We start from the raw sequence: 546,774 nt of genomic DNA on the forward strand, positions 1-546,774 counted from the left end.
GTTTTACATTATCACTCAATACACAGGTACTCATATATTTAGTAAATGAAACAAGTTTTATAAAACATTACCCGCATCACATGCTATGCACCCTGATACTTTTAATCTCTTCTGAAGGCTAGTTTCTACCCACTAATGGTTTCTTGACCTTCAATGCAAGTTGCATTTGAAAAACAGTAGTATAACCAGACGTCTTTTTCTGGAAACTAGCCCTGGATCCTCAGACAAGGTAACCAGGCCACCTGACTACAGTTGATTGCTCCAATAGCAGGGACCTGACTCAAGATAAGGCAATCATATCCCTCTCCCAGGAATTTGGAATTAGGACAGAGAGATTTCAATCTTTCTCTAGGAAGCTAATGTGGAAACATAGAACATCTTTAAAATAGAAAATCAGAAGCCTTCAACAGACATACTTTCCCACCATGTGGCCAAAAGAAATGTAGAAAGCCAGGCTGCAGGGAAAATGGGAAAAGAACAGGAAGGCTGAAAAAGATATACAGAAAGAAGAGACCAAAAGAGTTCTGACAGCTTTCCATTCCTAGTCATGGTATTTTCTGAAATGAATTGTATTCCTGCCTTTGAATTCCATGTAGTATTTCCAACTCTTTGGAGTTGGGAGGAGGGGCCTACCACACTAATGTAATCACCTATATGCCCATATAGAAGGGTCAATGCAAGAAATATATTTCAATCCTGAGTGCCAGAAAAGAATATTTTTTCCCTAGAGAAACTGACATGACTTTTTTAAATAAAGAAAGTAGACCATGAGATTGATCACATATCCCTTTCACCTTGACTTCAGGAAGATAGCACCCAAATTTGCAACTCAATTTTAATAACTTTGTCAAACTACAGTTTGCATATCTGCATCACAACTTTCTCCTGTTCTCTTTCATTTCCCCTCATTCCTACTTTTAACTTTTTGTTGTACTGACTATTATTTTAAACTGCTTCAAATATTTTGCACTTGCTGTTTCCTCTTTCTGTAAGGCTCTGCCCCTGTATCTCCTAAAGCCTGGTTCCTTCTCATCATTCAGATCTCAGCTCACTTGCCACCTCCTCAGAGAAGCCTTCCTTGATCTTCCTACCTAAAATAGCCCCACCCCACAGTCTATCACATCACCCTGCTTTGTTGTCTCAGAGCACTTAACACCATCTAAAACAAGCTCTTTATTTTCCTTGTTTCCTCACCAGAAGCTAAGCTCCAAGACAGTAGGGACCTGGACTCTTTGTTTATTGCTTGTTCCTAGTGCCTGGGAACAGTGCCTGGAACTTAGTAGCTAGTTAGTAAACATTATGGAATTAATAAATAAAAGAATTAATAGAAGAAAGGAAGGGCGGGAAGAAGGAAGAAGGAAGGGAGGGAGGGAGGCAGAGAGGGGAGGGGAGGGTTGAAGGAAAGAGATTTTGTTGAACATGGTAAGATATAGATGGATAGGTAAATAGGTGGATAGATAGACTGACAAATAGACAAATATTCATTTCCAGTGTGCAAATGTCACTAATATTTATAGAGAGGAACCAGAGGAACTATACAAGAAGGTAAAATATACTTGATTCCCTAAAATATATACAGAAAGATCCTAGGTTTCCTTGGGTAACTCTTGACATAATGCCTTAGACCATTTTTTTTAAGCATTCAAGTCGCTCAAGGCAGCTACATTAAATATTAGGGCTAGTAACCACAGCTGAAGTCATCAATTCTCAGTGACATAATGGATTGCAACACCATGACCACTAACGTGACAAATTCTTAACACTGCCAAGGAACTCAGTCTATTCTAGGGGCCATTACTATACAACAATCTGCTCTCATTCTATTCCTGTAATTATTAATGTCACCACTAGCAACAAGTGCTATATGTTATTTACTTAAACACTCCATGGTAACCTTATTGTTACAATGCAATATCAAACTGCTTGATATTTAAGGAAGAGAAGCCAGAATTGAAATTTGTCAATAAAACAAAACACAGAAGCAATTAGTACAGTTTGTCCCAGGATTTGCTGACCCTGTTGTAAAAATACCAGAATTTGTGGGGTGAGTGGAGGATTTCAGTTTTCTTAAGTCAAGAAGCAGTGGATTTATACATGTGATAAGGTTATTTCTGCTATTCAAAAAATTTTAAGAGACTCTATATAACAAAAAAAAACCCTATAATTTTTTCGTTCCGTAAAACAAAGTAAGAGATGCTTAGATTATTATGTGTTATATTAAGATTTCCCCCTTCCTTCCTTCCTTCCTTTCTTTCTCTCTCTCTCTCTGTTTCTTTCTTTCTTCTTTTTCTTTCTTTTCTTTGAGGGGTCTCACTCTGTCACCCAGGCTAGAGTGCAGTGGCACAATCTCAGCTCACTACAGCCTCAACCTCCTGGGCTCAAGTAATCCTCCCACCTCAGCCTCCCGAGTAGCTGGGACCACAGTCATGCACCACCACGCCTGGCTAATTTTTGTATTTGCTATAGAGACAGGGTTTCTTCATGTTGCCCAGGCTGGTCTTGAATGCCTGATCTCATGCAATCCACCCACCTCTGCCTCCCAAAGTGCTGGGATTACAGGCGTGAGCCACCATGTCTGGCAAGATTTCTTAAATGGGAACATATCTTTGAAAAGTATATAATACAAAGTGTAACTTTTTCCTAATGAGATCTTTCTCTGATTACTGATAGGCTCTACCAATTTATATGTCTTTCCATTTGTTCTCTTCCCCTACGTTGACAAAATAAAACTATACCTTATCCATAACAGCTCAAAAATGAAATAAACATTTGGCAATTAACTTGGAGTGTCTCATCAGTTTTGGATATCTGGACTAGCTTTCTTGTCAGATCATAATTAGAGTTCAAGTTAGTGCACGCCAAACATTCATGGATTGGAAGACTTATATTGTTAAGACAGCAGTGCTCCCCAGACTGATCCACAAGTTCATTACAATCCTTATCAAAATGTCAGTGGTCTTTTTTGCAGAAATTGACAATCCGATCTTAAAATGTATACAGAAATGAAAGGGACCCAGAACAGGCAAAACAATCTTAAAAACAGAAACAAAGTTGGAAGATTCACACTTCCTGATTTCAAAACTTACTACAGAGCTACAGTCATCAAGACTAGATCATTCAGCACTGTAAGACAGGGCAAGAAAAAAAAAGACTGGGTCATACCAGTATAAGAATAGACATAAAGATCAATGAAGTAGAATTCAGATTCCAGAAATAAACCCACTTACCTATGGTCAATTGGCAAAGATACCAAGACAATTCAATGAGGGAAAGAAGAGTCTTTTCAATAAACGGTGCTGGGAAAACTGGATATCCACATGCAAAGAAATAAATTTAGATTGTACCTCACATCAAATATAGAAGTTAACTCAAAGTAAGTCAAAGACCTGCATATAAGAGCTAAAACTATAAAACTGTTAGAAGAAACATAAGTATAAATTTTCATGACCTTGGATTAGGCAATGGTTTCTTAGATACAGAACCTAAAGCAAAAGCAACCAAAAGAAAAAACAGATACATTGAACTTCATCAAAATTAAAATTTTCATGTTTCAAAGAACACTATCAAGAGAGTTAGAAGATGATCCACAGAAAAGGAGAAAATATTTGCAAGTCATGTATCTGATAATGGTCTAGTATCTAAATTATATTTTTTAAAATACTCCTACAGTTTAGCAGTAAAAAAGACAACCCAATGTTAAAATGGGCAAAGGATCTGAATAGACATTTTTCCAAAGAAGATTTACCAATGGATGGCCAATAAGCACATGAAAAGATGCTCAACAACATTAATCATCAGAGAAATGCAAATCAAACCATAATGAGATACCAGCTGGCATACTGATATGTGCTAGCCCAGCTACTTGGGAGGCTGAGACAGAAGGATCGATCAAGCCCAGGAGTTGGAGTCCAGCCTGGACAACATAGCAAGACTCCCATCTCTAAAAATATAAATAAATAAAATTAAAACCATAATGAGATATCACATCACACCCACTAGGAGCGCTATAATAAAAAATCTGGACAATAACAAGTGTTGGTGAGAATGTGCAGAAATTGGAACCTTCATACATTGCTGATGGGAATGTAAAACAGTACAGCTGCTTTGGAAAACACTCTGGCAGTTCATTAAATGATTAAACATAGAGTTATTATATGACCGCTCCTGGGTATATGACAAAAAGAATAAAAAACATATGTCCACACAAAAACTTATACATGAATGTTCACAGCAGCATTATTCATAATAATCAAAAAGAGGAAATGACCCAATGTCCAACAAATAATGAATAAAATAAGCAAAGACAGTATATCCATACAATGGAATGTTATTTGGCCATAAAAAAAATGAAGTACTGACACATGCTACAATATGGATGCCCCTGACAACATTATGCTAAATGAAAGAAGCCAGATGCAAAGAGCCATATACGGTACGATTCCATTTATATGCAATGTCCACAACAGGCAAATTTATACATATAAAAAATAAATTAGCAGTTGCCAGGACAGGGAAAATGGGGAAGACTGCTAACAGTTACGTAGTTTCTTTTTGGGGTGATGAAAATATTCTAAAATTAGACTGTGTTGATGGCTGTACACCTTGTGAATATTCTAGAAGCCACTGAATCGTGCTCTTTAAAAAGGTAAATTCCGGTCAGGTGCAATGGCTCACACCTGTAATCCCAGAGCTTTGGGAGATCGAGGTGGGAGGATTGCTTGAGGCCAGGAGTTTCAGACCAGCCTGGGCAACATAGCAAGACTCCATCTCTACAAAAAAAATTTTAAATTAGCTGATGCACATGCAGATGATGGTGTGCATCTGTAGGCCCAGCTACCTGAGAGGCTGAGGTGGGAGGATCATTTGAGCTCAGGAGTTTGAGGCTGCAGTGAGCTATGATGGCGCCACTGCACTCCAGCCTGAGCAACAGAGCAAGATCCTGTCTCTCTAAAAAAAAAAAAAGGTGAAGTGTATAACTCAATTTAAAAAGTAAAAACAACTAAATAATGCTTCATATTTTACAGATTCTAAAACCACTTTTTTTTTCACTTTTTAACTTCTTAGAAATTGGGTTGCCTCTAACTGATTACATGTTACTATTGCTGTTAGCCAGGTAGCAATCCTGATATTGTGGCATAAAAACCTTTTGTTGGCACCTTCCTGAAGAACCAAGAAATTACCTACATTTATGTGCCTTCTTTTTAATAAAATACAGGTACTACTAACCCACCTAATAATATCACCAATTCCGTGCCAGGCACTGTCCCAAATGCTTTATGTATTTTAATTTAATTCTCACAATAACTCCGTGAGGTGGGTACTGATGAAGAAACAGAAGTACAGTCTACAGGATTGACTTGTCCAAGACAACATGGCTAGTATGTGTGAGTCCCATCCGGGCTGTCTGGTCCAGGGGCTGTGCTCCTGACCATTTGGCATCACTGCCTCCCTTACCTGTAACATGCTGTGAGTGCAAGTCAGCCTTAAACAGCCTTTAAGGTTCCCGGAGGCAAAGTGGGCCAAGAGAGTAACTAAAGCTAATAGTCTTGCGATGGTTTCATGATAAAAACACTATTCACTTGGAAGTTTGATTCATATGTCGAAACATTGTTTGGCTATGTCTAAGGAATTTCACGGTGGAGAACTTCGTTTACTGAGCACAGATAAAAGGGAGTAATCTTTTTCTGCTTTGCTTACACATGAGTAAAGGGAGCTGGAGCCTTAGTCTAGACCCTCATCATTTTTCCACCAGTTGACAGCAGAGACGGACCTCCCTGTCCTGTGAGAAGAGCTGAGTGAGGGGCAAGCCCAGACAGGCTCAAGCATGGGAATAGATGGACGAAGTCCCTTTTACTCATATGTGAAGGATATAGACACAGAGGGAAAGCCACCAGAAGTCATCCCAGGAAAGAATGCAGGGCCACATCTGGGGCAAACGTTCTACCACCCTGTCACTGACATCCAATGTTGATAATTTAATGCAAAGTAGATCATAGGAAGATTGGAAGGACTCCTGAGGTTTCGTGGTGTCTGGCATGCCCAGGCTTATGAGAGAAGATGGATTGTGCCACCTCCAAGAAACTGTAAGCAGAGGGAAAAGATAGTGAAGCCCTTCCTGTCCCCATACCGCCAAGGCTCTTAACACACCCAGTCCTGCTGAGTCCCCTCAGATACCAGATGCCTGTTCAGAATGGTCGGGGAAACCCAGCTGGAGCCTGACTGCTTCCAGTGGCCTTAGTTCCTTGAGGACAGAGTCGGGGTGAAGTCTGGACTCAGAGGCCTCCACTGCCTCTGCACAACCTCTTATGAAACCTTCAGTGGCATTTTCCAGCCATAGACAGTAGTGGCTCCTCCCCTCCAGCCTAGGCCTCTAAGCCAAACACAATCCTATCAGAAGAGAAATGATGGAAGCAAAGGAGACAGCGGAAGACACACTCTAATGAGGCAGGACGCTGGCTCTGAATTGTGTAACAGAAAGGGGTGGGCAGAGGAGCTACCTGGGATCACTATTGTTTAATTCTTTTATTCTTCTTAAATTTTTGTTTGGAAATAACTTCAAACTTTTATAGAAAAGTTACGAAAATTAAAATAGTTTTTAAAATGCCCATATATCCTTTGTTTTTTGTTTTGTTTTATTTTGAGATGGAGTCTCACTGTCGCCCAGGCTGGAGTGCAGTGGCGCGATCTTGGCTCACTGCAACCTCCGCCTCCCGGGTTCACGCCATTTTCCTGCCTCAGCCTCCCGAGTAGCTGGGACTACAGGCACCCGCCACTATGCCCAGCCAATTTTTTGTATTTTTAGTAGAGACGGGGGATCACCATGATGGCCAGGCTGGTCTCAAACTCCTGACTTCGTGATTCACCCGCCTCGGCCTCCCAAAGTGCTGGGATTACAGGTGTGAGCCACCACGCCCAGCCTGTTTTTTTGTTTTTTTAAATAGAGACAGAATCTTGCTCTGTCGTTCAGGCTGGAGTACAGCGGGATGATCATGGCTCACTGCAGCCTCAACCTCCTGGGTTCAAGCATGGAGTCCTGTTTTGTTGCCCATGCTGGTCTCAAACTCCTGGGCTAGAGTGAGCCTCCTACCTTGGCCTCCCAAAGCTGTGGGATTAAAAGTGTGAGCCACCCAGGTGGGAGCTAAACATGTGTACACATGGACATATACTGAGTGAAATAATAGATATTAGGGAATACAAAAGGTGGGAGGGGGTGAGGGTTGAAAAACCTATTGGGTACAATGTTCACTATTCAGGTGATGGATACACCAAAAGCCCAGACTTCAGCACCACACAATAAATGCATGTAAGAAACCTGCACTTGAGTCCCCTCAATATATTTGAATAAATAATTTAACTTTAAAAGAAAAAAATGTGAGCCACCGTGTCTGCCCCCATATGTCCTTCACCCAGATTCACCAATTAAGATTTTACATCAGCCGGGCACAGTGGCTCACGCCTGTAATCCCAGCACTTTGGGAGGCCGAGGTGGGCAGATCACAAGGTCAAGAGATCGAGACCATCCTGGCCAACATGGTGAAACCCCGTCTCTACTAAAAATTAGCTGGGTGTGGTGGTGCACACCTGTAGTCCCAGCTACTCAGGAGGCTGAGGCAGGAGAATCACTTGAACCTAGGAGGCAGAGGTTGCAGTGAGCCAAGATCGCACCACTGCACTCCAGCCTGGCCACAGAGCGAGACTCCATCTCAAAAAAAAAAAAAAAAAGATTTTACACCATTTGCTTTATTAATAGCACTCTCTCTCTATATGTGTGTGTGTGTGTGTGCATGTTTAATTAAAAAAAGATATACATCTACAGTTTTGTTCTGTACCATTTGTGGGTGAGTTACATACACTAAGGACTTCGACTTCTAAATACTCCAGTGCATATTTTCTAAAAACGAGAATATTCAATTACATAACCACAGTTCAGTTATCAACTTTAGTACATTTAACATTGATACAATAATCTCATCTACTCTCCATATCCCCATTTTGTCAGTTGACCCAAGAATGTCCTTTCTATTACATTTTCCTCACTCCACTACAGGACCCAATATAGGATCAGGAATTGCATTTAGCTGTCATGTCTCTTTAGCCTCCTTGAACCTGGACATTTTCCTGGCTTTTCTTTGTTTTTAATGACAGGGACATTTTTAAAGAATCCAGTCCCCTATCCCCTGCCTTTACTTAATATAACATCTTTCATTACGAGTTTGCCTGATGTTTCTCTGTAATGAGATTCAGGTTCTGCATCCTTGGCAACAATACTGTATCATGGGTGATCTCATGTCCTCACAGCATTTCATCTGGGTGCACAGTATGTCCACCTGCCCCTTTTTGGTGATGTTATTTTGAGCACATGATCAAGATGTTATGTGATTTCTCCACTGTATAATACTCCAATTGCTGTATATTTTTTCCTCCCTCACAACTTTTCCTGCACAACAATGAGCAGTCAGTGGAGAGACAATTTAGGACTATGCAAATATCCTGCTCCTCATCAAAATTTCCCCCTAGGGTTAGCCCTTAACAAGTTTTCTGACGATCCCTGGGGCTAAATGAGTGCCCCTGGCGCCACCTATGGGGCTTGCAGCACACTGCAACACGGGGAATGAACCTCGGACCTCTCTCACTCTGCCACTTGTCTGGAGTCCAGGAACTACTTCAGCCCTAGACATTTTGAAAGATCCTATAGAGACCTGAGTTGCAAGCCTGAGTTCTAGTCCAGACACCGCCAATGACTCATGAAGAATCTTGGACAAGTCTTCTTAAGACTCATGTTCCTAGTGAAATGTAGGGTTGGCTGACAGAGATCTGAGTTATACATTCAAGTAATACTTATTGAGCAACTACAGGCACTGTTCCAGGATCCAAGCAAGATTTCTGCTCTCAGGGAAGCTTACACCCTCTGTGACTCAGAGAGTGAGCAAGAACACAAGACGAAGAACAAGATAAACATACCTCATAGTAAGTGCTATGATGACGATGAAACAGGGCTGTGAGAGAGAGTGCCTGGGTCCACTTCAGATTGTGTGGTTAGGAAAAGCTCTCTGAGGAGGGGTGCGAGCTAAGATCTAAAGGGTGATTGGAGCCAACCCCGACCTTGAGAAGTTTTGGAGGTAGAGCCTTCCAAGCAGAGGGAAGAGTCAAGGATGACTAGGGGTTTTGTACTTCTTCCATATCTATGGCTCTTTGGGGGTGTGGGGGCAGGGTCAGGAGACTCCCACGTGTCCCTGAAGCAGAGCAAGAGAAGGATAAGAGAGAGGTGTGTTCTCCAGAATAACAGGGAGAAATTCTAGAGGTGTTGACAAATGAAGTGGCTTTTAAAAGATGAGTAAAGATTTTGAAAGGTAGATTATAGAACAGAGAAAGACATTCCACGTAGGAAAGAGGAAGAATGGGAGGCACACAGGAGTCATTGGCTATGGCAATTCTGAAATCCAAGTGGGCAAATATTTTGAGGGCCTCCTAGTCTGGTCGGGAATTATTCATTATTTTCTGATTCAGGTCCCTGGAAGTAGCTCCCTTGTCTGTTGTTCTCCTTATCCCTTGCTTCTGCCCTCAAAGAGGTTCTTCACATTTTAGTGTCCCTGCTGATGTGGGGCTTGTGGCATAAACCTCTTTGGGGGCTGAGCAGCCTTCTCAACTCTTAGGTGTGTTAAGAGCCTGAGCATTCTCTACCATACATTATTGAAAGCCCAAGAGCCATTTAATGTCTTCAACAGTTATTGTTTTCTGTTAGTCTAGGCTCATCATTCCCCTGGCAATAAAACACTCTAAAAACCTCATTATGGGCCGGGCACAGTGGCTCACACCTGTAATCCCAGCACTTTGGGAGGCCAAGGCAGGTGGATCACCTGAGGTCAGGAGTTCGAGACCAGCCTGGCCAACATGGTGAAAACCCATCTCTACTAAAAATAGAAAAATTAGCCGGGCATGCTGGCAGGCGCCTGTAATCCCAGCTACTCAGGAGGATGAGGCAGGAGAATCGCTTGCGCCCAGGAGGCAGAGGCTGCAGTGAACTGACAGCTTGCCACTGCACTCCAGCCTGGGCAACAGAGCAAGACTCCGTCTCAAAACAAACAAACAAACAAACACACCTCATTACGTGTCTATCTATTGGAATGCAGGCAGCATCACTGGCTGAAAGCTATACCTGCAATTATTTTTGAGAACTACAGTAGCTCTACCTTATCCACGGGGCATATGTGCCAAGATCTTCAGTGGATGCCTGAAATCATGGATGGTTCTGAATCCAACATACTGTATACTGTTGTTTCCCATACAGACATACCTATGATGAAGTTTAATACACAAATTAGGCACAGCCAGAAATTAACAGTAACTAATAATAAAATAGAAAAAAACATAACTTGTATACTGTAATACAAGTTATGTGAATGTGATCTCTCTCTCAAAAATCTTACCGTACTGTGCTTACCCTTCTTCTTATGATCTGTTGACCTAATAACCAAGAAGGCTACTAGGGACTAAGGGTGGGTAGTATATATAGTGGATACACCAGACAAAAGTGATGATTCATGTCCCTGGCAGGACAGGGTGGGATAGAGTGGGGTGGTAAGAGATCTCATCACACTACTCAGAATAGTGTGCAATTTAAACCTCATGAATTATTTCTGGAATTTTCTATTTAATATTTTCAGATTGCCATTGACCACAGGCAACTGAAATCACAGAAAGCAAAGCCAAGGGTAAGGGGAGTTCACATGCCCATGCCTTGCTCTCTCTCTCTCTCTCTCTCTCTCTATCCCTCTCCTCCTCCTCCCTCTGCACAGGCTTTGGTGGAAAAAAGCCACATCCTTAGAATTTTTTCACTGAATCTTATCCAGCTAAAAGATTTTACCAGGCACTATATTCTTAATTTGATATTTTCCCTGAAGTACCTTAATCCATTCAAAGGTTTTAACAATGAATATTATGCCCATATTTTTAATATGATCCTTACCTCAAGGCTGAATTTTAATGGGCCTTCAATTCTAAATTTTATCTTAGTCTTCAGCGTCAAGAAGCGATTACCTCTTCAAAACCCTAAGTCCTTGGATTTTTGTATACTATGTATTTTCTTTCACTCCTTAAAAACAGGGCAATTCTTTTCTGAACTCATGTCTTTCTTGAAATAGCTTGATAAACAGAATATCAACCAATGTAGGCTACCAATGTTGTTTTCCAATATCTTCCCCTCTATTGAAATTCATTAAGTACATGATGTGACTCCAAAGTTATCTCAGACTATAGTTTTACCAAATGTTTTTCCACTGCATAACCTGAATCACTATCCTTCTAGTCACCAATGTCGGTTTCCTTGCTACCTGCTTGCTAGGCCAGTGCCTTGGATCTTAGTGTTTTGTTATTGTTTGATTTTTTTTTCCCCAAAGAAACCCAAGCTTCTTTGTACTATAGGCCAGCCTATGCTGCAGTAATAAATAACACACAATTCTCACTGACTTACAACAAAAGTCCTCATTCATGCAAAATTTGCTGCAGATATGGAAAATATTGCAAAGCTTATATTATCCATGTATTAGCACAGCACACCAGACTGGTTCAGACTTAAGCATCTTCATATCAGTGCATGCTCTCAGAATCCCCTCAGTAAGGGAAGAGAGAAAATAAACAGAGAATCAAGCACTGGCTCTTATTCAACCTAGCAATGACCTACATCACTGCCACTCTCATTGGCCAATTCAAGTCTCATAAGCGCACCTGAAATAAGTAAGTGGCAGGCAGTAGTGCAATCTTCCCATGCACTCAGAAGGAGAGGAGCACTAGAACCATTGGAAGGTAACATTTACGTCTTCCCCTCTGCTGTTGTTAGGATCTTCTCTGTCTTGGGTGTCCTGCAGTTTCACTGCAATATGTTTCAAGTTTCTTTTTATTTTTCAAGTGTATTTTGTTCAACATCTTATAGCTATGAATTCATGTCATTCATCACTTTTGGACAGTTCTCAGCCATTATCTCTTCAAATGTTCTCAATGTCTCATGATGTTTTTAGTGTGTTTAAACCAAGACGCAAATAAGTTCTATATAGTGCAATTGGTTTATATGCTTTTTAAGGCTCTTTAAGGTTTCCCCTCCATCTCCCTTTTTTCCCTTTGTAATGTAAACCAAGTTGTTTGTTCCATCGGTCCTTGGAGACTGGATTTTGCTGACTGGATCCTTGTGAAGTCATTTAAGGTGTTCCTCTATTCTCTGCATTTCCTGTCAATTGGGAATTAATCTTTAAATTGGTAGATGTAGAGACTTGTTTAGGTTCAGATTCTATTTGTTTACAAACAAATGCACACAATGTCTGATCGTCTCTTTTTTGGTGATGTGAGCAGCCACAGATGGTCATTGCCTAGATTCATTCATTCATTGAGAGCTAAAAAATGATATTCTAAATCTATCAGTCCTTCTTCAATTACTGTGGAAAACTTTTTAAAAAGAAACTTCCCTCATCAATTATTTGGTTACCAGAGATTCAGTTTATGTAGGAGAAAGAGGATGAATCCTTTATTAAGCTAATTAATAAAATTTACTTTTTATGTTTTCATTGAGACAGGGTCTCTCTCTGTCACCCAGGATGTAGTACAGTGGCACAATCATGGCTCCCTGCAGCCTCAACCTCTTAGGCTCAAACGATCCGCCCACCTCAGCCTCCCAAAGTGCTAAGATTACAGGTGTGAGCCACCATGCCTAGCCCTAATTAATAAATTTCAAAAGTCACAGAGGCACTGCCTTGGCAGAATCTTTACCATAAAGCAACATTGTCAGTGGGCCACACCACAAATGGGAACCACTGGAACAAATGAGGAGTCCTAGATACAAACAACTGCTTCCTCCAGCATCAGGCCTTAGCCCTTAGGCTGGGGCAAGACCGAGGCTGTGGTGTTCCTGTTTACAAGCATGAAGGAGATACTTACTTTCTCCACGAATGTGGAGCTTGGCCTCCGCAGGTCTTACATCTCTGACATAGCTGGAAATCAAGGGTACATCAATTTCCAAAAAAGCTTAGGAATATCGTCCCAGCCCAGTGAGCAAATAAAGCACTGTTTTTGGAATACTGGTTACAATATAGTTAGTTGCTGTAAAAAACAAAACAAAAAGAAACAAAAAACACCCCAGACTGGGTGCCCACACCTATAATCACAGCACTTTGGGAAGCCAAGGCAGGAGGATTGCTTAAGCCCAGGAGTTCATGGCTGCAGTGAGTCATGATCATGCCACTGCACTCCAGCCTGGGTGACAGAGCAAGAGCTTGTCAAAAAAAAAAAAGGGAAAACAGATACTGGCAACAATTAGCAGTCTCTGCTACAACTGCAGAGCTGTCTCTAAGGATTGGTTACACCCTCTCATTTCTCAAAGCATATTCTGTACAAGGCCTTCAGGAGTGATGTCTATAGGACAAGGGGTCCCCCTCTCCAATCTGGGCATAACTCCAGGGCCCATGGATAAGAGTGCTTCCCAGAGAACAGGCATTCTTATTCTAGGAAGCCCTACATCAAACATGAAGCTGCACCTACAGTCTGTGGTAAATATAGCTTTTATTGCAAATTTTTGAAATTGTTTTTTATAATTTTGCTTTTTAAATTATTTGGCTAGGAGTAATTCATTTAATTTACATTGGGCTCAGGTTTCTTGGCAATTATCTTGTGTATATAGAATTTCTTATGAAGCGTGAAACTCTAACTTACAAATTGTTTTCAGGTATAACAGAATTTTTATGAAACTTTATGAAATTGTTATAAAATTAACAATTACAGGTTTAGCATGATATATAGACATTTAATTAGACATTTATGTATAATTTGCCATTTTTAATTTTATATTGTTTCAGGACTTTTTTTTCTTCTTGAGATGGAGTTTTGCTCTTGTTCCCCAGGCTGGAGGGCAATGGCGCAATCTCAGCTCATGCAACCTCCGCCTCCCGGGTTCAAGCGATTCTCCTGCCTCAGCCTTCCGAGTAGCTGGGATTACAGGCATGCACCACCAGGTGCGACTAATTTTGTATTTTTAGTAGAGACGGGGTTTCTCCATGTTGGCCAGGCTGGTCTTGAACTCCCGACCTCAGGTGTTCCGCCCGCCTCAGCCCCTCAAAGTGCTGGGATTACAGGCATTAGCCACTGCACTTGGCCAGGACTTTTTTTTTTTTTTTTTTTTGAGACAGGGTCTCACTCTGTTACCCAGGCTGGAGTGCAGTGGCACGATCATGGCTCACTTCAGCCTCAACCCCCAGGCTCAAAGTGATCCTCCCACTTCAGCCTCCTGAATAGCTGGGTCTACAGGTGTGTGCTACCACACCTGGCTAATTTTTTTTTTAAGAGACAGGGTCTTGCTATGTTGCCCAGGCTGGTATTGAACTCCTAGGCTCAAACAATCTTCCCACCTTGGCCTCCCAAAGTGCCAGGGTTATAGGTGTGAGCCACAGTGCCTGGACAGGACTTATTTTTATAGCCTTTGAAAAGATCTTAGACCCTGGATACTATGCCTCTACTCTCTAGTGGATAAAATAATCCATAGGCCAGGTGTGGAGGAAGAGGTCAAATGCTGCCCTACCTATGAGAGCAAAACTTGCTCCAGGGAGCTGGCCTGACTAGCAGCTTGCCATGGAACCCAAGGAGTGGGGAGTAGAAGGGCTGTGTCCCTAGAACCTAGAGAAGGACTAGTACTAATAAAATTAGTAAGGCAAGTCAGTGTGGTGGTACATGCCTGTATCTCAGCTACTCAGGAGGCTGAGGCAGGAAGATCACAGAGTAAGCAGGGAAACGGTTCACGTACTTGGGCCAGTCTGGAGAGGGGTGAGAGGTCAGAGAAAATTTTTCAGGTCTCATCTTAAGCATTAAAACTGATGATTATCCTTCCTTGAAACACAAACTCCCTTGGCTTCTCTGATACCACATCCCTCTAGTTTTCTTCCCACGTCCTGGCTGCTGAGATGGAGAATATGAGAGGAAGAATCTGTTAAGGGGGTGGCTAGTGTGTCAGGTAACACTGAGACTTCCAAGGGGAGGTGTCCAATAGACCACAGGATCGGTGAGTCTGGAGCTCAGAAGAGTGGGTCCATGACTTTTATCACCAAACATCAGTTAGAGTGTTGAGTTGCAAGTACCAGAAACCATTTCTGGCTGATGTAAGCAGAAAAAATGAATTTATTATAAGGTTTTTTATGTGGTTCACAGAATTGTCATGAAGGCTAGAGAATTATACTCAGAGCTGTGCAGCCAGGAACAATTCCTGAAATCATGTGCAAAATTGGTCTGCTGAAGAAACTAGCAATGACATCGAGCCCCACGTGCTTCACCTTGTACCGCTGCTGCTGCTACTGCTGCCATGGAAACCCCACCTGCCTGCAACCAACACTGTCACCAGAAAGGAGGCTCTGGGCTTTTTTTTTTTTTCCATAAATCACTACCACTAAGCCTGTAACCTGACTTCGACGGATGCCAGGAAATCAAGATTCTAGTATATTTAGCTTCTATAGGGAGGAATGAGCTGTGTCTCCCAAGACTCCTGAGGTGGGAAATTCACCAAAAATAGGAAAGGGGTTCAGACTTTATGCAGCCTAATTGAACGAAAAATATTCGTAACAATGTCCTTGACCCAGAAAAAAATGGCTAGAAACCACTAGCATGGAGGAAGCAGAGAGGACAGCTAGGGATAGGTAACCATCCTTATAAAGAACTATATAAAGAACATTCTTGAAGTGTTTAGCACTTGGAAGTGTTAGGCATTCATATGATGCCTTTTCCCTAACTCCACCACAGACTTGTTGCCTGTGTTTTGAGAAACAGGCTGTGTTAACACAGTAAGAAGCCAAGACATGCTGGCATGTTCCCGTAGTCTCAGCTACTCAGGAGACTGAGGTGGGAGTAGCACTGGAGCCCAGGAGTTTGACACCAGCCTGGGCAACACAGCAAGACCTTGTCTCTGAAGAAAACTAAAAATAATAAAAATAAGAAGCAGGCTGGGTGTGGTGGCTCACGCCTGTAACTCCAGCACCTTGGGAGGCTGAGGCGGGCAGATCACAAGGTCAAGAGATTGAGACCATCCTGGCCAACATGGCGAAACTCCACCTCTACTAAAAATACAAAAAATTAGCTGGGCGTGGTGGTGCGCACCTGTAGTCCCAGCTACTTGGGAGCCTGAGGCAGGAAGATCGCTTGAACCTGGAAGGCGGAGGTTGCAGTGAGCCGAGATCGCGCCACTGCACTCCAGCCTGGTGACAGGGTGAGACTCCGTCTCAAAAAACAAAACAAAAAATAATAATAAGAAGAAAAAGCAGAGAGGTGAGTTCTTTCCTAGAGAGAAAGGCTTCCCAGGCTATTCTTCCCCACCTTGAGTTCTTATGATGTAGAGATCTAGGGGCAAGAAGGCCATGTGATAGGTTCAACTATCTTCGCTGAAAAACACTCCAGGACGCAATTCTTGGTAAAGAAAAGTGCTGTTTTTTATTTGTTCTTGAATGTATAGGTTCTTTTAAGATCAGCTATACTTCCCTTTAAAATATCCTCCCTCATGCCCCAACCGCTTAGGATCCAATAGCCACTCCTAACAAGGGCCTAGGAGGAACTCATCCTACATAGCCAAGAAAGGGGTGCAGCTTGAGGAATGGGCATATGGCTCAGGAAGCAGCACCAGCTGATAAGAACTTTCCCCAAAGCAGCTCTGTTTAGCTTGTGAGTCTCCTTTCCCTGCCCTGGTCTGGACTCCCCCAGCTGTGTCCCACCCCTGGAATTCCCCTGTTCCTTATGTGGCCTGATCTTGAGAGTTAAAATCATAATTAACATCTTTACAGCTGGAGAGCTGAGAGATCACTGTTCTCAGCCATTCTCCCACCACAACTTTATAGATGAGGAAACCGTATCCAAGGTTACACAGCTCATAATGGAAAGAGCCAAAAATTTTGGTGTTCAGACTCTCAAATCAGATATCTTTCTAGTATATACCTCCTTACCTCCAAGAAAGCAACCAATAGCTGCCTCCAACTCCAGAAACAACTGGAGCAAGCAGGTGGTGGTGATCAGCACAGGTGGGAAAGGCCCTGATATAAGGAGTCATGCTGACTCCAGCTGAGCCCCAGCAAGGGAGCAGCCACCGCGCTCCCTAGTCTCCCTCCATCCGAATGTTATCAGCAGCAGGCACCCACCCTGCCAGGTTCTCCTCCTGGTTAGCAGCACTGACATGCATGGAAACACATCTTACCACAATCCCAGGCTCCTTCCCAACTGCAGCAGGCTCTAACTGGTGCAGGATCATGGTGAGGAGCTGCCCACCAGCCTGGTAATCCAGTTTAGCCAGACTGCGGCCTGGATGCTGTAAAACCTAATCCACACCCTTGGGCTGACTTAGATGGGGTCTCTTAGCAAACATGGCTAAAACCTCTGTGTTGTCTGGGAGAGACAGAGGGAAGGACTCACAGATGCTGTCCTCCCAGCAGGAGCTCATAAACATGGTTGGCATGAGGAGAACTGAGTTCAGGAAAAGGAAGGGACTCAGGAAATAGAGAGACAGACAGAGGAAGCAGGAGCAGCTGTGATTCTTCCTCCCTACCCAACTCCTGAAAAGAAGGGACCACAGACAGCCACAGACATTTCCCCCATCTAGGTTTCAAGGACAGCTCAGCCTGTGTGGGCTGAGAGGTAAGAGGAGAGAATCCAGAGACTTGTTTTTCTGGATTCTCTGAGAATCCAGAGACTTGTGGTGTCATAAAAGCTAAGGGAGGAGGTTGTTTCACTGAGGGTTGGTGGGTGGTGTGAAATGCTGCGGAGAGGTCAAGACAGCTGAGCACTGAAAGGTATTCATTCTATTTGGCAACTGGGCAGTCACTGGTGACTTTTATGAAAAAGTATAGAGGGCTGAAGAACAGCTGAGGAAGAATCAGTTTAAAAAGGATCTTTTTAAAAGTAACTTGGTTAACAAGGAAAATGTGTAAGGGGTAACAGACTCTGAGAAATGCTGTTTTAATCTTGCGGAGAACTTGTTTGCAGGCTGTGTGGAGGTAACCAGTGGAGACAGAGGCTGGAGACTCCAGGGAGTGGGAGCAGTGGACTAAGCGAGGGAGCAGTCTTGGAGGACATACAACAGGATTCAAGATATAGAGAATTAAACAGGAGCAAGAATGGAGGGGTTGGGGAGAGTTACAGACACAGATGAATGAGAGGGGAGAGAGGAACAGCAGGCAAGGAAGCTCTTGCTTTAGGGGCTGTCTTCTGTGAAGTAGACAGTGAGCTCAGTCATTTGTGGAGGACAAAGATGGAGGCATGGGTGGGGAAAAAAAAAGGGATCACAACAAGTTGAAGAATTTCCAGTCAATACTGAGAGCTCAACTGAGGCTGCCAACTGTGAATCTGTCATGCATAGCAGCCCAGGAGGTGGAAGCAGCAAATATGATGATGCCGAAAATGGAGAATGGCTGATAGTTTCAGCAAAATTGAAGGGGATACGCCTGGCGCAGTGGCTCACGCCTGTAATCCCAGCACTTTGGGAGGCCAAGGGAAGCAGATCGCTTGAGCCCAGGAGTGTTGATACCAGCTTGAGCAACATGGCGAAACTCCATCTCTACCTAAAGTAGAAAAATTAGCCAGGCATGGTGGCATGCACCTGTAGTCCCAGCTACTCAGGAGGCTGAGATGGGAGGATCACCTGAGCCAAGAAGGCAGAGGTTGCAATGAGCCGACATCATACCACTGCACTCCAGCCTGCATGGCAGAGTGAGACTCTGTCTCTCAAAAAATAAAAAAAAAAATAAAAAAAATAAAAAAAGTTGAAGGGCATGAGAAAGTTCAGGATGCTGATAAAAACATCAGTGTGTGATAGGCTCTGGGTTCATGCTGGGGAGAGGAAGAAGTCCAGGAGAAAGCTAAAAGACAAGGAGAGGAGAGAGAGGGCTGAGGTCATGGAAATGGACTAAAGGAGCAGGGCAATTTTGGCAGTACTGAGGGACGGAGAAGAAGCCCAGGAGCTGGTGATCCAGAAGGAGCAAAGGCTCAATTCAGGCGTTCAGAAAGGAAGACTATAAGTGACTCCATGGAGTGAGAGAGGGAGCGGAACAGAGCCCAGGAACAAACAAGGAGGCGCCTCCGTCTTAGCAGCCAGGCAAGGAGCTGTTGCTAGAAATGGGTACAGGGAGGGAGCCAGAGTCCGCTGGTGGGGGATGGCAGGGACTGCCATGGAACAGAGCCTATGGAGGGTATGGTTGCCACTCAGGTAGGGGTCCTAGAGGCAGGCAAGGTGTATAGTTAGCAATCGCTAGAAGTCGGGCAGGGCTAACCTAACCACGTTCTGTGGAAGAGTGCTCTGCAAGTTCATCCTGAACCAATTTTTTTTTTTTTTGAGACGGAGTCTCGTTCTGTTGCCCAGGCTGGAATGCAATGGCATGATCTCAGCTCACTGCAACCTCCACCTCCCGGATTCAAGCAATTCTCCTGCCTCAGCCTCCCAAGTAGCTGGGATTACAGGCATGTGCCATCACACCTGGCTGATATTTGTATTTTTAGTAGAGACAGGGTTTCACTATGTTGGCCAGGCTGGTCTCGAACTGCTGTCCTTAGGTGATCCACCCACCTCAGCCTCCCAAAGTGCTGGGATTACAGGCGTGAGCCACTGCGCCCAGCCAAAAAATAAAATAAAATTTAAAAATCCTGAACCAATTTTTAACTAAAATCCCCTTGCATCAACTGAACCCATTTTACTGTCTTATTTCTCAGCATACCCAAGAAGTCAATTTTTCCTCTAGGACTGCATGCTGTCCCATAAGAATCTAGAACTCACCGTATTTCCACTGCATGATGTTGTCAAGGACAAAAGGACTTGGCTGACTTCAAAACTGGGCCATTATGGGAATAAGTCAAAAGCAGGATCAGCCCAAATGTTAATGAAGAGCCTCTGCAGGCAGTCACTTGGCTAGCAGGATTTTTTTTTTTTAATTTCTAAGTCATGTTCTGGTTTTTGCATGCAAAAACAAAACAAAACCATGACTGAAAACACTGGTGGCTAGGTCTAAAGGAAAAGCCAGCGAGAGGCAGGTGTCTAAAGGGAGCCTCTCAGCATGCAGGCTCTCTTTGATGAGAAGGGAACATGTGTCTCTCTAGCACATTACTAAGACCCCCGCCGGCCCAGCAAGCTGATCCGTGAGCCCAGGAGGCCACACCCAAGCTGGGAGCCTCACTGATATAAGGAAAGCCAAGCTTTTAACAGGTATTTCTGCTTTAAATTTGTGGTCTCCAATTGCTCCTGAGGAAGGATCAGGTCTGAGCCTGTCACAACACTCACCAGTTGCCCAACACCAAGTACAACAAAGCTCACAGGGATGGTGGGAATGTGGGCTGCACAAAGGAAAGATGACCTAGAGCAGGAATTAGTGACATGAGAACAGAGGGTACTTTGCCAAGCCAACTGAACAGAGAAGGAGATTCAAAAATTGAAAGGAAAATGACCAGACCCCAAACCAGAAAGTCCTGTGAGTCTCAAAGGGCAGAAGCCTAAGTCCAAAGATTGCCGGACTAGTAAAGCATTCAAGACTCAGTTACCCCAAACTAGAAAACGGGATCACGGAAGCCCATCTGCTTAGAACGTGGCATGTGCTGCTGAAAGAATGGCAAGCCAAGGGGCATGGTTTGCTTTAAAGTGAAGATGATCTCTCAGGTTGGGTAGAGAAGGAAATGAGCAATACCATCAACTCACAGAGAAGAAATGTTTCCTAATTAAAAAAAAAAAAAAACTGCTCATTAGCAAAGGCCCTACAAACAAGAACATCCTTGAACTTCATCTCTTAGCAAAAATAAAGCCATGACCTCAGACTCCCCTGAAATTAGCCATGCAATGACAGGACCAGGGAGAGCTGTCTCAGTCCTGGCCACTGACATGTCAGGTTCATAGCTCCCCCAACAATATGAGCAATGGGTTCCTTCTCAACCAAGCCCTTGCTTGGGAGGTAGCCTGACCTCCAGTATCCTCACAAACACCCTGCGAGGGCCATGCAGATCCATTCAGGATGCAGCCTCGAGCTCCTGTTCCCATGGCTTCCAGAATGCTTCTCTCTGCATTCTAGGAGAACTAAGGCTCTGAGGTTGCTTCACGGTCACCAAAGGACACTGGCTTTTTGCTTCTTGATTTTTCCCCGTCCACCTTAGACAAACTTCCCCCAGGAATGTCTAGATCTGGCCCCTGTTGGTCCCTGAGGCCTTCTCTAACCTCCAACAAAAAGGGCTGCCAGAAAAGTGTTGGCTTTTTTGGGGCTGTAGACAGCCTGGAGGCGGGCTGGTCAGAAGACTCACTTCTGATCTTTGGCTCATGAACTTGGAGAGGTTGAGAACTAGAATCTTTAAGCAGGAGGAGAGGCCCAGAGGAGTGAGCTGGTTGTGGGTTACTCTCTCCACTCATGGAACTCTGGACCTAAAGCAGACAGCAGCTGTCTCACAGTATTCACAAGCAGAATTCGCGATCCATACCTCTGAATGAGGATGATGAAGGGTATGGCCACTGACAAGCACCAACAGTCACTTCTAGGAAGGCAGGTTCTCACCCTAAAGAAGTGTGATTAGCCCAGAGTAAGTAGCACAAAGGGCGGGCTCTGAAGTGGACATCTTACTAAGTCTGTAAGTGAAATCTGAACCAGAAAATTTAAGTGGTCTCTCCACAGCCACCCAGCTCAATCAAGAATGTCACACCATCCACAGCATTTTCACAGCAGCCACCTATGTCAACATCAGGAAAGTGACTATGCAAAACAAATACCCTGAAAACCGTTAGAACCCAAATAGGCACAAATTGAGACCTATGGCCTCTAGAAGCCTCCACTAGTCTGCACATGGCAGGTGCCTCTATCCAGACAGGACAAGCAAAGGCAAACAGTGACAGTCTTTGGCTGTGCTGGGCCAGGGATCACAGTCCTGCCATATGTCTAAACCTCTCTCCCTTCTTTTACCCACTTCTGAGCCCAGGAGGAGTTCAGATGTATACATGGCTCCTGAACCCTGGACACTAAAAGGTTAGATGGGTCTGCTTTCCCAGGCAGAAAAAAATTCACCAAGGAAAGTAGGTCCTCCCAAGCCTAACCAGGTGTGGTCTTGTCAAGTGGAGCCTATACATCTGATTACTCTGGTAATAATAAATACCTTCCTCTTTCCTGTTTATTACTGAAATCTTCTCTGTAGTGGATGTACTACGGCTCCCAAATAAATGCTGTAGATGCAAATGGCAAAGAAGAGCACTACACAGTTCAACAAGACTCATCTACCATCCACACTCTGAAGAGGATAAGCTGCAAGATGGGGAGGAATGGTCGACAGCATGGGACAACAGCTGCCAGCGTGCCCAGTCTCCTTTTGGCTCTCACACCTGAGAGATGCTGTTGGCCAGGCGAAATGACATTCTTTTTGCTCTTTCATTCTCCTGAAAGAAAAATATATATTTGGAATTAAAATAGCCAAATGTAGGATTTATTAACATGAAAAGGCTATGTCAAGATTGCAGTTCTGCCAAGTCAACGTATTTTATTCTACCCTAGGAATGCAGCAGTAAAACTCACTGAAGCCACTAAACATTGTATGCTAAGTACGGTAAACAACTGGGGATGGCTGGTCAGACCCTGGCACACAGTAGGCAGGCAAAATATTTCAGTGGAATTAAACAGCCCTGAATGGACATTTCTGGTCTACACAGGTGGGACCAGCCCAAAGATCAGAGGAGCTCTCTCTGCTGCAAGCAATACCTCTCCTTCCTTACCTACACCAAGGGGCTAAGAAAGATCCCTTCCTTTCTCTCTCAAACCCAAATAGAAACCAGGCACTAAGACCAGGTAATTCCCTTCTTAGGGGCATCACAATCACAGTGTAGTGTAACCAGCACCAAACTGGGAATCAGGACAACTGGTTTCTCAGCCCAGGTCTGCTGCTAAATGCTGGGTTACCCTGGGCAGGGACAGGTACCTTTCTGAATTTCAAGTCTCGTGAGTAACTGGCATTGATGAGCCCTGTACTGCCCTGCCTTCCCTGGGGGCTAAGGGGCTGGAAGTGAGGGTTCATTGTCACCACCATCTTTTTGCACCACCCGAACAGCTTCACCTTAGGTTGCTGCTTGGGTGCCCCTCTGCTTGCCTGATCACCGCCCACCTGCTGCTGGCTGGCAGTAATTCTTTACCATATGTCGTCGCCGCCTCTTGGGTTGGATGCCCTCCTGCATGTAGGGAGGCCACGGGAAGCCCTGGGGAGTGGAACATCCACTCTCACTAGACACCTCCTCGGAGTCTGAGTCCTCCTGCCTTGGCTGGGCAAACCGTTTCTCCGGGTAGATCTCCTTCAACCAGCCCTCAAAGAACACTTCCAGGCAGCGGCCAGCCTCTGCAACCTCGGAGTCAGGCTGATGGGGGAGGAGAGCAGTGATGGTATAGCCCGTTTTTACCAGTCCATCTCTTTCGGTTCCCTCAAGAGCTACACAGAGCACAAAGCCGAGCGGGGTGTCCTGAGGTGTCTGGAACTTGACATTTTTCTCCTAGGACTCAGGAAAACTAGTTTGGTAGCAGCTCTTATAGCAGAAGTGACCCCAACAGGTATCCACAGATGGCCACTCACTAGTACCTCCCCTTTTTCCTGAGTCCATGCTAAGGCCTGAGTGTGGGAGAGAGCTTTTAAACACTCACCACAGCAGGCCCCCAGAATCTGCTCCCCAGTCCTCATGGCAGCCCAGACCAAACCTAACCTCCCAACCCTACCCACCCATGACAGTCCTGGGGTTGCAGGGAAATAGGAGAGAGGGAAAACAGGCAAGACATACATAATTGAACTTAGCACAGTTCCAGAACATGAGGTGCACATCTGATACCACCTCCTCTGGGGTGGTATAGTGAGCCGGGTCCTTCTTTTGCAGCTTCCTCCGGATGATTGACAGGTCCATGGGCCTCTTGATAATCTGGTAATAATGCCGGGCCTTGGGGGAGGAGACATGAGGAGAAGGAGGCAAAGGGAGTGAGAGAAGAAATGGAGGTGTGGATAAGAAGGAAGAAGAAATGGAAAATGAGGTGAAATATAAGTGAAAGAATAGGAAGAGGAATGATGAGGAGCAGCAGGAAGAAAAGGATGGAGAAAGAAGACAAAGAGCAAGAGAAAAGGAGGAATGTGTCACCTGTCAAGTAGGATCTGATACAGTAGCAGTTGTGGTGGGGGAGGCTGGAATGGCCATGGCCCTACGGTCCCCTGGACTATCCATAAGTTAATATTGTCACTACTCCCAGTGGCCCTGTTCTGAGCCCAACCTGGGAACCACCACGCTCCTGCCCCATGGCCTGGGCCCTCTGAGCAGAAAAGACAGTAGCAGGCACAAAATTCAATAACTCAGAATTCTGTGAATCTAGAAAAACAGGGGTTAGGGGAGGCTGGGGTAGCAGTATAGGCACAAATCCACATGCAAGAAGAAGGTGAGAAAACAGCGTGGCCTTCCTTACCAGGGGGCTGACAGGTTCATGGAAGGGCAGGCTGAGGTTATTGCAGCACAAGGACAATACCAGCTTCTCACACTTCTGCAAAATCAGAATTGGCAACAGAGTCACTTTGTTCTGGTCTCACCTCAGTATGAACTAAAGATGTTGACCCTGATAACTCCCTGGCTCTGTCCCACAGGATGCCAGCTGCCATACTAAGGCGCAATTCAGGTTCCCAAGCCAGAGGAAAACTGCTAGGAGAAGGAAAATTATCCAAACACCCCTGGGCCAAGTTGTCAGGCATAGGACAAAGAAAGGTATCCAGAAAAGCCCCTCATCCCCTCTCAAAGGCCTCAGACCCTGTAGGCAGAAGGGGGCTGCCAAAGGCAGGGAACCTTGTTTCCAAAGACTCCTCCCTACCTTCTGGTCATACATGCTTAGGCCAGGAGATGCCCGCATTCCAGGCTGGTTATAGCGGGCATTCTCACAGTCGTACTCCATCTCGGGCTGGGTCAGGCTGCGGCACAAGGTACACACCCACTCTCCCCTGCAGGGGCAGGTGAGGCCATGTTAGGCCTCAGCACATTGCCCAGAGCACCCTTCCCTCTCCCTCTGCCCTATGGCGGGCATGAGAAACTGAGTCTCCAGCCTTGCCGTGTTAAGAAATGGCTTTCTAGCCACAGGCTTGGAAGAAATTCAATAACTCAGAATTTTGTGAATCTAGAAAAACAGGGGTTAGGGGAGGCTGGGGTAGTAGTATAGGCACAAATCCACATGCAAGAAGAAGGTGAGAAAAGAGGTAGAAATGAAGTCAACCAAATTTCAAGCATCCACCTGTCTGTGTGCAGAAGATACCCAGGCCCATTAACTCACAGACCTGCAATTCAAGCAGGTCCAGAAGAGGGGAGTAAGCCCGTCCTGGGAGCTCTGTGGGCCTGGCCTGGAATAATCATCCCTGGAAGGTAACCCTACTAGCCAGGTGATGGTCCTGGACTGGCATGACTCACCCTGGGAAGCTGAGCAAGGCTGGCACATGGCAGGAGAGGTGGAACACTTTGGGGCAGCGGTCACAGCACAGTAACTCTCCGCCATTGAGGCAAACAGCACAGAAGTCCTCATTCTCTACTGGGGCTGGGGGACCCTTCTTGGCTCCTGGGGTTCGAGGAATGAGTCTGTGTTCTTCAGGAGATGTGCCCTCCACTTCTGGTGGCCGCTGCCCAGCCAAAGAAGTGACAGTGACCTTTCTTCCCTCCAGACCTGGGGCCTGGGTGGCCTCAGACAGTCTGTCCTGGCTGACCTTGGGGAAGAAGTAAGTCTGGGCAGCCAGAGCACAGAACCAACAAGCTCTCGAGGGAGGGGAGGGAGAGACTGGCAGGCCCTGCATGCCTACATGAGAGCCACTTATTCCAGGACCCCAAGCCAGCAAGCCCCATGAATGCTGGGGCACCTCACTCCTAATATGCATCTCACAGGCCCCTTGCAGCAGGGGACAACATCTGGCCAAGCTGCAGCCCCATCAGAGACTCAGGAAAGGTCCCAGAGTCAGAATTCGGGCAGTAGCAAAAAGAATAAGCTCTTAGGCTGGGCCAGGGTTTAAGGCCAAGGCAAAGCAAAGTGGTACCTTAATGGACATGCTGGAGGACTCAGTGCCACACTCGATGATCAGCAGGAAGCTCCCATCCTGATCATTCTTCTGTGGCTTCAGTTTGAACACAGGCATCTCTCCTGAGGAGGCAGCACAGATCTTGAGTCGCTCCAGTCGCACATAGGGAATCTTATGCTCAGTATTGAAGGCTCTGCAGCAAGACAGACACCCCGGGGTCTTGGTGGGATCCTCCTCTGGTCCCAACCTCTAAGTCAGAAACATCCATGATCCCTGTGATGATTAATACTGAGTGTCAACTTGATTGGATTGAAGGATACAAAGTATTGATCCTGGGTGTGTCTGTGATGGCACCGCCAAAGGAGATTAACATTTGAGTCAGTGGGCTGCGAAAGGCAGGCCCACCCTTAATTGGGTGGGCACCATCTAATCAGCTGCTAGCAAATATAAAGCAGGCAGGAAAACATGAAAAGGAGAGACTGGCCTAGCCTCCTGGCTATATCTTTCTCCTGTGCTAGACGCGTCCTGCCCTTGAACATCGGACTCCAAGTTCTTCAGTTTTGAGACTCAGACTGGGTCTCCTTGCTCCTCAAGCTTGCAGACAACCTATCGTGGGACCCTGTGATCACGTAAATTAATACTTAATAAACTTCCATATATATATATATGTATATATATGTGTGTGTATATATATATGGAAGTATACACACACACACACACACACATATATATATATATATATATCCTACTTGTTCTGTGCCTCTAGAGAACCCTGACTAATACAATCCCCAGCTGAATTGCTACTCCAGATCCTCTTGGATTTGGACTCTGAATGTGGACTCTACAGGTCCACATTCTGTCCTCCTGGCCCACCTCTGCATGGCCAGGCCCTGTCAGCCACTGGGAAGCCCTATGGTGTAGTCCTGGTCAAAGACAGGAGCTCCCTGAAGTGCCAGGGCGGCACCCAGAGCGCATGCCTCGTGGTGCAGGAGCCAGGACATCCTCCCACAACCATCCCAGACATCCACTTGAAGGTTGAGGGGTTGAAGAAGGCAGTTGCAGGGAAATTTCTTCTACTTGTAGTTAATTCATCAAGGATGCTTCATCCCTGTGCCAGCATCTCAGGACGTGAAGTCATGGGTGGGAGGGAGATTAGCCAGGAGGCTGTTACCTGATGCTCTGGTTCTCTTTTGCATCCAGCTCTAGGGCTCCTTGTTCAAAATTCTCACACTCTAAGGCAAAAGACAAACAAATACCTGTGACACACATTTGTGGCAACAAACCCTGTCATGCATATCTTCCACTTATATCTGCTATTCATACCTTTGGCCACACACCTGTCATACGGTAGTTACCTACACTATAGTCATTCATAGTGGTGACAAGTCTGCCATGGATCTCCTTCTTGAGAGGAGGAAGCCCACCTTCTTTTAAAAAGATGAACACAAGTAACACTCAAGAGGCTGCCTATGGGTGAGTGTTGGGTCGGCACTGATGGGCCAGCTTCTCACCTTCAAGATGAGCTCAGAAATCACTTGTTCTCAGTACACCAGTGTTGCCTCCTCTGAGGAGTCTTTTTGTCCAGCCTCTGCCTTGTCAGCCAAGTGCTGGGATTCCAGCAGTGCTTGAGAATCCAGCTCACACTCCATGGAAAAGAGGCTCCCAGGGAGTTCTCCCCTGAGTATGCAGTCTATGGAGATGGGCAGGAGGCAGCGGTGGGGCAAAAGGATGAAACTAGCATCCATTCAGCACCAGGCACGGTCCTAGGCACTGTACATGGGCAAGCAAGGTCTAAAAAGTTTAACTGCATAAAATGCAGAGTTACATTATTGTGTGTAATAAGAACCAATGATTTTTCAGTTGGCCTTTCAGTCCGTGTGAAAAAAAAGGAGAAAAATTATTTATTTCGTTTTCATTTATTACACGTATAGGAAACAGACTAATCATTACAAATTAAACACGCATCATACATTGAACAAAAAAAGTCCCAAATGATCATCAGGAAGTCGCTTCCTGACTTCCCAACTAGCCCTCACCTTCCACAGAAGAACAAACTTAGCCTAGCCTGGTTGGAGAAGAGGCATGGGAAGCTGAGAAGCGAATCAGAACCAATCTCCAATGGTCCAAATTCCCTTCACTATGAGGCACAACACAAATCCACATTAGTGTCAGGTACCAGGAAAATCCTTACTACTCAGAGGAAGTTATCAAATGATTTCACTATAGTTATTGGTCCCAGTAGCCTATGCAGTAGGTGCGATTGGCCCCATTTAAAGAGAAAGAAATCAGTTGAGGGAGGTTAGGTATCTTACCCGGGATCATAGGGAGAGAGAACTGGTTTACTAAATTCCATCTATCGGACTCCAAAGTCAGACATGCTCTTTTCCCTATAACATTTTGTCAAGGCTAGCCCTCCTGGGCTGAGTTCTGTTTCCCCCTAGGTATAATGCAGACCCCCAGGAGTCTTTGCATGGGGAGTGTTACAAAAAGAGTAAGTCCTGGCCATGCGTAGATCAGCCATGGCCACAGTGAGGGAAGCAGAACAGGTGTCACTAAGACAGTTCCGGAGGAGAGAAGTAAATTCAGCCTCAGAGAGATGCACTGCTTCCCCAGCTTAGAGCTTGTCTGCTGGCCTCTCTTACCTAGAAGTGCTGAGTCCATCTGCTCAAGTCTGTGGCCAACATGAAGTGCAGGCTGCCTGAGTCTCACCTTTTGGGTTCTGGTACTGCTGCAGAGCTGTAGATGTGCTGACCACTGGCGCCAGTGGAGGTTTCTTCACAGAGAGGTTAATTGGCTCCTCCAGTTCTGAGGGGATGGCCAAGTCCTTGGGAGCATCCAGACCGGGGACTATGGGACCTTGTCCCAGTAAGTCAGTGAAGCGAGTGGAATCCTCACTTTCCATCTTTCAAAAGTGAAATGTCGACAAGAATCAAAGAACTCAGACATGGTTGTCATTAGTGGTCTCAGAACTGTTAAACTAAGGTCAGAATAAGGGTCCCAGTGGCCAATCTTTTGCCCATTGATGAACAAAGGAAGTTTGGATAGCATTTCCCCAGGACTTACCTTACACAGAGCATTCTCCAGGGAGGGATCAGCCCCATCTCCAGGGCACAGGCTCCCTGAAGTTCGGTCAGAACTGGAGCTGGACCCAGTTTCTGGCTGCATGTCAGAAACTGGAGGGATGCTCTGCAGAGGACAAGTTGCCAGACTCGGCACAGCCTGGGTGTGACCAGACATTAGGCTGGGCCCAGCCTGAGGGTGATCACTTGCCAGGCTTGCCATAGCCTGAGGGGAGTCACTTATCAGGTTGGGCATGGACTGGAATGTGCTATGCACAAGGCTGGGCACAGGCTGTAGGTGACTGGTTGTCAGGCTGGGCATGGCCTGGTTTTGAACACTTGTCAGGCTGGATACCATTTTGGGGGGAGCACTCAGCAGGCTTGGTACTGCCTGGGGGGCACCAGCTGTCAGGTTGCTCACACTCTGGATCTGCGGCTCTAGGGGCCTCTCCAACCTGGTGGATGACAACTCCATCTCCAGAGTGTTGGAAAAGCCCATGATGCTCACCGAGGTGGAGTGCTGCAGGAACACAGACAAGGGGTAGAGTCAGGCTGCTAGCTGGGAATGGAGGGAGGGAGAGGAGGGACCCAACCCACAACCCACAGGAACTCCCATGCTCCAATTCCACTCTGGCTTCAGAGTCTGGTAGCTGCCAGGAACTCAGGCAATGCATGAAGCCCTGTTCCTCTTCCTGAAACCAAGGAGGCTGCTAGGCTATGACACAGAGAGAGAGGCACAAGCGGAGGACTGTTGTGTGTGTGTGTGTGTGTGTGTGTGTGTCACAGCAAGAGTGAGAAGGAGAACTTATTGCCTGACCTGAGGCATACACACACACACACACACACACACACACAGTTAGCCATATCCCTCACCCCAGTCTTGTACCTAAGCAAAGGGTCAGGCTGTGGGACTGCCCTCTAACTTCAAATTCCCCTCTGACTATACCACCAGTGGCTTCTCTTCCCGTCAAGGGGTGCTATAGAATAGCTTCTGCTATACAAAAGTAGCAGTGGGTTGAGAAGGCTCAAACTCTTATCTGCCTCAGACCTTCTTTGAGAGAATGCCAAGGCTCAGAAAGTTCCAATCAGTCCTGGGGAACCTGGGTCAACTCCAGGGCCTTCTTATGGGGTTGTTTAGATCAACTCCAAGCACTGCTAGCATTTGATGTAGGCTTTAACCAAGATATTTGAAGGTCTTTTCTGGCCCTAGTATACCTGCCAAAGATATTCCAAACCAGAGGCAGAGAACATCAAAGCAGCTAAATCTTAATATCACCCAGTCCGTACAATCATTGGATAAGGCAGTAATGTTCTGACTCCAAAATTATTTTCTTACATCTGAGGAGAAGAGATGTAAAAGGTTTATAAAAAGAAGTTGAAGATACAGATTTCTGTACTGAATCCATTCCATTTTTCAGATTGAAGAGACAGATTTAGGGAAAAGGAGGGAGACTGGCTCTAAATATAATCTTCAGGAATGTGTAAGTTTCATATCCCTGCCCTTTAAAAAAAAAGACTAAATATATAACAATTTCACATCTTTTGAAAAACAAAGAGAAAATGGGAATTAGGCATATCTATCTAAGTTTCCAAAATCAGTGTCTTGAACCTGTCATTTCTTCCCCATTCACATTTTCACAGGAAAATAAATACTTCAAATACATTCTCAAGTTTCAGTATAAAGTTACTAAAGCGATTTTGCCATGAAGACTGTCCTCATCTCAGTGAAAGTCACTCCTAGTCATTCAGTTCTGCAAGTCAGATCCTATGAAGGAGGCATCAGTGAAGCATCCCTCCTGCCACACCCAAGCTAATACCAAGCCCCATCAATTCTCCCCCTTAAACATCTCTCAAATATACCCACTAATTCTTCCCTCTGCTGATGGTGCCCTAGCCTAACCTACTTTCACATCTCCCTAGACAACAGTAGTAGCCTCTTCAATGGAGAAATATTTTCAAAACACGGATCCGATCACATCATTTCTTCTCATAAAACCCCGCAGTGCACTCCATTCTTCTTAGAATAACTGCAAAAATCCTTAACAAGACTCCCGAGGCCCTGATGACCTGTCCTCTGTCCTCCTTTGTAGCCATAGCTCATTCAATAACCCGCTCCTCATTCTCTGAACTCTAGTCACTCATTTTTTCCAGTTCCTGAAACACACCAAGCTCTCCCTCCACCCACTATCCTCACCCCCTTCAGATGGACTGCTTTCTCTGCATGGAGAATTCTCCTACCCCTGCCCTGTTCCAGTTATCCTTCAGAACTCAGCTCGACTGACATTTTTTGCCAGAAAGCCTTCTTTCATTCTCTAGTCCAGACCAGGTTCCTGCTTTTATGCTCTCATATGCCTTGTACTTGTACTTTCAGCCTCATACCACAATCCGTGATATCATTTGATTAATGTATGTTTCCCCTACTAAAGTGTAAACTCCATTAGGGTATGGATTTTTATCTATTTTGCTTACCCACCGTATTCCTAGACCCAAGAGCAGTGTCTGGATGAATAAATGAATTAATGAGCTGTTTAAAAATTCAAAACAACACTAATACAGGACTGTTTATTCTACAAATCTTTAGCCAAATGAACAGCAGCTTAGGTCTACTGACAACTTAGTCTATGAGTCTCTCTAAAATGATGATTATTTTTATACAGCTAAAGTTTATTGAGAATTTATTATATGCAAGGCAATTTGCTAAATGTTTTACATACATTACTTTATTTAATCCTCACAATAACCATTAAAGGTTAAAAGAAACAATCCATGTGAACATTTAGAACAATATCTGGCATACTGTAGATGCTCAGTAAACCCCAGTTGTTTCTACTGCTGCTTCTATTATTTTTATTGTTATTATTGTTGCTGCAGACCTAGTTTTACACTTGACAAAGATGAGGCTCAGAAGGGCATCTTAAGTTTTTTCATGTTATTGTAAAACATAATTTTGTAGATTTCCATTTCTCTTTATTGTTTGTGTACTGTATATAGAAATACAATTGATTTTTGAATATTGACTTTGTATAGACCTTGCTAAAGTCACTCTGGGATTTTCCTTTGGATTTTCTGTGCACACAAATCATGTCCATCCATGAATAGTAAGTTTTGTTTTGTTTTTCTGAACAGGGTCTTGCTCTGTCACCCTGGCTGGAATGCAGTGGCACAACCACAGCTCACTGCAGCCTTGACCTCCCAAGCTCAAGCAAGCAATCCTCCCACCTCAGCCTCCAGAGTAGCTGGGACTACAGGCGCATAACACCACATTGGCTAACTTTTATTTTTTATTTTTGTAGAGACAAGGTCTTGCTATGTTGCCCAGGCTGGTCTTGAACTCCTAGGCTCAAGCCATCTTTCCACCTTAGATTCCCAAAGTGCTGGGATTACAGGCATGAACCACCACGCCCATCCTGAATGGTAAATCTATTTTTTTTTCTTTACATTTGTTTTTCTTGCCTCACTCCACTAGCTAAGACCTCCAGCACAATATTGAATAGAAGTAGTGATAGTAGCCATCCTAGTCTTATTTCTGAACTCAGAGGATCCTTTCAATATTTCATCACTAAGTAGATTTGATGTAGATTTTTTATAGATTTAGATCCAGATATTGGTTGGGCATGGTGGCTCACACCTGTAATCCCAGCACTTTGGGAGACCGAGGCGGGCAGATCGCTTGAGCCCAAGAGTTCAAAACCACCCTAGGCAATATGGCGAAACCCCGTCTCCACAAATGATAGAAAAATTAGCCAGGCATGGTGGCATGGGCCTGTGGTCCCAGATTCTCTGGAGGCTAAGGTGGGAGGATTGCTTGAGCCCGGAAGGTTGAGACTGCAGTGAGCCAAGATCGTGCCACTACACTCCAGCCTAGGCAACAGAGGAAGACCCTGTCTCAAAAAAAAAAAAAAAAGAGAGAATCCAGATCTTTGGTACCAAAGCTACAACTTAATTTTGACTTGTCTCCCTCCATACCTCTCTGGGCTTACTCCCCTTCACTATCTCTCATATTCTGTTCTATTTCTTTTCCTTCCCCCTCTACTCCTCTCTCCCCCCTCTCTCATGAGCTCCTTCTCTCTCTTCCTGTCCTGCTTTCTTTTACCATCTCTTTCTCTTCTTTCCCTACCTCTTTCCCTTATAATTTAACTGCTTTAGTAAGGCTTATATTTTCTGTTCTTAATTTTAAACACAGATGAGTTAAATATCTTTTATCTCTCCAAAGAAAAGTATGCTTTTTGTATTTTCTTTAGTAGTTTAATAGTGTTCAGTTTTTTAAAAAGCTTCCATTTCCTCCACAGTCTGAGTGCCAAGACAAGAAAGGTTGAAGAGAAGCAAGGTGGAAAGAATATTTAAACCAAATTGGGTAAGCTAGGAATGAAGCCCAGCTTAAGGGACCAAGGCCAAAAATCAATGGCTATCTCAAACATGCCCAGGCCTGCATTCCTTAACGTCTCCTTGTTGTCCTGGTTATGCACTACCATAGCTTTCTAATATTCTATATTTCCTTATCTATGAACAAGAATACCCAGTGACTATTTCATTCCGTTTTGCAATATATGACAGTCTAATCCTTTGCACTGGATTCTTTCTCCTTTCCCCTATTTGACATGTATGTTTAGTGCGGTTTTGGCGCTCATTTAATCTACCCATGCTGGACATTGAGAATTATACAGATGTCTCTTCTTAGTGAGATCCTTGTTACCAAGCATTAAGAGCACTAAAATCCACGTGAGACCACCCAAATAATAATGGTCAGGTGCCATACGTCACAAGATATGCACAAGATAAAATCCCCAAGGACAAAACTTCCCAGATTAGGGGTAGAGATCATATTCGTGGGAAATTGGCTCTCCTGTCCTAATTACCTATTGCATATGTGAGTTAACATAATGATAGGGGAGAGGAAGACATGCAGACTGAGCTGTGGAAAAATTGCGGAAACTCCATGGCAGTTTATTTTGAGGTGAACCTGATGAACCTGGTCCCGTAATGCCCAGAAGACAATACGAGGTCAGCAATACATCCCAAGATATTGCATACTTGACTGATTTATTTTCTTTTCACAGCCACAGCCAATCTCAAGGAGGCCAATGCTATCAGGAGAGGGGGTGAAGCTCTGGTAGTATTAACAAGAATGTGGAAAATTTCCACGGAGGAAGGGACTCGGAGAAAGTGCTGTGAGAAAGCCAGCCCAACCCCATTTTTACAGGCTATGCAGACACAATGGCATTTCTGAAACCTATATATGCTATGTGTTAGTTATTTTTATACTATATCAGCTCTCTAGAGTGAAGGGTTGTAAAATATTAAAACAAAAGGTACTTATTTCATGTACAAAAAGAAAAAGAAAATTTGAGAACCTCCATCCTAGTCTGTTGCTAGTGCTACAAGATGGGTGGGGGCAAGGGTAGGGCCAACCTTCAGAGCAAGGAAAGCAGGCTGAGTCTCCAGGGCCTGAGAGGAGAGGAAGCACTTCTCGAGAGCATGATGGGATTGGAAAAGGGCTTGAGAGCGTGGCCAGGTTGTCTGACACTTGGTGCCTCCCATGCAGAAGGGAGCTCACTTGTCAATGGAGATGATACCACCCGCCCTCTAGACCCCAGGATTGTTCAGAGGTCAAATGACAGGAGGTGAATGTGTATTTCTAGCTATAAAGTACGCAGAGGGTTATCACTGAGGTTTCTAGGCTGTCAACTATGTAACTGACACCTTGACTTCATCTTTACATACAAAACCTCTAGATTTCATGAAGGAAACGGTATATTTTGAGATTCACTACTGAAAATAAACTATTTTCTAGTTCAGAGAGGAAGAGTCAAAATGCCAAAACACATTCACTCTGATAATCAGCTCAGGCCGTCTTTGGGGGATGGAGAGAGACAACCCTGAGCCTACAGAGCCCCCTCTTACCTCCCTTAACTAGCATCTCCTCTCACTCCTCGTTTCCCTTCCCCCAAACTGTGTGTCCCCGTCCCTGTCCCTTTCCTCTTCTTGCCTCTTTTTTGTCTCATCTTTGTCTGCCACCTGTCTGACTTATCTGAAATTACCTCACCTATTAATTTAATGGATTCAGTTAACCTATTTAACCTACCTGTCTTTACCACCTGACTTGACAACTTGCCTGACCTACGACTTCCCTGAATTGTCTGACTTTCAACCTCCGCTACTAGTCACCTATGTGACCCTGCACCCATCTAACCTGAATTCTGCTTGACCGGTGCTCTGTTACCTGCTGCCCTCTCTCTCTCCTCACTCTTACCACCCAGATGTGTTTCTAGAGTTCAGTGTGTTGACATTATTATTCTAATGATCGCCACATGGTATTATCAAAATTCAGATAAAACATTGCTCTTTCATTTTAACAGGAAGGGAAATTGAGACACAGAGTGATTACCTAGATTTCCCAAGCTCATACAGGTCCAAGACTAGGAATCTGGGACCAGCCTTGAAAACAGGCTGGCTGGTCTTGATTCTGTGCCAGAAGCTAGAAAGCTAGTGCCCTAGTAAGAAATGATTGAGAAATCAATAAACAGACACTTAGTGCACATGCCCTGAGTTTAATATAAATTTCAGGTTCTTACAGCAAGATAATATTGCTGGGGATAAAGTAATGCAGATAGGGTGGTGTTCCACATAAATTAATTTTCCAGTTATCTGAAACATACCTCTTTCAATAACAAAATGTAATTGGCTTAAAAACATTATTTCAAATGGGAGTACTTCTAAAACACTTTACACACTCTTCTGTCTTATTAAGCAGAGCATAAGGAGGCTAAGGAGACCATTTCTTAGTGATATCAAGGAATTTGGATGAACCAATAAGTAATTCAGTGATGCTTTCAGGAACTTCTAAGAATGCAGGGCTTAGCTTGTTCTTTCAGTGAATGACCTCATACCATGGCACTTTTCCAAGTGATGTTTCTTGTCTTCTCCCTTGTTAGCTGCCCTTATAGAAATCTTGACTCCCTGCTTCTATTCTGCTTACTACTATAATGTAGCTAAACTAAAACTTTCCCAAGAAGACCATATATTTAAGCTTGCTAGATCAAGAACACCGGCTAGATACCCACATATGAGTTTATGATCTCCTACAGAATATAATGCATGGGTTTTGTGATGGCTGTTTTTGCTGCTGTTCCAAAGCTTTGCCTCGTCACTTCTAGTTTCAGATTTCTGTTCTGGTGGTTAAAGTAATCAGAAACCAACCACTGTGTAAATATGCAATAGAAAAAGGGACCAAAGATTTGGGAGTTGTGTCTTGGAAACACACTGAAGGCCTTCAGTCTAGCTAAGGAAACAAGAGAGAGTAAAACAGATTGGTGAATTAAATGCTCAAAATATGTGAATGCGCCGGGCATATCACCTGAGGTCAGGAGTTCGAGACCAGCCTGACCAACATGGCAAAACCCTGTCTCTACTAAAAATACAAAAATTAGCCGGGTCTGGTGGCATGCGCCTGTAGTCTCAGCTATTCAGGAGGCTGAGGCAGGAGAATTGCTTGAACCCAGGAGGCGGAGGTTGCAGTGAGCTGAGATCACGCCACTGCACTCCAACCTGGGTGGCAGAGTGAGACTTCATCTCGAAAAATAAATAAATAAATAAATAAAGTGAATGCTTCAATAGCTTCAAGATTAAGTAGACTGGTTTAACAGTAGCAGATCTTGAAACAGAATCAGATGGCTGAGGAAGGGACTAACTTTTCTAGTAAGCAGTTTCACATGTTGATTTTTCTTTTTTTTTTTTTTTTGAGATGGATTCTTACTCTGTGGGCCAGGCTGGAGTGCAGTCAGACGATCTCAGCTCACTGTAACCTCTCCACCTCCTAAGTCCAAGTGATTCTCCTGCCTCAGCCTCCCAAGTAGCTGGGATTATAGGTGTCCGCCACCATGCCCAGCTAATTTTTGTATTTTTACTAGAGATGGGGTTTCACCATATTGGCCAGGCTGCTGGTCTTGAAATCCTGACCTCCAGTGACCCACCTGCCTCGGCCTTCCAAAGTGTGGGATTATAGGTATAAGCCACTGAGCCTGGCCCTCACATGTTGATTTTTAATGGCAAAGTCGTTGCTCTTATTGACAATGAGTGTTCCTCCATCTCAAGAGAAAGCTCTTGTACTTATTAAGGCTGTCACTATGGATGTAACTATGCAGATATATGATAACTTAGTAAAGTCAAATGAGAAAAGGTTCATGGGTGGTGAAGAGAGAAGTGAAAAGTGCCCAGTGCCCTGATAATCCAGGGACGACAGAAAAAGCAAAGAGGATCTCAGAATCTGAGGTAGAAGAAAGAGGAAAGGCGTAAGTGGATTCTAGTAAGTCTGAAGTGAAAGCCTGATGAGTGGAACCCTCAAACCCCAAGGCTTGGAGACTCAGGAGAATTTTGTCAAAGGTATGTTGCCCAGGCCAGTGTAGGAAACTGACTTAAAAACGTTATTTTGAATACAAAATTAGCCAGGCATGGTGGAACATGCCTGTAATCCCAGCTACTCAGGAGGCTGAGACAGGAGAATCGCTTGAATCTGGGAGGCAGAGGTTGCGGTGAGCCGAGATCATGCCATCGCACTCCAGTCTGGGCAACAAGAGTGAAACTCCATCTCAAAAAAAAAAAAATTATTTTGAATAGGAGTACTTCTAAAACACTTTACACACTATTCTGTCTTATTAAACAGATAGGAGCAAGGAACTGTTTTCTCATGGGCCAGGAGACCTAGACAAAAATCTTAGGTTTGGATGGTGAATGAAATCAGGATAGAACTAAGGAGACAGGCTTCTTAGAGTGTGCTAAGTTCAGGAGCCAGACTTGTGGAGTCTTTGGCCTGACTCTTGAGTAGAAAGAGTGTACAATTCTGCAGATGCTGACCAGGATGCAGGCTGTGCCCTAAGAAAGCTTCACCAGGCCCCAGGAACATTCTGAGCAAATGCTGCTGTCAGGGCTAGGCTATGAGGAAAAGATTGTCCCTGAGGTTGAGGACCCACAATCTGATCCATAGCAGTAGCTCTGGAGACTATGGAAGCAGGATGCCTAGTATTTACTCACAGTTGCCAGGGTTTAATGAGTTTAAGCAAGTCATTGTCCAGCTCTGGGTTTTAATTTCCTCCTACACAGGTTAATGTAAATCTCACTGAGTTTTTATAAGACTCAAATTAAGAGATCGGGCATCAAAATGCTTCGATAATGGTATAAATACTATCTGCCTGGGTCATTATCCTTTACTCCTCTGTATCACTCTTAATAATCTGCATCACAGGAATGCCTACCGCTTCTGTATCATTTACTGGAAATACATCTCAGGCTCCTAAGCCATGAGCAGCATGCTGGTGGCCTGGAAGTCCTCTCTTGAAGATCTGGGGCTATGTTATGAGCAGCAGAAGAAAGGTCCCTCTTGCAGGTGAACTGGGACCCGGATAGGGCTTTCTGTGATGCCTACAGCTTTGACTCCATGAGAGCTTTTCATTTTTTTTAAGACAATCTCGCTCTGTTGCCCAAGTTGGAGTGCAGTGGCGCAATCTCGGCTCACTACAACTTCCGCCTCCCAGGCTCAAGCAATTCTCATGCCTTAACCTCCTGAGTAGCTGGGACCACAGGCATGCACCACCACGCCTGGCTAATTTTCTTGTGTTTTTTTTGTAGAGACTGGGTTTCACCATGTTGCCCAGGCTGGTCTCAAGCTGTTGAGCTCAAACAATCTGCCTGTCTTAGCCTCCCAAAGTGCTGGGATTATAGGCGCTAGCCACCACACCCGGCCAACAACTTTGAGGAAAGGATTGTGTGTATTTTTCGGCAGTTGACTGGTTCAGAAGCATGAAATGAATGCATCAAAATGTCTCCCAGTTTCACTTGAGATGTAAGGGTTGCTGTGGTAGGGTTGTAGCCATGGTCTTTCTTTCAGAGTGGCTGAACCAAGATTAGGAAGCTTAGGCAACAGCTGGTGCCAGACAAATACCAAAATTCATTCAAAAGGGGTTGCAGAGCTCAAGCCACTAGAAAATCCATTCTAGAACTTTCACATCTCATTTTCAGCCGCAATCTGTTTCCACCATCGGCTCACGTAGCACCAACTCCAACGTACTTGTACACAGATGTTCTGCTTCACCAAAAGTACTCTTTTGGTGATATACAGTCAGTGTGGAACTCACAGAAAGGTGCGTGGTGCCACAGGTTCTTCTGGTCCATGACCTTCAGATAGATTCTTTTGACTTTCCTGGCACTCACAGGCCAGCACAGGCTGGGAGTGGGATGGAGGACAAAACACCTTTACCAGATAAAACAACCAATACCAAACTAGGCTGGGTCCTAAGACCTCTCCCCAGCAAAGCCTCGGGCTACTTCAAGGATTGTAAAGACAGGAAAATCCAGCAGGTGAGAGGCCAAATGGAGTCCTATTTCTCCCACTGCAGTGCGGAAAGAGAAACAATTTAACCTAGTCATTGAACACAGAGCTGTCAAGGACCTGTGGTCTGGTCCTAACATTGCCCAGTGGGTTGGCTGCATAACTCTTAGGTGAGTCACTTAACCTCTCTGTGTCTCAGTTTCCACATCTTTCAAAGGGGAATAAGAAAGTGGCTTCCTCATAGTATTGCTAGGATAAAGAGATAAAATGAAATAATCCATGTAAAAACCTATGAAAAAATTAGAACGATACTATACAAAGTATTATCACTCAATGGTAAAAGGCTCAGAATGTTGTTTGCTATCCTTGAGCTTCACACCCTCCACCCTGCCCAACCGCAGCTCCAAGGCAACAAATTTCCTCAAAAAGAAAGCCCTTTTCCTTATTGCAGTAGTTTTGTGGACAACCAGTGGCTCTCACTGTCAGGGTTGATCTCTCTCTGCCAATCCAAAGCTTCCTCTAAGCCAGGATGACAAACTTGAGGGTCCTTTTTCTGGGAGTTCAAGCCATGAAAAGCCTATGAAACACATGAAGAATGCCAGGCCATCTGCCCCTCCAAACCTCTACAGGAGTCCCTTTTAATAAGGGGCAGAAGAAGCTCAAAATGAGAAGATAGAGTTCCTAGGACCTTTGCTAACCCCATTGCCAACTTGTGGCCACACAAAAGGGCAGCACCCCTTGCTGCTCAGGGAACCCTGTGGGCCATTCACACAAGCAGCACTGACTCCATGCATGTATGTCACTCAGCTCCTTTCCTCTGCTCTGGGTATAGGAACAGAACTGAACCTCATCAAATGAGAAGCAGCATTTTCTGCATGGCTTCCACTACAACTGAGCACTGGCAATGAAACCACCTTTGCAAAAATTATATCAATGAGCAAATTATGACAGTGAAAAAGATCTGATCTAACTTACCCACCCCCACCCCTTGCCTTTCCCTTAGTCATTCCTGGGCCTATTGTAGACTGGCCTTTTGAGATACCTTCTCAACTTTTCTGCATGTCTGACATCCATGGCTTCACCCAGATCCATCAATCCCACTCCTGTGGCCTCACCCAGAAGCAACTCAGCTCAAATGGACAGCTTTAACCCATGATTTCATCTCCATCCCAACCAATCAGCAGCAAGCACCCATTTCTAGCCACCCCCACCCCTTCTCCAAACTGCCTTTGAAAAATCCCAGCCTCACATCAACTAAACTCTTTCTCTACTGCAATGCCATGGTCTTCATTTGTGCAGCAGGCAAGAAGAACCCATCAGGCGGTTACAGCAACTCTCATGCTTGCTTCTGAACTACTGACATCTAGAGCTAGCTGCCTTCAGGTCATCTTCTAATGTGTATTCCACAAAAGAATAGCAATAATTCAAAACTTAACTTCTTCCCCTAAATATGCTCTTTTTCCCGTGCTCCCATTCCAGTGGGTCAAGACAGATCCACTGGGATGGGAGCATGGGAAAACACCTGGGTGTTAAGCCAAAGGGCTTTCTCTGCCTTACCTATCATCAATTAGACACTGAGGCCAAAACTCCTGTGATCTGATATCTCTTGAAATCTTTGCTTCCTCTCCATTCCTATTGCTATTGATTTCATTCAGCCTCCTGTTTCTCCTCTGTACTATTCTGGTCTCCCTTACCACAGCTAAAGTGATCTTTCAAACTTAATTCAAACCATATCCCTCCTTTCTGGAAGTCCTTCACTTACTCCTCACATCCCCCAAGACTGAATCCCAGTTCCAAAGCATAATTTACAAGGCCTTACAGCCCCACTGGTTTCAATCCATCCCATTCCCCAGTGCATCTCGTGATCCTATCAAGCCAAATTACAAATTATCTGAAGCCCCCCTAACTGCCCCAGGCTTTCTCTCACTTCTGAAGCTCCCTAGTTGCCATTCCTTTTGACTATTTGTTCTACCCCTCTACCCTTCACTAGCCTAACTTCTCCTTTTCCAAATTTCAGCTTAAAATAATGTCCCCTAAGAAGTCTTCTGTCAACAGTCCCCTCTCCCAGAGCTAGGTGCTCCAATGGGGTGTACCCCAACGACTATTATAGCACTTTACCACAATTTATTATTGTTGCTTAACTGTCTCTTCCACCAGACTGTACTCTCCAGCATGGGACTCACTATCTTATTCACCAATGTATGCCTGGCACCTAGTAGAATATGGGGCACATACTCAGATATAGATATAGATATAGATATAATTCATTTAATGCATATATATATGCATTACATATATGCATTAAATGATTAAATAAATGGATGAATGGTTAGGTGGCTGGCCCAAATACAAGAAGTTAAACATCTAAGAGCCACAAAGGGCCAATATACAGTACCTCAAGGGCCTCTATGCCAAGTCATTTTCAACAGGGTAGGACAGGCACAGACAAAAAGCCTCAAGAGTCACCAGCAATTTCCAAGCTGACATTTCATTTTTGCCATCCCTTCTTTTTTCTAAACTCTCCTCAAGTATCACTGAGACTGACTGTTCTAAGACATGCACTGCAATGGTACAGAGCTAGGGAAACTTGGTGAGGGGTAGGTACACTGAGCAACCAGCATAGCTGGGCTGCAGGGCCAGAGGGATGCTACAGGGTCAAGGGTACAGGCTGGGAGAGTTCAGAACACCTGACAAAGCTTCAAGTCCAGGGCTGGGTGGAGGCACTGGAGAGCTGAGGGCACCAGGCCAGAGAAGACAATAGCGTAAGTGAAACAGGGCCAAGGGACACTAGGAGGAATGGGTGGAGGACACGGCACAGCACTGAGGCTCCAGTTAGATGTATGACAGGGGTTGGGGGTGAAGGGGCAGAGGTGAGAATAGATAGTTGAGGATTTGTGGGGTTCTGGGTTATGTCCAGGGTAAGCGAACACTTTCAGTAAGCTAGTAGGTGGGTGGACAGAAAGGCCTCCAAGAGCTCATCTTCAAGAGATCTCTGTGTCTCAGCTGCTCATCTACCTCTGCAGAACATCCCTGCAGACCACTCACCCAACAAATTCCATTGATTCAAATCCTAAGGTATCCAACTCTGGGTTGTGGAGGCCACAAAAAATATTTTCCCCATCTTCATTGTGGACAGAAAAGTTCAAGCTTTGGATTCTAACTGATCTCATTTTAAATAAACCTAAGCTCTCTCGTCTACTAGCTGTAAGGCCCTGGACTTCAGTTTCCTTAGCTCTACAATGGGGATGCTCACTTCCACAAATGTTGGAGGTGAGGTGAGATAATGCTGGTGAAGCAGCACACATGGTTCCAAGCACAGAGTACATGTTCAATAAATTGGCTCTCTTTCCCTTCCTCCTTCCACTCTGCATGAAGCCCAGGAGGTCCCATTTTAAGTGTGCGTGGGGGAGTGGAAATGGGGAGAAGGAAGATCTAGGTTGCTGACTCCTACGGCAGAAGGCATGAATCAGGGCTGTGTAGCGTCCAGGGATGGAACAGGGACGCTCCTCCCCCCACCCTATCCTCCTCCTCCAAGTGCCTGGGGTCTTGGCTGGCAGTGGGTCCCATGCAGTTAGGGAAAACAGGCTCCTTCAGTACCTTTCTCACCACATTTGGAGAGGAGTGCTGGATGGTGCTGTCCACTGGGGGGACACTGAGAGGGGTTTCTTCCCCAGACGCCTGGGGCAAGGCAGCAGCAGTATTCTTGTCAAGAGGGAGAGCCGGCTTTGAGCCCTGAGATGCTGGGGGCTCATCTGTAGCCTGGAGAAGAAAATAAGAACTTGGGTGGGTTTTACTGCAGACAGTGTAGCGGCAGCAGCAGTGGCAGCAAAGGCTAGTGCTCACCCTGCCCTGTGCATCATCACCACTTGCACATTGTGGACTGCTTAAACGTTTTCCAAAAAGAAAAATACTCATCCCAACTCTTCCAAAGACTACATGCTAATGGGAATGTCTTAGGATGAAACCCAAACCAAGAATTCTGAGCTAATTTTGTGATATTCACTTGAGCAATCATAACCTAGTTTTGACTTACATTTTAGCTTGTGGCCCTCTATGAACCCTAGACCCTTCTCTGCCATCACACGGATTATTCTATATCTCCTCAAAAGAACTGGGCCTCAGGGGAAGACATTGAAGCATGATCTGAAGTTGTCAGTACTGAAGCATAAATGTGAGGCCTTATATTCTATAATAAAGTAAAAATCTGTAAAGCTGCTTTGAAGATATAGCTGTGATTACAGATTTAAAGGGGACACCACTATAGAAAAAGTGAGAGAAGGGTAGAGAGAAGAGGATAGAACAGGAGGTTCTGGGGGGAAAAAAAAGAAAATCAAGAGCTAAGAATGAAGATGTGAAATGTAGCAAAGATCCCAGGGGTACAAACTGCACCTCTTCAACTGTCTTTTAGCTGAGAAAAAAGAGGTGCACCATCCAATATCCTCCTATGGAAAGAAGACTTCTGTGGCATTACAGAAATGTCAGCAGACCTGAATCCAAGTCTTAGCTCTATCTCTCAATGTTGTATGATATGGAAACAAACTGCTAGCCTTCTCTAGCTCCCACTTATACACCTATAAAGCAGAGATGGTAATGCCTACCAAACAACATTGTCGGTAGGATAAATGATATGGTGCATATAAAACATACCCAGCTTAGTAGAAGTAAAAAAGTTTAAGTCTATATCTGTGCAGTATTATAAAAGTGCTGCCTGCCAGCATCTAACATGGACCCTCACTCTGCTCCTTAAGCTCTGCCCTCCCCCTGTCTCGGATTCAGAAGGTCCGGCAAGGGAGCTAGGGAGATGACAAGATAAGAGACAGCCTCTCTTCTGCTCTGGCACTGGCAGGAGTTCAGCACAGCTCAGAAGGTACCATCGGTGGGCAGGGTCCCTACTGTCACCCAGGAAGACAGGGCTAAGCCAAGCTACTCCAGAGTATACTGAGCCTAAATCTAATTTGGGACTGGGTACTATGCTCTCTGGAGCTTTTCTGAGGTAGGAGGTTGAGCCCAGCGTAGTTTTGAAATGTGAGGGCTGAGCTCAAAGCAGCCCTAAGGTGCAGAAACTGTATTCCTGTGCTGCCTTGTTTTTGGGGAGGCTGTGTTCCCTGAGTGATCCTAGGATGGGCAGAATATGCATGCCAAGCCACCCTGATGCTTACCTGCAGGGTCTCCTCCTGGCTCTGGGACTGGACAGGTGCTGGCTGCCTCACGATGTAGTTGATCTGCCCCACAATGGTTTGCTGAAGATGCTGAGGAGATTTGGTCTGACTCAGTTGCAGGCTGGGCTGTTGAGCCTGGAGAAGAAGCTCCAAGTCCTTCTGCATTTCCTCCAGCTCAAACTTGTGATGCATTATGTCCATGTTTTGAGAACAGGCAGGGCCAGGAGGGCTCTCGTGCTGACTAGAAGCCAGATGCTGGGATGGAGGTAGAGGTGGGTGTGGCTGCTGTGGGGGAGGGGGGAGGGGAGGTGGGGGACGGGGGAGGGGTGGTGGTGGAGGTGGTAGCTGCTGCTGTGGCTGCTGCTGAAAGTGACTGAGCTTCAGCTTCTGGTGGTGGCCAAACTGGACTTGGATAGAGGGTGTCTGTAAGGTGGGCTGGGCATGGGCTCCTTGCTGAACATCCTGTGGGGGGACAATGCACACAGGCTGGGAAGTCAGCTGCTGCCCCAGCCGCTGGGATGTGCTCTCCTGCTCCACAGGGGGCTGGGTTTCCAGCCAGGGCTGCAGCATCTTTGGTGGATGAGGGCTGCAGGCCAGCTCTTTCTCCCTGGGCAGCAGGGCAGAGCACTGCAGAGACCCCAGCTGCTGGGGCACCATCTCAGAGGGCTGCCTAAAGCTGTGGGCTGGGTGTATGCTGGGTGGGGGGACCTGGCCTTTGAGGGAAGGCGAGACTGGGGAGCAGTGGGAGCAGCACACAGATGAGGAGCACACTGCTGGAGACTGGAACTTGTTTGAGGGGTGGCTAAGAGCCTCTTGCTGAGCCACTGGAGACTGGTGGCTTTGATAAAAGGGTGATGACCCCTGTAAGCCTCCATAAGCAGAAGCATCTGCCCTGGACATTTGTCCACCTTCAGTAGTTATGCAGCCTGAAAATGCAGAATAGAGAGTTTTTCAAAAGTTTTTCAAGTTGCTCCCACCTTGCTACTTCCTGCTCCTGGGACAAAAGAACCTCATTCAACAATCCTGTACCAGCAACAGAGATTAAGAAACTCAACCCTTGATCTCCTAGACTCAGTCTAGAATGCTGCCAGTAATAGCACCTGTATGCACCTGCTTTGGGGGCCTAGGATATTTGAGAAATTAGTTCAGCTTTTACCAGATGCTCAGCCCTGACTCTGTTTCTGTCCCACTAGGGAAACCACAAGCTCTCTCAAATAGCACCCACTCATTTTTTTCCAACAGAACAGCCCAATCAGACTCCAACAAAAAGAATCAACTTTGAGGTTGGGAGGGAGTATGCTAGAAAGTAGCAAAGGGTAGAGAGTCATGCCTGGGACCAATGAACAAGTTCCCAGATACAGGTGTGGGGAACTGTGTGTTGAGCAAGTAGGATGGAAGAGAGTGGGGAAGCTCTAATACCAGGTGATATGGTTTGGAGCTGTGTCCCCACCCAAATCTCATGTTGAACTGTAATCCCCAGTGTTGGAGGTGGTGCCTGGTAGGAGGTGACTGGATCATGGGGGCAGATCCCTCATGAATAGTTTAGCACCATCCCTTTGGTGCTGTTCTTGTGATAGAGGTCTCGTGAGACCTGATTTTTTAAAAGTGTGTAACACCTCCCCCTTGCTCTGTTTCTTGCTGCTTTGTCCATGTGATGTGCGTCTTCACCTTCTGTCATGATTGTAAGTTTCCTGAGGCCTCCCCAGAAGCCGAGCAGATTCCAGGATCATGCTTCCTGTACATCCTGCAGAATCATGAGCCAATTAAACCCCTTTTCTTTATAAATTACCCAGTCTCAGGTATTTCTTCACAATAATGCGAGAATGGACTAATACACCAGGTCAGTGCCAGGCATCGGCACTGCCCCCTGAGGCCTCTAGGTCCCTTGTGCACAAGTAGATCTATGGCTAACTCAGTCTAATGATTCCTTCCTCTCATTATTTTGGTGAGACTTACTTAGAGGAAGTCTGAGCTCCTTAAGGAAAATGTGTTTTATTCACCATTGGTTCTTTGGTGCTCAGCATGGGGCCTAAACAAGAGTAGGTGGCCATCAAAGGTCTGCTGAGTTAAATCAAAGGAAAGAGGGAAGAAAAGAAATAAACCTACATATCATCTGTCACTTTGCCAAGTTCAACAAATTTTCAATAAGATTAACAGCCTCAAATGAAGGCAGCAGCTGGCCATCAGTTTAACAAACTCGTTAGGCTGTCAACACAGGCACAACTTCAAGCTGTCTGCATTCTGCCTAAAGACTGAATGCCAGCAAATGATTGCAGCAGGGAAGAAAAATGCACAAGGCCATGAATTATCTGCTTACATCTCAACTCGAAAGGATATGTCTGTGTAACACAAACATGCACACGCAGTCTCACTGTTGCTGAGATACCCCTGCTTGTGCCCACACATGTATACCTTTGTGTGACCACAGAGACACACATTCATCTGTACTGCCATACAGCATTCCGGAGAGCAGGGTGCCTGTCTTGTCTCCTGCTCAGCAATAAAACCAATGTAACAGGACATTTACACAGAATGGTAAACTCAGATTTCAACTCGTCCTGATACAAAGTCCTATATTGCCATTGTTATTTAATTCCTCATCCTCTCCTCTTCCCCCTCAAAAAAAAAAAAAAAAAAAAAAAGGTTTGCTGAATGAGTCCATGACCACTGGCAGTCCCAGGGAGTGCTTTCTGTTGGGCATATGCCGACCTACCCAGTAAGGTAAGCAATTAAGTCAAAGCCCACAGGGTGGGTAGGCCTGGGTGGGTGGGTCCAAGCTCACCAAGAGAAGCTAGCTGCTTGGTCCAGAAGTTAGGCTCCCAGGTGAATCTGATACTCCAAGGGGAGCCAGGATCTGTGTTACAACTTGTCTCCAGCAATCGCTGCATCTGAAACACAATCTGACAACAACACCGAAGGTCATTTATTTGGGCATCTTGCACCTAAATGACAACTCCCCTTCCCTTACTCTTTGGACAAGCTGAAAGGCTCAAAGTCATGGCCCTTTAACCTCTGGTAATCCTCCATATTCTCATTCTCTTGCACCTTAGCACCTGTCCATCCTCCCAGCTGATCCCTTTCCTCTTATCAAGGCTTCTGGAACCTACATTCTTTTTTTTTTTTTTTAATTGAGACGGAGTCTCACTCTGTTGCCCAGGCTGGAGTGCAGTGGCGCGATCTTAGCTCACTGCAAGCTTTGCCTCCCAGGTTCACGCCATTCTCCTGCCTCAGCCTCCTGAGTAGCTAGGACTACAGGTGCCCACCACCACGCCCAGCTAATTTTTTGTATTTTGTTTAGTAGAGACGGGGTTTCACTGTGTTAGCCAGGATGGTCTCAATCTCCTGACCTCGTGATCTGCCCACCTCGGCCTCCCAAAGTGCTGGAATTACAGGCATGAGCCACCGCGCCTGGCCTGGAACCCCTACATTCTTATCTTTTCAGGCCTTAAGTGATTTGTCATTCTCCCTCATGACATCGTTGACTGGCAGCTCCATTCATTCTACCATCACCTCAATTTAAAAGCCTAGTGGGGGCAGGCATTGTCTGAGCTCCCCATTGCTGTACTTCCACTTGCAGGTAAAGCACCCTTCTGTCCTACTCAATAGCCCTCTTCCTCTCCCAACACTTTCATCTATTTCTCATCACTAACTCTCCTATTTATCCAGGGCTTTGGCAAGTGTCCAACTTACCCTGCCATCCTCTAGTTAACTAATGTCCCAACGAACATCTTAGCCTCTTATTTCATTGATCTCTTGCATGGCAACCACCTTGTTTTCAGTTTAGTCACCATACCTAGACCCTATTAATCATTTACAACCATTCTACCTATGAGACCTTTAAACTCCAACAACCCACCCTGGTCATAACAAGTTCATGCTCTTTCAGAGTATGTTCAACCTCTCCAAGCCCTGCTCCTTCAGTCCACAGGACTTCCCAGCTTCCTTTCATTTACAGTAATGATATCACTAGTGTCCTAATTCCCTCCCCATCGCCAACTCCTACTCTTAGGTAATCCAGCCATACCAAAGCCATGTTATCTGGGGCCACTTCAGTGATTATTAATTTCAGCAGCACCCCTCAGCCCTTTCTCTTGTCACTTCTTTTCTTGTCATCTTTCTCTTCCACTGCACTCAATGACTATTTAAAATCTTTACTTTGGTGCTACTTACCAATGTTTTAACCCTCTTATTATCACCTCCTATTTCACAGAGAAAAAAAGACACCATAAAGGATAAATTACCCCAACTTGTATCCCTTCTACCCTCAAACTTAACTACAGCATTGTCCCCTTCCAGTCCTCCCATCTCAGACGAAGGGACTGTCCTTGTGTTTAAGGTCAACCAGTTCACTCTATATCCTTCCTCCTGCTTTCTCAGTGTACTTACCCCAGCACACACCCCTCCTCTCTATCTTCAACCTCTTCTCCCATATACATGTGTGCAAATGTTTTCCAAGCTTAAAAAAAAGTTTCCCCCAACTCTGCCATCTTCTCAGGCTATGTTTTTATTTTTCTTCTTTTCACTTCTGTCTCTACTTCGTCACCACCCATCCTCAGTCTCCTCATTCTAGCTTTTGACCCTTCTACTTCACTGGAGCTTCTTTCAGAAGATAGCCTGATTCCCAGATCCAGAGGCTGCTCGTCACTATTCATCTTCTTTCACCCATGCAGCATTGCCAAATGGACCACTTAAAATTGGAAACTGTTCATTTCTGTGTACCACACTCTGTTTTGCTTCTAACCTCTGACCATTGCTTCTCACCTCTGACCATTGCTTCTCACTCTCCTCCAGTCATCATCTTCCTCTGTCTATGCTGAAAATGACGGTATTCCCTGGGTTCCTGACTTTCTCTCTTCTTGCTCCACACACTCTTCCAAGGTGATACCACTGATTTCCTGGTGACTCCTACATCTCCTTCTCCAAAACCAACTTTTCTTCTGACTTCCACACCCATATATTAAAACAGCTTTTTAACGGTAGGTAGCTTGGAGTTGGTTTTGGATGCACTATAGGCACCTTAGATTCAAAGTATTCAAATATAAGCTCCATCGACTTCTCTCAAAATTCTTGCTCCCTCTCCTGGGTGCTGCCGTCCTCTCAAGCCTAATACTTCAAACTTATCTCCAACTCCTTTTCTCTCAGACCCCCATGTAAACCCCAGTAACTTTCTATGAGATGCCCAGCACACTGCTCATGTCCAGGGTAATGTCTGAATCAATTACCTATGACAAAGAACTACAGACTTTCCCAACTGAGCTACCTTTGGGAGGGCAGGACCATTTCAGCACCTGTGTCCTCTTTGCACTATGGGATTTGGTAAAAGATGGTGTTTACTTACTAACCCAAAAGCAGTGATTGAATTTGAAGGATGGATGGAGCTGCTATGTTATTCCTCCTTCCATCCCAAAAAGAAAAGGCACTTCCAAGGACTGCCTCATTGCCCCTGTGACAAAGGGGATGCTCTGATAAGCTTCAAGGACAGGCTGAGGAGTTGGGAGATTCCTCTTACCAGCTCTTTGCTGAAAAGAAAAGGGACACTGGTTTTGCTGCAGACAGCCCAGTTGATGAAATTCTGCACATGCTCAAACTGACGGTTGAGAACCATGATGCTCTGTAACTGCTGTTCCAGCTTCCGCTTTCTCTCATTAGTAATCCCCTGGGTACAGAGAGAAGACAGAGTCCTTTATCCTGTTACTGGACTGTAATCCACCTGCCTGGGAAGTCTGGTGGCTTGTGTGTGTCACTGATGGAATCAGATGAGACTACACCCCTGAGAGGACAGCAGGGCATAGTGTTGCCATGGGATGCTGGCTGATGGAAAAGGGGAGGGGGAGGTGGTGGGAGATTTTATAGTGCAAATATGGAATGGGTAATAAATGAAAGAGGAAATGAATAAATGTCTACATCTCTTGGGCATAAATTGGTGAGGAAGGTGGTTTGTTTCATGACTTTCTCTTCCAAGACTATAACCCTGAGCAGTTAAGGATGGAAGCTGCCTAAGAGACATAGCATCAAAAATCAGTTTGAACTGATTTTCTAGCCCTTAATAAGCCACCCTCCCAAAATTAGGCTGACATTTTAAAATACAGGGAGCAGCACAGAGCTATGGAAGCTGCATATCTGAATTATAGCCTAGGCTTCCCTAGGTCCTGGGACTAGCTTGATATATGGATGGTTTCTGAACCCAACCATCTGATCCATCTGTCTATACATACCTCTAATTCCTCTATTAGCCCATTGGCCTGTTTGTTCAGCTCATTCATCAGAACCATCTTGGCCATTTTGATCTGGTTTTCCACCTTCCTATGCTGATGCTTCACTTCAAATATCCTGCAAACACAATGGGACAAACCATGGTAAGCTTTCCTCATGGACTATATGAAGACGAAGAGACAGCAAACCTAAGAACCAACTTGGAGGCTGCCTACTGAGATCAGGGCCTAGCAGACACCAAATACAAAAAAAAGAGAGCCTTCCTCCACCATCCCACCTTTTGTACAAAGCCCCACTTGATCAAAGTTCAGCTTGGTTTTCTCTAGGTAAACCTCAAGTCTACACCAAGGTCAACCCAGTAGCCCACCAGTTGACACAGCACTAGAGGTAGGACCAAAAGAGAAAGTATGGGAATGATTTACTGTAATTTGTTGTCTTTAAAAGGAGGATGCTCCAATATATGTCGCCATGAGGTAAACAGAGGCAGAAAGTATACTAGTGGTTTCTGAGGGCCGGGGGGTGTTGGGGGAATGGAGAGTGACTAATAATGTTTATATTATTGGCATAATAACATATTATATAATAAACATATTATATAATAAATAATAAACATATTATATAATTATATAATAAACAATAATAAACATATATGTTTATTATAAACATTAATATAATGTTTATTATAAACATAATATAATGTTTATAATAAACATAATAATGTTTATATTGTGGCTTCTTTTTGGGGGGATGAAAATGTTTTAAACGTAGACAGTAATTATGTACAGTTGCACAATTCTGTGAATATACTAAAGGCCACTGAATTATACATTTAAAAAGAATAATTTTATGATATGTAGATTATATCTCAGTAAAGCTATTTTTAAAAATTTAAAAAGCATGGGCAATGAAGTCACCACAGACCTAGCATCTAAACCCAGCACAGTCACTGGCTAGTTGTGTGATCTCAGATGAGTTACCAAACCTCTATGAACCTCAGTCTCCTCATCAGTAAAATGGAGATAATCGCTAACTGAAAGAATGGCAAGAACTGAACAAAATAATGCATATATGATACCCAACCCAGTGCCTGCCACATGAGGTGCTCTCAGCACCTACCACTTCCTCTTCCTATGTAAAATACCAATGATTTCATGTGACTTGTAGATTTACAGAGAACACACAGGGAAAGGGGTGATAAAGCACAGATTGCCCCTGGTTTGTTCCACCCTCATAATAAGCAGCACTCTCTTCCCTAGTGTCTGCTTGGTACCCTTGTTCTCAAGCACCAACTTCTGGCTAGTTCATAAGGCATATGCTTTGACCCAGACTCACTCTGATCATCCTGACCTAGCTTGGTCTCAGCCACCAAGTGATGACTTAATGACCCCTCCCTGGCCCTGAGACCTCTAAGGCCAAGACATATGCCTTCTAGGACATATGCCCACATCTGCTTAACCACAGTTCCTCTTCACAGGCACTACATCTGACGGCCTGGTGTTGGAACCCCGGTGTGCGGGAACAGAGCATTTCCAGCACTGGCAAGGCACTAGCCTGTGCTACCTGTCCTCAATTTGCTTTGCAGATGTCTGTAGACTGGATTTCTTATGTGCCACCTGTGTAGTCACGCCTTCCAGAAGCATCCTCTGGTTTTGCAAAACTTCTTCAACATGTCTGCACCTAGGGGATGAGGCAGAGAAAAAGCTGAGAAGGGCTGAGTCCTACTTTGAGCATGCCAACCAAGCGGGAATCTCCACAGGGAACTGTCTCAGCCAGACCCATGGAAGCTGTGATGACTTCTAGGGAAAGTCTAAGGCACCACAGGCTCTTGGCCCATTAGGCCTTTTCCAGGGAAGTCCTACAACAGGAGCAGAGAAAAACTTCAGCCCAGGGGCTGTAGGTTGGCTTGGGCAGAGAGAAGATTTTGATGCACGGGGAATCCCAGAGCTCTCACAAGTAAGAAATCCAGAGCCCTCCCCAGCCCATTTCAGGCAGTCTGTCAGCCCCACCTGTGTTCTTTGTGTTCCACCATTAGGCAGCTATGGCAAGTGAGCATATCACATGTCTCACAGAATAGCTTGAGTACTTCCTGTGTGTGTAGAGGACAATACAAGGTGAAGTCTCCGGGACCACCATTCACTCCTGCCAGAGAAGACAGAGAAAGTGAGCTTCTCTTGCTCAGGTAGACAAACCTCTCAGTTAAGCTTTGCTGCACAGCCCTCAGCCTTCAGAGGACACTGCAGAAATACAGAGCTCGGGGGAAGTGGTATAAACAGGAGATAACTCTCCAGGGGCACAAGGAGGATTTTGGGCTGAGCTTGGCTGGATTTGCCCTGTTGTCCAGAGATAGCACACCATCAAGCCCAAGCATCCCACTACCTGCCAGAGGCTGAGGAAGGCGCTTGCTACTACTCCACATAGATCTCCTGCAAAATAATGAATCCTTCACAATTAACCTCAACCTGTTCATTAATCAGGATTCTGTTTTTAATGGAGCTGAAACCAGCTATCCAGCCTTGCCAGGCTCCAGGCTAGATCACATGGATCATGAACTCTGGTTCCTGTGGATCTGACAGATGTAAAACCCCTCTCACAATTCAAGGGCCTTGAGAAAAGACTTTCAAGAAGATTGTCATTTAAAACAGATGGTGGCCAGGCGCAGCGGCTCACGCCTGTAATCGCAGCACTCTGGGAGGCCAAGGTGGGTGGATCACCTGAGGTCAGGGGTTCAAGACCAGCCTGGCCAACATGGTGAAACCCCATCTCTACTAAAACTACAAACATTAGCTGGGCGTGGTGGCGCATGCCTGTAATCCCAGCTACTTGGGAGGCTGAAGCAGGAGAATCGCTTGAACCCAGGAGGTGGAGGTTGTAGTGAGCCGAGATCATGCCACTGCACCCCAGCCTGGGTGACAGAGTGAGACTCCATCTCAAAAAAAAATAAAAATAAAAATAAAATAAAACAGATGGTGCTGGATAGACAAAGAAACAAGCCCTAATCCAGACTAAGTTAATCAAGTAAATAAATTAGAAGGGTAGCATGATTACTCTAGAGGGGAAAGGCAGGGAGCTCAGCCAGCTTCCACAATAATTCAACACTTTCCTCCCTATACCATTTCATCCACACTCATCCACTCCCACCCCCAACAGGGAGGGACGAGAGTGAGTCACCCCTCTGACTCTGAAGGAGACTTCCTTTGGGAAAGGCTCTGAGACTGTCCCTACCTTCTCCCCCAGCAAGAAAACAAGATCGGAGAGCTATTCTCCAGGGATCTTAGGGTTCAGCCCTGCTTTAGGGCATGGGAGTGGGCAGGGAGAGGTGGGATTGGTACCTGGAGATCCCTTCTGGGCCCGAGGAAAGAATGGGCCCCCGGGGACAGGGCTGTGTCGGTGTTCCTCTGTGCAAGAGCTGCACAGCCAGCGATTGCAGTAGGTGCAGAGGATATGTGCTGCCCTCTTCTCCTTGCACTCAGAGCAGTTCTGGAAGCAGAGAGTTCTGGAGTTACTGATGTTATCCTCATTTGGGTCTGCCTCCACAAGTGGTAAATGCTCTAAAGACAGGGGTCCTGCAGGCCTATTCCTCCACCAGTTTGGAGTGTAATCTATTCTGCAGAGCTGTCTGGGAGTAACATGCCGGGGCTTGTGGAAGGAAGCATCCTTTGTGACCAAAAGAACAGTGGCTACTTCAGGTACGGTGGCTCACACCTGTAACCCCAGTACTTTGGGGGGCCAAGGCAAGAGGACTGCTTGAGCCCAGGAGTTTCAGACCAGCCTGGGCAACATAGTGAGACCCCATCTCTACAAAAAACACAAAAATCAGCTGGGAGTGGTGGCACATGCCTGTAGTCCCAGCTACTAGGGAGACTGAGGTGGGAAGATCACTTGAGCTCAGGAGGTCAAGGCTGCAGTGAGCCAAGATCGTACCACTACACTCCAGCCTGGGCAACAGAGGAAGACCCTGTCTCAAAAAAGGAGGAGGAAGAAGGAAAAGGAGAAGGAAGAAGACGGAGGAGGAGGAAGAGGAGGAGAGGAGGAGGGGAAGGAGCAGAAGGAAAAGGAGGAAGGGAAGGAGGGAGGAAGGGAAGGAGGGAGGGAGGGAGGGAGGAGGAGAAGGAGCAGCAGCAGCAGCTGTCTCAGGGGCTGTTCACACGAGTCCTGTGCTGAAGCTAAGGATACCCAGATGCGTAAGCCAAGGATCTGATCTCACGCTATCCACAGCACACAGGATGGTACACATTAACTGAGTAATGCTGTAATTAAAAGCATGCAACACATGCTAAGGAAGCAAAGGAAGCCTTCCTGGAACTCAGTCTAGGAGTGGCTAGGAAAGGTTTTACAAAAAGGAAACATCTGAGCTGGATACTGAATGACAAGTAGGTTCACCAGGCAGATAAGGGAGGAAAATGTTGTAACAGAGGGAAAGCACTGGCAAAAGCAGGAAATTCAATGCGCTTCAGAGAGGAGAAAGCCCACATATGGGAGTACACAGCAAGATGGTTAAATGCAACCAAGAAAGGGCAAGTATAGACCAGCGTTCAGAGATGTGCTCCCACACCTGGGCTCTGCCTGATCTGAGGGTACCTAGGCCTCTCCTAGTCCAAATGTTCATTCATTTCGTAAGCAAATATCTTGCCCGGGCTATTATAAAACATCAAGAGAAGGGGAGATTTGGAAAAGTTGGCCTATCTGTGTCTGAATCACAGAGGCCACCAAACTGATGTGAATTCTGAAAGTTTTACTAATTAAACTATGAATTCCTTGAATGTAGAGTATATGGGTCGATCTCCCTAATGTCCAGCACAGGGCCTGGCACATGTGAGACATTCAACACAAATCAGATACAGGAACAAGTAAGTAAATTAGTAAATTACTAATTTACTAATTTACCCTAGTGGAAAGAGGAACAGAAGGGCTGCCGGCCAATAAGTGATAAAAAATTTAGGAAATTCAGGAAAAAGGTGATAGTTGTTAAATACAGGCAAGATTAATAAACCCATTTAATCCAGGCTGGTACATGAATTTCAACTCAGGATGATTAAAAAAATAAAACAAAAGCCCAGTACTGGTATTTTTCAGCAAGAGCTGTAAGAGAGAGAAAAATAATTATATAGACAGTAAGCAACTCTTAATATACCTTAACTTACATTCACCTTCTGCTAAAGGGATTGACACAAAAAAAGTCAGTATTTTCACTTAATAGAAAACCCCCTCATTGTTTCCCCCAACTCATGCATTTTTATTTTCTTCTAGATGGATGGATGGATGATTAGGAAAACTGATGGAGAAGTAACAAATCAGATGATGGAGTGATGGATGGATAGAAGACTTATGGACAGGGGCCTCACAGATTTCTGAAAAAGATCAGCTGCTTCTTTCCTTGTCCTGACTTACCCTGGCCATCTTGGGTTGCTCAGTAGGAACACAATGCAGAAAAAAATGTTCAGTTACATCCCTGGTAAGATACACTCGTTCACACCCAGGACAGGAGATGAGCTCTGTGCAAGAAAGAAAGATAGCAGAGTCAGGGCAACATGGCTGATTATAACTAAGGCCTGGACATAAGGCTTTCTAATATACAACACCAAGATACGTGGCAATACCCATGTTTGCCAAAATGAACTACACTTGATGCCATAGCCTGCATTTAGTATGTGGGTACCCTGAACATGACCATCCCATTGGGGCCTTCCCTACAGACCATCTGGTCTCCTCACATTCTTGTCTTTACCTGGTCCTACCTTCCTCCCCACCCCATAAACCATGCTACTACAGGCCCAACCCTGCTTTGGTTCTGACAATCAGGTGCCTTCTTGCCGCTCCCATTCCTCATTCCACATCCCTGAGAGCACAGCTCCCATCACTAGCCAAGATCCAGAGTCAGTTTAGTCCGGGCACAGTTCCAGGTCATTAAGGTTACCACATAGCAGGATGGCTTGGAAGATCTCGAAGCTACAGCCTCCAGAAGGCTTTAGTCAGAGAAAGGCAAGGCCTCCCTGCCCGCTCATCTAGGTGGTATTTTTCTCTTAGTACAGCATATACCAGTCAGTCTGCCTCTGAGGCTCAGAGGTCTTTTGGAGGGCTCTCTCCCCATAGTCCAAGTTAGATGCATCATATATATATATATTTTACCTATGAACAGCTTGACCTACAATCTCTCCCCAGAGAAATACATCAGTCTCTAACATATTCTTCAGCATAGTGGGCTTCTGGACTATAAAAGCAGCAGAAGACTCCCACCCTGGAGACCACAGTGATTCTGCCGGCCCACCGCAAGGGCAGTCAACCTACTAGGAACAAGAAAATGAGCCTCTGGAGTGGGGCAAGGTACCTGTGTCCAGGGATGAGGGTGATCTGGAAAGGGGTTGGCTATGGCAGTGAATGCAGCAGTACCGCTACAATCTCCTCTGTCTCATCTCTTCAAAATACGAAAGAATGATATGATGGCAGTTGCTCCAGACTTATAGTCAGACAAATGTAAGTCCAAATACCAGGCTTACCAGCCAATGACCTTGGGCAAAACACTTAATCTCACTTAATTGCTCTGTACCCCAGTTTCTTCATATGTAAAATAGGGAAAATAAGAGTTGCTGTGCAGATTAAATTAGATAAAACTTCAGAAATCACGTGGTCCTCCATGAATGTCAACTTTGGAGTTCAAAAGATTCCTCATATCCTATTCACAGTAATGCAGTAAACTCAATCACCAACTCTCTCTGGTGACGAAAGTTAGTTTTAGTGGTAGATTCAAAAAATGGCCACAAATTCTTCCCCTTCCTGCATCCATACCCTTGCAATCCTACCATCAAAAGGTAAGACTCTCCACGAGCTTCAGGTCAGTGATGAGTTTTTAATTTTTAAAAGAGGTAGGACCCTTTGCCCTTTGAATCTAAGCTCACCTTGTGACTTTCTTTGGCCAACAGAATGCAGCAAAAGTGACAAGTTCTCCAAGCCTAGACCTCAGTGGCCTTATATAATTCTGCTCTTGTTCTTAGAACTCTAAGAGTGCCATGTGAAAAATCTAACCTGGCATTGAGACTGCTGGAAGATGAGAGATCATGCAGAGAGAGTTCTCAGTTGTCTCAGGCATCCCACCTGAGGCCATCATAGACCAGCCAGCCCCAACTAACCCACTAGCTGAACACAGATGCAAGAGTGAACACAGTCATAATTAGCTAAGCCCAAGCCAAACCAGAAGAATTACCCAGAGAATCCCAGCCCAAACAGCCAAACTGTAGAATCATAAAATAAATAAAGTTTAGTTGTTTTAACCACAAAGTTTAGAGGTGGCTTGTTATGCAGTAAAAGCTAACCGATACATCCCAGGAAAATAGAAATCCACAAAATCATGAAAAATAATAGTTTAATACTCCCTCACCCCACCAAAAAAAAAAAGAAAAGAAAAGAAAAGAAAAACTTTCTGAGTTTTTGCAGAGCCATGGGTGTTAATGACAGGACTGCATCTGGAATGTCCTGCATATTCTCCTGCCTGTCAAGAACAATGGCCAGAGGTGGAGAAGGATGCTCTCCACAGGTGACATCATCCAGGGGAATAAGGCTACTGTCCCTCCCTTCCACTTGGCTCACCCTGAGGCGACCTCCTCATCTACCGCAGGACAGAAATGCTGCTCTAATTGTTGAAAACGACTTCCACAAGACTTCCCTGGTACCAGATACCCAAACATCAGTCATTGTAACATGGCCTCACGAGCAGAATGAAAAAAGAGAAAGAACTGAATAGGTCAAACAAGGCCTCATCACACATCCTCTGCTCCCTTGGCCTTAAAGCCAAAGTCCTCAGCCTGGCATTCAATGCCCCTTGCAAATTGACCTTATCTCTCTCTAATCTCATCTTTAGCTTTGCCTGCCATACAACCTGTGTTTTTGCCATGCCCAACATCTCTGCTATCTCTTGAATACACCAAACTTTTGCATGACTCTGTGTCTGTGAAAAATGCTGTTTCCTCTTCCTGAAATACTCTTTCTTGCCCCTCTCCTTTTCAGATAAACTCCTATTCATCCTTTCATACCTGTTCAAATGTTCCACCTTTGAGCAGCAGGATTAATTTCCCCCAGGATGAGTTAACTAGTCCCTCTTCTGGGTTCCCACAGCACCCTGAACATCCTTCCAGTACAACGAATATCACATTGCATTTTAAATACCTGTTCATATGTCTGCACACAAAAATAAACCACAGTTGGTATTAAAGGATATTACCTGGTTTTTAGCAGATTGAACAATTATAGAGTAAGTCCTCACTTAACATCAGTGATAGGTTCTTGGAAACGGCAACTTTAAGTATGATGACATATAATGAAACCAGTTTTTTTCATCAACGTTATAACAAAAGGATGTTTACTTAAGGAACTGCTGTACATTGTTTTGCTTAAAATCACAGTTTTTAAGAATCTAGTTGATGATGGTAAATGAGGACTGCATTTCTGTTTTCTTTTTTTTTTTTTTTTTTGACGTGGAGTCTTGCTCTGTCACCCAGGGTGGACTGCAGCGGCACAATCTTGGCTCACGGCAACCTCCGCCTCCTGGGTTCAAGCAATTATCCTGCCTCAGCCTCCTGAGTAGCTGGGATTACAGGCACCTGCCACTACGCCTGGCTATTTTTGTATTTTTAGTAGAGACAGGGTTTCACCATGTTGGCCAGGCTGATCTCGAACTCCTGACCTCAAGTGATCCACCCACCTCAGCCTCCCAAAGTGCTGGGATTACAGGCATGAGCCACTGTGCCTGGCAGAGGACTGCATTTTTCGGGAGTTTGTGTGTTCCATGTGTACTCCTTGCACTCACAGCACTGAAAGTAGTAAGAAGCCACCTGGAAGTTTTCTGGAAAAAAAGCCAGTGCAGGTTTATAAGGAAAGCAGAGGTGTGGGGCTTGGGAAAAGTTTTTAATTAAAAAATATGAGTTCTAGGCCCAGGGCTGGCAGTATCTAACTATGTAACCTTGGGTAAGTCACCCCCTTTCACTCAACCTTACTTTCTACACCATTAAAATGAGGGAATAGGAATGCAGGGGAGTACAAATTATCCAACCCATTTACTCTGCGTACAGCAGCCAGACGTTTTTTTCTCCTGGAGGCCAGGCACGGTGGCTCATGCCTGTAATCCCAACTTTTTAGAATGCCAAGGCAGGAGGATCACCTGAGGTCAGGAGTTCGAGACCAGCTTGGCCAACATAGAAAAACCCAGTCTCTACTAAAAATACAAAAATTAGCCAGGCGTGGTGGTGGGCACCCTGTAATCCCAGCCTCGGGAGGCCAAGGCAGGAGAATTGCTTGAAGCTAGGAGGCGGAACTTGCAGTGAGCTGAGATTATGCCACTGCACTCCAGCCTGGGCGACAGAGTGAGACTCTGTCTCCAAAAAAATAAATAAATAAATAAATAAATAAAAATATTCTCTTGGGCAAGATAGGAAGGAACAGACAGCCAAATGGCACCCTGGCTATCAGCCTTGTCAGAAAGTCAGGGAACAAGCTCGTAGTTGAAAGGAATCCTGGATTTAAGAGATTAGCCCTCTAAGAGGGGTTGTGCAGCAAAGAGCAGAGATGGAGAACCATCACAGTGGTGCAGGCACTGTCCCAGGGAGGCTGTGGGCCCCAGAGTGGACCCAAACGACATGCACTCCCTTTGTGTCACAACACCTTTGTCCAGAAATTCTTCTCTTCCCTCACAAAGTTCCTAACCCCATCAAGCTGTGTCAACCTTGACTTTTTATTATTTTTAAAGAGATTCTCCATCTTTTAATGAGGATATCAAAACAAAGTTTTACTTTAGACAAGGAATATATCAACTCCTAGAGCTATGTATAATCAAACATCTACTTAACAATATTTAATATTAGGTTAGTTATAAATACATATTTAAATCACACTGCACATAAAATATTATTTAGATATCATGCTTTTTTCTATTTTATCCAGTTAATTATTATTCAAATGACAGCCCTACTCTTGTGTTTCACATACAAGAACACTGATTCTGAGAAATATAGAGACAGGGCCCCAAGTCCACATGATTATCCTCAGGAGATGTGGGGCTTCTGCCTCCAGAATAAGGAAGTCACAGACACCAGAGGTGTTCCTGAGAACTTAGGAGCCTAGGAGAGCAGCTCCGAAAACGGAGGACATTTAGTCCATCTGTCACAAGTGCAAACACTTCTGGTCCTTGAGAGGTGTGGGATAAATTTTCATCTGTACGCCACCACTCTCTGAACCAGGCACTTTACATGTGTAAAAAATTCCCCAGGCGAATACGACGTACAACCAAGTTTCAGACCCAGCACCTTAGAGAGAGCATCCCCTTCCCCTGTGGCTGAGCCTGATAGCTGTCTCCTGTATCATGCAGCTGAGAAAGGCAGGCTCACCCCGCTTTAAAAAGAGACTCTAAGAAGTTAAGAAAGATTCTGAATTCAGCTGTGATGGAGCTCCCCTCTGGCAGAGAAAAGGGCAGATTCCCAACAGACAGGTAGTGACCTGAGATCCCTGTATGCGGGGATTGGCACTGAGCTGGGAGGCAGACTCCCCGCTCAACGGCAGGACCCATGAGCAGGCCTAGAGTGCAGCCTGAGGTTTGGCACTGCCAAGACCGCTGCTGGGACCTAGAACATGTGCTGAGCCTAGGACTCAGTGAGGCAGCAAGGAAGTGGGGCCCACACTGGGTAGTCTACCTTTCAGACATGAACAGCAGGGCCAAGGCAACACGGACACCAGAGAGGTAGGGGAGGAGAGAAATCCCAAAGAGGTCTCAGAAAGGGGGTATCAGGTCAGCTTAGGCCACCAAGTGAGGACACACTCGTTGCATAAGCCTGAGGCCAATGCTAAGCAATCCTCTGAGGGTTAGGAAGCCTTCATTCCACAGCTCTTGTCCAGGGCTCCAGGCAACTTGAAGCTGGGGTCCGAGCTCTGATCCCAACAGAGCAATAGCATCCGCTGGAGGAGCCTGATGCTCCTCCGCTAGTTCCAACCCGTAGACCCAAAGCTGGACAGAGCTTCACTGTTGATCCAGCCAATTCCCCACCACACAGATGATGACATGGAGGCCCTGAGACAGGGAGGAGCTTAGCTAAAATCACATGGCCCTTGTATAACATAGGTGATACCGTGAACCACTAAGCAGTCCCTGATTACCTCTGTAGCCACAGGTAAGATGCTCTACCTCCCTATGCCTCTGTCAGACACTAAGCAATGAGAAAAAACACTCTAGTTGTATCCTCTGGCAGGCTGGACATCCTCACTAACAATTCTGCCCTCCCACCCCCGGGCAGCCCCAGTCTACTGAGCACCAGGAGCACCAGCTAAGGCCCCCACCACACAGCCCCTGAAGGCTTCCTCCAACCCACCACTCAGAGCAGCACCACCTTCAAGAAACATGTTGCACCCAATCCCCAAATACCCAGACCCTGCTAGAAAGACAAATTTTTGTCCAAGTCACCCCTAAAGTGACTGCTGCTTCTGCCCCAGCTGCCAGCAGGCTTATCTGTGGCCCTGCTGCCGTGATTAGAGCAACACTGGGAGAGAAGTCAGAGAAGCGACAGGTGAGACCACCACAGGTCCCAGAGGATGGTGCTTACCAAGCGCCCAGGAACACCCACCCTGCATGCTGCAGCCAGGCGGGCTGCAAGGCCTAAGCCTCGGGGAGTGGATACTGGATAGGGTAAGGGGAGCAGCCTGGATCCTCTCCTCCTTTCTCTGATGCATCCCCAGCCAGGGCTGCATTTCTCTAGCTCACCTGAGATACTCCTGCAAGAAAGAGCTTGGTTGACTCCTCCTGTTTCTGTTTATCTCGAAGCCTCTGCAGCAATTTTCCCAAACTGAACAGCAAGAGGGAGACCTCAAAGAGGCGACTCTCTTCCTAGCTGCATCTCCTTCCTAATCCTCTGGGTGCCTTGGAATAGAAGCTCAGAAGGAAGAAAACGACATTTTCAACTTTCAGGAACTAGCTCTGTCGCCCTCTGCACAGCTCGGGAGACAGCACTCTCAGCCTTTTAGGATTCCATCCAAAAATCCTTCAGCCCTCCATGTTCCCCAAAATGACAGTGCTCATGTGTGGCTGGAACCTGCCCCGATCCGGCAGCTCATTTAAATAGAGCTCATCACAACAACAGTGTTGGTGGTGAAGTGAGTAGCAGCAGGGCCCTGGGGACCCCCTGTTTATACGTAGGAAGAATGATGCAATCTGGGTATCAAAATAGCAATCCAGAATGGAATAACAGGCTCACGCAGCAGCGGTGCCTGCACAGCCAGAGCTCAAGTTGACACACTCTGTCAGCCCCACACTGCTGCAGCACGCAGATGCCAGGCACACACTCTCACCGCACCATTTTAAAAAACAGCAGGAGCCCAAGATATCCCTCCATGCCCCCGGCACTGAAGGAGGGTGTGGGGGGGCCTTCAACAGACATTGAAATCTGTCTCCTACATACTCACCTGCTCCTGCCACTTCACCTGAAGTCCTTATCCTGTGACGTCACAGTCAGTTGCCATAGTGACCAATTGTCCGTCACAAGCAGAGGATTAGGACTTCGGATGGAGAAGACACACATTTATGATGCACAAAGGTCCTGGGAGGTCTCCCTTGGCAGCTAACTCTACCCACCAGGAAGATCCAGTCACACACAAGCAGGGAGTGAAAAAGGGAAGGATGAACAGGGTTGACTGGAGGAGACATTAGGATGGGGCAAGACTACAAGTACAGCATAATTTCAAAAGCACAGAGCAACCAGATGAGGGGGAGTGGCAGGGATGTGCTTGGAAAGACCGGCAGGAGAGTAAGCTCCTGAAGGGACCTGAATGCTAAGCTCAGGAGCTTGACCTTCATCCTAAAATAAAAGGCAGCCCAAAAAGCTTCTGGAGAGTGACTGAGCTGGGCTTTATGATTATCCTGATGGACTGAACACAGGGAGGTCAGGGTAGTTGAGCATTAATGTGACCCTAAATGAGGGTAAAAATGGAAAAAAGCAAAAGAAGACTCATTTCAAAGAGAACTGACAGGACACAAGCAAATTAGGATGTTGGGGCTAGCGGCGGTGTGTGAAGAACAAGGAGTCAAGTGGAGGGGCTGTCATGAACAGAGGTAGGTAACAGGAGGAAGAAAAGAGCAGTGGCCAAATCTCATGTTATCTATACCTTCCTTTCTCTGGCATCCTTGCCCTCTTAATATCAGGCCTCATTCTGCCTTGCCTGGACCAGTGATGCCCAAATCTGGACAGCTTGTTAGAAATCCTGAATCTACCAAACCCAAATCTCTTGTGTGTGGGTGTGGGACTGGGAATCTGTATTTTTAGCAAGCATCACAAACAATTCTTAGGCATTCAGACCAGCACTGGTTCAAGGCCCAGCAATCAGGAACCAATGGCCTGGACAGCTGCAGTTGTCCAGCAGGTCTTCCTGTATCCAGTCCTGTCTCCTCCAATCATTCTTCTCACTGGGCCAACATGAATTTGTTTTTTTCTTGTTTGTTTGTCTTTGTTTGTTTTGAGACAGTGTTTCATTCTGTCACCCAGGCTGGAGTGTGGTGGCATGATCATGGCTCACTGCAGCCTCAACCTCCTGGGCTCAAGTGATCCTCCTGCCTCGGCCTCCCAAGCAGCTGGGACTACAGGTGTGCAACCAGCTAATTTATTTTTTATTTTCTATTTTTTGTAGAGACAGGGCCTTACTATGTGCCCAGGCTGGTCTTGAACTCCTCACCTCAGGAGATGTGACCATATTCCACTGATCAAAAACCTTCAATGGCTCCCCACTGTCCACAGAATAGCTTAATCAAGATCCTTCACAATTTGGCCCTAAATTTCCTTTCTGAACAGAATCCCCACTTCTCTCTTTCAAGCATCCCATACTCCAGCCAAAATTAACTCCCTCCTGTTTCTAATATTTGCCTTCCCCTCCCCTCCATGTGCCTCATCCTAACACTATTCCCTACCTGGGAGTCCCTTGCACATTTTTCTGACTCTGCCTGGTTCCTCCACAGCTATTCCTACTTGGTGTCACCTACAGATTCAAACCACCCAATTTCCCCAGACAGAACCTAAAACAGGGGTCAGAAAACCATAGACTGCCTGTTCTTGTAAATAAAGAATACAGTAATGCCCATTCATTTCCATATTGTCTATGGCTGCCTTCTGCTTTTCTGCTACAATGGTAGAGCTAAGTAGTTGTAACAGAGACTGTATGACCCACAAAGCCTAAAATATTTACTATCTAGCCTTGTGCAGAAAGTTTATGACATCTGGCCTAAAGCAACAGCTCCTTAAATTGTGCTAGCCTCACCCTTTGGAGTTTAATTCTGATTACGGGGATTTTGCATGTTCCAAGCCCAGATCCATCTTCGTGAACTCTAGTTCTGATAACTGGGTCACATCCGAGCTGGACCTTCAAGTTTGTGTAGGATGTTTCAAGCAAGAAAAGGCATTTCAGGAGGAAGGAACATCATAAATGGAGAATTATAGATATGAAAGTGTGAGGTCTCTTTGGAAAGTCTTGTAAGGCTACAACATATAGAGAAATGACAGGAGGTAAGGCTACAGCATTAGTTTGGGACCAGATTATGAAAAGACTTGGAGGCCATGCTAAGTGTCTGTTCTAAACTGCAAGCAATTGGAAGCCTTTAGAGAGCTAGAAGTGCAGTCCCAGAGTCAGAGGGAGTGATCAGGGTCAAAGCTAGAGGATTTGGCAGCATAATCACAGTAGCAATAAGTGAAGTGAGGTCAGGAAAAATATCACTGTAGGAAAGAATAGGGAATAAACTGAGGTCAGGCAGATATCCAGGGACTGTGAGGAAGAGCCAGACAGCCGGCCTGAGCCAAGAGTCAGAATCTGGCTATGAAAGCCAGGTGACTGGCTGGGGCTGGAGATGGACGCACGATCCACAGCCTTCAGAGCCCATGCTCCTAGGAACCACCTGGCTGTGAAACAGGCTTTCTGTGCCAAGAAAGTACCCACAGTATAATGCAAAAAGTACAGGTAGGATGAGTCTGGGCTCATTTCATCTGATAGACCCTCACTGACCGAGGTAGCACCTCTGTCTCTTTTCATCCCAAATCTTAAGAGTCAATCCAAAAACTGATGCACTGACACACTCCATGCAAAACCACTGATCCCTTTTCCAGCTGGGCCTGGAGACAGAGAGTCATTTGGGGAACCAAGGGCAGCATCCTATTCTGGGTCTGTAGTTTCTACTGGCCCTCAAGCCCAGGAAAGCCCTGGACTGTCAGGCAAAGGAGCTGGATTTTTTTCCTGGCTCTGCAAGTGACCGATTATGCGGTTTTCAGCAGGATCCTAGCCCTTCCTGGACTCCTGATGCCTCATCTATGCAGGAGGGATTGGAGATTAAGGGCCTTCCCTGCCTTTTGGCCTCCACAGCACTCAACCCTAACTGCTCCCCCTTAAATCAGAAAGTTCCAGCAGACAAGACGCCCTTCAAAGATCCCATCCATCAATCACAGCCATCTCGAGCTCCCTCCCTCAGCAAATCTGTTCTAGCTATAGCCTTCCAAGCAGCACTGGCAGCAGCAAGCACCTCCCCCAAAACACAGCCCGCCTCCTTTCCATTACCGGGGGAATTGCTCTCCCAGTAATGGGTCCTGTTCTGGGGTGCCAGTGCTACTCCCAGGGCCCTAGAGAGCCAATTAAGGCGAGGAAACTGTTCATGAACTAAAAAGCCACTCCACTGATAGGGCTCCAGGCTCCAGCTTCTGCACCTGCTGCACACCCAGCTCAGCAGCCTGCCCTTCACCTGGGAGACTTGAGTCACTGCCCACAACAGACCTCACAAGGCTGGACACACTGCAGCACCTGGAATGAGCAAAGAGTAGTCACCCACCTCCCAGGCTCCCACAGCTGAGATCTCACCTCTGGCCTCCCATTCCCACCCAAGACCATTAGAACCCCTGCAGCTGAGCTGCTCATTAAGATAAGTGTCATTTCCCTCTCTGACTCTAAGGTTGTAGCATCTTGCATCAGTTCCCTCTCTTTGGATATTCCTAAAGTCCCAAGGCCTGCCCACTGAGGGACCGTGATTGCTCCTCCTTTCAGCATTAGTAGTGTTCGGGGGATGCTGTCACTCTTCACTAGCTTCAAGAAGCATGGGGCTATGGTAGTTATTTGGTGTTCTTAAATCTCATTAAGTCTAGCCCTGAAAGCCAGAAAGGGCTTAGAATTGCCCAGTCAATTAGTGCTAGTGTCCAGGTGAGCTCTAGGGTCTCTAGGACTTCCAGCTGCATCCTCAACTTTGAAAATGGGAAAAATAAGATACTAAACAAGTAGATTCTGAAATCTGCATCTCAGTATCAAAGTCTTCCAGCCATGATTTGTCTTTTAATTGATTTGAAGAGAAACAATAAGTAATGTTCCTTTTCCTCACATGGGGAAGGAAATATCCAATCAATTCCCTCTTCCCTTTCCTAAAATGACAAATAAAACCACAGCAACTCTGAGAACCTTGAAGACAGAGCCAGCATATGGTAAGAGTCAGTTTCAGGGATGTTAGCTCCCTTCAGAGCTTGCTACATTTACTTAAAGTATCATTTTGGTACTCAGTGGCCAACTTTCCAGAGAGAATTTGACCTGGGACCATTCTTAATTAGCCAAAAAAGCAAATAGCCCCAAGTAGATATTCTCATTGGCTGAGAAAATCCAATTCCAATAGCTAGCATTTGTGTACCCAGCCATCCCACTGCATGGCTAGGCCACTGTATTCTCACCACACTCCTACCTTTGCTCTGGTCCCCATCACTAGCTTTTGAAGATCTTGCCCAGCTGGTCTCCTCAGTACCTGAGAGGTGACGCAGACCCATCTTCCTAGTTGCTGGGGAGAATCTCAGCTAGGCTGTGGCTGTATTTATTAAAGATTTGCACTTGATCCAGCAATTCAAATACTGAGTATACAATAGTCCCCCCCTTATTCATGGGGGATACGTTCCAAGATGCCTGAAACAGTGGATAGTACCAAACCCTATATATACTATATTTTTCCTATGCATACATACCTATAATAAAGTTTAATTTGTAAATTAGGCACAGTAGGAGATTAACAATAACTAATAATAAAATAGAACAACTATAAGAATATACTGTAATAAAAGCAACATGAATGCAGCCTCTACTGTCTCGCTCTCTCTCTCTTCCCCCTGCCCCCCACAAAATCTCTTAATATTTTCAGGCTGTGAGTAACTAAAAACTTGAAAAGCAAAACCTTGGATGCGGGGGGAGGGGACTACTGTATTTCCAAAGAAAATGAAATCAGCATGTCAGAGACATACCTGCACTCCCATGTTCGTTGCTGTATTATTCACAATAGCCAGGACAGGGAATCAACCTAAGTGTCTACTGATGAATGGATAAAGAAAATGTGATATATATACACAATACTATTCAACCACTAAAAAAAAGGAAAACCTGTCATTTGTGACAACATGGTTGTACTTACAGCACATTGTAAGTGAAATAAGCCAGGTATGGAAAGACAAATACTGTATAAGCTCACTCATGTAGAATCTAAAAAAACTGATCTCATAAAAGCGGAGAGTAAAAGAGCAGCTACCAGGGGCTAGAGTGGTTGGCAGGGGGCAAGGGTAGTTAGGGAGATGTTGGTGAAAGAATACAAAATCCAAGTTAGATAGCAGGAGTCAGTTCAAGAGATCCATTGTACAGCATGATAAGTATGGTTAATAATATATTGTATTCTTGAAAGATGCCAAGAGAGTAGATGTAAAGTGTTCTCACCACCAAAATGATAACTATGTGAGGTGTTGTATATGTTAACTGGCTAGATTTAGTCATTCTGCAACGTATCTATACTTCAAAACATCATGTTGTACACTGTAAATACATACAGTTTTACCTGTCAGTTAAAAATTTTTTTAATTAAAAAATATTTATATTTGCTGGCTCAGGCTGCAGGATTTGTTCTTTCTTCAAAGATTTTCCATGGACTCTCCTCATCAGTTTGGTATTCTAAGTGAGTGTGGACTCTCCCCCTGAGCAAAGTGCCACAATGTCAATCGCAAGCTTTGAAGACAGGTGAACCTGAATTTGACCTTACCAGGCAGTAGTTGTTAACCTTAGTCTATAAATATCCCAATCCTCATACTTTTCATCTATAAAATGGGAATACTAATACCTACTTTATAAGGCTGCTGTGAAGTTTACAAAAGATAATGTCTGTACAGTGTCTGCCAACCAGTAAGTGCTTGATAAATGCATTTTGTAACTCCCACTTGAAGAACAAAAAGGGACAGATCACAAGTGAAAAAAGCCTTCTACCTAGGCTTTATTGATTAAGTCATTTATTCTATAAATATTCACTTAAGACCTCCTCTCCTGTATCATGTTCTGTGTTGGGCTGCGGGGTTACAAACATGAAAGGCACCGTCTGGTTGAATGAGAAGATGCCTACCTCGTGACATCCCCTCAGTTCCAAGCCCCAGAGCAGGAGTACAGCCCTGGGGAGGCTCTGTTGAAGAATTAGAGTTGAAAACAAGCTGGACAGACCCTGAGCCCAGGCACAGCTCCTCTTCCATTCAACATAGCAACTGCTCGGCTCTGCCCAGCAAGTAGGAGAAACAGGTTTATAGAAATGAACTCAGCCCCATGCAGGGTGGCTCCATCTGGTTGGAGGCATTGAAGCTAGGAACCTGTTTATTCCTCAGCCTCTATCCGCCTCCCCTGCCATCCCTCTACCGGCTCCCACATTTTACTTTAAAAAAAAAACAAAACAGATTTCTGCCCAGATTCACAGAAAGAGGATAAACGTTCCAGAAAGCCTGTGTTCCTACTCTGCTGGACAAAGTGACTGCACTAAAAACTCTCTCCAAACATGGCTTCTCAAACTACAGACCAGAAATCTAAGTTCAGGTATTGGGTATTTCACTAGGCTAGCCAGAGACAGGTGACAGCTCTGCCTTTCATCAGACAGCTGATTTGGGAGCCATTCTTTTGACCCTTCAGAAAATATTCAGTGGCAACTGATATCTGCCAGTCCTAGTACGTGGAGAACTTACCTGAGTTACTGATCCTTTGCTTGAACTTTAAACAATCTTCTCTTCACTGTATTATTATCACCTGTTTATTTGGCTGTCATTAATTAGACTATGAGCTCTTTGAAGTCAAGGGCTCTGTCTTTTCATCTCTGTACCCTAAATGCCATACAGCCTGGTACATAGTAGTCAATAAATATCCATGGGGGAGAGACAGACATACAAACCAACAAATACCACACCACATCGGGTCCTAATAGTTCCAAGTAATAAAGAGGAAGTTAAGCCGGGCACGGTGGCTCATGCCTGTAATCCCAGCACTTTGGGAGGCCGAGGCGGGCAGATCAGGAGATCGAGACCACCCTGGCTAACACGGTGAAACCCTGTCTCTACTAAAAATACAAAAAATTAGCCGGGCATGGTGGTGGATGCCTGCAGTCCCAGCTACTCAGGAGGCTGAGGCAGGAGAATGGTGTTAGCCCGCGAGGTGGAGTTTGCAGTGAGCCGAGATCTCGCCACTGCACTCCAGCCTGGGTGACAGAGTGAGACTCCGTCTCAAAAAATAAAAAAAGAGGAAGTTTATTCAACTTTTTACCCATAAATGTAAATGTGGAAGGTAACCATGACCCAGCCAGACTGTAAGACCTACTAAAGAATATAAGAAGCTGGGCGCAGTGGCTCACTCCTGTAATTCTGGTACTTTGGGAGGCCGAGGTGGGCAGATCACCAGAGGTCAGGAGTTTGAGACCAGCCTGGCCAATATGGCGAAACCCCGTCTCTATTAAAAATACAAAAAAATTAGCCGGGCATGGTGGTGGGCACCTGTAATTCTAGCTACTCGGGAGGCTGAGAGAGAAGAATCGCTTGAACCCGGGAGGCAGAGGTTCCAGTGAGCCAAGATCGCGCCATTGCACTCCAGCCTGGGCAACAAGAGCAAAACTCCACCTCAGAAAAAAAAAAAAAAAAAAGAATATAAGATGCCACATATTATACATATTGTATGAGAAATTGACTCTCTTAATTTGGTTCCAAATTAAGCATGTTTCCATCCAACAGGCTTTTTCCCCCTATTTTACATCTTCTCAAGTTCTAAATAACAGCACTTTTTGTTTTTTTACCTTTCTTACCTTCTTTCTATAAACGAGGCATAGTACAGAAGGCTTTATGTATATGTCCTCATTTAATCTTCACAACAGTCCTATGAGTTAGTAACTATCACCATTAACCCCATTTTACAGGCAAAAAAAACCTCTTGGGCAGACAGATGAAGTAACTTGCCTAAATTACACAACTAGTAATGGCAGGCAGATCAGGAATGACACTCAGATGGCCAAATATACTGACACCAAAGCTTTTGTTTTTATTCTTCATCGCAATTAGAATAACTTGGGAACAAATACTATGATTCTGGTAATTGTCATACATATAGACAGAGATGGTGTCTCACTCCAGCCCAGGCTGGAGTGCAGTGGCACGATCTCAGCTCACTGCAACCTCCACTTCCTGGGTTCAAGTGGTTCTCCTGCCTGAGCCTCCCGAGTAGCTAGTGCCTGCCACCACACCCGCCAACTTTTTTTTGTATTTTTAGTAGAGACAGGGTTTCGCCATGTTAACCAGGCTGGTCTTCTCCTGACCTCAGGTGATTCACCTGCCTTGGCCTCTCAAAGTGCTGGGATTACAGGCATGAGCCACCACAGCACCCAGACCATTAATATGAATTTAATGTTCTCCTTTTAGAGTCAAACACAGCCTTGACACATGCATAATTCGTTCACATTAAAAACCTTAAATGAGATCAAAGACCTGAACTTAAGAGCTAAAACTATAAAACTCCTAGAAGAAAACAAAGTGGAAAATATTTATGACATTGGATTTGGCAATGATTTCTTGAATGTGACACCAAAAGCACAGACAACAACAACAAAAAACATAGATAAGTTGGACTTCATGAAAATTTAAAACTTTGTGCATCTCAGGACACTATCAACAGAATGAAGAAGCAACTCACAGAATGGGAGAAAATATTTGCAAATCATATATCTAATAAGAGATTGGTATCCAGAATGTGTAAGGAACTTCTACAGTTCAACAATAACAATGACAGCCCCATTAAAAAATGGGCAAACTGAAACTCTGTACCCATCAAATAACAACTCACCATTCCCCCAGCCCCTAGAAATCACCTTTCTAGTTTCCATCTCTATGAAGCTGACTACTCTAAACATCTCATGTAACCAGAATCATACAGTACTTGCCCTGTTATGACAGGCTTACCTCATTTAGCATAATGTGCTAAAGCTTCATCCATGTTGTAGCATGTGTCAGAACTTCCTTCCTCATTAAGGCTGAGTAATATTCCATTATATGTATATACTACATTTTGTTTATCCACTCATCTGTTGATTGACACTTGGGTTACTTCCACCTTTTGGCTACTGCAAATAATGGTGCCAGAAACGTGGGTGTACAAACATCTCTTCAAGTCCCTACTTTAAATTCTTTTACGCATATATCCAGAAGTGGAACTGCTGGATCATAGGATAATGTGATTTTTAATTTTCTGAGGAACTGCCATCTTTTCCACAGCAGCCACACTGTATTATATTCCCTCCAACAGTGCACAAATATTCCAATTTCTCTACATTCTTGTCAACATCTATTATTTTCTGGGATTTTTTTGGTTTGTTTGATAGCCATCCTAATGTACTTGAGGTGGTTTCTCATCATGGTTTTGATTTGCATTTCCCTAGTGATTAGTGATGTTGAGCATTTTTTCTTGGGCTTATTGGTTATTTGTACTTCATCTTTGGAGAAATGTATATTCAAGTCTTTTGCCCATTTTAAAATCAGGTTTTTTTTTTATTGTTGAGTTGTAGGAGTTCTTTATATATTCTAGATATTAACCCAACAATGCTGGAACTTTTTTTTTCATGGCTTAAAACATCAGAAGTTTATTACTTTCAATGATTCCATGGGTTGACTGAGTAGTTCTCTGCTTCAGTGATGTCATCTGGGATACTGAGATGGCCCAGTCCAAAACAGCCTCACTCACGGCTGGCAACTGGTACTGGCTGTCAGGCAGAAACCTCAGTTCTACTCTCCATGTGACTGCCTGGGCTTGCTCATAGCATGGAGATTGGATTCCAAGATGGCATATTCCTTTTCTTTTTTTTTTTTTTTTTTTTGAGATGGAGTCTCGCTCTGTTGCCCAGGCTGGAGTGCAGTGGTGCCATCTCGGCTCACTGCAATCTCCACCTCCCAGGTTCACACCATTGTCCTGCCTCAGCCTCCCGAGTAGCTGGGATTACAGGCGCATGCTGCCACGCCCAGCCAACTTTTTGTATTGTAGTAGAGACGGGGTTTCACCATGTTGCCCAGGCTGGTCTCGAACTCCTGAGCTCAGGTAATCCGCCCACCTTGGCCTCCCAAAGTGCTGGGATTACAGGCATGAGCCAGCGCACCCAGTCCCAAGATGGCATATTCCAACCAGCAAACTTAGACATTGCAGATCTCCTGAGGCCCAGCCTTTGAAGTTACACAGTAACATTTCTGCCACATTCCAGTGGTTAAAGTAAGTCATAGGAACAATACAGATTCAAGGGAAACAAATAGACTTCACCTCTTGGTGGGATGGGTGGCAGAAAAGAATTGTGGCTATTTTTAAATCCCTATAGTGATGAAGGGCACCATCATCAAAGCTGACAAAAGGTGCCACCACTGCTGCAGAGGCCCAATATCATTTGGTCCAAAGCATAGACTGCCTTATGTTGATGCATTGAGACTGCCATCTCCTATTGCTGCTAATACCAACAGTGCTATTTACCATTACTGAAGAATTATGGTAAAGTCACAGGCACCATCCTTCATACTGTCAATACTGCTGAAATCAATGGTACCCAATACCTTGCATCCTCATTGTCCAACATGATTTTAATAAAACTCCTTTAGGGCCAGGTGCAGTGGCTCACGCCTGTAATCCCAGCACTTTGGGAGGCCGAGGCAGGCAGGTCACTTGAGGTCAGGAGTTCAAAACCAGCCTGGCCAACATGGGGAAACCCTGTCTCTACTAAAAATACAAAAATTAGCTGGGTGTGGTGGCACCTGCTGTAGTCCCAGCTATTTGGGAGGTTGACGCAGGAGAATCACTTGAACCCAAGAGGCAGAGGCTGCAGTGAGCCAAGATCGCACCACTGCACTCCAGCCTGGGCGACAGAGTGAGACCCTGTCTCAAAAAAAAAAAAAAAAAAAAAAACTCCTTTTGGGATTTTATTCACAACCCCTAGTGGCAGCCACCTATCACTCAGGCCTCAGGTCTGTCCAAGGGCTGTGGGGCCAGGGTCAGAGATTGTTAAGTAACACTGCATTAAGCCTGAGGGACTAACAGTAATCAGCCCTCTCCTCTGCCCTTAGGCACTGGAATTGAACCAAACCTGACCATCTCATTTATTTCTTTTAAGTTTTATTTTAGGTTCAGGGGTACATATTTAGGTTTGTTATATAGGTACATTGTGTGTCATGGGGGTTTGGTGTACAGATTATTTCATCACCCAGGTAATAATCACAGTACCTGATGGGTAGTTTTTTGTTTTGTCTTGTTTTGTTTTTATTTTTATTTTTTTTTGAGACAGTCTCACTCTGTCACCCAGGCTGGCATGCAGTGGTGCGATCTTGGCTCACTGCAACTTCCACCTCCCGGGTTCAAGTGATTCTCATGCCTCAGCCTCCCGAGTAGCTGAGACTACAGGCACGCACCACCATGCCCGGCTAATTTTTGTATTTTTAGTAGAGATAGGGTTTCACCATGTTGCCCAGGCTGGTCTCAAACTCCTGACCTCAGATGATTCGCCTGCCTCGGCCTCCCAAAGTGCTGGGATTATAGGCGTGAGCCACCGCAACAGGCCTGATAGGTAGTTTTTTGACACTCAGTCTCCTTCCACCCTCCACCCTCAAGTAGGTCCCAGTATCTGCTGATGCCATCTTTGTGTCCACATGTACTCAATCTTTAGTTTCCACTTATAAGTGAGAACATTAAGTATTTGGTTTTCCATAATGCTGGAACTTTCAAGATATATTTATGATTCACCATATTTATAAATTTAACTCACTGGATTTTCAAGAGTTCTTTAAGTAATCAGGAATGCCTATTTGCTAGATAATTGGAGTACTTACAAAGAAAATAAATTACATTTTATTTTATAAAAGCCAATATTAACAAAATTTGTACCTAAGTTCGCATATTAATCAAAGGACCTTTAAATGGCATTGTTAAAATTTATGCCACTTATAAAGAGAGTAAGATTTGTTAATTAAAATTAAGATTAAGGGAAAACTAAGTTTATGTTTAAAAATCATATATTAATGTAAAAAAATCAAAATAGATCATATCTCTCCTGTACTCCAAACTCTCAGCAGACTCTGAGAGGCAAGGTAGCTTGCCCATGGGTTCAGAGGGCTTAAATATGTAGATAATCCAGACTACAGTTTTTAAAACTCTATTATCACAATGAAACACTAATTTTAAAAAATTATTGGACAGGACTCATGAAAATATGTGTGTGGACCTCAGCTTGAGAACACTTCACTAATTAAGAGTGTGGGCCGGATGCGATGGCTCACGCCTGTAATCCCAGCACTTTGAAGTCCCCATTTTTAACCAGTGCTATAATGCCTCACAGAGAGCCTAGATTTGTGCTTCAAATCACTTGGGAAATACTGCAGAGAACAAAACAAACAGAAAAGATCAACAACGGTATTTCTAAGTGTTGCCAACTTATTCGACTTTCTCACTGCATAATTTCATTCAATGGATATTCACTGTACCTCTGTGACATGTCCTGTGCTAGAATAATAAAATGAAGGGACCCGGTTCCCGTCTCCAGTGACTGCACAGTTCCCAATGAGACCGTTTCCTAGGAAACCTGACATTCTGGAGGAAGACACAGGCTCCTCCCTGCTGGGCAGCAGCTTAAATACTGAATAGTTCACTAGTCAGTGTGATTCTATTCAAAATCTGTTCCTGACTAACCCTAGGAGGCCAGCCATTCTCTCTCTGCCTTGGAGATTTAGTGAGTCAGAACACATCCTCTCCGTCTGGGGAGGCAGCCAAACTTTGAATCAAAACCTTCCCAGGCTTCTTAGTCTGCCACCAATTTAAGGAAATCCCAAACATGAAAAGTTCCAGCTTACAAAACAGATATATTAGGCATCAAGAGGATTCACTCTGTCTCACAGATTCCCCCAAAGATTGCTTTCAGCAATGAGTGTCCCTTGGGCATTTAAATTCTGATTCTTTCTACACCCAAAATTCAGTTCCTATGAAACAGGAAGAGACCTGTTATGTAGTGGGAGGTGAACTTGTGGTGCCTTTGTACTTACCATCTGCAACAGTCTCATGAGCCTTGGCAATCTGCCCTAGCTCCTGTATCAAGCCCTGGAAGCAGTCCTTACAGAGCAAATACTGGCAGGATAGGAGATGAGAGCCCATACCTGGCAGGTCCTGACGGCACAATGAGCAGGTCATTACCATGGCCTCCATCTGTCCACTCTTAGGGCAGTGTTTCTGGCCAGCTAGTGGCAGCCCCATAAAGCTCATGCCCATGTCCACAGCCATGCCTGTGCCCAGGACTGGGGCTTTTCCACTGATATCCTCAGGTGAGAAGCAGCGTGTAGAGCGAGCCAGCTCCACTCCCTGTAAGTGAAGCACAAAGTAGAGTGATCTACTTATTTTGAGCAGAAAAAAATCTTAGGCCAGAGGGGCCTTCGAGAACAAGGCCTCAAAAGTCCAGGCCATGTTCCTCTCCAGAGCTGGAGGCTCATGCCTCAGCCTCAGTTCCTCACCTGGGACCAAAAAGAGAGTCTAGCCATCTCTGCCGTGGAAAACAAAGCCTGGAGGTGTCTGCTGTTTGTCTGAAGGCGAACAAACCCTTCAAAAGTGTCCCATACCTGTGCCTCTCCTTATTGGTAGACAAGTTTGACCTAAGTTTCAATTTTGGAAAAAGGAAGAAAATTGCATTATTGACAAGTTTATGACAGGCACTTTACATACTGTATTTCAAAGGGGTTGAGACACTTTTACAAATTAAATAAAACCAAGAGGGACAGGCTGAGGAAACAGTCTTAGAGAGGCTGGGTCACACACAAAGACAGATGGCAAATGGAAGAGTCCAAATTCAAATCCAGGTCAGTCTGATTCTGGACTCCAGTCTCTCTTTTTTTTTTTTTTTTTGAGACAGGATCTCACTCTGTGGCCCAGGCTAGAGTGCAGTGGCACAATCACAGCTCACTGCAGCCTTGACCTCCCTAGGCTCAGGTGATCCTCCCACCTCATCCCACCTCAGCCTCACAGGTAACTTGGATGACAGGTGTATGCCACCACATGCGGCTAATTTTTTGTATTTTTAGTAGACAGAGTTTCACCATGTTGCCCAGGCTGGTCTCAAACTCCTGGGCTCAAGTGATCTGCCTGCCTTGGCCTCCCAAAGTGCTGGGATTACAAGCGTGAGCCACCACACCTGGCCCATACTTTTTTTTTTTTTTTAAAGACGGAGTCTTGCTCTGTTGCCCAGGCTGGAGTGCAGTGGCGCGATCTCTACTCACTGCAAGCTCCGCCTCCCAGGTTCACGCCATTCTTCTGCCTCAGCCTCCCAAGTAGCTGGGACTACAGGCGCCTACCACCGCCCCGGCTAATTTTTTTTTTGTATTTTTAGTAGAGACGGGATTTCACCGTGGTCTCGATCTCCTGACCTCGTGATCCACCCGCCTCGGCCTCCCAAAGTGCTGGGATTACAGGCATGAGCCACCGAGCCCGGCCCACACTCTTAATTAGTGAAATGTTCTCAAGCTGAGGTCCACACACATATTTTCATGAGTTCTGTCCACTAATTTTTTTAAATTAGTGTTTCATTGTGATAATAAAGTTTAAAAAAGTATAGCCTGGATTATTTACATATCTACCACAATATGATTTTGGGGGTAGCGTTAAGGGTCTAGGATTTAGTACACACTAGGCAGTATTACTTGTCTCAGGTTAATGAGCTGAGAGAGGGGCAGACTTAATACACAAATAATGTATTCTTGCCACCTGAAGTCTAAACAACATTGTGGCACAAAATGATGCATGTTTTACAGCACTTGGAACAGAGAAAGGAAGTGGGAAAACTGAGCCCTCATCATCGTGGCATATGTTTGCTGAACTTAGCTACAAGAGTGAGCACCACATTTAAGTCATAATGATAGTTTAGTTTAGAAAAACATCACATACATGTGAAATTAATATCATTAATTTGATGGCTTTGTAGTTTTTTACATTTGTAAACTATATTCAGTTTTATAGTTGTATAACAGCTAAAAGCCAAAGGAAGTTGTAGCTAGTTTTATATTTGTACCTATTTAAGAAACAAAATACAAATCATTTAATTCAAATCTGGGTCTCGGTAATTATGCAAGTTTGAGAAAAATTTCACTCCAGTCTGAAGTCTTTAGGAGCCAAGCCTTCAGGAAGGAGGAAGGGTGATGGGGCTGGGAGAGGCCAGGCTGCCTGGGGTCCAGAAAGATGCCACTACATAAAGCTATAGATAGACTTGCACTTCTAATTCCTTCTGGAAATCATTTAGCAGAAAACAGCCATAGCAGCAGCATGATTAGAGACGAGGACAGTCTCTATTAGAAGGTTCAAGTATGCCTGAGTTTATTTCACTGGGCCAGTAGTTCTCAAACTTTTTGGTCTTGGGAATCCCTTTACATATGTTTACTCATTGAAGACCCCAAAGAGAGTTCATTTATGTGAACTATTGCTATTTACCACATTAGAAGTTAAAGCCAAGACAATCTATTGCTATTTACCACATTAGAAGTTAAAGCTGAGAAAATTTTAAAACATTAATTTTCATAAAATAATAAACTTGTTATATGTTAACACGAATAACATACTTTTTGGAAAAAATAACTATTTCCTTTTTTCCATTTATTTATTTATTTATTTTTTGAGACAGAGTCTTGCTCTGTTGCCTAGGCTGGAGGGCAGTCGTACGAAGTTCACTGCAGCCTCAAACTTCTGAGCTCGACCAAACTTCTTGCTTCAGCCTCCTAGGCAGCTAGCACTATAGGCATGTGCCACCACACCCGACTATTTTATTTTCATTTTTATTTTTGTAGAGACCAGGTCTTGCTATGTAGCCCAAGCTGGTCTCAAATTCCTGGACTCAAGTGATCCTCCACTTTGGCTGCCCGAAGTGCTGGGATTATAGGCGTTGAGCCACTGCACCCAGCCTAAAAAAAAAAAATTAACTACTTTCAAAAAAATTAATTTAATGAGAAGAGTCACATTGTTTCTCATATGTGCCAAACTCTTTAACGTCTGGCTTAATAAAAGACGGCTGGACTCCCATACCTGTTTCTGCAGTCAATCTGTTATATGTTGTTTTGTTTATAGTATATGAGGAAAATCCAGTCTCACACAGACATACAGCTGGAAAAGACAGGAGTACTTTAATAGCCTTATCAGGTAATTGTGGATATTCTTTGATACCACACCAAAATTCAACAGTGGTAGTAGTTTCTTAAATGTTATTTATAAGGTAGACTCTGAACCAAACTTTTCTTATTCTGTTATATTAAAATCTGCTGATCTTGCTCTTTGAACTAGTCTTTTCCCCAGGCACAGTTTTTTAACACCAAGCATTGGTCATTTGGAAAATACCAGTTCAATGACTTATGCAGATGTTCCAAATAGCGACACATTTCATTACACAATAACAAAAAATCACATTCTTTAGAATCACCTCGAATCTCATCAGAAAATTCTTTAAGCATTGAGAAGCTGCCAAACTCATGGAGGCAGCAAAAACTACCAGAATTCTAACTTTTGCTTGAACGCTTGAATTTTATCATTGGCAACAAATACTGTCATTTCACTTTGAGAAAATATCTGACAAATTCCCAAGCCTGAATAACCACAGTTTGTCTGCCAGTTATTCTTTTTTTTTTTTTTTTTAGATGGAGTTTTGCCCTTGTTACCCAGGCTGGAGTACAATGGCGTGATCTTGGCTCACAGCAACCTCCACCTCCCAGGTTCAAGTGATTCTCCTGCCTCAGCCTCCCAAGCAGCTGGGATTACAAGCATGCACTACCACACCCAGCTAATTTTGTATTTTTAGTAGAGACAGGGTTTCTCCATGTTGGTCAGGGTGATCTCAAACTCCCGACCTCAGATGATCCACCTGCCTTGGCCTCCCAAAGTGCTGGGATTACAGGCATGAGCCACCGCACCCGGCCTGCCAGTTGTTCTTTCGTGTAATACTGATGTTTCATTTTTCATTTTTTTAATTATTATTTATTTATTTATTAATTTTTGAGACAGAGTCTTGCTCTGTTGTCAGGCTGGAGTGCAGTGGCGTGATCTTGATTCACTGCAACCTCCGACTCCCTGGTTCAAGCGATTCTCCTGCCTCAGCCTCTCAAGTAGCTGGGATTACAGGCATGCACCACCACGCCCAGCTAATTTTTGTATTTTTAGTAGAGACGGGGTTTCACCATGCTGGCCAGGATGATCTCAATCTCCAGACCTCGTGATCCACCCGCCTCAGCTTCCCAAAGATTACAGGCGTGAGCCACCACACCGTCCATGATGTTTCATTTTTCAAAAGGCTAGTTTAACTTGCAACTCAATAGCACAAGCACAGTTTCTCACTTTGATATGTAGCAGGAATACTTTTTCTTCACACAGAACATCAAAAAGAAATCTAAAAAAGTACTTAAGAATTTAAGGATTGAGATTTAATAAAAATTGTTACCACTTCATCATGGATGGACATTCTTAAGGTAAACTTCTTTTTTTTTTTTTAACCAGCAGATGCTTAGTGGTAAAGAATATAAGGTTTTGTTCCGGTTTGGTGCCCAAAACATCAGCAGTTTTACATAACATTGCTTTGGCACCATCAGTGCAAATGTCAACCCAGTGAAAAGATCAAATAACACGTTAGCTTTATTATTAAAATTGTTTGACCTGTGAACTCCCTGAAACGGTCTCAGGGACCCCCCACCCCATAGGGTCTACAGACCACACTTGGAGAACTACTGCATTAGACCTTGCATCACAATCCTGGGAATTCAGGGAGGTAGCATGGCTTTCCACCACCAGCAAGTACTACACAGGGTAAGAATATAAAGAAACAGGCATCTCATTTATGTCTTAGAAGAGCAATTGAAGTAACTCCATGAAAGTAAATGGTTAATTTAAAGGCACCGCCACACAATGAGTTTCTGATTTGAGAAGACGAAGGGTCAAATGACCCCATTTCTGCCCCCTTCCTATGGCTGCTTTCAACATAACTTAGTTCTTCCCTCTCCTTCTTATCTCCCCTGACCTAGAAGAGTGTAGGGGACAGAGTTTGGAAGATTGTACTTAAGCCAAGGTAGTAAATTCAAATGCCTACAGGGGCTGGGCAATCTATATGAACGAAGTGCTTTACTTAAAAGAATGTGGGTCTAATGTCTCCAAATCTTAGTTTTCCAAAACCCAGGAAATTATTTTTATTTACATTTTAAAATGTTAACAAAAAGTTAAATTTTAAAACATTGCCTTGCCACAAACCACCTCCTTTTAACATCTTACCACATCTATATCTAAGAAAAGGAAAATATTTACTGGAGTACCTTAACCTTGCTAAGGAATGATGGAACAAGTCATTCCACATCACATTGGGAATAAGAATTTCAAAGATTGTTTGCATGAAGGGTACAGAACAAATTATCATAAAAATAACACTCATTTTAGGGAGAAAACGTGAGGGAGAAATAGTAGGTAATGAGAGTACCTACTCTTTGCTAAGCTGTGTTATATGTGACATATTATTTGTTTGCTTGTTTAATGTATGTCTTAGACATAGTCTTAGGGAATGACTTTTGTTCACAACTGTACTTGCCCTTCACTTGCCTGGCACCTAGCGTAGGAACATAGTACACACTCAATTAATATTTATAAAAGGAATGAATGAATCTCATTATTTTTTCATTATACAGACAAGAAAACAGATTCAAAGAGAACATGCTATTTGTTCAATATAATTCAGTTAGTAAAAAGAGAACTAGGAGGCTGGGCGTGATGGTCATGCCTGTAATCCCAGTGCTTTGGGAGGTCGAGGTAGGAGGGCTGCTTGAGGCTAGCAGTTTGAGACCAGCCTGGGCAACATACAAGACCTTATCTTTAAAAACAACAACAACAAAAAAAAAACAGAACTAGGAAATGAACCCAACTTTCTGTGTTCTTTCCATTAATTTTATCCTCTGAAATTAAATTAAAACCCAAATATGTAACTCCTTTTTTCTGCTATTGTATAAGCTGTTCTCAAAGACTCCAGAATTTCTCTTTTCACGTTTTGTTACTCTGAGTTTAATGGCAACAAAGCTTTCCACCCTAGTTTCCAATAAAGCTTTAGGAATGTAATTGCCATGTAGTACAATCTATCCAACACAGGAAAGAAAGACTCCTAAAAATTCCTAATCTTCCAATTAGATTATTTTTACTTTGTGCTAAAGAAAACCCCGCCTGATCCTATGGATTTCCCCTAAATGCCATATATCAAAAACTACAGATAAAGGCAAACAAAAACCCCCAAGGCTAGGGAGGTTAAAATGAAACTGGAAACTGTACATATTGCTGGTGAATAAATTGGTATGATCCTTTTGGAAAAAATACATAGTAACATAAAATGAATCACAAAAATGTTCATACCATATAATCCAGCAGTCTCACTTCTGGGAATTTATCCTAGACAAGTTATTCAACAGGAGAAGAAAAAATTATATACAAATGCTCATTCCATCATCGTCTCTAACAGCAAAGAATACAATAAGAATTTTTTTAAAAAACAAAATACACAAGAAAGTGGCTTAATAAAAGATAGTACATGCTGAAAATAAATTCTTCTTCAGCTGTTAAAAATAATCATGAAGACTGGGTAGTGATACGAAAAACTGCCATGGTATTAAATAAAAAGAATACAAAAGGATTTGTATACTATGATCATTAACTTTGCAGACAGCTATGTCTCCATGTATACAAGGGTTGAAAGGTAATACTCAGAAAAGAAAATGGCATCACAGGGTGGAATGATTTGAGTTGCTTATACTTACATTTTTTTCAGAATTTTCTTTACTGTTGTGCTGTCTATTATGTATAATTTTTCAAGTCTTTCTGAAGTAAATTGGGATTTCTGAGTTTTTCTCTAATTCTCACTTGGAAAAAAAGCAGAAACACTGCTTCTTCCCATCTTGATTAACAGTGCTCTACTTAAAAAAGAAAACGAACATAATATTTCCAAATGTCCACATCTAAAGATGGAGAGCAAGAAAACAGAGCTGGATCCATTCAGGATGTAGCTGCTATCTGAAGGACTGATGTCGAATTCAGGAACCCAGTGAGGAGAGAAAGGAAGAGGGATCACCAGGGCCTTCTTCAGGGTGATGATGTGTTCCCAAGGCCACCTGGAGAGAGGCCTGGGGCAGCAAAAAATCAGCACACTTGCCTGCCTCACCAGGCTGCTGTCTGGTATCATCTCTTCCATTCATTTCTGAGGTATTTTCTGAGGCCCTCACACTCTGAGGAAGCCCAGATGCCTGAGATGTCACAAAGCCATGCTATACTTCAGAGGAGATGTCACAGAGAAGGACACCCCTCAGGAGTCATGGCCAAAGGTCATGTCCCATGTGCCTAGTTGGGAGGGACAGGTCCCCTAATGCCAAATATCTGGCTGCTACTCCACTTTGCAGACAGAAAACTCAGCTTTGTCTGCTCTCTCAGACCTCTGTCAACCTAGGAAAAGTGACACACACTGAACAAACCCCACATGAGCTGTGTGTTTAAGTCATGTGGTTGCCTTTTGAAGGAGAGGGAGCTGGATAGAAAACTGGATTGAGCCAGACAACTACCCAGGGTACTCCCTCTACAACCAGATCAAGCCATTGATGAGAAGAATGTTAGGTGAGCACAGAACCCAACGGGTAGTGCTGGGTCCACTCTGGGAGGCCTTCTGTTCAGCCGCGTGACCTGAGGGACAGAACGTAGCTCCTCTATAACCAAGGAACCTGGCAAACTATCCAGGAGGAGTGTCTTAGCACCCAGAACCCTACCTCAACCCCTTTCAGTGGTGGTCCTTATTGTAGGCCCCAGCTCTAATACCACTGATGGTTCCCTTTCATTCCCAAGGCCCTGCCCAGCTTACCTCCATTGACAGATCATCTTCCCAAGGTTAGGTTCCAGGTAACCCAGCTCATTTCTTGTGCACTTACTGGCCAGTTTTGATGTCAAATAGACGATGATGTCTTCTTTGATCTCCCCTCCTATTCTCAAGACCCCTCTTCCTGCTGGTCACATGCAGTATGTGATTAAGGTTGATGGAGGGATGAAGACCATAATGCTGTGAGGTCAGAGAGGGAATGGTCACTGAGGTAAAAGCAGGGGATCTGGAGAGAGAAGACTAAAGGCTAGGCCCAGGCTCTGTACCTGACCACCTATGCAGCGTCTGACAAGTCACCCAATTCTTCTGTGCTTCAGTTTTCACACACATAAAATGAGGCTGGTAGTGCTGTACCTTCAGGCAGATGTATTTTGTAAATTGCCAAGTGCTCTGAAAATGTTGGTTGTTATCCTTGTGGACTGAAGTGTTCTGGGAAGAAGCAGAATACAAAGTTGGCCTTAAAGGTTGAGGAAGATTCAGGACATGTGGTCAGGAAGAGGATGGGCACTCCGGGATGGGAAACAGCATGAGCAAAGGCAAAAATGCAAATGGGATATACCAGGCATGGCTGCAGTAGAAAGCTTGTGTAAGGGAGAGGCTGGGGTAAGGCTGGAAAGGCAAGTGGGCTATATTCTGTTGGTCATAAGGAGCTATTGAACTTTTTGATCAAGTAAAAGAATGAAAGTCATGTTTTCGGAATACTAACGTGGTGGAGGTGTGAAGGATATAGAAATTGGAGGAGGGTTAGAATGCAGGCAGAGTGAACAAAGGAAGGTGTTGTAAACTCCAGTTAAGAGATATGATGGGGGCCCGAATGAAGGCAGGGGCACCAAGGCTTAAACAGAGGAAGCACATTGGAGAGATACAGAAACAAAAGGATAGGGTGACAGTGTAGTAGAAGAAGAGAAGGCTTGGGGACAATTTTCATTATCTAGGTAGACAATGGTGCCACTCACCAAGATGGAGAATAAAGGAGAAGGCACCAGTGAGCAGTGCAGATTGAGTTCTTTGGATATGTTTACTTTGTCTGTAAAATGTCCAAGGAATACTAACCGGTAATTAAGTGACCATATGGGTGTGGAGCGCAGCAATAAGGATGTGAATTGAAGCCACCCAAGAAGACCATGTCCTGTGAAAAGATAAGGACAAGGACAGAAGGCTGAGGAACATCAACATTCAAATGGTGGACAACGCTGGATGGAAGAACCTGAAAAGAAGACTGATAAGTGACCAAAGAGTAGGAGGAAGGCAAGACTTTTTCTAGAAAAAGACGCCAACAGATTAAAGTACAACAGAAAGAACAAGTGATATGAAGAATAGGAAGAGTCCAATTTGGCAATTCGTTCATTAATGACATTAGTAAGAGCAATTTCACTGAAGTCACAGGCTGTGAGCTAGACTGCAATGAACAATGGATGGGAAGGTGCAAATGGGCAGGATTTGTAGACTACTCTTTTGGGGAGCTTGGCTGTAAGGGCAAGGACATGGGAGAATTTTGGATTTTTTTTTTTTTTTTTTTGAGACGGAGTCTCGTTCTGTCGCCCAGGCTGCAGTGCAGTGGCGCGATCTCGGTTCACTACAAGCTCTGCCTTCCGGGTTCACGCCACTCTCCTGCCTCAGCCTCCAGAGTAGCTGGGATTACAAGCGCCCGCCACCACGCCCATCTAATTTTTTGTATTTTTAGTAGAGACGGGGTTTCACCGTGTTAGCCAGGATGGTCTCGATCTCCTGACCTCGTGATCCGCCCGCCTCGGCCTTCCAAAGTGCTGGGATTACAGAAGTAAGCCACCACGCCCGGCCAGAATTTTGGATATTTTAGCTAAAATACATTTTAGCTGAAGGGGCCAAGACAAAGAAAAATGAATAAATACATGCTCACACATACACACAGAGAATAACTGAGAGGATGGGATTTAAAAAATTTATTTCATTTTTCCCATGGGATCTATTAATAGACTAGCGAGGGGATGGGATCTTGAACACTGGTTGAAGGAACCGACTTAAGAGCGAAGACATGCTGCTATTAGCGAAGACAGGGAGGTGAGGGTAAGTTCATTTATTCACTCAACAATCACTAGTTGAGTGTGGATTAAAAAAAACAGTCCTTGACCACATAAGGAATTAGGTCTAGTAGGGAAGACAAACGTAGGTCAATAAATTACATAAGGGTTATACTAGATTGTGTGGTGGTACAGGTGGGGAAGCGAGCAACTGTCTGCATTGTGTCCAGGAAAGGGTCACAGGCGTGTTATGTAGATTCTGGAGAAAATTCAAAAATAGCATTTATTTTTACTTATTTACTTTTGTATGTGGAGACGAGGGTCTCACTATGTTGCCCAGGCTGGTGTTGAACTACTATGGTGTTGAACCATAAAGCAACCAGGCATCTAAGTCCCTGAAGCAATTTAAGTTGCTCAAACTTGAGAGGACAACCAAATGATAGCAAAAGGGCAAAAGAGAAAGGAAGCTGCAGTGCCCACTCAGAAGTGTGAGAGCGGGAGAAGGCATTTCGGGAGCCGCCCGAGCTTCAGGAAACCGAGCGAGACACCAAGTGGGCACACTGAGGATTAAAGAGGGCCTCGCGGTTCCGCACTGCGGCCGGGAGACAAACCAGTAGCCACTATCACCAGCCCCGAGCAGACCACTAAGAACTGTGGAGGTGCGCGGGGCGGCTCAGGGCTGGCGCATTTGGTGAGGAGCTCAGACACCGAGGCCCTTAGGGTCGGCTTAGGCGGTTCCCTGACTAAGGCGCCAGAAAAGGGCCTGGCTCAAACAAGCACGGGCGGCGTGCAGTACAGCACACCTAGCCCCGATTCTTCAACAGTTGTCGCCCTCCGAGCCTAGCACAACGAGCCTCACCGAAACCGTACACCGCCAGCAGGACACTCCGTGAGAGGGGATCACCACCCTCAAAAAGAGGAAGCGACTAGCAGGCGCGCAATCCCGCGAGACCAAGAGGCCCCGCCCGAAGCCCGGCCTCTGTGACCGGAAGTGAGGCGTTTTGCCCCGCCCCCGTGGCCGATACCTCGCGAGACTTGGCGAAGGCCTTCCTTTTTCGTCTGGGCTGCCAACATGGTAGGTGTTTCGTTTCTTGCCTCCTCTTCCTTGCCGGCGGAGACTCCTAAGCTGTATTCCCATTGCCCCTAGTCATCCGCTCCCTACCATGGTCGGGGCTTCCAGGCTTCGCATGGCCGCCTGCAGGGCAGGGTGGCCGGCGCGGGCCCGGGGCGGGGCTCCCGGAGCCGTGTGTTAGGCCCGCGGTTCGGATCTCTAGGACACGCGGGCCCCTGCGCTACCGTGGTGAGACCTCACGGCCCTGAGCCGATCGGTACCCTCAACTTTCCCAAACGCTCCAGAAGTTAGGTCTTTGACCCACAGGCTTACAGGACCATCTCAGCTGGCAGGCATCGCCCCCTGCCCCTAATTCCTTAGGCCTTACCACCAAGCTTTTTCCACACAGCCATCCAGACTGAGGAAGACCCGGAAACTTAGGGGCCACGTGAGCCACGGCCACGGCCGCATAGGTAAGTGCCGGCTTCCCCTCGGGGTGGGCCTTGGGCTCTCTTCGGGTGCTTAGCTAGTCTGGAGATCGGTAGCCTATAAGTGGGTTAGAATAAGACCTTTTTGTGGTCAAGTTGGACAGCTGTTGATTTTTTTCTGAGGATCCTCTAGTATTCCAGTTCTAAGGAATTTCACATCAGTGGGGTAATAGGAATTGAGCAGGCACGGTATTGGGTTAGTTGAAGACATGGAGTACTGTGGGAATGCTGTGATGTGGAACCTGCAAAGATGTTTCACCCGGAATCATAAAGTAATAGCATTGCTGAAAACCGGCATCGGTAGGGTGGGAACAGCGTAAGCGGGACACAGAAGTCTGGGAAACACTCTGCTTTTGTGCGAGGAAGTATTGAGACGCATGAGAAGGCTGTGTGGTGCATGTAGCTTTTTTTTGTGTGTGTGAGACTGATCACTGTCGCCCAGGCTGGAGTGCAGTGGCGAAATCTCGGCTCACTGCAACCCCTGCCTGCCGGGCTGAAGCGATTCTCCTGCCTCAGCCTCCCGAGTAGCTGATATTACAGGTGTGCGCCACGACTCCCGGCTAATTCTTTTTCTATTTTTAGTAGAGTCGGGGGTTTCTCCGTGTTGGCCAGGCTGGTCTCGAACTCCTGACCTCAGGTGATCTACCCCCCTTGTCCTCCTAAAGTGCTGGGATTACAGGCATGAGCCATCACACGGGCCCCACGTAGCTTTGTATTCCTGCAGGCAAGCACCGGAAGCACCCCGGCGGCCGCGGTAATGCTGGTGGTCTGCATCACCACCGGATCAACTTCGACAAATAGTAAGTGTCCTTGGACTGCTTTTATTGACACAGCTTGGGAGGTAGGGGCAGAGAGAGGGCTGGCTTAAACAAAAAGTTTAGAAGCAAGCCTTGCCTATTGCTGTTTTTTACCAAGTTAACACTTGGTGTGAACTGAGAACCTGTCATCGAGGCTAGAGTCACGCTTGGGTATCGGCTATTGCCTGAGTGTGCTAGAGTCCTCGGAGAATAACTGCTGACCTTATTCACTGGCTGTGGGCCTTATGGCACAGTCAGTCACCAGGTTAGAGACATGCTTCACATTCACCTACCCACAAAGTAGTGGATGATAAATTTTGGCTATTCAGAAGACGTTTATTATAGGAGTATGTAGATTTTCCATAGAGTGCTGTTATGTGACTTGAATTTTAGTCTCGGCCCTGCCTCTGACATTGTCGGTGGTTTATCCTGGTTCCAGGAAATAAGACTAGCCTTTTCCTCATGATAGTCTTTGGTGGTTTTTAAAACAGTTGTTTAAGTCAACAGATGTATCATATGCCTGACACTGCTCTACACCAGTGAATAATTTACACTGTAATAGGGGGTGGTAACTATAAAGATGATAAACATAGCATCTTAATTGGAGTGTGTATGAAGGTGGTTGTTATCTCTTCCTAGCCACCCAGGCTACTTTGGGAAAGTTGGTATGAAGCATTACCACTTAAAGAGGAACCAGAGCTTCTGCCCAACTGTCAACCTTGACAAATTGTGGACTTTGGTCAGTGAACAGACACGGGTGAATGCTGCTAAAAACAAGACTGGGGCTGCTCCCATCATTGATGTGGTGCGATCGGTAAGTTAATTGGATGTTTTTCTATACTTCCATACCTTCCCTTACAAAACTCTGGCTTAATCTAATCCACTTATGTAATCTGTACTTCCCAGTTACCTACCAGACATTGATATTCTTCCTGTGGTAGAATTATCATAGGTAGTTCCCTATCCATAGCAGTGCCTACTGTCACTGCCCAGGTTGTATCAGGTTTGCATTTCGTGCTTGAACTATAGCTGGTTTTCATCGAGCACAGCTCTTGGCCCTTCATGTTCTCCAGATAATAGAATCCTAATATGTTCCATTGATACTCAGTGCCATGCATTATCTGAAGAGATTTTCCCCCAAAACAGATGTATTATGTCTGTCCTTGCGGGGGTTCTGGTCCCTGTGTCAGTCTTAACTCTCATGAATATAGAGGTAGTGTTAAGAGGCCAGAACCCTAGGGACGCTTTAAATTCACTTCCCAGCCTATTTAATGTCCATTGAGTAGTTCTGGTGGTCAGGAAGCTAGTTGTCTTCTTTTGCTTAGCAGGGGGTATTTGAGCAGGAGGAGGCTTAATGCTTTGCCGAGACTAGAGTCACATCCTGACACAACTCTTGTCCTGGTGTGCTAGAGTACTCGAAGAGAATCTACTGGTCTTGATTCACTGGTGGGGGCAGTCGGTGCCCCCGTTAGTGCCCAGATCAGAAACATACATACCCTGCCTAGGGATTTAGAAAGTGGGTTGGCAGTCTTTCCTCATGCCCATCATGCAGTTGGTACCTACTACAGTGTATTGTAAACTTTTTTCTCTGTTCTTCTAGGGCTACTACAAAGTTCTTGGAAAGGGAAAGCTCCCAAAGCAGCCTGTCATCGTGAAGGCCAAATTCTTCAGCAGAAGAGCTGAGGAGAAGATTAAGAGTGTTGGGGGAGCCTGTGTCCTGGTGGCTTGAAGCCACATGGAGGGAGTTTCATTAAATGCTAACTACTTTTTCCTTGTGGTGTGAATGTAGGTTCTTCAGTGGCATCTCTACATCCTGTGTGCATTGGGAGCCCAGGTTCTAGTACTTAGGGTATGAAGACATGGGGTCCTCTGCTGACTTCCCTCAAAGTATGTGGTAAATGTAAGACCAACACAGACGTTGGCCAGTTAAACATTTCTGTTTATAAAGTCAGAATAATACCTGTTGATCACTGAAAGGCCTGCATGTATTGTACTCTGAATTTTACAGTGAATGAGAGAATGTACCCTAATTGTTCAACAGGGCTCAAAAGGAAAGATTCCATTTTGATGGGTCACATTCTAAAGAGGGGCAGTGTGAGATAGGAATGAGATGGTCCTTTAGGACTTAAGTCCTCAGCCCAAGGTTTTTCCACGTGGCCCCCTCATCTTTTTTTTTTTTTTTTTTTAAACGGAGTCTCTCTTGCCAGGCTGGAGTGCAGTGGCACGATCTCGGCTCACTGCAGCCTCCGCCTCCCAGGTTAAGCGATTCTCCTGCCTCAGCTTCCTGACTAACTGGGATTACAGGCGCCCACCACCATGCCCAGCTAATTTTTGTATTTTCAGTAGAGATGGGGTTTCACCATGTTGGCCATGCTGTTCTCTAACTCCTAACCTCAAGTGATCTGCCCACATCGGCCTCCAAAAATTCTGGGATTATAGTGTGAGCCACTGCGCCCGGCCATGGCTCCTTAATCTTGATCCAAATTATTGTTACATCCAGAATGTGATGAATCAAAATCTCGAGATGGGGGTCCAGCAATCTGAAATTTCAGTATGCCAGGGCTTTTCTGTATGTCAAAGTGGGTTTGAAATAGTTAATTTTTCTTCTAGTCTGAAATGTATCGGGAAAATTTGGAAATCCTGAAGGCTGGAAATTGAAATAAGTTTTTCTAGGATTTGTGTCTCTTGCTATTGGAAAACTGATGGTGACCAATTCATGTTTACAAATAAGATCCTCATAGATCTCAGGGTAAATTATAATTTGCTACAGTTTTACGGTTCTTCCTGTGATTTTGAGCTTTTTTTGACCCAAAATAATACAGTCTAAAACTCTAGACAAATAAGATGGCACTTAAACTCCTGGGTTTTAGTGGAGGTTTCCTTAGTGCACAGTGGGGTCATAATAAGCCGAGAACCATGGTTGTCTATGGGACACATCTGTCAGGACAACCTTTAGAGGATGTTGGGGATCAAATAGAAGGCACAGAGAAGCACTGAATTGGCTTACATAAGAATAGGCTAGAATTACAAGTAGTGAAACCTTGATTCAGCTGGACAATTTTAAACAAATGTATCATTTGGCTTGCATCTTCTGTTGTGCTGGAGAAAGTTAGAAATAAGGGCTCTCCAGAACAGCCTGACCAACCTGGAGAAACCTTGTCTCTACTAAATACACAAAATTAGCCAGGCGTGGTGGCACATGGCCTGTAATCCCAGCTACTTTGGAGGCTGAGCCAGGAGAATCTCCAGGAGGCGGAGGTTGCTGTGAGCCGAGATCGTGCCATTGCACTCCAGCTTGGGCAACAAGAGTGAAACTCTGTCGTCCCCCCCCCCCCCAAAAAAGTAAGGGCTCTCCATTAGGGCCCATAGAGGACTTTTAATATGGAACCTGAATCCAAGGATCCCACAGTAAGTGGTCAGTAGTTAATGATGAATTAAAAGACTCAATATTTGGTCTTAACCCAATACCTGTGTGACTTTTAGTCCTAATTTCCTCATCTTTAAAATTTCAGTGAAAGTGCCTACCTGAGGATTGTGTAGATTAAAATGGAAACCGTGCACTTAATTTTTTGTTTTGTTTTGAGACGGAGTCTCGCTCTGTCGCCCAGGCTGGAGTGCAGTGGTGCGATCTCAGATCACTGCAAGCTCCGCCTCCTAGGTTCACGCCATTCTCCTGCCTCAGCTTCGCAAGTAGCTGGGACTACAGGCGCCCGCCACCGCGCCCGGCTAATTTTTTGCATTTTTAGTAGAGACAGGGTTTCACCGTGTTAGCCAGGAGGGTCTCGATCTCCTGATCTGCCCGCCTCAGCCTCCCAAAGTGCTGGGATTACAGGCATGAGCCACCGCGCCCGGCCCAGGCACTTAATTTCTGTGTTTGACTTAGTAACTTAAGTGCAAACTATTACGGGAGCAGATGGAGTCAATTGGCCTTCACGTGATTGTCAGTGGGAAATTGGTCCAAGCAGAGGGAATACTGGTTCAGGAAACTGGTTTGGGAAGGTTAGGCAAACGGGAAGTGCTATGGTGGAGAGAAAGATTACTCTGGCCGGGCTGTAAAGGACGGCAACAATGGGAGGCTGAAGGCAGAACCAAGAAAATGGGAGTGAGTATGGAAAAGGTACGATTCAGACGGCATAATGGACGGGACTTGGAGACTGAATTGTAGTGGGCCGACCACAAAATAAGGCATGGAAGGAAGTAGAGTTTGGGGGGAAGGATCCCTAGTCCCTTAATGGCTACCTTCTTCCCCAGGAGTTCACTGTTAGGCCATCCGATCCCCTGGCCTGGGAAAGAAACACTGATTTCGTTGCTGGCTTGTTCACTCACCAGAAGCTACAGCTAGTAACAGTTCTAAAAACTGTTTCATGTGATGAGGAACAGACGAAAATAGTTTTGAGCCCTAAGTCCGCCGATTCCAGTGCTTTCTTGAACCCGCATTTACTATTCTCATGACTGCCAAGCTTTGAATAGCCTGCTGTATTCATGGAGGCTCATACTGGCGATCTCTAGTGGCTGGCTAAAGCTTGAATTGCAAAAGATCTAATTTCTGGTCTAATGTATATATGCCTTAAATATAGTTGCGTTCAAACTTGGGAGCTGCAGGTGCAACTTGATTTTATGACAAATGTCTGCCACATAATTTGCACAAGCAGTGCTCGTCAAGGGCAGCTAAATCAGGCGAGCTTTCAATCAAAATAAATGTACTACTAAACCCTACTTAGCGGCTAACTAGCCCAAGAGCAGACAGCCCAGGGACGGACTGCAAGTCGGAAGCGCGGGCGGAAGCTGTGCAGCGCCCACCTGGTGGCTCCATCGGCCGCCTTCATCAGTCAGCACGACCCGACCTCAGTGGCGTCCTCACAACACAGACCGGAGCTTGGGTCTTACCCCGGCACCTGAGAACCACTTCCGGTGAGTAGCTTCTACTTCCGGAGACGATGACTCCCCCGCGTCCCAGACCGGAAGAAGCCCGGCGGAGACCGGCCTCGCTCGGCCACTTCCGGCAAGGGCGGAGCCGGCCAGTGGTGCGCGAGCGCAGATACCTCCCCTGGAGAGGCGGGATGTTCAACTCCACCCCTGGTCCTTGGGCGGCCGTGGGTCCCCTTCGAAGCGGAGGAATGGTCAACCTCGCCGCACTTCGAGCCCCGTTTACGGTGCGTTTAAGAACAGTGGGCGTGGCCTTTACGTAAATCTTCAAGATGGGAACCTCCAGAATTTGTCTCAATTGTCTAAAAGGTAATGAGCGTCAGCGACATTCAAGGGCACGTTGGGCTAAAAAAGAAAGTGCTTGTACACGGATGGAAATATTCTGGAAGAACATAAAAGGAATTTCCTCTTAGGAGCTTAGGGAAATGAGCACGAAGTATGTTTTGGTGCTGTTTTTTGTTCAACCCAATGCATATTTTCATATTGAGAGGCAATATAAATGGAGCAAAAGTATCTTGAGAAAAAAAAAAAAAACTACCAGAACTTGCCGTTGCTGAAAAGTAATATTTTCTCTTTCGAGAGTTTTCATGGCCTTTTAAATTACACCCCCACCTCCACAGGCAAATAAATTTGTTTTGGAATGCATACCACATCATCTGGCTCTAGAAACGTATTTTGTGTAGCTCCCCTAGCAAGAATATAGGTTAAAGCGTAAATTTAATTCCTGGCTCTATTTTACATCCCAATTTTTATTTTCCTCTCCTCTCGTTCCCACTTTACGTTGTTTCAAATAACCTAGTTTGTGTATCCCTGTAAGTCATTTTGGGTATAAAGTAGGTTATAAGTGTACATGCGAAAAGATGTTTTAACAAAAATGTAACTGAGCTGTGACTAATCCCACTTATTTTCTTGGGTTGTGCTATGGTTTGGATGTGGTTTGAAACTTGGCCCGCAGTATGGCAGTGTTGGAAGGTGGAGCCTATTGGGAGGTGTTTGGATCATGGAGGTAGATCTCTTACAAATAGATTAATGTTCTCCTGTGGGGATGAGTGAGTTCTCACTCTGCTGGGAATGGAGAGCAGGTTGTTTAAAAGGCGTCTGGCTTCCTCAGTTTCTCTCTCTTGCTTCCTCTCTTACTACCCGATCTCTTTCTTTGCACACGCCCAGCTCCCCTTCTGCTTTCTGCCGTGAGCCGAAACAGCCTGAGGCCCTCCCCAGGTATTGCTGCCCAATCTTTAACTTTTCAGCCATCAGAACCACAAGCCAAATAAGTCTTTTTTCTTTATCAATTACCCAGTCCCAGGTATTCTGTTATAGCAACACAAAATGGACTAAGATGGGCCCTAATTAATTCCACCGATTCCAATGTGAACCAGAGTTTGATTAATGCTGTTTAAGGGCAATTCTTCAAAATATTGCTTTTTAAAAAGCCCAGAATACTTATTTCAAGACTACAGTTTATCAGAGCATTTAGAACCGTGTAATGAAGCGGCCTGCCCTGCATTAAAAGAACTAACTTAATTACAGAATAGAGGAGAACTGACACTCCTATAGGTGAGGGGACTTCCCTGGTAGAGGAGATAGCACTGTTATCCCTGAGCAGCTGCCCCAGTGTTGTCAGAAAGCCACTGTTTAAGGACACTCCCTCTCAATGGCCACAATACCATCTTTTACAGGAGTGTTTTGGAAACAGTGGGTTTTTTTTGGTTTTTTGTTTGTTTTTTTAATTAATAGAAATGGGGTCTTTACTATGTTGCCCAGGCTGGTCTCAAACTCCTGAGCTCAAATGATCCTCCTGCCTTGGCCTCCCAAAGTGCTGGTATTATAAGCATGAGCCACCACGCCTGGCCATGTTGGGTCATTTTTGTTGTCACAGTCATGGAGGGGAAGGGACCAGGGATGCTAAATATCTTGGAATGGATGAGCTGGTCCTACACAACAAAGAGAAATCTAACTTAAAATCTAACTTCATTTACACATAACCCAACAAGTTGGTTTGTTTTTTGTTTTTGCAGTTTTTATATACTTCTGTTTCCTAGGATTCTAACTACTGTTTAAATCAGGGGAAGCTCATACTTCGTTTTGTTGAGAACGTTACCAAAAATTGTTCATTTCAGAAAACTCACCAATAACTACTCAGTAGGATCTGAGATGCTGATACAACACTTTTCTCCATCTGCATATGTAGCTGTTGCATTCACAGTAATTCTGTGTACAGTATAGGCATCTGATTATCTCCTCTAGTACAGTTGTACACAAGCATTTGCATATTTAAATATTATAACAAAATATTTCTGTTTTATTTCTCCCCTTTTATGTTACAGTTAAGGTATATTTCGGTAGCTTATATTATCTTTGAATTTCATTTCAGGGTAGTGAAGGAGGGAATTAAAGTATTTGCTATTAAAAAAAACAGTTGGATCTGATAGGGATGAAAATCATTGGTTTAGAGGTCCAGAGATCATGTGAAAGAACGTGGAAAGAAGCCCTGAGATCATGTGAAAGAACGTGGAAAGAAGCCCTGAATATTTTTTGTAAATCTCAAGCCAGGCCCACTGTCCACACCCTCCTCTCCCCATAAGGCTGCTGTGCCTTGGCCGTAGCAATCACTCTGTGGGCCCTTGCAGCCTATTCTAAGCCATTATATGCCAGTACTGATTTTCCGGATTGGGACCAGAGCTGCAGCCACAGTAGCGGGGAGACATACCGCTCTGGTATTCATGCAAGGGCATACTATATTTTAAAGATACATAAAAGTGGCAAAATTTATGAATAAGGCTGGATGTGGTGGCTCATGCCTGTAATCCCAGCACTTTAGGAGGACTGTTTGAGCCCAGGAGTTCAAGACTAGCCTGGGCAACATAGTGAGACCCCGTTAATGCAAATTTAAAAAAAAAATTTACACATATACATCTTGTGATCGGATCACATGTCTAAAGGTTCTTTGGAGCCACGCTGAAAAAGGAGGGGTAGAGGAGAATGGGGGAGGAAGGGAGAGAGAGTGCATGTACCTTTTAGCCTTTTAGGAATTAAATCTGGTTTTTTTTGAGATGGAGTCCCACCCTGCGCCCAGGCTGGAGTGCAATGGCGTGATCTCGGCTCACTGCAACCTCTGCCTCCCAGGTTCAAGCGATTCTCCTGCCTCAGTCTCCTAGTAGCTGGGATTACAGGCACACACCACCACACCTGGCGAATTTTTTGTATCTTTAGTAGAGACGAGGCTTCACCATGTTGGCCATGCTGGTCTTGAACTCCTGACCTCGTGATCCACCCGCCTCGGCCTCCCAAAGTGCTGGGATTACAGGCATGAACCACTGCGTACGGCCTGTATTTTTCTTATTAAGGAATCTGGTTCTATGACTGTCCTAAGCCCAGGCTGAGTTAAGAGCGACGAGTTCTGGAGGGAACTACTTCCCACTCTGAGTCTTCTGGTTGTAATCCTTGTCTTTTCTCTTGATCTGAACTGAAGACTCATGAGGCTTCAATCTCTGTCCTAGTCCTGGCAAATGGCAGAGCCAGAAAATGACTTTGCCTTCCCAGAAGACAAACCCTCCACTTTATTCTGTGAGGCTGACAGCAGGCCCAAACCATGGACAGGTTGGGGCCTGTGCAGGCCTCAATGGAGATGGGGAGAAGGAAGAGGGGAAGGAAACTTAGGATGGGATCATCTCTCAACAAGGGTGGAAGGACAGGAAAACTTTACTCATGGTTCAAATCCTGTCAGACCCAAACACAATACCAAAGAAAATAGTTGCAGCTTAATGCCTCACTTGGGAGTTTGCAAAGTCTCTGCTCTCCGAAGGCCTTGGTGGGTGAAAAGCCTAAATCGTCCTTATTTCCCACCTTGCTTCTCTCCTTCCTCTTCCATGGAATGTAACAGTACTTTCTGTATGAAAACCTAGGGTTCCAATGGAAAAACGATTCACAGAGTGACATGCAAGAGTCACAGGGAGTAGGTCAGGGCTATGCCCAAGCCTGGGTTGGCATTAGCTGGGCTTTACTCTACCAATGTTAGGACACTCAATGACATCTTAGGGGCTTCAGGCAGAAGAGGAAAATGTTAAGATTTACCTAATAATGGGGCCGAAGGGCAAAGAGCATTCTTTCCATCACTGGAAACACTTAAGCACAGGCTGAACAGTTGAGGGAAGCTGAACTACTGCAATGACTGGATATCTTTTAACTCTTAAGACCGGTCATGCAACTTAGGCTGGAGAACTCCATTTCAGGGGAGGTCAGTGACTCACACTGAAGCTAACCCCTTAATCTAGTACTCAGTTCCCTGTGTGATGGTGTTTCATCCCTGACTGGCCAGTCCCAGCCCATTCTCAGGAGAGAGAACCAGATAACAAAGCCAAGGAACACATGAGGCTCTGGGCCCAAACAACTGTACATTGTTTATTGAGAACACCCGTAGATGGGAAGGAGGGATGCCCTGTACCGCATCGTGGCCACCAGTGACTGGGAGCCAGGCCCAGAGAGCACTGGCAGAGCTGGGGGTGGGCTTCCCATGACACACTGACCACCTCGGAGGGTGGGAGGAATGAGAGGACTAGGCCTAAGACCCTGGTGCCATGCTACAAATGGGGACTGATTGGCCTTTGCCTTTCAAAAACAGAGGGTATGGGTATGCGGACTACCAGAAAAAAATAGAAACTTGATTTTTTTAAAAGGTCCTCCTGTACATAACAAGACAGCATCTGCTCTCCAGGGCCCGAGACTGGCAGCGGGGACCTCAGGCAGGCAGGCAGGCCGAAGGCCTCCAGGGAAGATCAGTGGTTTGGCTGAGACAGTCAGCTGCACAAAACTGGCCAGTCACGAGCACCCAGCAAAACTTCATCCATGCTCTGGCAGGACAGGAAAGCACCCGGCCCCTTGGGAATATACAAATATTTGCCATATTCTCTTTGCTTGTTACAAAAAACAGTTAAGAAAGCTTACAGCAGATTATTTACAAACAGTATCCTGGGATATGATGAAGGCAGAGGTGGGCTGGCTTGGAGGATGGGATCTGTGGGGGCAGAGGAGCCACAGCAGCCCAGAGGGTCCCAGGCTGGGCCTTCTCCCCAGGCTTCAGGCTCTGCAAGGCACTGGACTCTGCTACTGAGAAGGAGGCTTAATTCTTCTTGTGGAGAAACTTCATTTTGTTGCCTGTGGGCCAGAGAGGACAAGAGAGAATGTTCAGTGTTATCCCTTCCAACCTCCACTCCCCTCTCCTCCTTGTAGCCCTAACCCTGTCAGTGGGAGAGGAAGGATTAGGAAGACTGGATTATAACTGTGATCTGATCCAGGGTAGTGAAAACACGTGAGAGCTCTAATTAGGGCACCTGTATTAATCACTGTGTGGTTTTACGCAAGCCACTTAACCTCTTTGGTCTTAATTTCTCTTTAAACAGAAACATGCTATGATTCTCTGATCTGGCGGGCTGAGCACCCTGCAGGGAGGGGTGCATTTTGCAGGAAGGGCACTCGCACTGCTGTGTCTGCAGACCTGTTATGGTCTAGAGGAAAGCTCACTGGCTCTAATGGCCTTCATATTCACTCAGGAAGGAGTGCAAACAGAAAGACCTGATGTATGTGGGAACCTGGGATTCCTCTTTGTAATGCAATATGGTAAATACAGCCTGCCCTCCATATCCATGAGTTCTGCATCCATGGGTTCCATGTTTATAGATTCAACCAACTGGAGATCAAGAATATTTGGGGGAAAAAATGGATGGTGGTGTCTGTACTGAACATATATAGACTTTTTTTTTCTCATCATTATTCCCTAAACAATACAGTATAATATCTATTTACAGCTGGGCATGGTGGCTAACGCCTATAATCCCAACACTTTGGGAGGTCAATATGGGAGTATTACTTGAGCCCAGGAGTTTGAGACCAGCCTGGGCAACATAGCAAGACATCATCTCTACAAAACAAATTTTAAAACCAGCCAGGTGTACTGGCTTATGCCTGTAGTCCCAGCTACTCAGGAGGTGGAGGAGGGAGGATCACATGAGGCCAGAAGTTTGAGGCTGCAGTGAGCTAGGATTGCACCACTGCACTCCAGCCTGAGTGACAGAGCCAGACCTTGCCTCTAAAATAAAATAAATAAAATATAAAATAAATAAAATAACACAATTTATATTATATTAGGTATTATAAGTAATCTAAAGATGATCTAAAGTATATGGGAAGATGTGCACAGGTTATATGCAAATACTATGCCATTTTATAGAAGGGACTTGAGCATCTGTGGATTTTGGTATCCTTGGGTATCCAGGAACCAATCCCCCACAGATATTGAAGGACCACTACTGTGCAAAATGCCCTTGGAATTCTGGCTGAGAACCTTCTAGTCACTATGGGATGTCTACATCCTGTTCTGTCTACAGCCCCAGTATAACACATGTTGACACTGATTTAGAGTATTCGGGGACACAGATCTCCCAGCCCCTTCCTTCTTGCTGAACATCTATGTCATCAGTAACAAAGCTACTTACCCAAACCTCGGAGAAACTTATTCATTCCACTCTGCTCAGTGTCTGGGAGTTCTTCTAAGTACTGCTCCACTCGCTGCTCAAAAAGGCCTGGGTAAAAGAAACAGGGCACAGGGAAGAGAACAGTCATTGGAGGAAGGGAAGGAGAGGCCTACATGAAGGGAACCATGGAGCACAGATGCCAAAAAAGGAGAAAGAAAACATCTGGGATGATAATTTGCAGGAGCATCTTACTAGAATTCGGGCTGGCTCATCAAAGCGATCATTAGTGACATCTTGCCAGGGTTTGCTGCTGCCACCCTGCCTCCCCATGTACATTCCCAAGCTGCACTAGGTGAGGAGGCTGCTTCTCAGTTCAGAGCTGCCCCAAGTGGACATCTCTAGCTTCCTTCAGACAACTCTACCATGTTGTTCCAAAAAGATTGTTATACTAAATGGATAGTATTAGAGGACAGAAGAAATACTAACCCTGAGGTTAGACAGAAAAATTGTGATGAGATGAAAAAGCCCTCGAATGAGCTGATGAAATAGCAAAAAACGAGATAACCATCTGCCTTAAATGAAGACTGCCACCAACCTACGACAGCTGGCCCAATGCTCTCTAAGGGAATTCCCAACCCCTGGGTTCTCAGAACCCCGAAATTGCTCAGTCTGCTCCTTTTCTCTGGATAGAAGGGCTTTCTCCTATCCTTCTCTTTGAGGAGGGGGCGGGCAACCAATGGCATGCTGCTCCTAGGTGGAGATGAGTCCTACCTCTAGCCATGTGGCTTAGCTTGTGCACGGCCTTGTGAAGGCATTTACTGGGACTGGAGGAGAAGAATGCTACCTTGAAGTTTCTAACAGAGGTAAAGGGATGTTAAGATGCCTGGCCCTAGCTGATGTCCAAGAGCTTCCATCATACTGCCTGGTTCTTCAGCCCTGCTGTGGGTGAAAAAATTAGAGAAGAGAGCTGATAACCAAGACTTACCCTTTGCCCGACACTTTCTTAGCTCCCTGTCTTGGATGAAGCCAGCAAACATCTGAGACTCCATAAAAACCTCAAGAAAGCGGCGGATGCTTTTGGAGGCCACAGATTTGCGGAAGGCCTCTCGCTGAAAGGCCCTCTCTCCCTTCTCACTCTGTGTCAAAAAGAGGGAGTAGTGCCCAACGGTCTCCACAAAGAACCGGATAAACACCTCCGACACCAGCCCATTGAGGGTATTACATTCTGGAAGGGAAAAGAAAATCTTTGAGGTTCAGGTCAAGAGCCTGCAAAGCCTTCCTCAATCTTCCTGGTGTAGTCTTCCTCTCCCCAACAAGACTTCCAGCCAGTACCACTCTTCTGTTCTGGAAGCTCTTTTTGAGACCGAGTTTCACTCTTGTTGCCCAAGTTAGAGTGCAATGGCGCCATCTCAGCTCATTGCAACCTCCGCCTCCTGGGTTCAAGCAATTCTCCTGCCTCAGCCTCCCAAGTAGCTGGGATTACAGGTGCACTTTTTGTATTTTTAGTAGAGATGGGGTTTCACCATGTTGGCCAGGCTGGTCTCGAACTCCTGACCTCAGGTGATCCACCCGCCTTAGCCTCCCCAAGTGCTGAGATTACAGGCGTGAGCCACCACACCCGGCCTCTGGAAGCTTGCTTTGTTGTGCTCATAGCCTTGTAACTAGCCTACGAGCTGCAGAAGGCCAGAAACTATGTTCTGAACATGGAAGTTGAAACATAATTGCTGGATGAATTAAAGTAGAAACCAGAGCACCACTTTCATCATATCCCTCACCCTAAGTGATTTTTCTGGCTTCCAAGGAAGAGGAAGTGCCTTTCATCTCCTGCAATGGCTTGAGGCAAGGCGTCAGAAGGAGGAATAATTAGTTTTCTGTCAGCAGAAAGTATCTTTGGGGTTGCCACATGTCTTTGGGTTTTCCTTCCTAAACTACCTGGGATAGAAAAGACGCTAGAGTGAGACCAAGGTCCTCATCAGCCAGAAAGGGTTTGGTGTGCAGAGGCAGAGTTCTGGCCCTATGGGGCCCTGACTCAGAGCAGAGGGAGCCTGGAGCAGAGCTGACCGTGCCCGGGCACTATTCTCACCATCGTCGGAGTCGCTGTCAGAGTCCTGGGAGATCAGCTCATTCTTCCTCTCCAGAGCCTGCTCCAGAGCTGCCTGTAACTTCCTAGGTAACAACGTGTCCTCGTCGTCCATCTGCAGGAGAAAGAAAGCACAGTGACAATCATAGCTGACACTGAGCACTTACTATGTGCTAAGACCTGTTAGAAGAGCGTGAGTAGATAATCTCATTTATCTCTCCCAGTAACCCTCATAACTATCATCAACCTCATTTTAAGATGAGGAACTGAAGCACAGAAAGGTTAAGAAACTTGCCCAAGATTACAGAGATTAAAAGTGGTAGAGGGTCAGGCGCAGTGGCTCACGCCAGTAATCCCAACACTTTGGGAGGCTGAGCGGGAGGATCGCTTGAGCCCAGGAGGGAGTTCGAGACCAGCCTGGGCAACTTAGCAGGTCCCTCTATCTGCAGAACACACACAAAAAAACAATTAGTCAAGTATGGTGGCATGCACCTGTACTCCCAGCTACTTAGGAGGCTGACATGGGGAGGATCACCTGAGCCCAGGGAGGTCAAGGCTGCAGTGTCATGACTGTACCACTGCACTCCAGCCTGGATGGCAGTGAGACCCTGTCTCCAAAAAAAAAAAAAAAAAAAAAGGTGGTAGAGCCAGTGTGGCATTCACTGGCCTTTGTGACCAGGACCAGCCAGGGGTTTCTGATTAGGTCTCCCCAATTCCTCTATCTTCAGCTCCAGGCAGGAGGCACAGTTGGCTTGGGGCAGGGGGACTGTGGCCAGCCTGTGTCTCAGGAATGAAGTTAGACTGTTGTTTCGTCTCTATACTCTGTTTCTGGGTCCACATCACTATGCCTGGTACCCAGGGAGTCCTCAGCTCCGTCACTGGTGTGTAACAGACAATAAGTACATTTCCACAGGGCAGAGCATTGGGTTGTGCTCCTTTGTAGAGAGCCAGGAGGATTTCCACGACTAACAAAGGCTTTTTGTAGTTGACAACAATGATTGCAAACCTATATGTTACATAACAATCTATAGTTATTTGTGTAACCCCCAGCAAACATTTCAAGGCAGGTGTTGTCACCACCTCTCCTTTAGAGCTCAGAAGAATGTAGAGGCCTAAGACCATGTGGCTCAAAGGGGGCAAAGTCCAGTGGCCAAGTCTGTGGACTCCCAGGCCATGTTCTTCAAATTCCCACGCTGTCTTCTAGAAGCTCATGATGTCACTGGAAAGGCAGACCCTGCTAAGGTCAAGGATTCCAAGACCAGCTTCTCCCCACCCTTGACTAGTCTGTGAGTAGTACTGAACCCAGAGAGCTCAACAAACAGGTTGTGAAGGTTGAGTAGTGTGTGTGATGGTGCAGGGTGCTCAGGAGCCCAACTCTAGCAAGCACCCACCCTCTTACCTGTCGGATGAATCGGTCAGATCCCAGATTCACCATCAGCGCCTGAGAAAAGGAGTCATTAGCAGAGTGGCTCAGGGCATGAGTCCCGCAATGCCCTCTGCCAGGCCTCCAGACCTCCCAGGTTCCCAGGGTCAGATAACAGGAAGTACTCCAGCCGGGGATAGACCTCCCAGGGAGAAAGGATAAGAGCCTGGTAAAGAGGCCGAGGGGCCACAAGTAAGATCCCAGCACCTGCTTCCCCCTCCACCCTTCCCCCCAGCTGGTTCCCCCAGTGGCCCACCTCCTCCACAGGCAGCTCCTTCAATTTGGGGAGGGAGCTGGAGAGCAGGCCAACCAGGAAGGGGGTGGGACAGCAGACGATGTCAATCATGGAGGCCGGGAGGACAGGAATGAAGGTGTGCTGCCAGGAGAAGGGGTAGAGCAAGGCCACCACCGCGTGGGAGCAGCTGGAGAGTGTACTGATGGGCAGACAGAGAGACAGAGTACCTGAGCCCAGGCCCAGGAACTTAGAGCTCGCTGGAGGCTCAGGACAGCCTTTGATCGTAAACCTCCCAGTGCAACAAAAATGCTAATGGGGCTCAGGGACCCTGCAAACTGGTGAAGTCCCCACTTTCCCACTGTGTAGCGCCTCAAGGACAACAATGCTACTCTCTTAGGGAAATTGTACCTGCAAACAGCCAGGAAGGTATGCAGCAACCCGCAGGACAGTCATCTGACAAAGATCTGGAAAAGGGCTGTCTCGGGTTTGGGGGGCACATCAGTGGGCCCGTGGCTGAGGAGGCAGGAGGTTTTGTAAACCCCTAGGGCCAGTGAATGCAGATCGTGGGTACCCTCTCCCACCCCACATCAGAACTAGGCAAGAGGGACAAAGAACTTGTGGAAAACCTAAAACATCAGCAACGGATCATGAGCTGGCTGGACCTACCCCTCCCCTCTCCAGCCAGAGGCAGACCCCAGGCAGAACAGGAAGGACATCTTTTCCAAGACCCCAGATTGGCAGAACTTGAATACCCGGCCAGGCCAAGAACAAGACCTTGGGATCGTCCCTCCCAGAATGGTCCTGGAATGTGCTCAGAGGCAGCTGCAACCACAGGAAACAATAGCTGTATTCACAGCCCCACGGGAGCTGGGCTGGGGGGGGCAGGGTGGCAAAGAGGAAGCTCAGCCCTGAATTAGAGGGTAGAACCTTCAGGAAAAGAAACCTCATGGTCCAGGCTCTCTTAGGGGCCACTAAGTTCAGGCCAGGCCAGGGCACCAAAGCTGGGCAGTCAGGGGCTTTGTTGGCTGACAATGACCATGGCTGGCACACAGGAGGGGCCTCTTGGAACTGCTGTACCCAGCTCATTCCAGCTGTTGGGCTAGATTTCTTCACAAGGGCCTGATGGGCCCACAAAACACCTAGAAGTGTGAGACACAGAAGCACTGAGGCTGTGATGGGAACAAGTGAGGGGCAGTTTTCCTTTCTAAACCCTGGTGCTCTATGGAAAAGTCAGCAGCTCTGGTTTTTCTTCCTCCTTTCTTCTCCTGGGCTGAGGATGGGCCTGCGTTCCTGTCCCTCTGAAGGCAATCGGGAGTTCATTTCTCGGGCTCCTCTCAACTGCTCCCTCATACATACGGAAGGAAATACCCCAGGGATTCAGGACTTATTGGAGGACAAACCAGAACGGGGATTTTCCTTCACTGCCCTCCTCTGAGCACCTGACATTTAAGGTGGCTTAATCAATGTCCAAATGACCACTCTAGAGAAACCACTGCTTGGGATGGATTCTTTGACCAAAACAATATGTAATATGTTGCCAATAACCCATCCTGTTGTTGTAGGACTTATTAAGAAATTATTTTACACAGAGAGGAAAAGTTTTTGTTTCCTTTTTTAAAAAAAATTTTTAAATTTTTATTTATTTATTTATTTTGAGACAGAGTCTCACTCCCAGGCTGGAGTGCAGTGGCACAATCTCCGCTCACTGCAACCTCCACCTCCTGGATTCAAGCAATTCTCCTGCCTCAGCCTCCTGAGTAGCTGGGACTACAGGCCTAGCTAATACAGGGTTTCACCATGTTGGCCAGGAGAGTCTCGATCTCTTGACCTTGTGATCTGCCCACCTCGGCCTCCCAAAGTGCTGGGATTACAGGCGTGAGCCACTGTACCTCATTTCCTTTAAAGCAGCTCAAAAATGTTTCTTGTCTGGAAAGCAAGCCCCGGCTCTTACAGCCAGGCAGGCAACCTTTGATATGCAAATGCAGACCATCAGAAATTGGGTCCACCCAACATGGCAATTCCCACCGTTGTCCTCTTGCCCTTGCCCCCACAGGTGCCTAGCAGCATGGCTGCCCCGCATATTCCCATGTGTGTAGAACATCAGGCGCCCTACATTCGCATATTAAAAGGCTAGGATGGGAGGGCCAGCTTCCGTGGGGGGGGGGGGGGAGGGGGGGCTACATGAATGACATGCCTGGTCAAACCAATCCCCTAAGCCCTATGCAAATCAAACACCGCCTCCTCCAGCCTTCTTATAAAACTGGCTGGTATCCACAACACTTGGGGTTCCCTCTCTCGGCTTTGGAGCCTCTCTCCCTCTGTCTCTGTACTTTCTTCTTTCTGCCTTTCTTCTTTCCTTCTTGCCTATTAAACTCTCCGCTCCTTAAAACCACTCCACGTGTGTCGGTGTCGTTTTATCTAAACCAGCATAAGAACCAAAAACCCTAGTGTTCCTCCACTCATAGGAGCCGTATCACTTGTCCCTTGCCTGTGTCACCCCCTAACCACCACTGACATAAAATTTTTTCTTTTTTAAACCTTGGCTGTCTAGAAGAGCTCCGACTTCTTACTTCCTAAACTGCCTCACGTCCAGTGACCATCACTTCTGCCACGCCTCCCATGGCCACCACCAGACCTTCTCGACACCTCTACCTCTAAAATCATAAATGCCAGCATTTCAGACCAAGACCTGTGACCCATCCAGCTCTTTTCTTACTCCTCCTAAACCAGCTCCCCGACTTCCCTGGCACCTCCAGACCCTGCACATCATCTGTTTCTCGGTGTGGGCTGGCCAGCCTTCCTCACCCACTCTCCTCTCTGCACCTCAATGCCCCCATCGCATCCTTCTCCCCAGGCCTTCCATTGCCCAGCCCTGGGCCACTGCAGTTGCCTTCTCCAGGGGACACCCTCCACAGGACCCTCGCTGGCTGGCTCAGCATTCCTCACACTGTCCCCGGTCAGTGCTCTTGCCCCTTCCTCACAGCAGCTCTTTCCTCAAACTCAGCATCCCATTGAGATGGCTTTGCCTCCCCCTCCAGAAGAAATGCAACCATCCGCCAAAAATCTCAATTTCTTAACCTTTTCCCTTTACATATCCCGGCACCTGCACAGTCTTGGCTGTTGCAAAGGAAGAAATGTCCCTCCCTCTCCCCTCAGGCCAAGCCCTCCACAGGGTTCTCAATCCTGCCATCTGTGTACTCCCAAACCCTGCTCCCTCACCCACACAGGGGTGCTACCTTTCCACCTAGTCTTCCATCTCCCTACGCACAGCCCCACTCCAGCACTGGTCTCCGGCGCATGCTTAGGCTCCTGAACACTTGCTGATTCGCTTGTGGGCGTGCCTTCCCCCCTCCCTTCTGCTTCCTTGCCCAGCTGGGCCCTACCTGAGCTTATCTGCCACAAAAATGACCCGGCGCTCCAGCAGCAGTGAGGCAAAGATTCGGATGAGCTGGCGCACACTGAGGCAGGTAAAAAGGCACTCAAAGTCCACGTGCTCCAGCCTTGAGTCCATGGGCCGCCGCAGCTCTAACACCTGCAGGAGAGCGATGGGAAAGTGGGCCGGGGCCAGCCAAGTGGGTGCTGCCCTCCGGCCCTCCACGAAGCAACTGGAGGCTGCTTTCCCCTTCCAACCTGCTCTTTTCCAGGTCTCTCATCTACCCTGCTATGCAGTAAACCCCTCTTCTCCATCCCTCGGACTACAGCTCTGCTCTCGTAGCACTCGAACACCCAGCCTGTGGGCAAGAGGGCTGCCTGTGAAAGCGGGGAAGGCTCCAGAAGGAAGGAGTTGAGGGGCCATCCATCGGGACCTCGGGAAGAGAGGAGAGCTGACTGCTCTTAGAGATAGGGAGAAGAAGGGAACCACACAGTCACATCTCTAGGGTCCTCCTGCCCACCTCCCCAGACAAAGGTCTGAGCCCCCAGTGCTGACTAGACCCCACTGCTCTCCAGGCATCTCTGCATCCCAGGAGTCTAATCCCAGCCATTGCCTCTGGAAGGGCAATGCTGGGGTCCTTGTTGCCCCTGTCCCCCTCCCTTTCCTGCAGAAAGAGTTTCCTTCCAGAGGCTGTTTGTCCTGCTATCCTGGCCTTTATCTCCATCACCCTAAGTCCCGTGCCAGTCACAAGGAAAACACAAGCAAAGGGCTGGCCATTCTGCAACCTTGCCAGGAAGCAGGACTGTCTTATCAGGGCCAGGCCTGGCCCTCTTTCCTCCAAAGGCTGCTCCCAAGGTGAGTGCCACAGCTCAGAGAGCCACTTCTCTGGGGGAGTCACAGGGGTGGAAGGTAGTGAGTGACTCCAGCGGTGAGGGCAGGAGGAACTGCTGACGCTCAGGCCGTGCCAAAGCAGCTGTCCCTGGGGTCTGCCTGGCCTCCTCCTTGGTCCCGCAGCATGTGTGTGCAGCATAGATGTGCAGGCCTCCTGAAAACTAGGGTGAGAAACCAGTTCTCTCTCATTGCCCCATGGCATCAAAGGTAATGCTTTACAAGGAGTTTTTATACCCACGTCATCTCATTTGTTCCTCAGAGTCTAAGCAAGTGAAGGAGTTCTAACTCCTAACTCAGCATCCATCCTTCTGGGCCCCAGAGAAGCAGCAAAATGGGCACAGGGCATGGTAACGGTCTGTGTCCACTGTCTCTCCCGCCTGATGGTGTACTCCCAGAAGGCCCAGTGATCCGCCAGATGCTGGGTACACCCCAAATGGTCAGTGAATGTGGGCTCACAGAAAGAAGTACCACAATGATGCCAGAACCCTTTATACCTGCTCCAGGCCCTGTCGCCGCCCCAAAATTCGCAAGCTCCCTGCATGCAGCCCAACAGGCTCTGCTCTCTAGCACCCAGCCCCAGTCCCTACTGTCCCTCGGGCCCAACCCTCCCCCTTCCCCCAGGGATTGAGAATTCACACAGGCTGCTCCCACTCCTGGCCTTGTTCCATGCATCCCTGCCTTCAAGGAGATCAAGCCCAGGGGGCTGAAGGAGCTGAGCAGTTACAGCCTGGGAGTCCAGTGTCAGGACAGAGGCAGATGTGACCAACATCTGCACAGGGACAGGCAGGACATCTAGAAGGGCAGCCAAGCTCATGTGGGTGGGGAGAGGTCAGGGGAGCCTCTCAGAGCACAAGGTACTTGACTCCCCAAAGAGAAAAGAAGTGTCTTCTAGGCAAAAGGAAGTAGGGTTGAGGCAACACTAAGTATCAAGTCAGAAGACGAGAGCCCAGTGAGGTGGCCAGGGCCAGACCATGAAGAGCTCCCAGGCATGATGCTGGGCTATAAGGGAAGGGTCCCCTATCCTGTGCCCCACAGCCACCATGAAGCCTAAAGTTCCTCTAAATGAGGGGGAGAAAAGAGGCGAGGAGAAAGCCCTCAAGCTAGGATTTGCCACTGCTCAGCAAGCCTGGTATGCTTTTTTAGTCAGTCCCTCTCCCACTCTCTACAACTAATTTATTTATTCTTCCCTCTCCTAGAACCCAACATCCACCTCTTACTCTCAAAGGATGACCTTTTCTATTTTGACATATATATTTTTTTGAGATGGAGTCTCACTTTGTCGCCCAGGCTGGAGTGCAGTGGTGCAATCTTGACTCATTACAATCTTCACCTCCTGAGTTCAAGAGATTCTCCTGCCTCAGCCTCCCGAGTGGCTGGGATTACAGGCATGCACCACCACACCTGGCAATTTTTTTTTTTTTTTTGTATTTTTGGAAGAGACAGGGTTTCAACATGTTGGCCAGGCTGGTCTCGAACTCCTGACCTCAAGTGATCCTCCCGCCTCAGCCTCCCAACGTGCTGGGATTACAAGCACATGAGCCACGGTGCCCGGTCTGACCTTTTCTACTTTGAGAAAAGCAAAGCCATCAGATGAGAATCCAAAATCTACTAAGCCACTCCCTCCTCTCCTAATAAACACCAAGCCCTCCATGGAGCCTAACACCCACATCTTCTCAGTACTCTCTGCTAGCCCCTCCTCCTCTTGCAGCTCGAACCTCATCCTCTGGCAGCCATTCCCACCAGCATACAAACAACCATCCCTAACAAGCTTCCCTAGTTCCACATTTCAATTGCTGCCCTCTTCCCTATTTCTCTCCACAGCCATGCAATCTTGAGAAGATGTCTACACAGGCTGTTTCCACTTCCTCACACCCATCACTTCTCAACTCACTCCAGCCCAACTTCTGGGCCCCTGCACTTGTCAAGATCTTGCCACGCCTCATCCTGACCTCTTGGTGGTTCCTGATCCAGATCACGGCTTCCTTTTTGAGGTGCTCCTGAGCCGCAGCCCTCTCCTGAGTGTTCCTCTCCTGCAGGGCCTCTGCACGTTGGGGTTCCCCAGGACTGAGGAGGACCCCATACTGGGCTCTCTTCTCTTCCCTATTTACACTCTTTGCTACTAAATACCTTCTTTTGGGGGTCTCATGGGCATCTCAAACTTGACATGTACACATTTGGACTCTTGCTCTTCCTCCTCATTACCTGCTTCTCCTTCACGAGCTCCCATCTCAGTACGTGGCTCCATCATCTACCCTGGGGCTCCAGCCAGAAAACTGGGAGTCAGCCTTACAGTCTCTGTAACAACTACTCCCTATTTCCAATCAAACACAAAGTGCTATTGGTCCTAATTCTAAAATCCATCTACTTCCCTTCCCCTGTTCTACCACATCTTAATCCAAAGCTGCCATCATCTCTTACCCGTAGTGCCGCAACAGTATCCCTGCTGGTCTCCCTGTTTTCACTCCGACCATTATCTACATGGCAGCCACAGTGGGCTTTGAATACATGTATCAGCTGGCCACAGGTGGCTCACGCCTGTAGTCCCTACAGTTTGGGAGGGGGAGGTGGGAGGATTGCTTGAGTCCAGGAGTTCAAGACCAGCCTGGGCAACAGGGTGAAACCCTGTCTCTATAGAAAATACAAAAGTCAGCTGGGTTTGGTGGTACACGCCTGTAGTCCCAGCTACTCAGGAGGCTGAAGTGGGAGGATCGCTTGAGCCCAGGAGGGTGAGGCTGCAGTGAGCCATGATAGCACCACTGCACTCCAGCACCACTGCACAATATGGGTGGCAGAGTGAGACCCTGTCTTAAAAAAATAAAATGAAATGAAAACATACGTCAGATCTTATCATACCCCTGCTTTAGATAAAACCCCAAATCCTTAACTTGGCCTAGCAGGGACATTGTGATTGGGTTCTTGCCTGCCAACCCACCCCTCTACCCCCACCCCATCAACCCTCTGACCAGCATTTGCACTTGCCCAACTTTTGCCTTTGCAGATGCTGGTTCCTCTACTTAGAATAATCTTCTCCCGTTCATATCCTTCTCTTTCCATCTCCCTCCTCCTGCTTCATTTCGTTGCCCCCACTCACCACTTAGGTCTCTGATAAAGTGTTACTTTCTCAGAGGAGACCTTCCCTGGCCCCTTATTTAAAGCAGACTCCCCTGTTTCACACTCTCATAAGGTCCTGTGCTTTCACTTGGCTTGTAACACATTTAGGAATTATCTATTTATATGTAAAAGTGTTTATAATAGCAGTATCTCCCACTAGACTACAAACTTCATGAGGACAGAGCCACGTCCCTCTACCTCTGACTCTGCTCTGAGGTCTGGCGCAATCCCTGATTGTGAGATGGCACACATTCAGTAACTGTTCAATGAATGAACAAAAGGAAGGCAGGTGGAATGCAGTTTAGTCCAAATGGGTCAGGGAAGGCCCCTGGGAGGAACAGAGGGCTGGACAACATGTACATTCCTATTGTTTGCTGTTTTGGTTCCTAGTGATGGGGTACACCGACATGGTTGACTAAGGAGGGACCGTGCCCTGCACCCCCCAAAGACTACGACCTTGGCCAGCATGGTCCTCCTGCCACCCCAGCCCGTAGCCCGAGAGAAGAGGGTGCAGAAATCCCTACCTCATTGCCAGCACCTGGCAGGAATGTCTTCACTTTGATGGTCTTCCCTGGGGCTGGGAAGGGCGACTCCATGAGACTTCTCATGAAAGGATAGACCAATGCAGCGGAGATCCCACGCCGGCGCTCCACCTCATCTAGGACCTGTGCCCACCGCCAGCAGCCCAAAGAGGAAGGGTGTCAGGGCACTGCCCTTCCCCCTCCTGGCAGAGAAGAGGGCAGCCAAGCATCTGACCAGGCTAGCCCAGAAGCTGGGAGATGGGAAGGTGGTCTTGCCAGGATCTGCACACTCTACCCTTCCCGTTTTCCTTGGCACTCAGTGACTCCTCTGTTCCCTAACTGGCCTTGCTTCAGTCCCCAAGAGCGGAGTAGCTGGGCAAAGGAAATACCACCCAAGAGTCAGCTCCCTGGGCGCTCCTGCTTCCCCAAGGACTCTGGCTCTGCCCAGGGCCCAGGGTGGGCTGTGACAGGGGCAGACACTGCCAGCACAGGAGCTGGGGAAATGCCAGCCAGCTGGGTAGAGAACCAGGCTGGGGAATGGGAGGGTGTCAGAGAGCTCACTGGTACTTGCTCCTGCATTCTGTCTCCCGCTCGCTCACAGTCACAGGTGGTTTTCTCATCTAAGCTGGCTGCAGATACTCCTGTGGGAGCTGTCAGCTGGGGGACGGGGAGGGAAGCCTGCCAGAGCCTCTTACCTTGGAAAACAAGCCGAAGCAGCCAAGGCGGCTGATGACACAGTACACCTCTGGCAACCGGGGCCCTTTCCCACTTGGCTGGGCCAGGACAAGGAGGAGGAGGAGAGAGACAGACACAGAGAATGCATGATTACCATTTCTGGCTCCTTTTCCTTGGGAACGGAGGAGTAAGGACTGCCCTTCTAGTGGAGGAAGACTCTAAGCCTCCTCTAAACCTCTCTGCAACCAGAGCCCTGAAGGAAAAGCCACCACTCTCAGGACAGGCCTCAGCTCTGCAGGGTCTCCCAGCACCAGGTACCAGGCTCCTGCCAGGCTCCACACAGGCTCCACCCTTCCTCCCAGGAGGACGCTGACAGGGTCTGGCAAAGGGCAAAGCAGTTTGGCAGAGGCTACAGGGTGTCTGTGGATTCATATCCCTGAGGCTGGGACCCCAGCAGATGGGAAGGACTAGGGTACATCCTTAGGAGCGAGCCATTGTAGCTTTTTAGCCCCATAGGGCACATTCGGCATACCATTCCTTTTTTTGCTTCTTTTCTCCCTTTCTTGATCCACCTCCATTCTAAGAGAGCAAACTGAAAACAAGAGATGGGAGCTACTATTTATTGAACATTTGCTATACCTGACTCCTGGGCTTGGAACTTTACAAGAGATTTGTGAGAGAGGGATTATTATCCCCTTTATAGATGAGGCAATTGAGTTCAAAAAGATAAAGCCATTGCCTAAGGCCACCTATCTAGAAGCTGTGGAGCCAGGAGTTTGCTTTGGCCCTGTTTGGCTGTCTTACCCCTAAAGCCTGCTGCTTTCTGACAGGAAGGAAAGAAAACAAAGACACTGGGTAGAGGTTTGCTATGGAGTAAAGGAGCAAAAGAAGAATGGGACTTAAAAGGTAGGCATGGCCAGGCGCGGTGGCTCACGCCTGTAATTCCAGCACTTTGGGAGGCCAAGGGAGGTGGATCACCTGAGGTTGGGAGTTCGAGACCAGCCTGACCAACATGGAGAAACCCCACCTCCACTAAAAATACAAAATTAGCCGGTCATAGTGGCATGTGCCTGTAATCCCAGCTACTTAGGAGGCTAAGGCAGGAGAATCGCTTGAACCCGGGAGGTGGAGGTTGCAGTGAGCCAAGATCACACCATTGTACTTCCAGCCTGGGCAACAAGAGTGAAACTCTGTCTAAAAAAAAAAAAAGGTGGGTAGCTAAAGGGGAGACATGCACTGAGAGCTCCCAGGCCCGGAGCCCCCATGCAGGCTGCAGTGCCTTCTCCAGCAGGACTCAGAGGCCTGGAGGGCCTGGCAAGTCCGAGTGGGGAGGGAGCAGAGCAGCAGGTGCTGGCCCCTCATGCAGGCTGCTAAGCAAATGCAGATGGGGCTATTTCAGTCTCCAAACCTGCTGGCCACACGTCACAGATCTAAAGAGAAGGCAGAATCTGTTTTTGTCCATATTAGGCCTGAAACTCACTCCTGTCTCTTTCCCTCTCCCCCGCCTCCCCTAAAGCCCCAAGTGATTAAATCAAGTATGTGGGATTTGGGTTAGAATCATTGTGTCCAATCTGCAGGAATGCCGAGCTAGTGCCAGCCCCCTTGGCAGAGACCCAGCCCAGGCCCTCTCTGAGCACGCCAGGACAAACACGCTCTTCCCTGGGGGCAGCAGCCCCACTGCAAAGGAGCAGCTCTGCTCCATCTACGTTCCAGCAAAGGCAGCCTTCGCAACACTCCTTCCAAGCCTGGGAGGCCCAGGCGGCCAGAGGCATGCTGGCCTCTGCCTGGCTCACCACCTGGCATCACTCCTGTGCATATGCCCTTTGCCTCTCCATGGGCATTCTACCTCCCCACACCCCTTCTCCCCAGTCCATCCTCTGGGGGTGATCCAAGAGTACAAATTGGTGACAAATGACTTCCCTTCTGGTTCTGTATGACCTTGGGCAAGTCATTCTACCTCTGAGTTTTGACTTCCCAATCTATGGATCAGGGATAATAATAACCCATGGGCTATTGTGATCATTTTCTTTTAAAAGACATACTTGAAGCATCTAGCTTGGAATGTGACAGGTTCTAAACAACGTTTATTCCCTCTTATTCCCTTGGCCCTTCCCTCCTGTGTTGAAAGTCCAATCTCCTGTAACAGGCCATCTAAAGTTCCTCGAGAGGGAGATCCATGTTAAACTCATCTTTATATGCCCTTAGCACGTGCCTGACTCTCAATACGTCAGGGCTTCTGATAAGGGATGATAAGTGTTTCTGAATGAATGAATGACTGGCCCCAAATCTTTCCTTCAGGGCTCCTGCCCCCTTCATCTACCCCTAGACTGGTATCTGGGGAGGCTTTCTCTTGCTAAGGCCTGGAAACCCCAAAACATTGTCAACAACCCAGTAGCTCCAAGCTGGGAGTGCAGCAGGGGCCAGGCTCTGAGCCTCTACCCAATCTATTTCCCAGGACTAATGGGAAGGGAAATGGTGAGGGACTTCTCTTTACAAAATGGCTAACATTTTCAAAACCCAATCCCTTTCCCCTAGATTCAAGGTATCTCTCTCAGATTCCCAGAGAAGGTATGTCTCTGTCCCTGCCCAATCTCCAGCCCCACCACACCACAGACAGGCCTCCTCCCCACTACAGGCTGGCCAGGTATGGGGGTGAGGAAGGTTGTCCCTCACCTAATCTGATGCATATACACATACTGCTGGGGGCGATTCGATCCTGCAACCAGAGACCAGCAATCAGAGCCCATGATCCCAAGGGAAATGATGAAAAAGTAGAGAAAAACTAAAAAGACATGAAAACCCACTCCCTCTCCTTACTCCAGATAATCTCCGATCCTAAGGCCCCCTCAGAAGCACCACTCTGAGCCCTGCTCTCCCAGGGTGGCCTCACCTGTGAATGTGTGTGTGTTGGCAGGGGGTTCAGGGTGGCCTCAGGAAGCATAACATAGGATTTCATACAAGCTAAAATTGCAGAAGGGCACACACACGCACACATGCACACACACACACACACACACCCTGGCCTATCCCCTGCCTGCCGGCCTGAGGACCGAATGGCCTCACTCACCAGTAAGCGCCTGCAGTAGCCAAAGCGTCTGCTGCCATCTTCCCCAGTCAGCATGAAAGAAAAGGTCTCACTGGAACAAAGAGAGGTCTGGCATCAGGGAGGTGTGAGAGGACCTAGGAAACAGCCCCCAAGAATAGGGACCGTCATTTTCAGGGTGGGGTGAAGGGCCAGGTTGCTGTAGGAGAGGATGAGACTAGAGCAGGCCCCACTCAGGTGCCCACTGCTATGGGGGTAAAGAAGGCTATGCCCCTTCCTCCCTCAGGCCAGGCCAGGCCTCACCTGCTATACTCTGACACAGGAAGCCAGTCCTTGGCATCAGGGAAGCAAAACTGGGGAATGGCTTTGAGCCTTTCCTCTGCCTCTCGCATCTGCTTGGTGGGTCGGTCCAGCTGCAGGGAAGAAGGAACCAGGAGATGACATGGAACCTGAGGGTGGGTGGTGGTGGCTGAGAAGCCCCTCCTCCCCTGAGGGCCCTAGATGCCACTGACCAGCGGGCATGATCTCAGCAACCCTTGTCCCACTCCGAATTCTTACAGAGCCCAGAGTCATCATTCATTCATTCAATAAATGCCAGCAGAGTGCTTTCTATATGGCATCTGACACGGTGCTATGTGCCAGGGCTCTTGGCTCTCAATGGAAAACAAAGGGGACAAGGTCCCCGACCTTACACATTCTGGTCAGCAGAGTGAGATGGTCAACCACAACATCTCAGAGGGGGGCTTAAAAAAGAAATAAGCAGGGTGGCCGGGCGCGGTGGTTCATGCCTGTTATTCCAGCACTTTGGGAGGCCGAGACTGGCAGATCACCTGAGGTTGGGAGTTCGAGACCAGCCTGACCAACATGGAGAAACCCCGTCGCTACTAAAAATACAAAATTAGCCAGGAGTGGTGGCGCATGCCTGTAATCCCAGCTACTTGGGAGGCTGAGGCAGGAGAATCGCTTGAACCCAGGAGGCAGAGATTGCAGTGAGCCGAGATAGCGCCATTGCACTCCAGCCTCTGCAACAAGAGCGAAACTCCGTCTCGAATAAAAAAATAAATAAATAACAATAAGCAGGGTGATGTACCAGAGCAAGCTGGGCAGGGGAGGGGCTCCATGCAGGCGTCTGGACAGACCTCCTGAAAGAGGTCCTACTTGAGCAGAGCCTGAGAAATGAGAAGGAGCCAGCAGCCATGTGAAGAGCTGGAGAAAGCACGTTCCTGGCAGAGGCAATGGCAGAGAGAGAGAGGTTGAGTGTGAGAGGAAGAAGAGGGAGGCCAGGCTGGCTGGCGACAAGCAGAGAAGGCGGAGTGAGAGACAGGCTGGTGGGAGAAGGGCGGAGTGACAGCTAGTGGGTGCAGAGTTTCTCTTTGGGGTGATAAAAATGTTCTAAAATTGACTGTGGTGATGATTGCACAATTCTGTGAATACACCCAAACACTGAACTGTATACATTAAGTGGGTGAACTGTATGGTATTCAATTGTTCTGGATTTTATTATAAGCACATTGAGAGGTTCTTTCTCAGTCCTCATCCTTTGAACAAGCACTGACCCAAACCCATCCCCGCTGCAGCCCTGTCTTCCCTCCTGGCTGAGAGGAGGCAGGTTCAGGGCTGTGGCAGCTCGGTGAGGACGTATGATGAACAAGATCTCTCTCCTTCCCCAGATAGGCCTGGCGGACAGAGGATGGAAAAGGGGGAATATGGGCAAGGTGGGGAGAGAGAAGGCCTCACCTTGGGAAACTGGTAGGAGACTTCGGGGAGGTAGGTGTTTCGCGATGGCTTCTTCTTGAGGGACACCACCACAAAGTACTCAAAAAGCTCCCGCTCCTGCCACTCCAGCAGCTCCAGCTCCAGCGTGCGATAGCTGGGGGCGCGCTTCAGCATCGACTGGATGTGGACCAGGCGCTGTGTGTGGGCTGGAGGCAGGTTGCACATCAGGGAATGGACCCTCACGGGCCTCATGTTAACTCCTCTACCCCTGGCTCAGGGCTCCATTGCTGTGGAGCACTTTTAAGTACGTGAGCCTAGTCTGATACCATCCCCAGCTCGCAGTGCAGGAGGACCGGCAGGCACAAGGTGCTGACCCCTGCACAAAGACTCTACCCTGACACAGGAAGCTGTGGGCCTGGTCCTCCTGGAGCCTCTGGAGACTGAGCTGGGGCAGGAGGACTGCCGAGGCCAGGCAAACCCAGGGATGTATCTTGGCACCCACTCTGTCCCTGTACCAAAAGTACTAGAATACACGAACATCCACGAAGGCTTCATCCTTGGGCCCCTAGCAGGACTTGAGCCTTGTCCATGCTCCTACATCCAAAGTCCACTTGCCCATTTGCCTGGGGATGAGAGGATAATCATCCAGGAAGTCCTAGGCAGGGCTTCCCAGTAGAGAAAGCACAAAGATTTATCCAAGGACCCTGGAATGTGAAGGTTCCAGAACCTTTTCAGGCTCCTCTCTGGGGACAGGGGAGATGGGGGGTTGCAGGGCCTCCAGAGAAACAGTTTCCTCAGTCTACGGCACATTTTTTGCCAGAAGAGGTCCTTGTAATCTTCTGTACCCCTCTCTGACCCTCCAGATCTACAATTTTTTTTTTTTTTTGAGACAGAGTCTTGCTCTGTCGCCCAGGCTGGAGTGCAGTGGCATGATCTCAGCTCACTACAACCTCCGCCTCCCGGGTTCAAGTGATTCTCCTGCCTCAGCCTCCCAAGTAGCTGGTATGACACGCGCCCGCCACCGTGCCTGGCTAATTTTTGTATTATTTTAGTAGAGATGGGGGTTTCACCATCTTAGCCAGGCTGGTCTCGAACTCCTGACCTCATGATCTGCCCGCCTTGGCCTCCCAAAGTGCTGGGATTACAGGCATGAGCCACCGCGCCCGGCTGAGATCTACAACATTTACCAGGCAAATCTAGCACCCAACTCCCATGGACAATGGCTTGGGACAGTTTGGGCAGGTCACCACCCTTACATTTGGCAAAGGGAGACATCTGGATTTAACCTTGCAGGGCTGAGCTCACATGTCTATAAGGACAGACTTCCCTGTGGCTCCCTGCTCTATTGTTCTGGTATCTGGCCTGTCTGTCACCTCTCCACATCAGGCCGGTTAGGGACACTGGAACCACGCATGCATCGGAAGGGAAGGCTGATTCCCTGCAGCCCTGCTGGGAGAGCTTCCGTACTCATGGGAGCTGTGCCTCACCTTTGAACCTGTCATCAGAGTCGCTCTCGCTCTCACTGTTTTCATCTGGAAAAGGAACAGCAGAGTACATACTTGCTGGACCTCACAGCCAGTGTTTTTTGCTCCCCCACCACCCCAACTTTTCTCACAGGGGATGGATCTCTACCTTCTCTGGGCTACTCTGGGCCCATGGTCAGGCATCTGCAGGCAGGGAGCTGAGTGGCCTGGGGCCAGGCTCCTTCAGAGCTCACACTGCAGTGCGAATCCTATATTCAAACCCATGAAGGAAGTTGAGGGCCTGAGTTGGAGGCTGAGCCAGAAGAGGGGCCTACGGGCCTGGAAAAGATGGACCCTGCCTCCAGGAGGTCAAGATTTGAAATGGGAAACAGACCGCAATGCTCAGTGAGTCTGGCCTTTCCTTTTGCAGAAGCCGATTCCCACACCCACCTCCCTACTCAGGGCCTCACAGCCCAAAGTCTGAAGGAACCCATCCCAGACCTTTCTTCCCTGTCTGCTCCTCCCTCCTGTGTGGCCATTTCCTGGCAGGGCTCTACCCTCCACAGGTAAATTGATGCCTCTCCCATTCCTAATGCCCAAGGGCCCCAAACACCTGAACCAGCTCTGGCACCAAAGCCTACCTCTCAGTGATGCTGTTTCAATGCTGGACATAGACAACTTTTTTAATCTCTTCTTTCCTCTCTTGGCATTGTAGATGGAGTTAATTCTTTGGACAAGCTGGGTGAGAAAAGCAGGGTGGGTGAGGTAACCTTAACACCAGCTGCCCTACTTCCAAGAAGGCTGAGTAGGAGCCCATCCCTGCCCTTAATGGTACAAGCTTTCTGCATTGCACCCGCTGGGTCCAGGACTGGTCTAACTGCAGAACCGACCTCAAGTGGTGACTCACCAGCCATGCATGGTAGCTCTCCATATACCTAGTCCCCCAGGAGTGGTCTCCTGCCCCAAGACAAGGACACTGAACTTAGCTCCCCAGAGGAAGGAACTGTGATCAAACTAGACAGGATGGTAGCTCCTGGGTCCCAAGAGTCATTGAACCAACTGAGACAAAGAGCTTCTGAGATGCAATAACAGGAACAAGGATTCTAGCCTTTCCCCTCTGGGCCATAACTTGGGGCCCCGACAGGAAGAAGCTAAATTCCCAATATACCCAAGCATTGTTTGCAGGCTAAAAATACCATCTGGCTAAATCCTGCTGCTTTGGGCTGGGGATTTGGGCCTGGCTGCCTATGTGTGAAAATCATTGCTGAAAATTCTTCAATGCTGAGAGTTATAGGAAGAACCCTTGTTTGAGTCCTAGGTCCTTGAAAGCCTGGAAATGCTTATGTGTGCGGATACCCCAAAATTCATACACCACACTTACTAATGGGGAACCTCGGCTAGCCTTTCCTTCCTCTAACATCTGAGCACCAAGGTTAGTTAATGCATCTTTATTGATAAGAAAGGGGAATTAATCAGATGAAAAAGAGGCCAGTGCACGGACCCAGAATTTATTCAAAGGGAATCGAGGAAGCAGTCCAGATTAGGGAAGGAAGGAAGCCAGGAAAGAAAGAGAAAGGCTGGCTGCCTGCCCGCCCACCTGCCCGGCTCCAGTGGGCTGCCTCTGGGGAGGGTACCTTGGGAATGCGGCGGGCCCGGCGGCTGGACAGCAGCTCGCTGGTGGTGCTGAGGCTGTCTTCATTGAGGCTGGAGGGTGAGGACGGCAGGCTCAGCTGAGCCAGCAGCAGCATGTCGTCATGGCTGTGCCTCTTGGGTAATCGTGGCAGCCGGTGGCTCTTCCTTTCTGACCAGTTCCCACTGCGCAGGGACTGGCTGTTGGGTTTCAGGGAAAGCTGGCGTGGGGGAGAGGACGTGCGAGAGGAGCTCGCCACAGAGGCCTTGGCCAGTGTCTGTCTGCTGGGATGGGGACACAGAGGCCAAGGGCCAGCATCCCTGGCTCCCCGCCATCTTGCCCTGGAACTTCCATCCCTCTCTTAAGACTTTAGCTGCTAATCAGCCAGGTCAGGGACAGATTAGAACTTGCCTTCCCTAAAGGAAGCTTCACTACTGCCAGCAAAAAACGAAAGCAGAGGCTAAAAACACCTGTGCTCTCATCTGAGTGGAAAAAGAAGGCTAAGTGGGAATTTTGGGGGGGGTCCTCCTGAGCTTTGAGACAAGAATTACTGGGCCTGGGTGATGGAACCAGTCTTCCGGACTTCTGCTCCCGAGCCAATCCTAAAAGGTTTCTGACAGCAGAGGCCATAACCTACTGGCCAGCCTGCTGGGCTGGGAGATCCTGCAGCCTGGCCCTCCTAACTGCTCCCATGGAGAACACAGGGGCTCTGGGCTCTGACCACCAAAGCTGGGCCAGGCAGGCCTCACACTGAATTGGATCCCATACCCACAAGGCCCTGGCTGCCCTCTCCCCAGCCCTGATCTACTCTCTGCCTCTCTCCATATGCGCTGACCTCTCATCCCAGGACACCATCCTTGTCGCGGACCCTGTCAGGAGGCAAGTATCCCACAGACACCCAACCACTGTCTGGTTCTGGAATTGCCTCTCCTCACTCTTCAGCAAATCCTCCTTCCTCCACAGCTCCCAATTTCCTGTTCTCACCCAATCAATCTGGCAATGCAAACTCAGGGGAAGCCTGTTTGAAAAGAGCCCTAATTAGAGGGTAAATCTTTTTTTTTTTTTTTTTTTGAGACGGAGTCTCGCTGTGTTGCCCAGGCAGGAGTGCAGTGGAGCGATCTTGGCTTACTGCAACCTCCGTCTTCCGAGTTCAAGCAATTATCCTGCCTGAGCCTCCCAAGCAGCTGGGACTACAGGCGTGTGCCATCATACCCAGCTAATGTTTGTATTTTTAGTAGAGATGAGGTTTCACTGGCCAGGCTCGTCTTGAACTCCTGACCTCAGATGATCTGCCCACCTTGGCCTCCCAAAGTGCTAGGATTACATGCGTGAGCCACCACTCCCGGCTATGGGGTAAATCTTTTATAAAAACAAACACCTTATTCCAAAGCCAGAAGAAATCATTTTTATATTATCATTTTATATTATCTGGCCAATGCTATATAATATCCAGGTCCTTCCATTTGCAAAGAGAATTAGAGTTACCTGGGGAGGTCAGAGAAGCCTCTCCACCTGCCTCCTGACACCCTGGACAAGGACAGAAGGAGCTGAAGTCCAAGAGCTTCCTTTGGCTTTTCACCTTTCCTCTCGTTCTGCCTTCTCCCCATCCATTCCTTAAAGATTCATGCTTACTCTCTCCCACGGGACTGGCTCCAGGTGTCACAGACACCTGTCTGGCTCTCCAAATGTGGTTTGGGGACCTACACCTGGCCCCCTAATGCCAGTACTGAGATGACTTCTGGCAGAGTTGCAGAATGCCAAGACTCCCACTAGGGCCCTGTCTTCCTGTTTCCCACAGGGTGATAAATAATCAGACAGGAGACTGCAAGGGCTCCTGGCTGAGTTTTGCAGCTCAGAGCTTGTGTAGGAAGGGAAAGAAGATAGGACAGGATGCCCCTCAGAGCAGGTGCCAATTGTCCACAGAGGTTTCAACATGGTGGACATCCTTGAGTGCACAGTCCTTTGCTGAGGAGACCTCCTTTATCAGACGAGATCGGGCGCATTCAGGGTGGTATGGCCGTAGACCCTTTATCAAGTACTAGTGAGGGTAAAAGCCTGAGTGGAAGCTGGGCCTTGGAAGAGCAGGCCCCCACTGTGGCCCTCACGCTAACCCTACAGGCCAACGTCAGGGCTGAGTTACCTGTGTGGGCGGGCTGTTGTACTTCCTGTCCTGAGGACTCCACATCCTGTGCAAAGAGTCCAAGGAGTTCTCAGACAGTTGCTGGGATTTTCGTCCTGCTCTTCGGCTCTTTAAGTCCACATCCTCGTATGGATTCTCCTTGGGCAGATCTCCTGCAGAGGAGGAAGAGTTAGAGAAGGGGGAGAAGGGAAGAAGGAAACACACGAACTCACACACACACAAATAAACAAGCAGAATTCCTGTGAACCAAAGAGAATGGCTTCTGCCTGGCCCCTCAGCTCATGAGTCATGCAGCTGCCCGTCTGCAGTGGGGAGGCTACAAACAGATCCTGGCTCCAAGTCCAGAAGCAGAGCCCACCCCCCCACCCCCCCCCCCCACCCCCAGCCCAGCTCAGCCTGGCCTCTGCTTTATAAATTCAGGGATTGCACAAGACTGGCTCAGCCACCCCTGCCTGTGCCCAGCCAGAGGACAAAGCCAGCAACAAGAGTCTTTCCTTGGCTCCCTTCCCTCTGCTGCAAACACCCCAGAGATAACACAGTTCAAGGTAGGAAGGGTTTTCAGGTCACATGGCTGTCCCTTCACCCAACTCTCAGGGGATCTCCCTGGGGACCTACTTTGGAGGGTGGGCATGGAGGAACTCACAGAACTGTAGGGAGCAGGGCTTCACCAGGCCCCCCTCTCACCTACTATGCCGTTCAACAAGTCTTTTAGGGCAGGGTTTTGTGCTGTTCACTGAGGCAACCTCAGAACAGAACAGTGATTAGCAAGGAGGAAGTGTTCAGTAATGATCTGTTCGATGACTCTCCTACTGTAGTGTCTATTCCCTCTACCGCTGATCTCAGCAAAAAGAGAACCATCAACACTCCCCTTTTGGAACAAACTCTCCTGCTGTGACACAGGGGAGGTGTGAAAGGCTTGGAAGGAGTCTGGGCCAAAGGGTGGGGGTGAGGGGAGTTCTTGCTTCTCAGGACTAGTTCTAAAATCTCTGGCAGCGGGCATTATATTGGCATTACCAGAAAATCTCAGTAAAGTCCAAAACAGAATCCCTGCCCTTGAAGATGTTGAGTGGCACTCCTTTCCACAAGCTGTATCTCCTGCCCCCACCCCTCCAACACACACATTTTCTAAAATAGAGTAACACCATGGGCCGGGTCAGTCCTAGCTCAATCCTGGTGGCAGAATCTGTGGGGTGAACAGGTCCCTGGGGAACTCAGAACACAGCCCTCTCTGCACCCCTTTCCCTATTTTCCTGCTGCAGAGCAGGACTCACTCCAGCACCTCTGCTCAGCAGCAGGACTGAGCCTGGGTGACCACTGAGTCCCACACTTGTCCTACAGATGTCTGAATGTGCCTTACGCCCCAGAGGAACTCAGACCCCACTCCTCAGGAAGCAGGCAGAAGAAGGAGCTGGAGGATGAGGAACAAAGGCTGCTGAGAGTGAAGCTTTCCTAGAGAGGGCACGGGAGAACAGCCAATCCCTATATGCTTGCAGATTCCTCCATTTCCAAAGTGGAGGTCCCTCCACATTGTGGCATCTACTTATGCAGAACCACAACGAATTTAGGAAATGCTCTAACAGAGTTAGGGTGTGGGTGTGAAGAAGGGATTTCAGTGACAGCTAAATAGACTGCAGTGGGAGCAATATAAATCTCTGTAAACTTATGAGTCAAAGATGGGTCATTGGGATTTGGGACTGGATTAAGTGATTCCCAACTCCAAGCAGAGTCCCCAGCAATGGAACAGACCTTTTCCTGTAACACAGTCATGCTATTAAAATGACTTGTCTCCATTCCAGAGCCCTGACTAAGCGGAGCTGGCCCAGCAGCCCTGTCGCAAGAAGCCAAATAGCAAACCCGGCACCCCCTGCATGTTTTCTCCAGCCTACCCCACTGTGGGGTACTTAGGGAGGTGTTGGGGATGGATTCTCTACTTCTTGATCCTTCCCCAACATATGCCCTGCAGGAGTGAGGAGGTGGGGGAACTAAGAAGGGAGAATGCCAGGACACAGTCTTCTGATCCCCTAAAACAGGACCAGAGCATCACTGTCCACATCACGGCAGGGAGAACATTTATGCCAAGCTCAACAAATTGAAATTGCCTTGGACTGTATGATCAGCCAGGGCCTTTATTATCATCCCCAACCTATAGGAAGCCTTGTCCCAATCCCAGGGGTTTCTCCAAGCCACTGACATTTGGGGTTGAATAATTCTTGTTGTGGTAGACTGTCCTGTCCATTTTTAGGATGTTTAGTGGCAACCTTGGCTTCTATCCACCAGGAGACATTAGCATCTCCTTAGCTATAACAGCCAAAAATGTCTCCAGACACTGCCAGATGCTCTCTGGGACGGACAGAGGGAAGGAAGGAGAGAGAGGGAGGGAGGCAGGAAGGGAGGGAGGGAAGAGTGAAGTTGTCCCCCGACTGAGAACCACTGCTTTAGATAGAGCTTTCTCAACTTCCAATGGCTTCTGAGTGTGACATGAGTCCCAAGACTAGCCCTCTTTTTTTCCATCCTTCCCTCCTTCACCTCACTCCCTCCTTCCTTCTTTTCCCTACAGTAAGAGCTTTGAATATTGATACAAAATCCAAAGCTCCAAGAAAAAGACATAGGATACTGAGGCCCAGGGAAGTAATACATGTACAAGGCTGGTGCACATCACTGACAACCTGGGGGAAAACAGCCAGCAACATTAGGTTCTCAAGATAGGTCCTGTCTCTGGAAACTCCATTTCAGGAAGGCCTGCTCCTCCCCAGCCCCTTGTGCCAGCCTCTCTTCTCCAGCAATGTTTAACATCCTGTCTAATGTAACAAAGCCACTAATCAGTTCTCCAGCAAATAGACGGCTGGCCACAGCCCACACGCTGCCTCCCCAGCCTCAGCTTGGTCCCTTCACTGCCCTAACTCATCTCTCAGCTTCCTGGACCATTCCTGACTGCCCCGGAGGAGCTGTCTCAAATAGATTCTCCCAGTCATCTCTCCAGGTGCACAGGGGGCCAGGGGATGGAGATGTACAGAGACAAGTGGACCTTGAGTCCTGGACCACTAAACTGAACCAGCTGAGAGCAAATAAGTATCAAAGCAATGGCTCAGAGTTGGAGGAGACGGTAGGCTGGGAAATGGTGTGCAGAACATCCTAGGGAGGACAGAGCTAAAGGAGCTAAGGCTGAATGGGAGATTCAGCAGGGGCATGAATGGGATACAGGGAGCCTGGCAGACTGCAAATTTCTACCTGCATTCCTGCCCACACAGCTTTCTTGGGGCAGTCCACATGACCCTTGGAGAGGGACGAAGAGGTGGACCCTCTTCCCTGAAGGCCTGGCCCTCAGCAAGCCCAGCTGGAGAAGCCAGAGGTCTCAACCTTTCCCAGCTTGGATGATGAAATAAGGGACAAAAGGCATCACCAAGAATTTCTGCTTTGCACTCTTCTAAAAGGGGATTGTCAGAGCCCAAAGGTGTCACACAAATCCTCTTAAAGGAAGAATCCAGCCCCTCTGGGCCCTGCTCCCACTCCTCCCCACAACCTCCCACTCCTCCCCACAACCTCCCACTCCTCCCCACAACCTCCCACTCCTCCCCACAACCTCCCACTCCTCCCCACAACCTCCCACTCCTCCCCACAACCTCCCACTCCTCCCCACAACCTCCCACTCCTCCCCACAACCTCCCACTCCTCCCCACAACCTCCCACTCCTCCCCACAACCTCCCACTCCTCCCCACAACCTCCCACTCCTCCCCACAACCTCCCACTCCTCCCCACAACCTCCCACTCCTCCCCACAACCTCCCACTCCTCTCCACAACCTTTCACTCCTCCCCATAACTCCTTTGGTCTTAACCACACATACAGCACTCCCCCAGCCCCAACCTAACTGGAAAAACCAGTTAGGAAAGGGGTGTGTGTATACGCACAAGCACTGAGAATTTCTCCAAACACAGTCCTAAGCTTCCTGAACCACACCCATTACTAGGGTCCTGGGTCTGCAGCTTCCCTCCCCAACAACCTCCGGTTCCAACCAGCTGTTTCTGCTGGTTCTCAGCCTTTTTCCCTCTCTCACACAGGACAGAAAGGGCCAGGCTAAGAGCCCAACTCCCCGGCAACAGATCGGATTGGGGCCTCTAAGGGGCTGGCTGTTGCCCACCCTCCAAGCCTTGACACCATTTCTCGACAGCCCCGGCACCTTCCCTGGGCTGCACCTCTTGGCTGTTTTGTTTCCCACTGCAACCTCCATCCCAGTGGGTGCCCTCTGCTCCTTACTGTTTCCCAGCCTGGGGGCAAATAAGGGAAGCAACCAGAGAGAGTGGAGGCTCAAAAGACTTTGCAGTCCAGGCTGACTGGCCCGGTCCCCGGCTTGCATCCCACTGAAGTTCCTGGAAACGCTCCCTCAGCCCAGGCTAGCTGATGGGAGTGGGAATCTGCAGGAATGCAGCTCAGGCGCCGAGGCCACTCCACATAATTCCTTAACAAGCTGCTTCGTTGGGTGCATTTTTAAGTGTCAGGCTCAGAATGCAAACATAAAGCCTTGTAGAATAGCAGCATCTTCCAGGGGCAGATGTGAGATGGGACAGGCGGGAAATAGCAGCCCCGGAAGCAGCAAGGCAGTAACTTTCTTTCCGAACTCCTTTTCTGCAAGTTAGCAAGGTAAACCTCAGTATGTTTGGGAGTACCCCACCCCAGCTCCTCAGGCATCATGCCTGAGGAGGCCAGCAAACCCCCCACAACCCCCATTCGAGTCCACTGTTCACAGACAGACATGTTTGTCTTGGGGCCAACTGGCCCTCCACCTATGACAGACAGGACTCCAGTCCAATCACCAGGACCCAAGATGGAGATGAGCACTAGGCTCTCTGCCTCCCAACAGCTCCATTCCTGCATGCCTGCAGGAGCCTGATCCAGCGGGATCAGAGTCATCCTTCACCCCACAGAGCACAGGCTGGGCGAAGACCAGAGAGACGGCTCCCAGGAAGTCCGAGCCACTGATCAGTCCTAAGCAAGACGGGAAACTGCCATTCTGAGTTCAGCAACAAGACACCCCCTGAAGCCTTGTGGGGAGCTCCAAACTCTCGGGCCTGTCCCCAGGGAAGGAAAAGGAAACCCACCAGAATCTAACAGAAAGAGAGTATTTTCCTCTGTATTTCCCTCTGGCCTCCCTAGTCAGGTCCCAGAAATTCAGTTTGGGCTGCTATGGGGACATAAAAAAGGAAAACACGCACAGGGCACTGTCCTAACTGCAGACTCCGGAAACCACCCCCACCACCCCACGAGGCCAAAGCAAAACCTAAACATCCGATGCAGTATATTCCCAAACTGGTGCCTGGGTCGCTCCCCTCCCTTTCTCCTGCATCCTCCCCCTCTCTTCTTTCCCTGTTCTCTAAGTGCTCCAAAGATCCAGAAGCCAGGTGAGCAGCTACCTCTACCTTCTGCCCACACAGCGCTGACCCCTAGCTGTACTCAGCCACCCAAGAGGCAGCCAAGGTGCTCCCATATTTTTTTTTAACTCCTCATGCAACACCCAGAGTGGAAGAGAGTCCTCCCTAATGAGTGGGGAGGCAGCTCTGTTGCCCCACCCCCTCCCTACCTCCTGTTGCAGGGTACATTCTCATTCACTCTAGTTTGGCAGAAACTGCAATGTGTCAGTTTGCTGCCCAGGACCCTGGGAGCACCCAGTGTGGCTGCTGCCGTGGGCAGAGAGGGCTGTGTTTTTCTGATGTCCCTTGACTATGCTGGGTGCTGGCAATCCTGTGGTCCTCCCATTCTCTATTATCTGACAAGGATTTCCTGTGGGGATACGTTCTTGGATCATCTGAACTGAAATAATTTGAGAAAGGGATGGCTTCAACCATTTCTCTCTGTCCAGAGTTCCACCATCCAGGGCTCTGTTCAGGATTTTTTGGGGCAATGTTTGGGGGGCAGAATTTTGGAAGAACTGTTCTGGGCAACACAGCTGTTCCCCAGGCCTTCTTAGGTCAGGTTTGAGAGAAGGGAAAGAGGAGGGCAAGTGTGTCTAGGCCTCTGCCTACTCACTCATTCGGGAGGACTTTCTTCCACTCTGGGATGTTGGTCTTGCATAAGGAGGTGAGAAATACAGGAACAGCATTGGCTGCCTCTTGGGTGGCTGAGTAGAACTGGGGTATGGGCTGGAGTTGGGGCATCTTCCTTAACTGCCCACCTGGCTTCTGGATCTTTTGTTCTGATGCCCCTAGCCCTTGACCTCTGCTCTGGGTGGCCTATAGGTACAAAGCTGTCTTTTCCCCAGTGGTAAGGGAAAGGGCCTCCCTCCCCAAACTCTTTTGCGGTTCTAGGGACCTCATTCCCACAGTCTTCCTGCTGTGACCCAGTTTTGCATGGCTACATACTATACACTCTGTTCCTGGGAAAGCAGTGTCCCTGCACGTCCCAGCATGGCTGCTGTCTCCCCAGAAACACTGGCCCAGCAAGTGGTAAGGAAACGGCTATGAAACCAATGGCTCAGATCAAATGAGGGAACAGATGGCCCTCTCTTCATAAGATTCCAGGCTTCTAAGCTGGCCAGGTGCGATGGCTCATGCCTATAATCCCAGAACTTTGGGAGACCAAGGCGGGCGGATCATGAGGCCATGAGATCGAGACCATCCTGGCTAACACGGTGAAACCCTGTCTCTACTAAAAATACAAAAAAATTAGCCAGGTGTGGTGGCAGGCACCTGTAGTCCCAGCTGCTGGGGAGGCTGAGGCAGGAGAATGGCATGAACCCGGGATGTGGAGCTTGCAGTGAGCCGAGATTGCGCCACTGCACTCCAGCCTGGGCGACAGAGCGAGACTCCGTCTCAAAAAAAAAAAAAAAAAAAAGGAAAAAAAAAAGATTCCAGGCTTCTGAGAATCTGGAGGGTTCCCTCTACCCTGGGCCACTTCTCTCTCTCATGTATTAACTAACACCACATTCTTCAGATTCAAGGCCCAAGACAGAGGCAAGACAGGGACACAGAGAGTGAGCCAGCAAGCAGGCAGCACACAGCCTCTCTCCTCCTCACTGACCTACACTGGTACGCACACTTCACTTGAGCAGAATCAAAGCCCCTTACTGATGAGGATGCTAATAGAATTGAAATGAACGCCAAAAAACAAAACAAATGCAACCCAGGCTAGAGCATCTATCTTTCATCTGATCCGTGAACACAAGTTTGTCAATACCATGTCTTCCCACCTGTTGGAAGACAAATCTCAATGGAGTCTTGCATTTCTGCCCTTCTTCTGAACAAGAGGAACTGACAGTTCCAGACTGTATTTTAAAGGATATTTATACAGCAAACAGCCTTCGAAGACAGAGATAGTGTCTCCCTTCAGGGCAGAGGCAGATTTGTTTCCTGACCAGAGTGATAAAGATAATGTCTCCTCCAAGGACAAAGGTTAGGCAGGTTTGCCAGCAGTCTCTGAAAAGACTGGGGTTTCCTACGCTTGGGCTCCTCAGCTGGGACATGGACCTGCAGTGTGTGCAGCTTCCACCTGGGCCTTCTCCACACCACCCCATGGGACTTAGGCACAAGGGGAAACCCGTGTGAACACAAAGCCCATGCTGCCTGCTGTGCCATAAGTAATAAAGTCCTTTGTGACCCAGGGGTCTCGTGTCTTCTGCCAGCACCATGAAACTGGGGCAATGAAATGTGTTAGCTTGTACAATAGACTGAACGTTTCTGTCCCCCAAAATTCCTATGTTGAAACACAGGTGAGGCCTCTGGGAGGTGATTAGGTCATGAGTGCAGGGCCTTCACCAATTAGGGCCCTTTTAAAAGAGACCCCAGAGAACTCCCTCCGCCCCTTCCACCATGTAAGAACACAGAAAGAAGATGGCCATCTCTGACCAGGTAGCAGGCCTGCACCAGACACTCAATCTTATTTAATTCTAACAATAACCTTATGAAGTATTATTACTTTTTTTTTTTTTTTTTTTTTGAGACGGAGTTTGACTCATGTTGCCCAGGCAGGAGTGCAATGGCACGATCTCAGCTCACTGCAACCTCTGCCTCCCGGGTACAAGCAATTCTCCTGCCTCAGCCTCCCTAGTAGCTGGGATTACAGGTGCCTGCCACCATGCTCAGCTAATTGTTTGTATTTTTAGTAGAGATGGAGGCTGGTCTCGAACTCCTGACCTTAGGTGATCCACCAGCCTCGGCCTCCCAAAGTGCTGGAATTACAGGCACAAGCCACCATGCCCGGCTCGAAATATTATTACTATTATTGTTGTTGTTAATATAGTCACATCATCATGTTATAAGAGAAAAACAGAGTCTTCACAAAAGTTAAGTGAATTGCCTTAAGGGCACACAGCTAAGGAAGAGGGCCTGTTGGACTTCAAAGCCTTCCAAAAATAAAGGAAAGGAATGATGTTGTTTTCTCCTTCTCGTGTCCCCAAAGGTCCTTTGGATTTCAGTTCATTCAAGAGCCAGGCTTTTAATCCCAAAGCCACTCTGTCTAAGCTAAGGTGCTTCCCCTGATGTCCCATTCCAGGAGGAGTTCCACAAGGTGGGACCATGCCTGCCCACAGTGAAGGAGGTCAATCTAGGTGTCTCCTCCTGTTCCTGTTCTTCTGCAGCCCCCTGAGATGACCCAGGCGCCACCTCTGCCATTGCTTACCCACAATATCTTCATAGGCATTTTCTTCTAAAGTGCTTTTGGATCCAAACTTGGGTTGGTTCTCAGTACCATTCTCAGTGGGAGAAGAGGGGTACAGGGACTGGAGACTGGATGCATCCTCAAACTCAAAGGATTTTCTGTGGATAACAAGAGCAAGAGTCATTCCTGCTGAATCAGATCTCTGCTGCCTTGCTGGGGAATGTCCATGGCAACAGCAAAGACCATAGGCCCTCTTTATAAAGCCAGCTTCTGAAAGAGCATCAAGGTGGGTCCAAACTTACCATCCCAATGAAGAGACAGATGGTCTGAAAGGCCCCAGCCTGGGTGCCTGCAATGTGCCTTATCCTGAATAATACCGCTATTAGATGACAACTACCCCAGCTTAAAAGCATGCTGTTCCAGGTGCTGCGTCAAATCCACGTTTACATGTGTTATCTCATTAAACTTCACAACAGTGCCACCAGTATTGGGACATCTTGTGAAAGAGGAGATGGAAGTGACAGAGGCATGATTCTCCCAGGCGACGTCTCACTCCAGGGCCTGAGCTCTTAACTATAATTTTGGCCTCAAGCCCTAGAGAATATCCTCCTTGAGAAGTGTCTGTGATTCCACTGGAATTGAGTGCCTGGTCTGCCTCTGGGGTCTCACATCCTCATCTGCATCCTAGCTGGGGACTCCTGCCACTGCACTAAGCAGGTAGGAAGGCTCAACACTAGGAGGGTCCCACTCAGGGCTGTCAGGGGTTGGAAAAGCAGTTGTTGCTGGGTGGTTTGTTGAAGCAGGAAGGGCTGAGCCCTTAAAACAAATAAGACCACTGCCAAGGTGGAGCTGGGAGGACAATTTGCAGCCAGAAGCTGCTTCCAAGACCAAGCTTCCCTTCAGCTAGCTTGCTCCTTTCCATCCTTTGGACAACCTTCCTCTCTACTGTATAATTTCAAGACCACAGCTTGTTGTCTCCTAAGACACCCTGAGCCTACAGCACTCTCTGCCCCTCTCCTTCAAGAGAGAGGTACGTCCCTCATCTGAGACCCCAACTGCACCCTCTCCCTCTCCAAGGCAAGTCCCCGCAGGCTCCTGGGGAGGGAAAGAAGGAAAGGCACTGACTGGATCCCTCCTCCCACCCATGAACACCTCCCTCTTCTTTGGGGCACCATCAGACCTTTCAGCCAATAAAGCCCTTTTTCTCTTGTTTACTAACAGCTTCTCCTGAGAGTCCTAGGGTGTAGGTAAAGGGCTAAAAGTGTCCTGAAGGCTACAGCTTGTTCTTAGCTTGCCTGCCCCTGCCCCGCCCCAAGCACTCAACACAACCGAACACTCTTTATATTGACATCTCCTCCGTGTGCCTCTGTGACACATTCCCTCCTGGCTTTCAACTAACTCTCTGGCCACTACTTTTCAGACTCTTGTGAGGGGTTCTCCTTTTCCATTTGCCTTTTAAGTGTCCGGGTCTCTCAGAGTTCTGTCTTAAAAACTCTTTCTCACTCTGCACTTTCTAGGGACCAAATATCCATGGGCCATTGCCATATCTACCATCTCTATCTTGATGACTGCCAGATTTCTGTCTTTGGCCCAGAGATTCTCAACTAGTTAAACATCCAATGGCTGAGCACAGTGGTTCGCAAATGTGGGCCCAGGACCAGAGTCAGTGTGAGAGCAAGTTTTCTTTGGCATATACAGTAGACTCAGCATCGTATGCAGGTAGCCCTCAAGTCAGTAAATAAGACACAAATCATGTTCAGTCAAATTATCCTTGAAAATCCCCCAGGAAGGTGTCACACTGAGGACCAACATGCTGTCTCTCATTAAAACTAATCGTTTCTCCCCAGGTTTTTTTTTTTTTTTTTTTTGGCTGAATGCCAGAAGAAACACTTGGCTTGGCTTGCATTTTACACACACACACAAATTTTTTTGAGAGACAAGGTCTTGTGCTGTTGCCCAGGCTAGAGTGCAGTGGTGTGATCATACTCGCTGTACCCTCAACCTCCTGGGCTCAAGCTATCCTCCCTCCTCAGCCTCCCAAGTAGCTGAGACTACAGGCACATGCCAACACTCCAGCTAATTTTTTAAATTTTTTGTAGAGATGAGGTCTCATTATGTTGCCCAAGCTGTCTCGAACGCCTGGTCTTAAATGATCCTCCCACTTTAGCCTCCCAAAGTGCTGGAATTACAGGTGTGAGCCACCTCACCTGGACTGCATTTTTTTTAAAATAAAAAAGTATATTAAATATAAGAATCACACTTGGTATAACAGACACAAACTTACCATCTCTACTCCTCATGGAACATGTTCACTGTGTGAAATGGCATACAGAACAGACTGCACTTCTGGAACTGTTTCTCTTTTTCCAAGAGCACAGATTTAAGTTTGCTAAGTTAATTCTTACATGAAGGGACTCCTCCATATATGGTATATGTGTGTATATATTATATATAAATGCAGTGTGGGGTGGAATATGTGTAAAGCCTTCAGGCTGATGAACTCTCCCCCCACTCCCTTTGGTCACCTAGCCAACGGCTTTTGGCTCTTCTAAATTTAGCTCAGCAACTCCCTCTATGAGGAGCCTCCCTTCTCTCCCCCATCTAACTCAGATGCCCCTTCTCTGGGTCTCTGCGGCCTCCTGCACTGCCATGAGTCACGGCACGTATGACGTTATCTATGATTTATCTGTGCACCAGACCACGAAGTCCTTGAATGGAAGAACCATGTCCTATTTGCCTCTGCGTCCTCTTGACCAGCACGATCTTGGTGCACAGCAGGCTCTAGAAGAATGTTTATAGAAATGGATGAACAAGGACAAAGCAAACACTCTTGGCAGGCCGTTTAAGAATTAAAGAGCCAGTGAGCATTCTGGGGTGGACTCAAACACGGGATTACCCTTAGCCACGGGCTGTTCCGGCTCGGGGGTCTGAATCTTTGAAATTTCTTCCTTTCTGCACATGGCAGGAAAGTTTATATATGAGATGGGATATGTTAGATGAAGCCTGAAGTGTGGGGACAGACTAAAGAATCCCCAGAAGTGAAACAAACCTGAATACCCATCTGTCGTGGGGTTAGATGAGAAAGGCAGTAAGGTGTAGGAGGATAAGTATTCCGAAGGAAGCTCACTCCCAGCTTACCCTGATTCAGAGAACAAGACGCCTGCCAGCTTTCACCAATTCCAATAGCTCCAGCTCCAAGTTACTGGGGAGACAGCCCTTGGTAATCTGGGGTTAGAAATCCTGAGACTGACCAGGAAACCAACGTGAGCCTCGGAACAGGCTCATTCCTGTTTTACTCCTTTTTTCATCAATCTCCCCAATAATCCCCTCTTGATATAGGCCCAGGGTTCGTATATGGCCAGAAGGCCCTCAGGAGAGAAGGAATTGTGTTAAATTTGCCGACACTACCATGTTAATGATAAAATGCAGTATTCAGATAATGCTTCATTCAAAGAAATTAATTTCTAATGCTGGTACTTCAGGTGGTAGGGAGGCTAAGATCCTACTAGTCCGCAAAGGACTGCCTGCTTCACCTACTCCCAACAGAAGATTGAGGAAGCTACAACAGGGGCAGGACACAGCCCAGCTCTACCCCAAAGGCCAAACCCAGCCAATACCTTCAGCGACCAGCACTCAGGCCCCAAGTATCCTGTAAGCATTCCCACTCATGTCCAAGTATCTTATAAGAGCAGAACAATCTCATTTTTCACTATCACAACTACCACCTAACAATTATTCAGCACTTCAGAGCTTACGAAGCACTACTGACTGCGACCCATCCTACAATCTGTTTGCACTGTCCATTTAAAAGAAAGCCACGGTATTCAGCTACAACACACGGGAGGGGCATGCATTACCTGCTCTGGGACTTGCGGTGACCACGCATGTCCTTCTTGGGTCTCCGGGTGACTGGCGGGGCTGGGGTGGAGGGCAAGGGGGGTGGAGCAGCAGGTGTGGGTGAAGGAGGTAGACCATTACTGGGCTTACTCTTGGGGTTCTTGTCAGCCTCGTATTCAAAGGTGCGCTTGGGTTTGGGGACAGGGTTCACAGCGGGATCGAGGGAACTCTTCGATGGCAGCCGCTGGGAGCTAGGGCTATTTCCAGGGGTCCCGGGCTTAGTGGAACCACTGCCTTCCCTCTCTGGGGGTGGGCCCGCCTCCCCCGCAACACCAGCCACTCCGACGGCCCGGCTGCCAGCGCTCACACTCGCGCCCCCTGCCGGCTCCTCCAAGGAGCCCAAGGTTCCAGTCTTCCTTTTCCCCCGGTCCACGCTGTAGCAGCTGCTGGGGAGCTGGGGGAGCCCCCGGCCTGGCTGCTCCTTCAGGGCCTGTTCAATTTTCTGGATCCGGCTCAGCACTGCTGAGCTCTCCTTCCTGCTGCCATGCCCCCTGAGGAAGGCGCTGGGCTCACTCCGGCCCAGCCGTTTCTCCAGCCGGTAGAAAGAGTCCCGGACAGGGAGCGCCTCTCCCTCCTCCTCAGTCTCTGGGTAGGAACACTCGGAGAAGGTCCTGCTCATCCTCCGGAGGCCCTTGAAATCAAAGGTCTTTTCAGAGCTGCAGGGGGACGGCACCACGCTGGGACAGCCCAGGCTGGGGCAGCCCTCACTGGCCGCCCACTCGCTCCCAGAGCCCTCCCGCTTCTCTCCACACATGCTCATCCTGGGCGACGCCTCTCGGCGACCTTCCCATGCTGATATCTTCTCCCGGATGCCCAGGCTGTGGGCGCGGGTACCGGTACGGGTCAGCAAGACGCCCCGGGGGCCAGCTGATGGCCCCGGGAATGGCGTGCTCTGGGCAAGGGGGAGGCAGGCAGCTACCCCTGCTACATCCTGGGCTGCGCCTTGGACACTTTCCTTTTGGGCTTCTCTCTTGCACGCCGAAGGGCTTCTGTCCAAATAACCGAAGCTGGTGGTCTTGAAGGGACAGGTGGGTGGGGAAGTATCTGGGGAGGGATCTTGAGGATTCTGGGGTGAAGGAGCTGGGGGGTGCCGGTCCTTGAGGAGCACCCGGGAGCTGGAGTGGCTGGGGTACCTGCAGGCTGAGGTTTCACTATCACTGAGCGGGTAAATAGGACTCCTTGGTGGGGAGAGAACTGGAGGTGGAGAGACTGACTGAGACCTGGGGGCAAAACAAAACAAAGGAAAAGAAAAGAAAATGGCAGTGAGTGGCTGAGCAACCAGTGGCATCCTGTTTTATTCTTACAGAACTCAGCATCTTTTTCCTGGAGGACTCTCAAAGAGTATTCTATTCAAGTAATATACCTTGAAGGCTGTCTTCAAGGAGAGCAATAGCTCCTTAATCACAGCAGGCCAAACTCCACAGGCCTCTCTGCCCAAACCATCCCCAGGCACCCTGAGTAATGTCTGAAACAGACACCTGTTCTGTGCCAAGCGAGAGCATCCCAAGAGTCTACATCTGCCAGTAAGAGGACAGAAAGCCCAGTGGTGTGCTGCCACATGCTTAACAACCAGTTCTCAGAAGGTGTGGTGGCTCATGCCTGTAATCCCAGCACTTAGAGAGGCAGAGGCAAGAGGATCGCTTGAGCCCAGCAGTTCAAGACCAGCCTGGGCAACATAGTGAGACTCTGTGTATGGCAAAAAGAGGGAAAAAGGGACCAAAAAACCCAAAACCAAACAAGTGTGAACAACCAGCTCTCTAGGGGCAACAGCAGATTGGTAGCACTTGCCAATTTTGGTAGTATAAATATTCCTACTATGGCTGAGCTACCAATGTGACGTCACTGGCTGTGGAGTTGAGAAGAGATGCCACTAATCAGCTCTTGTGAACTGGTGCAAGGTGGTTCTTGAACACCACTCCCTGAAGTAGCCCCCAAATACACTCAAACCCTTTGATCTTTCCCCTTAACAAGCCTCTGTCTCCCCTGGGACTTCTGCTACTAGACATAACATCTTGCTTCTTCGTGTTGGGTTCTGACCAGAATTAGAATCCCTGAGGGCCTCAGAAAGGTCAGAAGCGCCCCTCAGGAAAGAGTCTTTTCCACTCTGTCATTGAGGAAGCCAATGGGGTGGGGAGGCTAACTCCTTAGGCAGCTCCACCCTCCAGCAGTGGCATCACATCCAATAATTGGCATCTACCATGTCCCAGCTCCAAATCTATATGCAGATCTTGGCAACTACAAGGAACACTTCTGAATAAATGTTTTTACATATGTTAACTCATTTAATCTTCCTGAAAATTCTATGAGGTTATCATGTTTATTATCTTCATTTTACAAATAAAAAACACTAAGGCACAGAAAGGTTTAATATCTCATCCGAGGTCATTCAGCTGGTAAGTGAAACCAGGACATGAACTTCCACTACACTGGGCTGACTCTCTGAAGAGGAAGCAGTGCCTCTGCCACTTTCTGAACTGCCAGGGCCCTGAGGCAGCTCAAGAGAAATCCCCACAGCACTCGGCACACCCCTGCCACAGCACTTGTAAGTATCAAGGGACTTCTTGGTCTTCCCTACTAGACCATGGTTTCTTCTAGGCCCACGGACAAACAGATAGTGTCTGGAAGGTGCTCAGTGAATGATGAAGAGCAAAAGGAAGGGAAAGGTGAGCTTACTGAAGAGAACCATGAGCATACTTCCTCTTGGGCACACTTTTCTAGTTGTCTACTAGAGTAACCACTGTCAACTTTCAGAATTCTTTCCAAACAGTTTCAGTTCAAAAACAGCAGGATTTGCCAACATTGCACAGCACAAGGCCTACCTGACCCTAAGGCCGTGGCCCTCAGCTCTGGGCTGCCCAGCCTCTCAGGCTCCGGAATGCCATGCTATCCACAGGAAGGCAGCCAGCTGCCCCTGAGCCAGGCTGCTGTCACTGCTCGCTCACACACAGAAAACTGGAGTTTGGGTGAGTCAGGGATTGGCTGACAATTCCCTGCTGGGTCACAGGCCTCTGGCTGCCCCCAATCAACAGGAAACCTCAACATGCTTAAGTTGTTTTTCAAAGGGCAAGTCAAACAAGAGCCATCCCATGTGTATATGGGCACAGATGAGAGAAATTCAGTGCCCAGCCAAGCCAATGACCAAACAGGCTCTGCTCAGTGAGGAGGTGTGAACAGAGTAAGCCTCCGCACTCCCTGGGGTAGGGAGCGGCAGGGCAAGTCGCCAGGCTTGAGGCGGGGGGAGATCCCAACTTCCTCACAGCTCATGGAGGCCTTAGGTCTCTCTTATTTTATAGAACCATAAATACAAAAGGTCATCAGTCTAGCCCCTAAGTGAATGAGTGTCTGTGCTACACAAAGGACTCTGTTTTAGTTCTCAACTGAAGATGCATTTGACAGAGGACAATTTCATTTGTTTATTCATTCGACAAATACTTAGTGAGCACCGACTCTGTGCTAGGCCTGTTCTAGGTGCTAGATACAAGAATAAACAACACAGACATAAATTCATGTCCTCATGAAGCTTATATTCTACTGGGAGATGGCAGGCACCTAATGAGACTCACAATCTCTTGGGAAGCCTTTTTAAACTATACATGCCTCACCTGCTCAGGCACTTTGATATGTGGTTCCCTAGGGCTGTGTCTCCCCAACGGCCCAGGAGAGAATTCACCAGTCCATGTTACTTATGGTAGTGTGGGGCATGGCTCCTTGGGATAGGAAAATGATTCAGGGCCTCTGGTCCATCTGATCCCAGCATGCTTTCAGAAAGAATGATTCTATAACTTCCCTTAGTGGCTCCAGCACGAACAAATCCTCACAGGTTAAGAACTTTCTCTCAATGCCTACCCTGCTTCAACTGAGGTTTCATTTCTCCCCTCTCATGCAGCATAAAATAGAGAGTAGACTGGCCCTTTCCTCTGAAGGTCCTGTCTTTGGTGTCACTGCTGACCTGGGACCCACGGCTTCACGTGCTACCCTTGCCCCAGCCTCCCCACACAGGCCAGGCCCAGTGCACTGTACCACAGAGGAACCTGCCTGTGCTGACCTGAAGCCCCATATCACAGAGAAGGCACCAGTCACTCACTCCAAGGTCTGGTAAACAATAAAGATAAGGCCCTGCCCTCCTGGGGTGACATTCTCACTTGAGGGTAGAATTCTCTGTTATCTGTCTGCATGTTTCTGATTCTACCTCTTATTAGCAATGGACTCACACTCTGAACATCCAGTTTCATTTCTTCAAAACTGTTCCATTTTACATCGCAGGGTTGTCATATTGAGCCAATGAGACCATGGATGCAAAATGCTCATTATCATTAGTACTGTTTTTTTTTTTTTTTAATCAGGTTATGGCTAGCCAGTCAGTCTCAAGAGAGGGTAAGAACATCACAGCTTTGGGGTTCAAGTTTCAGTGTAGCCACTTATAAGCTTCATGACTTTGAGCAAGTAATCTTCTCTCCCTAAGCCTCAGTTTCCTTAACTCTAAAATGGGTGTTGGAAGATCACATATCTCGGCCAGGTGCAGTGGCTCACGCCTGTAATCCTGGCACTTTGGGAGGCTGAGACGGGTGACCTGAGGTCAGGAGTTCAAGACCAGCCTGGCCAACATGGCGAAACCCAGTCTCTACTAAAAATAACAAAAATTAGCTGGGCGTGGTGGCACGCAACTGTAATTCCAGTGACTCGGGAGGCTGAGGCAGGAGAATCACTTGAACCCAGGAGGCAGAGGTTGCAGTGAGCCAAGATCACACCATTGCACTCCAGCCTGGGCAGCAAGAGTGAAAACAAGAGTCTCAAAAAAAAAAAAAAAAAAAAAAAAAAAAGAAAGATCACATATCTCAGAGAATCCCTGTGAGAAATAGTACCTGTCGAGCATTGAGCTTGGGGCCTAACACACAGTGTTCCATCTTAGCTTGATAATTACTAATATTCACAAGGGGCTGACTCTTCAGAGTAATCACCTGGGAAATTTGGTCAGTTTGCCACTGTCAATGGATCCTGAACGCTGTCGGGGCAGGGGGGCAGGAGGGCGGGGAGTAAAACAAATATGACCATGAATTCTCGGCAGCTCAGGCTATGGAAAGGTGGAGTCTATTGCTCTGTCACTCGAATCTTGGTTGATCTTGGTGATTTGCTTTGAGTATAATACAATGTGGCGGTGGAAATTGAAATTGTTCAAATTCTAAACTTGAGGCCTCAAGAGGCCTTGTAGTTTCTCCCTTTACCCACCTGGAATGCTGCCCTGACACCGTCACATAAGGAAGCCAGTCTAGTCTTTTAGAGGACGAGAGGTCCCATGGAATGTGACCGAGGCACCTCTGTCAATAGCCAGCCTACAACTGCCTGACTCATGAATGAGGCCACCTTGGACCCAGACCCAGCCGGACACAGCTACATGAGTGCGCCCAGGGGAAACCAGCAGAGGAACCACCGGAAAACCCACAGAAATGTGAGAAACAATCAACTGTGTTAAGCCACTAAGTTTTGGGGTGATTTGCTCCACGGCAGTAGTAAAAAGATGCAGGTGGGAAAGGCCACGCCTGCTTATCATTGGCCCATCCCATCCCAGGGCAGAGCCACTGCCCTGGCCTTCCTTCCCCACTTCCCCACAGGCCAGCTTAGCTTCCATGATGTCTGGATTGGATCTCTCTCTCACTACTACAGGCTCTGATGCTCTTATGGGGGCACCCCCTGCAAGTGGAGCTAGTTCAGCCACCCTAAGAATCAGCTTCCACCAGTCTTTGCTCCCAGGCTGAAGGAGGGTCAGGAGAGTCTCACCTAGAGAGGGAACACTAGGGAGGCTTCAGGAGGGACACAATGGGAGCCAGGTGTCAGGATGTCTAGATCCTCGTGACAAAGAGTTTGCACAGCAGGTGTCATCCCCTGGCATGGATGGGAGAGAGTGCTCATTCCTGGGCTTCAGTTCCTCTCTGTCTAGTTGTTTCCTAGTTCCTCAAACTGAGACTCGGAGGGAAAGTAAGATCATTCTCCCCTGTTGGACAAGAGGAGACCACGGCCAAGAGAAGGGCAGGGCCTGCCTTTGGATGCCACCATGGGAGCAAAGTCACTGACAGTCTCTAGCTTCACTTCTTCATGGTTCCTAGGCCAGCTCCTTGCTAGCCTTCTCTGCATCTGAACAAAGGAAGCCACCTATCACCAAGACCACAGTGTGCAACCCCACCAGGCCGGAGACACATTTTGGCTCTCCATCCATTCAACCAGATATATTGAGCACCAAGTCTATTCCAGGCACTATTTTAGGCTGAGGTGGGAGGACTGCTAGAGCCTGGGAGGTCAAGGCTGCAGCAAGCCACAATCACACCACTGCACTCCAGCCTGGGCAACAGAGTGAGACCTTGTCTCAAAAGAAAAAAAAAAAGGATCAGCAGAGACTAAAAACAGACGAAGTCTCTTTTTCTATAGGTTACATTCTGGTAGAGACACATCAAGTTGCCTTATTTGTTTAGAGTGAGCAGGTAACATATCAACTCTGTGAGATGGTTTGGGGGCCAATAAAGAAGAATAAAGAAGGGGAAAGGGATCAGAGATGAGCAGCAGAGATGAGTTGCTGTTTTACATAGGGAGGTCAGGGAAGCCCCTCTTGCCAGGGGACACATGAACACAACCCAAAGGAAGTGAGCAATGTGTCTATCCAGGGGAGGAATGTTCCAGACAGAAAGTGCAGTAGGGCAAAGATAACCGCATGCCAACTGTATTCCAGGGGCAACAAGGAGGCCAGTGTGGCCAGAGTGGAGGGAAACAACGAAGTGTGGGCTGGAGATGAGCCTGAGAGACACCAGAAGCCACATTATGGAAGGCCCCATGGGCCACTGATAAGACTTGGGCTTACACTCTCAAGAGAAGTAAGCTCTTGAATGGGTGTGAGCAGGACAGTGACAGAATCTGACTTCACATCAGAGGATGACAGGCAGGGGTACAAAGGTGGCAACAAGGAGACTATTTAGAATGCCACTGCAGCAATCCGGACAAACAATTATTATGATGACTTGGATCAGAAGGGTAGTGGTAGAGACGGACCTACTTTGAGGGCTGGGCCAATGCAATTTGCTGATGGGTTAGATGAGCAGTGAGACACAAACGGGAAGTCTAGGACAGCATCAGGATATTTGGCCTGAGCACTGGTAGAATAGAGTCTGGGTTATAAATTTCAATATGGGAGTCATTAGTGGTATATAGAAATATTTAAAACCATGTGGCCAAATAAGATCCTCTAGAGCGTAAGTGTAGCTAGAGAAGTCCAAGTGCTGGGACGTTCCAGTGTGTTGGGGTCTGGACAAGGAAGAAGAACTAGCCAAGGAGACCGATTGAGAAGAGCATTTAGTGAGAAAAGAAGAAAACCATGAAGAGCAATGTCCTGAGACACTCAAGAAACAAGGAGTGATCAACTGAGTCAAACCTGCCAACAACTAAGTAAGAGAAGGACTGAGAAATGATTTGAAACATGGAGGTCACTGTGACCTGACGAAGAGAGGTTTTGGTAGAGAGGTAGGAAGGGAAGCACGACTGGAAAAATTCAAGAAAAGGGAGGAGAAGCAGTGGAGACAGAGTTCAGACAACTCTTTTAGAGTTTCCCTAAAAAAGGAACAAAGAAATGGGATGGTAGCTGGAGAAGAATATGGCATAATGGAAGCATCTTTCTCTCTCTTTTTCTTTCTTTCTCTTTCTCTCTCTCTCTCTCTCCTTCCTTCCTCCCTCCCTCCCTCCTTTTCTTTCTTTCATTCTTTCTTCTCTTCCTCTCCTTCCTCTTCTTCCTCTCCTTCCTCTCTCTCACAGGATCTTGCTCTGTCGCTCAGGCCGGAGTACATAGCTCACTGTAACCCAAAAATCCTGGGCTCAAGCCATCTTCCCACCTTAGCCTCATGAATAGCTGGGACTACAGGTTCATGCCACCAGGTCCAGCTAATTTTTTTTTTTTTCCACAGATGGGAGTCTCACTATGTTGCCCAGATAGGTCTTGAAGTCCTGGCCTCCAGTGATCCTCCTGCCTTGGCCTCCAAAGTGCTGGGATTGCAGGCATGAACCACCATGCCAACCTTGTGACTGTAATTGGAATGATCCAGTAGAGAGGGAAAGGTTGTCAGTGCAGATACTGAGGGCACAAATGCAGGAATAACATGCTTGAGTAGGCAACGAAGAGGTGGGGACCCAACGCCCGTCTAAAAGGGCTGGCCTTACACTAGCACCCACTTTCCCATGTGCCTGCACTGGACGTCTGCTCTCACAGTCTCGTCCCTATGCTGCTTTATGCTTCAGTTGATCACTCCCTGTTTCTTGAGCGTCTCAGGACATCACTCTTCATGGTTTTCTTCTTTTCTCACTAAATGCTCTTCTCAGTCGGTCTCCTTGGCTAGTTCTTCTTCCTCGTCCAGACCTCAAAACACTGGAACGTCCCAGCGCTTGGACTTCTCTAGCTACACTTAACGCTCTAGAGAAACTCATTCCAGAGGGGGGAGAAAAGGTCAGAGTTTGTTCCCCTCCTGCTTCAAGCATCTGGATCCAGCCCTCTCCCCAAACACATTGATCTACTTGATGACTATGTCCTATCAATTCTACTTCCTAACATCTCTCAGATGTGTCCCCCTCCTCCCCATCCCTACTGCTACTGCTGCTTCTTTGGTCTCTTAACTCCTCTGTCTGCCTTCAGTCTTAAAGCAGTTTTGGTCCATCCTCTCATCTTCTGACATTTTCCCAAAATGAAAAACTGATCATGCTTGAAACTCCTCATATCTACAGAATAAAATGCAAATTCACTGGCATTGTTGACGAGGACCCAATGAGCTGGTCCCTGCCTATTTTCCCCTTCATTATCCCACACTGTTTTCCCTCCATATCGATCCTGTATCCCACCCTCAGGCACATCAAACTCTTAGCTTTTTTCACACCCTACCCCCTTTCAGGTAGAGATGCCCTATGCAGAGGCCTCCACTGGGGAAACATCTGTGATGGCATGTATAACACTGCATTGCACCAGACTGTTTCCTCTCCCTTACTAGACTATGAGTGAGCCCACCTGAAGGTGGTAACAGTATCTTGTTAATCTTGATATCCCCCTGCAAAGTGCCTAGAACTTAAAAGGAATTATTATTTGTGTTGAATGACTAAATGAATGAAAATGTAAATAGTTAAAAACCTAGGCCTCTTGTATGCCTGCTCACAACATTGTCTGCAGACTTCCTCGCCTTTCTCTTTGTGGTGTATGAGCTGAAGAACAACAGAGAAAGGTACACGAAGCACTCGGTGCAGCCCAGTATCGCCGTCAGCCCCCGAAGCCCTCTCCCACTAGGCACGAAAGCTACACTGGCTGGGTCCTGGTCCCATCACTTTCTGGGTGTGCTCATGGGCAAGCCCTCTAAGTTCTCTGTGCCTCAGGTTCTTTAAACACAGACAACACTTACTCGGAGTGTCCTCACACACCAGCTGTGTGGCTAAGATGACGCAAATCTCTAACAGTGTTTGAACACTATAAATCATTCCATAAAGGTAAAATAAATAATTTTTAAAAGTAAATACAAAGCAGCCATCAGACACCCAAGACTGCTCTTACCATCTCTCTGTTATTCTACAATCCCAGAGTATGCCCCTGGGAGGCAGACACCGTAGAACTGGGCACTTGTGCCGTGGCCTTTTCAGCGGGCAGCCAGTTCTGCTGCTCAACACAGGCATGGATGCCAACACTGCAGCACGCAACTGGCCAAAACCAACATTTTAAGGAGAGATGAAGTAAGATGAACAGATAAAAGAAAGCAGGGGAGAATGCAAAGGACATTTAAAAGAAACAGAGCACCATAAATGCACACACACACACAAATATGTAAGACACATAGTTAGGATGGAAAGAATATGAGCTAAGGTATGGAAAGAGAAATAAATTTAAAGAAAAAGTATTGTGGGCCAGACACGGTGGCTCATGCCTCTAATTCCAACAATTTGAGAGGCCAAGGTGGGAAGATCACTTGAGCCCAGGAGTTGGAGACCAGCCTAGACAACATGGTAAAACTCCATCTCTACAAAAAAAAAATTTAAAAATTAGCTGGGTGTGATGGCATGCCCCCGTGGTCCCAGCTACTCAAGAGGCTGAGGCAGGAGGATCCTTGAGCCCAGGAGGTCAAGGCTGCAGTGAGCCATGGTTACACCATGGCACTCTAGCCTGGGCAACAAAGTGAGATCCTGTCTCAAAAATTTAAAAAAAAAAAAAAAAGAAGAAAAGAAAAAGCATCATGTGTATGTGTGCGCATGCACATAGACAGAAAGTGAGAGTTAAAGTGCATAATAAATATTCCCTCTGGTACTGTCTCACAGGAACACGCCCCAATCCCTGGGCTAGTGACACAGGCCCCTCTTCGGTAACACAAGAAGTATTTGTGCTAAGGAATGCCTCACATATTGTCAGGTGCCCCGAGGAACTTTTTTGGAGGGAAGGCTGTCTATAGTCCTTGGTGAACTTGGCATGCTCTGAGTTGCTCTGCTTTTTCTGGTTATGGGGCTACTGCAAGTGTTAGTAACAAGAAGGGACTAAGCTGGAGCTAGTTGGGAAAAGTCCTAGTAGTCCTGGAAACAGCCTGAGAGGTACCAGGATGTGTTATGAGTGCCACGAAGTGAGCCTGTCTGCAGGTGAAGGTTATACAGGGCTCAGTGTCCAAAATGCTTCCATCCCTACTAAGCAATGTCTAGCCTGCTTCAAATGAAACTGCCTGGAAGGTGGCCGGCCATTCAGCATTCTCAGGCTTCTCAACTAAGGGCCCTGTTGGCTTGGCGGCATCACCATCCTCCTGCCACTCAGTGACTGCCCCAATTCTGGGGATGGCATTCTCACTGCACTACCCTAAAGCCATACTCTTGAGTGTGGAGGAGAAAAAGGAGGAAGAGTGCCCCAGTCAGCAAGTCCAAGAGTTTGTTCCCCAGCCTAGAGCAGAAACTTGCCCAGTAACAAGACATAGACATCCCATTCCAGAAAAGTCCTGAGAAAAAGCCAAAGGACAGGGTGATACTCACAACTTGGCTTTCTTGCTCCCAAAGCAAGCATCTCAAACAGTTGTGAGCCCTCAACAGGGTCCAGGGCAGCCTCAGCCCCCAACTGGGGCTATATCTAGGCTACCATCTATAGAGATTTTCCAGGTCCCTACAGCTTGTCAGGGTTAAGTGAAAGGTAGTGAGAGTCACAGCATAAACTGAGTTGCCTTTTCAATTCCAGAAAGCACATCTAAGAATCTACGGAAGCCACACCTGTCTGCCCCCAAGCTGGTTTCTAAGGAAGCACCAAGTGGACCGCTGAGCTCTTCTCTGGGAGGGAATGATGAACTCTCTAAGTAGCAGTGGCAAAGTGAACACAGAGAGAATACTGACACTGCAGAAGCCCTCTCTGAGGTTACTGATCCCTGACAGGAACATCCCCAGTGCCCTAGTCCAGTAAAGACTGGGCTGCTGTATAAAGCAGAGCCAGGCACCAGACAAAGCCAAGAGGGAGGCAAATCCGATTCCAGGAAACCATGCCAATGGCACTTGTGGTAGTTTTAAAACGTGGTCCCCAAATTCTTTGACATGCCTCCAGTCAAAATAATCCCTCCTCTTAAATCTGGGCTCTGTTACTGCTTGATTGATAGCATACAATACAAGTGATGTGGTGCTACTTTTCAGGCCCAGGCCTAAAAAAATCAGCAGCTCCTAATTCCTGTCTACCATGCTAGGAGCAAGCCCAGGCCATGTGCAAAGGGTACACGTGGGTGTTCTGGCTGCCAGTCCCAGGTAAAGTCCCAGCAACAGCTGGAATCGCCCAGACGTGGGGTTAAGACATCTCCAGGTAATAGCAGCCCCTAGCTACTGAGCCCCCCCGCAAGCCTTGAAGTCTTTTACTTTTCTCTTCTTGAGAGACAGTGTCTCACTCTGTTGCCAGGCTGCAGTGCAGTGGCAAGATCTCAGCTCACTGAAGCCTCGAATTCTTGGGCTCAAGCGAGCCTCCCGCCTCAGCCTCATGAGTAGCTGGGAGCACAGGTGCATTCCAGCACACTGGGCTAATTTTATTATTATTACTAGTTTTTGTAGAGACAGGGTCTTGCTATGTTGCCCAGCCTGGTCTTGAACTCCTGGGCTCAAGTGATCCTTATGCCTCAGCCTCCCAAAGTGCTGGGATTACAAGCGTGAGCCACTGTGCCCAGCTAGCCTTGAAGTCTTTTTAGCCAAGGCAGACATCATGGAGCAGGGACAAGCCATCCCTGCAGTGCTCTGTCTGAATTCCTAATCCATGGAGTCTGGGAGCATAAGAACATGTTGTTTTATGCCATTAAATTTTTTTTTTTTGAGGTGGGTGGTTGGCAGTAGATGTCTGGAATATATTTTGGCACCTGCAAGAGAGGTGCTACTGAAACAAAATCTTAAAACAGTGACTTTTGGGCTGTCAGTAGGGGCGTAAAGGAAAGTAAGGAAATGCTATTAGAAGCTAGAGAAGAAGGAACCCTTATAGTGTTGAAAAGCTTATCAGCTGTGGTAACATAGATAATAGGAAATATAGCTAATAAATCTGATGAACTACCTAAGGAGATTTGCAGGCAAAGTGCTGAAGGTGCCATCTGACTTGCTCTAGCTGCCTACAGTAAAAAAGAGAAAAGAGGTAAACTAAGAAGGAGCTGTTTCGTTGTTAAAATTTAAAGGAATCACAAATGAGAAAGGGCTTGCTGGTTTTCACTTCCAGTCCCTCTAGGCAGGAAAACATTCTCAAACTAAGAAATGGCTTCCAGATTGTGGTGGCTGGGCACGGTGGCTCACGCCTGTAATCCCAGCACTTTGGGAGGCTGAGATGGGCGGATCACCTGAGGTCAGGAGTTTGAGACCAGCCTGACCAAAATGGAGAAACCCTGTCTGTACTAAAAATACAAAATTAGCCAGGCATGGTGGTGCATGGCTGTAATCCCAGCTACTTGGGAGGCTGAGGCAGGAGAATCACTTGAACCTGGGAGGCGGAGGTTGCAGTGAGATGAGATCGCGCCATTGCGCTCCAGCCTGGGCAACAAGAGCGAAACTCCATCTCAAAAAAAGAAAAGAAAAGAAATGGCTTCCAGATTGTGGTGATGGTTTTATTGAGTATGTGTGTGTGTGTGTGAGTGTGTGTGTGAAAACTCAAACTGTATACTTTAAATAATATAATTTATTGTACTTTAATTGTCCCTCAATAAATCTGTTTAAAAAAAATCTAAAGTGAGACTGAAAAAGCCTTTGTTAAGACCCCAAAAACTGGCCAGGTACGGTGGCTCATGCCTGTAATTCCAGCACTTTGGGAGGCTGAGGCGGGTGGATCACCTGAGGTCAGGAGTTTGAGACCAGCCTGGTCAACATGGCAAAACCCCGTCTCTACTAAAAATGCAAAAATTAGCCAGATGTAGTGGCTCATGCCTGTAATCCCAGCTACTTGGGAGGCTGAGGCAGGAGAATCACTTGAACCTGGTTGGCAGAGGCTGCAGTGAGCCGAGATCACACCACTGCACTCCAGCCTGGGTGACAGAGTGAGACCCTGTCTCAAAAAAAACAAATTTTTTTTTAAATTACTTGAAGTGTTGCCTCATAGAACAGACAGACAGACAAAAGGCCCCCTAAGAATCTTGTGAGTGGGTCCTGTAAACCCTCTCTGAAGACAGTAAGGCTCCTAAGAATCTTAAAAACCTTTGTCCCATAGCAATCTCCCAAGAAATCCAAATCGAAGTGGAGAGGGGCTTATCTGTTCTTTTTTTTTTTTTTCTTTGAAACAAAGTCTGGCCCCCAGGCTGGAGTGTAGTGGCTCCATCATGGCTCACTGCAGCCTCGACCTCCCAGGCTCAAGCGATCCTCCCACCTCAGCCTCCAGAGGAGCTGGGACTACAGGTATGCACTACCATGCCTGATTATTTTTTTTTTTTGTAGAGATGGGGGTCTCACTATGTCGCCCAGGCTGGTATCGAACTCCTAAGTGCAAGCAATCCTCCCACCTCAGCCTCCCAAAGTGCTTGCATTACAGGTATGAGCTACTGCACCTGGCCAAGGGGCTTATCTTGAAGTGATTTGTATGTGTGCCCTTTGCTATTATAATGGATTATAAAATGATTCATAAGAAACCCATGAAGTTTTTTTTTTGGGGGGGGGGACAGAGTTTTGCTCTTGTTGCCCAGGCTGGAGTGCAATGGCGTGATCTCGGCTCACCACAACCTCCGCCTCCTGGGTTCAAGGGATTCTCCTGCCTCAGGCTCCCAAGTAGCTGGGATTACAGGTGTGCACCACCATGCCCGGCTAATTTTTGTATTTTTAGTAGAGATGGGGTTTCTCCATGTTGGTCAGGCTGGTCTCAAACTCCTAATCTCAGGTGATCCACCCGCCTCGGCCTCCCAAAGTGCTGGGATTACAGGCATCAGCCACCGCACCCAGCCAACCCATGAAGTTTTTAAAGGAAATGTATCAGCTTGGAGTAAAAAGAGAAGAGATAGTATAAAATGAAGAAAAGACTTTGGGCCCTTAACATATTATGGGCATGAAGCAGATGGAGAAACTACTCACCTGCAATAATGAGCTAGCTACTTCTATGGAAAAGGAAAGATGAGTCAGAGGGCAGAACCAAAAGCCCAGAGGGTGCAGCTTAGAGACAAGGTAAATGAGTCAACACCTAGTCAAAGAATTAGCAACAGCTGTCCCACTGAATATAAGAAATACATCAAACCAGTGACTGCTGGGTACCTCTTATTTTCCCCTTTTTGAAAAGAAGCCTATTCAGTGGTTACCCTAAGCCTGTCCCACCAGTGCATTTTGGGTAGCAGATATACATTCTCTTTAAGTTACAGGTCTTCACAGCAAGAGAAACAGTACTTAAGGAGCTGCACACAAGGAATGAACCTGCGCCCCAAAAGTCTCATCTACATCCGGACCTGATTTTTTTTTTTTTTTTTTTAAGACAGGGTCTCAGTCTACGCCCAAGCTGAAGTGCAGTACAATCTTGGCTCACTGCTACCTCCATCTCCCAGACTCAAGAATCCTCCTGCCTTAGCTTCTAGAGGAGCTGGGGCTACAGGCATGCACCACCACACCCAGCCAACTTTTTTATTTTTGGTAGAGAGGGGGTTTCACTATGTTGTTGCCCAGGCTGGTCTTGAATTCCCAGGCTCAAGTGATCCTCCCACCCCAATCTCCAGAGTAGCTGGGACTACAGGTGTGCACCATCACATCCAGCTAATTTTTGTACTTTTTGTAGAGATGGGTTTTTTCCATGTTGCCCAGGCTGGTCTCAAACTCCTGGGCTCAAGCGATCTGCCTGCCTCAGCCTCCCCAAGTGCTGGCATTAGAGGCGTGAGCCACCGGACCCGGCCCTATCTGTACCTGATTTTGGTGACAAGATTCCATTGTAATAGACTGCAAGCTGATGCCATGAATAAGAGGAGACCTGAGATTTTAGGGGAGAGAGTGAGTGTATTTTGCATCTGGGAAAGATGTGAATTGTTGCAATCAGAGGGCAGACTGTATTTTCCAAAGACAGGAACCACAACCTATCCCATTCCACATACCTTCTTATAAAGAGATGTTGATATTCCTCTCAGCAGGTGGTGGAAATTATCTTCCTTTCTCTTGAACTTGGGCAGCCCTTTGTTACTGTCTTAATCAATACAGCACAATAGAAGATAAACTATCTGACTTTTGAGGCTAGCTCATTAAAATGCCATGCATTTTTGCCTTGTTCTCTTGGGATTCTTACTCTTGGAACCCAGATATCATGCTATGAAGGCATGCTGCCAAGTGTGGAGGTGACGTGCAGGTGTTCCCTAGCTTTAGTCCCAGCTGACCGCCAGCATCAACTGTCACACATGTAAGCCTTCAGATGATTTCAGCCCCTAGCCATTGAGTCACCCATAACTTTCAAGCTACCCCAGCTGATGCTGCAAGGAACAGACACAAGCTTTCCTTGCTGAGCCCTACCCAAATTGCAATTGGTGGGCAAAATAAATATTATTCTAAGCCACTAAGTTTGGGGTCATTTGTTATGTAGCAATAAATAACCAGACCAGTACTGACAGCATCATGGTTGGATTCTAGGAAGCATCTCGAGTAACAGGGGCTGAGGCCACAGGGCCTCCTAAGGGGGGCCTGCCATGGCCAGGACAGGCCCTGCAGCACTATCTTTTACCCACAGCTACTCAGGAGATTTTTCTTCTCTTTAAGCTCTTAGCTTCCCCCGATCTAAGGCACAGGGTCCAAATCTGTGCCTACATTGGCCATGGAACCTCAAGACATCTCTGGATTTCACTGTATCACAAACTGAGGCCACCCTCTGCATAAAAACCTGCAAATATGAGTTGAAATTAGGGCTCCACTGCCAATTAGCTGTGTAGGCTTACAGGTTCCTCATTTGTAATGTAAGTTACTGAGCCAGATATATCTCAAGATCCCTTCCAACTCTAACATCCCAACAGAGAATGTATCGGGCCTCCAAAGAGTTCCAGCTGAGTAGGGGAAATAAGACCCACACAAATATCCACTTTATGAGATACTATATGATAAGTGCCATTTGGCCGTTTTGAACCAAAGATTCTGAGTGAATGCAGAGGAGGGAGGGATTTGTCTTAGTTGGGTGGTCAAGAAAAACACTGGGAGAGAAGTGAATAATTGTATCCAGATTGGCAGAAATGTAAGGTTTGCATTAGAGAACAGTGAACTATTAGGGCAGAAAGAAAGACCAGGGCCAGATCATGAAAAGCCCTGCAAACCAGGCTAAGTTTGACTTTATCATGGATAGCAGTACTTTGGGGGCAGGAAGATCCCAGGAGTGCTCATAGGAAGGGAATGTGTTGGGATAATAAAATAACGGAAGGATGAAGAGAGGCAGGCTTGAGTACCTCTTCCTACTAGTTTTGTATCCTTAAGGAGTACCTCCTGTTTTCTGTGCCTCAGTTTCCCAATCTGTAAATCAAATGGGTTGGAATGAATGAGCTACAAAGCCCCCTTTCAGCTCTACCTTTCTAAGAAACTACAGACTAGATGAAAACAGAGTCCAAAGCTAAGATGACCCATTAGGAAGGTACTATAAGGACTCAAGTAGTACAACAGCCTATGCTCTAAGAGGCTGCTCTCCCATCTATCTAGTTGACTAATCAACAAATAGCTAATGGCTTCTACATGCCAGGCATTGTTCCAGGCTCTAGGCACACAGAAAGACATCAAAGTCCTTGCCCTCAAGAATTATATATTCTCACACACTCAGATTTTCAGCACCCACCACAAGCAAAAGTTCTCAAACTCAAGGCTGACACAGTCTGTTATTTCCAAGTTGCAATGACCCAGGTGCTGGAGTTTCATAGTGAAGAAGCTGTGGAGGAAATCAGCAGGTCTTCAGAGAAGAGCCCCTGCTGCCTGCCAGGTCTTACTGCACAAGTGAAATCTCCTGAGAGCAGTAAGTGGCAAAGGTCACCCTATCTACACAGCTGAATTAGCTCTAAACATAATACTTCCTTTTTTGCAAGTTACCAACCTGCTTCCAGTCCCACCCCAGGTCATCAACACCAACACAGCAAAGGCTGACCTCTAGAATTCAGAAGAGGTTTGAGAATCCCACCCCAGACCCCCAGAGTGGGATGCAGCCATATCTTGTGAGCTGAAGTGGGAACAGCCTGTGGGGAGAGTGTATCTGGCAGGTAAGGATGAACAGTATGCTCATTCGGCCTCATCAACAAAAGCGAAGACAAGGAAACCTGCTCCGGGAGACCAAGATACAGCAAAGAACAAAACTGAGGCAGTCACATGAAAGGCTTAGACTTCCTCCTCCTACACATTCCTGCCAAATCAAGACTAAGCTGCAAAGGAAAAGGAAGGGAATAAATTAGCAACACACCTGTGAAAACCTAGGGACTGGAATCCAGGGTCTTTAACCCAGACAGGCTTGGTGGTAGCACCAGGTGAAGTCTTACACAAATTAAGGGTACAGTCCTTCAAATACACACCTTGACAGTTACACAGGGTCCCATCTGCCCACCCCCGCCAGTTTTCCTTGACCAGACCTCCCTCTTCCCCCAAAGCTGGGTACAAATGCGTCTTAGAACCACTGGGTTCCTCTGCCTTCATGTGGATGATGTGGAAGTCCCCGACGTAGCCAAAGTGTCAAAGGCCCAGCTTTCCAACGCCCCAACACCTTCCCCTCCTCAACTAAAGCTCTGGTCACACGGAGGAGTCTCCTCCTTGGATTCATGTGCTGGCAATGATAAAAGGGCCCCAGGTCACTACCAAACACCTATTGAAAGGTCAAACTAAGAAACTCAGGTGCCAAGATCATCAATCCAAGTTGTAAATACCTTGAAGAGAATGGATCATCCCTCTTTGCCCTCCAGTGCCCAGCACAGAGCCTGGCACCCAGGAGAACCCTCTGAGTTCACCGACAATGCCTTCCTAAATGAACCAGTGATTTACTGCCTTAGCCCAAAGAACACACCCACATGTGGCCAGGGGTGAAGGCAGCCAAAGAAACCACCAGATCACAATGTCTAAATAATACCTACACCCCAGGGGTAGTCTCTGAGAGAAGGGTGTCGCTAGCCACAGAGGCCTGCAACTTCACACCAAAAGCCAGGCTCCCAGGAAAGAAAGGAGGGAGGGAAGGAAGGAGAGAAGCGGAAATGTGGTAGGAAGGAAGAGAAGACTTAGAAGGGAGGCAGGAAAGGTGCTTTTTTTTAGGCACATCTGAGGCTCAGATATTTACAAACACCATCTAGCAGGTTATGATGGCAAGCATGCTGAGAAGCTAAAGGAAGAGCAATTTCTGAAAACACTTAGAAGTAGGCATTTACTCCAAATAGAAACTGCAGCACCTGTCAGCAGTCTCGAGTCTGCTTTGAAACTTGATGTAAATACTGCCCCTCCCACCCCTCTACCCCATTCCTGTATGGTGGAAATTAGAAGGAAAAAAAAAGAATATTTAAAGGAGTTGAGGGTTGCTGGGAATGGTAATCTCCATTTCAGGTCCTAAATATACAATTTCTTTAAAATTACAAATAAAATGACAAAATCACATATATTTGTTTCACTCCTACAGTAGTGTGATATTCTAAAAAACTGGAACCCTAGTTTTCAGCCCCATCTGCCAGCTCAATCATGGTAAGAATGCCACTAGGCTGACAAGAGCCCAACAACGTGGTTCCCAGGAGCAGGCAATGGGAGATAAAGACTCTGAGACCTTGACTTGTTTCTACCTTGGACACCAACATGTTCTGGAGGAGGTCAGTTTCTCCACCTGCTTTGCCCAAGAAGCTGTTCCTTGCCATTCCCAGCCTCACTCAGTACAGGGAAGCTGGTATGCCACCAAGCCCAGTCTAAATGAGAGGGATTGCCTGGGCAAGGGGTGTTCCTATCAGTCTTGCTGCTGCAAGTGGATAGTCAGTTTGCTTGGCTAAGTCCCAGGATCTTACGTACTTAACAAGTCAGAGTCCATCAAACCCTGTTTGGCATAGTCCATCCAGACTGTTTCTATTGGGACAAAGTCCTGTATGTATGGTGTGGGGAGCCCCTGCCTCCTTCATGACAGTCACTCCCCAGGGGCTACATCCTGTGCACTATTCTACCAACTATATCTGGACTCCAGTTCTGAATGAACCAAATGTTTACCACCAACTCTGACCAGACCCTATTGGACTCAGCCTAGCACTGCACAGCCAGATATCCAGGAATGAACTAGCCCTGTCCAAACCAAAGCTAAGCATCCTTCTCATAGCTATCCGTCTTAGAGGCAGAGGCCCCAAAAGCCAAATTTGTCCACCTGACATTCAGCAGAAAGGGCTATGAAAGGTACACAGCTTTAATAAAAAAGACTAAAGGTTCTTTTAAGATATCAGTGTCCAGCCTTGGCCAAGACCAGAGAAGCCCTGGTGAGAGTACTGTGCATCTATCTGCGCATCTGTGAGTTCTGGAAGCTTTGATCTCATCCTCAAAAGGGGGTTAAAATTTATTGAGTAGCTTTATGTCAGCCATAATGCTAAGCACTGACATATATTATCTCATTTAGTCCTCAGAGAAACTCTGTAAGATAACTACTATTATTATTTTATAGATGAAATAATGAAGATTTTATAGGGCACAGGGAAACGTTCTGAGAGCTCACTATTTGGTAAGTGGTTAGAACCTGGATTTGAACCAAATCCATGATTCCAAAATCCACGGTTTCTCTAAACTCCTATAAAGCCTAGGCTGCTGCTTGGAGTTTGTGCTAATATGCGTAACTGCCTCTCTACCCTTAGCCCAATGTGGTCAGCTTCCCTCACTACAGTGCAGCTTAGCTCAGGCACAGGCCCCAAGCTCTCCCCACCATGGGAAAAGGTTACAAGCCAGAAGAACATCAGCTGCTTCTTGCTGGCCCCATCCTTAGAATGCTAGACACAAAGCAAAGCTTGTTTTAGGGTTACTGTTTGCTATGTCACATGGAAACTTATAGAACTAGAAAATATCTTCTGCCTAATGGTCAGCATGAGCTGGCCTAGACCAGTCACCTGGATGACTGTCAGTCAAGATGATGACTATTTACATTTTGGAGGGATCCCACCCAGGACCTAGGTCCCTTGATGCCACCTCCCACAACTGCTCCCTTACCCACCTGCTCAGAGTCCCCCGAGGGGCCTTAGTGCCTCCAGCTCCGTGGGTGATGCTGGAATTCTTGTTGGCAGTCATGGTCATTTCGGCTCTCTGCAAACCCAGAGCCCTGCAAAGACGACAATGCCGGTAAGCCAAGTTTCTATAGGCAGCCAAAAGCACCTTGAACATCTTCCAGATGACCTCCAAAAGTGCCAAGAGGGTGTCTGTGGCAGGTAGTAGAAACTGCTTTCCCACTTAATGTTTAACTCCATGTGTTACAGCTTAAGAGACCCCAAGAAACCCCTGGCCTGGAATACGGAGGAGTGTGAGCTAATTTGATTGTGAGTGCACCAATCAGCACTCTGTGTCTAGCTCAAGGTTTGTGAACACACCAATCAGCACCCTGTGTCTAGCTCAGGGTTTGTGGATGCACCAATCGGCACTCTGTATCTAGCTAATCTGCTGGGGACTTGGAGAATCTTTATGTCTAGCTAAGGGATTGTAAATACACCAATCAGCACTCTGCATCTAGCTCAAGGTTTGTAAATGCACCAATCAGCACTCTGTGTCTAGCTCGGTTTGTAAATACATCAGTCCACAGGCTGTATCTAGCTAATCTAGTGGGGAGGTGGAGAACTTTTCTGTCTAGCTCAGGGTTTGTAAACGCACCAATCAGCACCCTGTCAAAAAGGACCAATCAGCTCTCTGTAAAACAGACCAATCGACTCTCCATAAAATGGACCAATCAGCACGATGTGGGTGGGGCCAGATAAGGGAATAAAAGCAGGCTGCCCAAGCCAGCAGTGGCAACCCACTTGGGTCCCCTTCCACACTGTGGAAGCTTTGTTCTTTCGCCCTGCAATAAATCTTGCTGCTGCTCACTCTTTGGGTCCACACTGCCTTTATGAGCTGTAACACTCACCGCGAAGGTCTGCAGCTTCACTCCTGAGCCAGCGAGACCACGAACCTACCAGAAGGAAAAAACTCCGAACACATCCGAACATCAGAAGGAACAAACTACAGACATGCCGCCTTTAAGAACTGTAACACTCACCGCGAGGATCCACGGCTTCATTCTTGAAGTCAGTGAGACCAAAAACCGCCAATTCCGGACACAATTTCACAGAAAACAAAATAAACAAAGAAGCCCAAGAAACTCCATCTCCATCCATCTCTCCTCATTCCTTAAGTTAGAGTTTCCTTAAACTTCTATCATTCTATACAGTCCATGGTTTTTGCCATATTTGCATATCTCCTGACATACTATTTATTCAATATTTTTCTTGAATATACTTGAAACTGACTTCCTTTTCTTAAAAAGAAAAAAGTCACCTCATTCTAAACAATAAACTATTCATTCAACAAATATTTACTGAGCACCCATGTCCAAGGCAAATGTGATCCAGCGAAGAGTAATACAAAGTCTCTGACCTCATGCAGCTTACATCCCAGTGGGGAAAAACAAACAATGAGCACACATGAATTATCACGTGTGTGATAAGAAGTGTACCTTCGTGTATAATATGTAAGGTGATGGTAAGTGGAATGAAAAAAAATTAAGCGAGGTTGAGCCAGGCGTGGTGGCTCACGCCTGTAATCACAGCACTTTGGGAGGCCAAGGCAGGCAGTTCACTTGAGGTCAGGAGCTCAGACCAGCCTGGGCAACATGGTGAAACCCCTTCTCTACTAAAAATACAAAAATCAGCCAGGTGTGGTGGCAGGCAGCTGTAATCTCAGCTACTTGGGAGGCTGAGGCAGGAGAATTGCTTGAACCTGGGAGGAGGAGGTTGCAGTGAGCCAAGATTGCACCACTGCACTCCAGCCTGGGTGACAGGGCAAGATTCTGTCTCAAAAAAAAAAAAAAAAAATAGAGAAAAAAACTTAAGCAAGGTAGAGGGAAAGACAGTGGTGAAGAGGGTATCTTATTTTAAATAAGATGTTCAGGGAAAACCATTACAATAAAGTAACATTTGAGTACACATCATGAAATTGAGAGCTAGAAGTGCTCATCATTTTTTCTAATACCCATTAAAATAAAAGTAATATACATTAAGGTATTTAAATATTTAAAAGTAAAAAATGTCTGTTCATGTACCATATATTCTTAGCTGATATATCACAATGGTAAATGCACTATCCTTTCAGGAACACTATTTTATGCCAAGTAATAAAAGGAATATGAAGATTAAAATTTAAGGGTACATTTGGGTTGGAAAGAAGGAAGTAAAATTATCTCCATTTGCAAATGGCATGATTTTGTATGTAGAAAATCCTAAGGATTCCACTAAAAAACCTATTAAACTGCTGAGTGAGTTCAAGTAAGTGTGCAGGATACAAAATCAATATTAAAGATCAATTTTGGGCCAGGCATGGTGGCTCACACTTGTAATTCCAGCACTTTGGGAAGCCAAGGCAGGCAGATCCCTTGAGCCCAGGAGTTCAAGACCAGCCTGGCCAACATGGCAAAACCCCATCTCTACTAAAGATACAGAAATTAGCCAAGTGTGGTGGTGCATGCCTATAATCCCAGTTACTCAGGAGGCTGAGGCATGAAAGTAACTTGAACCTGGGAGGCAGAGGTTGCAGCAAGCCAAGATTGCACCACTGCACTCCAGCCTGGGTAACAGAGCAAGACTCCAAAAAGAAAAAAAAAAATCAATTTTATTTCTATATACTAACAATGAACAATCTGAAAATGAAATTAAGTAAACAATTCTATTAACAATAGCAGCAAAAATAATAAATCACTTAGAAATAAAAGGAATGCAAGACATGTATACTGTAAATTATAAAACATCATTGAAAGACATAAAAAATGAAAAGACATACCATATTCATGGATCAGAAAATTTAATATTGTTAAGATGGCAATTCTCCCTAAATTGATTTACAGACTCAACAGAATACCCATCAAAATCCCAGCTAGCTTCTTTTCAGAAACTGACAAGCTGATCCTAAAATTTTATGGAAATGCAAGGGATACAGGACAGCCAAAACAATCTTGAAATAAAAAATGTAGTATAGCCCTAAATGTAAGAGCTACAATTACAAAAGCAACGCTGGAAGAAAACCCAGAAGTAAATCTTTATGACATTGGATTAGGCAATGGTTTCTTAGATATAACACCAAAAGAACACACACACACACACACACACACACACACAGGACATGAATTGTACTATGTCAAAGTAAAGAACTTTTGCGCTGTAAGCAATACCATCAAGAAAGTGAAAAGACAGCCTAAATAATGGGAGAAATTTTTTGCAAATCATGTATCTGCTAAGAAACTTGTATCCAGAATATATAAAGAATTCTTTCAACTCAATAATAAAAAAGTAACCCAATTAAAAATTAGACAAAGGATTTGGAACAGAAATTCTCCAAAGGTATAAACTTGGCCAATAAGCATACGAAACAATGCTCAATATCATTAGTCATTAGGGAAATACAAATCAAAACCACATGAGATATTACTTCACATCCACTAGGATTTCTATAACAAAAAAAGACAGATAAAAACAAATGCTAGTGAGACTGTAGAGAAATTGGAACTTTCATTCCTTGCTGGTAGAAATGTAAAATGGCACAGCCACTCTGGAAAACAATTTGGTAGTTCCTCAAAAAGTTATACTCAGAGTTACCATATAAACCAGGATGACCCACTCCTAGGTATCTGTTCAGAAGAAATGAAAATATATGTCCACACAATCACTTGTACATAAATGTTCATAACAGAATTACTCATAGTAGCCAAAAAGTGGAACTAACCCAAATGTCCATCAACTGATGATAAACAAAATATGGTATATATCAACACAATGGAATATTATTCAGACATAAAAAGGAGTAAAGTACTGATACATTCTACAACATGAATAAACCTTGATTCCACTTTTGTGAAATGTCCAGAACAGGCAAACCTACAGAGACAGAAAGTAAACTAGGAGCTGCCTAGCAATGGTTGAGGGTGGCAGAATGGGACATGGCTGATAGGAGTACGGGGTTTCTTTTTGGGGTGACAAAAATGTTCTAGAATTAGATAGTGGTAATGGTTGTACAACTCTTGTGAATATATTAAAAACCATTACATTATATCAATGAATTTTACAGCATGTTAATTACATCTCAATATAGACGTTAAAACTTAAGAGCTAAATAAATCTTTTTAAGTGCCTTGGACAGTGGGTGTGAGCGACAACACAAACGACACATCAAGCACATTTCCAATGTCAAGGTGCACCACAGCCTAGGTGAACATCACCATCACGGAAGCTGAACAGTTTACAAACAGTAGTTCTCTCCCTCTGATTGGTATCCTCCATCACATTGGCCAAAATGAAGTATATCTGGATGTGAAAGTTAAACATATTTATTTACGGCCACTGATGACCTTAATCCTGGAGACCATCTTACTTATTACCTTGGTGCAAATAAGTGATTGGTTTTGATGATAAAAATAAGTCAAGTCCTAATTCTTGACACCATTTATACTTCCTTCCTAATCTCAAGATGAAAATGTACTAGCTCTAATTTTAACTTCGCATAAGCTCTCAGGGTTATGGTTTTAGTGATGGTGATAGGGAGTGGTATGGTAACTGGAAAGAGAGGAAGCAGCCAGTAGGCAGGGGATGATTAGCTGATGGTGACAGCAATGAAACATCCCTCCAAGGTGAATACGGCAGATGCTTCTGGAAAAAGGAAACCAACTCTCAGCCTCACTTTTACCCTTCATAAAATGGAGTTGGTCCAGCTAACTTTTTTCTTTTTGGTAGAGATGGGGTTTCTTTATGTTGCCCAGGCTGGTCTCGAACCGCTGGTCTCAAGTGATCCTCCCGCCTCAGCCTCCCAAAGTGCTGGGATTACAGGCATGAGCCACCGTGCTTGGCCCTATAAATTTAAGTCTATATTAATAGCATAACATTAGTGATGATGATGATGATAAAGTCAATCTTGCCCCCAGGGCATCTATGCACACTGGCTCTAGTGAGATACTCTCTACCTGTATCAGCCCAGTGCCAAGTAAAGTGCTTGGCATATCATATTGCTATATGTACAACAGAGAAGGGAGAGAAAAGGCAACCTCTGGACATCTTCTCAGGCCAGTTTTCAGGGTCCTCAGGAAGCACAGTGCTATAGGAATCAACTTGCTAAGCATCAGTTTTCAACTGTAGCAATGGTCACAATAACCATCACCATCCATGAAAACAACATTTGACCTGCTCTATCAGTTCCAGGGCAGGCCCTTGGAGAAAAGGCAAAAGATTTGTGGCATGACCAGAAACAGAAACATGTTAAAAAAACATGATGAAAAACATATTCTTTCTTTCCCTGAATTTCTGCTTTTAGGAGGGTAGACTCACTGCTCTGAAATGCTATCATGCAGTTGTATATGAGAACACAGAGCCAACTTACTAAGAAAGAGAAATGTAGTTGACTCTGACATCTGGGTGGCTAAGAAGAAAAATCCTGTGAAGATGTAACCAAGAAAGAAGCGGAACAAAATTGCTTCCAGGCCCATGACAGGGACCCTTAGTCACATTTCTCCAAGAGTGCAGCTGCCATTCTCAGAAGTGGCCTGGGAATTCAGGCATCTTGAGCTGGCACTGCTGAGAACCTCACAAGGCGCACTAGGTTAGAAACACAGATGCCTACTCACCAGCCTCCCCACCAACTGCTCTCTCTGGGCCAGGTCTATCAGGATCAGAGAATAATTTGGGACTTGAGGAGCTGAAGGCCAGGTTAACCCTTTACACCTGAAGCTCAGGCTTGAGGACTCTCAGCATTCTGGCTTCCCCGGCTACACTATTTCTCCCCACCTCCTACAAGCAGCCCCAGGCCCTCATCTATGCTTTTAGCCTGATATCCTGGCTAGTCAGACTGCAGGGAGAGAAGACGCTGCTAAAGCAGAGGAAATGCCCATGGGAATGGAGCAGAGACTCAAGCATGATGAGAGGCTTCTTTGCTAGTTCCCAGGCCCTCAATGGCAAAGTCTAGGCAGAAACTGCATGTTTAGAAAAGGAAATTGTTCAATTAGCATATACCATCCATCCAAAGTTCCTCAAAAACACAGCTCTGACAAATTATAGACAACTATCTGAAGAGTAACAATCCAGAGAAAGGAATAGAATAAGGTACCTCTGGAACTTTTCTACAAACTGCACCCAGACAAAGAGGCACAGTCGCAGGCCCCGAGGGGCAGTGGAAAAACACCTGCCTTGAGTCCAGCCCTGCCTCTGACAACTGCTAGTTATGTGACCTTGCTCCAGTGAGTGTCAAAGACTCACTTTGTCACTATAACAGACATAATAGCAATATGACCTACCTCCCATGATTGCCCTGTCTGGCAACAGAAGCTTAAAAAATGTTTGTTCTTCCAGATCACACTTCCCTAGGTATTTGGAAGACAACCTCTCCATTCCCAAGTCTGAGTCATCTTTCAGACTCCCTAGTACTATCATTCCATTCACTGACCCTATGTGAGGCACTGTGCAAGGTGCTAGGATATTAACATGGAAGACACAGTCCCTGCCCTGGAGAAGCTAACTGTGAAGGGAGACAAGAAAGTAAAAAGTGGACTCCAGGAAGGCGTCATCAGAAGGTGACATTTGGACTAAGCTTTAATCTGTTACCCACAGTAAGGGGACCTAAGGAAAAGCAAAGGAGCATTTATTATGAGACATGCTGCTAGACTTTTAAACATGTAATTATAACAGCTAAAGTTACAAGCACTTCATGTGTATTAAGTCATTTAACCCTTTAACAACCTGTGAGGTGGGTACTATTAATATTTCACAGGGTTAGTTACACTTTACCAAGGAAACCAAGATAGAGAGCAGTTAATTAGCTTGCTCCAAGTCACACGGCTAGAAAGGGGCAGGGATTTATGCCCAGGTGGCCTGCACCAGCTCTGGGCCAGGACCCTGTACTGCCTCCAACTGTCTTCTAATTTAGTTCTCACCATTCTACAAGGTAGTGATAATACAGTCTCCTTTTTTCTGTTTAGGAAATTTAAATTCAGAGAAATTAAATGACTGGACCAAGATCACTCACCTAGTGAAGGAACAGAGCAGAAATGTAGACCCAGCTCTGTCTCACTCCATTGTCCACTTATTTTCTTTAACATTGATGGGGTGCTTTAAAATGCAGAGTCCCAGGCCCCACCTACTGAACAGGAATCTGTGGGGATGTGGCCTAGGAATCTGCATTTTAGTAAGTGCTTTAAACCAAGCTTATATGCCCTTAAGTGCAAAAACTTGTGTCCCACAGCATGTTCTCTAGGGACTTAGTGGAGTCACGACTCACCCTCTTCCCAAGAATCTGCCTAGCTATGTGCAACTAAAAGATGGGCACTCAGCCCCTCTTCCTCCTACCCCCATCCCATTAGCTTCTTCCACCACACAGAGAACCACTGGCCCTCAACCACAAAGGAACGCACACACCACGGGATCCAGTGAAAGCATTACCAATGGCTCATCTAAGCCAGTTCGTCAGTCTCCAGGTGTGCTCCGTCTTCCTGTATTTTGAAATTACTCTTCCTGCCACCCACCCTGATCCCTTTGCTTGCTTTCTCCTCATTTCTAAGCTCCTGGGAAAAAGAGTTTATATCAGAAGTCATACACTGGTGGTCTGCAGAAGCAAAAACATGTCTCATTTGGCCTTCCTTTTATTTTTAAATAATTTGAATTAGTTGTCAAGCTTAAGAAAGCAGGTGAATAGAAAGAAAAATTCAGATTCTAGCTTCTTTTGAAAAATGAGAAAATTTACCATCACTGTGTGCACTCCTATATGACAACAGTGGGCCAGAGCTGAGCACAAGTGGCCCAGTTAGATGCAGCGGCTCCCTCCACCGCAGCGCTCTGCCTCCTCATCCATGGCCTCCACCTGGTCCACTCGGCTCCAACCTGACCTCCCAACCAGCAGGTAAGTGTCGCAGCTCTCTAGCCTGCATCCCAGCAGGAAGGGTTAGGAGGCACGGCATTGGCAACAGCCACACAAAACCTCCTGGACGGCTGGGCAGGAGCAGTGCAGGGCACAGCCTCCTGGCTGCTTGAAACCCCCATCAATTCCCCTCACTGCCACAGGAGGACAGACCTCCTGGAAGGCTGACAGCTTTTGCTCAGTCCAGCCTTCACCAGACAACTCTCTACCATCCTGAGTGCCCTTTCTCCCTCTGACCCGATCCCATCACCTGATCCACAGAGGCTCTCTCAAAGGTCCAAGAAGGGACCGATGAGAGGTCAGTCTCTGAAGGGAGCTCTTTCTGAGGGGTGCCCCACCTCTAAGAATGGACCTTCCTATCCTAGAGCAAAAAACCTATCTGTCCTTGTTTAGGTGACATTTCTAAATGTCTGTCTGATACTTTTCTGCAGGCATAAATGTGGATGTGACAGTATGCCTTGCTCTTGAAGCAGGAGACAGCTGAGCCCTGAGTGAAGAGGAAGAAATGCAAGCATTTGGAGGAAAGCCTCCCGTTCTGCTGAGGTTAATGTCACCACTGAGAGGAAACGTAAACATTGCCCAGCATTCTGCTTTATAGCCAAGGTGAGAAGTCAAGACGCCCGAAAATAGGAAACCTCTCAACCACATGAGAGAATTTCTGCTACATCTATGTTCCACTACTCTCCTAAGCAATTCTGCTCACGTGGAAGTCAAAGTTTAGGCAGCAGCCTAAAGGGACAGAGAAGTTGGGAATGGGAACAGAGCTCCTGTGTGTGTTCTGAGAACATGGTGAGAGCCAGGAGAGGGCCAGCAATACAGTGACAGTATAGTGACCCAACAGTGTGCAGCTGTGGCCTGATTGCCCTGGGACCAACCTGCCTACTCATCCTGCCCAGCAAACATCTCCTCAGACCCTCTTTACCTTCTTGCCAACTCCTTCCTGAACCTCTCCTCATCCATGGGCCCTGGCCAAGGACATGAGGAACAGACTGGCAGCTCCCCAGAGGAGGGCTGCCAAGAGTCTCAGCAACCAATACTGGCCCTCAGATTCTAAGGAGCTTAACAAATGCAACTAAATCAGGATGATCCTTCTCCGCATGGGACTTCAACCTCACCCTCAGCACTTGTGTCTTCTGGATCCTCCCATCAGCCCCTGTTCTTCCTGAAGCAGCGAGGCCCCCTGCTAAATTCCTGTGGAAAAGCTCCCCTGCTTCCTAGAAAGAGCTAAGCTCACCAATGCTATAAGCAAAAGGCACAGCCCCTCTCTGCCTAACCTCCCGACTGATCGACGACTTGCCTGGTTCTCAAAGGGATAAAAGGGCTCCTAGAAACATACTAAGAACCTGAGCCCCTTTCCTTCTATCTTCTCAGTGCTGCCTCCATTCTCTCCCTGCCATACCTCCCTTCACCCCACCTGCCCACACAACCCAGAGCCGCTGCAAGCTTCAGTAACCTTAGATTAAGTTCCTTATAAGTACCCAAACCAAGATTCTCAAAAATGTGAGCTTTCGCCTGTAATCCCAGCACTTTGGGAGGCAGAGGCAGGAGGATTGTTTGAGCCCAGGAGTTTGAGACCAGCCTAGGCAACAGAACGAGACCCTGTCCTTACTAAAAATAAAAAATTAGCAGGAGGTGGTGATGCACACCTGTAGCCCCAGCTACTTGGGAGCCTGAGGTGGGAGGATCACTTGAGCCCAGAAGTCCAAGGCTGCAGTGAGCTATAATCATGACACTGCACTCCAGCCTGGGTGACAGAGTCAGACCCTGTGAGAAGAAAAAAGAGAAGAGAAGAGAACAGAAGAGAACAGAAGAGAACAGAAGAGAAAAGAAGTACCAGGAAGGATTTTCTCAAGACTGTCCCATTCCCTACAAAACAGTAAACCCTTTTCTCCTTCACTACTTCTATACACATTGTAAATCTTAGATCTTCTCCATTCCAGCCCCAGGTCCAGAAAGCCCTTCAAGTAAAAATGTAGTGGGGATAGTGAGCCTGGTCAAGTGGAGAGGAACCAACATTTGTTTTGCCGGGAGGTCAGAGGATAGGTGGGTGTTTTTACAGGTCCCCGTGAAGCTGAAATCTCCCTCAATCAGCCACAGGAAAGACAATTTTTTGTTGTTGCATAATAATCAGAAAAAAAAGTAAGAACTTTTTCCATCTCTTCACTGTCCACTTATCATTCCCACATCCTCTTTCCCAACCCTCCTCCTCAAAGAAAGCCCTTTAAGTCTGCTTTTTCAACCTCAACCATTTTTCAATCCCTTTTCCTGCCAGATGGTCCTTCTCCACTTCAGTGCAGATCCTGCAGAGGTTTAAAGCTGGGTTTACACACTTCCTGAAAGCCTGAATTGGAGTGAGGGCTTGTTAGGCAATTTCAGGCCAAAGGAAATCTAGTTGTTTCTCACATAGTTTTAAAAACCTAGACATGGCTGTTTCTGCCATTCTGGAAACTCAGCCTCTCAGCAAGTGGCTTATCCTAGCTCTGTCAAGACTATGGCACCTACTCTGCCCAATGTCTTGTCACCACTTGGAAAAAGAAGGCAGATTGGAAGCCTGATCCATAAAAAACCCTGCTCCTGGGGACCAACCACTGCCCTCTTTCGCTCTGGCAGGGAGAACATGGTGGGTCCTGCAATTTCGATGATCCAGAGGCCACAGTCCTATCTTAGAGCAGCACCTTCACTCTGGCCAGCCACATCTCACTGGATGACATTTCCTGCACATGCCAGGAATGTTCATGCCGCCAAGCTTTTGTTCAACCAATTCCTTTGATTTTCAGTGTCCCTTGCCCCCCATTCTTTCTTAAATATCCAGTTCAAGTGTCAACTTCTTCCTGACTCTAAGTCCTGACCTCCTTCTCACCCTTCCCATGCTCTCTGGTCTAGCTGAGCTCAACCTGACTGATGGCAAGCTGCCTCCTCTGCTCTAGAAGAAACTTATCATCCACAAGCTGCACCTTCTCCAAGTAAGACTAGGAAATAATAAAGGCTAAAGGGACTGGGCAAAATCCTAATACCTCCGTTTTACCACAGATAGCTTACGGAGACTACTCCACCTCTATAATGAGAACACAAAGACCAATGAGAAGCCATCTACAAAGAACAGTGGGTACTCAGAGCCCAGTGGTACTGGAAGTCTCCGGGCTGGGGTTTAGCTTTCCCTCCAGCTCTCAACTTCAACACCTCCTCCCTCATCCTCACTCTTTTAGCTGCCTCTGCTTCCGATTCCACTAAGAACAGATCCTCAATGAGCTACACTCATCACAGGTACTCCCCACCAGCATCATGGCTCCTGTCACCCCATCTATTCAAAACTCTCAAAACCATAGCTCCCATTACTCAAAGTAAAAGCCAAAATCTTTACAATGACTTATAAGGCCCTCCATTGTCTGGGTCCCTTTTATAACCCTGGCCCCATTTCAACTACTCTTTCTCCTTCACTGTCTCCACTCCAGCCACACTGTCCGCTTATCATGTGCTCAAACACACCAGGTGTGTTTCTACCCCAGGGCCTTCACACCTGCTGTACCCTGTAAGTAGAACTGCCCTCCCTAGATAGGGTGAACAGCAGTTGGGCTCCACAGTCCAGGCCCATCTCTAGTTCCCTCTGGCCTTCCCAGTGAAGGGTCTGACCCACTTACAGCAACCACAACCACTCAGAAAATTCAAAAGGGGACCTCCCCCTGTGAAAACCCAAACGATTCTGGGCAGGAGTAGCTTCAGCCCAAGAACTCAACTGAAATTGCTCTCTGAAAAGCTTATAAGACCGGGCCCAGTGGCTCATGCCTGTAATCCCAGCACTTTGGGAGGCCGAGGCAGGTGGATCACCTGAGGTCGGGAGTTTGAGACCACCCTGACCAACATGGAGAAATCTCATCTCTACTAAAAATACAAAATTAGCCAGGCATGGTGGCGCATGCCTGTAATCCTAACTACTCAGGAGGCTGAGGCAAGAGAACCGCTTGAACCCGGGAGGCAGAGGTTGCAGTGAGCCAAGATCGCGCCATTACACTCCAGCCTGGGCAACAAGAGCGAAACTGCATGTCAAACAAAAAAAAAAAAAAGAAAAGAAAGATTATAATGACTTTCCTATTATACAGTGCAAAGGTACTTTCTCTGGGCTTAATGAATTCCAGCACCTTCCTTTCCTGATGTCTACTGTTTTGGACACTGCTGATCAGCCCTCCCTGATACACTGTAATGTAGTTAACTCTCAATCTGGAGCACACCCCCAGAGTGTGAAAGATCTTTATGTTCATTAAAAGAGGACGCAGGTTAAGAAAGGTTGGGAAGTAGTGTAGAAGAACTAAAGAAAGAGAGATAGGTGAGGGCATTTCATTTACTTATTTACTGGAACCCCTTGAGGGGATCTTTCCAGCCAGGCACCCATGCTGCTGTGCCATGCTCCGGTCCTTGCCCTTGAGCAGCTCCCCACCCTGTCTGAGATGGATAAGTAAAGATTCTGGTACAATGTAACAAAAGCTGTGATAAAAGTATGAACACAGAGCTCTGGGAGAGAGGAGAAAGGCATCTAATCAGGTGGAAGGATGGATGCTGGGGAGGATTTCTAGAGGAGACAGGAAGTTATACTGGGCTGAGTCTTGCAGGATTGGAAGAGATAAAAGAAGGCAGAAGAAAAAACAAGTAGAAGAAAAACCATGAGCAAATGCCAAGGAGATCTTGGAGCAAGTAGAGATTTCTTAGAAGGAAACAAAAAGTGATAACCATAATGAAAAACACTGACAAATTAGACTACATTAAATAAGAACTTTGTTCATTTAACAAATGCCATACAGAGAGTGAAAAGCAAACCAACAGAGTATAAGACAATGTACTCAGTAGACCATCCAACCAAGAACTCGTATCCAGAATATATGAGGAACTTCTACAAATAAATAAAAAACAACCCAAAAGAAAAATGGCACAAGTAGAACAGATACTTCACCAGAGAGGATACCCAAACAGTGAAGAGATATATGAAAAGGTATCCAACGTTATTAGTCATCAACAAAATGCAAATTATAACGGAGATGTGATACCCATTAACATACCCACTGGAATGGATAAAATGAAAAAGAAAATACCTACTGTTGGCAAGGATGTGAAGCAACTGGAATTCTCAAACACTGACAGAGGAAGTGTAAAATCAATACTACCACTTTGGAATAACGTCGGGTATTATATACTAAAGCTAAATATAGGTATAACCCATGACCCAGCAATTCCTTTCTTAGTTTTATACCCATCAGAAATGCATACACATGCATACTAAAAGACAAGTATGAGAATGTGCATAACAACACTATTCATAATGGCTATAAACTAAAAATTCAAATGCTCATAATCAGAAGAAGAGAAGGTAAATTTTGGTATTTTACATAATGATTACTATACAGCAATGACAATGAACATCTACAGCTACACACAACATGGATAAATCTCTCCATTATTCTGAATAAAAGAGCCAGAAACCAAGAATACATACTAGATGAACCTATTTATAGAAAACAATAAAACCCAAAAATAAATCAATGCTATTAGAAGTCAGGAGAGTGGTTACCCATAGGAAGACTAGAGGGAGATTCTGGGATATTGATAATAGACCGTTTCTTGATCTGAGTGTTGGTTACATGGGTTCAGTTGTAAAAATTTGTTGACTTGGATACATATATACATTCATGTTGTATGATATACTTCATTAAAAAGTTTAATATAGCAAGCAGGATACAGAGCTCAGCAGATTTGGGAACACTGGATCCACAGAGCAAAGTTATTAAGAAGCAGTAGAGAGGCCAGGTGCGGTGGCTCAAGCCTGGAATCCCAGCACTTTGGGAGGCCGAGGTGGGTGGATCACTTGAGGTCAGGAGTTTGAGACCAGCCTGGCCAACATGGTGAAACCCCGTCTCTACTAAAAATACAAAAATTAGCTAGGCATGAAGGCAGGTGCCTGCAATCCTACTCAGGAGGCTGGGGCATGAGAATCACTTGAACCCGGGAGGCGGAGGTTGCACTGAGCCAAGATCGTGCCACTGCACTCCAGCCTGGGCAATAGAGCGAGAATCGATCTCAAAAAAAAAACAAAAGAAAAGAAAAGAAAAAAGAAGCAGTAGAGGGTAACACTGGAACTACAGATCTTAGATCATTAGGGCTCAATTTCCCTTTGGAGGAAAGCCCTTTTTTCCTCAAATTTGGAAGTAGGAGAAGAAAGCACACCTATATAGCCAGGCTCTGCTGGTTCTATGCATGTATTTATATTTAGCTTGTGTAATCTTAGTTACAAATAGATGAAATAGATGCCATTATCTCCATTTTATGGATGAAGAAGCTGAGGCTGAAAGGTTAAGTAATTTGCCTAGCGTTTCATAAGCAGCAGACCCCAGAGTCTGGAGAGGTTGGCATGAGGCTCTCGAAGTGATACCAGAGCACATTAGTCCTTTGGTCATATCTTGTGGCAGGAAGCCACCCTCCATCCCAAGTACACCCCTGCAGCCCCACTCTATCTGGATAAAGAATTAGAAAAGGTGCTGGGCATGGTGGCTCACGCCTGTAATTCCAGCACTTTGGGAGGTCAGGAGTTCAAGACCAGCCTGACCAACATGGTGAAGTCCTGTCTCTACTAAAAATACAAAAATTAGCTGGGCATGGTGGTGGGTGCCTGTAATCCCAGCTACTCTGGAGGCTGAGGCAGGAGAATCACTTGAACCCGGGAGGCAGAGGTTGCAGTGAGCTGAGATCGCGCCATTGCACTCCAGCCTGGGTGACAGAGTTAGACTGTCTCAAAAAAAAAAAAAAAAAAAAAAAAAAGAATTAGAAAAGGATATTAGCAGAAGGTCCAACACCTGGCCCCTAAATTCTGGTTGTCAAAATCCCATTTTTCTTTAAGCCATCTAGTTCAGAAGGCTCTGAGTCAACAACAAATAAGCGTAAGAGATGCCTATCATCATTCTTCCCCATCTAGGGAAAGGGGCTCACACACACAGACCCTGGTCAAACAAAGACCTTCCCCCTAACAATGCAGTCTGCTGGAGCTGAGACTGCAGAGAAAGAGTCTGTCCATCCACCTGCCCAACTCCTTTAAGGGCCATGATGACGACCGAACTTGCCTCTTCTTCCTCCTTTAAACAGAGCAAGTGCTACTTGGCAGTTTCAGGTCTGTGCTTCTCAGACTGTGTGCTGAGGTGCCCCAAAGCACCATCATGAACTCACAGGGATGCTGCTAAATATTTTAAATCTTTGAGGGAAACAGAGCAACACTCAACATTTGTTGAACACCCCATGAGTTCACAGCTTCAACAACAGACTGCATTACATTCTTTTCGATGATGTCATTTCTTTCTGAGGCTGGGTTTTCAGCAGTTGCTGTGATAAAAAGCAAATACCATGTGAAAAGCAATGTGGAACAGGAAATAAGCATGGCACTAATCAATCTGGTTCCAAGGTCTGATATGCTATGCAGTACCTAGTACATCCCATTAGTAAGTGTGGTTAAGAATGGAATATAAATATTTTTCCTTTCAATTTCTTATATCATTTTTTTTTCAGATGGCTACTCAGTTGTTAGGATATAAATACTTAATTGTTCAAACCTACTTAAGGCCAGGCACAGTGGCTCACCCCTGTAATCCTAGTACTTTGGGAGGCCAAGGCGGGTAGATTACCTGAGGTCAGGAGTTCGAGACCAGCCTGGCCAACATGGTGAAACCCTAATTTTACTAAAAATACAAAAAATTAGCCAGAAGTGGTGGTGCCTGCCTGTAGTCCCAGCTACTAGGGAGGCTGAGGCAGGAGGATCACTTGAACCTGGGAGGCGGAGGATACAGTGACACAACTGCACTCCAGCCTGGGTGACAGAGTGAGACTTCATATAAAAACAAACAAAAAACCTACTTATAAAAGAAAACTTAGGTATTTCTTTTGGGCTATGGACACTGTAAAAAAAAAATTACTGAAACACTAAGGCCCATGAACTAAGAAAGTTTGGGAGTCTCTGCAGCAGGTGTTTTTAAGTCTCTGTTCATGGAGCCAAGAGGCGTTCCCAGGGCAGGCCCAACCCAGCCCCAGAAGTGGGCAGGAGTCAACATTCAGGCCTGTGGCAGCACACTCAGGCTTCCCAGAGTGGCTGGTAGAATAGCCCCTCTGCCTGAACAGAAGTGCCTGCACACCAGTTATCCCTCAGCCCAGGCGCCTGCACATCCACATCAGCCTCACCCTAGGCTCCCAGGCACCCCTCTGAACTCCCTCCCTGAAAAGCTCTATTCAGCTCCAACCTCATGAATAAAACCCAAAGACAGCCCAGAAGCCTGCCGGCCAGCAGGGGCCTTCCACACACGCTCAGACTTGGCCAATGTCCACAAGCCAAATCATTAATCCAAAGAGACAGGGAGCAATGGGAACCAAGGAGAGGGCTTCCACTGACAGACCATCCACTGCAAGGCCAACTCAGGCTTTCTGGGTGAAGATCTGCATGAAAATACCTTCTTTGTTCCCACGGGGCTTCTTCCCAGCTATGCGCCCCCCTCCACTCTTCCTTGAAGTCATAATCCTCTGTTGGTGACATCACAGCTGTTGATACAACAGTCAACTGTTGTGATGTCACAGGACTCAACTTTTGCCATTTTAGGTGGGGGTGCTGGGGTGGAGAATGTGACAGAGGACAAGAATAGAATACAGTTATAGAACTGGAATTCGCTTTTTCATGCTAATTTCCCTGGTAATGACGGGCAGTGACTCAGAAAAGGAAAGGCAAGCCTCTGGCAGCAAGGCTGTGTGTAGATTCGTCTATACCAAGGGAAGGATGGTGGGGAGGGAGGGAGGAGACAAAAGAAAAGAATTTCGAATTCCAGGATTGGCCAAATATGAAGATGATCTCAGTCTGGCCAAGTCCAGGACCTTCTCTTTCCCTCACCTATCGCCTGAGCCCAGAGTAAGGAGAGGCTCCAGGCTGGAACACTCCCTGGAAATTAATGTGTGGGAGGTGGTATTCTGTTGTGGACTCCCAACTGGCAGAGGCACAGACTATCAGTTTGGACTGAGTCCTAAGGACAGTGACCAGGATGGAGAGGGCACTCAGAAGCATGTCACAGGAGAAATGATGGAAGGAACTGAGAATGTTTACCCTGGAGAAGAGAAGGCTGTGGAGCGGGGAGGGTGATCATTGGCTTGGGAATTCGGAAAGGCTCTCGTGTGAAAAAGGGATTAGATGTGTTTTCTAGGGTCCCCCAAGGAGACCTCAGAAAATGAGAGACCCTGAGAGGCCAAAATGAAGAAGAAGTTTTAATTCTTAAATTCCATTTGGAGACTATCAATTCTTTTTAATTCCTTATTTCTCAATTACAGAATATGTTCCAGAGGACAAGGACTGTGTTGTTCATCGCAGTATTCCAGAACTTAAAAGGAACTGGCACATAATTGGAGCTTACTAATATTCGTCAAAAAAATGAACAAATGAGGCAATGACAGTGGTCTTGTGAAGCTGCTGCTATTTACAGGGACTCACTCATTCCGCAAGTATTTTTTGCACCCCCTACCACACTCCACTCAGTTACATGCTGGGAATACCACAGTAAAGGCAGATAAGATTAGTCCACCCCCTCGCCTTTGAGATGGGCATGGGTGGCACCTAAGGTCACTTTCAATACTGAGATTCCTAGATTCCTAGAGTTGACTAAAAAGTTTAAAACTGAGAGGAAAGAGTACCCCAAGGGCCACAGATTAACCCTCCCTTCTACTATCACCACTAGAGATCTGGTAATGAAGGGCAGTGACTCAGAAAAGGAATGGCAAGCCACTGGCAGCAAGGGTGTGTATAGACTCATCTATACCAAGGGGAGTTGGGAGAACAGGGAGGGACAAAAGAAAGAGATCTAGATCGAGCTGTTCCTTCTTTCTGAGCTGGGAGAGGCCTCTCGGTGAGAAAGCACTGCCAGACCGGACGAGAGCAACCAGGCTGGGCACTTATCCAAGTACCCCTCCCCACCCGGAGACAGAGTGGGCTCCCTCAACCCAGCAACAAAATCTGTATGGCCCAGTTAGGTAATATAAGGTATTACATATGACCTCACTTCCCTCAAGGATCTTTAATTAATTTATTTATTTATTATTTAGAGATTAGGTCTTGCTCTGTCTCCCAGGCTGGAGTACAGTGATACAGTAATAGCTCACTGCAGCCTCAAACTTGGGCTCAAGTGATCCTCTTGCCTCAGCCTCCAGAGTGGCTGGGACTACAGGTGCATGCCACCATAGCCAGCTAAGTTTTTAAATTTTTTGTAGAGATATGGCTTTTGCTATTTTGCCCAGGCTGGTCTCAAACTCCTGGCCTTAAGTGATCCTCCTGCCTCCCAAAACACTGGCATTACAGGTATGAGCAACTGTGCCTGGCCAAATGTGCTGTTTTCTAATGTGGTTTTTAAACTGGTCAGGAAACAATTCCCAAAGAGGAATCAAATCTACCATCAGGTGAGCAGACCCTTCAGTAGGTGTGACTAGCAGGCTATGGTCACAGCTTATACTTTCTCCCTTTTCCCAAAGTCCTCAATCTCCCTGTAGGAAGCTTGGGGAATGTGCCTCCTGCCCTCTTCTGGACTAGTCAGCATGCTCACCAAGCACACTAAAGCCACCCAAGTCACAGCTGACTCATGCCATTGCTCTTTGTAATGAGGTATGACATGTTTCTAAGCTCTTGTATATTTTCATATTTGTAGCCTACAATTAGGCATTTTTGAGGGATGTAGCTGACTAGGGGTTCTGTTCAGTGACCTATAATTATACACTCAGGCATCATGGTCAATCCAGGCAACTCTCAGGCCTGCAGGAACCTCATGGAAGAAGCCACTTGGCTCTAAGAAGCTCCAGAGAATACTGTAGTAATGTGGCTTAGAAGGGCCACACTGCCCCTCCTTGCTGCTCTTGGAGGCACTCCCCCTATGTCCCCTTCATCTCCCTTATCACTCACTGCCTGACTCAGCAATGCCTGCCAAGCCCAAGTGCTGACACATTTGTATATCTAGTGCCAGCAGAGAACCACTTTGAGGGACACAGTCTCCACTGCCAAGGTAACAGCAACGTAAAGCAACTTCTTTTTTTTGTTTTTTTTGAGACAAGAGTCTCACTTTGTCACCTAGGCTGGAGTGCAGTGGTGCAATCTCAGCTCCCCGCAACCTCTGCTTCCCAGGTTCAAGTGATTCTCGTGCCTCAGCCTCCTGAGTAGCTGGGATTACAGGCACATACCCCCACTCCCAGACAATTTTTGTATTTTTAGTAGAGACGGAGTTTCACCATGTTGGCCAGGCTGGTATCGAACTCCTGACCTCAAGTGATCCACCTGCCTCGGCCTCCCAAAGTGCTGGGATTACAGGTGTGAACCACTGCGCCTGGTCATAAAGCAACTTCTAAAAACTCCCATAAGCGTCTCGTCTTAGAAAAAAGGGGTCACACACCTGCTGCTCATGGGACCCTGCAGTCAGCTGCTGTGCCTCCGCTCTGAGCCAGCCTTTTTGCCACCTGTTGCAGTGGCCACACTGATCCTAATCCTCCCCCATGCAAATGCCTACCACCTACCTTTACCACTGTTCCCCTGGCTGGGAAAGAAGGACTGGTTTAGCACAAAAAATCTGTCCCTTATGACATTTCACATATACATTTGGCCCCAATAAAACTCATTTCTTGGGCCAAGTGCGGTGCCTCATGACTGTAGTCTCAGCACTGTGGGAGGCCAAGGCAGGCAGATCACCTGAACCCAGGAGTTCAAGACCAGCCTGGGTAACATAGTGAGGCTCCATCTCTACAAAACATAAAAAAGAAAGAAAGGGGCAAAAAAAGATTTCTTGATTTTTTTTAACAGCAGCTCAAATCCTGGCATTTAATCAAAGAGACTGCCAGTAGCCCACCTTGTGTAGCTGTGAAGGGCAACTGTGGCCCATGCTCAGAGCAGCATCTGCATTAAGTATCAGCCCAGTATCTAAACTACAATTACTTTGCAAGTTTCCCTTCTTCCCCAACGCAAAGTACTTTAGAGTACTTTATACTTTTCAAAAACACTTTCACATATTATCTCATTTGAGTCTACCAATAAGCCCAATAGGATTAAATGCAAAAGGTATCTTCTCCATTTCACAAAGGAGGAGGCTGGGGCTCAGGAAGGCTAAGCATCTTGTCCTCAGTTCACTCAATTAGTAAGAGTAGAACCAAGTCCAGAATTGCTCTGCAATCTTCTTCATAAATCAACAATTAGTAGTCACTACTTCATAGAGACATTGTAAGGATAAATGAATTAACATATGTAAAGTGCCTGGAATAGTGTCTGGCTCATAGTTAGGACTATGTTATCATTATTAACAGTATAATCACCACCACCCAGAATCCTCAATTCCAAAGCTACAGCTCTTTTCCTTCTATCCTGCTGCATTTTGCTCAGAAAATAGTTTCATCTCACCTTGAGTGAGTCCAGACCTAATCCCTATAGTCAGTCTATGGAACCCAGAACTCACTGGGCTTTTTTTCTTTTTTCTAATTTATTTAAAAAATCTTTTTATGAGCAGGGTCTTGCTCTGTCACCCAGGCTGAAGTGCAGGGACATCATTATAGCTACTGCAGCCCTGAACTCCTGGCTAAAATGATCCTCCTGCCTCAGCCTTCCCAAGTAGCTGGGATGATAGGTGTGCACCACTGCACAGACTCTATCTTGCCACTCCACGAACGACTCCATACTTGTGTGCACAGGGAAGTACGCACACCCCACCTTTTCTGCCAGTCTGACACTCATCTCCTAGCCTCTCTGATAGCACTTATGCCATGTTAGACACCTTTCTGTGGTTTGCCCTGCCTGCAGTACATGACCTTCACTTAGATCCAATTCTTCATTCATTTAGTTTCTTTCTTCAACAATCATTTCACAAGCACCTACCCTTTACTAAGCCCCATACTAGAGGCTTTTCCTCGAAAACATATCAAATGAAACGTGCAAGAGCAGCAGGATGCACAAGGAGCTGTGGCAGCACAAAGATGCCAGAAAGTAACCGTCAGTGGGCAGCACAAAAGATTTCAGAGGAGGCAAAGCTAAAATGGGTTTTAGAGCAACTAGAGTGCTCTCAGCAGACAAGGGGAGAAAAGGACATTCCACGCTATGGGGAACAGTATATACACAGGAATACAAAGCAGAATCATATAGAGTATGGGGTATACAATCTCACACTACCAGCATGCAGGGGCAGCATGCAGGAGTGTGTGTGTGTGTGCGTGTGTGCACATGTGTGTTACTGTGAGATAAATATATATACGTATTCCATATATATAAAATAATGAATATATATAGATATCTCTCTACATATAATAAGGAATATATATATGTATATATATATATATACACAGAGAGAGAGAGAGAGAGAGAGAGCCTTCTTCCCAGTTCTGGGCACAGCTTCAAAAAACCTTGGCATTTCCCGAGGGATGGGAGTGAGAGGAGCCTACTTTGTGATTCATAACAAGTCCCTCTACCATACCTGAATTTATGCTAATGAAGTGAGGATTTATTTCTTACGGTTCCAGAGGCTTGGAAGTCTTAAGATTGATGGCTGAATCTGGTGCGGGCCTTCTTCCTGCATCATCCCATAGCAGAAAGGCAGAAGGGCACAACAGTACACACAAAAGAGAGAGAGGGCAGGAGAGGGCCGGACTTGTTTTTATCAGAAACAAACTCTAGCAATGACAGCATTAATCCATTCATGAGGGTGGAGCCCTCATGGCCCAATCACTCTGAAGGGTCCTACCTCTTAATACCATCACAATGACAATCAGATTTCAATATGAGTCTTGGAGGGGACATTCAAAATATGGCATGCCGACACAGTGAAACTTCCATAAAAACCCAAAACTTCTGAGTTCAGAGAGCTCCCGGGTTGGTGAACACATCATGGTGCTGGGAGGGTGGTGCACCCTGAGAGGGAATGGAAGCTCTACACACACACACACACACACACCAAAATGTTGCCCTATGCATTTCTTCCATTTGGCTGTTCCTGAGTTGTATCCCTAATAATAAACTAATAGTAATATAATACTAATAGTAGGGTTAAGCCGGGCGCGGTGGCTCACTCCTGTAATCCCAGCACTTTGGGAGGCCGAGGCGGGCGGATCACGAGGTCAGGAGATCGAGACCCTCTTGGCTAACACGGTGAAACCCCGTCTCTACTAAAAATACAAAAAATTAGCCGGGCGTGGTGGCGGGCGCCTGTAATCCCAGCTACTCGGGAGGCTGAGGCAGGAGAATGGCGTGAACCCGGGAGGCGGAGCTTGCAGTGAGCCGAGATAGCGCCACTGCAGTCCGGCCTGGGAGAAAGAGCGAGACTCCGTCTCTAAAAAAAAAAAAACAAAAAAAACCACAAAACAAAACAAAACAAAAAAAAAAAAATAGTAGGGTTAATAGTAAGTCAACTGTTTTTCTGAGTTCTGTGAGCCATTCTAGCAAATTACCAAACCTGAGGAGGGGGTTGTGGGAACCGATCCCTCCAACTTTACAGTGAGTTGGTCAAAAGTATGGGTGGCCCGGACTTGTGATTAGCATCTGAAGTGGGGACAGTCTTGTCCCCACTTAATCTGTGGAGATTATGCTAGCTCCAGGTAGTGTCAAAATTGAATTAAATTGTAAGAAACCCCAGTTGGTGTCCAGAAAGTTTGGCAAATTGGCAAATGTGAGAGAAAAAAACCCCACACATTTGGTGTCAGGAGTGTTGTGAGTAGCAATATATCATCCTAATAGTAGAGTGAGTGTGAGAGTGTGGGTGTGTGTGAGAGAGAAGGAAACAGAGAGAGGGAAAGAAATTAGATACGGGATGGTGCAAAATGAGGCTAGAAAGGCCTAGAGTGCCATGACCAGGGGACACCTGGGCGGCTCCAGCGTTCCAGCAACCTTACACACTGAAGCCTCAAGGGCATCTCCCTCCAAACTGCCTGGGGGTGGCAGGCAGCTGGGACAACAAACATCAAGCCTGCCTTTCCAGGGGTGACTGGCAATCCCAACTCCTTGGGTATGCTTACAGCACACCAATTTTCAATGCAAAATCCTTTAACAACTGTTTTCTCTCTCTTTCTGTCTTTCCTTCCCCTCCTCCTAAAGAAGAGCTATTTATCCCTCTTCTCATTTCTGCCCCGCTCTGAGCCCTGAGTTTTAGTGCCAGTGCTTTTACACAAATCCAGCTTTACATCTTGAGTGAAATATAATTTCATAGGAATGTAATTCTGGAATGATCTCATTGAAAAAGCACATCCAGCAAAGGCCATGAGCAGACTTCAGGCCAGCCCATTCACACCCAGAGCCAAGAAGACTGCAGACCCCTTTCCCTTAAATGGAGAATGTGCCTGGGACCCAAAGCAAAGCACACCAGCTAGCTACCTAGGGATATTCTCCTGCCTACGGCCAGCCAGCCTGCCTGCCTGCAGACCACGGCCAGGGCCCACAGCAGCGACCACCATGAGCCACTCTGGCACCATACAAGGACAGACTCGAGGGCATCCAAGCAAACAGGCCTCACCCCAGAGACGCTGCCTCTGACCCTCGGGAGGGCTCTGGCTCCATGCCATCAAACATGAGCTGAAAATATTAACACTCCCCTGTCATAGCCCCATCAGAGACAGAAGAGTATCCAGAAGCCCAGCTGCTAAAGATCCTCCCCACATCTACCTGCCTTCCTAACTCTCTGAAACCCAATTACCATCTGACCCTATTGAGAGAGAGTCAGAAAGTGGGGCATTTGACTCTGAAACTAGATGTCAAAGCCAGGCCCAGCCCAGTCCAGCAGAGCTGAGGCAGAGCAGAACTGGGGAAGAAATAATATAGTCTGATGGATGCTCAAAAAATCCTACTGAAAAAAATTACCAAGTTGGAATCTCTGGAAAAAATGTCCTCATTCCAAATCTGTTCCCCACCCCCAATGAATTCTCATAAAATGGACCAGAAAAGGAGGGAAAAAAAAATTAATGGCTTCCACGGTCTATGGGAACTCTCTGTCTCTCTGTACTATCTTTGCAACTGTTCTGTAAATCTGAAACTATTCTAAAATGTAACATTTATGAAAAATAATGGCTTATCACAGTTTCCTCTGTAAGAAACAATGGGAAAAGCGTGATCTTTGGGTATGAAACTCTGCCTCTACCAGCTATGAAGCTTTGGATGTGTTGCCTACCCTCTGTAAGCTTCAGTTTTCTCATCTGTAAAATGGAGAGAACAGTTCCAACCACGAAGTGCTGTTGTGCAGATTGAGTAAGATAGTGCATGCAAAGGACTTACCACTGCTAAAAGTGCTTTCTTTCTGGGCAGCAGCAGTTTCTCCGCTCAGTCAGCCTTCACGTTGGGTTCTTGACAACTGCAGCTGGAGACCCTACCTCCACCCTTCAGCCCTACCTGTCTTTATGACTAGCAGTCTCTTCCAGAAACGGCAGGACACTTTAATCCCAAAGCACAGTAATCACCTGAAAGGCTGAAGGCTGCCTTATAGCAAGTTCTGACTAGTGAAAGCACACCTTTGTTGACAGAAACATGTTCTCCTTCCTGCTTTCCCTTCCTCCATTAGAATCGAGTGTCACTGCCATTAGCTGAATGACTTTCCTAAGGGTTACAGGGATCCATCAGAAGGAAAGCCAGAAGCTGACAGAGTTGCGCTTCCGACAGAGAGGAAGTGTGCTCTCAAAATCGCCACAGAAGATTCTTCCCCTTCAGTAGCACCACTACCATCCACCATCTCATCGCCACCACCCCAACTCCTGGCTGTGCCCTGCTCCCCATCCTGGCCCCACATGAAGCTGGGCTGATAAGCTACAAATCCACAAGTCAAGGGGCACAGCAAGTTCCCCAAAACCAAGACATATGTCTCAAGGCTGGGCAGGAAGTTGCCCCCAGGCCCTGAAGCCCAACCCCGGGGCCTCAGCCACCTTGCCTCTTGTCTATAGGATGATGTTACTTGCTCCTCCCCTGGGGAGACTGAGATGAGTGGGCAGTCTAGGAACCCTATCTAGGTCTTCTTATTTTTTTCATTTTTTTTTTTATTTTCACTTTTTTTTGAGACAGAGTCTCTCTCTGTTGCCTAGGCTGCAGTGCAATGGCGTGATCTCGGCTCACTACAACTTCCACCTCCCAGGTTCATGAGATTCTCCCGCCTCAGCCTCCTGAGTAGCCGGGATTACAGGGGCCCACCAACACACCTGGCTAATTTTTGTATTTTCAATAGAGACGGGGTTTCACCATGTTGGCCAGGGTGGTCTCGAACTCTTGACCTCAAGTGACCCGCCCGCCTTGACCTCCCAAAGGGCTGAGATTACAGACGTGGGCCGCTGTGCCTGGCCCCCATCTGGGTCTTATAAGTGGATGGACTAGAGACCAAGGAAAGAATCAGGTGAAGAAAGGTATAGCTCTGATGTCGTGTTATCTCCTTGAAAATCACTCACAAGAATGTCAGATACTAAAAAAAACAAAAAACTCTCCCAAGACAAAAGAGAAGTCCAATCTCACCCTGAAAATTTACTGTCCAAATAAGGGAGCAGTCAGTGCTAGAACAGTCAGGCTGTTCCAACTCCGAAAAGCCCTGGGAGAGAGGCAGTTCCCGGGCTTCAGATTCCACTGACAGGTTGTAACCCCTCAAAGCCACTAATGGGCACATTCTAGTGGCTAATTCCTCTGACCTTCCAGATGGCTGGGGTGGGGACACACCCCAGCTGAGACCCAAGGACACTGGTTCCTGGCAGGGAGTATGCAAAATCTCAGCAGCTCCAACCAGGCCAGATTAACAGCCCCATGCTCAAGGACGAGCTGCCGGAAGCAGGACCCAGGAGGAAGACGTCCTTGGAGCCATTTCTTCTTTAACCAAATAAGAGCCAAATATAGCCAAATATGAAGAAACAATGTCATCTTCTTTGAAATTTTTCTCCACTTTGTCACCTCATACCTAGTTTACTGCAATGGTCTCTGGTTATACAGAGAGCACTTTATCCAGTGCCAGCCCATAGGAGGCACTAAATAAATGTTAAACAGTATTATTGTATGACAAGCTCCCCTTTATTCTTCTACCTCCAGTCCTCTCTGCTCATAAGTGACAGACTAAGCATCCTGGAATGTCAGTATCATCATGTCATTCTTCTGGGCTCCTTAACCGCCAATCACACCAGACTCAGGTTCCCTTAATTGGTTCCAACCAATCTCACTTTCCAATTCTTCCTTCCCTCTTCAGCCAGCCCTGGCCCTACCACCCTCCCCAGACCTGCCCACACAGAGATACACAGACTTGCACATGCACACAGATATGCACGTGCGCGCGCGCACACACACACACACACACATACACCTACCTCTCTCCAGGCAGGACACCTTCTGCTCCAAACATGTCCACGTGTCCATTTCTGCCCCATGTTTCTGGGCTCAAATCACTGGCAGCCTGGAGTGCTCTCCTTCTTCCTCTCTGCTTATCCAACTCCTAGTATGCTCCAAGGCCCAGGCCAAGGTCCCCTGAAGCTCAGGCTGAGAAGCCATTCAATCCACAAACAATGACCAAGCACCTGCCTTGTGCAAGACACTAGCCCAGTCACTGAGGACACAGGAAGGAAAACAACACAGTCCTACAGGCTCCTGACTGGTGGGAGGGGCTTCAACATGAACTGCTCTGCTCACCTGAACCATGCAGGCAGCAGAGTCAACCACCAGACATCACAGGCAGCTTGCTGTGCCACTTGTAGGGGTAAGGTGAGGGCAGCACATGAAACCCAGCCAGATGGGGTCTTCTTACCTTTCAAGACTTCAACCTTTCAAAGAAGCCACCAGGGCCTAGTGGCTTAGAATATATTCTATTATAAGAACCTTCATTCTCTGTGACCACCTTGGGTAGCACTGCCCCATCTTGCTTTAGAATTTTATCAGCTAGGCTGGGTCCAACCTCATTCAATAATAGCCATGGTCAACTACCTCTCCTTAGTGCCAGGCAAAAGCCTCACATCCCTGCCCTAAGCCAGGGAACAGAGAGAGAATGATCTCCTTAGAGGTTCCTAGGCCTGATGCTACTTGACTACAGAGATGATGGGGGTCACATGGGAGCCAACCCTTAGGCCTCTTTAGGGAAAAAGGGTAATCTGCAATTCTGACCATAGGAGTAACTCCACCCTTCCCTCTCTTATTTAAGAAAGCTTATGAGAGAGTGAGTGGGCTTGCTATTATTATAGGTATAATCTTGCATACCTTCTAAATTATAAGAATAGGTAACCCATTTAAGTTTACTTTGGTCCTTTAACTCCTGTAGTAACAAATGCTACGTGATACATGCCTCACATCTAGTCCTAAGCTGCTAGTGAGTTACAGTGCCTGGAGGGAAGCAGCTGCTATGAGCTTCCAGTGTGCCACCACCCCCCAGGCACCCCACCTTGGATAGCCAAGAGGGCTACCTGGGTAAAAACGAGATCCTAAAACAGACTTGTAAGCTCAACCCAGAGGGTAATCCTAATTCATTTCCCCCTGCCCAGGGGAGACAAATGTTGCTATATCAATGACTGGGGAAAAGGCCCACATATTTTTCATGTCTCACCCTCAGACTGGAGTGGCGTCTCACTGCTTCTAGAAGATTGGAACTATTACTGACTTGGTATTCACATGGACCAAAGGTACTTCCTGTTGGACATTCCTTAGGCCTGTCGCATATGGTCCAAGAAAGCAGTAAGATGGAAAAGAGAGACCAGCTAAGAGCTACTCCAAATACCCACACCATCAGATGATCATCCCAAGTGTCAGAGATATCTGTGAATCAAGTGCTCAAAGCTACACACATTGGGAGTGCTCTAAAATTCCTATCAATACAGTTATTCTTTTTCCCAGAACTAGGAGAGGCTCTCTTGATGTAATCTTAGATACCAGGGAATATAATGTTCAACCCAGGGGAAAAAAAGAGAGAACACCTAACCCATCCCTACTTATATTTCCAGCAGTGGAGACTCACAGTCTTCCTCATCATCCATCCTCCCTGTAATCTACCTGAACCTCAAGTCTCTGAATAAGCTTATCTCACATGTGACTTAGCTGTTGCTTTTTATAGCATGAACTATTCAGCCTCCTACTAAGACCATCTTTTCCAGAGAGGCTGAATGGGTCTCAGTCTCTACTAAGGAAGCTCACATCCTTCAGGAGCTTACCCAAAACAACAGTCACATATTTAGGCATGCTGGCTTGTACAGCTCAGGTCAGCCAGAAAGGCCATCAGCAGCTGCTGACCATTATACCACATGTGAGCACTAACGGGGATCAATGAGTCAAGCCTTGAAAGGGCAGAACAGAAGGAAAGAAGTTACCATTGGCCCTTGGATCACCAGCAACTAGCTCGAAAGAGTCTGCCTAATGAGGACTGCATCCAGCTGTAACGAGCACCTAGTCTTTGAAGCCTGTGGCATCCAGACAGTATCACTTCCTACTTGTCTGCTTTCAGGGGGCCTCCCACACTGCCACCCCTTACACTACACCCATCTCCAAGGCTGAAGAGAAGACCTAGGGCACACTATCTTGAGAGGCTTAGCCACACATTTCAGTCCCCGTCCACATCCACCCTCCCCCTGCCCCTGACAGCTCAAATATTCAGTCTCCACATATGTGTCTATGTGCCTGTGTGTCTGTGTTTTATTTACACTACCCATGTCTGTTGTTAGCAACAGAAACAAAGTACTTTAAGGCAGAAAAGGCAAGTCTGCCAATTGGCTTGCGCTCCCCGCCTGCTTCCAGCTCAGGGAAGGGCTGGTAAATGATCCCTCCAGCTCCAATCTACCATGTGTGCCTACAGCTCCCACATACCCGGGGGCTGGGAGGCATGGTGCCAGTTTGGCCCACATTAGTCACTGCTGCATGGGGTGCCGGCCATCACCTCTCTCTCTTCTTCCCTGGAGGGCACACCCTGAACACCTGATTCTCTCACCTGCCTAAATGCTGATTACTGTCGAAAGGCAGAGCTTCAGAAGCCAGAATTCAAGAAACCCATGGTAAAGATGAAAGGGCAGTTCCTCCCCAGACTCAGACTCTGGAGAACTAGCCCAGGCTAAGTTTTACTTTCACGTCTTTCCATTCCCACTTCAGTTTTTCTGCTACTGATAATCTTCCAAGTTCCAATAGCAGGCTCCCTAATAACATTGACAGTAATTATTGATCACCACTTTGTTTTAGCTGAGAGAACAAAACATGAGATGTGATTCTTACATGTGGGGAGCTCACAGACGAATGTAGGGCGCTGAGACACAACAGCAAACGATGCAAGTGTGGGACACAAACTAGAAAGACAGGACAATGGGGTGGTGGAGGGGACAAAGCAGCTCTGGACGGGGCTTCTGTGGGAGAGGAAATGTGAGCCAGACTGTAAAGGACAAACAGTAGCTGGACAGAATGAGACAGAAGACTGTTTGAGATGAAGAGTGAGACTATGACTCAAGGTCCCAAGGCAGAGAGAGTGGCAAATATCACACCCATAGTGTTTTTCTCACATTCAACTGAGGCTCAGCCCTAGCAGGTATGGAGGAAGGAAAGTGGCATGACTTGGTAAAAATAGAACCCTCCCCTCTGGGTTACCATGCTCTCCAGCCCCTCTGCACCTACCTCTGCCAAAAGCATGCTCAGGGTTTCCTTTTTCTTTCTTTCTTCTTCTTTTTTTTTTTTTGAGACGAAGTTTCATTCTTGTTGCCCAGGCTGCAGTACAATGGTGGAATCTCAGCTCACCACAACCTCTTACCTCCCGGGTTCAAGTGATTTTCTTGCCTCAGCCTCCTGAGTAGCTGGGATTATAAGCATGCACCACCACACCGGCTAATATTTTGTATTTTCAGTAGAGACAGGGTTTCTCCATGTTGGTCAGGCTGGTCTCAAACTCCTGACCTCAGGTGATCCGCCCTGCCTCAGCCTCCTGAAGTGCTCGGATTACAGGCGTGAGCCACCACGCCCGGCCAAGGTTTCCTTTTTCTGTGCTACTCCAAAATCCTCTCCCTTGCATGTCATGGAATGCAGCCAGCCTAACTCCCTAAACTCAAAAACATCCTATTGAAATTCCTGGTACTCAAGACTCCTGCTCCCATAGTAGGGGACAAGCTTCAGGCTCCCCCAGGTGCAATGTGGGCCAGGAGCTTGAACTATTCCTGTGTTGGCCTGGGTCAAGCTGTGAGTCTGATTCTTTTCTCACTAGAGCAGGAGAAGGGGGGCAGTATGAAATTGTAACTATGGTTCCTGGAAGCCAGGACAACCATCTTTCCTCCTTCCATTCATACTTACAGTCATGCATTCATTCAGCTAATATACACCAAACACCAACCATGCATAAGCCAATATGTTTAGTGCTGTTTGGACACCAAATGCATCAGATATGGGTCCATCCTCAAGGAGCTTCCACTCTGTAGGGTGAATACAATAGACATATAAATCTCATAAATACCAGGAAGACTATTTTAAGTGCCATTAGAAAGATGAAATTAAGTGCCACTAGAGAGATGCCATTAGAGACATACAATGTTGAAGCTTAGGTAGAAGGAGATTACTTTCAAATAAAGGATCAAGAACACTTTACAGAGAGGGTGATCCTTGTGCTAGACCTGGAAGATCAAATGGCAAAAGAATACAGGGGTATTCCTACACAGATAGAACTACATGCACAAGGGCTTGGAAGCAGGAAAGCAGAAGACGTATGAAGGACAACAAAGTGATTGTCAGTCTGATGGGAGTTTAATTGAAAGTAGACCAGGGAGAAAGAGAGTTGGAAAGACAGAGACATGTCGGCTCTTAGAGGCCTCTGAGAGCCAAATTAGGGATCTTAGTTTTTCTCTGGGGAATCACAGAAGTTTTCTGAGAAAAGAATGATGGGTCAGAGATTATGCTTCTGAAAGATGAAGCAATACTCAGAGGTCTAGGGGCTACGGCAGAAAAATCTGTTCAAGTGGTCCACGAGGGCTAATGATCACAGGAGGGACAAAGGAGAGAGAGAACTGAGGTAAGCAGCAAGTGCAGGATGAGAATTTCTGCCTTTGAAGCTCAGGCTGAACAGAAAAATCAGTAGGCAGTGGCCAGGGTGGCTAAGAGGCTACACAGGCAGAGAAGAGCTGGAGAGCCAGCTCTTGGGAGGGGACAGTGAAGGAGTGGGAGGCGGAAACGGACAGGAGACTGGGGAAGGGAAGGGAATCTCCGAGTTCAGCATCCTAAAAGTGAAACTGCTCCAAGTGATAAAGCCAAAGGTACCTGAAGAGGAATGAAGACGAAGTCCTTAGAGTTGGAAGGACGGAGGGACTGTGAGACCGGAGCATTGATGGATTCTCAGTATGAATCCTCAAATCCTAATTATGCCAAAAAGAGGACATATGAAGAAGGTTGTTAACAGTTAGCCTGAAGTCAATAGGCAGGTAAGAGCACCAAGAGTGAGCAGAGGAGGGACTAACTTCTCATGGGAAAGGTTGCCAGCCCGGGCTTGGAAGCAACGTGGGGAGTTCAGAGCAAGAGTTGGGAGGAGGTGAGGTGGCTTCACTGGAGAGGGTCACAAGGGAAGTAAGATCTTCAGGGAAAAGCCAGCTTTTGGCTATAACAAAGAGGTAGGAATGTTCTAGGAAAAACCACCAAAGAAGGGGCAATACCACTTTTTGTCTATTACACTGGGCAAGATAATAAAACTATTTCCAGAGTCAGGCAGGGTGTGGCAAGCTGGGCACTCTCATATACTGTTGGATGTTCTGTAAACCAGTACAATTTTTCTGGAAAACAATTTAGGAATACACACACACACACACACACACACACATCCTCACAAGGATAACCTATACAAAGTTAAAAGATAAGCCACAGACAGGAAGAAAATAATTACAGAGCACATAACTGACAAGTGATTAAAAATCAGAATATATTAAGAACTTCTAAAGGAAAAAGACGAAAACCCAACTGAAAAATAAGTAAAAGATATGAACAGAGAATTCAAAGAAAATAAAATATTGCTCAATCTCTTTGATAAATTGGGAAAATACAAATTAAAGTGATGAGATATTATATCATACTTCGACTGGAAAATACTGAGAGGCATGGGATCTCCAAGTGTTAGCAAAAATAAGGGGAAATGAACACTTATATACATTGGTGGTAAACACATAACAACTACTATAGAGAACAATCTGGAATTACCTAGTAAAGCTAAAGAATCATACTCCCCACCACATCACTTCCATTCTTAGGTAGCTGGCATACACAAACTCTTGCACAGTCATTACAATAGTGTCTGTAACACACAAAAATTAGAAAGACTTTAACCATTTCTCACTGCCATATAATGGTGCATTATACACCAATTAAACCAAATGATTTTACACATGAAAACTTTTTAAAAATGACTTTGAATGAAAAAAAATCAACCTGCAAAAGGTTTGCCTGCAAGAATAGTATCATGTGTATAACATTTTAAAACACAATACTATACATTATTTATGGACACATGTATGTAAAAGGATAAGATATGCAGAGTAATGAGGCTTTTATCAGTATCAGGAGGAGGAAAGGACTGCAGAAAGCTTTAGTCATATTTGTCCAATTTTTTTTCCTGAGCCTCCAAGCATGAGTACATATTTGTCAAACTTAAAAAAAATTTACGTTAACAGATCTGAAGCCAATATGGTACAGTGTTACATTTATGAAATTTGGATGATGGGTACATAGATTTTTATTATATTAACCTTTTACTTTTCCATATACTTTTCCAAGTTTTAAAAGATATTGTTGGCCGGGCGCAGTGGCTCACGCCTGTAATCCCAGCACTTTGGGAGGCCAAGGCAGGCAGATCACGAGGTCAGGAGATCAAGATCATCCTGGCTAACACTGTGAAACTCCATGTCTACTAAAAATACAAAAAAATTAGGCGGGCGTGGGGGTGGGTGCCTGTAGTCCCAGCTACTCGGGAGGCTGAGGCGGGAGAATGGCATGAACCCAGGAGGCAGAGCTTGCAGTGAGCCGAGATCACGCCACTGCACTCCAGCCTGGGCAACAGTGTGAGACTCTGTCTCAAAAAAAAAAAAAAAAAAGATATTGTTAAATAATTTAAGTATATTACATAGCTTTCGAACCAGTAATTCCATTTTTAGAAACTTCTAGCAATAACTATCCCGAAGTTATACAAGTAGGCACAGCCACACAGATATGTAGATATTTGCCACCACATACCTTTTTTTTTTTTTTTTTTCAAAGAGATGGGGTCTCGCTCTATTGCCCAGATTGGAGTGCAGTGGCACAATCACAGCTCAACATAGCCTCCAACTCCTGGGTTCAAGTGATCCTCCCACCTTAGCCTCTTGAAAAGCTGGGACTACAGGCATGTAGCACCACACCAGCTAATTTTTTACTTTTTTCTAGAAATAGCATCTCACTATGTTGCCCAGGCTGGTCTCAAACTCTTAGCCTCAAGCAATCCTCCTGCTTTGGCCCACATAGCTTTTAATAACAGAAACAACCCAAAAGTCCATCGTCAGGTTAACTAAATAACAATTCATCCATACAATGTAATTCTATGCAGCATTAAACATTATAGAGTAGCTCTGTAAGTACTGTCTGTGGAATATATCCAAGTAATATTAGTCAGAAAAGTAGGTTACAAAATATAAGTGAAAAATGATGGCACTTCGGGGGAAAAAGCAATATATGTTAACACATATGAAGAAGATCCCAAAGGACAAGATACACCACAAATTAACAATAATTATGCTATAGGGGATTATATGACTTTTACTTTCTTCCTAATATTTTTTGTTATTGTCCAAATATTCCTCAATGAGCATGTATTTCTTTTATTAGAAAAATCAATAAAGCTAGTTAATTTCACGCAAAAAGAAAATAAGGACAATCTGGTAATAGCAGATGAGTTTTACTTGAAATAATGGAAAAGGTAAGCAGAAAAAGAGGGAGATATCATAGACAGAAGTATAACAAAAGCTCTACCGAAACGAAGAGCCAGGAGGAAGAGCAAGGCTTAGAGGTTTTCATCCAGGTTGGGCATTTTCAGCAACAAGAACAAAGAAGGCAAGAGTGAGGAGGACAGCTGGGAGAGCTGTTTGTGACTGAAGGGCAGAGAGTACAGACAGAACTACACAGTTCTCAAATTCCATACAAAATTTTAATACGTTTTTCACTTCACAGATTCTGAACCTGCCACAGGACCAGCTCCTTTGGTGTAGTGTGAGCGAAGGAAAGATTCTTGGGTAGAACTTCATAAAGTCTGTCATAAGATCAGCCCCAGAGGAGGAGACTTTTCAGATCCCATCCCTCATACACATTCAGAAGGCCAAGGAAACACCCTCAGGACTGAACTATGATAAAGAAGGTGACCAATAGCCTGGACAACACAGGGAGACCCCATCTCTACCGAAAAAAAAAAAAACATTAGCCAGGCATGGACAGGGAGGTGCATGCCTGTGGTCCCTGCTATTTGGGAGTCTGAGGTAGGAGGATCACTTGAGCCCAGGAGGTCGAGGCTGCAGTGAGTGGTGACTGTGCCACTGTACTCCAGCCTTGGCAACAGAACAAGACCCAGTATCAAAAAAAAAAAAAAAGGGTGACAAAGGAGACAAAAGCAATGACATCACAGTGGCCTTAGTTTAGCTCACACAACCAGCAACTCTGTTTCTCTAGAATTGGTGAGATAATGAGAAGCTGAAGAAACATATGGCGAGGTGCAGTGGCTCATGCCTGTAATCCCAGCACTTACGGAGGCCGAGGCGGGTGGGTCACCTGAGGTCAGGAGTTCGAGACCAGCCTGGCCAACATGGTGAAACCCTGTTTCTACTAAAAATACAAAAATTAGCTGGGCGTGGTGGCGCACGCCTGTAATCCCAGCTACTTGGGAGACTGAGGCAGGAGAACGGCTTGAACCTGGGAGGTGGAGGCTGCAGTAAGCCGAGATTGTGCCACTGCACTTCAGCCTGGGCGACAAAGTAAGACTCCTTCTCAAAAAAAAAAGAAAAGAAACAGAGTGAGAAAAAAAGTGGGCTGGTAAGCCAGCGGGTAATCATAAGCCAATCTTGTGTTTAGGCAAATACGAAACATCTACAACTTGAAACTAAACAGGAAAGTAATGGCTGTGTGGCCACCTATGATGCAGCATGGATGTTCTACTGGCACGTGTCTTCTTTCTGGATATAGTACCCCGTCTAACACAGCCGCCACATGGTAGAGTAGTTGCTAAGAAGCCACAGGAAGGTACAACATCTAAGATGCCACGGGTGTCCATTGAAATTAAGCCATCCTTTTACTTTTACCCCTAGGCTTTTGGACTTGGACCTCATCCAAGGAGCTGGCTGCCTGCACCTTCACAGACCGTCAGCTTCATCCCCAGGCCCCAAATCCTGAATTTGCCCTATGTCAATGAAAAACCATCATCAGCTTTTCTTTACATTAAAAACTGACTGTGATCATAGCAGTTTTTCCTGTTTTCTGGGATCACTGCTGCAAAGAGGAAAAGTCACAAGAGGATAAAATGACACACACGCAAACTCTTCTGTGGCTGAAATTCCCCTCACTCTTCCTGCCTCTAACCAAAAAGGAGGATACAGACCAAGGAGCACTTCATGAAGGTAGTCGCCTCCCTGCCCTGCTGTTTTTCACCTTCAGGAAGAATCACTCCCTCCCAAGTAGGACCTCTCCCTGGTCACTATAATCCCATGATTTGTAATGTGGGCTTCATTCCGCAAAAGCCCAGGGCTGGTGTTATCTAGGAGTGATGGCAGTCATTTCCAGATCATGGGCAGTCGTACAGATAAGGCAAAGGGCAACTCCTGCCTAGCATGTGTGACCCAAGAGATGACAGAGAAGAGAAGGGAGGAATGCACTCCTTCACCTGGTCCCTCAGCACTGAGCCAGCCTCCCATTTGTACATGGAAGGAAAGGCCAATACCTGATACTTAAGAAAGAATTAACTGTTAGGTCAGCCCCCTTCCCTCCCAGGCTAGTATAAGGATTAAACAAAATAATGTTCTAATAGAAGCAATAATACAAGTTACATGGCTCTAACTTGGCTCCAATTTCTAGCTGGTAGGAAGTCAATCCTTTTACCTGTTTTCCAAAGTCTATGGGTCTGCCTTTAGTTGGAAATACAGAATACAGAAGCTATTATAGAACTCGGGGTCTTGAATTACTGTGCAACTCTTCACAAAATTCCATCTGAAAGAAGTGATATTTAAGGAAACTGTCTAAGGGGTATGATATAAATCCATGCCCCTGCATATTTTAGGCTCCATTTTCTAGCAGATCACCTGCAAGCTACACAGATGTCATTAGCTCAGCTCCTCACAGAGTGGTTTTCACTAAGTTGCAATTTCATGTAAAACATCTGCATTTTGTCTGCAGTCTCTGTGAGAGCTATAGAAAACCAAGACTGCATAAGCACTGGTTATAAAAATAGCAAGGAAACTGTGGCTGTAGTGGTAAAAACAAGAAAAAAATAAATAAAACATACTTCTTGGTTTAAAAAAAGTAAAAATTATACTATTATATCATTCAATATTGCCTTACATATCCATATAAATTTCATTAAAACATAAAACTCATTTAAAAAACGTTGTCCTTTGAGAAAGTGGTATGTTGACTGCCAAGGAGAAGGCCATTCATAGCAATCACGTTAATGAACAGGATTAGGAAGGCCAGGCATGGTGGCTCATGCCTGTAATCCCAGCACTTTGGGAGGCCAAGGCGGGAGGTCTCTTGAAACCAGGACTTTGACATCAGGCTGGGCAACATGGCAAGACCCCATCTCTACAAAAAGTTTAAAAATTAGCTGGGCATGGTGGTGCACCTCTGGGGTCCTAGCTACTCAGGAGGCTGAGGCGGAAGGATCACTTGAGCTCAGGAGGTCGAGGCTTCAAGGCTGCAGTGATCTTGACTGTGCCACTGCACTCCAGCCTGGGCGACAGACCAAGACAATGTCTCAAAGAAAACAAACAAACAACAAAAAAACAAGATTAGAACAGCTGCATGCTCTCCTTTTCTTCGGTGCTGATGTTATTTCTGTTTCTATGTTATTAACATGACTAAGGCCTCTCTTTACCAGTTATCTACTGTGTGCCAAGCATTGTTCCCAGGTGTTAATTATGTTAATTCATTTAATACTGTAACACAATCCTATGAGGTAAATGTTACCAATTCTATTTTACCAAACAGGAAAACCAAGGCCCAAGTCATACAGCTAGTAAAAGGAGGAGCCAGAATTCAAACCAGGACTGATTTCAAAATTCTCATTCCTTCCACTATGCCATGGAAAGTACAGTAGGGTGTTTTTATGTCAACTGCAGCCAGACACATCAATTTTCTCCTCTGAGAGGACAGGATATAAATCTGAAGAACAATGTATATGAAAATATGCTCTATGCTATAAGGCAAGATTTATATGTAAGTAAGTATCATCATCCTCCAGGAGAAGATGCATAAAGCAGAGCTGACAGTTTTCTTTTTCATTTTTTTTTTTAAGAGACAGGGACATGTTTCCCAGCCTAGGATGGACTTGAACTCCTGGGCCAAGCGATCCTCCCGCCTCAGCCTGCTGAGTAGCTGGGACTACAGGCACATGCCATCATGCCAGGCCAGAACTGGCATTTCTACTGCACACACACCAGTAAACTCAGCAGGAAGTGAACTCTAAACATAGCCTAAGAGGAGAACTTTTCTCTCAACACTAAAACTCATAAAAACATGTAAGCAAGTGTGTGGGTCAGTCACTCCCTTAAACACAGGTGTCTGGCAAGATAGTGAGAAATCATCCCACGTCTAACGTCCATGGGCACAGACTCCTGTTTGCTTCCGAATCGAGGAGATGCTGGCATTTGGCCAGGTAGGCCTTCTTTTCTCTCAACTCCCTTTTAATCTCATCTCCTTCAGTGATGATCATTCTCAAAGAATTATTTCAAGAGACACTATCTTTGAGAAGAAGAATTATTTCAAGTTTTAATTTCTAGCTCATCTACAAATCCACGACTTTTTGAAATCAAAGCTCTCCAAAACTCTGACACCTACAATGTGCTTCTTTCCTATAAGTTTGATGGCTACTACCTAGGAGACATGCATGCCTTCCCTGGTAGTTTAGAGACAAAGTTTGGAATATGATGTGCTCAGAAAAGGGGTCACTCTACCTTTAGTCCTGGGCATCAAGGGCTTTCTAGATGTTTAAGAGGGAAGTGGTCACCAGCAGCAAGAAAATGCTGGGGTGGGTTCTCTGGACCACTGCTTCACACAGGGACAGCCACCCCTTCTCTACTCAACCCATCCAAACCCTGTAAGTGAAGTGTAAAGAATGCAACACAGATCTTCACAAAGACTACCTACCAAAACAAACCCCAACCAGAAAATCATTGGGGTTACTGTGCAAAGGGATCCCTCAGGGATAAAACAGGAAGAGGGGCTCACTGCGTTTCCTCTCAAGGGCTCCTGCTTCAACCCCACCTATGTATCACAATTCTTTTCCTCTTCAGTATTAACCCCCTACCTCATTAATTTCCTCCACTCCAACCAGTGGGCAGCAATGTCCAACAGAGCACAATACATTTAAAACTGTTTACAATGGTTGTCTTGCATTTTTCTCACCTTGTCTTCTTCCACCACTGGCTAAGCTTTCAACCGATTCCACAGTGCCCCAGCTCTGCAGTAAAGCAACTACCCCACATCTTCAAACTCTTCACAGAATTGTGCACCATCTCCTGCCCTAACACACACCAGGCTCTCCCTGAGGGCGCTCTCTCCACCCTGGCAATTTCAATAGCTACGTGGATGGATCCACTCAAAACTCTTAGCTCACAACTGATTCCCTGACATCAATTCCACTTCCACTTGAGTCACCCACACTTTTGCACAAACCCTGAACCTTGGAGTACCCATCTCAAAACCTTGCCCTCTACTGTCTGACCACAATTTCCCTTCCTATCTTTTGACCATTCACTACCCGACAGCTGCTCTCTGAACTTGGCCAGGCCTCTGTTCCCTTAAGCCTTTTTCCTAGAGTATATCAGCCACCTCTCGGCCTTTCCTTCTGCCAATCCAGGCTGAAATCCATGATTCATCACAAATGGATCCATCTCAAATCCACAGCTCCTTTCTCTTTCCACTGTACCTACCTAAAAAGCTCTAACTATGGTATTCTCCATTCCTTTGTCAGCCCACCTAAAAATTGCTAGTCAGATACCACACATCCAATACACTTCTGAAAGGCCTTTTGGAGATACATTCTGAAGCATTTATGGATGAAATGGTATGATGCCTGGAGTTTGCTTCACAAAATTCAGTGGTAAAAAAGGAAGAGTAGTGGACAAGAATAGAAATAAAACAAGCTCGTTCATGTGTTAATAGTCATAGTTATTAGTTAATAGTTACAGATAATGGTTGAAGCTGGATGGTGGACACAGCAGTGGTCATCTATTCTCTCTACTTTGGTTATGCTTGGTATTTTCCATAACAAAAAGTTTAACAATAAAACAACTTACGTGCAAGATTAATGGGGAACAATGCCAAAGGTCACACACAGATTACCTGCTAGTCACAAAATGAAAACTATAATTTCACGATGGAGAAATTTAGCTGATCCTACCTTAACCAGTAATCAAACTTAGCATCAATAATAATGGGCCAGCCAAACATCATGTGCCTCTGATCTGCTGCATCATTCATAAAGGGTTGTTTTCTCCCTAAAATGCTTAACCTAAATCTAATCAGGTCTCTAGATCTAAGTTACAGTTTATAGAATACACAGGGGAGAGAGGAAGAACCTGAACATACCCCAAAGAAACAATCAGACAAATCCATAATGTGAAAAGTGAATTTATGTTAAGAAATAAGAAGTGTCTAAAACTGAACTCCCAGCCTGGGCAACACAACAAGAGCCCCATCTCTACAAAAAATAAAAAAATAAAAAAATAGCAGATTTAGCAGAGTGTGGTGGCACATGTCTGTAGTCCTAGCTACTCAGGAGGCTGAGGCCCCCACCATCTAACTAAAACTATCCAAGAAGACCCCGAGCAAGAACCCCAGAACCAGGCAAGTATTGTGGTTTTAAGCCACTATATTTTGGGGTGGTCTGGTAGGCAGGACACTGGTAAATCCAGCCTTTCAAGAGCCAGCCCTGAGACCTGTCTCTGGAGTCTTATCTTGACACTCCTCAATCTACCCTGCCAAGGACAACAAACACGACCAACTGGGACTTCCCTGCACACTCTACACTTACAGCTTCACTCCTGTCTTTGTGCATGCAAATCCTTCTACCTGGAATGCCCCTCCCTGCCCTGTCTCCTTATAAAGGAACTACGCCTCCTTCAAAATCTGTACCAGCACCATTTCCTCTGTGAAACCATGCCCTACTTTTCCCCACTCTCCTCCCACCAGTAACTCAATTAATCCTTTCCTCCCAGTGAAACATCTAGGGTGGCATAAATTGCATTGCAGTATACTGGCTTTTCATATGTTTTGTCCAATAAACTATTAAGTTCCAAGAAGGTAAGTGCTATATGTCTGTGCGCTGGTCCTGCAGGGGCCTAATGAATGTATGCTGATTGCAAGTGGTTTCTCCTGCTTCCTTACTTAGCCTATTTCTACAAAAACATTTCTGGGCCAGGCACGGTGGCTCACGCCTGTAATCCCAGCACTTTGGGAGGCTGAGGTAAGAGGATCACTTGAGCCCAAGAGTTCGAGACCAACCTCGGCAACATGGCAAGGCCCCATCTCTACAAAATTTTTAAAAATTAGCCAAGCATGGTGGTTCGTGCCCATGATCTCAGCTTCTCCAGAGGCTGCAGTGGGAGGATCACTTGAGTCCAGGAGGTAGAGGCTGCAGTGAGCTGTGATAGCATCACTGCACTCCAGCCCATGCAACAGAGCAAAGAAAGAGAGCAGTCTCAAAGAAAAATTCTGTTTAAGCCCCTGGCTGATGGAGCAGAAATGATGCTCGCTAAATCCTGCTTTTCTCGGTCTCCTAAAGTCTAACTTTTCTTTTCTGAGTTCGCAAGTTCACAACCCTTGGAAAAACAACCCTAGGTTGATCCAGCACTAAAAGCTGCCTTTTAAAATACAGTTAGGTGGGACCTGACTAGCTTAGTGTCTGGGACATAAGTAGGTATTCAATAAACATTATTTCTTTTCCTTCTCTCACTTCAAAAACCTTCCTGAATCTGTTCACAAAGCAGCTCCATTTCCTCACACCTTTCAAGCTGCTCTTCTCCAAAAGCCACACCCTTTCTGGGTCTTAATACCTGCTTAGACTTTGGCCTACTGCCTCTCCTCAGTACCAGCTGCCCGCCTGCTGCCACCTCAGCCAGGGTGAGCTCATCAAAGCAGGTAAAATTTTTAAGGGAGAAGCTTCTACATCACAAGATCTAGGTCCAGCGTGTCAATACAATTGCACATAGGAAGCACTGGAAAGTTTTGCAAAGGGGATTCATGCAACTATCCCCAAACATTAACAAAAGAAATCTGGTTGTGTCGTATATAGGATAAGAGAAAACAAACAAAAAACAGGATTAGGAATCAGAAGACTTGGGTGAAATTTTTAATCTGCCTCTCTCACTAAAGGCTTTTTTTTTTGTAAACTTAATCAGAAATATTCTTTTAAGCCAGGCACAATGGCTCACACCTTGTAATCCCAGCAATTTGGGAGGCCGAGGCAGGCGGATCGCTCGAGGTCAGGAGTTCAAGACCAGCCTGGGCAACTAGTGAAACCCCATCTCTACTAAAAATACAAAAAATTAGCCGGGTGTGGTGGCATGTGCCTGTAGTCCCACCTACTTGGGAGGCTGAGGCATGAGAATCATTTGAACCTGGGAGGAGGAGGTTGCATGAGCTGAGATCATGCCACTGCACTCCAGCCTGGGCTACAGAGCAAGACCCTGTTTCAAAAAAAAAAAAAAAAGGAATATTTCTTTAATGTCACAGAAAATGTTTTTAATTGTTATGGTACATCCTTAAGTGAAAAGAAGTTTACAAATTTTTAGTAAAGAAAAAATTTAATAGAAAAAAAGGTTATCTTAGGTTTTCTTATCAACAAAATGTAACTCCTGCTGGGCACGGTGGCTCATGCCTGTAATCCCAGCACTTTGGGAGGCCAAGGCGCGTGGATCACCTGAGGTCAGGAGTTCAAGACCAGCCTGGCAAACATGGTGAAACCCCGTCTCTACAAAAATACAAAAATTAGCTGGGCATGATGGTGGGTGCCTGTAATCCCAGCTACTTGGGAGGCTGAGGCAGGAGAATTGCTTGAATCCGGGAGGCAGAGGCTGCAGTGAGCCGAGATCGTACCATTGCACTCCAGCCCGAGCAACAGAGTGAGACGCTATCTCACACACACACACACAAATAAAGAAAATTTAGTTACTACTCCTCCCCTTACAGCAAAATTAATTACAGTTTAAATGTAAAAACTGGAACCATGAAAACACTAAAAGAAAACATCAGTAAATTTTTTTTTGTGATTCTGACAAGTGAAGAAGATTTTTCCAAGTATGACAGAAAATTCAACTCCACAGCCGAGAAGCGAGATGAGGGGAAGCACCTTGAAGGAAAATATTTGCCTAAATAAAAATGTAAAACATGTGAAAGGCAAATAATTAGCATAAACAAAGTCAAAAAAAATTTTTATTGGGGGAAAAATTATCAGCAACACATATGGCAAAGAGTCCTAATGCCACATGTATGTAAAAGCTCTCACAAGTCTACAAGATAAAATAGTGACCAAAGAGAAAAATTAACAATGTATTTGAGCAGAAAATTTACAAAGGAATAAAATCAACTACCAGAAAGATAAAAAGATGCTAATTTCATTAATAACTGAAGACATCCTAAATAAAGTAACAATAAGAAATCCTTTTTCACCTATCAGATTGGCGAAGAGTAAAAAAATGTATAACACCTGTGTTGGGCCAGGGTGCAGTGGAAAGAGGCACCTCCATACACTGCTGATGAGAAGTACACTGATGCAACCTCTTTGGAAGGCAGTTTGGCAATTTTTATTAACATTTATAATGAGCACACCCTTTGATCAGCAAATCTTTCCTTCTAGGAATTCTGCCTAAGGAAATAAAATACAAGTACTAGGACACATGGGCAAAGACAGCTGGATACTGCTGTTCATTACAGTACTGCATATAACAGGAACAACTGAGAAACAATTCAATTGTCCGTCAAAAGGGGCTTGGTTAAATAAATTATGATACATCCCTCTGAAGAAATGCAATGCTGCTCCTTAAAAGCACATACTGAGGTGGAAAAATATCCTAGGTAAATTACAAGTGATATGTTTTTCAGTACAGTATAATCTTTTCTTTCCATTTTTTAATTGCAGTAAAGTATGTAAAATTCCCCATTTAAAAGTGTACAATTCAGTGGCATTAACTATGTTCACAATGTTGTGCAACCATTACCACTATTTCCCAAACTTCTCCAAACAGTAACTCCGCAATGATTAAGCAATAACTCCCCATTCTCCCCTCTCCCCAAGCTCCTGGTTTACCTCTAATCTATTTTCCTGTCTCTATGAATTTGCCTTTTCTAGATATTTTATATAAGCAGAATCACAACATATTTGTGCTTTTATATATGGCTTATTTCAGTTAGGGCAGCATTTTCAAGGTTTATCTACATTGTAGTATGCATCAGAACTTCCTTCCTTTCACAGCTGAAGAATAGTCCACAGTCTGTATTACTGTGTTCATACATTTTCTTTGCACATTGTTTGTACATTTTGTTTATTCGTCAGTCAGTGAACATTTGGGTTGTTTCCACCTTCTCGCTGCTGTGAATAATGCTGCAATGAACACTGGCATGCAAGAATCTGAGTCCTTGTTTTCAATTATTTCAGGCATATACCTAGGAGTGGAATTGCTGGGTCATATGGCAATTTGGGGCTTTTTGGGGAATAATCAAACTTTCCCACAGCAGCTGCACCGCTAACACTCCCACTAACAATGTATGAGGATTCTAACTTCTCTACATTCTCACCAACACTTCTTACTTTCCATTTTTTTTAATTAAGAGCATAAACTTTTCGTGTAAAACTAAATGTACATAAAAATGCATCATTTAAAGAATCTTTATGGCTCAAGGATGTTAGTTTAAATATATAAATAAAAAATATAAATAAATAAAAAATCCAGTGCTACCCAACTGTTAACAATAACTATTTTTCTGGGGCATGGGTTTATAGAAGATGCTCTTATTCTGCCTTACGTATTCCCCATTTTGCAAAAGTTTTTAGAACACCTGGTGTTGCTTTTGTTATTTTAAAAAATGTCTTAAACAAAAGTTAGCCAGATAGACGGTTTGATGCCTGCCTGCTAATGTGAAACACAGTTTCAGTGTTACATACACAGCAAGGCCCTAAATGAGCAGAGGTGAGAAGACCTGAGTCCAAGTCCCCACTCTGCCACCCTAAGCACTCTGTATTCTCACCTCTCAACTCCCAGGCACCTAGGACTGAATCCAAGTTCCCAATGAGTATCCGCAAAATAGACGACAGCCGTGTGGACCCACCCACGCGGTCCTTCCACCCCGGGGACAGCACTGAGGCTACAGGAGCCCCAGGTGGGTTGTCTCAGGCTATGTATGGGTAGCCGTCTCCCTTTATCTAGTGTGCCTTACAAAGATTAAGTTGGGCAGCACTGTGCCAGGCAGCCTGTAATATCCCTTCCTACATTGAAACAGAATTCTACAGTTGTACTGAACTAATGAAGGAAGGTAAGAAAAGGAGAGCTCGGGGAAAACCTGCGAGTCATGGACTACGAAGGAAAATGAAGGCCTTCCCCGCAAAGAAAGAAGCAAGCCCAGAAAAGAATTCAAGAAATGATGATGCCAAGGAGGACAGGGCAGCTGACATTGACTAATGCAAGTGTCTCACCTGAAGCCACAGGTGCTGAAGTAGACAGCAAAGGGCAGTGCCTGGAGCCACACTGCTCTGTGGGAACCATCCCAAGGTCACCTGCTCAGGCAGCAACAAGGAGAAAACCCAGCCTCTGTGGGAAGAGGCACTGAGGCCTGGGGAAGTGAAAGTCAAGTGAAATCCTTCCCCTCTTCCAGGTGTTCTCAGCCTTTCGGCTGCCAACTGTGGACTTTGCCCTTGAAATTCAACTCCCGGCCTAAAGAGATAATCTCCCAGGCATGTCCTGTGTAAATTTGGCTAATCAACAGAACACATTCTGTGCAGCCCCTGCTGGCTGTCCCTGAAACAGCCCTGCCAGCCAGTAGTAGTGCTGACTGGCGGGGGGAAGCTTTTCCTGGCAGAAATGCCACCAATCCTAATGAAATCAAGTGCCCAGGATGGGCATTTTCCAAAAATCAGACAAGCATCTGTTTAAAGACAGCACATACCTGGAAATCTCATCCAGAAGTGATACGGATTTGGTGAGAAGAGTCATTGAGAGCATGGACCTTTACCAGGCTTTGTTGATGTTTTAGAGTAAGCCACCTAAGAACATCTAAAGTAAAGCTTTGTAGACATGAAATTCTGGGTCAGTAAAAGAAAGCAAGCCAATTAACATCTGGCCCTCACACCCTTATTGGCATCTCAGCTGCCAAGCCTCTTAAGCAGTGGTTCTCAAAGTGGGGTTCCCAGCCAACAGTAGCAGCATCACTTCCGAACTTGTTAAAAATGCAAATTTTTACTAAAAAATTTCTACTAAATTGGTTAACAAGCTCTCCAGGTGAGTTTGGTGCACAGTCAAGTCTGAAAACCACTGCTCTACGGGCTCTAGAAAGCTCTGCAATCTGGAGTTCTGATCCCGCCCACCCTGAGATTTCCCTTACTTTCTGCTCTAAATGAATTTTGAGGGACTGGAATATCATCCTCCAGTTACAGCCAATAAAATAGGCGAGTTTCCTCCCACTCCATTTCCATCTTCTACATGGTCTCCTAGGTTTCTTTTCTACAAATCATATTCAATTGTGTTTCCTTCCTGCTTCCTGGGGAAAGTGATTCCCCGCTTTCTGGATGGTTCAATCCCTTAAAGATCTGACCTCAGCCAGTCTTTCCAGCCTCATCTTCTAACCCATCTGTGTGTCCCTGCTCATGGCAGATGACCATTTAATGTCTGCTCATTGTGAATCAGTGATGAAGACCATCTGAACAACACCCTGTAAAGGAACCTTTCCCAACTACATTATCTTTCCTTCAGAAGCAAGTCTGTTACTGAAACAGACTGGGAAGGGGAGACAGGAAAGCAGAATCCAGTGACTTACCAAAGAAATTCCTCTGTTTTCTAGCAATCTATGCTAAATCTGAAATTCAGTCTCACCCTGCTCTGCCCTTCACAAACTATTCCATCTAAGCAGGCTGATTGGGCTGACCACAGATCTCATGAACACCAAGGAATGAGAGTTTATAAACACTGCATACATTTTCATTTCAGAATCCCGGGCCTTCACTACTGATAGAATCCAAACAGGATCAAACCTTTAAAAAAAAAGAAGTATGGGCCGGACACAGTGGCTCACGCCTGTAATCCCAACACTTTGGGAGGCCAAGGTGGGCAGATCACCTGAGGTCAGGAGTTCAAGACCAGCCTGGCCAACATGGTGAAACCCTGTCTCTACAAAAATACAAAAATTAGCCAAGCACTGTGGCGCATGCCTGTAATCCCAGCTACATGGGAGACTGAGGCAGGAGAATGGCTTTAACCAGGGAGGCAACAGTTGCAGTGAGCCAAGACCATGCCACTGCACTCCAGCTTGGGTGACAGAGAATCCATCTCGAAAAAGAAAAAGAAGTATCAACCCATAGAAACTAGTCAATGTTCAATTTCCAAGAAGTGAAATTTGTGGCCTGATACATTTCTTTTCTCAAACATTTCCAACAAACTTGAAGACTCTAGAAGAGATCTGTACACTAGGAAATCAGGGTTTATTTACAAACACTAGTTTACTGACAAATTACTTACTTTTTCCAAAAGTAAATTCCATCTTCTTATACAATAGGGGGAATTGCAATCTAAGACATCTAACTACTTATGGAGCGTTGAGGAGAAAGGCCATTTTTTTCCTGCCCAGAGGAAGAGATGTAAGTCAGGTTAACTGCTTCCAAGTCTTGCCACAGCCCCACCCTCCCAGTTGTTTATATGGACTCGCATTCTCAGTATTTAACCAGGTACCCCTTTCAGAGAAAGCTAAAAAAAACTCATTCAATTCTGCAAACATTCAAAATGTGACCATAAATAACACATAGTGATACAAAGGAAAAAACTCATTAGATGTTCCAGATAACCAAAGAAGAGCTGCATTTGATATACCAACCAGAGTGGAAGTGTGGCAAGAACACATGCTTGGAATCAAACAGCCTTAGATTTAGATTTTAAGCACGTTAGCTACTCCACATCCCTGCAGATGTTACAACATCAACAAATTAACTCACAGATCATTGTAAGGATTTACTAAAACAATGAAATAAAAATGCCTAGTATAACACAATGCTTAGAACAGAGTAAACATTACACTAATGTCTTACCACTAACCTAAAATCTGCAGAAAATTTAAAAATACATAGTGCTTGATCCCAAGAAGTATGCAGACTATATTAATTCGACTTCCTTAGCTAAGCAGATATGTCTATGCCCACTTCAGATCCCTTTTGTTTCCTCATATTCTTATCCCCTTACCCCTTACCCCTTACCCCTTCTTCCCCCTTCTTCCTCCTTCTTCCCCTTTCTTCCCCTTCTTCCCTCTTCTTTCTTCCCCCTTCTTCCCACTTCCCTCTTCCCCCTTCCCCCTTTCCCCCTTTCCCCCTTTCCTCTTCTCTTCTCTTCTCTGAGACAGAGTCTTTCTCTGTCTCTTCTCTTCTATTCTTTTCTCTGAGACAAAGTCTTGCTCTGTTGCCCAGGCTGGAGTGCCATGATCATAGCTCACTGAAGCTTCAAACTCTTGGGTTCCAGCGATCCTCCCGCTTCAGCCTCCCAAAGTGTGGGGGTTACAGGCATGAGCCACCATGCCCAGCACCCTACTCTTTTTCCTGATTCTTCTCAATCAGATTCAATGTTCCTCTCTCTCCCTCTCAAATTTCCATACCTTATCCCAAGTTGTGCCACCATCCTCCACCCCGACACCCCCTTGCTCCCTACATTCTAACAATGATGACTTCCTAGGTGTCCTTTCTGCATGTCAAGCTCTTTCCTACCTCAGGAGCTTTGACAGCTGTTCCCTTTTCCAGAAAGGAACTTTCCCCAAATCTGTACATTAACGGCTTCTTCTCATCCTTGAGCTCGCAGTTCAAACGTCATTCTCAGAGGCCTTCTCTAACCTCTCAGGTCCCTGTTACTCTCTCTTTTACATCACCATTATTTCCTTCCTAGCTCACAGCACTATCTTGATCTCATCTATTGATTTGTTTAGTTGTTTACTGAAATGCTTCCCCACTCACTACACGTTAAGCTCCATGACAACAAGGACTTCAATGTCTTAGTTATCTCTACCTCCTCGGCATACAGAACAAAACCTAGAACAGAAGGAATGCTCCATAAATATTTATTGGATGAATAAATACATTCAGTTTCCGAAGCAAGAGCGGCAGAGTTAGATTCCCCCTCACTCCTTCGCTTTCTCTAACTGGTAACAGTAGAAGATGGAATCTCAGGGAAAGATTGTAAATTAAAAAGAGAACAGACTGAGGATTAACTTTTGGGGAACACCAAAAAATAAAAGCCATCCCAACCCCCCCAATGACAAAACATTAAGGGCTATCAGGGACCCAGGAGGATAGCCCAGGTGATGCAGTCTCCACCGCCTTTTTTTGTTTCTACAGCTTTCCAGAAGAAGCTCAGCTTCTTCCTGCAAGGCCATGTAGACATCTGGCCTTCGGTGTTTTTCAGATGAAAAGAAGTCTGGATATCACTACTTTGAAAACCCATCTGGGCACATAAGCAGAATAGGCACCTACATCTAAATGGAGGGAAAAAAAACCCACCTGGGTTTACCAAACAGTTATGGGTCCTGCAACTGGAGGGGGTAGGAAAGAAAATAAAAAGGCTTTTCTATTTCCACTTAATGAGATTTAAATAAAACAACAATTTCCGGTTGCTTTTTTTTTTTTTTTTTAGACAGAGTTTCACTCTTGTTGCCCAGGCTGGAGTGAAACAGCACAATCTCAGCTCACTGCAAACTCCGCCTCCCAGGTTCAAGTAATTCTCCTGCCTCAGCCTCCCAAGTAGCTGGGATTACAGGCACCGGCCACCACACCCGGCTAATTTTGTATTTAGAGACAAGGTTTCACCATGTTGGCCAGGCTGGTCTTGAACTCCTGACCTCAAGTAATCCACCCACTTCAGCCTCCTAAAGTGCTGGGATTACAGGCCTGAGCCATTGCACCCTGCCCTGGTTGCTTTCTTTTTAACCTGGATCCCTGCCACTTCCCCCTGGGTACTTATTAGAGTTCAGTTGACAAAACCAATAGCCCTTCTTACCTCCAATATCTTCACAACTGGCTCTCCCAGCACAGCCAAGCCAAGAGCAAACCCTGAGCATCAGTGATGACTCAAACGCAGAGAGGCAGGGACTCGGAAAGGACAGTGCTACCTGTTCCATTTATGTTTCAACCCAAAGGGATAAGTCAATCAGGAGGTTGGAGAGAGGCAGAGAACATAAAAAACTTCAGTATTTTCTTTCCTTTCTAGATTCAAAAGCCTCAATTCTCAGAACATAGCAGACAGAGTCAAAGCCACAGACTGCAAACCAAGGTCACTGCCATTGCCAAGCTTGTCTCACATGTCCTAGCTATTTTCTTCTCACGCTCATGTACCATCCTCCTTTTTCTTTTTTTTTTTTTTTTTTTTTAAGAGACAGTGTCTTGCTATGTTGCTCAGGCTGGAGTGCAGTGTGTATTCACAGGTGTGATCATTGCGCAGGACAGCCTCAAACTCATGGGCTCAAGCAGTCCTCCTACCTCAGCTTCCTAAGCAGATGGGACTACAGGTGCCCAAACCCAGAGCACACTCCTTTATAGTTGCTGGGGTCATTCAAGTTCCTTACTTTCCTTTCCCTACTGGCATTCCTTTTTGCCAAGGGGCAAAGTATATACGCACAAGTCAGACCTTTTTGTCCTAAGGTCTTTGCAAATGAGTACAAAGTTCCACGTGTAGTGTCTACAGTCCTCAGTCTTCACCATGTATTATTATTTATTATTATTATTATTATTATTATTATTTTTTTAGAGACAGGATCTTGCTCTACCACCCAGGCTAGAGTGCAGTGGCACAATCATAGCTCACTATAACCCTGAACTCCAGGGCTCAAGCAATCATTCCACCTCAGCCTCCCAAGTAGCTGGGACTACAGGCATGTGTTACCATGCTTGGTTAATTTCATTTATTTTGTAGAGATGGGGGTCTCATTATGTTGCCCAGGCTGGTTTCAAACTCCTGGCCTCAAGCAATCCTCCTGCCCTGGCCTCCCAAAGTGTTAGGATTATAAGTGTGAGCCACTGTGTCCGGCCTTTACCATCTTTTAATTACTCCATCAGAACACATATTAGGTCACAAATTGCTAATAAACTAAATGGGAGGGAGATTCCAGCATAACTCTGCAAGGAAACTTACCTCCACTAAGGAGTACGGGCCACAGTTTTGGGAGCTCTATGCACCATCGAAGCTAAGCTTCTCCTGGTTCTACAAGGAGCTACTGTCGAATCTGAGCCCCTGCCTGTGGAAGCCTGCAGAAGTAAAAAAGCTGAAGAATAGGATGTTTGACCATCACCTAGAGTTTGGTCTTCTAAAGCAAAAATAACCTTACATTGTAAACAGCCTCACTCAAAGAGAGAATTTGTGAAGCCTCTACTCTTAGGAACTCTCTATTCTGCCCTAGGCCTGTCTGGGCTCAGCAGGCCCATAAATTGGCACTGTTGATATGACCTTTCCAGGCTGTATTTCAACAAGAGATAACAACAAAGCTCAGGGCTTTGGTAGCACTCAAAGAAGATTTGAGGGACTTAAAACACATTGCTAAATTTGGCAGCAAAAGTTCCTGTTCCCTGAAGTTGCAAAAGAAAATCTCTTTATAATTTACACTTGTAGATAAGGAGCTACTCATTCTCTTTAGAAACAGATTAGAACCTCCTCATCCCAATCCACCACTCCTCTGAAAGAGGAGTGAGACTGCTGGGGCAAGTCTCACCTGGGGCTGGGATCAGGCTATCTCTTGGGAAGATGAAGTACCAGGAACTTACCTTGATGACTCTTACTGCCTTAGCCACAAATGCCCAGAGACATTTGCCACTCTTCACTATCTAGAGCCGTCTATCTCCCTCACCCTCCCATCAGCCTTCCCAATTCCCATTCTGCTCTTTGACACTGGGTCTGCCATGTCCCTATCCCTGTTGTTCATACAACACATATTACTCCTCAGAGAGGGGCCCGCTCAGCCTAGAGGCTCTTTTGATTCAGCCAGACTCCCCTTCTGGTTTATAATTTCTTTACAAAAGCAAGGTACAGGAACTCCGATCTATATGCTAACTGGGGGACGCTTATCACTGCTCTGCTGATACCGTCTGCCCAAGACACAGAAGAAGGGGATATGGCCTTGCATTTCTCAGCAGAACAAACCCAACAGACAAGCCACAAAGAAATAAACACAGCTGCCTGGCGTGGTGGCTCACGCCTATAATCCTAGCACTTTGGGAGGCCGAGGCAGATGGAATGCCTGAGCTCGGGAGTTCGAGACCAGCCTGAGTAACATGGTGAAACCCCGTCTCTACTAAAATACAAAAAATTAGCTGGGCATGGCAGCATGCACCTATAATCTCAGCTACTCGGTAGGCTGAGACAGGAGAATTACTTGAATCCGGAAGGTAGAGGTTGCAGTGAGCCGAGATCGTGCCATTGCACTCCAGCCTAGGTGACAGGGCAAGACTTTGTCTCAAAAAAAAAAAAAAAGAAAAGAAAGAAATAAAGAAACACTGCTGAGGCTGGGTGCAGTGGCTCACGCCTGTAATCCCAACACCTTGGAAAGCCGAGGTGGGCGGATCACTTGAGCTCAGTTCGAGACCAGCCTGGGCAACATGAAGAAACCCCATCTCTATAAAAAAAATTATAAAAATCAGCCAGGTGTGGTGCACATTTGTTACTCCAGAGGCTGAGGTGGGAGGATCGCTTGAGCCAGGGAGGCAGAAGTTGCAGTGAGCCAATATCGCACCACTGCACTCTAGCCTGTGTGACACAGTAAGGCCCTCTCTCGGAAAAAAAAAAAAAAAAAAAAGGCCGGGTGCAGTGGCTCACACCTGTAATCCCAGCACTTTGGGAGGCCTAGGCAGGTGTATCACCTGAGATCAGGAGTTCAAGACCAGCGTGGCTAATATGGCGAAACCCCATCGATACTAAAAATACAAAAATTAGCTGGGTGTGGTGGTACACACCTGTAGTCCCAGCTACTTGGAAGGCTGAGGCAGGGGAATCACTTGAACCCAGGAGATGGAAGTTGCAGTGAGCCGAGATCGTGCCACTGCACTCCAGCCTGGGCGACAGTGAGACTCTGTCTGGAAAAAAAAAAAAAAGGAAATAAACACTACTTGGTTTACAAGAGAATAATAAACAAAACAATAAATGCAAACATTTTGTTCAGCAAGGAGGCAGGAAGTACTATTCTAGGCACTTTACATTTAGCATTTAGGCTTTGTTACAGCCCCATGAGATAATGCTACCACTGCCTCAATTTTACGGAAGAGGAACCAGGGCAGGGACAAGTAACTTGTCCAAGGTTACAGAGCTATTAGGTGGCAGAGGCAGAATTTGAACCCAATCTGACCCCAGAGCCCAGGCTCTAAACATTACTCTCCTATTGGATGGCTCTTCCCCTAAGACACAGATTTGCGTCTGGGCACTAACTGGCTCACCCTAAACTCTAAAGGAGAGGGGATTGCTCAGAAAACACTGGCATTTTTCGCCACTGAGAAAAGGAAACAGTGATGGAAATATTTATTCAAAGACCTGGTCTAAGGCTACAGAGCCGAACCAATAAGTACCCCAAACATCTGTTAACCAGAATTTTCCCAGGGTACCAAGAGAAACCTACCTTCTTACTTACTAAAGGCTGAGGCCTCCTTGTACTGCCCTATGCATTGGAGAACAAGCTTCCAGCCTCCAAGTTCTGAGAACCAAGTCAAAATGCTTCCTAGAATCTGGCTGATGGGGTTAAAGAAAAGTTACTCAAATATTTTTTAAGCACCAACTATATATGTTAGCCATTTGGGGAAATAAAAAGTATAAAATATTATACTTGATTTCATACAACTTCAAGGAATCTAGTTGAAAACACAAGATATACACATTTGAAAAGTCAAGTCTCCCTCTCCCTCTCCCTCTCCCTCTCCCTCTCTCCACGGTCTCCCTCTGATGCCGAGCCGAGGCTGGACGGTACTGCTGCCATCTCAGCTCACTGCAACCTCCCTGCCTGATTCTCCTGCCTCAGCCTGCCGAGTGCCTGCGATTGCAGGCGCGCGCCGCCACGCCTGACTGGTTTTCGTATTTTTTTGGTGGAGACGGGGTTTTGCTGTGTCGGCCGGGCTGGTCTCCAGCTCCTAACCGCGAGTGATCTGCCAGCCTCGGCCTCCCGAGGTGCCGGGATTGCAGACGGAGTCTCGTTAACTCAGTGCTCAATGGCACCCAGGCTGGAGTGCAGTGGCGTGATCTCGGCTCGCTACAACCACCTCCCAGCCGCCTGCCTTGGCCTCCCAAAGAGCCGAGATTGCAGCCTCTGCCCGGCCGCCCCCCGTCTGGGAAGCGAGGAGCGTCTCCGCCTGGCCGCCCATCGTCTGGGATGTGAGGAGCCCCTCTGCCTGGCTGCCCAGTCTGGAAAGTGAGGAGCGTCTCTGCCTGGCCGCCATCCCATCTAGGAAGTGAGGAGCGCCTCTTCCCGGCTGCCATCACATCTGGGAAGTGAGGAGCGTCTCTGCCCGGCCGCCCATCGTCTGAGATGTGGGGAGCACCTCTGCCCTGCCGCCCCGTCCGGGATGTGAGGAGCGTCTCTGCCCAGCCGCCCCGTCTGAGAAGTGAGGAGACCCTCTGCCTGGCAACTGCCCCGTCTGAGAAGTGAGCAGCCCCTCCGCCCAGCAGCCACCCCGTCTGGGAAGTGAGGAGCGTCTCCGCCCCGCAGCCACCTCGTCCGGGAGGGAGGTGGGGGGATCAGCCCCCCGCCCGGCCAGCCGCCCCGTCCGGGAGGTGAGGGGCGCCTCTGCCCGGCTGCCCCTACTGGGAAGTGAGGCGCCCCTCTGCCCGGCCAGCCGCCCCGTCCGGGAGGGAGGTGGGGGGTCAGCCCCCCGCCCGGCCAGCTGCCCCGTCAGGGAGGGAGGTGGGGGGATCAGCCCCCCGCCCGGCCAGCCGCCCCGTCTGGGAGGGAGGTGGGGGGGTCGGCCCACCGCCCGGCCAGCCGCCCGGTCCGGGAGGGAGGTGGGGGGGTCAGCCCCCGCCCGGCCAGCCACCCCGTCCAGGAGGGAGGTGGGGGGGGTCAGCCCCCCACCCGGCCAGCCACCCCGTCCGGGAGGTGAGGGGCGCCCCTACTGGGAAGTGAGGAGCCTCTCTGCCCGGCCACCACCCCGTCTGGGAGGTGTACCCAACAGCTCATTGAGAACGGGCCATGAAGACAATGGCGGTTTTGTGGAATAGAAAGGGGAGAAAGGTGGGGAAAAGATTGGGAAATCGGATGGTTGCCCTGTCTGTGTAGAAAGAGGTAGACATGGGAGACTTCATTTTGTTCTGTACTAAGAAAAATTCTTCTGCCTTGGGATCCTGTTGATCTGTGACCTTACCCCCAACCCTGTGCTGCTCTCTGAAACATGTGCTGTATCCACTCAGGGTTGAATGGATTAAGGGCGGTGCAAGATGTGCTTTGTTAACCAGATGCTTGAAGGCAGCATGCTCGTTAAGAGTCATCACCACTCCCTAATCTCAAGTACCCAGGGACACAAACACTGCGGAGGGCCGCAAGGTCCTCTGCCTAGGAAAACCAGAGAACTTTCTTCACTTGTTTATCTGCTGACCTTCCCTTCACTATTGTCCTGTGACCCTGCCAAATCCCCCTCTGCAAGAAACACCCAAGAATGATCAATAAAAAATAAAAAAATAAAAATAAATAAATAAATAAATAAAATAAAAATAAATATGAATAAAGGAAAAAAAAAAGAAAAGTCAAGTCAGGGCCAGGTGTGGTGGCTCACATCTGTACTCCCAGCACTTTGGAAGGCCAAGGCAAGCAGATCACTTGAGGGCAGGAGTTGGCCACCAGCCTGGCCAACATGGTGAAACCCCGTCTCTACTAAAAATACAAAAATTAGCCGGGTGTGGTGGCGCACATCTGTAATCCCAGCTACTGGGGAGGCTGAGGCAGGAGAATCGCTGGAACCCGGGAGGTGGAGGCTGCAGTGAGCCAAGATCATGCCACTGCACTCCAGCCCGGGCGACCGAGCGAGACTCTGTCTCAAAAAAAATGTCAAGTCAGGATGTCAATGAGAACACTGAATCCATGCCTTCTACTTTCTGGAAGAGGAGACTGAACCCTAGAGAAGTCAAGTTACTTCCCCAAGATCACCCAGCAAATTAGAGACAGAGCTAGAACTAAAATTCAGACCTGCTGACTACCTGGCTGGGACTTTCTACCGCTATATGTAGGCAGAGAAATTCACAGGAAGGATGGATTATTAACAACAGCAGCAGCTAACATTTATTGAGAGCATATTTGTGTCTACAACTAAGTCGAGTGCCTTACATAAATTAACACATTGGAACCTTACAATAACCCTTTGAGGTGGGTAATATTATCACTCCCAACTTACAGATGAAAACAGAGGTTTACAGAGATGAACTCACCAGAGGTCCACAGATAGAGGAAAAACCAGACTATGGACCCTCAGAGCTGGCTGCAAAGCCTATTCTATGCTCTAAGCTGCATCTGGAAGGGTACAAGGGCAGTATTTGTGGAAGCAGGGGTAAGGAGGGCTGAGGCAGAGGCCGGGGTCTGGAGCACTGAGAGCAGCTTGTGAAGGGCCTCCAATACCACACTGAGAAAGACCTCAGGGGCTCCACCTAGGCTGGCCAGCAGGAAAGGGGCAGGCGAGAAGCAGTTCTGGATGGACGGGTCTCCCCTGTCTGTGAGGAGTGAGCATCCCACAGCAGGAGGAAAGAGCTGAACCTGTGAAGCTGGGTTGACAAGGACTACCTCAGACTCAGGACTTCTGGCCTCTCCAGTGTGGGCGGCTGCCGTGTCCTCAAAATCTCATTGGCCCCTACTCCTTCCTCTTAAAGGACACTCTCAAGTACCTTCCTAACGTGTAGGCCAGGTCTGAAAGGGCAGTCCTCCTTGGCTGCTGGTGACTTTCCAAAGCAATTGTCTTTCTCTCCCTACCTTGTCCATGGCCCCTGTGCCCTTTCTTTGATCATTCTGTCTGATGCAGCAGCCATAAGACATGGGGAGCTGTCTGTCAAGTGGCAGGAACTGAACACAAGCAGCTTTGAGAAGTGGGGAGGAAATCCTGTGTTATTAGGAAATCTTGTATTATTACACACCCAGGACCGCACAGACCCCAGACCAGACTACCTGGGGTCTTGACAGAAAGATGAACAAGATGCAAAATAGCAGCTACTTCTTTTTTTTGAGACGAAGTCTTGCTCTGTCGCCCAGGCTGGAGTGCAGTGGTGCGATCTCAGCTTACTGCAACCTCCGCCTCCCAGGTTCAAGCTGTTCTCCTACCTCAGCCTCCCGAGTAGCTGGGATTACTGATACACACCACTATGCCCGGCCAGTTTTTGTATTTTTAGTAGAGACAGGGTTTTACCATATTGGCCAGGCTAGTCTCAAACACCGACCTCAAGTGATCCACCCACCTCAGCCTCCCAAAGCGCTGGGATTACAGACGTGAGCCACTGCGCCCAACCAGCAGCTACTTCTAAAAGAAGAATCTGGTTTGTTCCCAGCGTAGTAACATCAACCTGTTTGAGAGACACCAGCCCACTCTCTTCAAAATGCTGCTGTAAGTTGATAATAATATACTGGAAAGCATTGGACATTTACTATGTACCAGGCACTGGCCTCTCTACAGGTATCATTTCATTTAATCCTTACCACAACTCTATCAAGTCAAGTACTATTACATCCATTCTACAGATGCCTCAAAGAAGGCTGATGCACAGAGAGATTAAATAACCTGCCCAAGATCACACAGCAAGGTCAGGTTCTAAAGCTAGGCCTCTAAGACCCCTGAGCTATAGCTGTTCATCACTGCAGTGCACTGTAATGCATGTCAGATACTCATATTAAATGCAAATGGTTCCATAAGAATTGCTCTAAGGCAGCACCACGCACTCACTGAGTACCTAAGAGCCACTGAGAGTTGAACAAACACACCACAGGCTAGTTCATTTTAAAACAATCTATAAAACTCAGTTGTCAGAACTCCATAAGGTAGCCTGTGTTCCAAGTCACAAGCACACCAAAAGTCAGTTCCTCGAACAAAACTAGAGTTTTAAAAATAGCTGACTTGATAGTTTTTTTCCAACTTTCCCATTTCCCCTTTCCTATGACTCCCTCCCACATACACCATCCTTTGACACTGTCAAGAGAAGCTTCAACACAGGCCTAGAATCCTCACCCTCCTACTTCCAGTCCTTCAGCTGGCTCTCTTCCTTCATTCGAATCGTGCTTGAAATCAGTCTGTTGGACCCTCCTCCTTTTTCCCAGCCTAAGAGCATGAGATGGTCATTAACCCTACCATCAAAACTCAGAACTGCAGCAGGTCTACGCTGCTTCTCTCTTAATCACACAGACAGATTGGGGGAGAGAGGGAAAGAAATAACTACAACACAACATCTATTATAATATGACATAGATGGGAGTAAGGCCCATACTTGATACTTCTGCGTTCCTTCCCAGCTCTTGGCCCAGACACTCCGTATTCACTGACTAAATGGGTGAACAGACCAACGCTGCATAGATGGGCACCAGAGACGCCTCTGAGCCAAGAACAAACAAACAGAGGTGTTAACCCCAATGCCAGCCACCCCTACCCCCTCCAAGTGCTTCTGAGGCCCTGCACGACACTGTCCCCCTGAGCTCCCTGGGGGCAGTCTGGCCTTCTGCTAAATTGTGTAGGCCTCCGAGGTCAGCCCTTCTCTCGAGTACCACCTGCTGCTCCTGAGAACTGCCTCCGCCCAGGGTCCCTTGCCCAGTGCCTCACTCCTGCTTCCTTCCAGTAGTCTTCCTCCTGCCTCAGATCTCGTCTCCCGTAACCCTCAGTTTATCTCATTTTTTCCCAGTTCCAAATAATCCTCCATCCACTATGTGATTTCCAACAGTCCATCTCCAGCTCACACACAACCCCTTTGGTGATGACAGGTCACACAGAGGAAGAGTCTGGAGCTTTGAGAAACTGTGGTGGTTTCGTGACAAGCCTGTAGGAATAGGTCTGCTTTGGTTAAGAAGGCTTCATACGCTAACTGCATATAATTCACTCTTTTATAAGGACAGTGAAATCTAACATTCAGGCAGTTTTAGATGAGAAGAGTATAGTGATAGTTTCAACAGCCTCCCCAACAACAGTACATTCATCACATCAGAGCCAAAAAAATAAGAGAAGGGGTCTTTGGAGAAATTCTTCAATAAGGTAGTCTAGACTCATTTAACACGCTCCTCTCCCTTCAAAACACACACACACACACACACAAACACACACACACACACACACACACACACACACACACCCAGGAGAGCTTTCTGGGGCCTATGGCTAGAAATAGAGAGCTCAGGTGTTTCTATCAGCACAATATTACGTGGCATATTCCTCTAAGACAGATGCACCCAGTAGTTCCTCCGACCCACCTACTGAGACAGACACACATAGCACCTCCCCTCCAGGATGAAACAAATGCCTAGCCTCCCCAGCCCCTGCCTCCCCAGGAGAAGGCACACACTAATGCAAGTTTTCCCACAGGCTTTAAAGACAAATCTCTGCAGACTACGCCAGATGGTCTTTTTTTTTTTTTTTTCTTTTTTCGCTCTATGCCCTCCTGGCCCCTTCTCCACTTTCCATGGTCCCTCCAACTCAAAGAACTCAATTATCTGCCTGCAGATTTCCCCTTCCCCTCCTCGCAGCCTGCCCTAAACACACCCTCCTCCCAAGCCCATGCAGAGGCACAGAAGGAAGGCCAAGCCAGGGCTCGGAAGGGCTGCTGCCAGGCCTCCTCCAGCCTCAACTATGTGTTCCCCGGGCTTGGCTGCCTCGGCCGACTCTCTTAGGCCCAACGGTGGAAATGGGGACGTTTCCAGGGCAATGACAGTTAACAGCTAAGAGGAGTGACAGGAAGGAAGATGTATTCTTCAATCCTTCAGTCCCACCTGCCCCACAGGGAGGTGCTTCAGAAGGCCCAGGCCTCAGAGCCTCCCATCTCCCTGAGGTGCCAGGTGGACCTCCCGTAATGCAGTTCTTAGAATCAGATGCGGTGGGGAATGGGGCACAGCCTCTCTTAGGTCTAGGCTACCAGTGGGGCCATGATACTTGGATTGCCCTCCTGAATCTGTACACCCCACCCTTCATTCCAGGGAAAGAGGCTGAACCAGCAGAACCAAGGGTGTCCTTGGCCTGTTCTCCAGTGTATTTCAAAGTTTCATCTTCCCTGGGTGACTGATATCTAATTTGAGAGAGAGAGAGCCCAAGGGGAGAAGGTACAGGAAGCAGAGTAGAAGGAGGAAAGAAGGAGTGAGAACAGGAATGTTACTTTTTAATCCTTAAGGAACATAGACAGATCCAATTTGTGACTCAGCTCTGGGAAGCCGGACTGATGGGAGTCGGGGAACAGCTGCAGCCCCAATCTAAGCTGTGGGCAGCTTCTCCTTCAGGCCTTAGAGGCTGTTGTGACATGACTCAACTAGAAGGGGAGCTGCTTGTTTTGTTTCATTTTTTTAATCTGCCTACTATGGGTCTGCTCAAGGGCTTCTTCCCAGACACCACTCCAGGATATGGCTGGCAGGTTTTCCCTATCCTACAGTAAAGCTGGGGCTGTGGGTGAGGCGCTCTAGTATGCCATACGCCCTTTCGACTCAATGAGGACAGACCTGGGACTCTCCTTGCCCGGTGTGTCCCTTCCCCTGCTCTTCCATTCCTTGGCACAGTCCCATGGCATATCAAGAATCTCTGCCCTTGGAATTCCCACTTCCTTGTTTCTTTTTCTTTCCCCATAAGCTGTGGCCTTATGAGTTCCTGAAAGACCTGCCCAGCCCCCAAGAAGCCTTTCGGAGCAATAGCACTTTCTCCCAGTTAGAACCCTGCCTTCTAAACCCAGAATGAAGGAGAAAGACCCCTTTGCCCACTGCAGAGTGTGCCCAGCAGGATCCAGCAGGGTGAGGGAACCAGGCCTGGCCTCTTTTCCAGCTGCTAAAGTTTATGGTGCCACAACTCTACAGGCAGCTGTGGGACACAGGAAAAGCGACGGGTCTTTTGGAATACCTCTCCTCTATACTATATATAAACACATGAGTCAGGTGACCAAGGAAAGCTTCCTCCCTGCAGGATCGTCTATGAGGCTCCAGTTCTATGGCAAACATCACTCTCATGAAATGACCCAACTCAAGGAAAGCAACATTTGTTTCCTTAAACATCCTGAAGAAGTCTTTTCAGATTTTTCTCATGTTTACTTATAAATGCAGAAAGGAAGAAGGCACTTTATAAAATGAGAGAACCAGAACAGAGAGGCAAAGTGACTTTCCAGAGAGAGTTGGGTCATTCCTCAAGCTTCAATTCACAACACGGTTCATTAGATAGGACGTGACTTGTTTCAAACTACTTTCATGGAAGTTATCCCGCTGGTTCCTCCCAACAGTCCTGTGAAGTTGTTCTTATTACCTCCATCTCACAGGTAAGAATCTGAAGCTCCTATTAGTTAAGATACTTGCCCGTGGCCGCCCTATGGGAACAGAATCTAGCCGTCGACTCAAGTCTAGCAACCCAAATCCATTATTCTTTCTGCTATACCAACAGAAGGAGCACCAGCTCCTGAAACTGGGTCTCTGCTAGCTCTCTTCACACATGTGGGGATGGTAAAATTGAAGAGCTCCAACTACACACACAAGTAGAAAAGAAGGCTGAGGTTCTGGATTTACACTGCCAACTGAAGGGGCCACTGGCTCAGTGTTATGCCACATCCCTCCAGCAAAATGTAGGTTTCAACTAAGCAAAGGATCCCTGGAGTGTAGCAAGAGGAATAACTTCAGAAGTGGACCATCTGAGGTCAAGGGCCATGGAGTTCACCCTTGTGGACCCTCAGGCCACAACCATGATATATACATGTACTCATTTTAGGGAGCCAGAACCGGGGACATGGCCAGTGCTTGCATTGGCAAGCTGACCCGAAGTTAATCAGAATGCCCCCTCATTGTTTGCCAGAATACAAAAGACATTCTGTTCAGAAAGTTCAAGAAGAAAAACTCAAGAACCAGGACAGCAGCTGTTCCCTCATCCCACAGAGAAACCAAAGGCATTTGCAAAGTTCCCTGAGGCCAAGAAGTGAATTTAAGACATAACATGGCTCAAGTGGAAGCACAACCCCTGATGGGTCTCCGTTGCAGGGAGTGTTTGCTGCATTCATCCTCCTCATAATATTACTGACAACCCCACTACCCTATCACCTATAAAACTGCCTTTCTGGGAGGGTCTCCTTTCCTAGGCCACACAGCTCACCATGTACCACTCCTCTAGGTCAGAACAAGTTTTACCAAAACTTAGGACAATCAGCGTAGGAGTGCACAGCGTGGACACTGCGTGCCCTGAGATTTGGTCAAAATGTAACCAAACGCATCCACCCGGCACAACTACAGTGCCTCATGTTCCCCAGCTCTTAGCAGCTGCTGCTGAGAGCTCACTCTGGGACATCTGGATGAGAAACCTGTTTGCAGGCCCCCCAACCCCAAGCCAGCCCCCTCCTCCGCCTCTTAGGAAAGTCTGTGATCGACCTTTTAATGTGGGAGGACAGCTTGATTTTTACCAAGCTGCCTGGAAGAGAGAGAGTGTAAAACCCCAGCTCACGCATCCCTGTGACAGTCCCTCTGTCCTAATAAATGCTCTAGAGGGACTTGGAACTCACCACAGGCTCCTGGCTGAGCTTAATTAGCCTTTTTTTTTTTTTTTTTTTTTTCCATTACAGGTCAGACATAGCAGCACCAAGAGACAAAACAGAGTGTTCACTAGGACGAACAAGCGGCTCAAAAGGCACTGGAGTTTCCCTGTAAGAACTACAAACACCACGGGAGTGATGTTAACTCAGATTTTTCCATATAAAAGATTCTTCCTGTAAAAATATCCTGTGCCTTTGTGCTAAATAAAAGTAAAATGATGCTTTTTAGAGTGAAGTCTAAACACCTCAGATTCAGCAAGAGTGAGATCAGCTAGATTTGCAAAGTCAAGAAAATTGGCTGTTTCCCTCCTCCTTAAGCTAATAGAATCCAACTGTTGGAGCATGACATCATTCCTGAGCCCCAAACCCCGAGCAGAGACTACAGACACTCGCCTGACTCCCAGAAAACAGCCGGAGAGAAGGGCCAGGAAAGGAGGCCAAATGATCCCAGCCCGGAGCTGCCCTTACCTGAAAGTCCCGCTGCTTTCCTGCCCACTCCATTCTCACACCGCAGCCGGCTAGGGAGCCCAGGGCCCCCAAATCCACTGGCTTAAGCTCCGATACCTGCTGCGAGCTTCCCACAGCTCCTTCCTCTGACCTTCCGTGGCGCTCCTCGCAGCCAAGTGAGCAGAGCACTGCTAGCCGGCCAGGCCAGTTGTCATGGAGACCCTGTCCTCGCTAGGCGGGCGCGCGCACAGCGGCGCGCTCTTGGCCTAGCGCGTGCACAAGGGCGCTCTCTTTTTCTTTCTTTCTCACTGTCTCTCTCTCTCTCTCTCTCTCAGTCCTGGGAGGCTTCCATGAAACAGCACTGTCTTTTGATCAGCTCGGTTTTTGCATGCATTCCACTCCTCCTACCTCCCTTCCAGTCCAACAGGGGCTCTGAACTGCTCCTGGGAACTTGCTTGAACAGCTCAGAGGGGAGAAGGGAGAAGACAGTGAGTGGACTTGTTTTCTTCCCCTCCAGTGTCTCATTTTTTATAACTTGGAAGAATCCGTGTCAGGGGGGAGGGAGCTAGCTGAAGCGCTTGAAGGGGAAGCCAGCCCTTCCTCTGGGTCCTGGAGCTCTGGTAGGAGGGACCCTGATGCACTGCCTTGACTTGTTTGTGCACTTGGGATTTTTCCGGGCAGCAGTTGGGGCGGAAATGCACTCACATCCCAGGAGCTCGCCTGGACTGGCCTCTCTGCTTACCTTGCTGCCTGTCCAGGTTGTGGCGATGGCTTTAACCAGTGCAGGGACTCATGGTACTAGTGGTGGCGCCTAAGCAGTCTCTCATCTTCCTGAAATGGAGAGCAAAGACACTCGGTCAGGACCAGGAAGAATCCTGGGCAAGTCGAGAGTCACAACCCAGACGACAAACCTGATATAAATACAGCCTTGTCTCTCTGCCCTGCTAAGGGTCTGCAGCTAAGGTGCAGGCTTCGTGGGAGCTGCTGTCACAGTCGGTAATAATATTGCTCCTGTCAGAAAATAAGCACAGTCCCTGGGACACGGCAGACCCCCTAAGTTTAGTCCCATCCCCATCCCCATCCTGTCCCTTCCTCTCCCCCCTACCCAGCATACATTTCTGCTTTGTAACATTCTTTTTACATGTATCATTTTGTTTGATCCTCATAACCTTTTGAAATACACTGCACAGATATTTTTATCACCATTTTTTCAAGTTTATTTATTATTCTTCTTAAATTTCTTTTAGTGACAGGATCTTGCTCCATTGCCCAAGCTGGAGTGCATTGGTGCAATCATAGCTCACTACATCATCAAACTCCTGGGCTCAAACAACCCTCCTGCCTCAGCTTCTGAAGTAGCTGGGACTGCAGGCATGCATCACCACGCCTGGCTACTTTTTTAATTTTTATTTTTATAGAGACAGGGTCTCACTATGTTGCCCAGGCTGGTTTTGAACTCCTGGCTTCACGCAATCCTCCTGCCTCAGCCTCCCAAAGTGCTGGGATTACAGGCGTGAGCCAGCATACTGGCCTTATGACCATTTTATAGATGGAAAAACTGAGACTCAGAGAGATTAAACATTTGATCTGCACTTATACAGTTAGGCAGTCAAAGAACTAAGAGATCAGCCAAGTTCGCCCTAGTCCAGCACACTTTCAACTAAAGTATATTGCCATCTGATTTCAAAAACTGTCAACTTTTTGATAACTGGTTATGAGATAACACTGGGCTCCCAAGGGAAGGTGGAGAATCCTTGTAAGTTGTGGCGAGATAGGCTGACTACCATCCTTTCAGCCTAAAGACCTTAAGACAGCATCTCTAAGATGTAAAACGTCCTGATGCACAGCTCGGAGAAAAAGCCCTACCCTACAGCTATATATGACCTTACACTTTTCTAAACGACTCTCAAAATCTTGGCTCGTCTGTTCAACATGACAGGTCTGAAAGTTAGGATTGGCATTATTATACTAATTTAACAGATTTTTTTTTTTTAATTCTACAACAGAAGTAAAATTACTTGCCCCAGGTCATGGAACCAGGAAATAAAATCTAGAAACAATCCCCAAGCCTTTCAAGTCTCTTGAGTACATTAAGCACAGTGGTTGCAACAGCACCAGGGGTCAGAAGACCTTGGCAGTGCCTGACTCCACCACTAACGGGCCATGTGCCATTGGGCAAGTCACGTGACTTCCCCCTTTCCACCCACAGAGCCTACTGACAGGGCTGGGGCTGAGCATCGGAAGAGATGCTGTCCGTGAAAGCACTCTCAAGTCAGGCACTGAACTAAGAACTTTACTCCTCTTGACAACTCCTCACCAAAAACAAAAAACACTGGGACAGTTAATACCCTCCCCAGGATGAGGACACTGAGGCTTAAGGAGGATATTTTCCAATGTTGCTCCCAAAAACAGTGCTAAAGGTCCTGATGTTATTTATTTATTTATTTATTGACACGAGGTCTTATTATGTTGCCCGGGCTGGTCTTGAACTCCTGAGCTCAAGCAATCCTCCCACCTCAGCCTCCTGAGTAGCTGGGATTATAGGTGTGTACTACCACACCCAGCCTGATAGAATCTTTAATGCAACATCCTATGCAGTATCTAGTGGGTTTTTTTCATTAATTTCCAGCATATCACAACATTCTCAAAACAAGATTCTGATTGACTTGAGTTTAAAAGGTAAATATATACCAGAAGTTAAGGTAGGAAAGTGTTATAAAATCCAACAGGAAATGACAGAATGGCACAAATCCTAAATTGGGGGCACTACTGCTTTAGTGAAGCAATCAGAGCTTCAAAGGGAGTGAACCTAATCACCCACTATAAATCCCCAACCTCACCCAAGCCCCAGCCGAAGAATCCCAAGTCTACAAAGAAAGACAAGACAGAAGGGCAAACGCAGTATCATCAAATCACTAAACTTCCACCTCTTCCTTGTCCAAAAGGCATCCCTCTGCTCTCCTCCTGATCCTCAAAATGCGCATTCCACTTGCCCAGTCTCCATCCTGAGAAAGAAGGGGTGATCCCACCCCTTTCTATAATAAGATAATATTAATAATACAGTAGTAACATCAATTAACACTTATTGAGCACCTACCATATGCCAGGCATTCTTTTAAGCAGTATGAGGGGCCAGGGGTCAGGACTGAGTACTAGAACTGATACAAGTCAGTTCCTGAAGTAATCCAAACTTAAGAAGCCCTCCAAACCAGACCCAGAATGCGGGCCATGCTCCCCCTAGTGGCATGCTGGAGTTATGGAGGTTCCTTAGGGCCTTGTCCTGGGGGAAGAAGGGACAAAGGAAGGGCCCCATTACTGAGAGAACTGGAATCCCTGCTTGGGTAATGCTACTGTGTACACACTCCTTGAACTGCGCAGAGTCAGGGACAGCTGAATCCCGCCACTGCCTCTGCAAGGCTGGATTTAGACCAATCCTACCTGACCTTTCTGAAGGATAAGGATTTGACAACCTTATATAAGATCTCTGCTGTCTGCTGAGAGGCCTGCAAGCATACACGTGCCAGAAACCTGGGAGACATCCTCGACTCTCCCTTCTTCTTTCTGCCCACATCCAACCCATTTCCCAACTGCAAACAATTCTACTTCCAAAATATATCTTTTATCTGTCCACTTTTCTCCACCTCTGATGCTACCCATCTCTCACCTTAATTATTGCAAAAACCTCCTAATTGCCCCAGCTTCCACTCTCCCCTCACAAAGTCATTAGAGCTGTCTGAATCACCTTTTTTTTTTTTTTTTTTTTTTTTTACACCAGATCAGGTCATTTCCTGCTTAACACACTTCATTGACTTCCCACTACACTTAAGATAAAATCTAACTTCTTACCAGGACCTACAAGGCCCAGCATGATTCTCCTCCTGCCTTGTTTCAGCACACTTCCTGCCCTTCCCTGTCTGTGCATCAGCCACATACAACTGCTTTTAGTTCCCCTGAGGTGTCATATTTTTTCCAGGTTGTTTCCCGTTGCTGGGACACTCCCCTACCAAGCAGTCTTTGCCTGGATAGCTCTTACTCACCTTGCCTCACCTTGACTCTCCTGTCTCTTGACTTTCACAATCCTCCAATCTAAATGAGGCTCCCCACACTTATCCTTCAGAGCACTCACCATGCTGTGTAATTATGCATTTGTACAGTTATCTGCTTAATCTCAGTCTTCCCTCACGAGTTCCTTAGGGTACGAACCTTGACTATTTTGCTAACCACCAATATTCCCTGCACTTCGTGCAGGGCCCAGCTCACAGCTGGCACTCAATAAATATCTGCTGAATGAAATGCATAAAACCCCATTTCTTCCTGTCCGACGGGAAGAAGAAACTTAGAGCAGCTATTTCATGTCACTCATTGCCTCTTTTCATAGACTTACAAACTATAATTACATTTCTTTTCCTCATGTGCCTTGCCTGTGGGCACAACCAAAAATTCCTGTAAAGCCTCCCTGTGGTTTGTTTCCCAGAACTTTCCTGGTAAGGTCACTCTCCTGGGGCTGCCCTCCAGGGTTTTACAGCTGCTCCCATTACCAGTCCCCACTCACAGGCCTCCACCACCACCGGGTCATTGCCAGACCACTGTGTAGGAATGGCCCAGCTCCCACGATGACAAGGTTCTCTCAGGCCAGCAGCTCCAAGGACAAAACACCTCCTCTCCCCTCCATGGTGCAAGCCACTGTGCTTGTAAAAAAATACATTTTTACTAAAAAAAAAGTCTTATGTTTTATAATTTGGAGATGGTTGTAAAAAGTTCAGAAAAAAAGGGTTCTATTACTAAAAAGAATTTTGAACACTACAGTCTGGAGGAAAAATGAAGGTCTAAGTAACACCAACAGCAGTGTGACTACATCCAGCGTTGCCTCTTCTGGCCTACGCTCCCACCCAAATCTGAAATCCTCTGGCTTCATCTCTTGCCCACACCTCCCCTGCTACCAACCACCCCATTACAGGCACAACCACAGTGCACTGCCTAGTTCTTTGAACACTGCCTGCATTTTCCTCTCCCTCCCTCTATGGCTCATGTTGTTACCTTTATCTGAATGCCTCTCCTTCCCCCACTAACAAAATCTTACTGCCTTCAAGGTCCAACTCATTTATCACCTCCTCTGTAAAATATTTTTCAATCTCCTGATAGAATCTGTTTGTCTCTTCTACAAATCAACAGCAGTTTAAAGATGCCTTTACTATAGCGTTGATATCACTTTATCACTGTTACTTGCACACCTGTCTCCCCCACAGACCTGAGCTCCTCGAGGTGTATCCACTTTAGTATTTCATTCAATGTATGCAATAAGTGTGTGTGAGATAAACGAATCATTGAAAAGACTCTCCAAACAAACAAACAGAAACAGCTATTTCCTCTCTAAGGTGAGGGAATTTGAGTGGATGGACCTACATTGTACAAGAAAATACATATATGTAAATCGGATTTTGGATTAGGTCACTAGAGGGGTTTATAGTACTTTCTTGTCTCTTTAAAGACAACCGAAATTCTGAACCTGAAAACACAGGAACAGAGTAAATCTTTTCAAGTCATTCCTTACTTTGGGATCAAAGAAATTCAAGTAAAATGGGCCGTTCTTTCAATATTATTGGTTGGATCTTAGAATGCCTAAGAAATGGCAGTCTAATTTCAAATGCCTCTGGGAAGCCTAGTTTCTAATGCCCATCAGACTGGGGTCCAGTAGTATTCCCACTGAAAACATCCAGTTCTACCAAATTAATGGGTGATCAGGTCAAGTGCAGTGGCTCACACCTGTAATCCCAGCACTTTGGGAGGCTGGGGTGGGAGAACTGCTTGAGCCCAGGAGTTCAAGACTAGCCTGGGCAACATAAGGAAACCCTATCTTTACAAATAATAATTTTAAAAAATTGGCTGGGCATAGTGGCACACGCTTGTGGTCTCAGTTACTCGGGAGGCTGAAATGGGAGGATCACTTGAGCCTGGGAGGTTAAGGCTGCAGAGAGACATCATAGCATCACTGCACTACAGCCTGGGTGACAGAGCAAAACTGGTCTCAAAAAAAAAAAAAAAAAGTGGAGGGAATCAAACATATTCCTCTCCACCAATTCTCCTACACTGGGTTCTAGCTGCCATTTATAGAAGAGCCCTTAAGGGCTTTACAATTTTCCTCTTCTGCCTGTGAATGGCAATGTGGTAAAGAGGGAAGCTTTTAAAATTCAAGAGGAGACAGCTAGCAGGCTGGAGCCCAGTCCTGGCTTCCAGCTTTCTGGAATGGTAAAATCCTAGGCAAGTCCCTGTCTCCCTTAGGGCCTTTGCTTTTTCCTCCACATGAGAGGGCTGGAGTAGCTGCTCAAGCATCCTTCGGCTTGACTGTCCTACTGCATCATTCTACTGCAGTCACCCAGTCCTACTGCTTTCTAAGTCCAAAGCAGCAGAAAGACTTCTTTCAGCAGAGCCCCGGGCTTGGGGCTTTGGGATCAGACAGAGGTCCATCACCAATGAAAAGTAGTCTTTTTTAGAAGAAAAAAAATGGGAGACCCAGGCTTCCTGCCTAAGGAGGGCTGGACAGAGAAGAAAGGTGCTAAATTACAGAATGGGGAAATTAGGAAATGGCCTGGAAGAGGACTAAGGCTCCTGCTGAGGTCCTTGCTCAGACTCACCCCTATCCATAAGTCTGAGACAAAGTTGCCTTTACAAAGCAGACACTGAACAGCTGACAATACCTAAGTTCTCTTGGAAGACAATCTGTCTACTGCAAATCAAGCATTCTCTACCTGGGTGCTATTAGGGCCTTCAGATCGACAAAACAAATGTCTTCCTCAAGATGGCAATCCTGGGCCCCCTCCACCTGGAAGCCACATCTGGCAGGACCTGCACAGTGTTGACCACTGCCACACAAACTTTGCTTGCACAGCCTTCCTAGGAAGGCAGAGAAATACCCATTCTGTGGTCAAGTCCTAGTGCTTTATGATAGGAAGTTTTCCCAGGTCCTTACTCCTGACCTAATTCCCCCTGCCTCTCCTACCACCAGCACCGCACCCCTGACCTTAAGGCTCTGAACTAGGGAAGTGTGGAATTCAGCCTATAATTCTTCTAGACCCCACAGCCCTGCAGTGAAGCAGCTACCACACACCTTCATGCTAGGTTGCGCCCTCTCTCCTTCAGTCTGCCAGTCATCCAGCCCTAGTTCACCTCCGCTCAGCTCACAACCCTCCGTACAAAGCTCAATGTCTAGATACTCACAACATAGGTACTCACAGCTTGCTTCAGTTTCTTGGAGTCTCTGTGATAACGTTAATATATAAGTCAATTTTCTGAAATCTCTCAAATCCACAGGCCCCTGACCATTGTCCCTCATTAAGTCGGAGCATGTTAACACTGGGCCACATAAACATAGGCTTCGGGCCAGGAAAGACTGGATCAAGGAAGCAATACCCTAGATCCCCATGAAAGCACCATTTTACCCTTCTAAAATAGGCTTTCTGGCCAGGCGTGGTGGCTCACACCTGTAATCCCAGCACTTTGGGAGGCCAAGGCTGGCAGATCACTTGAGGTCACGAGTTTGAGACCAGCCTGGCCAACATGGCAAAACTCCGTCTCTACTAAAAATACACAAACTAGCCAGGCGTGGTGGCGGGCGCCTGTAATCCCAGCTACTCAGGAGGCTAAGGTGGGAGAATCACTTGAAACCTGGGAGGTGGGGGTTGCAGTGAGCTGAGATCACACCACCGTACTCCAGCCTGGGCAACACAGTGAAACTCTGTCTCTAATAATAATAATAATAATAATAATAATAATAATAATAATAGGCTTTCCAAGCTTAGCTAGCTCAGAACTCTGAGTTCAACAATGACCTTAACCTACCATGATTAAAATCTTCAGGACTGGGGAGGCAAGGTGCAAAGTGGAGGAAAGGGAAGAGGTAGGGTATTAAGAGGAATGTGGACTCAAGCTGCTTTTCTATGATCTACCCAAGAAAATACCTTCAGCCTGGGAAAGAAGTACCCCTAAGAGTAAGATCTGGGCAAGGCTGTGGGAAGTGTGAGCCCAGACTGTGTCAACCTCCTCAATCCTAGCTCCCCTCATTCTCCCTGGCTAGACTGATTCTCTAGCCCTACCCCCCAGTACTCCTCAGAACAGGCTGCCACTCCAATGCCAGCCATGCCCCACTGCCTTGTGTGACTGCACCAAAGCTCATTCAGCTTAATTCTCCTGCTAGCTGTAATATTCTTTAGAGAAAGAACTACGTCTTAACTCTGAATTCTAGCTTAGGGCTGTGTACCACGTACAATTAATAAATTTTTAAATGAATGAACTAATAAAACCAACCAACTAATCAATCCAACTAAAAAGGGTATTAATAATGTCACCACAGAACCTAGACCATTTGATGCTTAACACCTCACAGTAGTCCAGAGTGTCCAAGATGGGGTGTGTATACAAGATGATTATAAGTGGTATATGGACAAACTTTTTTTAAGTTTTTAATACTTTTATATTACTTAATGTATAGAAGAACAAAGCCAGCTACTAACCTCATTATTACCAATCTCATTGATTAGATCAATACTAAAGAAGTTATGTTTTTTGTATGCTTTTAGTATTGTTTTATAGCAGGCAGAAGTTTAAGGAGAGGCGGGGCTTGGTGGCTCATGCCTGTAATTCCAACAATCTGAGAGGCCAAGACGGGAAGATCGCTTGAGCTCAGGAGTTTGAGACCAGCCTGGGCAACATGGCAAAACCCCCATCTCTACAAAAAATAAAAAACAGCCAGGCGTGGTGGCACACAGCTGTAGGCCTGGCTACTTTCGACGCTGAGGTGGGAAGCTCACTTGAGCCTAGCAGGAGGTCAAGGCTGCAGTGGGCCATGATCATGCCACTGCACGCCACAGCCTGGGTGACAGAGTGAGACCTTGTCTCAAAAAAAAAAAAAAGTTTAAGATAAAATGGGATATTTGTGTAACCTCAAAGTATCTCTCCCAGAATATTTATTAATTACAAAGGTAGAAATAACCTCGCGGTGGAGAAATTGACACATATCACCTTAATCAAGTGATCAACGTTAACACCACAGGCCATAAAGACATAATGACACCACGTACCCCAATACCATGTGCTGAGAAGGGCATTTCACCTCTGTGGTGCTCTTCCCAAATCCATGACCTTGATCTAATTATGAGAAAACATGAAGTAAACCCAGCCTAAGGGATATTCTACAAAATACCTGACCAGTACTCCTCAAAAGGGCCAGGGTCATGAAAGACAAGGACAGACTGAGGAATTGTCACAGATTAGAGGAGACTAAGGAGACGCAGCAACTAAATGCAACATGGGATCCTGGATTTGATCCTGGAATAGAAAAAGGAGTTTCGTAAGAAAAACTGGTGAAATCCCAGTAAGTCTATATCAATATCAATTTTAGTTTTGATCATTGTACTGTAGTTACATAAGATTAGGAGAATTTGTACTGCCATTGCAACTTTTCTCTAAGTCTAAAATTATTTAAAAGTAAAAAGTTTTTAAAAGCCAAATTTAAAGATAAGTAAATAAAAGTATATACAATACATGGTTACAGGAAAAAATCATAAAGGTAGGTAAGACTGACTCAAGTTTGGGAAGCACTAAAGTATTTACCCTACACCCAAGAAAAGTCGCCCCCAGAATGAGAATCACTGCTGTTGAAGAATATTTAGTAAAATAGGGAAATGTTCACTTTATATTACTTGGGGGTAAAATTAATAAATCATCCCTTTCTGTTAAAAAATATATATATCACATATATTACCCATAGAAAACAGTCTGTGTTAAAATAAAAATAACCTATGCTAACCAAAGCACAGATGACATTTATTAAATAGTAAATGGGACATGGCTTTTGGAAAGTAACTTATCAATTAAAATGCTCATAGACTTTGACTCAGTAGCCTCACTCAGGGAGAATATCCTAAGAGAAAATTCCTAAGTATGCAGAATAAATGTCTGTTTCCGGCATTATTTATAATAATTTTCAGAATTAGAAACAATCTCCATATCAGTCATTCCTAGATTAGTATTTTTTTAAACCGCAACCCAATAAAGAATGTTTTACATTGTAATCTAGCATATGCATGTGTGAGAGGGTGTGTGTGTATGTGCGTGTGTGTAAAAAACTGAACCAAAAAGGTTTCTCAAAACAACACTATCTTTACTGTATGTGATGCTCTCTGCTATTTTCAATCCTAATCTATGTTATTAAGAAATTAAGAAAACAAAGTACATAGAGCCCCACTAAACTGATTTCCTGACCCAATAATGGATTATGGCCCTTAGTCTGAAAAACTGCACTAGATGGTCTATTGTGCAGCCATTGTAAGAGATGACTATGGCTGGGTGCAGCGGCTCACATCTGTAATCCCAGCACTTTGGGAGGCCAAGGTAGGTGGATCGCTTGAGGTCAGGAGTTCGAGACCAGCCTGGCCAACATGGTGAAACCCCATCTATACCAAAAATACAAAAATTAGCCAGGCATGATGGCGCATGCCTTAATTCCAGCTACTTAGGAGGCTGAGGCATGAGAACTGCTTGAACCCAGGAGGCAGAGGTTGCAGTGAGCTGAGATCGTGTTACTGCATTCCAGGCTGGGCAACAGAGCGAGACTCTGCCTCAAAAAAAAAAAAAAATTAATTAATTTAATTTAATTGAAATTTAAAAAATTTAAAAGAAACTACTATAAACCACAAACTAGTAGCAGCAATTTGTTCTAAGGAGAAAAGAGTGTGGGAGGAAAACTTGCTTTTCACTGTATATCTTTTTGTACCTTTTGAATTTATAACACGTTTTTTATTTAAAAATTAACTAGCTGGCTCACACCAGTAATCCCAGCACTTTGGCAGGCCAAGGTGGGAGGATCTCTTGAGACCAGGAGTTCAAGACCAGCCTGGGCAACATAGAGACCTTGTCTCTACTAAAAATAAAAAAAAAAAAATTAGTACAAGCCTGTAGTCCCAGCTACACAGGAGGTTGAAGTAGGAGGATCACATTAGCCTAGGAGATAGAGGCTGCAGTGAACAGTGATCACGTCACTGCACTCTAGCCCAGGAGACAGAGAGAGATCCTGTCTCAAAAAAAAAGAACTAACTTTAAATGGCAATTACGAAGACTTTATTAGCATGGGAGACAACGCTAATTATGCATAATAAAGCTATAACTACATTAAAATGTAAAGACATATGCAAGTGAAAAAAATTTATACCAAGCAATAATCATGTTAGCAATTTTTTTCCTTTTTACTAAATTCTACATATTCTACACTGCTGCTATTGTAGATTTGTTTTGTTTTGTTTTGTTTTTGAAACAAGGTCTGGCTCTATCGCCCAGGCTGGAGTAGAGTGGCAAGATCTTGGCTCACTGCAACCTCTGCCTCCCAGGCTCAAGCAATTCTCCCACCTCAGCTTCCCGAGAAGCTGGGACTACAAGTGTGCACCACCACACCCTGCTAATTTTTTTATTTTTTGTAGAGAGGGGGTTTTGCCATGTTGCCCAGGCTGGTCTCAGATTTGTGAACTATTTTCTACCATTCAACATACATTCATTTTCTTAAATTAAATCAATTACTGGTAAGGACACAGGAGATTTTAAAGTTAATAGTAGCATTTTCTTTCTTAAGCTAGGTGGTGGGTCACTTAAACTATACATATAAAAATACATATTCTACATATTTTAAATAATTTCTCAATTTTTTCCAACTTTACTGAGTTATGATTGACAAAAGTTCTATATACTAAAGATGTACAGCATGATAATTAGATATACTAATACACTGTGAAACAATTATCACAATCAAATTAACACATTCATTACCATACAGTTACCATTTTGTGTATGTGGTGGGGAGAGGTGAGGACACTTAAGACTTACTCTCTTGGCAAATTTCAAGTAAACAATACAGTATTAACTATAGTCACTATGCTGTACATTAGATTCCCAGGATTTATCTTATAACTGAACGTTTAGCAACATTTTTTTAAAGAAAAGATTTCAAAAGTGGACTCTTTCCCGCAACCTTCCTTTTGACCTCAGACTCACGGAGCCACTCCAACAAGGTACTGAGATAGGATTTAAAACTGTCAGTCAACTGGATACTTTCCACCTCTGTGAAGAGAATCTAACGTGGACTGTACCATCCCCATGGCTTCTAAAGGTTTCCCTTTCGAACTCTGCAGGTGGGCTAGTTTCGGCGTTCCATTCACACTCAGGACTGTTCTTTTGTTTTTCCTCCTTTCCCTACCAAGCTATTGTTCATTCCCTTACATTTTTAATTACATATAATCTCTTCTGAGCATATTCATCTTTGAATTTCCAGCAGGCTGTAATGCAGTACTTTCTTTGTACATAGCAAGTGCTCAAAAAATATTTCTTAATCAATATCATAGGCAAAACTCCAGAAAAGAATATATAAAAAGTGGCAAGGACTCAGAGAAGGAAGTATTGATCCCTGGAGATTAAGTACAAATCGCATCAAGAGACATCATTACTTTTAGTTAATGAGGTTACTATATAATTATTGTAGAGAATAAAATAGATAATACATGTAAAACACTCAGCAATAGCTAGTAAGTGATCCATAAATAACAGATTGGGGACTTAAAAAGTAATATCCATACATATTTACACAATATATATTTGTATATAACATATATATCATAAATAAATACACACATATGCACATACATATGGCAAAGAATGTCAGGGACATAATTTATCTGGACTCCAGAAAAATCTCTCTTGATCTTTAAAGAAAAAAAAATCAAAGATACACCGGCAGCTGGATGGACTGGTAACTCAGGACAGCTGGGTCCAAACAGTGCTATGAAATGAATCGGCATCAACCAGGAAGAGGAGCTCTGGAACTCCTAGAAGTTTAGGCACATCCCATCTGTTTTTATCACATTTATTGATTTGCGTATGTTGAGCCATCTGATATGGTTTGGCTGTGTCACCACCCAAATCTCATCTTGAATTTTAGTTCCCATAATCCCCAGGTGTCATGGGAAGGATCCAATGGGAAGTGATTAGATCATGGGGGCCATTTCCCCCATGCTGTTTTCATGATAGTGAGTGAGGCTCATGAGATCTGATGGTTTTATAAGCTCCTGGCATTTCCCCTGCTTACACTCATTCTCTCTCCTGCCACCCTGTGAAGAGGTGCCTTCCACCATGATTGTAAGTTTCCTGAGGCCTCCCAGACATGTGGAACTGTGAGTCAATTAAACTTCTTTCTTATATAAATTACCCAGTCTCGGGCAGTTCTTTACAGCAGCATGAGAATGGACTAATACACAATCCTTGCATCCCAGGGATAAATCCCACTTGATCATGGTACATGAACCCTTTTTTTCCTTTTTTTGTGACTTGAGGCCACTGCTCATTCTTCTTTTTTTTTTTTTTTTTTTTTTTTTTTTTGAGATGGAGTCTTGCTTTGTCGCCCAGGCTGGAGTGAAGTGGCGTGATCTCAGCTCACTGCAACCTCCGCCTCCCGGGTTCAAGCGATTCTCCTGCTTCAGGCTCCCCAGTAGCTGGGACTACAGGTGCCTGCCACCACGCCCGGCTAATTTTTTGTATTTTCAGTAGAGGCGGGGTTTCACCGTGTTAGCCAGGATGGTCTCGATCTCCTGACCTTGTGATCTGCCCAACTAGGCCTCCCAAAGTGCTGGGATTACAGGCGTGAGCCACCATGCCCGGCCTCTTTTCTTTTTTTAAGTTCAGGGGTGCATATGCAGGTTTGTTATACAGGTAGACTTGTGTCATGGGGGCTTGTTGTACAGATTATTTCATCACCCAGGTATTAAGCCTAGTACTCATTAGTATTTTTCCTGATCCTCTCCCTCCTCCCACCCTTCACACTCAAGTAGGCCTTGGTGCCTGTTCTTCTCCTCCATGTGTCCATGTGTACTCAATGTTTAGCTCCCATTTATAAGTGAGAACATGCGGTATTTGGTTTTCTGCTCCTGCATTAGTTTGCTAAGGATAGTGGCCTCCAGCTCCATCCATGTTCCTGCAAAGGACATGATTTCATTCTTTTTTTATGGCTGCATAGTATTCCATGGTGTATATGTACATTTTCTTTAACCAGTCTACTGTGATGGGCATTTAGGTTGATTCCATGTCTTTGCTATTGTGAATAGTGTTGCAATGAACATACATGTGCTTGTATCTTTATAATCAAACAAAATTTTTTTTTTTTTTGGAGACAGAGTCTCACTCTGTCACCCAGTCTGGAATGCAGTGGCACAATCTCGGCTTGCTACAGCCACCACCTCTCAGATTCAAGCAATTCTCCTGCCTCAGCCTCCCGAGTAGCTAGGACTACAGGCGCACACCTCCACACCCAGCTATTTTTTTTTTTTTTGTATTTTTAGTAGAGACACGGTTTCGCCATGTTGGCCAGGCTGGTCTCGAACTCCTGACCTCAAGTGATCTGCCTGCCTCGGCCTCCCGAAGTGCTGGAATTACAGGCATGAGCCACTGCACCCAGCATCTTATAATCAAGTGATTTATATTTCTTTGGGTATATACCCAGTAATGGGATTGCTGGGTGGAATGGTATTTCTGTTTTTAGGTCTTTGAGGTATCGCAACACTGTCTTCCACAATGGTTGAACTAATTTACACTCCCACCAACACTACATAAACATTCCTTTTTCTCCACAACCTTACCAGCACCTATACTTTTTTGGCTTTTTAATAACAGCCATTCTGACTGGTGTGAGATGGTATCTCATTGTGGTTTTGATTTGCATTTCTCTAATGATCAGTGATGTTGAGCTTTTTTTCATATGCCTGTTGGCCACATGTATGTCTTCTTTTGAAAAGTGTCTGTTCATGTCCTTTGCCCACTTTTTAAAAATGGGGTTGTTTTTTTTCTTGTAAATTTGTTTAAGTTACTTATAGATGCTGGATACTGGACCTTTGTCTTATTAGACTCAGTGTGCTGTTGAATTCTATTTGCTAGTATTCTGTTAAGGATTTTTGCATCTATGTTCATCAGGGATGTTGCCCTGTAATATTCCTTTCTCTTCCCATTTATTCTAGATCTCATCATGGTTACCCTTTTTATCAATGACTTGGATAAGACACAATTATCAAATATGTTTATGATAAATTAATTGGGAGGGATAATGAATATACTAGATATAATCAGAGAGAAAAGCCTCCACAAACTGGAACCATAGGTTAAATATGGCAAGATGAAATTTTTAAAGGGTAAAATATGTAATTTTACACTGAAGCTTAGAAAAATACTGCAAGACAACAGGATAAAGATCGTTATTAGTGAAAAAGACCTGAGGAAAGGTTCAATATGAGTCAACTGATGAGCAAATGTGATTTTGAGTTTAGCTGACAAAACACAGGGCCCAGATCAAATGAGATTCATGTCCTACTCTGCTCCATTCTGGTTAGAACAAAAGTGTTTCCAGGGGACATATATTATATTTGCAGTCCCGGGGTAAATGGAGTCTTGAATAACATTTCAGACAAATATATTGAAAGAAAAAAAGGAAATCAAGTCTTTTGGAGCCCCTTAAACTGAGAAGATAACACGTCTGATTCATGAGGTTGTAAGTTCTCCTGCAGAACAAGAAGATAGAAAACTACCGCTTTTATCCCCACGGAGTCATCTCTGGGGAATAAAGAACGCTCACAGAAAGAAGAGACAGCTGGGCCCTGCCTGACCTGCCCTTTGTCCCTCCTGCTAGTCACATCAAAACCTCCCAGCTGGGGCTGTGACCATCCGAGCTTTATCAAGGATATAGAGCAGCTCAGGAATCCAAACAATTCTGACCCATCATCTCCCCAAACCATGGTTCACTACAAGCAGAATCACAGTGATATTTTTAACTATCAGAGTGAATTCTTGTGGATCTTTAACCTCCTATACTAAGCTGTCATCTGATAGCTGTTGTGAGCAAGGACTCAGGCTTAAATGCTGTAAATGAAACATTAGATGGTAGGAATGCAGCATTTCAGCTTCTTCAGGGATTGCTGGGATATAGACATACCAGCTTATCTCCTGTAAAGGAACCCTATGATGCTTCTTCTAAGGATCTGGGGAGAGAGAAGAGCAGTGGCCATTCAACATCCGGTTCTTATCCTAGGAACATGGAAGGCGGCCCTGATCTACAGATGAGTCATACTAAATAAACGTCAACATCCTACAGGAGAAGATGCCATTTTTTAAACTATCTTCTTTTTCCCCAAGGTTAAGAACTTAGAAGTTCCTAATCTATGCAATGATTAGCTCCTTTCCTAACAAGACATGCACTGGGCCCATCCTATGTTTCTGCGGAAGACAGCTAGTTTGCCTTTGTGTAAAAAGAGGTCCTTATGAATGTTCATTCACTTAGAGATCAACACTGAACAACCTGTGCGATAGAGAAATCAGTTAGACCCCACGATGCAAGGAAGGGAAGATGAGGGAGATGATGAAAGGAAAAGCAGAGGAATGTGGAGGGAGCGGGGAGAGTAGAAAGCAATTTAAGATCTTGAAGGACAGAAACAGGAGGAAGCTTGTTTGGAAGTCTGAGAGTGGCAAATTTGGGGGAATTCCTGAGCATTACTCCCAGGGATGTCAGGGAACATACTTGAGCACCACTTAGCCTTTTGAATTTGCAGGAAAGAAAGAATTCAGAAAGCTTTTATTCCCTCCCTGTCTGGGGCTCCTTACCCTGGGGTGATACATCTGCCTACACCCCACTTAGCTGGTTGGCTGAGCTGTGAACGACTGAGAGGAGGAAGGCAGAGTGAAAAGAACAAAGGGTCAAGGACTACTGTCCCCCGCACAGCTAGTGCCAGCAGAACACTCCCTTCTTACAAGGCCATGGGACTCCAGAGGCTAAAACTGGTAGATGCTAGCTCATCTCAAACCCGAGCAGATAAAGGAAGTCAACGATTTCACAGTTCTCCTGAAGGTGATGAAAGATTATAGCCACTCATCTCCAATGCAGACACCCTCTGCCATCAGTAATGCATGACACAGCTCTTCTAAGGTAAAGGCCCAGAGGAGATGAAGAAGGGGTGCATACTCTGGGAAAATTTGGCAAGATGAGGCTTGACTCTCTCTGCGTGCTCCCAAGACAGTTACCAAGTTACCACTGCTTTGTCACAGACGGTCCAAGACCCAGAGAGATGCGAGAGTTGTCAGAGGCTTAGAGACTTATGTGGTTGGGATTTGGGGGCTTGAAGTGTTTTTTGTTTTGTTGTTGTTTTAGTAAATAAGACTGTCTCAGCAAGCTTCTGAAGGGTGAACCCTGTACCTCTGTTTTATCCAAGATGGCTAGGAAGAGAGACAGCTCAACGACATCTGACTTCACCTTATGCTCTGAGGGTTGGGAGAGAATGGGATAGACTTTCCAAATAAAACAACAATTTGCCAGCCACAAACTTCCTTCCTCTACTATCCAGGTAATCCATTTCCTCCTTAAATCCCTATTGCACCAGACTGGAGGTGGGGAGGGGGAACGGGGGTGGACTGTGGCAATGTTGTGTGGAGGCGACAAGGACAAAAATGTGAGACATGGACCCAACTGCTGGCTATGGAACTTGGGATGGACCCCAAGGCCAAGGCAATTCAGACTAAACTAAGAGCACCATGAAGTTTACTACCTTGAGAACCTCTTGAGTTCTCAAGGAAGAGAGCTGTTCCTGCCTACAGTGGCTGGGGCAGAGATCTAAAGCAAGTAAAGGACCAGACAGACGCTGAGAACCTAGAAGGAGCACACAAAGCCTAATTCAGCCTCATGACCTTGACTTCCTCTTCCAGAAGTGCCTGGACACAGAGCAGTGCACCTTCAACAGCACAACTCGGCCATTAAGGCTGCACCAAAATTCATTCAGGAGCCCATCCCTGGGCAAAGCAAAGCCTCCTGCCCCCCAGGATGCAGCACTTCTCTGGTTTGTCTTCAGGGGCTCCAGTGCAGCTGTATCTGCGGGGAAGCTGGGGGTCAGGACGCAGACCACAAGAACCCACTCTGTGAGGGGTCACTGCTTTCAAGGACACCAAAGGGGACCCTCATCTCTGCGTTCCTTTCTTCCACCATGATCCCTCTCTGCTTCCTCTCCTGCCATGTGGGGTGGTGAGAATGGGGACAAGCAGGGCGGACCGAGCACTCTTTTAGTAGGAAACAAGGACTCGGAGGTGACCAGCTGCAGAGGTGAGCAAGGCTCCAGAAGCACTCCAGCTTCTGACCCGGATGGCTGAGTGCCACCACCATCTCAGGGAACACTGACCAAACAGAAGATTCCACGCTGCTTTGCTGCGGTCATGTCTGAGTTTACCCAAGAGGGGAAGCTGCTCCAACAGAGAAAGTTAATTAGACCAGACAAGAGCGGGGAGCAGAGATGGAAGACAGGGATGAGACAAAAAACAGTGGAGGACAAAAAGTAAGATGAAAGGAAGGAGGGAGGCAGGGAAGGGAGGAGAAAGTGTGTGTGTGTGGGGTGTGTGTGGGTGTGTGTGTGGTGTGCATGTGTGTGGTGTGTGTGTAGTATGTGTGGAGTGTGTTGTGCATGTGTGTGTATGGTGTGTTTGTGTGTGGTGTGTGTGGTGTGGTGTGTATGGTGTGTTTGTGTGTGTGGTGTGGTTATGTGGTGTGCTTTTGTGCATGTGGTGTGTGTGCGTATGTGTGGTGTGTGTGTGTTGTGTAGTATGTGTGGTGTGTGTGGTGTGTGTGTGCACATGCATGTGCAGCGTATGTTGTAAGAGGAGGTGGGAGAGGAGTGGGTGACACATCAGAGCCATCACTGCAATGCTGAGCCCCTGGCTGTGGTGATGACTGGCCACAGCGCAATTCAGCAGTGGTGTCCTTGCAGTCAGCTTCCATGGTCAGCACAAGGCAAAAATCATGTGGAGTCAAGTTATCTTGAAAATTCGCTTAGAAAGGCACCACACTGGAGACCCGCCAGTCTCCGGGGAGCCCCATTCAGTACTATTCATATACATTATTTTTGTGCACTCCTATGAATCTCAGAACTAGAAGGACCCAAGGAGTCCATCTTCCTTCTCTGTGGTTCTCAAAAACAATTCTGAGGAGCTGAACCATTGATATGGTCTGAATGCTTCTGAGTAAGTTTCTCTCAGCTCTCAGAGATTGGTTTATCACCTAATGTTATCCAGCCAGACGGACTTTCTGCCAAGCCCACACTCTCCTCCATGCTGCTGTTGTCTTAAAATTGTCTTAGGAGGGAGAGGCCTAGATCATGGGTCCCGCTCCACCACTAAATAGCTGTGTGTGCTGGGAACAGTCGCTTCCTCTTTCGTCCCCAATCTCCCCTTCTATAAAACAGAGCCAGACTAGATGAACTCTAAGAGCCCAGACAATGCTCTGCTGAACGAAGAAGTGCTTTGAAAAGTCCAAGTACTTCACAAACAGAACGTGTCAGTATTGGTTAGCTCTCACAGGTCAGAAACATTGGTGTCTTCCGTCTTTCCCCTCAAGTTCATCCTTCATGTCAGTCCTGCCTCATCTACTCTGGAATATTCTCTAGGACTCGCCCCCTTCCTCTCTCCTGTTGCTGACCTGCCATGTCCTTTAGCAGGCCTCCTCACTGCCTTTCTCTGGCCTCTCCAAAATTATCCTATTTTCATCGATCTACAGGAGAGATTTCCACAAAACTCCACCTTCACTGCATCACTTCACATCACCTATGTAATGGCAGGACTTCCAGAGCTCAGGTCCCTGGCTCTGCTCTGCCACACCTACCCCTCCAAGGCAGATCATCGCCGTGACACTGGAGTGAACATCTCTCCTTTCCTTATAAAGTTGACCCAACTTTAAAGACCAGAAAAATCCTGCCTCCTCCAAGGAAAGTTTTCTGTGGTTTTAAGATACAACTTTCTTGTTCTGAACTATAAATATATCCATGGTTCGTAAACCAACACAGTTAAGATCTTGGATATTCTCTACTTGTTTAACAAACACTGTCTCTCCCAATAGCTTATAAATTCCCTCAGGTCAGAAAATAAGCTTTATATAATATTTGCATCACAATGTCAGTGGAGCTGAAAATTCAGCGAGGGCTGCATTGCCTTACTGCCTGATGGTGGAAAGAAAGATCTTTGTTATCTCTCCAGCCCTTGACAACTCACAGGGAATGTTGGGGTACAGAGGAAGGAGAGAAGAGGTGTAATTAATACCCTCCCAACTCCTAAAGTATCTTCCCGCCTGTTCCTCCCTGCTTTCACCCACTCTGGTGGGGGAAAGAGCCCCCATCACAGGCTCCAATCCACCTATTCTCTGAGGCTGAGCCTGAGCCCATCAGAACAGCATGCAGACAGCTCTATTTAGCTCCAATCTTCATGTTCTGATCCGCCCGTGTGATAGCAACAGCTGCTCACAGTGCCTGACAGTAGTGGGAAGATAAAAGGAAGAAAGAGACACATAAGAAAGAAAAGCCAAGACCAGTAGTCATCTTCTAATATATATTTCATATCTGGGCCCTGGAGGGAAATCTGCTTCAAATTAAGCCCCATCTGTTCTCAAGCCCCCAAAGAGGCAGAGCACCCATGAGAAGGGCTCTATACCCTGCCAGGCCACAGACACCAGTGAAGATTGGCAGCTGCAAAGAAGGATGGCATCCCTGAGGAAGCCAACAAACTGGGAGGTGGAGCCTCTGGCTGACCAGCCCATTCTTAGACTCAGAGCCTCTGCCCCACAACACATGACCCCAAGACCTCCCTGATAGGTAAGAATCACATAAGTATGTAATGGGTGTAAAATGGGGAGGATTGTCAGGAGATCGGCCCAATTCCCAGAGGAAAGCATTCCTGGCCATCATACCCAAGGTACTCAGCAATGCAAGCATAACCTAGCATGCCTAAACCCACCTTCCCCACTACTCCTGGCTTCTGGCCACTTGGGAGCAAATACACCTCTGCAAAAGTCCCAGCTTTTGTGCTCCCCACAGCCAGCCCCCACCATCGTCTCTCCAGATCTTCTCCTGTTTATAAGATGCATTCACTCCTAATCTCCACTTCCAGACACACACACACACCCTTGGGTAGACACAGGGCAATAAGCCTACCTCTCAGGCTCAACTTCTGGGCTGCACACAGTGGGGTGGCTTGCTCCCATAATCCCAGCACGTTGGGAGGCTGAGGCAGGAGGACTGTTTGAGCCCAGGAGTTCAAGACCAGCCCGAGCAACACAGCAAGACCCTGTCTCCATAAAAAAAGATGGAAAAATTAAGTTCTGTAGGATTCACTCCCTAAATAATTAAAAATTTAAACTTAAATTTTAAAAAACCAGGCTTAACTTCTACCCAGTGTGTGTTCATGCTCCCTTGGGCCCTTTCTGCTTGCAGGAGCTGATGATGCTGGGTGCACTCTGAAAGATTTTAAACCTGGTAAGGATGGTAATGCCTTCAGGGGCCACGGGATGCCTTCACAAACCATTCAGAGTGTCAACAGAGCCAGACTGGGGAGACGTCCAGTTATACCAAGACCAAGAGGCAGATTCTCTCATCTGCCTCTAAGCTCCTTCCTCACAAAAGGTATCTGCCACACCCATCTCCAGTGCCAAAGATGGATCACAGCCGACTGAGCTGACTGTCTCTCCTCCTACCCCTCACCCCCACCTTCCAGAGTGACAGGGAGACAGGAAAGCAAGTTGGAAAATTTTTAAAAGAACCAACACCTCGGCCAGGCACAGTGGCTCACGCCTGTAATCCCAGCACTATTGGAAGCCGAGGTGGGCGGATCACAAGGTCAAGAGATCGAGACCATCCTGGCCAACACGGTGAAACCCCGTCTCTAGTACAAAATACAAAAATTAGCTGGGCATGGTGGTGCACACTTGTAGTCCCAGCTACTCGGGAGGTTGAGGCAGGAGAATTGCTTGGACCCGGGAGGCGGAGGTTGCTGTGGGCCGAGATTGTGCCATTGCACTCCAGCCTGGCAACAGAGTGAGACTCTGTCTCCAAAAAAAAAAAAAAAAAGAACCAACACCTCATCACAATCCATGAAAAGCTAGCTCCTGGCTCTAGGACTGCAAGAAAAGGGAATTCCACCTTCAAACTCCCGGTTACCTTCCATGGCTGGTCTCAGTGGAACTGCGCTAGCATTCCTCCTCACAGAGGCATGAGGCAGCCACACCCCCCACAGCCCCAGAGCCCAGAGGCAGAGTTGGGCAGAAAGGAATGCAGATAGTTTCCCAGAAGTGTCTGGCCGAGGAGGAAACCAAGAGCTTACCCACAGCTTCCTGGGCCCTGACTGGGAGGCACTGGGTTCTCAGAACAAGGATTCTGGCAACTCAGGGATGGTGAGGCCCTTGTATGTGAAACCCCACAGGAGGCGAGAACACAGTGGTGGGAAGAGGCCCTGACAGAACAAGCCTGGGCTGGCCCCAGACGGCTTCCAGTAAGCAGCGGCTGCACTTGAATGTGAGCAAGGGTCTTAGGGAGACCCGAAGCAATCCAGTCACAGGGGAGCCAAGGCAGGCACGCAGATATGAGGTCGGATCCTCTTAGCATAAGCTTTGGCGTCACCTGCTTTCCAGGAAGCAGGCTTCATTTTCTAACACATCTTGAGGGAGGAGGGCAGAACCGGAGGGGAAGCCCAACATCTGACAGGCCAGCAAAGCTGGTGAGCAGATGGGCTCCAATGCCTCCTAGCTTGATTCTCTCAGTCACGCTTCAGAGGTCATACGGCTTTTTTCAGTCCTACTGTTAGTACCACAGCTCCCAGAAGCCTGTGCTTCCTCCAAATTATGACCCTGTAAGGCTCTGTTCTAGGATAAGCACAGGAGAAGGAGCAGAACACAGAAAGAGTTATTAAAGATGCCTTCCTGTTATATACTAAGTGTCCACGTGAAGGATATCAAAATAAAATAATAAAATAATTTTAATTTAAAAGTGGATTACATCATTAACTGTTTCCTTTGCAAGGAAAGGGCAATTCCTAATACAGATTCCATAAAATCCAGATGACACTTCCCCTTCTCATATACGACCTGGACTCTGAAAACCTTAATCAGTTGCTAGCATTAATACAAAATACACACAGAGACACATATAGACACACGTCTGTTCTTCAAAGCTTTGTTCGGGAAGCCAAAGATACAAGAACCCTTCCAACTTCATGTCCCTATGGGGATAACAGGAGGCACAGAGTTAAATACGGTTTTTCCCAAGCAAAGACCTTGGCTGCGAATAGGATTAAGGGTGGCTCTGGACACCCCCACATGCAGGAAGAAGGCTAAGCACCTGGAATCTCCCCTTCCTCCACAGCACCAGTAAATGAACTGATGTCATCTCTCTGGTAGCCAAACATGTCTGTCTCCCAGCCCCTAGGATTTCACCCATCCTTACCTCAAAATTGCATAATAAGGGTCTGCAGCTGGTTAGTTCAGTTACTCACAGCCTGGTGCCAGTGAAGCAAAGGTAAAAAGTTGGCTACTTAGAGCCATTAGTTTCACCTTACCCTGTGGCCACAGATTTTAACTGTTTAAACCTAGATCAAAATGCATGCTGCTTTTTTCAGAGAGGCAAGACCAAAGATGAACTCAAAAAGAGCATCCCTGGGCACCACAGAAAGAAGGAGAAAGATAAAATCAGCTGTGACTGTACTTCTTTGGAACGGGATGACACACGCTGATCCCCAAGCAAGAACATCTGGATAAGCTTTCCCACCCTCACAGGAAATTTTCAGTCACCTGGAACCTAGTACAGTTTGGAAAGTCATTCTATTTTCCTGAACTGTTCATTCCACAAGGAGATGCTGCAGTTTACACACAGTGCACTGGGACATCTTCAGTTTTCATAGATTAGCAGCATATGCGTCCTACAGGAAAGGTCTGTAGCTTTAAATTAGACGCTTTCCATCCTAAGACCTGATACAGCATTGCAACAAGAATGTATTATTTCCTTGTCAAAAATCAGATGAGATAACTCCACTAACCCCACTAAACAGTAAGTTTAAAGAATGTGATCCTGTCATAATTACATCATGATTTTCAAAGTGGGAGAATTTCATTGGGTTTTAAGCTCAAGTTTTTCCCAGTGTGACACACAGTGCGAAAAAGAAAAGAGCTTAGGCAAAGTTAGGCATGGCACATTCCAACTCCTCTAGCCGAGACTGAAGAAAACAGACCTAGCTTTCCTGACCTGCTCCCGGAAGCCCTTGGAAGCACTTTTCTTCCTCTTCATGCAATGGGAACAGAGTCAGTCTCTTCTAGAGCAACTTCACCAGCAGGGGCCAGAGGGTGAACAGACTGTGTTTTCACTAAAAGCTCCTTTTTCAGGCAGTCACCCTTTATAGGTTGAAGACAGTTTTCCACAGAAACAACACGAGACATAGTAGCCAGATGCGCAGACAAGCTCATTAATGAACAACATGGCTGAAATACTGTTTATACATAATAAAGACACAAAACAATACCTCTGTAAATACTAGCAATAAAACAAAACGTAAGAGGAATAAAATTATATCATTTTTGACCAGGCACGGTGGCTCACACCTGTAATCTCATCACTTTGGGAGGCCAAGGTGGGCGGATCAATTGAGCCCAGGAATTCAAGACCAGACTGAGCAACATGGCAAAACCTATCTCTACAAAAATACAAAAATCAGCCGGGCATGGCGGTGTGTGCCTGTGGTCCCAGCTACTCGGGAGGCTGAGGTGGGAGAATTGCTTGAGCCCAGAGGGTGGAGGCTGCAGCGAGCCGAGATCGCGCCACCACACTCTAGCCTGGGCAACACAGCAAGACTCTGTCTCCAAAAAAACAAATAAATAATAATTTTTACGTATTTCAAATTGTGGTCCTGGAAGAAGGGCAGGTTAATTAAAAGATGGATATCTGGGGGGAATCTTTAAAAGCATTCTCAAGAACAATAGTGATGGCACTGATACTTCAAACCGTCTACTTTCATTCCCAAATGTCTGACTGTCCTTTCAGAAGTATTCTTGGTTTCACACTTTACCAGCTATGATCAAAGCTAGCTTTTATCCCACAGGCAAAAAGGAAAGGGGATAAGGAGGGTTTTTTGGGAGGCAATTAAGCAAAATCATAAGGACAGAAAGAGAAGGAAAGATGGGGATTAAAGAGGATGTGAGTAGGATCTGAAGAACACTTACCTGAGGGAGACCTCAATTACCTGTGATTGGTGAGAGATACAGAAGCCAGCTGGTTCATGACTACTGAGAATCGGAGTGCCAGGGAGGACGCACTGGATATTATGTGACAGATACCAGTTGGGTCACCTGCCTAGGACAACTTAAGATCAAAGAATGGGGGAAAATACCAAATGCCAGACACAGGCTCACAACTCTTATCCAGCCCCAGATCAAACTATTACTTCAACCAGACATCGTTGGCATTCACAAGGAACACGTCTACAGAGCCTACAGGGAATGCTCACTGCCTGTTCTCCTGAGCTGGCTGGCTGAGTACCGATCTATCTAAAGAAAATAAACTACCCCAGAGTTCTATGTTACCTAGCTCTAACAGTCTCAGGAAAGTAGGAGGCATCCTCATCGGGGATGTAGGTCACAGTGCAGTTAGGGCTTATGGAATACATAAAAACATGGTGAATATAGGGCCGGGGACGGTGACTCATGCCTGTAATCCCAGTACTTTGGGAGGCCGAGGTTGGTGGATCAGGAGGTCAGAATTTGGAGACGAGCCTGGCTAACACAGTGAAACCCCGTCTCTACTAAAAATACAAAAAAAAAAAAAATTGCAAAATAACAGAGAAGTCCTACTTGAAAGTATACAGAATCAACTATGGAGCTCTTCTGCCCAGAAATATTCACTTAGCTCCACAACTTTCTCTAGCAAGTTTCAGCAGCCTGAGAGCCTCCCAGGGTTGGGCACAGCAACAGTGAGCATGGGTCCTCATGCTCTAACTCTCATCACTAACCCTGCAAAGACAAGCATCCTTCTGTACTTCTTTTTTTTTTTTTTTTTTTTCTGAGACGGAGTCTTGCTCTGTCGCCCAGGCTGGAGTGCAGTGGTGCAATCTCAGCTGACTGCAACCTCCGCCTCCCAGGTTCAAACGATTCTCCTATCTCAGCCTCCCAAGTAGCTGGGATTACAGGCATGCGCCACCATACCCGGCTAATTTTTGTATTTTTAGTAGAGATGAAGTTTCACCATGTTGGCCAGCCTGGTCTCAAACTCCTGACCTCATGATCCACCCGCCTGAGCCTCCCAAAGTGCTGGATTATAGGTGTGACCCACCGCGCCCGGCTACTTTGTTGTTTTTGAGACAGGGTCTCACTCTGCCACCCAGGCTGGAGTGCAGTGGCACGATCTCAGCTCACTGCAGTCTCGACCTCCCTGGGCTCAGGTGGTCCTCCCACTTCAGCCTCCCGAGTGGATGGGACTACAGGCACACACCACCACACCTGGCTAATTTTCGTATTTCTTATAGAGCTGGGGTTTCACCATGTTGCCCAGACTGGTCTGGAACTCCTGGGATCAAGTGATCTGTCTGTCTTAGCCTCCCGAAGTGCTGGGATTACAGGCGTGGGCCACCATGCCCGGCCCTCAGTACTTCTTTAGGAGAATTTCTGCCCGACAAAGGACCACAGAACAGCAAAATACTTTGGAGATTGTCTTTGTCCAACTCATTCTGTACTGGAAGAAGCCAATGCAAATCTTTAACTGGAACAAAAAAAAAAGTCTAAACTATGCAAGATCTGATTAAATCTCAGTCATTTCAGAAGGGTACAGGGATAAGGAAGAAATGTAGCTCTGTCTGAGTAAGTGTATTTGGGGAGGAGGGATGGGGATTACATAGGCAGAAGTTAAACCATTTTGTTTCTTCTTCAAAGGCCTGCCTCTCAGGAACACCAAGAGGACACCTACTCAGTTGTTTCCGTTTATTTTTCTTTTTGAGATGGAGTCTCGCTCTGTTGTCCAGGCTGGAGTGCAGTGGCATGATCTGGGCTCACCACAACCTCCACCTCCCAGGTTCAAGTGATTTTCCTGCCTCAGCCTCCTGAGTAGCTGGGACTACAGGCGCCCGTCACCATGCCCGGCTAATTTTTGTATTTTTAGTAGAGATGGGGTGTCATTCTGTTGGCCAGGCTGGTCTCGAACTCCTGACCTTGTGATCTGCCCACCTCAGCCTCCGAAAGTGCTGGGATTACAGGCGTGAGTCACCGCATCCAGCCGTTTCCCTTTATTTCTTAGTTCTTGATGATAGGGTCCCCCAAATACCCTCCCCTTCCTTGCTGGAACCAAATCATACCACCCTCAGGGTACAAGAATTTGAACATAGCCATGAACAGAACCAACAATCAATGAATGTAGAGCTTGGACATGTTAGCAAACATCGAAGGTCTCTGGAAGCTACAACTTCCAAGGACCAATCTCCGCATGATGGAGAAATCAAAGCCAGGTGAAGATCTGGGCTGAGTTTCAAATATTCCTGAGTTTATGAAGGAGGTGGAAGGCGGGAAGAAGAATTCTGGAACTGAAACCGCAGAAGGCCAAGCCTCCCACATCCCAAGGGTGACAGCAAACAGGTGTGGACCCGCAGCAAGCCGAGGCATGGACAGGCAGTTATCTCCTTAAGTGATCCTCGTCAGAGAATTTCCATCAGTTTTTCTTACCACGTTTTATACTTTTTCAAAGTGACTACATATATTACTTTTATCTGTTTGGAGTCATCTGAGTTCCCTTCCAGTTCCACTAAGGATGCTCACACTAATGGTTCTCTGCCTCTTGCCTGTCTAGTCTTTCCTGGATCTCCCAGGCTTACTCTTTAGATTCCTATCTCATACCCACAGAGTCCCGTCTTCTTCACCATGAAATAAGTTCCCCTCTAACAAAAGGAAATTCAGACATATAAATGTGCCTTGCGCAAGATCCCACCACAAACTAGTAACACTGCAGGGATTAGAATCCAATTCTCCGAACTCACGTCCACCACTCCTTCCAACTGACCACAACACCTCCGTTATAGGAGAAACATCTGCCCTACAGCACCACGACCAAGAATCAAAACAGTTTACTGCATGTCTTTTTAAGCAAAACAACACAGCCAGAATGTTTGGCAGGGACTAACTAAATATTTCCTCTGTGACCTATGCCAGAGAGGAAAACTGTGGGAGTTGGGTAGGCACAGCACAGAGGGAAATCGAAGAGACCACTGCAAAGGCCAGCAGATGGGTGACAAAAGAGGAAAAATGCAGTCCTAAACTGAGGACAAGCTGGGAACAAAGGAATCCGAGTTTTAAAAGTGGTTGAGATCTAAAGATAGGATTGTAGGTCTAAATGGGAATGTCATCTGAGAGGGAAAGCATTTACGGAAAACTTAGGAGGACTATCTTCATGACCTTGGGGCGGGAAAGGAATTCTTAAAGGACACAAAAAGTGCTCACCAACACAAAGCTTGATCAAAAGGATATGGAGCTAAAATCTCACAGCAACATAGAAGCAATGACCATTCTTAGGCCTACAACACAGATGTATGCTGAAGCAACATAACACAGGAATCCAAGCCTACTCCCAGCACCAAGGTCTGAACTGAAACCTGGCTTAGAAAAAAAGCCCAAAGGCAAAATATTAACTTTCCAGTGAAGAAAAAAGGAGGAAGAGAGAAAGAGAATGGATACTAATTTGGCCTAACAGAAGCTAGAATAAAGCTTGCAACATGATAAGGTAGACAGGAATCTATGAGAATGAGATGGACGCCCTGGGAAACCAGGAGCATCATCAGTGGAATCAGAAGGAAATTCAAGGGACCCGAACAAGGATCTTTGCCGGGGGAACTGAAGAAGTCACTGTACGGAACTAGATCCACTGATTTAAAAAACAAAATGTAAAAACCTACCTGAATTATCCAAGAAAGAAACTCTCCAAAGGGTGTGAAATCTGTGAAAAGAGTGGAAAGGTTGTTACCACCAAGTAAAATTCACTTACACTTTCCAGTAACCTTTAAGAAAGGGCTTCAAATAGGATCCCTTAATTGTATTAGAGGCTCTGATATTGAGACTGTTCAACTGAACAAGAAAAGGTGGGCGGGGGTTTCCACAGAAGAGCAAAGAGGTCTGAGGCCAGCTTTCTACCCATGCTCAGGGCAACAGGCTTTCCCTCACTTCTGAGGTGACCACACCAGCAAACTGGGCCACCAGTGGTCCCCCTCCCCAGTGACCCCTCCTGTCCTCTCACAAGCATTACATACAGAGTGGGGAAGAGGGAAGGAAAAAACCTGGAGCTCTTAACCTCAAAGGGTTTCCATTCTACTCAAAGTGCCAGGACACACATTCCTAAGGTCCAGAACCCTTGCATCAACACCTCAGCTCAAGAAGCGCCCGGGAGCAGACCAGACTCTGGGTTGGGAACACTTCATTTTGTTAGGAAGGAGTGCTGATAACTACAGCAGAGACAGGAGAATGAGAAAAGGACTAAGAGAACCCAGGGGAAGGGAATTTCAGGAGACAGATGAATTGCTTCCTGATTATGAACTGATCCACTTACTGGACAGTGTATGAGACAAGAAGTTAAGCTAAGGGGAGTTTTGGGTTTTTTTTTCAAGGCAGCTCTTCCCCAGGTGGAAAAATTGAGAGCACAGACAAAAGGAAGGAGTGACCTCCCTGGAAGCAGGGAAATCCCCCGCCCAGTGCCTCATTTGTAATCAAGGGCAGCGAGAATGAGACTAATGTAAACAGGCCAGGGAAGCTAGCATGCCCTTCTCCAGAGAGGCCAACACACACACTTCCCCCAGCACAGCCCCTGGAAAGGCAGAAGTAGGTATTCTCTTGGACAAAAGAGAGGGGACTTGGGGAGTTCCCAAGGTGCTTTCAGGCTTTTCTGTTCCCAGGCACTCAGCATTCACCAAAATTCCAGGGCACCAAGACCACAAAAAAGGTGAAGTTAAGATTCTGCTGCTTGCAGGAAAATGCAGTTTGCAAAAAGACCCCACAAGAAAGGCTCAGAAGAAAATAATAGGGCTGAACGGCAGGACCACTCCCACATCTGAGCACCTAGGCCTGAGTCGGGCAAGCTTCCCACACCCCTCCCAGCACCAACGCAATGAACAGCTGCCCTGGAGAAAACAATGGGGCCTTTGTCTGTGCCTTCTCCTGTAGATCTCTTTTTGGAGAACCAAACAGGATAATTCCTTTACAAGAGGGGCTCTCCTAAATATCAGTCCAGGCCAAGATGAAAGTTTTTACCATCCACAGCATCCCTCTCAAATAAGACTCCTACCCGTTCCATATTGGGCAGGAAGGGTGCTGTGCAGCATCCAGCCCCACCCCACATAGGAAGCACTGGCAGAGAGGTCCTTGCAGCCCCTTCCTGCAGCCCTCACCAGTCACACACAGGAGCTGCTACTCCTGCTTTCTTCCTGGCCTGGCCACGGAACTGAAAGCCTAAGAACTGTTCTCACTCCCCTTCTTGCCATCCACCAGAATATTCCATATTGAGTGAAATTACAATGCTCGTTGATACTGTTTTCATCAAAATCTGTTAAAATGGACTCCCAACAGTAACTGTGATTTTAAAAGAAAAAGGCATGAAACAAGCTGGACAGTCAAACTTCTCTTAATGTTGCACTACTAAATAAAAATTCCCAAACTGACAAATATCAAGAAACTTACGCTGTCATTTTCCATGATTCAAACATCTTAAATCTAACCTAACTATATAATAGACAAGTGGAAGGTTCTTTCTTTGCTGTCTTATTAGCCCATTTTCTTGACTTGTTTTTAATTTATTTATTATTTTGATTTGCAAATGTCTCTTCTTATATGTTGTGAAGATGATAATAGATTTGAGGTTTTTGTTTTTAGTCCCTTTGCCTAAAAAAAAAATTTAAAATTTTTCCTATGTTGGTCCAAATTAAGAAACAAACAAACAAACAAAACGTGTGTTTTGTGAAGCCAGGTGCCTCATGCCTGTAATCCCAGCATTTTGGGAGACCAAGCTTGGAGGATCGCTTGAGCTCGGGAGTTCGAGACCGGCCTGAGCAGCATAGTGGGACCTCATCTCTACAAAAAAAATCTAAATATTTAAAAAACTATCCAGGCATGGTGGCACACACCTGTATTCCCAGCTACTCAGGAGGCTGAGGCAGGAGGATTGCTTGAGCCTGGGCGGTCGAGGCTGCAGTGAGTTATGACTGTACCACTGCACTCCAGCCTAGGTGACAGAGTAAGGCCATGTCTCAAAATAAAAGAAAAACGTGTTTTGTAAAATCCCATATGCCACATTTCTCCCATTTTCCTTCATTGGGTAACTGGTAGCAGATGAATTCAGGACCCACTTCTTCCAAACCACCACCATGGACTACATGCCATGGCACAACCCTTTCCATGAAACGGAAACAGTCTGAGCAACTCCTGGTGTCTCTCTCCTCGATTCCTCTATTCTAACCATCATTCTTCCTCTCCCCAAACACCTCCAGATCAAGGGTACTTGGGTTTTCAGGCCAGTTAGCTGGGTACCATGAGTTCCCCAGTTCAATCCGGAGTATCCCCCGTTCTCCACGATTTCAGCACAAGGCGGCATCGCAAAGTAGTAGAAAGAAATCTGGAATCAAATGAACCAAAGTTCAAATCCTGGATCTTCAGTGATTTACATAATTTCTCTGAGTCATGATTTCCTCCTCTCTGAGACAATCCGTTCACGAAAGTATCAAGTTGTGAACGGCACATAGTAGGTCCCCGGTGCTGACTCATTACTTCCTTGACAGGTTTCTCTCCTGTCCTCCCAAAAAAATAGGCTTTTTAGAGACTTTTTTAAAAACAGGGAGCTGGAAATGCTGATATCAATAAGACATTGTTCCACAAGGAATCAAAGTCGTGCAGTGTCCCTTACCTTGCTGTGCTGGTCACATTCCGATGACTGCCCTCAATTCCTTTCCAGCCTCTCTTAGGAAAGGCCCAGAACATCTATTTAATGGTATAAACCTCCATTTCTCCCTCTCAAGAGTCTGGAGTTATGAATTATTAGGTGGCTCAGGGTTCTCTAAGGGTAAGGCTTTCAGTGTCATCCTGGAAAATATTAAAATGTGGAAAAACCGCTCATCCCACCACCTCGTGTTTCTGTGTGGTATCGACTCAACCCTTTATGGTTTCCTTTTGGAGTGCATTCAATCTGCCCTGCTCAAACACCACATCAGGTCTCTATCACTGTGCTAAACAAATGTTCCAAATGGGAAAAAAATTGCCATAAATATTTTTTGGGACTGCTCACAGTCTTATTTCACTGCACTTATTTCAAGTCTTTCACTTATTTAAAGTCTTATTTCATTTATTTCATGATGGAGACATCATGAAAGCCAAAGAATTCCCTGTAATTCCCTGTACCAGAAAAGTGTCACACGTGCTACCTTTCCTGAGACCAAAGAGTTTATACAGTTAAATTCTTTACAGTAAGGGTGATTTAGTAAATGCATACATTCAGTTTGATTTAATGTTTAGGACTCTGTAAAGGCTTCTCATGTAAGCAAATTCAAAAATCAGGACAAAAATCCTGTACTGGCCTAAGGATCTCAAATTTCGGCTCCAAAATTAGAGTAGCTCTTCTTTTCTCTCTCTCTTTTTTTTTTTTGAAATGCAGTCTCACTCTGTCACCCAGGCTGGAGTGCAGTGGCGCGATCTCGGCTCACTGCAACCTCCGCCTCCCGGGTTCAAGCAATTCTCCTGCCTCAGCCTCCTGAGTGGCTGGGATTACAGGCAAGTGCCACCACGCCTGGCTAATTTTTGTATTTTTTGTAGAGACGGGGTTTCACCATGTTGGTCTCGAACTCCTGACCTCAGGTGATTCGCCCACCTCGGCCTCTCAAAGTGCAGGGATTACAGGCGTGAGCCACCGTGCCCGGCCGGAGTCACTCGTCTTAATAACAAGCTAAGGGCCCTAATCGAGCATGTGGCCAATGTGGAACCTTAGGCTGCAGCACTAAGCCCAATCAGCCCATTGCTACTAAGTACAAAACCTGCAAGAGGAACAGACTCTCAGTGGGCCTCAATTTCTTCCTCTAGCAGAATGTAAATAAGAATCTCTGCATTTCTAAAAATGTCCAGAAGATTACTAAGATGGAAAACAGTCACTGGGAAGCAAGCACCCCTTCAAGGGTCATTCTTGGCCTCACTTGCTCATGCCTGGCCCTTGGCAACAGCTACCTCCACAGATCTCCAGCCCCACCACCGCCTCTCCTTTCCAAGCCCTCCTCTCATATGGAATACACAAATCCTGTCACAAATAATACGCTGTCTGGCTGCCGTAAATCACCATCCTGCTCATGCCACACCTGTGCTTTCCCCCAAGGTTGATCCTGATATTCTCTACCTCCAGACCCTTTGCACACACCACTCCCTCTTCCCAGAATGGCTTCCCTCCTCTGTTTGCTAAGCCAACTCCAACAGTCCCTCAAGATGCCGCTCCCACGGCACCTCCTTTGGTTGCTTTCTCTGGCCATGGGCTTCCCTTGCATCTTCTCCTCAACATTTTTTGCTTTCCTCTGATCAAACATCTGTATCATACTCCATTGTAAATGTCTGTTTATCTTATGTGCCCTAAAAGAATGTTATATTACCCTCCTTACATTTAATATTTAAATTTTTGCATCACAACCAGTAGTGAAGACGTACTTTCTGCCATATTCTAAATATTGGCATTTTATAAATATTTACAGGCCTGGCACAGTGGTGCATGCCTGTAATCCCAGCACTTGAGGAGGCTGAGGTGGGAGAATGGCTTGAGCTCAGGAGTTCAAGACCAGCCTAGGCAACATAGTGAAACCTCAGCTCCACAAAAAATCGAAAAGTTAGCCAAGTGTGGTGGTGCATGCCTACAGTCCCAGCTACTTGGGAGGCTAGGTGGGAGGATGGCTTGAGCCCGGGAGATCGAGGCTGCAGTGAGCCATAATTGCACCACTGTATTCCAGCCTGGGTGACAGAGCAGAACTCTGTCTCGACAAAAATGTTTTATTAAAAATAAATAAATATTTACATTTTTAAATTAAATACAACATTACTCTCTTAAATGAATCTAAATGATCCAATGGACTCTAAATGCCATAGTGGATCATCTATTTAAAGAACGTACATTTTATACTATGCCTTTTTGTTAACTCTTACTTCCTTTTATTTCGTTTTCAGAATTTTATCCTAATATTTATGCTTCAAAATCTTTTACTGATCAACCTATACTTCTCTGCAATATATATATTAATATTATACATATATACATATAAATGCATAAATTTTTAAATTCTGCTATGATTATAACCTCAATTTTTTATTCTATTTATTTTATTTTTTTTTAGAGACAGGGTCTTGCTGTATCACCCAAGCTGGAGTGCAGTGGCATAATCATAGCTCACTGCAGCCTCAAACTCCTGAGCTCAAGCAATCCTCCTGCCTCAGCCTCCCAAGCAGCTAGAACTACAGATGCCCACCACATTGCTCAGCGAATTCTTTCTATTTTTTATTTTTGTAGGAACAGAGTCTTGCTTTGTTGCCCAGGCTGGTTTCGAATTACTGGCCTCAAGTGATCCTCCTGCCTCGGCTTTCCAAAGTGTTGAGATTACAGGTGTGAGCCACCACATCCAGGCTATAACCCATAAATGTTAAAAAAAAAATTCTTCTTCTGGATTGGGTTTTCATTATCTTTATTGTTTGAATATGCAAATGATCAAAACATAATTGGTTTAGAAATTGGTACTATTATTAAACATAAAAAGTAAAATTTTATTCAAAATGCATTAATTTTTCATTTTTATAGTGGTAAGCACCAAGAAACCTTGTTCACATAAATAACTAAACAGAAGTGAGAGTCTACAGCCATACTACCCTGAATGTGCCATCTCGTCTGATCTCAAAAGCTAAGCAGGGTCAGGCCTCATTAGTACTTGAATGGGAGAAGTAAAATAAATTTTGCTATAGCAATATCAGTATCTTTAGAATCACAAGTCAAAATCATGTCATGACCTATAATCAAAAATTATTTTTAATTATCTATCAACTGACAATGCCTTCAATTTTGTTGAAAGCAAGAATTGGAAACCATCTGACTTAGAAAAGGATTTGCTACTCACAGTCATTCACTTTCCTAATAATAGTCCTAATTGTTCCTTTGCTTGTTAATCTGGAGGCTTTCACACATCAGGCACACAAACAGCAAGACTCCAGATTAATAATGACTATGTCTTCCTTTTGTAAAGTGGGAGAAGAGTGATTGAGAAAGGAAACACCTTGAGTGCAACTGAATTCTCAGACAGATCAGCCTTTGGAAAGGGGATATAGAAAGTCAAGGATCTAGAAAATATCCCCTGTCTGAAGACTACTAGCTTATCTGCCTCTCCCACCAAAACAGTGGCATTATCAAAATTAACATTAAATTATGTTTATTTGTGGATAATTACTGTTACATTTTAACAGAAAGAGACTGAAGACAGCCTAAATGTGCTCAGTAAAGGTCTGACTAAATAAATTACAGAGTGTCTAGAAACCAAAAATACACGGTTTCTCTTCAGGACTGAATCAAGTCCCTTCAGAATCAGGGCCCACACTTCATTCCCACAGCCTCAGCTCCTACAAGCCCTTCGAAGGTCCTCATGTGCATCATTCCCCACTGCAAGTAATGGTTTCTAGATGGGAAACCATGGTCCACAGAGCAACACAGACAGGGACGTGCCAGAGGACATAAGGACAGTAAGACCTAAAGTGTACTGCTGAGGCTTGTTATGAACACTCATGGAATTGCAACCCGGAAGCCTATGTCTGGGGAAAGGGAGAGGGGACAGTGTCTATGCTAAGAGAACAAGTAGCAAGGAGCCAGAAGAAGGCTGAGTGTGGTATGAAGGAATAAATACTCAAGAAGCTGGTAAGGCTGGTGACATTGGAAGGAAGATCCCCCCACAGGTTGCTGGCCCTAGAGGTCAGGGCGCTATCTATCCTTGGAAGAAGGCAAGTGGAGGACAGTATCATCCGGACCAAAGCAGCGCCCAGGCTGAAGGGCCCACCGGGCAGACAGTCCAAGAGAAGGCTCATGGTCATCACAATGGGGAGGAGGGGAAAAGAGGAGTGAGCCAAGACGCGGCTGCTTGCGGACGGGGCAGAACCTACAGATGGGAACAAATGAACCTGGTTTCATAAAACAGCTTCCCTCCTCTGTGCCCCAGAGTAGTCCTCCCAGTTAAAGTCCCCTTTCTAGTTCTCTTCACCAAGTCAAATCCTGCCAACCTGCAAAGGGCCAAGATGATGCCCCTTGTTCTCCATGCAGCCTCCTCAAACACTTCTGCTTATAGTCAGTTCTTCTACCTCTAAACCCTCATCATTCTCTGTTTATACCAGAGGCGGCCTGCAATATTTCTAAACCGCTCCATGATCCATTTGTATTTTGATATTAATCCTTAGCTCTTTGCTGTAGGTGTTTGATGCCTCTCTGAAGATAAGGCTGTGACTTAGACATGTTCCTGTCCCACAGGGTGACCCCTCAATGCTTTACTGTGCGGGACACCTACTTGCTTACAGTTCCAATGGACACACTGTCTCCTGCCACTCATCCAAATGTCTATCTCTTTCACAAAATTAAAGGTTCATTATATACACGTGGATTCTGAATTCTTGGGTCTTTCATAGTCTTTGGCTTAGGGCTTCACACTTGCTAACCACTCAGTGAAACTTCTCCGGAGTCAGTCATTCAGCTGCTGCTCTACCTGAGGCTGTAGCACCAATGAGCCAGCTCTCCAGAGACACGCCCACATGGTACAAACCACGTCCTAGTGGAGAGCATTCTCCCATCATGGGAGGCTCTCCCTTCAAGCTAATCTTAACAAGAATGAAATGGGAATTTGGAATTTTGTTTCCCTTATACAAAGTCACTTCCTAAAATGGGGGGATTATAACTAGGTGATCATTAATTACACTCGCCATTACAAAATTCAAAATACCTCAATTCCTTTACCTTTTATAACGAACATAAAGTGGGATCTCAATAGTATATTTAAAAGAATTTCTCACAAATCTCAGTAAATACAATACAAATAAAATAGTTTGAAACTATGAAAGAAAGATCAGTAAACAGAGAAGAATGAATATATAGGAAAAGGGTATAAGCAGTCAAAGAAAACAAAGCTTAACGATAGAAAAGAAAAGAAAAGCTAATCCCTGTAATGGAATGCCTTCCTCACAGTAAGCTCTCAATATTTGTCATCAAATTTACAGAATGGCTGATATTGATTCTCAAGGCAATGAAACAGACTACGCAAGTGCTGGCTGCAAAAGAAACAGAAACGTAAGGTCCATACTAAATGAATTGATGAATGCAATAAAAACAGAAGTGATGCTACAGAAAAAACTTATCAGAAAAAGATATAAAATACAAAAATATATTTTTCAATAAAAGATTCAAAGCATGCACAAGATGACAAGCACAAGAAGGAATGCAGCTCAGAGAACTATCCCGCAAATGATCAAAGTCTTTGAACAAATGGCCTCAAATCTATAAAGTTTAATAGAAAAAAATGCTATCTAAAAACAATAGAAGGATTTGCTCTGAATACAAAAGATGTACAAAATCATCAACCAGAGACTACCATTATGACATTCTCATATTTTTAAGCATAAGAAAAAGAAAAAACTCAGCAGGCAGAGAAGACCCAAATCCAAATTTCTTCCAATTTTGCAAAGGATACAATTAAAGTCCAGAGATGCATATAAAACTCTCAGAGAAAGTATTTTTACCTCCAGTGTAACAAGGTGAGTAGACTCTTTGAGCAAGTGAAAAAGAAATATCTCTTAGAGCTTTGATCATACCTGAAGAAATTTACCCATCACACACTTCACTTTAAATTATGTCCAAGAACAACTTTAAATGAGACTTAAATGTTTTAAGTTTTACAAATAAGACCAAAGAACCCAAATCAACAACTTCCCATTAAAAATAATAATAAAATGTTAAATAGGGAAAGAGCAATTGTCAAAAAGACATTATTAATAAAATAGGACTGCAGGCACGTGCCACCATGCCCAGCATTTAAATACCAGACAACATTGAGACAACTGAGGACATTTAAATACGGCCTGAATAACAGATGATATTAAGGAATTATTGTTAGTTTGGTTAAATGTGAGAAAGTGGTTATAGATTTTTAAAGTTCTTATCAAATATGCTTCCTGAAATATTATTGGGTAAATGACATAATGTCCAGGAATGGAGGAGAAAGATAAAATTGGCAAAATGTTAATAACATTTGAAGCAGATAAAGAATATATCGAGTTCATTATACAGATGGGAACAATGGCTATCATTATTCATAATAGCCAAGATAACTGAATCAGTTCTCCTGACTTTTGTGCATATTTTGAAATAAGAAGTTTTTTAAATTAATATTTATTGGGTATCTACTGAGTACCAGGTATTGCTTAGGTATTTGACACAAAAATAAAATGGCCTCAAGAAAAAAAAAACAGTAAAGCAGATTCTTAACCCAGGGTTTATCCAGGGAAATATCCATGATTTCTATGGGTGACTAAATCACAGGTACTGCCATTACTCCTGTTTTATTGCCTATATTCATAATAAAAAAGAAATACTAAATTTCAATCGGGGTGGATGAAAATGATGTAATTTTTTTTTCCTATCCAAGTTGCAGACCCTTCAAATTCTACCCATGGACCCCCAAGGGTTGCACCATTCTGCAAATATTCACTGAACACTTAAAATAAGACAGTCACTGCTAGGCACTAGGGATACAAAGGTGAAGAGAATACTACAGGCAGGGCACGTTGGCTCACACCTGTAATCCCAGCACTTTGGGAGGCCGAGGTGGGTGGATAACCTGAGGTCAGGAGTTCAACACCAGCCTGACCAACGTGGTGAAACCCCGTCTCTACTAAAAACACAAAAATTTGTCAGGTGTGGTGGCAGATGGCTGTAATCCCAGCTACTCAGGAGGCTGAGGCATGAGAATCACTTGAACCTGGGAGGTGGAGGTTGCCGTGAGCCGAGATCACACCATTGCATTCCAGCCTGGGCGACAGAGCTAGACTGTCTCAAAAAAAAAAAAAAAAAAAAAAAAAAAAAACAAAAAAAAAAGAGAGACTGAAGAGACTGATAAGGCCAGGCATGGTGGCTGATGTCTGTAATCCCAGCACTTTGGGAGGCCAAGGTGGGCAGATCACTTGAGGTCAGGAGTTCGAAACCAGTCTGGCCACATGGTGAAACCCCATCACTACTAAAGATACAAAAATTAGCCAGGTGTGGTGGCAGGCACCTGTAATCCCAGCTACTCAGGCGGCTGAGGCAGGAGAATTGCTTGAATCCAAGAGGCAGAGGTTGCAGTGAGCTGAGATCGCCCCACTGTACTCCAGCCTGGGTGACAGAGAGAGACTCCATCTCAAAAAAAAAAAAAAAAAAAAGAAAAGAAAAGACCAATAAGGCTGGGTGCTGTGGTTCATGCCTGTAATTCCAACACTTTGGGAGGCCAAGGCAGGTGGATCACTTGAGCCCAGGAGTTCAAGACCAGCCTGGGCAACAAGGTGAAACCCCGTCTCTAGAAAAAATACAAAAATTAGCCAGGTGTGGTGGCACGTGCCCATAGTCCCAGCTACTCAGGAGGCTGAGGTGGGAGGATCACTTGAGCCCAGGAGGTCAAGGCTGCAGTGAGCTGTGATCGTGCCACCTCACTCTGGCTTGGAGGACAGAGGGATACCCAGTCACACACACACACAAAAAAACTGATAAATTTCACATTAAACTACTAAAAATTTTTGTATGTGGAAAACAAAGTTAAAAGACAAACTGTGAAAAACATATGTAGTATATATGAGTTGTTCTTAATATTTTAAAAGTTGGTAAAATGCATTAAATAAAATATAAAACTGCTTGATCTGATAAGGGGTTAATACCCAAAATATATAAGGAATCAACTCAATAGTAAGAAAACAACTTATTTAAAAATGGGCAAAGGACCTGAACAGACGTTTTTCAGAAGAAGATATACAAATGGCCAACAGGTATATGAAAAAATGTTCAACATCACTAATCATCAGGGAAATGCAAATTAAAACTACACCGAGATAACACCTCACACCTATTAGAATGGCTACCACCAAAACGACAAAAGATAACAAGTGTTGGAGAGGATGTGGAGGTTGACGGGAATATAAAGTGGTACAGCCATTCTGGAAAACAGCATGGAGATTTCTCAACAAATTAAAAATAGAACTATCATATGATCCAGCAATCTCACTACTGAGCATATATCCAAAAGATATGAAATCAGTATGTCAAAGAGCTATCTGCACTTCCATGTTCATTGCAGCATTATTCATAATGGCCAAGATATGGAGTCAACCTGAGTGTCTATCAACAGATGAATAAAAAAAGAAAATGTGGTTTATATACACACAATGGAATACTATTCAGCTATAAAAAAAGAAGGAAATCTTGTCACTTCCTACAACATGGATGAACCTGAGGACACTATGTTAAATGAAATAAGCCAGGCACAGAAAGAGAAACACCACATGATCTCATTTATATGCCGAATCTAGAAAAGTTGAACTCATAGAAACAGAGGGTAAAATAACCATTTTACCAGAGGCTAGGGGATGAAGGGATTGGGGTGATGTTGGTCAAAGAACACAAAATTTCAGAGAGATAGGGGGAATAAATAAGTTCAAGAGATCTACTGCACATCATGGCAACTATAGTTAATAACAATACATCACATACTTGAAAATTACTAATAGTGTAGATTTTAACTGTTCTCACCCTCAAAAAAACATAGGTATGTAAGGTAATGTATGTTAATGAGCATGACTTAGTCATTCTAAATATATATATATAAATCAAAACAGCACATTGTACATCATAAATATATACAATTATTTGTCAATTTAAAAATAAAATAAATAACAAAAACATGTAAATCATAAAAGAAATAGAAATTAAACGGCCATTAAATATATGAGAAAATATTCAAGCTCCATAGCAATCCAAGAAATGGAAGTTAAAAAAGAAATGCAATGCCATTTTTATCTTATCAGATTTGCAAATACCGATTATCTTCATTCTTTTTAGTTTGGCAAGAAAGGCTGGAAACAGGCACTCTCGCTCACGCTAGTAGAAGTGTACAGTGTACACAGGTTAAAGACTTTCTGGAGGGCAATTTGGCTAAGCACATCAAAAGTCCTTAAAAATGTTCATCCCTTTTACTTCTAGGAATCCCCAAAATAATCAAGGAACTGCAATAAAATATGGGTATAAGGATATTCACCATAGCATTTCTGTAATAGTTTAAATACATAGAGGGGACAAACTAAACAATAACAGGAGATTAAAGTAGATCAAATATTTAGTATTTTGTGAATATTTTTTAATTTGTTTTAAAGTATTCATATATATTTTGGTATATATATAAACACTAATTATCTCTGTGTAGTAGGATTGTGGGTGATTTTTTTCCTATTTTCCAATTTTTCTAGAAAGACCATGAATTACTCGTATGAAATTCAACTAACTAATTAGGGGGGAAATGCCCCATCATCCCTGGGCTCCTGAAAGCCCAAAGCCACCAGCAGAGGAGAAAAACGTTATAGGTATAAAAGCAACTCCCTATAACAGTTGTTGCTTCTGGAGAGCAGAGAAGGCCTTGATTCTGCCTGGAGCTGAGTTTTGAAGGATGAATTTGCCAAAGAATAAAGTGAGGAGGGCAAGAGAATATCAAGTGCAAAAAATGTAAGCGCCTACTATGTTGACAAGCTACATGCAATTTCGGCGTGGCAGAAGGGCAGGGTGCAAGTGGAGGACTGAAGTAAAAGCCAGATCACAAAGACTTCTGAATGTCACGTTAAAGGGTGGAATTATCTTGCCAAAGAAGAATCAATAAAGAGCTTTCGTGGTTCATTAATATGAGGATCAAAAAAAGGTAAAACAGGCCAGGTTCAGTGGCCTATAATCCCAACACTTTGGGAGGCCAAGGCACAGGAAGATGGCTTGAGACCAAGAGATTGAGACCAGCCTGGGAAACATAGCAAGACTTTGTCTTTACAAAAATAGTAAATCAACAAGTAAATAAGAGAAAAGAAAAAACAAATGATAACAGAAGAGTAATTGGGATAGGAATGTGGATACTGTCTGGGAAGAGGCATCAGGTGACCTTCTGAGATGCCAGAAATGTTCCACATCTTGATCGGAGTGGTGGTTATAACAATGTATGCAAATGTTGAAATCCATTAAGCTATACATTTAAAATTTGTGTACTTTACTGTGTTACTCCTCAATAAGAAAGCAAAGAGCTTTTAGCAAAGAAGTATCATAATTAAACTATTCTAGAACGCTCATTTGTTCAGCAGCCTAGAAGACTGAACACCCTGAGGCAGCACTCTGAGAAATGAAAGCTGCATTCTGGCAAAAGAGGGTCAAGACTTTGGCTGGATTGGAGGCAGCAAGACAGTAAGGAGAAGGACGATTCATGACACATTTGGGAGGTGGGCCTGATAAGCTTTTATGAGTGTGACTGCTAATTAAACTTCATGATTAAAATTCATGTGAAAATCTAACCCCAAGGTGATGGTATTAAGAGGTGGGGCCTTTGGGAGGTGATTAGATCACCAGGGCTCTGTCCTCATAAGCAAGATTGCTGTCTTTATGAAAGAAGCTTTGGCCAGGCGCGGTGGCTCACGCCTGTAATCCCAGCACTTAGGGAGGATGAGGCGGGTGGATCACCTGAAGTCAGAAGTTCGAGACCGGCCTGGCCAACATGGTAAACCCCGTCCCTACTAAAAATACAAAAATTAGCCGGGCGTGGTGGCACCCACCTGTAATCCCAGCTACTCGGGAGGCTGAGGCAGGAGAATCTCTTGAACTCGGGAGGTGGAGGTGGCAGTGAGCTGAGATCGCACCATTGCACTACAGCCTGGGCGACAAGAGCACAAAACTCCGTCTCAAAAAACAAAAAGAAAAGAAAAGAAAGACACTTGAGCGAGCCTGTTAGCCTCCGCTGCCAAGTGAGGACACAGCCAGAAGGTCCTACCTATGAAGAGCAGGCCCTCTCCAAACACCAAATCTTGGGCTTTCCAGCTTCCAGAACTGTGAGCAATACATTTTTGTTGTTCACAAATTACCTGGCCTAAAGTATTTTGTTATAGCATCCTGAATGGACTAAGACTATGGGGAAATCTGAATATGGTCTGAGTATTAGTTAAAATAAAAAGTTACTGAATTAGAAAAGTGAACGTAATTGAAAAATAAGATAGAATAAAAAACAGTATATATAGTATAATCTTACTTTGGTAGAAAAAGAATATAAATATGTACATCTGTATGCGTAGAGAAAGACCTAGAAAGGAGAGGACTAAGATTTTTCTCTGGGTGTTGGGAAAGTGAGGTTTTTATTTTTTTAGAATGTACTGCAAAGCAAACACTATATTTTTAATTTTTTTTTTAGAGACAAGGTCTCACTCTGTCTCTCAGGCTCAAGTGCAATGGCACAATCACAGCTCACTGCAGCCTTGAACTCCTGGGCTCAAGCAATCCTCCCCCCTCAGCCTCCCAAAGTGCTGGGATTACAGGTGAATGCCACCATGCCCAGTTAATTTTTTTTTTTTTTTTTTTTTTTGTAGAGACAGGATCTCACTTTGTTGCCTAGGCTGGTATTGAAGTCCTGGCCTCAAGCAATCCTCCTGCCTTGGCCTCCCAAAGTGCTGAGATTACAGGTGTGAACCACCATGCCTGGCCATATATTACATTTTTAAAAGAACCTATTTATTTATGTATTTATTTATTTATTTGAGACAGGGTCTCGCTCTGTTACCCAGGCTAGAGTGCAACAGCACAATCTCAGCTCACTGCAACCTCCACCTCCCGGGTTCAAGCAATTCTCCTGCCTCAGCCTCCCAAGTAGCTGAGATTACAGGCATGCACCACCACGACCTGCTAATTTTTGTATTTTCACTAAAGACAGGGTTTCACCATGTTGGCCAGGCTGATCTCAAACTCCTGACCTCAAGTGATCCACCTGCGTCGGCCTCCCAAAGTGTTGAGATTACAGACGTGAGCCACAGTGCCTGGCCTAAAAGAACCAATTTAAAGATGAAAGTTGGAAATAATTTCTATTCTGTAGTTTTCTATTAAAGGAGCTCACAGACACAAAAAAAGTAGCAGCCACTGGGTATGATGGCTCATGCCTGTAATTCCAACACTTTGAGAGGCCAAGGTGGGAGGATCACTTGAGCCCAGGAGTTCAAGACCAGCCTGGGTAACATTACAAGACTCTATCTCTATAAATTATTTTTCTTTTTCCAGACAGAGTCTCACTCTGCCACCCAGGCTGGAGTGCAAAGGCATGATCTCGACTCACTGCAACCTCTGCCACCCAGGTTCAACCGATTCTCATGCCTTAGCCTCCTGGGTAGCTGGGATTACAGGCCTGTGCCACCACGCCCAGCTAATTTTTGTATTTTTAGTAGAGATGGGTTTTGCCATGTTGGCCAGACTAGTCTCAAACTCCTGGCCTCAAGTGATCCGCCTGCCTCAGCTTCTCTACAAAAAAATTTTTTTAAAAAATTAGCCAGGCATAGTGGCCCACATAGTGGTCCTAGCTATTCAAGAGGCTGAGGTGGAAAGATCACGTGAGCCCAGAAGGTCAAGGCTACAGTGAGCTGTGTTCACACCACTGCATTCCAGCCTGGGCAACAGAGGGAGACTCTGTCTCAAAAGAAGAAAAAGAAAGAAAAGAAAAAAGAAAAGAAAAGGGAAGGGAGGGGGAGGGAAGAGAAGAGAAGAGAGAAAAGAAAAGAAGAGAACAGCAAACCTCAAACGTGTAGTATACAAGCTGGCTCCAGATGCCAAGCAAGGAGGGGAGACTATCTCGCTCAGGCTGGCAATCTAAAGGCTCAGTAAAGCACTCCTCTTGGGCACCCATCTTATGTTCCTCTCTTTTGTTCTGAGCAGCAGCCTCTCTAGATGACGGGAAAATTTAGCCTGATGGATCATGATGGATCATGCTACATTTTCCCATCATCTAGAGAGGCTGCTCATCTGCATCATTCATTCTAAGAAAACAAGACACCATGCCCCTGCCAGCATCCCCACAGTGAGCCAACGGAGCAGGCGGATGCAAAGAGCCCGAGAAATACCAAGTGCTGTGCACCCTGTATCCACACAGTAGGCAAAAGCAACTTTCATTGGAAGGAGGAAACAGCACGCCGAGAAGGCTCTTCTTTGGGATTACATGGCAACAGAGATTCTCCTGGAAGGGTTTCAAACTTTAGGGCATCATCAGGGAAGTGCTGTCCTGATGGAGCTGCCCAAACTTAATACAAAGGAGCTAATTTTCATTTGTCTCAAATTTAAAGACAGGGATTAGGGAGAAGGTGTAAAGGGCAAAGGGAAGGGCCCAATCCAAACAGAATAAGGAAAGGGGATACATTGCTGCTGACTATACTCTCCTCTGGGAGGAATCCCAGGAAACCAGACAGCTGCCAGATCTACCTGGTAAATTCCAGTCAACCAGCTAGAGAATTGGAGAACTCTCTCCAATTCTTGTTCATCTTCAAAACTGTCTGAGCACCCAACATATGTTGCCTGTTACACATAAACATTCAACAACTGAACACAAACATAAGTGAACAGGCTGAACCAACTGAAGGTTTATGGACCAAGCTGTATAACCTTTGGGGCTAAAAGAGCTTAACATGAAATAGAATCAAATGTTAATGTTCCATTAATAACATTTGATGCAATATGATCAAAAGACTGAAGCTCTAGTACCCAGCACAGTATCTGGTGTTTAAGAAGTGCTCCTCAATAAATATCCATTGAATGTTAAATGATCCAGAATTTTTTTCTTGCATCCAAAACTTTCAGATCCAGTAGAAGATATTATTTAAAAGTCTGTGTTCTCACTTTTATGCTGACTTTCAAAGTTTTTTGTTAGAGATGGAAAAAGATTTCTGGGTATGGAAAATTTTTTAAAGTATCATACACTGCCAATTCACTGGCCTGGTACAGGCTGTATCAATCTATTCTCATCAGCTCTGGTTGAAAACATATGTGGACTACCTGAATGGGCCTAGGCTTGAGCACAACTTACCCGTCCAAAGCATTTGTGGGCCCAGGAGACAGGTTTTACTTCCACTGGTCACACGTGTCCAAAAAAAATGTGCAAGGTTGGTTGGAAGTCCCTGGATGCCTGACTCCCCAACCACTATATTGGGCAGCTCCCCTGACGGAAAGGCAGGCCCAGGCCCTCTCTGGGCAGCTGCTCCCATTCATTTCCGTCTGTTCCTTCAGTCTCTCCTCACTCTATCACTATTTTCTTTTTTTTTTTTTTTCTTTCTTCAGACAGGTCTCGACTGTCACCCAGGCTAGAGTGCAGTGGTGCAATAATGGCTCCCTGCAGCCTTGAACTCCTGGCCTCAAGCAATCCTCCCACCTCAGCCTCCCAAGTAGCTAGGACTACAGATGTGTGCCACACATGCCCAGCTAATTTTTTACTTTTTGCAGAGACAGGGTCTCACCATGTCACCCAGGCTGGTCTAGAACTCCTGGGCTCAAGCAATTATCCTGCCTCAGTCTGCCAAAGCACTGGGATTACAGGTGTGAGCCACTGCACTTAGCCCCATCACTATTTTCACACCACTATAATGTTATCTTCTGTCCCTCCTGTCCTAACCTGGCCCAGGTTTCTTAGAAGAATTATCATCTGGATACTAAAATGTCATTTATAGCCGCATACAGAATTAAGGCAAAATACCAGGTCTCCTCCTTCTTATCCCCAAACTCTATTAGAAAGCTGAGTATACACATATTGCCTGATAATTTTATGTCATCTTCTCCAAAAACCACCACAAATCTCTAAAAACAGAAACAGAAATAACTAAAATGATACTAGGCCCTTAGCAATAATACCTGGATTGTTAAAAGGGCCTCCTAACTCCTCTTAGCTTCTAGTTTCCTCCTCAATTCCAATCCATTTTCTATACTATCCATTCTGTCACCATCCCTGTAGAGAAAGACAGAACAACAGTCAAAGCATTTTCACATGCCTCCCACTCATTCCAAACTCAAAGTCTTCAAGATGACATTCAAGATCCCAGAGGATCTGATTCAGCCTGGTCTGTCTCCGATGGGCTCCTTTATAAACCTGCTGATTCCAATAGGACCACCTATTTCCAGCCCATACAAGCCAACATCTTTTCTGCCTCTGGGCCTTTGCTCATGCTGCCCCTGGTTACTCCCCAACCCCCAGAGTCCTCCTGGATTCTGAAGGCAGCACTGTGTAGAAGAAAGGGAACCAAATTAGGAGTCAAAACACCTGGATGCCAGACGTGGTTCTGACATCAACCGGTTGTGTGCCTTTGGGCAGGTCCTACACCTCTCTGGGCTCAGTTTCCTGTCTATAAACAGAAAGATTGGACTAGTTCACCCTATAGCCCTTCCACCTTTAAAAAAAAGTATTCTTCGATTCCTATATGCTCGACCAAATCCAATCTCTCCTTCAAAGTCTGCAGGTCCTCCAAGAAATTTCTCTGAGCACTTCAGCCCACACTATTCTGTCCCCTCTGTGTGGAATCCAGAACAAATTACACAGTGCATTCATTCAACCAAGATTTCTGAGCATTTTCTTGGCCATGTTATGATAGCAAAGCCTTGGTAATAAACATAAAACCAGTTAGGACCCAGCCTGTAGTTATCACCTGTACCTCCCTTTCCTCTCCACTATTTTTACCCAAGTGAAGCCATGAACAGCAAATGAATGCAAAAGATACCATTTAGTCATTTATTTAACAAATATTTAAACAAAACCTTCCATGTCCTATTCTAAAAAATAAAGATATTAGTAAACAAATGGATCAAGTCCCTAACTTCATGGAGTTTATTTATTTGGGAAAGCAGACAGGAAAAACACAGAAATATGTAATATAATTTTAGGAAGAAAAAGAAAGGAGGGGATTAAAGAGTGACTCGGAGCAGTTTTACATAGGATGGGCAGAGAAGGCCTCCCTGAGGTGGCACACTCGAGCCCACACTCAAATGAACTGGGTGACAAACCAGCAATATTCAAGGAGAAGAGCATCCTAGGAGCAGGCAAAGGCCATGAGACAGAAGAGATGGGAGGAAGGCAGGAGCAGATGGGAGAGCTGGGGCTTAGACCACACAAGAACTTGGTAGTAAATGTGCATTCTACTTCTAAGTGTGATAGCATTCCATATGAGGGTAAAAAATATATATACTCTCATTGCTATGTGGAGAAGAGACTGCAAAGACAGGAGCAGAGGAGCCAGGACCAGCTGAGGATGGCTATTCTGAACCAGCTGAGGGCTTGGCTGGTCACCCAAACTAGGTCATTTCCTGGCTCTCCAGCTTATAAGCTGTGTGAGCTCAAGAAAGTCCATCTCTTGCCTCAGTTTCTACACCTTTAAGCAAGGATAATAAAAGTACCTATATTATAAGGTTGTCTGGAAGGCTAGATTAGTGCACATAAAACCCTTACAACAGCCTCTGGCAGACAGTAAACATTCCATAAATGCTAGTACTTCAAAGCCAGGGAATCACCTAAGAAAAGTGAAGACAGAGACAAGAAACAGGCTGAAGACTGAGCCCTTGGGCGCTCCAAAAGCTCCAAAGGCCTCCATTTGGCCCAAGATTTGCCATTAAGCCTGCACGTCCTAAACCTTGTCTGGGGCTCCAAACCCCCTGTATGTATCAATAACTCAAAATTTAGAGCTTGATGATGTACTGCTTTATATCATTCTTTAGGTAACAATTATATGTTCTAAGTTCAGGTTATCACTTTCCCTCAGTTGTACTGTATATCTACTACCAGGCTTGGCATAGGGTTAGATAAACACTAACGTTTTTTTTTGTTTGTTTGTTTGTTTTTTTGAGACTGAGTCTCCCTCTATCGCCCAGGCTGGAGTGCAGTGACGCGATCTCGGCTCACTGCAAGCTCCGCCTCCCAGGTTCACGCCATTCTCCTGCCTCAGCCTCCCGAGTAGCTGGGACTACAGGCGCCCGCCATCGCGCCCGGCTAATTTTTTGTATTTTTTAGTAGAGACGGGGTTTCACCGTTTTAGCCAGGATGGTCTCAATCTCCTGACCTCGTGATCCACCCGCCTCGGCCTCCCAAAGTGCTGGGATTACAGGCGTGAGCCACCGCGCCCGGCCACGTGTTTTGCAAATACTCATTCATGGATTATATTATGTATATTTCAAAGAAATCAATGTAAGGCACTATACTTCCTTTCAAAAAAAAAGAATCATCTTCTCTTCAAGGAATAATGTGAATTATAAGTTATATCCTCAGCACTGCCCCACTACCCCCACTACCCTATCAGTCCCATCTTGGCAGAGACAGGCATGCTGACCAAAGAAGTTACACCATCTGCCATGCCATTTTCCCACCTGACTTCCTGTCCACATGCTTTGTGAACAAAGTTTTCTGTCTCTTCTTTCCTGGAAATTTCTCAAGCTGTAAAAACCTCCCATACCTAGCAACATGTCACACCTGCCCCTGTCCCCAGAATTCCCCATGGCCCTTAAAAAAGCCTAAACAATGAAGCCAAAATATTCCCAGAAAAACAGGAGCATCAAAACTTAGGAAGAAAAGAGGGAAAGAAAATGGGCATAACCCAAATAAACACCTAGAGAATCATCCAGCAGGGTTCTTCCCGCCAAGGTACAGGAGTCTCAGTGCCTTCAACTAGTTGCTATGAATATTTATAAAATGACCTTAGGAAGTCCTAGCCAGAACAATCAAGCAAGAGAAAGAAATAAAGGGCATCCAAATTGGAAAACAGGAAGTCAAACTATCTCTGTTTGCTAATGATATGATTGTACACTTAGAAAACCCTAAAAGATGCCTAGATCCTCCAAAAGACTGCTAGATTTGATAAATGAATTCAGTAAAGTCTCAGGTTACAAAATCAACGTACACAAATCAGTAGCACTGCTATATACCAACAACAACCAAGATGAGAATCAAATCAATAACTCAATCCTTTTTAATACCTTCAAAAACAAATAAAATACCTAGGAATATACTTAACTAAGAAGGTGAAAGAGCACTACAAGGAGAACTACAAAACGCTGCTGAAAGAAACCACAGGTGACACAAACAAATAGAAATACACCCCATGCTCATGAAATCAAACAATCAATATCATGAAAATGAGCATACTACCCAAAGCAATCTACAGATTCAATGCAATTCCTATCCAAATACCAACATCATTTTCGAAAATATTAGAAAAAACAATTCTAAAATTCATATGGAACCAAAAAGGAGCCCATATAGCCAAAGCAATCCTGAGCAAAAAGAAGAAATCTGGAGACATCACGTTACCTGACTTACACTGCAAGGCTATAGTAACAAAACAGCAATGGTACTGGTATAAATGTAGATACACAGACCAGTGAAACAGAATAGAGAACCCAGAAATAAGCCAAATACTTACAACCAACTAATCTTCAACAAAGCAAACAAAAACATAAACTGGGAAAAGATACCCTATTCAATAAATGGTGCTGGGAAAACTGGCTAGCCACACGCAGAAGAATGAAACTGGATCCCTACCACTCACCGTATACAAAAATTAAGATGGATCAAAGATTTAGATCTAAGACATGAAACCATAAAAATTCTAAAAGAAAACTTTGGAAAAACTCTTCTGGACATTGGGTGAGACAAAGAATCTATGACTAAGACCCCAAAAGCGAATGTAACAACAAAAATAAATAAATAAATGGGAACTAATTAAACTAAAAGGCTTCTGCACAGCAAAAGAAATAACCATTAAACAGACAACCCACAGAATGGGAGAAAATATTTGCAAATTATGCATCTGACAAACAACAAATACCTAGAATCTGCAAGGAACTCAAATAATTCAGCAAGAAAAAAACAATCCCATCAAAAACCGAGCAAATGATATGAATAAACATTTCTGAAAACAAGATATACAAATAGCCACGAAATATATGAAAAAAATGCTCAACATAACGAATCATCAGGGAGATGCAAATTAAAACCACAATGAAATACTCTACCTTACTCCAGCCAGACTAGAATTACTAAAAAGTCAAAAAACAATAGATCTTGACATGGATGTGGTGAAAAGCAAACGCTTATACACTGCTGGTGGGAATATAAATTAGTACAACCTCTATGGAAAACAGTATGGAGATTTCTCAAATAACTAAAAATAGATCTACCATTCAATCCAGCAATTGCACTGCTGGGTATCCACTCAAAGGATGAGTCATTATATCAAAAAGATACTTGCACACATATGTTTATCGCAGCACAATTCACAACAGTAAAGATACGGAACCAACCTAAGTGCCCATCAACCAATGAGTGATTAAAAAATGTGGTATGTATACACCATGGAATACTACTCAGCCATAAAAAAAGAATGAAATAATGTCTTTTGCAGCAACTTGGATGGAGCTGGAGGCCATTATTCTAAGTGAAGTAACACAGGAATGCAAAACCAAATACTGTATGTTCTCACTTATAGGTGGGAGCTAAGCTATGGGTATGCAAAGGCATATCGAGTGGTATAATGGATTATGGAGACACAGAAGGGGGACGAAGGGAGGGAGGGAGGGGAGATGAAGGGTTACAAAGACTACATATTGGGTACCATGTACACTACTCAGGTGACTGGTGCACTAAAATTTCAGACACAATTCATCCATATAATCAAAAACCACTTGTACCACAAAAGCTATTGAAATAAAAAATACATATTTTTAAAATATAATAATAATGAAACATTTAAAAATAAATACATAAATAAAATGACTTCAAGTGATAAGGGTTTCCAACAGAACAAAGGTCCAAGTCAGTGAGGGGAAAAAGATTAACTTTTTCACTCTTTTTTTTTTTTTTTTTTTTTGAGACAGGGTCTCACTCTGTCATCCAGGCTGGAGGTCAGTGCCACAGTCTCGACTCACTGCAATCTCAACCTCAGGTGATCCTCCCATCTCAGCCTCCTGAGTAGCTAGGACCACAGGTGTGTGCCACTGCGCCTGGCTAATTTTTCTAATTTTTGTAGAGATAGGGGTTTACCATGTTGCCCAGGCTGGTCTCAAACCCCTGAGCTCAAGAGATCCACCTGCCATGGGCTCCCAGAGTGCTGGGATTACAGGCGAGTGCCACAGTGCCTGGCCAACTTTTTCACTTATTTATTCAGTTTCCACAGAACTATCTGGTCTTCTGTTTTTCTTCCCTGTCCTACCCACCCATGCTCCCACACGCCTAGCCTGGGTGATAAGCCGCAGAAAATAACGCTGACCCACCAGGACCACAGCTCTTGATGTGGCTTCAACCAAGTCTGAGCCTCATATCCTGAGATCTACCCCAGCCCTCCAGGGACCAGAAATAGTGACAAATACATGGGAACTATGTAGGCGACTCAAATGTAGACAGAGCTGGGCACATCATACTGCTCCCAAATTGGCTTTCTTGCACAAATCTAACCTGAAACAGACAAAGGCTGCTAGATGTTATTTTGCCAATACCTTTTGGCAGAGCTATTTCTAGCTAATTCTGATCACTGAGCTACTCGTGGAGGTTTTAAAAGTGGTCCATCTTTAATCCTACCATTTTGGGAGGCAAAAGTGGGGGGATTGCTTGAGCCTGGGAGTTCGAGACCCACCTGGGCAACATAGGGGGAACCCGTCTCTAAAAATAAGTAAGTAAATTAATTAACTAATTAAAAAAAGTTTTAAATGGCCCTCTGAAACAAGATATAAAGTGGCCTCTACCCACGCCCCATGACTCTTATGCCACTTTCTTTTTTTTTTTTTTTTTGAGACCGAGTCTTGCTCTGTCACCCAGGCTGGAGTGCAGTGGCACGATCTCGGCTCACTGCAAGCTCCACCTCCCAGGTTCACACCATTCTCCTGCCTCAGCCTCCCCAGCAGCTGGGACTACAGGCACACGCTGCCACCCCTAGCTAATTTTTTTGTATTTTTAGTAGAGAAGGGGTTTCACCATATTAGCCAGGATGGTCTCTAACTCCTGACCTTGAGATCCGCTCGCCTCAGCCTCCTAAAGTGCTGGGATTACAGGCGTCAGCCACCGCGCCCTACCTGCCTCTTACGCCACTTCCTATGCAAACACTGTGGTCCTGAGTGCTATTCTAATTCAAAAGAGTGACCTGTCAATACACAAATGGGGGAAAAATAGCAAAACGGAATCCTCACAACTGATATTGCTGATTAACTGGACATGAAGGATTCAATTAATACACTTTGACCTTAAGTGCCATTTTTCCATGTTAACCCACAGCACCAAATACTCATTTGCAAGTTGGGTTTTCTTTATCTCCAGGTATCTATGTACAGATTCGAGTGACTACTGAAAAGTACAAAGCTTTGATTCCCCTCCCATACAATTATACTATTTTCAAGAGAATTTCCATTCCCCTGGGACTTGGACCCAGTAGAAGAAGCCTTTTGGGTCTAAGTACTTAGAATGCACCCATCCCTGGCTCAAGAGGCAAGACCAGACTTTCAAGAAAAGCTTCTCCAGGCAGTCCTGGAGAAAGACAGCTATTGAGTGGCACTTCCTAATTCAAGAGGATATTATGCTAACTAGAGTTCCCGGCAACAGTAAATGTAATCCAACATGACTAATAGAAAAAATAATTGACTAGGCCCTGTTTACTCACTAGAAAACATATCCCCACATGTTGAGCCTTAACAGAGGTCATCTCAGCTTCCAGAGACCAGAGTGTTGTAAAAACAGTTGCTTCCCAACAGCAATATTTGGATCAGGAGGTACCCAACACTCATATCCAAAACTAATTTCCCATCCAATTTCTTTTGTTGTTGTTATTTTCAGACAGGGGCTCGCTCTGTTGCTCAGGCTGGAGCGCAGTGACACAATCTCGGCTCCCTGCAGCCTTGACCTCCCAGGATCAAGCAATCCTCCCATCTCAGCCCACCGTTTAGCTGGGACCATAGACACGCACCGCCACACTCGGCTAATTTTTGTATTTTTTTCGTAGAGACAGAGTCTCACTGTGTTGCCCAGGCAGGTCTCAAACTCCTGGCTTCAAGCAATCCTCCCAATTTGGCCTCCCAAAGTGCTGGGATTACAGGTGTTAGCCACCAGGCCTGGCCTCCATCTAGTTTCTTAACTTCATCCACTCATTGATTCATCAAACCCCTAACATTAAGCATATTCACTGAAGAAAGGTAATAAGAGAATAAACAGATGCCCATACACACCCCAGTGCTTTTTCCGCAGGAGATATTCAAAAACTGTAGGACACAAGAAAGGAGAAGTATATAAATGATAGTGATACAGAGCACTTCCCAGAGACCAGTGTCTGACAGTCTCAGGACACTGACTCTGATTAAAGGCACTTTTTACCCCACTCTAGTTAGCCGCCTCCAAAAGGAAGAATGGAACAAGACGGAAAAAATTTAAAAAATCTAGATTCAAACTTGTCCTTAGCTAAATTTACATCCAAGATCCCAACTTCACATCAAAGAAAGAAAAAAGCCACCCAAAGTGACCCTTGCCTACTCAAAGGAGTTTCCAAAACATTAACAAACAAGGACAAATTCCCAGCATATTCTAATTACTATGACCTTTTATCATTAAGAGTCCCATAAAAAGGGGCTTATTTCTAATGCTACTAACAAAGGGTTAAGCAGATTATTTCTATCATATTTGCATGGAGATCCTAAATTCCAGTTTAAACAAATGATTCCCAGACTTCTAGATAGGCCTTAATTGGGCTAATCTGTTACTTTTAGTGCAATCTCGCAAAGGCTGGATTCTTCTTAAGCCCTTAAAGGACTTGAGTAAAATTCTTTTGATGGTAATTTTTTTAAAAGATCATCTCCAGAGTTTACATATATTCCACAATTATTTATGCTGATAGAAAAAAATATATATATTTTACTCCAAAAGGCTCCTTCCAGTTTGAAAGCTCTAATTGCCAACATATCTGATATGAACTTCCTGCATAAAACAAAACACAAAGCAACAAGTATAATCATAGGTCTAAAAAGAGAGACTTGTTAAGGAAAACAGAGAAAGCTCAGCTTGTTTAGCCAGAGGTAAGGGAAGGAAAGGATGGGTACAGATGGGACAGTCTGTACATTTGGTAGCTGCCTTTGGAGTCCAGGAAAGACAATTTGTTCACTCTGTGAACATCTGTGCATTGAAGAGGGATAGGAAAACAGTAAAAGTAGGAAACATTAAAAGAAAACTTAAGCTAACTACAAGGAGATAATCTGTGATCATCAATCTGGAAACCTTCCTTAGAAAGTGTTTCCCAGGGAAACTGAGATCTCTTTAAGAGAGATTAAATCTCTTCAGAAAGATTTAAGGATATTTGGAGGTGGAGGAGGTCAAAACAGTCAAAGTTCTACCATACTAGGAGATTACATCTGAGTATCAAAGGGATATTCCAGTCCTGGGGAATTGTCCAAATGCCATCCCCACTAAAAAATAATTTAGACTATTTTTAAAGAGGATATTGCAGCCCTATTTTTCTTTTTCTTTTTTTTTTCTTTTATTTTGAGATGGAGTCTTGCTCTGTCGCCCAGGCTGGAGTGCAGTGGTGCAATCTCGGCTCACTGCAACCTCCGCCTCCCGGGTTCACGCCATTCTCCTGCCTCAGCCTCCCCAGCAGCTGGGACTACAGGTGCCCGCCACCACGCCCAGCTAATTTTTTGTATTTTTAGTAGAGACGGGGTTTCACTGTGTTAGCCAGGATGGTCTCGACCTCCTGACCTTGTGATCCGCCCGCCTCGGCCTCCCAAAGTGCTGGGATTACAGGTGTGAGCCACCGCACCCGACCTGCAGTGCTATTTTTCTAAGCTCTTAGCTATCTTAGAAAACCTAAATCACCTGTTTAATAAATTATTAAAATGACAAGTACCAAATATAAAAACATTAACTATGTAAGCAATGCATCAAAAATGCAACCAAACATTTCTGACATTTAAATAAGGGCATTGCCAAAGTCTCTTCTTGAGGCCCCAACTCTCAAAACTAGGTTCAAGAGCATTCTCCCAGGAAGACATACCAAATGATCCCCAACCAACAATGAGCTTTGCCATTCTCTGGAGGAATGACCACATAACCTATAACCAGAGGCTACAGAGAAAATAAAATGACTTTCAGGTGACACAAAATACAAACTGGGAGAAGGAACCAAGGTGCTAATCAGGGTGTGACCACCTCTATCTGGCCCTAAGGGATTACCCTGATCTAGAAGAACTAGGAAAACTGAGCTCAGAGATCTCTCAAACATCAAATTCCAGGAACTTCTGAATAAATGGCAAAGCTGGAACTTTAACCCAGGTTTTTGTACTCCAAATCCCCTACACTAAGAGGGGTCACATTCCTCAGAGGTCCAAAACCCAAGCTGAGTCATATCCTGACCCATGTAGAGGTCCTGGTGATAATTTCACCTATCAAAACCCCATTCAGTAAGGCAAGCTCTCCAAGGTGTGAGAGGCTCTTAAAGGTAAAAATGGGTGTGGAGAACTGAGATCATATTTTGATTTCACATTTTTTATTTGACAAAAAACCATGGGTGATTCTAACATTAATTAAAAGAAAACTTCTTTAGTTGACAAACGTCACTTTTCTGCCTGTCAAGCTGCCCCTCCTTAGAGAGCCCTCCTGCTAGGGGATATTCCTTGGCCAAACAACCAAGTCTCCAGAGCACTACCAAGTTCAGAGCAAACGGAGTACAGGTTGCACAAGAAATAGCAAGAAATCCAGATTGTATTCAAAGCGGCAGACTAATTCTAGTAAAATGTCTCCACCCACTGCTGCCCTTCCTGAGCCCGTTATCTGCCGAGAATCAAAGGGCCTGGCTATAAATGTGGGTGTCCAATGTCCTTATAAGCTCCATAAGCTGTATACATGAACAATACAATCAACTGATAAGAAATGTGGAGGGGTAGGAAGACCTTTGCACGTCTCTAAATCCTGGCTTTCCTATCCCTTCTAAATCCCCACGCAGGAACTCTACAAAGGCCTCCTGTTTTTCCTCCATAACACAAAGTGAAATAAATGTACATTTTATGTTAATCTTTCTCATAATTAAGAAAGATAATCTAAATTCACTTTTACCTTACTAGTACCAAGTTTTAAAATTCAGCTTTTTTTTTTTTTTTTTTTGAGACAGGGTCTCACTATGTCACTCAGGCTGCAGTGCAGTGGCATGATCATGGCTTACTGCAGCCTCAACCTCCTGGGCTCAAGTGATCGATCCTCCCACCTTAGCTTCCTGAATAGTTGGGACCACAGGCACATGCCACCATGCATGATTAATTTTTGTATTTTTTGTAGAGACAGGGTTTCACCATGTTGCCCAGGCTGGTCTCCAACTCCTAAGCTCAAGCAATCTGCCTGCCTCTGCCTCCCAAAATGCTGGGATTACAGGTGTGAGCCACAGCACCTGGCCAAAATTCAGCATTTTTAAGAAATAAGAGAATATGAGAGGAAAAGGCACATGAACTTACATAAGATGTTTAGGGCGAGGAAAAGCTTTTAAACAAATTACAACATTATCTACCTCTCAGGGTAGTCATGAAAGAAAAAAACCAAAGCATTGCGAAACATGGGGGAACACAAGGGACAAACCAGCAGTGGCATTGATCCACATACACATTCCATTTCAGCGTATGCCTGGTAAGATTCAGCTCTTTTCTGATCCAGAGCGGCCCCGCGGTCACTGCAACTAGCTCTTTACCCAGTGAACCAAGCTACTCGCTGCAGGGTACAGTAAGTGAGACAGGAATTGAAACACCCAGATATCCTGGCTACATTTCCTTTTTGAACCTCCTCATTAGGAATTATGACTTGCACATGACTTGTGATGAGCATGTCACATTCCTGTACATAGATGTCACCTTAATCTTCTAAAATCACTGCTTTACCCATAGCTCCTTTTCTCAAAAATCTTTAAAACCTAAACAATGTCTACAGGATAAAGTTCCAGCCCTTGAGCCAGAATTCAACCTGACCACAGTTTGGCTTCCACTGGACCTCCCACTGCTCTTTGGAGAAGGCAGCTGTGAAAGCACCCATGTTAGTCTGAGAGCCAGGCATTGGAATTCCAGCTCTGCCACTTTACCACTTGTGTCATCCCAAGCCGGTTACCTATCTTTTTGATCTTGTCTTTTTAAAAACAAGAATTCCCTCATCTTTAAAACAAGAGCAACAATACCTATGTCACAACACTGAAGGATGAAAGAGAGAGCTGGCAGGTGGCATAGAGCAGATGCTATTACTTTTCTCTCTAGGTCCAGTCCAAATGGTCTGCTCTCCATTCTCTTGAAAGCTTTCCCCAGCAACTCTCCACCAGTTTCAGAAGCATACTTTGCTTCAAGGCTCTCCCCTCTTCTATGAAACCGCCCTGCCTCAGAATCATTTTCTCCTTGAGCTTTATAATTCTTAGATTCTAAGCCAAGTTTGTCCAACCTGCGGCCCATGGGCCACCCAGGACAGCTTTGAGTGTGGCCCAACACAAATTCGTAAACTTTTAAAAATATTATGATTTTTTATGCGATTTATTTTAAGCTCATCAGCTATCCTTAGAGTTAGTGTATTTTACATGCGGCCCCAGACGATTCTTCTTCCAGTGTGACCCCGGGAAGCCAAAAGATTGGACATTCCTGTACTAAGCCAATTGATCTGAAATTATCCTTCACTCAAATGTCACTTCTCTTTCCCCAAGGAGTCCACAAACTCAAGACCAAGGATTTCCCTAATTACCAAGCCAATCCAATCTAAGCGTTCAGTAAAAAAATACTTTTAAGGTAAGAGTTGCCTTGGAGTTGTCTACCAAAATGGGTGCCCTTCTGGCCCAATTAGGGGGTAACATTTCCCATACATACACTTGAACAATTTTTCTTCCCCCATATCTTGGGGAGTTTTTCCAAAGGTAATATTTGCCAGATAGCCTGGGCCCAGTGGCTCACGCCTGTAATTCCAGCACTTTGGGAGGCCCAGGCGGGTGGATCACCTCAAATCAGGACTTTGAGACCAGCCTGGCCAACATGGGGAACCCCATCTCTGCTAAAAATACAAAAATTAGCCAGACGTAGTGGCAGGCGCCTATAATCCCAGCTACTCGGGAGGCTGAGGCAGGAGAATTGCTTGAACCCAGGAGGCGGGGGTTGCAGTGAGCCCAGATTGCGCCACTGCACTCCAGGGACAGAGAGAGACTCCGTCTCAAAAAAAAAAAAAAAAGAAAAAAGAAATTTTTAAATAAAAAATATATGCCAGATAAATAAAAAGGAGGGTTACATCTATGTTAGTCACCTAGGAACTCTCTGCCAGACCAGCAGAATTTAAGAAGCCTTCACTTCATGCATTCAACAGACTTGAGTTCTGGCCTTGTGCGGTCCTTAATTCAGCAAGGGAGATAGGCTGTGAACAACTCAGTCTCTATCTTGGATTAGCTTTCTGGAACCCAGATTACATCTAACCCTTTAGAAACCCCTAATTCTGGCAAAAAAAAAAATCAATTAAGGGATTCACCTTCTGAAAAATATTAAAACAAAACAACGCAGCCCTTTGGGTTTTAACCCTGTGGCCCCATCCCAAAATGGCCAGTTGCAGTGTGTGCAGCTAAGAGGTAGCTGAAAACAGTCTTGCAGATGGGATAATGACCTCTTTGCCATTCCCAAGACCCTGCTATCCAAACAGCAGAAACACCTGGTTGGTAATAAAAGCAAGAGCTGGACTAAGGCTGTACTAAGGCAAATTTTCTCACTTAATGAGGAAGTTATTTTATTCATATTAATCATCAACTACCTTCATATAAAGATCCCACGAAAATGCAATAAGCCCTCTTTAGAAACACTTGAAAACATTGTCTCTTGAACTCTACTCAGTTACTAAATTATTGGATAAGGTGCCATAAACGTTGACTAGAGTGTGGACCCTTTAATACTTAGTGCATGTCTGCACAAGGGCAAAAAGTGAACCATCCACAAATAAACATAGTTTAACTTGTTGCAGTAATAGCATGCAAAGTTAATTTTCCTTTGTTTGAGTTCCGTGTGTGTGTCTGTGTGTGTGTGTTGTGCGTGTGTATGTGTGTGTGTGTGCGCGCGCGCGCGTTCTTCAAGGAGCCTGCATACAAGCTGCAACAGCTCCAGGTAGGAGCTCGAATGCCGCCACCGAGAGGCAAGGCGGTGCGCAGAGCCAGCTCCCAGGACGTCCCGAGATCGGGTCTCCGCTCGGCACCAGGCAGCTCTTCACCGCCGGACTCTGGCCGCGAGGTTCCCCACCCCCAACCGCGCGGCCCCCGCCTGGCCGGAAAGCAGAGCCGGCGGCTACTGACCGCCCGGGAGGGCGGACCCCACCAGCCCCGCTCCTCTGCGCCTGCGGCGGCCCCCACGCGCGTACTCACGGAGCTGGACACCGCCGCCGGGGCCGGGAGTCGGGAGCAGAGGGATTTAAAGGGCTGGGAGGGCAGGGGCGGGACCGGGCGCGGCACGCGGGAACCGGGGCCACCCGGCCCGGAGGCGCTTACCTCTGCGCTCCCCAGCCGGGCCGGGCGAGGCGCCTGGATGGGGTCTCGCCGGGAGCCGCGCGGCCCGGAGGAGGAGCCGCTCCTGCAGAGAGGGCGGGCGGCGGGCAGGCATCCGCGCCCCGGGCTGCGGCCGGACTGCAGGGAGAGAGAGGGGAGGGAGCGCAGATTTGAGTGGAGGGGGCGTGGAGGATGTGCGCCTCCACCCAAGACAGAGAGGGTGGGCTGCTGGAGCCCGGCGGAGGGGAGCGCTCGGAGGCGCCGGAGGCAGCGAGAAAGCCGCGCCGAGAGTGTGCGAGGGAGGGTAGGGGACAGGGGTGAGGGAGGCGGGGGCCGGGGGCAGCAGGGACGAGAAGTTGGCCCCCAAACTGGACGGCCCTCACCTCCGCACCATCCGACCAAGAGTGGTCTGGGTGTGGAGCAAAGCACAACGGGGTCTGAAACTTTATGTCATTTTCTCATACACACGTGACCCCCCTGGAGTCCAGATGGTTTCAATCACTGGAGGAAAAAAGCGGCTCTTCTGGTATGCGTGAAAAGCCGGAGCTGGGAGAGTCTGGGAAAAGCTGCCTGCACCGCCCGCCGGCCTTCAAACAAACCGATGAGCTCTTTCCCTTCTCCCAGTTCTCGGGCCTCGGGGGAGCCCTACAAAACCCAAAAGAAATTCAAAGAAGCTACTTTTGGTACTGCAGCAGTAGCAGAACTCCCAAAGCACTAGGGTTCCAAGGAGCCTGGTCTCAACCGAAAGCTCCAAAAGGGATTCTGAAATTTTACTTTAAATACTCCACTGGTTTGCAAAACCAAAAACTAGAAAAGGGTGCCATTTAATAATAAAGCAATGGAATACCAGCACTGAGAATCTGTGATTTATTAGTGGAATTTGAAGGAAATCATTAGCCCAGTATAACAATCAACTTGGAAAAGAAAAATGTAAATTACTTAAGATCCAAACCCATACTTCGTGAGATGTTAGAAAATCGTGTAATCCATTTTTTACTCACGTAAATCACTGTAAATAAAATTTGATATAGAAATGCACAACAGCAGCAATGAAAATTGACTTTTGAAGTTTCAGTTTTACATTGACTTTACAAATTTACATTTCTAAGGAACCAGTGTGTATGAACATAAGCAGGCTCTAAGGCCAGGACATGTTCCAAAATCCAAGCCAGTTCAATTGTCACATATCCTAAAGAGGTATTTACTCAGCTGCAGGGCAAGCATCAAAAATAATGAGTTTAAGATACATCCTGAGGCCGGGCGCGGTGGCTCAGGCCTGTAATCCCAGCACTTTGGAGGCCAAGGTGGGCGGATCACTTCAGGTCAAAAGTTCAAGACCAGCCTGGCCAACATGGTGAAACCCCATCTCTACTAAAAATACGAAAGTTAGCCGGGAGTGGTGGCAGGCGCCTGTAATCTCAGCTACTAGGGAGCCTTGAGGCAGGAGAATCCCTTGAACCCAGGAGGCAGAGATTGCAGTAAGCCAAGATCACATCACTGCATTCCAGCCTGGGCAACAGAGTGAGACTCCGTCTAAAAATAAAAAAGAAAGAAAAAAAAAAGATACATCCTGGAAATAATTTAACTTGGTCAAGATCGAACACAAGTAATGGCAAGAACCAAACTGATAAAGTCTACTGTTCCTTTGCCAAAAAAGGATATTACACAGGAATTACTAGTATTAACTCTTTGTCTCCAAAATACTGAGGCCAAAGGACAGTTTGGCCTTTCTAGCAGAAGGCCTTATATGCAGTGTGATGCAGTCTGCGCATGAAAAATAAATCAATTCCTCGTTGAGTTGGTTCTACATTAGGAAAGCCCAAGATTTCAGCTGTTGTTGAGGCACATTGAAAACACAAAGGCCAAAAATCAGAACAGGTTTTACTCCAAAAATCAGAACAGTTTTACTTTAATCAGAACAAGTTTTTCTCCAAACTCACAATCTAAGTGAGTTTCTACTCTAGTTCACTGAAGTGCTTGAACACTTCAGGAGACCTGGGCCATATTTGGATGAACTTAGCCCTCTCCAGTCTTTTCCAATCTCTCCAATCTCAAATTAGGATGGTTCTGCCCCAAACGTGGAACAAGAGAACTCATGAATGTAAAGGCAAGCCACAGAATATAGCCAGTCTCCAGGTAAATTCTACCTGCAGCTCTCTGAGCTCTGTAAGGAGGTTCTTAAGTCTCCCGCTTTCAAAACTATTGGAACCTCTACTACTAAAGTCCCGTTTTTCTTGTAACATCTCTAAGGAAAGACAACTCAACAGACAGCATCAAGATTTTCTCTAATCAGACCCAGGACAATAATTATTTTCATCATTGGCAGCTGCTGCTGCTGCCTCTTATATGTGCTGAAGCAATGTCAGAGGGCAATAATTAGATATAAATACTTATTCTTTTTGTTGGCCAATTCCATTGTAAGTTATGCATGGAACTGTTTTAATTCTTAGGAAAAAAACTTCATTAGATCTGCTCTCTCAGAAAGAAAAGTAACATCCCTTAAATTGTCTAAATATAGTCTAAATATAGCCTTGAGTCTAAACTTCACATATGTGACTATTAGTTCATCTTAATACTGGCCAAATATTTATTAGAGACACTGACATCAGAAATGGTGTTAATGCTATATTTTAAATAGTAGTAATTTATTAATTTGCATTAACATAATGTTCACATCACTTGACAAACAAGGTCAACTATGTATAAGAGATGGCAAGCTCTTTGAGGACAGCAACCTAGCCTGTCTTGCTAATAATTACATCCTATCTGCCTAGCACCGTGCCCAGCATGAAATAAGCGCACAGTAAATATATGCTGTCTGAATAAATGAAAGATAAATAAAAACACTCCTCATAAGGTTACAATCCTGTTGTAGAGACATGACTTATAAACAACAGAATGAAATAGCCGTGGAAGGATACTAGCAACAAAAAAGAGGAAGGGATCATTAGCATTAGCCAGCTTTGGACTTTAATCACAGCATATATTCAGAAATGTGCAGAGACTGCTGAAAATAGGAAGCGCTTGTAGGAGGAATTTGGTAAATTTACTGCCTAATTTAGGGGTCTGAGATATACTTTCCCATGTTCTATTATTCAGTCCCATCAACACAGAGCCAAGACAAGATTTGAGCATAAACATCCTGGCTCTAATTTGGATAGTTATGAATACTGTTCCTTTCATCCTCTCTCATACGTCTCCTCCACCCCCAAGCCATTTCCTCTGTACGGTCTTCTGTCAGTCTAATGAAAGTTTCCTAATCTTTAGAAGCAGTAGCTTTGGTTCTCTTTGTGCAGAGAAGTACAATATGCCCTGATTACATGGTTATATTCCATACAGATGCCTGGCAACACATCTTATAGCTAAGGGTCTGTTTAATATTTTAACCTTGAGAGCCTTATAATTTAACTACTTTGTTATATACCAAAATAGAACTTGACATCACAAAGATGAGCTTTACTTCCTTTTGCTATTTTAAATCCTGCACTTAAGCATGGTGAGTTGTCTGGGTTTTCTGGTTCATGGATTTTGCTTTGGCATGTTTTGTTTTTTCCTTTGAAGGACAGAAGGGTTAAGATTTTCTAGGAAGATTTTCAGGTTTGCAGGTCTAGAACTCATGAAACAATGATTTCTTCCTAGGTACTCTGCCTGTAATATTATATGTATTCATTAAAGGGGCAGTGAGGGTTGGGTTCAGTGGCTCATTCCTATAATGCCATTATTTTGGGAAGTCAAGGCAGGAGGACCTCTTGAGCTCACGAGTTTGAGACCAGCCTGAGCAACATAGTGAGACCCCAGTCTTTAAAAAAAAAAAAAAAAAAAAAAATTAGCCGAGCATGGTGGTTTATGTACACCTCTAGTCCCAGCTACTCAAGACATTGAGGTGGGAGGATTGCTTGAGCCCAGGAGGTCGTGGCTCCAGTGAATTATGATTGCACCACTGCACTTCAGCCTGGGCGGCAAAGTGAGACCCTGTCTCAAAGAAAAGGTATTGGGGCTGTGGGGCCTTATTTATGCTTCATGATCCAAACAACCAGTTTTCTCTAAAGCAGACAACTGGGAAAGGTGGTTGGCCTAGATGACTTTAAGTGTTCTAGGCCGGGCGCCGTGGCTCATGCCTGTAATCCCAGCACTTTGGGAGGCCGAGGAGGGCAGATCACAAGGTCAGGAGATGGAGACCATCCTGGCTAAGACGGTGAAACCTCGTCTCTACTAAAAATACAAAAAATTAGCCAGGCGTGGTGGTGGGCACCTGTAGTCCCAGCTACTTGGGAGGCTGAGGCAGGAGAATGGCGTGAATCCAGGAGGCGGAGCTTGCAGTGAGCCCAGATCGTGCCACTGCACTCCAGCCTGGGCTACAGAATGAGACTCAGTCTCAAAGAAAAAAAAAAAAACTACTTAATTTTCTAAATTGCACTGAGTAGGAAGCCCAGAAACCAAAATTTGCATGCAAAAATTTTTGACACTGTGATTTGTTTTTTTTAATTTTACTATTCTTATTTTTTTGAGAAAGAGTCTCTGTTGCCCAGGCTGGAGTGTAGTGGCACAATCAGAGCTCACTGCAGCCTCCCGCCTTAGCCTCCCCAGTGGCTGGGACTACAAGCACATGCCACAACACATGGCTAATTTTTTAAAATGGAGATTTTTTAAAATCTCTATTCTATAGAGATAGGAGTCTCACTGTGTTGCCCAGGCTGGTCTCAAACTCCTGGCTTCAAGTGATCCTCCCACTTCAGCCTCCCAAAGTGCTGGGATTATAGGCATAAGCCACCACACCTGGCTGACATTTTGACCTAAAAAAAATTTTTTATATGTAGGTAAGATATACACCAGGTAAAAACTTCAGAAACAGTTTAAAAGAATATATAAATGATCCCCAATATATGGTGGTTCAACTTACAATCTTTTGACTTTACCATGGTGCAAAACCAATATTCCTTCAGTAGAAAGCATACTTTGAGTCCCCATACAGCATTCTGTTTTTCAGTTTCGGTACAGTATTCAATAAATTACATGAGATATTCAACACTTTATTATTTTATTTAGATCTACACAGAATTAAAGGAGAAAAATAAATGTAGTACTCCTGGTTAATATCATTAACATAAGTTACAGGGTTATTAATCAAGATCTTAAGAGAAGAATTAAGATATACTATAGGCCGGGCATGGCGGCTCATACCTGTAATCCTAGCACTTTGATAGGCCGAGACAGGAGGATCGTTTGAGCCCAAGAGTTCAAGACCAGCCTGGGCAACATAGCAAGACCCTATCTCTATATTATATTAAAGTACATATATATACTTTAATCTTGGCAAGCTGGTAAATCTCATTTGGATTTCAAGTATTACTGAGGTTTTAATATAAAATTAAAAATAAATTATTCATTTTCTTAAAATATATAAGGAATAAATAAACTGAATTGTGTTACTTATATCTTTTTTATAGTAGATTATATTTCCTGCCTTGGATACCATGCAGTGCCTTTTGTTCCCTCCCTACTAAGTGTACAGAAGACAGGATACATCCAATCAAAGTTCTCTTTCTATATCAGCTCACAAAAAGGTTCACTCCAATCCATTGATTTGATTTTATCCTGCTATGTTGTTTGGGGTTTTGTTCCAGATAGCAAGCTGTCTAATACTCATTTAAATAAAGTGCAGTGGCTCACGCCTGTAATCCCAGCACTTTGGGAGGCCAAGGTGGGCGGATCACCTGAGGTCAGGAGTTCAAGACCAGCCTGGCCAACATGGTGAAACCCCGTCTCTTCTAAAAAATACAAAAATTAGCCAAGCATGGTAGCGAGCACCTGTAATCCCAGCTACTCGGGAAGCTAAGACAGGGAGAACTGCTTGAACTCCGGAGGCAGAGGTTGCAGTGAGCCAAGATTGTGCCACTGCACATCAGCCTGGGCAACAGGGCAAGATTCCGTCTCAAAAAAAAAAAAAGAAAAGAAAAGAAAAGAAAGTAATAAGGCAGCTTGACTGCTGATGCTGGGCAGGCTGGATCTGAGAGTAAATGAGATGAGATGCCAGGTGGCCTTTAGACGGACAGGAGACAAGCTCAGAAAGGCTCATCCAACCTGGATGGTCCCCTCACTCCTCTGTCTTGCTAAGTCATCCTTCTTCCTTCTCTCATGGGCTTGAAGATACTTTTTTTTTTTTTTTTTTTGAGACGGACTCTCACTCTGTTGCCCAGGCTGGAGTGCAGTGGTGCGATCTCGGCTCACTGCAAGCTCCACCTCCCGGGTTCATGCCATTCTCCTGCCTTAGCCTCCCGAGTAGCTGGGACTACAGGTGCTCGCCACCATGCCGGGCTAATTTTTTTTGTATTTTTAGTAGAAACAGGGTTTCACCATGTTAGCCAGGATGGTCTCAATCTCCTGACCTTGTGATCCACCCGCCTTGGCCTCCCAAAGTGCTGGGATTACAGGCGTGAGCCACCGCGCCCGGCCTTTTTTTTTTTTTTTTTAAACACTAGTCAAATGAAGCAGTGGGAGCAGAGAAGGAACAAAGAAATCTGTAACTGGTTGTCATCAATTAGTTGTAAACATCACTGCACTTGAACCAGCCTGAAGATAATTTTTTATTGGAAGAAATTAAAGTCTAAAAATTTACTCATTTGAAACACTAGTTACCAATCTTTGTTCTAATGGTATCAGTCTTAGATTTAATGAATTATCTCCAGATAAAATAATGACCTATATTTGTCACTGAATTCACTGAATTTTACCCAACATGCATCCCTGAAACCAGACTTGTGAAATGTAATATCATTTTGTCATTCTCCATCTTACTGGCAAAACAGAAATCCATAGTTCCCCCCCAAAAAAATCACGATCGTATCTGTAGCTCCTTATTCGTTTGTTTATTCATTCAATAAGCATTTATTAAACATCTTCACAAAACTGTTTTTGACACTGGGGGGAATAAAAGTAATAAGTTGTATAAGCAAATTTAAAATCTAGTGATACAGGCATTAATAAACAACTACTCAAAAATAATAGCATACAAGAGATAAAGAGGAGGAAATATGGGAATTTGCAGAACTAGTAGAGATTCTTACTAGAATTTAGAGAAAGAGGGTTGGAACTGAACCTTCAATGATTGTCAGAATTTCTATTTCAATCATTAGAAAAGAAGGGGAGAAAATTTTAAGCCAGAGGAATTGCCTAAGCCATGAAAATGAGAAACCAGCTGTAAGAACAGTGACTGGTCCTCATTTGACTGAAGTAGGAAGTTAAAAAGGTAAATTAAGTGGGAATCAGTTTGGTGGTTCCTCAAAAAGTTAAACATAGAATTACCATGTGACCAGCAATTCCACTCCTGGGTATATACCCAAAAGAACTGAAAACAGTTGTTCAAATACTTGTACACAAAAGTTCATAGCAGCACTATATACAGGACCAAAAAGTAGAAATAATCATGTCCATCAACAATTGAATGAATTTTTTTTTTTTTTTTTGGAGACAGAGTCTCGCTCAGTCGTCCAGGCTGGAGTGCAATGGCGCAATCTCAGCTCACTGCAACCTCCACCTCCTGGGTTCAAGCACTTCTCCTGTCTCAGCCTCCCAAATAGCTGGGATTATAGGCACCTGCCATCATGACCAGCTAATTTTTGTATTTTTGTAGAGATGGGGTTTCACCATGTTGGCCAAGCTGGTCTTGAAATCCTGACCTCAGGTGGCCTCAGCCTCCCAAAGTGCTGGGATTACAGGTGTGAGCCACCGTGCCCAGCCATGAATGGATTTTTTAAATGTGGTGTATCTATACAGTGGAATATTATTTGACCATAAAAAGGAATAACATTCTGATACATGCAATGTGAGTGAGACTTGAAAACATTATGCTAAGTGAAAGAAGCCAGACACAGAAAGTCACATATTGTATGATTCCATCAATCCATAGAGACAGAAGATAAATGGTTGCCAGGGCTCCGGGGGAGAAAGAAATGGGAGGTAACTGCTTAGTGGGTATGGGAGCTCCTTGAGAGTGGTGAACATGTTTTGGAACTAGAAGTGATGATTGCACAATATTGTGACTATAATTAATGTCACTGAATTATACACTTTAAAATGGTTTTATGTTGTGTAAATTTCACCTCAAACATTTTTTAAAAAGGTAGACTCACTAATGCTCACTGTTATACTTCCCAGTCCACAGAAGTCTACCATTCCAGTCACTGTGCAGTTAGGCAGGGCCATGTGACTGTCCAACCCTTGTCTAGCCAACAGGCTGTGAGCAGAAGTGACACATGTCACTTCCAGGCCAAAGCATTGAAGAAGGGGTAAGAGATGTCCATGCCTCTCTTCTCTGCCACATAAACCCAAAGCCATGTGAGACTGTAGCGGACTGGATCCCTGAATAAACCAATACCTCCCTACTGATCCATGCTGGCCATGCTGGATATGTATGAAATATCCTCATTGTCTTAAGCCACTGAAATGTGAGAAGCTGTTATTGCAGCATAAGCTTAGCTCCTCCTGACTGATACAGGATCAGATCTAGGAAGGATATGAAGGCAATATGAAGGAATTTGAATTTGATTCTGAAGGATGTGGAGAGACAATATTTTTGAGAAGAGTGACATGATGTGCATTTGAGGAAAATAACTCTAGAAACAAAAGTAGCTCTTAACCTTTGGTGCATGTCAAAAATCACCCAAAGAGAACTGTAGTCATCTTCCAATTCCTTTATAAATTCTTTAAAGAATAAAATATTTGTCCTCTGGAGAAAAAAAAATCACCCGAGAAGCTTTTCAAAATGCAATGCTCTGGTCCAAGACATCTCCAGATATCCTGAATCAGAGTCTCTATGCTAGGTACATATGATTGAAAAAAAAATCATGGGAAATTCTAGACTAGAGGTTAGAGGCAAGGAGGAGATACCAAGTTCAGTCAGAGATGACCAAATTCATATGCTTAGTGAATTCAAATAAGCATTCTAATAAAATAATGGAACGATAAATGCTTAGGGAGTTTCGATTGAAATAGTAAGTTATGAAAAGGTTAGTCACATTAACATTTGTACAGTCAGAGTTATTACTTTGAACATTTAGGTACCAATAGAATGGCGGTGGTAGTTTTCATGCATCTACTCTATTGCTAACTAAGCAGCAGCCTACCCCAACATTTCCATTATGCTGGGGATCATGGTTGACATACCACAGACAAAGGACAGAGCCATCTTCAGTCTCCTAGAAGGTCAAACTCTTACATCTCCTTTCCTTCTTTGCTTCCTTTTTCCTTTTCTTTTAGGATAATTGGCATTCTATGCTCTTCTTAATTCCTTCCTCCTAGGTACTCATCAGTCAACTTTCAACTAATGAAGACTTGAAGAGCCAAAATATTTAAGAGCTCAAAAAGCCTAGGTTACAGATGCACTGGAAGCTGTCACTTTGAACTGTGTGTGTGTGTGTGTGTGTGTGTGTGTGTGTGTAGTTTTTACTACCAAATGTGATTTATTATATGTAATTGCTAAGAGCCTCAGCTTTCCAGAATAGAGATTTCAATACTGTGAAGAAATAAATCATTTTCTGACAATAATTCAGTTTGTGTTGCAAAATGCATCTTCAGAGCATCTCAAGATAAAGTGATCTCCAATAAACAGCACTAAAGCTGCCTGACAGAAAAACTATCTTCATTTCTAAAATTGACAAGCCTTGAAGCAGGAGGATAGCTTGAAGCTAGGAGTTCGAGGTCACAGTGGCTATGGTCACGCGTGTTATCTCCTAGAGGTAGCAAGACTTCATCTCTAAAAAATAATAAATAAAACTGACAGGCTTCACTACAAACCTCCTCCTAATACTGAATACTGCTCAACAATCCTTTTATTCCTAGTGATTTCGATCCTCTTCTTGTTCCCCACAGCAACTGTCCCAAGCCTGTCTGTTCCCAAAACTTCCAACTACTCACTCTCAGGAGGTAACCTTGCCTTCACCACTGAGAAAGGAGAAATGTAAATTCCCTCAACTTTCCCCTACCATGTCCAAATGTATCTACATTCCCCCATCTCCTGTCTCAGAAGCATGCTTACTCTACTTATTTTGAAGAACGACCCTTACCCATGTTGAATCTCCTGTTTCCTTCATCTCATGTCTTCCTGTTTCCTGTTCTTCCCCTTCATTTTTGTGAGTATCTCCTCCAGTGGTTTTCTGTGAAAGGCTGCAGAGGAGGTAAATTTTTTTTTACCAGCTGGGAAATATAATGTATATATTTTTATGTCTTTGGAAGCTTGTAGGATATTTTCCTGAAAATTCATAGTGATGTGCCTTAGTATGGGTACTTATTCAAACATCGTTCTAAGGCACTTGGTGGGCCTTTTTAATCTGGAGGCTCATGTTCTATAGGTCCAGTAAATGTTCCTGTACTGTTCCTTTAATAATTTCATCCCATATATTTTCTCAAATTTCTCTTTCTACAACTCCTGTGACTTCTATGTTGGACCTCTTTGGTTGATCTCCTAATTGTCCATCTTACTGTCTTTTTGTTCTACTGTATGGGAAATTTTGTAAATTTTTTCTTCTAATTCTTCTATCAATTTTTAAAATTTCAACTATGATATTTTTAATTTCCAAATGCTCTGTCTTGCTCTTTTTGTTTGTTTGTTTTTGAGACAGAATCTCACTCTGTCACCCAGGCTGGAGTGTAGTGGCATGATCTCGGCCCACTGCAACCTCTGCCTCCTGGGTTCAAGTGATTCTTGTGCCTCAGCCTCCTGAGTAGCTGGGATTAACAGGCGCCTGCCACCACAGTTGGCTACTTTTTGTATTTTTAGTAGAGACAGGATTTCACCACGTTGGCCAGGCTGGTCTTGAACTTCTGACCTCAAGTGACCGATCCACCCACCTCCGCCTCCCAAAGCTCTGGGATTACAGGCGTGAGCCAGCATGCCCGGCCAGTCTTGTTCTTGTTGTTCCTTTTCTCTAGAGCATCTTGAGCTTCTTACTTAACTTCTCTATTCTCTTAATATCTCTATCAACTCCTGTCTCTATGACCACTCTTTTTCACTGGCCTTCATTTACTATCTCCTTCTCTGTGTACTCTTTAATTGGATGTTTTTTTTCTTGGCTCTCTTCTACACAGCCCATCCTGGACATCTTATCTACTTGCATGGTTTCAATTAAATTTAGCTGATATTGCCAAACTATTATCTCCAGCTCCGACTTCTCTCTTTTAATTTCTAGACCTGAACTTCCAACTACCTTGTGGATATCTGCACCTAGATGTTCCACAGACACCTCAAACTTTACATTACATTGCTGGCTTCTGGCATCCTATGCTCCAATCTCATAAACAACTTGTTATTTCCCAGAAAATATTATGAAAGGTAACATCTCTGATGGGCCCAACTCAAATGTCACCTTTTTAATAAAGCCTTCTCCGACTTCTTCCTACTCCTTGGGAGAATGGATTACTCTCTCCCTTGGCACCCAAGGCTCACTTCATAGCCCATAACCATTGTTCATAAGTATTGCTCACCATGAGCCAATCTGCTGACTGCCAGATTGTGAGCCTCTTGAAAGCATGGGTTATTTATCTATCAGTATAAGTTCCATCTTTAACCTCTAGCAAATGGCTGTTACTCAATAAATAGCTGTTGAATTACAATAATTTCAGGTGAACATACAGTATAAATATTTGACTATGTAATCATTAATTAATCATAGAATGTAACCAGAAACCTAACCCACTAGAAAAATATTATGTAAGTTTCAAAATGCATCTATGGTTATTTTTAATTTTAAAAGATTATCATTTTTTGGTTGGGCACTGTGGTTCATGCCTGTGATCCCAGCACTTTGGGAGGCCAAGGTGAGTGGACTGCTTGAGCCCAGGAGTTGGAGATCAGCCTAGGCAACACAGCAGGGCCCTGTCTCTAGAAAAAATACAAAAATTAGCCAGGAATAGTGGTGCATGCCTGTGATCCCAGCTACTTGGGAGGCTGAGGTGGGAGGATCTCTTGAGCCTAGAAGGTTGAGACTGTAGTAAGCTGTGATTGCACCACTGCACTCCAGCCTGGACGACAGAGTGAGAGTCTGTCTCAATCAATCAAACAATTTTTAAAGATTATTTTTAAAATAAACATTCCCAAGCTTATACAAAGGCGCATTCTTCATAGTAACTTGCACAGAATTACTTGCACAGAATTCAAAAAGCTAATTCAGTTTTAAATCATCTGCTCACCCAGATGGGTACCTGAACAGCTCTTAGAATACAGAACACATTTTGTTGTTGTTTTCATTTGGGATAACTACAAATAAAACCAAAGAAAAGGCAAAAAGAGATCTCTTTAGAATATATGACCCATATAAAAATATTAATAGTGGTTAGCCAACAAGCATTCTGATAAATTTCTTTTCCAAAAATGTCAAGTGATTAAAGAGTGAAGAAAAGAAAGACACTTCTGAACCCTTAACTAGAGCACTGCTACTGAGGGCATTATGAAGCTGAATGAAGAATGTTCATTCCTATGCAGGGATTAAGTGTCATTAGGGGCTTTTTGTTTACTTTAGTTTGGTTTGATTTTCTTTTTCAAACTAAGCCCTAATGCCAAATCTTACATTTTTTTTTCTTTTTCTTGTTGAACCGATGCTATGTTAAGATATAAGCACAAACATCTCATAAGTGTTTTAAAAACCATCCAATTGTTTGAGAAGGCATACGTGCTGGGCCTATGAAGCCAAAACATTAGAGCTAGGAAATTTGATGAAGATAATAATTGCTTACAGACCAGCTTGTTTTAACTTGCTGAACAAAGAATACAATTTTATACCACATTTTCATCAGAGGCTTTTTCTCTACATAATCACTACTGTAATGAGCACTTTAAAAAGGGAGATTATCTACAGGTTAAGGAGTAAGGAAGTTATCAATTAGATTCCATCGTCTTCAAAATTTCACTTACTCAAACTTTAATAGAAAAACATTTTTGGCTGACTTAAGTGATGTTTTGAATCTTTACAAACCATTTGTTTAGTGTGCACAGCATAACATCTAGGAATGAAGACACCCTATTCTTTCCAGTACTGCCCTCAATGGTTCTATAGCCTTGGCTAGGTCAGTAATTTCTTTGTATCTTAGTTGACTTCTTAGATTTTCCTCTATAGAGATACAGTTCCATCTCTCTCACATCTTCAAAATGCATTCAGGCTCTATGCCTGTGTCAGAAGTTGCTCTCTCACTCCTTTCATTCAGTTACTTTGATCACTTGCAGACCCTCTAATTCACGATTCAACCAACATTTATTAAGGGCTTTCTCCATGACAGGCAATTCAGTGAAGGTGGGGATGGGGTCAGTCCCTAAAAGGATACTAATACTAGTTTACTAACAGAAAAAAAAAAAATCCTCTTTGGACTTCCTTTGTTTTTTTTTGTTTTTTTGAGAAAGGATCTGTCATCCAAGCTGGAGTTCAGTGGTGCAAGCATAGCTCACTGCAGCCTCAAACTCCTGGGCTCAAGCAATCTTCCCACCTCTGCCTCCCAAGTAGCTGAGAGTGTAGGCACGAGCCACCACATCTGATTTAGATTTCCTATTCTTTATTTCCTCTAGTATATTCAGCTAGAAATTCTAAGAATTAAGTTGTGGTAGGTTTACAGGATTGGGTTAAGGCAGTCATTCAGTGATCGATGGTTACAGGACCAGGCAGTCTAGTTAATATGGTTTCAAAACAGAGATAAGTCACAGAATGGTGCAAAGTCACCAATTTCACAAGATGAAGATAACTCTTCATGCATGGTACCAATGATGACCCTTGGTTTGCTGAATCCTTTGGCTTTATAACTCTACCCTTTAAGGCAGAACTCTCTAGACCTACTCTGCAAGCTATGTTGACTTCTGATTCTCTTAAACAGGCAGCCATTCATCTCAGCCCATAAGTCTTCAATATCAGTGTGTTAAAGCCAGAGTCATGTCTTCCAACTAAGTATGAAACCTTGTAAAGAGAGGAAAAGAAGATAGGAAGAGATCTATGTTGTCCAGAAGTACTAAGGGGCCATTTTCTAACGGCAGAACTTAACTTTGAGACTCCCAACTCTGGATATTTGCTCATTCTTCCCCATCTACCAATCCCATTGGTACCTGTGTGACAACCTCCTCCGCTTTGTCTCTGACCTGTTGCTTGCCATGATCCTTGCCATTCAGAGGCCATTTGGCTCTGACCCATGGCCTTGTTGTAATTTTGGGTCACAGATATGCTACCAATCTGAAATGCTTATCTGGTTCCTGACCCCCAGCCTAGGCCTGATCACAAACTAAATTATTCTCTTGCCACCTGTCCCATGCCATGCATATCAGTCTCATCACAGTTTCTTGTCCTGCTTCCCCACCCACGGCTGCCTATAGTTCTAGTGCTGGCCAAAATTATAGAATCTTTTTTAATTCATTCTGGAAGGACAAAGTAATTAAGAGATGATTAGTTTATGTGACAACAATATGCAGAAAAGATATAAATTTGCTCACAATTAACTGTAGCATGTGCGTTGTTATTATATCTTTCCACACCTCAAGCTTTCAATCTCTAAATTAATACATTTGCCACCACATTCTCTCAAAGATATATTTATGCATACTTAATTAACATGTACCCTGGGAATGCAATAAAGCTATAATACATTCCTGCATTTCTAACTACATAATGAGTATTTAAAACATTTAGAAACAAATTGGCTCCCAATAAGGAATAAAAATGTTGAGTAACTTATTTTTCAAATATAATGTCTATGCCACTTAACTGAATATTTCTGAAATGTTATATAAAAAGAAAAATATTATAATTGAATCAAGAAAAGCATACTATTCTGAAGAAATTCAGTGGTGGGTTCTTTTTCATAGTAAAGAAGGATTTTGGAAATGTTGACAACTATCCCATAATTAATAAGTTTTGTATGTTCAGCTATAATTACATTGAATTTTCTGAAAGAGAGACTAATGTGAACAATATTCTAGGAAAGGAATATTCTTTTTTTTTCTAACTTTTTTTGGGGGGCAGAACAGAGTTTCAGCTCTGTCACCCAGGCTGGAGTGCAGTGGTACAATCATGGTTCATTGCAGCCTCGACCTCCCAGGTTCAAGTGATCCTCCTGCCTCAGCCTCCCATGTAGCTAAGACTACAGGTCCACATCAGGCTAATTTTTAAAATTTTTTTGTAGAGACAAGGTCTCACCATGTTGTCCAGGCTGGTGTCAAACTCCTGGGGTCAAGCAATCCTCCCACCTCAGCCTCCCAAAGTGCTGGGATTACAGGCGTGAGCTACCACGCTCATCCTAGAAATATTCTTCTGAGTACACCTTATTAGGTTAACTCGCTTTAAGGCTTTGCCTTTTCTACTAGTGAAGCACTAAAACATATCCATTTTCCTTTTAATTTAAAGACACAAAGATTTTCATTGCTCTTACATGAAGGGCATTCTAAAGTGTTAGAATAAAGTATACTTCTAAAATGTAAAAAAGTTAAAGGAGATTCCTCACCTCAATTCTTAGGAGACGCTGTATCTGGAAAGGGTAAACAGAAGCAAACAGTTTCCTGAAATTGTGCCAAGGCTACATGTCAACTGCCTGGCAGGAAATGCTTTGGAGAACCTAGATAAACAGACTATCATCTTTCTCTGGCTTTTTATAAAGCAAATGTACTGAGTTAAACTAGCATCATAGACACAATAAGCAGAAAAGGGCACCGAGAAATTTTAGATGATAGTACCTGTAGGATTTATGACAATTAAATAAGTGGTCTGTCCGTCACTTTTAACATACATGAACATCACTGCTCAACAAACATGTACTCAATACATGTCTGTTGGATTTTTGCAGTAAATTAAATCTTATCGTTCCATTAATTTTCATCATGATTTTGGTGAAGATTTATCTTTTTTTTTGGCAGGGGTGGAGACAGAGTTTCACTCTTGTTGCCCAGGCTGGAGTGCAATGGCGCAATCTTGGCTCACTGCAACCTCCACCTACCGGGTTCAAGCGATTCTCCTGCCTCAGCCTCCCAAGTAGCTGGGACTACAGGCATGTGCCACCACGCCCGGCTAATTTTGTATTTTTAGTAGAGATGGGGTTTCTCCATGTTGGTCAGGCTGGTTTTGAACTCCCAACCTCAGGTGATCCATCTACCTCGGCCTCCCAAAGTGCTGGGATTACAGCACGGTGAGCCACCGTGCCCGGCCTGTGAAGATTTATCTTACAATAAATTTTCATTTTGCAGCAGCTCTTAATATTTTGGCATTATAGAATGATAAAGCTTTCTTACATTTATATAGCAAATAATTTTTCAAAATATCTTGCATTATCTTCATTTTCTTCTAACATCTCATTTCACAAGTGCTAGCAATAATGCTTAGGCAGGTTAAACAATTTGGTTGTAGTCAAAAATTAAGTTAGTCAGAGAACCAGGTTTAGAATCAATTTGCCTGAAACATTTGCTAGTATTTTCCCTCTGTCCCCACTGTATAACAGAAAATGGATTTGAAAATCCCTCTACTATCTTTACTAAAATAATCCTCCTACCTCACCTTATTTTACTTTACTTAACTGCAAAAAGGATGATAATATATGTGTTAAGTGATAATATCTACTGTCAACCCAATAAATCTGTCTTGCATAAAGTCTACTCAGCCCTTCCATACCTTTTCTCTCTCCACCAGCCACATGTTCTATTCAGCTCCAATCCTAACCACGCATCTTCTCTTTCTTCTTTCTCATACTAGAAGGATCCTCTGCCCCACATACCTTATGCCCAGTCTTGCCTGGTCACAAAGAGGAGCAAAACTTCCCTAATCAAAGGAATAAAGTAATATAAAAGGTGACATACCTCTCTACCTGCTATAATATCCTTTAGCCAAGGCACCTCAGATAACAATTTGAGCCACCTCAACCCTGAGGTCTCTCCCCATGATCCACAACCACCATCTGTGACTTCCAGTATACACCCAATCTGCCCCTCCCTCCCAAATGGAACATCTTAGCCTTCGTTACTATTGGGGATGGGGAGAAAAAAATAAACTTTGTGTGGAGGCCAGTTATGTTCTCTGCACAAAATGTGGAGAAGGAGAGAGCATTCTGGTGGAGTAGGAAGCCGCTGGAATGTCTCTCCCCAGCTAGACAACATTTGCACAGCAGCATCTGTCTGATGTAATTATTTTGGAACTCTGGAGTCTATTGAAGGTTTGTGACTTCCAGGAAAAGGCTTGGACCTAAATTGTGGTTAATTTTGGTCAATTTCGGCTCTTAGTGTAGTAGACGCTACCCATGACCACCCCCATGGCAGGCAGCTGTACACATTTCCTGAAACAGCTTGCTGGAGCCAGGATGGGCAAAAAGGATCTTGTCCTTCAAATGTCAGTGATCTGTGCTCTGTCTGCTGATTGCTGCTTCTGATCATAGATGTGCAGAGAATGAACATTGCTGCAAGAATGAACTTGGACCCTTACCTAACGCCTATACAAAAATTAACTCAAAATGAATCAAAGACTTAAATGCAAGACCTAAAACAATAAAATTCTTAGAAGAAAACATAAGGCCAAAGCTTCAAAACATTGAATTGGCAATCATTTCTGGGATATGACACAAAGGCACAGGCAGCAAAAGAAAAAATTGATACATTGGACTGCATTAAAATTAAAAATTTAGGGGCACCAAAGGAAACTGTCAACAGAGTAAAAATGCAACCCACAGAATGAGAGATATTTCCAAATCATATATCTGATAAGGGATTAACATCCAGAATATGTAGAGAACTCCTAAAACTCGACAACAAAAAACAACATAATTCGAAAATGGGCAGAGAACTTGAATAGACATTTCTCAAAATAAGATACAAAAACAGCCAATAACAATATGAAAAGATGATCAACATCACTAATTGTTACGGAAATGCAAATCAAAGCTACAATGAGATACCACCTCATACCTATTAGGATGGCTACCATTAAGGAAAACAAAGGCAAAATAAAAGTAACAAATGTTGGTGAGGATATGGAGAAACTGGAACACTTGTACACTCTTGGTGGGAATATAAAGTGGTATAGTCATTGTGGAAAACAGTATGGTGATTCTGCAAAAAGTTATAAATAGAATTACCATATGTTCCAGCAATTCAACCCTGGGTATATACTCAAAAAATTGAAAGCAGGGTCTCAAAGAGATATTTATAAACCCATGTTCATAGCAGCATTATCTGCAATAGCTAAAATGTGGAAGCAACAAAAATGTTCATCAATGGATGAATGGATAAGCAAATATGGTATGTCCATACAACAGAATATTATTCAGCCTTAAAAAGGATGGACAGGTGGTTCCAAGATGGCCGAATAGGAACAGCTCCAGTCTACAGCTCCCAGCATGAGCGACACAGAAGACGGGTGATTTCTGCATTTCCAACTGAGGTACCGGGTTCATCTCAATGGGGCTTGTCGGACAGTGGGTGCAGTACAGTGGGTGCAGCCCAATGAACATGAGCCAAAGCAGGGCGAGGCATCACCTCACCCGGGAAACGCAAGGGGTCAGGGAATTCCCTTTCCCAGCCAAGGGAAGCTTTGACAGACAGCACCTGGAAAATCAGGTCACTCCCACCCTAATACTGCGCTTTTCCAATGGTCTTAGCAAACGGCACAACAGGAGATTATATCCTGCACATGGCTCAGAGGGTCCCATGCCCATGGAGCCTCACTCATTGCTAGCACAGCAGTCTGAGATCAAACTGCAAGGCGGCAGCGAGGCTCAGGGAGGGGCACCTGCCATTGCTGAGGCTTGAGTAGGTAAACAAAGTGGCCAGGAAGCTCAAACTGGGTGGAGTCCACCGCAGCTCAAGGAGGCGTGCCTGCCTCTTTAGACTCCACCTCTGGGGGCAAGGCATAGCCAAACAAAAGGCAGCAGAAACCTCTGCAGACTTAAATGTCCCTGTCTGGCAGCTTTGAAGAGAGTAGTGGTTCTCCCAGCATGGAATTTGAGATCTGACAATGGACAGACTGCCTCCACTTCAAGTGGGTCCCTGACCCCCAAGTAGCCTAACTGGGAGGCACCCCCCAGTAGGGGCGGACTGACACCTCACACAGCCGGGTACTCCTCTGAGACAAAACTTCCAGGGGAACGATCAGGCAGCAACATTTGCTGTTCAGCAATATTCACTGTTCTGCAGCCTCCACTGCTGATACCCAGGCAAACAGGGTCTGGAGTGGACCTCCAGCAAACTTCAACAGACCTGCAGCTGAGGGTCCTGACTGTTAGAAGGAAAACTAACAAACAGAAAGGACATCCACACCAAAACCCCATCTGTACGTCACCATCGTCAAAGACCAAAGGTAGATAAAACCACAAAGATGGGGAAAAAACAGAGCAGAAAAGCTGAAAATTCTAAAAATCAGAGCACCTCTCCCCCTCCGAAGGAACGCAGCTCCTCGCCAGCAACAGAACAAGCTGGACGGAGAATGACTTTGACAAGTTGAGAGAAGAAGGCTTCAGATGATCAAACTTCTCTGAGCTAAAGGAGGAAGTTTGAACCCATCGAGAAGAAGCTAAAAACCTTGAAAAAAGATTAGACGAATGGCTAACTAGAATAACCAGTGTAGAGAAGTCCTTAAATGACCTAATAGAGCTGAAAACTATGGCATGAGAACTACGTGATGAATGCACAAGCTTCAGTAGCCAATTCAGTCAACTGGAAGAAAGGGTATCAGTGATTGAAGATCAAATTAATGAAATGAAGTGAGAAGAGAAGTTTAGAGAAAAAAGCGTAAAAAGAAACGAACAAAGCCTTCAAGAAATATAAGACTACGTGAAAAGACCAAATATACATCTGAGTGGTGTACCTGAAAGTGACAGGGAGAATGGAACTAAGTTGGAAAACACTCTTCAGGATATTATCCAGGAGAACTTCCCCAACCTAGCAAGGCAGGCCAACATTCAAATTCAGGAAATACAGAGAACACCACACAGATACTCCTCGAGAAGAGCAACTCCAAGACACATAATTGTCAGATTCACCAAAGTTGAAATAAAGGAAAAAATGTTAAGGGCAGCCAGAGAGAAAGGTCAGGTTACCCACAAAGGGAAGCCCATCAGACTAACAGTGGATCTCTTGGTAGAAACTCTACAAGCCAGAAAAGAGTGGGGGCCAATATTCAACATTCTTAAAGAAAAGAATTTTCAACCCAGAATTTCATATCCAACCAACTAAGCTTCATAAGTCAAGGAGAAATAAAATTCTTTACAGACAAGCAAATGCTGAGACGTTTTGTCACCACCAGGCCTGCCCTACAAGAGCTCCTGAAGGAAGCAATAAACATGGAAAGGAACAACTGGTACCAGCCACTGCAAAAACATGCCAAATTGTAAAGACCATCAATGCTAGGAGGAAACTGCATCAACTAACAGGCAAAATAACCAGCTAACATCATAATGGCAGGATCAAATTCACACATAACAATATTAACTTTAAATGTAAATGGGCTAAATGTGCCAATTAAAAGACACAGACTAGTAAATTGGATAAAGAGTCAAGACCCATCAGTGTGCTGTATTCAGGAGACCCATCTCACATGCAGAGACACACATAGGCTCAAAATAAAGGGATGGAGGAAGATCTACCAAGCAAATGGAAAACAAAAAAAGGCAGGGGTTGCAATCGTAGTCTCTGATAAAACAGACTTTAAACCAACAAAGATCAAAAGAGACAAAGAAGGCCATTACATAATGGTAAAGGGATGCATTCAACAAGAAGAGCTAACTATCCTAAATATATATGCACCCAATACAGAAGCACCCAGGTTCATAAAACAAGTCCTTAGAGACCTACAAAGAGACTTAGACTCCCACACAATAGTAATGGGAGACTTTAACACCCCACTGTCAACATTAGATAGATCAACGAGACAGAAAGTTAACAACGATATCCAGGAATTGAACTCAGCTCTGCACCAAGCAGACCTAATAGACATCTACAGAACTCTCCACCCCAAATCAACAGAATATACTTTCTTCTCAGCACCACACAGCACTTATTCCAAAATTGACCACATAGTTGGAAGTAAAGCACTCCTCAGCAAATGTAAAAGAACAGAAATTATAACAAACTGTCTCTCAGACCACAGTACAATCAAACTAGAACTCAGGATTAAGAAACTCACTCAAAACCGTTCAACTACAAGGAAACTGAACAACCTGCTCCTGAAGGACTACTGGGTACATAATGAAATGAAGGCAGAAATAAAGATGTTGTTTGAAACCAATGAGAACAAAGACACAACATACCAGAATCTCTGGGACACATTTAAAGCAGTGTGCAGAGGGAAACTTATAGCACTAAATGCCCACAAGAGAAAGCAGGAAAGATCTAAAATTGATTTAAAACCCTAACATCACAATTAAAAGAACTAGAAAAGCAAGAGCAAACACATTCAAAAGCTAGCAGAAGGCAAGAAATAACTAAGATCAGAGCAGAACTGAAGGCGATAGAGACACAAAAAAACCTTCAAAAAATTAATGAATCCAGGAGCTGGTTTTTTGAAAAGATCAGCAAAATTGATAGACCACTAGCAAGACTAATAAAGAAGACAAGAGAGAAGAATCAAATAGACACAATAAAAAATGATAAAGGGGCTATCACCACCGATCCCACAGAAATACAAACTACCATCAGAGAATACTATAAACACCTCTACACAAATAAACTAGAAAATCTAGAAGAAATGGATAAATTTCTGGACACATACACCCTCCCAAGACTAAACTAGGAAGAAGTTGAATCCCTGAATAGACCAATAACAGGCTCTGAAATTGAGGCCATAATTAATAGCTTACCAACCAAAAAAAGTCCAGGACCAGATGGATTCACAGTCGAATTCTACCAGAGGTACAAGGAGGAGCTGCTACCATTCCTTCTGAAACTATTCCAATCAATAGAAAAAGAGGGAATCCTCCCTAACCCATTTTATGAGGCCAGCATCATTCTGATACCAAAGCCTGGCAGAGACACAACAAAAAAAGAGAATTTTAGACCAATATCCCTAGTGAACATCAATGCAAAAATCCTCAATAAAATACTGGCAAACCAAATCCAGCAGCATATCGAAAAGCTTATCCACCATGATCAAGTGGGCTTCATCCCTGGGATGCAAGGCTGGTTCAACATATGCAAATCAATAAACGTAATCCAGCATATAAACAGAACCAAAGACAAAAACCACATGACTATCTCAATAGATGCAGAAAAGGCCTTTGACAAAATTCAACAGCCTTTCATGCTAAAAACTCTCAATAAATTAGGTATTGATGGGAAGTATCTCAAAATAATAAGAGCTACTTATGACAAACCCACAGCCAATATCATACTGAATGGGCAAAAACTGGAAGCATTCCCTTTGAAAACTGGCACAAGACAGGGATGCCCTCTCTCACCACTCCTATTCAACATAGTGTTGAAAGTTCTGGCCAGGGCAATCAGGCAGGAAAAAGAAATAAATGGCTCTCGCTCTCACTCTCGCTCTCCCTCTCCCTCTCCGTCTCCCTCTGCCCTTTCCACGGTCTCCCTCTCATGCCGAGCCTCCCTCTCCCTCTGCCCTTCCCATGGTCTCCCTCTCATGCCAAGCCAAAGCTGGACTGTGCTGCTGCCATCTCTGCTCACTGCAACCTCCCTGCCTGATTCTCCTGCCTCAGCCTGCCGAGTGCCTGCGATTGCAGGTGCGCGCCGCCACGCCTGACTGGTTTTCGAATTTTTTTGGTGGAGACGGGGTTTCGCTGTGTTGGCCGGGCTGGTCTCCAGCTCCTAACCGCGAGTGATCCGCCAGCCTCGGCCTCCCGAGGTGCCAGGATTGCAGACGGAGTCTCGTTAACTCAGTGCTCAACGGCGCCCAGGCTGGAGTGCAGTGGTGTGATCTCGGCTCGCTACAACCTCCACCTCCCAGCCGCCTGCCTTGGCCCCCCAAAGTGCGGAGATTGCAGCCTCTGCCCGGCCGCCACCCCGTCTGGGAAGTGAGGAGCGCCTCTTTCCAGCTGCCATCCCATCTAGGAAGTGAGGAGTGTCTCTGCCTGGCCACCCATCGCCTGGGATGTGAGGAGCCCCTCTGCCTGGCTGCCCAGTCTGGAAAGTGAGGAGCGTCTCTGCCCGGCCGCCATCCCACCTGGGAAGTGAGGAGCACCTCTTCCCGGCCGCCATCCCATCTAGGAAGTGAGGAGGGTCTCTGCCCGGCTGCCCATCGTCTGAGATGTGGGGAGCGCCTCTGCCCCGCCGCCCCGTCTGGGATGTGAGGAGCCCCTCCGCCCGGCTGCCACCCCGTCTGGGAAGTGAGGAGCGTCTCTGCCCGGCAGCCACCCCGTCCGGGAGGGAGGTGGGGGTCAGCCCCCGCCAGGCCAGCCACCCCGTCCCGGAGGGAGGTGGGGGGGTCAGCCCCCCGCCCGGCCAGCCGCCCCGTCCGGGAGGTGGGGGCACCTCTGCCCGGCCGCCCCTGCTGGGAAGTGAGGAGCCCCCCGCCCGGCCAGCCGCCCCGTCTGGGAGGGAGGTGGGGGGGTCAGGCCCCGCCCGGCCAGCCGCCCTGTCCGGTAGGGAGGTGGGGGGGTCAGTCCCCCGCCCGGCCAGCCGCCCCGTCCGGGAGGGAGGTGGGGGGTCAGCCGCCTGCCCGGCCAGCCGCCCCGTCTGGGAGGTGAGGGGCGCCTCTGCCCAGCCACCCCTACTGGGAAGTGAGGAGCCCCTCTGCCCGGCCACCACCCCGTCTGGGAGGTGTACCCAACAGCTCATTGAGAACGGGCCATGATGACAATGGCGGTTTTGTGGAATAGAAAATGGGGCAAGGTGGGGAAAAGATTGAGAAATTGGAAGGTTGCTGTGTCTGTGTAGAAAGAAGTAGACATGGGAGACTTTTCATTTTTTTCTGTACTAAGAAAAATTCTTCTGCCTTGGGATCCTGTTGATCTATGACCTTACCCCCAACTCTGTGCTCTCTGAAACATGTGCTGTGTCCACTCAGGGTTAAATGGATTAAGGGCGGTGCAAGATGTGCTTTGTTAAACAGATGCTTGAAGGCAGCATGCTCGTTAAGAGTCATCACCACTCCCTAATCTCAAGTACCCAGGGACACAAACACTCTGCCTAGGAAAACCAGAGACCTTTGTTCACTTGTTTGTCTGCTGACCTTCCCTCCACTACTGTCCTATGACCCTGCCAAATCCCCCTCTGCAAGAAACACCCAAGAATGATCAATAAAAAAATAAAATAAAATAAAAAGAAATAAATGGTATTCAATTAGGAAAAGAAAAAGTCAAATTGTCCCTGTTTGCAGATGACATGATTGTATGTTTAGAAAACCCCATCGTCTCAGCCCAAAATCTCCTTAAGCTGATAAGCAACTTCAGCAAAGTCTCAGGATACAAAATCAATGTACAAAAATCACAGCATTCTTATACACCAATAACAGACAAACAGAGAGCCAAATCATGAGTGAACTCCCATTCACAATTGCTTCAAAGAGAATAAAATACCTAGTAATCCAATTTACAAGGGATGTGAAGGAACTCTTCAAGGAGAACTACAAACCTTTGCTCAACGAAATAAAAAAGGACACAAACAAATGGAAGAACATTCCATGCTCATGGATAGGAAGAATCAATATTGTGAAAATGGCTATACTGCCCAAGGTAATTTATAGATTCAATGCCATCCCCATCAAGCTACCAATGACTTTCTTCACAGAATTGGAAAAAACTACTTTAAAGTTCATATGGAACCAAAAAAGAGCCCACATCGCCAAGTCAATCCTAAGCCAAAAGAACAAAGCTGGAGGCATCATGCCACCTGACTTCAAACTATACTACAAGGCTACAGTAACCAAAACAGCATGGTACTGGTACCAAAACAGAGATATAGATAGACCAATGGAGCAGAACAGAGCCCTCAGAAATAATACCAGACATCTAAAACCATCTGATCTTTGACGAACCTGACAAAAACAAGAAATGGGGAAAGGATTCCCTATTTAATAAATGGTGCTGGGAAAACTTGCTAGCCATATGTAGAAAGCTGAAACTGGATCCCTTCCTTACACTTTATACAAAAATTAATTCAAGATGGATTAAAGATTTAAATGTTCGACCTAAAACCATAAAAACCCTAGAAGAAAACTTAGGCAATACCATTCAGGACATAGGCATAGGCAAGGACTTCATGTCTAAAACACCAAAAGCAATGGCAACAAAAGCCAAAATTGACAAATGGGATCTAATTAACCTAAAGAGCTTCTGCACAGCAAAAGAAACTACCATCAGAGTGAATAGGCAACCTATAGAATGGGAGAACATTTTTGCAATCTATTCATCTGACAAAGGGCTAATATCCAGAATCTTCAAAGAACTCAACAAATTTACAAGAAAAAAACAACCCCATCAAAAAGTGGGCAAAGGATATGAACAGACACTTCTCAAAAGAAGACATTTATGCAGCCAACAGACACATCAAAAAATGCTCACCATCACTGGCCATCAGAGAAATGCAAATCAAAACCACAATGAGATACCATCTCACACCAATTAGAATGGCGGTCATTAAAAAGTCAGGAAACAACAGGTGCTAGAGAGGATGTGGAGAAATAGGAACACTTTTACACTGTTGGTGGGACTGTAAACTAGTTCAACCATTGTGGAAGAGAGTGTGGCAATTCCTCAAGGATCTAGAACTAGAAATGCCATTTGACCCAGTGATCTCATTTCTGGATATATACCCAAAGGATTATAAATCATGCTGCTATAAAGACACATGCACACGTATGTTTATTGCGGCACTATTCACAATAGCAAAGACTTGGAACCAAGCCAAATGTCCATCAATGATAGACTGGATTAAGAAAATGTGGCACATATACACCATGGAATACTATGCAGCCATAAAAAAGGATGAGTTCATGTCCTTTGTAGGGACACGGATGAAGCTGGAAACCATCATTCTCAGCAAACTATCACAAAGACAAAAAACCAAACACCACATGTTCTCACTCATAGGTGGGAATTGAACAATGAGAACACTTGGACACAGGAAGGGGAACATCACACACCAGGGCCTGTCGTGGGGTAGGGGGGTGGGAGGGATAGCATTAGGAGATATACCTAATGTAAATGACGAGTTAATGGGTGCAGCACACCAACATGGCACATGTATACATGTGTAACAAACCAGCACGTTGTGCACATGTACCCTAGAACTTAAATTATAAAAAAAATTTTTTAAAAAATGGATGGATATTCCGCAATATACTACAACATGGATGAAACTTTACGACATTATACTAAATGAAATAAGCCAGTCACGAGAAGAAAAATACTGTATGAGTCCACTTATATGAGGTACTTACAGTAGTCAAAATCATAGAGACAGAAGACAGATTGGTGGCTTCCAGGGGCTAGGAGTAGGGAAGAATAGAGAATTATTGTTTAACGAGTACAGAGTTTCAGTTTTAGAAGATGAAAAGAATTATAGAGATGGATGGTGGTGATAGTTGTACAACATTTTGAATATATTTAATAGCACTGAAGTATACACTTAAAAATGCTTAGAAAACTATATTTTATTTTGTGTGTTTTTTTATTTTTTATTTTTATTTTTTGTTAAAGAAAGATTTATTCTTTTAGAGATGGGGGTCTCGCTATGTTGACCAGGCTGGTCTTGAACTTCTGGCCTCAAGAGATCCTCCTATCTCGGGCTCCCAAAGTGCTCGAATTACAGGTATGAACCACCATGACTGGCCTATTTTATGTGTATTTTACCACAATTTTAGAAATTGGAAAAAAAATGTGGAGGGCATGGCATATGACTGGAAAAAGAAGTCACAAAACTGAGGGATACAAATACTTGAATGCAAACAGTAATATAATCACAGTATAACTTACATTTATTAAATAGAGTATACCCATAATTATAATTAGGTAAACTTAGTATAAGCTAGGAGATATAAAATTTTCTCTAGAACTGGTATAATACTAACCCTGGAGATTTGGCTACCTACTCTACTTGTTAGAGCTTCCTGGAGTGGAAATACATTCCAGTATCAATGCACAGAAGAGGTTTAAAAAATGTCCATGGAATAAATAAATAAATATTGATGGAAGGAATAAATATAAGCTTTATCCTAAAATAATATATAAAAGTAAGCCTTAAGAGAGTCCAGAATTGTATCACAAAAAAGGTTAGGAGGAATATAAAATTGGAAGGGAACAGGAATTGGAATATATTAATTTTTGAAAACTGCTGGATCTGTCGGGAAATACTGTGACCTTTTTTAGGTCACTAAAACTCTACACAAGGAACACTTCCAGAATGGCATAGTAAGGAGGCTGGCAAATCGTTTAACATAAAGCCGCAATAAAACTGTACAGGTAGTCTCTGACTTATAAAGATTTGACTTCGGTTTTTTCAACTTTATGATGGTGCAAAAGCAATATACATTCAGTGGAAACCATATGTTGAATACCCACACAACCATTCTGTTTTTCACTTTCAGTACAGCATTCAATAAATTACATGAGATATTCAACACTTTATTATAAAATAGGCTTTGTGTTAGATGATTTTGCCCAACTTTAGGCTAATGTGAGTGTTCTGAACATGTTTAAGGTAGGCTATGCTAAGATATGATGTTTTCAGATAGGTGTATTAAATGCATTTTTGACTTACAATATTTTCAACTTAAAATAAGTTTATCAGGATATAACTCCTTCCTAAGTCAAAGAACATCTGTACAAAACTGTTAAAACAATCATTTCAGGATTTTGAAAACTGAGACTGGGCTCAGTGGCTCATGCCTGTAATCCCAGCACTTTGGGAGGCCAAGGCGGGTGGATCACCTGAGGTCAGCAGTTCAAGACCAGCCTGGCCAACATGGCGAAGCCCATCTCTACAAAAAATACAAAAAAAAAAAAATTAAAAAAAAAAAACTAGCCAGGTGTGGTGGTGCATGCCTGTAATCCCAGCTACTCTGGAGGCTGAGGCAGGAGAATCACTTGAACCCGGGAGGCAGAGGTTACAGTAAGCAGAGATTGCACCACTGCACTCCAGCCTGGGCAACAGAGCACGACTCCATCTCAAACAAACAAACTAACTAACTAACCAGAGGCACATGACAAATTATAAAGGAAAAAAATCAAACTATTGAACCTTGGTAAAAAAAATATGAATCTATGATATTTTGAGTTTTTGCAATCCCTACACTCCCTACCCCTAGCTCCAACATAGTAGTTCTATCAGGACAGTAAAATCCATGAAAATCGGCAGCTCTGCAATGTAATCTGGTGCATAGGACATTGTCAGAAACATGTGATCTTGGTAGTAAATGATCAGGGAAAGTCAATATCATTGCTGGTTGAAACTGTAGTTTTGGTTGGGAAAAGTAACAGACCAGCCAGAAATTTAATAGGCAGATCTAGGGAAAAAGACAGCCATAGTGGAACCTGATACCCTTGGTGGTCTGGAAGGCTGTGTACAAGTGCATGGTTATGCACATGCCCAGGAGAGACCACAGTGGGCTACAGATTTCAATGGCTGAATGTGAAGCCTTGCATATACAGAAATAAAATTGGGGCAGACTTGACTGAACTCTGTTTCTTTGTTCTTGTTTTTTTAGAGATAGGGTCTCACACGGTTGCTCAGGCTGGAGCACAGTGGCACAATTACACCTCACTATAACCTTGAACTCCTAGGCTCCAGCAATCCTCCCACAGTTAGGACTACAGGCATGCACCACCATGCCCAGCTAATTTTTTAAAAATGTCTTGCGAAGACAGGGCCTTGCTGTGTTACCTGGGCTGGCCTCAAGCTGTTGGTCTCATGCAGTCTTCCTGTCACGGCCTCCTAAAGCACTGGGATTATAGGTATAAGCCATAGCCACATGGCCTTGACTGAACTTTAAATGTGTTCCCCAAACTATGCACAGATTAATTAGCAAACAGTAGAGCCTCACTAGGCTCAAGATGTTTAAGTACAATCTCTTCCCGGTTATTAGCTGACCACTAGCTATGTTGACCCAGGGGCAATTCCTAGGAAAGAGATTTAAAAATAAAACCAAATTGGGCACAGCAGCACACATCTGTAGTCCCAGCTACTCAAGAGGCTGAGGAGGGACAACTGCTTCAGCGCAGGAATTCGAGTCCAGCCTGCACAACATAGTGAGACCCCATCTCACAAAAAATAAAATAAAATAAAGTAAAATAAAATAAAAGCAAGAATTAGAAAGGAAAAAATTAAGGAGAGATGTCAGTAGCTACACACTACAGGAAAGAAAGACTACAGAATCAGCCCCGTTAACTCACTAAACAAATAAACCAATAAACAGCAGCAATATCAACAATCCTTAGGTAGGGATGGAAATCAGAATCTGGAATTGCCATCATACATTATTTAAAACAGCCATCAGCAAACTACAGCTCATGGCCCAATTATAGCCTACTGCTTGTTTTTTAAATAAAGGTTTATTGGAAGACATCTACTTCCATTCATTTACATATTGTCTATGGCTACTTTCACATTACTAGAGACCACATTGACTACAAAGCCTAAAATATTTTCTATCCAGTCATTTATAGAAATAAATTGTTGACCTCTGATCTAAAATGTTCAGTTTTCAACAAAAATTTGCAAGACATACAAACAAACAAAAAGTGGGGCCCATATATAGAAAAAGGTGCAGTTAATGGAAACTTTTTCTGTAGGGGCCCAAATGTTAGACTTAGCAGACAGACTTCAAGGCAGCTGTTGTAAATAGGTTCAAAGAACTAAAGAAAACAAAATTTTAAAAATTAAAGTATGGCAACAGTGACAATACAGAATATCAATAAAAATAAATTATAAAACAAAAACAAATTATGGAGTGAAAAGAAAATAATTGAAATGAAAATTCACTAGAGGGGCTCAAGAGCAAATTTCAGATTACAGAAAAAGAATCAGTAAACTGGAAGATAGATAGATTAATAGAGATTATACAATTTGAAGAAAAGAAAAGAAAAAGTATGAAGAAAAATGAAAAAGCCTCAGAGATTTGAGAGATACCACCAAACATACTAACATATGTATAAGGAGAGTCCCAGAAAAAGAAGAGGAAGAGAAAGGGACAGAAAAAAATGGCTGAAAACTTTACAAATTTGAGGAAAAACAAATCTACACATCCAAGAAGATCAAAAGAACTCCAAGTACCGTAAACACAAAGAGGTCCATACCTAGAAACACCAAGGTTAAACTGTTGAAAGGCAAACACAAAGAGAAAATCTTGTAAGCAGCAGAGAAAAGTGGATCATCATTTACAAAGAAACCACAATCAAATTAACAGATGACTTTTTATCAGAAACAACAGAGACTAAGGAAGCAGGGATCAAAGTGTTTAAAGGAAAAAAAAATCTGCCAACTAAAAATTTTATATCCAGCAAAAATAGCCTTATAGCCTTTAAATGTGAAGGTGAAATAAAGACAGTTGATAAACAAAGACTGAAAAAATTTGTTGTTGCCAGCTTGCCTTACAAGAAATATTGAAGGAAGTTTTTCAGGCTGATGGAAAGTGATTTTAGAGTTACTCAAATTTACAGAGAGGAATGTAGAACATCAGAAATAGTAAATATATTGGTTAATATAAAGGACTCTATACATATGTTTCTCATTTTTTCTCGTAACTTCTTTAAAAGCCATAAGAGCATATAAAGCAATAATTATAACACCGTCTTGTTGGATCTGTAACATATACGAATGTAATATAACAGCATGAGAAGGGGGGATATGGAGTTATATTGGACAGAAGTGTCTATATTTCACCTAAATTAAGTTTATATCAATCAGTAGATTGTGGCCAGGCATGGTGGCTCACACCTGTAATCTCAGCACTTTAGGAGGCCGAGATGGGTGGACTGTTTGAGCCCAGGAGTTAGAGGCCAGCCTGGGCAACATGATGAGACACCATCTCTACAAAAAATATAAAAATTGGCCCAGCACAGTGGCTCACGCCTGTAATCCCAACACTTTGGGAGGCCGAGGCGGGTAGGTCACAAGGTCAGGAGTTCAAGACCGTCCTGGCTAACACGCTGAAACCTCGTCTCTACTAAAAATACAAAAAAAAAAAAAAAATTAGCTGGGCGTGGTGGTGGTGCCTGTAGTCCCAGCTACTCAGGAGGCTGAGAGGCAGGAGAATGACATGAACCCGGGAGGTGGAGCTTGCAGTGCCCAAGGTCGTGCCACTGCACTCCAGCCTGGGCGACAGAGTGAGACTCCATCTCAAAAAAAAAAAAAAATTAGCCAGGCATGTTGGCGTGTGCCTGTGGTCCCAGCTACTCAGGAGGTTGAGTTGGGGGGATCACTTGAGCCTAGGAGGTGGAGGCAACAGTGAGCCACACTTGCGTCATTGCAGTCCAGCCTGGGTGGCAGAGCAAGACCCTGTCTCAAAAAAAAAAAAAGAAGAAAGAAGTAGATCATGACAAATAAAGATGCATATTCTAATTCCTAGAACATCACTAAAAAAATTTTTTAAAGGCCAGGTGCGGTGGCTCATGCCTGTAATCCCAGCACTTTGGGAGGCCAAGGTGGGTAGATCACCTGAGGTCAGGAGTTCAAGACCAGCATGGCCAATATGGTGAAACCCTGTCTCTACTAAAAATACAAAAAAATTAGCCAGGCATAGTGGTGGGCACCTGTAACCCCAGCTACTCGAGCAGCTGAGGCAGGAGAATCACTTGAATCTGGGAGGCAGAGGTTGCATGAGCCGAGATCATGCCATTGCACTCCAGCCTAGGCAACAAGAGTGAAACCTTGGTCTTGAACTCCTGACCTTAACTGATCCGCCCACCTTGGCCTCCCAAAGTGCTGGGATTACAGGCGTGAGCCACCACACCTGGCCCAAATTTTAATATCTTTTCAAAGAACCAACTGTTGGTTTCATTGATTTTTCTCTATTTTTCTACTTTGTATTTTATTGATTTCTACCTAATCATCATTATACCCTTCCTCCTGCTTCCTTTGGGTTTAGTTTGTTCTTCTTTTCCTAGTTTTTCTTTTTCTTTCTTTTCTTTCTTTTTTTTTTTTTTTTTGAGATGGAGTCTTGCTCTATTGCCCAGGCTGGAGGGCAGTGGTGCAATCTCGGCTCACTGTAACCTCCACCTCCCAGGTTCAAGTGATTCTCCTGCCTCAGCCTCCCGAGTAGCTGGGATTACAGGTGCGTGCCACCACATCTGGCTAATTTTTGTATTTTTAGTAGAGACGGGGTTTCACCATGTTGGCCAGGCTGGTCTTGAACTCCTGACCTCAACTGATCTGCCCACCTCAGCCTCCCAAAGTGCTGGGATTACAAGCATGAGCCACCATGCCTGGCTCCTAGTTTCTTAAGGTAGAAACTTAGGTTATTGATTTGACCTATATTCTTTTCTAATATAGACATGTAAAGCTTGGCACTTCCCTCTAATCACAGTTTTAGCTGCCTCTCATACATTTTGATATATCACATCTTTGTTTCCTTTCAGTTCAAAACATTCCTAGTTTCCCTTGTGATTTAGTCTATGACCCATGGATTATTTACCTATGCGTTGTTTAATTTGCAAATATTTGTAGATTCCCTGAATTGTCTATTGTTGATTTCTAATTTAATTCTATTGTGGGTAGAGAACATACCTGGTATGATTTCAGTCCTTTTAAATTCATTGAGACTTGTTTTATGACCTAATAATGGTCTGTTTTGGAGAATGTTCTGGGAGTATTTGACAAGAATGTGTATTGTGCTATTGTTGGATGGAGTTTCCTATAGGTGTCAAGGTGGCTGACAGTATCGTTTAGCGTTCTATATCTTTGCTGATTTTCTGTTTGTTCTATCAGTTATTAAGACTGAGGATTGGGCTGGGCACGGTGGCTCATGCCTGTAATCCCAGCACTTTGGGAGGCTGAGGCGGGCGAATCATGAGGTCAGGAGTTCAAGACCAGCCTGACCAACACGGTGAAACCCTGTCTCTATTAAAAATACAAAAAGTAGCCGGGTGTGGTGGCACACGCCTGTAATCCCAGCTACTCAGGAGGCTGAGGCAGGAGAATCACTTGAACCCAGGAGGCAGAGGCTGCAGTGAGCTGAGATCACACCACTGCACTCCAGTGTAGGTGACAGAGTGAGACTCCATCTCAAAAAAAAAAAAAAGAATGAGGTGTTGAAGTCCCCAAGTACCACTGTTGAATTGTCTATTTCTTGCTTGAATTTTGTCAGTTTTTGCTTTGGTATTTTGAGGCTGTGTTGTTAGGGTCATGTACATTTCCAAGTGCTATATCTTCCAGATATAATGATTTGTCATTTTTGTGATTCTGATATGCCCCACTTTGTCTAGTGATATTTCTTGTCTTCAAGTCTATTTTGTCTGATGTTAATACATTTACCTCAGCAATCTTTTTTTGGCAACGGAAGACGCTTAAAGCAACACAAGTTTATTATCTTAAGGTTCTGGAAGTCAGATGTCTGAAATGGTTTTCACTGGACTACAATCAAGGTATCTGCAGGATTCTGTTTCTTTACTCCAGCAATATTATGCTTATAGTTTACACGGTATATCTTTTTCTTTAACTTTCAACTTATTTGTGTGTTTGACTATAAGTTGTGTTTCTTGTAGACAGACAGTTGGATCTAAGCCAGTCTGACAATCTCTGCTTATAGAATGAGCTGTTGAGACCATTCACATTTAACATTATTATCGAGATGGTTGAATTTACATTTGATCACAGTGGTGCAATCTCGGCTCACTGCAACCTCCACCTCCCAGGTTCAAGCAACTCTCCTGCCTCAGCGTCCTGAGTAGCTGGGACTACAGGTGTGCGCCACCACACCCAGCTAATTTTTGTATTTTTAGTAGAGATGGGGCTTCACCATGTTGGCCAGGATGGTCTCGATCTCTTGACCTCATGACCTACCCACCTTGGCTTCCCAAAGTGCTGGGATTACAGGCATGAGCCACCACACCTGGCCATCTGTATTTTTTAAAGTTTTATTTATTTATTTATTTTTTGAGACAGAGTTTCACTCCAGCATAGGCCAACATGGTGAAACCCTGTCTCTACTAAATATACAAAAATTAGTTGGGTGTGGTAGCATGCACCTGTAATCCCTGTTACTTGGGTGGATTAGGCAGAAGAATCAATCACTTGAACCTGGGAGGCGGAGATTGTAGTGAGCTGAGATTGCACTACTGCATTCCAGCCTGGGTGACAGAGTGAGACTGTCTCAAAAGAAAAAAAAAGGATATTACAAGTTGACAAAACTTTAACTAGACTGACCAAAATGTTAAAAAAAAAAAAAAAAAGCAAGAGAGAGAAAGCACAGATTACCATAATCAGATCTTAAAGAAATAAAAAAGATTGTGAGGGAATATTACCAATAGCTTTTTGTCAACAAATTAGACAACTTAAGTGACTGGGCAAATTCTTAGACACCAAGTATTGAAACTGACTCAAGATGGAATAGAAGATCACTTGAGTTCAGGAGTTCACGACCAGCCTGGGCAACATGGCAAAACCACATCTCTACTACAAAAAGTACCAAAAAAATTAGGTAGGCCTAGTGGTGATGCATGCCTGTAGTCCCAGCTACTCGAGAGGCTAAGGTGGGAGAATCACCTGAGCCCAGGGAGTTGAGGCTGTAGTGAGCTGTGATTATGCCACGGCACTCCAGCCTTGGCAAAAGGAGTGAGACCTTATCTCAAAAAAAAAAAAAAAAAGAAGGAATAGAAAATATAAGTAGACCTAAAACAAGGAAAAAAGTTGAATTAGTAATTAAAAATCTTCCCACAAAGTAAAGCCCAGGCCCAGATGGTTTTAATCAAATGTTTAAGAATAATACCAATTCTACACACTCTTCCAAGAAATAGAACATTCCTAAATCATTCTATAAGGCCAATATTATCCTAATACCAAAAGACACAAAGACCAGAAACAAGAAAACTAGAGATCAATATCCCTCATGAATATATACAGAAAAATCCTCAGTAAAATACTAGCAAACCAAATTCAACAACGAAAGATTGGCTTAATATCCAAAAATCAATTCATTCAACACATGTTAATAGAATAAAAAATAAAAACCACATGATCACATCAATGGACGTACAAAAAAGTCTGACAAACTTCAAAAATCATTCATGATAAAAACTTTCACTAAACTAGGAATAGAAGGAAACTTCTTCTCAACCTGAAGAAGCTAATTAAAAATAATTTTTAAAGATAGATGAGAACTTCCTTAACCTAATAAAGAGTATCTACAAAAAAATAAATATCATACTTAATGGTAAAAGGCTGAATGTTCTGCCTCTAAAATTGGGAACAAGGCAAAGATGTTCCCCTTGCCACTTCTATTCAACATTGTACTAGAGGTTCTAGCCAGTGCGATTAGGCAAGAAAAAGAAATCCTGATTGAAAAGAAAAAAGTTAGCCTTTCTTTATTCACAGAAGATCTGATCCAGTAATAGAAAATCCTAAAGAATCCACAAAAAAATTCTTAGAACAAGTAAATGAGTTTAACAAGGTTACAGGATACAATATCAATATGAAAAAGTCAACTATATTTCTATACACTAGCAATAATTTCATCTGAAAATGAAATTGAGAAAACAATTTCATTCACAACAGCATAAAAATACTTAATAAATTTGTTAAAAGAAGTGCAATATGTACACTAATCACTACACAATATTAGTAAAAAAAAAAAATAAAGAAAACTGAAATAAATGGACAGACATTCCATGTTCATAAATTCAAAAACCCAATATTGTTAAGATTGCAATTCTTCCTCAATTAATCTGTGAATTCAATATAATCTCTATCAAAACATCAACAGTTGTTACACAGAAGTTGACAAACTGAATTTAAATTTTATGGAAATAATGACTGTATTAGAATATAAAAATAATTTTGAAAATGAAGAACATAGTTGATATACTTCCCAATTTCCAAACTTACTACAAAACTACAATAATCAATACAGTATATATGGCATAAGGACAGACATATAGATTAATAGAACATAATTTAAAGTCTAAAAGCTAACTCTTACATTTATGGTGAATTGATTTTTGACAAAGTTGCCAAGGGAATGTAATGAGAAAAGGATAGTCTTTTATACAAATGATACTGAGAAAATTGAACATCTGCATGAAAAGAAATGAATCTAGACCCTTACCTCATAACGCACATAAAAATTAATGCGAAATGGCATAGAGTTAAATGTAAAAACTAAAATATACAACTATTAGGAGGAAACATAGAAAAAAATCTTCAAAAAAAATTTTCATGACCTTAGGTTAGACAAAGATATCTTAGATATAACACCAAAAGCACAATTTATAAAGGAAAAAAATTAATAAGTTGGAGTTCATCAAAACTTTAAATGTTTGTACTTCAAATTACACCACTAAGAAAATGAAATACATGACACAGCCTGGGAGAAAATACTTATGAATCATACATCTGGTCTGGGTGCAGCGGCTCAAGTCTGTATTCCCAAGATAAATGAAAACATGTGTCCACACAAAGTCTTACTATGCATTATCAGTCAAAATAGCCCCAAACCAGAAACATTTCAGATGACCATCAACCAGTAAATGGATAAAGAAAATGTAATATATTCATATAACGGGATAGTATTCAGTCATAAAAAAGAATGAAGTACTGATACATGCTACGACATGTTCACACATGTCTCAAAACACATGCCTCAAAAACATTATGCTGATTAAAAGAAGCCAGGCAAAAAAAGGTCACATATTATCAGATTCCATCTATATGAATTGTCCAGAAAAGGCAAATTCATAAGACAGCAAGCAGAAGAGTGGTCACCTAGGCCCAGAGGCAGGAGCTGAGAACTGACTGCATATGGTGTACACTAGGGATTTTTCTCAGGTAATGACAATGTTCCAAAACTGCATTTTGGTGATGTTGACAACTCTGTAAATTTACAAAAAATACTGAAATATACACTTATAACAGGTAAATTTTATCATATGTACATTATACCTCAATAAAGAAGTCTTTTTTTTTCTTTTTTTTTTTTTTTTTTTGAGATGGAGTCTCGCTCTGTCACCCAGGCTGGAGTGCAGTGGCGCGATCTCGGCTCACTGCAAGCTCCGCCTCTCAGGTTCACGCCATTCTCCTGCCTCAGCCTCCCCTGGGACTACAGGCTCCTGCCACTACGCCCAGCTAATTTTTTGTATTTTTAATAGAGACTGGGTTTCACCGTGTTAGCCAGGATGGTCTCAATCTCCTGGCCTCGTGATCTGCCCATCTGAGCCTCCCAAAGTGCTGGGATTACAGATGTGAGCCACCGCGCCCAGCCAAGAAGTATTTTTAAAAAAAAAAAAAAAAAACTCTACATAAATTTCAACTGTTTATATTAAATATCTTCCAAATACTATTCCTTTAATCTCTGACTTTTAAAAATGACAAGATTTTAATCATTCCTGCTCTGCAACCAATTTTTTTAACTCCCAGTCAATTTTAAACAGATTGTGAAAGTTAATTCTCAGAAGTTTGATTCATTTTCTTTAATCTACATCATCAAGATGACAATTTTGATAATGAGTTTCTTTCATTCCCCCAACAACCCAGTGAGATGATGTAATCAGGCAAAATGAATGATCTAATGACTCAGTCTGTAATACTACCTTACAAAGCTGTGATGATTCCAAAGCTCTTAAGTCTGCTGGAGAAATAACAATACCATTTGTCAAATAAAATGATTTATACAGTTTCTGGCATGTACAGTATAAATCACTGTCTAACTCTGGCACAGTACCCACTTTTGCATCCTGGGTTTTTAACCCTTTTTGGCCCCCTTCACATAAAGAAAAGGAATTTACATTGCTCTTCACTGGACTTGTTTCTTCTCCTCAAAAACTCCCAAATACAGCACCAGTCTCTTTCCCCATTTCACAATTAAAGACCTCTTCCAACGCATCTCCTCCAAAACATAGGACCCTGACAACTAACTTTCATCTGTTCTCATTAGTGAATTTACCCTTGTGAAGATAGAAGTCATTAAAAACTCATACCAATGGTTTATTTTTCTGTCAATACTGACAGTCTATTTCTCTGTTGACCAGGCACATTCCTAATTAGTTGCCCTCTCTCCATTCACAATTCCATTCTCAGTTCTCACCAGTGGCTTTCATTTGGCGTAGGCTGTATTTGATCCACAAGGGGCCTGATGGTAGGTCATGTTCTATCATTATTCCCAGCCAATCTTAAAAAAGATAAAAAGGAATCTCTCAAGTCTCTCAATCTGTAGTTTACAGGATGAATCTTTAAAATTATAAATATGCACATATAAAAATATATTTACAAATAGAAAAATAAAAACAAATGCAAAGATTTAATTTAGAGTCTTTTGGTTTCAGTTTCATTTCAAGCATCTTCTTTCCCATAAATTTCTAAATGTTAAATTCTGAGAAAATGTAGTTACAATTGAATATTCATTACATTCATTAAAGTTCATGTAGGTAGGTGTTTTTTTAATAGAAAAGCCAACTCTTTTTTTTTTCTTAAGATAGGTTCTTACTCTGTTGCCCCGGCTGGAGGGCAGTGGCACGATCACAGCTCACTGCAGCCTCAACATCCTGGACTCAAGCAATCCTCCCATCTCAACCTCCCGAGTAGCTAGGACCACAGGTATGAGCCACCATGCCAGGCTAATTTTTTAATTTTTTAAAAAATAGAGACAGGGGTCTCACTATGTTGCCCAGGCTGCTGACAAACTCCTGGCCTCAAGTAATCCTTCCATCTCAACCTCCTGAACTTCTGGGATTACAGGTATGAGCCACCACAAAGCCACCTCTTTATCTGGGCTAACAGAAGTCTATTTAACTTAAAAATTAAATCAGAGTAATTTCAACAAATGTCTACTGAACACCCCCTACTTAATAGGCCCTGGAATGTTTAGGGACAAATAAGGAACAGTTTCTGCCTTCAAGGAGTTGAAAGGCTATTGGGAGAGAAGAAACCATAACTACACATAATTTAAATTAGATTGGAAAAGTACACAAAAAAATTTTTTTTAAGGCTATGGCAACAGAGGTGGCAACTGGGAACCAGTGGGAAAAGTTTCAAAGAGCTGACCTGACAAAAAGAAAGTAGTGCCTCAACTGGAATGACTAAAATAGAATGGGGAAGAGAGACAAATGAGATGAGGTGTGGCTATGATACTGGGTAAGTGAGAGCATATTTTGGGAGACCAGGCTGAAGCTTAAGATAATAATACTAGCTAATATTTATTGAGCACCTACTATGTACCAAGTACTATAAATGCAATTTATAGATATTAACTTACTTGATACTCACAATAACCCTGTGAGGAATGTGCTAAAACCTTGAAATCCATCAAAAATAAAGAGGACCAAATTCTGTCCCGCTCCAACCACACTTATTGTAAAAGCAGTTAACAGGTATCTTATCTACCTCTTCTCTCACTAATTCCTAGGCCATCCTTCAAGGCCTAGCTTGAAAACTACATTCTCTGCAAAACCTTTGTTGATCCTCCCAGCTGAACATAGTCTCCTAAGCTTGATAGCATTTTATCTGTGTCAATCTTATGGCATGTCCGAATATTTCGTTCTTGGTATTATAGATTTTATGTGCATTCTTTCCTCTTTTTTATTCTCCTTTAGTCTAATCCACATTCTGTTCTCCACAGCTCCTAGGGCAGTGCCTGGCACATACTAATGCTAGCTAAGTCTATGGAGCACTTATCTTTGCCGGGCACTGTGCTGAGCATTTTACAGGAATTATCTCACAGAATCCTAATGGCAACCCAATTCACACATTCAAGGGCTATTTTTAGTCCTTACTGTGACAGACAAAATAGTAAATACTAGATGCACCTTAAACTCTAAACACTACAGATACAGTCGCTTCCCTCAAGAAGCTCAGTCTAAAGAAGTTAGTACTATTGGAATCCCCAGATATAGAGATGAGGAAAAGTGAGGCTCAAAGAAGTAATATGTTTGCCCAGAACCACAGAGCAAAAAAGTGGCAGAGAGCCTGGGCAACATAGGGAGACCCTGTCTCTACGAAACATTTAAAAAATTTGCGGGGCGTGGTGGCTGAAGAAGAGGATCGCTTGAGCCCAGGAGGTCGAGGCTGCAGTGAGCCGAGATCGTGCCACTGCACTTCAGCCTGGCTGACAGAGTGATACCCTCGTTTCTTTATTAAACAAAAAAGAAGGAAGAAGAGGAAGAAGAGGAAGAGGAAGAAGAAGGAGGAGGAGGAGAAGAGGAGGAGGAGGAGGAAGAAGAAGAAGGAGAAGGAGAAGAAATGGAAAAAAAAAGATGGCAGAGCCAGAATTCAAACCAGCTCTCCCGAGTGGATATATAGGACCCCATGCACGTATAACCGCTATGTTCTAAAGGAGGCACTTGATAAACCCTTATTGAAGGAAATGTTTTGGAATACCAATAAAATGAAAAAAAAATCATCTCAAGAATAATGTAGGGTTTCACTCACTGTTATTCTTTTTTATAAGGGGAAAGCAGGAAATTTGCAAAAGTTAAGTAGCATAGAAGGAGGTCGTATTGGTCGGCTACTACTCACCTGGTACCTGATAATTGCTCATCAAGCCATCTGTTGAGACTAGGTGAGGATGGAGAGTTTCTTTCCTTTTTCATGAACCACAGAGGAGACTTAAAGGAGGATTTCTTTGTGTTCCTTAAAGTGACCCCCACTGAGCGTGTCCCTCAAAGGGGACCTTCCTAAGCATCGGCGCTTTGCTTTGCGCTGGGTGGTGCGGCTGAGTCGCTAATTAGCAGTGAGAGCCTGGGCTGTATCTCCTACCAAATAACCAGCGGAGTGGAGTGACAGGTCCTTACTTAAACATGGTTTAAGTAAGCATTCACAGTTCCTTACTTAAACATGGTGCAGTCTTCCTAAAAGATGGAGTCACACCCCAAGAGAACAGGTCTCCAAAAATGTGTGAATCCGTACTTCCCACTGGAGGGGAGAGAGAGCTGCGCTGAGGGATTATGAGAGACCCTACAACTTCTCAGGCGCCCCCTGCCCCGGGGGCCAGGAACATCTGCAGACAGCCCCGCCTCCGTCTCGCCTCAATCCCGAGCTGTTCCCTTCTCCAAAGGCCACCTTGGCAGCCACACAGTTTGGCCTAATCACCTCCTCAAACAAGAGTAGCGACACCCCAAAATGTAGACCAAGCAGGAAGAGGCCCGGGAGGCACTTGCCTTATTCCCCATGATGTTTTTGTTTTGAGACGAAGTCTTCGTCTGTCGCCCAGGCTGGAGTGCAGTGGCGTGATCTCGTCTCACTGCAACCTCCGTTTCCCGGGTTCAAGCGATCCTCCCACCTCGACCCTCCCGAGTAGCTGGGACTACAGATGCGCGCCACCACTCCTCCTACTGTGTGTGTGTGTGTGGACACGGGTTGTCGCTATGTTGCCTACCTAGCTGGTACCCCATAACCACTCCTGGCTAGTGTGTGTGTGTGTGTGTGTGTGTGTGTGTGTGTGTGTGTGTGTGTGTGTACACACGGGTTCTCGCTATGTTGCCTACCTAGCTGGTACCCCATAATTTTTTAGCTCAACAGGAGACCTGCCTTTATACCCCAGGTCCATCAAGTTAAGCAGCGCAGTAGCCCTCTAAGGGCCAGCCCCACGCCCAGAGGCTCCTCCGACAGCGCCGACAGATGCCCTGGGCTGCTGGCTCGACTCAGTCCTCAGCCCCCAGCCCCCAGCCCCCGACCCCCGACCCCCGGCCCCCAGCGCCCGGCGCCCCGCCTCCAGCGCTTAGCAGTTAACCAGGCAACTCGCGCGCAGACGCCACGGCTCGGACGCAGAAGGCGTGTTTGGCCGCCCCGCCGTCCCGCCGCCCCGCCTCTCCCGCCTCTCCCGCCTTCCGCCAATGGCCCAGCTGCGCCGGCGCCGCCGGGAGCGCTAGGCCTGGTCCCTCTTCCTAGGATAGCGTTGCGCGCATGCGCCTTGACGAGTGAGCCGGGTGAGGGGGCTCCCTAAGTAGCGGAAGGGGTAGATGGAAATGGAAGGGGCGGGCGCGCTAGGCCTCGTCCTGGCTGGGCTCCCGCTGGAGTGTGCGTTGGGGGCGGACCAGGAGCGGTGGTCTCCAGGGAGGTCGAGGCTGGGGCTCCCACCCGGATTTGGAGCAGGGTCGCCGCGGCCCAGCTGACCCGCCGGCGTTTGTACGTTGTGTGCCCACTCAGGGAGCCATGGACAACTGTTTGGCGGCCGCAGCGCTGAATGGGGTGGACCGACGTTCCCTGCAGCGTTCAGCAAGGCTGGCTCTAGAAGTGCTGGAGAGGGCCAAGAGGAGGGCGGTGGACTGGCATGCCCTGGAGCGTCCCAAAGGCTGCATGGGGGTCCTTGCCCGGGAGGCGCCCCACCTAGAGAAACAGCCGGCAGCCGGCCCGCAGCGCGTTCTCCCGGGAGAGGTGAGGGTCGCTGTGCCAGGGGCCGCCCCAGTCCTTCGCGCCGCGGTAGCCCGCTGGGAGCCAGGGGTGCGCAGCGCAGAAGCAGCTGAGGAAACCTCCCCTTAGCGGAAGCTGAAAAGGATCAGGACAATGAATGGAAAAGTCCTTTCAAAACGCTTTACATTTGACAGATTCTTGTTGGGTAGCTGTAGAATAACGGTAGTGTTCAGCCCTGGTTGGTTACTTTAAAAAAAAAAAAATTAGCCGGGCGCGGTGGCTCATGCCTGTAATCCCAGCATTTTGGGAGGTGAGGCGGGCGGATCACCTGAGGTCGGGAGTTCGAAAGCAGCCTGACCAACATGGAGAAATCCCGTCTCTACTAAAAATACAAAATTAGCCGGGTGTGGTGGCGCATGTCTGTAATCCCAGGTACTAGGGAGGCTGAGGCAGGAGAATCGCTTGAACCCGGGAGGCGGAGGTTGCGGTGAGCCGAGATCGCGCCATTGCACTCCAGCCTGGGCAACAAGAATGAAACCTCCGTCTCAAAAAAAAAAAAAAAAAAAAATCTTACAGCTATCATCTGATAATAGAGGAAAGCCTGCAAACCTGTCTCTTAGATCCTGGATAAATTGCATGTCTATCTTTTAGAGTTGGAATTCTTTCTCAATAACATCGTTCTTTCTGACATAAACTTGCAGAGCCTTTCCAAAAGTAAAAAGGAGACTATTTCCAAAATGGCTTCATTCTCCAGCAGGGAATCCTAGAGCTAACCTGTGACGTGCCATTTATTCAAATAGAGAGAAGAGAGACCCCCAACCCTTAGTGCTTCCTTCAGAACAATGGCTGAATTCATGGACTATACTTCAAGTCAGTGTGGGGTAAGTTGGTGTGAACCAAAGCTATGCCCCATCACCTGCTGATGGACCACATTTGGATCTTTCTGGAATTTAGGGAGAATCTGGAGACTACCTGTTTCTCCTGCCCAGCCTTCATGGTCAGATTGTAATCAGTCAAGGACTTAAACCAGGGGGTAAATCCAAGTTAGAATTCACCCAATAAATGTTTATTGAATGCCTAACCCTGTAGCTGACAATATAGCAATGAAAAGTCAGAAAAGGTCTTCTGCCCTCAGTGATCTTTCAGTCTAGTGGGGGGAAAATAGCTTATTTGCCAAATTTCATAGCAAATAAGTTAAATATTAGGGTTTTTTTTAACTTTTTTTTTTTTTTTTTTTTGAGACAGAGGCTTGCTCTGTCACGCAGGCTGGAGTGCAGTGGTGCGATCTCGGCTCACTGCAAGCTCTCCCTCCCGGGTTCACACCATTCTCCTGCCTCAGCCTCCCTAGTAGCTGGGACTACAGGCGCCCACCACCATGCCCAGCTAATTTTTTTTTTTTTTTGTATTTTTAGTAGAGACAGGGTTTCACTTTGTTAGCCAGGATGGTCTCCATCTCCTGACCTCGTGATCCGCCCGCCTCACCCTCCCAAAGTGCTGGGATTACAGGTGTGAGCCACCGCGCCCGACCTCTTTTTTTTTTTTTTTTAATTGAGACAGAGTCTCACTCCATCACTCAGGCTGGAGTGCAGTGGCTCAGTCTCGGCTCACTGCAACCCCTACCTCCTGGCCTCCTGGTTCAAGCGATTCTCCTGCCTCAGCCTCCCGAGTAGCTGGGACTACAGGCACATGCCACCATGCCCGGCTAATTTTTGTATTTTTAGTAGAGACAGGGCTTCACCATGTTGGCCAGGCTGCTCTCGAACCCCTGACCTCGAGGGATCCGCACATCTTGGCCTCCCAAAGTGCTGGGATTACAGGCTTGAGCCACCATACCCAGCCAAGTCATCTTTCGATACTTAGGGAATGTTGAGGGCAGGCCAGAAAACATTCAAGGAAATTACCTGCATGGAAGGCACTGTCTTCTAGGAATTACAGCAGACTCTGGCCTCATGCAGCCTTAACACTTCGTGAGTCCTACATGGTTGTAAGGAGGCTGATCCACAAAGGAGATGGAAGGGAATACCTTGTTTCTGCCCTGCTTTTCAGTTTCATATGTTAAGATCTCAAAAAACTCTAATCTTTCTACATCTTTTATAAGAATCCGTGACTCCAAGAATAGGATTCCAACCAAAGAGGAATACTTCAGGGAATATTTTTATCTTATTTGTGTTGTTCAATGGTTTTACAAAAATCAATAGCTTCAACTCTACTGTAAAGTGATTAAACCCTTGGTTCATGGTTCAGCAAAAGGAATAATATTTGTCTTTGGTTTGAGGTTTAGCAAATTGCTGTTCTTCATTTTGGTTTTCAGTTCATGCTTCAGTTCAAGTCTCTGTTATGAAATGGAGCCTCAGAACCTCTTGGCTTTCTAGAGATAGAATTAAGAATTGTGTACTGGGTTTGCCTCCACAGTTTGAAGCAGCCACTAAAACACATCTTTAGGTCTGTGTCCTCAAGTGCTTTCCCCAGCTTCTCATTCTTCTGGTCACATGTTTTTTAGACAGTGTCCCTACCCTGTGTTCAAAACAAGCAGGGCTGTGATGTCCTCATCATTAGTCATTATCAAGGGCAAGTCTAAGGCTAACTTTGAGGGGGAGGAAGGAAGCAGACAAGAGAAATGTAACTGTTTTCCGATCTTTCAGAAGATTCTTCTTAAATTAGAGACTTCTCCCTCCACTCTCCCACGCACAGGAAGCACAGAGAAAAGGGCTGCAGAGCAGCTCTTGGGTTTGTTTCATTTCCTGCTGTGTTTCTAAATCTCAGGAAAATGTACCCCTCTCTTCCTGTGTCCTTGTCTGAGACTTAGACAATAAACATGGAACTGTTCATCCACATTTTTTAGGGGAGGAAATGAAAGGATATGTGCATTGGACATGGGGGCAAAGATGTGAAATTTGTTTAACCTGGCAGAGAGCATGGTCCTGCCCACCTTTAGTTAGCCAGGGTTCTTGCCCTACAGAGGCAGCAGGTGGCAGCACGGGGATGCCAAATGCATTTCTTTCTCTGCAGCCACTTTGGGTGGGCTAAGGTTTGTTGCGTGACTTCAGAGGCCTGTCAAGAGGGCAGGTAATTCACCTTTGCTCTCTTGCCTCCCTCCTTAACTGCACTTTGTCCAAATATCAGGGTTTTTTGAAAATTTGACAAGACTATTTGGTTAGCTAACATCTTTGACATTACGTCTCTAGAAATATTATTCATCTGTGCCAGAGGAAGGAGGGGCAACCCATGTCTATCGTTATCACAGAGGCGAGTCGAAGCTGCACATGTGCTTGGACATAGGGAATGGTCAGGTAAGTGTACTCAACTGTCCTGCACCATGCCTTCAGTCTACCAAGATATGACACCCTATAGTCAAGAGCCCCTGCTAGACTTTGTGTCACTGGATGCCTGTGTGACTTGGCATTACAGTGCTTAACAGAAATGTGTAAATTCATAGCCTTAGAGAACTTACAGCAATGAACATGAAATAGGAGCTTGTCAAAAATATAAGATTGATGCCACTGTAGGATCTTTAGTTGAACCTGCAGTCCTGGGCCATGGGATTCTCGGGCAGGTTTAAAGAAAAGAGATTCCAAGCCTGGAATGTGGTGTATGCAATGATCGCCCCTGTGACTATCCCCTGCATTCTATCCTGGGCAACACAGACCCTTTCTCTATTTTTTTTTTAAAAGAGCTCCAAATATCCTCTTCTACATCTAGGGATAGGATTTTTTTTTTCTTTTTTTTTTTTTTTTTTTTTGAGACAGGGTCTTACTCTGTCACCCAGGCTAGAGTGCAGTGGAGCAATCATGGCTTACTGCAGCCTTGACTTCCTGGGCAGGTGATCCTCCCACCTGAACCTCCCAAGTAGCTGGGACTACAGGCACATGCCACCACACCCAGCTAATTTTTAATGTTTTTAATAGAGATGGAGTTTTGCTATGTTGCCCAGGCTGGGGGAAAAGATTTTTAGTAATTACATTTTTTACTGTAAGGTGATAACTGTCATGTCTTTGGTAATTTTTTTTTTTTTTTTTTTTTTTTGAGAGGGAGTCTCACTCTGTCACCCAAGGTGGAGTGCAGTGGTGCGATCGCGGCTCACTGCAACTTCTGCCTCCCAGGTTCAGACAATTCTGCCTCAGCCTCCCAAGTAGCTGGGACTACGTGCACACACCACCAGCCCAGCTAATTTTTGTATTTTTCTTTCTTTTTTTTTTTTTTTTTTTGTCGAGACACAGTCTTGCTCTGTTGCCCGGGCTGGAGTGCAGTGGCGCAATCTCAGCTCACTGCAAGCTCCGCCTCCCTGGTTCACGCCATTCTTCTGCCTCAGCCTTCCGAGTAGCTGGGACTACAGGCGCTTGCCACCACGCCTGGCTAATTTTTTGTATTTTTAGTGGAGACGGGGTTTCACTGTGTTAGCCAGGACGGTCTCGATCTCCCGACCTCGTGATCCGCCTGCCTCGGCCTCCCAAAGTGCTGGGATTACAGGCGTAACCCACCGTGCCTGACCCATTTTTGTATTTTTTAATAGAGACAGAGTTTCACCGTGTTGGCCAGGCAGGTCTTGAACTCCTGACCTCAGGTGATCTGCCTGCCTCAGCCTCCCAAAGTGCTGAGATTACAGGCGTGAGCCACCATGCCTGGCCCATGTCTTTCATAATTTTTAAAAAGAAAGTACAAGGGAAGTGTGGGGACAGGGGTCTCTTTTAGCAAAATACTTTTTGTAAAGGTAATAACAGTTATGGGCCTCTCACTACAAACTTACCTTTTACCACATGTCATTCTGGGGAAGCCAAAGATTCTGCTTATTGAACTGATTCAAAGGAGGAGGTGGTGGTGGTGGTTTCTGAGGAGACTAGGTTTTTGCTTTTGTTTTAATGTACCCTACTTGTACTCAAAGATAGCAAACCAAAGTCCAGAGTCTATTCCGGAGTCTAAGTTGGATTCCTGACTTCTTTGGTCTGTCAGCCATTTTGGGGTGTTAGAGGGAGGAAGTTTAGGAAAAAGATGGGAGAGTGGGCACAGGGACATGAGCAAGGGCTGAGTGCACACTCGAAGCACCTCCCACACGCCTCCCCTGGCCTGGGAGGTGAGTAGTGGTGCCAGAGCTTGAGTCCTGAGCCCCCTTTTCTGGCCTAGCCTGAACTCTTACCTAAGTGCACCTGACCCTAAAGGGTGCACTTAGGTACATGTGGGGAAGAGTCGTTCCCATCTCTCCCTTTAAAATGTAAGTTCCCTCTAAGGGAAATTGGCTTTATCAGTCAGCCTGTTCCCTTCTAGGACCACCCCCACTCCTAGAAGAAGCACAGAAGAGAATGTATTGAGAGCCTAAGTGTCACTTTTCCATTTTAAATTTTCCCTGCAATCCAAGAGTGCCATGTTACAGACTGGAAAACCAAGGCTCAAGAGAAGTTAATCTCTCTTAGTAAATAGCAGAGATAGGACTTAAACTCAGGTGTGTCTGATTCCAAAGCCCATGTAAGGATGAAAATTATAGTAAACACCTGACTAAAAATACCTCACAGAACTCACTTAAAAATGCCTTAATGACTTAGATGACAGCTTAGAAAAAGCTGACAGAACAATTACTAACTCCTAATAAGGTAGAAGAGAACTTCTCTTTACAATCCAAAAGTGAAAGCTTGGGCACAAATCAGTGTTCTACTTGTCTCTTCAGAGAAAAGACAGAAAAAAGACATCCCTTGGTCCTGGAGGCAGCTATCAAATATTAGAGCATGCTCCAGAGGCATCCCAGCCTGTGAGTACGGAACTGCTTACGCACTGGGTTTCACCACCGTTGCAACTCCATGAACCAGTTGACATGGTTCTTAGAGGGCTATTTGAATTGAGTCTATAGTATTTTTAAGTTGAGTTGTTATTACACTTAAGAAGGGCACACAAAATTTTGGTTCAGTGTAAAATTAGGTTTTCTTGGTATTCTTCCTTCACTCTAAGCTTCAGGGATACTCTTTGTGCCTGAACTCATAGTTGTGGTTGGAAAGAATGTGAAGTATTCACCTCTCAGTTCCTACAGCTCAGCTGGGCTGGCGCTGGGTCCTGCTGGAATTCCACCATCTGTTCAAGCAGCAGGAGGGGCACGATACTCCTGCTAACAAAGTGAAAACCATTGCTGAAATTCCGAAACATACACATTTGGTGAGATCAGGTTCCAAAACATTTGAAGGCATTTGTTCTTATTTTCCACAAATGTTTCTCTGTAAAAACATACAATGAGTTTTTCATTTTTAGGATAAAGTACTCATTAGTTCATGAAGCCAGGGGATCCTTTTTGGAACTTGGAAGGGCTAGAATTCTGAGGAAAGGAACTTCATTCAGCATGGTGCCGCAATACATTTACTTTTTGCTTGTATACAGTTTGCTACGAGTCAGGATTTGGAGTATACTAGAGTTAGTAACAATTAAGAATATTCTGCTTCTAGTACAAATATAAGTTGTTAAGGCTTAGACGCCTCTCAACGCTTGCTGACTTTTGGTAATGCTGATGTTCCACAGTGTTGGAGTTCTACAGCCACATGCCAACCTTACCTCTATGTTTCCTTGTGTGCAAAGGAAGCATCCTTGGCTTTCTGCAATTCTGATATAACCATATTTTCTAAAAGTGACTTTTATTTACATGGTTGACAACCAATAAATAGTTAATGACATTGTCATACACATTTACGTCAGTTAAAGGATGGTAGACTTCCAATTTCGCAGTAACTGGACAGGCATGAAAGAATACAACATAAAACAGCTTTGGAAAAAATTGGCTTCAAATCCATCTGCAAGGTAGGAGGAAGAGCGGAAATTTCATAAAAATGTAAACATGATCATTTATTCCTCTGAGTGCAATTTGCTGGCCAGTAGTTTGGCTTTTCCCGTGTGTGGTAGTGGAATCGACAGCTTCTGCCTGTGGCCCCTTCTCAGCATTAAGCAAGCTTGTAATGGCATCCCAGCTGTCACTCTGGCCCTTAATTACAGGCTGTTTTCTGGTTTGTGACTTTGTCATTTTACCATTTGAACTGAGACCCATCCTCTGCCTGCACACCTGATGTAATCTACCAGCCATGAGTGAAGTCTACCCTTGGAAGACTTATTGTGCTCAGTTCGGCTCTAAATAAAATCTTTCCATTAACTCTGGCTTCCAATGTTTTGTACTCTGGGAGAACCAGTCCTCCAAGGGAGAGTTTTGTCAGCCAGCCGAATTGCTGCTTCAGTGACAAAATGGAATTCACTCAAATTGTTCTGAGCTTTAGGACAAAAGAAATGCCTGTCATCTTCCTGATAGTGAACTTAGCAAAGCACTGTTTAAAAGAATGGCTCTCATCACTCCCGAGTACCTTGTCATTACTGCTCATCTGTGCTAAGTGCCACTGTCTACTTCTGATCCCCAAAACAGTGGCCTCTAGCCTTTTCTTCTGCCTAACTCCAAGTAGAGTGTTCTTTTTATAATCCTTCATGTTCATATAACACTTTAGCATTTACAGAGCGTTTTCACATGCTTATTTGTGAGGTATTATCACAGTGCTAGAAATAAGGAAAGGCTGAGACCTACCAAAATGACAGTGTTGTACATGAGCAGGCTGAGCCTTGAAAGCAGGACCTCTGTCTCCCACATTAGCGCTTCATTCCATCACACCTCTGCAAGGACAGGTAGCCTGCTGGGGGGCCATGGTGGCACTGGGGTATAAAATCTCTAAACTGCTAATATCCTCTTTTCCTTCTAGGCTGAGAACATCTCTAAGGACCTCTACATAGAAGTATATCCAGGGACCTATTCTGTCACTGTGGGCTCAAATGACTTAACCAAGAAGACTCATGTGGTAGCAGTTGATTCTGGACAAAGTGTGGACCTGGTCTTCCCTGTGTGATGTTGACCATCACTGCCATCACATCACCTTTTTTTAAGTAGTAAGAATAAAGCCACTGTATGATTCTCTTAATAGCTAGCTATACATTAATCCTGTTTTTAGTGCTGACTGGGTCAGCCTTCCCAGGAACTGGAGTCTGTCTCTTTCAGTGCTTTTTTGTTTGTTTGTTTGGTTTTTTTTTTGAGACAGTCTCGCTCTGTTGCCCAGGCTGGAGTGCAGTGGCGTGATCTCGGCTCACTGCAAGTTCCGCCTCCCGGGTTCACACCATTCTCCTGCCTCAGCCTCCCGAGTAGCTGGCACTACAGGCACCCGCCACCATGCCCGGCTATTTTTTTTGTATTTTTAGTAGAGACGGGGTTTCACCATGTTGGTCAGGATGGTCTCGATCTCTTGACCTCGTGATCCACCCACCTTGGCCTCCCAAAGTGTTGGGATTACAGGCGTGAGCCACCGCGCCCGGCCTCAGTGCCTTTTTTAACTTGAGGGTGTAGAGGTCCTCCATGCTTGTTTGCCTGAAAGTAATATAATGATGCTGTCTGAACAGGTTTTACTGCTTGCTTTCCAAGTAAAGGTTAATTATGATAATAAAGAGATTTGGAAATGAAGAGAATTCATTTTTATTAAGAGGTGAAACAAAATGTCACTCATGTACAACTAGGCTTTATGGGAAGGTGGCAGAGTGGCTGTGGACACATTTGCCCAAAGCAGGCTGACCCCCTCTTCCACGGAAGAGGCATCTTAAAGCAGTTTCACCAGGGCCCTGGCAGGGAGCCCCAGGGCAGGACTCTACACTCCTATAGCCCTCACAACAGGTGCCTTCCTGCTGCTTATCTGCAGGGGGGTCTTCGTGGGGTGGAGATACTGCTGGTTATTTGACTGTTACCTGTGGCCTGTCCTCTGCCTCCTTCCGTTGAAGAAGGCCTTGTCAGCCACTCTGTAAACTCTCCTCGAATATTTACCATGTTTACTCTTTACCTATAAAAGGGGGAAAAAATCCATAGATTGTTATGCTGACTGCAAATTTAAGAATCAAAAGTCACTGATTTTAAAAAGTCATTGATTGTGGCCGAGTGCAGTGGCTCATACCTGTAATCCCAACATTTTGGGGAACCAAGGCAGGAAGATCACTTGAGCCTAGTAATCAAGACCAGCCTGGTCAACACAGTGAGACCTTATCTCTACAAAAAGTAAAAAATTTAGTCAGGTGTGGTGGCATGTGCCTAGCTACTCAGGAGGCTCAGGTGGGCGGCTCACTTGAGCCCAGGAGTTCAAGGCTGTAGTGAGCCATGATTACGCCACTGCATTCCAGCCTCAGTGACAGAGTGAGATCCTGTCTCAGAAAAAAAAGTCATTGCTGTGTCCCAAATGTCTTGAAGCTGCCACAGCAGTACTGTGACATCTCCCAGTTTGGTTGCCTGGTGATTCTCTGATTTTGAACACAAACCTTTCCTTGGGAAAGGTGCCAGTATTTTATATAATGGAAATAAAATTTAAGTAGGGCTATATTATCATTCTTAGTGAGGAATAGACTCCATATTCAGAGGGCCTAATAAAGCAGACCGCTACCCAATACCATAGAACAGAGGGTCATTTAAACGGGGATCCTTGCACCCCCAAGAAGCCTGTGGTTAAATTCATGGGTTCCATAAGCCTTCTGAAATTACATGCAAAATTGAGGGTATGTGCATTTTTCTAGGACAAGGGGTCATAGGTTTTACTGTTCTCAAAGGGGATGTGACCCAAAAGGTCTAAGACCCATGTGAGGAGTCCTTAGGAAGCCCCTTTCCAGCCATTCTGCATTACCTAGATCCTCAGGGCTCTTAGTCTAACGGGAATTCTTGTTCCGCTGACATATTGCAAGGCTCTGACTCCGCTTTCTGTGTTCAGCTTCCCCTGGCGGGGTCCGCGGTGGCTTCGTGTGGGTTGCTTTCGAGACCAGCTCCTTGGTAGTCCCCACTACTACAGTTTGTGCTCTCTGCTGTTTGTGATCCTTTTCTTCTTTCCAGATGTTGGAATATCTTGTTCCTAAACCCAAAAGTCAATTACTTAGGTTGAATATGCCACAATTTTGATGGGATAAGTAGAACTAAAACAAGGAATCACTGAAGTATCTGTAAGCTCAAGCATTGTTTTCTTTTCATTTATTATGTATTTGAGACAGGGTCTTGCTATATCACCCAGGCTGGAATGCAGTGGCATGATCATAGCTCACTGCAGCCTCAGCCACCCAGGCTCAAGTCATCCTCCCACCTGCCACCCGCTCTTCACTACAGCCCCCAGTAGCTGGGACCACAGGCGCACACCACCATGCTCAGCTAATTGTTTAGTTTTTTGTAGAAACAGGGTCTCACTATGTTGCCCAGGCTGGTCTTGAACTCCTGGGCTCAAGAGATCCTCCAGCCTCAGCCTCCCAAAGTGTTGCAGTTACAGGTATGAGCCACTACACCTGGCCTGTTTTCTTTTGCCATCATGCAATGTGTCCATGTAATGTTTTCTATTTTTAGAGAAAAAAATTGTTATCATTTCTGGACCTTATGCTTTTGGGAAACATTACCTGATACCCAAGATTTGGAGTTGTGAAGAAGTTATTGGATGTGTTTTCTAAACTGCCAGTAGGGCAAGCAAAGGTAACTGACTGCCACCAGTTAAAGGAGCTTCGACACCTTCACTGATTACTGATAACACAGACCACAAAGAAGAGATTACAAGCTGATAGAAAACAAATATGAAGAAATTGAACTGGGTGCATTGGTGCACACCTGTAGTCCTGACTATTTGGGAGGCTGAGGTGGGAGGACTGCTCGAGCCCAGGAGTTTGAGGCTGCAGTGAGCTATGATCGTGCCACTGCCCTCCAGCCTGGGTGACATAGTGAGACCCTGTCTCTAAAAATAAAAAAAAATATTGGGGCAAAACAAAAATAATGGGAGATGTGACTTCCTGAGGAATAGACCAATCTAAAAGGGAAGGAATGCTTTTTACGTTTCTTTTAAAACTACAGATTGAATCCTGTTTCAGTCAAAGGAGGCAGAAAATACCTCCCTGCCAGCAGCTCACAATCTGGCCTCCCTAGGACTATTAGGATCTAATTGTAACCTCTCACTGCCTGTAACTGAAAGTAAGGGAAAGTGTGGAGGACAGAGAAACCTATGCAAGAGCTTTTGTGAGAGGCAAAGCTCAAAATTGAGTGTCAAGCATCAGCGCTCGACAGAACGGATATCAAGTCCTGATAGCAAGAACTGATTAAACATCAAGCATGTTTAGGAGAAGCAAAACAGCACATTTCCTTTAAAAGATACAAAACCTGGAGGGGAGAAAAGCAAAGCTCTGGTGTTTGCCTTGTTTCAGCCCTGACCCTGGTTTTCTGTGCTTCTCTTCACTAGTGAGCAGGTAGTCCCACATGTGTGGTGAGGGCGGGGGATGGCCATGTCTCCACACCCCCTCTCGGGCATGCTCTCCATATATTTGGGAACATACTGATGATGCTTATGGGTCAGCCCCAGGAACTTTCCCTAGAGCATAACACAAGATCCAGTATTTAACAGGAAAGCCAGGCCAAGTACCTGAAGATACTATAGTTATCTTCTTTATAGTCAATTATTAGAATTTATTTCAGGGGAGAAAATAACTTTGGAGTGGATGTCTTTAAATGTGGTGATGGAGAGAGACTGTAGATGTAAGTGGCTTTGGGCAGTAGCAGTAAGAGCTGTGTAAACTTAGGGCCGGGGGAAATTTGTTTGGACTTAATCAGGTTTGGAACCCTTCTAGAGTTTGCTATGGAGCAAGTCACAGCAATGGGAACACAGACGTGGTATCTAGGGTATGTCTGGCCTCCATGGCCCCTCTGGTTGTCCCTCTCCCCTATGCTGGGCTTGGCACTGTCTCAGTTGCTCCCCACAGACCCCTTTCTGTTGGGTAGGTACAGCTCTTCTTTCTCCAAGCTGTGCTGGAGCAAGAGGCATTGGGAGCTATGGAGAATTTAGCATGAAAACTCTAGAGTTTGGTGCCATCTTCTTTATGCCCTCTCTACAAGTGATAATATAAAGAAAATGGTGCCAAACTCTAGAGTTTTCATGCTAAATTCTCCATAGCTTCATTTCTTTCGAATGGAGAAAGAAACCGGCATTTCTTTCTTTTCTTTTTTTTTATTTTTGCAGACAGTCTCGCTGTGTCGCCCAGGCTGGAGTGTAGTGACTTACTCTGCCTCCTGGCTTCAACCGATTCTCGTACCTCAGCCTCCCAACTAGCTGGGATTACAGACGTGCATCACAATGCCTGGCTAATTTTTGTATTTTTAGTAGAGACGGGGTTTCGCTTTGTTGGTCAGGCTGGTCTCGAACCCCTGACCTCAAGTGATCCGCCCCCCACCCCCACCCCCCGGCCTCCCAAAGTGCTGGGTGAGCCGCTGTGCCCAGCGAAATCGCCATTTCTGAGTGGCTGCTGCCAAGGCTTGCCATTGCAAGATTGGAGTAACCCATTTCAGAGAAGCCCAGGACCCACCCCCCCCATTTTATATTTTCAATACAAAGTTCCCTCCTGGAGAGTGGAGGAAGAGCACAGCTGGGCCTATGAGAGATAGGGGAAAAATCCTCATATAAAATCCAAGTGCAGCAGACACACTCCTCCCCACCCCTCCCAAAGCCCAGGGGTTCAGAGGAGTCACCAGGAAAGCTTCTCATTACAAACAATTTCTCAACTTTCTGGAACTGAACACTAATAAAATCCTTACCCTTGGGGCAAGATTGAAATCTTCATTGGTGCCAGCTTGGTGGTTCACGCCTGTAATCCCAGCACTTTGGGAGGCCGAGGCAGGCAGGTCACTTAGGCCAGGGGTTCGAGACCTGCCTGGCCAACATGGCGAAACCCCATCTCCACTAAAAATACAAAAAGTTAGCCAGGCATGGTGGCATGCACCTATAATCCCAGCTACTGGGGAGGCTGAGGCATGAGAATCCCTCGAACCTGGGAGGCAGAGGTTGCAGTGAGCCAAAATCATGCCACTGCACTCCAGCCTGGGCAACAGAGTGAGACTCTGTCTCAAAACAACAACAACAACAACAAAAACCCTCATGGGCTGAGCAGTCCTTCTGGCTCAGTGGCAGTCCTAGAAATAGGGCTATGGTTTCAACCAGGGACCCCCAGTGGGTCCCAGTATGGGCAGTGCCTAGAGATCGAAGCCCTTAGCAGTGGTGTTCCTTCACCTCACAGCCTCCCTGCCCCATATACGTTCAGTGACCCCAGGACTCCCAGAATCTTGTCAAGGGTCAGACTTATCCAGGCCACCTCCTTCACACAGCTCTGACAGGCTTCTGCTCTTTCCAGACTCCGTTGGGAATTTAGATAGGATGGGCTCCCCGAACCTAGCAGGGCCCGCCACACAGTTCTCAGCTGGAGGCGATGCAGTGTGGGGCTGGCTGCAGACTGCCAGCAGCAACAGGACACGGCTTCCCTGTTGGCCATGAGGGATAAGAAGCACATCGCAGTGCCTGGGTCCTCCCCGCTCACTTACTGAGGGACCCAGCAGGAGAGTGGGGCCTCATGACCAATGCTTAAGACCAGTTTCTATGCTTCAGTGCATCAACTCTGATCAACACCTGGAGGCATTTGGACTGTTCATCTAGAGAAAAACCAAGGCCTCCAAGAAAAAAGCAGGGGACTAAAAACAGACAATGGCAGTGCTCTATCAGTAGAGACTAGTGAAGAAAGAAAAAGGCAGGTATTAAATAGGGATGCAACCTTAGCACAAAGATCAGTTCATCCTTCTGCTCCTTTGGGCCTCATAGCTGAAATGGAAACCTGCTATTTCCCTCTCGCCACAGCCTCCTCTTCAGCATGACCAGACTCCCAAGGATTACTGCAGTCCCAGCAGAGTGGACACGTGCATCAAATTCCTAAGGGACATGTGGGAGGGAAGGGAGCCGGGGCCCCAGCCCCTGCCTTAGAAGGCAAGCCCACTCCCCTGGTATACCTGGCTTCCCAGGGCATGGCTCAGGCCCGTTTCTCTTCCAATACCTCCACTCAGGCTGGCAGAGGCCACTCTGCCTCAGAGGCGTCTCAAGAAGGATGGGATCTGTGTTAACTGCACTGTTCACCATCAGTCTCTGGGGAGGGCCCATCTCCAGATCATTCTCCACACCGTCTTGTTCACAGGAGGAGGATGAGGAGGAAGAAACAGCCAGGGGAGCGTGCATTGCTACTTTCTCCTCTTTAGGACCTTCCAGGGGCAAAAGCTGTGCTGTGGGCTCCAACTCTGGAAGTTCTCTGGCCATGACTTCTGAGGTCCTGGTTAGAGGCCACCAAGTCGTGCCACATGGCAGGCAGCCACAGAGGCAGCCCTGGCACAGTAGCTGGCAGCAGGCATGAGGGTGGCAGAGAGGGCACAGGAATGGAGCATCCGGAGGAAGCTCATTAGTGATGCACCCAGTGATTGGCCCTAGCAGAGAGCAGCAAGGGGCCCAGTGAAGGGGCCTGGGGTGCTCCCTGGTGAAAGACTTGTGCAGCCTCTCCACAGCCTTCTTCCAGATGGCCAGGGACACCGACTGGACCCCACCTAGGGGCACTTTAGCAGCTTTGCCATTCCAGAAATGAACAGTGATTTCTTTTTCCTTTGATGCTACATAACAAAAAATGGCAACATTTTGTTATAATTACCAATTATCTCCTTTTTTTTCTTTTTTCTTTTTTCTTTTTTTTTTTGAGACAGGGTCTGGCTCAGGCTGGAGTGCAGTGGCACAGTGATAGCTCACTGCAGCCTCAACCTCCCAGGCTCAAGCCATCCTCCTGCCTCAGCCTCCGAAGTAGTTTCCACTTCCTAAACGTGGGATAAAGCCTCTCCTACCCACACAGGCAAAGGCAGAGCTTCAGCCTGGCCCCGCTGCTCTGGCTGCCTGGCTCCTCACATGCACCTCTCCGTGGAGAGCCTGCCAGGAACATCCTTCACCTGCACCATAGTTACCTCCGCTTCCCAAGGACTTGCCTGAGCCTCCCTGCCTCCTGGACTACAGTGGCCTGCAGGGGCTCACTTTTCTTGTCAAAACCAAAATGCATTCTCAGTAGAAGCCTCATTCTGTCATTCTCTGAATTACAGTGGTGCTGACTGACCCTGCAGAAGAGGACTGTCTGGTCCCTGGAGGACCTGGTGAGGGCTGGGTCGTGAGTAGCTAAACCATGGTTTAGCTAACCAACATAGATATGAGAGTTTTAGGCCATTTACCCTGATTACAATTTTTTTTTTAATAATCTGAAAGATACACTGTGCATCTTGAGGCATCTGTTGCTGCCCTCAAGATTAAGCAGCAAGCAAGGGGGAAAAATTCTCTTCTTAAGGCCTTAGAAACCCCTAAACTGTAGACGCAGCCTTGGCTCTCTCCTCTGGCCTGATTACAGCCTGGCTCCTTCTGGGGACTGATGGGTCAGAGCAGCTTCTCTTACCTCTCTGGGGATCTCTCATCTCCAAGCCCAAAAGAACAGTGCCAGGGCCATACTGCTGTTGGCCTGGCTCCCAGAGTGCCAGCACCTTATCCCCTGGTCTCAGTGAGTATCCTACAGATGGTGAGAGAGGAATGACATCCTCTTCTAAGACCACTCTCTGCTGCTGGGCTGGCAGCTTTGGGCCTGCGACAAGAGGAGCCTCGAATTCCACAAGCAGGACCCCCTGTCTCTCCAGCTGTGGGAAAGAAAACACTCAGAATAAGACCTGGCATTAGAAAGTACAATAGGGAGCACCCAGGTTCCCTACGAGGCCCCCCAAATCAGGCCCAGGGGCTGCCTTCCAAACAGTGACAGGCACCTAAAGAAGGGACAGGGCAGATGCTGCTTCAAGCCAGTAAAAGCCAAGACAGGCAGGCTGTGTGGCGCAGTTGTGCTTCCCTGAATCTCTTCCTGCCTCGGGCAACTCTTGTGGATCACTTCCTGCCTCTGCCTTTCCATTCCCTTCCTTTGCCTGGTTTTCTTTCCTCCTACCAAATTTTTGACCTGCAATTGCCAGGAGTTACCTGGGTCCTCCCTGGACCTTTTCTCAATGCAATCTCCTCCTTCCAGCACCCCCAAGAAGCGTCGCTCCTGTGTCCAAGACCAACCAGGGATGTGTCCAAGACCAACAGGATGGTTGTTCACCTATGAGGCTCATGTAGGCAAGGAGCGATTGTGGCCACAGAGCTGCCCTCAGCACTGCCCTTGCAGTCAACGAGGAAGGGGTTAGCTAAGCAAATGAATAGCAAAAGTGAGAGAACAGTGCTGCAGCTACTTAAAAGTACAAGCTGTTTCAAGTACTCTGTGATTTAGAAGAGAAATAAACTCTGGTTATAAATTATTTTTACCAAATCACTGGACAGAACCTATATTTGAGCAAAGCTTTGCTAGAATTTCATTTTAATTCACATATTAGTTACTTGAAAATTGACTTTTTTTTGTTTTTTCCAGACGGAATTTTGCTCGTCACCCAGGCTACAGTGCAATGGCGTGATCTTGGTTCACTGCAACCTCTGCCTCCTGGGTTCAAGTGATTCTCCTGTCTCAGGGTCCCGAGCAGCTGGGACTACAGGAGCCCACCACCTTGCTCGGCTAATTTTTGTATATTTAGTAGAGACGGGGTGTCACCACGTTGGCCAGGCTGGTCTCAAACTTCTGATCTCAGGTAACCCACCCTTCTTGGTTTCCCAAAGTGCTGTTATTACAGGTGTGAGCAACCGCACCTGGCCGAAAACTGACTTTTGATTGGAAATTCTGAAATTCATATTTTTAAAGAATTTACACTAGTCTTCCCTTCATGAATCTACATTCACAAAGTAAGTCTGACTCTGAAAAAAAGAAAAAAAAAAGAAGTGAGTAGCCACTGAAGTACAGGCCAGGCCTGGCCCCCAGCATGGCGAGAGTGTGCTTCTCTGTGTACCAGCACACACCCGTGCATGTGAGCAAACATATCTCATTCCACCTTTCCCTTAGGCTAGTGTTCATTCAACACACTGAATTTTCCGCAACAAAGTACTTTTAAAGTACATTTTCTTCTCTGTTATATGCATTGAATTGTGTCCCGTTACCCACCTCCACCCTCCTCCCACAGGCTGGAGTGCAATGATGCCATCAGTTTGGGGCTCAAGTGATCTTCCTGCCTGAGCCTCCCAAGTAGCTGCGACTACAGCCATGTGCCACCATGCCTGCCTCATTTTTAAATTTTTTGTAGAGACAGGGTCTCACTATGTTGCCCAGGCTGGTCTTGAACTCCTGGCCTCAAGCAATCCTCCCACCACCACCTCTCAAAGTGCTGGGATTACAGGCATGAGCCAACATGCCTTGCCCCCTGCCAAATTCATATGTTGAAGTCCTAGCCCCCAGAATGTGACCTTATTTGTGGATAGGGGCATTGCAAATGTAATTAAGATGAGGACTGAATATGGCAGGTCCCTAATCCAGTGTGATTGATGTCCTTATAAAGGGGGAAATGTGGGCACACACACACTCAGGGAGAAAGCCCCATAAAGGTAAAGGCAGAGATCAAGGCGATGCCTCTGTAAGCTGAGGAACACCAAAGCCTGCCAGCAAGCCATGAGAAGCCAGAAGCAGGGCATGGGAATGATTCTTCTTCATAGCTCTCAGAAGGAACCAACCTTGCCAACCCCTGGACTTCCAGCCTCCAGAAATGGGAGACGACACATTTCTGTGGTTTAAGCCACTCCGTTTGTTGCACTTTGTTAGGGAGCACTAGCAAACTAATACACTCAATGGTATTACATGTTCACTTCTACAACATGGCCATGGGAGAGCTGTGCTTATGCAAGAAACCAGCCTGCTAGATGTACACAGCTAAGGCATGTCAGGTATGACAGGGCCACCCAGAGGAGCACGCCAGGGAGATACTGGGGGTCAGGGACTTGCCTCGGGAGCGGCCTTTATTTGGGCCCGGTAGTAAAAACCATCTGCTTCCCTTCTTGCTAGGACCCATGTGTTGGCAGCATCTCCAGCTCTTCCCAGCCAGCCAGGCCCCTGCCATGCTGGGTCGGCAATGTGGAGACACGGGCAAGAAGAGGCGTGCCTGGAAAAAAGCAAATGGAATTAGTGGATAGAGAGCAACAAGCCCTAAACACATCAAGAAACACGTTTCACAGGTACATCTGAGGTACACCACAGCACATGAGGCATGTGGAACAGAAATCCATATGGAAAGTGGCAATCTATGACTTCCGGAAGGATAAGGTAAACCTCCGGGAGGGGCAGAAGGAGAGGACAGTGAAGGGAACCATCCTTGGTGGATTGGGAGTTGGTTCAAGGCAACCAAAATGTAATTCGCCTTGATACATTCAAGTTAATTGATGCTTGTTCCTACACTAGACAACAGACTGGAAAAGTGTGGCTCAAGCCTGTAATCCCAGCACTTTGGGAGGCCGATGTGGATGGATCACTTGAGCTCAGAAATTCAAGACCAGCCTGGGCAACATGGTGAAATCCCATCTCTACCAAAAATACAAAAAATTAGCTGGGTGTGGTGGTGTGAGCCTGTGGTCCCAGCTACTTGGGAGGCTGAGGTAGGAGGATTGCTTGAACCTGGGAGGTAGAGGTTGCAGTGGGCTGAAATGACACTACTGCACTCCAGCCTGGGTGACAAGGTGAGACCCCCATCAAAAAAAAGAAAAGAAAAGAGTGCCAGGGGCCAGGAGCAGTGGCTCACGCCTGTAATCCCAGCACTTTGGGAGGCCGAGATGGGCGGATCACGGGGTCAAGAGATCGAGACTATCTGGACAACACGGTGAAACCCCACCTCTACTAAAAATACAAAAATTAGGTGGGCGTGGTGGTGGGTGCCTGTAGTCTCAGCTACTCAGGAGGCTGAGGCAGAAGAATCGCTTGAACCCAGGAGGCGGAGGTTGCAGTGAGCCAAGATTGCGCCACTGTACTCCAGCCTGGTGACAGAGCGAGACTCTGTCTCTAAAAAAAAAAAAAAAAAAAAAAAGTGCCAGGTAGGTCAATCCTAAGGCGGCGTGTGGGATTCCAGGATGAGGCGTGGAAGCTTGGATAGTAATGCCGAGGGTGTGAAGTTGTAATGCCACTTGATGCTGTGGGGTCAGAGGGATGAGGAAGTGTTTGGGCAGGGACAACCCAGAGGAGCTAAGGGGCTGTGGGACAGAAAAAGGAGATGCTAGTTCCAGAAAATGTTGTGGTCAGGGCCAGTTGGCCTAGAGGAGTTGTTGAGTCAGGGTTTGGGTTTTTGAAGAAGCCATTTTACTTTGTGGGCAAAGCTGAATGCAAAGGGGGCCTGTCTGCCTCCTGCTGCCATCAACATGCCGTCACTGCACCCAGGCTGTTCGTGCTGAGGAGCTCCTGCAGACCCATGCTGAGCTGCCCTCAGCCCCCCTCAGCCTCCTTCCTGTGCTTGTTGGCATCTAAAGTCCCATGCTTAACTCTAGCCTTGAACAGGATGGTCCACCGGGTGGATCACGAAAGGGAGCCATTAAGGATCATTCAAGCTGGCATGTCCCTAATGTGGGCAGAATGGATCAGGCAGCAGGAATGCGAGTCCCTGGAGATGACACGCTCCACATGTGTATATAGGGCTGTGGTGCCTTTGGCCTCTTGTATGCACGCTTTAGAAAGCAGACTGAGGATCCTATTCAGGAAAATCCTGGACAAAGGAGGGGTACCGAGGGAACCTGAAGAGGGACCTGGAGACCCCACATTAGCTGATTTCTCATATGGTGGCTGAGCAAGTCTCATTTTTTTTTTTTTTTGGTTTTGTTTTGTTTTTGAGACAGAGTCTCGCTCTGTTCCCTAGGCTCGAGCGCAGTGGCGCTGTCTCGGCTCACTGCAACCTCTGCCCCCCGAGTTCAAGCAATTTTCCTGCCTCAGCCTCCTGAGTAGCTGGGAATACAGGCATGCACCACCACGCCCAGCTAATTATTGTTTTTCCTTTGAGACAGAGTCTCACTCTGTCACCCAGGCGGGAGTGCAATGGTGCGATCTCGGCTCACTGCAACCTTTCCACCTTCCGAGTTCAAGCAATTCTCTGCCTCATCCTCCTGAGTAGCTGGGATTACAGTCACCCGCCACCATGCTTGGCTAATTTTTATATTTTTAGTAGAGACGGGGTTTCACCATCTTGGCCACGCTGGTCTCGAACTCCTGACCTCGGGTGAACCACCCACCTTGGCCTCCCAAAGTGCTAGGATTACAGGCATGAGCCACCATGCCCAGCCAATTTTTTTTGTGTTTTTAGTAGATGGGGTTTTGCCATGTTGGTCAGACTGGACTCGAACTCCTGACCTCAAGTGATCTGCTTGCCTCGGCCTTCCAAAGTGCTGGGATTGTATACAGGCGTGAGCCACTGCGCCCAGCCAAGTCTCAGCGTTGATGGTAAAATGAGCTATAAACTTGGTAACTGGCTATCCCTAACTGCCTTCTCTCACTCATGCCAACTGCAGCATCTGCAACTCTGCTAAAGCCAGATCAACCCTGGAGGACTCTGGGAGCACAGTGTAGGCTGGAGTGACAGACCCCACACAGATACGCCAATCATAGGCCAAACAATGAAGACCCCTTTCCGCCTTCTCAGGAAGCAAGTCTGTCCACCAAGGTCTACCACCGACAGCCAAGAACAAAGGAAAAAGAAAAGGGCACCCACTTCCCCCAGAGGGGCAGAGAGAGGTACCTTGCAAGGGGCTTGTGCCCGGTGAGCCAGGGCGCTTGGAGGGCAAAGGGGTAGGTGAAGGAGAGGTCCCAGGGTGGAGCAGCACTGTCCCAGCCAGGGGCCTTCAGGCTTGTGGCCACGCTGCAGTATTTGAGCAAAGGCATCCTGGGCCCCGTGGAGGATTCCATGGCCTTCAGAGGATCCACCTGAGAATAGGCACCACCATTACCTGAGCTGCAGCTTGAAGCAAGCGGTGGCCACCTGGGCGAGGCAGGGCTCAGCTCTGCAGTTAGCTGCCTCTGGGGACAGTTGAGTCCATGCACGGCCCCACCTGCTCCCACAAACTCTCACAGTTTCCTCTTTGAGTCACCTGCCTTGGGAACCTCCACTCAGGAAACAGGGAAGGGATTGGAAGAGCAAGTGCTGTGAGTTTAGAGCAGCCCAGCTTTAAATCCTCCCCTACAGCCTGCTGGCTGTGTGCTCACTTAACCTCTGCTCTCCAGTTACACTCGGGATAGAATACATGGAAAGCACCTGGCGTATTCAGCAGCTCAACTTATGTTAGTATTTTTCCTCCTTCCTCCTCCCCGGCCACCTACAAGGCTAGTTCTGGCCCCAGGCAAGCTGAGATCTCAGGGCCGTCCATCCCCTTTCCAGCCCTGTTCAGAGGAGACATCTGCCACCAGGGCCCAAGATCAAGCCGCACTGCTGCAGCCCACCAGAGCCCCGTGAGGGTCTGCCCCTGCCCAAGTCCACAGGTCTGACCCCAAAAGGACTTACCCACAGCCCCAAACTCCCAGCCTCCACCTCAGCCTCAGGCTCCTTCTGACAGCTGGGGCTCAGGGCCTCAGCCCAACCAACTCTTGGTTGCCACGCCGGTTACCATGGGTGCAGCCTGGGGACGCTGTCGTCTGTGGCCAGTGAGTGCACCGAGCATGCGGAGAGGGGGACAGGAGGCCTTGGGAGGTAGGGGTGGGGCAGGAAGTGATGAGGGAGGGGGTGCTCTCCAGGTTTCCCTTTGGAGAGAAGAGGAGGAGGAAGAAGGGGAAAAGGCCAGTGTAGCCTCAGTTCTCCAAAGCTCAGGCTGCTCCACTGCTGGAAGAGTCATTGGTGGTGGGAAGCCCTCACGGATCCCAGGAGACTCCTGTGAGGGAGGAGCCACCTCCGCAGAAACTGAGGGCCTCCTCCCTGTACACACTAGAGGCAGGAATGGGGGAGCCACTGGCGGCCTGGGGACTCTAGGATAGAATTTGTCCCTAGTCTAAACCAAAATAACCAAAGGTGTGGGGCCTGTTTGTCTATAACAGGCAGGACTCTGTTGAGGAGCAGAGGTGTTGTGACCATTTGGAGTGAGAGGTGTGGACACTGGCAACAAAGGAACAGAAGTCCAGATTCTGCTTGTGGGAGGGGCTCGTATTTGGAGGCCTCTGACAGTCACTGTGCACTGGTTATGTGCCTGGTATGCAGGCACGTTTGGAGGTGTCTCCCTCACATTCATACCCCGCTTCTACCAGGTCCTGTTTCAGTTGGCAGATCCATGTGGATAGGGAGGCCAGGGTACCCACCTCCAGGGGTAGAGTGGGTGTCAGTCACCCCTTCCATCCCCGTCCGGCCCCAGGGGTTGGTCAGGCAGTGGCGTGTTCCTGAACCTCTCCAATCAGCAGGAATCTGGAGACTTTGGCTTGGAATCCTGGGATATAAGCTTTCTCTTTCTTCCTATGCCTGAATAAGAAAGCTGATAGTTCTGAGAGCCTCTGACAGCCTTTTGGGAACACTGAAGCTATTCCCAGAGAAAGAGAGGATAGACCTCAGGAAATAGAGGGTTTGTTCGTTTGTTTGTTTGGAGACACGGTTGCCCAGGCTGGCCTCAAACTCCTGGGCTCAAGGGATGCTTTTGCCTCAGTCTTCCAAGGAGCTTGGACTACAGCCATGCACCCCCACGCCCAGCTGAAAATAGGTTCTCGGTGACAGTACTGAGTCCTGCCTGCAGGCAGTGCTGCTACTCTAGGCCTCAGCTGTGTGAGCCAATAATTCCCCTTATTGATTATGCCACTCTGGATTGGGCTGTTTCTTACTTGCAACCAAAAGCCTCTTAACTGATGACTGCCCTCCCGAAGCATCACTTCATAGTCAGGAGAATGACTGCTGCCCAGGACTGTATACCAAGGCGGAGTTATTTGGCACACAAAGAGTCTAAGAAAGACCCATGGCCAGGCGCGGTGGCTCATGCCTGTAATCCCAGCACTTGGGAGGCCAAGGCAGGTGGATCACCAGGTCAGGAGATCGAGACCATCCTGGCTAACACAGTGAAACCCCGTCTCTACTAAAAATACAAAAAATTAGCTGGGCGTGGTGGCACACGCCTGTAATCCCAGCTACTCGGGAGGCTGAGGCAGGAGAATCGCTTGAACCAGGGAGTCAGAGGTTGCAGTGAGCCGAGGTTGCGCCACTGCACTCCAGCCTGGGTGACAGAGAGAGACTCTGTCTCAAAAAATATAAAATAAATTTAAAAATACCCATGAAGTCTCTGGCAGTGAAAGAATGATTCTTGAATGAGACAGTGGGATTCCAGTGGAGGAGGGGAAAAGGAGAATATTCCAGTTTAGGTAGGAAGTAAGAGAGAAGAGAGAAGGATACATTTGCAAGACTGTGATTTTCTGTTTGGGGGAAATGGGTTCAGCACGTGCAAAATCACATTGAACTTGCTTAGGAGTCACATTAAAGCAGACTCACATCAGAGTTTGGGTGTGAGAGTAATTCTGCTTATAAATTACAGAGGCATCATCGCTAATCCCATCAGATGTTATCTTACATATAGGAAAAGGCCAAAACTCGGGTCATTTATCTTTTAAGGAATGTAGTGACTCAGGCAGGAGACGATGGGGTGGAGGAGGGAGAGGGGCGTGTACTCTGTCCTGTCCTGTCTTCAAAGCTTCTTTCTGAAGAGCGAAAGAGCTGCCTGCGCTAAGAGTCAGGGGCTTTGTGAAATGTTGCTGGCAAGGAGAAATGAGAAAACACGGCTTCTTATGTTTGCTGCTTTGTTTTGCAGTAGGGAGCTTTGAAAACTAAGCTGATAAATTTAAACAAGGTGGCGTTCAGAAGGAAGTCATCAGGCAGCTTAAGCGATGAAGTGACATGAAATACTTTCAGAGAGAGTGAGGGTGGAGCCTGTTGAGAACGCATCCCAAGAGGCCAGACAGGAGACTGCTACCAATAACCCAGACACAGGTGACGGGATTGGAATAAGAAAACAGTGACAACAGATATTCACCGACACCTTCCTGATTTGAGGCTCTTTGCTGGGTACTAGGAATAGAAGATGAATAAGGCTGGATAAATTATCTTCAAGGAGCTTGCAGTCTACTGAAGAAGACAGAGATAGGTGTGTAAAGTGTCTAAAGATAGCAGGATAGCAACCACAAGAGAAATATTTATACAAAATAAAGGAAGAAGTAACGGCTAGGATAGGAAGTTGGAGAAGACTTCATAGAGGCATAGCAGTGGAGAGGAGTGTGATAGACAGTGTGGGATAGGTCATTGACTGGGCCTTGGGACAGATGGGACCTGGGAGTTAAAGGAGAAGGAAGAGCTGAAGCTGGCCATGGAAGCAGAAATAGATACATTTTGAAGGCAGACCCCAAGATACGGGGCAGGGACTGTCCTTCCCAGGTATGAAGGAAAGGCCTGGCAGCTCCAAGTTTTCTAGCTTAGAGAACCTAGAGAATGGTGATGCTATGGACAAAACAAGATAATAATAATAATAATCAGTAATGATGGCCAGCCACAGTGGCTCACACCTGTAATCCCAACACTTTAGAAGGCAGGGGTGGGAGGATTGGTTGAGGCTAGGAGTTCGAGACCAGCCTGGGCAACATAGCAAGACCCCATCTCTAAAAAAAATGTTTTTGGCTGGGAGTGGTGTCTCATGCCTGTAATCCCACCATTTGGGAGGCCGAGGCGGGTAGATCATGAGGTCAGGAGTTCAAGACCAGCCTGGCCAACATAGTGAAACCCCATCTCTACTAAAAATACAAAAAAAATTAGCTGGGTGTGGTGGTGGGTGCCTGTAATCCCAGCTACTCGGGAGGCTGAGGCAGAGAATTGCTTGAACCCAGGAGGCGGAGGTTGCAGTGAGCTGAGATTGCATTACTACACTCCAGCCTGGGCAACAGAGTGAGACTCCATCTCAAAAAAAAAGTTTTTAATCATTATGAATACTTATTACATGTCAAGGTCTGTTAATCATCATCATAAACACATGGGAATTGCTGTTGGTGTTATTCTCATTTTGTGGAGAAGAACCGAGACATAGAGAAGAGGTAGCAGAGTTATACTGCAGATACAGGTCTGGTATCGCTCTGTCGCCCAGGCCGGAGTGCAGTGGCGCGATCTCAGCTCACTGCAAGCTCCGCCTCCCGGGTTCACGCCATTCTCCTGCCTCAGCTTCCCGAGTAGCTGAGACTACAGGCGCCCTCCACCTCGCCCAGCTAATTTTCTGTGTATTTAGTAGAGACGGGGTTTTACCGTGTTAGACAGGATGGTCTCGATCTCCTGACCTCGTGATCCGCCTGTCTCGGCCTCCCAAAGTGCTGGGATTACAGGTATGAGCCACCAAGCCCGACCTTCTTTTTTTTTTTTTTTTTCTTTTTTTTTTTTGAGATGGAGTCTCGCTCTGTCACCCAGGCTGGAGTGCAGTGGCGCGATCTCGGCTCACTGCAAGCTCCGCCTCCTGGGTTCACGCCGTTCTCCTGCCTCAGCCTCCTGAGTAGCTGGGACTACAGGAGCCCGCCACCATGCCCGGCTAATTTTTTGTATTTTTAGTACAGACGGGGTTGACCGCATTAGCCGGGATGGCCTCAATCTCCTGACTTTGTGATCCGCTCGCTTCGGCCTCCCAAAGTGCTGGGATTACAGGTATGAGCCACCAAGCCCGGCCACAGCTCTGCCTTCTTAGACCCTATACTAAGCTGCCTGAAGAAGTCTGCATGCAGGAAAATGATGCATCTGAAATAATTTCAAGTAACAACAAGGTTTTGTAAACTACTTTCGCTTTGGCCCCAAGACACTTTCCCATGGTGGTGACTTCTTGTCAATCCCCAATAAATAAAAATCTCCAAATGTTGACAAATGAAGAGAAGTTCATTGTGATTGCTCAGCACGACGCTTCAGCGAAGTGACGACTGGCATCAGGTAGTTAGCAGTCACGCTTCACAAGCTTCCGTGAGAGCTTCTCACAGCTCAGCCTCTGGCCAAGCATGTGAGAAGGGCAGGGTGAGACATGCAGAGACTCTGGGGCCCCCTGCTCCCCTAGAGTTCGTGAAAGAAGCAGAGCAGCTCCTCAACCTACATGAGATCATGTTTAGTACAATTGAAACCCAAGCGAGTAATACCCAGCATAGGTTAGCATTTGAGCTATTTCCTGCCCACATGGAGATTACCTTTAGGAAAAACTATTGAATGATGCTGTAAGAGACCCCATTTTGTGATATTATTCATTTCTATTTGGAAACAGCAACTCAAACAATTCTGAACATAGCGTCAGCATGGTGGCTGGTGGTTGCTATCATGGAGGAAACTTTTCCAGGGTTATTCTTGGTCTCAGCTTTATCAGGGTACAGAAGAGACTGCAGGTAGTTAATGTACTTGATCGCAGCTCTGAGGGTTTCCACTTTGCTGAGTCGCTTCTCCAAATACTCCTCTGGCAGATGATGGCGGAGCTGGGCGTAGCCTTCATTGACACATTTCACCCGCTGCCTTTCCCGCTCATTCCTTTTCCGGATGAAGGCTGGCCCATAGGAGTACTCACACCCTCTGTAATTTGGATAAGGCATCGGGAAAGAGAAGGGGCAGGGTTCACTGTAATTTCCCAGGATAAGGGAGTCGCTGGGAAAAGGCAGCAGTGGCAGCTCCTCAGAGTAAGGGGATGACACCGGGGCCTCTGGGTGCACATGGAAAGTGACTATGGGCTCCAGATAGAAGGACCTGGTCAGTGGCAAGCGGGCAGAATCGGGGAAGATAGGAAGTTTGTCAGGTAGACTAGAGTTGCCTCTGTTGTCCATCATTTCCTCTTTAACCTGCAAACATAACCAAGTTTAACAATGTGGTCAGATAGAGAGCAGATATGATCTACTTTCTTGGAGATCAATGTTTTATTTTATTTTATTTTTCGAGATGGAGTCTTGCTCTGTCGCCCAGGCTGGAGTGTAGTGGTGTGATCTCGGCTCACTGCAACTTCCGCCTCCTGGGTTCAAGCAATTCTCCTGCCTCAGCCTCCCGAGTAGCTTGGGATTACAGGCGTCTGCCACTGCACCCAGCTAATTTTTGTATTTTTAGTAGAGATGGGGTTTCACCATGTTGGCCAGGATGGTCTCGATTTCTTGACCTCGTGATCCGCCCGCCTTGGCCTCCCAAAGTGCTGGGATTACAGGTGTGAGCCACCACGCCCGGCCGGAGATCAATGTTTTAAAGACTTTTCTGCTTTGATGACCAATTTCTGAGCTCATGTGGGCAATGAGATGGTGTTATAATATTCTGTGTGTAGTAAGAGGATTTTTGATGGTACACAGAAACAGCACTAAATAACATTGAATCACCTTATGAGAAAGTTATTCTCCTTCCGTTCTTTTTCGATCCTTGTGGTTATAAAGATACAACCTTAGTCTGCTGAGAATGTGTCTTCCACACCACACCACTAGAATTCTTTTTTTTTTTTTTTTTCCTTTGAGACAGGGTCTGGCTCTGTCACCCAGGCTGGAGTGCAGTGGTGTGATCATGGCTCACTAGAGCCTTAGCCTCCCAGGTTCATCAATCCTCCTGCCTCAGCCACCTGAGTAGCTGGGACCATAGGTGGCCATCACCACGCCTGGCTAAGTTTTGTATGTTTTTGTAGAGACAGGGTCTTTCCATGTTGCCCAGGCTGGGCTCAAACTCCTGAGCTCAAGCAACCCGCCAGCCTCAGCCCCCCCAACTGCTGGGATTACACACAGGGAGCCACCGCGCCTGGCCTAGAATGCTTTCTAATCCTCCTAAGATCAAAGCCTTCAACAAGCAATAGCATCTAGTTAGAATTCAGTGTCTTTACTAACTTCTATTTATTGTGAGTTCTAGTAATTTCACATTTATGGTAGCGACATAAAGTTCCTTTTTTTTTTTTTTTTTGAGACAGAGTCTCGCGTTGTTGCCTGGGCTGGAGTGCAGTGGCACGATCTCGGCTCACGGCAACCTCTGCCCCCGGGTTCAAGTGATTCTCCTGCCTTAGCCTCCCAAGTAGGTGGGATTACAGGTGCCCGCCACCACGCCCAGCTAATTTTTTGTATTTTTAGTAGAGACGGGGTTTCATTATGTTGGCCAGGCTGGTCTCAAACTCCTGACCTCATGATCCACCCACCTTGGCCTCCCAAAGTGCTGGGATTACAGGTGTGAGCCACTGTGCCCGGCCATAAGGTTTGTCTTAAAACTAAATCTACTTGAGTAAGAAACGTGATTTGACAAAGAGTGAGTAAATAATAGTACAAGTGGAACAAAGATATAATGGTGATCGTGAAGACATGTGCAAATAAAAAAAGTGTGGGAAAGGCTGAAACACCAAAGTATTCAAATATATGCAAGGGAAATTATGAATTAGTTAATGATCATGCAACCTCAGAGGCATAGCCTTCTTAAAGAATACCTGATGTGCTAGAGGCAAAACCGAAAATACAAATAAAAAAGGAATCATTTGCTCTTAAATATTCACTATGGGACTCCTTTAGGTGAGAAACTTCCCCTACACATTTAAAACATAGTCAATATACAAGTTTTTACATATGTAGAACTGTAAATATATTGAGTAAAGTGCAGCTATGTTTAGGTTTTTAAATTTTTTTATTTATTTTATATTTTTATTTTTAGAGGTGGTGTTTTGTTCTGTCACCCAGGCTGGAGTGCAGTAATGTGATCATGGCTTACTGCAATCTCAAACTGCTGGGTTCAAGTGATCCTCCTGCCTCAGCCTTCTGAGTAGCTAGGACTGCAGGTGTGCACTACCATGCCTGGCTTTTTTTTTTTTTTTTTTTTTTTGTAGAGATGGGGTCTTGCCTTGATGCCCAGGCTGATTTTAAACCTCCTAGCTTCAAAAGATCCTCCCACGTCAGCCTCCCACAGCACTGGGATTACAGGCATGAGCCACTTCACCCAGCCTATAATTAAGTTTTGTTGGTTTGTGTGTGTGTGTGTTTTTGTAGAACTCAAGGATGAAGCAGTATAACCCAAGAGGTTCCACACCAACGCATTTCTTCTTTGTGAATAGGTCTATATCCTTCTCCTGTTTTAAACTACTGTTACTTTTTGCCTTTGACTGTAATCATGTAGCAACAACAGATTTTACAGAGGCACTGCAGTGTAACCGGTTAACTTGGAGGCAGGGGGAGAAAGAGCTTTTTCTCTCAGTCATAACACCCTCAGGTTTCAATATGGCCTTACCCCTTCCTAGCTATGTGTCCTTAGGCAAGTGTCTTAACCTCTCTGAGCTTTCGCTTTCCCCATGTCCAAATGAGCTACTAACTATTCTGCAGGGTGGTTGTGAGGATAAAGTGAAAAAACTACAGTTGACCCTCCATATTGGTGAGCTCCACATCTGTGTATTCAACCAACTATGGGTGGAAAATATTCAGGGAGAAAAAAGGGATGGCAGCATGGGTACTAAATAAGTACTGACATTTTTTTCTTGTCATTATCCTCTAAACAATACAGTGTAACAACTATTTGTATAGAATGTGCATTGCATTAGGTATTATAAGTAATCCAGAGATGATTGAAAGTGTTTGAGAGGGTGTGTGTAGGTTCCATGCAAGTCCTACGTTATTTTCTGTAAGGGAGTTGGACCTCTGTGGATTTTGTTATCTGAAGGGGAGTCCTAAACCCAACCCCCCAGGTACAGAGGAGTGACCGTGCCTATAATGCACCCAGCATTTGCCTCTTTCCTTTCTTTAGAGATGAATGAATCCTTATGTAGCATTCCTTTCTAAACTGCACCTTATAGAAAACCTGGTTTATGTTTTCCTTAACACTGTAGTGTCACAGCACTGATCTATCCTAAACACACGTGTTGAGAGATGAGGAACATACCTAAAATGGAGAAGGGAAAGCAGCTTGAAGTCTAATTGTGGGCCTCCATCAAAGAAGGAAATATGGTGTTAATTTCTTAGCAGGTTGATTTTTCAGCATCTTTAGGAGTGAGGGGTTATTATCTGTGCTTGGCATACTAAACACACACACACACACACACACACACACACACACACACACACACACACACACACACCAGTCCTAATGTTTAGGGCAAGATTAGATAATATTGGCACTTGTTTCTCTACCTGAATACAGCAAAAACTCAGCAGGCTGCACTGTGTAGTGGGAGGAGCAGCCCCTAAGACCAGAATTCAAGTATGAAGGTCAGGGGACTAGGGAAACAGCACGGGCAGCAGGGGCAGGGGTGCCGGGAGGGAGGAGTGGCCAGGGTTAAAGGGTTATAGTAAGTCATGGTGAAAGAAGCTGGAAAAAAAGTCAATGCCAGGAAAAGCTCTTCTTAAAAGCGACGGGGTGGGGGGATGAGATAAGTGGGATAGGTCCAATTAAAAATCGAAACAGAGGAACAGGAAATGAAAGATTCCAAATTACTGACCAAATGACCTAAGATAACTAACAAAACAAAAATCTCTGGAAAACTAAAAACTAGCCAGGATTCTGTCAAAAAGAAAAAGTTACTGAGAGAAACAAGTTAGGAAATTCCCAAGCCAGGAATTCTAGAGTGTAAGAGAGAAAGAACGGGTATGGCAGAAGCTGCAAAATGGTGGCAAATGAGTGTGGAGCCCGTATTACTGCACTTCCGACAACAGCAGAGCCATATTGTTGCCTGTAGTTAACAAGCTGGAATTAACAGGCTACCAAAAAAGTAAAGCAGATGTCATCAAACCTAACTATACAAAAATCGTTCTTTTGGTGATGGTTTTACCCTAAAAGACCATTTAAACAATATCTTAAATCTTGACCCAGATGAAATCTGAGTAATTTGTATATGCCACAAGTAATTAAAACTTTCTAGGTTTTAACAATACTTTTCGTAATTCTTGAAAAAAGAGCATGGTGTCTCTGGAGGCACACTGATGAGAAGTTTTTTTCTGTTGAGCATTTCCAATAAGTTCACCAATCAATGTACTAGCATTTAAATATGATCACCTTTTATTCAAAGAAGAAAATTTAAGGCAACAGAGTAAGAAAATGAAATAAAATGCAGCAACAAGGAGAATCAAGATAGAAAGCCTAGTGGGGTCTGGATGTGTTTGTAGGAATTGAGTATAAGTTTTTAAAAGAAAGCAACACAGATTGGTAGTGCTGGGGCTCCATGGTTCCAGATACAGACACAGCTAACAAACACACCTATGTTGGGAAAATCTCAGATTCTGCCTTAGAGCGATTCTGGGAAATAAATGATGAGGTCTTAATGATAAAATTGTAAGAGATTCTGGATGCTCTGCTGAGCATAAAAGCTTCAAATTTCAGAGATATAAAAGAGATGTAGCATGTAAAAAATAAAAAGCTACAACTGCCGATATAATTGAATTATGGAACGTTAGAGCTAGAAGGAAACTTAAAACTTCCTCATAGGTTGTGATATGTTGCTAAGGTTACAAAGCTAGTAGCAGAGCAGGGGCCAGAACCTAGTGTCCCGACTTCCAAATCAAAACTCCTGCTCTTCTAGATGATTTAATTGCCAGCAAAACCTGGATCTTCCATTATATGGGGAATAATTGGTAGTTTGAAATAATGGAATAATCCGATAGCTGACAAAATTCAGTATTTATCAACTGTACCTAGGGATTTTCTTAAAAATCATGTTCTTATTCTTCCCCACGGGCCACTCTGGAGAAGAGTCTCTTACCTGAATTTTGTCGTCAGGATGCTGTATTTTGGGCTGAGTTGGACTTAACCTGATTTATAGGTGATCATTTAATAACAATATGCAAAGTAGCTTACAGTTAAACAGAACTGCTCAGTTCTGGTTTGGCTGTTTTTCCTATCCAATGTGTAGATATGACAACGGATAACCATACTAAATAGAAAGGTGTGCTTACAAAACTGGATACTTGTAACAAACTCTTTTGTTTAAAGAATGTCCCCCATTCTTCTGGGTTATATGATATTATATCAAAATTATTTATGGAGCAATAGACTCATAATGTGCAAATATTGGCCACTATTCTTTCAGATAGAGATTAAGGCCAGAACTAGGAAGGTCAATACGAACTTACATCTTTTTTTTACTTTTTATTTTTTTAAAGCCAGTCGGATTTAGCAGTGGGGACTTTAGTGACACGAATGTGGATGTTAAATTCTGATAACCCAGTATCATAGGAACTAGCCAATACCTTTTTCTTAAATAGCCATTTTATTTTTTCTTCTTAAGTATACTTTTATCTTTTTAAAAATAAAAATATTAGAAGCATTCCTTCTCTCCTTATTTATTTAGAGACAAGATCTCACTCTGTAGCCCAGGCTGGAATGCAGTGGCATGACCGCAGCTCATTGCAGCCTCCATCTCCCGAGCAGCTGGGACTACAGGTGCGAGCCAACCTGCCTGGCTAATTTTTGTATTTCTTATAGAGATGAGGTCTTACCTTGTTGCCTGGCTGGTCTTGAACTCCTGGTCTCAAGAAATCCCACCCAAAGTGCTGGAATTATAGACTGCTGCACCATGCCAAGTTTAATTTTTTTTTTTGAGACAGAGTTTTGCTCTTCTGCCCAAGCTGGAGTGCAATGGCGCGATCTTGGCTCACTGCAACCTCTGCCTCCAGGATCAAGTGATTCTCCTGCCTCAGCCACCCAAGTAGCTGGAATTACAGGTGAGCACCACCACACCCAGCTAATTTTGTATTTTTAATAGAGATGGGTTTTCATCATGTTGGCCAGGCTGGTCTCGAACTGCTGACCTCAGGTGATCCGCCCACCTTGGCCTCCCAAAATGCTGAGATTATAGGCATGAGCCACCACGCCTGGCCCCAACTTTAATTTTTAAAGCAATCGTAGGTTCACAGAAAAATTGAACACAAAGTAGAGCTAATTCTCATACACTCCCTGCCCCCACGTGTGCATGGCCTCCTCTGCTGTGAACATTCCACATCATTATGGTACTGTGTTAGAACTGATGAACCTGCATTGATACATAATCACCCAAAGTCCATAGTCTACATTAGGGCTCACCCTTGGTGTTACATATTTACATTCTGTGGGTTTTGACAAGTATATAATGACATGTATTCACTATTGTGGTATCACAGAATAGTTTCACTGCCTAAACATCTTGTGCTCTGCCTATTCATCCCTCCTCCTTCTCTAACCCCTTGCAACCACCGATATTTCTGTCTCCATGGTTTTGCCTTTTCCACAATGGCAGATAGTTGTTAATTATGCATATAGCATTTTCTTTCTCTTTTTTTTTTTTTTTTTTTTTTTTTGAGATGGAGTCTCACTGTGTCGCCCAGGCTGGAGTGCAATGGCACAATCTCAGCTCACTGCAAGCTCCGCCTCCCGGGTTCATGCCATTCTCCTGCCTCAGCCTCCCTAGTAGCTGGGACTACAGGCGCCCGCCACCATGCCCAGCTAATTTTTTTTTTGTATTTTTAGTAGAGACGGGGTTTCACTGCGTTAGCCAGGATGGTCTCGATCTCCTGACCTCATGATCTGCCTGCCTCAGCCTCCCAAAGTGCTGGGATTACAGGTGTGAGCCACCGCGCCTGGCCGCATATAGCATTTTCAGATTGGCTTCTTTCACTTAGTAGTGTGCATTTAAGGTTCTTCCATGTCTTCTCATGGCTTGAAAGCTCATTTCTTTTTAGCGCTGAATATTCCATTGTCTGGTTGTATCACAATTTGTTTGTTCACCTACTAAAGGAAATCTTAGTTGCCTCCAAATGTTGGCACTTATGAGTAAAGCTGCTATAAACATCTGCATGCAGGGTTTTGTGTGGACGTGATTTCAACTCATTGGGTAATTATTATGGAGCACAATTGCTGGACCATATAGTAAGGGTATGTTTAGTTTTGTAAGGTTGCTGTACCATTTTGCATTCCCACCAGCAATAAAAGAAAGTTCCTGTTGCTCCACATCCTTGAGAGCATTTGGTGTTATCAGTGTTGTAGATTTTGGTCATTCTAATAGGTGTGTATTGGTATCCCATTGTTGTTTCAGTTTGCATTTCCCTGATGACATATGATGTGGAACATCTTTTCATATGCTTATTTGCCATCTGTATCTCCTCTTTGGTGAGGTGTCCAGGACTTTTGCCCATTTTTAAATCAAATTTTTTGTCCCTTATTGTTGAGTTTTAAGTATTCTTTGTATATTTTAGATAGCAGTCCTTTATCAGCTATGTCATCACCACCATCTAGATCTTCTCCTATGTTATCTTCTGAAAGTTTTGTAGTTTTGCATTTTACATGTAGGCCTATGATCTATTTTGAGTTAATTTTTGTGAAGGGTATAGGGTATGTAACTAGATTTCTTTGCATGTGGATGTCCAGTTGTTCCAGCACCATTTGTTGAAAAGACTATCTTTTCTCCATTGTATTGCTTTTGCTCCTTTGTCAAAGATCAGTTGACTGTATTTATATGGGCCTATTTCTGGGTTCTCTATCCTGTTCCACTGATCTGTCTTTTTTGCCAGTAGCATACTGTCATGATTACTGTAGTTTTATAGTAAGTCTCAAAGGTAGTGTTAGTTCTCTGACTTTGTTGTTCTCCTTTAATATTGTGTTGGCTATTCTGTCTTTGGCCTTTTTATAACCTTTAGAATAAGTTTAATATCCACAAAATAACTTTCTGGGATATTGATTGGGATTGCATTGAATCAATAGATCAAGTTGGAAAGAACCGCCATCTAAACAATATTGAGCCTTCCTATTAATGAATATGAAATATATCTTCATTTGTTTAGTTCTTTGGTTTATTTAATCAGTTTTGCAGTTGTCCTCATATAGATCTTAGATACATTTTACTAGGTTTATACCTAAGTATTTTATTTTGGGGGTGCTACTATGAATAGTATTGTTTTTAATTTCAAATTCCACTGTTTGTGGCTGATATATAGGAAAACGGTTGACATTTTTTAGAGCCAGGGTCTTGCTGTGTTGCCCAGACTGGAGTGCAGTAGCTATTCATGCAGCAATCATAGCTCACTGCAGCCTCAAAACTCCTGGCTTCAAGTAATCCTCCTGCTTCAGCCTCCTGAGTAGCTGGGACTACAGGTACATGCCACTGCACCTGGTTTGATTGACTTTTGTATACTAACCTTGTATCCTGCAAGCCTTTATAATCACTTATTAGTTCTATTATTGTTGTTGTCAATTCTTCTGGGTTTTCTACATAGACAATCATTGCATCAGTAAACAAAGACAGTTCTAGTCCTTCCTTCCCAATATTTATACCTTTTATTTCCTTTTCTTGTCTCACTGCATCGGCTAGGACTTCCAGTACAACTAGGACTTCCAGTGCAATGTTGAAAAGGAATAGTAAGAGAAGACATCCTTGCCTTATTCCTGATCTTAGTGGGAAAGCTTCTAATTTCTCATTATTAAGTATATGATGTTAGCTGTGGTTTTTTTTGTTAGCTCATTTCTTTATCTAGTTGAAGTTCTCTACTCCTAGTTTCCTGAGAATTTTTATCATGAATGGGGTTATTTTGTCAAATGCCTTTTCTGCTATTGATAAAATTCATGTAATTTTTCTTCTTTAGAAATGTTATTTTCAAATGTTGAACCAGCTTTTCATACCTGGGATAAATCCTACTTGGTCATGGTTGAAATTAAATTTTTTAATACTAACAAACAACAAAATTGATAATTTATATATTTGTAGGTGCTTAAAATTTTACTAAACCCCAAAACCCCATTAATGGCTCCTAAAACCTCACTTTTATGAATTTAATTCTGATTTTTTTGGGCCAAGAATTTCTCAGAACAAGTACTCCTTCAGGAATTTGAAATCTCCCAATTTATCAAAATATTAGTATACTTTTCAGAGATCCACCCCCAAATTCATATATTCTGTCTATACATGCAAACACATAATTTACACCAATATTTTACGGTTAGATTGGTATAAAACAGTAGTCTCAGAACAGGGTACAAAATGTCTTTATATCTTCAATCTCATTATACAGCAATAGAGGGAGGAGGAAAAAACTAGGAGACATAGATACACTGATGGATGTTTCAAAAATTATTTTTATTGTTACATTCCAAAGAGGACATAGGAAGAAAAAAGCCAGTTATCCAATAATGGTTAGACCTTTCAGAAGAGGCACCCACAACCCCAGCCCTAGTTCAAAGCTGCACACATTGGAGCTCAAACAGCTGCCTCTCAACACGACCGGAAATGCTGACAAATGTGTATATATTATCAATCCAGGGAGGCTTGGGTTTAAAATAAAATTTCTTTATTGCAAGTGTCCAAGTCCTTAGGATTTGTCCTTAAAGGTACTAGAAGAAGATGAGTAAGACCACACACACCAAGACTATGTTTAGTCTTTAGAGTAAACTAGCAAATGGCCAGTTTGTTCTAGGATGCATTGCATCAGACATCACCGTACATGAAGAAAACCTGCTTTTTGTGAAAAGCCACCAGGCATTTTAGATCCAGTTTACCATGAAGTGCAGACACAGCAGATACCCAGATAATACAGTCAGTGCAAAAATCAAATGAGTAAGTCAGCTCTTTGATGAGGCTGGCTACACTGCAAAATATAAATGAAACTCGAAAATAGAAGGTAAGGTCTATTTACAAAAGTTTGTTTAGTAAAATGACTTGAAAAAAGTTGTTAACCACTTCCCAGGCATCCCTCCCCTCTCCCACCAAAACAAACAAACAAAAAACAACAACAACAAAAACCCTGAAAATTATCTTGAAAATCAAGTTAAAACTATGTGGTGAAAAAGAGAGTGCTTGTTCCAGGTAAAGGACTTCAAGATAATTTACAGGCATATTTATTTTTATTAGTAAAAGTCACAAATAGGAAAAGACTTATTGGCTGACTTTGAGCTGTGTGCTTTTAAAAATGTCTCTATTATTACGTTAACAAGAAAAAAAAATCAAGCAAGTTTTTGCTTCCAGTTTTGAATCTTCCAGCAACAGTTGGTGAAATCAACAAGGTATTAAAATGAAACCCAGCAAAACCCAGTCAATTCTTTCCAGTTGTCTGCCTGTTTCTTTCTAGTCACCTTGAATTCAATTCCCAATTAGCTAAGGACAACATGCCGGTCAAAGACAGACTTTCGCTGCTCTTGGACTTGAAGCTTCCAGCGCTGCTGGGCATATTCTACCTTGTTCAGCACGTTGGCTCGACTGCGGGAGCGGGCTAGCACATCGTGTGCATTTGCAAAAGGCTGGTGATCCTAAAAGTCCAGGAATGGAGAACATTAGAGATGGCACAGTCAGTGTAAAACATAGACACAAAACAGTGACCAGCCCGCCACAGAAATAGGGGTAGGCGGACTTTTCAAACAACAGAGCATCTATTTAGCTAAGCACTCCTAAGCGCTCAACTACCAGATAGAGTATGAACTCAAGTACAGACCTAGGTGGTTCAAGAAACATAAGCGATGATGGAGTATTTGTGAAACGTTCCCATGGATTGCCATTTCCAAAGATATTTCCCTTAAAGAAGTGGAGACCAAGCAAAAGACAGTGGTCATTTGTGTTAAAGAGAAGCCTTCCTTAACTGATAGGGAAAAGAAAATCTATTTTCATGTTAACATCTCTCCATGTTATAGATATGGAAAGTAGGGTCTTTCCTTGCTTTATTCGATACTATAAAGCTAATCTGTGGCAGAGGAAAGATCTGTCTTTTAATTTCCTGTCTCCATTAGAATTGTTTTCTTGCCAGCTTGGGGCCACATCACTCTGGGAGGGTGAGCGACAGAGTCTTATCTTGGGTTGTTTTTAATCTCTCCCTGTACCCTCAACACACACACTAAATGGACTAGCTTCCAAAAGCTTCCTCATTTCCCCACTTCCCCAATGTGTAATGAAAAGAGACACAGCTCAAGTGCTACAATCACCCTCTCTATTCAACAAAGATTGACTCTTCCATTGTTAAGCACCCAGTGGCTTCCATGTAAGTTGCTGCCTTGGGAAAGAGGCTATTGAAGGGTTGCCCAGGTATCTGTATAGAAAACCAACCTAACCTGGTCAAAGTCAACGAGTACAACTGGATGTTTGTAGTCATTACACAGGAAACCACCATGCTAATCTATCTATGAATGAGATATAAACACAGCTGTCTAAATGACAAAAAGCATTCAATAGTAATTTATTTCTTTTGTTTGCCTTTTCCTTGATCTCTTTTTCTTGAACTCTGTGTTAGCAAAGCTTCTCAATGTTCCAACAGAAGATCCAAGTCACAAGTTGTACCTCTTATACTAAACTTTGCCTCTAGGAGAGAAACAACATTATTTTGCTGTGCATCTTTGAAAAAGCTCTATTATATATCCAGGGCAGGAGTCAGCATGTATATGGAAAGCTATATACATAATCACATAACTATATATACAACTATAATTATAGGAGTTAGAACACCTGTTCTTGTTTTTATAGCAAGGCATTTATACAATGTCTACATTTGAAAGATATCAAAGAGTTTTTATAAAGAATCTTTCCTCCTCCTCTTTGTCAAAATTCCTTCAACTTTTCACTTTATTTAGGTAATGGCTTGTACAAATCCTAAAACTCAAGTTATTTAAAAAGTGGATTTTTAGGTAATGGCTTGTACAAATCATAAAACTCAAGTTATTTGAAAAGTGGATTTTTTTTTTTAAAGAGATGGGGTCTCACTATATTGCCCAGACTGGCCATGAACTTAATTTTTTTTTTTTTTGAAATAGGGTCTACCCATGTTGCCCAGGCTGGAAGGCAGTGGCTATTCACAGGTGTGATCACAGCTCACTGCAGCCTTGAACTCCTGGCCTCAAGTGATCCTCCTGCCTCAGCCTCCCAAGTAGCTGGGACCTATAGCCTATTTTTAAACTTTTAACCTTACAAATGAAAATAATAAAGGCAATTTCATGAGGCTTAAAATGTTTTAAAAAATGTAAGAAAAAAGCTAAAAAAGAAAAAAAAAAAAAGGAGGCAGGCTAAAGTTATAGAATTGCTTGATTTTCCATTATGGAAGTAAATTGACCCAAGGTCATTTAACAAATTAGCATAAAGACTAAAACTTAGCCTGCCTAACCCTGACTTGGTGTTATATTGTCTCAAAACAGATTTTGGTCAGGTAGATTAAAATGACACTATAATAATATGGTGCTTCAGTGAATTTGTGTATAAAATATCATCCCCTGAGTCAAGGACCAGAGGAGGAAAATATTATCACCATTGGTTTGTTTTGACATAAGCAATACTGGGAAGAAGGATGTACTTGATCAGCAGAGGACCTCTCAGTTGCCTAGTGCTGTTATCTATTCTTCAAGGTAGGGGAGAAAAATCTTCTTAAGGAACAAGTTCAAAAGACTAAACAAACCAGCTAATCCTTTGGGTCTGCTCTCTATCCATCAGAACGAGATTGAACTAGCTGCTCATGGTCACAGATGCTGGGGGAATGCAAATAGAGATTTACCCTTTTTATGTTTGTTCTTTTCACACCTGATAAAATTACAATAAATACAAAACATGTTTTACTGTAATGCTTTGGTGATAACGATGATGTGTCATGGATATATGATATAGTAAATATTGTGACTACTTGCAGTGAGCTTAACTATTTGTACTCACTTTTATTTGTTTTAAAATGCTCTACACTGAACAAAAACAGAAAAAATGAAAACTGATAATTCAACAAAAACATTTTTAAAGTATATAAATAGCGCAGAACTCACATCTTGGATAAGCAACAGTTTTAAAAATTAAAATTCACTTATTTTTATAAGTGAATTTAAAAATTAAAATTCACAGCTCTGGTCAGAAAACCTCTCTGCCTAGAATCAGTTTAAAAGACATCCAAGAGTCAGCCAGGCCTCACAGAGACAGTGTTCTCAAATAGTCAATACACAAGCAGAATCAATCACTGGTGGACAAAACAATTACTGAGCATGTGATCCCACCAATTAAATGCCTGCCCTACATGTTTTCCTCTCTACATCCATTTCTCTTATGTTTTATTATATTGTCTATTTCTGAAATCAGGAACAGATATTTAACGCTGTAAAGGAAGGATGTCGTTTAAGACTTTCAACGTCTATGCCTATAGATGCACGAGCCATTCCAGGGTAAAAGGACTTTTGACTGGTTGGCAAGGGCTCACTCTGGGTTTGGCTTTTGAACTGAACCTTAAAACTATCCTGAATTTTACCCATTTTAAGGAACATAGTCCAATATAATAATCCACGAGAAAAAGTAATTTCTAAAAAAAAATTATATATAATAATGAAAGAATGGAAAATTCAGCTGGGTGCGGTGGCTCACGCCTGTAATCCCAGGACTTTGGGAGGCCGAGGCAGGGGGATCATGAGGTCAGGAGATTGAGACCATCCTGGCTAACACAGTGAAACCCCGTCTCTACTAGAAAAAAAAAATACGAAAAATTAGCCCGGCGCGATGGCGGGCGCCTGTAGTTCCAGCTACTTGGGAGGCTGAGGCAGGAGAATGGCGTGAACCCGGGAGGCGGAGCTTGCAGTGAGCTGAGATCGCACCACTGCAGTCCAGCCGGGGCGAAAGAGCGAGACTGCGTCTCAAAAAAAAAAAAAAAAAAAAAAAAAGGAAAATTCAGAAACAATTTCATACAGGATAATGATGAAACAAAAATATCCAGCCAGGCGCAGCGGCTCACACCTGTAATCCCAGCACTTTGGGAGGCCGAGGCGGGCTGATCACTTGAGGTCAGGAGTTCAAGAGCAGCCTGGCCAAAATGGTGAAACTTCGTCTCTACTAAAAATACAAAAAAAATTAGCCGGGCGTGGTTGCAGGTGCCTGTAGAACCAGCTACTTGGGAGGCTGAGGCAGGAGAATCGCTTGAACTTGGGAGGCTGAGGTTGTAGTGAGCCAAAGTCACGCCACTGCACTCCAGCATGGGCGACAGAGTGAGACTCCGTCTCAAAAAACAGAAACAAAAAAAACATTCTCTAAGCTACACTGAAAAAACAGATTTGCGGACTAAGTCAATTTCTGGACATTTTTGAATAAACAAATATTAAAAAGGAGACCATGAAGCAATTTATACAGATTATGCCAAATATATATATACACACACACACACACACACACACGCTATATATATATATAAACATATATAATGTACACACACACGTGTGTGTGTGTGTGTGATTTAAAGACAGGAAGAGAATCTGGAGTGATGGTAGTCATGGTTTTATTTTTCTCTAAAGATCTCAGATTTTTTTTTTCTTTTTTTTTAAACAGGCTTCTCGCTGTGTTGCTTAGGCTGGAGTCCTATGGTGTGATCACAGTTCTGCAGCCTCAAACTCCTGGGGTCAAGGGACACTCCTGTCTCAGCCTCCTGAATAGTTGGGACCACAGGCATGCACCACCACACCCGGCTAATGCTTTTATTTTTTGTAGAGACAGGGTCTCACCATGTTGACCAGGGTGGTCTTGAACTCCTGGGCTCAAGTGATCCTCCCACCTTGGCCTCCCAAAGTGCTGGGATTACAGGTGTATGCCCCCACACCTGGCCCACAGATTTTTTTTTAAGCAGTAGAAAAAAAGGAAATATAAAACATCAGCAGGTTATCAAGTTGTACTTCATTAAGAAAAGAACATCATGATCTTCACACTTCCCTTGATGAAAACCTCTCTGCCTTCTAAAATATTTGGTGATATTGACAGAGAAGGTGTTTCAGGCAGGAGAGCTTGGAGAGAAAACCATCTCTGATACTTTTCTCAATGTAAACAGGGAATGGCAATAAAATTGTGCCTTTGGTACTGAAAGCAAGACCCTGTATAGCATGCTCACCAAAGATCATCGTTTAAATCACCACATTTATGGCTTCATCAAGCAATTTCTTCATAAAGAGGTATATTCTGAAATCAGAGCTGTTTTTAGCTTCTCTAGTTGAGGATCTGCTTCAGCACGTGAACATCTATATATGACTATTTTTCACTTGCACTTCACATCAAATGATGACAGGGACTGGCCATGAGCAGCTAGGGCAGGCTGGGAACTTACCCCAATATCATCATCACTCTGTATCAACTGTGCGTGTCCAAAGAGGCGCCTCTTCAGTATGGGCTCAACCAGAGTAAGATATACCATGTACAGAAGTAGAAGGCCCAAAATGGAGAGATAAATTATAATGGTAACCTAAAGGAAATTGAAAATTAAGTTACATCTTTGTTCAAGCCCATAAATCAGAACTTTGTATGATAATAGTAAAACTGACTGACATATCTGCTAAGCCTATAGGATTTCTATACAAACCAGATAGCAATATAAGAAATAAACTCAACTCTTCACCAAAGTATTATTTAAGAAAAAAGAGGAAAGATCTTTGGGATCTTTTTGCAAGTCTTCAAGACTCCAACTTCACCTACTGCTAATCACCTGTCACCACTGCTAGCACAGCAGTTTGTTTCTTTTCCCAGCTGAACATAATGTCCTAAATTCAGCTACTCTTTAGCTCAATTTAGATATACAAAAGTATTTTCTAGGCCGGTGATTTTTTCTTGTGACCTTAATTCATGTACTGAGAAAAAGTACAGTGTGACACACCCACTAGAAGGACTACAATAAAATAAATAGACCATACCAAGTATTAGCAAGGATATGGAGAAACAGCCCTCACATGCTGTGGTGGGAATGTAAAATGGTACAACCACTTTGGGAAACAATCTGGCAGTCTCTTAAAAAGTTAAACATAATTTTACCATTCTAAGGAATTAACCCAAGAGAATGGAAAACATATATATCCATACAAAGACATATGTGCAGATATTCACAACAGTATTATTCATAATAGTAAAAACCCAGACATAATCCAAACGTCCATCAACTGACAAATGCATATTCATATAGTGAAATACTATTCAGCAATAAAAAGAAACGAAGTACTGATACATGCTACAACTTGCATAAACATCAAAAACATTGTGCTAAATGAAAGAAGCCAGTCACAGAAGACTATATATTGTATGATTCCGTATACATGAAATGTCCATGTATGCAGAGACAGAAAGTAGACTAGTGACAGAGTGGGGCTGGAAATGGGAATTAACTGTAAATGGGCATGAGGGATCTTTTTGGGGTAGTGGGAATGTTCTGAAACTGGATTTTATTTTTTTTTTTTGAGACAGAGTCTCACTGGAGTGCAGTGGCACGATCTCAGCTCACTGCAACCTCTGCCTCCAGGATCAAGTGATTCTCATGCCGTAGCCTCCCAAGTAGCTGGGACTACAGGTGCGTGCCACCACACCTGGCTAATTTTTATATTTTTAGTAGAGATGGGGTTTCACCACGTTGGACAGGCTGGTCTCGAACTCCTGACCTCAAGTGATCCACCCGCCTCGGCCTTCCAAAGTGCTGGGATTATAGATGTGAGCCACCATGCCTGGCCTGAAACTGGATTTTAAAATGTTTTAAATCTACTAAAATTTATAGAATTGTATACTTATAGTGAGTGACTTTTAGGGTACATAAGTTGTATATTTTTTACAAATCTGTTAAATAATAGTACAGTGAGGATTTATCTAAAGTTCAGCACCCTGCTGGAACAAGAGCTCTTCCACAGGGTCAATCACAGCAGAAATCTTTGTGACTATTATAACTAACCACCCCACATTCCCCACAGGGCCTTTTGGGGGGAAAGGAATGGGAAGTGCCATGTAAAAAAAATTTAGGCCAGGCGCGGTGGCTCACACCTGCAGTCCCAGCACTTTGGGAGGCCAAGATGGGTGGACCACGAGGTCAGGAGTTTGAGACCAGCCTGACCAACATGGTGAAATCCTGTCTCTACTAAAAATACAAAAATTAGCTGGGCATGGTGGTGCACGCCTGTAATCCCAGCTACTCAGGAGGCTGAGGCAGGAGAATCGCTTGGACCTAGGAGGCGGGGGTTGCAGTGAGCCAAGATTACACCACTGCACTCCAGCCTGGGCAACAGAGCAGGACTCCATCTCAAAAAAAATTGGAAGAAAAACCATTAGCCACTATAATAAAGTAACTGAACTCATTAGAAATACAAATGGTGATGAGAGTGATCTACATCCCATTTACTACAGCAATAGTCCACAACCTTTTTGGCACCAGGGATGGGACCAGTTTCATGGAAGACAATTTTTTCATGGACCAGGGGTGGTAGGGGATGGTTTGGGTATGATTCTAGCACATTACATTTATTGTGCACTTTATTTCTATTATTATTACATTATAATATATAATGAAATAATTATACAGTTCACCATAACATAGAATCAGTGGGAGCCCTGAGCTTGTTTTCCTGCAATTAGACGGTCCCATATGGGGGTGATGGGAGTCAGTGATAGATCATCAGGCATTAGATTCTCATTCTCAGAAGGAGCATGCAGCCTAGATCCCTCACATGTGCAGTCCACAATAGAGTTCATGCTCCTATGAGAATCTAATGCTGCTGCTCATCTGACAGGAGGTGGAGCTCAGGCGGTAATGCGAATGATGGGGAGCAGCTGCAAATAAGATGAAGCTTTGCTCACTTGCCCACTGCTCACCTCCTGCTGAGTGGCCCAGTTCCTAACAGACCACAGACTGGGCTGTGGCCTGGGGGCTGGGGACCACTGTCCTACGGGAAATGAAGAGGGGAAATCTTAAAATCCAGAAGTAATAGTTCTAGAATAATTACTATATATTTAATTTTTTCAAAGGGCTGGAAAGGCAAGGAGAGGAGGGCTTATAAATGCTGCTCTCTCAGCCTCTGGCACACATGGCCTACATAGAAGCTGGGATATCTTTCTGGAATATGCTAATTACACACAGGGCATTTTTGTGCCATTTCACATATCTATCTAGCATACCCTAACTAATCCACAAACCATCTCAGCGAGGCAGGCAGAACAAGCCCATTATTCCTTTTGGGGTAGGGGTCCAAATTTTTCTGTCTTGTCTAGAAACCATCCAGAAGCAGAAAAGAAGTAGATAGACAGACAGACAGGTAGATAGAGGGATATATATTTTACCTTGATTGTGACAGAGCTTCTTTCTTCATATTTGCATTCACAGCGTAGACAGTATGCTTCTACATCAGGCCCCCGCACAGGCATGGGCTCCACAACATGAAGGCAATCACTGAAAAAACAAAGATAAAATGCTGCTTAAGCCCAGCTAGCTCTTCTGCTTGCTCTGACCAAAAGTTTCCTGAAATCTAGAATAATCACTAAACTTACCCAATGAAAGAGCATAAAAAACAAATAATCAATAAGATAAAGTAAAATAATTTCTGCTCTCAATATTAGCATTTTGGTAAGTTTTAACCATTTAAGAAGCCACAAAGACACACATATAGTAGTGTCTATTTTCAAAGCTGCTACTGTTAACAGTTATAAAAACGCACACAAAAAATCCCAAATGGGATGAAAAATTACTTAACAAATCAAGTCACCTTTAGACTTGTTCAGTTACTAAGGAAAACTACTTAAAATGGTTTAAAGTGATATGGGGCACTGTTCAAATATAAGATTATCTCTTTTGTGAATTAACATCATTCTTTTTTGTTGTTGTTTTTTAAGAGACAAGGTCTTGCTCTGTCACATGGGCTGTAGTGGAGTGGTGCCATCATAGCTCACTGCAGCCTCAGACTCCTGGGCTCGAGTGATCCTCCTGCCTCAACCTCCAGAGCAGCTATGATTACAGGAGCCTGCCACCATGCCTGGCTAATTTTTAGATTTGTTGTAGAGATCAGGTCTTGGTTTGTTGACCTAACTTGTCTTGAATACCTGGCCTCAAGTGATCCTCCTATCTTGGCCTCCTAAAGTGCCGGGATTACAGGTGTGAGCCACCGTGCCCAGCCAACATCATTCGTAACTGCCAGTGTGGTGTATGAATGACTAAACACGTTTAACAGCGTGGTAAATTCTGAAAGTCTGAAAATTGAACCCTCAAAGCCACACACAGGAAGAAACAATCACTTTTCTTAACGAGCAAATCTGAAAAAGCAAGGAGAAATAGAATAACAAAAATATTTTAAAACAAAAACTGGTTATTCCAAAGAACTAAATAAAAACTAACAAAGGGATGAGTGTTTTTGTTGAATGTTACTTATTTCCCCGACCCCATTTTCAAGGCTAATTATTTATGGTTTGTGTAAACACAGTGCTATCAGATTTTTCCTAGAAATCTGTCAATTCTAAGCAATAACTAAATTATTATTCTCCTCAACTATTAAGAGTCTATGACTCTGATCACCTTCAGCAAAATTAGGGAAAGCTTTCCTGTCCTCCTGCCAGCTGTTGGACAATTTTCTTTCTTTTTGGCATCTCTTCGTTAGGCATTCCTGGCTGCCTCAAGCACTCTACTACACCATCCTATCTTATCTTACCCATTCTCTTGGGGACACCCAATACTCTATAGAGTGATTCCTTCTCTTTCCCCACCAAAATGTACTTTTTGGAAACAAAGTTACAGCTTGGTGGGAGGAATAAGTTCTAGTGTTCTATATCACTGTAGGATGACTATAGTCAACAATAATATATATTATAGTTTCAAATAGCTAGGAGGATGTTGAATATTTTCAACACAAAGAAATGATAAATGTCTGAGATGCTAAATATTCTGATCAAATCACTATATCTTATATGAATTGAAACATCACTATGTATCCCATAAATATGTACAGTTATTGTGTCAATTAAAAATTAATTTCAGCCGGGCACAGTGGCTCATGCCTGTAATCCCAGCACTTTGGGAGGCCGAGGCGGGAAGATCACCTGAGGTTGGGAGTTCGAGACCAGCCTGACCAACATGGAGAAACCCCGTCTCTACTAAAAATACAAAAAAATTAGCCAGGCATGGTGGTGCATGCCTGTAATCCCAGCTACTCAGGAGGCTGAGACTTGAGAATCGCTTGAACCTGGGAGGTGGAGGTTATGGTCAGCCGAGATCGTGCCATTGCACTCCAGCCTGGGCAATGACAGCGAAACTCCGTCTCAAAAAAAAAAAAAAAAAAAAAAGGCCGCGTGTGGTGGCTCACGCCTGTAATCTCAGCACTTTGGGAGGCCGAGGCGGTTGGATCATGAGGTCAGGAGTTCAAGACCTGCCTGACCAACAACAGGGTGAAACCCCATTTCTACTAAAAATACAAAAAATTAGCTGGGCATGGTGGCACATGCCTGTAATCCCAGCTACTCAGGAGGCTGAGGCAGGAGAATCACTTGAACCTGGGAGGCAGAGGTTGTAGTGAGCCGAGATCGCACCATTGCACTCAGCCTGGGCGACAGAGTGAGACTCTATCTCAAAAAAAAAAAAGTTAATTTCTAGAAATTCATATTTTCATGTTCTGTTCCCTCTAAACTGTGGCATTAGAAAAAATAACCAAAACGGTATATGATAGAAGTTGTTAGGTTATTCTTTTTTTTTTTTTGAGACAGAGTTTCACTCTTGTTGCCCAGGCTGGAGTGCAATGGTGTGATCTTCCTCAACGCAACCTCTTCCTCCAGGGTTCAAGTGATTCTCCTGCCTCAGCCTCCCTAATAGCTGGGATTACAGGCATGTGCTACCATGCCCAACTAATTTTGTATTTTTAGTAGAGATGGGGTTTTTCCATGTTGGTCAGGCTGGTCTCAAACTTCCAACTTCAGGTGATGTGCCTGCCTCGTCCTCCCAAAGTGTTGGCATTACAGGCATGAGTCACCGCACCCGGCCAAGGTTATTCTTAACAGGTAATTTAATTTTAACAAAGGTAGTAATGAAAAATTAAATTTCCACTGATGGTATTTCAAATACGGGTAAGGCCCCACAACTCTCACCATAAAAGTGTGTGATATCTGTTCCAAATATACAGAAGACCAGGCATGTACCCAACTGGATGCAGGCACAAAATGGGCAGAGGGAACTATATCCCATAACAGGTGTTACCTATCTGAGGATCAGAGAGCTCATCTAGCCTCAGGCTTAGAGAAGGTCACAGAGTAAAATCGTATTTGAAAAAGGATCAGGCCACGCATGGTGGCTTATCCCTATAATCCCAGAGTTTTAGGAGGCCAAGATGTGAGGATCACTTGAAGCCAACTTGAGACCAGCCTGGGCAACATAGTGAGACCCAGTGTCGACAAAAATAAAAATTAGCCAGGTTGATGGTACACACCTGTAGTCCCAGCTACACAGGAGGCTGAGGCTGGAGGACCACTGGAGCCTAGGAGATCAAGGCTGCAATGAGCTATGATCGTGCCACTGCACTCTAGCAATAAAAAAAACAGAAAGGACCAGAATCCAGGACTCCTGCTTCCTACGTCAGTTCTTTACCTCTGAACCTCGGGAAAATGAAACTGATCTATTTAGTTTCCTACTTCAGCTTCAGAAGCCTTGGCAACAATACCTAAGAATGACTTGGGAATTTTAAGTGCTAAGTAAGTATTGAGTATTTCTTTTGAAGGATATATTTTAATAACAAAAAGATACTGAGTGCTGTGCAAAAGTTGTGCCCAGCTGGAGAGAAAGCAGGAAGGTTGATTTTGGCTGACCAGTCATTACAAACAGAGCTAGACCTAGTCAGAGGTTAACCACTTAAGGAACTAGGCAACACCTCCCCCTAGTGCCAAAAGGAACACATCATTAGCTTTAAATCACCCCAAACACAAACTAGAGCACTCCAACTACTCTTAAGTTTTAAGTCAGCCAGCATAAGTCAATGAAGACTTAAAGATAAAAACTGGACAAAATGAAAGGCCTAGAAAACAAAAGGTAAAACTATATCTAGGCCCTCACAGATACTGGAGGCCTCGTAAAGCCATAATTCTGGTGAATTATAACTTGCCTGCCCTTGTAAAGTCAGTTAAAAATTTTCAGTGCCAGCTGGGAACTTATCCCTAGAAAAATGCTAAGCTGCAGAAAAGAAACAAGGGAGAGTGGGAGAGAGGGAAGAAAAACCCCAAGCAAGCCTTATTCTCAACTGTTTATTTTTTCTTTTCTTTTTTTTTTTTTTTTGAGACAGAGTCATGCTGTCACCCAGGTTAGAGGGCAGTGGCACAATCTCAGCTCACTGCAACCTCTACCTCTGCGGCTCAAGCGATTCTCTACCTTAGCCTTCCGAGTAGCTGGAATTACAGGCGTGTGCCACCATGCCCAGCTAATTCTTATATTTTTAGTAGAGTCGGGGTTTCACCATGTTGGCCAGGCTGTTCTTGAACTCCTGGCCTCAAGTGATCCACCTGCCTTGGCCTCCCAAAGTGCTGGGATTACAGGCGTGAGCCACCATGTCCTGCCTCAACTGTTTTCAAAGCTATTTTTACTAATAACCAGGGATTAATGACATATGGTCCTGTCTGAGTCTGAAATAACGAAAAGTTAGTGAAAAGATTAGTGCTAACCACTTGAATAGTGAGTTCATTTGCTACTCAAAAGACAGGCATTGCATTTCATTACTGATAACAGAATAAACTGTAAGCACTGAATAAATTTGGAAAATTTATAGAAGTAACATAAAGATTTATTTGAACATTCTTTTTTTTTTTTTTGAGCTGGGGTCTCACTCTGTCGCCCAGGCTGGAGTGCAGTGGCGCAATCTCGGCTCACTGCAAGCTCCGCCTCCTGGATTCAAGCGATTCTCCTGCCTCGGCCTCCCGAGTGGCTGGGATTACAGGCACCCGCCACCAAGCCCGGCTAATTTTTTTTGTATTTTTAGTAGAGACAGGGCTTCACCCTGTTGGCCAGGCTGGTCTCGAACTCCTGACCTCAGGTGATCCGCCTGCCTTGGCCTCCCAGAGTGCTGGGATTACAGGTGTGAGCCACCATGCCCGGCCTGAACATTCTTGTATCATATAAATTAACTTCCTGATATAAAACCTTTAAGAATATGGCCAAATCGGTTGGTTAATATGACACCACTTACAGTGGAACATAGAGGTTCACAAGGAGTTCTCAAGAACACAGTTAACAAATATGAGACTGAACCTAAATGCATATCAGGGAAGAACAGACAGTGGCATCAGAGAAACTAAACATACTCGAAGGCTGCCTTTTCTTTTTTAAAGTCAGGTTGGAATACTGTTAACTGAATGAATTTAATCTTGCTTTCTAACTCTTTGATGGCTATTTAGCTATGAAATCAGGTACACGTGAAAGCTCCTACCATTTGGAACTATTTTTCCTAAATTCCTATCCCATCCATCTTCCACCGTGGTTACAAACCATAAAACATCACAATTCTATGGGAAGGAACACATTCATCCTGCTGTAATACAACTGCATCCCAACTGCTTCATGGCACACGCAGAAAAAGCTATTTGTCAGGTCTGCTGGGATAAGCAGAGAAGGCTGCTGGTGGCTAGTCAGTCAGGATCCCCCAGTCATCACAGGCCTGCCTGACTGCCCAAGGACTGAACAGGTCAATATCTTGGCACACCTGTAACTTCTTCATTTACGCCAAATGGGAAACTCTGACTACATAGCTCATTTCCACTTCTTCTTGAGCCTTCTGACACTTTTAAACATAGCTTCCCATACTTGGCAATACATCATCAAAACCTACAAGTTGTAAAAATTATAACCCAGATAAACGAGGCTTGCTAACCTTCCACTGAAAAGCAAGAGGGAGAAAGGTCCCTCACCAAAACTTGAGGGAGTACAGGAAGATAGCTATGGGTAGTTTAGGTGCCACAAACCCAGTCATATGCTCCCATGAAACTCTGCCTACCTGGGTCTTAGTGTTTTGGCTGTATACCTTTAGGCCTGCAGGCATCATGCACGTAGGGCCTCACTCTCACTTTTTCAAATGGAAGTAGAATTTCACATTTTTGCTTCAAATGAAATACTTAAAAAGAAAACTATGCATTTGATGAACATTCTGGGATAACACTGACAACCACAGAAACAAATGTGACAGGTAATTCAGTAATCCAGATACTTACCAATCTTTCTGAGATATGTTCTTATTATAAATATGCCCAGAATTTTCTTTATAGGGAGGGCAGATACATTTACATCTGACATCCTCGAAATTCTGTAACCAAAATGGAAACAGTATAGTGTGTTGACAGTTCATCATCAATATTTTTAAAAACTGTACCATATACATTTTGCCAAGCATCCTCTTTAGAATACCAAGTATTCTAAAATCATTCATTTAAAACTTTAACTTTAACAGATACAGTTTTTAAAAGCCACAGTCCTTTATGGTAATGCTAATGAATCATTATATATTACATGTAGTTATTTTGAAATAATACCTAATACATGATCTAAGACTTATTAACCATATTTATGGGTCACATGACAATCAAATTATGTTAATGTTATTACCATCTATCTGCCACTAGAAAGACACATAGTAAACAGATAGTTGTGCCTGTAAATAAGAATATTCATTACTAAAGGATGGGAAAGAAACTAAAAATTATTCACAAAAAAGGTCACAATTCTTCTACCTATCATCCTTTCACCCTCTGGTAGAAGGCACTGACACTGATAAAAGGGGTTGGGCCAGAGACCCGCAGAAGGGATGAAATGTTAGAGGCACCCACCTACAACTAGAAAGGAAGTACACACAGGAAGTAGCCTGACTCTGAGATCAGTTTAGTATACTCTTCCCAGGAAACTTTGCTTCTAATTCCTGGTTGACAGACAGAACAACTACCAACAAAACAAGTTTCAAGAGGTGGAGGAACAGGTGACTAAGTATCTGGATAGAGAAAAGAAGAGATGCTTCCTCAGCAAAGGGGAATCTGTTTGAGAAGGAAGTGGCTTATCATTCCCCAGAGGACCTTGCCTACTCCTCCTACATACAGTGATATGTCTGGCAGAGCTATTGACAATTCACAAACGTATTCAGCAACCACTTAGTGAGCATTTGCTCTGTGTTAGATCTTGTGCTCAATGAGGTGGATTCAGATAAGCATAAGACATGGTTTCTGCCCATAATCAGGACACACCCTAGTAAAGGAGACTGAAAAATAAATACATGATCACAATACATAAAGTTATGAGGCAAGATACGCAGAGGGTGCCAGCAATGTTTTCAAAGTCAGGAGACGTGCTGCTGTCCCTGTTTCTGGTAGGAAGTAGAGATGGTTTCAAAAAGAATCTCTGAATCAAAAACATTTGCCTGCCTGTAACCTTTCCCCACTACTACATTTAAAGATATTATAAATTAAAGCTCTTATTTTTAAAAACGCAATGTCATTCTGTTTTCCCATCATACTAATGTGAATCCCTTCTGTTCTCCCCCAATGATGAGCTAGCTCATCAAAGAGGAAGCACAGGTATGCATGGAGCTAGGGCAGGTCTGGAGAGCTGGGGCACCAGAGAACAGCATGAGGGAATGAGAAGGTCAAGAAATCGAACCAGGGAGGCCACAACCTCACCTCTCTTGCAGTTTGGTTCTTCCCTTACCCACTAAATTATCAGGAAGAGAGAAAGCAAGAAAGGCACCAAGGGACTCGTGGAGGGAGTTAGGTGAGAATATGAAGCAGGTGAGAGATGCTCCGTAGGTCCTATTGGGAGGGAAGTAGGCCAGGAGGGGCAAGTTCCCACCACAGGAAGGGAAGTGTTCGGGGGTGAGCTGAGCTGAGTCGGCCCTTGACAGGGAAGGCTCTGTCAGATGGGGGCTTCCTATCATTCTGGCTTGGGGCATGCGGGGCCTGTGAGGCTGGCGGAGGGTGCAGGTGGGCTGTCAAGAGCTTAGGGTGGAAAGTTAAAGGCTCTCGGAGGTGAAAAGGTTGTCAAGTGTAAGATGCGTGCAGCCGGGGCTGGGAAGGGAAATGTTAAGGCGGTGGGGGGCTGCTGTCCGGACTGTGGGCACTGTCGGGGCTGGGGACGACCGTGGGGCGCTGACTGCCAGGCTGTCGGGGCTGAGGGCGAGAGTGCCGCCGGGCAGTCGGGAGGGGCGGGGCTGGTGGCGGCGGGGGTCTGCCGGAGCTGTGAGGCCAGGGGTATGGCTGTCAGGAATGGGCCAAGCAGCAGGTTGGCAGACCCAGTTTCCGCAAGGCCGGTGGTAGGGGAGGAGCTTCCGTCAGGAGCGAGGCGGGGCGGGACTCACCTTGGCGGCGTCTGACAGCTGCGCCAGCAGCAGCACGGAAAGCGCCAGGCACGACAGGCTGAGCAAGGAGCCAAGCCGAAGAAGGCCTCCCCACAGGGTCGCCATCGCTGGGGGCCCAGCGGTCCCACAGCCCGGAGCCCCCGCGACCGGCTCCCGGCTCGGGCTCAGGCTCAGGCACAGGCTTGGGACCCGGCTGGGGATCCTCCGCCCGCACTTCCGTCTGGACGCGAAGGCGTCACCGGGCGCGCCGGGTCAGATGCAAAAAGCATCCGCCCCGGAAACGGTTCCCAGTGCGAAGGGCCGGGAGGCTGGGCAGTCCTGGTGCCCGCCTTGGCCTAGCCCCGGCCCCGGGACGGAAGGGGGCCTCTGGGGTGGCAGCCTGGGCCCAGTAGGGCTTTGCATCTCTTGGATATCTTTCCCGGGCGCAGAAGCTGCGGGGCTTAGGGAGTCGCCATTGCGCTGGAAAGTCCTCCCGCCCACGGAGACCCCAGCAAACTCCGAGTGTCGCACAGTCGCCTCTGGCGACCCGTGCGGGCCGGAGCCGTTCGCGCACAGGCAAGGCGGGTGCTGAGCGTGGAAACGGGGCTGGAATTGGCCGAGCCATGCCTTTCCGGGATGCCCACCGCCAGTCAAAGGGTTGGGGGTGGTCTCTGCACCTTAAGTACTAACCTGCCGCCCACGCGCCTCCTGACCACAGCACCCCGTCGGCTTTCTAATTCTGTGAGCTGCCGTCGTGGGCGTGGCCTCCCTGTGGAGCTCCCCATGTGCCTCCCCTTGGTCCAGCCTGCAGCTAGGAAGTGGGTCACAGCGACGGGGCTGGGCTGGGCCAGGCCAGGCTCCGGAAGATGTGGAATTGGCGAAACAACTGCCCCAGTAGTATCCTCCGCCTAGGACTCCAAGAGGTGGCGAATTGGGGCACTACGCCTGGGTAAGGCAGTGCCTGTTCAGGGCTGCCGACTGGTCTCCCCAGGGCTGTCATTCTCAGCAAGTACTTTAGGAGTGCCTTAGATCGGCACATTCTCCCATTGAAATATTTTTGTTAGTGGAGACAAGGGAGATAATGGCAAGGACACAGGGATCATCACAGCCTCTAGGGATTTGTTGAATGACCTTGGGCAAATCACTTCCCTTCTCTGGGCCTGTAGTTCTTGGCTGAATATGAGGGAATGGATTTCAAATTATGCTCCATGTAATACCCGTGTTTTTACCTCTAAACAGATTTTTTTGTTTCGTTTTTTGTTTTTTTTGAGACGGAGTCTCGTTCTGTCACCCGGGCTGGAGTGCAGTGGCGCGATCTCGGCTCACTGCAACCTCCGCCTCCCGGGTTCACGCCATTCTCCTGCCTCAGCCTCCCAAGTAGCTGGAACTACAGGCGCCCGCCATCGCGCCCGGCTAATTTTTTTTTTTTTTTTTTTTTTTTTTGTATTTTTAGTACAGACAGGGTCTCACTGTGTTAGCCAGGATGGTCTCGATCTCCTGACCTTGTGATCCGCCCGCCTCGGCCTCCCAAAGTGCTGGGATTACAGGCGTGAGCCACCGCGCCCGGCCCCAACAGATTTTTAAAGATGGTCTTTTCCCAATTTGTGGAAATGTTTTAACAGAATGCTCTCAATATTTTTCGCCCATGTGATTCTTAGATTCATGTGAATCTAACACAACTTATCTGATATTGTTCCCAACAGGAACCAGGGTGGCAGGGCTAGATGTCCTCTCACCAGACTGCCCAGCGAAGGTGCTGTCACTTTGATGAATTATCAAGGCTTTGTAGTGGGTGTTCTACTGGACAAAGGACAAACTGGAGACTCCCTGGATCGAATGTGTGGTGAGGCACTGAATCTGGTTGCTGAAAGGTGATTCAGCTGCAAGTTAGGCATCAGTTTAGGGTTTTCTAGGCTTGGCATCTAAAGGGAGTGCCTGCTGTAGCTGAAACCTCATAGGCCTTCTCTTCCTTCCGAATTGTTTTCAAGGCCTTGGGGGTACAGAGACTTAGAGAAAATACATAGTTGCGCCTCAGACTGATGGGCCTCATCTGTTTAATGGAGAAACACCAAGCACACTCAGTCTGGGCAGAATTTTAGAGCTCCATAGTATAATCACTATCTAGCTACATGTGGCAATTGAGCATTTGAAATGTGGCTAGACTGAATTGAAATGTGCTGTATAAAATATACACTTAATTTCAAAGACAATATTTTTAAAATGTAAAATATTTCAATAATTTAAAAATATGGTTTAAATATTTTAGATATATTGGGTTAAATAAAATATATTAGTAAAATATTTCACTTGTTTTTTGACCTCTTAAATGTGGCTACTAGAAAATGTTATAGTGCTGTCAGGAAGTGCTGTTCTGGAATACAGAATGTGGCTGCCGTGAGTGGAGTGTGACTATGAGATAGTCGCCTGACTGGAGACAGTGAAGCCTCAGGCCAAGGTAAGGAGAGGGCTGACAAGGAAGAACTGGCACAACTAGAGCCGAATGTTTGGGGGAGGTATATGTCTGCCAAAAAATGAATATAATTTCAGGTGACTCAGTAGAAGTGGAGGGATCAGTTTCTCTTGTTCCGCCCTGCTCTTATCTAGATAACTCTTACTTTTCCTTTAGGTCAGGGCTCTTCTAAGCCAGAAACCCTTCACTGACTGAAGTGCACTCCTTTCTATGTTTGCATAGCTCTCTTTCTTAACTTTACCCCATTATAGTAAAATTATGTTTTCACACCTGCCTTTATACCCAAACCTCCACCAAAATATTGTGAGCTCTCTGAGGGTAAGGACTTTGTCTTATTATTGTTATACCTGGAGACAGATTAAAACAATATGATATTTGTGGGGACCAGGGAAAAGGGGAATGGGAGAGGTTCCTCCGGTTAGTCTAAAAGAAAAGTATCAGGCACCTACTTGAATCCTTATTTGATTTCTTTCTGACCATGAGAGGGGATGCTGAGATGCCCAAAGATGTGCAAATGGCGGGATCCGGCGCCCCATAGTAGGCAGGGGAGTGAAGATTTCTCACGTCGGGTCTTCCTAGACCTTTAGGTCACACGGGAATTGTTCTGTTTATAGACGGCGCTGGCCTTAGTACTCACTCTCCCTCTATTTTCCTTGCTTCCTTATAACTAGGTTTCCCTACTCACTTCCTCAAAAAGAGTGATGTAGGTCCATGTGTACCCTCCCAACTGGCCTGGGTCCTCTCACTTCTTTGTAAGGCCTGAAAAATTCCCTGGTGGGGGATGGTTAGAAAAGGAAGAGGAAGCTTCTTTGTAAGTGTGCAAGTCAGAAGGGGAGGGAGAAAAGTGACAATTTATATATCTGGGACAAATATATCTTGGACCCAGGTTTTGCCACCTGTCTGCATCCCCCCATGCCCTTTCCCCTCCAGTGATCAAATAGCTCTCTGGATGCCCCTTAATTCTTCCACCCCATCCATTCTGATCTACCCAGCACTTGCCTAGGCAATACCAGTCCAGGAGAACAAATGGAGTTATGCACAACATTGGTGATTTCCTTGTATTGTGGCTCCAGTGGTTATGGCTGGGGACACACACATCCTTCCAGTTATTTCTGAGCATACTCTGGAAACGTCTTATGAGCCCTCTTCTTTACTGTGTGCACCCGCTAGGATGCTCCCTCCTACTCAGCCCTGTTTAGTGGGATTTTTTCAGCCCACTGTAAAGCCTACTGCTGCCTGTAAAGCCACCTAAGTGCATCACTTGCTGGTGTTCACCATGATAACAACAATGTATGGGGACAGAATATGTTTCTAGAGCTGCTGGTGCCACTACTGACAAGTTACTGGGTTCCCTGAAATAAAACACCACAGTGCAGGTGAGTACCAAAGTGGGGAGAATTTTTAGTTCCTTTTAGAGGTGCTAAATCAATATTGTTGATTTCCCAGTACCTTAGAATATTTAATGAAAACAGGTCAGGTGCAGTGGCTCACACCTGTAATCCCAGCACTTTGGGAAGCCAAGGCAGGTGGATCACTTGAGGTCAGGAGTTCAAGAACAGCCTGGCCAACATGATGAAACCCCATCTCTACTAAAAATACAAAAATTAGCAGGGCATGGTGGCAGGCACCTGTAATCCCAGCTACTCCGGAGGCTGAGGCACGAGAATCGCTTGAACTCAGGAGGCGGAGGTTGTAGTGAATCGAGATCAGCCACTGCACTCCAGCCTGGGCGCATGGTGGCTCATGCCTGTAATCCCAGCACTTTGGGAAGCTGAGGCAGTCAGATCACTTGACGTCAGGAGTTCAAGAACAGCCTGACCAACATGGTGAAACCCCATCTCTACTAAAAATACAAAAAGTTAGCCAGGCGTGGTGGCAGGCGCCTGTAATCCCAGCTACTCAGGAGGCTGAGGCATAAGAATCCTTGAACCCAGGAGGTGGAGGTTGCAGTGAGCTGAGATTGCACCATTGCACTCCAGCCTGGGCAACAATAGTGAAACTCCGTCTCAAAACAAACAAACAAAAAAACTTAATGAAAACAGTCCCTCCTAAGATTTTCAAATAAATGAAATACCACATTAATCATATTGTTTTATTTTTATCATTACATTAAAAATCAAATAGTATCACTAGGTTTATAATGAAAAACAGCAGACCCTGTCCCAGCCCTCTACACTCTCAGTTTCTACTACCTAGATATAATCTCTGTTCACCCAGCTACCTCTTCTGGTATTTATCTCCGTATTTCTAAATAGCATGCTTATACTACTAGTTCTTAATTTTTCAGTTTGGGCCATTATTTTACTTTTTCTATAGGAAATAAGATATGTGTTTATACTCTGAAGACTGCTAATACACACATGTATTTCTCCATCTTCCCTCCTTCAGTTTATCTATATCACCCTATATAGGTAGAGTACTATTCATTATACTATTATAAAGGTATGTAATTGATCCAATTAGCATAATATATTTCCTTTATTTTGATTGAAGTTAACTATTGCCTTTTTCTCCATGCAACTTTCTTAAGTACCTAGCATTCAAGTGTCTATAATCAATTTATTCCAAACTCTCCTTTCAAAACATTGAAACACATCAAGTAGTCTATCAGTTTATTTTTTAAATTGGAGACAACTCTCTAGGAGCCCATCAGCCTCCTTCACTCTGGACTAGTTTTTCTCTAAGCCTACTGCACAGCTTTTGTCCTGAAATAATTTCATCCTTTTTACACTGTTTTCCACTTCTTTTTGTTCTTCTGAAAGATTTCCACCTTCCAGCTTTTCTTTTGAATTTTAAAATATCTGTTATCATGTTTTAAATTTACCAGAGTACTTTCTTGTCAACCTCTCTTTTAATTAACAACATTTTTTATTTTTGTAATTTAAAGTTTTATTGTAAATTGACAAGTACAAATTGGATATATTTATGGGGTACAAAGTGATGTTATATGTATACAATGTGGAAAGATTAAATCAAGCTAATTAACATATCCATCACTTCAAATACTTCTTTGTGGTGAGAATACTTGACATTTACCTTCAGCAATTTTGAAATATACAATACACTATTATTAACCATGCTATACTCTTTATCTCAAAAAATGTATTCCCTTTATCTAACTGAAACTTTGTACTCTAACCAACATCTCCTTGTTTCCCCTACCACCCCTTCCCCCTACTCTCTGATAACCATCATTCTACTCTGATTCTATGAGTTTGTTTTAGATTCTACATTAGGAATCATGTGACTTTGTCTGTCTGGGCCTGGCTTATTCCATTCAGCATAACGTCCTCCAGGGAAGCACTTTCTTGTCCACCCCCTTCCCCTTTTTAAATAGCAGTCTGTTCCATTTGGTGGATGCAGTATCTTATTACTCTAAGAATATTTCTAATGTTTTCTTTTGTTTCTTGAATTGTCTGTATTGAATTTTTAAGGTTTGTTTCTGTTTTGTGTTGGAAGCTTTTCTTAAACGTCTAGAGATCCTTGGCCATCCATTCATATGTAAGAGTGGGGCACTAGAAAGCCGATAGGAAGTTCTGTGTACACTGGCCAGTGAGGTGGCTCACACCTGTAACCCCAGCACTTTGGAAGGCTGAGGCAGGCAGATCACTTGAGGCCAGGAGTTCAAGACCAGCCTTGCCAACATGGTGAAACCCCATCTCTACTAAAAATACAAAAATTAGCCGGGCTGGTGGCGCGCGCCTGTAATCCTGGCTACTTGGGAGGCTGAGGCTTGAGAATCTCTTGAACCCGGGAGGCAGAGGTTGCAGTGAGCTCTCCAGCCTGGGCAACAGACCAAAACTCTGTCTCAAAAAAAAAAAAGTTCTGTGTACATACTCAGGACTTGTAATTGGTAGGACATACTGCAGTATTTTTCAAACTTCTGGTCGCAAACCCATTAGTAGTTTGTGAAATCAATATAATCAGTTTTATTTCCCCCAAATGACAGAACAGAATAGAAAACACCACCTCAGAATACATCATACATAGAAAGGGAATTATTTTATGAAACTTTGGTTTCTTACACATATCATATATACATATTATGTACTGGTTTGATCCCATAAAATGGGAGGTTTTTTTTTTTTTTATTGTGGGTGTTTTTTCAAAGAAATTTGAAAAAGTACAACTTAGGATAATCAAGGAGATCTCCAACTGTCAGGACAGGTAGGTCTTTTATCTTAGAGAGGTTAAGTTCCGGCCCAGTGCGGTGGCTCATGCCTGTAATCCCAGCACTTTGGGAGGCTGAGGTGGGCAGATCATGAGGTCAGGAGATTGAGACCATCCTGGCTAACACGGTGAAACCTCATCTCTTCTAAGAATACAAAAAATAAGTCAGGCATGGTGGCACGCGCCTGTAATCCCAGCTACTCGGGAGGCTGAGGCAGGAGAATCATTTGAACTCGGGAGGCGGAGATTGCCACTGCACTCCAGCCTGGGCGACAGAGCAAGACTCTGTCTCAAAAAAAAAAAAAAAAAAAAAACGGAGATAAGTTCTCCTGGAGTAAAATTCTCTAAACTTTTGCCTGCCTGCTAGTCTGATAGACAGTACTCATTCATTCAGGTATTGGTTGAGGACTTACTATGTGCCAAACACTGTTCCAGGTTCTGGGTATACATCAGACAAAACTGTCTCCTGGGACTAGATTCTAGTGAGGGAGATAAACAGTGGGTTATATAGTATTTAGGTCTTGCGCTAGGTAGCACAGCAACGGAAGGGAAAGATGAACATATGCATATAGATGCTGGTAAGAGGGTGGATGTGGTGGATGAATGAAGTGGAAAACAAGGTCATCATCTGAGAGTGAAAATGGGGAGGAAGTGTTGGAAGAAAAGAGAAGGTGTGAAATAATTTAGGACACAGCACAGCAAACTATAGCCTTTGGTGAAATCCTATTTTGGTGCAGCCCACAAGCTAAGGATACTTTTTTACTTTTAAACGGTTGGGGGAAAAATTTAAGATGATATTACATCATGGCATGTAAAAAAAAATGCAATTCAAATTTCATTTATTTACATATTGCCTCTGGCTACTTTCATGCTACAGTGACAAAGCTGAATAATTGCAAAAGAGACTATGACCTGCTATGCCAAAAATATTTATCTGGCCCTTTACAGAAAAAGTTGGCTGACTCCTTATCTAGGAGGATGGGAAGGTATATAGAGTAGGGAAATATGATTATCAGGCAGCATTAAGGCCTGAAGGTTATGGACATGAATTTAAAGTAAGACTAAACAGCATAGTTGCTGCACAGAAGTAGATACAAAGGCAAAGAGCTGGCTTTAAAGTTGTGATTTTGCAAACTGAGAGTGACAAAAAGGGGTAGACTAAGTTAAAAGTACATGCAAGTTGCATGATTATAATGATTGATCCTGGGATTTAAGTTGATTATGACAGGAACAGAAGGAACTTGGAGATTAGGGACAATGAAAGGGTGGTAGTGAAAGGAGTGTTGGAGTTAAGTTACTAGATGTCTGGAAGACAGACTGTGGTGGTCACATAATGAGATAGATTATGGAGGGGTTACAGTTTTTGGTAATAACGAGATAGATCTAAGGTATGACTGAGAGTGAATGGATGAGAATAGCAGAGAACAAGGTCAGTGGAAAACTACTCTTCAAAGAACCTATAGTCAGGGTGTTGAAAGATTAAAAATTGCCAAGAATTAAATCAGGAGTAGTGCTGCGGGAAATGAAATGAGCAGTGAACTAAACTTACTGAGAAATGAGAGGGGATGACCCAGGGGTTTGTAGATTTTGTAGATGATAGCAATGAAGAGAAGAGATATTATTTGATGGTATGGAACTCAAAGCTGAGAGTTTTAAGGGAAGATAGGAGACGTGTCTAGAAGTAGTAATGAGGAGCAAGAATATCATCTACCCCATCTCCAGGACCAGTAATAGGAGGACTGTGGGAGAAAAAAATCACCTTGAGAGGGCTGTAGTGAAAGCAGTATCCTAAGGTAGCAGCCAAGTTTCAGACTGCTGGGATCCAAGCCAGGGAAAGGTTTCTGACTCTTTAGAATGCTGAGCTTTAGGCTGGGCACAGTGGCTCGCGCCTGTAATCCCAGCACTCTGGGAGGCCAAGGTGGGCAGATCACTTGAGTCCAGGAGTTCAAGACCAGCCCAGGCAACATGGTGAAATCCCGTCTCTACACAAAATACAAAAATTACCCAGGTTTGGTGGTTCATGCCTGTAGTCCCAGCTACTCAAGAGACTGAGGTGGAGAATCACTTGAGCCCAGGAGGTTGAGGCAGCAGCAAGCCATGATCACACCACTGTACTCCAGCCTGGGCAACAGAGTGAGACCCCGTCTCAAAAAAACAAACAGAATGCTGAGCTTTAAATCCCTATATTCAGTAGGATGTCTCCCCTCAGCTCCCAGTTGTTGGTGGCTTCAACTAGTTCATCTTCCCCAGGAGATAACGAATGAACAAATGAATGAATGAATGAGTTTATAAGGGGCGAGGATCTCAGGACTTTATACTCTTTCAAGTAATCATCTTGTTTTTAGCCCTCCACCTACTACCTCTTGCTTTTCAGATAACTGATGCCTCCAATTCCTAAGCCTTTTCTGGGGTTCTGTGCTACAAACATGCTTGCTTATTGCTAGTAACACTCCACCAGCACCTGCCCCAGACTTCTGCTTTCTCTGGTCTACTCAGTTTGTTCCTTGTTTTTTGCTTTCCGGATTCAAAGATTTTGTTGACATTGCCTGGATGCTGCCATCTTTTCTCTCATATTCTTTGTCCTTAATCATTTAACATTCCTTTACTGTCATTTTAATGGCATTTCAGGAGGAAGCCATGTTTCTAGTCCACCGTTCTTTTTTGTTGTTTTTGAGACAGAGTCTTACTCTGTCACCCAGGCTGGAGTGCAGTAGCATGACCTCAGCTCACTGCAACCTCTGCCTCCCGGGTTCAAGCGATCCTCCCACCTCAGCCTCCCGAGTAGCTGGGACCACAGGCATGCGCCACTACAACTGGCTAATTTTTGTATTTGTAAGTAGAGATGAGGTTTCTCCATGTTGGCCAGGCTTGTCTTGAATTCCTGGCCTCAAGTGATCCACCCACCTCAGCCTCCTAAAGTGCTGGGATTACAGGCATGAGCCACCACACCGGGCCAATCCACTGTTTTTTAAAAAGTTGTCAAGAGTTTTGTTAAGGGGTCAGACATGTCTGACTGGTTGACTTTTCCCAGAATGCTGCTTAGTCCCTCAAACACACAAATTCCTGATGGGTCCACCCACTAGGCTTCTGGTATACACAGACAGATCTGAATCCCAGTTGTGGAAACAACCTAGGCTGATTCTGAGTTTCCCACCACATTTCTTCTTCTAATTGTCACTCTTTTCCATTCCTGTCCTTTCCCTCATCCCTTACCTGCTGAAAATGAATCTTACCATTTCTAAAATTCCACTCTTCCGGGGGCATCCACAGCTGGATCCTCTTCTTCACTGCCATTCCTCAGGCCTTAGAACAGGTCCCCTTCTTACACCCTTGTGCTCCAACTGGTCTTTATGAAACCTGTTCACTTCAATATACTTTTAGGCCAGGCTCACGCCTGTAATCCCAGCACCTTGGGAAGCTGAGGCCGGTGCATCACTTGAGGTCAGGAGTTCGAGACCAGCCTGGCCAACATGGTGAAACCCTATCTCTACTAAAAATACAAATATATATACATATGCCAGGCATGGTGGCGTGTGCCTGTAGTCCCAGCTACTCAGGAGGCAGAGGCACGAGAATCACTTGAATCCAGGAGGCGGAGGTCGCAGTGAGCCGAGATTGTGCCACTGCACTCCAGCTTGGGCAACAGAGTAAGACTCCATCTCCAAAATATATCTTATCTATATATAGATATAGATAGGTATATATAGATCTATATATAGATATATACTTTCAATTCTCCAGTTGTTCCTGTATACCATAGAGAAACTCTTATGAGCTCAGTTTCTGCAGGACTTACAAAACAGGGTAACTGCCTCCTCATCATGGTCAGCTCCAGCACCATTCAAATTCTCTGTCCTTACCCATTTCCAGAACAAGCAGGATGAAAATCACTTATCACTATAGCACCTACCCTCAAGCACAAGGTTATCCAGTGTTTTCAAGGAGTCCAGCATTTCATAACAGAACCCCCTGATTAGTTTGCTAACTGATGAAGGCAGAGTTAAATTCCTGTTATGCAGGTTTAGAGTACAGGAGATTCTATGTCCCCATATCCTCTGCCCCCCAATCTATCCCTTGGCAAACACAAGTACCTCTACTAGAGTAACCATACTCCCTCTTCCCAACCCACTTCTCTTGTTTAAGGGCACTGGCAGTGTTTGTGTATGTCAACAACATCGGAGTATCTGGGTTCCCTGGAGAGTTAGATTTTCTGTATTAATTACAGACTGGGAGATTACTCTGGCTCCAGTAAAAGCAATACCAGGATTGAAGTCCCCTCTCTGATTATGGTGGCTGGGATTTGCTGGAAGAGGCATAGGTCCAGAAAAGAATGTAAAAGAGGTACTAGAAAGAAAGAATAAGGCCTATAGCCATCAGGCTGCTAGAACCTTTGGACAAGTCACTATCTAAAAGCAGGTAAAGACCCAGCTTTTTGTCCATCTGGTCAGGCACCTGGTGGCTTGAGTCTTTCAGAACATACTGGTCAGGCGGTGGCTCACGCCTGTAATCTCAGCACTTTGGGAGGCTGAGGCAGGAGGATCACTTGAGGTAAGGAGTTGGAGACCAGCCTGGCCAACATGGTGAAACCCTGTCTCTACTAAAAATACAAAAATTAGCCAGGTGTGGTGGCGGGCATATGTAGTCCCAGCTACTTGGGAGGCTGAGGCAAGAGAATCGCTTGAACCCAGGAGTCGGCAGTTGCAGTGAGCCGAGATCACACCACTGCACTCCAGTCTGGGTGGTAAAGTGAGAACCCATCTCAAAAAAAAAAAAAAAAAAACATACCACAACCCTTCAATAAAAAGGTCTCTGAGAAAACAGTTGTCACAATGTCCATGTACTTGTACTTGACACCATGTGAGAAACAGCCTCCAGTAGGTCACTGGCCAGACAGGTGAGTATGAAATAGGACAACACTGTATTATAGCTCAGGATGCATTGATAATAGAAGTTTGAAGCAGCAGCTGACAGACGAGTCTAAGCGATAACACACAGACTAGTTTGTCTCTGCTCTTGAGAACAGCAGCCTGCAACCCTTCAAACAAGCTCATAATGTGTGAGTCAACAAGAAGCTATATTTGATTCACAATGCCATTTTAATAAAGATGTCCTAGAGTCAAAGAATTTGGCATGAGAAATTATGCCCAGGCTGGGGTGCAGTGGTGTGATCATAGCTCACTGCAGCCTCTGAGCTCCTGGGCTCAAGGGATCCCCCTGCCTTAGCCTCTGAAGTAGCTGGGACTACAGGCATGCACCACTGTGCCCAGCTAATTTTTAATTTTTTTGTAAAGATAGAGTCTCATTATGTTTCCCAGGTTGGTCGCAAACTCCTGGCTTCAAGTGATCCTCCCACCTTGGACTCCCAAAGTGCTGGGATGTGCTCAATATTAAATGTCATGAAGATACTGTTAAAATAATAATTGTGCTCAATAGTTGTATCTTTATACTATTCTGAGCCTTAGGTTTCTTTTCTGTAAAACTGAACAATACTACCTTCTTTGCAGGGGATAGCATAGTCCCTGGTTTACAGTAAATGCTTTCCTCCACTTGAATCAAGATATACCTCTGTGCTACCTCCATCTATTAGAAATGCTTGCCTTCTGGTACCAGAAAAAAAAAAAAAACACTTTCCACATGACAACTCTGAAGACAATAATCATACTACCATTGTGTTTTTCTGGATGTGCCACACATTGTATACATGTCCCTGCCTTACAAATGACATCTCCTATACACAGAGTCCTTAATATTTCTACATGCAATTTATAATCAACTAAAACATCAGTATCATCTTAATGTGAATTTCTGTTAATCCAAGTTCTCCCCCACTATGCAAGTGCAATAAATATTTAAAAATGAAGGTAACAATATATATTCTTTTTTTTTTTTTGAGACAGAGTCTCGCTCTGTTGCCCAGGCTGGAGTGCAGTGGCGTGATCTCGGCTCACTGCAAGCTCCACCTCCCGAGTTCCTGCCATTCTCCTGCATCAGCCTCCTGAGTAGCTGGGACTACAGGTGCCCACCACCACTCCCAGCTAATTTTTTGTATTTTTAGTAGAGACAGGGTTTCACTGTGTTAGCCAGGATGGTCTCCATCTCCTGACCTTGTGATACACCCACCTCGGCCTCCCGAAGTGCTGGGATTACAGGCGTGAGCCACCATGCTTGGCCAACAATATATATTCTTAACTGTGTAAATTTTAATTTGTTGGTTTTATTCTTTTGAGATTATTATGAATATTGATTCTGTCATTCATCACTTAAGGACCAGGCAGGTGAACCACTTGACATTTTTTATCATCAGAATAAATTGACAAAAACAAAACAAAATATTTTGAGGTGGAATGGAAGTATCTTTAGTAGTAAAACGATAATTCTAGATGGTGATAATCATTGTCATAATGAAAGCGTGTTGCTTGTTGACTATTTAACCATGCTGTTTAAGTCATATTAAAAACATCAATACTTAAAAGGTAAGTTTCCATCATCTTGAAAATACATTTATTTAAGATGCCATTTGGACAATGACTTTAACTATATATTAAGGTTCATCCAACTCTTTCCCTTCCCAAACCTCTCCTATTTGTTTGAACTAAATATTTCCTTTTTTTTTTTTTTTTTTTTTGTTTGAGACAGGGTCTTGCCCTGTCGTCCAGGCTGGAGTACAGTGGCTCAATCATGGCTCACTGCAGCCTAGACCTCCCGGCTTCAAGTGATCCTCCTGCCTCAGTCTCTCAAGTAGCTGGGACTACAGGTGCATGCCACCACTCCCGGCTAATTAAAAAAAAAAAAATTGTAGAGAAGGGGGTCTTGCTATGTGGTCCAGGCTGGTCTTGAACTCCTGGGCTCAAGTAATCCTCCAGCCTCAGCCTTCCAGAGTGCTGGGATTACAGGTGTGAGCCACCGTGTCCAGCTGTATTTCCTTTTCTAGAAGTGTTCTCTCGGACTGCTGACAGGTCCACCATAAAAGATTGTTCCCGTATATGAAGTTCTGAGTGACTACCATATGCCAACCACTCTATATGGATTTTCTTATTTGACACTGTGAGGTAAGCACTTTTATTACTTCTGTTTTATAGATTACAAAACCAAGTTCAGTGAGGTTTGCTAATGTGCTTGACGTACAGTCAATAAGAGACACCTGAAGGGCCAGTAGCAATGGAGGAACAGGAGACCCTAAGAGAAAAATGCTGATGCAATTAGACTTTACCTAGTCTCCCCCACCTTCCAGACTGGGGCCCTGACACAAAGACTGTCAGACAAGCACACAGAGGGGAAGATTTCACTTTATTGTTACATCAGTCTCACAAATGAACCCAACACAGCCAGAAACACTGAAAGGATAAAGTGCCAATGCAGAGAGGCCTGGCAACAGGAGGAGGGAAGAATCCAGTTTGTCTCCTCCACGTCCCCAGCCTGGCAATATATTTCTATTACACAAGAGTGAGGGCAGCTGACATACCAGGCAACCCATTGTATAGACACTTTGAGCTAAGAAATGGAAAACTGTACCAGGTAGGGTCTGTGCAGGGCAAGAAAATAGAAAAAAGTCAGAAAATGTTATTTTCCCGAGTCAGGCATGGAAATATCAAATGATAAAACCAATATTTTTCAAACTCTGTTATTTGAGATAGACATCTAATAAGGAATGAGACAGGTCTGGTGCTTCATGCTACTGCCTATTTTCAGAACTATGACACCCTTTCTCCCACACCCTCAATGTAAGGTACCAGAATTTTTTAGGACTCCTGGGAAAAACTGACCTCACCTTCTTACCTTCTCAGCCCCCAAAAATTAGACCCAGTGCTCCCTCATGCACATCAAGGAGACATGAGCTAGGAGAATAATCAACTTGGAGGCATTTAAAGAAAGTGAACGAAGGCCAGGTGCGGTGGCTCACGCCTGTAATCCCAGCACTTTGGGAGGCCGAGGCGGGCGGATCACGAGGTCAGGAGATTGAGACCATCCTAGCTAACACGGTGAAACCCGTCTCTACTAAAAATACAAAAAATTAGCCGGGCGTGGTGGCGGGCGCCTGTAGTCCCAGCTACTTGGGAGGCTGAGGCAGGAGAATGGCATGAACCCGGGAGGCGGAGCTTGCAGTGAACCGAGATCGTGCCACTGCACTCCAGCCTGGGCAACAGAATGAGACTCTGTCTAAAAAAAAAAGAATAAACCAGCAGGAACCTTCAACATGCCTCACTGTGGCTAAGAGTCAAGGCTCAGAGTAGAACTTTCAAGTAGGGAAGTAAAGGGTGAGCTTTACTTCAACTTAGTACCAGGATAAGAGGCAGGCCAAAGTATTGCCATGAAAGGTAGGGAAGGAGCATGGAGAGGCCTCAGTGGAAAGGTACAAATCCCCACTAGGTAAGAGAATGGGGTGTTGCTAGAGGGAGTGCTGAAGGCTGGTAACCCCGGGATCACCCCTGATGAGCTTTAGATGTAGCCTCCCAACCATGGCTGCGCTTAGCTTCCTATCTAGCTTCTTTAGGTAGAGGCTGATAGGAAGGGGGCCTAGGGAATGACCACATGACAACTGACTGCAGTATGGCTGCCTAGTTGTTCAAATGATAGTCACCAAGTTCATAGTCTTTAGGGAGCTTTTGTGAGGCCCAAATCATTCAGAGTTCCAAAGGGCTGTTCAGTAGGGGCAGTTGCTGAACACCAGACAAGGTAGTTGGTAGTACTTGGCAAAGTTCAAAGTGGGATCCTTTAAACAAACACTCTGAGAACTACTGCTATGACACAGGGTAGACTTGGGAATATCTTAAAGGGATACCCACAGCTAGCTATTTTTCTGACTTATCCAAGCACTTCTATGACCAAACTGAAGGGGAGATTCCATTATAGACACCTGTGTGCCTAATGTGACACCCCAATCAAAAAGCTTCAAGAAACCTTGTATTCTCCCCAACCTTTGACAGGGGTCAGGAAATACTGGGCAGTTATAAAAAGTTGTCCTTAACATTGCCGGCTCCTGCTCTGCCTCTTTCCTTGTATCAGGACAGAACTGAACATCTCAATTCCTTGCCTGAAAATGTCATTCCCTGCCTCCCAGAAAGGTTTATCTAGATAGGCCTCTCCACCAATTGATTCTACTCAGTCTACTCCCTTCTATTCTGGCCTTGCTCTTTTTTTTCCCTCATCTTTCTCTACTCCTGGTTTCCAGCTACTTCGGTCCTTGACAGACACATAATAGGATGGGCAGAAATGCTGATCGGATCTTGGGAGTAATCAATGTCTGACAGTGACACTCTGATTTACTTAAGCCTTCAATTCCATATCAGAGAGGGATTAATATTCCTCTGTCTGTGGTTCCTCCTTTCCTCCAAGAGGTTCATAGTGAGAAACCATTTCATTCATCTTTGTACGCTTGTTTTTAGGCACCAAGATGAGGGCCTAAATGTGACAGTTTGGGGCAAGGAACTTTTAGTGGGCTTGGCACACAGGAGGGAGAGCTACCCAAATCATCCTAGCATCCATCTCCAGAGAATATTCCTCCCATGCTCTGCCTTTTTTTTTTTTTTTTTAACGCATTCTCACCTCTTTGCCCTCCTGTTAAAGGCTTGAATACAAATGAGGCAGCATGGGAGTCTTGGCTTGGAAATCAGGTCTGCGTTCTTGGTCCCTTCAGTCACTGACCTAATATATGAACTTAGACAATTCACTTGCCTCTCTGGACCTTTAAATGAAAGAGTTAAACTGTAATGGATGATGTCCCTGGGCTCTTTCACATAATCCATACTTGAGAAATCAATGAATCAATTTGAAGAAACTCTAATTCTAAGACATAGGTATCCTGGCACCTGTTTGAAACAGCTGAAAGGAGGTAAAGGTCAGGTTCCTGTTTATTATACATTTAGCTATAGGAAAAGAAGCAAATATATCTATGGAGACACAGAACCTGGCAGCCCCTATACTTGACTAATAAAAGCAAATTCCTGGAAGAAGCAGAGAAATAGGCCACAAGTGAGACTGGCAGTGTCAAAAAAGGTCTATAAGTTAAGTGATCAAAGTAGTAAAAAACAATGGCCATAACCAGACAAGATCTCTAAGCATAGACTATAGTCTAGAGAGGTCTGAATGGGAAGGAGCCCCTGGGGCTTCTATTAGATGGAAGGACTTGGTCCACAGCAAGTCACTACGGCATTTGGTTCAAACCCAGTTTTCTCAATCTGTCAACCCGGTGTGTATGCACACGTGCAGACATGCTGCAGGCTGTAGTTATGCTTCTGAAGTGCTGAAATGAGAAATAAATATCAGGAGAAATAATGCCAAATTCAAAAAAAGTTAAGCTGAAGGCAAGTAAAATTTTGCTTTCAAAGCTAGTCATTTCCCTACCACTCTGTGTGGCATCACCATTGCTCATTCTGATGTGTGCACTACAGAGTTTTGTGGGGTGATGAACTCTGGGTGTGGGGAAGGGTGGATTTGTAGTATAATTGAAAGCCAAAGACAGGATACAACCCCATGTCCTGTCTGAGAACCACCACCACCCTGCTCGCAGCTGATGACAAATGGATGTGACTTGATCTGACCCATTTGGGCACTCACTTGTCTTCATTCAAAGAGACTGTCTCCACAAAAGGGATTTCTTCCTTGTCTGTCTTCCCCATGATCAGCCGGTGCTTATCCAAGTTTATGATGCACTGAAAACAGGAGAATCACTGGTAACTTGTCAGTGATACCACTATGAGTTCCTGTGTAAGAGGATACCTGCCTCAGAGAGGAAGTATCAAGGGGTAAGTGGAGTCAATCTTACCTTCAGAGATCGGAGAGTCTGTAGACCAAGGGACAAGTTTTTCTCATTGTCGTCTAATAAAAACAAAAAAATGATTAAGATTTAGCCATTTCCATGCTTGCTTAGAAGTTGCCCTAATCACTATTAGGTTCCATCCATCCATCCAATAACATCCAATAAACATATATTGAGCATGTGTTATTTTTATTTTATTATTTTTTTTTATTTTTTGAGATGGAGTTTCGCTCTTGTTGCCCAGGCTGGAGTGCAGTGGCGCAATCTCGGCTCACTGCAACCTCTGCCTCTCAGGTTCAAGCAATTCTCCTGCCTCAGCCTCTGGAGTAGCTGGGATTACCAGCACCCACCACCAAGCTTGGCTAATTGTGTATTTTTAGTAGATACATGGTTTCGCCATGTTGGCCAGGCTTCTCTCGAACTCCTGACCTCAGGAGATCCACCCGCCTCGGCCTCCCAAAGTGTTGGGATTACAGGCATGAGCCACCGCGCCTGGCCGAGCATGTGTTATATTAAGTAATTTTCCTAGATCATTAAACTTACAAGGCAATAGAGCCAAGATTCAAACCCAGGTCTTTTTTACTCTAAAGGACAAAGGCCTTTACACAAAAACCAAGAACTTGGAGTAGTCGAGAATAAAATGTAGAGAAGTGTGGAAACTGGTGGGAAATTATCAAGGGATTTATGGCAAAGGAGTAAGTAAGTTGCTCTCTGTCTCTAACTAGTTCATGGAAAGCTCTCAAGGGACATTTTCACCTGTACATAAAAATGTGTTTTCTTGCTCCTTTTTTTTTTTCTTTCTTTTGAGATGGAGTTTCGCTCTTGTTGCCCAGGCTGGAGTGCAATGGCGCGATCTCTGCTCACTGCAAGCTCTGCCTCTCGGGTCCAAGCGATTCTCCTACCTCAGCCTCCCAAGTAGCTGGGATTAAAGGTATACGCCACCAGTCCCGGCTAATTTTGTATTTTTAGTGCAGACGGGGTTTCTCCATGTTGGTCAGGCTGGTCTCGAACTCCCAACCTCAGGTGATCTGCCCGCCTTGGCCCCCCAAAGTGCTGGGATTACAGGCGTGAGCCACTGCGCCCGGCCTCTTGCTCCTTGAATTTTTTTTTTTTTTTTTTTTTTGAGACGGAGTCTTGCTCTGTCGCCCAGGCTGGAGTGCAGTGCCACGATCTCGCCTCACTGCAAGCTCCGCCTCCCAGGTTCACGCCATTCTCCTGCCTTAGCCTCCCGAGTAGCTGGGACTACAGGCGCCCGCCACCACGCCTGGCTAATTTTTTGTATTTTTAGTAGAGACAGGGTTTCACCGTGTTAGCTAGGATGGTCTCGATCTCCTGACCTCGTGATCCGCCTGCCTCGGCCTCCCAAAGTGCTGGGATTATAGGCATGAGCCACCGCACCCGGCCGAATTTTTTTTTTATCTGACCTCCACATTTGTTTTACTGATTGGTTCTCAACATGTCTTGAATGTAGCTCAGGGCCCATCTAGTACTTTGGAGAGCAAGAATTGGGACAAGGTCTACAGTACAGAAAAATGGGAACCATTTTGAAAAAGTCAATATTTACAGGCATGAGATGACATGAGGTTTTGTTGGGGGTAGGGAGAGGGTTTCCATTACGGTCCATAGGTCCAGCCCTCAATTCTGCTTACCAACCACAGCTGCTGGGCAGTCCAGGCGGAGGGAGCCCAGTGTGATCACTAGGTGCTCAATCTGGCCCACTACTTTGAGATGCCGGGGTAGAGAAAGCTTTTCTCCTTCATGCTTGTGGGATTTGACATGCTCCTTGAGTCTGTACCAAAGAGGAAGATACCAAAATCCCCTTGACAGAGATTCCTGGTAGAATCCTGCAATGCCTACCTTCTGACCTACAATTGGAATTCTCCAGGGATCTCCTGGGATTAATCTACCGAAAAGTGCTAGCCATCCTACATATGTTGTTCCAGCACTTTGTCCTAAACATGCCAGGGGGATATAAAAACACTAAAGACTCATCTCCCGTTCTCAAAAACCTTACATCACTTATGTGTATTGGTGAAGAGAGGGGAACTGATATATTCAGAGAATCCTATTCTGTATCCTACTGTCCCCACTATTGTGTGAGGCAATTGAGTTGACACATCCTTTTACCCATCTGTGAGTAACAGATACTAGAGAAGTCAGATTAATCCTAATTTTATAAGGTGCTTTGTTCAATGTGTAATTTTCTCATTGTCCTTTCTATTTCACTCTGTCTTCATCAGTCTGTCTTAGACTATAATGTTAATGGAGGTAAGTACTTATTTGGTAAGTGCACTGATATTCATATCAGCAAGGAATATCATGGAGAAAATCCTTGTTAATTTAACTTGTCTGTGCAGGGGAGGAAGGAAAGAAACAGTACCAAGGTTTCACATGTTACATAAGCTGATTGGAATAGCTAGCACCCGAGCTATTATGGGTTGGTGGATAAATACTTAATTATGGACTTTCTGTGCCAATACTTCTGCTTTCCTCTATTTCCTCTCTTTTGGTGTTATAGCCCATCCAAAAGAAAAATAATTGCAGTTTTACAGATGGTTATTAATTCCTCTGGAATCATGGCAGTCTGCTGCCTAATTACGCACCAGGACATTGTTAGTCTTTCTGGAACCATCATGTTGCACTATACTTCATCTTTTTACCACACAAAAAGCTCAGGGCTGGGTGCAGTGGCTAACGCCTGTAATGCTAGCACTTTGGGAGGCTGAAGCGGGCAGATTGCTTGAGCCCAGGAGTTGAAAACCATCCTGGGCAACATGGCAAAACCCCCTCTCTACAAAAAATACAAAAAATTAGCCAGGCATAGTGGTGCACACGTAGTCCCAGTTACTCGGGAGGCTGAGGCAGGAGGATCACTTGAGCCCAGGAGACAGAGGTTGCAGTGAGCTGAGATTGCACCACTGCACTCCAGCCTGGGCAACACAGTGAGGCTCCGCCACACAAAACAAACAAAAGAAACTACTGGCTAATCACCCTTATGATGGCCCAGGCCCAGTAGCAGCTGCAGTCCTATTCTCAGTTCTGATGGATGTTTCTTGGGGACCTGCAATGCATCCTCCAGAAAGACTCTGAATAAGCTAAGCCCCACCACATCCCTACTTTTACTCATCTGGATGGAGTATACCAACAGGACAGCTCCTTTTAATTTGCTATCTAGTGGATCAGGGCAGGGCACACAATGAGCCAGATGTCTCAGGCTCTCTCATTCAAGTTTAGAGGTCTTTGCTCAAAACTTAATAGGGGGAGTTAACAGAAAGCCAAAGGTTTCCCTGCTCACTGATTTCTCCCACTTGCCGGATAACCCACTATTCCTCCCCTCTACTAAGGATTCTGGTTCCAGCTGAGATCTGAACTCTGCATACTTCTCTTTGAGCTGCTGTAGAGCCCCTCACCATCTCTAACCATAAAATAGAGTCAAGCAAAGAGTACAGTCACATCTAAGTTCCACTCAGCACAAGTGGCTACTTACCCCAGTCTGTCCACACAGGCCAAAGAGATGAGATTATATAGGCAGCCTGTGTCAACCAAGGCTTTCACATCCTTTCCAGCACACTGTGGGGAGGAAATGTACTGTTCAATAAGAGCCAGAGAAGCGAAAGGGAAAGGAGATACAGACAGCAAGCAGCAGATGTCATATGAAAGGCAGGGTTGGAGAGCATCCTCCCAATTATGGGTTATAGTGTCCCATCTTTACCCGCTGCTAAGTCTGCCTTTGACTGGCTCTTGTTCCTGCTGAATCCAGAGCTGACAGAAGATCCCCCAAAAACTCTAGGTGTTTCATGCTATACACCAAATAGCTCTTAATCTTTTTTAACAAAATCACATTCCCATTTGTAAATCTGATGAAAGCTTTGTTCCTTCTTCCCATAAAGATGCACATGCTTACAAAATGTTGCATACACTTCCAGTGTTGCATGGAGTGCCCCTTTTAAAACTCACTTATGAATTCCATGAGACCCACACTCTATAAAGTCAGGAGGAGAGGGCCCCACATCCTACTTTCCAGAAAACCCTGGAAAAGCTGTTCTCAGAACATTACCTGGCAAGAAACCAAAATCATGTCATCCTCCTCAGACTTCTTTAGCCCCTCAGACTTAGCCTGATTGAGTTTGTTCGTCTTAGAGGCCCAAGGGACACGGCTGCTTCGGAGCTTAGACAGGTTGGTTTCCATGAGGCGCCTCTGCAGAATATTATGAGGTTGCTTGAGGGATAGAAAGCAGAGACTTCTTAGTGACAGGCCACATCCCTCTTTCCCATTGTCCCCCAGGTGCCATAAAAATAATGAAGGAGCCTCCCATAACTGAGCTCTATCTTTGCTTCTTATTTATACTTCCTTCAAGTGAGGACTTCACTGGTATTGTCAGAGCAGGTACCATAAACCAATTTGCAGTAGGCCACCCTGAATGAATGAAAATGCAAGATATGACACTGGGAAATGTGGAGAGGGCCGATAAATATTCTAGGGCTTAAGAGAACTGAGAGCCCTTGTGATTTGGACTAACCTAGGCCTGCTACCTTTCTTCCCCTTACAAGAGCATTTCAAGGGAAAAGTGGTCTTAGTCTAGAGTAAGTAATCTCTGTATCTTCCTAGGTGACAGCAAATCACTGCCTTATAGAAAGGGCAGCTCATTTTCATAGGCTGAAGAAACTTAGCTAACACAGGTATTCAGAAGCTCTGCCTACTTCTGTGTCAAGTCTCACTCTCTTATCTTTCAGATGCAGCCTGCAGAAGCCTTAGTGGCTGGCTGTCCTGTGGACTGAGTCACCCATGGGTGGATAGGGTGAAAAGACAGGAATTCACACTTGCTGAGCAAGCCTCTCAGCAGACACACTTTGAAACCTGACAGAACACACAAGAATCATCGATGCTGGCATCCCCTGGACCTCAAAACACTGGTTTCTCCTGCCCTATCTTGTCATCCATTTCCCTTCCCTTCAATGGCCCAAAAAGTGGAGGTATGAAGGGGAAAGACACTGACCAAGAAGCAGGGGACTTAATTAGACCTTATATGCATGCCAAGATGCCTAATGTTAAGAAGCAGAATGAGAAGTGTGAGTTTAAGTCTACACTTTGATAGAGCTTAGGAGAGTTCCTAGGGCAGATATAATCATGCTCCACTGTTTCTATTCAAAGTGGCCTCCAGAAAGTTTAAGATATCTCTTGAAAAGAAATCCTTTGACTGGAGAAATTTGTATACACAAATATCTTATGTCCCGGCTACAATACCATTTAAAATCCCTCAAAGGAGAGTGTTTAACCTAAAATCCCTCAAAGGAGAGTGTTTCACCCCAAGTTTCTATCTAACATATACCAGATGACACTCTCATTCTATGGGGAAGGAAGTCACTCTTAGAAGCCCAGAGCCTAGAACCTTTCAAGGGGAGGGGCTGGCACTGGAGGTCTTCAGTGTATCTGCCACCTTTCAGATTCCTAAGGAAGAATGCAGTCACAGCCATGACTCATTGTAACCCTAGTGAGATGAAGAAATGGATTCCCAAAATACACTGATTCTTGGCAAAGCACATTCTAAATTGGTATCTTTGGGAAAAGTGGAGGGAGAGGCACTTGTAAAGAAAATGAGAGCTTCTTAGCTTGACTAGGAGCTAGAGGAAGTGCTAACTCTGTCAGATTTTGTGATGCAACACTGGGAGAATGCTTTGCTTCTCAAAAGAAATGAAAATGTTTCATTCGAATCTCTCTCACCAGTAAGACTGGATTCCTAGGCTCAAGCCATACTAAAGCAGGGTGTTTGTTTCTGTTACATCCATGCTTACCAGGACCAACTCAGATAAAACTGGACTTGTAGAAGTGAAGATTGGAAGGAGTTTCAAAGACCACCTAAACAAAGCCCTCTTACCTAAAGTTTGGGGATGTCTTCCTACATTGGTCTTGCTAAACACTTTATCTGGTTCTTAATCTTGCAAAGGAACCTAATCATTAGTGGACAGATGAGACAAACGAGGGAAGTTCTGAAATCATTATGCTTGAATTCATCCCTTTTCTGTATTTTCCTCTCTTTCTACTGGATTCTTCTTCCAAAAGTTATAAAACATACTAAAAGTTCCTAGATATTGGGGAGAAAACTCCTCCACAAAATGTCAGATCCTGCTGCCTTGACTCTACAGCCTCCTTTAATCACCCTCCTTATCTGGAATGGTCTTTTTAAAAAAAGACTAAACCATGACATCTATTTTCTGATATCCCATATTTTCTTCACTGAGATCACTTCTTATCCCATACCAATAATTACCTCTGATTTCCAAATACAATAGACATTTTCAGCCTTAATTTTACCAGACTTTTCTAGTGTATTTGGCCCTGCTGACTATTCCTTTGCTTGTTCTTTAGTAACCAAAAAAGGTTCAAAAACATGCTCAATGTAAAATACTTAAGTATCACTGAAATATATAAAATAAAAAGCAAAGGCCAGGCACGGTGGCTCACGCCTGTAATCCCAACACTTTGGAAGGCCGAGGCAGGCGGATCTCTTGAGCTCAGGAGTTCGAGACCAGCCTGTCCAACATGGCAAAACCCCGTCTCTACTAAAAGAAAAAATACAAAAATTGGCCAGGCATGGTGGCATGCACCTTTAATCCCAGCTACTAGAGAAGGTGAGACAAGAGAATTGCTTGAACCCAGGAGGCCGAGGTTGCAGTGAGCCTAGATCGCACCACTGCACTCCAGCCTGGGCAACAGAGCAAGACTTTATCTCAAAACAATAAATAAATGAACAAATACATAAATAAATAAAATTAAAGGCAAAAACCTCCCCAATCTCTCAAACCCTTCTCAGTCCCACTCCCAACAAATAATGACCATTAAATTTAGAAATATATCTTTCAAAAAATATTAATACATTTATAAACATATAAAAGACTAATCATACTATAAAACTGTTCTGAAATTTTCTATTTTCATTTAATATATAAAAGCATTTTCTGTCCAGGTGCGGTGGCTCACACCTGTAATCCCAGCACTTTGGGAGGCCAAGGCAGGTGGATCACGAGGTCAGGAGATGGAGACCATTCTGGCTAACACAGTGAAACCCCGTCTCTACTAAAAATACAAAAAATTAGCCAGGTGTGGTGGTGGGCGCCTGTAGTCCCAGCTACTCGGGAGGCTGAGGCAGGAGAATGGCATGAACCCGGGAGGCAGAGCTTGCATTGAGCCGAGATCACGCCACTGCACTCCAGCCCAGGCAACAGAGCAAGACTCCGTCTCAAAACAAAAAGGCATTTTCTATGTCAATATACATAATTCTTTTCATTCTCTTTGATAATTAAAAAGTACTCATAATATAGTTCAGGAATAGAAAATTTACAGCCAACAAACCCATATGAACCTCAGAGATGTTTTTCTCTGGTCATTTTATTATGCCTACATATACTATATCTTAAGTAACAATATAGCTGCATATTTACCTCTGCTTTCAGCCAAAATTTCACTAAAATGACAGTAAAAGAATAAGTCCTAAAGCCACAAAACAAAAAGAACAATAAAGAAGAAAAAAAAGATGTTGACAAAATTCTGGAATCTGAATAGCAGGCAGAAAAGCAGCAATTAATGACCTGGACTAGAGAAAGCTAAGTGCTTTATACCATTTCACTTCACAGAGAGCTGAAGCAGGAGAGGCTGCCAGTTGCTCTTTAAAATCCTCTTTAAAATTCTCCTCTTCCTCATGAGAAGATACCTAGACTGTTTCCTAGCCCTCTTTGTAGTTAGGCATAGCCATATGACTGAGTTCTACAGAATAGAATGTGAGTGGAAGTGACATGCACCATTTCTATGCCTGGCCCATAAAAATCTCCTGTGCATACTTCTCTATATTCTTTTCCTCTTCTGACTGGCTGGAGTGGAGATGACCACTATGGTTACCTTCTCAGAGGCCACATGTTGAAGACAGAAGAGCTACTGTTAGTTTGAGTCTCTAAAGGACTATATGGAAGAGGCTGTCTTGCTGACTTTTCCACTAATACTGTTACTTAAGAAAAAATAAACTATTTTGTTTGAGCTATTATATATTTGCATCTAGCTGTAAAAGCAGTTGTCCTACTCAAACTAAAATTAAAAGGCTGAGGAGTTACAGGTATCAGAACCTCTACAGTTGAAGGATGCAATTAGGGTTGGAAATAGACTAAAGTCTTCATGAGACTCACTTGATCCAGAGAACTGAGGAGAATGCCAAAAGTTTACTCTTCTTGTAAGAGTAAATAAAAGACTGATTAGTTGATAGCTTGGCTAGGCTTTCAGATTTCGAGAACAGCTGAAGGGTAGTGTGGGGTATATACTAAGCCAGAACTGAAGGACATGAGTTTAAAGATTGAAAGGGCCCACATGGAGCCTTCCATAATGAAGGAAAAAAGATCCACATCAAGATTTCACATCACTGTGAAATTTTGGAATAGCATTGATGACAAAGATTCCACAAGATTCCAAAGAGAAAAAGATGATCAAAATACAAAGGATTAGGAATCAGAATAGTAGAGGACTATTCAACAGTAACAGTCAAAGCTAAAAGACAATAGAATAATGCCTTCAAAAATCTGGGGCCGGGCGCAGTGGTTCACGTCTGTAATCCCAGCACTTTGGGAGGCTGAGGTGGGCGGATCACGAGGTCAGGAGTTCAAGACCAGCCTGGCCAAGCCAACATGGTGAAATCCCATCTCTACTAAAAATACAAAAATTAGCCGGGCGTGGTGGTGGGTGCCTGTTATCCCAGCTACTCAGGAGGCTGAGGCAGGAGAATCACTTGAACTCACCGTGGAGGTTGCATTGAGCTGAGATTGTGCCACTGCACTCCAGCCTGGGTGACACAGCAAGACTCCGTCTCAAAAAAAAAAAAAAAATTGATAGTACATAATTTCTAAACCTAGTCAAACTATCAATCAAGACTCAAGAAAGTTATTTCCTGTGTCTTCTCAAGAAGCTACTGAAAGATATGCATGCTTCACCAAAGCGAGGGAAACAAACAACAAGGAGAAAAGCATGAGATCTAAGAACGAAAGAATCCAATAGAGAGGCAAAGGCAGTTCTAAGAATGGTGTTGAAGGAAAAGTCCAGGATACAGGTTGCCTACAGGCCTTAAAAGCAGCCAGTCCAAAATGAAATGAAAAGATAGGGGGCTCTAGGAAGGATCCTCCAAGAAAACAATGGACTTGCTAGACCATCTATAGTTTTAAGTTACTTGAAGGAGAATTAAATTTTACATGGAAACTTTTTTTAAAAACCAAGGAAATTATTAATTTTGAGAAAAATGTTTTTATGAGAAAAGAAATAGTACCTTTGACTCAGCTGTAAATAACAAGAACATAGTCATAATAATGTAAGCAGTAAATGCTTATTTGACCCAAAATAGTTATTTAACAGAATGTTAGTATAATAGAAGAGTGAATATGATGGGAAGGTGTAAGAGAATTAAGTTTTTATCCATTATAATAGAAAATCAGGGCTGGGTGCGGTGGCTTACACCTGTAATCCCAGCACTTTGGGAGGCCAAGGCGGGCGGATTGCTTGAGCCCAGGAGTTCAAGACCAGACTGGGCAACATGGTGAAATTCTGCCTCTACAAAAAATACAAAAATTAGCCAGGCATGGTAGTGCACGCCTGTAGCCCCAGCTACCTGGGAGGCTGAGGTAGGAGACTAATTTGAGCCTAGAAGGTGGAGGTGGTAGTGAGCCAAGATCACACCACTGCACTCCAGCCTGGGCAACAAAGCGAGACCCTGCCTCAAAAAAAAAAAAAAAAAAAAGTAAGACTAGATAGATAGTGATGAAAACAGTTAATTAAGAAATAGCAGCATCACCATTTACTTGGAGATATGGAGATCCCTAACACAAGCAACAGCTTTAAATTTTTAAAAGTTTTAAATTATTTACATTTTAAAAAATTTTAAATAAAAATATACCCCATGTAGCAGAAAAGAGTTCAGCCACAAGAAAAGCCAACTTACAGTAGTTTAAATGGAGATTTATTTTTCTCACATAACAAGAAGTCTAGACATAGAAGCTGCTGATACTAACTCAGCAGCTTAACAACATCAGGGCTATTGACTCTGTTAATTCTCTTGGACATTCCTTCATGGTCACAGATGAATACCCCAGCTCCGGGCATTATATCCACATTCAAGAAATGAGGGAGGAGGAGGGACTACACTATCACCATCAATTGCTTTCATCAGAAAAGGAAAAGCTTTCCCAGAAGTTCCTTCAGCAGTTTTTTGCCCATATCTTCTTGGTCAGAACTCATATGGCCACTCCTAGCTCTAACAGACATTGGGAGATAATTTAGCTTTTATAATCTCTATAGAGGAGTTCAGCATATAGAAAAGGGCTAAGGATGGGTGATAATTTAGCCAACTAACAGTGTCTGCCAGATGCAAAAACTAAAGCATGTACACACACACAATGTAACTTAGGCAGGTATAATGCCAGGTTATCTTATAACCAGCTTAGCATCTATTTTCTTATGCCTGCCCTACTTTCTGCATTTTAAAACAGCACATCCTTGACAGACAAGTTTGTGGTATAAACATACCTTAACTATTTACTAATGGGCATTTAGATTATTTTCATATGTTTGCCATTAGAAACAATGCTGCAATAAACTCAACATTTCATTTATCCTGAAACGCTCCTGCACTGGCCTCTAAAACCACCTGTTTATTCTGTTCCTGTCTCTTTCACTGGTTCCTTTGCCTATGTTCATTTCTTAAATGTTAGTGTTCCTCATCGCTCTATCTTTGGTCCTTTGTCACTCTACATATACTCCCAGGGCAATTTTATCTGTTTTCATTGCATAAATTACTACCTTTATGATGATGACTCTATGTCATGTCCAGATGTCACCTCAATTCTAGACCCATAGATCCAACTGCCTTTTTCAACTTCTCTACTTAGATATTCCACAGGCACTTCAAATGTAATTTATCCCACTGATATTTTCTATCAGACTTGCGCATTCTCCCTTATTCCCTATCTCGATGAGTGAAATTCTGCCTCCTCTTATTTTCTTCTTCATTTACGTTACTGCTAAGCCCAATCTCCTAACATTACTTTCATGGTCCTCTTCCCCTACAGTGGTTCTCTTGCTAGTTGTAACAAAGAAAAATCCTCAATTTAGCATTCAAGACCTTCCACTACCATTCATCCTCCTTCCCAATCTCATCTTTTTAATTACTACTCCATGAAGGCTTTCTGCTTTCAGCAAATTACCACTTGTCACATATTAGCTTGGGCAAATCACTAACCTCTATGAGCATTACTTTTCTCCAAACCTTACTCTCTTGATCAGTCATAAAGGAGGTTTGAGCTCCAAAGTCTTGTTCAGTTTTAACATATTGGGTTAATTCCTTTCCAACAACCTTGGTAAGTGGCACCACCATACATCCATTCTTGATTTTTTCATTTCCTGACCTCCCATCAAAAGTGCTATTGTACTCTGAAACACACCTGGAATTGATCTGCTTCTCCCCATCTTTACTACCTCCAATCTAATCCAAACCACTATAATTTCTTATCTGTACTGTCACAGCCTCCTAACTTGCATTCTGCCTCTTCTTTTACCCTTCTCCAGTCCATTCGTTGCATGGAAACCAGAGTAAGCTTTTCAAAACATAAGTCAGGTAATACAGTACTTTACTCAAAACCCTTCAATGGCTTCCCATTGTTCTTCAGAAAAAATCCAAACTTTTTACCCTTCTCTATACAGCTCTGTACCAACTGGCCCTTGCCTCTCCTTCCATATACAAACCACTCTCCCTTTATTCATTCAGATTCAACACCATCCACACTCACTTCCTTGCTCAAAATTTCTTTCCCATTCCAATCCCTTTGCACCGGCTGTCCCCTCTGCCTGAAATGTTCTTCCTCTAACATTTCTAATAGTTAGGTCCCTCTTATCTTCCAGGTCTCTGTTCAAATGTCATTTCCTCAGAGATACCTTCCTTGACCATACAACTTAAAGTAGGTAGGTCACCTTTTTAATTTACTAACAAATATCACTATTTCTTTCATAGTAATTATCAATATGAAATTATTTTGTGTATTTACTTGTTTATATTTCACCCCTGCCCTACTAGCATCTTAACTGCATAAGGGCAGGGACCGTGACTGTCTTGATTCCAGCTATATCCTCAGCTCTTGACATAGTACTGAAAGAAATCTCTACCCCTTCTTTCTTCAAAAAGCCTTTTTTTCCTTTTTTTTTTTTTTTTTTTGAGATGGAGTCTCACTCTGTCTCCCAGGCTGGAGTGCAGTGGCGTAATCTTGGCTCGCTGAAATCTCCGCCTCCTGGGTTCAAGCAATTCTCTCACCTCAGCCTCTCCAGTAGCTGGACTACAGGTGCGTAGCAGCATACCCAGCTAATTTTTGCCTTTTTAGTAGAGATGAGGTTTCACCATGTTGGCCAGGCTGGTCTCGAACTCCTGACCTCAGGTGATCCACTTGCCTTGGCCTCTGAAAGTGCTGGGATTACAGGTGTGGGCCATCACACCCAGCCAAAAAGCCTTTCTTGATTAACATCATTGAATTCTTTCTTTCAGAATCCCTTCAATACTTGTATATTAAAGAGTTTGTACTATTTGTATCCCCAGTCTATGACTGTTTTATAAATGTGGTTAAGTGGTTCTCATTTGTTTATTGACATATTGGCTTTCCAAGGGCTGTCCTGTCTTTCAAGATACACAGTACTGACCAGGTGCACTGGCTCTTGCCTATAATCCCAGCACTTTGGGAGGCTAAGGCAGGACTGCTTGAGGCCAGGACTTTGAGAGCAACCTAGCAACACAGTGAAATTGTGTCTCTACAAAAATAATTTTTTTTAATTAAAAATTTTAAAAATTTAAAAATTAGCTGGGCATGATGGCACACGCCTGTAGTCCCAGCTATTTGGGAGCTGAGGTGGGAGGATCACTTGAAGCCAGGAGTTCAAGGCTGCAGTGAGCTATGATCACGACACTGCACTTTAGCCTGGGTGACAGAGTGAGACTCTCTCAAAAAAAAAAAAAGGAGGCCAGGCACAGTGGCTCATGCCTGTAATCCCAACACTTTGGGAGGCCGAGGCAGGTGGATCACTAAGTCAGGAGATCAAGACCATCCTGGCCAATGTGGTGAAACCCTGTCTCTACTAAAAATACAAAAGTTAGCCAGGTGTGGTGGGTGTCTGCAATCCCAGCTACTGGGGAGGCTGAGGCAGGAGAATCGCTTGAACCTGGGAGGCGGAGGTTGCAGTGAGCTGAGATCGCACCACTGCACTCCAGCCTGGTGAGAGAGCGAGACTCCGTCTCAAAAAAAAAAAAAAGAAAGAAAGAAAAAAGGATACACAGTACTAATTTGCTAGATGGATGCTGCAGATACCCTGGTGGCCATTTAGACATAATTTTTAAGTCGTCTTTCTGACATGGATTCTGCTTTATGCTAAACTTCAACAAGGCAGCTACTAACCTAAGCAGTCCCTGCTTCTCTACTCTTCCTGAAATGTGGCTGCTAGAGGCATCTAAACTCTAACCAGGCAAGTTCAAATATTCTGCCTCCATCACCATCAAGAGCTTCTAAAGGAAATGAACATTATGGGAAGTGCTGTATTCTGGGTGAAAATAGCTACAGTTCCTCAATCTGGCACCCACACTGCTTAAACATCTCTTCTAACCAAACTATAGAGTTTGAAGAAAAGAGAGGTGAGAGGAATCAGACTATAGTGCAGGATACCATAGAATCATAATTTGAGCAAGAACTTTAAAGCCACTCTCTCAATCCCTTTACCCAAGCTACCCAGACAGAAACTAATGGATTTCTGTGGTCCACAGAATGAACCAAACTAGAAAACAGAGGAAATGGTAGGGGTCTGCTTTCTTTGTAGCATTTATTCCCGAGAGAGAAATCCAAGGTCACTAGCTAGCAACAGAGCCACAACTAGAGCTTAGTTAGAACAAGGGTCATGGATACCATTCACTTTTTCTTTTACCCCAAAAGGGCCTGAAATCATTCTACTCCATTTTAGTCCTCATATACAGTCTATAGATAAACATGGACTCCTGAGTCAAGCCCAGTATACATGTCTCTATCTCTGACCTTGGAAATCCAAAAGGTCACCAATATTTGTGCCTTCTCTTTGCTTACTAGCTGAATATATAACACGTGACCCATTCTACCCCATGGAAACACAAACAGATTGTTCTTCAGTTTGCAGTTGCTCAAAAACATAAGGCAGGCTGTTATACTGCCCCAGGCCTTCTGTGTTCTATTTCTTTGCCTTTGCTCATGACCCAACAAACAACCTATTCCTCATTGTTATCTGTTTTGTGGATTAGTCTGAGATAATGGTTTCTCAGCTGCTCATGGAGGCTGCATTTTGTTAGAAAGGATTCACAAATGGGCAAGGAATTAGACCAGATAACCTGTAAAATTCTTCCTACTCTGAGGTTCTACAAAGCATACTCTAGAGGCAGCCTTCTCTCCATACCATCTCACAGTCAGCTGGCTCAAAGGGAATGGTAAAGGTGTAAATAGATGCCGGTCTCCATCCTTATCATCACATCAGGTTAGAGAAATCACTTCTTCCACTGGACTCCTCTGGCACATTTGACTATTACATCTTGGCAACTAGCACAGGCTTTCTGGTGGTGTTACTTATCTTCTTCTAGAATTGTCTATTCAGCATCTACATTTAAGTAACTAATTGGGACCCTAAACTTGTTCAAAAATCAAACTCTTCATTCTTTTTTTTTTTTTTTGAGACAGAGTCTCGCTCTGTCGTCCAGGCTGGAGTGCATTGGCACGATCTCGGCTCACTGCAAGCTCCGCCTCCTGGGTTCACACCATTCTCCTGCCTCAGCCTCCCGAGTTTCCCGAGTAGCTGGGACTACAGGTGCCCGCCACCAGGCCTGGCTAATTTTTTGTATTTTTTAGTAGAGATGGGGTTTCACCGTGTTTGCCAGGGTGGTCTTGATCTCCTAACCTCGTGACCTGCCCGCCTCGGCCTCCCAAAGTGCTGGGATTACAGGCATGAGCCAGCGCGCCCAGCCCGCAAACTCTTCATTCTTATTTGCCATCCTCAACCTGCTCCCCCCTGCAAGTCTTATCCACTTCAGTAAGTGATCATTCTCTTCTTCCAATGGCTAGGTTAAAAACCTCGTGGTCTTCCTTGATTACTCTTTCACTCTTAATCCAATGCATCAATTACATTTGTCAGCTCTGCCTTCAACATATATCCAGAACCTGATCCTTCCTCATCTCCTTCACAGCTTATCACACTGCTCTGAGGTACCATCACCTCTCACTTCAATTACCGTATAATAGCTTCCTAATCAGTCTTCCTGCTTCATCTACTCTTGCCCCTTTACAGTGTAACCCACATAGTAGCCTGAGTAGTCTTTTTGTAAAATAAGTCGTATCATATCACCCCTCTGCTCAAAATATTCCACTCGTTTCCAATCTCAGGTTAAAACCCAAATGCATAGGTATGCGCTGAAAAGAGTGGAAAATAAAAAAATAAAAAATAATTTTAAAAAACCACCCAAATGCCTGCACAATGGCCTCCTACTACATCTCTGATGTTATCGTCTATCACCCTCCCCCTTGCTCATTTTGATCTAGCTACACTGGTCCTCTTACAGTTCTTCAGTTATATCAAGCACAGTGACGCCTCAGTCCTTTGCACTTGCTGTTCCTTCTGCCTAGAACACTCTTCCCTGAGAAACTTTGCTCCTTAATTCCCTTCAGTGTCTCCTCAAATGTGATCTCATCAGATAGGCCTTCCCGGACAACCCTGTACAAAATAGCCAGGCTCCACCCCACCCCAGTCAATGCCTTCCCTATTCCCCTTACCCTGATTTATTTTCTCCATAGAAAATATTTATTATTATTACCTTATATACATTTACTTAATTTTACTTTCTGCCTCCTCCTCCCACAAGAATGAAAGTTCTGTCAAGGCAGGAACTCAGTTTTGGTTCACTATTATATCTCCAAGGCTTAAATTATTGCATGACATGTGTAGTAGGTACTCAATAAATATTTGTATATTAAATTAACTGATCTGTCCTTCCCTGCCCCCTAACCTATAAACCTGTTTATAATGAGAAACTTTTCTGTCTTCCTATTTGTGTCTTAGCCCCTAGACTGTGTCCTGAACACAGCAAGTATTCAAATAATGTTTGCTATTACAAGGATGCAATCACGACTCTGCAAATCTTCAGTTTGTGCCAGATCTTGGTGTTATACTGGTATTTCATGCTTCTCTTCTAAGCCTCTGAAATTCTCCAGCCCATGATTTGTGGTGATATGGATAGCTAATCTATAGGGCACACCACACAGACCTGCTCTAATAGACAGAGATTCTGTTCAGGTATTTTATGGTAAGTTTGCTTTACTGTGTTCAACCATCTTTCCCCCAGCGTCATTCCTAATTCTAGTCAGTTTTGAAAAAGCATTTAGCTATGATCAGAAGCAATCATATGTAGGAAAGAAAAACTCTATTGCCAGACAAGTAAGAATATGGCCTAATGCATACAGGTAAGTATAATATCATTTAGGAAAGACAGCATATTACCACATAACATGACTGTTTTTAAAAATTAAAAAGTCCTTAGCACAATGAGAAAAACTTTTATGAACCTGGTAGCTAAAACAAGATAAATTACAATAGGCAAATTTCCAAGAACGGAGATGTTTTTCTCCAGCTTCATTGAGTTAAAAAAAAAAAAAAATCAGGGCTGGGTGTGGTAGCTCATGTTTGTAATCCCAGCACTTTGGGAGGCTAAAGTGGGCAGATCGCTTGAGACCAGGAGTTCAAGACCAGCCTGGGCAATATGGCAAAATCCCATCTCTACAAAAAATACAAAAGTTAGACTGGTGTTGTGGTGTGCGCTTGTAATCCTAGCTACTCAGGAGGTTGAGGTGGGAGGATCTCTTGAGCCTGCGAGGTCGAGGCTGCAGTAAGATGTGACTGCAGCTGCATTCCAGCCTGGGCAATAGAGTGAGAACCCGTCTCTTAAAAAAAAAAAAAATCAAATGTAATATTACTCACTCATATCTCTGGTTTTAGTTCTTAATCTAATACAGAATGAACAATACAAGATAAAAGGATAAAAGCAAAAGGGCCAGACAAAAATATAATTTCCACGGAAGACTTTGTATCAGCCAACTCCAGATACACAGGAATAGGCAAAGGCACTTTCCTGGGGCCAAGAGAACATGACCCCCTTTGATTTCCTATGGTTGCCTTCTGCCAGTCCTAAAAGAGCTGGCAGGCTGGTATCAAGCAGTGAACATTACAGAAACAGCATAGTAAGAGGTAGATAATTCAGAAATCCCAGCGGTATAATTCAAATATAGGTTGCTGGTATGAGGAAAAACAACCTACAATCTTCACAAACTCAAAAGTCAATAACAACTAATTTCTCCTCTCTCTTCCTTATCTCCCTCTGATGCTATCCTCTCCCTTTTCTTGGACTCCTTCTATCGAGATTATACTATAAACTACTCCAAGTAAGAACTATTCAATTAATTTTAGCATCCTCCAAATTTCCCTTGCAGTGAGAGAAAATTGAGTCAACACTGGTCTATCCCAGATGTATTTATAAAGTAAAAGAATAATAATGTACTTCTAAGGTCACTTCTAAGATTGTACTAAGGCTGCAACAACAGTTCCAAGAGAGTTTAAGCATGCTGCCTCACCCCAGCGCTTGCGGCTCTCCTAGCCCTACCTCGGTCTGCCTTGGTTTCTGTAACCTGGCTGTTCTGTGCAATCACTTGTACATTATAGGTGTGAAAACAGTGAGAGAGGGAAATCAACTCCATGACGGTGGGGCACAGAAAGCATGAACCATGATTCAGAGCCTTACAGTCAACTGTCATGTGTATGTGTCATACTCAAGGCAATATCCTGCTTCTTGAGGCTCCTTCCTCTTTGCAGCCTGCTGCCTGTGCTGTATGCTATCAGCCCTTTGTGACTCAACTGAGACAGACTGGAGTCAGAAAAGCGGATGGAATTCTTACACAGCATGAAGTAGTATAAGAAATCCTAGGCAGAAGGAAGCTCAGGTAGCTCTCAGGGCTAGGAAACTCCTCGGCAACGAGGGACAACCAAATCCCAGCATTAAAAAACTCTGTATTTTAATTCTTCTCTTAATATAATACTTCCTTCTTTATTGATTGCTGAGCATTCTAGGAACTAGGATAGGATTATTTGGCCTGAAGGAAAGAATACTTCTCGAACCTGATTTGTTAAATGAATCGAGATTGCTTTAAAGTGAAAGAAGGGAAAAGAGAGTTATCTCTTTTGCAGGAGCACATTTCAATCACTTATCACTCTGGGTTAGCATAAATCAGATAAACTATCCTGTGGGTTGTGCAAAAAGCAAAACAAAACAAAAAAACACAACTTGTAAAAAAACAGAGCAAGATAACTGAAGTAGACAAACCCTGCACAGAAGTAACTAATGGCAGGGAGGAGAAAAATTATACTGTGTATAATTTTTGTATATTATATTATACTGTGTATAATATAATGTACCTGTGTATCATTAGAGCTGTTAAATTAAAAAAAAAAAAAAAAAGGAAATGGATGCAGAAGCTCTGCCCTCCTGGGGCCAGAAATGGCAATTTCAGTGAACTAGGGCCGACAACCACATCCAAAATTAAATATTTCAAAAGCTTAAAATAAAAAATACTAGAAAAATTATGCAGAGCACCTATTTCATTTGTTAAAAGACATTTAATTAGTGTTTCATATATTACCACCCAAATGAATAAAGCGATTGTGAAATTCAAGAAAACAATCAAACTACAAGAAAACTCCAGATAAAACTACAAAGTTAAACGTAAACTTGGCCCAGGACCACTGCAGTGGCTGAGGGATGACAAATACAGTTCTTTATATTGGTAACCCTTAGCCATCCATCCCATTCTATAGAAAGAGGACAGTACCATCTTTGACCCCAGGCCCCCTGTCCTGAGGTGCTTCTACTTAATGCCAGGAACAACTGTGCTAGAAAAAAAGACTGCACCCACCCCAGCTCCAAATGCACACATTAGCTGGTCGGTGAGATGCAGCAGCCTGGCTTCCTCCCTCTACCCACTCCTTGGGGGCGGGGCTGGAAGAGGACAATGATGAAGAGATGTTGGGGGTTCAGGAAACCTTCACATTTGGCCCCTTTTCTCTCTCCCCACTCAGGATGGAAGGTCAAAGTTAGGACCAAAACTAGAGAAGTGGGTTTTGCATAGGGGGACAATGGACTCAACAAAAGTCCTCTGGATCTGGCAACTGTCAAAAAACCCTCTTTCCACTTCTTTCCCCCTCACGGAAAGCCATTAGGAATCACCTCTGTCTGGGTCATAGGACCAGCCACACAGCGTAGGAGGCACAAGCCCGTGAACAAAATTCGGTATTAAGGAAAAAGAAAGAAGACCCGAGGGCAAGAGGGCAGGGCAGGACCCCTTCCTTCTACTGGAGAAGAGACATCCAGGGAGGAGGCACAGCCGAGGGGAGCGCAAGCTAGAAAAGCTACGACGGAATCCCCACCGAAACCGCAGCAGGGGTACTGGAAGGGGAGGAATCCGCGACGCAGCGACCGCGAGCCAAGGGCAGCGGCGGGCCGGGCCGTGACTCAGTGAAAGCCGCAACGGCCGGGCCTCGGAAAACCGCGGGCGCGAAGCCGCCGGGGCCGGGGCGAGAACGGCGGCGGGGGCTCACCATGTCCTTGGACGAGCCCAGCTTCTTGAGGCCGTCCAGGGGCAGCAGGTCGGCGGAGTCCTTGTGGATGAACTGCACCGCCTGCTTCATCCGGCGCTGCTGTCGCAGCGACGCCGCCTCCCGCATGTCGGTCTCCTTTCGGCCGCCCTCAGTGAGGAGCCCTGAGTAAAACATCGCTGAGGCGCCGGCGGCCGGGTAGCCCACGGCCCCCCGGCAGCCTCAGCCTCGAGCTCCTCCAGCGCCGCAGGGGCCCCGAGCCGCGCCTTTTATAGCCGAGCGTGACGTCGCGGGGAGCAGCCAGTGCGCGCGCGGGGGGCGGGGCCGGCACAGAGTCCACGCCCCGCGCGGCTCCCCCGCGTCCAGCGTCCCGCGTCCCGCGTCCCCTGCTCACCCGGTGGCAAAGCCGGCGAGGAGGCGGCGGCGCTGGTGGGACAGACCCGGCAGTCCGAGAATCCACCGCGGCCTCTTCACCCAACCGCCCCCTCCTGCGTGGGGGCCCGGCATCCCCTGGACTGGCGTGGGCTCTGGGGCCCGATGCCCTGGCAGCCCCGGCCATCTCTGCCGCTGGCCGCGGGTACCTGCTCACCTGTCCACGCCGTGGCCGACCCGGGGATCACCGACAGCCGGGCCATGCCTCGAGTCCCGCCGCCCGCGCCGCTGCTCGGCTTCTCAGAAACGCACCTCCACGCCGCCAGCCGGGGCTCCAGCGTCCACCGCCTGGGCCCGGAGGACTGGCGACTCCCTTCGAAGTTGGGAGCGCTCGGGATTTCTCCAACTTCAGGTCGGTCCCCACCCACCGGGCCATGTGACTGGGGAGGGGGCAGCCGGTGCAGGCGTGTGGAGGAGGCTTTCGGGACCTCCTCCCCCGGGCACCCTCTGCCTGCAGCCCGGCACCCGGCCCGCGTTTCCGAGCCGGGGGAGCAGGTGCAGTCGGAAGCCCGCGGGTGGGCGTGGGGCGGGGGAGTGGCGAGGGTCCCCCGCCTCCGCGGGAGGGCACGCGGCTGCGAGCCCTACACCTGCTCTCCGACCAAAGAAGCACCTGTTTTTCTCAATAAGTGCTAGGGCTTACCATCTAAAGGATCGTTCACCATCCCTCCAGCGTCCTTAGTAGGAGCGATTGGAACCCGTTTTTCTTCCTGAATAATCCATACTTTTAAGCCATTCTAATCGGGCCTTCAGGCATCCTGGATTCTGGTCTCGACATTGTGATTTGACACAAATCACGTTTCCACTCTGGAAACCACAACTACTCCCTCCACCCCATCACACAGGAGCAGACCTGGATAAGAAATATGGGCACTCTGCAAAGAACCAATGATAAAAGTAACAATATCGACGCTTACTGAGCCTTTACTATGTGCCAGGTACTAGACTAGACACTTAAAATGCAGTATCTCATTGGATCCTGGCAACAGCTTGTAAGATAGTATTCTCATCACCCCCATTTTACAGGCAACTACCTGATACCTTCTCTCTGGCCTCCTGAATGCTCCTTGGTTCCATTCCAATACGTTGTTCACTGTGCTGCCAGAGTAATCTTCTCAAACGATAAGTGTGATCATCTCACTTCCCTGCTAAGAGCACCTCAAAAGGCTTCCTATTGCTCTTAGGAGAAACCCACATTCTTGCATGGTCTGCCTAGACCCTGCATATTCACTCTGTACTTCAGCCTCATGGGCCTTCTTCCAGTTCCTTCCAGTCACCTGTTGCCAAATGGCCTGCCTTTGACTGTCCTGTTCCCTCTGTGTGCAGTGCCCCCTCCTACCCTCTTCAGGAAACTCCTATGCTTCTTCCAGACCTCAGCTCCATTATCATTTCTTTAGGAAAGCCTTCTCTGACCTTCCAGAGAGAGTGAAGTCTCTCTAATTATATACTATCTATCTCTTGGGCACTTGACACTTTCTGTGGGGGTAGGGGTAGGGGGGTACTGGTTGTTGGATTAATATTTGTCTCCTCCACTGATTGGAACCCCCAGGAAGGTGACTGAATCCATTTTTTGCTTAGCATTGATGCCCTAATATGCAGAGGGTTCTCAATAAATACTAGTGAAAGGATGGCAAAAAGTTAAGGTCATACCAAAGAAATCAAGTGGTAAAGCTGGCATTTACTCCCAGAACCTGTGCTGGACTACCTAGACCTGGAGAGACTGGGTTTGGCCTCATGAAGCTGCTTCTTTTACTCTGTTCTGCCTTCAACACTCGCCCCAGTTTCAAAGACTGTGGGAAAACAAATCCAGAAGGCTGCTCACTTGGCTTCAAGGAAGCCCCAGGGCTGGATTCCTCCCTGTGTGCCCATCCCCTACTTTCCCCTACACACGGAGGACAGAGTCTCTAGGAGACAGGTGGGATTGCTGTTCACCTTCCAGTCCCCTGGCACACTTCCAGCAGTGAACAACAGTGGCTGCCCTGGCCCCTTCTGTCCCTTCACCTGGATCCCTGCCTGATCACTCCTCCAGGTGCAGATCACCCAGGGAACAGTGAAAGTCAGCTTTGCCTTGTCTGTCTAGGAGAGGTGCCTCTGAGTTTAGCAAAGCATCAGGGCAGGTCCAACAGTGAGGGCCCCTAGGGCTTGGGCTGGGACAGTGACTTTCCTCAGGGAGGAAGCCAGGCAGGTAGACACTCTCGGGGGGAGTTGGAATCCCCACTCTCCAGGCTGCTCAGCTCAGACCTGCAGCCTTTTTTGCTGAGGATGTCCTGACAGAAGAAAGGGGCTCTTTTCAGAGCTAGATCCCCCTGGGAACGCCAGGAAGCTGAATCTCTCTAGTTGAACTGGAATTTGCCCATATCAAGTGTTGCTGAAAAATAAATGGTGCCTGGCTGGAACTGGGAATCTTTTTGTGAATTCAGAGCCCTTTAGTGTAGTGGGATTTGTGTTCTGCAGTTGGGTCTGTGGCTGCAATACCTGTTGGTCCCTCACCTGTCTGAGACCTTCCTTGGACCGACTGATACCATCACTGCCCTCAAGGTTCAGTGTGGTGAGGCCAGCTCCTTCCTCCCCCCACACATTATGAGTATTCGCAGACTACAGACTGCCTGCTTAATTTAAGGAGAGTTATCTCTGGATGGTTTATCCTGTTTGCCCAAATGACTTTGAGTAAATCACTTCCTACCTCTGAGCCTCAGTTTCCATATCTGTAAAATGGATGTAGTGAGATTGCATATACAATTGTGCTTTGTAAACTCTCTAGGGCTGTATCAACAGAAAAGATTATTATTAATTCTCCATATAGCCAATCAACGTCCCCTGCCTCATTGACCCGTCTTGGAGGAAGTAACATACAATATGGTTGTTAAAAACACAGGTTTTGGAGTCTAATACACTAGATTTGAATCCCTGCTCTGCTGCTTACTAGCTATGTGACTAGTTAGTTACTGCACCATTGTGAGCTTTCAGTTCTTCATCTAGAAAATTGTGCCAATATCTCTACTTCTCAGGGCTGCTGTGAGAAATAAAATGATAGACAGTGTAATACATTGGTCATGTAGCATAGGCTCAGCAGAAGGTAGCAACCATCATTACCTGGAACAACTTCAGGAAAAACTGTAGGTTGCAGAACCCTCGAATTGGGGCTGGCCTATCCTTTCTCCAGGCTTCCCTACAGAGCTTCAGACATGAAGCCAGACTTGAGTATCTTACGCTATCCCTAGAGCAGAGGCCTGCTGAGGCAGGGGCTGGCCAGCTCTCTTCCTCTCTTCAGTGTCTCCAGATTCTGGACTTTCCATGTGCAATGGCTCTATCCTAAAGTTCTCTGCATCCTCCCTTGGCTGTTATAGAAGACCTGTACTTGAAAATCATACTAGAAAATCCAGTACTGTTTCAGTGTTAGAATGCTATTCACGTTATTCTTCTTATAAGTGACAGATACCCAGTTGAAAATTTCTTATGTGAAAATGCAAATTTTTGGTCCCCTTAATTTAAAAGTGCAGGGCTTCAGGCATGGCTGGATCCAAAGACTCAAATGACATTATCACTGTGTTTCAGCTCTGCTTTCCTCTGAGCTGATGCCCCTGTAGGCAGACCCTTCCTGTCTGATGGCTATTTGTGGCTCTAGGCTTACAACCTATTCTCCTAGCAACCCTCTTTTGGGTCTTCAGCTAACAGAGAGGCCTTTAAGAATGAGAAACAGGATGAGTGCTGAGGCTTGGAGGCCTGAAAAGTAGAGGAGAAGAGCAGAGGATAAAGGGGAGACTGCCAAGAAATTTTCCTCCCCATTCCCTCCCTACCCATGCATATTGCCCTTGGCCATACCCTGAAGTCAGAATGGCCACTCCTAGGACCCTCATCATGCACCACCCCATCCTTATAGCTGCAGGATCCCTTTCCCCCTCAGATGTCCTCACCACTACCCCAACCCCCTTTGGCAGGAAGATTCTTCAAACAGCTATCCAGATGTGTGCCAGGATCTCTGGCTACATGGTACCCCTGACTTGGCACCCAGCCCTAAAAACTGTGTCTGCTTTGGCAGTTAAAGCAAAGATAAGAGATATTTCTGTCCTCTTCCTTCAGAGTGATTGCCAACATCACCATGACCTCAAGAAACAGGGCTGATGGCAGCCCTGCTGGTGTTTTCCAAAGTTGCCTGGGTCTTTTGGATCCATTACAGTCACCAATGATTTGGTTCCATTTCCCGGGATGAGAACAGGCTTTGACCTCAACTCAGACAGCAAAAGAGGAGAAATAATGGAAAGAAAAACAAACACCAGTATCTGAAGGAAGTGTGTCTGGTGGAAGTGGGGAAGTGAGGAGTCTAGGCTTAGCTTTGAATCTGGTTCCATCCCTTGCTTGCCATGGGACCTTGGCCAAGTTACTGAAGCTCTCTGAGCCTCAGTTTATCCATCTTGCAGGGTTCTGTCTCATTTGAGTGAAATAATATATAAAGGCACAAAGTGGGCTCTCAATAAATATGTCCTGTTCCTCTTTCCTTCCCCTCTCCAACATAGGTAGAGAACCCAGAAAAAGAGTGGCCCTTCTGAGCCTAGTGGGAAACTCTGCAGTATAGAAACAAGAACTCTGAAGATGGCAAGTCTCTCAGAATACAGCAAAGCATAGGCCTAACCCACCTGCTCCATATCTCTTTATGTCAGCCCCAGCCAAAGGGGACAATGCCTGCAGCGTGGCTTACACTGATGGGTAACTTCTGTCTACCTCAGGAGCACTGAGGGCTCTACCTCCTTCCCCCCAGTTAACTAAGCATGTTGCTCAGATGTGATGCTGTGCATGCTAGGCAAGCCACAGGGGCTGGGGGCCAGTGACAGCAGAGAGGTGAAGTGCTCTGTGGAACATGTGTAGACTCCCAGGTGTGCAAACATGTGCACACGCTCACGCTCATAGTGTTCCCTCTGACCAGTTTTCGCACTGCTCTACACTGCCCAAAGAGAAAAGTCATTCAGGATTATTTAAAAACTTTAATTTGTAAAAAAAATTTGAAACTTACAAAAAGTTGCAAACATAAGAATAGTAGAAAAAAACACCTGTATATCCTTTTCACAGATTACCTGTTACTAACATTTTACTCCATGTGTTTTTCAGGTGCTTATTGGCCATTTGTTTATCTTCTTTGGAAACATGTCTATTCAGATCCTTTCCCCATTTTTAACTGAGTTCTTTGTTTTCTTATTATTGAATTGCGAGAGTTCTTTTTTTTTTAATACTTTAAGTTCTGGGGTACATGTACAGAATATGCAGGTTTGTTACATAGGTATACACTTGCCATGGTGGTTTGCTGCACCCATCAACCCATCATCTACATTAGGTATTTCTCCCAATGCTATCCCTCCCTCAGCCCCCTACCCTGCAACAGGCCCCGGTGTGTGATGCCCCCACTCCAGTGTCTATGTGTTCTCATTGTTCATCTCCCACATATGAGTGAGAACATGCAGTGTTTGGTTTTCTGTTCCTGTGTTAGTTTGCTGAGAATGATGGTTTCCAGCTTCATCCATGTCCCTGAAAAGGACATGAACTCATCCTTTTTTATGGCTGCATAGTATTCCATAGTGTATACGTGCCCCATTTTCTTTATCCAGTCTATCATTATGGGCATTTGGGTTGGTTCCAAGTCTTTGCTATTGTGAACAGTGCCACAATAAACATACGTGTGTATGTGTCTTTATACCAGAATGATTTATAATCCTTTGGGTATACACCCAGTAATGGAATTGCTGGGTCAAATGGTATTTCTAGTTCTTGTTCCTTGAGGAATTGCTACACTGTCTTCCGTAATGGTTGAACTAATTTACACTCCCACCAACAGTGTAAAAATGTTCCTATTTCTCCACATCCTCTCCAGCATCTGTTGTTTCCTGACTTTTTAATGATTGCCATTCTAACTGGCATGAAATGGTAGCTCATTGTGGTTTTGATTTGCATTTCTCCAATGACCAGTGATGATGAGCTTTTTTCATATGTTTATTGGCTGCGTAAATGTCTTCTTTTGAGAAGTGTCTGTTCATATTCTTCACGCACTTTTTGATGGGGTTGTTTTTTTCTTGTAAAATTGTTTAAGTTCTTTGTAGATTCTGAATATTAACCTTTTGTCAGATGGATAGATTGCAAAAAATTTCCCCCATTCTATAGGTTGCCTGTTCACTGTAATGATAGTTTCTTCTGCTGTGCAGAAGCTCTTTAGTTTAATTAGATGTCAATTGTCAATTTTGGCTTTTGTTGCCATTGCTTTTGGTGTTTTAATCATGAAGTCTTTGCCCATGCCTGTGTCTTGAATGGTATTGCCTAGGTTTTCTTCTAGGGTTTTTATGGTTTTAGGTCTTATGTTCAAGTCTTTAATCCATCTTGAGTTAATTTTTGTATAAGGTGTAAGGAAGGGATCCAGTTTCAGACTTCCACTTATGGCTAGCCAGTTTTCCCAACACCGTTTATTAAATAGGGAATCCTTTCCCCATTGCTTGTTTTTGTCAGGTTTGTCAAAGATCAGATGGTTGTGGATGTGTGGTGTTATTTCTGAGGGCTCTGTTCTGTTCCATTGGTCTATATATCTGTTTTGGTATCAGTACCATGCTGTTTTTGTTACTGTAGCCTTGTAGTATAGTTTGAAGTCAGGTAGTGTGATGCCTCCAGCTTCGTTCTTTTTGCTTAGGATTGTCTTGGCTATGTGGGCTCTTTTTTGGTTCTGTATGAAATTTAAAGTAGTTTTTCCAATTCTGTGAAGAAAGTCAATGGTCGCTTGATGGGGAGAGCACTGAATCTATAAATTACTTTGGGCAGTATGGCCATTTTCACAATATTGATTCTTCTCTTCAAGGACCTCTTCAAGGAGAACTACAAGCCACTGCTCAAGAAAATAAGAGAGGACACAAACAAGTGGAGAGTTCTTTATATATTCTAGCTACAAGTCTCTTGTCAGACATGACTTGCAAAATTTTTCTCCCATTTTATGAGTTGTCTTTTCACTTTCTTGATGGCTTCCTTTGACTCATAAAAATGTTAAATTTCATTTGCTTCCCTGCAAAACACACACACACACACACATGCACACACACACACTTTTTTCTGAACGATTTTAGGATAGATTACACATACATTATGATCCTGTACCACTAATACTTCATTGTATATTTCCTAAAAATAGAGATTTTTCTCTTATGTAACCACAATAGAGATAGAAGCTTGATAAATTTACATTGATAACAATACTTTTATCTAAGCTACTATTCATGTTCCAATTTTGTCAGTTGACCATTTATAACACATTCCTCCAGTACAGGATCCAGGCTAGGAGCAGGTATTGTATTTGGTTGTCGTGTCTCTTTAGCCTCCTTTAATCTGGAACATTTCCACAGCTTTCTTTGTCCTCCATGACACTGACATTTTTGACATTCAAAATGTCAAAATTCAAAACTGTCAGTGTCATTAAGAAGGGTTAACTGGTTAACTAACACAAAAACCAGTTAACCCTTTTTAGTTACTGGTTTCTGTGTGTGATATAATTCACATACCATAAAATTCACCCAATTCATACAATTGTACTTAATGTGTACAATTCAAGTTTTAAATAAATTCAGAGAGCTGTGCAACCATCACCACAATGACTTCTAGAACATTTCATCATCCCAAGAGAAACTTGGTACCCGTTAATCATTCCCCATTGCCTACCAATTTCTCCAGCCCTAGACAACTAACTTGTAATCCATTTCCTGTCTCTATGAATTTGCCTATTCTGGACATTTCATGTAACTGGAATCACATAATGCATGGTCTTTTGTGACTGGCTTCTTTCACGTAGCACAATGTTTTCAAAGTTCATCCATACTGTAGCATGTATCAGTATTTAACTATGGCCAAATAATATTCCATTGTATGGATATACCACACTTTGTCTAGCTGTACATTAGTTGATAGATATGTAAGCTGTTTCCACTTTTAAGGTATTATGACTAATGTTGCTATGAAATCTCATGTAGAAATCTTTTTGTGCCTTTTATTCATCTCCTGGAGTAGAATTGCTGGGTCACATGGTAGCCCGTGTGACCTTTGAGGAATTAACAGACTGCTCTCCAAAGCAGCTGCACCATTCTGCATCTCCACCAGCAGTGTATGAGGGTTCCAATTTCTTCGCATCCTCTTCAACACTTTTTACCATCTGTCTTTTTTATTATAGCCATTCTAGTGAGGTTGAGATGGTATCTCATTATGGTTCTGATTTGTGTTTCCCCGATGACTAATGATGTTAAGCATCTTTTCAGGTGCTTATTGGTTATTTGTTTGTCTTCTTTGGAAACACGTCTATTAAAATCCTCTGTCCATCTTTTTTCTTTTTTCTTTTTTTTTTTTTTTTTTTTTTTTTGAGACGGAGTCTCGCTCTGTCGCCCAGGCTGGAGTGCAGTGGTGCGACCTCGGCTCACTGCAAGCTCCGCCCCCTGGGTTCACGGCATTCTCCTGCCTCAACCTCCCGAGTAGCTGGGACCACAGGTGCCCACCACCACGTCTGGCTAATTTTTTGTATTTTTAGTAGAGACAGGGTTTCACTGTGTTAGCCAGGATGGTCTCGGTCTCCTGATCTCATGATCCACCTGCCTCAGCCTCCCAAAGTGCTGGGATTACAGGTGTGAGCCAACATGCCCAGCCTCCTCTGTCCATTTTTAATTGAGTGATTTGTCTCATTATTATTGACTTGTAAGAACTCTTTACATATTGTAGCCATTAGTCTCTTGTCAGATACATGATTTATAAACATTTTCTACCATTCCATGGGCTACCTTTTCACTTCTTAATAGTGTCTTTTGAAGCACACAAGCTTTAAAATTTCACTGATGTGCAAGTTGTTTTTCAACTTCCCTCCCCTTTTTAAAATAGAGCATTCTTCATTTTGTGTTTGTCTGCGTTTTCCTTGTATTGAGATTGAGGTGATGCATTTTTGGCTTGAGTACAGTATAGGTGATGGTATGTTCTTCTCAGGCTATCACATCTGTAGGCACATGATACCCATCTGTCCTTTATTGGACATGCTAATTTTGATCATCTGGTCAAGTTATTGCCTGATTTCTCTGCTGTATAATTACTGGCTTTTTTCCTATCTCATTCATGATGTTTAAAAAAATGAAATTCACTTTCAGTCTGTCTACACTCCATTAGCACATTGCACTTTGAGTTCTGTACTTTCCCTGGCACATGCTGCACAGTGGTCAGACCCACCTTGGCCAGGCCTGTGTCCTCATGTCTCAAAAAGGGGCTTTGTTTCACTGACCACAGGTTTCATGCAAATTATTCACACCCTGCCACAGTGAGTGTCTTCATTGACCTTGCCTGCCTAGAGACCTGAGTACTGCCTTCTTGGACTCTGAAGTTGGATGTTGCCATGCTGGAAACATCGAATAGAAATAGGCAGTTCTGGAAAACATGTGCTTCTGGGCTCAGCAAGGAGATGTACTGTGATCCTCACATACCAGGGGCTGAGGATTGGAACTCAGAAAAAGATGAAGGATTGAGAGGCTGCGCTGTGTATGTGCACTTGTGTCTGTGCCGTCCCTGATCTAAGAGAAGCTCAGGTGACTGGAAGAGCTCATTTTACCTTCCCAGCTCAGGAGGATGCGGGTGTTTGGAAGGCCTTGTGTGAGAACCCAAATCAGGCATCATAGCCTTTCATTCCTACTTCAAGCTTTAATTTTTCTGTTGCTAGGACATACCCCACTAGAAAAACTGTGACTAAAGAACTTCCCATCTCAGTGAAATGGGGAAACTCAGCAGAGAGTGAACCCCTTTAAAGAATGTTTCTTGGGTTTAACTTCTAAAGTCTCAAGAAGTGAAAGGTAACGATGAGGATGACAGTTAACATTTATTGGGGCCTTACTACATGCCAGGCAATGTTTCAAGAGTTTTCCAGGTATTAACTCATTTAATTCTCAAAACAGCTCTATCTTGTAGGTACTATCATTATCTTTATTTACCACATGAAGAAACTGAGGCACAGAGAAGTTAAATAACTTCCACAAGGTCACATAGCTAATAAGTGGCAGAACTGGGATACAAATCCAGGTACCGTAAAGGACATAATGGGAGTCTTGGAGAATATGAGCATTATGAATCATAAATCTTAGAGAAGGCACCTGTCAGTGCGATAAATGTAGATAATGCATTTTCAGAGAAGTACATTAGGAATACTGGGCCTGGGGGGTACTGGGTGAGTGATGCTGTTTGAGTCATCCCAGTTCCTCATGGGGAGCCTTAGTGATGGTTTATCAAGCCTCTTTTTTTTAATTTTTTTGTTTTTTGTTTTTGAGACAGCATCTCACTCTGTTGCCAAGGCTGGAGTGCAGTGGCACGATCTCGGCTCACCGCAACCTCCGCTTCCCAGGCTCAAGCAATTCTCCTGCCTCAGCCTCTCGAGTAGCTGGGATTACAGGCATGCGCCACTACCGCCCGGCTAATTTTTGTATTTTTAGTAGATACAGGGTTTCACCATGTTGGCCAGCCTGGTCTTGAACTCCTGACCTCAAATGATCCACCCGCCTTGACATCCCAAAGTGCTGGGACTACAGGCATGAGCCACCGTGCCTGGCCCTATCAAGCCTCTTATACTTGGCACCTGCATTACTTAAAACTCCAGTTTAGGTACCTGATGTGGCTGCTAAAAGCTGCCTTCTTCAAGCCAAGTCACCTGGAAGTAACATTGGGGTTCCAATGTGCTACACTGTCCACAGTTTTATAGCATGATCAGGCATCACACACACACAGCTGCATTGACAGTGTGTGCTGATGACCAATTTGTGGTCACACAGGATAGGTTACCCACAAGGCTGCAGAGGGCTGCACTTAGCAGGCTTGGCCAGGGTTCACCACAAGCTCACACTCTGTACCTCCATGCTGTTCTGCTGTGCATGCTGCTTCAGACATTACTGGGCTCTGTCTTCTCTGGGGCATTGATTCCAATTCCTGCTTAGCAGCTGTTAATTTTTTTCAACTGACACACATGTAATAAGGCAAAGCCAGCACCGAAGCTCAAATTTGAGGTAGGCTTGTATTTCTACTTTTTGCGTTTTGTAGGGAAAAGACAGAAAACTTCGACCTGTGGCCCAAAATTATCCTTCAGTCCTAGGATACTGTGTAGGATCAGAGAACAATCCAAGGCAGGGGAGTGTGGCAGGGAGCTCCTGGAACTACAAAGTGGTAAAACAGGCAAGATTATAATTGAGGAGTAGATTTTGTCCTCATCATTCCTTCAACTCCTTTTCCCTTCTGACTCAGGACTATATATCCAGCCTACCCTGGTGCCTAGACCGTAACAGTGAATGCATGAATATGCGGTGTTTGTATGTGAGATTCAGAGCGTTGTTGATAGTTTGAAATTACCTAGATCAATGAGTTGGGACTTGGTCACTAGTTTTTCTCTGCCAAGCAGAGAAAAAAGGAAAATATCTAAACAAAATAAATAAACTCCGAGGGCTGTGTCAAACAACATGCGACCAATCAGTTGTCAAATCACAGCCCTAGTCCCCAGGGCCCCTTGGGTAAGATCTTGTCTTGAATTATGGGCATGTAAGGTCTGAGGCAGTGGGACGGGAGACAGAAACACAGGTCGACTCCATATTGCAACCACTAGGTGGCACCTGTTCGAGGAACTGCCAAATGGCTTGTTCACAGCTTGAAGCTTTGGTCAGCTTGGCTTGACATGAAATGCCAAGGTCTTGCTGGGCGGATAAAGGAGCTTGCCAGGGCCAGTGCTGCCAGGCTTGGTTTGAGGAGCCAGTGCTCTAGGAGGGGCCTGGATTCATGACTCTAATGATGAGCTCATCCTAAGACAGCAGCTCCCTCCCACCACCTCCTCATTCTCCGTCCTTTAGCCCTTCCTTATTTATACCACTCGTCACTACTTGACTTTACAGTATATGTTCATTTGTTTATTGTCTGTCTCCCCAGACTGGAACCTAAATTCCACAAGAGCAGGGAGCTTCTTTTGCTCCCTGCAGTATCCCTGGCTCCTACAATGTCTAGCACTTAATAGGCTCTCCATAAATATATGTTGCATAAATGAATGAATGACCAAAAACATAATAAGAAATTATTAGTAACTAAGGTCTGTAGTTGCATCCCCTTTATGAGATACTCTGAAAACCAAGCACTACTGAGTTACTGTCATTGTTTGCAGTAGGTAGGTTTAATTTGTATCCCTTTTATTCAACTAAGGCAAACTGCCTATATTAGAATGGTTTCATTTTCTAAATCTATTTTGATGCCACTGTGTTCTCTGGAAAGTGCTCCCTGCTGAGTAGTGATATCTTCATGGCTATATCACTGACATGGATCACAGGAGCAGCCTTGCTGTGTTAACAGGCCCCTAAGGATTGTCTCCTGCAGGCTGATCGAGACTGCCTGAAGGGAGAAGGAGGCAGGGCACTACAAATATTAGGACACCTCTGAGCTGGGCTCACAAGCCCCTGGAATGGAAGATGGTCACAGAAATGAAGCCTCACCAAGGCCTCTAAGTTTCTGTGGATGGGCCCCTACTGGCCACTCCCAGGACCTTAAATCGTAGGCAGCTGATGGCTTGCCTAGCTAGAGGGCCATATGTAACAAGATTCCCTCAACTTGGTGAGGAACTGCTTTACTCCAGCCTCAGCTAGTCCATTTGCCTCCCAAATGCTGGCTAGAAGTAGTGCAGACTTGGGTAAGGCTCTCAAGACGTATCCTGCTGTGTGAAAAGAAGCAGAGATGCTGACAGTAAGAGGCATCTCTTCAGGGCTAAGAAGATTACAGCTGAGCCTGGAATGACCCCTGGGTTTTCCAGCACATAGGCCCACCAGCTGTGGTGGTCAGCTGCAGGCAACAGCTCCGGTGCATCTTCCTGCAAAGATTTGCCGGAGGGTAAGCAAGTCCTTGCACTGTGCTGTGCAGCCACTGTCTTTTCCAGGTTGCCACATGACATTTTAATATCACCTGCAAACCTAAATCCAGTGAGTGCCTACAGATGACACACTTAACAGCTCAGGGCATGATTCAGAGGAAGCAATTTTCCAAAGTGAAGATAATTGTCTGTTAGTGTGAAAAGGCAAACACTTTTTTATTAGCATTGGATATTCAAGGGAGATGTTGTTAAATCCATAGATGCAGCACTTCAGTAAATGGCTAAAGAACAATATCTACAGCTAGAAGGAAGGACTGTACAGATCCATGCCCATTCAGGGTTCACCCATAGAACTAGCTCTCTTGGAGGGAAGATGGAAGCTCAGCTCTGACCTCTTCCTGTTTACTTAATATGCAGCTCCTCAAAGTCCTGGTTCCTGTGCCCACACAGGAAATCCCAGAGTTAAGAGTTCCCTGGTCTTCTTTTATTTACATGTTTCCCAGGTGACCTTAACCGGGGTAAAGTCTCATGCCTTTACTCTGTGACATTAAAACTTATATTCCAGCCCTGACCTCTCCTGGGGTTTTGTATAACCATTTGCCTATTTGAACCCTCCAGTTGGACATATGATAGGTACCTAGAACCTAGAATGGCCAAAATGGAACTCTTAACCATCTCCCCTTTTCACTGTTATATTACTGCATAAGAAGTCACCTCAAAACCTATCAATCATTTAAGATAATAATCATTAATTTTGCACACAAATCTCTAATTTTTCTGTGGTTCAATGAGGACTGCTCCATGAAGTGTCAGCTGGAGCAGCTGGAGAATCCCTTTCCAAGATGGCTTACTCACACAGCTGGCAAGTTTTGCTGGCTGTCGCCTGGGAGCTCAGCCTGGCCGGTGGGTGGAGGGACCGTGGTTCCTCTCCACATGGCCTCTCCACAGGCTGTTATGGCTTGCTTCCTCATGACGTGGTGACTGAGTTTCAAGTGTGAGTGTCCTAAGGAGAGGAAGTGGAAGCTGCTAGTGTCTTAAGCCCTGGGCCTCGTAAAGCATTACTTCTGCCATGTTAATATTGGTCAAGCAGTCACAGAGCCCAGAGTTAAGGGGAGGTGACACGGACCCCAACTGTCCATGGAAGGAGCCTCAAAGAATTTGCAGACATCTTTTAAAACTGCTGCAAATCCCAAACCTGCTCCTCCTAGTCTTCTCCATCTACCAGTTTCTTAGGCAACTAGGAGTCATCTTTGACTTCCTTCTTTCCCTCAGCCCTTCCATACAATCCCCATCAGCAAATTCTGTTGACTGTCCCCCAGAACACGTCCAGAATCCTTCTCCTTCTCTCATCTCCACCACAACACCCTAATCCAGACAATACCTTCATCTGCCAACTGGATGGCTGCTTGTTCTGTTGCAGTAGTCTGTGAATAACTCTCTCTGCCTCCGTGCTGGCTTCCTATTCACACAGTAGCCACAGCTACCCTTTTAAAACATATATCAGATTATCTCACTCCTCTGCTTAAATCCATTCAAAAGTTTGCAACATATTTAGAAATAACTCAAACCCCTCATTATAGATTCCAAAGCCCGATGTGATCTGGCCGTGTCTGGTTCTCTAGCCTCATCTTGTACTACCTGCCTTCTCACTAGACTACAATATACACAAATGGTTGCTCCTGCCTGACAGCCTTTGCACTTGGTTTTCCTCTCTCTGGAAAGCTCTTCCCCCTAATTTTCCCAAGGCTGGTTTCTTCTTGCCATTTAGTTTTCAATTGAAATGTAATTTCCGCATAGAGGCCATCTATAATCCCCAATCCTAAAGTAGCCACACAATCATCTGTTACAGTAACCTATTTTAATTTTCAACATAGCTCTTACCACTAGCTGCTACTTTTCATGTTGATTTGTCTGTTCTTTGTCTGTCTCTTCCCTCTAAAATGTAAGCTTCATGAGGGCACAGGGACCTTGTCTGTCTTATCGCCGCATCCCCAGGGCCTAGAAGAGTACCAGGCAGAAGTCTGATAAATATTGATGTAGCAGCAGGTAGAAATAGTATCTCCAGATAGCCAGCCCCCAACAGGATCACAGCATCTCTTAAGGTAGTTGAGGGAATAGAGAGGAAGCTCCTCTTTACACCTCCTGTGCGTCAGTGGTTTGTGCGTGTACCAGCAACACAGCTCTGGTGCATGGGGCTGCCCCGTGGAGGATGCTCCATAGTGACCGGGTTTATGCAGCCTCCTTCCAACCCCCAGAGTATTCCCATCCCTAGCCTTCTTGTGAAATCAGCAAGACAGGATCACACAGTCATGAGCACAAAGTTGCTAACATGCCTGGACAGAATGGTGCAGCTCAGCTCATCTCACCTTCACATCAGTGCGGTCACTAACTCGGGTTTATGTGACATTCGAATTTTCATCTTATGGTCAGACTCAGAAATATAGGCCAAGCTCCAGTATAACAAAGTCCAAGTGCTTGTTTTAATGCTTTTTTTTTTTTAATGATGATGTTCAAACTTTTGAAGAGAAATCTGAAAATGAATATTTAGGGCCCATCCAAATAAAGAAGTTTGATTAGGACTTTTTAAGAATCAATGTTATTAACAGGTTAAAAAAAGCAACACTGAGATGAAAAGCAAGTTTAACCATAATGAAGTTCTCTTTGTTTTCTTCAAAAATGCTTGTTAAACTTTTTTTTAGTACTTTGGTATGGAGAATTGGCTGTGCATAGAATTGTTATTGAAATAACAAAACACTATAGTTGTAGGTAGTCCATCCATTAGGGAAGTGGTGGCTTGTTTGATTGGATTCCTTTTTATTCACTGTAATGAGATTTTTGCTTGGGGATTTAAATGTTTAAAGATTCAATAACACTGAAAATTCAAGTTCAAGAAATGATCGTGAGGCCCTGCTGGCCTGACCCAAAGTGAGATGATCGTGTGGCATTCAGGGGGTGTTTCTGGCAGTGCTGTTACTGTTAGAGAATGAGACCACCCTTCAAGGGGCTGCTCATGTCCACGGAGCAGAGTCCGTCTCTCACATTTGAGACTGGGGAAGGAAGGCATACATGACAGGCTGGGCCTCACCACACCCACCTGGACCTCAGATCCCTTGTGATGGGAAGCCCACTTGGGGAGTAGAACCCTTGGCAATACTGACTCAGGGTTGGTGAAATCTCCTTTTCATGACAATTGATGATTCTCATCCACTGAGGAAATTACATTTCACCTGAACTCCCCAGTCCCTCAGGCAATGGCCAGCAGAGTGTCGGAGGGCACAGCTGAAGGTGCGAGAGTCAGCATAGTGCATTTGCTGCAGGGTGGAAGCTTGCAACGAGGAAGGCTGGCAATAAATGTACATTATTATGTCTCCAGAAGTGCTTAGTTTTTATTTATTTCTAATTCTTTCTGCTTTAAGTATTTTTTTTCATGAGCACTGCTTAGAACTGAAGTTCCTGGGATCAAACTTGTATCACACAGGCTGGAGAAGGCTGTGGAGAAACAGTCCTCCCAGGTCTCAAGGTGGGTGGAGGGAGCCTGCAGGGGTTTCCTTCCCTCCCCTCTTGCCTGTTCTGCCTGGTCAGAGCCTGCACACGAGTGCAGAGGGCTCCCTTAGAGAGGGCCGGGCTAGAGGAAGCTGAAGTTTCAGAATAAGCAGCTTATTCTGTAGCCTCCTTTCCACTACAGACTCCTTGAGGAGGAGTAAGACCCCAGAAGGACAGGTGAGTCTCACCTAGGCTGACCAAAGTCCAGCTCAGCCAGCCCTTGATCTATCCAAGACATCCGCCCACAGCAGTGAGAAGCTGATGCCACTCAAAGCCATTCTCAGTCTACATCCACGATGCTGGGAAAGAAAAACCAAGTTCAATTTACCAAAATATCTGTATTATCTATAAAAATTGAACTCTAATGAGTCACTGATACTGGAGGCAGCAATATCCGACTGTGCTGACATGCAGAAGGAAGACAGCTCTGTCCCACCAACCCTATAGCAGAACATTTGTATTGAGTGGCATGTGGGCTGAGTCATTTGTAAGGCCTCAAAAACCTGGACACTTTGGAACGTAGCAATCGGATGAAAGATCTTGGAAACATCTCTCGGGACTCCTGGGCTGTGTACTTGAAATAGTTCTGGGGATGGGCCAGGACATCAAACAGAGCCTTGATAAGTTTCTTATCCTAAAAAGAACAGAATTTTTGTTACTGGGCCAAAATATTTAAATATGCTGACATTTTGCCCATGGAACTATAATGACCCAGTATTAGGCTGTAGCTTGCTTAGCTGAAAAACACTTGCAAAAATTGTTTCCTCTGATTTTTATCTTTTTTCCAGTTTTTATTTTATTTTTCCTAATTAGTTTTAAGAAGTATGAATTACTTTTATAAATAAAACTTTAATATGTAAAATCCTGTTTTCTTTTTCCCAACCAGATGAATGCAACACTGGGATTTGGGAGTATTTGTAGGATTAGTGATACCACAAGTGTTTATTGCTAATTATTTATAAGCATTTAAACTTTGGTGAATTTTAGGCTTGAAGTATACATAAAGAGCCAAGGATCCTCAACTATTTGGAATTAATAGAAAAACATTATTTGCTGTTGGTTTGGATTTATAAGCAAATTTCTCCCTGCCCCTCCACAAGTTTCCAAATTAAAAAATACAACTTCACTTGACAACACTAAAGACAGCAACCTGATTTTTTTAAAAATTAAGTCTGGTGAAGGTATAAAACTGACCTTGGCCCAGGACAGGCTCTGTGTCTGAAAGGTGGCAACAAGGAGCAGGAGGAGAAGCCTTCTCCAACAGTACTCGGGAAGCTCTGTGGATAACTGCCATGTCCACCTGAGCCAGGCACTCACCTTAAGTATTTCCTGATGGTTCTCAGATGCATAGAGCCTGCCATCTCGAACTATGTCTTCAATGAGTTCCTGGTAGTCCTCTGTTGGAATAAAGAACATGTTTTGCATTCTTATGATTTAGTTGCTTCCAAACTCACTCTTTCACTTTTTGATAAGGTTCTGAGAAATGCCCCTTCTGTGGCTGCTATCACTTAGCATTCTGCTACTGAGAAGACAGTCAGAAGAAAACTTCCACAGACTCCCACCACCACCTCTCTTCACCTACCAGCATCTGCACCCATCTTCCCCGTCCCCTCTTCCCTCAGACGAGCCTCTGTGCATCCAGTCCAGGCTCATCCCTCCACTTAGCATGCCAGGTCCATCTTCTCTCCCCAAATCAACAGCATTGTTCTAGTAATTCTGCTCTTTCTTTCCTACATGATACATTTTTCTCTCTATTGGTCTCTCCCACCAGCATGCAAAAATGCTGTATGTCTCCAACTTTAAAAATCCCTCCCTTGACCTCATTTCTCCCTCCAGCTTCCATCTTACTTACCTGCTCCCTTTTGCAGCAAAAATCCTTAAAAAAATTATCAGCACCCACTGTCTCTAATTCTTTTCCTTTCTTTCTCTCTTAAACCCAGTCCAATCAGCTTTGGCCCCCATCACTCCTCCAAAACTGCTTGGTGAGACCAGCAATGACCTTCATGTTGTTAAATCCCAATGGCCAGTTCTTGGTCTTCATCCTCCTTGATGCATCAGTAGCGTTTGACCTGGCTGGTCACTCCTCCTCCTTGATCCAGTTCTTCACTGAGCTTCCAGGACACCATGCTCTTTGGTTTTCCTCCTACCTTACCAGTTACTTCTCTGAGGCTTCTTTGCTTTTCTTCTTCTCTCTGACCTATTACCGAAGGAGGGTCCCAGGGCTTAGTCCTTGGTCTTCTCTTCTCTGTCTATACTCACTTCCTGTTGAGCTCATCAGGCTCTCCTTTCCCTCTCACCTCCCTACCTCCCACTTTTTTCTCTATCCTTGTATTATGTAAAACAATCAAGCTTCTTATCCACCAAGAAAGACTCTTCTCTCCTTTATTTGAATGGGGCTGGAGGGTGGAGAATTTGGCTGGTCAGGGAGGAAGAAAACTGTGTGTGTTCTCTCATTAATATTTTTTGTCCTGATGTACACATTAAATGCAGTGCATGCTGTACTTCTCCAAATGCCAATCTTCCCCCTTTGAAGTCTAGCTTATTTCCTATAGGCATCATTCAAATCAAGCATATGCAAAGCACAATCTTTTCCAAATTCCAGACACAGAAAAAATGCCTCTTTGTATGCATATCATGTGCGACAAAGCCAAACACATTATAAGAACATCATTGAAATTGTGTGAGAGGAACTCTTGAAAAGTTTCTCTCAGTTAAGGGATGGCAAATGGAAAGTAATGGTATAATAGTCACAATTACTAATTCGATATGTTTACAATAGCATTGGTACTCCATTAGTGTGGTGTCTTTCTTTTATTTTAGTGAATATAAAATATGAGAATACATTTTCTTTTCATCTTGAATCCCTCTGCAGCAGTATCTCTCCTCTTTTTGATGATGGGACTTACCATTAAGAATGTCGGTTGCTGTGCTGCGTTCTGGTGTAATAGAAAACTAGACAGCTGTTTGCCACTCCACCAAATGCTTCCCGACTGCTATCGTTTAAAAAAAAATTTCTTCTGCTTTTAAGAACTACTGTGTTTCCTTACTTGCTCCAAGTCATTAGAAACCCAGGAAAGTTACAGGTAAGAATCCAGGCTCTGGAGTCCCACAGTCCTGGTTCAAACCTTGCTTTGCAACCTTGCCATGCTGGGACCTTAGGTCAGTTCCTTGAATCTCTAAGCCTGAATGGCCTCATCTATAAAATCAGGAAATAATCAAGTCTACTTTATGGAGTGATTGTGAGGAAAGCACCATGTAAAAGTCACTTCAGCATGTACCTGGCAGTCAGCAATGCTCAATGTGTGTTAGCCCCAGCTACAGTTCTCACCGTTGTCCAGCGCTCAGAGGGCCCGTCTGTAGCAGCCTCATGTGCACCTTCTAAATGTGATTTCTTTCCTTCTGGGTTTGAAAATAAGATATCAAACTTTTTGGAAATATATGTTCAAAAAAAAAACTCTGAGTGAAGGCCTTGGGAGCTTCTCTGTGGGGAAAATAGCAGTTTCCAACTATTCTCTACTGTGACATATGCAAGACTCACTCTCGTGGGCATACACTGCATTATGCGTAATTTTCCCCAGTTGGAGCTACAACTGTTTTTCAATTTAAAAAAAATCAAGACATTTTCATGTGTCACAAAGGCAGAGTTGAGAACAGCCATATTTATTTTGAAGTCTCAGTGTCTTTTTGCTTTCTTCCTGATTCCAGATAGGAGAGGTTGCCAGTTGGTTGCTTTTGGGTAGATGAGGCTCTCTGTCTCTCTCAGCAGAGCCATGTGGGAGGCATTTGGGTCCACCCCAAGAGATACTAAAACTCCTTGTCTTGGGTGTTTGTTTGACATTATTTCAGGCAACTGTAGGACAAAGATGATGATCCGTGCTTTTGTTACTTTTTAGGAAAGCCATAGAATATTGTCTTCCCAAACAATTTTGGCACTTGTCATCCTAAAGTCCTTCAATGGCTTCCTCTAAGATTAAGTCTATCCTCCAGAGCTTGGCCCTGAAGGCTCTTCACAGCTGAACCCCATTCCCTTCTAGTCTCCTCTCTCACTGCCAAGCCCCACACACCCAACCCACTGACCAAATAAGACCATTCGTCAGTCCACACATACACCGGGACTTCATCCTTTGACTTATGTCCCTCCCTCTTTCTGAATGTCCTTCTCCCCCATTTATGCTCAAAATGTATATGTTATTTCAAGACCCACATCTCTCAAGACTTTGCTCTATTCCTTCTAAAAGCTCATGTAAAATTAACTGCTGCTGCTGCTTCCATGCTCACATAGGGCTTTGGGCTGTTATAGCAGCTATAACAATATATATATTTTGTGTTTCTGTCACTAACCATGTTGTTTCCAGCACTTAGGCCAATGCCTGACATAGTAGATGCTCATTAAATATTTGTTGGCTAGGTGAACAAATAAGCTCAGGAAGAAACAAATGACTCCTCTCCTACAGGACTGTGTAGTCCTCCAGGACAAAGATCCAGTTCATTTTATGCTCCTAGTCAATGTTTTCCAACCAAGTCTCAGAGCTAGGTAGAGCCCCAGGGCTCAGATGGGCCACCTCTTCATCTAACATGAAGAAAATTAAAACAGAAGTCATCTGACTTGACCAAGATCCCACAGTGAGTCAGTGAAAAAGCCAGGACCAGAACTCAGGTCCTTCCCTGCCTCAGGATTCTACCTAATAAAAGCCACAATCATCGGAAGTTAATATTTACTGAACAATTGCTATGTGCCAGGCACTGCCTCAAGTCCTTTAGGAACTCTCACTGAACTCTCCAATAAGTCTAATGATTATCCTCATTCACACATTAAGAACTTGAGGCTTAGAGATGGTGGCATACACAGTCACAGAGAAATCATAGCCAGGCTAATCAGTCTGACTCCAGTGCCCATGTTCTTACTCACCAAGCTATGCTCACTTTTAATATATTTTATAAAACATCTTTTCCTCCTATTGTCAGTGTCCCCAAATGCCTGTTAAAATTTGGCACTTGTGAGTCAGCAATGTCTTTTCCCCTCATCTTGCCTGCCTTTCTGAGCATGTGTGCTTGTCAGCAGTTTGCCAGCTGGCTCCGAAGTTGGCTCTGTTCAAAGCAGAGAGGCTCCTTCCATGAGCTGCAGGCTGTGCTTACCATCATATGTCACGTATGGGACCTGGAACCCTCTAGCGCTGTTCCCTTCATTGGACTTAAACTGAATCCACAGCTTCTTTGACCTAGAGGTGAAGGCGATGGGGCGTTCGTAGGTCTGGCAGGTTTCATATGTTGTCACAGAATTGGATGAAGCTGCCAAGGGAAGTTGGAGAAGGGTGGGGTTCAAGACTCATCACTGATCAGGCATAGAGTAGATGCTCATCTTTCTAAACACTCAAACCATACAATAAGTTATGCTCAAAAGCTCTTCAGGCCCAGCTGAGCCATCATAAGTCAAAGGTCCTGGAAACAGAGTAGATTCAGCTGGTAATTGTGGACCCCCAGGGGAGGCTACGCCTGAAAGACCTGGGGCTTGGCAAGCAGCAGCAGCCCAGGCTGTACCGTTCACTGTAGGAGCTGGGTGAGGGCCTCCCATTCCAGAACTGACCTGCTGTCATCTGATTGTCATCACCACCATTTGCTGCCTAAGATCAGGCAGCGTGCTAGGCAATTTATGGACTTTGTCTCATTTAATCTTCTGAAAACCACAGAAAGTTGGTGCAACCGTTACCTTTTTAATAGGGAGATTAAATACTTGCCCAGGGTCATATAGCCAGTATGTGGTAAAACAAGGATTTAAACCTATACTTGACTTCAGACATTTTAACCACTAATAAGAAGAGCAAACGTTTATATAGTGGCTCCATGTGTCATCATCATTCTTTGTTTGTTTGTTTGTTTTTTGAGACAAGGTCTGGCTCTGTCAACCAGGCTGGAGTGCAGTGGCATGATCACGGCTCACTGCATCCTCCACCTCCCAGGCTTAAGCGATTCACCCATCTCAGCCTCCCGAGTAGCCGGAACCACAGGCATGCACCATCATGCCCAGCTAATTAAAAAAAAAATGTATAGAGACAGGGTCTCACCCAGCCTGGTCACAAAATCCTGGGCTCAAGCGATTCTCCTGCTTCAGCCTCCTCCCTCAGCCTGGGATTACAGGTGTGAGCCACTGTGCCTGGCCTATTCTAAGTGTTTAACAACTATGAACTCCTTTAGCCCTTATAACCTTATAAGGTAGCAACTGTTACTAGCCCCATTTTAACAGATGAGAAGACTGAAGTGCAGGAAGATTCCGAATGTGTGCCCGAGATCATAGAACTAGTAAGAGGTGGCACTGGGACAGAGATCCAGGCAGTCTGGCTGCAGAGAGCCCCTCATTACACTGCCCATAAGCTGTGTTGACAGCAGTCGTCCTTTATGGACACTGGACCATGAATCAGGATAGGAGGACAGGTCCCCACCTGGCCAGGCTTGGTCAGTCTCCAAGCCATCAGGTGCAACTCAGTATGAGGCCTTGTCTGGGGCCAACACTGCATGATCCTCACTGGCTCTCTGGGTCCTTGTGGAAGAGGGTCCAAAACACCCCAGTGAGCACAGAGGGGAAGACTGACCTGCAGGATCACTACCTCTGGGGCCCAGCAAGACGCTTCAGTGTGTGGCTTTCATTTAAATTTTGTTTCTCACCAACTCTATAAACTCATGTTCACCTCTGCTCTAATATGGAGGTGACGTTCTAGGCCTGCCTCCTCACATTGAAAGCCTGAGGAGCAGGTCATCAGGCTTCCCACCTGGCCTGAGAAAGGGAGGGAGGGAGTGAGACGCACAGGTTTTCCGCATCACCAGATAGTCTCCACAGTCGTCCTCTATGGGCAGGAAGATCTCAGGGACCACGATCAGGATGCGGCGCTTGGGGGGTGGGTTGATGGTCCACGTACACTCGGTGTTGGCTGGGTAATTGCCTGGGTAGTTTGGGGATTCAATGTACCCAGTGAAATCTCCCAGCTCCCCTCCACATCTTCTGTCTGAAAAAGGAGATGCCCCAAGTTATGGCACGACACTGTCATCTCTGTCCTGACCACCGCTAGCTTGCTGAGCCCTGCAGCACCCCTGTTGCCACCCAGGAATGGGGCATGAAAATGACACCATCTGGGAATGAGTCTGTCATTCCCAGAGGGCCCCCTGTGGGAGCCAAACCATTAACTCCCCACAAGGAGTCTACCCCTCTGAGTTCCTGAGGCACTGTTTTCTCATTAGCCCGAAAGTGTTCATGGTCAGGGCAGGTAATTGTGAACAAAAGGATACATTTAGCTTTCAGTATTTTGTTTACCAAGTCCAAGTGCCAGAGGAACCCATGAGACAGAACTTCTAGGTCTCTCAAAATAGGGGGAACAGAGCTCATTGCTCTGCAGAGACTATCTGACCCTTTTTCAGAGAACTTTGATGAAGACAGACATATATTTTTCACTTTTCTCTCTGGTTAAGACCACATTTTATTGTTTATTCATCTTTAAAAAAAAATTATTATTATTTTGAGATGAGGTCTCTCTCTGTTGCCCAGGCTGGAGTGCAGTGGTGCGATCATGGCTCACTGCGCCCTTCACCTCCTGGGCTCAAGCCTCCCAAGAAGCTGGGACCATATGCAAGTGCCATCAGGCCTGGCTAATTTTTTTTCCTCGTTTTTTTTGTAGAGACAAGGTCTATGCTGCCCAGGCTGGTCTGGAACTCAGGCTCAAGCTATCCCGGCCTTGTCCTCCCAAAGTGCTAGGACTACAGGCATGAGCCACTGCACCCAACCCACATTTTATTTTTAAGGAAGGAAGAAAATTCTAATTAGCTATCAGTAGGTACGGGGCATGCTGGATACCTACGTCTGGCACCAAAGACAGAGGCTGCACACATGTGCACATGCTGGCACAGACCCTCCTTCACCCACAGCACCCAGCTGCATCTTCATTCATCCCAGAAATGTCACCCAAAGCTCTGAGAGCTCAGAAATGAGAAAGACACAGTCTTTCTTTGCTCTCAAGGAGCTCATTATTTAATACTGTCAGGTAAATCTGTGCAAGAGAAGATGTTGAAGGGATTAATTTTTCCCTCTCTAGTTACAACTGGGATTTATTATTACTAGAAAAAAATAAATAGGCTTTTCTTCTTGGAAGAAAAGAGGAGGAAGGGGGAGCCATGGGGCGGAGAATTGCCTTCAGTCCTGAAGGGCTGCCCTAGGAACTGTGCCATAAGGCTCCCATGGGGCCAACCAGGGGCCAGGTGGTGGAATACAAGGGAACATTCATCTTGTTCTAACACTGTGAGCTTTCTAAAGTCCAATCCACCAACAAGCTAGGATATCATGAGGTAGCAAGCTTCCTGTCACAGCAGGTATTCAAGAAGAGACTAGATGGAAGGCTACTTATAAAGATGTTGTTAAAAGGACTTCCTTGCAATAGAGAGAAAACCAGATGATCTTTCAATCATAAAGTTCTAATGATGTACTGCCTCCCTCAGTCCCAAGCTCCTCCAGTTTAGGGGGGGGGCCTCCTTGCTCCTCTGATCACTATCTTAAAGATTAGCTGGGATTTACTTTTGGCCTTTACTACAGAGTTTTTGTTATAATTTTGGTTATAAATAATGGCTTTAAAAAAAAAGCCTAGACAGCAGGTCCTTAAATGATTTGCTTCCCCCTTCCTATAAAACACAAACCGGTCTCCTCAGCATCCATCCGAGGCTTTGCCTCCTGGTCTGCCTGAGACTCCCTTCGGCACATTCTAGCCTGAGGTCCGGGGGTCTCCTCCCAAAAGGCCTTTGCTTTCCTCGATCTGTGCTTCCCCCAGCTGCTCTCTCAAACATAAGGCTCTTTGTCCTACTCTTTCCCCACCCTCTCCATCAAAACCTTCTCACACCCTCCAGAAGCCTTTCCTCATCTCTCGAGACAGAGTCAATCGCTCCTTCCTCTGCAGCCTCACTGCCTGAGCTCCTTGCAGGGTCAGCGATGCTGACTCATTCTGCCTAATATCAACCAAGTCCCAGCAGAATGCTGGGCACGTAACAGGTCCTCAAGCAATGCATGCTGATCAAGGCTGGACTAAAATTATGCCCCAGGGAGGAAATTAAGGCAAGTACAGCTTGTAAGTGTGCCTGAGGAAGTAGCCAGGATCAATAAAGATGAGTCGCTCTGCACAGTCAGGCCCTGCTCTCTCTCCATGCTGGTCTGCATGGCTGTGAGCTGGGCTCATAACATCTACATGGTTCTGAGTGAACCTGGGACCTCTGCCCTGTGCCCCCTGCTCTGAGTTGGACCCAGACACATATCTTCTTAGCCAGAACTATGAAAAGCCTTAGAGAGGGACCTACTTTTACACTGGGTTATGTTTGTGGAGCCATCAAAGTCAGTCGTAGTATTTCCTGGGCAAGAAACACAATTATTTTTTCCAAATTCAGGCTGGTATGTTCCCACTGGGCAACGAATACATCGGTGAGTGGTGGTGTTGTAGAAATGTCCAGGTGAACATTGAACTGTGGGTCAAGGGAGGGTGAAAAGAATGAAAAAAAGAAAGATTATTTTTAATCAAATGCAGCACAAAGATTTTAAAGTTTGTGAAAGAAATGTTTATGTGCAAATGAAGTAGGGCTTTCCTACCAATCTGGGGCTAATCAACACTTAATTCCCTAAATAGGCAGTGTGGATGGGGCTCATGAAATAGAGAAATACAGAGGAACAAGATATGTGTGTATCTCCAAAGAGTTTATGGTTCATGCAGAGTCAGGCATCAATGATCACAACTCCAGTCTTCATGCAGAGCACGTCTGTGAGTATAGGGGGCAGGCAGTTGCAGAACTGAGGTTGGGTTTAGAGTTGGGCTCCCTGGGAAAAGGCAGCTGGAGTGGGGTTCTGGAGAAGGGGTATTGAGGGGAAGCTCTAGGTCAGGGCACTGAGATGGAGGAGGGCTAGAGGAAGGAACCAGGGGAACCTGTGTACCAACTGGCTCATCAGTGCCTGATCATCCCTTGTCAGCCTGTCCAAAGGGGCTAAGGTGGCTGGAGGACAGCTTGTCCAGTGAGTTCCAGTGCCCCCTGCACATCCTGCTGGGGTGAGTGGAGCTGGGACCTGAACCCCCAGCCACTGGGGCACTGCATCAGGCTGGGCTTGACTGGAGCCTCACCAGACTCCCATGATACTTAGAAGGGAAATCCAGTCCTAGAAAAAGGCAAGCTGCCAAGTACTCACCTCTGGTTTCACAGTCCTGAAAGGAAGTAGCTCCCTGATGTTTGGTGGCAAGGCCTCCTCCACAGGGGAAGCAGGAAGTTCGACCAGCTTCAGGCTGGAACGTGCCCAGGGCACAGAGCTGGCAAGGTGCAAAGCCATCTGCAGAATATTCACCAGGTTGACACAGACCTGGAAGGACCAATAGCCTTACGTGAGCAAGGCCCCCAGGCAGACCCTTGCTCCCCACTCTCCAAATGAGATCAACTTCAGTCCAACCTGTTACCCCATGCTGACCGCAGTTCCCACCTCAGTCAGAGAGCACACAGTCAATGCTGTGGTGCTTCTGACCCTGAGTCAATGGCACGTGAGTGCCTGCTGTTTACACACAGGGCTACACAGCACAGTGCAAAGATGGAAACCAAGAAGTCAAGTGTCAACTGCTTCCAAAGTATGGGAAGGCCTGGGTAGTTCTCAGGCTTAGGCCTACACACTGCCTAGGCATCCCCTGCAATGCAGGAGAGAGAGTTCTCTGCCCTGGAACCAATTTGGTAATTAGACCCAGAAGTACCCCTTTACCCAGCTGATTACAGCCTATTGATATAAAGAGTGATCCGGGCTGGGCTTGATGGCTCACACCTGTAATCTCAACACTCTGGGAGGCTGAGACAGGAGAATCACTTGAGCCTAGGAGCTCAAGACCAGCCTAGGCAACATGGCGAAATCTCTACAAAAAATTTAAAAATTAGCCAGACATAGTGGCACATGTCTGTAGTCCCAGCTACTCTGGGACTGAGGCAGGAGGATCACTTGAGCCCAGGAATTCCAGGCTGCAGTGAGCCATATTTGCACCACGGCACTCCAGCCTGGGTGATCCAGAAAGACCTTGTCTCTAAAAAAAAAAAGAGTGACCCAAAGAGTCTCCCCTGTTTCAACAATAATATATACTAAGTTAGATCTTACACATGTTATACCTGGGACAAGAAACACAGTCATAAACAAACAAAAGGATTTCTAAAAGCACATGTTCCTCGGGAATTAGTCATTGGCAAGATGCTATCAAAATCTGCTATCTATCTCTTATATTCTTAATCATCTCTCCTCTATTCATCATAGTGGTCTCATTTCCCCCCATAAGTATAGATATGATGGCATTTCAAGAACACACACCCTTGGGAGGAGCCTGGAGCCTGTCAGACCTGGGTTCTGATTCCACATCCTCCACTTGGCTGTGTGACCTTAAAAGAGTCACTGTAGCCTCGTGGAGTTGTAATGATTATATGAATTGTGAATAATTCATATAATATACTTAGCATAATGCCTGGCATAGGTAAATATTCAATACATGGTAGCTATAATAACCATTATTACTAATATTCTTATTGCTGTCATTTTTTTTTTTTTGAGACAGGGTCTCTGTTGCCTAGGCTGGAGTGCAGTGGCACAATCACAGCTTACTATAGCTTGACCTCCTGGGCTTAAGCTGTCCCTGCACCTCAGCCACCTAAGTAGCTGAGATTACCATGTGCCACCACACTCAGCTATTTTTTGTTTTTTTTAATTTTTTCTACAAACGAGGTCTCACTATGTTGCCCAGGCTGGTCTTAGGGTTAGGGTTAGCCACCTGAGCTCAAGTGATCCTGAACCCAAAGTGCTAGGGTTACAGGTATGAGCCACCATGCCTGGCCTAAATTTTTCTTAATAAGGTCACATAGGCCGGGTGCAGTGGCTCACGCCTGTAATACCAACACTTTGGGAGGCCGAGGCGGGTGGATCACCTGAGGTCAGGAGTTTGAGACCAGCCTGGCCAACATGGCGAAACCCCATCTCTGCTAAAATACAAAATTTAGCATGGCATGGTGGCATGCACCTGTAATCCCAGCTTCTCTGGAGGCTGAGGCATGAGAATCACTTGAACCCAGGGGGTGGAGGTTGCAGTGAGCCGAGATTGCACCACAGCACTCCAGTCTTAGTGAGAGAGTGAGACTCTGTCTCAAGAAAATATAATAATAATGTCACATACGAGGGTAAATTCATGCCAAAATGTCACCCCTTATCAACCTTGCAGTTAGTTTTGGAGTTTTATAACAGACCAAAGAGATGATAGGAGTCACACAGTCAATATGAGGATTTGATTTTTAAGCCAGAAACAGCCCTGCAGTTCGGTTTGGAGTTATTTAGGTGGGAAATAAAGCTGAGGCTGGGAGTCACTCCAAGGACAGCCGTGGGAGCAGCACAAGGGGTCTTCACTCTGCCGTGGCCATCAGATATAAATCACCATTCAGATCACACCTGCCACTGGAGCCCACAGAGTGTCAATACAGCCAGCCCTTCTCCCATTTAATAAAAGGAAGACATTTAATAATAAAATAAATAGGAAAGCCCACAGAGCTTGAGATTGACTTCAAAGTTAACATTTTATAAGAGATAATTAAAAGCTCTTCACAGAGAAGGTCCCAGTTTTAACAAAATAAACGGATACATTTGTTTTAAATAAAAAAACTAAGAATTTGAGACCAAAGCTGGAGAAAAACCCAGACCTCCTCTCTTCATTTTAACACTTTCAAAACAGTACCTATAGATAGGGAAATCACTCAGGTTTCAGGTGTATATATTTCCAGTGAAGAAAGCACGCAGTTTCAACACTTACGCTCTTCTGCTAGTGTATTCTACCCCATCTTCATTTATTTGCTCAAATGAGTATCTGCCCAGCATGTGTCAGGAACTGACCTAGGCACTGGTGAGCCAAAGATGAATCGAGCCAACGTGGTCCCTGCTTGTAGGAAGCCCCAGGTGAGTGTGCATTGTCTGGAGTCCTTGAGATGCCTTCTGTCTAAACAATGACATCAGAGATGGGAGGAGTAGGAAGGAACAGACAGCATCCTTACCTCCACATTCAGACATATTCCAAGCTTCTGGGGTCGTCAGGGCCCCAGAATTTCCTGGTCTTGGGCATGGTTCACAAGTAATTTGTCCTTCCTCATTTTGGAAGGTTCCATTTGGACATAAAATGCAGCGTTCTTGTGTTCCATCATAATAGGTCCCAGCCCTGCAACTGACTAGCCAAAAGGGAAACAATCTGGTCAGTGTGGACACAAAGGCCAAGGAAGGATTATGTGAGTTCTAGAGATGAAGGCAAATAGATGGCACTGACCACACCACCCGCCGCATGCAAACTCCCTGAATATGCAGTGTGCCCTGCCTTGGTTCTCTCTGCACACCTCTGCACAGCATGATCCTTATTGCCCCGTTAGAGGTGTTTACAGCTCTGTCTCTCCCTAGACCATGAGCTTCTTGAGAATAGGGATCACAGGGGTTCGAATTATTTTTGTAGCACAAGCACTTGATGGTTGAAGAGAGCTACTTCACAGGGCTGTTGACACAATTATAGAGGTGAAAATCATTCATTGAACATAGGTCTAGTGCTGGAAGAAGAGTGTTATTAATTCTGTCTGGTGGCATCCTGAAAGGTGTCCTAGAGGAGGTCACATTTGTGTCAGGCCTTGAAGGATGAATAGGATCTTCGCAGTTGGGAAAGGGGGCAGGTTCTAAAAGTTCATGCATTAAATCAGGAGGAGAGGAAAGAAAAGGTTGGGAATAGACTGCAAAAGTTCTTGAGTGCCAGGCATTTGGATTTTATTGTCACAGGTAAAGGAATCATTGAAAGGACAGGAGTCAGGCATGGTTGTGTGCGTCTGTAGTCCTAGCTACCGGGGAGGCTAAGATGGAATCACCTGAGCCTAGGAATTTGAGTCTAGCCTTGGCAACATAGTGAAAATGAGACCCCTTCTCTAAAAAAGAAAAAAGAAAAGAAGAGGAAGATGTCCAGAAGCTGTGTTTTGAAAAGTTCATTCTCTGGTGGCCGGCTGGGATGGGTGGTGATCTCAAGACTCTTACAAAATAGCACACTTCAGATTCATAATAAATAATACAACAGGCTGTGCGCAGTGGCTCACACCTATGATCCCAGCACTTTAGAAGGCCAAGGTGGGTGGATCACCTGAGGTCAGGAGTTCCAGACCAGCCTGGCCAACATGGAGAAACCCCGTCTCTACTGAAAAAACAAACAAACAAACAAAACAGAAAAATTAGCTGGGTGTGGTGGTGCACACCTGTAATCCCAGCTACTTGGGAGGCAAGGCAGGAGAATTGCTTGAGCTCTGCAAACACGGAGGTTGCAATGGGCCGAGATGGTGTCACTGCACTCCAGCCTGGGCGACAGAGTGAGGCTCTGTCTCAAAGAAAAAAAAAATCAATACAACAAAGTGTAAATGCTGGTAAATAAGGAAATTCATAAATGTTGCTTCTGATTCTATTTCTAGTACTGTTAAATGTAGATTCGTACCTTATTTTAGGCTATGAATATGAAGCAAACATACCAAATTTGGCTCCCTACTATTCAAACATCATCAGAGTCATCGCATTTCTAATGACTAACATTTGTTGAGTACTTATACTAGACACCATGTCAAAAGCTCTACATAAAGTATCTCATTTATTCCTCAACACAGCCCTAAGGATCTAGGTGCTATTATTAGCACCGTTTTACAGAAACAGAGACTTAGAGAGGTTAATAATTTGGCCAAAGTCCCACAGCTAATTTGTGAAATACTCCTATGGTACTGTAAGATCAAGAGCTTTGAGTTTAAAAGGGAAAAAAGTTATTTAACAAACGGGCAGATTTAAGTGCAATTGAAGACTTTATCAAGGATTCTCTATGGGGCTAGGAGAGTTTGACTGGAACAAACATTCTCTATATGTAAGCTGCCAAGAAATAGAAAAAAATCACATGATAAAGTTAACTATTATAGCTCTCCAGTGTCTGTAACAAGGAAGATCGGTTTTCATCCTATTCTACAAATGCAATTTGCATATATACTCTTAGGGTTAAACATGGGAAAGTTCTCTGTTATAAGAAATAAAAATGTCTTTTCATTATTCATTCCATAATCTTAAAAAAAATCAGGCTTTTGGATCATGGTAAGCAAAAATATGCCACATTTTAAATATTATTTCTACAATTCAATGTAACCAATTAATAAAGTCTATCCAAATATCTAAATCTTAATACTCATATTTCTTGGATTTTCTTTTACAACATTCATGTATCATTTAAATACAATTTTATATATATAGATTTTTTGAGATGGAGTTTCACTCTTGTTGCCCAAGCTGGAGTGCAATGGCGCGATCTCAGCTCGTTGCAACCTCCGCCTCCTGGGTTCAAGCGATTCTCCCACCCCAGCTTCCCAAGTAGCTGGGATTACAGGCAAGCACTACCATGCCGGGCTAATTTTTTGTATTTTTAATAGAAACAGGGTTTCACCATGCCAGCCTGGCTGGTCTTGAACTCCTGACTTCAGGTGATCCACCTGCCTCAGCCTCTCAAAGTGCTGGGATTACAGGCATGAGCCACCATGGCCGACCACAATTTTATATTTTTAAAAAATTAAAAGTGAACCAAACTCTTGTTTTATTGGCAAACAATATTATAATGAGACTGATGGCAAATAGAGTATAATTCCAGACTTCTTCTCTAAATGCAGCCCTACTGGATAATGGTTTCCATATCGCTCTGGTTCCAGCCCATCTCTCATGTAAAGCTGGGCTGAATTCTGTATTACGAATTCACGTTTTACCCTATGTCCCACTTGACTCTTTCAGTGTCTGTAGCAGGCCAGTAAATCAGAGAATAACTCCTTCATGGCTCTAAGGAGCTCACCTGTCATGAAGCAGGTAAAACCAAGGCTGTCCAGAGCCCCTCTGCTCAGCCATTTCTATTTGAAGAAGAGCTGTTTTTACAATACTCATCCACAGAAGGGAAAGTGCCGATATGGTGACAATGATTCCAACAGCCCCATTAATCATAACTTAGAGTCACATCACTATGGTCTGTTCCATCATGGTTCCTCTGGCAGAAAACAGATGTCCTCAGCAGGTGGACAACACCAGGCCTGGTTCTCACTGAGCCAGGGACCAGGATGGGCTCCTGCTGCTCTGCTGTCCCTGCTCCTGAGAACTCTTTCAACCTCCACAGCCTTTGCAAGGTGACCTTTAGAGAGACCTCACAATATCCCACCTCTGTGCCATTGCTTAACTGCTCAAAGTGCTGAGAAACCCTTCAGGCTGCCCTGTGGAAAAGAGGGCACCAGTTCTTTTTCCTCACAATGAAAGGCCTGCTTCACATAAACAAACTCGTATTGTCAGTCACAGTGTCCATTTTCCTTCCAGAGAGAAAGACCTGCAGAAATAATTCATGCCAAGCACCTCCCAAATATATATGATTCTTTCACAAGGTAAAAATGAGCTAAACACTAAAAGGCAACTCTGAAATATCATGAAGGGATGCCTGAAAACCGCTCTTTGCAAATGTGCTGAGAATCTGGCCTGCAGAGACCTCAATCACACGTTCCAGTGGCTTCTCTCTTCTCCTTCAGCAGCCAGCTTGTTTTGCTGCCCAGGACAAAGGAGTCAATTGCCCCCAGAACACTTCACTATCACAGCAAAGCTTTTGTGTGCCTTCAGTGACCATTAAAATCTCATTCTCAAATCCCACACAGCTGTTTTTTCTCCTTCTTTAAAAAAGATACCAGAAAGCTTTTCTGATGCAAAAGGGACAGACCAGCAGGATGAGGATTAATGGCGACAAAGAAGCTTCAAGCCTCGGCCTCTTTTCAGCACTGTGGCCTTTGAGTATTTCAGGCTGTGGACAAACACTATGGTCTCTCTGTGGCTAAGATGATGAACCTAATAAAAGGGGTCACCCTCTAGTATTTGACTGCTTTCTTAAGAATCACGCCTTGACTTCTGAAGAAGAGCCACAAGCAGCCCATGTGGATTCCCAGGGTGCCCCAGGGCTGCTGCTTTGTCCCAGTCCAGAGGCGCTGATGCCCGAGGCAGAGCTGGCCTCAGGATCCTGGTTTGAGCTCTCTTTAAATGACTGCCCCCATGATAACGGGGGACAGTGCCTTCTTGGGCTGAGAGATTGATTTTTCATTGTCCAGGTTTTTGACCTGTGCTCAGGTTTGCTCTTTAAAAACATTCCTATAGTTGAGGCAGAGAAATGAGCCCAGCTTGATGCCTTCTTCCTTATTGGGTTCCCAAATGTACACTATGTTCTTTTCATGCCTAGTTAACTGGAGCTGAAATTTCACTTCCTTTAGAGTGCCTCTTTTGCCCTTAATTTAAATATTTCTCCAAAGATTTGCCCTTTGCCCTCTTTTCTCTTAATGTTATCTACTATCCTTGGGATTTCATCTGTTGTCCCTGTGAAGATTCATTTACTCATTCATTCAATAAGTACTTATTGAGTGCTCATTATGTGCTTAGTACCGTTCTAGGAGCTGGAGACACAGCAGAGAAGACAGACATGACCCTGTTCTAATGGGGTTCTCAGGGCAGTAAATATATGAGCAATAAATCTCAATGAGCAAGCAAATAAGTATGTAATAGAATGCAAGTAGTAGTATGATGAAGAAAAGGAAAACAGGGGAAGAGGACAAAGAGGGGGTAGGGATGGAGTTTGTATATATGCTATTTTAGAACTGTGGCCAAGAAAGGCCTTTCTGAACAGAGACCAGAATAAAATGTGGGAAACAGGCTGGGCGCTGTGGCTCACACCTGTAATTCCAGCACATTGGGAGGCTAAGGCAGGAGGACTGCTTGAGCCCAGAGTTCAAGGCCAGCTTGGGAAATATAGTGAGACCTCGTCTTTCCAAAATCACCTTAAAAAGTTAGCTGAGTGTGGTAGTGCACGCCAGTGGGAGAATAGCTTGAGCCCAGGAGGCGGAGGTTGCAATGAGCCAAAATCACACCACTACACTCCAGCCTGGGTGACAGAGCAAGACCCTGTCTAAAAAACAAACAAACAAAAAAACACAAAACAACAACAAAAAACAGGAAATAGCCTTGCAATGAGATTGCCTAATAGCAACAAAGGCAGTGTAGTAGGAACACAGCATAAGGGGGTAGGGCAATAAGAGAGGAACTTTAAAAAGCAAGCAAGGGCCAGATCACATGGGTGCTTGAAGGCCATGGTAAGGAAATTACACCTTACTCAAAGTATGTTGGAGGTTTGAAATGGGGCAGTGACACAATCTGATTTATGTTTTTCTTTTCTTTTTTTTGCTTAGGAGACAGGGTTGTGCTCTGTTACCCAGGCTGGAGTGATCATGGCTCACTGCAGCCTCAACCTCCTGGGCTCAAGTGATCCTCCCACCTTAGACTCCTGAGTAGCTGGAACTACAGGCTTGCACCACCATGCCCAGCTAATGTTTTAACTTTTTGTAGAAATAGGGTCTCCTGGGCTCAAGTGGTCCTCTGTCTCAGCATCCGAAAGTGAGCCACTGTACCCAGCCTGATTTATGTTTTTAAGAGATGTCCTGGCTGCTGTGTGGAGAACAGACGGAGGCCAGGCAAGGCTGAGGAGAACAATTCAGAGCCTGGTACAACAGACTGAGCTAGAGATGATGGTGGCTTGAAACAGAGCAGTAATAATAACGGAGGAGGAGAAAACTGGTCAGATAAAGGAAATTACCTGAAGGCAGAGCTGACGGGATTTGCACACGGACTGGATGAGGAACGCAACAGAAAGGGAGAGGTCAAGATGACTCAGGCTTTCGACTTGAGCAACTGGGTGAGGCGAGGTGCCCCTTACTGAGATGCTGGTTTGATTTGGGAGGGAGGATGCTGGTTTGATTTGATTTGAAGCTTGAGAGGATAAGAAGCTTTGTTTGGAAACACTGACTTTGAGATGCCAGTTGGCCATCCAAGTGCGGGTACTAAGAAGGCACAGGTTCTACTGTTGGTCTCTGAGGCGGAATACTACACCTCAGGGGTTGACAAGATGATCCACCGGGTGGGAGCACGTTTCTACACCCATGCCTACGAATTTTCACCTAAAATAAGAAACAAACGAAGCTCCTCTGGTTTAGAATATGGTGTAAGAGCAGCCTCCCAGCCAGTCCCCATCTCTGTGAGGCACAAGACACATGTGAGGAGCCAGGGTCGCCAAGAAAAGAGAAGCACTGGCACCCACAACTCGGGCGCAGGGCACTGACTGACTCTCGCCTCTCAATACATAGAGAATAGTTACAGCTTAGCTATGCCTGGGTAATGAGATGTCCTGATCTATATGATCGTGTTTTTAACTAAAGTAACCATCACAAAATAGAAAGCAGCTTTGATGGATTCCCGGAAAGAACACCCGACTGAAGGGCGTAAACGTGACGCGAGCCCATGCGCACCACAGGAGTGTCCGTGGGCGCATCTTCTGCTCCTAGCACAGCAGCCACGCGCGTCCGCACCACAGGAGAGGGCCCGCGGCATCTTCTCCTAGCACAGCAGCCACGCGCGTCCGCACCACAGGAGAGGGCCCGCGGCATCTTCTCCTAGCACAGCAGCCACGCGCGTCCGCACCACAGGAGAGGGCCCGCGGCATCTTCTCCTAGTACAGCACCCACGCGCGTCCGCACCACAGGAGAGGGCCCGTGGGCGCATCTTCTGTTCCTGGCACAGCAGCCACCCGTGTCCACAGTGGAGCGGAGGTTTCCCATCCAAGACCCCCAGTGGGTGCCTGGAACCTCGGAGAGTACCACACCCTATATACACTAGGGGTTTTCCTATGCGTGCTTATTCATGATAAAGTTTCATTTATAAATTAGGCACAGCAAGAGATTAACAATAATAATAAAACAATTATCACAACATATTATAATAAAAAGTTATGTGAATGTGGCCTCTCTCTCAAAGTGTCTTATAGTACCGTACTCACCCTTCTTGTGATCTGTCAATCTGATAATTGAGATGACTACTATGTGACTAACATGGGGGAGGGTACACAGAGTGGGTACGCAGGAGAAAGGGAGGATTCGTATCCCAGGCAGGATGGGGAGGGTACACAGCGTGGGTACGCAGGATAAAGGGAGGATTCGTATCCCAGGCAGGATGGGGAGGGTATACACCGTGGGTACACAGGAGAAAGGGAGGATTCATATCCCAGGCAGGATGGGGAGGGTACACAGCGTGGGTACGCAGGAGAAAGGGAGGATTCATATCCCAGGCAGGATGGGGAGGGTACACAGCGTGGGTATGCAGGACAAAGGGAGGATTCATATCCCAGGCAGGATGGGGAGGGTACACAGCGTGGGTACGCAGGACAAAGGGAGGATTCATATCCCAGGCAGGATGGGGAGGGTACACAGCGTGGGTACGCAGAACAAAGGGAGGATTCATATCCCAGGAAGGATGGGGAGGGTACACAGCGTGGGTACGCAGGAGAAAGGGAGGATTCGTATCCCAGGCAGGATGGGGAGGGTACACAGCGTGGGTACGCAGGAGAAAGGGAGGATTCGTATCCCAGGCAGGATGGGGAGGGTACACAGCGTGGGTATGCAGGAGAAAGGGAGGATTCATATCCCAGGCAGGATGGGGAGGGTACACAGCGTGGGTACGCAGGACAAAGGGAGGATTCATATCCCAGGCAGGATGGGGAGGGTATACACCGTGGGTACGCAGGATAAAGGGAGGATTCATATCCCAGGCAGGATGGGGAGGGTATACACCGTGGGTACGCAGGATAAAGGGAGGATTCATATCCCAGGCAGCATGGGGGAGGGTATACACCGTGGGTACGCAGGATAAAGGGAGGATTCATATCCCAGGCAGGATGGGGAGGGTATACACCGTGGGTACGCAGGAGAAAGGGAGGATTCATATCCCAGGCAGGATGGAGCAGGACAACACGAGATTTCATCACGCCACTCTGAAGAGTGGGCAATTTAAAACTTACAAATTGTTTATTTCTGGAATTTTCCATTTGATATTTTTGGACCATGGTTGACCCAGGTAACTCAAACCACAGAAAGCAAAACTGCCTATAAGGAGGCACTAGTGTATTAGCTCTTTGTCAAACTACATCATGAGACAGAAACCGTTACGATTTAATCTGGTCTGTCAAGAGTTCACCTAAAGCACTAGCAATAGTCAAAAAGACTACAGGACAAATGGATTTGCGACCACCACTATCAATAATGAACCTCGCCCAATTGTAAAGATTCTACCTTAAGATGCTAGCCAGTTATTTTTAAATTTGTTTATTTAATCTTTATCTTGTTCTGTCTTTTGTGATGAACATAGTGTACTAGCCAATAGTGTAAGTATATAGTTTATAAATAAGTAAACATTCATATATATTTTACTTAGAGGGAGAGAGAATGTGTGTGTGTGCATTCAAATGTTCAGCATCTCTGGGACAAAGGAGCTGGAGAGGGCAGTTTCAGAATCGCCAGCATGTGGTGGTATTTAAAGCTATGGCACTGGGAAAGGTCACCAAGGAGAGTGGGAAGACAGAGGAGGGGACGAAGGATTCATCCCTAGGATAATCAGAAAGTAGGGGAGGAACCAGAACCAGCATTGAAAATGAAAAGGGAGCAGCCAGTGAGGTATGGAGAAGTAGAAGTGTGTTGTGTCTGAAACCCACAGGAAGAAAGTGTTTCCAGGAGAGGGAGTGATTAGCAGAGAGGATGCCTCATGAGGAGTGAGGAAAGGCAACTGGATTCGGCATCACAGAGGTGGTTAGGAATCTTGGAAAATGTTTCTGTGGAGAGGTTAGGCATGAAAATCAGACTGAAGAGAAATGGGAGGTAAGGAGGCAAAGACAGTATGACTACGGCTCCTTCAAAGAGCTTCGTTCTACACAGAATGGGGGACACAGAAATGAGGCAGTAGCTATAGAGATGCATGAAGTCAATGGAGGGTTTGTTTGGTTTTTAAGACAGGAGATGGGTTTGTGTGATGTTGGAAATGATCTAGCAGAGGAGAAGAATTCTGAGATGGGAGGGGTCGATGGGGACAACAGCAGGGGCAACATTCTTAAGAAGCTGAGAGAGGACAGGCTCCAGCTTGAGTGCAAGATAGAGGGGGGCCTTAGAGGCATGAGCTGTCCATCCATTTTAACAGGAGGCAGCTCTGAGCCTGTGTGGACAGACTCGGGATTAGGCAAGTTAGGCTGGACATGAAGAGAAGAAGTTGTTTCGCTAGACTCCCAGACACCCATGGACACCTCTGCCTAGAAATCTTGTTGCCCAAGGAGCACTTCTCTCCCTGGCCTCTGGCTTTACTCCTCTTACAGAAGCATCTCTATTTTCCCAGGCACCAAGGCTCCAAATCACAGCTCTCCCTGGCTTCTGTCCTCACTGCCCTGTCACTCAGCGGCAGCATCCTACAGCTGTGTCCCTTCTCTCTATCCCCTATTCTTCGTCCCCATGGCATGAATGTCCCTTAGATCCTCACCGTCTCTTATTTGGATTGCTGCAGTAACCTTCCAAGATTCCCCTGGCTTTCTGTCCCTCCCTGCCTCCACTCTTTCCATTCTACCATCAGATGCACCTTTCTAAACTCTTTTTCTGATTGCTTCACTCCCTGGCTCAAAAACCTCCTTGCCTTGCCTTCCTGCACTCCTCTCAGTTTCTCTGACTCAATATTCAGGCTTTAGCCTCCTTTTATGTATCTTTTTCATCCTTTCTCATGCTCTCTCAAGAGCCTATTTTTTTCCTGCTTCTCCTATAAATCTCTTCTGATTATTTCTTCTCCAGTTATCACATTCATTTCATCATTCAACCAACCCTCTGGCTTTTTCTCAGTGCCTCCTGCATATGAAACAGGGCATGGTGAGATGAGGGATGTATGGGAAGCAAGTGCCAGGATCACAGGCCACATCAGAATCCTCTGAGCTGAGCTCAGCCCACCTCTTTCCTCTTCTCAGTCCCCAATCCATGTCATCCCCAAATGCTGCTCATTTTCCCTCTTAAATATTTCTCTAACCCATTGCTGTTTCTCTATCTAGGACCTGCATGTTCTCAATATCTCATAGGCAACACATTCAAAAGCCCCCAGATTGGTCTTTCTGCCTCTAATTCTGCTCCCTCCAGTAAAGTCAGAGAGATCTTTCTAGAATACACATATGACCTGGACACTTCCCGAGTAAATCCTCCAATGGCAGCATGTCACCTAGAGATAAAGTTGAGGCTCCTTAGCAACATATCCAAGGTTGCTGCAGAGGAACAGCAGTAAGCTGTTACAAAAGGAATTAAATGTTCCTAGTCTCTCAAGAACCCAGGCACTAAAATACTTCGAAGTTTGCCAGTTGTCTGGATTGTTTCTTCTAAAAATCTCAGCAAGTTTTCAAAACAACCAAATACAGTATATATAATACATACATACATACATATATACACACACATGCATACACACACATATATATTATCCAGTGTATTTCTTAAATAATTTATCTTTTAGCTGGTATTATGAAAGTACAATAGCTAGACATCCATGTCATATAGTTAATTTTCTTTAGACATGAAGAACTTTATGAAGTACTACAGAGCTTAAGAAATTTGTTCCTTGGACCCTATAATCATTTTTTTTTTTTTGCCATCTTGTTAAAATTGATCACAGATGGTACAAAGGTCACTTGGAGAGCAGGCTGTCCCCAAAGTCCCCAAATGCCAAATTAACGAAACTTTACTATATAAAATAACAATAAGAAAGAAAATATACAATTGGTCAGAAGTGATTATTTTCTCTGGTGTAAATTGGGACTTTAAAATTTATTTTTTAATGCTATACAAAGGACAAACAGTTCAATGCAAAAATAGGCAAAGAATATAGATGTTCTCAGAAGAAGGAATCCAAATGACCACAGGCATAAGACAGCATGCTTAGTCTTACTAATAAAACCAAGTTAAAATGACTATTTTTTTTTTGCTTACCAGATTTGCAAAAATGAAAAGGATCAATGATAAATAATCCATGTTAGCAAAGATGTAGGATGCTTCCAACGTTGGAAGCGACATGCATAGGTATGATCTTTTGGGAAAGTAATTTGGCAGTATCTATTAAAGTTTTAAATATGCAAGTTCTTTGAGTCGGCTATTGTACTTTTGCAAGTCTATCCTTCAGAAATATTGGCCATGTGTACAAAGAATGATATTCACTGAGCACTATTTGCCATAGAAAAATTAGCAATAACTTCTATGTTCACCAGTAGGGGTAGGGCTAATCAATACTGGTGTCTTCAAACAAATACAGCCTGGGAAGCTGTAAAAGAAATGAGGTTGCTCTGCTATCATGTTAGAGAGATGTTCTTGATCTAACTACAGTTAAAAACAACACATAGCACTATTCAAATTGTATTGATATTTGTTTTTTATTTTGTTAAGATAGGCTCTTGGTCTGCCACCCAGGCTGCAGTGCAGTGACACAATCATAGCTCACTGCAGCCTCGAACTCCTGGACTCAGATGATCCTCCCGCCTTAGACTCCCGAGTAGCTGGGACTACAGGTGCTACCAACCAACACAGTGAGACAGAGTCTCACTATGTTGCCCAAACTAGTATTGAACTCCTGGCCTGAAGTGATCCTCCCACCTCGGCCTCCCAAAGTGCTGGGATTACAGATGTGAGCCACTGCACCCAGCCTATTTTTTTAAAAAGATATATTTATTCATATGTAAACCTACAGTCTACTTTCAAAAGTTATCTTTTGAAAACATGTCAGTTACTCCTATGCTCAAAGCCCTCCACTGGCTTCCTTTCTCATCAGATTCGGGATCAGGGTCCTCCCTGGTTTTGAGTTCCCTCTGCTACTGCTCTGCCCTTGCTCTCCCTCCCTGCCTCTCTCAGCTCTCATCCTTCTGGCCTTCCTTCCAGTACCTTGGGGTTTTCCTATTTGTTGTTCTCTTTGCCTGAAACTCTCTTCCCCCAGGTATCTCCATAGCTTGCTTCTTGCTGTCCTTTGCGTCTCTGCCCAAATGACACTTTGTAATGAGGCCTTCCCTGACCACAGTCTACACTTTGGGGGAGTATGCTCCTCATCCCTCACCCCTCACCTTGGCCTGGCACTTTCCATTCCATTTCCCTGCAGCCCTGCTCTCCATATCCCTGTCGCCCTCTGCTACATGATAGTAGTATCTTTCCTCGTTTATTGGTTGGTTGTCTACCTTCTTCCTCTAAAATTGTAAACTCTGTGAGGGCTGAGATGTTTGCTTGTTTCTTTATTGCTAGATTCCTGATATCTAGAATGGTACCTGGCACACAATTGGTGCTCAATAAATATTTATTGAGTGAATATATAAAATTTCCTTTTTATATGTGCATAAAAACAGTTGTGGAAAAATCACACAGCAAACTGTAACAGTGATTACTGCTGGGGAGTTGGATTGGGGAGCTGTGGAGAGAACTTTCATCCTTACTGTATACATTTCTGTGCCATTTGAAACAGGCACTACTTTCATAATTGAAAACTAAATTTAAAATATTTAAAAAGATAAACATAATGGTTCCATCTCTCCCCCCAGGAGAGATGGAAGTGACTCCATTTTTTTTTTTTGAGCTCTTTTCTGCAGATACTGAAAATCATTTCTAAAAGGAACTATCCTAAGCTTGTCTCCACTGTACCATCCAGAGCTCAGAAAACATCAGCAAGCCTGGTCTTTATGAAGTCCTAACACCATCAAATAGACCAGGACTAGAAGACAGACACACACACACACACACACACACACACACACACACACACACACACAGCCTTGCCTATGCCACATGCTTCCTGCTGGATAAAAAGCCTTTCTAATTAACACACCTGACACTTCTTTACACCTACTTCCTCCCTCAGCAGCAAGAGGGAATGTCACTGGTAACTCCTTGAGCCGTTTTCTCTGCATGGTAAAATCTTCAACATTGCTGTCAGACCTGGACCTGATTTGATGCCGTGAGGGCTACAAAATTCATCCAGCGTTTGGGAGCTCCTGAGACAAGACACATTGGCTCCCCTAGAAACAAATCAAACCTAATTTAGCATGACAAGCATCTCAGGGACACATTCACACACCACCACAGCTACACAAACCCTCTACTGAGTGTCTTTCTTTTTTTTTTGAGACGGAGTCTTGTTCTGTCGCCCACGCTGGAGTGCAGTGGCACGATCTCGGCTCACTGCAGCCTCCAACTCCCTGGTTCAAGGGATTCTCCTGCCTCAGCCTCCCGAATAGCTGGGAGTATAGGGACGCGCCACCACGCCCAGCTAATTTTTTGTATTTTTTAGTAGAGGCGGGGTTTCACCATGCTGGCCAGGATGGTCTCGATCTCCCGATGTCGTGATCTGCCCGCCTTGGCCTCCCAAAGTGCTGGGATTACAGGTGTGAGCCATCATGCCTGGCCCCGAGTGTCTTTCGTAGGCTGTTGTGGTCATGAAGCCCCTGTTAAGTAACTCCTGCTCCTTATCCTTGGGCCTTTACTCCCCAGGAACATACCCATGGTAGTATTAGTGATACCCTCACTGGGAGCCAGTCCATGGGGCCCTTGACACTAGGTTTTCTTGACTTTTTAACTGGCCACAAAGACTCCCTGGCCCGTCCGTGAGGCCTCACCCCAACAGGATAGCAGACGGGGGAGGGGTGCAGTGTAACCCTGAGAGGCCAGGAGGGCCCTGACAGTTTCTGCAACTCATCCTGGAAAGTAGGGCAGCCACAGCCAACTCTCCCCACTATTTTAATACGGAAACTGGAACTCTTAGAATTTTAAATGAGAACAGATCAACCAGCTGGGCTGTTTTTACTTTTTTCCACTTTGTTTCTTTTTAAGAGAATCAGCTGGAATGAAAGTCAAGACTATCTGGAAACCAGCCTCTTGTAGACAGTTACACTTGATTTTGCACTTGATTTTCACTAAGTTTTGGTAAAGCAACAAATTTGAGCTGTGGGCCTAAGGCTGACAATTCTCTGGAACAAGTGCCCCTGGATTCAGCTTTGCTTACTTAGAAATACAAATGGGATTCTTACTCCTTAGCTAAGCTTGGGCCTCATGATTCTACTGATACTTAGGAAAAGGACATCAGTTTATCCTGGAGAAATCTAATTACTGAAATTCACCCTGCTTGGGACCAGAGCACAGGCTTTGGAATCAGAACATCAGTGTGATCTTGAGCAAGAGAACTTAACACTCTAAGCTTCAGCTGTTAAATATAGGTAATAATACCTACCTGGGAAGGTTGCTGTTAGGATTAATTGAGATAATGCAGACATGAGACTTACTGTTATGCTTGTGACAGATAAGAACTCAATAAATCATTATGATTATCACTATAAAGTGAGACCCCAATTTTTCCCATCTAAGACTTTTCAGATAAAATCTCCTATAATTGCCCAGAAGAGTCCCTTGTGGCAAATCTCTAAACTGACCATCCTAGAACCTCGTGTCCTGGACCCTCTTGCTAGCTTTATCAGAGAGACAGAACTGATATTGCTCAAGTGCCAGGTCTCAAATTTAATTCTGAAACACCACCACCAACACAACCCATACAATGGAACTGACACTATTAGGAGCCCTGGGCTGAGGCTCTGGGTCTCATAAGGCAGCCAAGCAGCCCCCTAGCTTTGCCTCTGCACAGAACTATGGACAGGAGCTTATTCATTGCCATAGCTGGTCAAGCCAGAGGGAGACCATAAGAGTAGCTTTGATGACAGAGTGTGGAGAAGGCTCGAGGGTACCTTACCCCTGCAGTCCTGCCCCAGCCAGGGAAGACCACTGTCCCTCAGACCTGTAAAGGGCAACATCCCCTCTTCTCATCAACCTTGCCACTTCTTTCCTGTTCCTCAAGTCAACCAACATTTTAGTGCCCACCACAAGCCAGATACTATGCCAGGCGCTGAGGACAGGGAGATGAATGAGATCAGTCTCACTCCAGGGAGCTCTGGGCCTAGCAGGGACGACAGACACAAACGCAACAGTTACTGAAACAGAAGGACTGCCCGGAGTGTTCTCTAAAGTGAGCCCTGAGAAGGGAGGATGGGCCAGACTTGCCTTCGGTTACCCTGAGTGTTTATGGAGCCCAAGGCTGTTCTGTTAGCAAGAATGTCCCAGGCCACTCACCACATTGGTTTTCTGCATGACCCTGGCCCACTCCACAGGACTCTGCCTGGCGTTCAGATGTTCTGGGAGGCTTTTTAGCCACGTCGAGGTTCATGCCTGAGAGCTGGAGGTGAAACTGCTCCCTGTGGACGGCCTTTCTGAGCGTGCGGATGGCTTTACGGAGCCGCTTCTCGGTTCGCTTTACGATGCAGCTCAGGTCACAAGAAGCTACAGAAACAAGAGGGACAGCAGTGCGGGAGGAGATCAGGCTGCAGCGTGTGACAATGGCCAGATCAACTGCAGGCCCTACCAACACCCCGAGCTCCCTGTGGACCGAATGGGGAGAAACCTGGAGGGGGCACCTAGCAGGCTGGGCAGCATTTGATTCAAACAGAAATTTGTGGATCAAAATGGTAGCTTTGGGTTTTTATGAAGCAGAGAAAACCATCAGGTTCCAAACCAATTCAGTTTAGTTTCGGGGTGAAAAAAAACAGGAGATACTTCAGTGTTTGCATTATTTTTCCCCCAAGAATGATAAAAAGTGAAAGGCAAAGAAATAAGGAGCAAGCTGTGAGAAGCCTGGCAATACAGACTGTTTTCAAACCAACCTGTCACCTCCTTTTGGTTAGTTTCAAGCTCAAACTCAACAGTGATAAACATTTCCTTAGGGGTGCTTGGTCGGCCAGGGGCTCCTGGGACTTGCTTGCCAGAGCTGCATGTAAGGTTTACGTAGCGGAAGCTCTCTTTTACTGAGCTGTGCTTCTCTGTATGAAGAAACAAAATTATCGGAAGCCAAATCCTGGCAAAGCACTCAGCTGAACATTTGCTAGAGCTCAGTAAACATTTCATTAAAACAACTCTCAAGGGCCTAAGTGATTCTCTCCAGATGCCAAGACACTGCAAGCCCTTAACTCGGAGCACAACGACATTTTAATGTTGAAGAGCTAGCATTGCCTCCTATATAACTTTACAATTTAGCTCTTGAAAATTCTTTTCATGAATAAATGGGAGATGTTTCCGACTGACTAGCCACATATGTGGAAGACAAGAACCAGGGACTGTCTTGCATTCCTTACTGACGGTTTGCTAACGTGTGCTTACATTCTCACAGTTGGTTTGCGTAAAGCTGGATGTGCCGAGCAGGGGCTGAGGCTTCAAATAAGGAATGAGCACAAGAGTGGAAAGGAAACCAACTACTGCTTTCAGGCAAACTGACCTTGGAGTCATTCTAACCTGAAAGGAAAGCTGGAACACCCGTCAGCAGTGATGTCTCATTTTTAAATAACCAGGAGCAATAAATGGTACAAAAGCATCAACAGAACCAAACAATATCATGAAGGCATCTAGGATGAGAGTGGAAGTGTTGCATGACAGGGCTTTGCACATCCTTCTTCCTGACTTGGCTGTCTCCCCTCTCACCATGGTTTCCAGTGAATCTGTTAACCCTCACCAAAGAGCAGGTCCACATATCATCCGCTCCATGAATTTGTCTCTATTTCAGAATCTTTACTGAAATGAAGTATTACCTGTATCAGATTCTTCTTTAACATTACAAGGACATTCAAGCCATAGGTCAACAGGGGCCACAGGAAGGAGGCAAATTTATTTCTTCTCTACATTTTTCCCCTAAAGATTTATCTTACTTTTTCAAAAGGGTAACTTCAAATCTTAAACTGAACAGATTCTCATTTTAAATCTTTTTCCCTTTCGATGTTTCCATATATATTTTTTTAACTTTTCATTTTGAAATAAGTAGATTTATAGAAAAGTTGCTAAGATAGTATAGAGTTCCCACATAACCTTCACTCATTCTCCCCTAACGTTAACATCATACATTTATCAAAACTAAGACATTAACACTAGTACAATCCCATTAAGTAAACTATAGGCCAAGTCTATTTTTATCATTGTATTTATTTCATTTTTTTGAGATAGGGTCTCGCTCTGTCACCCAGGCTGGAGTGCAGTGGTGTCAACACAGCTCACTGCAGCCTCAACCTCCTGGGCTCAAGTGATCCGCCCGCCTTGGCCTCCTGAGTAGCTGGGACTACAGGCACAAACCACTAGGCCCGGCTAATTTTTTTATAGTTTTTGTAGAGATGGGGTTTTGTCATGTTGCCCAGGCCGCTCCTGAACTCCTGAACTCAAGCAATCTGCCTGCCTTGGCCTCCCAAAGTGCTGAGATTACAGGTATGAGGCACCACGACTGGTTCAAATCTATTTTTAAGCAATGGCCCCTCCCTCCACACCTGAGGTTTAAAAGTATAAATGCTCACTATGGTTAATTTGGCAAATGCAGAAAAAAAATTAAAATTACCCATGCCTCCCACCCAGATGTAACCACTACTAACGATATGGTGAGTTTTCTTTTTGTTTCTTCTACCACAGTTTTTCTTACACAATTTGGATTGTATTAGATATACAAAATGTTTCTCTCCTGCTTTACATCTCAGCATTATAACAAGACCATTTTCCTGTGTCATTAAACATTCTTTGAAAACATAGAATTAATAGCTGCATAATATTCCATCAAATGGAGGTACCAAGTTTCTTAAAATTACTTACTTAAAATAGGCAGTCAAAAGTGACTAGAGTGAGCTTTAGGTTTATTTGTCTGTGTGATTTGAGAGTAGATTGGGAAAAGAAGCCTCCCTAATACATGAATCCTGATCCTTTTTATTTTTAATTTCCAAAAGAATTCTATAAAATAATACTGGAAATGTGTGCTGGGAAAGAAAAAGGAATGTTAGATTCTGCTCTTCTCAATAAGGCCAGTTCTACTTGGATGGTATTTGCTTTGCTGAAGCCAATGGGGTCACCGCTTCCAAAAACTAGACCCAGCAGGAAGGCTGGATATTAGATCTTTGTTCATCAAAGTTATCCTTTCTGAGCCAAACCTTTTTTCATTTCTTTGGCTTATATTTCAAGCAAAATCTGAGATCTAGAAAATTTAACCCAATATGATCACAAATTGCTAATTCATCTGAAGCCCTTATTGACTTCTGTGAACTCGTGGGTTTCCCCAGAGCCTCACCAACTATACCATGCAAAGGAAGCCCCAAAGTGTGACCCCAGAACTACACAAGCATGCTAGGTTATGCTCTTCTTCCTCTTGGGATGAGTCCCTGGAAGTTCTGGATGGTTCAATTCCATCTGCAGTGTGCTTGGATCGGCTGGACAGCCCCTGGCCCCCATGGACCTCCAGCTTGGCTGGCTGCAGGCCCCTTCCCACATGCAGGCAAGTTCCCTACACCAACCATCTGATTCCATACCTGGTAGTGATGGTCGCAGACCCTCGGGAAACAGCTCAGCCTTTTTCAAACTACACTTGCCTTCATTTAGCTTAAAGGTTACACTTGTCCTGATGGTGGCGACATCTTCAGAAAGAAACAAGTGAGAGATGTTACCTTCAGAGGCAAAGGAATGGAGACACCAGATGGGAAGCAGCAAGCTGTCCATTGGCGGCTCCCACCACACACAGCACACCCTGAGACCCTCTCCTACCCTGAGGCTAAGAGTGGCTTGGATCATGGAGTGCCCATTGCCCTGGACTGGGGCCACCAGGAGCCTCCTAAAATTGCAGTTACCCCCTCATGTGAGAGGCAAATCCAGTGTTCAAATATAACAGAGGCCAGCCTGGCGAACATGGTGAAACCCCATCTCTACTAAAAATACAAAAATTAGCCGGGCATGGTGGCACAAGCCTGTAATCCCAGCTACTCGGGAGGCTGAGGCAGGAGAATTGCTTGAACCCAGGAGGCAGAGGTTGCAGTGAGCTGAGATTGCACCACTGCACTCTAGCCTAGGCAACAGAGTGAATGAGACTCCATTTCAAAAAAAACAAAAAATTATCTATCTCTATCTATCTATCTATCTATCTATCTATCTATCTATCTACCTACCTACCTACCTATCTATCTAAAACTGAGGGTCAAAAATAGCCTCCACGGTGAAATAGAACATGAAGTCATTTTTGTGCCTTCCTGAGAAAAAAGGCCAGAATCCCCCAGTTCAAATCTGGATAAGCCCGTTTGGCGAAATGGTGAAGGGCAGATTTTCCTAAACAAGCCCGTCGTGGGAGGACAGGGCTGACGGAGTTGTTGTTCCAGACACAGACAGCACTCACTAAACATGGCTAGGCTCTGAGGTCTGAGAGGGAGTGAGGGTCCCACTTCGAGGGCCCGATGTGCAAAACTCTGTTCTCCTCCCAGGGTCAGTCAGTCTTAACCATACGGTAGGTTCTGGAGTCAATGTCCTACAGCTCTTTTAAGTTGTGGTGAGAACTTGAGCAAGTTACTTAATCTCTCTAAGCTTCAGTGTCCTCATCTGTAAAATAGGCATAATTATAGTACCTATATTACCAGGCTGTTGTAAGATAAAATGAGATAATGCATTTAAAAAAAGGAAAATGTTTAGCTCCTTGCCTGGTACATAGTAATAACTGCATAGCCATTAGCTATGTGCTTGCCCTCCCCTTGGGGTGGCCCAAATCACCAAGGAACTGTCACTGAGGGATTTGGTGAAACAGACCATGATGTATGCCCTGGCTGAGTCCAAACGTGCATTGAAAGGGGCAGTGAAGGATAGTGCTTGAGACTCTGGACCCAGACTGCCTGGGTTCAAATCCCAGCTCCCCTATTTCTTATCTAAACCACTTTGAGTAAGTTATGTCACCTCTCTGAGCCTCAGTTTCTTCATCCGGTTAATGAGAATAATAGTAAAATTTCCCCAGAGGGTTGTAGTATGGCTTAAGTCAGTTAATACGTGTACTATGGTAGCTGGCATATTTGAATTGCTCAGTCAACACATACAAGCTGTACTGTCTTGCTTTGAGTCTCTAGCTTTGCTCATATATGTAATATGAACATCAGGATGTAATATGAACCTCATTCAGGTGTTCTGATGACATAATGACAAAGGCGTCTATATCCGGGAGGACACAGCCTCCTAAAAACCTTGGATTTCATTCTTCATCTTTTGACAAACAGGAAAGGGTTTGGGCCCCTTTCTCGGCACAGAATCCCTGCTGCCCCTGCTTTGCCTATTTCTATCCACACCATGTGCCCCAGGCACATTCCCTGGGCCTTTGAGGTGCTCTGGAGTACAGCCTGCTGGTCCTGGGGTTCTGTGGGCCTCTGCCCAGGATGATGACCCACCAGGGCTGACCACAGCCTCCTAACACACAGTGGCCACACAGTAAGTATCTGTTACATGGGAGAGTCACATTCCGGGCACCAGGACTGCAGGCAACAACACCCTGGAACATGCTCACAGCATCAAGGAAATTAACAGAAAAAAAACAAAGCCAACGTCCAAGAACAGCACCCCATGAATGAAGCCCCTTGAACACAGTGAGCCCCCAGAGAGAACACGCAGATTTGGTAATTACCCCCAAAAGCAGAGTCATTTGATTTTTGTTGTTTGTTCCTGAGAGGAGAGGAAGAGCCGCAGGTGACAGAGTAGGCCCCTTGCAGTCCTGACAGACAGAATGTGAATTGTCAAATGCATAAGCAAGGTCACAGACTATCCTGGTAGCAGCTAAACTGTCCCCCCACCCCACTCCACATGGGCCACTAGAAAAATGCCCAGCATATGGGGTCTCGAAGCATGGACCTCTCAAAGCATGGTGGTCGGGGCATCTGGCGGAGGACCTGGAAGCCCTTTGAGGGAATCTAACACCTGGAGGCCAGAGAGGCCTGGCCCCAGCGTGAGGACCTGCCCCGGGAACTGGGCCCCACTCACCTGAAGAGAGGTGAATGCCAGAGTGACATCTGAGGAAGCACCCGTCTCCTCCACCACTCTTACCGCAGTGCAGGGACACACGGGGTGACACACTTGTGGGCAGGAGCCCCTTCACTTCTAGACAGGACAAAACAGACACTTACAGAAAGAGAAGGACATTTCCAAGTGTGACAAGGATGGTTGAGTCCCATGCACCAAAGGCCCCAAGAAAAGAAGGTAGAGCTGATGCCCGGCACAGAACATAGATGCTAGGCCTTCTTCCCACCAATGGAAAGGAGCCCCTGATATGCCATTTCTTCATGCAGAAAAGCAACCAGGAAAACAGAAGTGAGTTCCAACCTACACAGAAGCACAGAAGGAAACACCAAAGATCCTGCAAAGTATCTCCTGTTTTTGAACTATTTAAAGAACAGTTGCTGCAGCTGGTGGGGAAGTTAGTGGAGGGACGGTCAGGTGGGACGTGGGAGCACGCAGAGCTGCACTGCCTCTGGGCCAGTGGCCAGCCTGCTGTCTGAGTCTGTGCCTCAGTTCCCCTTACCCACACAGTCTTTTTTATTCCAGTGGAGCTTGTACCCAGGGTGGCACTGGCATTCATAGCTGCCCACTGTGTTCACACAGACCTGCTGACAGCCTCCGTTGTTGATGCTGCACTCATTGGTGTCTGTGGAACAAAATACTCTCCTGTCATAGCAGCCTGTCACTGAATGGGCTGACATGGTCCCTCCCTTGAGGAAGGAGCAGCAGGGGAGTCACAAGGTTGAAACTCACTAACCAAAGGAAGATACTGAATGCCTTTAGCATGAGCGCTCGGCACCAGCTGACTGCACACCCCACTCCCCACCCAGCAAATTTCCTGGCAGGAGGCTCAATAGGGCTTTCTCGAGCTCCATTCTTTTTTTTTTCTTTTTTTTTTTTTTTTTTTTGAGATGGAGTTTTGCTCTTGTCACTCAGGCTGGAGTGCAGTGGCACTATCTCAGCTCACTGCAACCTCCGCCTCCCAGCTTCAAGCAATTCTCCTGCCTCAGCCTCCCAAGTAGCTGGGATTACAGGCATGCGCCACCACGCCCGGCTAATCTTGTATTTTTAGTAGAGACAGGGTTTCTCCATGTTGGTTAGGCTAGTCTCGAACTCCCGACCTCAGGTGATCCGCCCGCCTTGGCCTCCCAAAGTTCTGGGATTACAGCCGTGAGCCACCACGCCCAGCATATCCAATCTTCTAAAGCACAAGACTCAAGGACTGGGCAGGAAGTATTTAAGCCAGTGGTTCCCAAATCCTGTAGATCCTCAGGAAGATGACCTTGGAAGCCCTAGACATTCTGAATTGGAATCTGAACCTGTATTCTCAAAGATTGCTGGGTGAATCTGATGGCTGGGGGAGTGGAGTGGGAGTTAGTTGGTAACAAATCCAGTTTATGGCATAGCCTGCTTGACCATGAGGTTATGAGACATGAGAACATTTTGCAAAATGGGCACAGAGTGGAGAGAGAAACTTCATAGTTCTGCTTCCAGCTCAAAGACCTAGTTGTGGGACTCAAACCAAGGCTTTGCAGCCAGTTCCTATGCACAGCAGGGCTGTGGAATTGGTGGGTGCCCCCCAAGCCTCTCTGAGGACTGTGACCTTACTATCTGCTGAGATGTTCCAATAGATAGGGTATCAGCTCCTGAGATACCCTTCCACTCTGAATACAGCCGAAAGTCAATCAAGTCGATAGAGAATTCACAGGTGGAAGAGCTCAGTTCTTCTCTCTGCTCCATTTCACACTCGGTGTGTTAAAGGGATACATGTGGGGAAATTTCCTGTAGCAGATCCTTCTCTCAAGTTGAGGGACTCACCGCTATTGCTCAGGGACTGCAATGTACCTTTCATCCCCCAATGTAGGAAAGCAAACCTCAGGGGTAGGCCCTGCTCCCCTCCAGGCCCAGCCTCATTCCCCTCCCAACTTGACAGGGGCAGTCTGCTCACCTCCACAGTGGGTGAAGCCATACAGGGTGTACCCTCGGTTGCAAGCACAGGCAAATGTGCCAGGGTGGTTGATGCAGCTGTGGTCACAGGTCCTATCCAAAGAGCACTCATCCACATCTGTAATGGTCAAAGGGAGAGGGGAGCTGAAACCCACTCTGAGGGATGAGTGAAGAATAGGTTTATGATAAATACCAGTTGCTGACCAACACCAAAAACAATACACACAGGGTAAAAAACATTATCTATCCATTTTCCTCACTCACTTGTGTTAAAGAAAGCGTGGAGCAGCCCACAAGAAGTATACTGACTGCCGCGGCCCTCATTTCCACATTCTGTTGCAAACTGCACTTCCCTTAAAACTCAGTTGGTCTCTTTCACCCATGCGTACTTGCAGGGCTAATTTAAAATGTTTAAATGAAGCCAAATGGGATAACATACCTAAAAAGGGTTTTGTAAGCTACAGGTGCTAGCTATGCATTTTTATTGTCATATAACTATTAGTAAAACAGCAATATTAATTTATTAACTATGGCAAATTGAAAGGAGAAAACACTTGGTTTGGAGGTAAATCTAGTTCCCATCCCTTTCTTATTTTCTCAGAATTAGTCTTCTGGCCCCAAGAGGCCAGTTAATCCTAGGTTTTAATGCCCTCTGCACTGAAAGAACGCATTAATACTAATATCCTCACTAATTTTCTCTTTGCAGACCCTGAAATGTGGTAGTTCAGCTCTACATTGGATCCTTTTGGCCGATGCCTTGGTTTTGCTCCTCCCCTATGTGCCAGTCCCATGCGTCTGCTAGCCTCCTGGTTCAGTGTGGAAGCCTCCTTGGCTGCAGCGGGGGTCATGCACAGCAGCCTCAGGAGGCTGCATTTGTCCATCTCATCATCTCTTTTCCCTGGGTCTGGCCCTCAACCTCTTTCTTGTAGGCTGGAATTTGAGTGCTTCACTCCCTGAACTCTGGAGGATTTTAACATAGTTACGACTTGTGTCTCCAAATGGATAAACCAGGACCAGTGCCGCACTCAGTCGAAGCCAACTAGACCACTGCTAGACCACTTTTTTCAACTCCGAGTGTGCCATGAGAAACTATGTTAATAAAAAGCAAAAATGTGGAAGGAACAGGAAGAATGAAAAAGCAAAATAAAAAAGGGCAAATTCTTGCAAAACCTCTTCATCCCTAGCTTTTCCCAGAAATCCTGGCATTTCTTCAGTAAATTTGTTCTGTGCAAATATTTGTTCTACCAAGACCGATCAGTGAAAAATGAGAAAAACCTAGTTTCTTCCCTAGGAATTGATGCCATTTTATGAAATCTGTTATTAATATCAGCCAGTTGTCGAGAAAGTGCACTTGTTCAGTAGCTGACTGGCTGCTCAGTATGGGCTTTTGCTTTGCCAAAAATAATGAGATCACTTTTCTAATTCCTTTTTAATGTGTTTACACAGCTTCAACAGTATTGCCTGCTCTATACACTAGGAAACATTATGTGGAACAGCAAATTTGCTTTCCAAGTCAAACTGAAGAAAACCACACAATAATTATCTGGAATTAACTTACTGAATTTAAAGAGGAATATATTTGAACTGCCTGACAAATTATGCATTAAGAACAAACCAAGAGAAAAACAAAACAAACATCACACCATAATATTTTTGTAAAAAGGTAATGCTACATACATCTTTGTTATCTAAGATGAAATCTGATATTCTGATTTTTATTTAATTCTGATTTTTTTTTTTTTTTTTTTTTTGAGATGGAGTCTCGCTCTATCCCCCAGGCTGGAGTGCGTGGGCATGATCTCGACTTACTGCAACCTCTGCTTCCTGGGTTCAAGCGATTCTGGTGTCTCAGCCTCCTGAGTAGCTGGGATTACAGGTGCCCGCCACCGCGCCCTCCACCATGTCCCCACCTAATTTTTGTATTTTTAGTAGAGACGGGGTTTTGCCGTGTTGGCCAGACTAGTCTCAAACTCCTGGCCACAAGTGATCAACCTGCCTCAGCCTCCCAAAGTGCTGAGATTACAGTGTGAGCCACCACACCCAGCCTAATTCTGAGATTTCTAACAAAATAAATTAGTCCTTATTCCCAAAAATGGAGCAAGAATACATTACAGCACATCTTTCCTGAGAACTTCTTCTGCATATCAAAAGGAAGATGCTCATCTAAAAATAGAAAACAGCTTTCCCCCACCCAAAACAGCTGCTAATACTAACAACAACTGCTACCTAGAGAAGTCTCCTTGCTGCAGCCCTTATATGGGAAGGATGTGTTTGAGAAGGGGTCTGAAATCCTCTCTAAGGATCAACAAGCATCTCCTCCCCACAAGCCCTCCCCCTCCCTCTCTGCCTTCCCTCTCTTCAAAGATCAAAGGCTGATCGTTTAAAACAAGTGCGGGGCCAGGTGCGGTGGCCCACGCCTGTAATCCCAGCACTTTGGGAGGCCTAGGAGGGCGGATCACCTGAGGTTAGGAATTCGAGACGAGCCTGACCAACACAGTGAAACCCTGACTCTACTAAAAATTCAGAAATTGGCCAGGCGCAGTGGCTCACACCTGTAATCTCAGCACTTTGGGAGGCCAAGGCAGGCAGATCATGAGGTCAGGAGTTCAAGACCAGCCTGACCAACATAGGGAAACCCCATCTCTACTAAAAATGCAAAAATTAGCCGGGTGTGATGGTGCGCACCTGTAGTCCCAGATACTCAGGAGGTTGAGGCAGGAGAATCGCTTGAACCTGGGAGGCGGAGGTTGCAGTGAGCCAAGATACCTCCACTGCACTCCAGCCTGGGTGACAGAGCGAGACTCTGTCTCAAAAAAAAAAAAAAAAAAAAATTCAGAAATTAGCTGAGCGTGGTGGCAGATGCCTGTAATCCCAGCGACTCGGGAGGCTGAGGCAGGAGAATTGCTTGAACCCAGGAAGGCGGAGGTTGCAGTGAACCAAGATGATGCCACTGCACTCCAGCCTGGGCAACAGTGTGAGACTCTGTCTCTAAATAAATAAATAATTAAAAAATAAAAAAAAAACAACTGCTGTAAGAAAGAGACCAATTGGTACATAATCTTGATCATGGGTTAACTCCAAGTTTTTGCTAGGGAGGTATGTTAACTAAATCTACAGACTTTTGCCACCAACTTTTGTGATAAATTCAATCACATTAAAGGAAATTTTAGAAAAGGAAAATTATTCATAATCTCCACACCCCACTGGAAGCCCGTTTGCATTCTGTTTTCCATTCCGTTTCTAGCAGTGAGCTCTGCTGTCATCACATCAATGGGTTCTTTAAGGTGTTCTCTAACCATTAACAGCTTAATTTCCAAATACACCTGTGAGCTACATCAGTGTTTTTATTCTACCTAATATATGAAATGAGTAAAGCCTAGGATGGAGATTGGATTAGTGGCCCTGTCAAGAAGCCTGATAAGCCAGTCTCTGCCAGGAGGGTGCTACATTCTCTCTGCTCCAACCTGTGGGCCATTGTGCAGCACAGCTATGTTTTCAGCACATACCTTGGCAAGACTTCTCATCTGTTAATAATTTAAATCCTTTCTTGCAGCTGCAGTCAAAACTGCCCACGGTGTTTTTGCAGAAATGATCACAACCTCCATTGCGGGTCTGGCACTCATCAATATCTGCAACAGGAAAGCATTGGGCATATCAGAGAGCAATACTTGCCTCATTTCCCATAACTCCCTGAAGGGCCATTGTGTGTGTTCATTAGTCTCTGAAATTAAGAAAAAGACTCACAAAAGCATTTAAGAATGTTTGCTGATGTTTTTAACCTTATACATGTTTTCTTATGTGGCTTAACCAGTTTTGAAAGACAAGTGTTTCATCGTCTTGAGAACGCTGACTTATGATGCCCTTGATTGGCATTAAGGAAACAAACTCTGGGAAAGAATGATGACGTCCTGTTATATTCTCATCTTTGTATTGCTCTCTCAAGGTAAGATGGGTCCCTCTAGTACACTATGTATTCAAGTTTAATGATTAAAGCTATAAAGGACTAGAGCATTTGTTTTGGCAAATTACACAATGATCAAATAGCCTCATTGTTTTAAAATGATTCCTGATACTCAATCTTATCTTTTCCCAGTTTCGTCTGGCAATTGGTTATCTACTTTTTATCATGCTAAAGGGCTAATCCTTTGTACTCTTGCCCATGAAATATGAGCAAGTCATTGGGGTCGCTCTTCATCAGTAAAAGTTAATGGTACAGTTATTCATTAAGTCCTCTGGATAATCATCTTGACTGTTATTTACACAATAATCTCTAGGCTATTATGTATGATATGTTGATATTATCTCCTGCAAATGAATGCTTCCTTTAACTGCCTTTTTCTAATAAGGCCACTGTCTGAAATGAATTATTTGATGCTTGTAGAGGCTGACCTCCTCAACAATTAGTGTAATTAAGTGTTGGTTCTAATTAAGCTTACTCAATTATAACCTTCCACTAGCCCAGGGGGAAAAAGCTCCCATTGATATGAATCATAAGCAAATCTGGAGTCACGTGGGATATGGAGGGTATGTTGCCTTTATCCCCATATGTTAGCAGCATGGGTCTTCCCTCCATAACAGGGCACCCAGCCCCCCTGGGGAGGTGAAGGCTACCTTTACATGTCTTCCCATCCAACTGGAGAGTGAATCCAACAGGACAACTGCAGTGGACACCTGTCGAAGTATCCTTACAGGTGCGGTCACAGCCTCCATTGTTGACAGCACATGTTTCTGGCAAGGAGGTAAGAAAAGACAATTAGCTTCCCAAAGAAGTGCTGATACAGCTGACGAAGGTCACAGAAGCCAAGAAGCATGGTGGGGTACTCATGGTTATACCCCAAGTCTCTGCTACCTGCAGATGGGCTAGAGGGAGAGCAGGTGCAGCTTCTCCCACCCACCTAAATGAGTTCTAGTTTCTGAGGAAGACTGTCAGGGTGACCAGAGGGATAAAGATGTCTCCCAATCTGCAGAGCCACTCCCCCTACTGGCAAATTTAAAGCCACTGAAAGTTCCTGCTGATCTGCAGCCAGCAACCTAAGTAGGACCACATCTGGCAGGCTAGAGGTGACTGCAGAACAGGGCAAAGGGGATGGTCCTTTCTTAATCTTGAACCTTCTCCTTTCGATATGAGTAATGGGCAAAGCAAGAGTGGGTAAGCATCGCCGCCCCAACCACTGCCTTGTTGTAGACTACTGACTTCATCCTTGCAACCGCCAATTTATTCAAATTTGAAGTTTCACTTTCCCTGAAAGGAGAAAGCCCTGTCATAACCACGTGAAAAATAAGCCACAATTGTTAAATCGCAACTATGGAGATGAGGAACAATAAGCAAACAGCCTTCTAGTTCTGTATCTCATACAGTTAGTCCAAGTAATAGACAAGTGCTATTCAACACTCATTGAATTGTTAGCATCTAGGCACCCAGAAACATGATTTTTCTACCATAGCTACCTCACTTTAAAGGCTGGGGGTGGGGGGTGGTGGCGAGGGTGGTGGCTTACCCCTGTAATCCCAACACTTTGGGAGGCTGAGGCAGGAGGATCACCTGAGCCCAGGGGTTCAAGACCAGCCTGGGCCACATGGTGAGACCCCCATCTCTACACAAATTTTAAAAAATTAGCGAGGCCTGGTGACACACACCTGTGGTCCCAGCTACTCGGGAGGCTGAAGCAGGAAGATCACTTGAGCCCAGGAGGTCAAGGTTGCAGTGAGCCATGTTTGTGCCACTGCACTCCAGCCTGAGCAATACAGCGAGACCCTGTCTCAAGAAAAGAAAAAAAAAAAAAAAAAGAAGGAACCCTGAAGGGAACAAGCTTAATCCTAATTAAATATGCAGATAGTACATGTATGTTTATCTCTGTTCCTTTCAAAACCTCACGAATATGAGAATAAATTGATTTTTTAAAGTCTAAATCCTTAAGGACAAAGAAAATAGAAGAAAAGACAATAGATAAACGATGTCAAACATTCTGGAAGTGACATGTTAGCAGGAGAGCAGTATCTGGCGTAGAAGAAAGCTAGATCCTAGCAGTCTGCAGAGGGGGTGCCAACAGCTGGTAAACTCATGTGAGCCCCAGAATCCCAGAAAGACTCAGGAATTGGAGGTATCAAGTTATTCTAGAGGCAGAAATGAGGACGGAGTTAAAAACAGGAAGATTATGGAGAGTCTACATATGAAAGAGATAAACTCCAGAGCTCCTCCTTAACTCCACATAGTCATGTGACTACCCTTCTCCTATTCTGGCTATAGCAGAGAAGTCTGGACCAGAGAGGTACCAAGCTCAAGGGCACCAGGAATAGCAGAGGAGGAGAGGGTGTCACCGTCAGGTGAAAGTCTATACCCTGAAAAAGAGATCTCTAACCCTCATCCCTCTTCCCCCAACTCCTTCAGCTCCCTACTGGCAGATTTAAAGCCATTGAAAATTCCAAAAGCTATGTTAAAATAACAGCCATTGAAAGTTCCAAAAAGCTATGTTGAAACAACACTGCAACCCAGGATGCTAGCAGCCAAGCCTACAGGCAGGTGGTTGAAGGACTCCTCTCCAGCTAAATTGACCTGCCCAAGCAAAAATACCTAACGATATTAGCATTGGAGGATCTCCAGATGAAATGGCTAAGTCACTGCCTCGTCACCCAAACATGAAGCCCACAAATCAATAGAATATCCAATTGGCTTTTTAGTATTTTACTATTAAATATGAAAAATCGATCAAGAATCACTAGACATTTCTGGAAAGCCTCTAATATGGAATAAATACACCAGATCAAACCAACAGGGAAAAAGAAACCTGGAGGAAACAAAGATAATCTAGAGAACAGAAGAGGAGTTAAAATCTCGTAAATAATTTCCTCAGGGAGACAAGAAAAGCATCCATGAAATAAGAGCAGGTTCCTAAAACAAAAGGCCAAAGTAAAATTCTTGAAAAATTAAAACATGAAAACGAAAACTTTATCCTGTGGAAAGATTAGAAGAAAAAAATGAAAACTCTCCTAGAAAGTAGAACAAAAATACAAAGGACAGAAAAGAAAAAGAATAAAAATACAAGGGAGAGAAAAGAAAAAAAAAAAATTAGAGGGTCAATCCAGGAGTTACAACAGCCAGCTAACAGGAGTTCCGGAGGGAAAGAACAGAGAAAATGGAGTGAAGAAATTTATCAAAGAAGACGGGTGCGGTGGCTCACGCCTGTAATCCCAGCACTTTGAGAGGATGAGACAGATGGATCACCTAGGCCAGGAGTTCGAGACCAGCCTGGCCAACATAGCAAAATCCCTTTTCTACTAAAAATACAAAAAAAAATTAGCCAGGCATGGTGGCATGTGCCTGTAGTCTCAGATACTGGGGAGACTGAGGCAGGAAAGTCACTTGAACCTGGGAGGTGGAGGTTGTAGTGAGCCAAGATTGCACCACTGGACTCCAGCCTGGGTGACAGAACAAGACTCTGTCTCAAAAAAAAAGAAAGAAAAAGAAATTTATCAAAGAAAAGAATGTAAGAAAATTTCTCAGAACCAAGGGACTTGAATGTTCATATTGAAAAGTACTAAAAATAGGTGGGCAAAATCCCACAATAAAGAACATTATTGTAAAACTTCAGATCACTGGGAAGGAGGAGAAGATCCTGGAAGCTTTCAGAGAGAAGCTTTCACAGGTTTCACACAAAGGATCAAGAATAAAAATGATTTTAGACTTCTAAAACAACTCTGCATTCTTGAAAACAATGGAGCACTAACTTCAAAACAGTGATGGAAAATTCTTTCCAACTCTGAATTCTACACTGAGCCAAATTCTCAATAAAGGGTGCAGGTAGAATATAAAGGCATTTTCGGGCATGCAAATTTTTAAATACCTCTATCTCATTCGCCGGATAAACTAACGAGAGACAAGACATAGGATCCACCCAACAGGAGAGCGGCAAAGGGAATTGTACGCTGATGGTGAATGCCCAGATGAGAGACATGCACTCAGCCAAGACAGCCAGGCCCTGCTAGGGCAGGCTGGAAGCCTCCGAGAAAACTTTTTCACCAAGAAAATTGATTTGATTAGTTACCTACACTATATTTGAACACATCGAAAAGTGTTTTACAGCTTTGTCTGAAATTTGCAAAAGAACTGGTAAGAGGCACTTAGAAAACTAAGCAAACAAAGAAAATATAATCATAGCACATTACGTGACTCAGGTGAATCGTACTTAGATATTCAAAGTCAGAATAATGTAAGCACATAATATTGATTTAAATTGTGAGACAACTATATTAAGGGTTTAGGGAGAGGTCAGATGTGTGTGTGTGTGTACTGCCGGGGGAAGCAGTGAGAGCTAAATCCTAGTGTTTCATAATAGGAAGTTAAAAGCTACCATCTAAAACAGACACATCAAGAAATAACTGTAGGGCCAGGCATGAAGGCTCACACCTGTAATCCAAACACTTTGGGAGGCCAAGGTAGGCAGATCGCTAGAGCCCAGGAGTTCGAGACCAGCCTGGGCAACAGGGAAAAACCCTGTCTCTACAAAAAATACAAATATTAGCCAGGCGCAGTGGCACATGCCTATAGTCCAGCTACTCAGGAAGCTGAGGTGAGAGAATCACTTGAGCCTGGGAGGCGGAGGTTGCAGTGAGATGTGATCACACCACAGCACCCCAGCCTGGGGGCAACAGAGTGAGACTCTGTCTTGAAAAAAAAAAAAAGAAAAGAAAGAAGAAAAAAATAACTGTATACCCTTCATTTTTTCAGAAATATGGGGAGGAGGAGCCAGAAGAAGAAACAGCTCGAAGAATTGACTATTGTTGCCTCTGGCAAATGGGATGAGGAAATGGGAAGTTATGAGACAAGGAAATGATGAGTTTCATTACAAGCCTAGAAGTAATTAAGCTTCTATGTTACTCATTTGTACTATTTTCACTTAAGACAATGAAAAATTATAATTTCTAAAGAGCAGAAAAGAGCTCAGAAAGGTTACCTGCTTGGTAACCAATGGCTGTATGATATGTTGCCTGACTGTTAAATCCAGAAACTGTCAAAAGATGGGTTTTGTTTAGGTTGAGCCAGACTTTCTCCAGAAGGAGTAACGCACCAAAGGATCTGTCTGACTCCCACCCCCACGGCCACCACCTCTATTTCTGCTCATCTCCAGCTTGACTGCAGGACCTTCAGGCAGGCCTTCCCTTGTCCCACAGCCAAGTCTTGCCCCTCTCCATTCATCTCTTCTACTATTATCATCAGCTGAGTCAGAAATAGAAGACTCAGTGGACACAAAAAAAGACTAGCCGCCATTCTGAGCTAGAGGCTGCTTCAGAGGAAGACAGCTGACTTCACTGAACACCCACTCAGTCCCAGGCACTGGACTCTGGGCACCTTTCCATATTATTATTTTAATTGAGCATCCCAACTGATACGGTCAGGCTTTATGTCCCCACTCAAATCTCATCCTGAATTATAATCCCCATAATCCCCTCGTGTCAAGGGAGAGACCAGGTGGAGGTGATTGGATTATGGGGGCGGTTCCCATGCTGTTCTCATGATAGAGTGAGATCATGAGATCTCATGGTTTTACAAGTGTTTGGTAGTTCCTCCTGCATTTATTCTCCTTCCTGCCACCTTGTGAAGAAGGTACCTTGCTTCCCCTTTGCCTTCCACCATGATTATAAGTTTCCTGAGGCCTCCCCAGCCATGTGGAACTGTGAGTCAATTAAGCCTCTTTCTTTATCAATTACCCAGTCTCAGGCAGTTCTTTACAGCAGTATGAAAATGGGCGAATACCCTGGCCCTAAGAGGTAGACTTTATTACATCCATTTCAAAGAAAGACCAAGAGACAGAGCCTCAGGGCAGTTTGCCAAGTCTTACAGCTAGGTGGGGGCTGCATTGGGACGTTAACCTGATTATTCTGATGGACACGAGACCAAGGGTCTTTCTTGGTTGGTGATTAAGCAACAGCACTGGTGAAGAACAGACACACACCCTGGTTCACCGGAGCTGCTCACCCCGGTCCAGCTGGTCTGAGGGCATGTGACTCCCAAGTTCAGGTCTGATGCAATAAGTTGGAGAGGGAAAAGGACAATTGCAGTGGCCAAGGAAAGGGAGTGAAGGTGCCTACCCATGAGCAGCCGCCGCTTCACCCGTTTATCCCCATCCACCACTGATGTGGTGTTGCTCTCTGTCACCTCCAGGACAATGTCCTCTCGCTCTACAAGAGAAGCAAAAGAGCACAGATCTCAGACTGAATGAGTTAGATTGCTCATCCCCATACAACTGTGTTTGCTGAAATCCCAGACATAAGAGGAATGAAAGATATGTGACTCTGTTCACGCAATAAAAATGTGTTGTAATGAGGCTCTGTGGGAGACACAGCCCGTTAAAGGGCCGCAGATCCTTAGCAAACATTAAACATGGAAAAGATTTTGGAGGTAAATTGCACTGACCAAAGAGACACCAGGGAATGCAAGCTTCAGTCCCCTGAGTCGAGGACAAAAAGAGCCTTGGGCCTGGAAACCTCTAAAATGGAGCTAGTGAAGGACACACCGTGAAGGGCAAGGCAGGCATCCCGCCAGAAATATACGGCCCTGGCTCCTGCTGGCCAGAAGTGCCGCATCATTACAAACAGCTCTAACTTTGTGCTGCCCCGGCCTCCTGGGAGGTGTTGTGCCAGTCTCTGGAATACCAGCGTTAGGAGCAGCCTAGTCCAGGAGAGGAGGAAGGGCTTCCCAAGGTCACACAGGGAGAGAGGGGCCTTCCCCACAGGCCTAGACCACTCCCACTGCAGCATGCGAAGCAGCACAGGGCCTGTTGGGGGGGCAAATGCACAGGAAACAGCCTGCATCTGTGCTAAACACCATTAAGGGGTAGGGGTAGGGACAGGCAGGCTAGGGCAGACCCTCACTCGGTGTTGGGGTTACCACTCACCAAGGCAGCTCCTCCCATCTGTGTGCATCTTGTACTGTGGATGGCAGCTGCACTCTGGGCCATCGGCTGTATCGTCACAGGAGTGCTGGCACCCACCGTTCCCATGGTTACAGGTCACTGACAGCAAAATGAATCAATACATAAAGCACTGAGATTTCCACAAACACAGGGCTGTGTTTGCTCCAGAGAAACTCTGATTTTCATTCTGCAAGTATTTGAGCACCTAGTGCATGCCAGGCATGGTGCACGAAAGACATAACTCCAAGTCAGACCCTGTGGTGTCTGTGTAGGCAGATAGTTACAATACAAATTGTAGAAATGCTGAAACATGGGTTTAAACAAAGTCATACAGGAAGAGGGAGATGGGAGAGTTGGGGGAGAGATTTTTATTATATAAGGGAAATTATACCAAGAGATTCTAGACCACTGCTTTGTTCTATCTAGAGGAGTTTACCTATTAATACAGCTGTACTGGGGCTTTGGGAAATGCTATAGCACTTTATGCTGGAATAAAACAGACAATATTTAATTTGTACATATATGTCAGAATTTCTCTCATGAGATTCAATCTAGATTAGTTAGAAGGAAGGATAATACAGGATGATTCTGCACACAATTAACGTGACATTAACTGGTAATTATCAAGACTATATACGAATGTATTGATGATAGGCCAAAAAGAAAAAAGCCAACTACAAAACTATCTATTCATCAAACTGTTAACCATGGTTACCTCTGGCAAGGGAAACGGGAGGGGGAAACTGCATGTTTTCTTTATATGCTTTGGAGTGTTTGCATTTTACATAGGCCCTTTGTAATTTTTCTAATTCAAAAGAACTAATTACATATTTGTGGTGTCCTGTGATTATAGCTATGTAAAAATTGTGTATGCATATGAACAACAACTAAATAGGAATATGAAAAAATTGAAACAGCTGGTTATGTGGTGAGATTCTAGGTCTTAGTTTTTTTCTTTGTTAATTCCTCAAATGTTAAATAATATATGTTAATGTTAAAAATGTTATAATGTTAAAAATGTTAATAATGTTAATGTTAAAATATGTTAATGTTAAAATTAAAAAAATAATATAACAATATTATTTGAGCAGTGATATCTTAAAGACATTTAAAATCTTTAAAAACAAGCTTACAGGTGCCCCCCCCCCGCCCACTTCAGCAACTGTTCCCTGAAAGACTATGAAATGTTGAGGGTCTCGCCCCGCAGGTGAGTCTTGGAGGGCCTGGGTCTTCCTTTCGAAGATCTGGAGGTGGGAAAATGGTCTCCACTCTGCTAGCTCACTGGAAGCCCTCAGGGACAGCCTGACTTTGAGGGGCCCTAAGAGCATGTCAGAACCTGTTGCTTGAGTGTGATGGTGGCACCAGCCTTGGCTTGGACAGCTTTGGGGTGGCAGTCTGCTTTGTGAGGGAGACAATGGAGAGAAGTCCCTCACCAGTGAAACTGTCCCCTCATCTCCTACTCACCATAAACCACCATCCCCACCAAATGGCAGGGGTCTTCTGTCCATGGCTTTGGGAAGGTTCCTAAAGGGAACCCCTCAGTGCTTCCCCTGGCATAAATCGTGGTTTAGGAACACCATGAATTGCCAGTGGTTTCCTGTTCCCAGGTGGAGTTTTGTTACTGCAATCGTGGTGCAGGAGCTGCGGCCCGATGGTGCAGACCACTCATTTACCCACTCATTAAACACAAGTGTACTGAGCATATCCCATAGCAGGCACCAGGGGAGGACTGAGAGGAAAAATGAGGCAAGGTCCCTGACTTGGAGGGGCTCATACCTGGGGAGACAGACACATCAACACGCAAGTCAACCCAGAGCTATACAGCTGAGGAAAGTGCTGTGGGAGCCAAAGTACAAAATGGCTGCCCTGTCTGAAGCACCCAGGAGGCTTCTGATAGCAGAGGATGGCAGCATGGGATTAAGAGCACAGCTTTAGAGCTAAACAGACCAGGGTTTGAACACTCATTTGCCACTCACTCCCTGTGTGACCTTGTTGCTTCACCTTCTGCACAACTTTGACAACTGAAAATGAGTGTAATAATACTGAGCTCACAGTGCAGTGCTTGTAAGAATTAAATGGGATATGGCACATCTTGAGACAAGCCTTTGCACAAAATAAATTCCCCACCAAAAGGTAGCTATTATGCTTATCCTTATTAGAAGTTAAACAGAATACTGAAGGTTGAGTGAGAGTCCACCACGCCAGGAAGGAAGGAGGGCTTGGGAAAGGCCTGGAGGCATCAAAGAATTTGGGCTGTTCTCCAAAGGCAAGTGGAGTAGTGTCTGCGGAAAGGAGGCAGATGAGGTTTATAAGAGAAGCAGGGCCTGGTGGCAAAGAGCTATGATTGCCAGATGAGGACATTTGGTTTTATTCTGTAGGAACAGGGAGAACTGCCCCCCAACATTCACACTCCTTACTCCTGAATTTCATTTCCTCCTGATGAGTTCCTTTTTAAAATATCATTTCCCTTCCCTAAGGGAGATCACCCTTCTGCAGTGAACAAGTACTTGGTAGAGGTCGGTATCCCATGCTAACTGCCTTCCCTGCTGCTGCAGCCGTGCCATGAGGTGGTGCTTCTGAGCTGGGCCACAGAAGGCAGCCTGTGGAATACGATGGTTCCCATGGCAGGTGTGCACTGGCCCATACTTACAGATGCAGTCTCTCTGGTTCTTGGCCAGCTCAAAACCAGGCCTGCACTCACAGGCGACGCTGCCCCTTGGGGCCTCCTTGCAGATGTGACTACAGCCGTGATCCTTATTCATGCAGCTCAGGCCCTCTGAAAAACAGCAGTGTGCAACAGGTGACTAGGCTGTGGTCAGAATCCTGAGCCCTGGGAGAGCGGCAAAGGGCTAAGGGGTGGCCCACAGGTCTGTCTGCCTAGGTCTCCATCAGCCCCACATTTGAAAAGTATATGTCATTAAAGTCAACCTAGGCCAATTAATAGACATGAAAAATTTATTCTGTCACCCAAGAGATATGATGTCTCAACTCTCCTAATGAGTTGGGAGCCTTCCCAATACACTGGAGCTCTCTATTGCATGCAGCATCAGAGCCTGCTGACCCCAGGAACTGGTACTCACGCTCTTATCTCTGCCATGTCTTTACCCAAGAGCTGATCAAGAATGTAAAGAGAAAAGGAGAATCCGCCTAAGAAAATGTGCGGATAGAATGATCAAGATTCTCAATTTTTTCACATACTCTTGAAGATAATTTTCAAAACATTTCAATGCCCCTCTCTGCCCCCACCAATCCCACCCTTCTGAGCTGAGTGTGACTGTGGCATTTTGGCATCCTCATATGGGCCACATGCCCAGGGATCTGTCTTCTGTGACCACCCTCAGCCACTCTCTTGATCCCTCCCTCAGGGCATAAGCCTCTGACAGACAGCATCACACAGCAACAGCAACAAGAACAGAGGGAGGGAGAGAAGAGACAGAGAGAGAGAGAGAGAAGAGAGAGAGACAGAAGGACGGAGTGTGCTCGTGTGTGGTAGCTGCTGTACAATTCTTTTGAGGTATACAGTAAATTCTGATTAGGCTTAACCTTGTAGTATGATGGTGGGAAGGGGAACAGCTGCTTCTGTTCCTGCAGGGCTCGGCACACATCTAAATGAGGGGGCACAGCAAGGTAACTGCCCGTGTGGTTTACCAGCATTCTGCCTCATCTCAAAACTAATTCTTTGAGATCCTGCTGCCTGCCAGCATCCTGAAGGAATTCTTTTCATACCCTAGAATATTTTCAAGACATCTGCTCAGTTTATACTTTATTATTAATTACCTGTTCCTATGTTGCTTCTTTGCATTCATGCAATGTAACTCTAAAACATCTCTGAGAGTAGGGACTTGGTTGTCATTGGCTCTCTACCAACAAGACACTCTAATACTAGTAGGGCACTGTTTTCAACACGAGTACAAAAAGGTTGCTTTCACTTCTCTAGAATCCAACACCCTTCTATATTGTGCCCCTAAAACCTTAGCCAACAGGTTCTAGTGAAGTCAAAGTTCTCTCTCCAGCTCCCACTCCAGTGCTGTCAAACTGTGCTTAACCGGAACAATTGTTTTAATACAAACAGATGTCATTCCTATTCCAAAAGACAGTGCAAGGGTTAATATATCCCATACTTTCTGGAGTCTCTCTTAAAGCCCTCTTGCTCTTTTGCCTGACAGTTATGAGCTGCCTGCACTCCAGCACTCAGTCTGCTGGTTGCTGGGATTCATTCATCCATGCCAAGGGTGGCTGTCAATTAACACAGAAAGAGACTTGCACTGGATTGGTGGAAAGCTTTCTCTTGCTCTGGCTGGTAATTCCGAAGATGTGATTTGCACCCCAGTACTGAGATGTCGCGGGAGGTGACAGCTGCCTCTAGAAGCAGTGTCCTGTCTTTCTGAGAAGGCCCAGAAAGCGCTGTGTTTGTCCTTGGGTCAGCAGAGCATGGGAAGTAACTAGTGCTCGGGGGTAAATATAATACTGCCCAAGAAATGGGGGCAGGAACACCTGGAAAGTACACTCCCAAACAGTCCAGCTGCTGCTCCTTTTTCACTCTGTTTACAAGACTGTTAAGACATTTGCAAAGTGACCTTTACTGCCTCAGAGTAATTCACCTACACAAGAAATATTTCGTAAGGATGCCTGTATGCCAGATGCCATTGTGATACACAGAGAACCTACCACCTAATGTCCTACCACATCAAGCTACACCTGAAGTTACCAAGACATAATAGAGACTTAAATGGCTCTGGAAATGCTGACAGCTTTTCAAGAAGTGACCTCAAAGCCTTTGTAGCACTCTGACTGAATGCAAGACCACTGCTGGGGTGAGCAGATTAATCTGTTCCAAACTAGGCAGCCCAGCAAATGGCCCTAGCTCTTTCCAAAATTGGTCTGGTTGTCACGTCCGGGACGGTTTGTTCACCAGAAGGGAAACAGCTCAGAAACATTGGAAATCCCCCATTCTGGTGCACCCCAAGATCAGGGCTCCACTGAAGATTATTTCTGGAAACCAAACAAAAATATGCCTTGTGAATTGGGAGGAAAACATGACATAAAACGGGGAACAGGTCCTGCTGAAAGCACAGCCTCCACTTTGCCACCCTGACACCTTCCTGTTGCCCTGAAAAGGCATCAGTACACCATCTAAATATTCTCAGAACACACAAAACAAAAGAGGAGTGCTCGTTCTGAGAGCCTGAGCACCCATGAATAGGAACAAAGGCGGGCCAGGGGTGATGTGTTTCTCTCCAGCCTACCCTCATTACATGGGTGAAAACACACAGTCTCTTTATCACAGCTTTGGAGTCTCTAAGGATAAAATAAAATAAAATAAAAAATCAGTATCTTGAGCTTTCCCTCAGAGTCAATGATTATGATGCCCTATATTAAAGAACATACGGTAAATTATTATTAAAAACAACAGCAGTAGAAAATACTAGCTTCCTGTGTTACCTTCTTTTAATCACTTTGAAGGTATCCACTGTGGGTTTTGTTTTGTTTTGGTTTGTTTTGTTTGTTTTGTTTTTTTGAGGTGGAGTCTCGCTCTGTCGCCCAGGCTGGAGTGCAGTAGCGTGATCTCGGCTCACTGCAAGCTCCACCTCCTGGGTTCATGCCATTCTCCTGCCTCAGCCTCCTGAGTAGCTGGGACTAGAGGCGCCCACCACCACGCCCGGCTAATTTTTTGTATTTTTAGTAGAGATGGGGTTTCACCATGTTAGCCAGGATGGTCTCGATCTCCTGACCTCGTGATCTGCCTGCCTCGGCCTCCCAAAGTGCTGGGATTACAGGCGTGAGCCACCATGTCTGGCACCGCTGTGGGTTTTTAAGCCTACAGTTTCATAGAGTTTAATGTGCATATCAGAGAGGAAATCCTAGAAGAAAACTTTTTACAGGCTGTTCTATTTGAAGAATCAAAATCATAGCATGCAAAGGTTCTCCGTTACCAGTTGCTATAATCTCTTGGCTGACACTCCCATGAATTTGCCAAGCAATCAGGTTGAAACACAACAGAAAATCACAGAGAGCACTTCCAGACCACAACTCAAGTTCTTGGATTTTGGTTTTAGTTCCAGACAAAAATGTTCGCTTTAAATACTCTTTAGGGGATCCAAGAATGTCTGAATTGTAGAAAATTTAGAAAACACAGTTTGCAGAAAGGAACTGCATTTGTATTTGCTTCTGTTATGAGGAGCCTGTGTCTCTAATCAGTCCGGGGGCTTGCAGGAGGGGAGAGTGGGGCTGAGCCAGGGTTCTGGAAGTACAAGGATAAGAGGTGATCTTAATCGCTACCAGCTGCTTTGTAACTGGGTGGGACCCAGACTGTGAGGACTCAAGCAATGGCTTTAATCTGCAGTTCCCACATGCCTCCCCAGCCACCTGCAGAGGAAGCCAAAGTGACTTCCCAGGAAGCAGCTTTGAGCAATCAAAAGGAGAGATGCCCTGAGATTCGGATCACTCTGTGCCACTGGCATCCTAATTCATTCCCATCTCGAATTTGGCCTGCATTGGACAAGAGTGCAGGGCACACCAATGACCCCAGAGAACCTGGCAGGAAAATGAAACCCAACTGGTACTTTATCAAGGGCCACACCTGGCACAAGATAGGAAATCTGCCTGATCAAAGCCAGTAAGTGTGACTTCCCCGCCCGGAACGCTGAGAATGAGCAGGCTCTGGGTGATGATAGCCATCAAACCCATTGGCCCCTGGGGGTTCCTCCGACAATTTTTCTTGGTACCCAAACAGGTATTCTAGTTAAGTATAAGGTGTGAGCTGCCATCCTTGGAAAATGAGACAAAAATCATCTTCCATGAAGAAACCCTTGAAAAGTTACCAAGACCAGGATTAAAACAATCTATAAATTTGTGATTAAATAGTAGAAGAAATTAAAATGGCCTCATTCTTAAGTAATGGGAAAGAATAAGCAGCACATGGCCAAAGGGGTTAATAGGCTAGTATTTAGGGCACTTCCCCTAAAAATAGGCAGACGCAACTCCAAGAGAAACACAGCCACCAAAATGTGACTCTTTAGCTTAAGAAAGAGCAGGGAAGAGTTAAAAGGATGACATTCAGTTAAAAATAAGTGATTGGCCACATGTACTTAACGCCCCTTCCTCTCAAGAATCTACTAAGTAACAGGGGAATGAAAAAAGGTATAAACTCAAAGCAAAGAGAATGAAAAGAAGGACATCAGAAGAGTTTCCGGCAAATTTACAGAGGAATGATAAATGGTGACATAGGCGAAGGAAACCACAGCACAGAAAGTCCAGGGAGGGAGCCCTTCTGCCCCTCGGAGCTCAAAAATGCAAAACATGGAAGGGCCAGATCTAGCTTGGGGCTGAAAACAGGGCACTTCATTGAAAGTCTGCATGGGAAGGATCCAGCCTCCTCCCTACCCACCCAGAGCAGGGAGCAGGCTCATACTGGTGCTGTGGTTTTCAGCACCTTTTTGAAAAACTTGGCAGATCATCCACTATATTGCTCCTGAGACATCCAGTCATGTTTGAAATGTATTCTATGCAAAGATTAGAATCAGAGAATGTGAGAGTTTGAAAGGACCTCAGAGCTCACCCAGTCCAGTGCAACTATTTTGCCAGGTGAGGAAGTTGAAGTTCAAATAACTTGCCCACAGTTACCCGGCAGTGGAGTCTGGACTCGTCCTCAGGACTCCAGACTTTCTATACCCTGTGCTTCCCCTCTAGAGTCAGTGTGTGTGTGCGCGTGCAAGGGAGGGGGTCTCAGATGTGACTGTGCCCTCATCCACAGCTGGGCAGAGGTACCTTCCGAGCGGTGAATGCAGGTGTGCTGATTGTCACTCAGGAAAAACCCCTCCTTGCAGCAGCACTCATAGCTCCCCATGACATTGACACAAGTGTGCTGGCAGCCGCCATTGTTCTCCAGGCACTCGTCCACATCTGGAAGGAGAGAGGGATTAGCCTTTGCTTTGGTGACTGTTTCAATGCCCCACCTCACCCAGCAGCTCAGGGGCCCTGCTAAGCAAAGATGAGGTTCCTCTTCACGTCCCTACACCACAGAAGCTTTCAGAATCAAAGCCGGTAAGGTCCACAGACAATTACCCAGTCCTTATGGGTCTGGGGCTCACTTGGCCAGGACCACCACATGGACACAAGATCATCAGCTCAGTAAATATTTGTTGAACATCTTCTCTTTCCATAGCATGGTGCTAGAGGAGACAGCAAAATATAGATAAGGAAGATAAAATTCCTTCCCTTGGCCAGGTGTGGTGGCTCAAGCCTGTAATCCCAGCACTTTGGGAGGCTGAGGCAGGCGGATCACCTGAGGTCAGGAATTCAAGACCAGCCTGGCCAACATGGTGAAACCCCATCTCTATTAAAAACACAAAAATTAGCTAGGCATGGTGGCACATGCCTGTAATCCCAGCTACTGAGGCAGGAAAATCACTTGGATTTGGGAGCTGGAGGTTGCAGTGAGCCGAGATCATGCCACTGCACTCCAGCCTGGGCCTCAGAGCGAGACGCCACCTTAAAAAAAAAAAAAAAAAAAATCCTTCTCTCTAGGAGCATGCCCTTCAGCAAGAGACAAATATACAAATGATTCTGATATAAGGTATAAAAGGTGGTACAAAGGAAAGAAATCACATCTGGTCATGGGGTATTGGGATGAATTAAGGATAAGCTAATAAAAGATGGGCCCTTAGGATTGTCCAATTATAAATCAGGAAAGAAGGGATTATAGGTGGAAGAGAGCGTAAGCAGTAGCACAAAGGCTGGGAGGCATGAAGAACATTCAGATACCAGTGGGTCAGCCCATTTGGTTGGAGCATAGGGCACATGAGGGAGGTTACAGGAGATACAGCTGGGAGGACAGACTGGGGTCACACTGTCGGATCCTGAATACCAGGCAATCAAGTGCCTACTTAATTTGGGAAGCAGCTGGGAACCACTAGAGTAGGGGAGAGAGTCTGGCCCTTCACTTTGAGAAATACAAGGCAGCAGCTGAGGGCAGGACAGAGGGAGGGGAAGAATGGGCAGTCTGGGAGTCCAGCTTCACACATACATCTGCAACAGCCACAGCTAGCACTAGTGGCGACAGCACTGCGGCTGCCAGGGATGCTGGGAACCAAGCCACAGAAGAAGACTGGGCGGACAAGGTGCCTGCAGGGCTGGGAGCCTTGTGGGCTATGGGGTGGGCATCATTAGAGGATGGAAAGTTGACACCAAGGCCTTCCGGAAGGGACACATGGAAGGCCGGTGCTGGGTACAGAAATGGGAATGGAGATATGGTTGCCCCTGACCCCCAAGGCAGGCAGGTGATCTGTCTGAAATGCTGAAATGTAGGGCTAGGTCCAGTAGGCAGTGGCAAACCTCAGTGGGGAGCTTGGAAGAGAATCTGGTGGTGTAAGCACAGCTTCGGAAATCATTTATTTGTAGTTGCCTGATAAAGTGGTGGAGGTTGATGAGAGAGCCAAAGGCAGGAGTGTGGGAAGGGAGCAGAAAGGAGACAGCCAGAGGTAGAATCCCGGACCCTGCCAGGGGCAGGCAGGAGGCAGAGGAGATGGCAGGAGTCCCAAGAGCCTCCAGGGAAGGAGCCAGCAGAGAGGTAGGGAGGGAGGAAGCCTTCTGCCACACACTGTCAGGGCGGCCTTAGGGGACCTTCCTCCCACTCTGCCTGTGATACCCTGTGCACAGCTGTATTGCTACACTTACTGACTTGCAGCCTCAAAATCCTTTACTCATCTACCTCTACTAGATTGCAAACTCCTTGAGGACAGAGATTTTTGTTTTAATTAGCACAGCCCTGGAATACAGCAGGTGCTCATTAACTATTCAATGCATGAACAAACAAGCAGGAGAGGATAGCATCACCCGAGCCAGAGAAGAGAAACTTCCAGAAAAGTTTCAGACAACAAAGGCTCAAAGAGAAGGCTGATATAAAATCAATTTATTTTCTCCAGTCTAATTTCTCATGTGCCAATCACTAGCTCCTGGGCATATCCATAATAATCATAATAATAAAACCTCACATTTAAATATCTGTTATCTGGTTTCAAGCTTCAGATCTTATAGTCCTCTGTCCTCCCACACTACTGAGCAGATGTCTGACTAAACTGATGGGACTCAAGCCATCCCCTGAAGCCTAACAAACTTGCCCTTGTCTATGCCAAAGGGTGAAGGAAGCACATTCCAGAGGATGAGCCGTGCTGGAACACACCTGGCCTAGGTGTTCCACAGCAAGACTCAAGGTGAGCAGGAGAGGTCTGTCTCCCTGAACACCAACTCCTGGATTGGCTGCGAGTAAAGATGTGCTCCCCTCTGAGCTACCACACCCCCACCCCACGTTTAACCCCCAATTTCTTTTCCCCAAGGCAATCAGAAATGTGTCATTCAGCTAGCTGATACTCTGTGGTTGGATAAATACAAAAGTGTGTGTCCACGTACGCAAATATCTATCACTAAGCTGGTGAGCTTCTCCAGACCATAAAACAGTGGTTCTCAACCCTGGCTATGTGTCAGAACCCTGATGCCTGGATGCCACCTCCAGAGATACTGACAGAGCCAGTCTTGGATGAAGTCTAGGTGATGGTTTTTTTTTAAGCTTCTCAGGTGATTCCAGTGTGCGGCCAGAGTTAAGAACAACTGCTACAAAGCCAAACAGCTATGATGAGCTCCTAGACACTCCAAAAATAGAAACTGAAGGCAGATGGGGTGAGCTGTATAGAAGAGCTGCCTTTCGTTTTTCAGACTTGCAGGCATTCAGGATCTTGAAGTGCTCTGTGTTTAGTGCCAAAGCTAAGTGGTGTTTGTACCTTGTGTCTTCTAGCTAATATATTTGTGGCTAATGTGTGGTTAGGAGGTTGAGGAGATTGAAGGGGTCACCCCAGAGAACTCAGGAGAAGTTAGGGCTCTGAGCTTCTTTTTTGCCACAAACTGGGTCAGCCCTTTCAAATCTGAATGTTGGGGAAGTGTCTATGTGTGCCGGTCCTACTCTTCCAAATGTACTTCATTTTCTTGTGCCTTCCTTTTAAAGAGTCCTTACCCCATTCAGAAATACTCAGTAGATGCTCAAGGTCTCTCTGCAAGGCAGATCCTTGCTACTGAGTCCACAAAGAGATCCCACAGAGGGGAAATGGAGATATTCTGTGTTGATAATATCTGTGTTATTGGCAAAGGCAAGAAAAGACTCTGTCTTCAGGGTTTCCAAGCAGGCCAATACTCAGAGCCGCCCACCAGCCCTGGCCCAGGTTCCTAGCCCCTGGATGGTTCTTGCTCTTAGGAACCTTATACTACCCCCCGCCACCCCGGGCTGTGGATTACAGCACAACAGTAATGATGAAGTCTGCCATCAGATATGCATCCTCCAAATGCCCTCATTGGCAAATCAAAGGGAAATTTCCCCCTGAAAATGCAAAAAAAAAGAGAGCAACCCATGTGGTATGCCTCCCAACAAATCACACACTGAAAGTGATTTCATTTGTCTGAGTTTTTAATTAATACTGATTCCTGCTCTCAGGATTGTCTCTCAAATATGCCTTTTTGTGGTACTGACTGCCTAGATTACTGGTTCCCTCACCTGCAATCAAGTCTTACTGACAGCTGCAGGCTTGGAAAGCCACGTGATGTGTCACCCAAAGCCTGATCTCTCACACAGGGCACCAACAGGAAATAACAGAGTCCATCAGGATGGAGCTCCAGGAGACACTGAAGTGGGATAAAGGTCATATGAGGGTTAAGTCCCAAATGGAAATAACCTCTCCTCCACTCCAGAGCCCCAACACACAACACACAAGTTCTGTCTGGACTTTTTCTAGTTCCTTTTATGCAGATCTCAAAGCATTTAATCAAAGGGCCATTCCTACCACACCATAAGGGGGCGTCTGAATGGCTGTCCCCACAGAGCCAGGGCCTGGCTCCGCTGCTCCTTAGTTGGCCAAGTAGACCTCAGCAGGTTATCCATATGAAGGGTCGTGAGTGTCAAAGGACGCTGATGCCATATTTTCCCATGATGTTCTCCTGTACATCTAATACCAGCCTTAAAAAGCAAACCACAAATACCTATCTGCCAGGAGTGCTGCATCCTCTAAGACTATCCAACACTCAACCCCACGCAGTTGCTAGCTGCTTCTAAGTTCTGTTTTATTCCTGGCATAAGGAATGAATGTAAACAACACTCTTTGTAGTCTCTAACTCAGGGACTAAACTCCAACAGATGTTTCTGTTTTGTGGAATACTAGGAAGATGTTCATGGAAGATTTGTATTTTAGTTTCTCTCTTTTTCAAGAAAAAAAGGGGGGTCTAGCTGGCTGTAACCCCAGCACACATTTGGAGTCTTCAGGACAAGGAGTTTTTCCAAATTCTAAAACAGAAACACTTACAGCATTGAAAAAAAATGGTTATAAGTCAGGACTCTCAACACAAGACCAAAGATCTTAAAAGGTGACAAGTCAATGCTAGAAAGTCAATAAATAGTAATGACGATGTCACCCATCTCCTTGGACTAACAGAAGATTTATGTTATGAATGATCACATAAAACTGAAACATTTTACCTCATTTTCTATCATGGAGTCTGACTTCCAAGGGAGCAGAAAACACAAGGCTCTGAGCCCGTTTTTGTCTTCATGAGGAGGTCTTCACCAAGGGAAAGAAAGGGGTGGGAGAGTGAAGGAGAATTGCCATTTCCAAATGCCTTCCTTACCAAGACAATTATGACCGTCATGAGCCAACATGAAGCCATCAAAACAAGTGCAACGATAATTGCCTGGAATATTCAAACAGTCATGGACACAGCCTCCATTGAGCTCATTTCCACATTCATCGATGTCTGAGGAATAAAACAGAAGTAAACCAGACAGGTGCTATTTCTTTGATGTGAAAACATATGCACTTACCTTTTAACCAGCCATTCCACTTCTAGGAATCTACCTGAAAATACATCTCTAACAATAGGAAAACAAATATGCACAAGGTTATTCACTGCAGTGTTGTTTCTAATGACAAAATACTGTAAACAACCTAAGTTTCCATAGATAGAAAAATAGTTTAATAAATTATGGTACCTCTACTCCATGGACTACTATGCAGCTATTTAAAAAAAAGAGAGAATGAGGAAGATCTCTGTGAACTGATTTGGAGTAATTTCTAGGATATACTATTAAATTAAAAAATCAAAATTAAAAGAGTATCTGTAATATGTTATCTTCATGTAAGAAATAAGAAGATATAAAAACACACACAAAATTTCAGGATACGTTTTTGCAGAACTTGACAAGCTTATTGTAAAATTTATATGGAAATGCAAAAGACTCAGAAGAGCAAAAACAATTTTGAAAAAGGAGAACAAATTTGGGGGACTTTAACTTACTATAAACCTACAGTTATCAAGACAGCATGCTACAGGCATAAAGACAGATGTGTAGATCAATGGAACAGAATTGAGAGTCCAGACATAAATCCTTCTACTTAGGGCCACTTGATTTTAAACAAAAGTGCTAAGGTAATCCATTGGGAGAAATGCTTGTCTTTTCAACAAATGGCACTGGTTTAATTGGATATCCATATTAAAAAAGATGACTTTAGACCCTTATCTCATCCCACACACAAAAATCAACTCAAAATGGATCAGGGATCCAAATGTAAGCATTAACAATATAAAGCTTTTCAGAAAAAATATGTGATAAAAATCTTTAAGATATTGGGATGGCTAGGCATGATCTTTGGGTGCACTTTGGGAGCCTGAGCCAGGAGGATCAATTGAGCCCAGGAGTTGCTGACCTGGGCAACATAGTGAGACCCCCATCTCTACAAAAAATAAACAAAATTAGCCAGGTGTGGTGGTGCACGCCTGTAGTCCCAGCTGCTTGGGAGGCTGAGGCAGGAGGATTGCCTGAGCCCAATATTGAGACCGCAGTGAGCCAAGATCACACCACTGCATTCCAGCCTGGGTGACAGAGCAAGACCCTATCTCAAAAAAAAAAAGGAGAAAAAGAGAAAAATCTTTAAGACATTGGATGAGGTTAAAATTTCTTTGATATAATACCAAATACACAATCACAATTTTTAAAATTAATAAACTGGAGTTTATCAAAATTAAAAACTTTTGCTCTTCAAACAGTATCATTAAGAAAATGAAGACAAGCCACAGATTGGTAGAAAATATTTGCAAATCACACACCTTATAAAGAACTGAAAAAAAAACTCTTACAACTCAATAAGAAGATAAACAGCCTAATTTTAAAATGGGCAAAATATTCGAATAGACATTTCAGCTACAATGATACGCAAATGACAAATAAGCACATGAAAAAATGCTCAACGCCATTAGTTATTAGGGATATGCAAATTCAAACCACAATGAGATGCCATTTCACATTCACTAGAATGGTAATAATTAAAAAGATAGACAATAACAGATGTTGACAAGGATGTGGATAAATGGGAACACATACATTGTTGACAGGATGTTGATGGGTATGTAAAATGGCATAGCCACTTTGGACAAGAGTTTGGCAGTATCTTTTCTTTTCTTTCTGTAAATGTACAGTTGGATATAATTAAAACAATCATAATGTGGTGAAACCATCACCACTATTCATCTCCCTAACTCTTTTTATCTTGTAAAACTGAAACTATGCCCATTTAACAATAACTCCTCATTTCCTCTTCCCTCTCTTCCCTCAGGCCCTGGTAACCACCATTCTACTTTCTGACTCTATGATTTTGACTACTCTAAGTATCTCATATATTTAGAATCAAACAGTATTTGTCTTTTTGTGACTGGCTTGTTTCACTTAGCATAACGTTCTCAAGATTCCACCATGTTGTAGCATGTGACAGGATTTCCTTTTTGAAGGCTAATATTCTACTATATCATGCCTGTCATCTCAGCCACTTGGGAGGCTGAGGTGAGAGGATCGCTTGAGACCAGGAGTTTGAGACTAGCCTGAGCAAGATAGCAAGATCCCACCTCAAAAAAAAAAAAAACAAAACCAAAAATATTATTTTGTACATAACACATGTTGCTTATCCACTCATCTGTCGAGGGACACTTGGGTTGCTTCCACCTTTTGGCTACTGTGAACAATGCTATGAGCATGGGCATACGAATATCTCCTCCAGGCCCTGCTTCCCACTCTTTTGGGTATATACCCAGAAGTGGAATTGCTGGGTCCTACGGTAATTTTTTTTTTAATTTTTTGAGGAACTTCCACACTGTTTTCCATAGTGGCTATACCATTTTAAATTCCCACCAACAGGTGCACAAAGCTTCCAATTTTTCCACATCCTCACAAACATTTATTACTTTCTATTTTTTTGATAGTAGCCATCCTAATGGATATGAATAGTAGCTCCCATTTGTAGTTTTGATTTGCGTTTCCCTAATCATCAGAGATGTCGAACATCTTTTCATGGGCTTATTGTCCATTTGCATATCATCTTAGCTGAAATGTCTATTCAAATATTTTGCCCACTTTTTCATTGGGTTATTTGATTTTTAATGTTGAACATTAACAGTTCTCTACCTATTCTGGATATTAATCCCTTATAAGATACATGATTTGCAAATATTTTCATCTATTCTGTGAGTTGCCTTTATATTCTGTTGATATTGTCTTTTGATGTAGAAAATTTTTAAATTTTCAGGAAGTCCAATTTGTCTATTTTTTCTTTTGTTGTATGTGGCTTTGGTGTGATATCCAAGAAATTATCTCCTCGGCAGTTTCTTAAAAATTTAAACACAAATACAACATACGACCCAGCAATCCCACTCCTAGGTATATACCCAGAAGAAATGAAAATTTATGTCTATACAAAGACTTTCATGCAAGTGTTCACAGCAATATTATTTATAATAGCCCCAAAGTAGAAACAATCAAAATGCCTATTAACTGATAAATGGGCAAAAAAAAAATGGTATATTCATACAATGGAATACTATTAAATGATAAAAATGAATGAAATGCTGATATAAGCTACCACATGGACAAACCTCAAAAGCATTTTGCTAAGTGAAAGAACCCAACACAAAAGACCGCATATTGTATGATTCCACTTACGTGAAATGTCCAGAAAAGGCAAAATATACAGATACAGAAAGTAGATTACTGGTTGCTTGAGGCTGGGACTGGGAATGAGGATTAGCTGTACAAGAACATGGGGAATCTTACTGAAATGAGGAAAATGTTTGTATTATGGTGATGGTTGCACAATTCAGCTGATTTACTAAAAATCACTGACTTGCACAATTAAAATTGGTGAATATTATAGTATGTTAATTACACCTCAGTAAAGTTGTTAAAAAGTTGCAACTTTTCTGAAATCTAAAATTATACATTTATCTGCTTATTAGTGCAAAATAAATATAGAAAGGTAAAACCAGAAACTACAGAGATTGGTGACCCACAGGGCACGGGGAAAGGGTGGAAAGAATGAATACAATTAATTGTATACATACAATTAATACATGTTTAAGGAATAAGGGAAATGCATGGAAGGAGGGGATGGAAGTGAATAAAAGTGGAATACGAAAAGAAACAAATGAACCTAATGTATTATAAACTAATAGTATAACCATACTGAAGAGGATGGGGAAGAAAAATATTGACCTAAATAACACTGTGAAAAACAACACCTTGCTTGGATGCTTTAAGGCTAAAAACAAAATAGCTGTATGCTATACTCTAGTAAATATTCTACTTTAGTTAGTAAATCTGCTTTACTCACAGGGTTATGGACTTGTAATTCTGTAAATATCTCTCCTGTGTATTAGGACTGAACAAAGAGGTAAACACATTACAGATAATGAGCGCCAGATTTCTCACTGTTAGAGAAAGTTACGAATAAGCAAAGAGAGAATAGAATGAATCTTTTTCTTTTTTTTTGAGATGGAGTCTCACTCTGTCACCCAGGCTGGAGTGCAGTGGCACGATCTTGGCTCACTGCAACCTCCGCCCCCCAGGTTCAAGCGATTCTCCTGCCTCAGCCTCCCGAGTAGCTGGGATTACAGGCACGCTGTAATTTTGTACTTTTAGTAGACACGGGGTTTCACTATCTTGGCCAAGCTGGTCTTGAACTCCTGACCTTGTGACCCACCCGCCTTGGCCTCCCAAAGTGCTGGGATTACAAGCGTCAGCCACTGCATCCGGCCTAGAATGAATCTTGTGGTAATGGTTTGGAACCCAAAGTATCAGTGTAACTAATTGTTTTTAATATATATACAGATGAATAAATAAAAGGAATAAATATAGATACGTGTGCATGTGTGGATGAGTATGCATACATGTATTTCCCAGGTAGGAATGATGACACCCTAGTAGCAATGACAACACCAAGCATCCAGATCTTGGTTTCTATAGACCACTTCCATTAAAAGGAATCAGAGCTCCTTGGAGAAGCGGTTCATTCCAGGCCTAGGGAGGAGAAGCTATAAGATGATTCTAGAGCATGTTGTGGTACCAGAAAGTTAGGAAGTCCTCAAAAATGTGATGTCAAAATGACACAGGAGACAATGTGTGGGGAGCTTCCAATGGCTAAAGCAAACAATTTGAGCCAAAAATAAATATAGATGTAATAAAGTAAATATGCATCGGTACATAGTGGTATAAATTAATAAATAAGTGGGGACGAGGGAGAGATCTTCCTTACAGAAGAATTTCAATTAATAGATGTTTAAGGAATTAAGAGAAATGCAAAATTACCAGGAGACACACATCACAGTAATAATTATTGCTGGCAAGATCCACAGTTGGATGCTAACATCAGTGGATGAAGATTTGAGGAGAAACAGGATATTGGCCTCAAAGTATCTCCCCTAAGAAATGTATCTATTGCAAAGGGGGAAAAAAATACATAGTAATTTTGTAGCAGAGAAACCCAGTAAATCCCATCTTGCTCAGGCAATCAAGGTTAACATCATCAAGAATGGGACATGTTAACATCATGTGCCCATGTTGTGCTACACTGAAAAGGATACAACAGCACCTCTGTAGCAGCCTGGCCAAAAACTCATAACCTCAATTTTATCATGAAAAAAACAAAGACATTCTCTTATATCAATTATTGTTTTTTGAGACAGTGTCTCATTTTGTCACCCAGGCTGGAGTGCAGTGGTGCCATCATAGCTCACTGCAAACTCCTGGGCTAAAGTGATCCTCCTGCCTCAGCCTCCTGAGTAGCAGGGACTACAGGCACACATCACCACACCAGCAATTTTTTGTTTGTTTTGTTTTGTTTTAGAGACAGGCATCTCACTATGTTGCCCAGGCTTACCTCACACTCCTGGCCTCATGTAAGCCTCCCTCCTTGGCATCTCAAAGTGTTAGGATTACAAGCATGAGCCACTGCACCTAGCCTCATATCAATTCTTATAATGACATTAAGACAAATGAAGTGAGCAGTACTCATCAAAAGTGTCAATGTCAGGAAAGACTGAGGAACTGTCACAGACTGGAGAAGACAAGAGACACAACTGCTAAATCTAATGTGGGACTTTACTTGGATTCTGGAACAAAAAAAGAATGGTAGGGAAAAATGGTGAAATTTGAATAAAGTTTGTAGTTTACTTAATAGCATTGTGCCAGTGTTGATTTCCTGGTTTTGATAATTGTACTATAGTTATGTAAGTTGTTAACATTAGGGTAAAATGAATGAAGGGCATATATATACACAGATGAACTCTGCACTATTTTTGCAACTTTTCTGAAATCTAAAATTATGTCCAAATAAAAAGTTTTTTAAAAAGAAAAACATAGGCTGGGTGCGGTGGCTCATGCATGTAATCCCAGCATTTTGGGAGGCCAAGGCAGGCGGATCATGAGATCAGGAGATAGAGACCATCCTGGCTAACACGGTGAAACCCCGTCTTTACTAAAAATACAAAAAATTAGCCGGGCGTGGTGGCACACACCTGTAGTCCCAGCTACTGGGGAGGCTGAGGCAGGAGAATAACTTGAACCATGGAGGCAGAGGTTGCAATGAGCCAAGATCACGCCACTGCACTCCAGCCTGGGTGACAAAGCAAGACTGTGTCTCAAAAATAAAAAAATTAAAAAAGAAAAGAAAAGAAAAATATAGCATCTTGTACAAAGGCCAACTTTAGATTCATCCCTGTTAAACTTTATTCAATCTCTTTATTTATTTTTTTTTTTAAGACAGAGTGTCTTGCTCTGTTGCCCAGGCTGGAGTGCAGTGGCGCAATCACAGCTTACTGCAACCTCCACCTCCTGGGTTCAAGTGATCCTCCCACCTCAGCCTCTGGAGTAGCTAATACTATAGGCACGCACCACTACACCCAGCTAATTATTTTGACCTTTAGTAGAGAGAAGGTCTCACTATGTTGCCCAGGCTGGTCTCAAACCCTTGAGCTCAAGGTATCCTCCTGCCTCAGCCGCCCAAAGTGCTAGGATTACAGGCGTGAGCCAATTCAATTCCTCAAACTGAGAAGTAAGAACCATACAATAAATAAGCAAATAAGCAAAGATCATTTAGAATAAAGGATTATCTAAAGCAACGTCTGAATCACATTATTTTTAAACCCACTTATTCAGGGCTCACACATTTCTCCAACATTTTGGCAGAAGAAAACTTTATGGAAGATAAAATTCTAGTTACTCTGAGTAAACCTGGTCCTCATCCCTGAACTTAAATATGAGTAGTGAAACTGGCAATAATCACAACCCAAATGATACCATAGGTTGGTCCCAAGAGGCTTAAAAATTAATAGGCCAAGAAATGGATAAAGGAGTTACATCTTTGTATATCTACATCTTTGAATCCTTGCAATCCTCATTTCCTCTCCTTTTCCTTCTTGGGAGAAAATTTCCATTTCTGTATTCCTATACCAAGAAATCCAAACTAAGAGGGACATCCTGGCTGGGTGCAGTGGCTCACGCCTGTAATCCCAGCACTTTGGGAGGCTAAGGTGGGTGGATCATCTGAGGTCAGGAGTTCGAGACCAGCCTGGCCAACATGGTGAAACTCCATCTCTACTAAGAATACAAAAATTAGCCGGGTGTGGTGGTGCACACCTGTAATTCCAGCTACTAGGGAGGTTGAAGCAGGAGAATTGCTTGAACCTGGGAGGCAGAGGTTGCAGTGAGCCAAGATTGCACCACTGCATTCCAGCCTGGGTGACAGAGCAAGACTCTATCTCAAAAAAAAAAAAAAAAAAGAGGGGCATCCTTACTTACTAGTATTGTAAATACTACAAATATTCAAAAGATCAAATTCTTCTAGGGTTTGAGTTCAAAATGACAGTACAAAGGATGTATGCTCACTGTTAACAATGACTATCTGTGGATAAATGGATGGGAGGCTCTTTAATTTTTTATTTTACACATTTTGTATTATTTGACTTTTTATAACAATCACATATCATTTTAAAATAAATTTATATATATATGGCACAATGCCAATCATTAGTTATTTTAAACTAAATAATAGACTTTTAACAATTCAACTATAAACGGTTAGCAATTCAATTTCATTTGAAATATATCAAACTCAAAAGCCAAGAGTAAGGAAACTCTTGCCAATTGTCATTTAACATCATTTACTAAAAGTGTACTTTATCTAAATAAAGTCAGTGGAATGGTTTTGTGCCACCAGAGAGCACACAGCAACTGGAGGATGTGAGTTATCCACACAGTAAAGAAGTGAATATTTGTTTCCAAAGCAGGGTACCAACCTGTGTGAATTCCAGTACAGCAAATAGAATATTTAATACCGAAAGTGTGTGGTATGGAGGAATCAGCAGATAAATGTTTTGGGGAGAGATAGCCTTTTGGCCTCCCATGACATGGCAGGGGGAGGGGGGAAGAGAGAGAGAAAGAGAGAGAGAGAGCGTGAGCTACTTCATGGATGGATCACCAACCCCACTTGCTATGCACCTGACCAGGACCACACCTTCTCCAGTGGGAGCGGTGGGAGCCTCACTCCTCATGCACAAAGGGGAGCTCCCTGAATGATTTCCCAAGGGGTGTCACCAGATCCAAACTTGCCCGTCATAATCCCATCTGTTATTCATATTTGCTATCTATATTTTCTTTTTGTCTTCCCTTCCTTTGTAACAAAGTTCATTGTAAAGATCCCATTTCTTGTCTCAGCTATGCTAAGACAAGGAGATGGGTGGATAGGGAGGATCAGGTCATTGCTACAACACTGCAAAAGCATCTGACAGTCACTTACCTACTTGGTCATCTGTATATTCTGTATCTAGATATTTCATTTGTGGGTTTGTCTGTTTGTTGGAAAAGACTTTGTGTCAAGGTGCTAGTAGACTGAGCCCGTCTTACACAATCACTTATTCAAAAATAAGGATGTCTATTCAGTGTCTACCATGTACCAGGCACTGCTGAGCATTATATACTGTTCCAATATTTAGAATCTTTATTACTCAGAGGCCACAGTATGAAACAGATTGGTTTGAAACATCAGGGTCTGAACACTAGGCCATTAAATGGCACCAGAATAGACACTCATTAAAAGTTTTCCTCCTCTGGGTGGGCATAGTGGCTCATGCCTGTAATCCCAACACTTTGGGAGGCCGAGGCCAGTGGATCACCTGAGGTCAGGAGTTTGAGACCAGCCTGGCCAACATGGTGAAACCCCGTCTGTCCTAAAAATACAAAAATTAGCTGGACATGGTGGCAGGCGCCTGTAATCCCAGCTACTTGGGAGGCTGAGGCAGGAGAATTGCTTGGTCTCACACTCCTGGCCGGGGATGAGGAGGCTTCAGTGAGCTGAGATCGCGCCATTGCACTCCAGCCTGGGCAACAAGAGCAAAGCTCTGTCTCAAAAAAGTTTTCCTCCTCATCTAAAGAAGTTAATGTGTTTTTCGAAGTGGAAAGAGACTTGGAAGGACTTTCTTACTCATTGTGTAGCTTTAGATCCTGCAAGTATTCAGAAGATCAATTCCCATGGGAGTTAAGCCCAAGTTCTAAAGAGTTTAAAACCTCTCGAAGAGGAAGGGGCCACCAACATACTTGTCAAGGTTGGGTCCAGGAGCAAGGAGGGATACTCAGAGATGAGTTCAGTGCTCCTCATCTAACTTCTTCCTGCAAGGGATGGCTATAGACAGTGGGATTTCTCACTCATCCAAAGAAGGACAGCAGCAGGCTGAGTAAATATGAGAAACGTGGGGTTGGGGACAGAGCTAGGGGTGGAGACCTGACTTTCTTTCACTTGCAGGCAACTTGTGTGATCATGGCCACAACTCCTCTGGCCCTCAGTGTCCCCATCTGTGAAATGAGTAATAGGATTGGCCCAGAGCTACCTGAATAGCCCAGTCAGCTCCAATGTGTCATGATTTCCATCTCCAGGAACAGCCTTGAGTGTCCAGTCTCTGGCCAGTTCTGAACTTCACAGTTCATGACTCTAGTCCAGATTATAAAATGGCAGAGTCCAAACCACAGGTTCTCAGACCTGCAGCTCTATGGGCTAAAATGCCCCTCTGCACACATCTCTCCAGAGTGAACCTGTAACTCCAAACAAGGAAGGTCCTTGGTGTACTCTGAAGCTTGGCACGTCACAATGCCAAACATTGTGGCCAAAGCCATAAACAGGATGGAGCCTCCTGAGCTGGTAGGGGAGGGCAGGACTCTCTAGCACTCAGACTTCAGGGCAAAGGTACAAACCGCCCCAGGGAGGTGCAGGATCAGCCCTGCTCTGGCAGGCATGGCTCTCCTGATCAGCATGGATGTTTACTTTCTGCCCCAAAACTGAGCGGGACCCAAAGATACTAACACATCTCTTTCCTTTTCCAGAAGCTAGACAAAAGGACATTTCAGAGCCAGATAAAACTGTGTGAGCAGCTCTGGGGAAGACCTAATGTTTCCAGTCCAAGATCTGAAATATATTTCAGAGAGCAGGTGATGTGATTCAGGGGCTGGGGGAAAGGGAGAGGAGGGGCAGCACTTTTACCAACATAAGTGGCCACTGCAAGAGCTAAAGAGGTAGGAGCTTCCCTACAGTCCCCCCACATGGTCCCCAAGGCACTTACCCTCACACTGCCTGCCTTCCCCTTGGTAGCCAGGCTTGCAGGAGCACTTGTAGGAGGTGGGTGTGTTCTGACACAGGGCGTCGGCATGGCAGTCATCTAGCCCTTGGGCACACTCATCTACATCTGCAAAAGAGCACAGCTGACACCTGGTACAGGCTCCCAGGCCATGTGTGATCTGGCCTCAGCCCTGTCTGGCATCATCCCCACCAGCCCACCCCGCTTCACTCCTCACAAGCTACAGCTGCTTGGGATCCCTGGGATAAACCAAACTGTTTCTGGGTCCCTGTTTCCAGGAACAGCCTGTGCGCTCTACGTGAAATTACCCCCACCATCACCTACTGGCCTTCAGGACTTAGCTCAAATCCACCTCCTCCAGGAAGCCTGCCATGACCCCCAGTGTAGCTGCCCTCACCAAGTGCTCGCATATGTATGGCTTTGCATGCACACATCAGGCAGGGTTGTCACTGTTTTCCTTTCTCTCTCCACTAGACAATGTCTTGACAACAGACTGCGTCTGTGTCCCTTATGCCAAGCCAGCGCAGTACCTGGCATGTGAGTAGGCAACAGTAACTACATGCCCGCTAAAGGAGGAAAGGACCAAACGGACAGAAAAGCTCTGAACACCAAGCAGCTGTCTGTCAGCTTTCTCGGAGCTTAGAGCAAGCTTGTCCAACACAGCCCGTGGGCTACGTGCAGCCCAGGACAGCTTTGAATGCGGCCCAATGCAAATTCATAAACTTTCTTAAAACATTATGAGATTTTTTTTTTTTTTTTGCTCATCAGCTATCGTTTGTGTTAGTATATTTTATGTGTGGCCCAATTCTTCTTCTACCATTGTGGCCCAGGTAAGCCAAAAGATTGCACCCCGCTGGTTTAGAGTATTTATGGGAAGTCTGCCCCGGGATCGGAGCAGATGTCATCCAGGGCTCTCAGACGCTGCGAAGCGGGGATGGTGTCCCCATGGCCGGCCCCCTGCACTCCCACCCCTGCCCATCCTCTAAACCTGGAAACCCGCCTTGGCAGAAGTATTTCCTGGGTTGACACTACTCCAGGATATTAATTAAAAACAAAAGCATTTTGAAAGTATTGCAAGTCCAGTAAGCACAGCACATCCAGAGTCCTCTCTGGAAACCAAAGTTCTCTGCTGAAAACCTAGGCTTGTTGCTGCTTCAGGGTAATTCCCAGATCGGAACAGGCGCTGTTCCGCTGACAGAAAAGTCTCTGGAGCCCACCCCGAAGCCATCAGCAGAACTTGCCGGCCCCCAAAGAAAGAAACGGCAAAGCTGCCACCCGCCTCGCGGATGTGCCCGGCCCGGCCCTCAGTTTCCCCGCCTACACTGAGGCGCGGGACCCCAAGGCCAGGGTCAGCACCCTCCTGCCTGCTCGCCGGCGACAGTCTGACTAGCAGGCGCTCTGGAGGCATCCGGACCGGGGCGGGAACTGTCAGCAGCTCCGGGTCCGACGCCGGGCCGAAGGACTCAGGGCCGCAGCGGTCGTGGCGCCTTGGCCCGGCCGGCGGGTGAGGTCCCGGGGGGAGCAGAGGCCCCCGCGGAGCTGCAGCCGCCAGCCCCGAGCCCCGCGCGCCCGGCTCTGGACTCCGCCGGGGACCTAAACACTCTTCCTGGCCCTGCCTGCTGTGCCAGGTGCGCCCCCGCGACCGGACACTCACCCTCCTGCGGCCCCGCGGCACGGCCCCGACCCGGCGGGACGGCCCCCGCCAGCAGCAGCGGTGGCAGCAGCAGCAGCAGCACCGCCCAGGCCGCCCCGGGACGGTTGCGGCCCGCGACCCCCATGGATGGCTCAGCGGTTGCGGGCAGAGGCGGCTGAGTGCGGGCGGTGGCGGCGGCGGCGCGGGGAGGTGTGTGCGGACGCCCTGCCCGCTGCCGCTGCCACCCCCGGCCCGGCCCCGCCCGCCCCCCGAGCCCCGGCCTCATTTTCACACGGTCCCTCCCGGGCCGGGGCGGGAGGCGCAGGCGGGAGCAGTGCCGCCCCGCCCGGCCTCCTCCCGTCCCCTCCCCGGCCCCGGGTGGAGGGGGCGCGGCCGCGGTGGCCCGAGCGCGGCCGTCAGCCTGGCGGGGCGGCAGCACTGTGCCTCGCGCCCCGCGCAGCCCTGGCACCCAGCCCCCTGCCCCCCGCATCCCCGCTCCGCTCCAACGCTCGGAGCCCTCGGTGCCGCGCCTGTTCCAGTGTGCTACAACTCGACCCAGGCCCTCTTGTGAGGACAAACAGCCCTTCTAGATTGAAATATTCGGGGGCAGGGCGCCCAGAAAGTGTTCCGTATAGTCCCCAAACCCCAAAGCTATCTTGGGGCTTTCCACGTGGGAGGTGGGAGGTGGGAGTGGAAGGAATTGGGGGTGACTTCCAATTCGGGAAAACAGCTGTTTGAATGGAGAAGGTGACCCTGGCTTCTCTGCCCACCCCAGCACACCCTCTGCACCCTTCTCCACACTGCCCACCCCAGGCCCTCTGGGATCCTCCATCCCACAGCCCTGAGGGCACTGGTCCACTTGTCCCACTGTGGGGCACACTGGGCCTAGAGTCCCTGCAAGCTACTTATGTATATCTCAGGGCAGCCTAAGGGGAAGGGGGCTAGAGGTCAAAGGTGAGCCACCAGAGACAACAGACAGCAGCCCCGACTTTGCCGGAGTACAGGTGGCATTTATGATCACCTGAACTCATAAACATCAGGTCTGGCTAGCTTCAAACACAGGCAGTGCCTAGCACCTAGCCATCCATGAAAGACAGTCCTTGCAAGGGAACACACAGGGTCTTCCCATATCACGCCTGACACGGATGGCTGGAGCCCAATACACCCACCATCACTCCAGAAACAAATATAGTAACAATTTCCAGACGCAACCAAACATCACACTTAGGGATAGTAACGTTCTTCACTGAGCTTCTCCGTATTTATTCAATTTTCTCCTGCGAATATATACATACACATATGTATATATGCAGGCACATACACACGCGCACACACACACACCATTCCTTTGGAGATCAGAAAAAAAATAGATGTCACCAAAAAATCCCCACCTAGCTCATGCACAAAAACTCTTATGTCTTCTTGGGGCCTATCCACAGCCCAGAGCTCCCAGCCTCTGCACCCTCAGTACCCATTGTCTGCCACCCCAGCCCCCGAACATGCCCACGGGGGCCTGCCTCTTTGGTCTGTGGCTAGTGCAGCTGCTTGATGGAGCTATCTGAGAAAATAACTTTTCTGTAGTTGTTTTTCTTTTGACCCTTTCAGTGAAGGCAGGCAGGTTGCGTCCCTCTTTCTGTCTGCGCCTCCCTCCCACTCCCTTTTGTTTGGTGCTGAGAGAGACACTCAGCTATTTCTGGTCATAAGGGTGGTTTTTACACATTTGTAAATCTTCAGTTAGTGAAACGTTCTCTCCACCTTTGTCTTTGTGTCCTTAATGGTAGCCATAAATTACTGCCTTCTTTTCTCTCCGCTGCATCAGGCTTCATTGCTTTTGAAATGATCAAAGTTATTTCTTTTAAAATCCAACTAGAAACTGCCCATTGTGTGGCACAGACCTCTTTAGCTCCAGTTAAAGCATATAAATACATAAAGCTGCCCATTAAACTCTAGGGGGAGCCTCCTGCAGCGCCCTTGTGCCTGGCAAAGAAATCACACATGTGCTATTCTTCCCCTTTACCTTTCCCTAACTTGATCTTTCAGTAAGGACATAAATTAATAATGATAAGAATCAGCGCCTTTTTGCCTAAGACTGTCAGCTTTTGTCATGTTTCCCAGAAAAGTCCACCACTGGCACAGATCTCAAAAGATGTTCTGTATCCTATTTTGTTTGCGCTGACATCCTTACAAACGTGCTTTCAGCTGTTGGCTCCCAGACTCCTGGGCAACCTTTTTGACACTTGAGATTAAAGTCAATATGGCTTACAACCGGGAATTTCCACAGGGGGAAGGCTCCAGGGGAAAACTGTGTCCAAATGTCAGTGTTTTTGGTGTCAGGAGGAACTTGGTTGGCTCTACTCTGGCTGCAGGCTGCCCTCTACTGTGCAGCTGAGGTACCCACAATCTTCTCAGAAAGGCCTCAGACACCGTCCCTGGACTGAGGCTAAAGCTCCCTCTTCCTCTCCCTGTCTCCTCTCCACAGGCTGAGAGGCCATGAACCAGGCCTCAGGGGTGCGAAGAGGCAGTCCAGCCAGCCCAGTCACACTGGTGTGGGCCTTTGAGGAGGCTGAAGAAAGCCTGGTAGTGGCCAACCATGCGTCCCCCTGAACTACACATAAGTAGGTGCCACTCTGCACTCATGGGACACCATTCAGTGCCCACCTTTCTTGACTCCCCCCCGCCCCATGTCAGCAGCCTCTGACATGTGGACTACTTCTCCCTGGTGGAAACTCTCCCTACCCTTGGTTGTCATCGTGGCAAACTCCTGGTTTTCCTCCTACCTCTCAGGAAATGCCTTCTCCACCATCTTCTAGGAGTCCTCTTTCTACACCCTCTCTCTGGATGGTTCACTCATTCCCTTGATTCCATAATGTCAATCTCCAGCCTGGATTCATCCCCTTGGTTCAATCCCATGTATCCAGTTGCCTACTAGATCCCACCTTGATCTTCCCTAGATCCCTCTGATTCAACATGTTCAAAACGAAGCTCATGACCTAGAAGAAGCTTCTCTGCTTTCTCGAATCTCTGCCTGGTTCAGCCCACCCACCCCTCCACTACTGCCTCCACCATGTCCATCAGGGTGACCCAGAAGTCCTACAGGGTGTCCACCTCTGGCCCCTAGGCCTTAAGCAGCCGCTCCTACACAAGCGGGCCTGGTGCCCATATCAGCTCCTGGAGCTTCTCTCGAGTGGGCGGCAGCAGCAGCTTCCGGGGTGGCCTGGGCACGCATGGGTCTGGGTGGAGGCTGTGGTGGGGCCAGTGGTATGGGGGTCATCACAGCCATCATGGTCAGCCAGAACCTGCTGAGCCCCCTTAAGCTGGAGGTGAACCCCAACATCCAGGCTGTGTGCGCCCAGGAGAAGGAGCAGTTCAAGACCCTCTACAACAAGTTTGCCTCCTTCATCGAGAAGGTGCGGTCCCTGGAGCAGCAGAGCAAGATGCTGGAGACCAAGTGGAGCCTCCTGCAGCAGCAGAAGACAGCTCACAGCGACATGGACAGCATGTTCGAGAACCACATCAACAAACTTCGGCGGCAGCTGGACACTCTGGGCCAGGAGAAGCTGAAGCTTGGCAACATGCAGGGGCTGGTGGAGGACCCCAAGAACAAGTATGAGGATGAGATCAATAAGCGTACAGAGATGGAGAATGAATTTGTCCTCATCAAGAAGGTAACATGTGGCTGAAGCTAACACGAACAAGGTAGAGCTGGAGTCTCTCCTGGAAGGGCTGACTGATGAGATCAACTTCCTCAGGCAGCTGTATGAAGAGGAAATCTGGGAGCTGCAGTCCCAGATCTCGGACACATCTGTGGTGCTGTCCATGGACAGCAGCCGCTCCCTGGACGTGGACAGCATCATCCCTGAGGTCAAGGCGCAGTACAAGGAGATCGCCAACGGCAGCTGGGCTGAGGCTGAGGGCATGCATCAGATCAAGTATGAGGAGCTGCAGACACTGGCTGGGAAGCACAGGAATGACCTGCGTTATGCAAAGATGGAGATCTCTGAGATTAATAGGAACATCAGCCGGCTCCAGGCTGAGACTGAGGGCCTCAAAGGCCAGAGGGTTTCCCTGGAGGCTGCCATTGCAGATGCTGAGCAGTATGTGGAGCTGGCTGTTAAGGATGCCAACACGAAGCTGTCGAGCTGGAGGCCGCCCTGCAGCGGGCCAAGCAAGACTTGGTGCAGCAGCTGTGACATGGAGCACCAGGAGCTGATGAACATCAAGCTGGCCCTGTACATCAAGATCGCCACCTACAGGAAGCTGCTGGAGGGGGAGGAGAGCTAGCTGGGGTCTGGGATACAGAACATGAGTGTCCATCTGAAGACCACCAGTGGCTACTCAGGTGGGCTGAGCTCGGCCTCGGGCACCTCACAAGCCCTCTACAACAGGCCTCAGCTACAGCCTGGGCTCCAGCTTTGGCACTGGTGGAGGCTCCAGCTCCTTCAGCCACACCAGCTCCTCCAGGTCCATGGTTGTGAAGAAGGTGGAAACGTGAGATGGCAAGCTAGTGTCCAAGTCCTCTGATGTCCTGCCCAAGTGAATGGCCATGGCAGCCCCTACCAGCCTGCCCCTCCTGCAGCTGCCCCAGAGCCTGTGGAGGAAGCCGCTGTGCAGTGGAGCACAGGAACAGGAGACTCACCTGAGGCTCAGCCCTAGCCCTCAGCCCACCTGCTGGGGGAGTTTACTGCCTGGGGCACCCCCATTGGCCATGCTTCCAGCTACAAAACAATTCAATTGTTGCTTTTTTTTTTTTTTTTTCAAAATAAAATCTCAGCTAGCTCTGCCAACTGTCCAAAACAAACAAACAAACAAATGGAGCTCATCTTCCTCAAACCTGCTCCTTCTCAAGTGCTCTCTCCTTTAGACAAGGGCACCACCATTCTGTTAACACCAAGTCAGAGGTTTGGCGGTCATCTGGGACTCCATTATCTCCCTCCCCACCACATCCGAACAATCAAGAAAATTCTACCTTCTCATTATCTCTTAAAACCATTCTCTTCCTCTGTGCCCATTGCCTGAGCTCAGGGGTTCGCCATCCCTCATCACCCCTGGGGGCTGTGTATCTATCCCTTTCCTCCTTCCTAACAGATACTCACTCCTCCTGCAGACAGCCCGTGTCCCTAGGAAGGAAGCTGCCCCATCTCTAACTTCAGCTCTGGAGTTGACTTAAGACAACTGATATCATTCATTCCATTCCCCCTGCAACAGTCATTGGTTCAGGGATGAGCACGTGACGGCTTTCCAATCAGAGAAAATCTCAGGCCCTTTGCTTGAAAGGCTGGAATGGAAAGGCTCTCTTTTCCTCTTTGGGATGTGGCTGTGGTAAATGAGAAACTGTGGCAGCCATCTTAATACCTCCTTCCCTTGCCCAAAAGAGGGTAAGTCCAGAGAAACCCTGAGAAGCCAACCAGGAGACACTCTGGTTGCACCTAGTCTGCGATTTCTTACAGGTCTCTCTGTCTAGAATCTCATCCCAATTCAGTACATCCAACACAGTGGCTGCCAGAGTTAAAAGTAAGTTTCATCATATCACTCCCAGTCTTCCTCAGGCTAACATCCAAGCTCCCTTGGTACAATCACTCTGGAGAACTGCTGGGCAGTATACACTAATATGGATCATGCATGCCCACTTCTCAGAATATACCCAAGAGAAATGAGTGTACATGTTCACCAAATTCATATACGAGAACATTCATAATGGCTGTATTTACACTAGCCCCAAACTGGAAATCACCCACACGTCCATTAACTAGATAATGAACAAATTGTGGGATATTTGTTCAATGGAATACTACACCAAGCAACAAAACGAACAAACTCTGATACAGGCAACCACACAGAGGCATCTTATGAACATTAGGCCTAGTTAAAGAAGCCAGGTTAAAAAGGGTGCAAGTAGTATCATTCTGAGAGACATGACTAGCTGGATTTCCTAGGCTGACTAAGAATTCCTAAGCCTACCTGGGGAAGGTGACCACACCCACGTTTAAACACAGGGCTGGTAACTCAGCTCGCACCCAACCAATCAGGAAGTAAAGAGGGCTCACTAAAATACAAATTAGGCCAAAAGCAGGAGGTAAAGAAATAGTCAAATCATATATCACCTGAGAGCACAGGGGGAGGGACAATGATCGGGATATAAACCCAGGCATCCCGGCAGGGAGCGGCAACCCCCTTTGGGTCCCTTCCCATTGTATGGGAGCTCTGTTTTCACTCCATTAAATCTTGCAACTGCACACTCTTCTGGTCCGTGTTTGTTATGGCTCGAGCTGAGCTTTTGCTTGCAGTCCACCACTGCTGTTTGCCACCGTCGTAGACCCGCCGCTGACTTCCACCCCTCCAGATCCGGCAGGGTGTTCACTGCACTCCTGATCCAGCGAGGCGCCCACTGCCACTCCCTATCGGGCTAAAGGCACGCCATTGTTCCTGCATGACTAAGGGCCCAGGATTTGTCCTAATCGAGCTGAACACTAGTTGCTGGTTCCACGGTTCTCTTCCATGACCCACGGCTTCTAATAGAGCTATAACACTCACCTCATGGCCCAAGGTTCCATTCCTTGGAATCCGTGAGGCCAAGAACCCCAGGTCAGAGAACAAAAGGCTTGCTACCATTTTGGGAGCTGCCCGCCCCCTCTTGGGAGCTCTAAGAACAAAGACCCGCCCATAACAATTCTATTCACTTCTATGATGTTCTGCTGGGTGTGGTGGCTCACACCTGTAATCCCAGTACTTTGGGAGGCCAGGGTGGGTGGATCACTTGAGCTCAGGAATTCAAGACAAGCCTGAGCAACACAGGGAGACCTCACCTCTACCAAAAAGTTTTTAAAAATCAGCCAGGGGCCGGGCAGTGTGGCTCAAACCTGTAATCCCAGCACTTTGGGAGACTGAGGTGGGCTGATCACCTGAGGTAAGGAGTTCGAGACCAGTCTGGTCTACGTGGTGAAACCCCGTCTCTACTAAAAATACACAAAAAAATTAGCCAGGCATGGTGGCATGAGCATGTAGTCCCAGCTACTTGGGAGGCTGAGGCAGAAGGATAGCTTGAACCCAGAAAGCAGAGGTTGCAGTGGGCTGAGATTGCACCACTGCACTCCTGTCATGGCAACAGAGCGAGACCTCGTCTCCAAAAATAAAAAATAAAAAATCAGCCAGGTTTGCTGATGCATGCCTGTAATCTTAGCTACTCCAGAGGCTGAGGTGGGAGGATCACTTGAGCCCAGGAGGCGGAGGTTGCAGTGAGCTGAGATTGCATCACTGCACTCCAGCCTGGGCAACAGAGCAAGACCCTGTCTCAAAGAAAGAGAAAAAAAAAGAGAACAGGCAGAACTAATTAATAGTGACAGAAGCCAGAATTACTACTACTGTTCCCTCCAGGGATGTATATTGACATTTTGTTTATCTGGGAAGGAATGTGAAGGAACATTCTGGAGTGCTGGAAATGTTCTAGATCTTGATCTGCATGGTGATTTTATGGGTTTATACATATGTACAAATCTGCTGGAATGTTGGCTTAAGCTTAATGCACTTCATGCTCTTGACTGTATGTATGTTTTACATCAGTAAGCTGAAGCAAGTACTGCCTAGCTCAAGACCTTTATGATCTGATCCCATTCTATCTTTCCAGCCTTCTCTCCTACCACTCCTTTACCCGCAGACTACGCTCCAGTGACAACAAACTTCACATACTAGTAGTTTGTCATTTTTCTCCTTATACATGTCTTCTTTTGCTGACACTGTTCCCTCTGCCTGAAAGACATGAGGAAGTGGGTCTCAACAAATATTTGAAAAAACAAAATGCAACAACATCTAGATTAATAAATATCACTATTCTCCAAGGAAAAACACATTTGCTGAGATGTCCTCCCAAAAAGCAATGAGGCATGCATGAAAAAATTTGAGTTGGCTGGGCACAGTGGCTCACGCCTGTAATCCCAGCACTTTGGGAGGCTGAGGCAGGTGAATCACAATGTCAGGAGTTCAAGACCAGCCTGGCCAACGTGGTGAAACCCTGTCTCTACTAAAAATACACACACACAAAAATAATAATAATTAGCGGGCTTAGTGGCGGGTGCTTGTAGTCCCAGCTACTTGGGAGGCTGGGGCAGGAGAATCGCTTGAACTCGGGAGGCGGAGGTTGCAGTGAGCCAAGATCGCTCCACTGCACTCCAGCCCAGGCGACAGAGTGAGGCTCCATCTCAAACAAACAAACAAAAAAACAAACAAACAAAAAAACTGAGTCTTCAGATTAGCAGGCACTGAGAACTAATAAATAAAGGAAAACTATCTGCTCTTGCACACACATTAATTTCTCCCCATGAATGGCTTCCTTATCTCCTGGAAAAACCTTTTCAATATGTCTGAGCTGGCTATGAGGTAGTAAATCTTTCTGGTTGCTTACCCGTCCCCATCTGTTCTTTCCCTCCTTCCTAACAGACACTCACCCCTCTCGCAGGCAGCCTATGTCCCTAGGAGGGAAGCTGTCCCATCTCTAACTGCAGGCTCTGGAGTTGGCTTAAGACAATAATACCTATTATTCCAACAGTCATTGGTTCAAGGATAAGCACGTGACGGCTTTCCAATCAGAGTGAATCTCAGGCCCTTTGCTTCAAAGGCTGGAATAGAAAGACTTTTCCTTTTTGGGATGTGGTTGTGGTGAATGAGAAACTGTGGCAGCCGTCTTGACACCTCCTTCCCCTCCCCAAAAAAGGTTAAGTCCAGAGAAACCCTGAGAAGCCAACCAGGAAACACTCCCTACCTCAGGACCTCCAGTTATATGTGCCAATACGCTTCCTTATTGTTTGTATTGGTGGGTTTATTTTGATTTTTAAAATTGTGGTAAAACATACATAAAATTTACTGTTTTAACAGTTTTTAACTGCACAGCTTATTAGCATTAAATACATTCACATTGCTTTGTAACCATCACGGCCATCCATTTCCAGAACTTTTTTTTTTTTTTTTTTGAGACTGAGTCTCGCTCTGTCACCCAGGCTGGAGTGCAGTGGCGAGATCTCGGCTCACTGCAAGCTCCGCCTCCTAGGTTCAACCCATGTTCCTACCTCAGCCTCCGAGTAGCTGGGATTACAGGCGCCTGCCACCATGCCCAGCTCATTTTTTTTCTTTTTTTGGTATTTTCAGTAGAGACAGGGTTTTGCTATTTTGGCCAGGCTAGTTTCGAACTCAGATGATCCTCTCACCTTGGCCTCCCGAAGTGCTGGGATTACACACGTGAGCCACCGCGCCCAGCCATCCCCAGAACTTCCTTCATCCTGCAAAACTGAAACTCTACCTATTAAACAAAAACTCCCCATCCCACTCCACCTGACAACCACCATTCTACTTTCTGTTCCTATGAATTTGACTACTTTAAGTATTTCATATGAGTGGAATAACAAAGTATTCATGATTGGCTTACTTAACTTGGCATAATGGCTTCAAGGTTCTCCTGTGTTGAGCATGTGTCAGAATATCATTCCTTTCTAAGGCTAAATAAGATTTGATTGCATGTATGTATCACATTTTGTTCATCCATTCATCTGTCCACAGACACTTGGGCTGCTTCTCCCTCTGGGCTATTGTAAATAATGCTGCTATGAATATGGGTGTGCAAGTATCTGTCCATGTCCCTGCTTTCAGTTTTTTTTTTCAGTATATACTGAATTGCTGGATCAGATGGTAATTCTTTTTAATTTTGGGGAGAACTACCGTAACGTTTACCTTACCAACTACACCATTTCATATTCCCACCAGCAGGGCATAAGGATTCCAATTTCTCCACATCCTTACCAACACTTGTAATTTCCCAATTTTCCAATAATAGCCATCCTAACAGGCATGAAGTGGTATTTCATTGTGAGTTTTTTGAATTGAGTTTCCTATTGTTTTAGCCAAAAAAGTATTCCTATTTAGTTCTATATACGCCTCCATTAGGCAATCCTTTCCATAAGGTGGGAGAAAGGTAATTTTGTAGGGTTGAATCCTCTCAGGGGCTGAAATAATAAATTATTATTTTAGTCACAAAAGTTGATGCAATCTTGGCACGCATGCCAGGACCCTCTATTTCTTCAATGTTTCTAAAACTGCACCCACATTCTTTTTTGCTTACAGAAGTTTAAAAATCCTTCCAATAAATATTTACTTAAAATGATAATAGTTAACATTTGAATGAATACTAAATATCAGATACTATTCTAAATACTTCACATGTATTTATCTAGTCTTCCTAAAAACTCTGCAAAATAGAACCATCACACTCTGTATTTTACAGATATGGACAGTGAAGGGAAGAGAGGTTAGGTAATTTGTTAGTAAGTGGCAGACCAGGACTCAATGCCAAGAAGCCTGGCTTCTGATCCCCCTGCCTAACCAATGCGCTCTACAGCCCATCGTGTGCCAGGCATTGTGCTAGGCCCTATGGGAGACACAAAGATTAGAGGCAAACTCTGCCCTCTCAGAGCTTACAGTCCAGCAAAACAGGTGAGACATAATGGGTGTTCATCTTCCACACCTCTTCCAAAATATGAATATGACAGTGTCGGTTTAAAACTCCTTAAAGCCCCTTCACCTACATTACCTGTACCGTAGACCAACCTAAGGGGCAGGAGCAGCTGCATAATTTGCAGGGCCCCGTGCAAAATTAAAATGCAAGGTGCCTTAACCAAAATGCAGAGGGAAGATGCTATTAAGAGCACTAAAAATAGTTTTTTCTTTTAAAAACATTACTTGTAAAACATAATAGGGGTAACACGAGTAAAAACATAAATTTACGAACTGCAAAAAGGCAGTATTTTGGTATCATAATGTTATGCAATACAACAAATAAGAATGCTCCATTAGGCCAAGAGGACTGGCTCACACCTGTAATCCCAGCACTTTGGGAGGCCAAGGCAGGAGGATAGTTGAGCCCTGGAGTTTGAGACCAGCCTGGGCAATACAGTGAGACCTTGTATCTCCAAAAGACAAAAAAATTAACTGGGTGTGGTGGTACCCACCTGTAGTCCTAGCTACTTGGAAGGCTGAGGCAGGAGGATCGCTTGAGCCAGGGAAATCGAGGTAACAGTGAGCTATGATTGCACCACTGCATTCCAGCCTGGGGGACAGAGCAAGAGCTTGTCTCAAAAAAAAAAAAAAATTGCTCCATTCATGTGGTATCTTGATTCATCATAAGATTTTTCTGGCTCATTTTTCCACAAAATCATTTCCACAAATCATTTTCTGCAAAAATCAAAGAGGTCGTCAAAATGTATACTTTTAGGATCTTCATTTTTAGTCAGTATAATTGAAGGTATATCAATTGTTCTTGGCAAATTAAAGGTGACAATTTTTTATAATTTTTAATTTTCAGAAGGATCTTGCTAGGGATGTAATTTCTAGCAGATCTCTTATTGCATTTACCTGTTACTGGATCTGTTTTAGTACATCTAGAACTGATAATTCTTGTGGAATTATTTTTCTAAAAAGATTTAACTTTTCATACAAGTCATTTTTGTGTAAATCTGAATTTAATTTTAATGTACACTTATACAATGTCATTTTAATGTTTTCTTTGACATTTCTTGTAACATGTGGAGGTTAAATAAGAAGCTGAAAGTGGTTTCATGATTTGTATGTAATTCAGAAGTCCTGTTTATGTATAATATTTCTGTATCTTCAATTACAAGGAAAAGTTTATTTTAAAATTGTCTTCCTTGTTAATAATTGCTTAATCTGAAACTTCCTACGAAAATAGGGCTCTTTTCAATCTAATGCAATGATTTTTATATTCGGTTTCTGTCTCTAAGCCTGCAGATATTTGCTTTGTTATGTTGCAGCAGTTTTAAAAATCAGAGGCTGGGCATGGTAGCTCGTGCCTGTAATCCCAACACTTTGGGAAGCCAAGGCAAGAGAATCACTTGAGCCCAAGAGTTTGAGACTAACTTGGGTAACATAGCAAGACCTCTGTCTCTACAGAATAAAAACATTAGCTGGGTACGGTAGTGCATGCCTGCAGTCTCAGCTACTTGGGAGACCAAGGCGGGAGGATAGCTTGAGCCACTGCACTCCAGCCTTGGTGACAGAGGGAGACCTTGTCTCTAAAAAAAATAAATAAAAACCAGAGATTCTAAACTCTTCAGAAAATTCTGATACATGCTGCTATGCTTTATTGCAATATCCTTGTGTTTGCTTTTATTTTGTAATAATTTACTGACTAAGTTTACTGCGTGAGTACTAGCAATTCCTGTCCCAGTGCTCAGGCCAGAGAGTTAATATTTGTGTAGCTATCAAAGGAACACAGTCTGGGAGTGAACAGGCAAGCAGCTTCCCATGCACTGTCCCCATGCAGAGACCCGCTTTCTTCTGTGGCCACTGTGGCTACTGCCACGGTCTTAGCTGATGTGATGGGCCCTAGGCCCAGCTCAGCTGGCTTGGAGCCCTACAGTGCCGTGGACTTCTCCTGAAACATACACACATGCAGCCAGCAGCCAGGCCTGTCCCTATGTGTGCTAGTGCTGTCACCTGGTGTGTCTCCACTACTCATGTGCATGTACCATTGTCCCACCAGACTTTAGTTACAAAACACAAGTTGAAAGATGAAATTTAGAAATTTCAAGATGGTAACAGCAAGGCCTAACACCAAACATGGGGCCCTTCTGAGAACAGGGCCCTATCTGTCTGGTTGTACAGGTTGCACACTCTGAAAGCCAGCCACACTCATGGATATGGCATTCGAGAACCCTCCCCCCTCCTTTTTTTTTTTTTTTTTTTTTTGAGACGGAGTTTCCCCTTTGTTGCCCAGGCTGGAGCGCAATGGCGCTATCTTGGCTCACTGCAGCCTCTGCCTCCCAGGTTCAAGCAATTCTCCTGCCTCAGCCTTCTGAGTAGCTGGGACTACACCACGCCTGGCTAATTTTTATATTTTTAGTGGAGACGGGGTTTCACCATGTTGGCCAGGCTGGTCTCGAACTCCCGACCTCAAGTGATCTGCCCGCCTTGGCCTCCCAAAGTATCAGGATTACAGACATGAGCCACTGCGCCTGGCCATCAAGAGCCCTTATAATCTGCCTCTTGTCTTTCATCCAAGCCTTGTGAGGCCCCATCTCTCACACAAGTGCACCCCATTTCCAGCCCTCCCAAACTGCTCCACAACTCCAAGCCTTTGTCCAGCCCCTCTACCTCGAACATTCTTCCTGGCCACAGCTCATCCTTTGAGACTTGCTGAGACCTTCCCAAAGTCTTTCCTAACAAACTCTCCTGGCCTGGGGTGGGCACTTCTCTTCTGTGTCCCCACAGTCTGCTGCACAAATCCTAATCATAGCATCCAACATACAGTCATAGCCGTCAAAGTCCATGGCTGCCTTCCCAGGTTATGGACTTCGAGCCCCATAAGGGCATGTGGTCTCTATGATTCACCTCTGCATTTTCCAGGCTCAGCTAGGTCTGGAACACAGCAGACACTCAGAAAAGGTTTGTTGAAAGAGTAGATACAGGTTCTCAAGAATAAAGTATTAGGATCTGAGCTCGTTTTATTATTCTCGTAACCAGGAAGTCATAGACACTACCTAAAGAAACGGCCAGTAGGCCGGGCACGGTGGCTCACGCCTATAATTCCAGCACTGTGGGAGGCAGAGGCAGGCAGATCATGAGGTCAGAAGATCAAGATCATCCTGGCTAACACGGTGAAACCCTGTCTCTACTAAAAATACAAAAAAAAATTAGCCAGACGTGGTGGCACACACCTGTAGCCCCAGCTACTCAGGAGGCTGAGGCAGAAGAATCACCTGAACCCAGGAGGCAGAGGTTGCAGTGAGCCAAGATTGTGCCACTGCACTCCAGCCTGGGCGACAGAGCAAGACTCCATCTCAAAAAAAAAAAAAAAAAGAAAAGAAAAAGAAATGGAGAGTAAAGGACATCATAGAAGGTTATAATTATAAAGGCAACTACAAGAAGAAAAATCCAAGATTCCGAAATAGCAGAAGAGCCATGTACACAAAACTGACCTCAAGACAAAGAAATGATGGAGGCCAATTTATATGGAAGAGATAGAGAAGACTGTCAAAGAGTTACCCTACCCCTGAAAAAAGCAGCAGGCCCAGGCAATTTCACAAGGAAAATTTGAACAAACTTTTAAAATGTAAATATTCCAATGTTTTTTAATTGTTCCAAAGCATTGAAAAAACTTTCAAATTCTTTATATGAAGCAAGTATACCATTGATACCAAAACTTAATACTGTACACAAAAAAGCAAGCTATAGATCAATATCACTTATGACCATAAGTTAAGAACCCTCAATAAGAATTATCAATCAGATTTCAACATCATAACCAAGTGGGATATATTTCAGGGTGCAAGTATGGTTTAATATTATGAAATCTACTTACATAATTAATCACAATAAATTTGAATATTATAGATTTGAGAGGGAAATCATATGATCACCTCCATAGACACTAAAGGCATTTGAAACAATATTCTTGATCAAAACATTCAATAAGGTAGAGAAAGATACCTTCTTAACATGAAAAAAAAATTATCTCGACCCAATACCAACATCAGACTTAATGGGGAAACACTAGAAGCGTCTCCATTAAATTCTGAAACAACAAAACAAAGATGGTCATGTCAACACTATTTAATACTTTACTGGGTGTGTTAGGTGAATCAACTAGATTAAAATAAACTAGTGGTATAAAAATTAGAAGAGAGGAACTATTGCAGGAAATATAATTGTACATCTTGAAAACACCAGGAAATATGCTAAAAATCTACTACAGCAAAAAGAAAATACAACAAAATTAGTCAGGAACAAAATTAATTTACAAACATCAAGTTTTATCAATATAAGTAACATGGTGCAAGAAAAGACCTTATTTCTATTAGAAACAAAAAAAATTCAATACCTGGCAACAAACTTAGCAAGAAATAGTCAAGGCCCATGTAAGGAAAATGTATAACATGCTACTAAACATAATCCCCCTCAAAAAATTTAAACAAATGGAAATATGACACGCTCTTGGATAGAAATCCTCAATATCATAAAGCTGTAAATTCTCCATTGCTTAATTTAAAAATTTTAATGTAATCCAACAAACATATGAATAGGCTTTTTTGGCTAAAAAATTTGAGTCTAAAAGTTCATGTAGAAAAAGAAAGAAGCAAAAGTAGCAATAAAAAATGTAAAGAAGAGCAAGGAGCAAGAGGGAGGTGGGTCAGTACTCCTAGATGTAAAAGGATGTTATGAAGCCTCAGTCATCACAACAATGTAGTGCTGGCCTGTAAGTTGGAGACAGATAGAGGCTAATGGAGTAGAATATCACATTCAGAAATAGTCTCAAAATCATATATGGATACAGTATCATAAAGCTGACATCTCAAGTCACTGGAGAAATTACGGACCACTAAATAAGCAGTACTGGGACAAATAAGCAGCCACTTAGACAAAAATAAAGTTGAATCCACTCTTCATGGCTCTCTAGGTTAACTTCAAATGCGTAAAAAATTTAACTTTTTTAAAAAAACCTCACAAATGCTAAAAGGAAAATGGAAAAATACCTTTCATCTTGTAGTAAGGAAAGCCTTCTGTCACCCAAAATCCAGAAGCCATATAAGATCAAGAAGTTCAACTGTACCAAAACGAAAAACTACTCTGCATGTTTAAAAAACACTGAAAGTAAAGTTGAAGAATAAATATTAAACCAGGGAAAAGTTTTCATATCAAATCACAAAGAAGTAATCTCCCTAATATATAACAGGAGTCACTAGCGGTCAATAAGACTTCTAAGTAACCCAACAGAAAATAGGCAAAGAACATGGATAGACAAGAAATATAAATAAATTTTAAACACATGAAAACATTCTTAGCCTCATGCATAATGAATAAAATACAAAATAAAACACTAAGATAGAAATGTTTACTTACTGAGTACATTGACAAAAATCCAAAGTTTGATAACACTCTCACAGTGAGACTGGGAAAACAGGCATTTCAAACATTGGTGGTGAGAGTGTATATTGACATAAGTTCTATAAAGATAAATCTCAAATTATCTATTTAAATTTTAAAAGTATCTTTTCGGCCAGGCATGGTGGCTCACGCCTGTAATCCCAGCACTTTGGGAGGCTGAGACGGGTGGATCACATGAGGTCAGGAGTTCGAGACCAGCCTAACCAATATGGTGAAACCCTGTCTCTACTAAAAATACAAAAATTAGCCGGGTGTGGTGGCAGGCACCTGTAGTCCAGCTACTCAGGAGGCTGAGACAGAAGAATTGCTTGAACCTGGGAGATGGAGGTTGTAGTGAGCCAAGACTGTGCCACTGCACTCCAGCCTGGGCAACAGAGTGAGACTCCGTCTCAAAAAAAAAAAAAAAAAAAAGTATTTATCTTTTCATCCAGCAATTTTACTTTTGGCAATTTATTCTACTGATAGACTCTTATGTGCAAAATGACGTATGTACAATGCTATTCACCACAGCATTGTTTGTAGTAGCAAAATATTAGAAACAATTCAAATGGCCATCAAGTTGACTAGGGAACTAGAAATATAAATTACATGACATTCATAAAATAGAACATTAAGTAGCTATAAAAATGAATGAAGGTGCTCTATATGTTCTAATATGGAAAGATCTCCAAGATACAGTTTTAAATGGGAAAAAAGTACAGAACAGTGCATATATTTTGCTACTTTTTGTGTAAAGAAGGAAGAAAAACAAGAATATGTACTTGTTTTTGCTTGTATATACATAAAGAATCTCTAGAAAGATACATAAGAAAAAGAAGATTCTCCCTCTCCCTCTCCCTCTCCCCACGGTCTCCCTCTCCCTCTCTTTCCACGGTCTCCCTCTGATGCCGAGCGGAAGCTGGACGCTACTGCTGCCATCTCAGCTCACTGCAACCTCCCTGCCTGATTCTCCTGCCTCAGCCTGCAGAGTGCCTGCGATTGCAGGCGCGCGCCGCCACGCCTGACTGGTTTTCGTATTTTTTTGGTGGAGACGGGGTTTCGCTGTGTTGGCCGGGCTGGTCTCCAGCTCCTAACCGCGAGTGATCTGCCAGCCTCGGCCTCCCGAGGTGCCGGGATTGCAGACGGAGTCTCGTTAATTCAGTGCTCAATGGCACCCAGGCTGGAGTGCAGTGGCGTGATCTCGGCTCGCTACAACCACCTCCCAGCCGCCTGCCTTGGCCTCCCAAAGAGCCGAGATTGCAGCCTCTACCCGGCCGCCCCCCGTCTGGGAAGCGAGGAGCGTCTCCGCCTGGCCGCCCATCGTCTGGGATGTGAGGAGCCCCTCTGCCTGGCTGCCCAGTCTGGAAAGTGAGGAGCGTCTCTGCCCGGCCGCCATCCCATCTAGGAAGCGAGGAGCGCCTCTTCCCGGCCGCCATCACATCTGGGAAGTGAGGAGCGTCTCTGCCTGGCCGCCCATCATCTGAGATGTGGGGAGCACCTCTGCCCTGCCGCCCCGTCCGGGATGTGAGGAGCGTCTCTGCCCGGCCGCCCCGTCTGAGAAGTGAGGAGACCCTCTGCCCGGCAACTGCCCCGTCTGAGAAGTGAGGAGCCCCTCCGCCCGGCAGCCACCCCGTCTGGGAAGTGAGGAGCGTCTCTGCCCGGCAGCCACCTCGTCCGGGAGGGAGGTGGGGGGGTCAGCCCCCCGCCCGGCCAGCCGCCCCGTCCGGGAGGGAGGTGGGGGGGTCAGCCCCCCGCCCGGCCAGCCGCCCCGTCCGGGAGGGAGGTGGGGGGGTTAGCCCCCCGCCTGGCCAGCCGCCCCGTCCGGGAGGTGAGGGGCGCCTCTGCCCGGCTGCCCCTACTGGGAAGTGAGGAGCACCCCCGCCCGGCCAGCCGCCCCGTCCGGGAGGGAGGTGGGGGGGTTAGCCCCCCGCCTGGCCAGCCGCCCCGTCTGGGAGGTGAGGGTCGCCTCTGCCCGGCCGCCCCTACTGGGAAGTGAGGAGCCCCTCTGCCCGGCCAGCCGCCCCGTCGGGGAGGGAGGTGGGGGTGTCAGCCCCCCGCCCGGCCAGCCACCCCGTCCGGGAGGTGGGGGGGTCAGCCCCCCGCCTGGCCAGCCGCCCCATCCGGGAGGTGAGGGGCGCCTCTGCCTCGCCGCCCCTACTGGGAAGTGAGGAGCCCCTCTGCCCGGCCACCACCCCATCTGGGAGGTGTACCCAACAGCTCATTGAGAACGGGCCATGATGACAATGGCGGTTTTGTGGAATAGAAAGGGGGGAAAGGTGGGGAAAAGATTGAGAAATCGGATGGTTGCCGTGTCTGTGTAGAAAGAGGTAGACATGGGAGACTTTTCATTTTGTTCTGTACTAAGAAAAAATTCTTCTGCCTTGGGATCCTGTTGATCTGTTACCTTACCCCCAACCCTGTGCTCTCTGAAACACTGTGCTGTATCCACTCAGGGTTGAATGGATTAAGGGCGGTGCAAGATGTGTTTTGTTAAACAGATGCTTGAAGGCAGCATGCTCGTTAAGAGCCATCACCACTCCCTAATCTCAAGTACCCAGGGACACAAACACTGCGGAAGGCCGCAGGGTACTCTGCCTAGGAAAACCAGAGAACTTTGTTCACTTGTTTATCTGCTGACCTTCCCTCCACTATTGTCCTGTAACCCTGCCAAATCCCCCTCTGCGAGAAACACCCAAGAATGATCAATAAAAAATTAAAAAAAAAAAAAGAAAAAGAAGATTGTTACCAAAGGCATGGATGGGAATGGATAGATGGGAGTCAAGGATGGGAGGGGGACTTTCTCTTTATACTTTGAGTTGTTGACATTGTGACTATATTATCATGAGAGGAGGAGAAGCAGGAGGAGGAGGAGGAGAACTGGAGTAGAGGTGATTTTTATTGTCATAACTACCAAAGTACTTAAAATTGAATGAAGTCCAGATCACAGTCACTTTTGAGAATCTCGTTGCTCATCAGGTGGGATTTTTCAATGTGAGATTTGCTCATAGTTCATTTTCAGCCACAGAGTACAGCACTGACTTTCAACTGCTGCCTTAGAATTGTTGACATGATTATGGTGAATTATACTCCTGACCAATTTGGGCTAAATAGGCAACAGATAACATCTTTTAAATTTTGTGGCAACATTGGTAACTATTGCCTACAGGCTGTGAGAAAAGAATAGGCAATCAAAACTCACACACACACACACACACACACACACACACACACTTTGGCCAGTGTGATTCTATATATGATTAAAATCATCATATAAGATTGCTGATATTGGCTGGGCGTGGTGTCTCAGGCCTGTAATCCCAGCACTTTGGGAGACTGAGGCGGGTGGATCATGAGGTCAGGAGTTCGAGACCAGCCTGACCAACATGGTGAAATCCTGTCTCTACTAAAAATACAAAAATTAGCCAGGCATGGTGGCGGGTGCCTGTAGTCCCAGCTACTTGCGAGGCTGAGGCAGGAGAATGGCTTGAACCCGGGAGGCAAAGGTTGCAGTGAGCCCAGATTGCACCACTGCACTCCAGCCTAGGTGACAGATCAAGACTCCGTCTCAAAAAAAAAAGATTACTGATATTAGGAATGCCGTAATCCTTTTAAATTAGCTCACAGAGCCTATTAATGAGATAATGAGTTAAGATGTGACCTGTGAGTCCTTATAATTATCTACAATTCAGTTATTGCAGGTAATTGTCTACCCTTTCACTTATTAATAGGTCAACACAAAGTCAGCTTGTTAATTAGCTATTTCTGAAATATTGTTCATACCAGTGATCAAGGGAAAAGAAAAGGAAGAGAAAAAGAAAAAGAAAGAAAATAGAGTTTGCTATGGTTTGGCTGTGTCCCCCCTCAGTCTCATCTTGAATTGTAATCCCCATAATCCCTTCATGGGAGGGACCCAGTGGGAGGTAATTGAATCATGGGGGCAGTTTCCCCCATGTTGGTCTCGTGATAGTGAGTGAGTTCTCACAAAATCTGATGGTTTTATAAGCGTCTGGCATTTTCCCTGCTGGTACTCATTCTCTCTCCTGCCGCCCTGTGAAGAGCTACCTTTCACCATGATTGTAAGTTTCCTGAGGTCTCCCTAGCCATGTGGAACTGTGAGTCAATTAAACCTCTTTTCTTTATAAGTTACCCAGTCTCGGGTATTTTTTTCATAGCAGCATGAGAATGGACTAATACAGAGTTCATATATCTTGTATCAAAAACTAGGCATCATATGTGACAAAAGCAGCAGGGACTTTATATAAATATATTTGTAGAAAAAATAGCCCCTGTTTTTATCTTGCTACCAAGACTCCAAAGGGGTGAAGCCAAAGTTTCTACAATGAACATGCATTACCTTTATAATTAATAAAAGAGGCCAGGCGTGGTGGCTCATGCCTATAATCTCAAAGATTTGGGAAGCCAAGGCGGGAGGATTGCTTTAGCCCAGGAGTTTGAGACTAGCCTGGGCAACATAATGAGACCCTGTCTCAACTAAGCAACTAACTAACTAAATAAATAAATAAATGAAGCTAGGCACAGTGGTGTGCGCCTGTAGTCCTAGCTACTCGTGAGGCTAAGGCAGGAGGATTGCTTGAGCCCAGGAGTTCAAGAAACAGTAAGCTATGATCATACCACTGCACTCCAGACTGGGTGACAGAGCAAGACAGGAAAAAAAAGAAAGAAAAGAAAAGGAATTTTAAAATGTAAACAAGTACAGGCTGAGCATGCAGACAGGCCTGATGTTAACTCTGATTCTGTCATTTATTATCTACAGAATCTTGGGCAGGTTGCTTTAACCTCTCTGAGTCTCCGTTTTCCCACATGGAAACTGAGGATAATCATACCTGCTTTCCAGGGCTGAAGTGAGCTGTGGATGGATGATGTTTGTGAAGCACTGAGTGCAGGCTGTGGCACAGAGTAGGCACACAGTAAAAAGGATTCCCACCCCCCACCCACCCAGTGGAGGCAAGACCCATGGAAGTCAAGCCCAACCTGGACCACAGTTCCTGAGTTTCTCCATTCAGGCAATTCTGTGGCTGTGTAAAAGAACAGGTACTTGTCCCTGCTTGTTGGAAGAAACCTGGTTATTAATCCATACCCATCCCATGATTGTAATTAGGACACCTGGAATTTTTGGAAATAAACTAGCTCTGTCCAGATCCCAGAAGGGTGTTTTCCTTATTATGCTAGTGAAAAGGTTTCAGTGCAGGAAATGGAAATGGCTGTAGATATTGTAAGCAGAAAAATCTACAATAGACAGAACTAAGAGCTTACAAAATGATTAGAAGAGTTGGAGGGGTGAGCTCTAGACTGACCTTCAGGAAGGATTTTTAGGAGACAACAGAACTGACCCAGCTGGGAGGCCACTACTTCTCAGCAAACATGGGACAAACTTCAAGAACTCACTAAGTAGTTCAGACACCTGAGCTTGAACTCTGTCGCTTGTTATCCATGTAACCTTGAACACATTGCTTGAATTCTCAAGAATCAAGACAAGGAAGTTGGCATCATAGCCACTGCTTCTCTGTACCTATAATCTGGTTAATAGATTCATCACCACAATCTTTTTTAATAAAAAACAAACAAAGCTAAAACCAACTGGGAAACAGCCTCTGCCTCATCTAAACTTTTCAAATCTCACGTGAGTACATTTCACTAGTAGAAAGTCATGTCCAGAACCCTAGCTGCGAGGGAGCTTAGAAATGCCATTTTTTAGCTTGTCAGGCTCTCAGTGCAGAAAGGCATACAAGAAACAAATTTATCACAGAAAGTCATTCTCTTGGAAACTGGGGCAACCTCAGCCAACACCTATTTGTCTGCATAGGCTCCAAGAGTAGTCATGAGTTTATGCTCATTACGCTCACTGGAAGATGTAGTAGGCATTTGGCTGCCTTGTAAGTATACATCACTCCTTCTCTCTAACAATGCCCAGCTTTTAATCTATTAATTTCATTCGGATATCTACTTCTCCTCTAAGCAACACATGCCTTCGGAAAACTGACCCCAATTCCAGCTCCAGGGGTGGAACCTAATTAAATTAGCACATTCCATCTTTCTGGTCACAGACATTGGTCTAAAGGCAGACATGTTAACAAAGCCAGAAGAATCATGATGAGAAGCAAGAATTCAAGAATTTTGCTTGAATTGCTGACACAAAAGCACTCTCATGTCTGTTGATGTAATCAAGAAAACAAGTAGTCCTTGCTTCTGTCTTGCTACCATGGGTGAAGCCAACCTGAGGAAAAAGCTCATACACAGAAGAGGGAAGAGCCGGGAATCTCAGAGAAATAGAACTGGGCCCTGCTCAAACCTTACCTGAACTCTATATTAGAGTTATGTAGAAAGAAATTGATTAATGGGTTTAGCAGCAGCTAAAGTGAATTGGAAAACAGATTGGAAGAAAATATCCACAATGAATAACCAGATTCATGGAGAGGCAAAGGGATTGAAAATACAGATATGAACATAAAAGACATACAGAATACAGTGCTAAGGTCTAACGTATGTGTAAACAGAACCCTGGAAGGACAAGAGAGAAAATTTGAAAAAGCAGTATCTAAAGAGATAGTGGATGAAGAATTTCTAAAACTGACAAAAGACAAAGCCCCAGATTCAGGACACATTGTGAAACCCACGCTGAATAAATACCACATTCAGGCAAATAATAGTAAATTATTTTTAAAAAATGACAAAGAAACAATATCAAAAACAGTAAAGAATCAAGAGATTACCTTGACTGGAACAACAACAATGAGGCTTCCAGGTAACTTCTCAGTGGAAACTGTAGAAGCCAGAGACAATGGAATATCTTCAAAGTTCTGAAAGAAAATAGGTGCTAATCCAGAATTTCATACCCAGCTAACATGTCCTTCTAAAGGATGAGATGATTTAACTCCAGCAAACCCCTGTCAATGGAAAATACTGAAGGGTGTTCTTCAAGCAGAAGAATATAGGCATTCTAGACACAGGCATTAATGAAGAACATCAAAAAAGGGGGAAGGCTAGATAACTATTGTATTTTTAAAATAATAATAATGTAATAACATCTAATGGGTTTAAATATATACATTTAATATTCAATATATTTTTATTACATATATTTATTGTTGTACATAATATATATATGTATATATATATATAGAGAGAGAGAGAGAATTAAAATATATAACAACAGTAACATATAAGTCCAGACAAGAAATGAAGTTATTCTAAAGGTCCTTACATTGTCTGGAAAGAGAAAGAGTAATAATTTAGATTAGACATTGATAAGCCAGTGCATATTATAATTTCATGGGTCACTACTAAAGGAAGAGTAAAGGAATAGAATTACCAAGCTAACAGAAGGGGAAAATAAAATAATTGAAGAATTCAAAGAATTGAAATTATACAGATTGTGTAAGTGTGTCTTGGACACAGCTTAAGCTAAAACTAATAAGAAAAAGAACAGCAAATTAAACCCAAGGAAACAACCCAAGTAATTAATCACACTGGTTTATTAAAAGAAAAAAAAAGTACATAATTATCTCGATAGGGGCACAAAAATCTTCTGATAAAAGTCAACATCCGGCAGGGTGCGGCGGCTCAGGCCTATAATCCCAGCACTCTGGGAGGCCGAGGCGGGCGGATCACGAGGTCAGGAGATCGAGACCAGCCTGACCAACATGGTGAAACCCCGTCTCTACTAAAAATACAACAAATTAGCTGGGTGTGGTGGCAGCCACCTGTAGTCCCAGCTACTCGGGAGGCTGAGGCAGGAGAATGGCATGAACCCGGGAAGCGGAGCTTGCAGTGAGCTGAGATTATGCCAGCCTGGGTGACAGAGCGAGACTCCTTCTCAGAAAAAAAAAAAGTCAACATCCATTTATGATAATAATGCTTAGCAATCTAAGAGTAGAAGGGAATTCTCTTAATCTGATAAAGAATATCTACCCCAAACCTAGAGCAAACTCACATTTAATGGTGAAAACTTAAAAGCTTCTCTGCAACAGGGAACACAGTAGAATGCCTGCTATCATCACTTCAACATTGTACTAGGAATCCTAGGTAAGTCAATAAGACAAGAAAAAGAAATTAAGTCTAAGGGTTGGAAAGGGATAAAAATGAATTATTCACAAACAATATCAGTGTGGATTTAGAAACTTTTTAAAAGTACAGGCATACCTCAGAGATATTATGGGTTCAATTCCAGACCACCACAATAAAGCAAATATTACAATAAAGTGAGTCACACAAATTTTTTTGTTTCCCATTGCATATAAAAGTTATGATTGGGCAGGAATGGTGGCTCACATCTGTAATCCCAGCACTTTGGGAGGCCGAGGTAGGTGGATTGCTTGAGCTCAGGAGTTCAAGGCTAGCTTGGGCAACATGGCAAAACCGTCTCTACAAAAATTACAAAAATTAGCTGGGCATGGTGGCACAAGCCTGTGGTCCCAGCTACTTAGGAGGCTGACAGGTGGAAGGATTACTGGAGCCCAATAGGTCAAGGCTGCAGTAAGCTTAGATCATGCCACTGTACGCCAGCCTAGGCAACAGAATGAGACCCTGTCTCAAAAAAAAAAAAAAAAAGTTATGTTTACACTACACTATAGTCTATTGTGCAATAGCATAATGTCTAAAAATGTACATTCTTTAATTTAAAAATACTTTATTGCTGAAAATGCTAACAATCATCTGAGTCTTCAGTGAGTTGTAATCCTTTTGCTGGTGGAGGGTCTTGCCTCAATATTGATGGCTGCTGACTGCTCAGGGTGGTGGTTGGTTGCTGAAGGCTAGGGTAACTGTGACAATTTCTGAAAATAAGACAACAATGAAGTTTGCCACATAATTGACTCTTTCTTTCACAAAAGATTTCTCTATAGCATGCAATGCTGTTTGATGGGATTTTTACCCACAGTAAAACTTCTTTCAAAATTGGAGCCAATCCTCTCAAACCCTGCCACTGCTTAATCAGCTAAGTTTACATAATTTTCTAAATCTTCTGTTGTCATTTCAACAGTGTTCACAGCATCTTCACCAGGAGTAGATTCCATTTCAAGAAACCACTTTCTTTGTTTATCCATAAGAAGCAACTTCAAGTTTAATCATAAGATTACAGCAATTCAGTCACATCTTGAGGCTCCACTTTTAATCTTAGTTCTCTTGCTGTTTCTGCCACATCAGTAATTACTCCCTCCACTGAAGTCTTGAACCTGTCAGAGTCATGCATGAGGGCTGGAATCAGCTTCTCCCAAATTCCCATTAATGTTGATATTTTGACCTCCTTCCATTAATCATAAATGTTCTTAATAGCATCTAGAATGGTGAATCCTTTATAGAATATTTTCATTTTGCCCAGATCCATCAGAGGAATCACTATGTATGGCAGCTATAGCCTTATGAAATGTATTTCTTCAATAAGACATGGAAGTCACACCTACTCCTTGATCCATGGGCTGCAGAATGAATGCTGTGTTAGCAAGCATGAAAACAACATGAATCTCCCAGTACATCTCCATCAGAGAGCTCTTGAGTGACTAGGTGCATTGTCAATCAGCAGTAGTATTTTGAAAGGAGTCTTTTTTTTTTTTTTTTTTTGAGCAGTAGGTCTCAACAGTGGGCTTAAGAGATTCAGTAAATCATGCTGTAAACAGATGTGCTGTTGTCCCAGCTTTGTTGTTCCATTTATAGAGCACAGGCTGAGTAAATGAGCACTGGCTTCAACTTAAAGTCACTAGCTGTATTCGTGCCTAACAAGAGAGTCAGCCTGTCCTTTGAAGCTTCAAAGCCAGGCACTGACTTCCCCTCTCTAGCCATGAAAGTCCTAGATGGCATCTCCTTCCAAGAGAAGGCTGTTTCATCTACACTGAAAGTCTGCTGTTTAGAGTAGCCACCTTCATCAGTGATCTTAGCTAGATCTGGATAACTTGCTGTAGCTTCTCCATCAGCACTTGCTGCTCACCTTGCCCTTTTACACTATGAAGATGGCTTCTTTCCTTAAACCTCATGAACCAACCTCTCCTAGCTTGTGACATTTCTTCTGCAGCTTCCTCAATCTCAGCCTTCGCAGAGCTGAAGAGAGTTAGGGCCTTGCTCTGGATTAGTCTTTGGTTTAAGGGGATGTTGTGGCTGGTTTGATCTTCTATCCAGACCACTAAAACTTTCTCCATATCAGCAATAAGGCTACTTGACTTTCTTATCATTCATATGTTCACTAAAGTAGCACTTTTAATTTCCTTCAAGAACTTTTCCTTTGCTTTCCCAACCTGGCTAACTGTTTGGGGCAAGAGGCCTAGTCTTCAGCCTATCTCAGCTTTTGACATGCCTTCCTCACTAAGCTTAATCATTTCTAGCTTTGAATTTAAAGTGAGAGACTTGCAACTCTTCCTTTCACTTGAACACACAGAGGCTACTGCAGGATTATAATTTCAATATTGTTTTGTTTCAGGGAATAGGGAGGCCTGAGGAGAGGGGGAGAGATGGGAGACGGGCCAGTCAGTGGAGTAGTGAGAATATACACAACATTTATTAAATTTGCGAGCTTACATAGGCATGGTTTGTGGTACCCCAAAACAATGACAATAGTAACATCCAAGATAACTGATTACAGATCACCCTAAGAGATATAATAATTAACAGGTGTGAAATACTGCAAGAATTACCAAAATGTGACACACAGATATGAAGTGAACACATGCTGTTGGAAAAATGGCACCAACAGACTTGCTCAATGCAAGATTGCCACAAAACTTCAATTTGTAAAAAAAAAAAAGAAAAATGCAGTATCTGTGAAGGACAGCAAGGCAAAGTACAGTAAAACAAGCTATGCTTGTCCAGATAAAGTCATTACAATTAATATGGCTAATTGTACTATTGCTCACAAATATTCTACGTGCCTCCCTGCCTTGTTAAACTTAAACATACCTATGTGATTTACTTTGGCTAAGTGGTGTGTGTATCTTCTGAGAAGAAGCTTTAGGAGCCAGCTCATGGTTAACCATGTTCTCTGTTTTCTGTACCCATGAGAATCTTGAAGCATGTGCTGAGACAGATCCTCTATCAGTCTGGGTCCATGAGCGACTTCAAAGGGCAGGGCTTCCATGCAGATCTGTAGTGGATTTATAGTGTAAGTGAAAGGCAAATGCTGTTTAAAGAAGTGAAAGTTTTTTTTACTGTAGCATAACCTAGCTTGTCCTGATGGACACACTTGAGGTTTCTGGATGTGAGAAACATCAAATGTATTTCTATAAAGTAACAGCAACAAATAGGAAGTTTAAAAAAAAATTTTTTTTTTGAGGGACAGGATCTTGCTTTTTTACCCAGGCTAGAATGCAGTGGCATGATCACCACTTACTGCAGTCTCAAACTCCTGGGCTCAAGTGATCCTCTTGCCTCAGCCTCTCGAGCAGCTGGGATTACAGGTGCATGCCACCATACTCAGCTAATTAAAAAAAAAAATTTGTAGAGACAGGTTCTTGCTATGTTGCCTAGGCTGGCCTTGAACTCCTGGGCTCAAGTGATCCTCCCACCTTGGCCTCCAAAGTGCTGTAATTACAGGTATGTGCCACTGCACCCAGCTGAAAGTAAAAATTTAAAGGTACTGTTTGTAATAGCATAAAAAATAGTGAGTACCTTTGGGACAAATATAATAAAATATGTGAAAGACCTCTACCCAGGAAACAATAAGACATTAGAGAATTAAAGAAGATCTAAATTAATGAATATAACATATTCATGGATTCAAAGACTCAATATTATGAAGATGCCAACATTTCTCACATCGATCTACAGATTAAATGCAATCTCAATAAAAAATATTAGCAGTGTTGTTCGTGGAAATTGACAAGCTGATTCTACAATATATGGAAATGCAAAGAATAAAAAATAGTCAAGACATTCTTAAAAAGAAGAACAAGATGGAAATACTATTAAGTATCAAGACTTATTATAAAGCTACAGCAATTAACTTTGATATTGGCACATAGGTAAACAAATAGACCAATCCCCTTTCTGCGGGTCCAGAAAGGGACCCACATATGTAGAACCTTCTTTTTTGTTTTTTGTTTTTGAGATGAAGTCTTACTCTGTTGCCCAGGCTGGAGTGCAGTAGCACGATCTCGGCTCACTGCAAACTCCATCTCCCAGGTTCAAGCGATTCTCCTGCCTCAGCCTCCTGAGTAGCTGGGATTACAGGCACATACCACCACACTCAGCTAGTTTTTGTATTTTTAGTAGAGATGGGGTTTCACCAGGTTGGCCAGGCTGGTCTTGAACTCCTGACCCCAGGTCATCTGCCTGCCTCAGCCTCCCAAAATGTTGGGATTACAGGCATGAGCCACCGTGTCCAGCCTGGACCGTTAATTTTTGAAAAAGGTAGTGCTTCAGAGTAGTGGAGAAAGGGCAATCCTTTCAATAAACAGAATTGGGTCCTTTTTTCTTTAAGTTTTTCTTCTCTTTACCTACTGTCTATTTCTTCCATGTTTTAGCCATTGGATATCCATATTTTTAAAAAAACTTAAAAATAAAACAACAAAACACCGTATACATTTAAAAAAAATCAATCCAGGTGGATCATGGATCAAAATGTGAAGGGTAGAACAATTAATCCCCTAAAGATAATATAGGAAAATATCTTTATTACCTTTTCTATGGTAAGGAAAGATTTCTTAAATAGGATTCAAAAAACACTAAACATAGAAGAAAAGATTGGATTACGTCAAAATTTAAAACTTCTATTCATCAAAATTCACCATTAACAGAGTATAGGCAAACCACAGAGTGAAAGATACCGTGATATGTATTACCAACTAGTAGTTATATCCAGAATATATAAAAAACTATTATAAGCCAAGAAGAAAAGAGCTGAAAAACTAATAGAAAAACGGGCAAGAAACTTGAACGGGCACTTCATCAGAAAGGATATCCAAGTAGTCAATACACATATGAAAAAACATTCGACATCATTAGTCATCATGGAAATGCAAATTAAAACCACAACAAGATACCACTGGATTCCCACCAGAATGGCTAAAAATAAGAAGATTGATGATATCAAGTGTTGTCCAGGATGCAGCACAAGAAGAACACTCATCTCATGCTGATGGGAGTGAAAATTGATATAACCACTCTGGAAAAGAGTTTGACACATGCTACCTGCCAGCAATTCTTCTCCTATGTATACATGCCCAGCAGAAATGTATGTACACTTGCACAAAAAACTCTCAAAGAATGTTCTTAGCACCATTATTCATAATAACCAAAGACTGGTAATAACCCAAATACCCATCAACAGCAAAAAAAAAAAAAAAAAAAAAAGCTTCACATTACATGGTATATTCATACTATTCAGCAATTAAAATTAATGGACTTCAGCCGGGCATGGTGGCACATGCCTGTAATCCCAGCAATTTGGGAGGCTGAGGCAGGAGGATTGCCTGAGCTCAGGAATTTGAGACTAGCCTAGACAACATGGTGAAACCCCATCTCTACAAATATAAAAGTTAGCCAAGCACAGTGGTGCATGCCTGTAGTCCCAGCTACTTGGGAAACTGAGGTGGGAGGATCACTTGAGAGGCTGCGGTGAGCCAAGATCATACCACTGCACTCCAGCCTGGGCAACAGAGTGAGACCCTGTCTCAAAAATTTTTAAAAATAAAATTAATGAATGTCAGCTACATTTTAATAAATGGACGAATTTCACAAAGTTAATGTTGAGCAAAAGAATACACACCATATGATTCCATTTGTAATAAGTTCAAGAATAGGCCATTAGCTCTCAAAGTGTTGTCCCGGGCCAGCAGCATCAGCATCACCTGGTAACTTGTTAGAAATGAACATTCTTAGGCTGGGTGTGGTGGCTCACATCTGTAATCCCAGCACTTTGGGAGGCTGAGGCGGGCGGATCATGAGGTCAGGAGTCTGAGACCAGCCTGGCCAACAGTGAAACTCCGTCTCTACTAAAAATACAAAAAATTAGCCAGCCGTGGTGGCGGGCGCCTATAATCATAGCTACTTGGGAGGCTAAGGCAGGAGAATCACTTGAACTTGGGAGGCAGAGGTTGCAGTGAGCCGAGATCACACCACTGAACACCAGCCCAGGTGACAGTGTGAGACTCCATCTCAAAAAAAAAAACAAAAGAAAGAAATGAACATTCTTGGGTTCTACCCTAGACCTACTGAACCAGAAACTTTAAGAGTGTGTCCCAGAAATATGTTTTAACAAATCTTCCAGGTGATTCTGTTATACACTTAAATTTGAAAACCACTGGAAACAACAAAATTATTTTATGGTGTTAGAAGTTGGGATAGTGATGGTTTGGGGTTTAGGAAAATGGGGAAGTGGAGCTCGGGGGCATGAGAGGGTTGTAGGGTCCCAGTGCTGTTCTGTTCCTTGGCCTGGTTGGGAAGTATTTCCAGCCTGTGATGATAGTTCACCGACCTACAAGTACACTTGGGATTTGTGTACTTAGTTGTTTACGTCTTATGCTTCATTTTAAAAAACTAAAACGCTTACTAGAAAGTGCTAGATAATAAAACTGAGGAAATCTTCCAAAAACAAAGCAAAAACAAAAAACAGAGATGGAAAAAATGAGTGAACAAAGAGATGCAGAACATATAATTTCTCAGTAATAGATGTTCCAGAAAGAGAAACAGAGAAAAAGAAGGGAAGGAAAACATCCAAGGGATAACTTGAAAAAAATTCTTAGAACTAAAGCCCATGAATTTCCAAATAAATTGAAAGGGCCTGTTTCTCCATGTTGGTCAGGCTGGTCTCAAACTCCTGACCTCAGGTGATTCACCCGCCTCGGCCTCCCAAAGTGCTTGGATTATAGGCGTGAGCCACTGCACCTGGCCCAGGATTGCTATTTTTTGTAGCAAATTTTATAGAACTGACTCTTTATGAGCATTCCAACTTTCATAACAACACAGCTAAAAGCAAAACATGATACTTTGATTGTGTGATCAGATGGGTCGATTAAGGTATCTCCACCTCCCCAGAAATGATGCCAAAGATAACCATTTATTAAAAATGAAGGGATGCTCACAATATCATGTTAAATGGAAAAAGCAGACTACAAAATGATGTGCATATTAATTCTGCTTTAAAAATTAGATGTAGAAGTGTGTGTGTACATAGAAGAAAGTCTGAAGGATACACACCAAAATGTTTGGAGTTACTCTTTCTTCTTGATGGGTGGAGAGGGGGTATTTTCTTCCATTTGTTTGTTTGTAGCCCATATTTCTGCCATCTCAGTATCCTCAAATCTTCCAGATTAACGGGATCATGCTTTAAGATTGAAATAAAAATGGCCGAAATATTCATCCTATGTCTTGTGCAAAGTCCATGGCCCTCCCCCAACATCGCTGCAAATTTCCTGGTGCTTAGCTGTCATGTTCACTCCAGTTTCCTCTTCCTGCTGCTCTCGATTTCCCTGGCATCCTGCTTTCTGCAGCTGTTCCCTTCTCTCTGCCCCTAGTTAACCCAAATATGGAACACTGCTCCTTTTCTTTGACTTCCCCCAAGGAGTATCTTACATGAGGCACTGCTGAGGGGTTACAGCCCTACATGGTACTATAGACAACTTAAAATCTACAGGAACATCTCTGTTCTGATGTGTCCTGGCTGACCCTGCTTCTGGGAGATTTTCACTGGACGCTCACCAGGGGAGAGGGATGGCCTCACTTCTGCCCTCTCCAGGCTCCACTCTGTGCCTTCAGGATACTCACCTGCCACCAAGAGGACACTACCAAATCCTCAGGTTCTTTGTTTTCATGTGCAGAGTGTGAGGCCCTCCCTCACAAAATCTGCTTCTTCCAGCAATCAGATCTTGTCTTTTATGTTGGAAATTTCATCAAGAAACCTTTTGAGAGTCATCTCCTCCAACCTGAACAAGCAGCAGGAGTCGGTTCTGGTTGTCTTCCCACTCCGTGCATAATGATTGCGCATTTTCTATCATGACTGTGCATTGTTTTTGTAATTCAACTATTTTCAGCAAGAGAAGTATCAAAAGAAATCAGGAGTGGTTGTTGAAGCAGCATCCACCTGTGAGCAGGTGTAAACATCAAGTCCCAAGGGTCCAGCAACTACCCAAAACCTCCTGCTTTGTGCCAGGCTGAGGGAATGTTCACTAAGGCAGTGTGGCAGGTGGAGGCCAGGGCAGGCCCAGAGTTCCCTGGGGCTGCTGAGCCCAGTGTGGGCAGGTTGGCAACAGGACTCCAAAGAGACATGTAGCCAGTACAAACCATGCCCCAGCTAAGCGTGATGCCTTCCCCTTTCTTCCATATTGATATTACCTGCTCCAGGCCTGGCACAGGTGCAGCGCCTTCCCCAGAAGCCTTCCCTGACAGCCTCCTTCTTCACCAGCTCTACTATTTATCAGCTGTGTGGCAAGCTAGTTCACCTCCCCCATGCCTTGGTTTCCCCACCTATAACATGAGGATAAGAATGTTTGTAAGAATCAAATGAGTAATACTTGTAAAGTACTTGTAACGGTGCTTGGCTTAGAGTTAGTACTCTATCATGTTAGTCATCATCACCATCACCATTATGATTTCCACTATGCCCATGGAATCTGCCCTTGATCAAGACATCCACTTGGTCTTGTGTGGGAGGCTGCCTAGGGGAAGCAGGGCCTGATATTATTTATTTCTGTTCACATCCCAGCCAGCAAAGGTGCCAGCACTGAATTTATGCTCAGTACCTACCTGGCTGATTAAGCTTTGGAAAGAAGCAGCAGGCCAGTTAAGAAACCACATGCAAGCATAACTGTCCTGAAACCCTACTTAGTTCTGTGACGTCCCTTCTTAGAAATTCTGAGTTTTCTTTCCCTAGACATGGTCACTATTTCTACCTAGATTCTTTCATAACCCACTCATCAGAGAAATGTAAGAACCAAACAAGTGAAAGTAAGACCTTTATAAGGAAAACTATAAAACACTGATGAAAGAAATAGAAGAGGATACAAACAAATGGAAAGCTATCCTATGCTCATGGATTGGAAGAATTAATATTGTTAAAATGACCATACTGCACAAAGCAATCTACAGATTCAATGCAATCCCTATCAAAATATCAATGTCATTTTTCAAAGAAATAGAAAAAAAAATCCTAAAATTCATATGGATCCAAAAAAGAGCCAGAATAGCCAAAATGATCCTAAGCAAAAAGAATGAAGTTGGCAAGCCAGGCATGGTGGCTCACGCCTGTAGCCCTGGCACTTTGGAAGGCCAAGGTGGGCGGATTGCTTGAGCTCAGGAGTTCGAGACCAGCCTAGGCAACATGGCAAAACCTCGTCTCCACCAAAAATACAACAATTAGCCGGGCATGGTGGTGCATACCTGTAGTCCCAGCTACTCAGGAGGCTGAAGTAGGAGGATCACTCGAACCTGGGAGGCAGAGCAGAGGTTGCAGTGAGCTGTGATCACACCACCACACTCCAGCGTGGGCAGCAAAGCCAGATCCTGTCTCAAAAAAAAAAGAAAAAGAATAATGTTGGAAGCATCATACTACCTGACTTCAAAATATATTACAAGGCTATAAGTAACCAAAACAGCATAGTATTAGTATAAACATAGACATGGACCAATGGAACAGAATAGAGAGCCCAGAAATAAAGCTACATATTTATAGCCAACTGATTCTCAACAAAGGCACCAAGAACATACACTGGTGAAAGGATACCCTCTTTAATAAGTGGTGCTGGAAAAATTGGATATTTATATGCAAAAGAATGAAACCGGGCCCCTATTTCTCACCATATACAAAATCCATCTTGAGTTCAAGATGGATTAAATACTTAGAAGACCTGATGCTATAAATTACTAGAACAAAACAGGGAAAACACTTCAGAACATTGTTCTAGGCAAAGATTTTATGGCTAAGACCTCAAAAGCATAGAGAACTAAAACGAAAATAGACAAACAGGACTATATTAAACTAAAAAGCTTCTACGAAGCAAAGGAAACAATCAACAGAGTGAAGGGGCAGCCAGCTGAACAGGAGAAAGTATTTGCAAACTATTTATCTGGATATTAGTCCCAGATAATATCCAGAATATGCGAGGAACTCAACTCAATGGAAAAATAAACACATTAAAAATGGGCAATGGACACAAACACAATTCTCAAGAAAAGACAAACAAAAAAAAGAAAAAAACAAAAACAAATCAAGAAAAGACAAACAAATGGCCAAGTCTGTTAAAAAAAATACTCAACATCATGTAACAAACCTGCATGTTCTGCACATGTACCCCAGAACTTAAAGTATAATAAAAAAAAAAACTCAACATCACTAGTCATCAGGGAAATGCAAATAAAACCACAGTGAGGTATCCTCTTAACATCAGTTAAAATGGTTATTATTAAAAAGACAAAATATACAAATGCAAGTGAGAATGTGGAGAAAAGGGAACTCTTACACACTCTTGGTGGGGAATGTAAATTAGTACAACCACTATGGAAAACAGTATGAAGATTTCTCAAAAAACTAAAAATAGAACTACCATGTGATCCAGCAACCCCACTGCTGGTTATCTCTGCAAAGCAGACCCTCACCAGATACCAAATTTGCTGGTGCCTTGATCTTGGACTTCCTAGCCTCCAGAACTGTGAAAATAAATGTTTGTAGTTTATGGTATTTTGTTATAGCAGCCTAAGGTGACTAAGACATCTATTTCTAAACACTTAAATCCTCCTTTGTAGGACAAAGTTTTGCCAGCACAAGGAGTGTATTAGGTAATCAGTCTGGAAGTGAAGACCCAACCAGAGATACAAAAGGGCTTTGAGCAACGGCAGAATTATTGGAATAAGTGTGTGCTCCCAAGCCAACTATCTTGAGAGGAATATTGCATTTGCTACAAAACCAACCTAGTTGTTTCCAGTCAGTCCTCTGCAGAAAAGCTACACAACCATGAAGATTGAGGAGCAGCAGTTGAACAGTGGGTGGCTTAACTTTGTCTAAAAACAAAAACAAAAGTGAACACAAAGTCTGAGTTACCTAGTAAGTAGGGATTTGAATGAGGTGAAGTGTTAAGTTCCAAATGTGTCCTATGTCAAAGCAGCCTTGGAATCGCATATTTATCTTTATCACCAGGGCTCAGAGTTTGTGTTGGAAATAGACGAAAACACCCAGATACATGTTTTCCACCTAAGTGCTGTAACTGAGGGAATATAGTGTGGCTCCAGTGGGCTCATAGCTCAGAGGCACCCAGGTCCTTCCCAGTAGAGTCAGTGGTTTCTTGCTGTTCTAGTTGCCCTGGCCTTGAGTACAGCCCTCTGATCACAGCCCTGGGGATTCCCTCCATCTGGTCACCCTGATCCAAAGCTGGAGGAGGTTGGTGAATGGCAGTTCTCAGGCCACATCTCCTGATGCCTGGCAAGAAACACATCAGGTGAGGCCAGAGGACAGAGATGACTGCCCCATGCCAGGCAGTGGCCACGTGGCTCTCTGTACCAGTTAGGGTCTAAGCAGGGTAGCAGAAGCACAGTGAGTGATTCACAACAGGGGGTTTGTCTAGCCAGGCATGGTGGTGGGCGCCTGTAATCCCAGATACTCTGGTGGCTGAGGCAGGAGAACTGCTTGAACCCAGGAGGAGGAGGTTGCAGTGAGCTGAGATTGTGCCACTGCACTCCAGCCTGAGTGACAGAGCAAGGCGCCGTCTCAAAAAAAAAAAAATTCTGTAGTTTTGTACAAGATGAGACTTAACCTTGGGTACTTCTTGCTGAAGCTTTAATGCTTTGTAAATAAAATCGGATGTTTATTAGAAAAGGTGGTTTGTCATAAGGATTATGGGAGCTGGTGAAGAATTCTAGGGGAGACTGTTGCCTTTTACATAGTGGTGGCCCTGGAGTCTCTGCTGATCAGCAGGGCTGGAGGTTGGGAAGAAAGCTGCATAGAAGCAGGGAAAAGGGAGGACAAACTGGAACCTGTAAGGACAAACCAGAGCCTGTTCCTGTTTCTGCCTTACCAGAAATAGTCACATGGCCCTGCCCAACTATAAAAGCACTGGGAATATTGTGGGGAAATATATGTATATTCAGTAAGCAGAAATGCCTCTCAATCAAATATTAGTTATGTGATAATACAACTGAGGAGGAAATAGAATCATGCTTGAATGATTCTCTGAAAGGTATCCTTTCCAGGTTTTTTTTTTTTAATCATATGACATGTTTTATTGCCTGAAGAAGATTTAGAGAGAATGTTTCTTTCCAGCACTCTGGACTTCCCCAAGAACAGGGTTGAGAACAGGAAATTCCCTTCAACTTCCTTCTTTAAGGTCAAGCAAACCTTATGGCCCATCCCTAAGAAATGTCTCCTGGAGGTAGAGTGTCCAATTCACCCTGATTTGCTCAGGACTTCCCAGGTTTTAGCACTGAATGTCCTGCATCCTGGAGAATGCATTCGTCTCAGCTGGATACCCTACTGAAAGAATATGAAATAGATCTAAGGACTTTGGAATAACTGCAATAATTTGAATCTATTAATTGCTGACATTTTTATAACAGCTTTATTGAGATATAATTCACATACCATCAGCTGGGGACGGTGGCTTACGCCTGTAATCTCAGCACTTTGGGAGGCTGAGGTGGGCGGATCACTTGAGGTCAGAAATTCCAGACTAGCCTGGCCAACATGGTGAAACCCTGTCTCTACTAAAAATATGAAAATTAGCTGGGCATGGTGGCGCATGCCTGTAATCCCAGCTACTGGGGAGGCTGAGGCATGAGAATCGCTTGAACTTGGGAGGTGGAGGTTGCAGTGAGCTGAGATCGTGCCACTTCACTCCAGCCTGGGCGATAGGGCGAGACTCTGTCTCAAAATAATAATAATGATAACAATAATTCACATACCATAGAATTAACCAATTTAAAGTACACAATTCAATGGTTTTTATTATATTTACAGAGTTGTGCAAACCATCACCATGGCTGTCTTTGGAACATTTTTATCAGCCCAAAAAGAAATCCCATATTTACTGTAGTTACTCTTCATTTGTTCCCCAGCCCAACACAACCCTATTCTCTTTCTGCCTCTACAGATTTGCCTCTTCTGAATATTTTGTATAAGTGGAATCATACAATATATGGTCTTTTCAAGGGTAATCCACGTTGCAGAATGTATTGGTACTTTAATTCTTATCTGGCCGAATAACATCTCATTTTGTTAATCCATTCATCAGTTGATAGACATTTGTGTTGTTCCTACCTTTTGACTATTATGAATAATGCTGCTATGAACTTTCATGTACAAGCGTTTGTGTAAACATGTGTTTTCATTTCCTGTGGGCTGATTCCTAGAACTGCTGAGTTGTAAACTAACTTTTATGTTCAACCTTTTGAGGAACTGCCAGACTATTTTCCAAAGTGGCTGCACTCGTTTACATTTCCACTAGCAATGTATGAGAATTCCTGTTGCTCCACATTCTTACCAATACTTATATCTGTCTTTCTGCTTATAGCCATTCTAGTGGGAATAAAGTGGTATCTCATCGTGGCTTTGATTTACATTTCCCTGGTGGCTAACAATGTTAAGCATCTTTTCACATGCTTATTGGTCATTTGTACATTTTCTTTGAAGAAATGTCTCTTCAGATTCTTTGCCCATTCTTAAATTGTGTTCTCTTCTTATTACTGCGTTCTTTATGTTTTGTGGATACTGGTCCCTTGTCAGATATATGAGTTACACATATTTTGTCTCATTCTATAGGTTGTATTTTCACTTTCTTGAACAGTGTTCCTTGAAACATAAAGTTTTTAAATTTATGGAAGTCTAGTTTTGTTTGTTGCTCATGCTTTGTGTGTGTGTGTGTGTGTAGAGCCAACTGATCTTAGACAAAGCAAACAAAAACAAAAAGTGGGGGACACCCTTTTCAACTAATGGTGCTGGGATAATTGGCTAGCCACATAGAGAAGAATGAAACTGGATCCTCATCTCTCACCTTATATAAAAATAAACTCAAGATGGATTAAGGACTTAAATCTAAGACATGAAACTATAAAAATTCTAGAAGATAACATTGGAAAAACCCTTCTAGACATTGGCTGAGGCAAGGATTTCATGACCAAGAACCCAAAAGCAAATGCAATAAAAACAAAGATAAATAGCTTGGACTTAAACTAAAGAGCTTTTGCATGGCAAAAGGAACAGTCAACAGAGTAAACAACCCACAGAGTAGGAGAAAATCTTCACAATCTATTCATCTGACAAAGCACTAATATCCACAATCTACAATGAACTCAAACAAATCACCAAGAAAAAAATAAACAATCCCATCAAAAAGTGGGCTAAGGACATGAATAGACAATTCTTAAAAGAAGATATACAAATAGCCAACAAATATATGAAAAAAACACTCAACATCACTAATTATCAGGGAAATGCAAATCCAAACCACAATGTGATACCATCTTACTTCTCCAAGAATGGCCATAATCAAAAACAGTAGACGTTGGCGTGAATGCAGTGATCAAGGAACACTTCTACACAGCTGCTGGGAATGTAAACTAGTACAACCACTATGGAAAACAGTGTGGAGATTCCTTAAAAAACTTATTACTAGGTTTCTACCCAGAAGAAAAGAAGTCATTGTACGAAAAAGATACTTGCACATGCACGTTTATGGCAGTACAATTCACAATGGCAAAATTGTGGAACCAACTCAAATGCCCAACAATCAATGAGTGGATAAAGAAACTGTGGTATGTATACATGATGGAACACTACTCAGCCATATAAAGGAATGAATTAATGGCATTTGCAGTGACCTGGATGAGACCGAAGACTATTATTCTAAGTGAAGTAACTCAGGAATGGAAAACCAAACATCATATGTTCTCACTGATATGTAGGGATTAAGCTATGAGGATGCAAAGGCGTAGGAATGATACAATGGACTTCAGAGACTTGTGGGGAAGGAGGGGGCACCAAAATCTCACAAATCACCACTAAAGAACTTACTCATGTAACCAAACACCACCTGTACACCAATAACCTATGGAAAAATAAAACATAAATAAAAATAAAATAAACATAAATTTATAGAAGTCCAATTTTGTTTGTTGCTTTTTTTTTTTTTTTTTCCGTAGAGACAGGGTTTCACTATGTTGGCAAGGCTGGTCTCAAACTCCTGGCCTCAAGTGATCCACCCACCTCAGCCTCCCAAAATGCTGGGATTACAGGTGTGAGCCACTGGGCCTGGCCTAATTTGTTATTTTTTTGTAGAGATTGGGGTCTCACCATATTTACCAGGCTGGTCTTGAACTCCTGACCTCAAGCAATCCTCCTGCTTTGGCCTCCCAAAGTACTGGGATTACAGGTATGAGCCACTGTGCCCAGCTTGTTGCTTGTGCTTTGAATGTCATAGCTAAGAAACCATTGCCTAATCTAAGGTCATAAAGATGTATGCCTATATATAGCTTTAGCTCTTACATTTAGATCATCAATCCATTTTGAGTTAATTTTTGTATGTAATGTGAAGTAAGGTCCAACCTTATTCTTTTGCATGTGGATATCCAGTTGTCCTGGCATCATTTGTTGAAAAGACTATTAGTTCTCTCATTGAATTGTCTTGGCACCCTTGCCAAAAGTTATTTGACCATAAATGTGAGGATTTATTTATGTGCTCAATTCTATTCCATTGATCTATATGTCTATCCTTATGCCAATACTGTACCATCTTGATTACTGTAGTAAGCTTTGAAACAGGTAAATACAAATCTTCCAACTTTGTTCTTTTTCAAGCTTGCTGTGGCTATTCTGGGTCCCTTGAATTTCCATATGAATTTTAGGATCAGCTTGTCAATTTCTGCAAATAAGTCAGATGGGATTTTGATAGGGATTACACTGAATCTATTGATCAGTCTGAAGAGCATTACCAGCTTACCAATGATCCATGAAAAATGATGTCTTTCTATTTATTTAGGTCTTCTTTCATTTCCTTCAATTATGTTTTGTAGTTTTCAGAGCATACATTCTGCACTTTTTTTTGTTAAACATTCCTAAGTATTCTATTCATTTTGATGCTATGATAAATGGAGTTTTCTTAATTTTCAGTTTATTGCTACTGCAGTTTTATTTTTGTATATTGATACAAAAATACAACTTATTTTTGTGTATTGATCATGTATCCTGATATCTTCTAAGTTGTTGTTGTTGTTTTGTTTGTTTGTTTGAGATGAGGTCTCACTATGTTGCCCAGGCTGGTTGCAAACTCCTGGATTCATATAATCTTCCCACCTCAGCCCCCCAACTAGCTAGGATTGCAAGCATGTGCCACTGCACCCAGCTCTTCTGAGCTTTTTTATTAATTCTAATAGTTTTTTAGTAGATTCTTTAGGATTTTCTATATACGAGATCATGTCATCTGCAAATATAGTTTCACTTCTTCCTTTCCAATCTGGATGACTCTTATTTAATTTTCTTGCCTAATTATTACTGACTTATTTTTAAGAATCATTTACTTGCTAGGTCTTTTTGTCTTTAGCACACACCAATAACTTGCTGCTTACTTTATTTATAAGAAAACTGAGGAACAGAAAGGCACACTACCTGGATGTATGGGTCCTACAACATTCTAAGACTAAAACCTAGCTGTCTCAGTGTCCCAGACTAATGTCCTCTTTGAAGTTGGACAGCATTATTCTAAATAAAGAACTCCCCCAAGAGAATCAACTACAATTGTAAATTCAGTAAATTGAAATTTGTTGCAACCAAAACCAAGCACCAATTTTAATTCAACCTTCAGATTGATTTTTGCTACAAAGTTGTACAAATCTACATAATCTCAATTATGCTAGAGACTGAGCTTAGTAAATTACACAACCAAGTGAGCCTCAGTGGTAGGCTGAGGTCACACATTTCCAGCTCTCACCAGAGGTACCTCCAAACCCCAAAACTGCATAAAGAGGCACAAGTCCAAGTCCAGAAAGAATAGCTTTTACAAAGATTTGCACACACTTTTGGCTAAAGGTTTATTTATTGGAAGGCCTGTCCCTAATGTGTTCTGTTTTTGCTTCTCAGTTTTAACATCAGTGAGAGCACCAACATTTTGGGGAAGTGGAGCTTAAGCATTCAAAGAGCTGCCAGACCTGTGACAGCCTGTAGGGGTAGGGAAGCTAATACTTGTCCTTAAGGCCAGAGCTTACCAAGGACAAGAAGATCAGGAACCAAGATGGCAAGTAATGTACAGTTTGGTCCAGTGATGCCCTTGGCCCAGCTCTGGAGCAGCCTAGAGCTCTGGCTGAGAAACTCAAGCAATTGAAACCAGACTCTAGGCAATTAATCCTGCAGTTCCGAGGTTGCTATAACTATCCCACCTGTTTAGCTGGAGTTAAAGGTCAGACCCTATAATAAACCTCCTTTCGGAAGTTGAGATCACCACGACCCCAGCCTAAGGGCCAAGTCAGAAGTGTTCAGGTCCTACCCCTCCCTGGAGCCAATAGCAGGCTTTATGTTCAGGGTCAGAGAAAGGCAGGAAGGAACCTCGAGTTCCAGGGCTTCTTTTAAGTGTGCCAGCCAGCCCCAGCTCCCTCAGAATTAGTATGAGAAAAGGAAGTTCAAAATAGCTCGAGACTGTAAACACAGGTGACTGTAAGCCTGTGAGCATGGACGTACACACCACCTCCCAAATCTTAGTTTGACTAACATCACAAGTCTGTGTTGTGAACTAAAGTGTAGACCAAGTATCCCTAAGGCCTATACAACATCCTTAATATCTCTTCTTCCTTACCCCAGAAGCAATCCATCACCAGATCCTCCCAGTCTTTCCTCCGAAGCAATCTAGAATCCATTCCCTTCCCTCCAGCTCTACCACCACTCCTAAGCCAAACTGTGCTCATCTCCCCTGTGGCTATTCACTAGGATGCTCACATCTCTTCCTCAAAATGCAAATCTGAACATATCACCCATCTCCAGAAAATCCTTCCATGACTTCTCAGGTCTCTAATGGTAAAGATAAAACTCCCCAGGTTGTCTCCATGGCCCAGCACAGTTGGTCTCCAGCCACAGAGCAGGTCCCTGAGTTTTCACAGGGTTTATCATCTGCCTTCTGGAGCACACTAGCCACCTCTTGCTTATCCTGCCCAGTTGCTATGATGCAGTTGATTTAATGCATCTATGTGCTATTCTGTGGGATGTCCAGATTGTCCATCTCTCTCTGCATAATGACTGAAGGCAAGAGAGTTAATATAACTATGGGGGAAAACTGCAGATGAATATCTTTGTCTGTTCCACATGAATGCCAACTGTTCTGATCCTCTTGTTCCATTGGAATAGAAAAGAACACATGTGAAGTTTTTAGGTATCCAGTGGTCATGGTGTGCCAGGACATCCCCTTCAGAGTAAAACGCAAGTTGATGCCCATTTCATCCTTCCTACCACAAAGAAGGAAGCACAGCACGTGGCAGGGCTCTTTGGATTCTGGAAGCCACACATTCCACACCTAGAAATTCTTCTCTGGTGGTACCGAAAGTTGCCAGCTTTACACGGAGCCTGGAACAGAAAAGGGCTCTACAGGAGGTCCAGGCAGCTAGGCAAATAGCTTATCTTTTGGATCATATGATCCAGCAGACCCTATGGCATTGGAAGTGTCAGTGATAGGTAAGATGCAATACAGACCTCTTTGAAAGCCCCAGTGAAATAATCACAAAGCAGGCCCCTGGGTTTCTGGAGCATGACATCTGCATATACCTTTTGAAAAACAGTTCCTGGCATGTGACTAGACTCCAATTTAGATGCAATGCTTGACTATCAAGTGACAATACGTCTAGAACTGCCCATGATGGACTGGGTTCTGTTAAGTCAGCCAAGTCCTAGTTAGGTAGGGCCTGTAGTGCTTCATTGCAAGATAGAAATGGTAACCAAGCTTGGTTTACTGGTGGGTCAACTCAGCATGTGGGTGGAAGCCAAAAATGGACAGTGTCTGCTTGACAGCCACAGTCAGGGGTTTTCTTGAAAGATAGAGGCAAGGGAAAATCTCTCCAATGAGCAGAACTGCAAGTGTGGCAGCTGCTTGTGGAAGGAGAACTCTACACAGGAGACATGTTCCTGGGCAGCAACCAAGGATCTAGCTGCCTAGTCAGAGGCTGGAAGAAAAAGTCTGCAAGATTGAGGACAAGGAAGCATGTGGGTGGACATTTAGAAATAGGCACAAAATGTGAAGATTTTGTATCACACATTAACACCCACCAGAAAGCATCCACCACAAAAGACAACTAACAACTGAGTAGATTAAATGACTCAGCCACTTCATCACTGGCCATCCTGGAACTGGCACAACAGTCTCATGAATGGAAATGGTCACAGTGGCAGAGATGAAGGCTACTATGTATGCGCCTAAAAGCATGGACTCCCACATACCAAAGCTGATCTAGCTATTGCTGCCTCTGCCAGCAACAGAGATCCATGCTGAGTCCCAGATATAATACTATTCCTCAAGGAGACCAGCCAGCCACCTGGTGGCAAGTCAATTGCATGAGGCCCCTTCCATCCCGGAAAGGCCAGCAGTTTATCCTCACAGGGATAGAGACATATCCTGGGAATCAGCTTGCCTTTTCTGCCTACAGAACCTTAGCCGGCACCAGTATCCTCAGAAGTTTACAGAGTAACTGATCCACAGGTATGGAATTCCATCCAGCATAGCAACCAACCAGGGACCCACTTCACAATGGAGGTGAGCAAGTGAGCCTATGACAATAGGATCTACTGGTCATATATATATACTGCACCATCCAGAAGCTGCCAGCCTGAAAGAGCACCAGAACGGCTTACTGAAGGCACAGCTAGGGCACTCGCCTGGAGGCAATAATCTGCAAGGACTGGATGCCATCCTTCAGGACCCAGCACATGCATTAAATCAGAGAGCTATAATCACAGCTAAATTACAGCTTCCTGCTATGTCCCCTACAGGAAAAATGCATGGGTCCAGGAACCTAGGGGCAGAAGCAAGAGTGGCTACACTTACCATCACTTCCAAGGACCCACTGGGGAATGTTGTGCTTCCTGTCCCTGAACTCTAGGTTCCGTAGGGTTGGAAACACTAATCCCCAAAGGGGGCATATTCTTGCCAGGGACACAACTACACCCATTAAGTCCCACTGAACTACAGAACTCTGGCTGCCACCAGGGTACTTTGGACTCCTTGTATCTAAGAATGAGTAGACAAGAAAAGAGTCACCATCATGGCAGAGATGACTGAGCTTGAATAGCAGGAGGTGGTCGCGCTGTTTTTATACATCAGTAGGGGCTAAAATAATGTGAAGCCCAAATGATCCATTTGGGTATCTCTTGGTACTCCCTTGTCCAGTTGTAACTCTAAGTGGACATTTGCAGCAACCCTGGTCAAGAAGAGTATGATGACCAAGGGCTTGGACCTCTCAGGAATGAAGGTTGGGGTTATACCACTAAGCAAGCCAAGCCCCACTGAAGTGATAGCTGAAGGTGATGGGAACTTAGGATAGCACAGAAGGGAGAAGGTAAGTACCAACCATGGCTCCAAGACTAACTTCATCAATGGTGATTGTAATTTGTTCCCCAAAGCTCCCTCTTCCAGGTTTCCCGTCGGGAAACCATGGAAGGAAACATGGGTGCATTGTGGAAAAGAGGATCTGTGCAGTATAAGGGGCAGACTGTGCAGGTTGTGGGGCTGCATCACTCAAGTCTCCTTCAAGAAAACCTGACAAAGTGCCCAGAGGAGTCATAATTAATGGCAGCCCCCAGCTGCTTCCCCTGTGAATGCAGAAGCCACACTTCCTCTAGGCTCTGCTTCTAGACAACAACTGAGCACAACAGGATTACTGGTGTGCCCAGTCCTGCCCAAAGTGGACTCCTCTCATGAGCAGCTTTTTGCTCAGGGACTTCCCATCAACTTGACTGAGATTCTTCTCAGAGCTGGTCTATGGTCTAAGACTTCCTTCCCAGTCCTTCCTCCGTCTGTCCTCTCCCGGGGGTCAGCCTGCCTCTTGATCTAAAGCCTCTCCCTGCCTACTCTTGCTCCCTTGCTCTTTAGCCCTCACAGGTGTTTCCTTTGTCTTGGCATCTGCTTCTCAAAAAAACCCAAGTTGACAGAAATAATATATGATCTCTCAAAGATAGAGTACCTCTAGTAAAACATAGGGGCTGGCCGGGCGCAGTGGCTCACGCCTGTAATCTCAACACTTTGGGAGGCCAAGGCGGGTGGATCACGAGGTCAGGAGATTGAAACTATCCTGGCTAACATGGTGAAACCCTGTCTCTACTAAAAATACAAAAAATTAGCCGGGAGTAGTGGCACGCACCTGTAGTCCCAGCTACTCAAGAGGCTGAGGCAGGAGAATTGTTTGAACCTGGGAGGTGGAGGTTGCAGCGAGCCACAGATAAATACATAAAAATAAAACATAAGGGCTTGGCCGGGTGCAGTGGCTAACGCCTGTAGTCCCAACACTTTGGGAGACTGAGGTGGGCAGATTGCTTGAGCCCAAGAGTTCAAGACCAGCCTGGGCAACATGGCAAAACCCCGTCTCTACAAAAAATACAAAAATTAGCTGTGCATGGTGGTGTGCACCTGTAGTCTCAGCTACTCAGGCTGAGGTGGGAGGATTGCTTGAGCCTGGGAAGTTGAGGCTGCAGTGAGCCAAGATTGTGCCACTGCACTCCAGCCTGGGTGACAGAGTGAGACCCTGTCTCAAAGAAAAGGGTGGGGCAGGGGGGTGGGCCAGGCTTGAGGGGGAAGGATGGGAATAACATACCAAAAAAAGTTTAACTGTTTTCCATGATCATAATTGGTAGTAGAAGCATTAGTATTGTTATCCTGAGATGGCTGTGTTTATAATGTGGGATAAAGCAAATAGTTAATTAGGGGATCTTCTTCTTCTACCAATTTCTCTGCCCTTCAAACCTAGGGTTCTCATTATGGAAAAAAGAGATACAGATGTAATATATAAGAAGTTAAGCCAGGCATGGTGGCTCATGCCTGTAATCCCAACACTTTGGGAAGCCAGGCATGGTGGCTCATGCCTGTAATCCCAACACTTTGGGAAGCCAGGCAGGAGGACTGCTTGAGCCCAGGAGTTCAAGACCAGCCTGGGCAATGTAGTGAGACCCTGTCTCTACAAAAAATTTAAAAATTAGTTGGTTGTGGTGGTGCACACCTGTAGTCCCAGCTACTCAGGAGGCTGAGGCAGGATCACTTGAGCCTGGGAAGTCAAGGCTGTGTGAGCCATGATCGTGCCACTGTGCTTCAGCCTGGCCAACAGAGTGAGACCCTGTCTCCAAAAAAAAAAAAAAAAAAGTAAAAGTATGTTATAGTTTGGCTTGATCCCTCCAAATCTCATAGTGAAATGTTGTTGGAAGTGGGGCCTAATAGGAGGTGTTTGGGTCATGGGTGGACATGCGGGGACACCCCTCAAGAGTGTCCTGGTGTCATTCTTATACTCATGGTAATGAATGAATTCTTGCTCTATGAGTTACTGTGAGAGCTGGAAGGAGCTTAGCATCTCCTTCCACTCTTTTTTTTTTTTTTTGAGACAGAGTTTTGCCCTTTTCGCCCAGACTGGAGTACAATGGCACAATCTCGGCTCACTGAAGCCTCCGCCTCCTGGGTTCAAGTGATTCTTCTGCCTCAGCCTCCCGAGTAGCTGGAATTACAGGCGCCCACCACCACACCCAGCTAATTTTTGTATTTTTAGTAGAGACGGGGTTTCGCCACGCTGGCCAGGCTGGTCTTGAAGTCCTGACCTCAAGTGATCCATCCACCTCGTCCTCCCAAAGTGCTGAGAATACAGGTGTGAGCCACTGAGCCCAGCCTCCTTCGTCTCTCTCACCCCTCTCTTGCTATGTGATTCTGCACACCCTTCCTCTTCCACCATGTGTGGAAGCAGCTTGAGGCCCTCACTAGATGCAGGTACCGGCATCATGCTTCCTGTAAAGCCTGCAGAACGATGAGCCAACTAAGTCTCTTTTCTTTATGAATTACCCAGCCTCAGGTATTCCTTTGTAGCCGCATTAAACGGACAAAGGCACCCTATAATCCTGAATTGGAATCAGAAAGAACACTGTAAAATCATGGGGTACCATAGATGCATGTGTGTATACACACTCATATATACATACATATTTATATATGCATTTAACATATATAATTCCAAGACCTTCACTATCTTTAAAAATACATATTTACTATATGTTTCTAGATGTCTATATTAAATATATAAAAATGTTATATTTAAATATAATCAAAGCTCTGTCTACTGAATAGGCCTAGAACCAATGATCTACCAGTAACAATGAGAATTTCTAGTGTCCAATTATGGTCTTGCAATACCATTTCCCACTTAAGGAAACCAGGGCTTTTTGGAGAAATGACTGATTCCAAGTCTAGGCCGGAAAAGGAATAAAGTGAGCCTAGAACATCTTGCAATACCAGAAAACAAAGCAGTTATCAAAGACAACTAGAGTTGTGTCAAAACAACTCAGGAACCAACTTAAAGAGGCTCCCAAAGGCCAAAGGCAGGACAATAAAGATAATAATTGCAATGAGATGAAGCCTATCAAATACATTTAAACTCATGAGTTCATAATATTGTTTAAAAAATAGTCACCTTCTGAGGATAACAAAGAACCAGTTCATATCTTAAAAGTTGGGTAAATAAAAGGAAAGAATTAAGCACTTATCTGCCTTTCCCACGCAAACTCTACTGGGAAATCAAACAGTAGATGAGAGACAATGTCTCCTTATAAAATTATTCCATCTAATAAATGAAGAGAAAATGAGAGATTAGAATATCCCCATGCTGCAATCCCCAGTGAATTACTTGCTGGACGTAGGCATTGAGCATCAGTGGCTGCTAACATAACAAAAGTGAAAAACAGATGTTACGTGCTTCTTGCTAAATGAGCACACAACTACCTAGAGTCTTATCAAAGGGATCAACCTGAGGCAAATTGTCTAGATCTAGCTGCTGATCTGCAGGAAATGCTGAGGATAAAGGAGTATATTGAACTGCACCACGGGCATGAAATTAGCAAAAACCCAGGCTGTGAAAATCTACAGATCAAATGGCTTAAAATCTTCAACAATTTGTAAGAAAAGGAAAGGGATGGAGGGGACCCTTTAGATTAAAAGAGACTTAAAAGATGTATCAAGTTTTTTTAAAATGACAGTAAGACTATAGCATGTAGGGATGCATATTTGGGTGACAAAACAATAAAGAAACAACGAAATTATTACTTATAAAAGTTAAGATGGAAGAAGGGAGGTGCTGGGACTGTGATGGGGAAGGGGGAACATGGAGGACCCTGGGGGGCTGGCAAAGTTCTATTCTTGACCTGAGTGGTGATTACAAGGGTGCTTGCTTTATAGTAATTCATGGAGTTCCTTTGCTTGCTTGTTTATTTACCAGTCCCTGAAATCACAGCCTGGGAAGCCCTGAAGTAGAGCAGGTGCAGAAGGTGAGGCAGGCAGGGCTGCTTGCTGAGTGAACCAAACACACCTGATTTACCCAGGGCCACTGGAGAGGCCTGGCTGGGCCCTACACAGAAGAATGCAGTTGACTCAAGTGTCCTTGAAATCTTGAGCTACTAAACAGGTCTGTTCTCTTATATCACACATCATTCCAAAACAGATTTGCAGAAGATTACAAAACAAAACACAGTAGAAAGTGAGTAGGATCAGCTGTTAG

At 44.9% G+C, this 546,774-nt stretch overlaps 11 protein-coding genes, 3 long non-coding RNA genes and 2 other non-coding genes across 59 annotated transcripts; 9 read left to right on the forward strand and 7 right to left on the reverse strand.

Moving 5' to 3' along the window:
• Positions 1-16,423: 16,423 nt before the first annotated feature.
• On the reverse strand, positions 16,424-86,961 carry TRIM66 (tripartite motif containing 66). 14 transcript variants are annotated; one of them, XM_063710951.1, is made up of 27 exons: positions 85,039-86,920; positions 84,252-84,414; positions 83,971-84,165; positions 82,883-83,038; positions 82,482-82,517; positions 79,140-79,217; positions 76,589-76,726; positions 76,238-76,439; positions 56,160-56,263; positions 54,101-54,248; positions 52,778-52,910; positions 52,332-52,448; positions 50,774-50,888; positions 50,068-50,214; positions 47,341-47,458; positions 44,559-45,484; positions 42,997-43,158; positions 29,083-29,598; positions 28,729-28,921; positions 27,191-27,251; positions 26,038-26,212; positions 25,424-25,629; positions 24,837-24,963; positions 24,441-24,515; positions 23,774-23,926; positions 23,141-23,359; positions 16,424-22,393 (listed from the first exon to the last, which is right to left on the reverse strand). In XM_063710951.1, the coding sequence occupies exons 7-27, from the start codon at positions 76,613-76,615 to the stop codon at positions 22,334-22,336; spliced, it is 3,984 nt and encodes a 1,327-aa protein (XP_063567021.1). In that variant the 5' UTR covers positions 76,616-76,726; positions 79,140-79,217; positions 82,482-82,517; positions 82,883-83,038; positions 83,971-84,165; positions 84,252-84,414; positions 85,039-86,920; the 3' UTR covers positions 16,424-22,333. The 14 variants fall into 14 exon arrangements, with proteins under 14 accessions (XP_063567021.1, XP_063567019.1, XP_063567017.1 ...); XM_063710949.1 differs by lacking the exon at positions 82,482-82,517 and having other exon boundaries at positions 25,424-25,713; XM_063710947.1 differs by lacking the exon at positions 82,482-82,517 and having other exon boundaries at positions 25,424-25,713; positions 82,883-83,795.
• LOC129525354 (uncharacterized) lies at positions 63,716-64,872 on the forward strand. Its single transcript, XR_008669609.2, has 3 exons — positions 63,716-63,849; positions 64,280-64,377; positions 64,747-64,872. It is a non-coding gene; the product is annotated as an uncharacterized lncRNA (long non-coding RNA).
• RPL27A (ribosomal protein L27a) lies at positions 86,937-90,092 on the forward strand. The gene is made up of 5 exons (XM_004050656.4): positions 86,937-87,060; positions 87,446-87,509; positions 88,249-88,324; positions 88,961-89,135; positions 89,922-90,092. The coding sequence occupies exons 1-5, from the start codon at positions 87,058-87,060 to the stop codon at positions 90,048-90,050; spliced, it is 447 nt and encodes a 148-aa protein (XP_004050704.1). The 5' UTR covers positions 86,937-87,057; the 3' UTR covers positions 90,051-90,092.
• LOC115933496 (small nucleolar RNA SNORA3/SNORA45 family) lies at positions 88,470-88,599 on the forward strand. Its single transcript, XR_004069324.1, has one exon. It is a non-coding gene; the product is annotated as a small nucleolar RNA SNORA3/SNORA45 family (small nucleolar RNA).
• LOC115933495 (small nucleolar RNA SNORA3/SNORA45 family) lies at positions 89,683-89,813 on the forward strand. The gene has a single exon (XR_004069323.1). It is a non-coding gene; the product is annotated as a small nucleolar RNA SNORA3/SNORA45 family (small nucleolar RNA).
• A 7,527-nt stretch (positions 90,093-97,619) lies between the features above and the next one.
• DENND2B (DENN domain containing 2B) lies at positions 97,620-319,651 on the reverse strand. Of its 11 annotated transcripts, none has more exons than XM_063710958.1 (23): positions 318,518-319,651; positions 316,092-316,175; positions 218,275-218,363; positions 155,092-155,196; positions 134,459-135,718; positions 130,623-130,759; positions 122,016-122,167; positions 119,880-120,095; positions 118,887-118,983; positions 118,270-118,314; positions 116,804-116,988; positions 115,370-115,479; positions 115,091-115,160; positions 112,556-112,615; positions 112,044-112,121; positions 111,352-111,492; positions 106,836-106,984; positions 103,474-103,651; positions 103,194-103,235; positions 101,798-101,909; positions 100,700-100,939; positions 99,736-99,822; positions 97,620-98,398 (listed from the first exon to the last, which is right to left on the reverse strand). In XM_063710958.1, exons 4-23 carry the CDS (start codon positions 155,169-155,171, stop codon positions 98,364-98,366), a joined length of 3,474 nt encoding a protein of 1,157 aa, XP_063567028.1. In that variant the 5' UTR covers positions 155,172-155,196; positions 218,275-218,363; positions 316,092-316,175; positions 318,518-319,651; the 3' UTR covers positions 97,620-98,363. The 11 variants fall into 11 exon arrangements, with proteins under 11 accessions (XP_063567028.1, XP_063567027.1, XP_063567030.1 ...); XM_063710957.1 differs by lacking the exons at positions 316,092-316,175; positions 318,518-319,651 and adding exons at positions 246,318-246,358; positions 277,978-278,167; XM_063710960.1 differs by lacking the exons at positions 316,092-316,175; positions 318,518-319,651 and adding exons at positions 238,562-238,694; positions 246,318-246,358.
• LOC129525355 (uncharacterized) lies at positions 171,570-172,462 on the forward strand. The gene is made up of 2 exons (XR_008669611.2): positions 171,570-171,714; positions 172,341-172,462. It is a non-coding gene; the product is annotated as an uncharacterized lncRNA (long non-coding RNA).
• Positions 319,652-319,747: 96 nt separating the features above from the next.
• On the forward strand, positions 319,748-328,805 carry AKIP1 (A-kinase interacting protein 1). 10 transcript variants are annotated; one of them, XM_019036330.4, is made up of 6 exons: positions 319,748-319,926; positions 320,147-320,374; positions 321,151-321,231; positions 323,536-323,640; positions 326,007-326,087; positions 328,057-328,805. In XM_019036330.4, exons 2-6 carry the CDS (start codon positions 320,153-320,155, stop codon positions 328,198-328,200), a joined length of 633 nt encoding a protein of 210 aa, XP_018891875.1. In that variant the 5' UTR covers positions 319,748-319,926; positions 320,147-320,152; the 3' UTR covers positions 328,201-328,805. The 10 variants fall into 10 exon arrangements, with proteins under 10 accessions (XP_018891875.1, XP_055211382.1, XP_018891876.1 ...); XM_055355407.2 differs by having other exon boundaries at positions 319,754-319,917; XM_019036331.4 differs by lacking the exon at positions 321,151-321,231 and having other exon boundaries at positions 319,811-319,926.
• On the reverse strand, positions 328,802-341,641 carry C9H11orf16 (chromosome 9 C11orf16 homolog). Its single transcript, XM_063710965.1, has 7 exons — positions 341,595-341,641; positions 340,836-341,020; positions 338,072-338,228; positions 335,630-335,864; positions 334,167-334,811; positions 330,004-330,225; positions 328,802-329,175 (listed from the first exon to the last, which is right to left on the reverse strand). Exons 2-6 carry the CDS (start codon positions 341,000-341,002, stop codon positions 330,026-330,028), a joined length of 1,404 nt encoding a protein of 467 aa, XP_063567035.1. The 5' UTR covers positions 341,003-341,020; positions 341,595-341,641; the 3' UTR covers positions 328,802-329,175; positions 330,004-330,025.
• A 4,651-nt stretch (positions 341,642-346,292) lies between these two features.
• On the reverse strand, positions 346,293-351,763 carry ASCL3 (achaete-scute family bHLH transcription factor 3). Its single transcript, XM_031007685.3, has 2 exons — positions 351,733-351,763; positions 346,293-346,888 (listed from the first exon to the last, which is right to left on the reverse strand). Exon 2 carries the CDS (start codon positions 346,874-346,876, stop codon positions 346,331-346,333), a length of 546 nt encoding a protein of 181 aa, XP_030863545.2. The 5' UTR covers positions 346,877-346,888; positions 351,733-351,763; the 3' UTR covers positions 346,293-346,330.
• A 4,291-nt stretch (positions 351,764-356,054) lies between these two features.
• On the reverse strand, positions 356,055-373,868 carry TMEM9B (TMEM9 domain family member B). 3 transcript variants are annotated; one of them, XM_019037425.3, is made up of 5 exons: positions 373,677-373,868; positions 370,882-370,973; positions 364,999-365,107; positions 362,021-362,155; positions 356,055-357,239 (listed from the first exon to the last, which is right to left on the reverse strand). In XM_019037425.3, the coding sequence occupies exons 3-5, from the start codon at positions 365,080-365,082 to the stop codon at positions 357,084-357,086; spliced, it is 375 nt and encodes a 124-aa protein (XP_018892970.1). In that variant the 5' UTR covers positions 365,083-365,107; positions 370,882-370,973; positions 373,677-373,868; the 3' UTR covers positions 356,055-357,083. The 3 variants fall into 3 exon arrangements, with proteins under 3 accessions (XP_018892970.1, XP_004050710.1, XP_018892969.1); XM_004050662.5 differs by having other exon boundaries at positions 373,008-373,806; XM_019037424.4 differs by lacking the exons at positions 370,882-370,973; positions 373,677-373,868 and adding an exon at positions 373,008-373,120.
• On the forward strand, positions 372,702-381,154 carry LOC134759319 (uncharacterized). The gene is made up of 4 exons (XM_063710827.1): positions 372,702-372,908; positions 372,985-373,562; positions 374,690-374,829; positions 375,326-381,154. The coding sequence occupies exons 1-4, from the start codon at positions 372,702-372,704 to the stop codon at positions 375,382-375,384; spliced, it is 984 nt and encodes a 327-aa protein (XP_063566897.1). The 3' UTR covers positions 375,385-381,154.
• Positions 381,155-386,894: 5,740 nt separating this feature from the next.
• NRIP3 (nuclear receptor interacting protein 3) lies at positions 386,895-410,330 on the reverse strand. The gene is made up of 7 exons (XM_063710643.1): positions 410,091-410,330; positions 394,440-394,601; positions 393,870-393,952; positions 392,032-392,171; positions 390,389-390,441; positions 390,181-390,275; positions 386,895-389,866 (listed from the first exon to the last, which is right to left on the reverse strand). The coding sequence occupies exons 1-7, from the start codon at positions 410,262-410,264 to the stop codon at positions 389,851-389,853; spliced, it is 723 nt and encodes a 240-aa protein (XP_063566713.1). The 5' UTR covers positions 410,265-410,330; the 3' UTR covers positions 386,895-389,850.
• LOC109028925 (uncharacterized) lies at positions 390,249-395,311 on the forward strand. Its single transcript, XR_008669620.2, has 2 exons — positions 390,249-390,368; positions 395,117-395,311. It is a non-coding gene; the product is annotated as an uncharacterized lncRNA (long non-coding RNA).
• A 15,502-nt stretch (positions 410,331-425,832) lies between the features above and the next one.
• Positions 425,833-532,523, reverse strand: SCUBE2 (signal peptide, CUB domain and EGF like domain containing 2). 10 transcript variants are annotated; one of them, XM_063710639.1, is made up of 28 exons: positions 531,463-532,523; positions 529,852-530,550; positions 529,285-529,411; positions 525,049-525,232; positions 522,098-522,185; positions 520,878-520,964; positions 496,581-496,703; positions 486,282-486,407; positions 481,386-481,520; positions 476,269-476,394; positions 473,601-473,717; positions 472,795-472,884; positions 467,320-467,436; positions 466,215-466,337; positions 462,710-462,826; positions 461,285-461,407; positions 460,747-460,863; positions 460,394-460,480; positions 458,277-458,381; positions 455,613-455,768; positions 455,026-455,232; positions 439,987-440,157; positions 437,123-437,290; positions 436,249-436,410; positions 433,725-433,922; positions 432,061-432,213; positions 428,242-428,321; positions 425,833-427,558 (listed from the first exon to the last, which is right to left on the reverse strand). In XM_063710639.1, exons 8-28 carry the CDS (start codon positions 486,310-486,312, stop codon positions 427,406-427,408), a joined length of 2,736 nt encoding a protein of 911 aa, XP_063566709.1. In that variant the 5' UTR covers positions 486,313-486,407; positions 496,581-496,703; positions 520,878-520,964; positions 522,098-522,185; positions 525,049-525,232; positions 529,285-529,411; positions 529,852-530,550; positions 531,463-532,523; the 3' UTR covers positions 425,833-427,405. The 10 variants fall into 10 exon arrangements, with proteins under 10 accessions (XP_063566709.1, XP_063566710.1, XP_063566712.1 ...); XM_063710640.1 differs by lacking the exon at positions 525,049-525,232 and having other exon boundaries at positions 529,852-532,523; XM_063710642.1 differs by lacking the exon at positions 496,581-496,703 and having other exon boundaries at positions 520,878-520,927; positions 529,852-532,523.
• Positions 501,453-502,509, forward strand: LOC101149792 (keratin, type II cytoskeletal 8-like). Its single transcript, XM_063710828.1, has 2 exons — positions 501,453-501,893; positions 501,925-502,509. The coding sequence occupies exons 1-2, from the start codon at positions 501,453-501,455 to the stop codon at positions 502,507-502,509; spliced, it is 1,026 nt and encodes a 341-aa protein (XP_063566898.1).
• Positions 532,524-546,774: the final 14,251 nt, after the last annotated feature.

This window comes from Gorilla gorilla, chromosome 9 (genome assembly GCF_029281585.2).
Source record: "Gorilla gorilla gorilla isolate KB3781 chromosome 9, NHGRI_mGorGor1-v2.1_pri, whole genome shotgun sequence".
Classification (NCBI taxonomy): Eukaryota; Metazoa; Chordata; class Mammalia; order Primates; family Hominidae; genus Gorilla; species Gorilla gorilla.

What these genes read in the sequence shown, in the direction of transcription:
- NRIP3 (XM_063710643.1), bottom strand. Translation starts at nt 410,264, where the DNA reads ATGTTTTACTCAGGGCTCCTCACTGAGGGCGGCCGAAAGGAGACCGAC. An exon ending in GCCTGTGTGGACAGACTGGG is followed by an intron (nt 392,172 to 393,869) that starts GTAAGTAGCCAC and finishes TCTTTGGTACAG; the next exon opens with ACTCAAGGAGCATGTCAAAT. An exon ending in CTGCCCAGCAGCTGTGGTTG is followed by an intron (nt 390,442 to 392,031) that starts GTAAGCAGAATT and finishes TGTTTTTATTAG; the next exon opens with ACGACAATGAGAAAAACTTG.
- SCUBE2 (XM_004050674.5), bottom strand. Translation starts at nt 498,514, where the DNA reads ATGAGGCCGGGGCTCGGGGGGCGGGCGGGGCCGGGCCGGGGGTGGCAG. An exon ending in TCTGCGACCATCACTACCAG is followed by an intron (nt 455,769 to 458,276) that starts GTATGGAATCAG and finishes TTCTTCATACAG; the next exon opens with AGAAGCACAGCTCAGTAAAA. An exon ending in TCAGGACTGTGAAACCAGAG is followed by an intron (nt 436,411 to 437,122) that starts GTGAGTACTTGG and finishes CTTGACCCACAG; the next exon opens with TTCAATGTTCACCTGGACAT.
- RPL27A (XM_004050656.4), top strand. An exon ending in CCACGGCCACGGCCGCATAG is followed by an intron (nt 87,510 to 88,248) that starts GTAAGTGCCGGC and finishes GTATTCCTGCAG; the next exon opens with GCAAGCACCGGAAGCACCCC. An exon ending in TCATTGATGTGGTGCGATCG is followed by an intron (nt 89,136 to 89,921) that starts GTAAGTTAATTG and finishes CTGTTCTTCTAG; the next exon opens with GGCTACTACAAAGTTCTTGG.
- DENND2B (XM_063710955.1), bottom strand. An exon ending in GGGCCCGCCGCATTCCCAAG is followed by an intron (nt 118,984 to 119,879) that starts GTACCCTCCCCA and finishes TTTCTCACCCAG; the next exon opens with CTTGTCCAAAGAATTAACTC. An exon ending in GCTTCGGCTTGTTTTCCAAG is followed by an intron (nt 111,493 to 112,043) that starts GTAAGAGGCTCT and finishes CGGTGGGCACAG; the next exon opens with GTCCTAGATGAGGTGGAGCG.
- TRIM66 (XM_031007650.3), bottom strand. Translation starts at nt 76,615, where the DNA reads ATGGCTAGACTCTCTTTTTGGTCCCAG. An exon ending in AGCAACCCAAGATGGCCAGG is followed by an intron (nt 54,249 to 56,159) that starts GTAAGTCAGGAC and finishes CTCTGCTTCCAG; the next exon opens with AACTGCTCTGAGTGCAAGGA. An exon ending in CTCCAAATGTGGTGAGAAAG is followed by an intron (nt 29,599 to 42,996) that starts GTACTGAAGGAG and finishes GTGTTCCTGCAG; the next exon opens with CACTCCACCTCGGTGAGCAT.
- LOC134759319 (XM_063710827.1), top strand. Translation starts at nt 372,702, where the DNA reads ATGCGTGCAGCCGGGGCTGGGAAGGGAAATGTTAAGGCGGTGGGGGGC. An exon ending in GTGAGGCCAGGGGTATGGCT is followed by an intron (nt 372,909 to 372,984) that starts GTCAGGAATGGG and finishes AGCTTCCGTCAG; the next exon opens with GAGCGAGGCGGGGCGGGACT. An exon ending in CTCCCTGGATCGAATGTGTG is followed by an intron (nt 374,830 to 375,325) that starts GTGAGGCACTGA and finishes TGTGGCTACTAG; the next exon opens with AAAATGTTATAGTGCTGTCA.
- C9H11orf16 (XM_063710965.1), bottom strand. Translation starts at nt 341,002, where the DNA reads ATGGAATCCTCCACGGGGCCCAGGATGCCTTTGCTCAAATACTGCAGC. An exon ending in GGGCACAAGCCCCTTGCAAG is followed by an intron (nt 338,229 to 340,835) that starts GTACCTCTCTCT and finishes GCTTTTTTCCAG; the next exon opens with GCACGCCTCTTCTTGCCCGT. An exon ending in GCCATGCCCTGGGAAGCCAG is followed by an intron (nt 330,226 to 334,166) that starts GTATACCAGGGG and finishes TTTTGGGTTTAG; the next exon opens with GAACAAGATATTCCAACATC.
- LOC101149792 (XM_063710828.1), top strand. Translation starts at nt 501,453, where the DNA reads ATGGGTCTGGGTGGAGGCTGTGGTGGGGCCAGTGGTATGGGGGTCATC. An exon ending in AATTTGTCCTCATCAAGAAG is followed by an intron (nt 501,894 to 501,924) that starts GTAACATGTGGC and finishes AACACGAACAAG; the next exon opens with GTAGAGCTGGAGTCTCTCCT.
- ASCL3 (XM_031007685.3), bottom strand. Translation starts at nt 346,876, where the DNA reads ATGATGGACAACAGAGGCAACTCTAGTCTACCTGACAAACTTCCTATC.
- AKIP1 (XM_019036330.4), top strand. Translation starts at nt 320,153, where the DNA reads ATGGACAACTGTTTGGCGGCCGCAGCGCTGAATGGGGTGGACCGACGT. An exon ending in AGCGCGTTCTCCCGGGAGAG is followed by an intron (nt 320,375 to 321,150) that starts GTGAGGGTCGCT and finishes TTATTCAAATAG; the next exon opens with AGAGAAGAGAGACCCCCAAC. An exon ending in ATACTTCAAGTCAGTGTGGG is followed by an intron (nt 321,232 to 323,535) that starts GTAAGTTGGTGT and finishes TTACGTCTCTAG; the next exon opens with AAATATTATTCATCTGTGCC.
- TMEM9B (XM_004050662.5), bottom strand. Translation starts at nt 373,112, where the DNA reads ATGGCGACCCTGTGGGGAGGCCTTCTTCGGCTTGGCTCCTTGCTCAGC. An exon ending in AGCTGTCAGACGCCGCCAAG is followed by an intron (nt 370,974 to 373,007) that starts GTGAGTCCCGCC and finishes TTTTGGTTACAG; the next exon opens with AATTTCGAGGATGTCAGATG. An exon ending in GAAGCTCTGTCACAATCAAG is followed by an intron (nt 362,156 to 364,998) that starts GTAAAATATATA and finishes AATTTCCTTTAG; the next exon opens with GTTACCATTATAATTTATCT.